The 412,627-nt window shown below is 41.0% G+C and overlaps 9 protein-coding genes, 5 long non-coding RNA genes and 2 pseudogenes across 43 annotated transcripts; 8 read left to right on the top strand and 8 right to left on the bottom strand.

The window, feature by feature from the left end:
- Positions 1-8,493: 8,493 nt before the first annotated feature.
- Positions 8,494-58,405, bottom strand: AASDH (aminoadipate-semialdehyde dehydrogenase). Of its 13 annotated transcripts, none has more exons than XM_054553982.2 (16): positions 57,142-57,293; positions 56,421-56,543; positions 54,169-54,440; positions 52,568-52,688; positions 48,240-48,559; positions 41,898-42,090; positions 25,331-25,572; positions 24,854-24,960; positions 24,188-24,360; positions 23,552-23,744; positions 21,488-21,603; positions 19,409-20,204; positions 15,261-15,424; positions 13,713-13,835; positions 12,989-13,120; positions 8,494-8,998 (listed from the first exon to the last, which is right to left on the bottom strand). In XM_054553982.2, exons 3-16 carry the CDS (start codon positions 54,396-54,398, stop codon positions 8,609-8,611), a joined length of 3,300 nt encoding a protein of 1,099 aa, XP_054409957.1. In that variant the 5' UTR covers positions 54,399-54,440; positions 56,421-56,543; positions 57,142-57,293; the 3' UTR covers positions 8,494-8,608. The 13 variants fall into 13 exon arrangements, with proteins under 13 accessions (XP_054409957.1, XP_054409958.1, XP_054409961.1 ...); XM_054553983.2 differs by having other exon boundaries at positions 56,421-56,589; positions 57,142-57,292; XM_054553986.2 differs by having other exon boundaries at positions 56,421-56,589; positions 57,181-57,285.
- On the top strand, positions 26,284-27,132 carry LOC129058986 (large ribosomal subunit protein eL8-like; annotated as a pseudogene).
- Positions 58,406-63,142: 4,737 nt separating the features above from the next.
- On the bottom strand, positions 63,143-105,305 carry PPAT (phosphoribosyl pyrophosphate amidotransferase). Its single transcript, XM_024246349.3, has 11 exons — positions 105,087-105,305; positions 77,378-77,444; positions 76,220-76,426; positions 73,036-73,148; positions 72,785-72,930; positions 71,882-71,954; positions 71,102-71,253; positions 70,556-70,683; positions 68,965-69,186; positions 66,406-66,526; positions 63,143-65,333 (listed from the first exon to the last, which is right to left on the bottom strand). Exons 1-11 carry the CDS (start codon positions 105,212-105,214, stop codon positions 65,137-65,139), a joined length of 1,554 nt encoding a protein of 517 aa, XP_024102117.1. The 5' UTR covers positions 105,215-105,305; the 3' UTR covers positions 63,143-65,136.
- On the top strand, positions 80,223-131,081 carry PAICS (phosphoribosylaminoimidazole carboxylase and phosphoribosylaminoimidazolesuccinocarboxamide synthase). Of its 5 annotated transcripts, none has more exons than XM_054553429.2 (14): positions 80,223-80,624; positions 86,074-86,160; positions 89,495-89,872; positions 98,710-98,775; positions 101,176-101,303; positions 106,024-106,090; positions 111,400-111,597; positions 116,445-116,623; positions 118,169-118,348; positions 118,445-118,558; positions 120,335-120,418; positions 121,597-121,777; positions 123,337-123,495; positions 129,092-131,081. In XM_054553429.2, the coding sequence occupies exons 1-14, from the start codon at positions 80,243-80,245 to the stop codon at positions 129,256-129,258; spliced, it is 2,370 nt and encodes a 789-aa protein (XP_054409404.1). In that variant the 5' UTR covers positions 80,223-80,242; the 3' UTR covers positions 129,259-131,081.
- LOC129047229 (uncharacterized) lies at positions 87,630-102,276 on the bottom strand. Its single transcript, XR_008524525.2, has 2 exons — positions 96,055-102,276; positions 87,630-94,666 (listed from the first exon to the last, which is right to left on the bottom strand). It is a non-coding gene; the product is annotated as an uncharacterized LOC129047229 (long non-coding RNA).
- On the bottom strand, positions 118,176-137,210 carry LOC129058987 (uncharacterized). The gene is made up of 4 exons (XR_010139852.1): positions 137,075-137,210; positions 136,391-136,509; positions 122,354-122,477; positions 118,176-118,599 (listed from the first exon to the last, which is right to left on the bottom strand). It is a non-coding gene; the product is annotated as an uncharacterized LOC129058987 (long non-coding RNA).
- Positions 136,979-173,708, top strand: SRP72 (signal recognition particle 72). 2 transcript variants are annotated; one of them, XM_002814770.6, is made up of 19 exons: positions 136,979-137,508; positions 139,426-139,546; positions 141,487-141,610; positions 143,820-143,963; positions 144,046-144,157; positions 147,290-147,321; positions 148,996-149,120; positions 149,209-149,266; positions 153,729-153,860; positions 155,299-155,427; positions 156,866-156,938; positions 158,491-158,555; positions 159,934-160,029; positions 160,883-160,986; positions 161,118-161,195; positions 161,978-162,115; positions 165,914-165,951; positions 171,135-171,294; positions 172,315-173,708. In XM_002814770.6, the coding sequence occupies exons 1-19, from the start codon at positions 136,983-136,985 to the stop codon at positions 172,490-172,492; spliced, it is 2,433 nt and encodes an 810-aa protein (XP_002814816.5). In that variant the 5' UTR covers positions 136,979-136,982; the 3' UTR covers positions 172,493-173,708. The 2 variants fall into 2 exon arrangements, with proteins under 2 accessions (XP_002814816.5, XP_054409968.1); XM_054553993.2 differs by lacking the exons at positions 161,118-161,195; positions 161,978-162,115.
- Positions 138,971-202,175, bottom strand: LOC129058988 (uncharacterized). The gene is made up of 8 exons (XR_008524522.1): positions 202,041-202,175; positions 197,524-197,616; positions 195,468-195,730; positions 189,314-189,371; positions 188,224-188,293; positions 178,875-178,953; positions 148,323-148,393; positions 138,971-139,338 (listed from the first exon to the last, which is right to left on the bottom strand). It is a non-coding gene; the product is annotated as an uncharacterized LOC129058988 (long non-coding RNA).
- ARL9 (ADP ribosylation factor like GTPase 9) lies at positions 175,548-195,668 on the top strand. 3 transcript variants are annotated; one of them, XM_054553996.2, is made up of 4 exons: positions 175,548-176,757; positions 181,801-181,963; positions 189,273-189,448; positions 192,617-193,896. In XM_054553996.2, exons 1-4 carry the CDS (start codon positions 176,464-176,466, stop codon positions 192,773-192,775), a joined length of 792 nt encoding a protein of 263 aa, XP_054409971.1. In that variant the 5' UTR covers positions 175,548-176,463; the 3' UTR covers positions 192,776-193,896. The 3 variants fall into 3 exon arrangements, with proteins under 3 accessions (XP_054409971.1, XP_009238260.1, XP_002814815.3); XM_009239985.4 differs by lacking the exon at positions 192,617-193,896 and adding an exon at positions 195,372-195,668 and having other exon boundaries at positions 175,565-176,110; XM_002814769.6 differs by lacking the exon at positions 192,617-193,896 and adding an exon at positions 195,372-195,668 and having other exon boundaries at positions 175,565-176,757.
- Positions 202,176-202,239: 64 nt separating the features above from the next.
- SPMAP2L (sperm microtubule associated protein 2 like) lies at positions 202,240-282,434 on the top strand. Of its 2 annotated transcripts, XM_054553994.2 has the most exons (10): positions 202,265-202,865; positions 217,802-217,927; positions 219,328-219,361; positions 223,092-223,154; positions 234,774-234,902; positions 252,555-252,692; positions 262,262-262,376; positions 274,267-274,398; positions 278,666-278,841; positions 280,947-282,434. In XM_054553994.2, exons 1-10 carry the CDS (start codon positions 202,373-202,375, stop codon positions 281,059-281,061), a joined length of 1,521 nt encoding a protein of 506 aa, XP_054409969.1. In that variant the 5' UTR covers positions 202,265-202,372; the 3' UTR covers positions 281,062-282,434. The 2 variants fall into 2 exon arrangements, with proteins under 2 accessions (XP_024101850.1, XP_054409969.1); XM_024246082.3 differs by lacking the exon at positions 217,802-217,927 and having other exon boundaries at positions 202,240-202,865.
- LOC129058985 (collagen alpha-2(I) chain-like) lies at positions 226,638-240,483 on the bottom strand. Its single transcript, XM_054553995.1, has 2 exons — positions 239,902-240,483; positions 226,638-228,016 (listed from the first exon to the last, which is right to left on the bottom strand). Exons 1-2 carry the CDS (start codon positions 240,198-240,200, stop codon positions 226,939-226,941), a joined length of 1,377 nt encoding a protein of 458 aa, XP_054409970.1. The 5' UTR covers positions 240,201-240,483; the 3' UTR covers positions 226,638-226,938.
- Positions 270,441-273,986, top strand: LOC100452822 (glycine dehydrogenase (decarboxylating), mitochondrial-like). The gene is given in 3 exon segments (XM_063723812.1): positions 270,441-270,537; positions 270,540-272,912; positions 272,915-273,986. Coding segments are annotated over 3 exon segments (3,057 nt in total). The 3' UTR covers positions 273,502-273,986.
- LOC129058989 (uncharacterized) lies at positions 281,332-293,754 on the bottom strand. The gene is made up of 6 exons (XR_008524523.1): positions 293,204-293,754; positions 293,028-293,104; positions 291,771-291,832; positions 282,918-283,096; positions 281,614-282,395; positions 281,332-281,464 (listed from the first exon to the last, which is right to left on the bottom strand). It is a non-coding gene; the product is annotated as an uncharacterized LOC129058989 (long non-coding RNA).
- Positions 293,755-294,017: 263 nt separating this feature from the next.
- LOC103890417 (uncharacterized) lies at positions 294,018-324,237 on the top strand. 7 transcript variants are annotated; one of them, XR_008524519.1, is made up of 7 exons: positions 294,018-294,368; positions 303,523-303,576; positions 308,036-308,086; positions 314,049-314,150; positions 319,196-319,487; positions 320,763-320,953; positions 322,358-324,237. It is a non-coding gene; the product is annotated as an uncharacterized LOC103890417 (long non-coding RNA). The 7 variants fall into 7 exon arrangements; XR_008524514.2 differs by lacking the exon at positions 303,523-303,576 and having other exon boundaries at positions 294,060-294,368; positions 319,196-319,299; XR_010139693.1 differs by lacking the exon at positions 314,049-314,150 and having other exon boundaries at positions 294,060-294,368.
- A 1,163-nt stretch (positions 324,238-325,400) lies between these two features.
- HOPX (HOP homeobox) lies at positions 325,401-358,616 on the bottom strand. Of its 4 annotated transcripts, XM_054553968.1 has the most exons (4): positions 335,125-335,295; positions 333,238-333,393; positions 331,815-331,824; positions 327,945-328,205 (listed from the first exon to the last, which is right to left on the bottom strand). In XM_054553968.1, the coding sequence occupies exons 1-4, from the start codon at positions 335,164-335,166 to the stop codon at positions 328,078-328,080; spliced, it is 336 nt and encodes a 111-aa protein (XP_054409943.1). In that variant the 5' UTR covers positions 335,167-335,295; the 3' UTR covers positions 327,945-328,077. The 4 variants fall into 4 exon arrangements, with proteins under 4 accessions (XP_002814809.1, XP_063579507.1, XP_063579506.1 ...); XM_002814763.6 differs by lacking the exons at positions 327,945-328,205; positions 331,815-331,824; positions 335,125-335,295 and adding exons at positions 325,401-326,200; positions 358,592-358,616; XM_063723437.1 differs by lacking the exons at positions 327,945-328,205; positions 331,815-331,824; positions 335,125-335,295 and adding exons at positions 325,401-326,200; positions 358,330-358,506.
- A 27,111-nt stretch (positions 358,617-385,727) lies between these two features.
- Positions 385,728-386,345, top strand: LOC112133112 (large ribosomal subunit protein uL22-like; annotated as a pseudogene).
- Positions 386,346-412,627: the final 26,282 nt, after the last annotated feature.

The following is a 412,627-nucleotide window of genomic DNA, read 5'->3' as shown; positions in this document are numbered from 1 at the left end:
TGACTTTTTCTTTCATCCTGTCAGCTTTGGACAATATCCCAATTATGGCAGGGAACAGGTGGGGAAATAAGATCAGTTACAAAAAATTGTAGATGTGTCAACTTTGTATTGGCTGGGATATCACTGTGCCCAAACAAAGTAGGCGAAATACCTCAGTTAAAATTTTTCCATCACAGTCTTTAAAAGAAGAGTATACTGAAGAAAGGGCAGTCACAGTACTTACTTCTAACAGCTTCTAAAGGGTACATGTTTAACATATCATTTCAAAATCACCCCAAATTTGCACTAAATACCAATGAAGTGTTATTTTGCTTTAGTTGTGTTGTAGTCTTCTGAGCAACAAACTATGGAGAATTCTGTAAAAATATATAGAAAGTTCAAGACTTTTTTTTTTAATGAATGATTACTATGTTAAATGCAAGCTTTTTTTTTTTTTTTTATTTAAACAAACATACACTTCTCCTGGCAAGGTTATAGATGATTAACCTCTGTTCATAGACTTATATATAAAACTAGAGGGTTTTTTGTTTACTTTTTTAATTTTTCAAGTGCAATTGTTTCTTACACAGACATTATTAATTACTATTAAATTATCATTTAGCCAGTTATCTGCAAATGTATAGTATGTATTGTCTCTTCTTGTGACGTTTAGTTTAATTGCTTATTTTAAAGCAGAAACATTAGTTACAAGTGTCTTACAATATTTTTACCAACAGTAAAGTAGAGACTTAATGAAAATACCTTAGTGTGATTTTAATATAATTTGGATATTTTGGTTGTATAAAGTTTTAATGTAAAATGTCCATTATTGAAGGGAAAAGATCTTTCAATAAAAAATATCCATGAGATCTTCGGCACTGATGGAATTTGATTTTGATGACCAACTACAAAACAGTCTCATTATATTTACATAACTTTTGTTGAACAAGAACAACTTTAAGGTGTTTTATTACATTTTTTTACTAGGTATTTTTAGAGAAAAATAATGAACGGGGGCAAATAAAATGTTTGTCTCAATCCTAAATTGGAATTGAATGGTCTGGGTCTCAGACAAAAGGATTGTACAGCCACCTCACAGCATGGGCTACTCACCAGCAGCAGCAGCAGAAGCAGCAGCTGAGAGCACGTGAGAATTGCAGCTTATTGCCACACATCAGACATACTGACTTAAAGGGCCAGACCCTGGTGAAATGAAAAGTGAGTTAGGCTTGCGAGCACTTGCCTTGGCTGCCAGAAAACTCAGTAATCAAGAGAAATACTATTTTAATGCAGTATTTTTAAAAAATCAAAATTAATGCAAAAAAAAAAACCCATTCCAAGATGAGCAAAAGATCAAATTTTTTTAAGTATGTATAACATGATTTTTTATTTATTTTTAAAATATTTTGCATATTTTTCTTAAGCCTACGGCACTTAGTATTCCAAGGAGGTCTCCCATCTAAATACTAACCAGGCTTGACCCTCCTTAGCGGTTTTTTTAAATTTTATTATTATTATACTTTAAGTTTTAGGGTACATGTGCACAATGCGCAGGTTAGTTACATATGTATACATGTGCTATGCTGGTGTGCTGCACCCATTAACTCGTCATTTAGCATTAGGTATCTCTCCTAATGCTATCCCTCCCCCGTACCCCCACTCCACAACAGTCCCCAGAGTGTGATGTTCCCCTTCCTGTGTCCTTGTGTTCTCATTGTTCAGTTCCCACCTATGAGTGAGAACATGTGGTGTTTGGTTTTTTGTCCTTGCGATAGTTTACTGAGAATGATGGTTTCCAGCTTCATCCATGTCCCTGCAAAGGACATGAACTCATCATTTTTTATGGCTGCATAGTATTCCGTGGTGTATATGTGCCACATTTTCTTAATCCAGTCTATCATTGTTGGACATTTGGGTTGGTTCCAAGTCTTTGCTATTGTGAATAGTGCCGCAATAAACATATATGTGCATGTGTCTTTATAGCAGCATGATTTATAGTCCTTTGGGTATATACCCAGTAATGGGATGGCTGGGTCAAATGGTATTTCTACTTCTAGATCCCTGAGGAATCGCTACACTGACTTCCAAAATGGTTGAACTAGTTTACAGTCCCACCAACAGTGTAAAAGTGTTCCTATTTCTCCACATCCTCTCCATCACCTGTTGTTTCCTGACTTTTTAATGATTGCGATTCTAACTGGTGTGAGATGGTATCTCATTGTGGTTTTGATTTGCATTTCTCTGATGGCCAGTGATGGTGAGCATTTTTTCATGTGTTTTTTGGCTGCATAAATGTCTTCTTTTCAGAAGTGTCTGTTCATGTCCTTCACCCACTTTTTGATGGGGTTGTTTGTTTTTCTCTTGTAAATTTGTTGGAGTTCATTGTAGATTCTGAATATGAGCCCTTTGTCAGATGAGTAGGTTGTGAAAACTTTCTCCCATTTTGTAGGTTGCCTGTTCACTCTGATGGTAGTTTCTTTTGCTGTGCAGAAGCTCTTTAGTTTAATTAGATCCCATTTGTCAATTTTGGCTTTTGTTGCCATTGCTTTTGGTGTTTTAGACATGAAGTCCTTGCACATGCCTGTGTCCTGAATGGTAATGCCTAGGTTTTCTTCTAGGGTTTTTATGGTTTTAGGTCTAACATTTAAGTCTTTAATCCATCTTGAATTAATTTTTGTATAAGGTGTAAGGAAGGGATCCAGTTTCAGCTTTCTACATATGGCTAGCCAGTTTTCCCAGCACCATTTATTAAATAGGGAATCCTTTCCCCATTGCTTGTTTTTGTCAGGTTTGTCAAAGATCAGATAGTTGTAGATATGTGGCGTTATTTCTGAGGGCTCTATTCTGTTCCATTCATCTATATCTCTGTTTTGGTACCAGTACCCTGCTGTTTTGGTTACTATAGCCTTGTAGTATAGTTTGAAGTCAGGTAGCATGATGCCTCCAGCTTTGTTCTTTTGGCTTAGGATTGACTTGGCGATGCGGGCTCTTTTTTGGTTCCATATGAATTTGAAAGTAGTTTTTTCCAGTTCTGTGAAGAAAGTCATTGGTAGCTTGATGGGGATGGCACTGAATCTATAAATTACCTTGGGCAGTATGGCCATTTTCATGATATTGATTCTTCCTACCCATGAGCATGAAATGTTCTTCCATTTGTTTGTATCCTCTTTTATTTCATTGAGCAGTGGTTTGTAGTTCTCCTTGAAGAGGTCCTTCATGTCCCTTGTAAGTTGGATTCCTAGGTATTTTATTCTCTTTGAAGCAATTGTGAATGGGAGTTCACTCATGATTTGGCTCTCTGTTTGTCTGTTATTGGTGTATAAGAATGCTTGTGATTTTTGCACATTGATTTTGTATCCTGAGACTTTGCTGAAGTTGCTTATCAGCTTAAGGAGATTTTGGGCTGAGACGTTGGGGTTTTCTAGATATACAATCATGTCTTCTGCAAACAGGGACAATTTGACTTCCTTTTTTCCTAATTGAATACCCTTTATTTCCTTCTCCTCCCTGATTGCCCTAACCAGAACTTCCAACACTATGTTGAATAGGAGTGGTGAGAGAGGGCATCCCTGTCTTGTGCCAGTTTTCAAAGGGAATGCTTCCAGTTTTTGCCCATTCAGTATGATATTGGCTGTGTGTTTGTCATAGATAGCTCTTATTATTTTGAGATACATCCCATCAAAACCTAATTTATTGAGAGTTTTTAGCATGAAGAGTTGTTGAATTTTGTCAAAGGCCTTTTCTACATCTATTGAGATAATCATGTGGTTTTTGTTTTTGGTTGTGTTTATATGCTGGAATACATTTATTGATTTGTGTATATTGAACCAGCCTTGCATCCCACAGATTAAGCCCACTTGATCATGGTGGATAAGCTTTTTGATGTGCTGCTGGATACGGTTTGCCAGTATTTTATTGAGGATTTTTGCATCAATGTTCATCAAGGATATTGGTCTAAAATTCTCTTTTTTGGTTGTGTCTCTGCCAGGCTTTGGTATCAGGATGATGCTGGCCTCATAAAATGAGTTAGGGAGGATTCCCTCTTTTTCTGTTGATTGGAATAGTTTCAGAAGGAATGGTATCAGTTCCTCCTTGTACTTCTGGTAGAATTCGGCTGTGAATCCATCTGGTCCTGGACTCTTTTTGGTTGGTAAGCTATTGATTATTGCCTCAATTTCAGAGTCTGTTATTGGTCTATTCAGAGATTCAATTTCTTCCTGGTTTAGTCTTGGGAGGGTGTACGTGTTGAGGAATTTGTCCATTTCTTCCAGATTTTCTAGTTTATTTGCGTAGAGGTGTTTATAGTATTCTCTGATGGTAGTTTGTATTTCTGTGGGATCGGTGGTGATATCCCCTTTGTCATTTTTTATTGCGTCTATTTGATTCTTCTCTCTTTTCTTCTTTATTAGTCTTGCTAGCGGTCTGTCAATTTTGTTGATCCTTTCAAAAAACCAGCTCCTGGATTCATTAATTTTTTGAAGGGTTTTTTTTGTCTCTCTTTCCTTCAGTTCTGCTCTGATTTTAGTTATTTCTTGCCTTCTGCTCTAGCTTTTGGATGTGTTTGCTCTTGCTTTTCTAGTTCTTTTAATTGTGATGTTAGGGTGTCAATTTTAGATCTTTCCTGCTTTCTCTTGTGGGCATTTAGTGCTATAAATTTCCCTCTACACACTGCTTTGAATGTGTCCCAGAGATTCTGGTATGTTGTGTCTTTGTTCTCGACGGTTTCAAAGAACATCTTGATTTCTGCCTTCATTTCATTATGTACCCAGTAGTCATTCAGGAGCAGGTTGTTCAGTTTCCATCTAGTTGAGCGGTTTTGAGTGAGTTTCTTAATCCTTAGTTCTAGTTTGATTGCACTGTGGTCTGAGAGACAGTTTGTTATAATTTCTGTTCTTTTACATTTGCTGAGGAGAGCTTTACTTCCAACTATGTGGTCAATTTTGGAATAGGTGTGGTGTGGTGCTGAAAAAACGTGTATTCTGTTGATTTGGGGTGGAGAGTTCTGTAGATGTCTATTAGGTCCGCTTGGTGCAGCGCTGAGTTCAATTCCTGGGTATCCTTGTTAACTTTCTGTCTCGTTGATCTGTCTAATGTTGACAGTGGGGTGTTAAAGTCTCCCATTATTATTGTGTGGGAGTCTAAGTCTCTTTGTAGGTCCCTCAGGACTTGCTTTATGAATCTGGGTGCTCCTGTATTGGGTGCATATATATTTAGCTCTTCTTGTTGAATTGATCCCTTTACCATTATGTAATGGCCTTGTCTCTTTTTATCTTTGTTGGTTTAAAGTCTGTTTTATCCGAGACTAGGATTGCAACCCCTGCCTTTTTTTGTTTTCCATTTGCTTGGTAGATCTTCCTCCATCCTTTTATTTTGAGCCTATGTGTGTCTCTGCACATGAGATGGGTTTCCTGAATACAGCACACTGATGGGTCTTGACTCTTTATCCAATTTTCCAGTCTGTGTCTTTTAATTGGAGCATTTAGTCCATTTACATTTAAAGTTAATATTGTTAGGTGTTAATTTGATCCTGTCATTATGATGTTAGCGTTATTTTGCTAGTTAGTTGATGCAGTTTCTTCCTAGCCTCGATGGTCTTTACAATTTGGCATGATTTTGCAGTGGCCGGTACGAGTTGTTCCTTTCCATGTTTAGTGCTTCCTTCAGGAGCTCTTTTAGGGCAGGCCTGGTGGTGACAAAATCTCTCAGCATTTGCTTGTCTGTAAAGTATTTTATTTCTCCTTCACTTATGAAGCTTAGTTTGGCTGGATATGAAATTCTGGGTTGAAAATTCTTTTCTTTAAGAATGGTGAATATTTGGCCCCCACTCTCTTCTGGCTTGTAGAGTTTCTGCCGAGAGATCCGCTGTTAGTCTGATGGGCTTCCCTTTGTGGGTAACCCGACCATTTTCTCTGGCTGCCCTTAACATTTTTTCCTTCATTTCAACTTTGGTGAATCTGACAATTATGTGTCTTGGAGTTGCTCTTCTCGAGGAGTATCTTTGTGGCGTTCTCTGTATTTCCTGAATTTGAATGCTGGCCTGCCTTGCTAGATTGGGGAAGTTCTCCTGGATAATATCCCACAGAGTGTTTTCCAACTTGGTTCCATTCTCCCCGTCACTTTCTGGTACACCAATCAGACGTAGATTTGGTCTTGTCACATAGTCCCATATTTCTTGGAGGCTTTGTTCATTTCTTTTCATTCTTTTTTTCTCTAAACTTCCCTTCTCACTTCATTTCATTCATTTTTTCTTCTATCACTGATACCCTTTCTTCCAGTTGATCGCATCGGCTCCTGAGGCTTCTGCATTCTTCACGTAGTCTGGAGCCTTGGCTTTCAGCTCCATCAGCTCCTTTAAGCACTTCTCTGTATTGGTTATTCTAGTTATACATTTGTCTAAATTTTTTTCAAAGTTTTTAACTTTTTTGCCTTTGGTTTGAATTTCCTCCTGTAGCTTGGAGTAGTTTGATTGTCTGAAGCCTTCTTCTCTCAACTCGTCAAAGACATTCTCCGTCCAGCTTTGTTCCATTGCTGGTGAGGAACTGCTTTTCTTTGGAGGAGAGGTGCTCTGCTTTTTAGAGTTTCCAGTTTTTCTGCTCTGTTTTTTCCCCATCTTTGTGGTTTTATCTACTTTTGGTCTTTGATGATGGTGATGTACAGATGGGTTTTTGGTGTGGATGTCCTTTCTGTTAGTTTTCCTTCTAACAGACAGTACCCTCAGCTGCAGGTCTATTGGAGTTTGCTGGAGGTCCACTCCAGACCCTGTTTGCCTGGGTATCAGCAGCGGTGGCTGCAGAACAGCAGATTTTCATGAACCACAAATGCTGCTGTCTGATCGTTCCTCTGGAAGTTTTGTCTCAGAGGAGTACCCAGCCATGTGAGGTATCAGTCTGCCCCTACTGAGGGGTGCCTCCCAGTTAGGCTGCTCGGGGGTCAGGGGTCAGGGACCCACTTGAGGAGGCAGTCTGCCTGTTCTCAGATCTCCAGCTGTGTGCTGGGAGAATCACTGCTCTCTTCCAAGCTGTCAGACAGACAGGGACATGTAAGTCTGCCGAGGTTACTGCTGTCTTTTTGTTTGTGCCCTGCCCCCAGAGGTGGAGCCTACAGAGGCAGGCAGGCCTCCTTGAGCTGTGGTGGGCTCCACCCAGTTCGAGCTTCCTGGCTGCTTTGTTTACCTAAGCAAGCCTGGGCAATGGCAGGCACCCCTCCACCAGCCTCGCTGCCGCCTTGCAGTTTGATCTCAGACTGCTGTGCTAGCAATCAGCAAGACTCCGTGGGCGTAGGACCCTCCGAGCCAGGTGCGGGATATAATCTCCTGGTGCGCCATTTCCTAAGCCCGTCAGAAAAGCGCAGTATTAGGGTGGGAGTGACCCGATTTTCCAGGTGCCGTCACCCCTTTGACTAGGAAAGGGAACTCCCTGACCCCATGCACTTCCCGAGTAAGGCAATGCCTTGCCCTCTTCAGCTCGCGCACAGTGCGCTGCACCCACTGTCCTGCGCCCACTGTCTGGCACTCCCTAGTGAGATGAACCCAGCACCTCAGATGGAAAAGCAGAAATCACCTGTCTTCTGCGTCGCTCACACTGGGAGCTGTAGACCAGAGCTCTTCCTATTCGGCGATCTTAGCTGCCCGCAAAAGATCAAAATTTCAAGGAAAGGGCATTTCTAGGAACAATGAATGCCTGAAATCACCATGTATAAACATGAAATTGTACTATGTGGGGGGTGGGTTATATGTGTGTTTATTTTATTCTACATTAGTACTTCATTTAAAAATAACTAAGGAACGTAATTCGATAACTAGATCCTGCCTTGGAAAACCTTTTGCCATGAATGACAAATTCATGTAATAAAGACTGTTTTTAACCCCCCAAGTATATTCTGTTCCTCCCCCTGCCCCCCAGCTGGGATCTTGCTTTCTTAAAGAAAAAAACATAAAATTAGCCTAATGTATTAGGGTTCTCCATAGAAACCTAGCGATTAGGAGAGATGTATTATAAAAATTGGCTTAAGTGATTATGGAGGCTGAGAAGTACCACCATCTGCCATTTGCATGCTGGAGACCCAGGAGAGTGGTGCAAAGGCTTCAGAACCAGGAGCTCTGATGTCCAAGGGCAGGAGCAGATGGATACATCTCAGTAAGAAGAGAGCATTTGCCCCTCCTTTACCTTTTCATTCTATTCAGGCCCGCATCAGATTGAACGATGCCACCCACATTGGCACACTGGTGAGGGAGGACCTTCTTTATTCGGTCTACTGATTCAAATTCAAATGCTAATCATCTTTTCCAGAAACAGCCTCACAGACATACCCAGAAATAATGTTTTACCAGCTGAGTATCCCTTAGCTGGTATCCAGTCAAGCTGACATATAAAGTTAACCATCACACCTAATTAAACAAAAGTGCTACTAAATATATTGATGTGTTTTGTTCTCTAACTCCTTGTAAAAGCTTCTGTTGTTCCTATGGGAAGTAAAATATAGTTAGTTGTTCTCTAATCAAGTGTAGTAGACAAGTTTCCGTTTCTTAGCCAAAATATAATCTTTAATATAAAATAAGTCCACATGCTCTATAATGGTAAAATATTTTCAAATATCTCACATTTGTTATACAAATAAGGACTGTATTTGATTATTTTTGATTGCCACCCAATAAATCCAGACAATAAACATAATTATCTCTACACCCAATAATGAGCATTGATTCCAGGACCACAGGAGAAGAGAAGACTTCTCCAGGAAGTTCATAAACACTTTGCAATTGTCCACTCTGAGATTCCAAGATCCACACTTTCCCATCAGTAGATGCTGCTGCCAGCAACATTTCATTGCTGCCATTGTAGTTATGGAAAGCAAACGGTGTTGCATAGACCCTTGAAGTAGTTTCAAATTTCCACTGCAGGTGACCTTTCATGTTACAACAGTAGATAAAGCAATCATGGGAACCAAAAAATATTTTTTGCTCTGATGGTGAGGTACACGGGGATGAAAAGATTGGTCCACTGGTAGGGAACTGCCAAACCTATAACAAGTAATAAAAATAAATATAATTCATTCATCTAATTGCTCCAATTCTCCCTTAAAGCTCTATGAGGTTCTTAATGCAAATCTAAGAGATATAGGCTATTTGAATGGTAACTATACACAGACAAAATGGCTTTTTCTGAAAAGTAGCACTATCATACTAGACCTCTCTCCCAGTGGTAAAATGTAAAATCTAAGACAAAATATACTGGAGTGTTGTTACTATGTGATTCACTGCCGTGCATAATAAGTAAAATTAATTTTGAACTCCATTCAAGAGTTAGTATTATTCAGAGACACTGAGTTCAAAGGTAAAACTACATTGAGTTTTCAATATATCTTTTTTTAATTTTTATTTATTATCAATATATTTTTGAGATGGAGTCTTGCTCTGTCACCCAGGCTGGAGTGCAGTGTCATGATCTCAGCTCACTGCATCCTCTGCCCGCCAGGTTGAAGTGCTTCTCCCGCCTCAGCCTCTTGAGCAGCTAGGCGCATGCCACCACACCCAGGTAATTTTTTGTATTTTTAGTAGAGATGGGGTTTCACCATGTTAGCCAGGATGGTCTTGATCTCTTGACCTCGTGATCCGCCCACCTCGGCCTCCCAAAGTGCAGAGATTACAGGTGTGAGCCACCACATCCAGTCTTCAATGTATCTTATTAAAAACTGGGCCAGGCATGGTGTTTCATGCCTATAATTCCAGCATTTTGGGAGGCCAAGGCAGGCAGATCACCTGCAGTCAGGAGTTCAAGACCAGCTTGGCCAACATGGTGAAACCCCGTCTCTATTAAAAATACAAAAATTAGCCGGGTGTGGTGGCACACACCTATAGTCCCAGCTACTGGGGAGGCTGAAGTGGGAGAACCACTTGAACCTGGGAGGCAGAGGTTGCAGTGAGCCAAGATCACACTACTGCACTCCACCCTGGGCGATAGTGAGACCTCATCTCAAAAAAAAAAAAAAAAAAAAAAATTGAGACCAATTTTCAATATATCTTATTACAAACTATGTATCTTTTTTTCCAAATGTAGGAAAAAAAGAATTAATTGTGCTGAAAGGAAGAGTTTATGGGCAATGATAAAAAGTTATAAGTTGTGGCCAGGCACGGTGGCTTCCACCTGTAATCCCAACACTTTGGGAGGCCAAGGCAGGTGGATCACCTGAGGTCAGGAGTTCGAGACCAGCCTGGCCAACATGGTGAAACCCCATCTCTACTAAAAATACAAAAATTAGCTGGGTGTGGTGGTACACAACTGTAATCCTAGCTATTCAGGAGGCTGAGGCAGGAGAATGGCTTGAACCCAGGAGGCAGAGGTTTCAGTGAGCCAAAATTGTGCCCATGCACTCCAGCCTGGGCAAAAGAACAAGATTCCATCTCAAAAAATAAAATTAAAGAAAATAAAATTCATATGGAACCAAAAACGACCCAGAATAGCCAAAGCAATATTGGGTAAAAAGAACAAAGCTGGAGGCATCACAGTAACTGACTTCAAAATAAGGCTAATTTAGCCAAAATGGCACTGTATTGGTATAAAAATAGATCAATGTAACAGAATGGAGAACCTAGAAATAAATCCACGTAGTTACAGCCAACGGAGTTTTGAGAAAGGTGTCAAAAATACACAATGGGGAATGGACACCCTCTTCAATAAATGGTGCTGGGAAAATTGAAGCTCTACATGCAGAAGAATAAACCAGACCCCTCTCTCTCACTGCATATAAAAATAAACTTGAGATGGATTAAAGACTTAAATTTAAGACCCAAAACTAGTTAAAACTACTAGAAGAAAACATAAGGGAATCACTTCAGGACACTGGTCTAAGCAAAGCTTTTATAGCTAAGGCCTAAAAAGTATAGGCAACAAAAACAAAAATAGTTAAGTGGGACTATATTAAGCTAAAAAGCTTCTGCACAGCAAAGGAAACAACAGAGTGAAGAGACAGCCTGTTGAATGGGAGAAAATACTTGCAAACTATTTATCCAACAAGGGACTAATACATAGAATACGAGGAACTCAAACAACACAACAGTAAACAAATCCTATTAAAAAGTGGGCAAGGGAGATGAATAGACATATCTCAAAAGACATACAAATGGCTAACAGGTATATGAAAAAAACACTCAACATCACTAATGATCAGGGAAATGCAAATCAAAACCACAATGAGATATCATCTTACCGAGTTAAAATGGTTATTACTAAAAGAACATAACAAATGCTGACAAAGATGTGGAGAAAAAGGAACTTACACTGCTGGTGGGAATGTAAATTAGGGTAGTCATTGTGGAAAACAGTATGGAGATTTCTCAAAAAACTAAGAAGAGAACTATCATATCCAACAGTCCTACTACTATTTACCCAAAGACAAAAAATCAGTATATCACAGAGACAACCTGCACTCCCATCTCCCATGTTTACTGCAGCACTATTCACAAGAGCAAAGATACGAAATGAACTTAAGTGTCCACCGATGGATGAGTGGATAAAGAAAATGTAGTACATATAGATGCAGTGAAATATTATTAGGCCATAAAAACCAAGGAAATCATGTCATTTGCAGCAACATGGATGGAACTGGAGACTTTTTTTTTTTTTTTGGAGACAGTCTCTCGCTCTGTTGCCATCCACCTCCCGGTTCAAGCGATTCCCCTGCCTCAGCCTCCCAAGTAGCTGGGACTACAGGCGTGTGCCACCATGCCCAGCTAATTTTTTTTTTTTTTTTGTATTTTAGTAGAGACGGGGTTTCACCATGTTGGCCAGGATGGTCTCAATCTCCTGACTTTGTGATCCTCCCACCTTGGCCTCCCAAAGTGCTGGGATTACAGGTGTGAGCCACGATGCCCGGCCATTGGAGGTTTTTATCTTTAGTGAAATTAAGCCAGGCCCAGAAAGACAAATATTGTATGTTCTCACTCACATGTGAGAGCTAAAAAAGTTGATCTCATGGAGGAAGAAAATGGAATATTAGAAGTTGGGGGCCGGGCGTGGTGGCTCATGCCTGTAATCTCAGTACTTTGGGAGGCTGAGGCAGTTGGATCACTTGAGGTCAGGAGTTCGAGACCAGCCTGGGCAACATGGTGAAACCCCGTCTCTACTAAAAATACAAAAATTAGCCAGGCATGGCAGCATGCGCCTGTAGTCCCAGCTACTTGGGAGGCTGAGGCAGGAGAATTGCTTGAACCCACAAGGCGGAGGTTGCAGTGAGCCGAGATCATACCAATGTACTCCAGCCTGGTAACAAAGCAAGATTCTGTCTCAAAAAAAAAAAAAAAAAAAAAAAAATGAAGTTGGGGTGTGTTGGCTAATAAAAAAATAAAAACAGGTTAGTTAATAGGTAAAAACATATAGTAAGAAAAAATAAGTTCTAATGTTCAGTAGCAAAGTAGGATGACTACAGCCAACAACAATATGTTGTATATTTCAGAACAGCTAAAAGAGAAGACGTGAAATGATCCCAACACATAGAAATGATAAGTACTCAAGGTGATGGACACCACAAACACCCTGACTTAATCATTATACAGTCTATGCATGTAACAAAATATCACATACGTACCCCATAAATAGGTACAAATGTCTGTATCAATTAAAAGAAACAAGGGGTTTTATTTAAACTTTTATAATCTCAATAGAAGTTATAATAAAACAGGCTAAAAACTGGTAATATTTTAAAAATTGGGGGAGATGACAAAAGAAGTGTAACAATGTTTGGGTAGAAATCTTTTAAATCTACTATGTCTTCTTTAAAAAATTAAGAAATCCATGGCTTCACAATTAAAATAGAACTACTTCTCAACACCGTGAGTTGAATAATGATGTTTAAAATGTTACTTCAGTTGTCACCATCTGCTTTGCCTTTAAGAAAAGTAAATTTAAAAAATATAAATAGAACTATAGAGATATAAAATTTCTAGTTCTATTTTTTATATATACATTTTTATATTTATAAAATTGTATATATAAAAAATTTCTAGTTCTATTACCTGTTCTCCAAAGTGAGTAAAGCAGAGTAAATTCCCATCTACACAGCCAATACAAATATACTGTGAGCAACATCGTGGGGAAGAGAAGAGTGGTTTTCCACAGGAATGTTTCCAAATAACGTTCCCAGTAGCCTGTCACAGTAAAAAGCAATTCACAGCATTTTATGTCATCCTACTAATCAGTTACCCTTTAAAAAACAAACTCATACATCTCCTAGGGGTAGAACTAAAATAGCAGAAAATGCCATAGTGGTATGCAGACATAAATGAAGCTCGTATACATATATAAAATTAATCAGTGCTATGTATGAGAACTAGGAAAAAGGCTTGCAATAAAAGCAGCAAAGAAAAAACTAGCACCTAAGAGCTATCCCTATGATGGACATAAAGTTCTTAATATGATGAAAAAAATTCTGTCAATTTGAACCTGGGAGGCAGAGGTTGCAGTGAGCTGAGATTGCGCCACTGCACTCCAGCCTGGGTGACAGAGGGAGACTCTGTCAAAAAACAAACAAACAAACAAAAAAATATATATATACAGGAATTTAAATTTTCTTATCTTTCTAGATCTCATGTCAATCATTTTTAATGAATTCCAGTTTGGTGTATGTGGACTACTATAATTAACTGAAAACTACTCAAACTTTCAAAGCTCAAACCAAAAATTTTAAAAATTTAAAGAAAAGATAAGTAATAAAATCAATATGTATTATTTTATGCCTACAGGATTTACAGCCAGTAAAAGTCCTCCCAATGTAGCAAAATACAAATGATGTGGAATCAGGTTCAAACACGGAGAGGAAAAGACAGTTCCTCCACATTTTGACTTCCAAGCACACTTCTTTCTCTGCAAATAAGAAAACAAATTAATTTGTTCTTGTTGATGGTTAACAAATCCATATAACCTACCCTTCATGATATTATGTCTGTTTAGTTAATATAAGTTTTCATCTTTAATCAGATTAGTATAAAGACAAAGGACACTACCCAGAGACAACCAGTGTTAACATTTTAGCATTTTCTCATTTGATCTTTTTGGGGTATGAGTGTGTGTGTCTGTGTGCGCACATCTGAGAATATGTGTACATACACACACACGATCTAATATAGCTGAGATCATTCTGAATATATAACTTGGTATATTTTGCTCACTGATTTTGTAAAATGATTTAAATATAATTTTAATCCATAACATCCCATATGAACATAAATAATTTCTCTCTCTACCTTATCACTGAACGTTTTTTGGAATTTCTAGGTATTATAAACAACTTAGAAATAGGCATCTTAATGCATATATTTGACTATGTTTCTGATGATTTTGCCAGGATTTCTAAAAAAAGAATTTTATTGGATCAAGGATATGAAATTGTTACCTATGGTCAAATCGTTTTCATTAGAGGCCTCACTAGTTACAACCTCTTACCACTCTCATCAGCATTTAATGTTATGATGAATATGTTTTCTAATCTAATACCATTTGTTTATCTCAGAGTTTTTAATTTTCATTCCTTTGATTATTAAATTCATGAACTATTTATATACATTTACTAGCCGTCTCTTCTTTGGGGTCCTGTGTATTTATGTCCCTTGTTTATTTTTCTATCTATCTGCTCTATATTTGTCTTATTAATTTGTATTTGATCTTTATTTTCATTAATACTTATAAATATAAATGAATTTCCACTTTTTTTACATTTATTTCAACAATTTTCCCAGCTTAATTTCATAATTTTTACATAACATTTTAATTTTTATGTAATCAGGTCTTAAAATATCTTATTGATATCTTCATCATTTTTTTCTACTATCAAGATGATAATCCTAAGTACTTTAATTCCAAAACTCTGAGTAGCACACTTATTTGTGGTAAATTTGGTAATGAAGTTGAAAAGGTCTTAAGATATTAAGACTTAATTAATACTTTATTCTTCCCAGACCACAGTGATAAGCTTGGGAAATAGTTAATACCTGTTCCAAGGCTCAACTGCACCTGACAGTTACTCACTCTTCTTCTAAGTATTGAAATTTAATGCTTCTATGCTTATGGTATTAGACTAATGAGGTGAATTTTCTTTCTTTTTTTTTTTTTTTTTTTTTTTTTTGAGATAGAGTCTCACTCTGTCACCCAGGCTGGAATATACTGTCACAATCTTGGCTCACTGCAACCTCCACCTCCCAGGTTCACGCAATCCTCCCACCTCAGCATCCGGAGTAACTACCATTACAGGCATGCGCCACCATGCCCAGCTAATTTGAGGTCAATTCTTACATAAATATCTAAAGCATATGCGTGCTGGTCATGAGATCCAATGTAAATGAGTCCTGTGGTTGGATCCATGGTTGCCGAGCTTTTGACAGCATCTTCAGTAGTAAACATCCAGTATTTTTCTCCACTATTACTTTTCAGAACATAAACTAATCCATTATAACAGCCTACCAAGAAACAAAGCACAAAAGATTTGATATAGATACATTACTGGAAAATAATTCTTTAGCCTACAGCATGCAATTTATATTCAGTCCTCCTCTTATATATAGGCTCTATGATCAGCTCATCTGGCTTACATTTTAGCAATGTAAAGCAGAAAGTGAATTAGTAATCACTTGTGTAAAATATCTATTTAGTAGGTGTATCTTTTAAAAGTACTTCACTAATTTTTTTACATACTTATTTTTAAGAAGCGCTTCACTACTGAAAAAATAATAAAGTACACTGTGGCGGAGAGAGATTTTTGACACATCTGGATTCAGATTTCATCACGACTATCACTGGGCATTTAAATCACCCAGTGTTGCTAAGCCCCAAATTATTCATCTGCAGAATGTGGAGTCATCTACTTCCAGGGTTATTGCAACAATTCAGATAATGTGAACAAATGCCCAGTGCATAGAAGGTGTTTAAGAAGTGCTAACGTTAATAGTCAATGTTCATTGAGCATTTACTATGTGTCAGGTGTTATTCTAAGTATGTTACATATATTAATTCATTTAATCCTCACAGTGAAGTAAGTACTATTATAACCACATTTTATAGGTAACAAAATTGAAGCACAGAGAGACTAAATTACTGGGGAAAAATTACACAGCTCATATGTGGCAAACCAAGATTTGAATCTAAGAAGTCAATCTCCAGAGCCTATGCTCTTAACAACTAAACTGCTTTTCCCAAATTGCTGCTATGGATGAGAAGACAGGGCAGGAGTCCTTGACCTTGGTGTAGCCAAAATAACCTAACTGGAAGTAGAGATGGTTCAAATCTACAAAGTGAAGGTCACTCAAATTCCCTGGAGACCATGAAAATCAGGAGAAGTAGAATTTGGGGACAGCTATTTAGGGCAATTTCATTGACGCCCACTCTCTAGATGGCTCTGCGTATGGCCGTTGCCACTCATTTGGGGCCCAATTCCCAATGTACTTTTTATGCTTTTTTTTCCCCCTGGCAGTTATTATCTAGTAGCAAGAGAGCAGTGGCCAGCTCAGAGATGACAAAGAGAAATGTCCTACATAGTAGAGCACCCGAGAACTCACCTGGGTAAAGATTTCTGTCAATTCAGTTTAATTCCAAAAGACAATACAAAAGAAAATCTTTTTGACCTTGGGTTAGGCAAAGATTGCTAAGATGACACCAAAAGCATGACCCATTAAAAAAATTAAATTGGACTTCATCAAAATAAAGGACTCCTCTTCAAAAGACACTATGTCACTATGCTAAGAGAATAAAACACAAGCCCCAGACTGAGAGAAAACATGCAAAACATATATCTGATAAATGATTTATATTCAGAATACATAAAACAATTCTTAAAACTCAATTTAAAAAACTTAAAAATGGGAAAAAGATTTCAATAGACACTTCATGAAAGATACACAGAGAGCAAATGAGGTTATGAGAAGGTGCTCGTCAGACATGGTGGCTCACGTCTGTAATCCCAGCACTTTGGGAGGCTGAGGTGGGCAGATCGCTTGAGCCCAGGAGTTTGAGACCAGCCTGGACAACACGCAGAAGCTCTGTCTCTACAAAAATTATAAACATTAGCCAGGTGTGGTGGTGCATCTGTAGTCCCAGCTACTCCAGAAGCTGAGATGGGAGCATCACCTGAGCCCAGGAGTTTGAGGGTGTAGTAAGCCATGATCACGCCACTGCACTCCAGCCTGGGTGACAGAGCAAGACCCTGTCTCAAAAAAAGGAAAAAAAAAAAAAAAAAGATGCTCAACATCACTGGTCACTAGGGAAAGGCAAATTAAAACCACAATAAAATACCACTCATGATTATTTCAACGGCTATAACCAAAAAAAAAAGTTAAAGCTGACAATACCAAGTACTAGCAAAAATGTGGTGCAACTGGACTTTTCACACATTGATGGTGGAAATGCAAAACACTTTAGTTACTTTGGGAAACAATTCAGCAGTTTCTTATCATTCAGGTATATTACTGAAAGTGTTCTGTAGTACAATTTTCAAAATGCCGTTGTTTAAAGGGGAAGAAGGGAAGAATCACATTCAGATTCAAGTAGATTGCCGCTAGGATAGCACAAGTAGGGAAAGCTATTCCTAAGCCTTTAGTCTGAAAAGCTTTGATGAAGATTCCATAAGCGTATAAAATGAAACCTAACATACTTGGGAGAGTAAAAAGAGAGTTGTAGTCAGGGGGAGATATTATACCCAGGACCCCCATATTCCTAATAGAGTAAAAGTCACCTATACCTTAATGAAACTAAGCAGCAGTTAGTAGCTAACACTTAATGAGCACTTATGAAAAAATGTTCACCAGGCCAGACATGGTGGCTCACGCCTGTAATCTCAGCACTTTGGGAGGCTGAGGTGGGCAGATCGCTTGAGCCCAGGAGTTTGAGACCAGCCTGGACAACACGCAGAAGCTCTGTCTCTACAAAAATTACAAACATTAGCCAGGTGTGGTGGCACGTCCCTAGCAATGCACCAATCGATTCATAGACAGTTATCTCATTTAATCCTCCCAAAAGCTTGATAAAAGATTCTAGTGGTTTTAAAATATGTCCAGGAGGCCGGGCGCAGTGGCTCACACCTGTAATCCCAGCACTTTGGGATGCTGAGGCAGGTGGATCACAAGGTCAGGAGTTCAATACCAGCCTGACCAACATGGTGAAACCCCATCACTACAAAAAATACAAAAATTAGTTGGGTGTGGTAGCATGCGCCTGTAATACCAGCTACTCAGGGGGCTGAGGCAGGAGAATCACTTGAACCCAGGAGGCGGAGGTTGTAGTGAACCAAGATCGCGCCACTGCACTACAGCCTGGGAAACAGAGCCAGACTCCATCTCAAAAAAAAAATAAATAAATAAAAAAGTCCATGAATTCTTTGATGTACTTCCTTTCAAGAGGTGGAGCCTAATTCTCTTCCCCTTGAGTGTGGCTTGAACTGAGTTATGCACTTTTTTTTTTTTTTTTGAGACAGAGTCCTGCTCTGCTTGCTCAGACCAGAGTACAGTGGCACAATCACCACTCACAGCAGCCTCAACCTACTGGGCTCTAGTGATCCTCCCACCTCAGCCATCCAAGTAGCTGGGACTACAGGCATGTACTACCATGCCTAGCTAATGTTTGTATTTTTTGTAGTGACAGAGTTTCTGCATGTTACCCAGGCTGGTCTCGAACTCCTGGGCACAAGCGATCTGTCCACCTCGGCCTCTCAAAGTGCTGATATTACAGCTGTGAGCCACCGCGCCTGGCTGAGTTATGCCCTTCTAATTAACAGAAGAAAACAAAAAATGATGGTATGGAATTTGGAACGCTAGGTCATAAAAGGTACTCTGTTCCTCTACTTGCTGTCTCCTGGATCACTCTGAGGAATGTTAGCTGCCATGTTGTAAGGGCAGTCAAGCAGCCTAGAGAGAGGCATATGTGGCAAGAATTGAAGCTTCCTGCCAGAATCAGCAAAGAACTGAGGCTTTCTTCTAATAGTGATGCAAATGAGCTATCTTGGCAGAGTTTCCAACCCAACTCAAGCTTTCAGATGGCTATAGTCACGTGAAAGCCCTGAACCAGAACTGCCAGCTAAGCTGCTCCTGAATTGTCTCATAGAAACTATGAGATAATAAATTTGTGTTGTTCTAGGTTGTTGAGTTTTGGGGTATTTGTGATGCACCAACACATTTTATTATTATTCCCATTTTACCCACAAGGAAAGTGAAATTCTAAGAGGTTCAGTAACTTGCCAAAGGTCACAGAGTTCATAATAGCTATACAGGTAGGTTCAAATCCAGGGACTCTTGACCCCAAGGCCCACATTATTAATCAGCACAGGGTTAACTATAACTTTTGGACAGCAACCAAACCCATCATATTTAGATTTTTAAAAAATTTAACTTGGGCCTATGAAGATTATTGTATGGTAATTCAATTTAACTCCACAAACCTCAAATTCAAAAACTTACCCACCACAATAAAGTTTCCACACTTAGATACACATGCTGAGGATTCAATTCGATCTCCCAAAATCTGTTCCCATTTTACCTTTCCAGAGTAAAAGTCAACTGCCTTAATTCTATGAGAATGGGAACCAATGTACACAGTTGTAGATGACTTATCAAAAGTGGGTATTACAACCAGCGGTGAAGCATCTACACATTTGCCTGTGTCTGACCTCCACCTCACATGTAACTCCATTTTCTGAGTCCCTATCACAGGTTTCCCGTCTTCAGAAACTTTTGCAACACAGGATGGATCTTCTGACTTCCCAATAATAACTGGAGAATTTAAGCCTTTCAAATTTTGAATGTTGGTCTGTGAAATTGAATCAGAAGGACAGGCTGAAGAGCAATGTCCTAACTTTGTTAAAAACCTAGTGGTATTCAGAGACAAAATTTGACTCCCTCTGCTCAGTACAACAAAAGCATTAATCTCATTGTGGCAACTGAAAGTCATGATGGCTTTCTGATGTAAAGATGTTCCACTGGCTTCCTCTTGATTAATGTGGCTGAGTTTCCTTTTTGTGGCACAACTCTTCCTGAATGTCACATCTTCATCTGGAAACACTGTTTGAAGGATGTGATTATAAATCTCTAAAATGGAACTGCTGAGAATAATTTCCAGAAGCCCAGGTAATGATGTACCAACAAGTTTTTCAATCTCACTGAGGAGCCGGATGGACTTTAAGGAATCTCCACCACTATTTAAGAAGAGTGACTCATCAGGAACCCTCAAAAGATCTTCTGGGAGATTCAGAGTAGACTACAGATAAGAGAATAGAGAAATACGTGACGTAAATGTCTAAAATCAAAAGACTTCAACATTTACAGGTAATATATAGAGATGAGAGTACCTACATTAATAATTAGAAATGAAGGTCGGGTACAGTGGCTCATGCCTGTAATCCCAGTACTTTGGGAGGCCAAGGCGGGCAGATCACATAAGGTCAGGAGTTCGAGACCATCCTGGCCAACACAGTGAAACTCCATCTCCACTAAAAACACGAAAATTAGCTGGGTGCGGTGGTAGCCACCTGTAATCTCAGCTACTTGGAGGCTGAGGCAGGAGAATCGCTTGAACCCAGTGGGTGGAGGTTGCAGTGAGCCGAGATTGTGCCACTGCACTCCCACCTGGGCAACAGAGTGAATCTCCGTCTCAAAAATAATAATAATAATAACAATTAGAAATATAAAATAAATACTTTTAATAATAAAAATAAAGTTTTAAATTATTTTATTTATGTTAAAGGAGATCACTGTGCTACCAATTTTGTCACAAATTCACTCAAAAAGTACAAAATATACTTCCCTTTAGAGCAGTTTTCTTACCCATAAAATTGGGACAAAAACATCTGATTTATTAATTATAAAGCCCACAAGATACCAATAGCCAATATTTCTATAATATGGGAATAATTTGTCTTTGGCTGCTTCATATAAATCAAAATTACTTTCCAAGACTCTAAAAATGAGGTAGATGAGACTTTTATCTTAGATACCCTCTATTTTTAGACAAGGCTACACAATTACATCCTCTTTTCAGAACCCTTTAGAAAAGAAAAATCTACATTTTATTTAAGAAAAATTATTAACTTACTGAGATATATTTTTAAGCAAACTCTCTCAAGTAGAAATACATATTGTTACTGAAAGTTCTTTTAGAATAATGATGTAAGCCCTAAGTATAACAGACAACACACTGTGCTATAGCAAGATTTGGCTATTTTCTCAGCTCTGACAAGAGTGTTACTACATTCCACCGATCCTCTTAGAGAAAAGTTATGTCAAAACAGGCTTTGTCTACTTGTGCCTTTTATGACTACTTCACTTTCAATAAATTTCTCTGTGGTAAACTTAATCTAGTCTTATAGTAGAGAACCTAAACTTCATTTTAATACAAATTGGATAAATGAAGATATACTACCTAACATCTGAGTAGCAATAACATTCTCACAAAATTTTATCCAACTTGTTAGGATGATAGCAGTCTCTAAAGATATAAAACGACCTCTTTATAATAATAATTTTGTAACTTAAAAATTGTACCTTCCACAAATACTGTAATTTTTCCCAAAGGTCCTCTTTCCCACTGAGCTTATTCTCAGACTTCAAGTTTATGTAGTTTAAATAAATCTTGTTTAACTCAGAAACATCAATTTTGCCTTAATATAAAAGAGAAATAACAAATGTTTTAAAACATTTTAGAATTTCACTCAAAGCCTTTATATATTCATTAGCCATATACATTTTTCTTTGTACAACACAGAAATCATATAAAGAGTTTGTTGTCAACAATCAATTCTAAAAAGTTGTCTGATGCTACCAAGAACGTAGAGAGAAATAGATGAGAAACAGGCCAGGCATAGTGGCTCAGTCCTGTAACCCCAACACTTTGGGAGGCTGAGGTGGGAGGATCGCTTGAGGCTAGGTGTTCAAGACCAGCCTGGGAAACACAGCAAGACCCTGTCTCTACAGAAAAATTAAAAAATTGGCCTGTAGTTCTAGCTACTCAGGAGGCTTAGATGGGAGGATCACTTGAACCCAGGAAGTTGAGGCCGCAGTAGTGAGCCCTGACTGCACCACTGCATTCCAGCTTGGGTGAAGAAGTGAGACCCTAACTCCAAAAAAAAAAAAGAAAGAAAGAAAAAGGAAAAAAGGAGCTAATATTTATCCAATTTATCTCAATTTCAAGAGTTAAGGAAATAGTTCCATTAACTGAGCAATTACTGCATGTTGAAGTATATATTAAATAAAAATGAAATTGGGAAGGCAATATAATATGGTGATTAAGATTATATATTTTGAAGTCAAACAGTCCTAGACAGACAAAACAAACAATAATAAAAATAAAATTAAAATAAAAAACAGTCCTAGACAGAATATCAATTCTATCACTGTGATAGGTTAATTGTATGTGTCAATGAGGGGGGGCCACAGGGTGCCCAGATTAAACATTTTTCTGACTGGGTCTGTGAGGGTGCTTCTGGATGAGATTAGTAGATAAAACTAATTAAGGACTCAGTAAAGTAGACTGGGCATCATCTAAACTGTTGAGGGCCAAAATAGAAAAAAGGCAGAGAAAGGAAGAATTTGCACCCTTTTCCTTTCTCTTTTTTGAGATAGAGTCTCACTCTGTTGGCTAGGCTGGAGTGCAGTGGCACAACCTCAGCTTACTGCAACCTCTGCCTCCTTGGTTCAAGCGATCCTCCCACCTCAGCCTCCCAAGTAGCTGGGACTACAGGCGTGCACCACTGCAATCGCAATTTTTTTTGTATTTTTAGTAAAGACAGGGTTTCACCATTTTGGCCAGGCCAGTCTCAAACTCCCAACCTCAAGTGATCCACCTGCCTTGGCATCCCAAAGTGCTGGGATTATAGGTGTGAGTTGCCGCACCTGGCCTGCACCCTTTCTCTTGCATCACTGCTTAAGCTAGGACATCTCATCTCCTCCTGACCTCAAACAGGGATTTATATCATCAGCTCCCCCTGATTCTCAGGCCTTAGGACACAGACTGGATACAGCACCGACTTTCCTGAGTCTCCAGCTTGCCAAAGGGAGATATTAGACTTCTTAGCGTCCATAATTGCATGGGCCAATTCCTGACAATAAATATTTTATATATCTATATATTGGTTCTGTTTCTGGAGAACCATGACTACTATACTAATATAACCACTAACTATCAAAATGATTTTTGGAAAATTACTTAACCTCTTTTTTTTTTTTTTAGATGTTGCCAAGGCTGGAGCACGGTGGTTATTTACAGGCACAAACATAGCACACTGTGCCCTCAAACTCCTGGCCTCAAGCCATCCTCCACTTTAGCTTCCCTGAGTGGCTGAAACTACAGGCGCTCACCACCATGCCTCACCCAACTACTTAACCTCTTTAAGCCTTATTTTCTTCATCTGTAAATAGGAATAATACCACCTATCCACAGGATTTTCTGAAGATAAAATGAATTAATTATACAAAGCATTCAAAAGAGGGTCTATCACAATAAATGCTAGTACCATTTATAAAAATAAAGATTTATGTTATCATTAAGCTAGTTATGAATACAATTAGTATTATTTGGCACTGAAACATATCGGCTTTAAATTACTTTACCGTGGGATGTAAATGGTAGAGAATCGATCAATACAAGCTCATCCGGGACTGCATGACTTGGAAGATACTTCTGCAGTTCTTTAAAAATGTATTCTTTTACTGAAGCATCTTTAGACACCATGAAGAGAATTAATTTTTCCTGATTATACCATGTAACTGCACAAGACTCCACTTGCTGAAGCTCTTCAGCAACCTATAAGAGAGATTATCCCAATTTGCCAATGAGGATGTTTACAAACAAGCTTCCTAAAAGCTTATTTTTGTTTATGTCTGAAATCAAAACAGCTGAATTAAATTTTGGAATATACTGGAGATTTTTTAAAAATTGCTTCGCTACTGTTACTATTACTTGCACATAGGGTTCATAATATTTTTCAAAATAATAGATCCTAAAGCAAAATAAGCCAGTTAAATTTCACAAACATCAAAATCTAATTTGTCACTTATTTAAAGAATAAGCATCTCTTCATGCTGGGGATAAGGGGCACCCTGAATTATTCATACCCTTTATTGTAATTCATCACTAACACAAAAATGGCAGGTGTAAATAATAGAGACCCCAGCACAGAAAACTGGTGGTGGCTGCTTCTACTACTTACATCTATTAATAGATATTCAATATTTAAATAGTTCTACCTGTTGCACAAGTTCAATGTTAAGACGTTTGCCATGACGTTTGATCTGACTGTCTTTTCGTCCCAAAAAAAAAATCTCTCCATCTTTCACAGTCACAAAGTCTCCTGTAGCTCGCATTGTGCCAAGTGGTACTGTCACTTCATCATCAAGAAAACATACTCTGTTTCTGCCACCTTCCCAAGATATAAACACCAACGTCATAAAAATCCAAGGGAAATATATTAAAAACCATAAAATCAACATCTCCAAAAGTTCAGTGACTAAGCTTCAAAATTTAAATATTAAAAGAGGGGCTCATTTTAAAATGTTATCTGATAAAATCAGACACAATAAGTTCAGTAAATAAGCAGAGATAAAATGAAATTTATTTCTTAAAATCTATGGAATTAAAAAAATTCTTAGACTACTGATTAAATATAATTTTGGCTATAAATATAAATATGAAGGTCCAAGTTACAGTTTCTAAATTACTTTTATTAATGTATTAGACATTATTATCTGAAATAATCATTGTAACATTTGGTATTTAATGACTATATGAATGAGATTAAAAATTATCACTGAAAAGCATGAGATAGACAAAAGAAAAAGAGGAAAGGAATAAAATTAACACATCAGATCATTTTTCTTGAAAAAAAAATTCCCAATCAACAAATATAAAACAACCTAAAAATACTTGGCCACTGCCTTCTTGAATTGTGAAGCCATTAGTATCTCTGACTTCAACTACTGTTCCAAGAAGTGGAAATCCCAGTTGTACAGGCAATTCACATCTATGAAAATAAGATCCAGAGCAGATTTAAAATTTTTCATTTGAATAGAATATTTTCCAATATATTTAAATCATATTGTACCAAATAAAGAAAAAAAAGTTTGTTACGCTCTAATTCAAAGACTGACAAGAGGAAAAGGTTAGGTGGAAAGGTAACCATATATGTTATTCATTACTATTTAGTACAAAAAGTTGTAGCAGTATCTTGGCACCAGCTATAGTAAAGAAGGTTCTGGATTCCCAACTTAAAATATCAGATACAATCGTGTTTCTAAAATTATTACCCCAGCACCTATCAAAAACACTGTCAGTGTTAAGATCCTAGAAATATACAGTCTCTCTTCTCTATATAGTATAACAAAAACTCTTACTTGAGAGTAGAGTTAAGAGTCTTCTCTGGAATCCTATAAATGGTCGCCCAACTTGATACCTCTGTGATACCATAAACATTAAATATTTGTGTTTTATTGCCTTCTCCTCTCCAGCTTCTGAGAACTGCCAATGATGGAAACGCTTCACCACCAAGGGCTAATACTCGAAGTGAAGTAGTGGCTGACAAAACAGTTGACTTGATAAGCTGAGATCCAAATCTTCTAAGCAATGTTGGTGTTGCCTGTAGATACATTTAAAATAATTTATTTATTTTCCTTCACTTCTTTAAAAAGGTAAGCACTATAGTTATTATTTCAAAGTTAACATTTGGAGCCCACATGGAAATGAAGGCTGTGTTTATCAAATGGGAAATCTCATTTGGAAAACTACTGATGCAACATTATCTTCTTTTGTTGTTGTTTTTTTTTTTTTTTGGTTTTGTTTGTTTGTTTTTTGAGACAGGGTCTCACTCTGTTGATCAGGCTGGAGTGCAATAGCATGACCATGGCTCACTGCAGCCTCAACCTCCCAGGCCCAAGTCATCATCCCACCTCAGCCTCCTGAACAGCTTGGACTACAGGCACGTACCACCACACTTAGCTAATTTTTTAAATTTTTTGTACAAATGGGGCCTGTGTTGCCTAGGCTGGTCTTGGACTCCTGGGCTCAAGCAATCCTCCCACTTTGGCCTCCCAAAGCACTAGGATTACAGGCATGAGCCACCATGCCTGGCCCAACATTATCTTCCTAATGTGGATATCACTTATGCTTTAGAAAAAAACTCAAGCAAAAATATTACTTATATTTCATCATACTGATTACACAAAAAGGTTTAGGATAAAAAGGACAAAATCTATAAAATCAATTTACCTTTCCTTTCTTACTCTGTATAAAAAGTATACAAAAGGGTTTAAAAATGTGCCTAAGTAGCTCTCTCCTCCTGCCGTCCAAGATGCCAAAAGGAAAGAAGGCCAAGGGAAAGAAGGTGGCTCTGGCCCCTGCTGTTGTGAAGAAGCAGGAGGACAAGAAAGTGGTGAATCCCGTTTGAGAAAAGGCCTAAGAATTTTGGCAATGGGCAGGACATCCAGCCCAAAAGAGACCTCACCCACTTTGTGAAATAGCCCTGCTCTATCAGGTTGCAGCGGCAGAGAGCCATCCCTCTATAAGCAGCTGAAGGTGCCTCCTGTGATTAACCAGTTCACCCAGGCCCTGGACCGCCAAACAGCTACTCAGCTGCTTAAGCTGGCCCACAAGTACAGACCAGAGACAAAGCAAGAGAAGAAGCAGAGGCTGTTGACCTGGGCTGAGAAGAAAGCTGCTGGCAAAGGGGATGTCCCCACTAAGAGAGCACCTGTCCTTCGAGCAGGAGTTAACACCGTCAACACCTTGGTGGAGAACAAAGAAAGCTCAGCTGGTGGTGACTGCACACGCGGATCCCATCGAGTTGGTTGTCTTCTTGCCTGCCCTGTGTCATAAAATGGGGGTCCCTTACTGCATTATCAAGGGGAAGGGAAGACTGGGATGTCTAGTCCACAGGAAGACCTGTACCACTGTCGCCTTCACACAGGTTAACTTGGAAGACAAAGGCGTTTTGGCTAAGCTAGTGGAAGCTATCAGGACCAATTACAATGACAGATACGATGAGATCCGCCGTCACTGGGGCAGCAATGTCCTGGCTCCCAAGTCTGTGGCTTGCATCGCCAAACTGTAAAAGGCAAACGCTAAAGAACTTGCCACTAAACTGGGTTAAATGTACACTGCTGAGTTTTCTGTACATAAAAATAATTAAAATAATAGAAATTTTCCTTTAAAAATGTGCCTAAGTAAAACAACAATGAATAAAGATTTATAACAAAAGCTTTATTGAGGTATAACTGACATATAATAAACTATTTTAGGTATACAATTTAATATGTTTTGATATATGTATATACTAGTAAAACCATCACCACAATCAAAATAATGAACATAACTGTCTTAGTTGATTCGGCTTACTATAACAAAAATACTGTAGACTAGGTAAGAAATGTAGTGCTCACGGTTCTGGAGATGGGGAAGTCCAAGACCAAGGTGTGGGCAGACTTAGTGTCTGGTGAGTACTCTACTTCATAGATGGTACCTTCCTCCTGTGTTCTTGCATGGTAGAAGGAACCAACAAGCAACCTCAGGCTTCTTTTATAAGAGCACTAATCTCATTCATGAGGTTCCCACCCTCGTGACATAGTCATCTCCTGAAGGCCCCACATCTTAATACCAACAGATTGGGGATTAGGTTTCAACATATGAATTCTGGAGAGACACAAACATTCAGATGATGGCAATATTTATCACTCCCAAAACTACCTGTGTACCACTATTAGTCTCCTCTCCAACTGGATCCCTTATCCAAACAACAACTGATCTATTTTCTGTCACTACAGATCAGAATAATCTTGTATAATTCCATTAATATAAATTATATATATAATTATATATAATTATGAATAGAAATTATATATTCCATTTATATAAATGGAATCATAAAATAAGTAGCCTGTTTTGGCCTGCCTTCTTTCACTCAACATAATAGATACAATTCATCTATGCTGCTAAGTGTATCAACAGTTTCATTCCTTTGTATTGCTAAGTGGTATTCTATAGTATGGATCAGGACTGGGTTTCACTGTTCCATATAAAATTTAGGATCAACTTATTCATTTCTAACAAAAAAGCCTACTGGATTTTGCTAGAAGTGTGTTTAATTTACAGATCAATTTGGGGAGAAATGCAATCTCAACAATATTAAAACTTCTAATCTATAAAGACAAAATGTTATGTAGGTCTCTAATTTCTATCAACAATGCTTTATAGTTTTCAGTGTATAAATCTTGCTCTTTAGCTTTATTCCTATTTTATTGTTTTTGATGCTAGTGTAAATATTATCTTAATTTCATTTTTAGATTTTTCTTTAATACATATACATATATATGTACAAATATATATATAGAAATACAATTGATTTTTGTATATTGATCTTCTATCCTCCAACCTGACTAAACTTTATTATTTCTAGTAGTCCCCCTCACCACCTCCACCCCCCTACAATATTTTCTATATACAGGATCACATCAACTGCATACAAAGAGAGCTGTACTTCCTCCTGTCCAATTTAAGTACCTTTAGTTCTTTTCCTTCTTGCCTTATTGTACTGGCAAGAACCACCAGAATGTTGAAGTGGCAAAGGCAAACTTGCTTGCCTTGTTCCCAATCTTAGGGTCAAAGCATTCAGTCTTTTATCAAGTATGGTGTCATATTACCTGTAGTTCTATTTTAGGTGCCCTTCTTCATATTGGGAAAGTTCCCTTTTATTCCTAGTTTGGTAGGAGCTTTTTAAAAAATCATAAATGGGTGTTAGATTTTGCCAAATCCTTTCTCTGCATCCATTAAGATAGGTATGTGCTTTTTGTTCATTATTCTTTATGTAGTGTATATCATCAATAGATTTTTGGATGTTAAACCAAACATGCATTTCTGGGATAAATCCCACATGGTCACCTTTAAATTTACTGAGACTTGTTTTGTGGCTTAGCATATGACTTATCCTATGAAATGTGCCAATGTGCTTAAAAAGAATTCTGCAATCATTGGATGGAGTGTTCCATATATGGCATTTGGTTGATAATGTTGTTCAATTCTTCAATACTAGCTGATTTCTGTCTAGTTTTTCAATCAATTATTGAAAGTGGGGTATTAAAAACTCCAACCATTGAGTTGTCTACTTATGTTTTCAATTTTGTCCATTTTTGTTTCATGTATTTGGAAGCTAGTTTTAGGTGGATATACATGTATAATTGTTACATCTTATTGATATAACAAAGTACTAATTGATATACTGACAATCTTATCCTTATAAAATTGTTATTGTTGCTTGGTTTTTTTTTTTGTTTTTTTTTTTTCGTTTTTTTTGCTAGTGCATTTCTTTGCTAGTAACCTGCCTGGACTAAATCCATGAAGTCTGTCTCCCCTCGTATATGTGGCCACTGATGTTGCTGCTTAGTTGTTCATTAAAAAATACATGTTCTTCTTTTTATTTTTTGTGAGACAGAGTTTCGCTCTTGTTGCCCAGGCGGAAGTGCAGTGGCGCAATCTCGGCTCACCACAACATCCGCCTCCTGCCTCCCGCCTCCCGCCTCCTGCCTCCCGAGTTCAAGTGATTCTCCTGCCTCAGCCTCCTGAGTAGCTGGGATTACAGGCATCTGCCACCATGTGTGGCTAATTTTTTTGCTTTTTTTTTTTAGTAGAGACGAGGTGTGGCCAGGCTTGTCTCGAACTCCTAACCTCAGATGATACTCCCACCTCGGCCCCCCAGAGTGCTGGGATTATAGGCATGAGTCACCTCACCATGCCCGGCCTTATGTTCCTTTTTTTTTGAGACAGAGTCTCACCCTGTCTCCCAGCCTGGAGTGCAGTGGCACGATCTTGGCTCACTGCAATCTCCACCCCCCAGGTTCAAGCGATTCTCCTGCCTCAGCCTCCTGAGTAGCTGGGATTACAGGCATGCACCACCGTGCCCGGCTAATTTTTGTATTTTTAGTAGAGACAGGGTTTCACCATCTTGGCCAGGCTGGTCTTGAACTCCTGACCTCGTGATCCACCTGTCTCGGCCTCCCAAAGTGCTAGGATTACAGGTGTGAGCCACCGTGCCCGGCCGATGTTCTTCTTTTTAAGTCTGAGTTCTTATGAGTCATCCCATGTGTAGAAAGCAAGTGATCAATCAATGATCACTAGACAGACTGTCCAAGTGTGGACTGTCCAAATGTGGACAGTCTGTCAAGTGAATGGTTGGACAGACAACTTGAAGTTTAATTCAGAAAAATGATTTAAGGTCACAGCTTATAAAATATTTATAAAGTAGAATGACTCTACATCCCAGTAGGGTACTTACTGTCCCAAATCTGTATGTGGATAGGGGAGCTCATTCAAAGGTCAGGTAATTTTCAAGCCTGATCCATCTTTTATATTCTATGGTCCCTTTTGTGTCTCTTATGTGCATGAACACAGCCTCAGGTTCAGTCAGGAGTTGCATCAGTCCTTTGGTCTCTGATTCACATGAGTGCAACCTCAGCCAGGAATATGCTTATCCCACCACCACTGCAATCTTGGGCTAGAAGAGCTGTTGACCTCTCAGGCTAGGGAGCTGTAGGCCTCCCTACTGGCCTACTTCAAGATCATCATTTCCACAGATGCTGCAGCTGGTCATGGGCATTACTGACTATTACAAATTAAGTGAGCCCCTTCAAACAGACAGAATCTGTGTGTTGACTGAATTGGGGTGGGGATGATAGGAGCAGACCCATACCAAAATGCCATGAAGTTCCACTATTTTTACACAAAATTCAGTAGTTTTAAAAAACATAAACATTTCTAAGATTGCTATATGTCTTTGGTTGATTTCCAAATGTTGAAATGCTTGTTTTTTTTTCCATTTTGTCCAGCTTTATAGTTGCTTTTTGGGGGAAGATAATCTGCTAATCTCTTCACTTGGCCAGAGCCAAAATCCACACAGAGTTGTAACAGATAACCTGAATTTTAATTCAGAAAAATGATTTAAGGTCATGGCTTGTCAAAACATTTACATAGTAGAATGACTCTACACCCTCATAGGTACTTATGTCCCAGTTAAGATTCTGGTTTTTAGTAATAAATTATGATGGCAACACTATAAGGCATCCTAAACCATGCTCTTAACTGCTATGCCAAGAAGTTTATCATAATGAAAATCTCTTGTCAAAATAGGGGCTAAAATGGTCCTGGCTCTTCATTTTCACTAAGCCAAATTTCAATGTTGTGGCCTAACTTCTGGTGTTAAGTATAATATCAACTTTGAACTCAACAAATAAATGCACATCTATGAATACTCAGCAAAATAAAAAAAATGGAGGCTGAGTGTGGTGACTCACGCCTGTAATCCCAACACTTTGGAAAGCCAAAGTGGGCAGATCACTTGAGGTCAGGAGTTCAAGACCAGCCTAGCCATGGTGAAACCCTGTCTCTACTAAAAATACAAAAATTAGCAGGGTGTGGTGGTGCACACCTGTATTCCCAGCTACTTGGGAGGCTGAGGCATGAGAATCACTTGAACTCAAGAGGTGGAGGTTGCGGTGAGTAGAGATCACACTACTGCACTCCAGCCTGTGTGACAGAGTAAGACTCCATCTCAAAAAAATAAAAAATGAAAAATAAAAAAATTGAAATACTTTTCAGATACTCATAAACTGAAATGCTACATTGAGGGGCAGAATACAAGTCAGCATCCTTTTCTAGTAAATCATTCTAGACCTACAAAAATGAGACTTAGCAGATAATAGAAAAAATAGGGAACGTTAAAATTTCTTCCAAGTTTTTTAAGAAAAAACTCAGGAAAAATGGAAAACATTATTATGCTGACACGTTCCTAGGTATCAACCTAATATTTTACTCTAAAATGTTTTACTTTTAGACCATGCATGGTGGCTCATGCCTGTAATCCTAGCACTTTAGGAGGCTGAGGCGGGAGGAATTGCTTGAGCCCAGGAGTTCAAGACCAGCATGGGCAACACAGGGAGACCCTGTCTCTAGAAAAGATTTAAAAACTTAGCCAGGCATGATGGCATGCACCTGTGGTCCCAGCTACTCAGGAGGCTGAGGTGGGAGGGTCACTTGAGCCCCAGATGTCAAGCCTGCAGTGAGCTGTGAGCGCACCACTGCGCTCCAGCCTGGGTAACAAAGCAAGACCCTGTCTCAAAACAAAAAAGTTTTAAAGGGCATCAAGTTTAAATAATATAACTTTGTTACCCAGAGTATGTAAATAAAAAATGTCCAAATATATTTTAGGTTTGTGATAAACCAAAAATCAATCCTTTATTTCACAAGAAACTCCTTATTCCTGAAACAAATAAAAAAGGTCTTTAATTTCCTCCAAAGCTTAGTCCATTTCACTTTGGAGGCTCTTTTCCCCCCACAGTAACTCAAGATATTCTATTCTTTTCAATTTTCAAAGCTTTAGTAGTATGTGTTTGACAGCTTTGTTTGTTTGTTTGTTTTAGACAAAGTCTTGCTCTGTTGTCCAGGCTGGAGTACAGTGGTGTAATCTTGGCTCACTGCGACCTCCACCTCCCAGATTCAAGAGATTCCCCTGCCTCAGCCTCCTGAGTAGCTGGGATTACAGGTGTGCACCACCATGCCTGGCTAATTTTTGTATTTTTAGTAGAGACGGGGTTTTGCCATGTTGGCCAGGCTGGTCTTGAACTCCTGACCTCAGGTGATCCACCCACTTTTGCCTCTCAAAGTGGTGGGATTACAGGCGTGAGCCACCACGCCTGGCCTTGACAGCATTTAAGAGCCCTGCTTCATGTCCAGTTAGGTCTGGGTAAGGTCTTTATTTGTAAATAATATCTATATAAGCAGCGCTTTAGTAAATAAAAAAGTGTATATTATATTAAAGCAAAAATCCTTGATGACTTGTATATCACTTGAAAGAAACTGGACTTAGGAGAGAAAAGATGAACCCTGGGGATGGAGCCAAGATGGCCGAATAGGAGCAGCTCCAGTCTATGGGGGTGGAGCCAAGATGGCCGAATAGGAGCAGCTCCAGTCTATAGCTCCCAGCGTGACCGACGCAGAAGATGGGTGATTTCTGCATTTCCAACTGAGATACCGGGTTCATCTCACTGGGGAGTACCAGACAGTGGGTGCAGCACACCGTGCGTGAGCTGAAGCAGGGTGAGGCATCACCTCACCTGGGAAGCGCAAGGGGTCAGGGAATTCCCTTTCCTAGTCAAAGAAAGGGGTGACAGACGGCACCTGGAAAATTGGGTCACTCCCACCCTAATACTGTGCTTTTCCAACGGGGTTAACAAATGGCACACCAGGAGATTACATCCCGCACCTGGCTTGGAGGGTCCTACGCCCACGGAGCCTCGCTCATTGCTAGAACAGCAGTCTGAGATCAAACTGCAAGGCGGCAGCGAGGCTGGGGGAGAGGTGCCCGCCATTGCCGAGGCTTGAGTAGGTAAACAAAGCAGCCGGGAAGCTCAAACTGGGTGGAGCCCACCACAGCTCAAGGAGGCCTGCCTGCCTCTGTAGGCTCCGCCTCTGGGGGCAGGGGACAGACAAACAAAAGGCAGCAGCAACCTCTGTAAACTTAAATGTCCCTGTCTGACAGCTTTGAAGAGAGTAGAGGTTCTCCCAGCATGCACCTTGAGATCTGAGAATGGGCAGACTGCCTCCTCAAGTGGGTCCCTGATCCCCGTGTAGCCTAACTGGGAGGCACCCGCCAGTAGGGGCGGACTGACGCTTCACACGGCCGGGTACTCCTCTGAGACAAAACTTCCAGAGGAATGATCAGGCAACAGCATTTGCGGTTCACCAATATCCGTGTTCTGCAGCCACCGCTGCTGATACCCAGGCAAACAGGGTCTGGAGTGGACCTCCGGCAAACTCCAACAGACCTGCAGCTGAGGGTCCTGACTGTTAGAAGGAAAACTAACAAACAGAAAGGACATCCACACCAAAAACCTGTCTGTACGTCACCATCATCAAAGACCAAAGGTAGATAAAACCACAAAGATGGGGAAAAAACAGAGCAGAAAAACTGGAAACTCTAAAAAGCAGAGCTCCTCTCCTCCTCCAAAGGAACGCAGCTCCTCACCAGCAATGGAACAAAGCTGGACGGAGAATGACTTTAACAAGTTGAGAGAAGAAGGCTTCAGAAGATCAAACTACTCTGAGCTAAAGGAGGAAGTTCAAACCAATGGCAAAGAAGTTAAAAACCTTGAAAAAAAATTAGACGAATGGCTAACTAGAATAACCAATGCAGAGAAGTCCTTAAAGGACCTGAGCTGAAAACCATGGCACGAGAACTACGTGATGAATGCAGAAGCCTCAGGAGCTGATGGGATCAACTGGAAGAAAGGGTATCAGTGATAGAAGACAAAATGAATGAAATGAAGCAAGAAGAGAAGTTCAGAGAAAAAAGAATAAAAAGAAATGAACAAAGCCTCCAAGAAATATGGGACTATGTGACAAGACCAAATCTACGTCTGATTGGTGTACCTGAAAGTGACAGGAGAATGGAACCAAGTTGGAAAACACTCTGCGGGATATTATCCAGGAGAACTTCCCCAATCTAGCAAGGCAGGCCAACATTCAAATTCAGGAAATACAGAGAACACCACAAAGATACTCCTCGAGAAGAGCAACTCCAAGACACGTAATTGTCAGATTCACCAAAGTTGAAATGTAGGAAAAAATGTTAAGGGCAGCCAGAGAGAAAGGTCGGGTTACCCACAAAGGGAAGCCCATCAGACTAACAGCGGATCTCTCAGTAGAAACTCTACAAGCCAGAAGAGAGTGGGGGCCAAATATTCACCATTCTTAAAGAAAAGAATTTTCAACCCAGAATTTCATATCCAGCCAAACTAAGCTTCACAAGTGAAGGAGAAATAAAATACCTTACAGACAACCAAATGCTGAGAGATTTTGTCACCACCAGGCCTGCCCTAAAAGAGCTCTTGAAGGAAGCACTAAACATGGAAAGGAAAAACCGGTACCAGCCACTGCAAAAACATGCCAAATTGTAAAGACCATCGAGGCTAGGAAGAAACTGCATCAACTAACGAGCAAAATAACCAGCTAACATCATAATGACAGGACCAAATTCACACATAACAATATTAACTTTAAATGTAAATGGGCTAAATGCTCCAATTAAAAGACACAGACTGGCAAATTCGATAAAGAGTCAAGACCCATCAGTGCGCTGTATTCAGGAAACCCATCTCATGTGCAGAGACACACATAGGCTCAAAAAAGGATGGAGGAAGATCTACCAAGCAAATGGAAAACAAAAAAAGGCAGGGGTTGCAATCCTAGTCTCAGATAAAACAGACTTTCAACCAACAAAGATCAAAAGAGACAAAGAAGGCCATTACATAATGGTAAAGGGATCAATTCTACAAGAAGAGCTAACTATCCTAAATATATATGCACTCAATACAGCAGACCCAGATTCATAAAGCAAGTCCTTAGAGACCTAGAAAGAGACTTAGACTCCCACACAATAATAATGGGAGACTTTAACACCCCAGTGCCAACATTAGACAGATCAACGAGACAGAAAGTTAACAAGGATATCCAGGAATTGAACTCAGCTCTGCACCAAGCGGACCTAATAGACATCTACAGAACTCTCCACCCCAAATCCACGGAATATACATTCTTCTCAGCACCACACCACACCTATTCCAAAATCGACCACATAGTTGGAAGTAAAGCACTCCTCAGCAAATGTAAAAGAACAGAAATTACAACAAACTGTCTCTCAGACCACAGTGCAATCAAACTAGAACTAAGGATTAAGAAACTCACTCAAAACCGCTCAACTAGATGGAAACTGAACAACCTGCTCCTGAAAGACTACTGGGTACATAATGAAATGAAGGCAGAAATCAAGATGTTTTTTGAAACCAAAGAGAACAAAGACACAACATACCAGAATCTCTGGGATGCATTCAAAGCACTGTGTAGAGGGAAATTTATAGCACTAAATGCCCACAAGAGAAAGGAGGAAAGATCTGAAATTGACACCCTAACATCACAATTAAAAGAACTAGAGAAGCAAGAGCAAACACATTCAAAAGCTAGCAGAAGGCAAGAAATAACTAAGATCAGAGCAGAACTGAAGGAAATAGAGACACAAAAATCCCTTCAAAAAATCAATGAATCCAGGGGCTGGTTTTTTGAAAAGATCAACAAAATTGACAGACTGCCAGCAAGAGTAATAAAGAAGAAAAGAGAGAAGAATCCAATAGATGCAATAAAAAATGACAAAGGGGATATCACCACCGATCCCACAGAAATACAAACTACCATCAGAGAATACTATAAACACCTCTATGCAAATAAACTAGAAAATCTCGAAGAAATGGACAAATTCCTCAACACATACACCCTCCCAAGACTAAACCAGGAAGAAATTGAATCTCTGAATAGACCAATAACAGGCTCTGAAATTGAGGCAATAATTAATAGCCTACCAACCAAAAAAAGTCCAGGACCAGGTGGATTCACAGCCGAATTCTACCAGAGGTGCAAGGAGGAGCTGGTACCATTCCTTCTGAAACTATTCCAATCAATAGAAAAAGAGGGAATCCTCCCTAATTCATTTTATGAGGCCAGCATCATCCTGATACCAAAGCCTGGCAGAGACACAACAAAAAAAAGAGAATTTTAGACCAATATCCTTGATGAACGTTGATGCAAAAATCCTCAATAAAATACTGGCAAACAGAATCCAGTGGCACATCAAAAAGCTTATCCACCATGATCAAGTGGGCTTCATCCCTGGGATGCAAGGCTGGTTCAACATATGAAAATCAATAAACGTAATCCAGCATATAAACAGAACCAAAGACAAAAACCACATGATTATCTCAATAGATGCAGAAAAGGCCTTTGACAAAATTCAACAACTCTTCATGCTAAAAACTCTCAATAAATTTGGTATTGATGGGATGCATCTCAAAATAATAAGAACTATTTATGACAAACCCACAGCCAATATCATACTGAATGGACAAAAACCAGAAGCATTCCCTTTGAAAATTGGCACAAGACAGGAATGCCCTCTCTCGCCACTCCTATTCAACATAGTGTTGGAAGTTCTGGCCAGGGCAATCAGGCAGGAGAAGGAAATAAAGGGCATTCAATTAGGAAAAGAGGAAGTCAAATTGTCCCTGTTTGCAGATGACATGATTGTATATCTAGAAAACCCCATTGTCTCAACCCAAAATCTCCTTAAGCTGATAAGCAACTTCAGCAAAGTCTCAGGATACAAAATCAATGTGCAAAAATCACAAGCATTCTTATACACCAATAACAGACAAACAGAGAGCCAAATCATGAGTGAACTCCCATTCACAATTGCTTCAAAGAGAATAAAATACCTAAGAATCCAACTTACAAGGGATGTGAAGGACCTCTTCAAGGAGAACTACAAACCACTGCTCAATGAAATAAAAGAGGATACAAACAAAAGGAAGAACATTCCATGCTCATGGGTAGGAAGAATCAATATCATGAAAATGGCCATATTGGCCGGGCGTGGTGGCTCATGCTTGTAATCCCAGGACTTTGGGAGGCCGAGGCGGGCGGATCACGAGGTCAGGAGATCGAGACCACAGTGAAATCCCATCTCTACTAAAAATAAAAAAAAAAATTAGCCGGGCGTGGTGGTGGGCACCTGTAGTCCCAGCTACTCGGAGAGGCTGAGGCAGGAGAATGGCGTGAACCCGGGAGGCGGAGCTTGCAGTGAGCCGAGATCTCGCCACTGCACTCCAGCCTGGGTGACAGAGCGAGACTCTGTCTCAAAAAAAAAAAAAAAAAAAAAAAAAGAAAATGGCCATACTGCCCAAGGTAATTTATAGATTCAATGCCATCCCCATCAAGCTACCAATGACTTTCTTCACAGAATTGGAAAAAACTACTTTAAAGTTCATATGGAACCAAAAAAGAGCTTGCATCGCCAAGTCAATCCTAAGCCAAAAGAACAAAGCTGGAGGCATCACGCTACCTGACTTCAAACTATACTACAAGGATACAGCAACCAAAACAGCATGGTACTGGTACCAAAACAGAGATATAGATCAATGGAACAGAACAGAGCCCTCAGAAATAATGCCACATATCTACAACTATCTGATCTTTGACAAACCTGACAAAAACAAGCAATGGGGAAAGGATTCCCTATTTAATAAATGGTGCTGGGAAAACTGGCTAGCCATATGTAGAAAGCTGAAACTGGATCCCTTCCTTACACCTTATACAAAAATTAATTCAAGATGGATTAAAGACTTAAATGTTAGACCTAAAACCATAAAAACCCTAGAAGAAAACCTAGGCATTACCATTCAGGACGTAGGCATGGGCAAGGACTTCATGTCTAAAATACCAAAAGCAATGGCAACAAAAGCCAAAATTGACAAATGGGATCTAATTAAACTGAAGAGCTTCTGCACAGCAAAATAAACTACCATCAGAGTGAACAGGCAGCCTACAGAATGGGAGAACATTTTTGCAACCTACTCATCTGACAAAGGGCTCATATTCAGAATCTACAATGAACTCAAATAAATTTACAAGAAAAAAACAAACAACCCCATCAAAAAGTGGGCAAAGGATATGAACAGACACTTCTCAAAAGAAGACATTTATGCAGCCAAAAAACACATGAAAAAATGCACATCATCACTGGCCATCAGAGAAATGCAAATCAAAACCACAATGAGATACCATCTCACACCAGTTAGAATGGCAATCATTAAAAAGCCAGGAAACAACAGGTGCTGGAGAGGATGTGGAGAAATAGGAACACTTTTACACTGTTGGTGGGACTGTAAACTAGTTCAACCATTGTGGAAGTCAGTGTGGTGATTCCTCAGGGATCTAGAACTAGAAATTCCATTTGACCCAGCCATCCCATTACTGGGTATATACCCAAAGGATTATAAATCATGCTGCTATAAAGACGCATGCACACATATGTTTATTGCGGCACTATTCACAATAGCAAAGACTTGGAACCAACCCAAATGTCCAACAATGATAGACTGGATTAAGAAAATGTGGCACATATACACCATGGAATACTATGCAGCCATAAAAAAGGATGAGTTCATGTCCTTTGTAGGGACATGGATGAAGCTGGAAACCATCATTCTCAGCAAACTATCGCAAGGACAAAAAAAACACCGCATGTTCTCACTCATGGGTGGGAATTGAACAGTGAGAACACATGGACACAGGTAGGGGAACATTACACACCGGGGACTTTTATGGGGTGGGGGGAGGGGGGAGGGGGGAGGGATAGCATTAGGAGAGATATCTAATGCTAAATGACGAGTTGATGGGTGCAGCACACCAACATGGATGGCACATGTATACATGTGTAACAAACCTGTACGTTGTACACATGTACCCTAAAACTTCAATAAAAAAAAGTAATAAATGTAAATATAAACCCCCCCCCAAAAAAAAGAAAAAGAAAAGATGAACCCTGACAACACAGCTAAAATTCAGAATAAGAAAAGGCATGTGCCTTACACAAAGGAAAGGACAGCCTGTCAGCTTCTATACCTCTCCTCTTTACTCAAACCAAGTCAAATGTGATCTGATGATGACATTCCCAATAACTATTGTGAGATAAATAAAATCACCATGAAACTATATGCAAAATTTGTCATGTTCTTGGAAAACAGTAAGTTTCTATCAGTTTCTCAGAAAAATTTGATCCCAAAAAGGTTAAAAACAACTGCTAAAGTAAATTTATCTGAGATTGTGCTAAAACATCAAACAAGGGGATGAGATTTAAAGAGGTAGAATTCATTGACCTGACATAGAAGGAAAGTCTCCTTCCCTTTTAGTAACTATCAATCAAATCTATCAAGGAACTTTGCAAACATTCCCTGAGAAATATGCTCTTTGAGTTTTACAGGTAAATAAAACCGTTATAGTAAAATCTTACCCAGATCCACAGAATTCATAGAATGACTCTCTAACAGATGAGAATTTATATCCCCTCACACCCAACAAGCCACACTGCTGTACTCAGTTCATATATATATACATGAATTAGGATGAAAAACACATTGCCTTAAAGAAGTTCAAAGTATCAAATTTTGTTTTTGTAGCAGAAATTTAATATCTTCTCAATTCTCGTTACCCTGGATAAAAACCTGATAATTTTAGTTTATCAAAATAGAAAGTGGAAGGTAGGCGTGGTGGCTCACACCTGTAATCCCAGGACTTTGGAAGTCCAAGGCGGGCAGATTGAGGAGTTCGAGACCAGGAGGCCAGGAGTTCGAGACCAGCCTGGCCATCATCACAAAATGCTGTCTCTATTAAAAATACAAAAATTAGCTGGGCGTGGTGGTACACGCCTTATAATCCCAGCTACTCGGGAGGCCAAGGCACAAGAATCTCTTGAGCCCGGGAGACAGACATTGCAGTGAGCCAAGGTCATACCACTGTACTCCAGGCTGGGTGACAAGAGTGAGACTGTCTCAATTAAAATAAAAACAGACAATGGAAACTAATAATTAACATGCACATATGCACACAGGTATACGAATATAACACACTACGGTCTGAATGTTTGTGTCTCCCCCTCAAATTTGTATGTTGAAATCCTAACTCTCAGGCCAGGTACAGTGGTTCACGCCTGTAATCCCAGAACTTTGGAGGCTGAGGCAGAAGGATCCCTTGAGGCCAGGAGTGAGATCGGCCTGGCCAACATGGTGAAACCCTGTCTCTACCAAAAATACAAAAATTAGCCCGGTGTGGTGGCGGGTGCCTGTAATCCCAGCTACTCAGCAGACTGAGGCACAAGAATCGCCTGAACCCAGGAGGCAGAGTGAGCCAAGATCACACCACTTCACTGCAGCCTGGGCAACACAGCAAGACTCTGTCAAAAGAAAGAGAGAGAGAGGGACAGAAAGAGAGAAAAAAAGAAAGAAAAGAAAAGAAAAAACAAAAGAAAAGAAAAGAAATTCTAATGCTCAAGGCAATGGTATTAGGAGGTAGGGCCTTTGTGAAGTGATTAGGTCATGCAGGCAGAGACCTCATGAATGAGATTAGTGCCCTTATAAAACCCTTTCCATCAAGTGAGGACCTAGTGAAAAGACTGCAGTCTAATGAATCAGCGAGTGGGCCCCTTGTGAGAGATCAAATCTCCTGATGACTTAATCTTGGACTTCCCACCTCCAGAAGTATAAGAAATAAATGTCTGTTGTTTATAAGCTACCCAGTTTATGGTATTTTGTTACAGCAGCCTGAATGGACTCACACACACAATCAGGAACTACGCTACACTGTCTCATTTAATTCTATTTGAGATGGGTATTATTTCCATTTACAGATAAAACCTGAGGCTCACAGCAGTTAAATATTTAATTAAGATATCTACATATTATGCTATGCATATAAAATTGCTAATTCTCTAGTACCATTAGCTACTTACAATGTAGTAACTCAAGGCTTGTGTACCAGTCATATACTTGTGTACCTGCATGACCTAATCACCAGTCAGATACAAATTTAAATAACATTTTAAAAGGCCAAATTTCAAAAATACTTGTTTCTGTAGGTTAATGTAAAGTACACTGATGTAAAAATAAGAAAATCTATATTCCTAACTCGATTATAATTTAATTTACTTATACTAGCTTTTCATGAGAAACACAACATACATAGATTTTAAGACAGAAGAGGCAGCCTATCCTTCTCAAATCCAACAAATCTGAGTCAAAATCAAGGTCCTCTAGTTGTTATAGTATGCACAAAATACATAATAAAGGAATTTTCTAGGCAGAATTCACTTATCTTTTTTCATTTTCAAATAAACAAAAAAAAAGTCACATCCTGAGGAGACAGTCTTGATAATCTAACCAGATTATATTAATCCATTGTAAAGAACTACAGGAATACAAAATATTCTCTAAAACACTTAAAATATTGAAAAATGATAAAACGTTCATTGCTACTAAAATGTACCTGCAAAACAGTCACTCTATGATGGGAAAAGAGAACGCTGGCTAATTTTGATGGGAGCAACTTGATGGAAGTTGGTACAATAAGCAGAGAGGCACCACTTGATAGAGCAAGAAATATTTCCACAACAGAAGGATCAAAGGTCAGAGGTGAAGCCAGAAACAAAACATCTTCTTGTGTGATGTCAAAAAGTACCCTAAGGCAAAACAGAATGCAGTTATGAAAAATGTCAAACATTCAGTAAGCACATATCCTAAAAAAGTATTCATGTGTTTATGATGATCAAGTTTCTGAATGTTGGCCAGATTTTATTCTTCTCTCTTAAATTAGCCAAAATGGTGCTATCAAAATTCAGGAAATCTTCTTTATAAAAGAATTAACAGCTATTTAAAGCAATATCCATGTTTTACCAGACATTTTATCATCTGTGATGACTTTTGATGTGTCAACTTGGTTTGATTGAACTACTGTCCCCGGAATTTCCTCTCTAGTGTGTTTCCTGTTAGGGAAGGAGACAAGGGATATTCTCTTGAGAGCTTAACAACAGAAGGGAGGCTGCTGCTTAGCAGCACACACGCCTTCTTCAAGCAGTTATTCAATCAAACCCTGTAGTCCCTAATCAGCTGATTTACTTAATCAAAAGGGAGATTATCCAGGGTTGGCTGGATTTACTTGGAAGGCCTTTAGAAGAAGTTTTAGGCCTTCTCTGATGAAGAGGCCCAAACAGCAGCTGGGTCTGCAATTAATCGCCCTTCTTCCCAATCTGATTTCACCTGGGACAGTCTCATGGCCACGGGATTCCAGCCTGCTTGTGATCACCCCTTCCTAACTGATCCCCATGGACTTTAGACTTGCTTAGCCAGCCCCCACAACTGTGTAAACCAATTTCTTATAATCAATCCCTGATCTAACTCCTGGTTCTGCTCCTCTGGCAGAATTCTTATTCTGTCATACTTATTCAATGATGCTTAATAGAGACTTCCAACTCCCCTTTCTATTTGGCATTTTCTTTCAGTATCTGAACAAAAAGCAGAATAAGAATATATGTGGTTAGGATCTTATAGAGCATGGATAGTCATTGTTGAGCCTGACACTATTTTAATTTGAACACACAAACACCACTACATCTAAAAGCATCTTAATTTCAAAAAAGCTTCAAATATGGTATAAACATTTTAAAAATTATAACTATGTATATGGTGTCTCAGGTAAAATAAAAACTCATTGTATGTTAAAGGTGTAGGGGCCGAAAGGCTGTGATACCTTTCCTCCCCATCATAAGGCTCACAGCCAACACTCTTATAAACAAAAGACAGTTTAACAACAGAAAAGCATGACAAATTTATTTAATCAAAGTTTTATGAAACATGGGAGGCTTCAGAATGAAGACCCAAAGACCCAAGGGAAAAGTGTCCATTTTAATGCTTAGATTCAATAGAGTGGACAGCTGTGTAGAAATGTGATTCCACAAAAAGGGAATGAGTAATAAACTGAGTGGGAAAATCCAGCAAGGCCTGTCCTTTTAAATTGCTGGCCTCTCTGTGTGGCATTTCTTCCTCCCATGTATAGGGCAGGACCCTTTCTGGAATGAGTCTTATGTTCTACTTTCAGACAAGTAAGAGCAATTTCTTTACAGCCAGCTCTTACATATAAAGGTTAGAGTAATATTTCTATATTTCTAGTTTTTTTTTTTGAGAAAAGTCTCGCTCCATCACACAAGCTGGAGTGCAGTGGCGTGATCTTGGCTCACTGCAACCTCTGCCTCCCGAGTTCGAGCGATTCTCCTGCCTCAGCTTCCCGAGTAGCTGGGACTACAGGCATGCACCACTACACCTGGCTAATTTTTTTGAATTTTTAGTAGAGACTGGGTTTCAACCATGTTGATCAGGCCGGTCTCGAACTCCTGACCTCAAATGATCCACCCGCCTCAGCCTCCCAAAGTACTGGGATTACAGGTGTGAGCCACCGCGCCTGGCCTCTAGGTTTTATGACTGTCTTTGAGAGAGAGGGGTTCAGTTACTATGGCCTGCCTTGGGGAGAAAGGGAAGCAAGAGAAAGAAGGGCAGGAAAAGGTCAGAAAGAGACTTTACTTCTGAAGTCCTTCCAATGTCCTTCAGTTCAAAGTACTCAGCATGCCAAAGTGCCACACGTTAGGGTATCATTTTCTGAGCCCAACAAAGGCTACCCTCAAACTTCAAGTTTTAGAGGAAGTATTCTTCACATAGATTGTCTAGCTTCCTACTTAAGTATTCAGGGGAGAGCAAACTTTCTAACAAGCTTTCAACAAAGCTTAAATTCTGAGAATATTTTTAGTTTTTCAATTCGATGAACAAAAATGGGCAAGGTTACGCATGCATAGAGGATGCATGCTCCATGTAGTTCACTTCAAGAAAGCAGCTTAAGATGCATTCAATATAAGAAAAGTTGAAAAAAAAGAAGAGACAGATTTTAAAGGAAGAAAAAAGGTGGAATGCAACAAACATTTAAACATATTACTTGTGAAGCTTAGGCTGGGTATCTAATATATTGTTCCTCATTTTCCCAACCACCATATGAGGCAGATATGATTATGTGAGAACTTAACTTAGAACCCAAGTTGGTATGAAGATTATTTTAAGGTAAAGACATTTGAGGCTGGGCGCGGTGGCTCACACTTGTAATCCCAGCACTTTGGGAGGCCAAGGCGGGCAGACACTTGAGGTCAGGAGTTCAAGACCAGCCTGGCCAAGATGGTGAAACCCCGTCTCTACTAAAACTACAAAAATTAGCCAGGCATGGTGGCGTGCACCTGTAGTGGGGGGCTGAGGCAGAAGAATAGCTTGAACCTGGGAGGCAGAAGTTGCAGTGAGCAGAGACTACACTGCTGCATTCCAGCCTGGGTGACAGAATGAGACTCTGTCTCAAAAAAGAAAAAAAAAAGGACATTTGAGATTCAACAAATGCAGAAACCTTCTTGGAGCTTCCCTTATCAGCCTATGAAATGAGGCTGTCATAAACTTCTTCTTCAGAGTGGTTTTTACTCCCAGGAAGACCAAGGGTAAACCTACCATAAATCCCCTCTCTGAAGACTGTTATGGCCATGAAGAAGATAGAAAGACCACTGCACCTGCATACCCAAGTATTATCACAAACTTTCTTATCTCCTGTTTATTTTCCTGAAAACCCATTTGTCTTTCCAAAACAATTTATTTGTTCTTCCTATGAACAAATAAATTTACAAATACATTTAAATGAACTTAATAAAATGCAATTCCATTTCTTTTGTAAACTGCTATATGCATAGGAATAAACTTTTTTTCTTAATCTGTCTTTTGTCAGTTTAATTCTCAGTCCCCTAGATACTGCATCACAGATGGCAGAGGAAAAGCTCTCCACCCCCATTTTAAAATGGAGAAAACTGAAGTTCATGGAGGTTAAGTACCTTATGCAAAGTCAAACAAATCAACTAATTTTTAAATGTTTAAAAAATAGTTATCCTTATCCAAGCCTTAAAATTAATCCCCTGATTTGAAATATCTATCTAAATTAGATGTCAAAATTTCAATAAAGGAAACCTAGTCCTTCCCTTTCTGGAGCTATCATTCTCTCTGGAGGTAGTGCTGCCTTTTACCAACATATGCAAGAAAACTCAGCTTTGTCTTTTTTTTTAAGACAGAGTCTTGCTCTGTCACCCAAGCTGGAGTGCAGAGTCTTGCAGCTGCCCAAGTTCAATCACAGTTCACTGCAGCCTTAAACTCCTAGGCTCAGCAATCTTCCTGCTTCGGCCACTGGAGTAGCTAAGACTACAGACTTGTGCCACCATGCCCAGCTAGCACTATCTTATTAATAGGTTATTCTGGTAATATTTGGGGAGCCAGCAACAGAGATAAGATTGTTCTAATATGTGTCTGAAATTTAGTACTCCCTAGCTTAGTGATCTAAGTCTAAAATAGAAAATTTAACATTACTGTTTTAATTTTTAAATTGACTACTTTAACATTTCATCTCTTTAGAATCTAATTATTTACCACCTCACTTAAGAACCTAAAAGCAAACCAAAAAAGGATTTCTAACAGGCAAACCAATTGAATGAAGTTGAAGCACAAAATAGGTATCAAGAAATTTGTATAATTGAGTCATAAATCAACCCTTCAACCCTCATTAAGCAAATGTTTGCTCCCATTTCACAGGCCATTCTTACCACTGCTGGGCCAGTGCCTCTTAGTCGGCTGTCTCTCCACCTCCCCTAGATTCCTTATCTGCTTCATTTTCTTCAAGTTCCCTACATCCACATCCCCACCTCACCTCCCACACTCTTAGGTATGACTTGGCCTTCTGCTTCATACAAAAGTTAAAACCTACTGGCTTCCTCTAACACCAAGAAATGTATGTACTTTACTGTCCTAATCTTTTTGAGGGTACCAAAAAAAGAGGTATTCTACTCAGTATTTTAAATAATGCCATTCCCTCCCATCTAAATGTATCTTACTCCTTTGTTAATACTCCTACTACTACTTCATTATTCAAACCAACCCTTTCTACCAATTCCCTACCCTCAGCCTCTAAACTGCTCATCTTTTTTTTTTTTTTTTTTTTAAGATTGAGTCTCGCTCTGTCACCCAGGCTGGAGTGCAGTGGTGCAATAATGGATCACTGAAGTCTTGACCTCCTGGGCTAAATCAATCCTTCCACTTCAACCTCCCGAGCTGCTAGGATTATACGCACAGACCACCAGGCCCAGCTAATTATTTTTAATGTTTCTTAAAGACAGAGTCCCACTATGTTACCCAGGCTGGTTTTGAACTCCTGGGCTCAAGCGATCCTCCTGCCTTAGCCTCCCAAAGTGTGGGATTACAGGCATGAGCCACTGAACCCAGCCAACCTCTCCCATCTTAAAGACAAAACACCTGTGTCCATCCCAGAATTCCTTCTTTTCCATTAAAACCAGTTTCTAGAAAATAACATTTGACTTTTGTTACTTCTATTTCGTTATCTCCTATTCTCTTATCTCCAGCCTAATGTAATCTATCTCCAATCCTGGGGATTAAGAAATCACTAAAGACTATATTGTCAATTACAACAGACATCTTTCTCTACCAGCATTTAACCATTTTCTTCTTTCCAGGCCTGCATGTGCCATCCAATACCATAGGTCCACTGAGCACTAAGAATGTGGCTAGTCCACGTTAAGATGTGTAAGTATAAAATATATGCCAGATTTTGAAGATGATTAGCATAAAAAATGCAAAATACCTTACTAGTAATTTTTATATTGATTATATATTGAAGTAATGTTTTGGAGTATACTAAATTAAATAAAATACATTGTTAAAATTAACTTCACTTGATTCTTTTTTCTTCTCTTTTCATTCATTCCATTTTACTTTAGAATGTTACTTAAGCATTTGAAATTACGTAAAACTTAAAATGACATAAAATTACGTACATGTTTCATGAGGTTTCTATTTGTTTCCTCCTTTGATTTTCTAGGACCACACCCCTAAGGTTCACTTCCTCCTCTCTTTCTTGGCAAATTAAGAATGTCAACTTTGGAGATTTCTAATCTCTTGACCACATCAGCAAGTCAAACTCCACAATACTACTACAAGAGTGAACTTAATAAAATGAGAATCTTTTAATAGTTCCCCATCATCTACTGGATTAAGTTCAGCCTTCAACAGCGCATACCAGGCTCCTGATTTTTCACTGTTTCCTCAGCCATGCTCTGAGATTCTAGTAGGACAAACTCCTTCATTCTCATATAACTCTGCTAGTATCTCTGCTAGGAAAACCCTTTCTCCCTTTTTATTAATAATTAAGATGCAAAGCTTCTAATCATATCATTTGTTTGTTCCGTGTCTGGCCCTAGGCTTGGATGAAATAGGTGAAGGGCCTAGTCTGCAGAGAACTAAAGTTCAGATACAGCTGAAACAAAAAAGACTCAATTTACTTCTTAGGACTATTAATTTAGGAACAAGAGTTATAAAACCAAACGTTTTAAAATTATTTTTTCCCTTTAAAATACAAGGTTTTTTGTTTTGTTCTGTTTTTGAGACAGTCTCACTCTGTCACTCAGGCTGGAGTGCAGTGGCATAGTCTCAGCTCACTGCAACCTCCACCTCCTGGGTTCAAGCAATTCTCCTGCCTCAGCCTCTCCAGTACCTGGTATTACAGGCACCCACCAACACGCCTGGCTGATTTTTGTATTTTTTTAGTAGAGACAGCTTTCACCATGTTGGCCAGGCTGATCTTGAACTCCTGACCTCAAGTGATCCACCCGCCTCAGCCTCCCAAAGTGCTAGGATTACAGGCATAATCCTGGCCTAAAATATAGGTTCTAAGAAAGAGTCAAAGAATAGAACTTACTGAAAATGCTGGATATTTGGTACTATACACTTATGAGGCACTCTGACAATCTTCGGTATCCCTGTAGTCCCTGATGTATGTAGAACATAGGCTAAGCAATGCTTTAGCCTCAGATCCATGTGTTCTTCTGCTTTTTCTTCATTGACATGCTCAGAACTTACGCTGATTTTTATTTTTTCTTTTTCATATTTCTCTTTTCCATCATTTAGCATCAAGTTCACCTCAGTATTTTTCCAGTGAAGTCTGAAGAGCACTAGGTCATTATGTTCCACTGTAAATGTATCATAGTTCAATAATGTTTCATGAAAAGATTTAAATTTCTGTGTGAAACGGAGGACAAAGTTTACAGTATTAGTATGTTAAAAGATATTCTTCTTTATATAGAAGTAATATGAAATACAGTCATCCCTCAGTATCCTTGGGGGAATGGTTCTAGGATCATCTCAGATACCAAAATCTGAAGATGCTCAAGTCCCTTATATAAAATGGTGCTGTATTTGCATATAACCCATGCACATCCTCCCATGTACTTTAAATCATCTCTAGATTATTTATAACTAATACAAAACTATGCTAATTAATGCTATGTAAATAGTTGCTATATTTTTAAATCTGTATTAGTTTTTACTGTTGCATTGGGTTTTTTTTTTTCCTGAATATTTTCTTTTTTTTTTTTCTTGAGACAGGGTCTCACTCTGTTGCCCAGGCTGGAGTGCAGTGGTATAATCTTTATTTTTTTATTTTTATTTTTTTTTGAGACGGAGTCTCACTCTGTCGTCCAGGCTGGAGTGCAGTGGCGCAATCTCAGCTCACTGCAAATTCTGCCTCCCAGGTTCACACCATTCTCCTGCCTCAGCCTCCCAAGTAGCTGGGACTACAGGCACCCGCCACCACGCCCGGCTAATTTTTTTGTATTTTTTTTAGTAGAGACGGGGTTTCACCGTGTTAGCCAGGATGGTCTTGATCTCTTGACCTCATATCCGCCCGCTTTGGCCTCCCAAAGTGCTGGGATTACAGGCGTGAGCCACCATGCCCGACCGCAGCAGTGTAATCTTAACTGACTGCAACTTCGAACAGCTGGGCTCAGGCGATCTTCCCACCTCAGCCTCTTGAGTAGCTGGAACTACAGGTGTGCACCACCACACCCAGCTAGCTTTTTATTTTTAGCAGAGACGAAGTCTCACTATGTTACCCAATCTGGTCTCAAACTCCTGGCCTCAAATGATCTCCTGCCTCAGTCTCCTAAAGTGCTGGGATTATAGGCGTGGGCCCCAAATATTTTCAGTCTGCAGTTGGATGAATCCTCGGATGGGAAACCTCTGGATACAGAGGGCCAACTGTATTCATTTACTCATTCAACATGACTTTTTTAGGGAGTGGGGGGAATACTTGCTATATACCCAGGGGTAAAAAGATAAATAAATCTCCAAGAGCAAAGTGCTGTCCTTACTAACTTATTTTCAAAAACACCAGACATATAAAAGCAATTATAATGCAATGTGTATGATAATAAAGCAGGCTTGAAATGTTAATGGGAACAGAGAATGCCGAACTCTGCCTAGAAGGTCAGAGATTGCTTCATGGGTAATATTTGTTATAAGTAGCTATTCTCCAAATAATAAAAATGGGCACTCCAGGCAAACAGCTAACATTGAGGATCTAACCTGGGAAAGCTGGTATGTGAACATTAAGCATTCCAATTAAGGTAAAGAACGGGGTGGGGGAGAGGGAAAAGGTGAGGTGCGTTGTTGATAGGAGATGAGATGCAAAACCTTAATAACCGTGTACACTCAGCACTAAGGAGTTTAGATCTTAACCTGTAAGTGACAGGATCCAATTGAAAGTGGCAATAGCATAGATTAGACTCTATCAAGGACAGAATAATGAATGAGATTCTGCTAAGTGAGAACCATTTAATGAGTCTTTTGCAGTAATTCAGATATACTATATGGTCCTGAACTACTATTCTGTTACAAGAGGAGTGGTTAGAAAGGGTCTATGAGCAAAGAATAAATAAGACATGGTGACTTTCTGGATATAGACTGAGTCTAAGAAAATTGTTGGGTTTCTGGCCCAGGTGATTTGGTGGATGGAGATGAATTAATCCAGAAGTGAGTTTGGATGAAGAGATGCTAAACTGAATTTGTACATGTTGAAAGTAACGTTTCTTTGAATATATCTGTTTAGGTTGACAACAGCTTAATGAAATATCATCTAAGTTTTCACATTAAATAAATCAACATAAATAATGAGAAAAAGGTCACAACCCAGAAGCCTACAGTGTTTTCTTTGTGTGTTTAATGTGTGTATGTATTGGGTAGGGGATGTGGTGTGGCCTGTAATATTTAAAAAATTAAAGCCCTACATACTCTTCAGATCTAGCTCAAAACCATCCCTCCCCATTAAAATTCTACTATAACTACTAGGTTACGTTTACTTCACTTAGGACAATTATCACACTATGTAGATGTTATATAGGTTCAGAAGTATTAACTTTTCTCTCCAACTACATTATAAAAAGCTGGAAGGCTTATATCTAATGCCCTCCCAATCATCCTGTCCCTAGTGCAAGGTTTCTCAACTTCAACACTACTGATATTTTGGACCAGATAATTCTTTGTGGAGTGCTGTCTTATATACTGTAGTATTTTTAGCAGTATCGCTGGCCTCTACCCACCAGATGCCAGTAGCACCCCACTTCCATCATTACAATAAAAAATATGTCTAGACATTGCCAATTGTCCCCAATTGAGAACTACTGCTTTAGTGGATGCTGGGCATTCATATAGTAGATGCTTAAAAATACTTACTGATTGTTCCTGTGTTAAATGAAGGAAGAACACTTACACCATCATCAAAATCATGGGATAGGAAGCAAGGTTTTGCTATGCCCAACTCCTTTTTGGGTTTTGCTGTGTCCAGCTCCTACTGGTCATAAAGAATACCTTGATATTGACAATTAATACTGATACTCAGCCACCTTTTATAAAGTTTTCACGAAGATTGCTAAGAAAAATAAACATCACATCCCCATTTCAGTTTTGCTTACTTATGAACAATGCAATAACCAATTTGAGGAGCAGAGGAAACTACGGCTACACACTAATAAATATTTATTTTTAAAATATTTATTAACCAGACCAGGTGTGGTGGCTCATGCCTGTAATCCTAGCATTTTGGGAGGTCGGGGCAGGCAGATCACTTGAGGTCAGGAGTTCAAGACCAGCCTGGCCAACATGGCGAAACCTTGTCTCTACTTAAAAATACATATACAAAAATTAGCCGGGTGTGGTGGCATGCACCTGTAATTCCAGCTACTTGGGCGGCTGAGGCACAAGAACCGCTTGAACCTGGGAGGCAGAGGCTGCAGTGAGCTGAGATCGCACCACTGCCCATTGCACTTCAGCCTGGGTAACAGAGTGAGACTCTGGCTCAAAAAAAAAAAAAACCCTTTGAGTCTCTAGAAAGTCCCCCATATATCTCAAGTTCTTGACACTTCTTATACACACACACACACACACACAGAGTTGGTGGGGGGTGAAAGTGGGGAATGCATTTAAGTTACCCCAATACAAACTGGCTCATAGAGAAAATGGGCAAAAACAGGCTAAATTGAATATATTTTTATAATGTTCTTCCCCTTTAGTAAAATAATATTTTATAAATAATAAATAAACAATGAAGCATGGGCTGCATCTTGCTGAAGATATAACACCAATTCTTGCCCCAAAAACAGAGTTTCTTGGTTATATCTTTGGTTGGCAATCATTTAAAAATAAAAAAACAATAAATTTAGTTTTCTGGAAAGATCTCTTCTAAGTACCAGTCTCTTTTTCAAAATGCAAGCTTAGTTATAATTCTTCAGTGTTGCTGACCAATGTAATTGCCATAAATATGAAAGTTCCAAGTATTATAAAATTTTGCAGTATAGGAAATCCTTTGGAAAGAGAAATTCAAAACAATGCATAATATATTATTAGAAGGCTAACAGATCTGTTCATACCACAGAATAGTGGCTCACAATGGAGTGTGAGGGGTGGAGAGCTCCTCCGGGGGACAATTGGCAATGTCTGGAGATTTTTGGTTGTTATGACTGGGAGGTGCTACTGAGGTCTAGCAAGTGGAGGTCAAAGATATTGCTAAATATCCTATAATATACGGAACACTCCTCACAACAACTACTCAACCCTAAAAATGTCATAGTGAAAAGACTGAGAAACCTTGCCACATTTAGCAGACTTAGGAATCCAGATGGGAGAAGGAAGGAATGTTTCAATTGAAAGATAAATGTAATACAGGCAAAAAACAATTGAAACATCCAGACTTACATTAATTTGTTTTTTTTCAACAAGGATATACTTTAGATTACATTTTTTCATAAAATGAGTTGATAATGACGGTGGTGAATCTGGCTCGATAGGTACATAAGCAGCTGGGACTTGGAGAATTCTAAAGAAAAAAGTACACAGTCAGCATAGAATGTCTGTTGATTTAGTATTTGTTTAAGCATTTCTATTTCTCTATGCACTTTATTTATTTTTTGTAGCAGCATAAAAATGGTTTCCGGAGCACTTTATTGCTGATGAGAAATTTCCAATGTTTTCATTGACACACAGTTGGTAATAAACGCTGTCATTTTAGCCGGGCGCGGTGGCTCACGCCTGTAATCTCAGCACTTTGGGAGGTTGCGGCGGGTGAATCACCTGAGGTCGGGAGTTTGAGAGCAGCCTGACCAACATGGAGAAACCCTGTCTCTACTAAAAATACAAAATCAGCCGGGCGTCTGTAATCCCAGCTACTTGGGAGGCTGAAGCAGGAGAATTGCTTGAACCCGGGAGGCGGAGGTTGCGGTGAGCTGAGATCACGCCGTTGCACTCCAGACTGGGCAGTAAGAGTGAACCTTCATCTCAAAAATAAATAAATAAATAAATACTGTCATTTTATCTTTTCTTAATGAAAATCCTGAGTATTTACTATGTTAAATTCTTATCACTTAATATAGAGAAATACAAGATTTTTTTAAAGTTAAGCATTTTAAGTAGTTTCAGGTATACTTTAAGGACACTAGATCTTTGCACATAGTAAATTCTCAATAAATTTTGTCAATAATTGAGTGAAAGTAAACTTTTGTTTTTGTTGTTTTTGTTTATTTGTTTTATAGAGATGGGGTCTTGTGAAGTCACCAGGGTGGTCTCGAACTCCTGGCCTTAAATAATACTCTAGCCTTAGCCTCTCAAAGTGCTGGGATTTACAGGTGTGAGCCACTGTGCCTGGCCAAAAGTAAATTTTTGAACATCTTTTGCTTTATACTTACATAATTAATTTACTAAGACACATATTATAGAATGAATAAACTATTTCTTTGGCAGTTTATACTTACCGCAGAGTTCTAGAATAGAAATCACTATATGAGGATAATACTCTAGAACAATTTAAATGATTGAACATTTTGCAAATATTTGTTGGAACAGTGTCTTCCAATGGGTTCATATTTCAATCTACATCAACTATTATCCAAAACTCTAATTTACTGATTTATTGAATACCTTAATGCCTAAAATTTCAGTTGCAGACAAAAAACATAGTCATGTTATCTGTGAAATCCTGTTTTCTTTTATCTAACAACAAAGTGTTATAAATTGTTATAATTGTTTTCCTTTAACAGATTAATGAAGCCCTTATATTTTGGAGATACTTAAATGTTCTATTAGTGAAAGCTTCTAGTCTTTCCTAAATAAGCTCAGAATAATTAATTTAAATAATATAAAAATAATACTAGGGGAAATGCAAACTTCTTTAGCCTCTCTACAATTGACCAAACAATACAGAAAAGTCCAATAGTAAACAGAACAGTAACTTGCAATATACTCTATTAAAAATTTACATTAGCTTGGAGTAACATCAAATTTACAGTTCTAAAAAATATTACCCTAAAATCCAAGAGGGTAAGTCTATCCCAGGTTGGCAGTAGAGACCAATTTCCCGAATTCCTTGAAAGTCACAGTGTAACAGCAGAAAATTTGATAATTCAGAAGCAGCATCAACCACAGTCTTGTAGGTGTAGTAAACTGGAAGCTGGTTGTTGCATTCATCAAAACATACAGCTACTCTGTCCATATAACAGGAGGCAGCCTTATGCACCAATTCCTGAAGAGTCATTTCACTGACGTTTATCTAAACATCAATTTGTAGCACAGAACCCTGTGTATATACAGAAGTGTTAGGGGGAGAAGGCGTTTTAGAGAGCTCGGTGGAGGGACAGGGAGAAACTTCTCTATAATAATATCTCACAAAAATAATTATATCAAAGATATATAAATGAAGAATCTCTGAACTTATGAAATGTCTATGGTAACTTTACTGAGGACAATGAAGTTGAAAATTAACTTGATACATCAACCTATGCTGGGTCAGAGCATCAAAAAAATTTGGGAGGGCAGTGGTATACACAGATGAAAATGAAGAAGGTAAAAATGGAGACTTCTCTCTCAACGGACCACAATGTAAATATGAAATATATAAAAAATTAATCAATACAATCAAATTTAAAGGACCCCACACTTAATTTTTTTTACTTTCCTTCAGTAACTGTTACAGATTTGTTAAGATAGTCAAAATCTTGTATGGTGACTTTAAAATTACTAACGTGGCCGGGTGCAGTGGCTCACGCCTGTAATCCCAGCACTTTGGGAGGCCGAGGTGGGTGGACCACTTGAGGTCAGGAGTTCAAGATCAGCCTGGCCAACATGGTGAAACCCTGTCTCTACTAAAAATACAAAAATTAGCCGGGCAAGGTGGCATGCACCTGTAATCCCAGCTACTCTGGAGGGTGAGGCAGGCGAATCACTTGAACCCAGGAGGCAGAGGTTGCAGTGAGCCAAGATGGCGCCACTGCACTCCAGCCTGGGTGACAGGGCAAGACCCCATCTCAAAATAAATAAATAAGTAAATGAAATAAAAATAAAATAAAATGACTAATGTAAATAAACTTTGCTTTTAAATTCCAGTAGGAGCTAAACTCAGATGAAAGCAAAATCAATCTTTGACAGAAGAAAGCAAAAAACCCTACTCCTATTTATTCGGTTCTAGACAACTATATATAATAACAGTGCTTATTACTATACTACTAATATTTTACAGAAGTCATACTTGTATAATTGTCAAGAAGTAAACTCTTCATACTGTATAGTTTATTTTTAAATTGCCAATAAGTTCACTTAGACTGAAAATATAATATTACAACTCAATAAAGCAGTATATCAATGCAATGTTCTCTGGGTTTCTTAATGCAGATTATATTAAAAGATTTGAAACAGTATTTCAAGAAAGAAACACTCGAGATCAATGGTAAAAAAAAATTCAGTGTTTCCTTAAAGGTAAAGGTTATTTTTTTCCCTCTCTGAACTCTATTTTCCATATTTTAAAGCAAATAAGACTTACCGAGTAGCCTACTTCATTAAAGTTTTTGTTTGTTTTTTGAGACAGTCTCGCTCTGTTCCCCAGGCTGGAATGCAGTGGCGCGATCTCGGCTCACTGCAACCTCTGCCTCCCAGATTCAAGAGATTCTCCCACCTCAAGCTCCTGAGTAGCTGGGATTACAAGTGCGCGCTACCACGTCCGACTAATTTTTGTTTTTGTTTTTTTTTTTTAAGTAGAGACAGGGTTTCTCCATGTTGGCCAGGTTGGTTTTGAACTCCTGACCTAAGTGATCCACCTACCTTGGCCTCCCAAAATGTTAGGATTACAGGCGGAGCCACTGCGCCCGGCCGAGTCAAGTTTTCTTTTCTTTTCTTTTTTTTTTAATTTGTTCACACCTATTTGAATTGATTTCCTGATTCAAAATTTTCATTTATATCAACTAATTAACACCAATTAGGAAAAAGAAATCCTAAAGAGAGTAAAATGAACCAATAACTGCCAAGACCCCTAAGTTTGAAAATGCTGTGATTTCTAAATATACAGTTTAAACATATAAGGCAACTTTAGTACTTACATTATTTATTTTTAGTAGGCATTTCTATAAATATTAGCTCTTTTTAATGCACAAGATACAATTTTAAGCTTTCCTCAGACAGACAATGATCATTATGTAAATATAAGGGAGGCTTTCTGCAGCATGCGCTCAAATTATGAGGAATGAGTTCATTTCGCAACATACAGGTAGTGCGGAAGGGTACCTACACATCTATACGATAATTAAGATGTTTCTTTCCATTTTCCCAGTGGTTGCTACAGAGATTTAAGGTAAAATCCATTCTTGTCTCAGGTTTTCATTTTCATTCATTGAATCACAAATAACGTTATCTGCAGTAGAGAATACTAAACTTATTAATGCCCAAATGTTTGAGACCTTAAAAAGGAAAAAAAAAGCAAACTCTGGTAAGCAGATTTTACATGCGAAAGGAATAAATTTACTTGCTACAAGTGTAGAAGCTGCTATTTAGTCAACAAAGATCTTAAGAGTGTCAACAAATTCTATTGCTATGGGGCCTCTCCCTAGGTCACCGGCTGTTTTAAAAATGGATAAATAATCTAGAAACTTTATTTTCCCAATTCCCCTGCTTCTTAATTTATGGTATGCAACGAGTAACTGCAATTTATAGCTTCCTAAACATTTCTTCATTGCTCTTCGAAACCACTCTAGGGGGTAGCTGAGCGCGGAGCACACTTATTTCCATTTGAATGGAGGGGCGGAGGGTCGGAGGCTAGTGACGCAGGAATGTACACACAGGTCAGGGTTAGTCTGCACCACACCAGCACGCCAGACCCCAATGTATCAAATCCGAGGCCAGGCAGTGGTCCTGAAGCTGAGCAAATGTGTGTGGAAGCAGGCTCAGGCCTAGCGGCACTTCGCCTCCCTTACACAGACCCCCGCCGGACACCGCGCCCTGCCGCGACTCACTTAGCAAGTCTCGCGGATTAGGTTTGATCTCATTCGGACCTTTACCGGATAGCTCGTCACGGATACTTCTCACAGCGAAGCAGCAGCTCCCAGAAGCAGTAAAGCTATCCCAGAGCGAGGCCCCATACGTGAATCTTCCGCGTCGCTACGTGACGTCAGTGCGAGCGACCCCGGGCAGGCTGTGTCCCTCTGGCGCTGCCTCTCCTGAAGCCGAGGCGCTAACTTGAGTCAAGAGTTCTGCAGGCTTTTTCACTTTTGGTTATCTGCTCAGGCGCTCCTTGGGGTCGTGCATGGTCTCGGACAGGGTTTGCAAGGACTTTGGAGCTGACCAGTTTGGAGCCATAACCCTTTCGTACTTCCCAAGAAACTCTGGGCAAGACTCTTGAATTTTGAGCAGCAGTATTCTCGTTCATAAGGTGAGAATAAAAACATCACCTAGGGTTGATGTGACGAGAGATGAAATAATTGTGAAATAGGAGAGTTATTGCTTTCAACCAATGACATTTTCTGGAAACGTGCTGGAGATATGGCTGCAGCAGTGACGCCTGCAAACGACGTTCCTGTCATCATGATGCTGACATTTTAATTGGGAAGCAGCTTGAAACGATAACTAAGGAATTTGATAGGAGCATTTACTAGGACCTGTAAAGAAATTAAAGCAGGTCCGAGGTGGAGTCTTGTAAACTATATGCCTGAATAGAATTTTCTGTTTCCAAGGGAATTGTTACAGTTGGAGACATGTCAATTATTACAATAAGCGTCAAGGGCAATAACATTGGTGTTTTAAAGCTACTGTCTGGTGGCAGAGTAATCGTGATTTTTTTGTTTGGTGGGTTTTAGCCGGGGGAGGGACTGCGAAGACAGCTCTGCATCAAAACAGTACGTGGGAAAAAAGCATTGGACGCTCTTGCAGCCGTAGTTGTTGGTGACAAGAAAACTGTGGTACTAATCTAAGCAAAAAATATCTCCACATGCCAACTATACTTTTCCAAAATTTACCATGGACTACTCAAACTAACATAGCCTTATTTATGTATTTAGGTTGGAAGTGGGCAAAGTGTATCTTGTCTATGTTTCTATGTTGGGATGACACCATCCTCCACCCAGCCAGCCAGTTAACAACCTTCCCACTTTCTTACCCTCCTACATCCGATTAGTCCCTATGTCCTCTGGTTCTCAGTCTTGAGACCAGCACCCAGCTGGCTACATCAGAATTGCCAGTGGTGATGTTTTAGAAGATTCCAAATTCCTGGACTCCATCCCCAGAGGTTCATCCCCTAGTTTTCTAGTGAGGGGCCTAGAACCTGCGTTTTTTAAGTGTCATGTTCATCGCCATTACTGCTACTTTAGTTCAGGTCTTCTTGGTCAGCTTTTTCCTAAGACGTTTTCAGTTTTGTTTGCCTCTGATTGACTCTAAATTGCTGCCAAAATGATGTTTTATTATTCCAGTATCATCATCCAACTCTCTGATATTAATGATATCTTTTTTAAAGTTTTTCTTCCCTTGCAGTATCTATTTCCCTCAAGTTTCCTTTTTCTTTCTTCTGTTGATTTTGTGCTCTTTCATATTAGAGGCTTTCCTAGGATGTCTGGTGGTCCTTATCTGCTCATATGTAAGTGCGGGTATATTTAAAAGTTGATTGGAAGCTGTTGAGCCCATGGGACGTTTGTTGAAAATCAAGTGGGAGAGGAGGGGTATGGAGGCCGGGGTGTGTCTCAGAATGTAGTACAATTTTCACTTAATTCTCTTTTGTTTTAGGTGCCTGATGTCCTCCATTACAGAGACCCTGTTTTACTCCTGAACAATAGAAAAAGACTTCAGAATAAGGCGGGGGCTGGGGGTGGCATAAAGGATATAACACTCTCCTAAATGAACTTCCAGTCCTTTTAGGTACCCTCTTCACTTCTACTTCCTGAAGCCAGTTTTGGAGCTTTTTAGGGGCTTCTGTGATACAAATAGAATTGCTTGTTGGTTTTGCTCACTGGGGGTTTAGAATTCAGCTTTTTCAAGTCAACTGAGCCCTTTGCTATTGATTCCAGAATTTCATTTCCATTATTCCTTTTCTTTAACCCTTAAGGGTGTATGACTTTAAAAATCCTGTTACTGTCATTTTCAGGGAGTCTTAGGGAGCAAATGTAGAACACTATGTTTAAGACAGCATTTTTACCTGATAATCCAGGGTGATCATTCTAAAACATATACCAGATCAGTCATAGCATTCTTCTGCTATGAGAATAAGAAGCTTCAATGATCCCTCGTTGCCTGCATAACATTCAGACTCTTCAGCAAGGTAAACAAGAGAGTTTATTTTCTTTCTAACCTGGTCTCTCACAGCAGGCCACTGCTCCCCCACCCATCTTCCACATTCCCTACACCTGATACTGTAAACTCTAGTCATAATGAGAGGCTAGTAAGAGTTCTGAGCATACAAAGTCCTTATCATGTTTCCACACCTGTTTTGGCTGGGCTCAGGCTGAAATACCCTTCTTTCTCCATGCCTGCTTGATGAAAATACAGCTTAAACATCACTTCCTCAGTGATGCCTTTCTTCAAGCCCTAAAGAATAATTTATCCAGACTCCTCCAAACTCCATCCCATGAACCCACCATACTCTTGGGAGGGGTCATTTGTCATGGGACCTGCAAATTCTGGGTTTGCCAAGAACGTAAGGTCCTAACTGCTCTTTACCTAGATCATTTTTCAGGGTTGTTTGGGATGATCAGTTTCATAGCTGAAGTATTCTTCCCAAAGAGTAGGCTTGCTTCCACTTAACTACAAAAGTAGTGAATCCCCCAAACTCAGTATTCCTCTCCTATGATGTAACCCACTGACTACACGTGCAGACATCCATGGAGGCCCATCTTCACCATCCCAGTGGGACTTGGGGGACATGGAAAACGCATAAACATGAAGTTCTGGCTTCTGCTTTTGCCATAAATTACAAAGTTCTTTGTCACCCAGGAATCCAAGTTTACTGCCATAAAACAGTTAACAGGCTATCTTACTAACTTTAAAATAGGTTTCAATACCAGACCCTTCCCAGACAGCGACATATATTTCTTACAACATCAGTTGTTACTGTTGCTGCATTATTTCCAAATCTGACCTCCTATACTAAATAGCACCCTTATAGCAGGGATTCATGTCTTAGGCGCTTGTTTCCCAAACTATCTTTTTTTTTACTCTGCTCCATCCACTTACACTGTTCCAGTTGCAGGGAAATATCAAATGCCCACCCTGTACCCTGCTGATATTTTGTACCTTGACTGGCACACTCTACTTATTTTAGGGCTTATCTCTCAGTTGTCAATGTCATTGTTTTCTTAAAAAGTTCAAAAATAATTTGGAAAATCCTTGACCCTACCTGAAAACAAGGTTTGTCCTCCTGTTACGTGCTGTTGTAGCACATATCACAGTTGGGATAATGAGGCATTGTGTGATTTACTCTAACAGTGTTCAGCTGCTCAGGAGAAGGCAGAGAGCAAATTAGTGGTTAGGTTTTTCAGGCTTGGTGTTTTGACAGGTGTATTAGTCTGTTCTCACATTGTTTTAAGTAAATATCTGAGACTGGGTAAAAAAGAAAAGAGGTTTAATTGACTCAGTTCCACATGGCTGGGGAGCCCTCAGGAAACTTAAAATCATGATGGAAGGCACCTCTTCACAGGGCATGAGGAAAGAACAGGTAACTATGAAAGTACAGTGGAAGGCTGGGAGTGGTGGTGGCTCACGCCTGTAATCCCAGCACTTTGGGAGGCTGAGGCGGGTGGATCACGAGGTCAAGAGATCAAGACCGTCCTGGCCAATACAGTGAAACCGTCTCTTTGAAAAATATAAAAATTAATTGGGCATGGTGGCACACGCCTGTAGTCCCAGCTACTCGGGAGGCTGAGGCAGGAGAATCACTTGAACCCAGGAGGTGGAGGTTGCAGTGAGCCGAGATTGCGTCACTGCACTCCAGCCTGGTGACGAAGTGAGACTCCATCTCAAAAAAAAAATAAATAAATAAATAAATATAAACCTCACTCTTTGTTTTAACAATAACAAGCATGGTAAGGGTGGTGTCAGTCCATAAGTTAGATAGGCAGTTGCTAGGCAGATGTCGTTGCAGAAGTATGTGTGTATGTGTGTGTGTGTTGTGTTTAAGGTTGTGGTGGCCTTTGTGCAGGCTGTAAATTTTTGTAGTCTTTTGATAGTTCTTGTTATCAACCATATGTACATGAGAACCCTTACCCTTCATGGCGTTTCCTGGGTCCGTTTGTCAGGGTTTTAATACAAGTGACTCCATTTTGAATCTGACAACTTTCACATTTCCCCTTTTGATCAAGGTCTTTCTCAAAAGCATCACTGATCAATCATCCTGTATTTAGGTTTTGACATCTCTTGATGCCAGTCTGCCCCCATGTTGAAGGGAGTCACTGGTAACTAGGAATTAGCATCAAAACCCTTTAGCCACATTTGAACAACAAAAGAGGTTTGGAGGGAGTGGATCTCAGGCTAAGTCTACCTGGAGTCCACTGTTAAGTTCAAGTCTGTCTGTTTCATAGGCACTGGCTGTCATCTCAAAGTGCTGGGAGAGCATTATTCTGTTAGGAGTTGCATTTCTATGCAAATTTGACAAGAAACAGGTATAAAGTTCTTAAAAAAAAAAAAAAAAAGAAAATACAAAGTAACAATCTCAGCATAATAGTTTTGAGCCATGAACCTAGGCTTAAAGGCAACCAGTTGAATAAATCAAATGATCATGAGGAATTAGGTGAGACCTATTATACCATGTGGGCTATTTTCTTATTTTGTGTATATAAATTCCCCAAAGGAATGTATCCAGGTACAGCATGTACTATGAGCAAAAGCACAGACATCTCTTTGTTTAGCTGGTACACAGCAATCCTATTACTTAGCATTCCATGACTGGCTTGAATTAAAGCAGAGAGAGCTAACTCTGTTTTAAAAAAGACCATTAGTACAATTTGAACAAAAAGTTTACTGAGGATGTTGCCAGTATTACCCCTGGGTGGACTAAAGGATTTATGAAGTCAGATTCTGTCAAGTCACCCACAATATCTACTGATTGTGAAATTATCCTGCCAAATCAAAGAGGTAGGCATAAACAAGGAAGAATTAAGAGGGGCAAGAGTGTCATTAGGATGGGGAGTTATGTTCCATCATCTTGGGAAAAGCTGCCCACAGTATGGAGATGTTAACTTTTCATTTCAGTTTACAGTTTTAATGTCTCTGGTTGTAGCATTGGGCAGTTTTGTGAACCTTTGGGCATGAGATTTTTCCCTTAAAATTCAGTTAGTTTGAGCTTGGGCTTTAAGAACATAGCAAGTCTCGTTTTTAGTAATTCTATGGAAGAAAGTTGGATTGGAGGAACCTAGAAGAATTAAATATCCAGTCCAGCGACCAAGGTTTACCTAGTTGCACAGAAATTTTCTTAACACTGGCAGGTGCCCTACTAGTAATCTTTCTTGTCTGTGATCAGTTTATCCTTAACATGGGAGACTTTTTCTTTGGATACCTTCAATATTAAGTATGTAGTATTTTCAGAGTGGTGCCTTTCACTTAGTTAATATGCATTTATGTTCCTTCTGTCATTTAATGGCTTGATTGCTCATTTGTTTTAAGCACTGAATAATATTCTGTGGTCCGAATGTACTACAGTTTATCTATTCATTTACCTACCCACCCTGACACTTTGAATCTAATCCTGCTCTTCCATGACACTCCCTCTTTCCCCATAGTGCTTCCAAGGAACTTGCCACGATGTAGTGCTTACTTAGTATTGCATTTCTAATTACTTTATTTGTCCCTCATAGTCAACCAGCAGTTTTGCCTGGTTCATAAGAGATGGCCTATTTATTGAAATGCCTGGATCAGAGAAATAAGATATGACTAGCTGGTGCCAAGAATGGAGCCTGGAAGTTGTCTCCATGCTGTTTACCATAAAGCACTAACTAAAGTCACTATTTAAAAAAAAAAAAAAAAAAAAGGGCACACATATTTAAACATACTTATTACACATATTTATCAACAAGGCATCACAAGTAAGTCAAAAAAGTAGGCTTAGTTTAGTTCACAATATAAATCCCGTGAAAACACATTTTTAATCTCTGCAGTTTATAATACTCTATGTATATGAATTTAAAGCAGTTAAACAACATTTGAGATTAAATTGGTAAAAAAAAAAATTGTAATTGAATTCAGACTTCAGAAAATTGTGAAGTAAAAGGCCATGATGGAGAAATATTAAGAAATCTGTAGAATTACCAAACTGTCACAGTTATTATTTTCCTTTACAAAAGCATCTCAGTAAAACAAAAACTACAGAAAACGCAAAGTAAAATCAGAGATTTTGGTTTAGTACTTTCCCTGAGTCTCTTGTTTTAAAAATCAAAGTAAGGCCAGTTCAAAATTGACCCACAGGTCTTGCCTCCTCCATGCTGCCATGGGGAGTACATTTAAGACAAGAGGCTACACATGTTGAGGTGGTCCCAGGGCTTTATTCAAATGCCAATTTGCCTGTGTCACTGCCACAGCGTTATCTGACCCACTGCTGCATGTGGGCTTAAAGAGCTGTCAAAATTTTATCTTGGCCTGCTATAATATAATATGTGAGACTATATACCAAAGGAAGACAAACAGTTTCAGTTATTAATAAATATTAAATTTCTAAATGGATCTGGACACTATATACATCAAATTATGGTAACATAACAGAAACAAACACTTCTATGTTTAAAAATTCTTACATAAACAAAGGTTTGGGGTCAAGTCATCTTAAACTTCTAAATCTCAGATGTTACATGAAAAAACTTCAAAAAAATCAAATTCATTAGATCTTAATAAAGTAGAAAAAAGTGATTATAAGATGATACTTGGACTTGGATTGTAAGTTGATACTAATTCCCCAAAGTGGTTGTCTCTTTGATCCTTAAACAAAACTGGCCCCTATTGTGTCTGTATTTGATCACTTAATTGCAATAATATTTATGTGTATGTGTACATGTATATGTATATCTACATGTATATATGTTTGCAAGTGATCAAGCACTTCATTTAAAAAAAGCATATGATAATTAATTAAATTAAGGATAAAGGGATTGTTTGAATCTAAAAATTTGGTTTTTATTTCAAATGTACCAGGTTACTTGCTGAGCTTATAGTATCAGGGCACTAAATACTATGGATCACATTTTCTAGTCAAATGTAGGAAAAACTTTTTCACAGATTTTTACAACCCTTTTTAGGACATCTCAAAGAGAGATGGCAAAGATCTGCCAATTATGTCTCCTTCCATCATAATGAAATCTTAATTGTAAACTAATTTCAAAAAGTTAATAATCATTAGCTTTCCAAAAGCTAACAATCATGAGTTGTCTTAAAATCAGAAGTGAAATGATGGCTCAAATCACAAAAGTATGACACTTATTCACATTCTTATTAATTATTTAATAATATAAGTATCCCATTGCACATGTGGGGAAACTGAGGCACCACAGATTATATTTTATGTTTTTTTTTTAAAGATTTGTCTACAGTTAGACAGGGAAGCCAAGGTCATAACTACAGCCAGAACTGTAGAGGCTAGACACCTATGAGGTATAATGTATTCTATTCAAACTTTGTGTGAAATGTTATATTTAACTCACCGTCTTGTTGGCATCACCTCTCCTTAACCCTAACTTCTTGCAAACCCTTTAAAGCATGGACTTGGCAAATGTCAGTGACCACCTGCCTTCTCTGACCAGGTTAAAAAGGCTAGCCAATACTTGTGTAAAAAAAAGAACACCACATATTGTTGTATTATATGCAATTAGAAATGTTCAGTTATCGCACTTTGGTATCCTTTTCAGAAAAAAAAAAAAATCTCAAAACTTATAAAGGTAAACATAAGCATGGCATTTTACATTGTAACAGTAAATAGATGAGACGTGACCACTATAACTTTTTGACCAACTTTCTATCTTGAAACTACACACATCCAACCCTACCAGCTACCATTCTAATTCTACAGGATATTTTCCAGTGAGACAAGCTGTACAATGACCACTCTTTGCAAAACATTCCAGACCATTTCCATTTTCTTGGATCATAATATCGTGCTTTTTCTCTTTCTGTTTTTTAAACTTTATCCCTTCTTGTACAGATGAAACCAGTCCTTCTACTGACAGATACACAACACTGTTTGCTCCTAAAGAAAGAGGGAAAAGTAAAAATGTAATGAGAATTCCTTTAGAAAGGAAGAAACGCATCAACAGAGAATAGTTACAAACAGAATAATTTAAGCTAGGATAAAAATTTCTCCTTTAGCCTTTCTTTAAAAAAAAAGGAAAAAAAATCAATAAAACCCAGTTCCTTTATTTTTAAAAATCTTAATTGGAATCTAGGAGATAACATAATTTAAAACAGCAGAGGAGGCTTCAAGTCTAGAATGGAATTAGAGGGCTTTGGGAGTAATTTTCTTAATTGAGAAAATGGAATTTAAAGTCAGGAAGATCTAGGCTCAAAGTTAAGCTCAAGTTCACTCAGTTTTCCTGTCTATTTTTTCATCTATATAAGATGGTGGAAACATTGCCTAAATGTAGAGTTTTTATGATGTTATGATAATATAGATAATATAGGCAGCACAGTTTCTGGCAGAGTGTGAGTGCTCATAACATGTATGACACCCATCAGGGTGATATTTAAAAATATTTAACCAGTGAGGCACATGCATGACAGGTTAAAAGAAACACCAGCCACAAACAGATGGTGTGGAGGTACCAAGGCACAATGACTAAATATCATGTGTTATTTCCACAGTTTATACATCACCTGGTTTTGAAAGGAAGATGTCTTACCCAGGATAACTTAGATCTCGAAGTCTCCTTATCTCATTATTGAATATGAACCTACACAAACTTTTTACTGTGTGATTTGTATCCACATCCAAATTACTCTGTTAGAATCTGATTAAATTATTTTTGTTTTTCTTGGGATCTGACTTTTGGGAGGCTTTAAGTGATGTGCTTGCACTTCCCTCCACCTGGAAACCACCTCTTCCTTCTCTGATCTCACCTTGGCTTAGCTCTCCAACACAAGACTCTGTGGTGTCTGCCCATGCCCACTACTCTCACTGTTGAGAATAGTATTCAATATCTGCTTAACATATATAACTACTTTTAACAAACACTGAATACTCCTTTTTACTAAAGGTGTAAAGACTGTCAAGCTTTGGATTTTCTCTGTCAATAATCAAAGTTTATAGAAATTTTAATACTTACCTAGATATTCTGCAAGGTGATCAAATTCTGGTTTATTGGCAATGAGCTCTTCTTTTGTAGGAATGTTTATTCCCATGAAGCATGGATATTTAATTGGTGGTGAAGCTACTCGAATGTGTACCTTGGAAAGAAATCATTGCACACAAGGTTTTTAAGAGTATGCAAAATTCTTTCATTGTGCAAATACAATATAAAATTGTTTTGCAGAATATTCAGTAACAACATACGGGTAATAAATTATTCTTTCTACAAAGCTGCTGCTTGTTTTTTTTCTCTTTCACCTAATCATGAGGAAGTTTCTTTGTCTAGATATCCTACTTCTCATTTGATGTCTTTACATTCCTAGAGCCACTTTTCTCTAGTAATACCGGGTACTTCTGCTTATCCCTTATCTTACCATTTTAAAAAGAAAAATACAATTTACCAGGTTATAACAAAAACCTTACTACTACAACAGAGTTGTTTTTGTCTGTTAGTGTTTTTTTTGCCTTTCATCAGGTACATTTACATGGCTATACTCAGTGTCCACATTTCCTTTTTAAACTTTCTTTACTAGAATAGATTTTCCCATTTTTGCTACGTAGTCTTCTTAGTATTTAATGGCTGCATCATATTTCATCACACTGATATATCAATTTACTAAATTATATTCACCAACAGGGAGATATGCCATTTCCAGGTTCTTTGACTTTATTCTTTTTCACTATTGCAATAAATGATGAAATTATGTTAAACTCTTGTATGTATTACATAATTTCCACAGAATTCCAGAGTGAGATGATCATAATCCTAAACACAGGTATAAAAAAGGCTGGAAAATCATAATCCCAATTTTCTTGGAAACTTTCTAAATAAAGTGGCATGCTGCTTTTCATCCCACTTCCTTCTACAGTGAGATTTTATTTTTGATTTTTCAGAGATGGGGTATATGTTGCCCAGGCTGAGACTCTATTTTTAAATTTACACAACTATTAGTTGTAAATGGCATCTCATTTCTGTAGTATGAGCTACTGAAATAGAATAAGCTTTGAAATCTTAAAATAATATATCTATATAAAAACATGTTGTACACAATAAATATATACATTTGTCAATTTAAAAAATAAAAATTAAAAAAAAAATTTTTTTCAAGACATAAAGTGAGGCCGGGTATGGTGGCTCACACCTGTAATCAAGCACTTTGGGAGGCTGAGGCAGGCAGATGGCCTGAGCTCAGGAGTTTGAGATCAGCATGGGCAACATGGTGAAACCCCGCCTCTACTAAAAATACGAAAAATCAGCTGGGCATGGTGGTGTGTGCCTATGGTCCCAGCTATTTGGGAGGCTGAAGTGGGAGGATCTCTTGAGCCCAGGAGGTGGAGGTTGCAGTAAGCTGAGATCAAACCACTGCATTCCAACCAGGTGACACAGTGAGTCCCAGTATCAAGGAAAAAAAAAAGACATAAAGTGATATTAAAATATAACTTAGCCGGGCACGGTGGCTCACGTCTGTAATCCTAACACTTTGAGAGGCCGAGGCAGGTGGATCACCTGAGTCCAGGAGCTCAAGACCAACCTGGGCAACATGGTGAAACCCCATCTCTGCTAAAAATACAAAAATTAGCCTGGCTGCAATGGCGCATGCCTATAGTCGCAGCTACTCAAAAGGCTGAGGTGGGAGGATTGCTTGAGCCCCAGAAGCAGAGGTTGCAGTGAGTTGAGATGGTGCCATAGCACTCCAGCCTGGGCAACAGAGCCAGACACTGTCTTTAACAAATACATTTTAAAAAATAATAAGTCAAAGGTATTACACTGGGATTGACTGCATGTCTTCAAGTAGAGAAAGCAATCAATACTCCACTGATTTTAAAAAGCATTCTATTTTGTGTTTTTAGACTTTTTTTTTTTTGAGATCGCTTCAGCTCACTGCAATCTCTACCTCCTGGGCTCAAGCCATCCTCCCACCTCAGCCTCCTAAGTAGCTGGAATTACAGGTGTGTGCCACCACGCCCCACCCATTTTTTGTAATTTTAGGAGAGGCGAGTTTCACTATGTCGCCCAGGCTGGTCTTGAACTCCTGGACGCAAGCAATCTGCCCATCTCAGCCTCCCAAAGTGCTGGAATTATAGGCATGAGTCACTGTGCCCAGCCTATTTTGTGTAGTTAGTCTTTTAATTAATTTTGTAAACATTTTAGGTTTTTTAAAATTTAATTTTATTATTATCTTTTATTTTTGTAGAGACAGGGTCTCACTATATTGCCTAGGCTGTTCTCGAACTCCTGGGCTCAAGCAACCTCCTGCCTCAGGCTCCCAAAGTACTGGGATTACAGGCATGAGCTAACTCACCCAGCCTTAAGCTTTTATATTGAGCTTTTTAATCTATTAAGGATTACATTTAATGTAAGTGTGGCTGTGACATGTTCTCCAAGTTGCTACACAGTTATTCCTAAACCAAACTGATATAAAAAAGTTAATTTATTATACTGAACATCCATTTTGATTCACTTCCCTGAATTGCAATTTTATGCCAGTATCTTATTGTTAACTGATGCTTTAGGATATGTTTTAATATTACTTACCTCTTTTGCACCAGATTCTTTGAGCAGTTTTATTATAGGTAAGATGGTATTGCCTCTGACAATTGAATCATCTACAAGAACAATTCTTTTGCCTTTAAAGTTGTCTGACAATACTCCAAATTTTTTTGCAACACCAAGTTGTCTTAACCTCACGTTTGGCTGAATGAAGGTTCTCCCTACATACCGGTTTTTACACAGCACCTCCACATATGGAAGTCCACACTGATAGAGAAGAAATGAAAGGACAATGAGGAGTAATATACAGAATAGGCGAATATTTCTCTAGATTGTGTCGCCGCCACAATATTCAAGTAAAATTTCAAAATAATTTTCCTTTGTTATTTGGAAAAAAGGCAAAAAGAAAAACCACTAAACAAAATATACTTGGTAGAAAAACCAATTCATTTTGTGAGGACTCATAATGTTTTTGTCTTAAACATTATTCCTCTGTTTTGAAAGATAACACTAAGCATATGAAGACACGACAAAGATTAAATCACTGTCAGAAAAATTCATCAAAATGATAATTTTTAAATAAATGAATTAAAATAAATAAAACCAGTAGACCAATGAGATACTTTTTTAGGGATAAGAAGTAATTAACCCATTTATCAAGGTAATCTTTTCTAAAATGTATGCATATTAATTCTTTTAGAAGTTAATAAAGTATCCAAGGTAGTGAATATTGGATGTTATACCCCAGGATTACTACAGTTACACAATCTACCTGGTTATGAAAATAAAGCATAACACTGACAACATTACGCTAAATGAACATAAACAGCTTTATTATTACCCATACTTAGTAGCAAGCAAATATTCCAGTGACTTGTGAAGATGATTCAAGACGTTTATTTTAAGTAAATTTTTCCACTGAATATATAGTTGATGAACACCATGGGTTTGAAGTACATGAGTCTACTTATAGGTGGATTTTCTTCCATCTCTGCCACCCCTGAGACAGCAAGTCCAGCCCCTTTTCCTCTTCCCTCCTCAGCCTACTCAACGTGAAGACAACAATGAGGATGAAGACCTTTATGAAGATCCACTTTCACGTAAGGAATAGTAAATATATTTTCTCCTCCTTATGATTTTCTTCAAGGCATTTACTTTTCTCTAGCTTACGTTATTGCAAGAACACAGCATATAATACATATACAAAATATGTTAATCAACTGTTTATGTTATTGGTCAGGCTTCCAGTCAACAGTAGGTTATCAATATTTAAGTTTGGGGGCATTAAAATGCATACACAGATTTGACTGTGCAGAGGGTTGGCACCTTTAACCCCCAAATTGTTCAAGGGTCAACTGTATATTCATGTTGTTATCTTTTTAAAAAGAAGGGGGCCAATTTCTGAACCCTTTAGTGAACGTTTTTTTCTTTTCAGTGAACCTTTTAGTGGTTTTCACTAAAATAGTGTCATTGGATAAAAAGCTTGGAAAATAAAAAACGCTTGTAAACAAACCAACATTAACCACCAAACCTTCCTTTCTCCTTAGAAATGTTGATGAGTTTCTCTTTATAGGCAAGGGTTTCTTATTCCACAGCTGGGAGAGCAATTCACTGCATGTTAATTAAGAGAAAATACCTTTCCTGCATAAGCAAGAGCAGCAGGCGTAGCAGATTCTGGAACAGTGCTAACCAAATCTGCATCCACAGGTGCTTCAATCGCTAGCTGCTGGCCACAACGGTATCTTACTGTATAAACCATTTGGTCTGGTGTGTTTGGAAAAGGAGAGAGAGTATTTTTACTTAGCATGATATAACAGTGTTATTCTAAAAAACTAGTGCTAGAATTCTACAGATTGAGTATAAAAAGAAATGCAATATATACAAAAATATGAATGTGGAAATACACAAACTGGGGAATTCAACTGTGTGGCTTTTAAAAAAAATTTGACCTTCATATAGATCTAAAAAATCATAATCCTTACTCCTAACAAAAAACAAAATCCAAGAGTCAAAAGGAAGTGAAAAATAGTGATCTTATGACTTGTGGGCTCAGTCCTATATCCACAACATATAACTATATGCCTTCAAAGAGCCAGGTAAGCCTTTGAGGCAAGAATTGCCATGTTTCAAGGAGATAGCTAAAACATTTATATGAATGTTCAAAGAAAAGAAATCTACTTACCTTCAAACATACTGTCTGGTCTTGCAAAATAAACATATTCAAAGATACAAAAAGCCATTGGGTTTCCTTCAGACCTTGATATAATATCAAGAGTTCGGACATTGTGTCTGGATATTTCCACAATTTCTCCAGGCAAGACTTCACGGTAATATCTTGGGAAACAATGTTAAAGAAAGAAAACTTTTAATAAACTAGTCCTTAAGGCTGATGAAAACATTAATTATAAAGCACACAGAGTACCTTCCCTTAGAGAAACAATTGATTCATTCAATATAAAATCTAGAAGTGACTTTTTAAAGTGGTATGTCTCCTGCAATGATTTCTTTATAATCTCTCTGTAAACACTAAGTTCTAGTATAGAATTAAAAAATTAAGGGCCCTAAGTTGTATTGGATTTTAAAAGAATAAAGTATAAAGAAAACATTTTCTCCTGGCTTACATTTTTCTATCATAACTATCTCTCATTGAGGAAGTTCTTCCTTTCTAAAATAAGTCTCTATTTTCATATTGTACTGTAAAAAGAGAAAAATATTCAAAATAAAGAAATTAAAATAAGTTTCATAGTATCTTGAAAGAATGCCAGCTTCAGAATTAGAAGCTAGTAGTAGAACATTAAACTCAGTGCAACTGCTGAGCATAACATGCATAAGAAAAACCATTTATAAATATCTTCTTGCACACATCAAAAAAGAAAACTTTCAGACTTTCACATAAATAAGAAACTGTCTAAAAAAAATTCTTTTCAACATGGGAAAATATGTCAAACAAGGTAAAACTTACCTTGCACCAATAGATAAGAAGCTACAAGATTCTGAAGACACCACCCATCCTTCTGTTTCTGATGTTTTTTTCTCTGTAAATCATAAATCAATTAATGGATTCAAGAAATTTTAAGAGGCTATTTCAACAGAACAGCTAACACTAAATAAATAAGTAAATAAAACTCATAGAATAGCCATTTCTATGACTTTAAGAGCACATGGATCCTCATTTGACTTGAGCCAAAGATAAAATAAATGATCTTCTAAGATTGCTTCTAACATTATGATTTCATGGCTAGAAAAAGACATCTTGATAAAAGTCAAAAGAAACCACTAAAATCATACTGCAGAAATGAAAAAGCTAGGCAAAGGACATGAATAGGCAATTAAGACAGGAAAAAATAGGAATCTCCATTAAAAACATTAAAAGGGACTCATCCAGCCAGGCATGGTTGCTCACGCCTGTAATCCCAGCACTTTGGGAGGCTAAGGTGGGCAGATCACCTGAGGTCAGGAGTTTGAGACCAGCCTGACCAACATGGAGAAACCCTGTCTCTACTAAAAATACAAAATTAGCTGGGTATGGTGATGCGTGCCTGTAATCCCAGCTACTCGGGAGGCTGAGGTAGGAGAATCACTTGAACCTGGGAGGCAGAGGTTGCAGTGAGCTGAGATCGCACCATTGCACTCCAGCAGCCTGGGCAACAAGAGCGAAACTTGGTCTCAAAAAAAAAAAAGGACTCATCCTCAGGAGTACTCAAAGAAATGTACTTTAAAAAGGAAGAATACATTTATTTTTCTTTTTTGTACCTAGCTCCCTCCCACCCATCAACTTTCTATACCTAAAGATTTCAGGGCTTGATAGCAGTAGGACAATAATGGAAAAACATTATGAAATGATATTCCTTCTGAAGTTTATTACCTTTGTCATTTATATCAGACACTGGAATAAGACGACCAATGCATAAGGGACGATTTCCATAAGGATCTCGTACTGCATAAATAACATCTCTGTGCATTATAAGCAGGGAGTATGCTGTGGGTGCTTCCTTCATCAAGTTTTTAATCCTGGAATTAATTAAATAATTGAATGAATAACTTCAGTTATGAACTAATATGCAAGGCAAAACTCTCCTTACTAGAGATTTAAGTTTAGTCCAGTTCTCTGCTTACCTGGCTACCCAGTCTGGGGTGTCATCTTGTTCCTGAGGAGGGGTATACGCCAGTAACTGGGTAATCATTTCACTATCAGAACTTGTAGACAGACCAATACCATGACGCAGAAGCTATATAGAAAAAAAGAGAAGTTTAATCATCAGAGGGGAAGCTCCACCCAACCCCAAACCCAGTAGCCAACCATAATGAAAAGAAATAAGGCATTCTGTAGATGTCCAGTTACAAAAATCCTGCATCCCACTAATGCAGCAGTCCCCAACCTTTTTGGCACCAGGGACCAGTTTGATGGAAGACAATTTTTCCATGGACCAGGGACAGGGGATGGTTTGGGGATGACTCAAGCGAATTACATTTACTGTGCACTTTATTTCTATTATTACTATACTGTAATATATAATGAAATAATTATACAACTCACCATAATCTAGAATCAGTGGGAGCCCTGAACTTGTTTTCCTGCAACTAGACAGTCCCATCTGGGGGTGATGGGAGACAGTAACAGATCATCAGGCATTATACATTAGCTTCTCATAAGGAGAGCACAACCTGGATCCCTTGCATGCACAGCTCACAACAGGGTTCATGCTCCTAGGAGAATCTAATGCTGCTGCTGATCTGGACAGGAGACAGAGCTCAGGTGGTAATAGTGAGCGATGGGGAGCACCTATAAATACAGATGAAGTTTCACTTACCACTCACCTCCTGCTGTGTGGCCTGGTTCCTAACAAGCCACAGACTGGTACCAGTCCCTAGCACAGGGGTTGGGGACTCCTGCACTAATAGTATGTATATACTAATAACGGATGACCATGGCTGGAGGCAATAGGAAATCTAGAAGATTTTCAAGCAGGAAAAATGTGCTTTATGAGATGTACAGAAAAGCTTTTGAATACTAAATTTGAAGGCATGCAGACGTGAAAGTGGGTAGGGGGTCCTGAAAATTTGGTTTGTGGGTCTGACCTTTTCTACCCTCAACACTCTTGATGAACTGGGTATATTCCTATAAAAGTAGTACACTACAGTGATAACTTTCAAGCTGGGTTTGTTAGTGATCATAATGGTGGCTACCCATCCTCATTGATTATTACTGATAGAAGAAAGTAATCAACTGTATTGAACAATGAAATGTAGCAGATGTAATAAATATCACTTGAGTGTACTCTATGATAATTACAAAGTTCTGAGCAGGATTGACCAAGACAAGGGCAGCCCCATGGACATGCACAGATTGAGTCTGAATGGGCACTACAGAACATTTTCAGTAGGGAGCTAAAGGTAGAGATAAAGTTTAGCATCTGGGTAAGGCGTTATGTCAGGAAACAGTGAGTTAGTGGTTATCTCTAAGTGGTGAATTTTTAAGAAATTTTTACTCCATATTTATACTTTCATGATTGTCTGAATTTTTAAATGAACTATACATTTTTTCATTTGGGGACAGAAAAGCACAGTAAGGTCATTATAATGCCTATGAACAGGGCTGGACAAAGCTCTAGGAAATGTCTAAAGACAGAACTGAAAAATGGAATGACAGTGAGTGGTACAAAAGCCTGGGTTCTAGATATTTTTGACCCAGCAGTTCATTATTATTAAGTTTCTGTAACTGTTCATCATATGTGAATTGCCCAGCTCTAGAATGCTTATAGGATGGGGCATGTGTGTAACCATCTATTACTAAATATCACCAGGTTCTGAAGTTACCAAGTCAAGATTATTGGGAGCTAATAAACTAAAGAAACTCAACATTAATTAATGAATGCCTGAATGGATAAAAGGAAGCTACTAGGAATGAATATAAAGACAGGCAGTTAAAAAAAAAAAAGAAAGATGAAATGATGAATGAAAGCATAGGCACAAATTTGACATCATTAGCACAGAAAGCTCCAAACAACATGCTGTGAACCAAGAGTTTAAGTAAACACTCTCTGTCCCTTTTCCCATATTCTAGTTTCCTGTCATTGTTTCCAATTCATTTTTTTCATGTCATCTTCAAGTTTATACTCCATTTTATTTTTATGCTTTTGTGATATGTAAGAAGAAATATATATGTTATTTTTATCCTGGTCTTTCCTGGTACACAGCTCCTAAAACCCTTAGAATTGCCAAAATAATAGGTGTCCTTTTGTATGCTGTTGAGATGACTGGTAGCTAGGAGCTCCTGCACAGCATCAGTATGAGGGCTAGTTGCCAGGGGAATCAACCAGAGGGTTGGAGCTTCCAGCTTCATCCCTGGACCCCCAGGGAAGGAGAGAAAGGCTAAAGATTGAGCTGATCACCAGTGGCTGATGATTTAATCATTCGTGCCTACTTCATGAAGCCTCCATAAAAATCCACAATGACTAGGTTCAGAGAGCTTCTGGATATCTGAACACTTGGAGATGCCTGGAGGGTGGTGCCCCTGGAAAGGGCATGGAAGCTCCACGCTCGTTCCCACACACCCTGCCTTTTCCATCTTTTCACCAGACTGTTCTTCTGTAGCCTTTGTAATATCCTTTATAATAAACTGGTAAATGTATACAAAGCACTTTCTTGAGTTTTGTGATGTTTGAAACCAAAGGTAGTGCTAGGGCTGCTGCAGGAACTCCCAATTTATAACTGGTTGTCAGATGTACCAGAGGCTTGGACTTGCAACTGGCATGTGAAGTGCGGGACAATCTTGTGGGACTGAGCCCTTAACTTCTGGAACCTGACTTTACCTCCAGGTACTATCAGAATACAACCGAATTATAGGATACCCATTTGGTGTCCTCTGGAAAACTGGTTGGTATAAGAAACCCCCCTGTTTGGTCACAGAAGTGTGCTGAGTCTGAGAATAGGAAAAACAGCTTGATTTTTCTTATCTCATACAAGCTTTGAACATAGCAACAGAGTTAAAGAGATAGCAAGTCCATAAACTCTAATTTCTCTATGCTTCCATCCATAAATCAACTCTCCCAAATCTCTAAAGCAGTGCATTCAAAAAGTGAGTCTAAAATGCATATTCTCACCCTCGTCTCCAACTCTAGGGGATAGCTTACAATCTGGAATTGTAACAAGTACTCCAGATCATTCTGATGCAATTGTTTGTTGCAGTTAGGTGACAGGTAGCAACAACTAGAAAATGCCCTTTACAAAGATCCTTAACTTTTATTCATTAACCCATCCTAATCATTTAAAAAGGCTTAGGGAAAACAAACAAACCTACCTTTTTCCTTAATCGAGCAGCATTTACCAATTCGCCATTATGTGCCACAGCTATCTTCCCATGAAGTGTTTCAACAACGAAGGGCTGACAATTTTCTAATTCACATTTTCCTGTGGTGGCATACCTTGTGTGTCCAATTCCAAGATTTGAAACATATAATTTTTTCAAATTGTCTTCAGTAAAGACGTGATTTACAAGACCCATTCCCTTGAGAAATCAAAAAGTGCAACTTAGAAAAAAACAGACTAGTACTGTTAGTAATAAACGCCTCTCTTCTCTGCCCAGCCAATCCAAATAAGACAAAGAAGTACATTTAATTTCTCTGTGTTTCAGAATTCTAATCTAAAAAAAAAGTCAAAAACAAATAACCTAATTGTAAGAACTGTGAAGCACTTACTTAAAAAAATTTATTGAGGCAAAAGTCATATACCATAAAATTAACCATTCTAAAGAGAACAATTTAGTGGCATTTAATACCTTCACAATGTTGAAGCACTTGTGTTTCATAAGATACTATTCACTAAAACATTTAAGAACAGATGTACTAGGCAATAAAATTTGTCAAGTATAAAAACTAAAATTTGCATTAAAAAAATCAAAGCATCTTAAAGCATTTAAATAAATGACTCCCTATTTGAGTTGGTCTTAGGCAAAAAATTGTAACTGGGGAAGAAATACATCCTAATTTGACAAATGTTAGGATATAAAGTTGAAAGTGGCTGATCCAAAGAATATTACTTTTGATTGCAAATTATTTATTCAAATCCCCCTCCCCATATTAATGATCATCTGTCTTTGTTATCTTTGTCATCCCATTTCTTTTTTCTTTCTTTCTTTTTTTTTTGAGATGGAGTTTCACTCTTGTTGCCCAGGCTGGAGTACAATGGCGCAATATCGGCTCACCACAACCTCTGCCTCCCAGGTTCAAACGATTCTCCTACCTCAGCCTCCCGAGTAGCTGGGATTACAGGCATGCGCCACCACGCCTGGCTAATTTTGTATTTTTAGTAGAGACAGGGTTTCTCCATGTTGGTCAGGCTGGTCTTGAACTCCCGACCTCAGGTGATCCTCCTGCCTTGGCCTCCCAAAGTCCTGGGATTACAGGCATGAACCACCGCACTTGGCCTGTCATCAACATTTCTTAAAGTTCAAATTTACCTTGTGTGATTTGAATGTTGGCACTGAACTCCCATCACTAGTCACAATACCAGCACTCTCCTGACCCCTGTGAATATAAAAAGATATTAGCTGTTAAATCTGCCAATTGATTAGCTTCTTGAAGAACTTTATCAAGCATACTTTCTCAACAAGCATTCATGAACTGAACTTAGTGTGACAACACATTAAATGCTACTTGTACTAGCACTACTTCTATTGATGATGCTGATGCTGATGATTAGCAATCACAGCAGATGACAATGTAACAATTAGATATCTCATCTAATATTAACTAACATGCCAGGTAGTCTGTCCTAAGCATTTTACGTTGTAAAAATAAATAATTTAAAAGCTATTGGAACCCCAAATATACTTTAGGCCTTGAGAGAGATGTGACTGTGATCCAAGTCACATATGGTTACAACTTGTTTCTCAGATTATAGATTAACTCACTCTCTTATTTTTCTTGTTCTATACAATGACTAGAGAGAATTAAAAGACATCAGAGATGGCCGGGTGTGGTGGCTCACGCCTGTGATCCCAGCACTTTGGGAGGCTGACGTGGGCGGATTACGAGGTCAAGGCTGGAGACCATCCTGGCCAACATGGTGAAACCCTGTCTCTACTAAAAATACAAAAATTAGCTGGCCATAGTGGCACACGCTTGTAGTCCCAGCTACTCAGGAGGCTGAGGCAGGAGAATTGCTTGAACCCGGGAGGCAGAGTTGCAGTGAACCAAGATCGCACCACTGCACTCCAGCCTGGGCGACAGAGCGGAGACTCCGTCTCAAAAAAAAAAAAAAAAAAAAAGACATCAGAAACAATAACCTCCTGCCTTCTCAAGTGATGACCTTTGTTAAAGATTAACTTCTAGGCGGAGGCGGCTGGACCACGAGGTCAGGAGATCGAGACCATCCTGGCTAACACGGTGAAACCCCGTCTCTACTAAAAATACAAAAAATTAGCTGGGCGTGGTGGCGGGCACCTGTAGTCCCAGCTACTCCGGAGGCTGAGGCAGAACGGCGTGAACCCGGGAGGCGGAGCTTGCAGTGAGCCAAAATCGTGCCATTGCACTCCAGCCTGGGCGACAGAGCAAGACTCCGTCCCAAAAAAAAAAAAAAAAAATTAGCTTCTGTTTTGTTGTCCTGCTTTGCTTAGACCAAATGAAAGAAAACCCATTAACATCCTCTGTAAAAAAATGTTAAATGTACCCTTCCCCAAAAGAAGGGTATAACCTATAACCAATCAAACTGCTGTAACTGGGCGCACTAACCTTGTATAAAAAATGTGATTCTGCTAAAAACTCCTCTGTCTGCCTATAGAAATGAAACCTTAACTTTCCTACTTTGCAATGCTGACTCCATTCCTTGGAGTTGGTGTTTCTGGGTGAGACATCCTCAAACTTGGTGCCTGAATAAACTCTCTTTAAATTAGATTCTGATCCTTTTAATTATTTAGGTTGCTAGCATGCGTGATCTAATTTGGTTTTCACAACAATCCTATGAAGTAGGTACTATGATTACCACGCCCATTTTACAGATAAACACACTAAAGCAATAGAAAGGAAGTTACTTTCCCATTGTCACACAGACAGCAGGTGGTAGCCAGGATTCGAATGCAGACAATCCAACTGCAGAATTTATGCTTCTAACCTCTACTCTTTATAACCTCTAAATAGGGTTTCAACAGGATGAGTATGTAGATGTAAATTAAAATCTCCAAATATAATAGAGGCAAAATGCATAGTTGGTAACCATTTTTTGTGCCTTTCTGCATTTTCCAAATGTTCTCCAATAAATAGCACTTTTGCTATTAGAAAAAAAAATGTTGTTTCAGAAAACCCTCTGCTGACCAGGCACCCTTTCCCATGTCTGTGTCTCATTTCCCGCATTAGTGTTGATTAAGTGGTGATACAGAGAAAAAAGCCAAAATCTAGACTGAAGGTAGGGCAAGACATAGTAAAGATTAAGAGCATCCATACCGCTGTGCAGTATAAACTCTCATAAAGGTTCCAACTGCTTTACCATTTTTAATAATTCTGAACAAGTGCTATAAATAGATGTTTATTGACCAATTTTTGTTCCAAAGAATATGTATCAGAATAGAAACAAAAAGTAAACCTCTTCCATATGTGCCTGTAGACTTTAGTAGCTGTTAATACATTGATTTATTTGGTAAAAAGGAATCTTTTTCAAAATTATATATTGCAATTGTTGCAGCGTTTTATTAACGAGAAAAACAACAACATTAAATACGTTGCCAAGTAAAACTCTAAAAAAACATGGCATGATCACAGCTCACAGCAGCCTCAAGAAATGATTTTATTAAATGCATTAAATACTGAAAATAGATATGCATAATACTATATACCATATGGGACTAAATAAATTGACTTATGATTTCTTTTATTTAGTGAAATGCTGTGGGGTCTGTAAGTTAACCAATGTTAGAGGACTGGGTGATTCATGTCAGAGGAAATATATTATTAACATTGGCTATAGACCTCTTGGAAAAAGCCTCTACCAACCATTTTCAAAACAATTTTTAAAAATCAACAATCATTTGGTAAAACAGCAAATTATGTAAGAAAAGAAATACACAAAAAACGGTTTTCTTTCCCTTTGTCTCAAGGGTAGTTTTTCCTTCAGGCTGAAATGAATATAGTTAAGAATCATTTAGATGCAGGCTTCTTTAATTACAAAGCCTGCTTATTTGGCATTTTCTCAAGTTACTCCCTCAGGCAGCTTGAACCAGTTAAACTAGATCCTTTCAGCTCTTTGGAGCTTATTGACAACCAGCCGTCTGGTTTCCTAGGAAACAAAACCTTGGCTAGAAATAGTGAATCATTTCCAGGTCACTTTCAACATGGAGAGTGGAGCAGGAAAGCACTGGACTGAGGAGGAGGTTAAAGCTTTGCTAAGTGTCTGGGCAGAAAAAAATATACGAAAACAACTTTATGGAACACTAAGAAATAAAGGAATATTTATTTACATTGCTAAAAGGCTGCAATCATTAGGAGTATACAGAGATTGGAAACAGTGCCGGGCTAAGTACAAAAATCTCAAATATGAATATAGAACAGTTAAATATGCCCATAACTCTGGAGACAGCTCTAAAACTATGAAGTTCTTCCATGATTTGGATGTAATCCTACAGTATGAACCTGCCACACAATTTACAGAGGAAGATGCAAATGGCAGGTACCTGGAAATGCTCAGCCCAAGTACAGCCCCAGAGACCACTGAAGGTAAAAAAAAAAAAAAAAAAAAAAAAAAAGTACTCTTGTTTTTCTTTTGTTTTACAGTTCTACGAACTGTAAAAATTCAGGACTTCTGTGGCCATATGATAAATATAGACTGAAATGTCAAGACTGAGGAAAAATAACCTATTTATTATGCTATTTTGCACAAGGTTAAGAATTAATTTTTTAAAAAAGAGGTTAAATATTACCACTTTAAAAAAATCTGTAAAATACAGAAAAAGCACATTACAATGGCACTGACTGCTAGTGCCAACTGCATGTGATATGTTTTTGAAATATGGATTGAGTTAATTAAAATAGTTTAAGTTTTAATTTTATAAGAGTGGCAAATAAGGGGAAAAATATCAAAAACATTGCTCAACTGATGTTTTTCCACAGCTCCAAACAAGAACTTTCTCCTTTATTTAATTTCCATTTTCCTAAATTTATAAATAAAAGCACATTTAAAATAACTGTTCAACACTATTTCATTACTTGTTTACAAGAACAGCTCCATTTTAACAATGAAGTATAACGAAGATTTAATACATTAAATGATCTGAGACTAAGTGATTTACAGGCGTTTCTTGATGTGCTGTATTGTTAAACCCAACACTATTTACATAGAATCTACTCATTGTCTGTGGAAGCATTAGTAGGCAAAGGGAGGGAAATCAGTGACAGTAATGAGGTGTCTACCATAGTCTAAATCTTATAGATGCTATTTTCAAGAGCAGAATTATTCAAAAATCTGTAATACCCACTATCTGTGTGTACCATGGGCAAAGCACTAAGTTATACGCGTTTAGTAATGCGAAACCTCAAAAAGGACAGAACTGCAAATAAATTTAACACCTGAGAGAAAACAGTAAATAGTATAATAAAAGTACCAAATGTGAATGGGGTTAAGAGGACAAAGATTACAACTGGTTAACTTAAGTTAGCTAATTTTCATGTTTACAGCTCAGTAACAAATCATTTCATTAAAAGAAGAATCCACCCTGCCTACATTCTTTCCGTTTCTGAGATGACACCAAATTCCGAGAAAGCTTTGCAGTTATTACCATATTAAACAGCAATTACATTATTTTATTCAATTAAACACCTTCGACTCTTCATTATTTAAGTGCTTTAAATATTGATTAATAAATAAGTAAATCACTTAGCTTCTGAAAGTCCCCGATTTTAACCAGGAGTTGGTCTGATGAAGATGTGGGTGCCAATATCTCTACTTCTTAAAGGGATCTTCAGCCCTTTCAGGTACTCCCTTGGCTCCAAACTCCTTCGTTTTCACTCATAAACAGAGGGACTATCCTTACAACATAACTATGCACGTTTAGGTACCTCAAACTCCCAATTCCAAAATCAAACTCTCTATTCTCCCATCACCTTTTTTTGTTTGTTTTTTAAAGAGAGAGGGTTTCACTCCTGTCACCCAAGCTGAAGTGCAGTGGTGTGATCTTGGTTCATTGCTGCCTCAACTTCCAGGACTCAAATGATCCTCCCAACTCAGCCTCCTGAATAGCTGGGACTATGGGGTGTGAGCCACCATGCCCGGCTAATTTTCTGTATTTTTAGTAGAGATGGGTTTCACACTATGTTGCCCTGGCTGGTCTCGAACTCCTGGGCTCAAGAGATTCTCCTGCTTCGGCCTCCCAAAGTGAGGCATGATCCACCACATCTAGCCCGAATTTGATCCTCCTACAAATTGCTTCCACCTTAGCATCACTATATTTCCAATCACTTATACAGAAACATTTGAGATATCCTTGATTTTTGGTCAGTCACTAAGTCTTTAAAAAATCTGCCGACATACTGCATAAAATTTTCTCTCTGCTCTATTCTCATTATGACTAACCAGAACTTCATCATGTCTCATATAGAATATTAATGTAACCTCTTTACTGGGCTCCCTAGTTTTCAGCCTCTTCCCATATACTTTCCACAATACCACTAGTTGTTCTTTACATTTTTAAATTATAAAATTACAAGCACATTAACATTTTGGTTGCATTAAAAATAATCTTTAAATTATACCTAAGATTAATCATGATCTAAAATTAAATATTACAATTAATGGTTCCATAATATTTAACTGAGTGTGGGTCTTCACCCCTCTCATGCAAATGATACTGCAATTAATACCTTTTGTCCATTTTTAGTATTATTACTTTAAGACACAAGTTCTAATACTGATTCAGGAGGATATAATTACTTTGGTTTTTTGTTGTTGTTGTTTTTGTCTTGTTTTTGGTTTTTTGTTTTGTTTTCTTTTGTTTAAGACGGAGTCTCACTCTGTCACCCAGGCTGGAGTGCAGTGGTGCAATCTCAGCTCACAACCTCTGCTTCCCAGGTTCAAGCGATTCTCCTGCCTCAGCCTCCTGAGCTGGGATTAGAGGCGCAACGCCACCATGCCCAGCTAGTTTTTGTATTTTTAGGAGAGACAGGGTTTCACCATGTTGACCAGGCTGGTCTCGAAGTCCTGTCCTCAAGTGATCTGCCCACCTTGGCCTCCCAAAGTGCTGGCATTACAGGCCTGAGGCACCATGTCTGGCCATTACTTTGAAACATTATTTCTAAAATAACTGCTTTCCAAAATAACTGTACTTCACTAGCCATGATAGCGTCCCTTCTGTAGAACCACTGTCATGCAAAATTATGGAGTATTGATGGGAAGAAGGGACTTTCCAAATTTGATAAGTAAATAATGATTTAGGCCAGGCGTGGTGGCTCATGTCTGTAATCCCAGCACTTTGGGAGGTTGAGGCAGGTGGATCACCTGAGGTCAGGAGTTCAAGACCAGCCTGACCAACATGGTGAAACCCCGTCTCTACTAAAAACAAAAAATTTGCTGGGCTTGGTGGTGGGCACCTGTAATCCCAGCTACTTGGGAGGCTGAGACAGGAGAATCGCTTGAACCCAGGAGACAGAGGTTGCAGTGAGCCAAGATCACGCCACTGCACTCCAGCCTGGGCGACAAGAGTAAAACTCTATCTCAAAATAAGTAAATTAAATAAATAATTAACGACTTAGGCTAATTTAAGAAACAATGGCCTATAATGATATACAAATTGGTAACTTTTAATTTGCATTTGTTTAATTACCAGTAAGGTGGAACACTTTTCTATACAATTTTACAAATTGACCATTCGTGTCAATTGGGGTCTTAGAAATTTGCATGATTTTCTTGCCTTATGATTTATTTGATCTGCAGAATCCAAAAATTTTTAAGGTAATCAAAGTTTTCTCCCTAAGGCTTAGGAAGCCCTCCTTGCACCAGGTTTGATTCATTATGTAATGTTTTCTGGTTTTTCCTATGGCGGAACCAGCAGAATTTTTATTGGTGTGTGATACAAGGGAGAAGGGAAGAAAATCAAAGTGTCTTTTCCACTGTTGGGATCAACCTCATGCAAGTGGTAAGGATAGGCCACTTGTTAGGCAGCAAGTAGCCAGGACCAGAGCCATGGCAAAGGACCCAAATACACTTTTGACCAACTCTAAGAGGCTTCATGTTCTGCTAAATCTGATCATCCTCAGCCTCAGAATTCCTTTGGCCGATGGCTGCCAAACCACATTTCTTCAGTGGTCAATTTCCCTCTATTTCACTCCTCTTATTTTATACAAATGCATCGCAAGTAATGATTTAAGACTTTCAGTTTAAAATCCCCAGAGCCTCTGCCTACAGTTTTAGGATTCATGCTGTGGAATGAGCAACTTAAGAAAAAATTATCTGAAGAGGTTGGAGAGAGAGCTTTTCTGTTTCACTATCATCTGTATGTTTGGTCCAGACTCTTTTCTATGGAGGTAAATCTAGACTCTAAACCATGCAATAGAATAGAAACCCTGCCTTTATTTACTGCTCTCATACTCAAGCTCAGATGTTAAATAACCTGGGCCCTGTTTCTCTAAAGGTAATTCTTACATAACTCCAGATTTTTATTTTCCCTGTTTTCAACCAAATCTAAAACATTCCTCAACAACATTTTAGCCTAAAGCAATTATAAAACCTGATTTAAAATTTTTGACAATTTTTACCTTGAGAGTTTATAAAAATACAACTGTGCCATCTGAAAGCAGTGATGTGCTTTTGTACTTACGTTTATTTTTCATTTGTTTTCCTATTTTAACATAGAAACCCTAATAGAGTTTTTAAGATGATAAAGAGCATATCTTTTCTTTTTCTTCAATGGGAATGCCTGTAAACACAATGGTGAATCATGATTTTAAATGAATGTTTATGCCATTAAAATCACACCTAAAAGTTGATATATTAATGTAAAATACAATGCTACTTTTGTTACTCAATAAAATAGAACTGGAAAAACATTTGGCAATGAAATGATTAATGAGATGAGTAAATTTTTAATTGAGACATTACAAAGAGCAATCAAAAGATACTTATCCGCCTCCCAATTAGTCTGCAATTTCATGTAATTATAATTCATCTTCATGTGTCAATTGAGTTAAAAATAATGTAAATTGCATTCCTTTCTAAGATGTACTTCATCCTCCTCATTTGATCACTTTAAAAAGTAGCCTATGCCTCATTTTATGAAAGCCTATATAAAAGCATCCAAACCATAAAACAAGGAAATCAAAGGAGGACTTCAATTTTTATGGTTGGCATGGTTCTTTTAAATGACATATTCCTTAGTCCATTTAAACATAATTTAGATTAACTTCTGGAAACTTTAGTATGTATCAATCAATAAATTATATAAGATACTTAAAAACTCCAAGCTATTTGATCATACATGCCAAAAAAACAGCATTTTCTAATTATCTATCTCATTGCAAGACCTACTCTTTCACATTACTGGTATTATTTAGCAAGTGCCTACTCTGTTAGAGCACCCAAGATACAACTATAAATAAAACACCACATTTTAAGAATGTAAGCCTGGGCACAGTGGCTCACACCTGTAATCCCAGCACTTTGGGAGGCTGAGGATCACCTGAGGTTAGGAGCTCGAGACCAGCCTGGCCAACATGGTGAAACCTCGTGTCTACTAAAAATACAAAAATTAGCCGGGCGTGGTGGCGGATGCCTGTAATCCCAGCTACTCATAAGGCTGAGGCAGGAGAACTGCTTGAACCCGGGAGGCAGAGGTTGCAGTGAGCCGAGATCACACCACTGCACTCCAGCCTGGGAGACAGAGTGAGACTCTGTCTCAAGAAAAAAAAAAAAGTAATTTAACTTGAAAACTAACTACAACCATTTCTAAAAACTTAAAAAATTATCAAACAATTCTAGCAGAAGTTTAAAATGGACCATGTCAATGGGATGGAAAAAATTAGATTTCTCTTTAAATATACAAATATTTAAACTACATTATACAACTTTATTACAAAATGTCTATCACAAATCTATTTTCAAGAATATGATCACATTTAGCTAAAGCTATTAGAATGATCAGTTATGTTGTTTCTAAAAGGAATTCTGTTATATTTACAGGTAAAATGTCAATTGCATCAGTAGATAAGGAAGACGTCTCAGGAAATCCTTTACTTCTGGTTTCTCATGTCAGACCAATGGAACTAGGTATAGTATAATGGATGGGACAGAATGAAACTGATCTAATTTCAAACTGAAAGATAAGACTGGTTCCTAATCTGAGAAAATTGACAATTTTTCCTGGAAGAAACTCAGAATTGATTTATGTTTTCCTCTCTTTTTGCCAACCCGTACTGAAAAAAATTATTTCTAAAGCAAATGATTTCTTTACCAAATTTAAGTTTCCTAGAAATACTGGTTCTTTAATTTCCGAACTTTACTCTTTAAATATTATAAGAAACCTGATGGCTAACCTTACTCATAGTAATGAACATGATCACTTTCGTGTTGAGGCAAGGAATTAAGACAAACAGAATTTTACATTGAAAGTAAACATCAGAGCCACAACCAGGTCAAGGATAATTTTAATCACCCAGTGAATTAAATTCAGTGTAAATCCTTCTTTGCTTCTATTTTTCTTTTCTTTTCTAGTCTCACTCTGTTGCCCAGGCTGGAGTGCAGTGTCACAATCCCAGCTCACTGCAACCTCTGCCTCTGGGGTTCAAGCAGTTCTCCTGCCTCAGCCTCCCGACTAGCTGGGATTACAGGAGCACACCACCACGCCCAGCTAATTTTGTATATTTAGTAGAGACAGGGTTTCACCATGTTAGCCAGGCTGATCCAGAACTCTCGACCTCTGGTGATCCACCCGCCTTGGCCTCCCAAATTGCTGGGATTACAGGCGTGAGCCACCACACCCGGCCGCTTCTAATTTCTTATTGAAGCTAGAAGCAAAAACCTTACTTCTAACTTAAATAATAGAAAAACTTATTTGTAACCCAAATAAGAAAAAAAATTCTGAAAAAGCATTTCAAAGCAAAGACATTAAATATTTGTAACCCAAATAAGAAAAAAAATTCTGAAAAGCATTTCAAAGCAGACATTAAATACACCATAAAATATCTCAAACAAATGCTATAAAGTTTTTTTAATGACTTAAAACTCATAAACCTGATAAAAGTTATTAATTGCAATATCATTTGTATGATAGGGGCCAAAACCTAAACTCAATTAAGTATTACTGAACCATTAATTGTAATATTTAATTTTAAATTATGGCCAGGCACAGTGACTCACACCTGTAACCCCAGTATTTTGGGAGGCCAAGGTGCAGGATCACTTGAGACCAGGAGTTCGAGACTAGCCTGGGCAACATAGTGAGACCCCATGCCTAAAAAAATTATTAAAAATAGTCCAGGTGCAGTCAGTGGCTCATGCCTGTAGTCCCAGCTACTTGTGAGGCTGAGGCAGGAAGGCTCACTTGAGCCCAGGGGTTCAAGGCTGCAGTGAGCCATGACTGTGCTACTACACTCCAGCCTGTGCAACAGAGTCTACGAAAAGAAAAAGAAAGAAACAAAATAAATTATGATTAATCTTCGGTATAATTTGAAGTGTTTTTTTTTTTGGTTTTTTTTTTGAGACAAAGTATCACTCTGTCGCCAGGCTAGAGTGCAGTGGTGCAAAATAAATTATGATTAATCTTCGGTATAATTTGAAGTTTTTTTTTTTTTGAGACAAAGTATCACTCTGTCGCCAGGCTAGAGTGCAGTGGTACGATCTTGGCTCACTGCAATCCTGCCTCCCAGGTTCAAGTCATTCTCCTGCCTCAGCCTCCTGAGTAGCTGGGATTACAAGGTGTGCACCACCACACCCAGCTAATTTTTGTATTTTCAGTAAAGACAGGGTTTCACCATGTTGGCCAGGATGGTCTTGATCTCCTGACCTCGTGATCCGCCTGCCTTGGCCACCCAAAGTGCTGGGATTACAGGCGTGAGCCACCGCGCCTGGCTGAAGATTATTTTTAATGCAAACAAAATGTTAATGTCATGCATGGTAGCGTGTGCCTGTGGTCCCAGCTACTCTGGAGGCTCACTTGAACCTGGGAGGTTCAGGCTGCAATGAGCGGTGATCTCTCCACTACACTCTAGCCTTGGTGAAAGAAAATTACTTTCTTTTTTAAAAAATTTATTTTATTTTACTTTATCTTATTTTGAGACAGGGTCTCACTCTCTCGCCCAGGCTGGAGTGCAGTGGTGTATTCTCAGCCCATTGCAACCTCCACCTGCTGGACTCAAGCAATCCTCCCACCTCAGCCTCCCGAATACCTGAGACCACAGGCACATGCCACCAAGCCTGGCGAATTTTTGCATTTTTTTGTAGATACAGGTTTTGCCCTGTTGTGAGGCTGGTCTCCAACTCCCGAGCTCAGGCAATCCACCTGCCTTGGCACCCCAAAGTGCTGGGATTACAGGCCTGAGCCACCATGCCCAGCCAAAAATTCCTTTCTTTAATAATATTACATCCAATTTGAAACCCTGTCTCAAAAAAAACACAAAAACCAAAGTTAATGTGCTTGTAAGTTTATAATTCAAAAAATGAACCTAATTCTTTTATGAAAATGAAATCTGAGAAAAACACAAGATAATATGGTTGTCAAAATAACCAGTATAAAGTCAAGTACTGTCAGTAATGTAAATGAAGTATAAAACTGTTCTAGAGACCTAATACGTACCATGGCATATTAAAGGATTTATAACTAAGTAGAGACATACTGCCTAGGAACAAGGCATTATGAAATTTCTGACACATTTCCCTACCATTAAAAGAAAATACTTCATTTAAAATGGCTTTCTTTCTGTAATTTTTGCAAGGCGTAAGCACTGATTGTTCTGTGTGACTCTTCCAAGCCCTCAGCTCATGAGTAGCCTCAGTTCTCAACCCTGACTACACATTAGATTCACAATCTGGGGATGAGGGATGAGGCAGGTACCAGAATGGTGGTTTTTAAATGCTTCCCAGTAGACTGATATATAGCCAAAGGAAATCGTAAGATAAAGAAAAAAGGAGTTAAATTGTTTGTACCTATCCTATTTCAAAACAAATTATCTACAATGAGCCATTTTCTTAAGTAATTACTGTTTTCTATAGTAAATGCTACACATTTATATATTGAACTTCCACTATACACTGATATACACCCTACATACTAAAGGAGTGGTATGGAAGAGAAAAAAATGGTATACAGGAAAGATGATCAAAATGTGACTTAAAAAACACAACTTTATTAAAGCCAGTAACCAGCATAATAATGGACAGATTTAGGTTCTGTATTTTGTTTCCCCACTGTTTAAGAGAAAAGCTAAGCTATGATTTGTTACTCCATCTCCTATGGAGGAAACTGCTTTCTTTAATAATGTTGCATCCAATTATTTACCTTGTCTGATGTATATAATGCATATATCTTTTACCTCTCTACCTAATGCAGGTATCTCTACGTCAGTATTGGAACCCTCTAATAATACAACTTTTATCCCATCTGTAGCAAATGAAGGAGGAAAGCACTGGACTGTGCCAGAAGTCAGGGCTCTAATAGACGTCTGGTCTGATAAAAGCATACAACGACAACTAGAGGGAACAGTGAGAAATAAGAGGATATTTCAACAAATTGCGGCCAAGCTTCAGAAATTTGGAATAGACAGAGACTGGAAACAGTGCAGAACAAAATACAAAAACCTAAAACATGAATACAAGATCGTAAGAACAGCTCAAGATCTAGGCATGACTAAGAGTATGAAATTTTTTACTGAGTTGGATGCTATTCTGGGACCCAATAAAACAGAAAAATCACGAGACCAGGAATCCCAAGATGGAGAACATGTCACAGAATGTGCCAACGTAAAAACGGGAGAGGACCAGACAGGTAGGAAGGTGAAGAAAAATAATCTTAACATCATGTTACATCATACAGGTTCAAGGATCCCTCTTCCAAAATGCCTGGGATCAGAAGTGTTTTAGATTTAGGTATTTTTTCAGATTTTAGAGTATTTGCATATACATAGTGAGGTATCTTAGAAAAGGGAGCCAAGTCCAAACATGAAATTCATGTGTGTTTCATACATATAGCTTAAAGCTAATTTTATGCAATATTCTTAATAATTTTGTGCATGAAACAAAGTTTTGACTATACCCATCACATGAGGTCAAGTGTATAATTTTCCACATGTAGCATCATGTTGGTGCTCAAAAAGTTTCATATTTTGTAGCATTTCAGATTTCATATCAGGGATGCTCAACCTGTATTGAGAATGTTCAGTACCATAAGAGGAATATTATATATGTAAGTTAAATAAGTTTCATTACATGCTATTTGACAAGCTAGCTGAATTTATTATGAGACAGATTTAGTATACATTTGATCTTCCCCAGAACAGAAACAGTACAATTATACAAAGAGGAGGAAATAAAACTGGATTCCCAGAATAAAGTTTAAAATAGATCAATTTTAATAAAGCAAATATGCAACCCCAGATGGCAGAAGTTAAAGTAAATTTTCATACTAATTGTGGTAAAATTGAGTAGAATAGAAAAAGGGCATTGAAGAACTTAGAAAAATATAAAATACATGAGACTTTCTTAGAAGTAGTACATTTCTCTGAGACCCATCATAAATGTCTTTAAAGTATATTTAAACCAAAGGATTGAGATACAGTACATACACACAAAGACATGATAGCATGAAATAAACTGAATGAGTTCTAGACCAGGATTCAGGAAATCAAAGTTCTAAGGCTCTGTGGACCTCTAGACCAGGGGTCCCCAACACCTGGACCCTTACTGGTCCGTGGCCTGTTACGAACTGGGTTGCACAGCAGGAGGTGAGTGGTGGGTGAGCCAAGCTTCATCTGTATTTACAGACACTCCCCATCATGCACATTATGACCTGAGCTCCGCGACTCCTGTCAGATCAATGGCAACATTAGATTCTCACATTAGATTAGAACACTGGAGCACGAAGACTGTTGTGAGCTGTGCAGGCAAGGGATCTAGGTTGTGTGCTCCTTATGAGAATCTAATGCCTGATGATCTGTCATTGTCTCCCATCACTCCCAGATGGGACCATCTAGTTGCAGGAAAACAAGCTCAAGGCTCCCACTGATTCTAGATTATGGTGAGTTGTTTAATTATTTCATTATATATTACGACGTAATAATAATAGAAATAAAGTGCACAATAAATGTAATGCACTTGAATCCTCCCAAAACCATGGCCCCCTCACCCCCTGGTCCATGGAAAAATTGTCTTCCATGAAACCAGTCCCTGGTGCCAAAAGGTTGGAGACCACTGCTCTAGACCTAACTCCAAAATTGGGGGGTGTTGACAAGATGGTCTTAAAGACCTCTACTAACCACAGTGTCTCCGGATTTTATTATCTGGCTTAAATGATGAGTCCCAATTCTAAGAGGGTCTGCGTCTAGGGAAGAGAGGGGAACCACAGACAGTTAAGACAGGAAATGCTGGTGAGAAATCTCAAAATATTTCGCTGGTGGACAAGAAAGAAACTGGTATGCTAGAGAACTATACATCTCCCCCAGTTAGATGACTACAGATAAAGCAGCCCAACAGCAGTGGCATGATATCTTCATACAGTCATTGCTGGAGATGCAGCTAAAGATGATTCCATTAGTTATGTCAGAAGACTTAGTTAGAGACTCAGATACATAACCAATATCTATAGTGACAAAAAGATGCTTAAGGGTAGGGAATCTAACTAACCATATTTAATATTAGGGTCCCCTTAAAAAGGAAAATACTACATTAGAGTTTAAAACACAATTCTGGGCCAGGCGTTGTGGCTCATGCCTCTAATCCCAGCACTTTGGGAAGCCAAGGTGGGTGGATCACTTGAGGCAGGAGTTTGAGACCAGCCTGGCCAACATGGTGAAACCTCATCTCTACTAAAAAATACACAAAAAATTAGCTAGGTGTGGTGGCACATGCCTGTAATCCCAGCTACTCGGGAGGCTGAGGAATGAGAATCCTTGGAACCTGGGAGGCAGAGGTTGCAGTAAGCCAAAATCGTACCACTGAACTACAGCCTGGGCAACAGAGTGAGACTCTGCCTCAAAAACAAATAAATAATCTAAATAAATAAAACACGATCCTGAAGTAAATTTAAAAAGCCAATATATATCCCCTTATGTTCATATAGTCATTGCTGGAGATGTAGCTGAAGATGATTCAGTCAGTAATAAGTCAGAAGACATAGGAGATACAGACATAAAACAAGGTCTTGACACAAATAAAAGAATATTCTGGTTTGTGTGTGCGTGTGTGTGTGACAAAGTATATACACAAAATGCTATTGCAAGACACTGCTATGGCCTGAACTGTGTTCCTCCCACCAATATTCATATATTGAAGCCTTAACCCCCAATGTGATGTATTTGGAGACAGGGCCTTTGAATGATAACTAGCTTTAAATGAGGTTATGAGAGTGGTGCCCTCATAATGGGTTTTAGATTTTATGTCTATATATTAATAGATGCTACCATACCTAAGAAATTATGTTATAACATTATATGAAGTACTGTTGTATCATAACTCAAAACACATAAATGGAAGGTGGAAATAATTAATGGAAGCAATGTTCCCTATCGCTGTTTTTCTCCAAGTGTAGCAGCATCAGCATTAACTGACAACTTACTCAAAATGCAAATTGTTGGGCACCATCCAGAATCAGAAACTCTGGTGTTGGGGCCTAGCAATCTGTTTTAACAAGTCTTCCAGGTGATAATGATGCAAGCAAGTTTGAGAATCATTACCCTCTGGTATAGGGCACTAAGGGTTTGGAGGTGAGATTTTGTGCTTGCTACCTGATAGTTTGCCTCTTCTACACAAACCAAAATCGGGGAGGAGGAGATCACCAAGCCCCCAAGCTGAAGCTTATCTGTTAGAAAGACCTTGTACCTAGTCTTTCGGTCCAAAGCTTCATATGACTTTACAAAGTGTAAAGCTCAATGTTAATTTAACAAACTAGTTAATCAAATTTCCTATACTCCTGGCAAACTTATTTCTCTGGTTTATCAGATAGGACAGATTCTTAGGTTTCCATAGACATCACAGCAATGGCCTCTGTCATTAAGAGTTAAAAATCAAATTATGCCAGGTGCAGTGGCACATGCCTATAATCCCAGCTTCTTGGGATGCTAAGATTGAAGCATCACTTAAGCCCAGGAGTTTGAATCCAGCCTGGGCAACACAGCAAGAACCCATCTCTAAAAATAAAAAATAAAATTTTAAAAAATAAGAAAATCAGATTACTGCATTGTTTAATAAGGAAAAAAGATTTCCATCTAAAAAGTTAAGAGCTTTAGTATTCAGAAGATTTTAACTTGTTAGTCCTCTGGAAAACTTACTTAAGTACAACCTCAAGATAATTTTTTACATATAGAAGGAAAAGATTAAGTCAAAAGTACAAGTTTTTTTTTGTTTGTTTGGCATGTTTGCATGCCAAATATGAAATATTTGGAATATATTTAGAAAATGTGAAACAGGACAAATGCATAGTCATCCTAGAAATTATATTATTTTAAACTGTCATATGAAAATACAAAGCAAAGATATAAACCCACAAGGATCTCAGCAGCTAAATACGTAAGAAAAAAACTTAAACACGCAAGGATTTTAGGTACACCTGCAATGTATACCTATTGATTCACAAATTGCCACTCCACTCTTAGGAAGAATGTAATAGAATGTAGTATTGAGGTATAAAAATATGGATTATTTATCTTCAGGGAAAAAAATTCACATGAAATAGTCTTTCTTTAAAACAACAACAAAGTGATGGGTATTTACATGTAAAAACAGAGGTCACTTCATTTTTATTTTTTATATTTCACTGATGAATTTTTGAAATTGGAGTTGCTATTATTAATAATAGCTCCATATTGTTAACTTTGATATCTGGCCAAAAAACCAGTCCCCCAAAAGTATTCTCTTTCCTATCTTAAATGTATGCTATAAGCCATAAGCTTTTCTTTACTTCAAATGAAAATCCAGCTAGAGCTATAGACCCCTTGGATTCTGAGTATCTAGATTGGTTCCCAATTTGGAACTTCTGAAGATTTTGATCTAGTAGGTTGGAGTCAGTTCAGGCACCCGTATTTTTAGACGATTCTCAAGCACAGCCAGCACTGGAAACCATAGCTAGGTTATCATGCTCAGACCAGCAGAGGACTGATTGACACAGAAGTTTCAATTTGATTCCATTCAGGGAAGAAAAATTCACTAATGCCGATAGATTATCACTTAAAAATTAATGACTAATGGAATATGAAGGAAATTAATCGCGGAGAAGAATCATAGACTGCTCAGGCTGTTCCTATTATGTTAAGTAAAAAGAAGTGGCCCATGAAAATTGAATAAACTAGATCTTTGGATCTAAAACATATTTTATTTTTCTCTCTGGTCTGAAGCATAAGCGAGAGAGGATAAAATGAATCAAGAAGTTATCAAAGGAGAAAGGACTCTGCCAAAAGAGAAAATTTGTGTTTGACAATCTTATCACCTACCTGTTTCTTCTGAGAAGGAGAAACAAAATTGACTTAATTCCGCTCCAATATCAGCTGCCATTTATATGAGCTGGAATGCCTTATTATCTACGTATTCCCGCAAGCCACTGCTTTCTCGTATAGGACAGTCACAGTTAAACCTATTTTAGGTCACAGGGGTGGAGTCAAGCATACTTAAATAAGCATAGAAGTTTCATGGTAGTAAAATATATCCTATTAAAGGAGGTCACGCTGATCTTCAGCCTAAAAATCACAAGTGAAATACCTCAATGTTCATCTAAGAGTAACCCTAGAAATGCCCATTTTTCTTTTGGTTGTAGCAAAACGTATTTTCAAAATTCAAAAAATTCACAATGAGATGGCCAGCAGGGGGCATTAAGGAATCTACTGTTACCATCTCAAAGGGTAGGCTAAGAATTATGTTTTCTTCTAATTCATTTATCTCTTCCAAAAGAAAGAACTTGGAAGTAATTTTTCTTAAACCTGGAATATTTAAACATTTTTGTATATTTTGCATGCGTTATAATTTGTATAATCTTAGCAGTAAAATTATTACATAAATTAATGCACTTTAGTCATATGAGACACAATACTGAGAACTTTTCATTTTAATCCAATAGTACATCCAGATAGAGAAGAACTGATTACTAAAACTTCAGAAAACCCAAGACTTATAAATGTGAAAAAAGAAAGCTCAGACATAGGTATGCTGCTAATCTTAAATACAGGCAACTTGTTTATTATGAAGGCATGATTTTTCTAATTTGTACTGTTGGTAATATTTTAATAAACTTTTAAGAAGCTGTGGCATAATAAAGAATATATCTAGTTTTGGTCTCCTGTTCCTGGCACAAAGCATCAACAACCTTTGGAACTTCCAGAGACAGAGGCATCTTTGTTATGTTAATGAGGCTACTCTAGGTGGGTTCCCAGATAGCTTCAGGATAGGGGGTAGTCACGGAAAAAGACCAACCATGTGATGAGGCTTGGAGCTTTGTGCCAGTGTGACCTCCAGGGAGGAGAGTGGGGCTGGAGGTTAAGTTCCATCTTGTAGCCAATGACTTAATCAATCACATCATAAAAACTCTGGCTTAGAGGAAGATTTGGAAGCTCGGTACAATGCAGTTCATGTTTCCTTAGTTCCTTTATAACTTCCCACAGACATCACTGCATTAACCTCTACACTAGACTTGTCTTTTCTATTCTCAAACCTCAGCAACTTTTCTTTTTTGAGATGTAATTTACATACAATCAAATTCACCCAATTAAAGCATATAACTGTGGTTTTTAGTATATCCACAGTTATACAATAATCACCAGTATCCCATTTTAGAACATTTTGATCACCCCACAAAGAAAGCCCACATCCGCCAGGCATGGTGGCTCACGCCTGTAATCCCAACACTTTGGGAGGCCAAGGCAGGCAGAACACGAGGTCAAGAGATGAGATCAAGACCATCCTGGCCAACATGGTGAAACCCCATCTCTACTAAAAATACAAAAATTAGCTGGGCGTGGTGGCACACACCTGTGGTCTCAGCTACTCGGGAGGCTGAGGCAGGAGAATCACTTGAATCCGGGAGGCGGAGGTTGCAGTGAGCCGTGGTCACGCCACTGCACTCCAGCCTGGGCGACTGAGCAAGACTCTGTCTCAAAAAAAAGAGAAAGAAACCCCATATCCATTAGTGGTTTAACTGCTTGACCACACCTCTGTAACCCCTGGCAACCACTAACCAACTTTCTGTTTCTATGGATTTGCCTATTCTGGACATAAGTGGTACCCTCCAATATACATTTTTGTGTCTGGCTTCTTTTGTTTCATGGTCCATCCACGTTGTAGCATATATCAGTATTTCATTCCTTTTTATGGCTGAATAATATTCCAATTTATGGATATACCATATTTTGTTTTCCCATTCATCACTTGACAGATATTTGGGTCATTGCCATTTTCTGGCTCCTATGAATACTGCTGCTATGAACATTCTGGCACAATTTTTTTCCCATTTTGGTAAAATACACATAAAATTTACCATTATACCCATAAGTACATTCACATTGTTGTGCAAACATCACCACTCTCCATCTCCAGAGCTTTTTCATCATTCCAAACTGAAACTTCTGTAGCCATTAAACAATAACTCCTCCATCCCAACTCTCCTTAGCCTGTAGTGACCACTATTCTCCTTTCCATCTTTGTGAATTTGACTATTCTAGGTACCTCATATAAGTGGAATCATACAATATTCGTCCATTTGTGCCTGGCTTATTTCACTTATGATATCTTTAGGGCTCCTCCCTGTTGTAGCATTTATCAGAATTTCCTTCATTTTAATATTCCATTGTATGGATCCACCATTTTTTTTATTCATCCATTGATGGTCATCTGGGTTGTTTCTGCCTTTTGGCTATTATCAATAACTCTGCTATGAATGTGGATGTATAAATATCTGCTCGAGTCCCTGCTTTCAATTCTTTTGGGTATATACCCAGAAGTGAAATTGCTGATCATACGGTAATTTATGTTTAATTTTTTTAGGACCTGCCGTACTCTTTTTCCACAGCAGGTACATGTTTTTATGTGAACATGTTTTCAATTCTTCTGGGTTTATATGTAGGAATGGAATTGCTTGGTCATATGGCATATGCTGAAAGTTTCTGAGGAACTACCTGTTTTCCACCATGACTTCACCATTTTACATTTCTATCACCATCTTTTAAAAATTATATCCAACAAGAGTGATTTAAACACATTTTCAAATTTCCATGAGGCACTAGGCATGGTGGTAGGCACCTGTAGTGCCAGCTACTCGGGGGGCTGAGGCAGGAGGATTGCTTGAGCTCAGGAGTCCACGCCAGCCTCGGCAACACAGCGAGACCCTGTCTCTTAAAAAAAAAAAAAAAAAAAAAAATTTCATAAGGCTGAAAAATTATTCAGAATTAAAACCCAGGAGAATTTAAGATGAGAGGAACTCACTTTTGGAAAGCATTGTGGAGTATGCCTTCCCCCGTCACCCCCTGCTGCACATCATCACCCCAAAATAACACTGGGTCCACTGCAGGGTCTAAATTGGTAAATTTTAAATGTCATTTTGATATATGAAGTCTAATAGAGAAGATCTCTATTGTGTATTACCTAAAATGCTTCCTTATACCTGAGTTGGTAGAGAATACAGTAGAGAAAGAAGGAAAATGTCTATGCCCACTTCTCGCTAAAAGAAATTAAGTAAACATTGGGACTTCCTATATTCATAAATATCCAGTGAAGATCGCCTATGATGAAAAGCAGCTAAATTATTCTCACTAATAATGGAGAACAGTCTGTCTTATAATTTTTAGAATATACTGTTTGAATATGGACAGAAAATTTCTTTTGACTCATATTGAAGTTATTATTGTATTCTTGGTGCTTTATGCCATCACAGTTGCTTTAAGTGAATGATAATCAAATACAAGATTTATCTATGTTTGAATAATTATAAATCATGTTGATTTGTAGGTAATCCTTTAGAAGATGCTAAAAGTCATTTACAGATTATAACAGTGAGTGACACAGAGGCTGGAAAATACTGGTGTGACAGTGAGGTCAGAGCACTGATACAAATATGGTCTGATGAAAAAATTAAGCGAATGCTTGAAGGGGCCACAAGAAACAAGAAAATATTTGAGGAAACTGCCAGAAGATTAATGCAGTTTGGGATAGACAGAGACTGGAAACAATGTCATATGAAATATAAAAATTTAAAATATGAATATAGCATTTTACAAAGAAAAAATGGCAACCCTCCAAGAAAAATGAGATTTTATGAAGAAGTTGACTGCATCCTAAGAAAACCAACTCTCAGAACTGCCGAATGGAAACATGGTAACTTTGGAATCGACATTAACAAAAAAAATTCTAGACATTCCTCTTTGCATTTCCATTTAGCAAGAGAAAAACTCTTTAAAAATGAAATCCTAACACTGTCATATGCTCAAATGACCCTTAAAAATCATTAAAAATAGGTACCTAATTTAAGCCAAGAGTTTCAACTTTTTTCTAAACCTTGTATCAAAATATGTCTTAACTCATTCTTTATTTGTCCACCTGCTTAAGTTTTCTTATTTTAGTATATTTGAATGCTTGAAAACTAATGTGTTTCAAATGATGTCATATGATTCTTTTCCTGTGTTTTTATTTAAGAATTATTTGAAGGTCACAACAAAAGCCAAGGAACTTTGAGCTTCAAGAGAAAAGCACATGAAGATGGTAAGAGCCAGAGAAAAGCCAAGTTTTTCCACACAGTGAAAAAACTTGTTGCTTTTTCCTGATAACAGAGATATTTATTCCTGTCCTTGATAAATTAGACTAAATATATTGTTTATGAACTGTATTAGAGCACAGAATGCTGAGAAATAATTTCTTTCATAGCTCATTGAGTGAAAGTTCCTGCAGGAGCTAGATTTTATATTTTAAAAGAAAAAAGAAAAAAGAGTAAGAATAACACTGAAAGTAAATGAAAACTTGCCCGGAGTTAGGTAACTATTTGGTTATCATGGTCCTTTAAATTGTACTTTACAGTGATTGTTGCAATTATTGTTATCAGATGTAAAAAGAAAAAAATCCACAGTTCTTCAAAGGTAGTCAATAATCAATATAATATTTTAATAAGTCTGAAAGTCAAACTCAGAAGCCAACCTAATAATGGCAGCTGTAATTTCAAAATGACCCATCACAGACATCAGAAAAGATAATATAATGCAATATAGCATGCAGAAGAAAGAAAATGCACACAAGACTAATAAGAAAACCTGAGTTCCAGCCTCTCTTTGACCCTAATTCCTCAACACAGAGCAAATCACTGCTCTCTGGATCTCTAAAATAATCCAGCTTTAATGTCTTATAGATTTATAATTTATGAGATTGTTTTTTAGTTAACACAAAAAACTGAAGAGTAAAACAAAATTTTACAAAGTAGACACACCAAACCCACCATTCAGGACATAAAACTTACTAGCACCCTAAAAGCCTCCCAGTCATTAATCATCCTCCAGCCCCCACAAACATTATCACTATTCTCACTTCTATCACCATAGATTAGTTTGGGATTCATACTATATGTACTTTTCTTTCATTCAACATTGTTTATGACATTCACCCATGACGTTACTCACAACAGTAGTCTGTTATTTTTTATTGCTGTAGAATAGTCCATTGTAAAAATATACATCCCAGCCAGGTGCAGTGGCTCAGGTCTATAATTCCAGCACTCTGGGAGGCCAAGGCAGGAGGATCACTTGAACTCAGGAGTTCAAGACCAGTCTGGGCAACATAGTGAAACCCCCCATCTCAATATTTAATAAATGAATAAACGTATATCCCATTACTTTTTCAAATCTATTTCACTGTTGGACATTTCAGCTGTTTCCACATTGGGGCTTTTATGAAAAATTGCATGTCTCTCAATGGACATATGTATGCATTTCTGTTGAGTATATACCCAGAAGTGGAAGGCAGGGTCATAGGGCATGCACATATCCAAGCACTGTTCTAAGCACTTTACATATATTAACATATTTAGTCCCAATCACAATCCTATAAGGTAGGTGCTATCATTATACCCAATTTACAGATGAGGAAACTGAGGCATAGAGAAGTCTATGCTCCTGAACCAATAAGGTCTCTGCGAGGGCAGGGACATCTGCCCTGTATGGTAAAGTATTCCCACTGTCTACCACAGTGCCTTAGTAATGTACTTAGATGTACATTATTCCTATTTGTTGAGCTCCTGCTCAACAAATACATTTTGAATAAAGTATTAGCAAATAGCAGAATTCCTCTTCCCCTTATAACCTTTTATCTCAAGTGAACTGAAAAGCGTATTTTTCCATGTCTGGATATAAATTCGAGTCAGATAAAACTCTTGTGCAGTTAACCCTTAGCAGTTTCTCCTTTCAGATTAAACTGCTAAGGGTTAACCGCACAAGAGTATCATTCTGAACCCACTGAATTTGAGCATTAGACCTTACAATATATAAGTCTAGGCCAACAGATGAGGAAACAGACTCAGAAGTTAGGAGACTTGCCCAAAATTAAACTGATGTTACCGGAAAACCTGGGGCTAGATTTCAGTTTGTATATTAAGGAGCTCTTCCCAATATTGACCAGAATGACCAAGCAGTGGTACTTGGAGACTTTTGGGGGCAGGTAAATTCTGCTTCAGACTAATGCAAAAAGCTAAGTTCTAAAAAAATAGTTATAAATGGAAGAATTGAAAACACTTATTTTAAAAAAGAATCACTGAATTATAAAATAACTAAAATCAAAGACTGGTACAATTTGCAAGGACACTTAAAATAAGTCACTCCCTCAAACCAAAATTTACTTGACTTAGATAAAGCTTATAGATTAAGGGAGTATAAAAGTTAAACACTATAGGAATGTTACATATTTGGTCATTTTCAGTCAAATATGAAAATCAAAATTAAGTAAGATGCTCCCTGCCTTAATTTGGCAGCCCAAAGTAAGTTCTCTGACAATCAAATCCTGTGTTCTCCACAAAACTAAATGAAGATTAACTGGGAACTAGATCCATATAAGTTTGACTGAGTGCATCTCTCATTCTCACAAGTGCCTTTCTAGTGGTAATGTTCTGTACTCTGTTTGCAGAACCAGTGTCTACATCTCTTAAAAAAAGTGCTCCTGAGATCATTACAAATCAGTTTCCTCAAAGCATAATAACAGAACCAAAAGATTCTACAGAATGTTTCTGCAGACAGGAAACCCAACTTCATCAGGTAAATCTTATAAATTTTTAGAAGAAGTATGAAAATGTTTGTCATTGTAAGGTTCAATTCCTAACCAGGAGAAGTGACAATTCACTGAATGGAAGGGCATGGTTATCTCCTAACTAATCAAGGAAAGGCTAACTAGCTGATTCATGGCATAAATCTACAGACATTTACTAATTCCTTTTATGGAATCTTCAAATATGTCCAGCCATTCTAGTCTCCATAAAACGTGACTGTGTTTTAAAGATGAAAATGTTTATTCTAAGAAGGGGGTGTCTGGTTTGTTCAGAACTCTGCAAACTACTGAAATGATGTTTTCAGGACCAAAACAGCATTTGGTGATTATATAAATCAGGCATGAAGATACCCACACACATGCATGCACAGTTTACAGCTAAGAGGACGTGAAAATTCCCCTACAGAAAGCAGAGCTACGGAATAAATCTGAAGATAGCCAGAACTGCTAAAAACAGGGAGTACATCTGGATGAACCCATCTGGGTTAAATATTCAGTGCATGACTGCTTAACTAATTGATACTCTATTTATTTTTATATGAAATGGCTAATATACCTTCCAGGTATTCTGTTAACCCCAGGACTAAATGTTTCGGATTAGATTATACCCAAGACAAAAAATTGAACCAAATACAAAGCAAAAGTGATAGAAATCTCACCTTCTAGATTCCATCTTCTTAAAGATAAGGTTGGCCAGGCATGTTGGCTCACGCCTGTAATCTCAGCACTTTGGGAGACCGAGGCAGGTGGATCACTTGAGGCCAGGAGTTCGAGACCAGCCTGGTCAACATGGTGAAACACCATCTCTGCTAAAAATACAAAAATTAGCTGAGTATGGTGGCGGGTGCCTGTAATCCCAGCTACTCGGGAGGCTGAGGCACGAGAATCACTTGAACTTGGGAAACGGAGGTTGCAATGAGCCCAGATCATACCACTGCACTCCAGCCTAGGCGACAGAGTGAGACCCTGTCTCAAAAAAAAAAAAAAAAAAAAAAAAAGGGAGGCCAAGGCGGGCAGATCACGAGGTCAGGAGATCGAGACCATCCTGGCTAACATGGTGAAACCCCGTTTCTACTAATAATACAAAAAATTAGCTGGGCGTGGTGGCGGGCACCTGTAGTCCCAGCTACTCGGGAGGCTGAGGCAGGAGAATGGCGTGAACCCGGTAGGCAGAGCTTGCAGTGAGCAGAGATTGTGCCACTGAACTCCAGCCTGGGAGACAGCTGTCTCAAAAAAAAAAAAAAAAAAAAAAAAAACCAAGAAGATAATGTATAAGAAATTCCTTCATCAAAAAGGAAAAAAACACAATCAAACCTTTTTGCAGTTGTTTTAAAACTAACCAGTGAGTGAATGAGGGTGAGAAAGTGAAAACAGAGCTTTCTGCAACAGACCACCACTTCTCAGAGTACGAGATAGATATATATATATAAAACTAAACTAAAAAAAAAGTTCTTAGTTTTATTCTGGCCCTTATCTATCAGTTTAGAGCAGCAGATAATTGTATTTCCAAGACATAAGGGTGTCATTGTTCTTCCAATCAGAATCAGTCCTCCCAAAGGATGAGCACTTTAGCTCATGTAAAATTTTGAATTGATTATGGGTGAGAACCAGCCCTCTTTGCGCACCTTAATGATTCTATGCCTACACAAGAGAAATTTTAAGTTGTTTTTCAGTAATACATTTGTTCCTCAAAACCACATAATCACATCATTATTGCCCTTATCTGGTATTATTTAATCTTATAATTCTTTCACAGAAAAGCAACTATAGAAAACAGATATATGTAACCAGGAATCAAATTGTATTCATTAAAAAAAAAAAGAAAGAAAAAACCTATAACCATGAATACCAAGTATTTTCCTAAACTGGGTACTAAAACTCCAACCAGTGCTAAATATCTAAGTTAAAAAAAAAAAAAAAAAAAAAAAAAAAGCCTCTTTTTCTTCAGGCACACATTTAAAGGGAAGGAGAAAGGGGGATGAAAATTTCTTGAATAACTTTGGCAAAAAAAGTAAATATAGTGAAGTACAGTTCATACATATTTTCTACAGACCACCAGGCAACCCTAAAGACCTCTAGATTCTCCCCCACCCCCATGACAGAGTATCCAAAATAACAATTTTTTTTTTTTGAGACGGAGTCTCGCTCTGTCGCCCAGGCTGGAGTGCAGTGGCGTGATCTCTGCTCTCTGGAACCTAAGCCTCCCGGGTTCAAGCGATTCTCCTGCCTCAGCCTCCGGAGTAGCTAGGACTACAGGAGCGCATCACCACGCCCAGCTAATTTTTGTATTTTTAGTAGAGATGGGGTTTCACCATGTTGGCCAGGATGGTCTCGATCTCTTGACCTCGTGATCCGCCCGCCTCGGCCTCCCAAAGTGCTGGGATCACAGGCGTGAGCCACCGCGCCTGGCCACAACTTACAAGAATGTTACAAACTAATGTTGCTCACAACTACCACATAATCAAGAGTTTACTTTCTCCTTGGATTATATAACTAATTTTCTCAATAAATTTTTTTCTAAAAAACAAGAAATCTGTTATGGTCAACCCACAATTATCCAAGATTGGAGCTACGCAAGTTAAAAATATTCTTTTTGATGCTTCCCACATTCTCAGCTCTTTAGTAAACAAGGAATACACAAAATGTGAAACTGAAATTCAAGTATCTGGGACAATGAAAACAGTAAAAAGTACTTCTAATTTAAGTTTGGTGGAGGGAAAGCTAATCATTTGGAATGCGTTTATACATGTTGCACCCATTTTGCTGTTACGTGTTATTGCCAAGTTCCTTAACTGTAGTGTAAGTTGTTACTACTGTCTTGCCTTATGGAAACTGTAATACTTTCAGTAAGAATATCAAACCCAGGTTTGTTTTTCTTATCCTAGTGTAATAATTTATATCAACTTCCAGTTAAGTCGGGTAGTAAGAAAAGGAAAGATCACCGAAGCAAAGTAATTTTTTTTTTAACTCGAAGGGCTCTCCCAATTTTTCAAAATCAAGTGTATGGATCTTGGCATAGAGACACTACTCCCGTGTCCCCCTTTTGAAGAAGGGAGTTACTTTTTGTCATGTTATTACCAACGTTTTCATTTATTAGGCAAGACGTCTACCGATGAATCTTTTCCAGATGCACTATTCCCTAGGGTTGGCTTATTTTCACTTAATTTATATGAGATCTACTACCAGTAGTCATTCTCAACATCAACTACTCATCTTTCCCTGGGTCTGAAGTCTAGTATCCTCAAGTTCCCATGGCGATAACTACTTTCAAACCCATAATCTGCTCAATAGCTCTGCCCTTGCAAACAAAAGCTTGTGGTGGTTGGAGGCCCCGCGCGAAAACCTTTAGGTGTTGAAGGACCTGGACTGGCCGTGCCACGCCACACTAGCCTATTACAGGAGCAGCCACAGGCTCGGGGAGACTAGAACCCGCATGCAGTCGGGGAGGAGCCCTGACCCAGCTAGACCAAGCAAACCGGCGCTTTACAAGCTGGCCAGCCTCTGGATGGGTGCACAGACCGGGGTGCGGGGAGGCAGAGAGCCCCTAAAAGGCATAAGTGGCTGGGAGGGTGGGCAGGACAGGCTAAAGTTCATGGAAGCGAGGTGCCCCTCGTGCACGCCTAGGCAACCCGGTCGACGCCACAGGCAGGTACCGGTTCAGGTCGGAGAGGTCGGTCCTCTCCGCCCTCGGGCGCTCATGAGAATGCCGACTGCGGGAAGTGGCTCCGAGAGATGGAAACGCACGCCCCCGCCACCCCCACCCTGTTGCTCACCGGTGCTGCAGCCCCACGAGTCCCAGAGTGATCACATGCGGCACATCCAGCTGCGTGGGCCACTCTCCTGACGCGATGCACCCGAACACGCCACATTCCTCTCGGATCCCCAACTCCTCCAGCTCCATGTCGCCGCCGAAAGCACGTGGAAGGACCTGCCGCTGCGGCCAAGGTGTAAGCACCAACCAGCTGCCAGCTCCGCCAGACGAGCTCAGAAGCTCGCGCTCGCTACAGGCGCTTCCTTCCCGAGGGTGGCCCCAGCTACTGCGGCGGCGCGCGCTGTCCCTAGGTGGCGGGGCCAGCTCAGCCCTGCTCCGCCCCCTCCGAGCCCACCAACGAGCGAGGGCGGAGGGGAGGTCCCGCGGCTGAGGGGCGTGGTCACGGATGCTGTACGATGGAGCTAGCCTTCCCTTAAGAGGTGCCTGGAAAGCTGTATTTGCTGCACGTGGAAATCTCCGGTATTTTCCAGCACCCAACACTAGCGTAATGGGAGTAACGGACTTAACGTCATTTCTCTTTCAGAGCAGTTAGCCTTCATATGCCCTTCCCTGCATGCTTCCCCCAGGCCGTCGAGACTTGGTACGCTCCAACCTCTGAGCCGCTCCCGCAGCCGAGAAGGGGCCGGGGTATGCGAGCTTCCGCAGAGTGGGGAGGGGCAGCCAGTGCGCGCCACTTTTCTCCTGTCCCGGCACTGCGCCAGCGCGGGGCGGCCCGGAGGCGGGGTCGCGTCGCTGCGCCTGCGCGGCGGGAAGCCAGCGGGGCGTCGTTTCGTCCGACATCCACGTTTCAGTCTCCGCCTATACCCCTCCGGGTTCGGCCGCTGTAGCGAAGCTCGAAAAGAGTGGCGCAGGGTAGCGCGGCCCCGCCAGGGGGCGTGTCTGTGGGCCGCGCCTCCTTCCCCGCCCAGCGAAGCTCTCTGACCACCCCTCTTTTCTAGAGTTCTGTCTCGCTTCCCGGCGCAGTCGCAGCCCTCAGCCCACTCAGGATAATGGCGACAGCTGAGGGTAAGTAACAGGGATCCGGGCCCTTCGAGGTCTCCCTGACCCCCAGACCGTGAGCTCGCGGCCACGGGCGGGCCGCGAAACTCTGTCCGGCCTCCCTGCAGCCGCGCCTCTAGGCAGCCGCGTGGGCGCACACGTGGCCCAGGCGTTCCCGGGCCTCCCCGAACTTTACTGCCTCCGGGATGGGGAGAAGGAGCAAAGTAGAGGAGAACGAGAAATGGCCAAGGGGTGGAAAGGTGCCTGGAAGTATTATTTATAATCAATAGCTATTGCAAAATACAAGCAAATCAGTCTTGATTCGTCAAAACCTGAGTTTTGCTTTGCCCGTTAGGTTAATGACCTTTCTAAGAAGGTTAATAATTGAAACTTTTGAAAACCTGTCAAGAGGCCGGGCCTGGTGGCTCACGCCTGTAATCCCAGCACTTTGGGAGGCCAAGGCGGGCGGATCAGTCAGTAGTACGAGACCAGCCTGGCCAACATGGCGAAACCCCATCTCTTACTAAAAATACAAAAAATTAGCCGGACGTGGTGGCGCGCGCCTGTAATCCCAGCTACGCAGGAGGCTGAGGTAGGAGAATCGCTTGAACCCGGAGGCGGAGGTTGCAGTGAGCCGAGATCGCGCCACTGCACTCCAGCCTGGGCGACAAAGCGACACTCCGTCTCAAAAAAAAAAAAGAAAAAGTAAAACCTGTCCAGGGTGTGTGTGTGTGTAAGTAGTCTTCGATGCCATGGTTGTGTGTGTGTGCACGCGCGCGTGTTGAAGTAGTCTTTGATGCCGCGATAGCTTGGGGGGGTGTGTGTACGTGCGTGTGCTTGTTTAAGTAGTCTTTGATGTCATGGGTGTGTGTGTGTGTGTGCGCGCGCGTGTTGAAGTCTGATTCCATGATGGCTGGGGAGGGGGTGTGTTTTTAAGTAGTCTGATGCCATGATGGGGTGTGTGTGTGTGTGTTCCAGTAGTCTTTGATGCCATGATGGCTTTGAAGAACTCCAAAACCTTTAGGCAAAAAAGTTGCACTATCAGGAAAGATTGTTCTTGCTGTTTATGCTGGAAAAAAACAAACGTTGGTTTGTTCCACACACCCAGTTGCAATATGTATAGTGAGCCAAATTGCTTTTGTGGCTGCTGGGTACATTCTTTTCCACATAGAAAGTAACTGAATTTAGATTTTAAAAAGCTGTAGACTCAGGCCGGGCGCTGTGGCTCACGCCTGTAATCCCCAGCACTTTGGGAGGCCGAGGCGGGCGGATCACGAGGTCAGGAGATCGAGATCATCCCGGCCAACATGGTGAAACCCCGGCTCTACTAAAAATGCAAAAATTTGCTGGACTTGGTGGTGTATGCCTGTAATCCTAGCTACTTGGGAACCTGAGGCAGGAGAATCACTTGAACCGGAGAGTCAGAGGTTGCAGTGAGCCGGGATCGCGCCACCGCACTCCAGCCTGGCGACAGAGAGAGACTCTGTCTCAAAAAAAAAAAAAGCTGTAGACTCAGCAAAAAAGATTCAGATGATATTGAGTATCAACTCCCTAGAATCAAGGCAAGGACCAGAATTTTTCTCGCAATCATGGTACCTGTACCTCCAAAATGGCAAATCTCTAAAATCTTTGCTCTTCCACTTCTTTCCATTTGTGTACCGTTGGCAGGTTGATTTTTCTTAAATGTCACTTTTATGGTCTCTAAAAGGCAAAAGTGTTTCACTGGCATCTCTAGAGATGTTAAATCCAGTCTGCCAGTCTGAAATCCCTTTTCGTTCAAATCCTGAATACTGCTATCCTTTCTACCTCTTCAGCCCTAACTTTGATTTTTCTCTCCTGTGAATCCTTTAGCTATGTTCCAGTCAGGTTAATTCACCAAAGTTTGTTTTTTATTATATACATTTTATTTATATTATTTTTCCCAGAACATTGCTGGCTAATGGAAATATGATGTAAATTTGTCTTCTATGAGCCACATTTTAAAAACTAAAATAATAAAAAACTGGTGCAATGTGTTTATATATACATATGTGTGTATATATATATATATATATATATATATAAAGGTTTTTTTTTGTTTTTTTTTGTTTGTTTTGCTTTGTTTTTGTTTTTGAAATGGAGTCTCGCTCTGTGTGGCCCAGGCTGGAGTGCAGTGGCAAGATCTCAGCTCACTGCACCCTCCACTTCCCAGGTTCAAGTGATTCTCCTGCCTCAGCCCCCCAAATAGCTGGGATTACAGGCACGCTCCACCATACCCAGCTAATTTTTTTTTGTATTTTTTAGTAGAGTCAGGGTTTTGCCATGTTGGCCAAGCTGGTCTCAAACTCCTGACCTCAAGTGGTCTGCCTGTCTCAGCCTCCCAAAGTGCTGGGATTACAGGCGTGAGCCCGTTTTAATATATTTTATTTAACCCTATATACACAAAATACATTTCAACATGGAGTCAAGATGAAAAATTGTTTAGATATTTTACAATTTTTTATATCGAATGCAGCATATATTTTAACAAATGACATTTCAACTTGTAATAGCCACATTTCTAGTGGCTGCCTTATTGGACAGCAGAGTCCTAGAATTTTCTTATCCTTTGTGTAAATTCTGTGCTTTCCCAGACTCTTAAATTTCAATTCCATGAATCATTTTCAGTCCTCATCAATCTTTCCAGAATTCATCTACAAATTTATAGCAATCATTTTAGCACTTGCAGTGTATGTCACGTATGGTTGTTTCTTACGTTGTTTCTACCCATTAATTGAAATTCCTTCCCTATTTAATGGCTAAGTAATACAGATTCTACTAAACTAAGGGGAGGGGCATTAGATACAAACTTTGCCCAGGCTTACTGCATATTAATATATATAAATGTTGATTTCTTTATCTGATCTGAGCACTGTTTTTTTTGTTTTTGTTTTTGTTTTTTCTTGAGACGGAGTCTCCCTCTCTTGCCCAGGCTGGAGTGCAGTGGCACCATCTCAGCTCACTGCAACCTCTCCCTTTCAGGTTCAAGCGATTTTCCTGCCTCAGCCTCCCGAGTAGCAAGGATTACAGGCGTGCACCAACACATCCGGCTAATTTTTGTAATTTTAGTAGAGACAGGGTTTTACCATGTTGGTCAGCCTGGTCTTGAACTCCTAACCTCAAGTGATCTGCCCGCCTCGGCCTCCCAAAGTGCTGGGATTACAGGCATGAGCCACTGTTCCCGGCCCACTGTTCTTTACTCTTCCCTCTCTTTTATCCTCCATGATGAATTCTCAAAGCTACTATCTTAAATATCTTGCATCTTTGCCCACTACTCTTTCCTTAGACCAAGACATTTCTTTTTCTTTTCCTTTTCTTTATTGAGGCAGGGTCTCACTCTATCACCCAGGCTTGAGTGAAATAGTGCAAATCTTGGCCCACTGCAGCCTCGACCTCCCCGGGTAGCTGAGACTACAGGCATGCATCACCATGCTGGGCTAATTTTTGTTTTTTTGGTAGAGATGGGATTTTGCCATGTTGCCCAGGCTGGTCTTGAACTCCTGAGCTAAAGCAATCTGCCCTCCTTGGCTTCCTAAAGTGCTGAGATTACAGATGTGAGCCACTGCACCTGGCCAGACGTTTCTTGTTGAAGTTACTGCAACAGCATCCTAACTGGTCTTCCAAGCTCTAGCTTTTGTTCACTCACCCCTTCCTCCCTTCATTGTCCATACAGGAGCCATAATGATCTTTCCAAATACCGTTTTGCTTTAGCACTTAAAAGCCTTATAGCTCTTCTTAGGTTAAAGTCTAAACTCAATCAGCATGGCTTGTGAAACAAGAAGGATGTGTAGCAAAATGGAAGGGAAGTTTTCCAGGCCTAGGAAAGAAGAGATTGTCAGAAGCTAGGGGAAGGTTGTATAAGAATTAAAGATGTTGGAGTTCTAGATAGGAAATAGACAAATAAGAGTTTGGAGCAGTAAGCCAGGGCTGTATCTTAAAGAGACTTTTAAATCATGTTAATGAGTCTAGACATTACATTAGGGAGAGTAGAGATTCATCCTCTAGATTAGGTGCCCTACAGTGGCAACTGTTAACTAAATTACAACTACTTTGTTTAATGGTTACCTCCACTAGCTGGTGATGTGGCCCCGTCCAACTCTTAAGTCTTGTCTCCTGCCATTCTTTTCTACAACTTAGCTGCAGCCCCCACCCCTTCCCCTGCCCAACAGCAATGTACATATACCCAGAGCTCCAGCTCCAACCAGACTGAAGTTCTGCAATCCACTTTGACCACCTTGTATTTATTCATCAACACTACCTACCCCTTTCTCTCCTTTGGCTAAATTTTGATCATTCTTCAGATTTCAACCTGTCACTTTCTTGTAGACTTCCTTTTCTAATGTCTAGACTAGTCCCATAGTCTGTATTTATTGCATTCTATTATTATGATGTCTTATTTAATATCAGCTCCCCTCAGACTCAGGTCTCTTGAGAACAGGAATTATTATTTACTGGTACATCCCTTGGCACATGGATACACTGGGAAAATGTTGATACTGAGAGTGTTGTGGAAGTATGAGGGTTGATTTCTCTCTTTCGAAATTTTAAGTTCCTAAACATCTATTATCTTTACTCTTTCTCTAAATCATCCTTTTGTGTACTTCTTAGGTCTTGTGACCAGCATCAAAATTGGATTCCTTTGTGCTCACTTTCTCACAATTTGTTACAACTGTTAGTGAAGAGAAAGGATTAATGGGGGCAGGGACAGGATTAAGAAATAGAGAGGGATGCTTCCAAATGTGCTAACTTCAATGGGATGGCATGCCTTCTCTTGAATATTAACTTGAAATCAAGAAACTCATCTGGCTGAATGTTCCCATTTTGCCTACAAGAAAGCAAATATCAGCAAAAATCGCATATTTTTTCCTGCAAGATAGTTTAGATACTATACTGTGAGTGTGTCTGTGAAAACACTAGTATAGTTACATTACTTTAAGTGGGTCTTAATTAATTTTAATTCTAGTTCAGTTCTGCCATGAGAGGCAGGTTAATAGTGGAAAGAGCACAGGATTTGATGTCAGAGGAGTTAGGATTTTATCTACCTCTTATATTTCCTAACTGCATGACCCTCAACCCTTTTGTTTTCTGCTTTACTAATTTCTACAATTATTTATGTAATTAAAATTCTTCACAAAATCATATGAATCAAATGTGATATGAGAAATACATTGTAGAGTATATGGTTTTATACAGATGATTTAATTTTTATTAATATTACTTAATCACTGTATATTAACAGATTAATTGTTCTAGGTGATTTAGTCTTCAGCATTCAGGAAATTTCTGAATTTTGGTCTATTTCCATTTTATTTCCACAGTACTGAACATTGGTAAAAAATTGTATGAGGGTAAAACAAAAGAAGTCTACGAATTGTTAGATAGTCCAGGAAAAGTCCTCCTGCAGTCCAAGGACCAGATTACAGCAGGAAATGCAGCTAGAAAGAATCACCTGGAAGGAAAAGCTGCAATCTCAAATAAAATCACCAGTTGTATTTTTCAGTTATTACAGGAAGCAGGTAAGCAGCTCCCTCAAAGTCGCTTCTCTCACCTTCTCTGGTAAGCATGTTGATGTCTTTCATGTGAAGTCGGCATTAAGATGAACAACTTGTTTGCAGATGTCTCAAAAGCTAAGTGAATTTAAATCAAACCAAGAACTCTTAAACTTCACTATAACACCTTATTTGGTTTGGGATTATTAGTATCATTGAATTAAAAGGAATCTTAACAAGTTTGCTGTAATCTTTATCTGGCACATGCACTCTCTATGCAGCTTACCTCTCCAAGGCCATCTTCACTTTAAGGAATTTAACTATGAAGGAAACCCATTTTAATGTTAAGCAGTTCTAACAGATGAACTGAAATTTACTCCCTGTAATTCTGTACAAATGGTCTTTGTTCTGCCTCTGGGAGATAATACAGAATTTCAAATTCCTCTTCCACTTGAAAGCCCTGAAAAGTAGTTGAAGACAGCAACCAAACCTTCTCCTCCTGCCATTCCCCAAGTGAGATATTTGAACTAAAACCCCAGAGCGCCCTCCTGTTCAAAAACTGAAGGAAGGCTCTATTTTCAATAGAGAAATAGATTCAAAAGACCAAATGAAGATCAGAACATTGTGTGGTGGGTATTTGAAGCAAAGGGAAGGAAATTAGGATAAAGGGGTTTTCTGCAGGGATTTAGTCAGTTGCTGGTTGGTCTGTAGTATATGAAATTTCAGCTAGGAAAAGATTTGAACTCTTTCCGCACAGTGTAAATAGCCTCATTGCTTTGGATCATTCAACCTACGAAGGCTTACCTACGAAATAAAAGCTTTTTATCATTCTTACCAATTCTAATTTTATAATTTAATAACTTTCCTTACTTTTAATTCCAATATTCCCAGTTGCCCTTTCATTTCTTAGAGTTTCTAGTAGCACTAATCTTTCTTAAATTCAAAAGGGGATTTAATGCTTTTGTTTTCAGTTAAGTTAGATGTACCTGTCTTCCACAAAATAACAAGGTAATGTAATTTAAATACATTGTCAGTGCATTCCTGGAGTAGTTTTGTCTCTTCCAAAGTATCCTATTTCACAATTTTGATTAATGTGAAAAAAATATAATTGCAAACCTGGATTGTCATCTACATCATAAATTCCTCTATGTTGTGAAAGTGAGTGTATTGCTATAAATTTAAAGGATCTTCCAGAATTCCTAAGTTACAGAATCTAAGATTTTTATTTCAAGGTTTCTTGATTGGTAGCTTCCCAATGACTGAGGTAATTTCTAAAGAGAGCATCAAATTAATTTTGGGTTCCTTTTGCAATACCAATAAGTGTTCCATCTATTTATTTAATTAATTTATTTATTTATTTTAAGTCAGAATCTTGCTTTGTTGCCCAGGCTGGAGTGCAGTGGCACAATCTCAGATTACTGCAACCTCCATCTCCTGGGTTCAAGCGATTCTCATGCCTCAGCCTCCCAAGTAGCTGGGATTAGTTATAGGTGCATGCCACCATACCCGGCTAATTTTTGTATTTTTAGTAGAGACGAGGTTTTGCCATATTGGCCAGGCTGGTTTCAAACTGCTGGCCTTAGGTGATCCACCCGCATTGGCCTCCCAAAGTGCTGGGATTACAGGCGTGAGCCACCACAACCAGCCTGTTCCATTGATTTTTTTTTTTTTCTTCCCAAGTTTTAACTCTCCCCATTCACTTAAACATTTTTTAAAGTGCTTAACTCTTTAAAATGTTAGCAGTCAGAAGATTACTTTCTGTGTACCCTTGGTAGTTTCACATAGCTACGGGATTATATTAAGTAATGGAAGATAAAGCCTGACTTTTTATTTGCTTATTTAGTGTATTTTCTGAGTGTATTTACACTCATCCCATTATCCATTTCCAGAACTTTATAACAGGTAAATTAGAGTGACTCAGTTGTGTTATGTTTGTCCAGGACTTTCTGCTTTAACTCTGAAGAGTCCTGTGCTCAGGGGAACAGGGAAGGATGGTTACCTAAATGAAATACTCCAATAATTATCTTTAAACTACTTTATTTGGCACTTAACATAGCTAAAACTTAATTGGTTCACAGGAAATGTTGCAAGATATTTTCCAGATTTTATGTCTAGTACTATGAAACTAAGTAAACCTGAATTTTTTTAAATTTCTAAACAGACTAGTTTTAGGGTACATATTAGGAATTCCATTAAACCTTATGTAATTTTTACTTGCTTAGTCAAATAAATGCCTTATCTAGTTGGCCATCAGTGGTCTATTTAAAACTGTTTTCTTTACAACCAGGGTTGTGTTCCAAATTAAGGTAGAAAGTAGAGAGGAAAGGGCACCGGAATGAGAATCAGAAAATCAGGATTCTACTTTTCTCATTGTCACTCAGGAACAAACTGTAAAGGACTATATAAATAAGAAGTAATCTTTTTCCATGGAAATAGTATAACTGTGTTATAACTGTGTTATACAATTTGTGGATTTGGTTTTATTACTTAAAAATTAAAATCTGGCCTTCTTAGTGATGATGAAATCCCAATTTCCTCACAGAAACTCACTATAATTACATTAAGTGTAATAATAGTATATGAAGAATGGTACTACAGTTGCTAAACCACAGATGGGCATCTGGACCGATCTAAAAGAGGGACGGCCACAGGGACATATGTATTAGCTAGAATTACTATTCTAGCTAATATATGTTCATTGTAATCCAGAGTGTGTCAGTGACATAAACATTTTTTAGTAACCTGGATGAGAGTTTTGAGTTTTGTAGACAACTAAGATAAACAATGGGAATTTTTTTCTTACCATGCGCAGTCATGGAATTTGCTTTCATATTTAGCAGTATTAGAAGCCATCATTATGTCATCTAAACTGAGTCTCTTTTAGAAACTTTTAGGGATTTTTTGTGCAGAGATGATTACCGTAGCTTCATTATGTGCTTTTGGTTCTCCTTGGGGTTGGGGGGTCTCTCTAAGTAGAAGTTATCTTTATATTAAAAACAATAGAATTGGATACTACTATGTCCAGCTTGGTAGACAAATGAGCAAATATATGACTAATGATTAACAGACCTAGAAGAGAAGAGCTCTTGAAACCAAGGATGTAATTACCACCCCAAGTTGAGAATTGATTAAAGTCACCTGTCTATCCATGAGGCTGATCATTCATTAAAAGTTAAACAACAGATTACATCTAATTTTTTTTTAAAAAAAGGTTAAAATGACAGTTTTACTTCCCCTCTTTTCATTTTTTCCTTAGGGTTTCTGTTCATGCAACATACCACAATTCTTTCTCTTTTTCATTTGAGTCTTACGAGTCAGATTCAAAGGGAGGGCAGAGGAAATAGCGTAGGGTTTGGACAGTGCGTTTCAAGTCCAGGCTCCATTACCAAATGGCTACATGACCTAGTTTGTGAAATTACTTCTTTGAGCCTCTGTTTTTTTCACTGTAAAATGTATAAATAATAATACCTACTTCAAGGCCGGGCGCAGTGGCTCACACCTGTAATCCCAGCACCTTGGGAGACTGAGGTAAGCGGATCATGAGATCAGGAGTTCGAGACCAGTCTGACCAACATGATGAAACCCTGTCTCTACTAAAAATACAAAAATTAGCCAGGCGTGGTGGTGCACACCTGTAATCCCAGCTACTCAGGAGGCTGAGGCAGGAGAATCTCTTGAACCCAGGAGGCGGAGGTTGCAGTGAGCCAAGATCATGCCACTGCACTCCAGCCTGGGTGACACTTTGTCTCAAAAAAAAAACAAAAACCAAAAAACAAAAAACCTACCTCAAAATTTTATGCACAGTTATATGAGACAACATATATAAAACACTTAGCACAGTGGAGGGTTTCCATAAATAGAAGCTGCCTTCATAAATGGATGCACACATAACAGCAAAGATCCCCAATTCTTTCCTGATAATAAAAGTTAGACTAGAGGATTAGGTTGGGATTGGAAATAGTAATGCAGGCTGAAAATGAGCGTTATCTCAAACCCATGTAGGTTTCCAGGAGATATTTTAATTCATGTTAATGCTGTAGCATTACTTTGTACTGTGATGTAATAACACTTCCAGGAGAGGCAATACAGCAAAGTGGTTAAGTGGGCGGCCCCTAGAGACAGCGTAGGTTGGAAATCCTGCTTTACCTAATACTAGCTGACATTACTGTTGTATCTCAGTGTCCTTACCTGTTTTGTTGGATTGATCTTAATAGTATCTTATCAGATGTTATGAGGATTAAACAAAAAAGATGTATTTAAAATGGTTGGAACAATATCTGCCATAAAATAGGCTCCTGATATTTTTTAAAAGAAAATTGTGATAAATACATAAAATTTACCGGTTTGACCATTTTTAAGTGTCCAATTCAGTGGCATTATGTGCATTCACAATGTTGTACACTCATCCCATTATCCATTTCCAGAACTTTTTCTCATCCCAAACAAACTGTGTAGCATTAAACAATAACGATTCCTCCCACTCCTCAGCCCTTGGTAACTTCCATTCTCTTTTCTGTCTGAATTTGCCTATTCTAGTTACCTCATATAAGTTGAATCGTAAGTATTTGTTCTTTTGCATTTTGTGTTTTTCATTTAGCCTAGTGTTTTTAAGCTTCATCCATATTATATAGCATGGATGTATCAGGAATTTCGTTCCTTTTTATGGCTGAACAATACATTGTATGTATAGTCATGTGCTGCTTACTGTTTGAGTCAACAACTGACTGCATCTACATTAAATAAAGAGAAAAATTACACTTATTTTTGATAGAGGTTCTTTGTTTCTTGTAAAGGGTAGAGTTTCATTGTGCCTCAGATCTACCTTTTTACATATCATTTCAATACCTTTTTTAACTATGGTTATCAATATGTAGGTATTAAAACTGCCTTCACCAGAAAATGTGGGGAGACAGCTTTCATTGCACCCCAGTGTGAAATGATTCCAATTGAATGGGTTTGCAGAAGAATAGCAACTGGTTCTTTTCTCAAAAGAAATCCTGGTGTCAAGGAAGGATATAAGTTTTACCCACCTAAAGTGGAGTTGTTTTTCAAGGTAATTATCTTATGCCTCTATTTTATGTCTTACTGTAACACGGCAATAAATTTATAATTAGAAACTCTAAAGGTTTAAATATTCAAGCAAAGTTTTTGATATTTTGATATTGCAAATGTCATTCCAAAATTTGTCTTATCTAGTTGCCAATGTCAATAATGTACACTTCCATTAGCAATGATAAATCAAATTTTAAAAAGAAAGCATCTGAAAATCTTACCTTCGAACCAAGATGACTAACAGGAAGAAGAGAAAAGTAACATTTAATTAATTTTTTTAAAATTTAGTTGAAATCTTTTTATATTCTAATACAGGAAAACTATACTAACAATGTCTCTTGTAAGTGAAAATATATAAATAAAGGTTGTAAGAATCAGTGGTTATGAATTTTTGTAGGCTTTACTGCTTTAACCATCTTGATTTATGCTGTTAAGCATAGATCTGCTTGGGAAGCAATATCAGTGTTGCTTTTTAATCAATGAGTTATGTAACTTGTGTGTATTATGATTATATAGATCAAGAATTTATAAAGATATTGTCATATAAAGTTGGGACACTGCTTAGAATAAAATGAAATTATTTCATTTTTTTCACTTACCTCTTTGTCTGAAGTCTCTTGAATTATCAAATAATGTCCCTAAAAAATTATAGTGCTGTATAAATTGTAATAAAAAGTGAGGTCAGGAGGTTATGAGAACTGTGGTTTTGGAAAGATTTGATTGATTAAAATGTGCTTTGGCCTTCCTGTCATGTCTGATGACTGTTATTAAGGAAAAACAAAAATCACAAACTTAAATTCTGTTTAAATTGGTTTATAGAGGTTAAATTCTTTGAAATACTTTGTGACCTAGAATAAGTTACTCACCTAAATACTTTGAATTTTAAAGTGCTATTGAGAGTAAACAAATTAAGAGTAATAGTTTTTTCTGATTGCAGGAGCTAACTAGGAAAAAAAAAAAAAGGAGTAATAATTGCTTTGAATTAAGGAGTATCGTAAACAAAAAATTTCTTTAGATGTCTCATTTTGTTGCCCAGGCTGCTCTTGAACTCTAGGCTCAAGCGATCCTCCTGCCTCAGCCTCCTAAATTACTGGGACTACAGTGTGAGCCATTGCACCTGGATCAAAATTTCTTTCTTTTTTTTTTCTTTTTTTTGAGATGGAGTCTCCCTCTGTTGCCTAGGCTAGAGTGCAGTGGCGCTCTCTCAGCTCACTGCAACCTCCACCTCCCGGGTTTAAATGATTCTCCTGCCTCAGCCTCCCAAGTAGCTGGGATTACAGGTGCACACCACCACACCCAGCTAATTTTTTGTATTTTTAGTAGACGGGGTTTCACTATGTTGGCCAGGCTGGTCTCGAACTCCTGACCTTGTGATCCGCCCACCTCAGCCCCTCAAAGTGCTGGGATTACAGGCGTGAGCCACCATGCCCGGCCGTGGCTGAAAATTTCTAAGGAGTTCATGCTCAAGTGAAAAGGATGTTGGTTTTTCTGAAAAGTTTAAAAATTTTAGATTTAAGTTAATTGTACTACTATACTTTATTCACAGGATGATGCCAATAATGACCCACAGTGGTCTGCAGAACAGCTGATTGCTGCAAAATTTTGCTTTGCTGGACTTGTTATAGGCCAGACTGAAGTGGATATCATGAGTCATGCTACACAGGCTATATTTGAAATACTGGAGAAATCCTGGTTGCCCCAGAATTGTACACTGGTTGATATGAAGGTACAGATAAAACAATAGGATTTGAAAGTAAAGGTTATAGTTGAGAGATGTTTTCATAGAATAGTTTTTGAAACTTTGTTGACATGCTGTTTCCAGATTGAATTTGGTGTTGATGTAACCACCAAAGAAATTGTTCTTGCTGATGTTATTGACAATGATTCCTGGAGACTCTGGCCATCAGGAGATCGAAGCCAACAGAAAGACAAACAGGTAGATAATGGTTCAGGTTTTTTATCCTTTTTGAGATCAAGCTGAGATAGAGGAGAAAGGAGAGATGAGGGGAAAAAGCAAATTATTGTTGCTAATGATATGAACCTGTTTTGTTGATCACTGTTTATTTTTAAAGATAAAAATCTCTGGTATCCTAATATAAGAATAATAGGAATAATACTTTACATTTATAAAGCAAATTTCTCATCTGTTATCTTAATAACATTGTCACAACAGTAACAGCAAGTACTATCTTTGTTTGGCTAAGTGAAAACTGAGGGTCTTAAGAGGATGTATATCTTCACAATTACTAGAGTCAGGGGCAGATCTGGGACTCTATCCCAAGTCTCCTGGATGTTACCAGGCTCCATTTCTGCTCCTATAAAAAACAACAGACACTTCTCAAAAGAAGACATTTATGCAGCCAACAAACATGAAAAAAAGCTCATCATCACTGATCATTAGAGAAATGCAAACCTAAACCACAATGAGATAGCATCTCACACCAGTCAGAATGGCTGTTTTTAAAAAGTCAGGAAACAACAGATGCTGGAGAGGCTGTGAAGAAATAGGAACACTTTTACACTGTTGGTGGGAATGCAAATTAGTTCAGCCATTGTGGAAGACAGTGTGGTGATTCCTCAAGGATCTAGAACCAGAAATACCATTTGACCCAGCAATCCCATTACTGGGTATATACCCAAAGGAATATAAATCATTCTACTGTAAAGACACGTGCACAGGAGCAGCACTATTTACAACAGCAAAGACATGGAACCAACCCAAATGCCCATCAGTGATAGACTGGATAAAGAAAATGTGATACATGCACACCATGGAATACTATGCAGCCATAAAAAAGAATGAGATTGGCCAGGCATGGTGGCTCACACCTATAATCCCAGCACTTTGGGAGGCCAAGGCAGGTGGATAACAAGGTCAGGAGTTCAAGACCAGGCCAAGATAGTGAAACCTTGTCTCAAAAAAAAAAAAAAATTAGCCAGGCATGGTGGTGGGCGCCTGTAATCCCAGCTTCTCGGAAGGCTGAGGCAGAGAATTGTTTGAACCCGGGAGGTGGAGGTTGCAGTGAGCCAAGATTGTGCCACTGTGCTTCAACCTGGTTGACAGAGCGAGATTCTGTCTCCAAAAAAAAAAAAAAGAAAAAGAAAGATCATGTCCTTTGCAGGGAAATGGATTCAGCTAGAAGCCATCATCCTCAGCAAACTAACAGGAACAGAAAACCAAACACCACATGTTCTCACTCATAAGTGGGAGTTGAACACTGAAAACACATCGACACAGGGAGGGGAACAACACACACCAGGGCCTGTTGCAGGGTGGGGAGCAAGGGGAGGGAGAGCATTAGGACAAATACCTAATGCATATAGGGCTTAAAACCTAGATGACAGGTTGATGGGTGCAGCAAACTACCATGGCACATGTATACCTATGTAACAAACCTGCACATTCTGCACATGTATTTAAAATAAAAAATAATAGAAAACAAAATTAGAGCAAGACCCTTTCTATACTTAATATATAAAAATTCTCAAGGCAGTTAATTGTAGTTGCTAGTACAGAAAACACTTAAGTGAAAATAAAAGTATACTTTACTATGGAACTTTGTCTAGTTTAATTCAGGAAGTGAAAAGATGCATTTTCAGAAGTATCCCTTGCTATACAAACTCTTCATAATCCCTCCCCAAAACTCAGAAACCAAATAGTTTCAGGTAGCAAGAGATACTTGTTTTCTAAACTTTCTTTCTTATTTTCTAGTCTTATCGGGACCTCAAAGAAGTAACTCCTGAAGGGCTCCAAATGGTAAAGAAAAACTTTGAGTGGGTTGCAGAGAGAGTAGAGGTAAACCTTCTATAGTAAAACTGTACTGTGTTATGTGTTTTTCTTCTAAGAAAATCTTGTTTCAAAAGAAAAAAAAATGGGAGAGTATAGTGCTTTTCTTTTCAGTGACTTTGTTTTTTGTCGTTGTTGTTGTTGTTGTTTTTGAGACGGAGTCTTGCTCTGTCGCCCAGGCTGGAGTGCAGTGGTGCCATCTCAGCTCACTGCAAGCTCCGCCTCCTGGGTTCACGCCATTCTCCTAGCTCAGCCTCCTGAGTAGCTGGGACTACAGGTGCCTGCCACCACGCCCAGCTAATTTTTTGTATTTTTAGTAGAGACGGGGTTTCACCATGTTAGCCAGGATGGTCTTGATCTCCTGACCTCGTGATCCTCCCGCCTCGGCCTCCCAAAGTGCTGGGATTACAGGCGTGAGCCACCATGGCCAGCTTTTCAGTGACTTTGAAAGTGAGGAACACTTTTAGGGAAAGTATCAGCTGGGCTATCCTTACTAGTATACTGGAACTCCATGCTGTTAAGCTGGCCAATACACACCTCCCAGATCCTGTTGGGGAAACCTGGAATCTGTCTCCTCCCTACCCCGTAGGAGAAACCTTATATTTCCTACTCACCTCCACTGCTAGTCAGAGTTCCATTAGCATGGGATGGATGGAACTCTGTGTGACTTTAAATGTTCCTTTAAGTTTTATGGTATTACTATAATTCTGGGAGTTGAATGGGGTTTGTGATTATGCAAGGGTCATAATCACATTTGAGAACATTATTCTCATAGGAATATATATTTTGAGTTACAAGCAATTAACTTACAAAGACTTAGAACATGACTTCTGATTTGGCTGATCATACCTTAAAGCTTCCATTAAACAAAGTGCACTAAAGGTCTTAGGATGAAATATTTTGTATTATAATTTCCTGAAAATTAAAAGATTTTGAGTATCTTTACTGTTTATTTTAAATAATTTGTCTGATAAAAATTGAATTCTTTAGGTCTTAATGATGAAGAACACTTTATATATTGAGATTATTTTTAAAAATAAATCCTTTTTGTTCTGTTTGTCTCTGTCTTAAATTTGATCTGTTAAGAAAGAAAATATTGTGCCCAGATATAATTTTACTACAAACTCTAGCTCATTTATTCATTTTTGTTTTTATGTTCTTTTCATATCCACTTATTTTTTCTTCAGTTGCTTTTGAAATCAGAAAGTCAGTGCAGGGTTGTAGTGTTGATGGGCTCTACTTCTGATCTTGGTCACTGTGAAAAAATCAAGAAGGCCTGTGGAAATTTTGGCATTCCATGTGAACTTCGAGTAACATCTGCGCATAAAGGACCAGATGAAACTCTGAGGATTAAAGCTGAGTATGAAGGTAAACCACAAGTAATATGGACATTTCAGGTATTTCTGATTTTGCTAAAAGTAATTACAGACTTTAGACTAATAATGCTGAAAAAGAACTTTGTCACTTTTCTAAGGGAAAAACACATGATATACTAGACTTTCTTTTTTTTCTTTTTTTTTGAGATGGAGTCTCACTCTGTCATCCAGGCTGGAGTACAGTGGCGCCATCTCAGCTCACTGCAAGCTCCGCCTCCTGGGTTCACACCATTCTCCTGCCTCAGCCTCCCGAATAGCTGGGACTACAGGCGCCTGCCACCATGCCCGGCTAATTTTTTGTATTTTTAATAAAGACAGGGTTTCATTGTGTTAGCCAGGATGGTCTAGACCTCCTGATCTCGTGATCCACCTGCCTTGGCCTCCCAAAGTGCTGGGATTACAGGCGTGAGCCACCACGCCCAGCCACTAGGCTTTCTTAATACTTACCTCCAAAGAGCTTAAGGTATTCTAGAAGCTTAGAAAAGAAAGGAGCAGGGAGAAAGAATTAAAAATGCAAGTATGAAAAGAAAACAAAGACTAGAATGATGAGAACCTCTGGCATCCTTACCTGGTAAGAAGCTCCTGGAGCATTGCTTCTAATATGCTCCAGTAGGAAATAGGCCCCCACAGTTATAGGAGGCGGGAGGTTGAAATAGCAGGTTCTCCCGGGAATCTTTAATTGCCACTCTTTCCTGGGAGGCAGTCAGATAGGAAATTAAAGAACAGTTTCAGAATACAGTACATAAAAAATAATGGTATAGCAGTGATCTAAAATAATGGAGCCCTGGGTTTACAACCAAATGTTTCTCAACTGGAAAAAAATGTTGATTATTTCGTGTACAGGTTGTTGCTATGGAAATGTAGTTACTAATTTTGGGGGAGTAGGAGGTTGGGGGAACTCAGACTCCTTTGATAGCTAATGAATTCTAGAATTCTTTTCAGAAAATCGCAAATACATACAATTTTGGATTCTAGGTTACAAATCTCTGCTTTAGGAAACAGGATAATTTATAAATTTATCAAAGAATGAATTGCTTAAGAGATTATGTTTAAAAATATATCAAAGGACCTTAAAATTTTGGGGACACTATATTAATTAAACTTTCCTTCAACTGTTGTTTCAAGACGTGTCCCTAAACCCCTAGTCTATATTAACTGGTTCTCCCTGCACCAGTTGAGAGACCACCCAGTCAAGAAAGACACCTGTTCAGATGGTGTCATTCTTCACTTTGGCCAGCCTATGCAGCAATAGAAGAGGCCTATGAGCTATTCCCTCACTAACACCCTGCTATCCCCTTTATAACGTAGATCTCAAAAACAACCAAACTGATTCAGCTACTTTATTACTTGACTTATAGTAAGTGGCAGAGTAACCTTATATTTTGAATATATGTGTAATAATAGTATCTTTTATGTTTTTTCAGAGAAGACTATTCAAGGACCTCAAGTAATTAAAACATATAGGCCTTAAACCAAAAAAAAAAAAAAAAAACCCTGTCTTTAAATCTGTTTTGAATGTTTAGCATAATTATACACTTGTTATTTCCCTAGGGGATGGCATTCCTACTGTATTTGTGGCAGTGGCAGGCAGAAGTAATGGTTTGGGACCAGTGATGTGTGGGAACACTGCATATCCAGTTATCAGCTGTCCTCCCCTCACACCAGACTGGGGAGCTCAGGATGTGTGGTCTTCTCTTCGACTACCCAGTGGTAAGATACAATGAATTTTTTTAAAACTGTTCATTACAAGCATTTAACAGATGCACAACAGTAGACAGAATAGCATAATAAAATCTCATGTACCCATGACCTAGCTTCAGCAATTAACATCTTGTTGTGTCTACAGCCATCTCCTGCTGGATTATTTTAAAGCAGATCTTAGACATTATAGTAATTTATACTTAAGTATATGTTTAAGTAATACGGGCTCTAGTTTTTAAATCATAATCATGATATTGTTATAGAACAAAAGGGGCCCACTATCTGATGCATTAGAAACCGGTACTATCTAAGCCACCAGGTTTTTGAGAAAGAAAGGCTTCCTCTTTCAAGTTGATCAACAAGGAGACATGAGTCCAGCTCAAATCTGTGCTGGCTTTAAGGCAGTAATTTTATTAGAAAAGGTTTAGGGGATAGATTCTGGGATTAGTAGGTGATTGGTGGAAGGAAAGGCGAGGTCTAGAAAGTCCTTGGGCATGTGCAGTTATCTCTTCATGTTATTTCATGGATCACGTGTGTAAATTTGGGGGAGTTAGAATGAATTGTGGTGGAAATTGGGCCTGTGACATCAGTAAGCTGGTTCTGTGCGGACTCTAGTTGGCCATACTGTTTAAATCTACCATTCTGCAAACTCAAGAATTTCTGTTAGTTGTTGGTGTCTTTTAACTCTTGGGGACACTGTTTCAATACCATATTCACACCTAAGAAAGAGTAGTGGTAGTTTCTTAAGGTATAATTTTTAGTTGGTGTCCAAGTTTTCTAATTGTCTCATCTGTTTGTTCAGATCCACCACAGTCCTTATATTGCATTTAGTTGATAATCTCTTAATTTTTTTAATATATAACAATTCATCCTCCCTTTTTCCCTTTCATTTTTTCAATAGAATTTTCTACATTTTGGATTTGGCTTCTTACATTTCCAGGTGGTAGTAAACATGCTCTTCCATTCCCTATATTTTCTATAAACTGATGGTGAGATCTGTAATAAAATCAAGTTTAGATTTTTTTTTCCCAAGAATTCATGGTATTGATTTTTTTTAAAAGTAAATGTGATCATGTTACTTCTGTAGAGAGAATACAATTTTATTCTTAAATATTGGGGATAAGGCTGGGTGCAGTGGCTCATGCCTGTCATCCCAGCACTTTGGGAGGCTGAAGTGGGCAGATCTCTTGAGGTCAGGAGTTCAAGACCTGCCTGGCCAATATGGTGAAACCCCATCTCTACTAAAAATACAAAAATTACCTAGGCATGGTGGTGAGCACCTGTAATCCCAGCTACTCAGAGGCTGAGGTAGGAGAATCGCTTGAACCTGGGAGGCAGAGGTGAGTCAAGATTGCACCACTGGATTCCAAAATGGGCAACAGAGTGAGACTCTGTCTCAAAATAAAAAATTGGGGATAAAAGATAATAACATAAGGAAGTCCCCTTTTGGCTGATGGAACTGGATCACATAACAGTGTTGTGGTTTGTTCATCATAGTCCAAGATATGATCTGATGTTCTGCAGTTTTTGAGGGTCAATATTGTTTCAGTAGGAGATTTGCTTTATTACTAAAATCCCTAACTTTTCTCATATCTGTATATATCCAGTCTTGATATGTGTCAAGTATATTAAGTCCTTGAGCCCTCCAACTTGGTCCAGTGGACTGGCTGCTCGCTAGGCATCCTGTACTGCTGTTGTCTTAGGATCCCCCTTTACCATCATTTTGGAGACTCATTTTGCCTTTCTGTAGGCTTGGATCTCCCATGTTTTCCCCTTACTTGGTTTATTTTTATTTTGTTGGAGTGCATTCTTGAACTTGGGGGCAAAAGAATACAAAAGGTAAATTTTGATACCTTGTATATCTAAAATGTGTATATTGAAGCCCTATGCTTATTTGATAGTTTAGAAATAGAATCCTGTGCTGAAAACCATTTTGCTTTGGAATTTTGGGAGCATTATTACTCCACTGTCTCCTAGCATCCACAGTTGAGGACTCCATTGCTTTTCCACCAGTCTGATTCTAGGTTTCTTATGAATTTGTTTCTCTCTGGAAACTTTCAGGATCTTTTGTCTGTTTTCATTGTTCTTAAATTTTACACAGATGTGATGTGCTGAGTCTGTTTTCATTATGGACTTTCGGCGAGCTCTTTTAATCTGAAATTCTGATTTCTTAGTCCCCATTTTCCTTGAATTATTTAATTTTCATACCCCTCCATATTCTCTCTTCTCTCATTTTTGAATTTATTCAAATTTGGGCTTCCCTTGATTTCTATTCTACTTGTTTGTCTTGTTGATATACTTTCTGGAATATTTCCTCAATTTTATATTCCAACCCTTCTATTGAGTTTTTCTTTTTTTTTTTCCTTGAGAAAGTCAGGCTCTGTTGCCCAGGCTGGAGTGCAATGGCACAATCTCAGCTTACTGCAGCCTCCGCCTCCCAGGTTCAAGCGGTTCTCGTGCCTCAAACTCCCGAGTACCTGGGATTATAGGTGTGCACCATCACGCCCGGCTAATTTTTGTATTTTTAGTGGAGATGTGGTTTCACCATGTTGGCCAGGCTGGTCTCAAACTCTTGACCTCAGGTGATCTGCCTGCCCTGGCCTCCCAAAGTGCTGAGGTTATGGGCGTGAGCCACTGTGCCCGGCCTTCATTTTGGATACAGGTGTTTTTTGTTTGTTTGTTTTGACACAGGGTCTTGCTCTGTTGCCCAGGTGGGAGCACAGTAGCATGATCATATCTCACTGGACCCTTGAACTCCCAGGCTCATGTGATCCGCCCACCTCAGCCTCCCAAGTAGCTACGACTACAGGCCCACACCATCACACCTGGTTAATTTTTTTACTTTTGTAGAGATGGGCACTCCGTATGTTGCCCAGGCTTGTCCTGAACTCCTGGACTCAAGCAATCTTACCACCTCAGCCTCCCAAAGTGTTGGGATTGGGTAGGAACCACTGCCTCTGGTTTTTTTTTTTTTTTTTTTACACAGTGTTTTTATATTTCTTTTGGTTTTTGTTTTCTGGGTTTTTATTGTTGTTGTTGTTGTTTGTGTGTTTTTAAATTTCCAGAAGCTCTTTTTTGTTCTCTGGAGATGATTATAGTCTGTTGCATGTAGTTACTTTCTTCAGCTGTCTGGTAATCCTTGGCTGTTTGCTCTTTTAAGAGTGGAGTACTATAAAAAAACAATTGGAAACTTCAAGTGGGTGTTCTGTGTCAAAATTGGGCTTCACTGTGGAGTGTATCTGGTAGGGATTGTTCTTCAAACAACTCCTCACATTAGTGTCTAGGTATTTTCTTAAGTGTTGACCAGAATTACTCAGAGAACAAAAGTTGTCTGTGCCTGGTGTCCCCTAGTTCAAAGACGCCAAGACTGAAGTCTGTTTTACCTTCAGAAAAATTAAAGGCCTGGCTTGGTGGCTCATGCCTATAATCCCAAAACTTTGGGAGGCAGAGATTGGTGGATTGCCTGAGCTCTGCCTAGGCAACCTGGTGAAACCCCATCTCTACCATAAATACAAAAACTAGCTAGGCATGGAGGCACACGCCTGTGGTCCCAGCTACTTGGGAAGCCAAGGTGGGAGGATCACTGGAGCCTGGGAAGTTGAGGCAGCAGTGAGCCATGATCGCACCACTGCACTCCGGATGACAAGAGCGAGACCCTGTCTCAGAAAATAATGTTTAAAAAGAAAAAAAATTGCTACAGTGCTTTAAAGAGGCAGTTACTCAGGTAGATGGAGTGGGGAAGGAGATTTGAGGACCTAGCTGCCTCTTAGACTTCGAGTCAATCATCTTCTTATTAGTCCCTATTCCCTTCCAAAGGTATCTGGTGCCACTAATTTAGTCAGTCACCCTTTGGGGGAGTTCTGTAATATCAGTCATGTTCCCCTGCTTTCAGTTTAGAATTAAGTTTTCTTTTTTTTTTTTTTTAAATGGAGTTTTGCTCCTGTTGCCCAGGCTAGAGTGCAATGGCACAACCTCCGCCTCCCAGGTTCAAGCGATTCTCCTGCCTCAGCCTCCCAAGTAGCTGAGATCACAGGCATGAACCACCATGCCAGCTAATTTTGATTAAGTTTTCTTGGTCTGCTAACTTAGCTACCACTGTGTTTGCCTTTCGGTTGCCAAAATGTTAGTGCTGTTATCTGGCCTTTTGTGTTCATGCCTATTTCCTTTACTGTTTTTATAGGCTCTGAGAATTAAATTTTGTGCCTAAGCTATCTTTAACAAGATGTGACTATACAAATGTCTCAAGCTAAAAATCAGCGGCTACAAATAAAGCTGTAACCAAATTTATGCCAGAGGAATTGTATAGATATCCATGGAGCTTACAAAAGGGGAGCATGATAAGCAAAAAATTGACAATTTTTATAGTAGTGCTGTTTCAGGAGTGACAAATAATCTGGAAGACTTGTACATAATGATCACTAGAATTGGGGATAATCTTTTGAGGAGTAGTTTTACAGTAACCTGTGTAAAATCCTGAAGACTGACCATATTTCTCATCTCTGATGTCATGCTCACTAGATAACTGTTTTTTGTTTTTTTTTTTTTTTACAATTTAAGCTATTCTTTTACCAGAAAGGGAGTCCTGGGCAGAAGGCACAGGTTATTTCAAATATTAGAGTGGAGCACTCTACCCAGTGTGCTAACAATAGTGGTTGACATTCTTGGAGCACATACTGTGTACCAGGCAATGCTCTAAGCACTTTATCTATATTATTAACTCATTGAAGTGTCACATCAGGTGGCTACTAGTTAAAATTCCCTTCTCACAGAAGAGGAGAATAAATTAACATGAAGTAACTTGACCAATACCACATATTAAGGGGTGGAGCTCCATAAAATAACGTATTAATACAAATTAGTAAATTGGCCTTGTGATTTGTATTTGACTCTGTTCTTGTTGTGGATAATGGGAGTCAAAGAGCCGGATGAATTCCAAGAATACTGGGAAAATGGAGCTTTTGGAACTATAGCCCCTGATTCTAGCAAACACTAGACATAATAGTACCACCTCAAGATGCTCTGCCTGAGCAGACATGTGGCCCCTAGGATGTTACTTTCTTATTCTGCTGTCTTGGATCTTATTAATATTTATTTATAACTTGACATTTCCTAAAATTATTCTGCGGATCTGACTTTTTTTACTGCTCAAAAATGTTAAAATAGTTCAAATGCAGACAGAAAGATTAGCTAGAAAATTGTCAAAACAACATAGCTCAAGTTTGTCTAAGAACAGGTACTTCTGTACTCTTACCTTGACCCTTATTTTGCTTCAGTTGCTCTTCGCCAGGGATTGAAAGGGATAGTGTATGTGAACAGAAGTTTCAAAAAGATAAGTTTCTTTGTAAGTGAGTTCTATAAGAAGGGTGATAGATGATATAAATAAAATATCTCTTCATGGCAGGTAATACTGACTGCTTTTTCTCTTGTAATCACTTTATCACTCCGGTATTAAAGACAGTTCTACAGATTCTACTTTAGATTAGAATAATGCAGGAGCTTTTTATTTTCTGTGACAGGACTGCTCTGAGTATAAAATTTTTTGTGAGGTTGTATTTTCATTACTAATTGAGCTCAATTTTCTGTCTTTTCCTTGCTGAACCAATAGGTCTTGGCTGTTCAACCATACTTTCTCCAGAAGGATCAGCTCAATTTGCTGCTCAGATATTTGGGTTAAACAACCATTTGGTATGGAGCAAACTGCGAGCAAGCATTTTGAACACATGGATTTCCTTGAAGCAGGCTGACAAGAAAATCAGAGAATGTAATTTATAAGAAAGAATGCCATTGAATTTTTTAGGGGAAAAACTACAAATTTCTAATTTAGCTGAAGGAAAATCAAGCAAGATGAAAAGGTAATTTGAAATTAGAGAACACAAATAAAATGTATTAGTGAATAAATGTTTCTCTAGATCCATATTAATAAACATGAACACCTAACCCCTCCTTTCTTAGGCTAGACACCAAGATATTTCAGCCAGCCTTTATCATTCCTCTTACTTTATCCTTTTTCCTTAAGTATTGGTGGTCACTACTATTGAGTTTCTTCCTTAACACTGATTAAATGATCTTAACTCCCTCAGCTAAAACTGGCATTACTGACTCCCAGCTATATTTCTCCAGACTTGCATTTTTTTTTTTTTTTTTTTTTGAGACAGGGTCTCACTGTCGCCCAGGCTGGAGTGCAGTGGCGTGATCTCAGTTCACTGCTGCCTTCCCTCCTGGGCTCAAGCAGTTCTCCCACCTCAGCCTCTCGAGTAACAGGGACTATAATCTTGCAGCACCATGCCGAGCTAATTTTATTTTTTGTAGAGATGAGCTCTCACTATGTCACCCAGGTTGGTCTCAAACTCCTGAACCCAAGTAATTCTATCTCAGCCTCCCAAAGTGCTAGGGTTACAGACATGAGCCACTGTGCCTGTCTAGACTTGTACTTTCAACTATCCATTTCTCCCTGTCTGTCCCATGGGCACTCATAAAAAAACAGAATGCTCCCAACTTTATTCATCTTCCAAGCCTGTAACTCTTGGTATACTCACTGTTGCAAGTCAGAAGCTTGATTTCATCATTGACGTTTTTCTCACGTTTCACATCTCACTCATCACCAAGTCATGTTGGTGTTAATTTCTGATTAACCCGTGAATTTACCGTCTTCTCATCCTCTGTACAAAAGCCTCAAGTGAGGGTCAAATTCAACATTATCCTGATCTAGACAGCCCCCATTCTCAATCCACCCTTTTCCAAGTTGATTGCCCAAGGACTTCTAACATAATAAACTCTCTTTTGCACCACAGATTTTTTTGAAAATATACATGCTATTGACCCTCCCTGTAGAAAACCACACACATAAAATTTACCAACAGATTTCATTGGTTCTTGGGTTCTCCCAAAGCCTATCCATGGTTTATAGATTAAGAATTGATGAGGTAGCCGGGCACAGTGGCTCACACCTATGATCACAGCACTTCGGGAGGCTGAAGCAAGCAGATCACTTGAGGTTAGGAGTTGGAGACCAGCCTGGCCAACATGGTGAAACCCTGTCTCTACTAAAAATACAAAAATTAGCCAGCCATGATGACGGGCACCTGCAATCCCAGCTACTCGGGAGGCTGAGGCGTGAGAATTGCTTGAACCCGGGAGGCGGAGGTTGCAGTGAGCCTAGATCATGCCACTGCACTCCAACCTGGGCAACAGAGCGAGACTCTGTCTCAAAAGGGGAAAAAAAATTGCTGATGTGACCCATGAAGGGAACTCATTTTCCTCGTAATTTTTGGACTGCCACACATTGGTACCTTTAGTTCTTTGAAGGCCCACATTTTTATCATTAAGACCTATTTGTTAGCTAGTAGCTTTATCTTCACTGTCCATGAAACCTTCTGTAACCACAGTGACTACAAGTAGTTCTTTCTCTATTGAATTATTAGGTCCAGAATAGAAGATGTCATTGTTCACTTTATTTCCCTCACACTGTGTTACGCTCTGATGTGCTATGCTTAGCTATCTGCCAGAGATTAGTAAATTATAAAACTCATGTGTACTACTTAAGTTTATATCTTATGCTAGTTTATAAGAACAATTAAAAGGACTTAGAAGATTAACTTTGGTTTCATGGTCTCTGAAGTCACTGGCTGCTATTTCAGCTTGTTTACCCTTACCTAGCATTAAGACTCCATCTACTTCTGTGCAGTATATGAAAATTTTTAAACTTTCATTTAGACTGCTGGATAGGACTGACCATTATAAACTGTCATCATAAATTTTTTTTCCTTTTTTTTTTAAGAGCCAAGTTCTCACTGTCTCCCAGGCTGGAGTGCAGTGGCATGATTATAGCTCCCTGCAGCCTTGAACTCCTGGACTCAAGCTGCAGCCTCTCGAGTAGCTGGGTGCATGTGCCACCACACCCAATTATGAATTTCATCATTAGTTTCTTAGTAGAGTCCACATGTCCTCAGTAGTAAGTTCATCAGTGCTAAATATTTGAAGGTATTTCTACTGTTTTGTAAAAGTAACTTAAGCCTACCTGGTCTGCTATCTTTTGAGTATTTATACTTTCTACGGGCTTGTAGGTAAATATAAATAAAAAGAGAAAAATTATCCCAATAATACAGTTTTTAACCTTTTATGATAAAGACATGCTTAGAATTGCTGTTAAGCTTTCTGAGATTTAACCACTGAAACTAAGTAAAAGACAAAGCACTTAGGTAAAGCTTCATTCAGTATCCATTCACCCAATACTGGTTTGATTCTAGGGCCTAGGAAAATAGGACTGAGTAAAGCCCTCGTCCACAGGGAACTTATGTTTTAGACGGGAAAACAAACCATAAAAAGGTAAACAGTATAAAATCAGGAAAGGATAAATGTATATGAAGAATCAAAATGAGGACAGTGATGGGGATAAGAGGGGAAGGTTTTTGAGGAGAGCAGAGCAATGATGTAAAAGCAAGACACACAGATAGGAAAATAGCTTTCCATACTAAGGGAATGGGTAATAAAACTGAGTTTTGCCTTGAGGACCTCCAAACATGAGAATTGCTAGAGCTCTGTGAACAAGGATGAGAGTGGAAGACAATATAAGCAAAGGCTAGATCACTTAGGGCCTACAGGCCACACTGAAGTGTGACAGGAAAAACTACTCAGTTTGAGCAGAGGCCTGACATACTTAACGTATTTAAAGGTTCTCTGGCTGTTGTGTGGACAAGAGGAGAAGCAGAGATCGGTTAAGAGGCTATTGTAGCCCAGGTGAGGGATGATGTATGATCTTCAACATGTCTAATTTTTTTGTGCCTCAATTTCATGAAGTTTGAAAATGCGACTAATACCACCTCATAAAGTTGTGAGAATTACATGAGTCAATATATGTAAGGCCCATCATGGCACACAAATGTGTTATGTAATATCCATTTGGCAGACTGAAGAACAACAGTATGAATGGAATTCATTCACCATGAAAATTACCTGGAATTCTCCGGGCACGGTAGCTCATGCCTGTAATCCCAGCACTTTGGGAGGCCGAGGCAGGCGGATCACCTTGAGATCAGGAGTTCGAGACCAGCCTGACCAACATGGAGAAACCCCATCTCTAATAAAAATACAAAACTAGCCGGGCATGGTGGCGCATTCCTGTAATCCCAGCTACTCAGGAGGCTGAGGCGGGAGAATCACTTAAACCTGGGAAGCGGAGGTTGTGGTGAGCCGAGATTGCGCCACTGCACTCCAGCCTGGGCAACAAGAGCAAAATTCTGTTTCAAAAAAAAAAGAAAGAAAATTACCTGGAATTCAATATTGCCATCAGCTGATTTAATTTCTAAAAATGTGAAGAAAGGGGCAGTGTGATGTGCCACGGAGCATCCACAAACCGCCATTTCAGCCCAGCCAACCTTAGAAAGCCACTGAAAAGAGTTTTTAATGGTGTTTTTACATCCAGCTTCCCACACCTCAAATACTTGGGGTGGAATTGTTAATCTCACATTGCAGTACAATGAAAATAGTGGAATGGAAATCAAGTTATAAAATGGAGCTAAATATTTCTTCTGCTTGCCTCTGAGTTGACAAGATACCATAAGATACTGTACATGAGGCTGGGCGCGGTGGCTCGTGCCTTATTTCTTCTGCTTGCCAGTTGACAAGATACTGTAAAATACTGTACATGAGGCCGGGTGCAGTGGCTCACGCCTGTAATCCCAACACTTTGGGAGGGTGAGGTGGGCAGATTACCTGAGGTTGGGAGTTCAAGACCAGCCTGACTGACATGGAGAAACCCCCCCTTTACTAAAAATACAAAATTAGCCAGGCATGGTGGTGCATGCCTGTAATTCCAGCTACTCGGGAGGCTGAGGCAGGAGAATCGCTTGAACCCGGAAGGCAGAGGTTGTGGTGAGCTGAGATCGAACCATTGCACTCCAGCCTGGGCAACAAGAGCAAAACTCTGTCGCCAAAAAAAAAAAAAAAAAAAAAAAAAAAAAAAAAAAAAAAAAAAAAAAGATACTGTACATGGAAGCTTCTCAAATCATAAATGGCTAAATCCATTAATATAAAAATACATTGTGGATACTGATGAGATGGCTAATTCTGTCAACCTGACTAGGCTAAGGGATGCCTTGATAGCTGGTCAGACAACATTTCTAGGTACATCTGTGATGGTGTTTCTGGAAGAGACTAGCACTTGAATCAGTAGACTTGAGTAAAGAAGACTGCCTTCACCCATGTGGGTGGGCGTCATCTAATCCACTGAGGGCCTGAATAGAACAAAAAAGGGGAGGAAGGGTGAACTGCTGGGACATCCATTTCGTGCCCCCAGACATTGGTGCTCCTGGTCCTCAGGCCTTCAGACTAGGACTTACGTTATTGCCTCCCCTGATTCTCAAGCCTTCGGGTTTGGAACTACACTGGCTTTCCTGGGCCTTCAAGCCTGCAGAAGGCAGACTGTGGGACTTCACCTCCATTTTACAGAGCCAATTTCTCATAATCTCTACATATCCTATTGGTTCTGTATTTTTTAGAGAACGAATACAGCCTACTATGTATATATAAGACCCTGGGAATGCAAAGATGAACAAAATTAACCTTCTGCTCTCAATGAATCTTGGAAGTCTCCGGAGGCAGACAATTTCAAAACACCGTATTAAGTCTTAATATGGAATTAACAATAGGGTATTGTGAATACACAAAAGTAGGAAGGACTCTCTGATCTCTAGAAAACAATTGTATACTGTGAATGAAAAAGACTAATTCTCCACAGTCTCTACTCAATCTCTCTTACCTTTCCATAATTTTCTTCAGCAAACTTATTACCACCAAACATAGTACATGTTTATTTATTACCCATGTCTCCCAACTAGAAAATAAATTTATTACACTGGGCTGTCTTCTTTGTTGTCAGCTGTATCCCAGCAACTGGTGTAATACACGGCACTGGCATATACAAGACATTCAAACACTTGTCAGATGAATAAAAATGCAAATTCCAGGAGGTAGGGGGACACATAACTACACAGAAGTTAGAGGTGAATAGCATGCAAGGGGGCTAGGAAATGAGTAAAGAGACCGATGTGAGTTGGGGAGGTGGCAAGCAGAGGCCAGATCACAAAAGCTCTTACTGCTATTCTTTGTAGTTCGGACTTTATCATGAGCGTAGGAAAGTGGCATCAGATACATGCTTTAAGAGATCAGTCTGGTTTTTTTCCCACCATGTGAAAACAGAAGATGCCATCTATGAATCAGAGCAGGCCCTCACCAGACAATCTTTCCATCCTTCACAATGTGAGATGTAAATTTGTTGTTTATTTAAAAACAAACAAAAAAACACCACTATGGTTTGGAAGATTCCTGTTTCAAAAATGGCAGGTTAAGCCCCATATTTATAGGCTGTTTGCCACAAAACTCCATTAAAATGACATAAGAAATAGAAACAAGTCCACAGCAGCAGAATTCTGAGCATTTCTAAAAGCTACAAAGTATATGGGATTAGAATGATATAGAAACCAAAATTGCCAATTCTTATATAAAGTCAATGTTCTAAAAAGTACTACTAGGGCAGTGGCTCTTAACTTTTGGGAGGGGATGGATATAAACACCTTTGGAGAATACAGTGGAATCTACATTTTCTCAGAATAACAAAATTTTGGGTATACCCAATTTTCTCACACAACATTTTGGCTATACCATGTCATCTGGAGCTCCCACCTCCTGAAATCTAAATATAACTGGCTTGAAACCTGTGACAATTCTAGTCAGTAAAAGTCTAAAGCTCTTCTCATGATTTTTACTAATTCACAAGAATTACACCCTCCAGCACCTAGAGTTCAAGACACCTTTCATGCTCTTTGCATTGTATATACTGGAAGGACCAGACAAAAATATGGCAGGGCACCATATGCCATATCAGGAGCTGGGCAGTTTCTGCCCTCAAGGAACTCAGATTAGGCAAGGAATGTGAAGCAAAAAATGCCAACTATGTGCCAGGCAGTATGCTAGATCCTAGGGATACTGCAGTGAGCAAGGTAAATATGGTTCCTTGGCCTCAGAACTATAGTCCATACAGAGTGAGATAACCCTTAATTGATTATCAGTGCTCAGAAGTAGACAGTCCTATAGGCAGTCTCCCAACCTTTTTGGCACCAGGGACCGGTTTCAGGGAAGACAATCTTTCCACAGGAGTTGGACAGTTGGTTTCAGGATGATTCAAGCTCATTACATTTATTATTAGATTCTCTTATGGAGTGAGCAACCTAGATCCTTCACATTCCCAGTTCACAACAGGGTTTGAGCTTCTGTGAGAAGCTAATATCACAGCTGATATGACAGGAGCTCAGGCGGTACTGCTCACTGGCCCACCGATCACCTACTGCTGTGCCGCCCGGTTCCTAATAGGCTGCAGACCGGTACCAGGGTTGGGGACCCCTGTTCTAAGAGGATGCAACCAGAATGTTGCCCAGTCTGCAAGATCAAATGTTTCCTCAAAGTAACTTTCAACGTAGAACCAGAAAGACTGAAAGACAAGAAGAAGTTAGCAAGGCCGGGCACGGTGGCTTACGCCTGTAATCCCTGTACTTTGGGAGGCTGAGAGAGGGTGGATCACTTGAGGTCAGGAGTTTGAGACCAGCTTGGCCAACATAGTGAAACCCCATCTCTACTAAAAATTCAAAAATTAACCGGGCGTGGTGGCTCATGCTTGTAGTCCCAGCTACTTGGGAGGCTGAGGCAAAAGAATCGCTTTAACCCAGGAGGTGGAGATTGCAGTGAGGTTCATCCTGGGTCAGAGCTAGACTACGTCTCAAAAAAAAAAAAAAAAGCTAGGTTCCTGAGGGACACAGAAAGTAGCAGAAGTTGTAAAGGTCATGACGAGATATGAGTCTGAAGAGCAGGCCATTCAATAAAATACAACATTCACATCAAGTGAATCACTCACATCGTCTTGGTGTGGTGGCTCATGCCTGTAATCCCAGCACTTGGGGAGGCTGTGGTGGGAGGATTGCTTGAGCCCAGGAGTTCCAGACCAGCTTGGGCAACACGACAAGATCCCCGTCTCTTAAAAAAAAAAAAAATCACTCACATCAAGTGCACCCAACAGATATCCATTCCCTTCGTACATCTGAACACATCTTGATATTAAGGTCGTAAGCAAACCCTAATATTTTATATCTCTAGAACAAATATAGTATCCCAATTTCACAATCGGGAAAACAGACTCCCAGAAGCTAAGTAACTTGTTTACTGTCAGACATCTAGTGAGTCGCAGAGCCAGGGAACTGACCCCGGGCATTTTCACCGCATTACCCTTCCAGCTTATTGCCGACTGCTCCCGAAGGGAGCGAAAAGGACAGGCAAAGGATTTCACCAAACCCTTTGTAATGGGAGATTCTTGCCTGCTTACCTTTCCTCACGTTTGCTTCTCTGCCACAATGTCCTCCCGCACTTTCCCCAGAACCCAAGTTCTCCTAATCATCTTTCAAGATCCCTTTCCCTCAACCACAGATGAGCCGTGCCTATTTCTCCTTCAAATGACTCCCTACGGCTTCTGGTTGGTAGTCTTTTATTTACCACCTCATAATCCTTTTATTTATATCCCACAAATGATCGTCCGGCCCCGCACCGTGGGACCAGGACGCTGCCTCGACCATGGCGGCCTCCTGGAAACAGGCTGCTTTGAGCCGAAACTGGTGACTGTTTCCCAACCCCGTCCAGGAGTCCGACGCCTCTTTTCTCCAGGCCAACTTCAAGTGAGGTGTATCAACTCTATCCGCACAAATTTCTTGCCAGGAGAGCAGAAGATTTTGGTCTCCGATGCGGCCTCAGGGCTGAAGACGCTCCCAACTCGGCGACGCTTAGCAATCATCGACTTCCTCCTCCTCTTGGCTGCCTCGGAGATCCTCTTCCGGGGCAGAGGTCGCCCCTCCCCGCCCCTCGTCTCTTCCAAGATGGCGAGTGGCGGCAGCGTGGGGGTGTCAGTACCTGCGCTGTGGAGTGAAGTGAACCGGTATGGCCAGAACGGCGACTTCACGCGCGCTCTCAAGACCGTCAATAAGAGTAAGTGTTGGGGTGGGCATTGGGGCGGGCCCAGGCCGGCGGGATGATGCGGCCTGTTTCCGGCGCGCGAGACCACCTCGCGCGGGAGGCACGAGAAGGGGAGACCCCCGAAACCCCCCCGCCCATTATCCGCCCGGCTCGGGCCCGAGCGCCCGGCAGACGCAGGTCTCACCCCTCGGCTTCACCAGGCCAGCCTGGGGTCCCTGGTTGCTTAGAGCCACGTGTACTTCTCTCTTTACCCTCCGCGGGAAGCGAGGGAAGGTTTTAAAGAGACCGCAGCTCCCGGAGTCCATTTCAAACTCTTTTCTTATTTGACTCCTTTGCTGCTTTATTTCACAAATATTCCAAAGTGCCTCCTTTTCTTCTTCGTCTTGAGCGCAATGATCAGGACTGTATTGCTGAGAGAGCTTGTTCTCTTTGGCTGCTAAAGGGGGAGGAACCTGCTTGGGACACGTAGTTTAGAGGCTGGTGCTGACCAGGTAGGTGGAAGCTGTACGGATTCTACGGGGCGAGAGGAAAGGGCTGGATCTGGATGTCAGGCCTGTCATTCCCATAGATGGGATCTCTTCAGTGTTATTAAGTTAGGAAATATGTGTGTGGAAGCACCAACACTTGAAATAATGCGGAAGAAAAGTTTGGCCTGTTTTTTTGCCCTGTAAGGGATGATTTCGGGTTTTACCGCCTTTGGTATGAGGTTTAATTCATCATATTCTTTTGTTCCTTACTACACTACATACCTGGAATATGGCCATGCTACTTAATGTTCTCGGTGGTGCGCAGTTCTTCTCTACTGAAGATACAGCCTGTGCATGTTAGATTTGGAAATGTAATTACCAAGGCAGGGCTTAGCTGTTCAGAGTAGTATTAACCTAAAAGGTGTGTCAGTAACATACAAAGCTGTCTAAATAATTTTCAACACTCTAGTACTAGGTTAACGTGAAAAGTAGTGATTGTGCCCACAGTGCACTTTTGGTGATTTCAGACGTTGAGGAAAATAGCTACGAATTAGAATTATTTGATCCCTAAATTTGTTTGAATTAACTCTAGCCTTCCAACCAGTACTGTATACTTAGTGTAGTATTTTGCAGGAATTCTTTAATCAGCAAAGATTGTCAACTTGTTTACCAGTATGTTTTCTTAATTGGTAGAAATTCTTGTGATTCTTTGAGAATTGGACTTATGTAGTTGCACAGGAGCAAGAGTAACTATGATCCTGGTCATTTTAACACCGAACAGTTGTTAGCGTTGAAACTTGCCACCTGAGTGCTTCCTTATACTTTGGTCATCTTAGTTGAAAAGGGAAAATTTTAATGATTTTTGGAAACGTTGCCAGCAAGATAAATTGCCTTTGTATTATACTTTTGAGTTTTCCAAAATATTCTCATTTCATGTTGTCAGTAACCTTATTAAATAGGTAATGCTTTTCTAATCATTTTGTAGCTCAGAAAACTGAGATTTGGCTGTTAAGTGATATATGCCCAAGACCTCAAAGCATTTAGTGGCAAGCTTGCACCAAACCTAGGTCATTTGCTTCCAAATTCTACCTGAACTTTTTCCCTATGAAGTAATGAACTATGTAGAATGTAGCATGCATTTCTAGATGAAATATCTGGAGAAATTGCTTCTTTCTTCTTTATTTCACTGCACTTTTTTGGTACATGTGTATTGGGAATCTTTATCTCATTGAAAATTTAATCTGTAACTCTCCTTATTGTCACTTCTTAAGTTAAAAGCGAAGATTAGTTGTTTTCTGGGTTTCTTTTGTCTTGTTGCTGTTTCTTCCAGTTGTTCTGACCAATTATTTCTGTTACAGTAAAATTAGAAATTTAGCTTTTGGAGAGACAGGGTGGGAAAATTTAGTAAAAATGTGAAAAGGAAATGAATTTAAAAATGACTTTTTCTAAAATTGTTCTCTAGTACTACAGATCAACAAAGATGATGTAACTGCCCTGCATTGTAAAGTGGTATGCCTTATCCAGAATGGAAGTTTCAAAGAAGCTTTGAATGTCATCAATACTCACACCAAAGTGTTAGCCAAGTAAGTGATTCAGTTAGTTGCTTGTACAGTTATTAGAAACACTTACTATAGCTATAATCTCTTCCATGTTTTTTTCCCAACTATTTGCTGATTTTTTTTAACGTTTTTTCCTTCCTTTTTTTTTTCCCTTTTGCTTGTCAATAATGTTTCTGAAACTGGAAGGAATACTAGTAACTTCTGTTTTTTTCAGCCTTAGAGAGTTTTTTTTTTTTTTTTAACTACTGTGTTTCCTTTGAACCACTAAGGTGAACCATAGAGAGTTGTGGGGCATAATTATGAGTCCTTGGAGGATGTAGCGAGAATAACTCAGTCGAAGTTTCTTTACTATTATACCTAGGCTCCAAAAAAATATGTATTGAAATTAAGTTTGAAGCATATTAATGTGATACTGGTTTATAAGGTGCAGAACAATATATATTATACTTCCTTTTACAAGAGGAGGAGGATATAAAAGTTTATATATGCATTTGCCTGTATTTGCAAAACAGTAGAAAGAGAAACAATGAATAAATAGTCATTTGTGGGAGGCCTAAGAGGGCGGATCACGAGGTCAGGGGTTTCAGACCAGACTAGCCAATATGGTGAAACCCCATCTCTACTGAAGATACAAAAAATTAGCTGGGTGTGGTGGTGTGCACCTGTATTCCCAGTTACTTGGGAGGCTGAGGCAGGAGAATCACTTGAATCCAGGAGGTGGAGGCTCCAGTGAGCTGAGATCGCACCATTGCACTCCAGCCTGGGTGACGGGAGACTCCGTCTCAAAAAAAAAAAAAAAAGTCATTTGTAGGAGGTAATAGGAACAGGTTAGATTTGGGTAGCAGTGAGAATAAAGCCTCTTAGTGTATCTCTTTTTATATTTGAGGCATATAAATGTGTTAGAGATTAAAAATTAATTGTAAACTTTATTAAAAATAAAAGGGAAATAGAGGCGATGCTGCTTTTCTCCTATTAAATATGTTTGCTAAAATTCAGTTTCTTGATTTTGGGCTGTTTTGTGAGAAAAGAGACATTTTCAAAAACATTTTGTCAATGAGTCTTGGATAAAAGTATAATTTTTTTTTTTTGGAGGAGTCTTGCTCTGTCGCCCAGGCTGGTGGAACCTCCACCTTCCAGGTTCAAGCGATTCTCCTGCCTCAGCCTCCCAAGTAGCTGTGATTACAGATGTGCACCACCACGCCCAGCTAATTTTTGTAATTTTAGTAGAGACAGGGTTTTGCCGTGTTGGCCAGGCTGGTCTCGAACTCCTCACCTCAAGTGATCTGCCCACCTTGGCTTCCCAAAGTGCTGGGATTACAGGCATGAGCCACCACACCTGGCTCAAAAATAAATTTTTTGTTAGGTAAGTAAATAAAGGACATTAGCCTTTGCTTTGATAAATATTTTTCCTCGTGGATTATGGTTGAAACATCAACAGTGAGGTATCCCATTAATGTAGATGAATTTTTAAGTGTGTCTGTGTTAGTAGTGTTTACCAGTTGTTTGATTACAGGTACTTCTTTTAAGATTTCTAGTTATTGTTTCTTTGCTAATCATTTGTTTCTTAAACAAGTTTAAAGAAGCATTATATGGCTTATTGTTCTGTTAATGAATTTAAGAAACTTCTAAAACAACCCATTTAACATCCTTCAGATTATCTTTGTATCTAAGACAATTAGTTATTTAGCAGATTAATGATTTCCTTCTTAAATGTTTATTTCAAAAGGCCAATAATTTTAATAACAATATCCATGAAAGAGAGGCTAGGGAAATTGATATATGCTTAATTATATGTTTGATTGATACACATTTACAAGCTATCTGATATTTAGACAAGTCTCTAACCTTTGTCAGTTTTCTCATCTGTTATCAGGACTAAATCCAGTGTTTAGAGTGGTGTTGTATATGATGGATGCATTGCATTGTTAGATAATAATCAGATACTGGTTTTTTTCCTCCTTCAGTAACTCTCTCTCCTTTGAAAAGGCATATTGTGAGTACAGGCTGAACAGAATTGAGAATGCCTTGAAGACAATAGAAAGTGCCAACCAGCAGACAGACAAACTGAAGGAGCTTTATGGACAAGTGGTAATTACTGCTTTTAAATACATGTTGACAGTGATACTGAGTGACATGACTACCTCTAGCAAGGAGCAGGGTTGAGGAAACCCAGCCCATCCTGATGCTCCACAAAACTGGCCACCAAACCAGTCCTTGAGGTTTGAACATAATTCCTCTTCTTGATCTTCATACAAACAGTTGCATATATAATGTGCTATGAACAAATGACTTCCTCAGGTAATTAGAAAATCAAAGAAAATGAACTAATCTATTTAATTTTGACTTTTGAGTTAGAAAGATGAAGCACATTAAGCTTGTATGTTTAAACAGATTTGAAATACTATTTCACTAATATTTTACTCTAAGGATGTCATGATAGATAAAAATTTAGATGATTCTAGCCCATGAAATTGTGAAAATATTTTAAAGTATTTTGAGACATAAAATTAAGCCTAATGTAAAATAGGGCTGTTAATGACAAGAGAACAGAAATGTGTATATTATAGCTAGCAAAACCCTCTTAAAGTTTTTCTTTTTTTAAATGGAGTCTCGCTCTGTTGCCCAGGCTGGAGTGCAGTGGCACTATCTCGGCTCACTGCAGCCTCTGACTCCTAGGTTCAAGCGATTCTCCTGCCTCAGCCTCCCAAGTAGCTGTGATTACAGGCATGCGCCAACTCGCCCAGCTAATTTTTATATTTTTTAGTAGAGACGGGGTTATGCCATGTTGCCTAGGCTCGTCTCAAACTCCCGGCATCAAGTGATTTGCCTACCTTGACCTCCCAAAGTACTGGGATTACAGGTGTAAGCCACCATACCTGGCCTCCTCTTAAAGACTTTTAAATGTCAATTTAGGGCAAATAATGTTATATTGAATGTATTGTCCTCAGGAGGTAGTATGGATTTAATAATACAAATGAGTTGAAGAAAGATTTGGACAAATTAATGGATTATAGGTCTATAAAAAAACTTTTAAGGTAAACTGGATAACTTTAGGGTAAATTCTAGCATTTTGAGGTTAAGGACATCAACCTGTGTCATACATAATGGACTAATTGACCTAGAGTGGCAGTTGTTATTCTTTGAGCACAACTTGAATGAAATCGGTAGGAATTCTATTGTGTCTGCTTGAGACTTACCTGTGTGATAGCTGATTTCTGAGAAAGATAAAATGAAGATTATAGCGAACTCCTAGGAAACATTAAGTCTTTTTCTTAACATTTAATTTTGTTCCTATTTTAGTAATCATTTTGTGTTGTGGAAAAATATTTTCATTGTAATTTTAGATCTAGGTAACAGGGTTACCTAGACCTATAGAAAGGTGTTCTTTCACAACCTATTTAGGCACTTTACTAACTTCAAGAAGAAAGGTAAAGAAAATCACTTTTCGCACTTGGGGAGGCCAAGGCGGGTGGATCGTGAGGTCAGGAGATCAAGACCATCCTGACTAACACGGTGAAACCCCGTTTCTACTAAAAAATACAAAAAATTAGCCAGGTGTGGCGGTGGGCACCTGTAGTCCCAGCTACTCGGGAGGCTGAGGCAGGAGAATGGCATGGACCTGGGAGGCGGAGCTTGCAGTGAGCCAAGATCGTGCCACTGCACTCCAGCCTGGGTGACAGAGCAAGACTCCATCTCAAAAAAAAAAAAAAAAGAAAATCACTCTTCTGGGTCGGGTGCAGTGGCTCACGCCTGTAATCCCAGCACTTTGGGAGGCCGAGGTGGGTGGATCACTTGAGGTCAGGAGTTCGAGACCAGCCTGACCATGGAGAAACCCCGTCTCTACTAAAAATACAAAATTAGCCAGGCATGGTGGTGCACGTCTGTAATCCCAGCTACTTGGGAGGCTGAGGCAGGAGAATCTCTTGAACCAGGGAGGTGGAGGTTGCAGTGAGCCAAGATCGCGCCATTGCTCTCCAGTCTAGGCAACAAGAGCGAAACTCCATCTCAAAAAAAAAAAAGAAAAAGAAAAGAAAGAAAATGACTTTTCTCAACTGAGTCCTGCCTACAGAACCACAATATAGTGAAAATTCATTTTAAAAGTATTTTCAAAAAGTAATTTATTTGAAAGTATGACTAGTACATGGAACTATTTAAAAATTGTAAAACATAAACAGTTGATTGTTCACGTTATGCTGAACTAGGATTCCTACTTAGTGGTTCCAAAAAAGGTTTGCGTGATATTAAAGACATAACACCATATTTGTTTCTGATTTTTTACTTGCTATTTATTATTCAGTTATACCGTTTGGAACGCTATGATGAATGCTTAGCAGTATATAGAGATCTCGTCCGAAACTCCCAAGATGATTATGATGAGGAGAGGAAAACAAACCTTTCAGCAGTTGTTGCAGCTCAAAGCAATTGGGAAAAAGTGGTTCCAGTGAGTATCCTTGTGGTGTACCCATACAGTCATGAAGTATTATTCATGTTTAGTATTTAACTGGTATTTTGTCCCCTGACAGGAGAACTTGGGTCTCCAAGAAGGCACACATGAGCTGTGCTACAACACTGCATGTGCACTGATAGGCCAAGGCCAGCTAAACCAGGCCATGAAAATCCTACAAAAAGCTGAAGGTTGGAAGTTTGTTAAACTTATCTGTAAATATAATGTGCATATAACTTTGTAGAGTATCTTCTAAAATTGCATTTGACTTCTGTGAAATTATTAAATGGAAGTTATCGATGCAGTGACAATTTCTCCAAGTTCCTGTAGTCTTTCTCTCTTTTTTTTTTTATGGAGTGGGGCAGAATCTTACCCTGTTGCCCAGGCTGGAGTGCAATGGCACGATCTCGGCTCACTGCAACCTCTGTCTCCCGAGTTCAAGCAATTCTCCTGCCTCAGCCTCCCGAGTAGCTGGGATTATAGGTGTGCGCCACCACACCCGGCTAATTTTTGTATGTTTAGTAGAAATGGGGTTTCACCATGTTGGCCAGGCTGACGTCGAACTCCTGGCCTCAAGTGATCCACCCTCCTTGGCCTTTCAAAGTGCTGGGATTGCCAGCACTTTCTCTTTTTGACCATATCTTGCCTATATTTCTAATCCCTAAGCCAGTCTATTAGTCTGTTTCCAACCATACCAGACCTTAACGTTTGAATTTTGAGGAGCAGGTTTTGAACAAGTTACTGTGAATGTTATGTGTAGATTAAGTGAGTTAATGAATGTCAACCATTCACAATAATACATGGCATCATGGCATATAGTATAAGCATTCAGTAAATATTTGTTACCATTATTGTTGTTAAACAGGTATTCAAGTAATAACATGGTGTGCCTATGTGTATACAACACATACACTACATTTATGTATTGATAGCACCATTCAAGCACTTTTTTTTTTTTTTTTTTTTTTTGAGATGGAGTCTTGCCCTGTTGCCCAGGCTGGAGTGCAATGGCGCGATGTCAGCTCACTGCAACCTCCACCTCCCAGGTTCAAATAATTCTCCTGTCTCAACCTCCTGAGTAGCTGGGATTACAGGCACCCACCACCACACCCAGCTAATTTTTGTATTTTTAGTAGAGACAGGGTTTCACCGTGTTGGCCAGGCTGGTCTCGAACTCCTGATCTCATGATCCACCAGCCTCGGCCTCCCAAAGTGCTAGGATTACAGGCATGAGCCACCACGCCCGGCCTCAAGCACGTTTTAACTCCATTTGGTAATGTTTCTGTATATAATATTTGCATGCTTTGAAGCTTTTTTGTTGGGGGTCGGGCAGGGGAGGAACAGTCTTGCTCTGTCGCCCAGGTTGGAATGCAGTGGCAAGAACTTGGCTCACTTCACCCTCCGCCTCCCAGGTTCAAGCAGTTCTCATCCCTCAGCCTCCCAAGTAGCCGGGATCACAGGCGCATGCCAGAAATGCCCAACTAATTTTTGTATTTTCGGTAGAGACGGTTTTCGCCATGTTGGCCAGGCTAGTCTCAAATTCTTGTCGTCAAGTGATCTGCCTGCCTTGGCCTCCTAAAATGCTGGGATTACAGCCATGAGCCACTGTGCCCAGCTGAAGCTTTTAATTAAGAAAAAAATTAATTTATTAGAGAACTGTGTCTGGTATTAACATGTGAAACATTTTGACTTTGCTTGTGCATACATTTTTCCCTGGAAGCTATAAAAGTGATGTAGGTACTGCAGTGATCACTGGGGTGGAAAAAAAGGTGAAACAAAGTCTGTTTTACTGTTAAATATTAGGGGTTAAAATGAGATCACAGTTTTACTGTTAAATGTTGAAAGTTAAAATAAGAACAAAGGTTAGAGCATCATGAGAAGAAAAATCTGTTTAAGAATTATAATTTTTTTGGCTGAGTGCAGTGGCTAACGCCTGTAATCCCAGCACTTTTGGGAGGCCGAGGCAGGAGGACTGCTTGAGCCTGGCAGTTCAAGACCAGCCTGGGTAATATAGTAAGCCCTCGTTTTTACAAAAAATAAAATATATATATATGTGGCCGAGTGTGGTGGTGCACATCTGTATTCCCAGCTACTCTGGTGGCTGAGGCAGCAGGGCCCAGGAGGGCCTAGGAGGTTGAGGCTCCAGTGAGCTGAAATCATACCACTGTATTCCAGCCTGGGTGACAGAGTGAGACCCTGTCTCAAAAAAAAAAAAAAAAAAAAAAAAAAAGAATTATAATTTCCTGACCTCAAGTGACCCACCCACCTTGACCTCCCGAAGTGCTGGGATTACAAGTGTGAGCCACTGCACCCAGCAGAATTATAATTTCTTGATCATACCCAATGAAGAACATTCTCATACATTGTGGGTTTGAGTGTAAGAGTAATACAGACTTTTCAGTGAGCAGTTTGGTGATGTGTAGCAGATTTTAAGTTTACCTACCCTTTGATCCAATAATTTCACTGCTAGAAACTTCAGGAAATGATTAGATAAATTTACGTACGTGTCTGTATGAATGTTCATTGAAGGAACATTCATAAGAACAGAAATTTAGAAACAGCATGAAGTTCTGTACTATTAAAGGATTGGCTAAGTTTTACCATAATCACAAAGTAATTACAGTCACCACAACCAATAACATTAAAAAAGATACAGTAATGTAGATCTATGTTTATTGTAACAGAAAGATATCCACAGGATATTGAATGGGGAAGGGAGGTTTCAAAATAGTATGCACAGTGTCTCACTTTCATTTTAAAATGCAGCTGTGCGTTTACGTAAAACTAAGCCAGGTATGGTGGCTCGCAGCTATAGTCCCAGCTACTTGGGAGGCGGAGGTGAGAGGGTCGCTTGAGCCCAGAATTTCAAGGCTGCAGTGAGCTATGATTAAGCCACTGCGCTCCAGCCTGGGCAACAGAGTGAGACCCCCAACTTTAAAAACAAACAAAAAAAAAATTAAAAAACTAAATAACTGAAATGCTAGTAGTGTTTATCTCTGGGTGGTAGGATTATTTATTTTTATACTTTTCTATAATTGACTTTTTGCAATTAATATTTACTACATTTGTATTTTTTAATGCACTTTACAAATATTTTTAGCATAGACACAACAAATGAAAGAAAAGTGCCAAAGAGCTAGGAAAGTCAAGAGACTGATAACATATATGTTGTATATTTGATGCTAATGTAAATTTCACAATTGCTTGTTACTACGATTATCTTGGAATCTTCTGCTTAGGAATTTAGATCTTGCTCTTTGGAATAGTGAAAGAAATGGGATTTACCCAGCAATACTACTTTTAAAACAATTTTTCTCCTGTAGATCTTTGCCGCCGTTCATTATCTGAAGACACTGTAAGTATTCCATCATTGTTAAACCTAAATTTTACACTTCTGACTATGATAAATTACTGAGGCTTCATTGTACTGTTTATTGACTTTTTTTAGAAGATGGCGATTGATTAAGTAGGAATCACACTAGAAACCACCCTCTTGTATCAGTTATTTGATGAAGTCTACTAGAGTGAGAAATCACAATACAAAAAATTTTGACATAACCTTAAGCACTTGATTATACATTTATATAATGTAAATTTATTCCCCCATTTTAGGATGTAGGACTAAGGTCTTTGAGGATTGGTCTGCTCCTAGGAGTTCCACATGTATTTCTTATGTAGTGAGATAATTCAACATACCCAATTTACACTTTTGGTTTTTCTTTTTAAGTGTAACAGCATCTTAAATACAGTTGGTAAGCACTTTCATTATAGAGTCCTTATGTTTTTTTTGTTGTTTGTTTTTTACCAATCTCTTACCATTTTTTGGCTCACAACTAATTAGAGAATAATTTTCTTTAGGAATTTACCTTTACCGTATCTTTGTGAGTATTCAACATGATTTACATTGAAATATGTCTCTTTTCACATTCATAGTTCTCTCTCTCCCTTTTTTTTTTTTTTTTTTTTTTTTTGAGACAGGATCTTGCTGTTTCACCCAGGCTGGATTGCTGTGGTATGATCATAGGTCACTGTAACTGTAACCTCAAACTCCTGGGCTCAAGCAATCCTCTCACCACAGCCTCCTGAGTAGCACCACCATGCCCAGCTAATTATTTTCTTCTTTGTAGAGATGGGGGTCTTGCTGTGTTGACAAGTTTGGCTTATCTCAAACTCCAGGCCTCAAGTGACCCTCCCACCTCAGCCTCCTAAAGCACTGAGATTACAGGCGTGAACCACCATGCCCAGCCCATAGTTCTTCTCTTTAATATTTTTAAGTTTTATCATTTCCTCATCAAACACAACTGCATAATGGGTTTAGAAACAAACATATCTGACTCCTGGTCAGCAGATACTCACCAGGTGAGAGCAGGAGTGTTGGGTCATTAAAAGGAGTGTTGTCTCCTAGTCTTGAGTATTCATTGTACAGCCTTTTCAGAAGGAAAGGAGAAATGTGGATTAATCTGGAGCATCAGTTAAGAGAGCTACTACTTTAATTACAGAATTTGTTCAATTATAGGATTAAAGTACAGAATTAGTTCCAGCTTTTGAAGTTTTTTTGTATGGTGTTAATTGGAATTTTCTAGTTTTTGAGGTAGAGTTATGGTAGAATAGAGAGAAAAGCATTTTTAAATGTGATTTTTATGAGAAAATTATGTTTCCAGAATTTAAGGGTATCATTATAAAAAGATATACTTCCATGCTTGTTTTTTACTTACGTTTTTTAATTCTTGGGCTTTAGAGGATGATAATGATCAATAAATGGTAGTCCTAAACTTGTTACCATGTTCTTCTAGGATCTTTTTGCCTTTTCTTTTTTTTTTTCTTTAGATACTTCTTAGAAGTTGAAGTCTTTTTGCTGTTTTCACTTACACTTCTCTCTTGCTGGCTGTTTCTAAAGAACTGACTCTAAGGGAAAATTTCTGAAATTATATGTCTTCAGGATTGTATCTCTTTTTAATGTTTGGGTCATTTGGAAAATATGTAGATCAGTTTGGAAAATTGATATGGGAAAAATATTTCTTTCTCTTAGGATGGGACTGAGGAAGACCCACAGGCAGAACTGGCCATCATTCATGGTCAGATGGCTTATATTCTGCAGCTTCAGGGTCGAACAGAGGAGGCTTTGCAACTTTACAATCAAATAATAAAACTAAAGTGAGTTATTAAAAGGAAGTATCTTTTATACGGGATGGGGTTCTTTTTAAAGGTTTGTTTGGTTTTGACTGTTGCTTCTTGTTCACAGACCAACAGATGTGGGATTGCTAGCTGTAATTGCAAATAACATCATTACCATTAACAAGGTATGGAATATTCGTGGCTTTCCATAGTTATATTTTACCCTGAAAGCTCATCACCCTAGTTGTAGTTTTGTTCTAGGATAAGCTAAGTGTTCTTTTTAACATGATGAAAAAAATCCAGTTGTAGCAAAATCACAATGGAGAGTATTACTTAACTCTTCTAATGATAATGATGCTGCAAGGTATACTCAAGTAATAAAACTTTCTATAGTAGATCCTAGACTTTAAGATCCTCCCCTTTTCCCAGCATCTAATAGTATAGAGACTCTCTCTTTGTAAGAGATATAAATTATTGGGGCTTTTAAACTTTAAGTATATGCATGTTTTATATGATTTCTTCATCTATGGAATCTGAATGTGAAAGTGTTCTTTATATAATTTTTTCTCGGGTTTTCTTTTTTTAGGGGGTATGGACAGGTGCTATTTCTTCTCCCCCATACCCCATTCCATGTAAAATATTGTAAATATATATATAAGCACTCTTAACTTAGAGTACTGTACTAATGTCATTAGCCACCATTGGGAACACTCTTTTTTGTTTTGTTTTTTTTGAGACCGAGTCTCGCTCTGTCACCCGGGCTGTAGTGCACTGCAACCTCCGCCTCCTGTGTTCACGCCATTCTCCTGCCTCAGCCTCCCAAGTAGCTGGGACTACAGGCGCCTGCCGCCATGCCCGTCTAATTTTTTGTATTTTTAGTAGAGACGGGGTTTCACCATGTTAGCCAGGATGTTCTCAATCTCCTGACCTCGTGATCTGCCCACCTCAGCCTCCCAAAGTGCTGGGATTACAGGCGTGAGCCACCGTGCCCAGCCAGGAACACTCTAATGGAAAAAGCTTTATTTTTCTTTCTTTTTTTTTTTTTGAGACTGTCACCCAGGCTGGAGGGCAGTGGTGCAGACATGACTCACTATAGCCTCAGACAGTCCTCCCAAGTAGCTGGGACCACAGGCACACACCACCATGCCCGGCTAATTAAAAAAAAAAAAAAAAAATTTGTAGAGACAGAGTCTTGCCATGTTGCCCAGGCTGGTCTTTAAACTCCTGGGCTCAAGAAATCTTCCTGCCTCAGCCTCCCAAATTGCTGGGATTCCAGGGGTGAGCCACCACACCCAGCCTGGAAAAACATTTCAAGGTCACATTTGAAATCCAAGTCAGTGGAAAGTAAGAAAAGTAACATTTGAACATACAATTTATCTTGATATACCATGTGATTTTTCAAGTACCACCTTATTTCTTCCTCTCAATAATCTTTTTAGGTGATAGTTCTTATCTCTGTAGGAGTATAATCTGAGACTAAAAGTAGTTAAGTAATTTGTGTAAGGTCATAGCCTACTTCATAAGAGGAAAAACTTGGATTCAGATTCTAGTTTCTGACTTCAAAGCTTTCCCCTTCTACTACTTAGTGGTACTTCTCTCCTGTGGCAGAAATGTAGTGTATCCTTGGATGTAGATAATGGCATTAAAAGGGGTAGTAATCATGGGAGGTTGCTGTTGGCCATTGGTATGGTATAGATTGCCAAACATTGATACTAGCCTTTGAATCTTGGCAAAAATATATACCTGCCTATGTTTATGAATTTTGAAATGCTTGTCAGAACAAATTTTTTTTTCCCCCGAGATGGAGTCTCTCTCTGTTGCCCAGGCTGGAGTGCAGTGGCACGATCTCGGCTTACTGCAGCCTCCACCTCCCGGGTTCAAGTGATTCTTGTGCCTCAGCCACCCGAGTAGCTGGGACTACAGTCACGTGCCACCACACCCGACTAATTTTTGTATTTTTAGTAGAGATGGGGTTTCACCATGTTGGGAAGGCTGGTCTCAAACTCCTGATCTCAATGATCCTCCTGCCTCAGCCTCCCAAAGTGTTGGGATTATAGGCATGAGCCACCACACCCAGCCAGGACAAATTCTGTTTATCTGACATACATAATTGTAGGGGAAGAGAGCATGTGAGATACTAAATATCTCAGTCTGAACATAACTTATACACTGAACTTTCTTCAGTCAATGGGTATTTCTGACTTTTTCAAAATAGTACTGGATGCAATAGGTAATAAAAAATACAAAGCATCATCACATAGTTTAAAATCTCACTCTGGTGTTGAAAAAAATTGTTCATGTTTAAATTTTTTGTCCGTATACTTTATAACTGTATATTTAATACTACATTTGGTGAACGGAAGGATCTCTGGTTTGGCAAGTTTGAGCTGACCCTTGAAGGAGGACTATGGTTTGAAGGTTAAGCAACAGCACAAAAAAAGTACATATGAAGAAATATTTATGATTTGTAGGGGAAAAGTGAGAAAACAGAAGAGGGTATGTATTTACTGGATAGTTTAAAAAGTAGATTAGATTGAACTATATCAGGGCCTTGGAAATCAAGTTTAAGAAAAGTCTGGCAGTGACGTGCACAATTAATTGAAGTATTAAAATAGTGACGTGAGAGAACCAGCTAGAAAATACGGTTTCTTTAGGATTGATTTGTATGAAAGGCAGTTTCTTGCTGTACATTAAAATAGTTTCAGATTGGTTTGGAGCTCCACAGTAAGAAAAAGTAGAATTTATTTTAGATTTTTTTGCTTCCTTTTAGTCTTTAAACTGGTAGAAGACCTGGTTTAAAAAAGCACAGTGGTATCATGTATTTGCAAGTAAATACATTGTTTTACAAAGCTAGAATATTGTGCACATAGTAGATACTCAGATGCTCAGTTTGTGCTTCTCAGGATGCAATCAGTGTGACTTAGTTTTCTCCCCTTTTTTTGGAGATGTATGTGACTTTCAATAATTCTTAATAGGACTTTCTTTGGGCAGATAACACTGTGCCCCCACATGGGAATTTTAGAAATTGAGCTTCTTTATGCTTGGTTAAGAAGAAGGGGCTTTAGGAAAGGAAAAGCAGTAGATAATGTTACATGAGTATTTTCTGCTAAAAAAAAAAAATGGGTTCAAAAGTGGTACAGATGTGTTTCTGAGGTTTCATGATTGCCTTAGAGAGTCACTACAGGCATACCTCATTTTATTGTGCTTTACTTTATTACACTTTGTAAGTTTTTCACATATTGAAGGTTTGTGGCAACTCTGTGTTGAGCATGTCTGTTGGCTCTTTTTTTTTTTTTTCAGATGGAGTCTCGCTCTCTTGCCCAGGCTGGAGTGCAGTGGTGGGATCTCGGCTCACTGCAGCCTCCCAGGTTCAAGCAGTGCTCCTGCCTCAGCTTCCCGAGTAGCTGGGACTAGTGTGTGCCACCACACCCAGCTAATTTTTGTATTTTTAGTAGAGACGGGGGTTTCACCATGTTGGCCAGGCGGGTCCTGAACTCCTGGCCTCAGGTGATCCACCCACCTCTGCCTCCCAAAGTGCTGGGATTACAGGCGTGAGCCACTGTGCCTGGCCATGGTGGTATCATTTTTTTAACAGCATGTGTCCATTTCATATCTCTGTATCAGTATTTTTTAACATTGAAGTATTTTTAAATAAAGGTATGTACTGGGCTGGGCACAGTGGCTCACGCCTGTAATCCCAGGACTTTGGGAGGCCTAGGTGGGCGAATCAGGAGTTCAGGAGATTGAGACCATCCTGGCTAACATGGCTAACACGGTGAAACCCCATCTCTACTAAAAATACAAAAAAAAAAAAAAATTAGCCAGGCGTGGTGGGCACCTGTAGTCCCAGCTACTCAGGAGACTGAGGCAGGAGAATGGCGTGAACCCATGAGGCGGAGCTGGTAGTGAGCTGAGACTGCGCCACTGCACTCCAGCCTGGGTGACAGAGCGAGACTCCGTCTCAAAAAAAAAGGGTATGTACTTTTTCAGACATAATGCTGTTGCACACTTAATAGACAACAATATAGTGTAAACATAGCTTTTATATGCACTGGGAAACCAAAAAATTTGTGACTCCTTCTATTGTAATATTTGCTTTATTGCGGTGGTCTGGAACCAAACCCGAAATATCTCCAAGATATTTCTGTATTTTGAAGAGGAGTGAGTTACTTTTTATTTATCATCTAAATTCTAGAGGGCATAGCTTGTAGAAATTGCCAAGTTAGGTATTTTTGTAGTCCTAATACACTGCAATTTGTGCTGTCCCTTTTTTTCCTTCAAAAAGCTCAAAACAAGCAATTAATAGTGGAAAAATAAAACAAAAATCTTGTTCTCCATTTCTTTAAAGCAGTTCACTTGTTAAGCCTTGTTATACCTAGGAAGCCTCCTTCGAGAAGGCTCTAAAAGGAGTGGGGGTAGATTCTGGGGTAACTATATGTACACAAGTAGATTTGAATTGCAGAGATTCAAAAAAAGTAGATTTGAATTACTTCTGTGAATCAAGATAAATTTATATGCATCTTATTAGGCACCCCAATCAGGTAGATAGATTCAAGCTCTCCTGCTGTATTTATATAAAGTTAATAAAAAAAGGAATAAGTTGAAATCTGAGATTCTGTTAATGGCGGATAAACTTTTCTTTGTTAGGACCAAAATGTCTTTGACTCCAAGAAGAAAGTGAAATTAACCAATGCGGAAGGAGTAGAGTTTAAACTTTCCAAGAAACAACTACAAGCTATAGAATTTAACAAAGCTTTACTTGCTATGTACACAAACCAGGTGGGTGTCATGGCTAAACCTTTTGTAATATAGTATATGAAGAGTAATAGGGATATTAGTCTAATCTGTTTATAGTTTTTGTTTGTATTTTGTCTTCAACTCATAAATATATTTTTTTTCCTTCCTCAAAATATATATATTATTGGTTGGGCACAATGGCTCACGCCTGTAATCCTAGCACTTTGGGAGGTTGAAGTGGGCGGAATGCCTGAGTTCAAGAGTTCGAGACCAGCCTGAGCAACATGGTGAAACCCTGTCTCCACATGGTGGTGTATGCCTGTAGTCCCAGCTGCTCTGGAGACTGAGGCACAAGAATTGTTTGCAGTGAGCTGAGATTGTGCCACTTCACTCCAGCCTGGGCAACAGAGAGAGACTGTCTCCAAAAAGAAAAAAAAAAAAGAAAGAATGTTATGTGTCATAGATTTTATTTATTAAACAAGTAATTTGCCCAATTTCTTATAAGGGTGTAGGGTTGACACCTTTTAAGGGGAAGAAAACAGTATTCACACCTTTAAATGAGATAACTTTCTCATTACCTTATTTCTAATCTGAATTAAGATAAAAGATGCTAGCCATGATTATAGATTTAAGACCCATCTTTCATTTTTGCTGTGTATAATCACATCAAGTTATAAATGTTAAGGAGGTCAATTCTAACTCCAGTAAGCATTCTAATTCTAATTTTATACTCTTTTAGAGCAGAAGTTTTAGTGGGAGAGACAGAAGCAGTAATTTTTTTTTTTTTTTTTTTTTTTTGAGACGGAGTCTTGCTCTGTCGCCCAGGCTGGAGTGCAGTGGCACCATCTTGGCTCACTGCAATCTCCGCCTCCCAGGTTCACGCCATTCTCCTGCCTCATCCTCCCTAGTAGCTGGGACTACAGGCGCCCAGCACCACGCCTGGCTAATTTTCTTGTATTTTTAGTAGAGATGGGGTTTCACCATGTTAGCCAGGATGGTCTTGATTTCCTGACCTCGTGATCTGCCCGCCTCAGCCTCCCGAAGTCCTGGGATTACAGGCATGAGCCACCGCGCCCGGCCGAGAGGCAGTAATGTTTTTATTATTTAGAACTGAGTCAAGTTATTCTTAATAATGTAGCAAAAAATACGTATGCATTTTGTTGTTTTTGAAGCAAATGCTTATACTTGGTGTGTTCGATTTTTTTTAACAGTTCTAGAATTTAGGCATCCAAGTGAATGTTTAGAATTTCTCCTTTACTAAAGACTCATAGAGCTCATAGATTAAATTTAATAAATGGAAACCATTTTCTTACAAGAAAAAATTGAGAATAGATACTGTAAACTGATTCTCTTATCCTAGGCAGTTCTTTGGTTAATATTTGTTTCAACTGATTTTCCCATGTTTCTTTTCTTTCTGGTCATTTAGTGTTTAATTTCATTAACCAGTTTATTTTTCTTGTGGGGGTTGGATATCTTCTAGGCCGAACAATGCCGCAAAATATCTGCCAGTTTACAGTCCCAAAGTCCCGAGCATCTCTTACCTGTGTTAATCCAAGCTGCGCAGCTCTGCCGTGAAAAGCAGCACACAAAAGCAATAGAGCTGCTTCAGGTAAAATAATTACTTGAATGAGGTGTCAGGCATTTGCAGCTTTGTTTCATTTTCATTGCGTTGTAATAACCTACTAGCATGTAAATTTAATGGGAAAACTAATCAGAAATGTACCACTACACAAATTTCACTGTCATTTTAGTTAACTCTTGGGTTACAGCTTTGTTTTATATAAATTTCTATAATGTAAATATTTGTTATAAATGCTAAAGAATGCTGTTTTGTTTGGAAATCTGTTTAGCCTGAGTTAGGGGATCGTTTAGGCATGTATAATTCCAGAACATACTTAACCTCTTTTGCAATAATCTGATCTCCAGTGAGTTCTACTCCAGAACCTCAATTACAGAGATACTGACTTTGTTTTTATCAACTCAAACCAGCTATTATATTGCATATTTAAATTTCTTGAATATAAACTACATTGGAAAGTTGGACAGGTACAATTAGGATCATCCTGACAGACAAAATTGCCTAATAGGGACACTCAGTGAAGAGACACCGCCCCTTCTCTCCCCACAGCAAAAAAAAAAATCTATTTAGTAATCTTTATTATAGTTGACCCTTTGTATCCTTGAGTTTTGCATCCAAGAATTCAACCAGCCATGGATTAAAAACATTTTGTGGGGGTCGCCAGGTGTAGTGGCTTACGTCTGTAATCCCAGTAATCCCAGCACTTTGGGAGGCCCAATCAGGCGGATCATCTGAGGTCAGGAGTTCAAGACCAGCCTGGCCAACATGGTGAAACCCCATGTCTACTAAAAATACAAAAAATTAGCCGGGCATGGGGGCGCATTCCTGTAATTCCAGCTATTTGGGAGGCTGAGGCAGGAGAATCACTTGAACCTGGCAGGTGGAGGTTGCAGTGAGCCGAGATCGCACCACTGCACTCCAGCCTGGGTGACAGAGCAAGACTCTGCCTCAGAAAAAAAAAGCACATTTTGAGGTTGGAAATGTATGACTGCCTCTGTACTGAACATGTACAAACTTTAAAAATCATTACTCCCTAGATAATATAACAACTATACACATAGCATTTACATTGTATTAGGTATTATAAATAATCTAGCAATGATTTAAAATGTATAGGAGGATGTGTGTAGGTTATACGCAAATATTATACTTTTATATAAGGGACTTGAGCATCCTTGGGTTTTGGAATGGTGGGTGGTTCTGGAAGCAATACCCTGTGGCTGAGGGATGATGGATTTCTCTGTTAGTGACTTACGGAAAACTTGACATTATTGCACTTACTGTTAGAGCATACCTTTAAGAAAAAATGTGAGTGTTGAATAAAAATTTTCCCAAGTTAAGATTTTGACCTGCAGCCAGAAGTTTAATGTTTTAAAACTGGATTTAAAATCTTATGTAGCTAAGTAATTGTATACAATTAGTTGTGTAAATTAAATGTGATTTTTTTCCCCAAACTAAAAAAATTTAGGAATTTTCAGATCAGCATCCAGAAAATGCAGCTGAAATTAAGCTGACCATGGCACAGTTGAAAATTTCTCAAGGTATTATGGTTTTCATCATGATTAAAATAATTTAATGAAAACATGTTTGGAATGATTGTGCAGTTGTGAACTATGTGATTTTAAGTTTTTTGTGTAATGGTAAAGCATAATAATTACTGTTTCAAACATGCAGCTAGATTGTATGATCTCCAACAGATTTAGTAGTGAGGTAATTGCCCCTTTTCGTGGATTATTCCTAAATTATTAGAATGATTCTCAATCTATGCCTTGAAAGTTCTGAAGCAAAGTATTCCTCTCTTCCAAAAGACCATACATACTACTCAAATTGCCTGAGTATGTCACATGTAGAAATGCTTATGTCTGTCACTTGGTAATATTTGTATGACTACTTTGCATCATAGCTTTCAGAATTTCTTAGCTTGGCCCTTCATCCTTACTTCATTTTACATTTTGCCACCTATGTCTTTGGGCTTGGGGAAGGGTAATAGAATTTAACGAAAACTGATGTGTTTGAATCTTAAAACTGCCAACGTTTTTGTCTGTGGTTTTCATCTAACTTTGAATATCTAGAGCCACGTTGCCCAGTTTGGTAGTCACTAGCCACGTATAGCTATTTTAAGTTTAAATTAGTTAAATGAAATTTTAAATTCAGTTCTTTGATTATGCTAGCCACATCTTAGAAGCTTAGTAGCTATATGCAGCTAGTGGCTACAATATTGGACAGCACAGATACAGGGCATTTACATCATCACAAAAAGTTCTGTGGAACAGCTCTGGTATAGAATGTGGATTTTCAATGGGGGTGACAATTCTTCACAAAAATCTTAAATATTACAGTGGCTGAAATGAAAATTTTATGAGTTGAAGGAGGGGAGTTGGCAGTTAGGGAAAAAATGTTTAAAATATCCTTAGTAGGGCAATAATGAAAATAAGGTTGAGACACACTGCTGATCTCCCTCTTATCCAATTCTCACATTTCTTTACTTTCCTTGTCTCTTTTTCCTTCTCCTCAGCCCTGTCTTCTCTTCCTTTCCCTTTACTTGATCTTTCCTCCTCCTGTGTTTAGTTTATTTTTTCAGGGATTATTTATTATCTTGGAATTACTGACAGTCTGTCATGGTTTTTTGTATGTTTTTAAAGACTGGGAATTTTGAGTTATTGAGGTTTGCAATGAATACAAAATCAGAATTTAACACCATAGGAAATTTTCCATTGCACTCATGTCTACAGTAACATATTTCAAGGCCTTTAGGGAAGGACCCCCACCTTCAAGTTACAGCCCAAAAAAGAAGAAATAGAACTCAACAGACTGGGAGTTGGGAGACTTCTTTTCTGGTAGCAGCTCTGCCATTAACTTTCTTTGTGAGCTTAAGCAAGGTATATTATTTCTTTAGAACTCAATTTCCTTATCTCTAAATGAATAGAGTTCACCATCCCCAAGACCCCAAAGTTTATATGTTTATCGATGTTACAAAATATGAGTTATGGTTGCTTTCCTAAGGAAAAGTAGTGGGAGGAAGTAAAATTTCTTGTATTTTTTTTTTTCATAGTATGTGTTCTTCTATGTAATGCTGATTTTGTTTATTCTAAGGTAATATTTCTAAAGCATGTCTAATATTGAGAAGCATAGAGGAGTTAAAGCATAAACCAGGCATGGTGAGTTTAAAAAATTACAAAATTGAAAAGTAGCTAAATTGATAATTTATATGTCTAATGTGTATTCACTTTATTTATATGTCTAATGTGTATTCACTTTAAGGTAGGAGTAGTAATTATAATAGTAATAGTTGTCTGGTATAAATTTAATTTCATTCTCTGCTCTGGTATTGGTTTCTTATTCAGTCAAATGTGCCAGGCACTATTTAGGCCTTATAGTATCACTGAAAGCCAACCTCAAATAATCTCAGATCTGTACAGGGAATTTCTTAGCCTGTACCATTTTCATCAGTGTGATTTCTTTAAATTAGAACAATTTCATAATAGTGGCCAACAAATTTAGTTTTTAGTTTTCTGATTATTCAAATATTGCAGGTTTCAATCATTAATACAGCTGTGAAAGCATCTTTTCCATAGTAGAAACTAATGCTGTAGTGGTAGTATGTGCATCTTTTGGACAGGGGATGTTTTATTCATGTTTGCATTCTCTAACATGGCCTCTGTGCAGTTGGCACTCAATAAATGTAATATGGTAGTGCTTTCCCTTAAAGATTCATATGTTAAGGATCGTGCTATAATTACTTTACCTTAGAGTCAAATACAGTATATGACTGAAAAGAAAATGTTTCTAATACTTAATATGTGGCCACCTTTTACCTTTCAAGGAATGTATCCATTTCATTTAGGTTGCTGACTTTATTGGCATAAAAGTTCTTCATTTTATTTCTTTATTGTCCTTTTAATATCTATAGAACCTCTCTCATTCCTGATATTGGTTATTCATGTCTTTTTTTCTTTTTCCCTCTGATGAGCCTGGCCAGAGGTTTATCAATTTTACTGATTGTTCTTAAAGATCCAGCTTTTTGTTTGTTTCCTTTCTATCCTCATCTCCTACTGCTCAGCATCCCCCTCCCCCTCCACTCCAGCTATGTAGGCCTCCTTCCTGTCCCTCAGCCACACTAGGCACCCTTTTTACTGGCTTCAAACAGCTCATGCCACATGGGATTCATCATGAGAGTTCAGCCGCTCTATGTATGCCTCACTGATCATACATTTAAATGTCCAGCAGTGTCTTATTGTAGAAACATTTCTAAGGGCTTATTCTCAACTTGTGTACTTACCAAACTATTTGTGAACTGGCACTGCTTTAAAGGAAAGGTTTATTTTACAGATATCTACCTTCATATTTGGAAAACACGGTTTTTCATGGTATTTCTAGAAGTAAAGTTACTATGTTCTCTAAATGGAGTAGCTTTTATGATAAATCAGGTATTAGCAGAGAGCCTTTATTTGCTATTTCTTCAGCGTTTTTTATTTTCAAAAATGGTATTCTGGGAGTGAAGGGGGAGTTCACTAATTTATACCTTTGGCTGTGTAGGTGTCTGCATTAGTTACCATGTATAGCCATGAAGAAGATATTGATAGTGCCATTGAGGTCTTCACACAAGCTATCCAGTGGTATCAAAACCATCAGGTAAATAAATGGAGTAAAATGTTATGAGAGCATGTTTTTACATAAAAATAAAGATGTAGTAGTGAAAAAATTTAGGCAGACTGAAGTATTACAAGTCACTATTTTGAAAGTGGAATACTATTTAGATTATCAAATGCATTTTTTTCAGTATACCAGATCCAAATTAAGTTATTAGAAATAAGCAATGGCTGCAAAATAGAAAAATAGCACATTTATATTTATTCAAGTTCCTTGCTGTATGTGTACATGCATTTGTGTATGTAATCTCAAGAAATAATAATAGTACATGATTGCATATTTAAGAGATCGTCTTAAATAGCTAGAGAGCCCATGGGTGGTAGTAATTAGTACAATAGTAATACATGGAATAGTTGTTTATCATGTCTCTATCTAGTAGGAATATCTTAAACTTCCAGTATGGATCTCTGCATGGGCAGTATCCAACTTAAAATTATACATACGCTGTGCAGGTGGCATTTATACTGTTAGTACTGTTAGCAGTGGAGGGGTATCAGTGCTCTGGGAAAGTATTATATTAAATTAATGTTTGAGAACTATGGTGACATATCTTTAAGATTTGATTATTATAGGGGAATGTTTCCAGTTGTAGACACTAAATAGATATAGGTTGTTTTCCAGATTCACCAGTTGGTGATTACTTGTACAATTAATAATTTGTCCACCTGCTTTCCTCTACATGTGCGGATGATTTTGTTGTTTCAGGCATTCAGTGGAACTTAAGTTGAGGGATCTAGTGCATAGGTGTATTTCTTAAAGGTCTAATGAATATAACTGCATGCACTTGCTAGATATTTAGCTTGAAACGTTTTTTTTCTTTTTATTGAAACTGTAGCCAAAATCTCCTGCTCATTTGTCCTTGATAAGAGAAGCTGCAAACTTCAAACTCAAATATGGGCGGAAGAAGGAGGCAATTAGTGACCTACAACAGCTATGGAAGTAAGCTCTGAAACGTGGAGTTGTAGAAATAACACATTTATTGCTGCTACTTGATATGAGGGAGTTACTTGTTTATATTACTTTCTCCAGTTTCATAAACAGTTCAATAATTTTCCTATTTCTTCTTTTAGACAAAATCCAAAAGATATTCACACCCTGGCACAGCTTATTTCTGCTTACTCACTTGTAGATCCAGAGAAAGCCAAAGCGTATCCTTTTGATTGTTATTCCTTACAGCTCCTCAGTAGCACAATAGATCTCTTCTGATCTGTGTTTTGACCAGAGCTTTTTCAGTTATAAATTGCAACTAACAAATCCTCCTTTTAACTAGTAAAACCAAAAAATGAGAATTTATTGATCAGTGTGATTGAAAAATGCAGCGATAGATCCAACTTAGGGTTCAGTTTCATCCAGAAGCAAAAATGAAGTCAGAAGGGTATAGCCTCTTTTCCTCCAGGTTCAAGATCAGCAGCAAGGAAAAGAAAAAGCATATTTTATGTGGGTAGTTTTGCATGATTCTGAAATGTTATTTTCGGATTCAACTACTTAGGTCACTTGCTTATCTCGAATAGTTACTTGATAAGCGAATTCGGTGCCCTTATTGAGCTTGGATCATATGTGCTACTCTAATCAGAGTGTGTTCCCAAAACTGAGGTGGGTTGGTGGATGCTAAGCAGTCACAAGTCATAAACTTGATAGTTGTTTTGGAATGGAGTTTGTGTTAAGCCACTACCTTGCTCCACATCACTGCATTCAGGAATAGAGAATTAGATTATGACTCCTCATGTTCTCCTTTCAGAATACTGTATGTACTATATAATTGATATGACTTGTTATTGTATAGAAGATTTAGGAACATTTTTTGCTTTTGTTGAAGGTCATCAAGAAAAGACAGTCTTCCAGTGTCAATAGATACATTGGCAAACATATATATCTATATAAATGTGTGTGTTTGTGTATATTATGTTCCTGAACTCCTGTTCTGTCACAGTCTTAGTAAACACTTGCCATCGTCAGATAGTATGTCTCTAAAAGTAGATGTTGAGGCTCTTGAAAATTCTCCTGGTGCTACATACATTCGGAAGAAGGGTGGAAAAGTTACTGGAGATAGTCAACCAAAGGAACAAGGGTAATATTTTTCATTGTAACGTTCTCTAATGCTGATTTTAAATTAGACAAGGAATAAAAAATACATTCTCATAGAAATTTCATGTGAATAAAGTTCTAGTTCTCTTTGTTCCTTTTCCATTTCTTTCACTGTGCCCAGCTCTTTGTCCTTATTTCCTTCCCTTTTCCCTCAGCCCAAAATTAACCTCTGGTATTAATTTAATCTATTATTCCAGAAGTTTTTCTTTGTGTTTACACACACAGGTGGTTTACGAATATTTTCTTTAAATTGGTTTATTTTTTATTATTATTTTTTATTTGTTTATTTGTCGAGACAGAGTCTTGCTCTGTCTCCCAGGCCGGAGTACAGTGGCACAATCTTGGCGCAGTGCAGCCTCTGCCTCCCGGGTTCAAGCAATTCTGCCTCAGCCTCCCGAGTAGCTGGGACTACAGGCTAATTCAGTAGAGACAGGGTTTCACCCTGTTGGCCAGGTTGGTCTTGAACTCCTGACCTCAAGTGATCCGCCCACCTCAGCCTCCCAAAATGCTGGGCACCGCGCCCAGTTATTTTTTACAGAAGGAGGATCATATTGTACTTAGTGTTTCCCAACTTACTTTTATTTAATGAGTTTTAGAGATCTTTCCACGTACTAAAATGTGGACCCATTTCATCCTTTCTATGCATAACACTCCATAGGCTGGATGTGCCTTCCTTTACGTTTTAGTTATTGTTGTACATTTAGTACATCATTTAGTATATGATTTCTTTTGCTGATTTGAAGAAAAGGTTAGTCGGCTTCATCTACTTACAAGAAGTCAGATTTTGACTCGTTTCTTCCATCGTCATCTTAAAAATATAGTTAGCAGAGACCTACAGTAAGATGTTTTAAGATTTTACTTTTGACTCAGAATGAATAGAGCATGGAAAAGATAAAACATTTCCTTAGCTTTGTGACTTTCATAAGTTTTTTCTACTTTCTCCTTTTTTGAATGCCTTTTGAAATCTAAATTTTTCCCTAACTTGAAAAAAACTCAGCAACAATGACTGATTTCTTTCTAACAAACTCTGCATTTCATAAAAAGCATTGTTGTTCTCATAATAACTTCCAAAACTTTTAATAAGGAATTGGAGTCTCAAAGAGGTTACATTGTTCCGAATTCCATTTCATCTTACAATTATAAATTCAGTCTGGGTTCTTAAATGGGTTTTCAATTAAGTATGTTTACTATTTTTTTTTCTTCACCAAACAGGGTTGAGTAACTACTAAGAACACGCAGTTCCTTCTTTAGCCTGGCATAGTGGCACTTGACTCTAGTCCCAGTTACTTGGAGGCTGAGGCAGGATGATTGCCTGAGCCCAGGAGTTTGAGGCTCTAGTGAGCAGTGATTGCATCACTGCACCCCAGCCTGAGTGACAGAGCAAGACCCCCATCTCTAAAAATAAGTTTTTTAAAAGTTTTTTTTAATAATCTTTGTTTCTTTTGTTTGTTTGCTTTCTTTTTTGAGACGGAGTCTTGCTCTGTTGCCCAGGCTGGAGTGCAGTGACGCAATCTCGGCTCACTGCAACCTCCACCTCCTGGGTTCAAGCGATTCTCCTGCTTCAGCCTCCTGAGTAGCTGGGACTACAGGCACCTGCCATCATGCCTGGCTAATTTTTGTGTTTTTAGTAGAGACAGGGTTTCACCATGTTGATCAGGCTGGTCTTGAACTCCTGACCTCAGGTGATCCACCCGCCTCAGCCTCCCAAAGTGCTGGGATTACAGGTGTGAGCCACCCAGCCTGGCTTCTTTCTCTTTTTTGTTAGACAATCATTAAGATATACATTGACTTTTTAAGCTTTTAAGTTTCAGCACAGTATTTTCATTAGGCATTATTAATGCTCTTTATTTTATCTTATTAGAAGTTAGTATTTTGTTATACTAACTTTTGGATGCATAGGTTTAGTTTCTTTTAACAATACACTATGTGATAGGTTTATGCTAGGTGTTGACCAGAAAATAAATCATGGTACTTGCTCTCAGAAGAACTTGAGCCCTGACATGGTGGCTCATGCCTGTAATCCCAGCACTTTGGGAGGCCAAGGCAGGCGGATTACTTGAGGTCAGGAGTTTGAAACCAGCCTGGACAACATGGTGAAACCCGCATCTCTATTAAAAATACAAAAATTAGCCGGGCATAGTGACACATGTTTATAATCCCAGCTATTTGGGAGGCTGAGGCAGGAGAATCACTTGAACCCAGGAGGTGGAGGTTGCAGTGAGCCAAGATCACACCACTGCACTTCAGCCTCGGTGACAGAGTAAGACTCCGTCTAAAAAAAAAGGAACTTGAATCTAGCAGAAGGAAATATATTTAAACAGTAATTGCAATAAAGATTGCACCTGTTGTGATTGTACAGGGCGTAGAGGAGTACACCGGAGGGAATAGTCACTTCTTCCTGAGGACAGTGGGAAGTTAGGAAAGGCTTCATGGAGAAGATGATTGTGTTGACTCTGAGGAAGATGAGGACGAGGTAGGCAAAGGGTGAGCTAAGGCAGAGAAATAAGAAATAGCAGAGAACCCTTGGGAAATTTTAGTATGGCTGTGGAGTATAATTTGTAGGGAGACAATTTAGAATACTATTGCACACTCTGGGTAAGAGATGAAACACTCAAGTAAGATATAGTATGTTGCATTTCTTATTTGGGGTATCCTGAGAGAATTTTCACAATTGAATGACTTGTAGAATGAATTTTTGGTAGGAATTGTTGTCTCATCTTTTTAGTTCACTGTTTCATATTTCTCGAGTTATATCACATAAGAATATATAGAGAGATGTATTTTTATGTTTTTCTCTTTTCACTAGAGCTTTCAGAATGCTTTTTTTTTTTTTTTTTTTTTTTTTTTTTGAGACGGAGTCTTGCTCCATTGCCCAGGCTGGAGTGCAGTGGCGCAATCTCGCTCGCTGCAACCTCTGCCTCCCTGGTTCAAGTGATTCTCCTGCCTCAGCCTCCCGAGTAGCTGAGATTACAGGCACGCACTGCCACACCCAGCTCATTTTTGTATTTTTAGTAGAGACGGGGTTTCACTATGTTGTCCAGGCCGGTCTGGAACTCCTGACCTCAGGTGATCCGCCTGCCTTGGCCTCCCAGAGTGCTGGGATTACAGACGTGAGCCACTGTTCCCAGCCACTTTCAGAATGCTTGACAATTATTTTGAAGTATTAATTTTTATGCCCTTTTTAGTGCCTTTTTTGGTCAATGTACTTAATACAGATTTTACTTACATAAAAAAATTAATAAACTCACAGGTTTAAAATATAAAAGATAAAAAAGTGTAAGAGTAAGTAAAAAGTCTTCCATCCGTGTCTACCCACCTCCCTCCCAGGGCCATAACCAATGTAACTTGTTTTGCATCTCCTTCCAGAGATATTCTTTGCATGTATCTTACCTACACATGTTCTTCTGGCAAAAAATTTATTCTCTAAAGTCTTGCCAAACATAGAGTAACTTACCAAGGGATTGTAGATAGTCATGCTTGTGCAAATTACTTTTTACATAGACTTAATGTGTGCCACTGAAAAACTTTTTTCAATGTAAACAGAATCTGTTTTCAAATTGTCACCTCTGTTTTCTAAACTACCTTCCAAAAATTATAGTATCTGAAGCTTAATTGACTTTAACCTGAATCAAATCTTAACTAGTTCGTTAGCTTTGGTGAGCTGATACCAAGTCTTAAACCATGTTTATAAGTGCCCAGCTAACTCTTAAAGAGCACTTACTTAATGCGCTATAAATATTTTATCACAAAGATGGTAATGATTTTTTTTTTCTCTTTGTAGACAGGGAGATTTGAAAAAGAAGAAAAAGAAAAAGAAGGGTAAGGCATTAAAAAAACTTTATAAATTTTCTCCAAGATAAATGTCATTTTAGCCCTATATAGAAATATTTGGACATAAATATACTGCCCTCTCTTGTATCTTTGAAAACTTTTTATCTTGACTATAGCTAACATTTAATTTTATTCTATTACTTTAAAGATTGCAATTCACTAGTTTGCCTAAATTCAAGTTGTTGCTCCCTCTTTTACTCTGTGACTGTGGACAGGCTATTTAATATACCTGCCAGAGTTTTTCATATGTAAAATGGAATATGATAGTATATATCTTGTAGTATTAAATCAGATACTACATGTAAAGTTCTTTGAGTGGTGCCTGGCACAAAAGTAAGCCCTTACACATTTTGATGTTTCTGCTACACATAACTACAAAATTCTATCAAAGTAGCTTAAGAAAATTCACTGTTTATAAAGTTGGCAGTCTAGAGGAATGTTAGCATCAAGGTTGGTTGACCCAGTATTTTTACCTCTTTGTTCTGCTGTCCACAAAACAGAATCCCATTAGAGTCATACGATGTATATTGTAAACAGTCAGGGCCACATACTTGTCATTTATATCCATCACAACAAAGAAGCCCTCTCCAGACTTGGCAAGTATTTCTCATTAATCTGATTGGGCCAAGTAGGTCAGTGTCCAGCCTTGAATTATTAACCAGGGAAATAATGTGCATTGATTGGCTTGGAGTGTGGCTTTAATCTCTGGAAAAATTGGGTGGCATTACCGTGGTTGATTTTACCTAGTCAGATGTTATCCTTGGAGCCACCCAAGTTCCTGAGGTTTTGAGGAATCTATGATATAAATCAGGTTATTTCTTGATTTTGCTCTCTGCCATCTTAGGATACAGGTTTCCCAAGGCTTAGCTAAGTTTATTATTACTCCTCCATCTGTTTTCCAGCTACCAAAATTTTATTGACAGTATCTTCTGTTCTTCCTTTAATGTGTTTTATTACCATTTTAGTAGAGTTTGAGGAAGGTACACAAGCTAATGTTTGTATCCATTTCACTATCTTTAACTGGAAGTCTTATTGGTTCTTTTGTCACAGTACTTGAAAATTGGCAAACATTTAATATTTGTTTTGTGCATTAGTAATACTGCAAGGAAACAGCTGATGACTGTAGGTGGTAATAACCTAAAATTTTACTTTCTTTTCTATTTTTATAGTTTCCAGATGAATATTTTTTAAAATTTACAAGTGATATATGCTCATTCTAAAAACAAAGGTAGTTGATATCTATCATTATAGAATGGCATAAAGAGTGTAAAATTCCCTGCCCAAAATTCATGCTCCCGGCTGGGCATGGTGGCTCACACCTGTAATCCCAGCAGTTTAGGAGGCCAAGGTGGGTGGATCATTTGAGGTCAGGAGTTCGAGACCAGCCTGGCCAACCTGGTGAAACCCCATCTCTACTAAAAATACAAAAATTAGCTGAGCAGTACTCACGCGTGCCTGCAATCCCAGCTACTCGGGAGGCTGAGGCAGGAGAATGGCCTGAACCCGGGAGGCCAAGGTTGCAGTGAGTTGAGATCGTGTCACTGCACTCTAGCCTGGCGACAGCGTGAGACCCTGCCCCTGCCCCCATAAAAAAGCATGCTCCCAGGGACAATTACTTAACTTTTTTATGTGTGTATATATGTATATATAGAATCAAACATATATCATTAGGTACTCAAAGTTTTTATAAAATTGTTTTGAACATAATATAATTTGTTTTAATCTTCTACTTTAGACTGAATTGTGAAGAACATTTTTCCAAATTAATAGATGCACTTCACTTTATTTTTTATTTAATTTTATTTTATTTTATTTATTCATTTATTTATTCATTTATTTATTTATTTATTTATTTATTTATTTATTTTGAGATGGAATCTTGCTCTGTCGCCCAGGCTGGAGTGCAGTGGCGCTATCTCGGCTCACTGCAAGCTCCACCTCCCAGGTTCATGCCATTCTCCTGCCTCAGCCTCCCGAGTAGCTGGGACTGCAGGCGCCCCCCACCACGCCCAGCTAATTTTTTGTATGTTTAGTAGAGACGGGGTTTCACCGTGTTAGCCAGGATGGTCTCGATCTCCTCACCTCGTGATCCGCCTGCCTCGGCCTCCCAAAGTGCTGGGATTACAGGCGTGAGCCACTGTGCCCGGCCTGCACTTCAGTTTTTAACCAATTGAATAGCTTGCTATAGTGTGGGCATATTATAATGTAATCATCTTCATTGATAGACATTTAAGTTATTTTGCCATCTTAAAGAATATCAGCCCACCCATACCTTGCCCTATCCATCTTTAAAAAAAAAAAAGAAAAGGTGTATCACCGAGAATATTCTGTTCTTAACTTTGTGTCTCTTGGGTTCTGCAGGATAAATTTCTAGAAGTCTATAAATTTCTAATGGTACTGCCAGATTAAATTGCTTTTCACAAAGGCTATACCAGTATACACTTCCCCTAGTATGGTGTTGGTGAGTGCTTCTCACCATTTCACCAACACTGGGTATTAACTGCTTTTAATATTTACAAGTCTGATAGAGTTTTTTACCCTTCTCATTTTTAATTAGTGAGGGTGAACATCTGTTCAGAAGATGAATGACTTTCCTTTCTCCTAGCCTACCTTAATTATAACTGAGTCCATTTTTCTTTGAGTGGTTTACATATCGATCAGCAAGAATTCTTTCTATATTAAGGATTTTTTTCCACTCCTCTATTATATAGTTTGTATTTGAAATTTTTTCTTAGAAGTATATTTTTTACTAAATGAAGATTTTAAAATTTTTGTATAGATGTATCTGTGAAGTCTTTTTCTTTATGGTCTCTGAATTTTTTTGTCATGCTGAGAAATAAGGCCTTTTCCCCCTTCAATAAAATTCCACACTCCTTCATGCTAAAAACTCTCAATAAACTAGGTATTGATGGAACGTATCTCAAAATAATAAGAACTATTTATGTCAAGCCCATGGCCAATATCATACTGAATGAGCAAAAGCTGGAAGCATTCCCTTTGAAAACTGGCACAAGACAAGGATGCCCTCTCTCACCACTCCCATTCAACATAATATTGGAAGTTCTGTCCAGGGCAATCAGGCAAGAGAAAGAAATAAAGGATATTCAAATAAAAAGGAAGTCAGGTTGTCTCTGTTTGCAGATGACATGATTGTATATTTAGAAAACCCCATCGTCTCAGCCCAGAATCTCCTTAAGCTGATAAGCAACTTCAGCAAAGTCTCAGGACACAAAATCAATGTGCAAAAATCACAAGCTTTCCTGTACACCAATAGTAGACAAGCAGAGAGCCAAATCATGAGTGAGCTCCCGTTCACAATTTCTACAAAAGAATAGAATACCTAGGAATACAACTAACAAGGGATGTGAAGGACCTCTTCAAGGAGAACTACAAACCACTGCTCAAGGAAATAAGAGAGGACACAAACAAATGGAAGAACATTCCATGCTCATGGATAGGAAGAATCAATATCGTGAAAATGGCCATACTGCCCAAAGTAATTTATAGATTCAATGCTATCTCCATCAAGCTGCCACTGACTTTCTTCACAGAATTAGAAAAAAACTACTTTTAATTTCATATGGAACCAAAAAAGAACCCGTATGGCCAAGACAGTCCTAAGCAAAGAGAACAAAGCTGGAGGCATCATGCTGCCTGACTTCAAACTATTACTACAAGGCTACAGTAACCAAAACAGATCTGTAGACCAATGGCACAGAATAGAGACCTCAGAAATAACACCACACTTCTACAACCATCTGATCTTTGACAAACCTGACAAAAGCAATGGGGAAAGGAGTCTAGCCATATGCAGAAAACAAACTGGACCCCTTCCTTACACCGTATACAAAAATTAACTCAAGATGGATTAAAGACTTAAACATAAGACCTAAAACCATAAAAACCCTAGAAGAAAACCTAGGCAATACCATTCAGGACATAGGCATGGGCAAGAACTTCATGACTAAAACACCAAAAGCAATGGCAACAAAAGCCAAAATTGACAAATGGGATCTAATTAAACTAAAGAGCTTCTGCACAGCAAAAGAAGCTATCATCAGAGTAAACAGGCAACCTACAGAATGGGAGAAAATTTTTGCAGTCCATCTGACAAAGTGCTAATAGCCAGAATCAACAAAGAACTTCAACAAATTTACAAGAAAAAACCACATCAAAAAGTGGGCGAAGGATATGAACAGACACTTCTCAAAAGTGCCATTTATGTGGCCAAGAAACATGAAAAAAAGCTCATCACTGGTGATTAGAGAAATGCAAATCAAAACAACAATGAAATACCATCTCATACCAGTTAGAATGGCGATCATTAAAAAGTCAGGAAACAACAGATGCTGGAGAGGATGTGGAGAAATAGGAACACTTTAACATTGTTAGTGGGAGTGTAAATTAGTTTAGCCATTGTGGAAGACAGTGTGGCAATTCCTTAAGGACCTAGAACCAGAAATACCATTTAACCCAGCAGTCGCATTACTGGATATATACCCAAAGGATTATAAATCATTCTGCTATAAAGACACATGCACACTTACGTTTATTGCAGCAGTATTCACATTAGCAAAGACTTGGAACCAACCCAAATGCCCATCAATGATAGAGTGGATAAAGAAAATGTGGCACATATACACCATGGAATACTGTGCAGCCATAAAAAACGATGAGTTCATATCCTTTGCAGGGACATGGATGAAGCTGGAAACCATCATTCTCAGCAAACTAACACGGGAACAGAAAACCAAACACCGCATGTTCTCACTCATAAGTGGGAGTTGAACAATGAGAACACATGGACACAGGGAGGGGAATATCACACACCAGGCATGTGGGGGGGGCGGTGGGAGGCTAGGGGAGGGATAGCATTAGGAGAAATACCTAATGTAGATGATGGGTTGATGGGTGCAGCAAACCACCATGGCACATGTATACCTGTGTAACAAACCTGCACGTTCTGCACATGTATCCCAGAACTTAAAGTATAATAATTTAAAATTAAAAAAAAAGACCATTTCACCTTCTAGATTATACAAACTAAACTTTCTCAAATAAATTCATTTCCATTTTAATGTTATTTATTCCCAGGCTTAGAGACATTGTTTAAACAAACTGTCTTGAAAATATTATGACACATCTCTCATTTCTTTATAATCGTTATGCAGGAAAATTGCCTAAGAATTATGACCCAAAAGTTACCCCAGATCCAGAAAGATGGCTGCCAATGCGAGAACGTTCTTACTACCGGGGAAGAAAGAAGGGTAAAAAGAAGGATCAGATTGGAAAAGGGACCCAGGGAGCAACTGCAGGAGCTTCATCTGAACTGTAAGTTATTGCTCCACAATTGAGGGCACTTAGAACGTACATTGTTTCTAGATTGACTCAAGGCTGTTAGTGAGAATTTGTTAATATAAAGTATGAGAAATGTAGTGATGTATCTTTGATAAATGTTTATACTACACTTACGTAAATGAAAGAAAATATATTGCCTTTTTATACTAGTTTTTCGTTTAGTTTTTGCAATTCAGTCAAATAGTTTTAAGTATTTACAATATAATCAAATATATATTGTGAAATAGATATAGTAAAAACTATTTGTATTGTAAAAACTAAAGAAAAGTCTCAAAAGGCAACTAAATACACTGAGTCATTCAACTAAATAAATATCTAGATAAACAGATGTAAATAAATAATATGACTAGAAAGAAGTGTTAGAAATATTAATACATTCTACATGGTGGATGATAGGTTATTTTAAAAAATTTTTTTCTGGCCGGGCGCAGTGGCTCACGCCTGTAATCCCAGCACTTTGGGAGGCCAAGGCAGGCAGATCATTTGAGGTTGCTAGTTGGACAACAGCCTGGCCAATATGGTGAAACCCTGTCTCTACTAAAAATACAGAAATTAGCCGAGTGTGGTAGTGCGCACCTGTAATCCCAGCTACTCGGGTGGCTGGGGCAGGAGAATCACGTGAACCCAGAAGGATCACGTGAACCCAGGAGGTAGAGGTTGCAGTGAGCTGAGATGGCGCCACTGCACTCCAGCCTGGGCGCCACTGCACTCCACCCTGAGGGACAGAGCAAGACTCTGTCTCAAAAAAATAAAATTTTTTATTTTCTACGCTTTCTAAAACTTGGCATGTACCATGTTTTACTTTTCTTCAATAAAAACAGTGAAAATGTTACTCAAAAGAAAAGTCGATAGGGAGCTGGGGAGCTTACCTTAAAAGAAGTAGAAAATGTGTGGGAGATTGTTAAATGTGATAAGTAAAACCCATGTACATACATCTTTATACTCTTCCTTTGTTGAATATATGAGTGACCAAAAATGATCTGATGATTTCAGGGATGCCAGTAAAACTGTGAGCAGCCCACCCACCTCCCCAAGACCTGGCAGTGCTGCAACAGTATCTGCCTCTACAAGTAACATCATACCCCCAAGACACCAGAAACCTGCAGGGGCTCCAGCAACAAAAAAGAAACAGCAACAGAAAAAGAAGAAAGGTGGAAAAGGTGGCTGGTGATGAGAATATTCTTGTTGCAGGCTGTTTTTAAACTAGTGTCAGTGACACTAGGAATATAATAAAGGTAACACAGCAAGAAGCACAGAACTACTCCCTCTTCATCTCCATATTTTCATAATTTCTTGTGTTTCAAATAGGGAAACATCTTCCTCAAAGTCTGCCTAGTGAGATATGGCCTACTGATTGCCTCATAGCTTTGTACAGATTATGAGGACTGAAAATAATTGGGCATTTACCCATCTTGGTATCTGTTGTATCCTTTATCTGTGTGTGCTGATTCGATCTTTTTTCAGTTTCACGTACCTTATCTAAGGTTTCCCAGGATTTAAACAGAAACTACTTCTATGATTTCAGCTGGAGTCTGAAGATACTTGTCTCTGTTCAAGTCCCACTTTAAATTATGTCTTAGGAGGCCTTAGGAGACTGAAAGTGGAATCTTCTGAGCATTCCTAAATATCTGCTAGAAATATCATGTGATAAAGAGGGACCTTCTTAATACACTGATGTTCTTCACTAAATGGATGGCCACAAGAAAAATAAAGTAAATGTCTTAAATAATTTAACCATAAATTTTCTGTCATGTGATACTGGAATATGGGATACTTTTCATGTTTTTATATATATATATATAAACATGAAACATTATATATATATATGGCTCCTTTGTGCCCCATGTCATTTTCAGATTATGGTAACATGCTGATACAGCACCATGAAAGAACTCAAGGAAAATATATCAATGTAAGAAGTTCACTCTTTGACCTAGTGTTCTGAGGTCAGATGGGTTTGGACTGTCTCAATCAGAAAGATCAATGACTGTTATCAAGAACATGAACATTGGCTTCCTGCATAGAGAGGAAATCAGTATCTGAGTTGCATACCAGGCAGTATTAAAATCTAACAGGTCTGTTTGGCCCAGTGATAGATACTCAAATGGTGTCTCCTTCTGGTTATGGATTTTGACCATTGATTACCTTTCTCAATGTAATGAAGTATTTTACAGTCAATTTGTGGTGTAAATGTTGCTCTTGTCTTTCCTTGCTTATAAACTACTTTCACATTGAACAGCTGTGAGACAGACACATTGAGATGCCTGCCCTTGTTAGTATTCATTTTATGCTGCCCAAGATATCATTTAATTTAGACTTACAAGTATTTCCTTGTGATTATATTACTATGTCCTTGTTAATAAAGTGCTGCTGTGTTTGACTCTGAACGTACTACCAAAACTTCTTCAAAGAGTTTTTTATAAAAGACTTTCCTCCTTTACAAGAAAGAAATGGGGTGCTGCCTTTCTGTTTAGTAAAAGCAGAATCTGCAGTGGCATCTAAAGAGATCCTTTTTTAAATACAAATGATGTATTATGGCATAATCCTTTTTTGAGCTCTACAGAGAACAGTCTTTTGGTAATAGTGGCAGATATTTATTCCTTCTGAATATATACCCCATTATAGGAATAACTGTTACTTATTTAGGATTCCATCATTGAAAATTTTGACCCAAGGCACAGCAGTGAAATTTATAGTTCTCAATTTAGTTGCCATTATTGACAGGCATTGGTATTATTAGTCATTGCTAAGCAACTGAAACTTCAGTTCAAATAAGTTTTAATTGTCAAATGAAGTATAAACACATGAACTTTCTAGAAATATTTCCTCTTTTGGATAGGTCTTTAACCAGTTCATATATATACTTTGTCAAATATATGGATGTGTATGTGTAAATTTATAAGAACCAGTATGGATACATCCATTCACTGTGGTACATTTTAAAATAAAATATTTTAGCAGTGAATATGGATTAAGGTGTTTTGGGTGTTGGCATTTTATGGAGGACTTTCTGGTTAGTATAACCAAGAATTTTCTTTTAAGCTGAGTATCAAAATTGTGTGTACCCATAAAACTAATCTAATGGGATTGAGAGAACCCAGTGTAAACTTTACTGAAAATTCATCTTGGTGTGTGTATAAACAGAAGTAAACCTTTGAAAAAGTCATTAAGCATAGCAATTCCAATGCTATTGGGAACAGCCAACCTTAAATATTGCATCACTCAAGCCTTCTGGAACCTGCCATTCATTGTTCCTTACAAGTCTGTTTGAAACAGATACAATGAAGGAAAATAAGTTTATTACATTGAAAAATAATTGTGGCCGGGCATGGTGGCTCGCACCTGTAATCCCAGCACTTTGGGAGGCTGAGGTGGGCAGATCACCTCAGGTCAGAAGTTCGAGACCAGCCTGACCAACGTGAAGAAACCCCGTCTCTACTAAAAATACAAAATTAGCCGGGCATGGTGGCTCATGCCTGTAATCCCAGCTGCGTGCGAGGCTGAGGAAAGAGAATCACTTGAACCTGGGAGGTAGAGGTTGCAGTGAGCTGAGATCAGACCACTGCACTCCAGCCTGGGCAACAAGAGTGAAACTCTGTCTCAAAAAATAATAATAATTGTGCTGGACAGGTGTAGTGGCTCATGCCTGTAATCCCAGCACTTTGGGAGGCCCAATCAGGCAGATTACCTGAAGTCAGGAGTTCGAGACCAGCCTGGCTAACATGGTGAAACCCCGTCTCTACTAAAAATACAAAAATTATCTGGGCATGGTGGCACACGCCTGTAATCCCAGCTACTCGGGAGGCTGAGGCAGGAGAATTGCTTGAGCCCCGGAGGTGGAAGTTGCAGTGAGCCGAGATTGTGCCACTGCACTCCAGCCTGGCCGACAAAGCACGACTGTCTCAAAAAATAAATAATTGTGCTAAACTGAAATATACTAAAGAGTTCAGTTTAGCAAGATAAAAAGAACCCTCCAGATATTTCTTAGCCAGTTTGAGAAACAATACCACCTTTGAAAAGCCCCTTGTGTGCCTTATTTACAATTTATTAGATAATTAGGAGTGACTAGACTATTTGGTTTTGGTTTTAATACTGAGCATTACTAGCAGCTGTGATCCTGGTAGGCCATCTCCGAATAATTTTTTTTTAAAGCGAAATACAGGCCGGGCACGGTGGCTCATGCCTGTAATCCCAGCACTTTGGGAGGCAGAGGCACGGAGGATCACTTGAGGTCAGGAGTTTGAAACCAGTCTGGCCAACATGGTGAAACCGCGTCTCTACTAAAAATACAAAAATTAGCCGGGCGTGGTGGCCCACGCTTGTAATCCCAGCTACTTGGAAGGCTGAGGCAGGAGAATCGCTTGAATCCGGGAGGCGGAGGTTGCTGTGAGCTGAGATCGCACTACTGCACTCCAGCCTGGGTGACAGAGACTCCATCTCAAAAACAAACAAAACAGGAACTTAAAACAATGGAACCCATTCACGTTCTTCTATTTGTCTTTAATAATCCTGGGTAATAGTCAACTAATAATCCTGGGTAAGTAGTCTGGAGACACTCCTAGTGGAGTTTACTCGGGCGAGGCGGAGAAATACATGACATGAGCAGTACAGGCTCATGGTTGGGAGCTCGGGGAAGGCTGAGAATCCTCCCGGAACCTCGATTCTGACGCCCCAGGGGTTCTTCACATAGGCTGGCCGGGCTCGGGATCGAAGACGGAGGCGTCAGACGCTAAGGTTGCTTAGATTGCGGCCCGCGTGGAAGGCTCTTAGCCACACTGCCTGGCCCGAGGTAATCGCGCTAGGGACGCTTTTTCTGCAGCAATGATATACCCCGCCGAGCTGTCCCACGTCCTGGTTGGGACCTCTTGGTTTCGCTTGGCTGGGCTCAATCCATCCGTACGCCTCCGCCCTTCCCTCTTTGCGTACCCCTGCGGGTTCAGCGAATCGGCTGCAAGAAGCCCTGCATCCGCGAGGTGAGCGGCGGTTGGCGGCGGTGCCGGGGTTGGCAGCGCCCGCGGGTTGTCTACGCCGCTGGGCCTACGTCTCCGTCGGGCGTGCACCTCGGGAGCCACACCTGGGGCCCAGAGCCACCGCTCAGCACGCGGGCACGCGGCGGGAGGGAAGGAAACCGCAGCGCTGGGGATGGAGAGGGGGAAAGTGAAGAAGAAAGAGAAGGAAAAGGAGACGCAGAAGGAGAAAATCAGAGAAAAGGGTAGGGAAGAGAAAGTGAAAAGAAAGGAGGTGGAGCAGAAAATTAAACAAAAAGAAAAGGAGAACCAAGAGAAGCAGGAGAGGAGAAAGAGAAAAGAGGAGAAAGAGGAAAAGAGGACAAAGCAAGGGAAGGAGACAAAGAAAGAGAAGGAACAATTTAAGGGACAAGAAGAGAAAGGGGAGAACAAGGACAGCACCTTGACAAGGACCCCGCTCGAGCCGCTGGTAAGAGACCCAGTGCCCAGGACCCCTTGCCCCAAGGTTTTTGTCGGCCGTTCAGACCCCAGCGCTGTCTCTGTTACGTCGGAGGCCCCCGACCCGCGCGGGAGCGAATGGATCTCAACTGAGGGCTATTTACCTATGGATGAAAGGGATGTGCCAAACTTTGAACGACCCATCGCCAGCCCCTTTTCCCGGGCCCCCTGCCCACCCTAGCCCTTATCGGTACCCCTGTGTCTTAACCTTCGTCGGGTCTAGTGTTGAGGGACAAGAGATCTCGGTCTTCATGGGGACATGGGGAAAGGCCCCTCTACTGCCCTTAGATCTGTGCGGCGTGCAACACTAGCGCACAGACCACCTGACCACATTTAGAAACCAGCCCCGAACCCTCCCAGCACGCAGGCCCTCTTTGCATTGAATGCGTTCTTTGTCAGAAGGGGCAGGGTTCCTGAATGCAGGAGGTGTTTGGGGACGCTGCAGTTGATGCCTCCATTGTTTTCAGACCACCAGTACCCTGAATGGATGGCGGAAAAGTTTTAACTGACAGGTCTTAGAAACTTGGCATTGTTTGGGTCAGCTGAATGGTCTCTGTGCTCCTGGAGTTCCTGAGCTGGCTCCTTGGCTTAGAGCTGCGATCTGGTTCTAAACGATTTGAATGATTAACACAGTTTTGTGTGTGTGTGTGTGTGTGTGTGTGTGTGTGTGTGTTTTCTTTTTTGAGACAGGGTCTTACTCTGTCTGAGGTGCCACCTCAGCCTGGCACCGCCCCCATCTCCCAATCTCAGTGACTGGCACTACAGGCGCACGCCACCATGTCCAGCTAATTTTTGTATTTTTGTGCAGAGATGGAGTTTCGCCATGTAGCCCAGGCTGATCTCAAACTCCTGGGCTCCAGCAATCCGCCCACCTCAGCCTCCCAAAGCGCTGGGATTACAGGCGTGAGCCACCACAGATTAACAGATATTTGATCTCTGGTAAAACACAGACTACATAGACCCATATTTGGCTAAAGGAATAACTTTTGACAAAAAACAATGGTGTTCAGAATCACATTTTGTGTCTGAACTGTTTTACAAATTCAGCTTTCCTTGGGAGAAGGTAAATGTGAGGAAGCCTGAATGCAGAATTTCTAGGTAGGATGGGCGTAGGGACAGCAACGTGGTTGGAAAGGGAAATGGTGTTTTTGTTTTTGTGTTTTTGAGACAGAGTCTGGCTCTGTCGCCCAGGCTTGAGTACAGTGGCGTGATCTCGGCTCACTGCAACCTCCACCTCCCAGGCTCAAGTCATCCTCCCACCTCAGCCTCCCAAGTAGCTGAGATTACAGGTGCACCCCACCGTGCCTAGCTAATTTCTGTATTTTTGGTGGAGATGGGGTTTCGCCATGTTGCCCAGGCTGGTCTTCAACTCCTGAGCTCAAGCGATCCACCCACGTTGGCCTCCCAAAGTGCTGGGATTACAGGCATGAGCCACTGTGCCCGGCCTGGGAACTGCTTTTAATTCACACTATTTTATAGGGCCTAAGATGACATTAGTCTAGGTACCACTAAGAAAGAAAAAAAAAGCCATCGTGGTGGCTCACACCTGTAATCCCAGCACTTTGGGAGGCCAAGGTGAGCGGATCACCTGAGGTCAGGAGTTCCAGAACAGCCTGGCCAACATGGCAAAACCCCATCTCTACTAAAAATACAAAAAAAGTAGCTGGGCATGGTGGCATATGCCTGTAATCACAGCTACTCGGGAGGCTGAGGCAGGAAAATCACGTGAACCTGGGAGGCAGAGGTTGTAGTGAGCCAAGATCGTGCCACTGCACTCCACCCTAGGCGACAGAGCGAGATTCTCTCAAAAAAATAAAAAATAAAAAATAAAAAAAATTCTCCCAATCAAAATATGACATACTCTCAATTGTCAAAGACATTCTAATTTCAGAGATGTTAAAATGTGGAATGTGGGGGGAATGTGTATCTTAGAATGAATGAAGTATGTTGGGGTAGGCTGAATGGGGCCTCTGGTGAAGACTGACAGGACACAATCCACTGTTGGCTGCCATTTCTTGGTGCCGGTATTGCTTTAAAACATGCAATTATAAGCCATCCAATGAAGTCTCCCTTGCCCCTCTTCCTTACCTTGACACACTCTCAGAATGACATCATAACATTTAGATGCAAATGAAGGGAATGGAGAAGGGGCAGGGATGGAAGACACCTATGAAAATACAATTTAGTTTAAGAGCCATCAAAGATTTGCTCCAAGAACAAATACGTACATTTTTTCTTTTTCTTTTTTTTTTTTTTTGAGACAGAGTTTCACTCATGCTGCCCAGGCTGGAGTGCAATGAAGCGATCTCGGCTCACTGCAACCTCCACCTCCCAGGTTCAAGTGATTCTCCTGCCTTACTTAGCCTCCCCAGTAGCTGGGATTACTGGCATTCGCCACCACGCCCAGCTAATTTTGTATTTTTACTAGAGATGGGATTTCACCATGTTGGTCAGGCTGGTCTCGAACTCCTGACCTCAGGTGATCCGCCCTCCTTGGCCTCCCAAAGTGCTGGGATTACAGGTGTGAGCCACCACACCAGCCTACTTTTTTTCAAATTTTGTTATTCACTATATGGCCTTCATAAATCATGATCTCTGTACAAGTCTTTATTAGGCCAGACCTTAAAATATCTCATTTTCACATAGATGTTTCTAAAAAGAAAGTGGGACAGACATTCTAATGCTGTTTAAGATCACTTTTTTCTAGAAATCTAGTTTAAGTCTAATGTCAACATTTAGAGTTCAAGCAGAACAAACAGAAATGTATACGATTATTGTTATTTCTAAACCAGCGCCATTGAAGACAATTATTAGAGTTTTTTGTGCATAAGAAACTTCTTTAGTAGGATCTTTGAGAAGTAGAATTGAATTGCTGTGAGCAGTCTGGCTATATTGTTGCTTATTTATTATTGTTTATGTTAAAGTTTACACCCTGGAAACCACATTCCGGAGCACTCTGTATGATCTTCACACCAGCCTGCCCTTCTGTCCCTCAGTCATTTGCCATAAAAATTCTAAGGCTAATACGTTGATAGAATGCTTTTTTCTTTTTCTTTTTCTTTTTTTTGGGGGGATGGAGTCTCTATCACCCAGGCTGGAGTGCAGTGGTGTCATCTCAGCTCCTGCAAACTCCACCTCCCGGGTTCAAGCAATTCTCATGCCTCAGCCTCCCGAGTAGCTGGGATTACAGGCATGTGCCACCATGCCCAGCTGATTTTTATATTTTTGGTAGAGACAGGGTTATGCCGTGATGGCCAGGCTTGTTCCAAACTCTTGGCCTCAAGCGATCCACCAGCGTCAGCCTCCTAAAGTGCTGGGATTACAGATGAGAGCCACGATGCCTGGACTAGAATGCTTCTTTCTAAGTTTACTTCAAGTTCATCAGTTTGGTTTTTTTTGAGACGTTGTCTTGCTCTGTTGCCCAGGCTGGAGTGCAATGGCACGATCTCGGCTCACTGAAACCTCCTCCTCCCAGGTCAAGCAATTCTCCTGCCTCAGCCTCCCAAGTAGCTGGGATTACAGGCACCCACCACTGCACCGGGCCAATTTTTTTTTTTTTTTTTGAGACAGAGTCTTGCTCTGTCAACCCAGGCTGGAGTGCAGTGGCACGATCTCGGCTCACTGCAACCTCCGCCTCCTGGGTTCAAGCAATTCTCCTGCCTCAGCCTCCCGAGTAGCTGGGACTACAGGTGCCCGCCACCATGCCCGGCTAATTTTTTGTATTTTAAGTAGAGATGGGGTTCCACCATATTGGCCAGGCTGGTTTTGAACTCCTGACCTCAGGTGATCTGCCTGCCTTGGCCTCCCAAGTTCATCTATTTTTAAAACAAATACTCATTTGTGATTGAAACTGGCTTAATAATTTCTATAACCTTTTCATTTAATTGTGATACTTATATTAGAAGTATAAGAGGGAGGCCGGGTGCAGTGGCTCATGCCTGTAACCCCAGCATTTTGGGAGGCCAAGGTGGGCAGATCACGAGGTCAGGAGTTTGAGACCAGCCTGACCAACATGGTGAAACCTCGTCTGTAGTAAAAATACAAATTGCGGAGCGTGGTGGCATGTTCCTGTAATCTCAGCTACTCAGGAGGCTGAGGCAGGAGAATCGCTTGAACCCAGTAGGCGGAGGTTGCAGTGAGCCGAGATCATGCCAGTGCACTCCAGCCTGGGCAACAGAGCAAGACTCCAACTCAAAAAAAAAAAAAAGTATAAGAGGGAAACCTTGCCCTGAGATCTTACAATCTAGTTATTCAATTGTGAAGACAGGAGAAATTAATAATTGAGACCTTAGATGCTTATGCACTGAGTGGCACAGTCAATACATGCACCACGGAGGTCCCAAGACCCCAAACAAAATGAATTCAGGTGCAGTCTCCAATTCATAGACACAGATTCAAGAAGCAAAATGAAGTCTGAGAATTGGTCCTGTAATCTATAGCACTGCTCGTAAATGCTGATAGTATAATATTTATTTGATAGACTGATCAGGATGTGGGGGATAGAGGAGGGATGTGAAATTAGTATCACATAATGAACAGCTAATTAGAAAATATTCACTAGTTGGTACAGTTTGTTCTAGACCTATAAAATATTCATGAAGTTTTATCCTTTTTTTTTTGGAGACAGGGTCTTGCTCTGTTCCCCAGGCTGGAGTTCAGTGTGCGATCTCAGCTCACTGCAACCTCTGCCTCCTGGGTTCAAGTGATTCTTGTGCCTCAGCCTCCCAAGTAGCTGGACTTACAGGTGCACGCCACCACACCTGGCTAATTTTTTGTATTTTTAGTAGAGATGGGGTTTCACCATGTTGGCCAGGCTGGTCTGGAACTTCTGACCCCAAGAGATCCTCCTGCCTCGGCCTCCCAAAGTGCTGGGATTACAGGCGTGAGCCACCACACCTGGCCCGTGGAGTTTTATTCTGGTTACAATTCCAAGAATATTATTGGATTCTGCCAAGACCCAGAAAAATGAGCCCCTGATAGCATGGGCTTATTGATTTATCTTTTTGTTTCACAGGAGAAAAACAAGCAAATCCTAGTGCTGGGCCTGGATGGAGCAGGAAAAACCAGTGTCCTGCACTCTCTAGCTTCAAACAGAGTCCAGCACAGTGTGGCACCCACCCAAGGTTTCCATGCAGTTTGCATCAACACTGAAGACGGCCAAATGGAGTTCTTGGAGAGTAAGCTTTCTGTTCCTTAGTTACAAGACAGCCACATTTTATTGTCTCTTAAGCCAGATATGATGTTAGCAACATTGAGTCCTTGTGAAAACTAACACTGAATCAAATTTTCCTAGACTTTTAGAATGGATGTGTAGTTTAATACCCAGGTACACTGTGGGGGGAATCACTTTTTGCTTTTTTGATGTTCTCCTTTTTACAGTAGTGGTGATAAAGGGGAATTTAGAGGAAGGCTTTAGCACTCCCTCCTATAATCTCCTGTAATCAGCCTTCTTCCCACACTACTGCAAATGAGCATGCAATCTAAGTATAAGTACAGTGTGCTTGCTTCTCTGCAAATAAAATTATAGACAAGCTCCAAACCTCTTCTTCTAAATAGATGGCAGTCCACAGGCCCCTACTGGATAGTAATTCTGGAGTCACCACCTCTAAATATTACTGTCTCCTGAAGTTGGGTCAAGTCCCCTTGTCTTCGCTTTACACATTCATCCATCCTCATGGCATTAAATACCATCTATATGCTAACGGCTTCCAAATTTATCTATCCAGCCCAAACATATCCAAGTCCTCTAAAACCTAACAAGGGAAAAACAAAATGCTTGATTTTTCCAATATCTGTTCTTTTCCCTGTAATCTTCTGGTCAGTAAATGGCTCCATACCCATCAAGTTGCTCTAGCCAGAAACCTGGGAGTCACCCTTGACTCCTCCTTTTGCATCCCCACCTCCAGTCCACAAGTAAAACACTATGAATTTTGCTATCTCCAACGCATCTCTCAAATTCATTGGTTACATCCTTTGTACTGCCCCTATGCAAGTCAGAACCTCCATCATCTATTACTTAGATTATTATAGTCACCTTTTTTACTTTGGCTTTTATCTGTTTACGAAGAGCAGTATTTTAACACATACTTTTAAGTACATCATTTGCTAATTTAAAACTCTTCTGTGGAGATCTCATCCTTGTAATAAAATCCAAAGTCTTTGTTATGACTCATGAGGCTCTTCATAAACTGCCTCCTCCCTAACCTTACCTCACCCCAGGCTTATTGTACTCCTTTCTTTCTCTCCTTTGAAAAGAGCTTTCTTGGGTGTGCCTTCTGTCAGAAATACTACAGATGGCTTGCTCCTTAGCCTTCAGGTATTAGCTTACATGGCCCCATAAAATCAATCATTCTTTTTTTTTTTTTTTTTTTTTCAGACAGAGTCCTGCTCTGTCACCCAGGCTGGAGTGCAGTGGTGCGATCTCAGCTCACTCACTGCAACCTCTGCCTCCTGGGTTCAAGCGATTCTCTTGCCTCCGTCTCCTGAGTAGCTGGGATTACAGGCACACACCATCATGCCCGGCTAATTATTTTGTATTTTTAGTAGAGCCGGGGTTTCACCACGTTGGCCAGGCTGGTCTCGAACTCCTGACCTCAGGTGATCCACCCACCTTGGCCTCCCAAAGTACTCAGATTCAGGCGTGAGCCACCGCACCCAGCCCATAAAATCATTCTTTCTAAGTATGTTCCCCAATGCTGTTTGCCTCCTCCATAAGGTTTTTAATAACACTCACTATTTATTTTTGTTTTTGATCTGTCCACCCAACTAGATGGTAATTTTTGCTATACTTGTTTTGTTCAACAATGCATACCCAATGTCTGGCAAATAGTACATATTCAACAAAAATGCATTAAGTGCCAACTGTGTTCCCGATTTTTATCATGATCATCAATATCCTGAAAAAGAACAGCAGTTTACGCTTGCAATCTTTGAGTTTTAAAATGTGTATCTGCACAGTGGCTATATTAAGCCATCAATTTAGGTAAATTTTCATAATGCCACAGGGCAGAGCTTCTAAGGAGGGTTTTTTTTAGGATGCAGCATCTAGTGGTATTCAGTGATATAAATCTGTATGGGCTGTTATGCTATTGTGTAACACTTGGAGTATGTTGGGGATTGGTGGGAGGTGAAGTTTTATTGTATAAGCCTATTTGTAGAAATGATATATTCACATATAATTTTGCCTATATCTCTTCATCAATATTCTATAGATCATCTTAATCTCTAAAAAATTCTTGTAGTTTATGCACTAAAAAGTAGTGGCAAAAATAAATGGAGAGATTTCAGTTGCTATTATAGTTTTTGAAGGGCCTTCCTGTGACAAAACCACAAATCCTGGTTAAAAATTATTTTTTAAAGCATCGAAGAACTTGCAACAAGTTAGACAAATTTTCAAGGCTACCTGCTTTACTCTTCCTGCTCTTTCCCTCCTCCCAAAGAAAGAAAAATAAAACAACTCATGAGTTCAAACTGGAGTGGCAGCCACAGTAGATAAGCAAGAGAAAAGTGGTGTTATCTAGAGGCACATACCAGTATTTAATCTGCAGTGGGCCTGAGACAAAATAGGAAAGAACTAACTAAGATGCTTGCATGACACGAGGGCCCCTGGAAGAGTGCTAACATGCTCCCAGTCAGTAGCTCCCCCAGTTTCTAATTCTGGAGCAAAGCCCCCCAATATTCTCATAAATTAAGATTAATCAAATATGAGCTCAGGCCAGGCACGGTGGCTCACACCTGTAATCCCAGCACTTTCAGAGGCCAGGGCAGGTGGATTACTTGAGTCCAGGAGTTTGAGAACAACCTGGGCAACATGGCAAAACCCCATCTATACAAAAAATATAAAAAATCAGCTGAGCATGGTGGTGCATGCCTGTAGTCCCAGCTACTCTGGAGGCTGAGGCAGGAGGATCGCTTGTGCCCAGAAGGCAGAAGTTGCAGTGAGCCATGATCACGCCACTGCATTCTAGCCAGGGCAACAAAGTGAAACCGTGTTTCAAAAAAGAAGATGACAAAATCTACTGATCAAAACTAGCATTTAAAGCCTTTATAATCTTAAATGCTTATAGCTGAAAGGAAAATAGCTGAAAACTTATAGATTAAATATGCAATGTAAATTAGGTAAAAGAACAACAGAATAAAACCAAAAAGGGTAGAGGGAGAGACAATAAAGACACGAAGTCAATGAAATTGATGAAGACACAGTAGCAAAGATCAGCAAAGTCAAAAGTTAGTTCCTTGAATAGATAAACAAAATAGACAAATTTCTGGTGAAATTCATTAAGGAAAATCTGGAAACCACAAATAAATAATGTCATGAAGGAAAAAGAGCATATCATTGATTAGGATGACAAGAGTATAATACCTGTATTAACAAATTTGTACCAATAGATATAAAGTCCTGGATAAGTGGCAAAAATCCTCCAAACATGTGTCTTAGGAAAATGGACTCAATAAGAAATAGGAATATTGAATAATTTAAAACTCTTAAAGAAATCAGTAGCAAAAAATCATCCTATAATGAAAAACACCAGATCAGTTGGTTTATAGGTGGGCTCTTATCAATCTTAATCTTACATAAATTCTTTCAGCGAATAGGGGAAAAAAAGAAATGCTCTCCAACTCACGGTATGAAGTCACTGTATATCCAAACCAGCAAAGATAGCATAAGAAATGGAAATGTAGAAATCTGAACAAAATTGTAGTAAACTAAATTCAGTTAACATATTAAAGAGATAATGTATCACTAGATGAGTTTCTCCAAGAATGAAAGGTTGGTTTAACATTTGAAAAATAGCCAGGTGTGGTGGCTTATGCCTGTAACTCCAGCACTTTGGGAGGCCAAGGGGGCGGATCACTCACCTAAAGTCAGGAGTTCAAGACCAGCCAGGCCCAACATGGTGAAACCCTGTCTCTACTAAAAATACAAAAATTAGCCGGGCATGGTGGCAGGTGCCTGTAATCCCAGCTACTCAGGAGGCTGAAGCAGAAGAATTGCTTCAACCCAGGAGGTGGAGATTGCAGTGGGCTGAGATCGTGCCACTGCACTCCATCCGGTCTGGATGACAAGAGCGAAACTCCATCTCAAAAAAAAAAAAACAACATTTGAAAAAAATATGTCATTCACCACTTTATCCATCAAAGTAAAAAACATAGTCACCCTAATATAAGCAGAAAAAAATCTGCTAAATTCACTTTCCATTTATGATAAAAATTCTTAATAAGCTAAAAATAAATGGGAATTCCTTAACCTACCAAAACCTCAGAAAACTTTACTCCTAAACAGAAAGTACTAAATGTTAGAAGTACTTTCATTCAACATTATACGGGAGGCTCTAGTCAGTTTGAGAAAAAGAAATAAAAGGCATAAGAATTAGGAAGAAATAAAACAGTACTTATTTACAAATGATATAATTGTCTTCAAAGAAAGCCTAAAACACCCTTCAAATTATTAGAAATGATAACAGCTTGGCAAGACAACTGTATATAAAAATATAAAATTAATTGTATTTCTGTTATCCAGCAGCATGTAGCCATTTTCAATAGCAACAAAAGATAGGAATAAATCAAACAAAAAAAGTGTCTATCTATAAAGAGAAAATGTGTAGATGTCATTCAAAAACATCAAAAGACCTAAATAGAGACATAATACAGTTTTCATGAATAGGTAGACATTATATCAAAAAAATTAATTCTCCCCAAATTGACGTTTAGATACAATTCAATTCCAATCAATAGCTCAACAAGATTTTTTAAAAAGAGTTTGACAAGCTGAGGCTAAAATTTACATGGGTGAGCAAAGGTGTAAAGAAAGCCAAGACACTCTTGCAGAAATTAATAAGAAGGATGGACTTGTCCTGTCAAGTATCAAATCTTATTATAAAGCTATGAAACTAAAATGCGTGGTGTTGGCACAAGAATAAACAAAACGACCAAAGGAACAGACTAGAGAGTCCACTGGGGAAACTATTCAATAAATGGTGCAGGGACAACATGGAATAAAAATGAAATTAGTTTCCTGCCTCCTATGCATACAAATGTATACATCAATTTCCGATGGATAAAAGCCAAATGTAAAAAGCTTTGTGGAGAAAATATAGACTATCCTTATGACTTCAGGATAGAGAAAGGTTTTTTAAACAGGACACAAAAAATAATAACCATAAGAAAGATGGATAAATTTAACTACATTAAAATGGAAAACATCTGTTCATTAAAAAGATGCCACAAAATAGGGGAAGATACATGCAACACATCCAAGCAAATGCCTAGTATCCAGAATATATAAAGAACCCCTACAAATAAAGACAACATAAAAACATCGGCAAAAGACATGAGTAACATTTCACATAAAACGAATTAGAAGTGAACATATGAAAAATACTCCACTTGATCAGTAAGTAGAATTCAAATTAGGCAAAAAAAAAAAAAAAGAAATATGATAATATCAGGTTTTGAAGAGGATGTGGCTGGGGTGCAGTGGCTTACGCCTGTAATCCCAGCACTTTGGGAAGCCAAGGTGGGTGGATCACTGGAGTTCAAGGGTTCAAGACCAGCCTGGGTGACATGGCGAAACCCAGCTCTACAGAAAATACAAAATTAGCCAGGCATGGTGGCTTGTGCTTGTAGTCCCAGCTACTGGTGAGGCTGAGAAAGGAGGATCGCTTGAGCCCAGAAGGCAGAGGTTGCAGTGAGTGGAGATTGCATCACTGCCCTCTAGCCTGGATGACAGAGCACAACCTTGTCTCAAGGAAAAAATAAAAATAAAAAGAGGATGTGGATGTAGAGGAAACTTATCGGCTATTAGCTGTTGGCAGAGTGTGTATTGGTACCAACTTCTTTGGAAAACAATTTGGCGTATTTGGCATTAGTTACATGCTTAGATAACTGGAGAAACTCTTGCTTGTATGGACCTCAGGAGACAAATACAAAAATGTTTAGAGCAGCATTGTTTATTGTAGCAAGAAATGAGGAACAACCCAAATGTCCACAGATGTTTAAACTATGTGTGTTAAAACCATATGAGTTACTTAGACGGTCACACAGCACTATTTTAACAAATTAAAAACACAAAATACTTCAAATAATGACTAGCCTACCTCTATAGAAAGGAAGCCAAAGGAAAGGCAAAGATCCCTTCTTGTTAGCATTTAAAATACTTTTGTTAAGTTCTTGAAACAGAGGTCCAAAAAGCTTTTCTGTCAAGGACTACATAGGAACTAATTTATGCTTTGCAGGCCACATGCTCTCTGTTGCAACCACTCAACTCTGTCTTGAGAAAGCAGTCATAGACAATACGTTGTATATATATGTCAGTGTTACTATAAAAGTTTATTTCTGGGCACCAAAATCTAAATTTGATATAATAGTCCTGTGTTAGAAAATGTTATTCTGTCTTTTTTTTTTCTCCAAAATTTAGACATGTAAAAGCTATTTTTACCTAGCGAGCTGTACAAAAATAGGCAGTTGGTCAGATTTGAACTGTGGGCCATGGTTTGCCAATACTCCTCCTAGGACAAAAATAAAAACAAAATCCATTGTATATATGTTATTATCATTAACCAAAAAGTTTATTCTGTGAAGAATCAGCAGGATGAAGTAATCAAAAGGCATTTTTTTTTTCTGAAGCAAATATTCCTGAATACCCACAGGATCATATTAACTCTCAATGCAATATTAAGAGGAGAAGTTAATTCTGGGATTTTGACAAAGGAAAAAAATTGTGCAAGTGAGACTAGCCAATGAATTCAGTTAATTTAAAAATTATTTTAATGTGTATTTTAGCCTACCATCCTTCCCATTCTTAATTATTTTAGTAGCATACTCCCATTTTCTTTTTCTTTTTTTTCTTTTTTTTAGATAGATGGGCGTCTCACTCTGGAGTGTGGGGGCGCAAACACAGCTCACTGTAGCCCTGTTCACACCACTGCACTTCCTGGGCTCAAGTGATCCTCCCACTTCAACCTCTCTAGTCGCTAGCACCACCGGCATGCACCACCACACCGGCTCATTTTTTAGTTTTTATTTTTGTAGAGATAGGGCCTCACCCTATCACCCAGGCTGGTCTTGAACTATTGGGCTCAAGCAGTCCTCCTGCCTCAGCCTCCCAAAATGTTGGGATTACAGGCGTGAGCAACTGCACCTGGCCTTACGCCCATTTTCTGAGCTATAACTGATAAACATGCAGTGGCTGACATGGCTGCTGTGGACAATGGGATCAGGAGACATCCACTGTAGTATTTAGCATCTCTCTGCTGATCCTTTGTGATACAGTTATGAATGAACCACTTGTGGTGGTTCTTCTCACCAACCAGTTTCCCGCTAACATGCCTGTGGTCACTCTGAGGACTGGGTACACTCTAGCATGGTGATATTTTATCAAAACACCTGTCCTGTGTTCAGAAATCTAGATGTGCCCTCCCTGCTCCCTGGGTGGGTGCTTCTGTGATTTTGTGTGTGTGTGTCTTCTTCCTCTACTATTCTCTATAGTTGGTGGCAGTGAACCTTTTCGGTCCTACTGGGAAACGTACCTATCCAAGGGATTGCTGCTGATCTTTGTGGTGGATTCAGCAGATCACAGCCGATTACCTGAAGCCAAGAAATACCTTCATCAGCTAATTGCAGCAAACCCAGTACTTCCTCTGGTTGTGTTTGCAAACAAACAGGTAAAAATCTGTGCAAATATAAATTGTACTCAAGAGTTTTGTAATACAAGAAATGTATACTTTTAATAGCTAGATAGTCAACAATATGCTATATATTTAACTCAGTTTATGTTTATTAGAGCTCTTGGATTATAAACACCTTGAGGGTAGAGACTATTGTTCATTTTTGTGTCCCTTGTAATACCTCGTATACTGTTGTGCATGCTAGGAATTCAACAGATGTGTGTTGAACTTAGTTCAATAAATACATATTGTTAAATTTGATTCAACAAAATATTTGAGTGGCTACCGTGTATAAAAAAATCATTTTGCTTTAGATCTATCAGACTGACCTGAACTTATTCTACACATGCATTAAAAATATTAAATATACGTGGAGAATTTGGAACCCTTGTGCACTGTTGGTGAGAATGTAAAATGGTAGAGCTGCTATGGAAAACTGTAACATGGTTCCGCAAAAGAATCAAAAATAGAGGCTGGGCACAGTGGCTCACGCCTGTAATCCCAGCACTTTGGGAGGCCAGGGGTGGGGGATCACGAGGTCAGGAGATTTAGACCATCCTGGCTAACATGGTGAAACCCTGTCTCTACTAAAATACAAAAATTAGCCGGGCGTGGTGGTGGGCACCTGTAGTCTCAGCTACTCGGGAGGCTGAGGCAGGAGAATGGCGTGAACTCGGGAGGCAGAGATTGCAGCGAGCCAAGATCGCGCCACTGCACTCCAGCCTGGGCGACAAGCTCAAAAAAAAAAAAAATCAAAATAGAATTCCCTTATGATGCAGCAATTCCACTTTTGGGTATACAGTGAAAAGAATTAAAAGCAGGGACTCAAATTGATATTCATATGTTTGGCTGTTTTGTGTTTCTTTATGTTTTATATTGTTTTGTTTTGTATGTTTTATGTTTTTTATGATATGTTCATAGCAGCATTACTCATAACGGCCAAAAATGGAAGCTACCCAAGATAAATGGATATATAAAATATGGTATGCACATGCAAAAGGATTTTTTTTTTAAGCAGAGTTCTGCTCTAGCACCCAGGCTGGAGTGCAGTGGTGTGATCTCAGCTCATTACCTCCTGGGTTCATGTGAGTCGCATGCCTCAGCCTCCCAAGTGGCTAGGATTACAGGCATGCGCCACCACTCCTGACTTTTTTTTTTTTTTTTTTTTTTTTTTTTTTTTTTTTTTGAGACAGAGTCTTGCTCTGTCTCCCAGGCTGGAGTGCAGTGGCGCAATTTCAGCTACCCACAACCTCCGCCTCCCGGGTTCAAGTGATTCTCATGCCTCAACCTCCTGAGTAGCTGGGACTACAGGCACATGCCACTACACCCAGCTAATTTTTGTATTTTTAGTAGAGACAGAGTTTCTCCATGTTGGCCACGCTGATCTCGAACTTTTGGCCTCAAGTGATCCACCCACCTGGGCCTCCCAAAGTGCTGGGATTACAGGTGTGAACCACCGCACCCGGCTACAATGGGATCTTGTTCAGCCTTAAAAGGGAAGGAAATTCAGACACGTGTTCTGACATGGATGAACCTTGAGAACATTATGCTAAGTGAATAAGCCAGTCACAAAAGGGCAAATACTATATGATTCCATTTATACGAGGTACCTAGAGTTGTCAGATTCATAAAAATAGAAAGTGGAGTGGTGATTTCCATGGGTTGTGGGAGGGAGGAATGTGCAGTTATCGTTTAATGGATACAGAGTTTCAGTTTTGCAGATAAAAGTTTTGGAGATGGATGGTGGTGATAGTTGTATAACAATGCGAATATACTTAATGCCACTGAACTGTACACTTAAAAATGGTTAAGGAGAAAAATTTTGTTATATGTATTTAACACAATAAAAATTGAAAAAAATTTAAACATCTATAATATTGTAATGCTGAAGTCCCTTTCTCAATTGTTAGGTTTGCCAATCATAGAAGAGCTCAATTTCTGACTTTTCTCCTACTACTTCTATGCGTGAATGTATATGGAAGTAAACTAAGTAATTATAAATGATGACCTAAAATAGGAGCCTATGTTAAAGTCCAGTACAGAAGCTAGTCCGGCAGATTTTGACATTTTGCTGGCATTTTAAAAGAGAGGTTGGGCCGGGCGTGGTGGCTCATGCCTGTAATCCCAGCACTTTGGGAGGCCGAGGTGGTTGGATCAGGAGGTCAGCAGTTCGAGACCAGCCTGGCCAATATGGTGAAACCCTGTCTCTACTAAAAAATACAAAAATTAGCCAGGCATGGTGGCGCATGCCTGTAGTCCCAGCTGTTCAGGAGGCTGAGGCAGGAGAATCACTTGAACCCGGGAGGTGGAGGTTGCAGTGAGCCAAGATTGTGCCACTGTACTCCAGCCTGGGTGACAGAGTGAGACTCTGTCTCAAAAAAAAAAAAAAGAGACAAGCTGATGCTTTTATTGTTTTGTTTTTAAGTGGAGCATCTTAAGTACCATAAACTACAAAGATTTAGAAGATCATGGTACATGTAAGTGAGCTGTATAGTATTCCATAGCATTAATATACCAAAATGTTATTTTTCTTACTGCTAGGAATTTTGAGTTATTTCCAATTTTTTTATTGTTCTTAACAGTGCTGCCAGTGAGCCTTCATGTATGTGTCCCTTTGTGGATGTGTATGAACATTTTGCTGGTGGATATGCCTAAAATAATTGTCGGGATTTTGGATTTGTACATATTCTGTTTTATTAGATATCACCAAGTCACTTTCCAAAGATGATGCACAAATTTATTCTTCCACCAGCAGAATATGACAGTTTTTGCAGCTCTACATCCTTGTCAATACTTGGTATTGTCAGACTTTTTCATTTTTGCCAATCTGATGGGTGAACTTGTTTTTTATTATTCTAATGTGCATTTCCTTAACTACTTGTGAGTTTGAACATTTTTTCAGATGTTTATTAGACTCCACATCTGTAAATTGCCTATTAATATGTTTTCCCAAATTCCTACTAGGGTGTTTGTCTTTCTTATTTCAGTTGTAGGAGTCTTTCATATCATTTGGAAAAAATAATTCTTTGTTAGTTATGTGCATTACAATTATCTTTTCCAGCATCTCGTGGCTTATCATTTTACTTTGCTTACTTTTATACAAAATATTTTCTTCCCTCCCCTCCCCTCCACTCCTCTCTTTTCTTTTCTTTTTTTTTTTGACAGAGTCTCACTCCATCACCCAAGCTGGAGTACAGTGGTGTGATCTCGGCTGACTGCAACCTCCACCTCCCAGGCTTAAGCAATTCTCCCACCTCAGCCTCCCAAGTAGCTGGGACTACAGACACGAGCTACCACACCCGGCTAATTTTGCATTTTTTGTAGAGACAGTTTTTCGTCATGTTGCCCAGCCTGGTCTTGAATTATGGGGCTCAAGCAATCTACCTGCCTCGGCCTCCCAAAGTGCTGGGATTACAGGCGTGAGTCACTGCGCTCGGACCTTTTTTTTTTTTTTGAGACAGGGTCTCACTCTGTCGCCCAGGCTGGAGTGCAGTGCAGTGGCATGATCATAGCTCAATGCAGTCTCAACCTCCCCAGGCTCAGGTGATCCTCCTACCTCAGCCTCCCTAGTAGCTGGGATTACAGGTGTGCACCACCATGCCCAGCTAAATTTTTTGGGCATTTTTTGTAGAGATGGGATTTCACCATGTTTCCCAGGCTGGTCTTGAACTCCTGGGCTCAAACAATCTACCCACCTCAGCCTCCCAAAGTGTTGGGATTATAGACGTGAGCCACTGCACCCGAGTTATTTTCATTTTTAATATTCAAATTTATCAATACTGTGCCTTATGGTTTGTATCCGTTATCTTCATCAAACTGAATAAACAGAGCCATTTGTTATCACATTTATAACTTTTATTGGGCCTTGATGATAAAAGATTTGAATAGCCTAGTTTAAGATTAATGCATCTTTGTTTATATTCCTTGGCCAAAATATTTGGTCCAAGCTTTTAGGTGACTCACTGGTTCAAGTTATTATGTAAGGGTTTTCAAAAAGTCATCTTACTATCTTTACTCTTTGGGTTATGACCTCTATTAAGGCACATACAGGAAAGTGTGGAATAAACCAGGTATTTTTGCCTGATGTGCTTTATCATTACAGAGAGCCCCTTCTCCCATCCATCACCCTCCCTCCCTCTCCTATTTCTTCCTCTCCAACTCCACCAGTGAATTTATTAACCTGAGATATCATTCGCATGTTACTGGATCCATTAACACTGTTCAAAAAGTTAGCATAGGCTCTAAACAAATTCAGGTTTCAAACAGGCAACTACCAATGTCCAGAGAGGTAATCAACTCCAGCGAGGTACCATGGACAGCACATCAGGAAAAGCCCCACAGGCTCCAAGTGATAGAATTTGATAGGTTCGGGACATGCACAGTGGCCCATGCCTATAATCCCAGCACTTTGGAAGACCGAGGCGGGCGGAACACCTGAGGTCAGGAGTTTGAGACCAGCCTGGCCAACATGGTGAAAACCCGTCTCTACTAAAAATAGAAAAATTAGCTGGGTGTGGTGGCGCACACCTGTAATCCCAGCTACTTGGGAGGCTGAAGCAGGGGAATTGCTTGAACCTGGGAGGCAGAGGTTGCAGTGAGCCGAGATTGCGCCACTGCACTCCAGTCTGGGTTGACAGGGTGAGACTCAGTCTCAAAAAAAAAAGGTTCATATGATACAGGAAAAAAAAAAGACACAATATTAGGTTATTTCCAGAGATTTAAAAATGATCTTCTAAAACTTAGGGGGAATGCTATGAAATAACAAAAAGCCAATTACAAATGCAATTTTAGAAGTGAAAAAACTTTTACAAAGGACTGGAAAACTATAGCTGAATCTGTGTATTTATGAAAGGGAATGTCACAGGTCATTTGCTTAAATAATTCTTGGTGTATGAGAGTTAAAGATGTATGTTTTGACCTTGCCATTTCCATCGTAAGGAGGTTTTGGCCCTGGCATGCGGCCTAAGCACAGGCTTCCTGTCTTCCCCTCTCTGCCTCTTCCTGTGGGTTTCCCTCTTCCAAGCCTCCCCCATCTCTTTCCCTGTCTCTCCTCTGAGCCTCCTTTTCCCACTGCACCTTGTCTGAATCTGTTCCCTCTCCATTCTCTTCTCTGTCTTCCTCTACTCCCCAAAATTGGTCGAGGATTTTTTTGTTCAGTAGAAATAATGAGCATAAAAGAAAACTCACCGTGGCAAGAACTATAATTGGTAAAGTATGATATGGACATAAAACAATAGATGAATCAAATTTCTGTTATTAAATATAAATAAAAATAATTGCTCCTGTTGAAATAATCTTGGAAGACTGAAAGGAAAATGGAAAAACAAAATTAGGCTGGGTGCAGTGGCTCACGCCTGTAATCCCAGCAGTTAGGGAGGCCTAGGTGGAAGGATTGCTTGAGGCCAGGAGTTTGACACCAGCCTGGGCAACATAGCAAGATGCTCCTCTTTACAAAAGATTTTTAAAAATGAGTGGGGCGTGGTGGCATACACCTGTAGTCCCAGCTACTCGGGAAGGTGAGGCAGGAGAATTGCTTGAACATGGGAAGCGGAGGTTGCGGTGAGTCAAGATTGTCCCACTGCACTCCAGCCTGGGCGACAAAGCAAGACCCTGTCTTTAAACAAACAACAAACAAACAAAATTAGAAACAGACTGCACCATTTAGAAAATTAAGGTATTATATTGGCTTAGCTTCATTCCAGAATATACTTTTTTTTTGATAACTCATAAATGCTGGCATAATTCTGATGAAAACATTTTTATTCTAACAACCTCTGGGCTCATAATAATAGAGTCACAATATCCTCTATATGAAAATGGTGTGGTCACTGAGAGCAATAAATAAGAGTAACAAATGTGTTTATCTGAAAGGATTGCAAAATAACCAATTTGTCCTATTCTTATTCCACTCCGGTTGAAGGATCTTGAAGCAGCCTATCACATTACAGATATCCATGAAGCTTTGGCATTATCTGAAGTGGGAAATGACAGGAAGATGTTCTTGTTTGGAACCCACCTGACTAAGAATGGCTCAGAGATACCCTCCACCATGCAAGATGCCAAAGACTTGATTGCACAGCTGGCTGCAGATGTGCAGTGACCAGGACTCAGCCCACTGTGCGGCTCATGACTGAGATGTCATCAGTGTTGAATGGCAGGCTTGAAGCCAAAGGTTTCCACCTTCAAATAAAAATTAAGCCATTTCCTATTTTCTCAATGCATGGGATATATATAGTCAGCCCTCCATATCCATGGGTTCCACATCTGCGGATTCAAGAACTGTGGATCAAAAACATTCAAAAAGTAACCCCACTAAAGAATAATAACACAACAATAAAAATAATACACATTTTAAAATACAATATAACAACTATTTACATAGCATTTTCATTGTATTAGGTATTACAAGTAATCTAAAGATGATTTAAAATACACGAGTAGATGTGTGTAGGTTATATGTAAATACTATGCCATTTTTCATCAGGAGCTTGAGCATCCACATTTACCTGTGAGGATCTTGGAATCAATCTCCCTGAGAATACCAAAGGACAACTGTACAAAGATAATGCTAACATATTAACAGCATCTCTATTTGGATTTTGAATGTTAAAAATATTTGTAAAACAGTGTATTGGGGGTGTTGGGATTTTTAATCAACAAAGGTAAAATGAACATTAGCAAGCATTTGTCCCATTTATTGTTTTGCAATGGCATGAAATTTATATGAAATATTTTTGTGGGGGTGTATAGGGTCTCACTCTGTTGCCCACGCTGGAGTGCAGTGGCATGATCTCAGCTCAGGTGATCCTCCCTCCTCAGTCTCCCAAGTAGCTGGAACTAGAGGTGCACGCCACCATGCCCGGCTAATTTTTCTATTTTTAGCAGAGACGGGGTTTTGCCATGTGGCCCAGGCTGGTCTTGAATTCCTGAACTCAAGCGATCTGCCTGCCTCGGTCTCATAAAGTGCTGGGATTACAGGAATGAGCCACTGCACCTGGCCTTGAATATATTTTAGTACGTTTTCTCTTTTCAAATAAAAAACCAGGTGTCTTTCCATGAAGTGGATCTGTTTAACACTATAAGAAATATCAGGGTAGGACAATGAGGAAAGTGAACTTTGTCAAACCCCCAGAGAAATAAACATTAACAGTATTCAGAAAAAGTTAGGAAGGGCTTGTTTTCCAGGAGCTTGTTAGACGAGATGAGGAACATTGTGGGGATTTGTTTTTAAAATTCTTAACATTTTGCTTTTATATAGATAAACTTTCTTCACTAGGAAGGGTGATAATTATATTTATTTGCAGACATTCTATAAATCCAACTTGTAACTATAATGCCTTGCTTTGGTCTTAAAAAAAATTGGAAAGAGAGTTTGCTCTATAAATCCTTCCTTTTAAAATCTGGAATCTGTTGTGAAATAATACAAATATGGGATCAGGCATGGTGGCTCACACCTGTAATCCCAGCACTTTGGGAGGCCGAGGTGGGCAGATCACGAGGTCAGGAGTTCAAGAGCAGCCTGGCCAACATGGTGAAACCCTGTCTCTACTAAAAACACAAAAATTAGCCCGCGTGGTGGTGGGCGCCTGTAATCCCAGCTACTCGGGAGGCTGAGGCAGGAGAATCGCTTGAACCCAGGAGATGGAGGTTGCAGTGAGCCAAGACCACACCACTGCACTCCAGCCTGGGCAACAGAGCAAGACTCCATCTCAAGAAAAATAAACAAAATAAAATAAAATAAAATTTGGAATCTGTGGTGAAATAATACAAATACGGGGTCAGGTGTGGTGGCTCACACCTGTAATTCCAACACTTTGGGAGTCTGAGGCAGGAGGATCATTTGAACCTATGAGTTTGAGACCAGCCTGGGAAACATAGTGAGACCCTGTCTCAAAAAAAAAAAAAAAAAAAAAATCCAAATTTGGTGAAGATAACCCCTCTCAATATTAGCACACAACTGTCTCTAGTTTTAGGTTAAAATAGAACACAATTGAATTTATGCATGCATGTACAAAATGATGATTGCCCTCTGAGAGATGAGACATTGGAGAGTGAGCCTTTAAGATCATTACCTTTCTCATATCAGCACCACGCCATCATGTTTAATGGTATCTTATCACAGCAGCCACTCAGATGTCTAATGTTAAACCTTCTTCTTGTCTGGCCTATGGAGGGTGGATCACACAGTGATTCGGAATTGTCAGAAATGTTGAATTTTAACCTCTGCCCCAAGGATTACCGTGAATGGACCCCTGGACAAATTCCTTGACTGTCCTGGTCTTGTCCTTGTAAAAAGATCAAGTGAGATGCAGACCACTTCCAGCCCTAAACTCTGATTCTATGTGCTTGTCCCTTCCCTAGGTTTTCTAAGGTGACCAGGGACATAGAGAAGTTTCTGGATGCTTATTTCAAAGATAAGGCCAAAAGCTTTCAGGATGGGGAACAATATCTCTGTTCTTCCCTGTTTGGTATTTTTAATCTCAGATTCTGATTTTAGATTCTGCATTTTGGCAACGTGTTGTCGCTGGAGTTTTCCCTTCAGTGGACAGTTATGGAGTGCCAACATGGCAGTCATTGCTTGACACCAGGGTGAACAAAGCAGGGATTCTGTACTTGAGATGCTCTCAGGCTAACGATGAGGGTTTGTGTCATGGGGGTTTCTAACAGAAATGGCACTAGACAACCAGACAGATTGGCATATTGTCAGAGAGGCTGCCTGTCTGGTAGCCTGTCCAGTGGGCCTAATGGAGTGGCATACGACCTTGGAGACTTTACCACAATCTCGTGTCTGTTGCCAGCCTTCCGGGCTTACAAGCCTTCCAGGTTTGAGAAGCTGAGTCATGTTAGAAAGTAGGTTTAGTTAGCACACCAAGAGTGGATCTGCCTTTTCATTCAGTAAACATTTTGGGAGCACCATGTGCCAGAAAATGTGCCAGAACTCTTTCAGCTAAAAATAAATTCAGTTAAAAGGAAATTCAGCCTGGGTACAGTGGATCACGCCTGTAATCCCAGCACTTTGGGAGACCAAGATAGGTGGATCACTTGAGCCAAGGAGTTTGAGACCAGCCTGGGCAACTTGGTGATACCCCATCTCTTCAAAAAATACACACCAGAAACAAACAAACAAAAAACGAACCAGATGTAATGGTGCATACCTGTAGTCCCAGCTACTTGGGAGGCTAAGATGGGAGGATCACTTGTGCCTGGGGAAGTCAAGGCTGCAGTAAGCAGTGATTGCACCACTGCACTTCAGCTTGGGCAATGGAATGAGACCTTGTTAAAAGAGGCTGGGCACAGTGGCTCAGGCCTGTAATCCCAGCTCTTTGGGAGGCAGAAGCAGGAGGACTGCTGGAGGCCAGGAGTTAGAGAGCAACCTGGGCAACATAGAAAGACCCTGTCTCTACAAAAAATTTTTTAATGGAAATTCAACTCAAATTTGTGTGTGCCCCCACAAAAAAAGAATTTTTTTTCCTCATCATCCTGAAAAATGTGGGCATGGGTGGATTCAGGAGCTCAGAAGTTCAAAGATAAGACTGTCTCTCCATGTCCCGGCCCTGCCAACCTCTGCTTGGTTTGATTCTCAGATTCCCTCATCAGAGCAGCAAGATGACTGCTGTCAACACAAGCCATTCTTATAGCTCATGATCTCAGAGTAAGATGGACCCTCCCTTTCTGAGCAGACATCCATTAAATCTCACGGACGGATACCAATTGGCTCTTCTGGGGTTGCATATTCATCCCTGAACCAATTACTGTGGCTGGATTGGTCAGACCTGGGTTAGAAGGAAGGATCAGCCCCTTAAACTATATTGAATGAGTTCCCTGCAGAAAGGAGGGGTTCTGCCTTCAGAAGAAGAGGGAAGGGATTCTAGGCAGGAAAACGAAATAATGACAGCTATTCATAGTCATTCACTGTGCTTGGCACAGGGAATATACCAGTGACCAGGACAGAGAATGTCACTGTCTTTAAGGAGCTTACATTCTAGCTGGGGAAACACACAAAAATAAACAAGCAGATGAAATAATTACAAATTATTCCTTGTTGAAGCAAGGAACTGAAATAGAAAATAATGGTGGGAACATTTTTAAAATTAATATGGGCTGGAAAGACCTCTTTGAGTGGGTAATATTTAAGCTGAGCCCCAGAGGCCAGAAAAGAGCCAGTATGTAAAGAGTGGGAAGAAATGGGCTCCAGGCAGTGGGAACAGGTGTGAGAAGAGACTGAAATGGGAAAGAGCTTGACACTTTAGAGAAGAGCAGGGAGGCCAGAATGTAGACAGCAAGGGTGGAGTGGCTCAAAGTAGACTAGAGAGAGAAAAAAGGACCAGAGTATGGAACACCTTATAATGCAAAGCTTGAGGATTTAAAAAAAATGGTTTGGAGTGTTATGATTGGAGGTGATCAAAGGTAAAAGTCAGAAGTTCCACCAGTTCGGAGGCCATTGCAGAATCCAGAGACATGATGATGGGCCTGGGTGGCCTGCCATGACCTTATCGTGATGTCATTATGGTGGGAGTGGGTTGTTATAAAATGAGTCCAGCCCCTGGTGCCTCTCTGTCTTTCATGTTCATTTGCCCTCCCACCATGTTATGCTATGCTGCATCAAGAAAGACTCACCAGATGCCACAGCCATGCACTTGGATGCCCCAGCCTCCAGAGCAATGAGAAATAAGTTCTTTATAAATTACCCAGTCTCAGGTATTCTATTATAGCAACATAAAATGAACTAAGACAGACTTGGGAAAAAATTCATTCTGTGTGATCATTACTAATCTTTCCCAATAAGCAGACTCCTTGAGAAGCAAGTCATGTCAGAAAGCTGCCTGTGCCAGGTGCAGGGGCTGATGCCTGTAATCCCAGCACTTTGGGAGGCCAAGGTGGGTGGATCGCTTGAGCTCAGGAGCTTGAGACCATCCTGGGCAACATGGCAAAACCCTGTCTCTACAAAAAATACAAAAAATTAGCCAGGCGTGGTGGCATGCGCCTGTAGTCCCAGCTACTCAAGAGGCTGAGGTGGGAGAATGGTGTGAGCTCAAGAGGCAGAAGTTGCAGTGAGTCTAGATCGCTCCACTGCACTCCAGCCTGGACAACAGAGCCAGACCCTGTCCCAAGTAAGAAAGAAAGAAAGAAAGCTGAACATGAATATTTTGATATATAGTGGTACCACATTCATAGCAAGTGGGCCTAAAAGATAGGCTGTAACAATTGCAGTCTATTGGCTTAGATCCCCTCCTTTCTGCAGTTTTTGAGAAGGCACAGCCTCTATGATGCTCCTTCTGTACATTCACAGTGGCCTGAATCCCCCTCATTCAACTGACATGTTCTTTGGCCTTTCGAAGACATTTCATGTAGCCGGGGACTACTTTTACTGATTTAAGGGCCATCCTGCCTCTTTAAGGTGGATTTACATAACTCCTCCCTGATTGGTTTAAAGGTTGCGTTAAAACTCTCTGAGAGTAGCTTTATTTCTCCTTCCAAGTTTTGGGGGATATTTCCTGAACTTCCATACAATATTACACACATCTATATCAAAGTAAGGTTGAAGGAGATTCCCTGATTCATATACGCATATGCTAGAATGAATCTCCTAGTACCATTCCAGATAACATTCACAATCCAAAATATTTCTCTTCTAACTTTTCTTAGCATCTATGAGATTAAGTACATACAAGGAATACCCAGTAACGAGCAAAAGGGGTACTTGGGTTTACTATATATTTTAACAGACAACTTATTCCTTAACACCTCTAGTCCCTTCCCTTGAAAATAAACACATCAGTAAAGCTCCACCACTTCTATTCCCCTCTATCACACTGTCACCACCATGAAAATTAGCTGAAAGCACTCCTCAAGGATTGAGAGACGGCTAGGCCACCTACGTTTTTAAAGTCTCTTGGTATAATAAGTGATAAAAAAGAGAGGATGCCAAAAACAGGGTTACAAGAATTGTGGTATATTTAAAAGATACCACAGTTACCAAATTAATGGACGCACCCACAGAACACAGCACACAGTTGTACTGTTCACAAGATAATTACAGCCCTTTATAAAAAGTAGCTTATAGCATACTTCAGTAGTGAGCCCTGTAATGAGACACAAGTTGTAGATGAATATATTTTTCTTTTAATCCAGTCAGTGTTTCTTTGTGACTGTGTATAGAACTTCATGTGGAGATAAAGTAAAACATTCAAGTTTGAGACTCTTCTTGAATGTAAGCTTATGTCAAATGTCGCACTGGTGGATCCACCTCCCCCGCACCCCCCGCACCCCGCCCCCGCTCCATTCTGATGGTCGTGCATTTAACTAGAAATTGATGGAAATCAGTATTAGTAACTGAGGGCCTTAGAACATTGTCAGTCCCGGCATCCTCTCCCAGCATGATTAGGGGACAAAAGCCTGTATAGAGATTGTGTCCAGGAACCTCTGGGCACAAGCTCTATACAGATTGCCTCTGGGGTGTGAGGGGCGCCCCAACTAGATTAGAAACTGACATGCTCTACCCCAGGGCCTCCGCGAACGACAGCAGGCGAGAATCCTTGCTCTGGACACGGGGAACAGGGTCAGCATCTCATCTCCTATCTCCACCGACCTGTCTCTGGCTTTTCTCCGCCCCCGGATGCGCCCAGAAGGTCCTGGAGAGCGGTGCGTCCCCTTGGCAACCGTACAACGCACAGGAAGGCGGAGTGAGATGAGGCTGAGTCCGGCCGGGGCGGGGCTGTGTGGGACTAGGGCGGGGCTCGGGGGCTAGACCGGGGCGGGGCTGTGTGGGGCTGGGGCGGGGCGGGGCTGGGGGCGGGGCTGGAGGCGGGGCGGGGCTCGAGTGGCCCCGGCAGCCCCTGTAGAATCGCGCAGAGAGCAAACTGCGCCTGGGCAACCAGTCGGGAGGGTGAACGCCGCGCGCGACAGAAGCTTCTGGCGCGAATGGAGAACCAAGAGTTTCTAGGTTCATCTGCGCTGTCCGAGGTGACCGATGGGCAGGTCTCAACAGAAATATCCACTTGCTCCGAAGTCTTCCAGAAGCCCATTGTGCTCAGGATTCTCGACACTCACAGAGAGCTTGGGGAGTCCGAGGATCCCGAGAAACACGAGAATCCCGAGGAACCCGAGGAGGTCAGGGAGCAAGACCAGCGAGACGAGTCCGAGGAATGTGATGAGCCTCACGAGTCCTATGAGCCCCACGCTCCCTATGCGCCCCACAAGCCCCGGGACTCCTGTGCACCTTACGAACTCCATGGGCCCCATGCAGCCCCCAAACTCCTCAAGGCCCGTGAGCCCCGCCAGCTCCGCCACACACGTGAGCCCCTCAAGTCCCGCGAGGCCAAGGAAACCGAGTTGCTTCCCAGCGCCGCAGTAATGATCTCCCCATCTCTGATCACCAGAGCCCCGCCACGGCCTCAGCTGTCTTTCCTGGGTGGTAGGTGTTCCCCTTCCCTCATCCCCTCTCCTGCTCCTCCCTTCGCCTCATTCCCCACGCGCTGAGCACTCACGCCCCATCTAGAACCGGGGGTCCTAAGGTGGAGGTTTGCATGCAAGAGCTTGCCATATTGAAAAGAACTCGTGTCATGTACCTGTTGCTTCGCAGTCATCAGCCCTTGCGTTTCAAGAGACTCCGATGGGAAATTGACACCCTGATAATGAGAGAAACTGAATCTCTTCTCTTCCACTGCCACCTAATGAGCTATTGTTACCTCCTTTTGAAGCCCTTCTTCATTCGCCTCTACAGTTAGTCATTGCATCCCTCTGGGTTGCACTTTGAATGTTACCCTTATTAGAGCACTTAAGATCTTGTATTTCACCATTCATCTTTCTCTTTAACTAAAGAGAGTGATCCTTGAAGGGAGGATATTTTCGTCAGTGTTTGGCATATGGTCACATGTGGAAACAAAGCATTCATTGAGCAAGTATTCAAAGAGTATGCATCTACAAAGTGCTCACGATATGCTCAGTCCTCACCACCTTCACAAGGTAACAGAGCAGATGGGACTTGGGTATAAACATCCTTGCTCTGACCCCACCCACTCATTTATGACCCCTCACTAATGACCCAACCCAAAGCAATTATTTGTCCTCATTGGACCGCCAATCATTTGGGAAACCAATTTTTATCTCATGTTCTCACTGACTCCTCCTTACCCAGCCTCGACTCCATGGTCTGCCATTGCAGTTGCTCCCTTATGTCTTCCACCATTCCATTGGCTCTCTGGTTATCCATCATACTTCTGACAAAACCTCAATCCTGATTAAACCCAGCCATCCATCTACTCGCTTCCTACACCCCAGCAGTTGACTCTTGCTGTGCAAAATTGCACAGTCATACTGTCTGGTTTATTTCAATTTCATCTCAATTGGTCACTCGGCACTGCCTGGCAAGCTCACTTTATTCCCTTAGTAAGTTAGTTTTCCCAGTCTCTGAAGATGACTAACTGCCTTACTCTCCTCTAAACTTCACACCTTTGACCCCCCACCCACCCAGCTGAATACTTTGCCTCATTCTTTATTGAGAAAATAGAAGTGATCAATCACGAAATCCCTTATTTTCTTACAATGGATCTATTGCTTTACCCGCATCTGTACCCATGAATTCTGCCTTTTCTCATATTTCAGGGAAGAATTGTGCCTTTTTTTTAAAATGAAAAGCAAAATCCTTCACTTATGCTTTAGATACCACTCTCATTTCCTGAAGAACTTTCTTCCTGCAGTTATCCTCTCTCTTCTACAGCATCAATTTCTCCCTAATTAATCAGTTCCATGAGCATACACATATTCTAGAATCTTCCATCTTGAAATAACTCTTGACCCCATGTCATTTTCAGACTCTCCCCTTCCACCAGCATCACCCCCATTTCTCTGTTGTTCTTCATTGCAGAACTTGTCAAAAGAGTTGTCTATACTCACTGACTCAATTTCTTCACCTCTCATTCTCAACACATTTGGTTAGGCTTCTTTCCTCTACTCTCCCAAAACTGCTCTAGTTTACTGCTTTTCTCTCTGCCGCCACTCCTATCATCATGCATGGAGATTTCATATCCACTTGGATGATCCATTTGGCTTCTCAGTTCTCTGACGTCCTCACTTGGAAAGCTCTTGTCCTTCACCCCAGCGTAGGCACCCACTATCAAAGCCATTGTTAACTGCTGTACCATTTCCAGACTATTTCAAGCACTCTAATCTCTAACCATGTCTTAGCTTTCCAGCTCACTCCTCCATGAACCCCCTATCAAATTTTCAGCTTAAGGGACTTCAAATCCATTGATCCTACTAACTTTTCATTATATATCACTATCTTATGTCCTGCTGTCTCTCCTCACCTTATATTCCATGGACCAACAATGGAATCACTCCCTTGATTCTCTCTTTCTCTGTCATTCTTGCCTTGTTAAATCCAACTCTTGCCTGCACTTGGAATAACAGACAATGGCGAGAGAAAGGCAAACAACTATGCCAACTATGCTAACTGACCTTTAAATCCATGCCTCTGAACTTCAAGTGGGCTCTCAGTGCTGCTTGCCAGTCATACTGTATTTCCCCAGTCAATTTATTTTCCAGCTGTCCCAGAATTTATGGTGAGTGCTCTCATTCCTCAACCTTATGCATCCTTTCCTCCTTGCTCTTAGCTGATGATTTCGCTTTTTACTTCACTGAGAATAGAAGAAATTCTGAAAGATCTTCATATCTTTCCACCATGAAATCTACCAAAATACCAGCATCTATACGTATGTACTCTAGTTTTTTTCCTGTTAATAATGGATGAACTGTCCTTGCTCCTATTAAAGGCCATTCCCTCAATCTATATGTTGGATTTCAATCCCATCTAACTTCTTTAAGCTCTTTGCTCCTAAAATTAGCCTCTCTCTCCTGCATCATTGTATTCTCCTCTACTAGATCATTCCCATCAGCATACAAACATGTGCAATGGACTGGGTGTGGTGGCTCACACCTGTAATCCCAGCACTTTGAGAGGCCGAGGTGGAAGGATCACTTGAGGCTGGAATTCAAAATCAGCCTGAGCAACATAGTGAGACCTCGTTTCTACGAAAAAAAAAAAAAAAAAAAAAAATTATTAACCATGCATGGTGGTACATACCTGTAGTCCCAGTTACTGGTAAACTGAGGCAGGAGCATCACCTCAGGCTCAGCAGTTTGAGGCTACAGTGAGATATGATCATGCCACTGTACTCCAGCCTGGGCAACAGAACAAGACTCTGTCTCAAGAACAAAAACAAAAACTAAAACCAACTAACCAAACAACAACAAGGACAACAGCAAAATGCACAATAACTCTTATCTTTAAAAAACCCCAAACCTTCCCTGAACCCCATGTGCCCATCCAGGTACCATGATTTCTTTGCTCTGCTTTAGAGGTAAAATTTCTTAATTGAATTGCCTGCAAGTCATTATCTCCATGTCCTCTTTCCCTCTTTTTCCCCCTTCTCTAGAGAACCACTTAAATTTTCATCCCCTCCACTTAGCTGCAGTGGCTTTTGTTGAGGTCACAATGACCTCTGCCTTGTGAAATTCAATGGCTAATTATTCATCTTCATCTTACTCATCTAACACATTAACCTCTTATTTTCTTAGAAGTCTTCTTTACTTGACTTCTGGAATGCCTCTACCTCTGTTGTCCTACCTTACTGATTGTTCTTTAGTGGGTTTCCTTTGCTTAATCCTCTTCCCAGCCTTTAGGTTGAAGTGACCAATGGCTTAGTCCTCTCAGATTCATTCTTCTAGAACTTTCCTTATTCCCTGGGTGAGGTCGTCAGTTCCATGGCCTGTTAACTATATTCTGGTAACTTCCCAAATTATCTCTAGCCTCAGTTTTTCCCCTAAACTCAAGTTTTATAATCAGTCCTTGATTTATCATCCCCGCTTGAGTATCAGTTTGGCCTGTAAAACATAATGTGGGCTGGGTGCAGTGGCTTACGCCTGTAATCCCAGCACTTTGGGAGGCTCAGGTGGGTGAATTACCTGAGGTCAGGGGTTCGAGACCAGCCTCGCCAACATGGTGAAACCCCATCTCTACTAAAAATACAAAAAAAATAGCTAGGCATGATGGTGCATGCCTGTAATCCCAGCTACTCGGGAGGCTAAGGCAGGAGAATCCCTTGAACCCGGGAGGTGGAGGTTGCAGTGAGCCGAGATTGCACCATTGCAGTCCAGCCTGGGCAACAAGAGTGAAACTCCATCTCAAAAACAACAACAACAACAACAAAAAAACCATAATGTGCCCACCAATGAAGTCTTCCTGCAACACCCATATGTGCTCTTCCCTCATTGTTTCCCATTTCAGCAAATGGCACCACCATTTATTTATCCAGGTGCCTAAAAACCTTGGCATCATTCTTGACGCCTGTTTTTCTCTTACACTCAGACTTTAAACCATTAGCAAATTGTAACTTTGAGCTATATCCTGACTATGGCCGGTTCTTAACATTTAAAATGTCATCATCTTTGTAAGCCACTATCATCTCTTGCCTGGTCGAAGGGAGGAGACCACCCCGCATATTGTCTTATGCCCAATTTCTGCCTCCAAAGAAAGAAGTAAAAACTAAAAGGCAGAAATGAAATCCACAGGCAGACAGCCCAGCGCCACACCCTGGGCCTGGTAGTTAAAGATCAACCCCTGACCTAATCGGTTATGTTATCTATAGATTACATACATTGTATGGAAAAGCACTGTGAAAATCCCTGTCCTGTTCTGTTCTAGTTACTGGTGCATGCAGCCCCCAGTCACGTGCCCCCTGCTTGCTCAATCAATCATGACCCTCTCATGCAGACCCCCTTAGAGTTGTAAGCCCTTAAGAGGGACAGGAATTGCTCACTCAGGGAGCTCAGTTTTTGAGACATGAGTCTTGCTGATGCTCCCAGCCGAATAAAGCCCTTCCTTCTTTAACTTGGTATCTGAGGGGTTTTGTCTGTGGCTCGTCCTGCTACAGGTCCACTGCAGTAGCCTCCAGCTGGGTTCTTGTCTTGCACCATCCCCAGTTCATTGTACCTACACTGGTCACAGAAGTCCCTTAGAACATAAATTATATGCAATTCTTTTGCTCTCAACCCTCCAGAATGGGTTCTCACCTCAGGTAGGGTTCTCACCTCTAAGGCAGGGATACCCAACCTTTTTGGCACCAGGGACGGGTTTCGTGGAAGACAATTTTTTCAAGGGGTGGGGGGAACTGTTCCACTTCAGATCAATCTATCAAGCATTAGTTAGATTCTCATAAGGACCCCGCAAGCTAGATCCCTCACATGCACATGCGCAGTTCATGATAGGGTTTGTGTTTCTATGAGAATGTAATACCACCACTGATCTGACAGGAGACGGAGTTCAGGCTGTAATGCCTGCTTGCCTGCTTCTCACCTCCTGCTGTGCAGCCTGGCCCCTAACAGGCCACAGATAGAACCAGTCCACAGCCCGGGGATTGGGAACCCCTGCTCTAAAGTCCTTAGCAGGCCTGCAAGGCCCCACTTGATCTGAGCCTGTCACTAACCTCACCTTGAACTTGACCTGATATGTCCATGACATCATGTCCTACTACTCCCCTGTCGGTTTTTGCTCTGCAGGCACATGGGCATCCTTGCTCTGAGCTCAGGATCATTATTTCATTTGCTTTCTCCTCTGCCAGGGCACTCTTCTTTCAAATAACTTGTCATCTCCTTTTCATGGGGTACCAAAAAGAGCATTATTTGGCCTGCTCATTTTCTTTGAGACACTTATCAGACTGTATGATATATCTATTTGTTTACTTGTTTACATTAAGCTCTTATGGAGGCAGGACCTTTGTCTTTCATCCTCAGTGCCTCAAGCTTGCCTGGAACAAGTCAGGAATTAATTGTTGTTGAATGAAAGATCTCTTCATTTGACCTCTGTGTTACCAAATCCAATGGTTTCTTCTCTATCGTTAGCATTGTCAAAAAGATTCAAAGAGTTAATACCCATAAAGGTCTTAGAACAGATGTGGTACATTGTAAGTGCTCAGTAGACGTTAGCTGGTAGTAATAGTAGTGTTGTAGTGTTATTATTATTATTATTTTTATTACTATTTTGAGATGGAGGCTTGCTGTGTTGCCCAGGCTGGAGTGCAGTGACATGATCTTGGCTCAGTGCAGCGTCCGCCTCCTGGGTTCAAGTGATTCTCCTCTCTCAGCCTCCAGAGTAGCTGGGATTACAGGTGTGCACCACCATGCCTGGCTAATTTTTGTATTTTTAGTAGAGACAGGGTTTCACCATGTCGGCCAGGCTGGTCTTGAACTCCTGACCTTAGGTGATCTGCTCACCTCAGCCTCACAAAGTGCTGGGATTACAGGCATGAGCCACCACGCCCAGCCAATGTGTTAGTATTATTATCTCATTAAACCTCTTGGCAGCATCTAACACAACTGGCTACTCCCTTCTCGTGGCCTCTGTGACACCATAGTCTCCTAGTTTAGCATCTACCTGACTGGTTGCTCCTTCTCAGGCTCCTTTGCTGAACCCTCTCTGAATTCTTGAATTCTAGCAGGCTCTGTCCTGACCCCTTTAAAAAATATTTACACTTTTACCCCTAGGTGGTCATAACCACACTCACTCAAGAGTTTAGCATTTCTATGCTGCTGCCTTCTAAATTTTTATATTCTCTCTCTTCTCTGAGTCTGACACTTACATATTCAACTGCCTCCTGGACATCTCCATTTGCATATATCATATGCTTCTCAAATTGACTATACTTTTTCAAACAGAAGTCTTGATTTCCCTTCCAGCCTTGTTCTTCCTTCAGTCTCCCCCATCTGAGAAAATATCTTGAAGTTGCTCAAGCTAAAGAAAATCTATTCTTCTTGCCTCACCTTCAAGTACAATGCACCCAATGAAAGTTCTATCAGTTTTATCTCAAGAATATTTCCTGAATTTATTCATTTCTGCTGCTAACACACTCACTCCAGTTGTGCAGTTGTGGTCACTTATCACCTGGATTTCTTTTCTTTTCTTTTTTTTTTTTTTTGAGACGGAGTCTCGCTCTGTCGCCCAGGCTGGAGTGCAGTGGCGCGATCTCGGCTCACTACAAGCTCCGCCTCCCAGGTTCACGCCATTCTCCTGCCTCAGCCTCCCAAGTAGCTGGGACTACAGGTGCCCGCCACCACACCTGGCTAATTTTTTTGTATTTTTAGTAGAGACGGGGTTTCACCATGTTAGCCAGGATGGTCTTGATCTCCTGACCTTGTGATCTGCCCGCCTTGGCCTCCCAAAGTGCATCATGCCCTGCTTCACCTGGATTTCTACATGAGTTTCCTGACAAGTCTGCCTGTGTCTACTCCTGTCCCCTGCAGCCCCATGGCTACCGCAGCCAGAGTGGGTATTTTAAAAATGAATCAGATCATGTCTTTCCCTTATAGTCCTTCCTGTGGCTTCTGATTGCTCTTACAATAAATCCAAGCTTCCTGCAGCAGTGTGTAGAGCTCCACAGGCTCTCTGACATCCCCTACCACTCGCCCTCCTGATCACTTGGTCTCAGTCATACTGGCTTCCTTTCTGTTCCTCCAAAAGGTGAACCCCTATACTTGCCCTGCTTCAGAGTCTGCATCTGTGGTTCTCTCTACCTGGCATGCCTGTTGTTTTCCCAGGATTCTCTCATGGCTAATTTCTATTACTGGTTCTCAGCCTGTTGTTAAGAGGTGGGAAAGCTAATCTTTTGTAGGGCTTTTCCTGTCCATGCTACCTAAAGCAGCCTTCCTGAAGTCATGTGGTCATGAGACTTTCTCTAAAAAGTTTTCAGACTTTGCTTTAGAAAACATTATTTTAGGCTGGGCATGGTGGCTCATGCCTATAATGGTTTGGGAGGCCTAGGCAGGCGGATCGCCTGAGGTCAAGAGTTCAAGACCAGCCTGGCCAACATGGTGAAATCCCAGCTCTATTAAAAATACAAAAATTAGGTAGGCATGGTGGCGCATGCCTGTAATTCCAGCTACTCTGGAGGCCGAGATAGGAGAATCACTTGAATCCAGGAGGTGGAGGTTGCAGTGAGCCAAGATCATGCCACTGCACTCCAGCCTGGGCAACAGAGTGAGACTCAAAAAAGCAAAAGAAAAGAAAAGACTACTTTAAAGCCTTCTACCTTCTCAATTTGTCTTCTAGATTTTCCTTGTCAATTTCAGTAAGTCTTTACATTAATTCCTTTAGTAAAGCTCAACAAACACTAAGTATATTTATATAATATTTACAAAAAGTGGTGTAAACATTGGGCAATAATTAGCACATCCCCGTGCCTCCACTCACTCAATAAGATATTTTTTCATCCAACATTTATTGAGCGACTACTAAGTCACTCTTCTGTGTCCTATGGAGTGCAAAGATGACTAAGACATGGCATTTTGGTTGTGTGCCAAATTTTAAAAATTTATAGAATCGGTTCTATTATTCTGTCACCTAACAATAGTATCATCACCTAATCATCACTGTTATTGCTGAACTTTATTGAGCACATACTATGTTCATGGTGTAGGTACTGAGCTGTAGATGAATAAGACATGGATTCCTTCCTTGAAGAACTATTTATGTGGTTGGGGAGGCTGAATATATCCACAACAATGACACATCCATAGCATACAAAGTAAAATGTACTGGAGTATCCTACAGGACAAGCACTTCATTTTTCTGAGTTAAGTGGCAACAATAACCTCTTTTTATTTTTTACTTATTAATTTTTTTGAGATGGAGTTTTGCTCTTGTTGCTGAGGCTGGAGTGCAATGGTGCAATCTCAGCTCACTGCAACTTCTGCCTCCTGGGTTCAAGCGATTCTCCTGCCTCAGCCTCCTGAGTAGCTGGGATTACAGGCCTGCACCACCACACCCGGCTAATTTTTGTGTTTTTAGTAGAGACACGGTTTCACCATGTTGGCCAGGCTGGTCTCAAACTCCTGACCTCAAGTGATCTGCCTGCCTCAGCCTCCCAAAGTGCTGACGTTACAGGTGTGAGCCACTGTGGCTGCCTTAATGTAGTGTTTTCTAAAGCAGAGTCTGAAAGCTTTTTAGAGAGTCTCATGACCATGCTACTTCAGGAAGGCCCTGACTTCTCTCCCTAAGGTAGGCACCCCCTCCTTCTGCCTTACCAGCCACGTCACACTGATTTATTTCCTTCCCAGCGCTTACCACTATCTGAAGTTATTTACTTGCTTGTTGTCTGTCTTTCTACCTGAAAGGTAAGCTGCATGACCTTGGACAGGGATTTAAGTTTCTTTATCCTTCTCTATTCCAAAGCTTAAAATGAATGGGTAAAGTCAGCATAAAAGTCATTCATATGGCCATTCCTGAACACTTTCTAGATTCACTCAAGAGTTACTGAGGTCATATTAATAGTAGCTTATGTTCATTGAGTGTTTTAAATATTTAATGTAATCTCATTTTATCCTTAAGACAACCCTTTGAAGTAAGTACTATTTGCATCCTCATTTTACAGATGAAGAATGTGAGACTTGGTATGTTGTCTCCATGCATATAGCGGAGGACCGGCATTCAAAGCCATATCGTGGGCCAGGCATGGTGGCTCGCGCCTGTAATCCCAGCACTTTGGGAGGCTGAGGCAGGTGGGTCACCTGAGGTCAGGAGTTCAAGACCAGCCTGAGCAACATGCCAAAACCCCGCCTCTGCCAAAAATACAAAAATTAGCCGGGCGTGGTGGTGCACGCCTGTAATCCCAGCTACTCGGGAGGCTGAGGCAGGAGAATCGCTTGAACCCGGTAGGCAGAGGTTGCAGTGAGCCGAGATCACACCACTGCGCTGCAGCCTGGGTGACAGAGTGAGACTCTGTCTCAAAATAAAACAAAACAAAACAAAACAAAACAAAAAAAAGCCATATAATACCTTCTGATCAGTGGTGAATGAAAAAGAAAGAGCGAGAAAGAGAAAGAGAGAGAAAGAAAGGAAAGAAAGAGAAAGAAAGAAAAGAGAGAAAGAAAGAAAAGAAAGAAAGACAAAAGCCCATCAGTTCATCCAAAGCCTGTGAACTAGTGACAAGATAGGTCAAGCCCCTTAAATGGGAGAAAAGAAGCACCGCTGCTATTTTCTCTGGAAGAGTGGGCTGGGAAATATTTTGGGGACAGAAAGTGATACCGGAATTCTACTACAGGAAAATCAGCCAATGAGGATGGATTGGATGTGTCAACTCTTCCCTACTGTCCCCAAAGAAATTTCAATGTTTGAACACTGCTGTGCCCAGGAGTCATGGCTCCAGTTGCATCCTGGGGATTTCAATTGGAGCATATGTAGAAGAGGAAATTTGGTTCTGTTGCGAAGAGCACTGGACTAGGAGTTAGGAAACTTGGGATTTACTTTCGGTTACGTCATAGCTGTGTGTCTGTTTCCTTTCTAGTGAAATGAAGTGGCTAGACTGGCCAATCACTATGAACAAATGTTGAGAGTCTATATTTTAATATAACTGCTTAATTTGATATAACAAGATATTGCCAAAGTGCAATTACTGTATATTCTTGAATATAACAACATTTAAATGTTTTTGCCAACTTGAATATATAAACTTTAAAAAATAGAGCTAAAATAGACAAATGTTTATAATTGTATTACAAAAATTTAAATTAAAAAATAAAAGTAACATATTAAAATAAATGGTATAATTTAGAAATATTTATTCCTAATGTCATATTTCATGGAAAACAGTTTTATTAATTTTTTCACTTGCATATTTGACATCATGAGTCATTTTTTGAGTAATTTAACACAGTTTTTAAGGGCACATTATTTTTATTTCTAAGTTATTTGAGATAGAAAACGTAAAAGATTTTCTTATTATGGAAATTTCTTAACATACACAAAATAGAGAATATTATAATAAACCCCTATGTACCCATTACGTAGTTTCAATAATTAACACTGTTTTTGAATCTTGTTTCATCTAGGCACCCCCCAACCCTAATTTTTGGGCATCCTATAGGACAAATTTGTTTTAAAGAAACTGCCAGATACCATGTCATTTTACCCATAAATACCTCAGTATGCATCTCTAATTGCTAAGGATTTTTAAAAAGCCACATAATTATCATGTCATAATTACACCAAACAAAATTTACAATTATTCTTTCTTTCTTTCTTTTTTCTATAGAGATGGAGTCTTCCTAGGTTGCCCAGGCTGGTCTTGAACTCCTGATCTCAAACGATCCTCCCACCTCAGCCTCCCAAAGTGCTAGGATTACAGGCATGAGCCATCATGCCCTGCCACAATTATTCTTTAATGCCCACTAAATACATGTTTCCCTAATTGTCTCAAAAACATACTTTTACAGTTGATTTGTTCAAATTAGGAATTAAACAAGAGCCTCACATTGCATTTGGGAGTTAGGTCTTGAAGGAAACCAAAATACTGATGAATGTTAAGTAAAAGACAATGAAAACGCAGAAGAATGCTCTGCCTCAGGCGCCATTTGCCTGGTGGCGGGGACATCAACTCTTCCTTATTGGAGAAGGCACTAGCAGGCAACAGAGAAATCTGGGAACAGATTTTATTATCTTCCCACATTTTCCTGACTTTAAAAAGACCACAACTGCTTTCTCCTTTCTCTGGTCACTGTATAGCATGTATGGCTCTTTGTTAAAATTCTATTTAAGCAAAGCCCCCAAACCCCTGCCTTGAGAGAGAAATACTTTTGAACTGAGACCTCTCCTGCATGATGGGTACAGCTCATGTTCACAAACTTCTGCTTGTTTTTCTTTTGTTAATTTAACATTTTTTTTTTTTTTTTAGGAAAGTGTCTCAACTAAGATCCTAAAAAGGGGAAGAAAATAACTTATGTTTTCTCCCCTACAGTCTGTTTGTCTCTGTTATTCTTCATCGATAGACCTTGTCCTCTCTCCCTTTTAGAAACACCATTTATTTGTCAGGAAAATTCAGTAAAATATCCCATATTGCAGATTAAGAGGCTTGCTTCAACTCAGAATAAATTATTTTTGGCAACGTTCTTTGATAGGTAGTGCTGAACGTGCTCTTCCTCTAGCATCACACTTTGAGTAAGGTGCATGCCTCTGGCTCTCCCACTTTGGGGAATGTAAGATTGATGAGTGGGTTCAGGTGAGGTCAGCCGTGATCCCTCAACGTTAGTTCCAATCCACCTTTCACCTAATGGTTTTAACAACCAGTCTTGTTCATTGCCTAGATACCATTATTTTATTAGATTCCATTATTTTATTAGGAGTAAGACAGGGTCCCTTTGAACCTGTGTTTGATGCTGTGACTGGAAATTATCACAAGCCATCAGAACCCATTCATGTCATGTAAAAGTAGGAACTTTAAAAAAAAATTCATCCTGTAGGTGTACTTTTACCTTTACAATACAATCACTATGTGGTTATTGCGTTTTGTGTTTATGTTTTGCTTTTTTTTGAGACGGAGTCTCCAGGCTGGAGTGCAGTGGTGCGATTTTGGCTCACTGAAAGCTCCACCTCCTGGGTTCACGCCATTCTCCTGCCTCAGCCTCTTGAGTAGCTGGGACTACAGGCGCCCGCCACCACACCAGGCTAATATTTTGTATTTTTAGTAGAGACAGGGTTTCACCTTGTTAGCCAGGATGGTCTCGACCTCCTGCCCTCGTGATCCGCCCACCTTGGCCTCCCAAAGTGCTGGGATTACAGGCATGAGCCACCGCGCCCAGCCATGTTTTGGTTTTTAAAATAAGGTTTAGGGCTGGGCATGGTGGCTCACACCTGTAATCCCAGCACTTTGAGAGGCAGAGGCTGATGGTCACTTAAGGCCAGGAGTTCGAGACCAGCTGACCAACATGGCAAAACCCCTTCTATACTAAAAATACAAAGATTTGCCAGGTGTGGTGGTGTGCACCTGTAGTCCCAGCTAATTGGGAGGCTGAGGCACGAGAATCACTTGAACCCGGGAGGCAGAGGTTGCAGTGAGCCAACTGCACCACTGCACTCCAGCCTGGGTGACAGAGTGAGATTCTGTCTCAAAAAAATAAATAAATAAATAAAATAATGTTTAAAGCTTTAGAACAACACCTAGCATTTAGGATTATGAGATTATATTCCCAAGAATAATTACTAAATCTGTTTTGAATTTCTTATTCCTTTCCTTCGCTTAACGTATTAATTTTGGTAGGGAGAACTCTGTACTTTTCCCATTCTAGCATATATTGAGAGTGTGTGTGTGTGTGTGTGTGTGTGTGTGTGTGTTTGTGTGTGTATGTGAGAGAGAGAGAGGCAGAGAGAGAGAGAGAGAGATGGAGTCTCGCTGTCTCACCCAGGCTGGAGTGCTATGGCCCTACCTAGGCTCACTGCAACAACCTCTGCTTCCTGGGCTCGAGTGATTCTCGTGCCTCAGCCTCCCGAGTAGCTGGGATTACAGGTGTGAGCCACCACGCCTGGCTAATATTTGTATTTTTTGTAGAGATGGAATTTCACCATGTTGGCCAGGCTGATCTCGAACTCCTGAGCTCAAGTGATCCGCCTGCCTTGGCCTCCCAAAGTGCTGGGATTACAGGTGTGAGCCACCGTGCCCGGCCCCGATACGTTTTCCTTGCCCAGTTCTTTGTTGAGAAAATAAAGCAATTGAGAAAGTACCTCTTAAGATGGGTTCTTTTAAGAGCTTGCATATAAGGTAACCTTTACTGAAGAATAATTTTTTGGGGAAAATCATGCCTCATACTCAGTCATTTATAATACTTCACTGGAAACTTTATTTTTTTAACTTAGTTTCATGCAACACAAATCAGGAGTAAACTTTGAAGAGGGGAAAAAACGTGAAAAAAACAGGGTTCTATTTGGCTTTCCACCAACGTTTTATAATTTATGTTGCTGCTCCTTGTATAACACCAGTTAAGACCTCATCCGAGAGACTTTTTTTTTTAATTTCAACGTGTGTCGCAGTTCGAGTTGCTGGGCGCCGCTAGGCCGAGCCCCGCAGCCCTCCAGCCGCTGCCAACCTGCGCCCCCTAGTGGCCTGGATGCCGGCCGCACGCGCTCTGGCTCCGCCTTCTGGAGCGCCACCTGGCCCGAGGGCGGGAGGGAGACTGTGGAGCAGTTCCAGACCCGCTTGTGGACCTGCACAACTACGTCATCCTCTTCAACACTGACCAGAAAGCTCAGCAACGGCAGCATTCTCAACAGGAAAGCCCATCGCAGGCTGCGCTTCTGTGTCCCCGAGACGACTGTCTGCAAGGTGGTGGCCAGCATGCCCGGGGCCATCGAGCCCGTCCTATGCCACTGAGGACAGCGCTGTCCACACAGACCCGCCCGGCGCAGCTGTGTCAGTGTAAATCCTACAGTCTGCGGCCGGGCTACTGACATTTGCATGTGATTGACTAATCTATGAGAGAGAAAACAAACACAAGAAAGAAATATATGGTGATGAAGCCCCTGCTCCACCCTCCTCCTAAAAGATTCCAATGTTAGGAACAGCTGGTGTCTTTCTTTCCCTGGTAGAATGCTCTGATACGACTATGCTAGGCTTTATTATCTATGCTTCCCTTATTTTTCTTTCCCTTCTCCTGACTATTTTTCTCTTTCCTTGGGTTTTTCATCTAAAAACAGACACATCCTATTGTAGTCTGTTTATGTAAGCAACCTCGAATCCTTTTAGAAATGAAGGGAGGGTAGAAACACAAACCAATGAAAATACATGTGAGTACATGTTTACAAAGTAGGTTTAACATTTTACTAATAATTTTCGTGGCTAGGTGTGGTGACTCATGCCCAGCACTTTGGGAGGCCAAGGTAGGAGGATTGCTGGAGCCCAGGAGTTCAAGAACAGCCTGGGCACCATAGCGAGACCCTGCCTACAAAAAATAAAATTAGCCTGGCTTGGTGGCACACACCTGTAGTCCCAGCTACTCGGGAGACTGAGGCACGAGAATCGCTTGAACTGGGGAGGTGGAGGTTGCAGTGAGTGATGATTGCGCAACTGCACTTTGGCCTGGGCAACAGAGAGACCCTGTCTCCAAAAAAAAAAACAAACAAAAAAAGCAGTTGGAACCCTTAATAGTAAACACTTCCTTAACAATTACTTAAACATTTTTGTTTAACCATGCTAGTTCTGAATTTAAAAGTTCCATTTACTTTTTTTTGTTAAATTCATAGCCTGCCTCCCACTGGAGCGTAACTTTTGAGAAGAGAGACCTTCCTCATTTGTGTTCTCTCGATACTGGCACCATGCTTGCCTATAGGAACCAAATCACAAGTTCGTTGAATAGTTAATTGTGTTTCCTACAGTGCTCTATTTAAGCCATTGATACACTGAAGTTGTAACCAATAATTGTAACTACCATTCATCTACTATATGCAAGATGCTATATATATATGTAAGTGATGTACATGTATACACTAATCTTGTTTTATTACTAATCTTTTTTTTTTTTTTTTTTTTTGAGATGGAGTTGTTTCGCTCTTGTTGCCCAGGCTGGAGTGTGGTGGTGCAATCTTGGCTCACTGCAACCTCCGCCTCCCAGGTTCAAGTGATTCTCCTGTCTCAGCCTCCCGAGTAGCTGGGATTACAGGTGCACACCACTATGAGTGGCTAATTTTTGTATTTTCAGTGGAGACGGTCTCACTATGTTGGCTAGGCTGATCTCGAACTCCTGACCTCAGCTGATCTGCCTGCCTCGGCCTCCCAAAGTGCTGGGATTACAGGCATGAGCCACTGCGCCGGGCTGTTTATCACTAATCTTTACACAGACCTATTAATCCTCGTATCTGAGAAGGGAAAACTAAATCCCTGAGAAATTAATTTACCCAAGATTGTACAGTGGAGTAAGCAACAAAACTGAGGTTTGAGCCATGTCTGTCTGATGCTGTAGCGCACCCACTTTTCTTTACCAAAAACGTTCTAGACAATGTTATTTCAAAACTCTTAGATAGGATTAAAAACTCCCAAGAAAAGTCTCTGGAGCAATCCATCATTATAAGGCCTATGGGATCACCTACATTTTTCCACATTAAAAAAAAAAAAAAAATCCAGCTTCTAAACGAGATTTTTCATTAGCTTAACCATTTCTTCTGTTTTGGACATTTCAGGATTATCTAATTACCCACTGTTAAAGATACCACGATGAAGATTTTTCTGCATAAATCTTTGCCCACACTTAAATTATTTCTTTAGGGTCGATTTCTGTAAATAGAATTGGACTAAGGCATGTAAACATTACTGACTTACACTATCAAATTATTTTTCATAAAATATACTAATTTAGAGTTTTACCAGCAATGCACAGAAGGACTCATTTCATCTTACCCTTCCAACATCTTTATACTTTGCAAAAAAATTTTGCCAATTTGCCAGTTTAAAGAAAAATCTCATTTTTTGCATTGTTTTGATTATAAGCAAGTTTGAGCATTCTTTCTGTTTTTTTTTTTTACCTTTCCTGTAGTGCTGATGAACTTTACTTATGTTTGTTATTAGCCCTTTATATATCTTCATATGTGAATTCTGTTCTCATCCTTTGTCTATTTAATTTTGACACTTACCTTAGTGTTTTTCTTATAATCTGTACATTTATACTCTTCAAATGTTAAGACTATTAACCCTTTATCATATTTATTGCCAAATATTCCTCCAAATTTTTCTGTCATCTTTAAGTTTTAATTTTTGACACAGAAATTTTAAGTATTTTAATCTATTTATATTGTCCTTTATATCTTTTGCCAGCTTTAACTCTGGAAGATTAAAATCCAGGGATCAAGTAGATATTCTCTTATTTCCTCTAATTCAGTTTTTAAAATATTTAACTCCTTGATTTACCTGTGGTTTATTTTGGTACATAGTATGATATATTTCAGTTGGCCATTTCCCTAAATATTTTTTTCTAACTCCTTTCTCTTTTAATTTGTGATGCTATCTTAATCATATCTTTGATTCCTGTTGAATCTAATTTTTGCTTTTACTTTTGTTTTCTTTTAGCAAATCCTGTTTCCTGTGACTTTGTAAGGAAATGGTAAGAGATAGTTATAGTACTGTTTTCACAGACGTAAACTAATAGGCCAGCCAATCTGGATGGGGCAGATTCATTTGACGTGGGTCTATCTTGGGGTTTTCAAAAAGGACATTCCTAGGCTTTCCCTTTGTCATAAGGTCCTTTTCTTTCTTTCTTTTCTTTTTTTTTATTTTGAGACAGAGTCTCGCTCTGTTCCCCAGACTGGAGTGCAGTGGCATGATCTCGGCTCACTGCAACCTCTGCCTCCTGGGTTCAAGTGATTCTCCTTCCTCAGCCTCCTGAGTAGCTGGGATTATGGGCATGCGCCACCACACCCAGCTAATTTTTGTATTTTTAGTAGAGATGGGGTTTCACCATGTTGGCCAGGATGGTCTCGATCTCCTGACCTCGTGATCTGCCCGCCTCGGCCTCCCAAAGTGCTGGGATTACAGGGGTGAGCCATCGCGCCTAGCCGGAGAACACTTCTATTCACTTAGTTTTTCACTTGTTTGCTAGGTACTTGACTTGTTACTTAGTAGATCTGAACCTTTAAGGGATTTGGGATTCTGCATTGACAATCTCGAATCACAGATTTTGTGAAGCTCTAGTTCAATGTATCCCAATCTCCCTTGCCTCTAATTCAAGTAAGGTAGCTAATGACTTTTCAAGAAAGTGCCCTTTATGAAAAAAAAGAAAAGAAAAAAGTATATGTGTACATGTGCATATAATGCACAACAATAAATGCCTCCTGAAAACCGATGTTTACCCTTTGTTTGGCTAAGATACAGTTAGAAGAGGAGACAGAATACAGGTTGAGCATCCCTAATCTGAAAATCTAAAATCCCAAATGCTCCAAAATCTGAAACTTTTTGAGCATGCGCATAACACCACAAGTGGAAAATTTCACACATAAGTACTTACCACAAACTTTGTTTCACACACAAAATTATTTAAAATATTATATAAAATTACCTTCAGGCTATGTGTGTAAGATGTATATAAAACATAAATGAATGTTGTGTTTAGACTTGGGTCTCATCCCCAAGACACCTCATTATGTATGTACAGATATTTCAAAATCTGAAAATATCAAAAATTCCAAATAGTTCTAGTCCCAAGCATTTTGGATAAAAGATACTCATCCTATAAAATCATTAGGGAGAAATACCAAGGGTTCATATCAATGGTTCATGTAGGTGAAAAGTAAATAATACCAGATTTTATTTTCGTCTACTTTTTAAAGAAGTGGGTCAAAACCATCCATATTTATTGTTATTGTTTAGCTCATTTACATGTATGGTTATTATTCAGACTTATTTTGTATTTTATGTTTTAACATTTATTTTTAAAACTTTATTGTAGAGATAGATCTCACTATGTTGCCCAGGCTGGTCCCAAATTCCTGGCCTCAGGTGATCCTTCTAACTCAGTCTTCTGAAGTGCTGGCATTATAGGCATGAACCACCACACCTGGCTGTATTTACCATGCTTCTGGTTTTTTCCCCCCTTCCTTATTCAGGCAGCAAATACTACTAACCTTATTTTTGTGTAATGGTTTTCAGTTAAAAAATAGGTTTTCTCACAAGAATTCTGAAAAGTAGATAGGACAGATGTATCAACTAGATTTTACTGAGAGAAAATGAAATTCAGCAAAATTATGTCACTTTCCCAAGGTTGTCAGGTGGCTGAGGAGTACAGCGGGTAGAATTAATATTTACTGAATATTACCAGGTATCCACTCAAAATACCACAGTACTTAAAATAAATAATGTATGCTGAGTGAGCAAGCTTTCCTGTGACTGGATAGTTTGTGTCTCGTAAATTTTTACACTTAAAAAGGCTGTGACGAGTGTGGTTTCAAAAAAGTTTTTCATTATTGTTATTTCTTACTGCTTCTTGTTTCTCTTTGATCTGTTAATTCGGGGTCATCATGTAAGGAAATCGTGCCATCTCCATTATCTATCCCTGTATCCTTTAAAAAGTTTGTTTTTATGCAAATGTGCTGTGCCTAATTAGCCCGGTATGGTGTCCGTAATCCCAGCTACTCAGGAGGCTGAGTTTGGGTAGTAGTTTGAGGCTGCAGGGAGCTGTGATCATGCCATTGCACTCCAGCGTGGGGAACATAGTGAGACCCTATCTCTAACAGAAAAAAAAAAAAAAGGCTGAGAGGTTATACAAATGTGCAACCTTGGGAGCTGCTGACTGTTGAGCCCCCTCTCCCCTGCTGCCTCCTCCCACGGTGCATCAATCACCACTTAATTAGGAAGGCCGTTTCTTCACATCATGCCTTGTATGTGCTGTGTCAGTGACTGAATCCTACCTGACACCAGGGCTAGGGCTTATTCTAAAAGAGTTTGGAGCCCATTAAAGAGCTCAGGCAAGTGTTAAAGGGATGCTTTTCCTTATCACCTCCCTCATTATACATTGAAGCATTTCCTTTGAGTAATTCTCCTGGCCTCTTGCCTCTTTCTTTAATTAGACTTTCCATGGGGTAGGAGTGACATCTGTTTGATAGGTTTGGGAGAGAGAATTGGTCCCTTCTGGGACCCTTTTTCTTTGGGGCCTGCCTGTCTACAGTGACCTGTAAAATGGTGCATCAATCTGTACAAGGGTCTTTGTGATCTACTTTCTATCATACAGCAGGTTTAGCCCCTACAGGAGGAGGCCTGCAGCTTTGGGATGTCAGTTCAATTCAGGGGTGTCAGGGATTCAAACTACTCATTTCAATATGGTTTTGTCAATAACAGATAGTATTTTTATTCTATTTGTCTTACTCCTGTGCCTATTTTTCAGTTGGTTTCTAAAGATGGTAGACCAAAAGAGTTGTTATGTATTGGGCCCTTCAGACTCCAACCAAGGCCATACACAGTTGTAATATGAGTCACCACAACATAGGTGGTGTATTAGTCTGCATAGGATAGATAATGCTACATTAACAAACAAGATACAGAACTCTCAATGACTTAACACAATAAATGTTTATTTCTCCCTCCTGCCAGAGTCTAGTGTGAATTGATTGGCCCTCCTCTACCTTGTAGCTCTGCTGTCTAGGATATGTGGCTTCTAGGTCCCTGCAACAGGGAAAGAGAAAAGTGGAAGAGACACACTAGCTCTTATGTGATACCCAGTCCTCTTGCTGAAATTGGACGTGACAGTTATGTCACTCCAAACAACTGCAAAGGAGGCTGGGAAACGTAGGGCAACACATGGACACTTGGAGGGCACAAAATCTCTCTGCTACAAGTGGATTAAGAAAAATTAGGGAAGGTTCAAGGGAGCAGAGTGAGGCACAGAGGGGATTGAGTGGTACCAAAAGTGTATTTTGCCTATTTCATAGTTTTTCCAAAGCCAGATATTCTGCCTGAAATTTGTCTGTACAATCTCTTCAGAATCCAGTGCCACCAAGCCATCTACAAATGACCTTAATAGACTGATTGAGGTTTTTGCTGTTAACAAGTGTGCATTTTACCTCGGGTGTTCTGGAGATAATATATTCTTTGTTTGGTTGCATAATTTATTGTCTTAATTTTATTGTGTGCTATATTAGTAATTTTAGAAGTGAGAATGTTGGGTCCAAAGAATGTTTGGATACTTTGAGCCTTTCAGCACTCTTCAAATCACATTAAATATAGCATTGGTTTTAGTTCTTCTTTTTTTTCCCCCTCATATGGGATTTGTTTGAGTAGGAGTCATCTAATGTAACCACATTTTTTAAGCATTCTCTTTGATTTAATCAGCTGCTATTTGTTAGTTTTTCTAGGAAGAGAACCCCAAATCTTTCAAAGCCTAAAAAGCAATGGGGAACTCCAGACAGGTAAGGCAATATTGTATGGTCTTGTTTGTGATTATTGTGTTCATTACATAAAACAGGTAAGTATTATTTATCCGTCCACCTCTACTTAACTAGATCCTCTGAACCAATATTGTCACCTCATTGTAGTCAGCATGAAAAAGGCTAACCCTTGGTCAGTGGTTCTTAAATTTGGCTGTATATTGGAATCACCTGGGGAACTTTAATAGTGACTGAGTGCTTTCCCCAAAAATCCTGATTTAGTTGATATGGGGTGTGCCTTAGACTTTGGGAGTTAAAAGCTCCCCAGATGATTCCATAGGCAGACGGACTTGAGAACCACTGCTCAAGAGTGTGACTCCACACTTCTTGGAAACTTTTTGTGCATTCTCCAAGTCCAGCCTTGCTGCCTGTATCTCTAAGGCTGCTATCACTAATCCTGATACCTCTAAGCCTCTTATTAGAACACATCTGTCCTCTGGGTCTCCAGCAAGCTGGACCCTGAGTCCTTTCATGCCTGGCCAAGGGACTCCCCTTTTTCTTCTTTGGCTCCTGAGTCAAGCTTGAATATTTTTTGGATCTCCTATTGCTTTTTTTTTTTTTTTTTTTTTTTTGAGGTAGGGTTTCACTCTGTTGCTCAGGCTGGAGTGCTGTGGTGCAATCATGGCTTACTGCAGCCTTGACCTCCCAGGCTCAAGTGATTCCCCCACCTCAGCCTCCTGAGTATCTGGGACCACATGTGTGTGCCACTGTGCCCAGCTAATTTTTAAATTTTTTTGTGGAGACGGGGGTCTCCCTATGTTTCCCAGGCTGGCCTCAAACTCCTGTGCTCAAGTGATCCTCCCATCTTGGCCTCCCAAAGTGTTGGGATTACAGACGTGAGCCACCATCCCTGTCCTATTGCTTTTTTTTTTTTTTTAAACAAAATTAATATACTTTAATTTTTAGAGCAGTTTTGGGTTTATGGAAAAATTAAGCAGAAAGTACAGAGTTTCCATATTTACCACCCCTCCCCCTAGTTTTTCCTACTGCTAACATCTTGCATTATTGTGGTACAATTGTTAAAATTGATGAGCCAATATTGATATGTTTTTACTGATTAAATCCTATGGTTTACATTAAGGTTCACTTTTTGTGTTGTGCGGCTTTATGGGTTTGACAAATGCATGATGTATCCACCATTATAGTATCATACAGGACAGTTTCACGGCCCTAAAAATTACCTGTGTTCCAACTATTTATTTCTTTTCCTCTTTCCTCCCTCTCCAAACCCTTGGCCACTACTGATCTATTTGCTGTCTCTGTAGTTTTGTCTTTTCTAGAAAGTCGTATAGTTGGAACTGTACAGTATGTAATCTCTCAGATTGGCTTCTTTTACTTAGTAATATGCATCTAAGGTTCCTTTATGGTTTTTTTTTTTTGTCTAGATAGCTCATTTCTTTTTAAGATTATATTCTATTGATGTGGATACTATTTAGTTGTATAGGTGTATCAAAGATTATCCATTACCTATTTAAGGGCATCATTGTTGCTTCCAATATTTGTCAATTATGAATAAAGCTGCTATAAACATTCACGTGCAGGTTTTTTTGGTATATTTAAGTTTTTAGCTAATTTGGGTAAATTGCTGGATAATATGGTAAGAGTGTATTTAACTTTGTAAGAAACTACTAAGCTCTTCTAAGATGACTGTACCATTTTGCATTTTAACAAGCAATGAAGGAGAGTTCCTGTTGCTCCCCATCTTTGTCAGCATTTGGTGTTGTCAGCGTTTGGATTTTAGCCATTCTAATAGGTGTGTAGTGGTATCTCATTGTTTTAATTTGCAATTCTGTAATGAACTGATGTTGAGCATATTTGCTTTTTGTATATCTTCTTTGGTAAGGTGTTCAGTTTCTGCCCATTTTTTAGTTGGGCTATTTGTTATTGTTGAGTTTTAAGTGTTCTTTGTGTGTTTTGGATGCCACTCCTTTATCAGATATTTGTTTTGCAAATATTGTTTCTCAGTCTATGGTTTAGCTTTTCATTCTCTTAGCGGTGTGTTTCACAAAATAGAAATTTTAATTTTTATGAAGTTCAATTTACTGATTTTTTCTTTTGTGAATCATTCTTTTGGTGTTGTTTCTAAAAACTCATTGCTAAACCCAAAGTCACCTGGATTTTCTCCTGTGTGTTTTTCTGTAAAACTCCTGAAAGTTTTATATTTTTGTATTTTATATTTACATCTAGACACATTTTGAGTTAGTTTATGAAAGGTGCAAGGTCTGTGTCTAGATTATTTATTTTTGCATGTAGATGTCCAGTTGTTCCAGCACCATTTGTTGAAAAGACTGTCTTTTTTTTTTTTTTTTGAGATGGAATTTCACTCTTGTTGCTCAGGCTAGAGTGCAATGGTGCAATCTCAGCTCACTGTGACCTCCACCTCCTGGGTTCAAGTGATTCTCCTGCCTCAGCCTCCCGAGTAGCTGGGATTACAAGCAGGCACCACCACGCCCTGCTAATTTTGTATTTTTAGTAGAGATGGGGTTTCTCCATGTTGGTTAGGCTGGTCTCGAACTCCCGACCTCAGGAGATCTGCCCACCTCGGCCTCCCAAAGGGCTGGGATTACAGGCATGAGCCACCGTGCCTGGCCAGGACTATCCTTTCTTGATTGGATTGCCTGCAATCCTTTGGCTATATTTGTGTGGATCTATTTATAGGATCTGTATTTTATCCCACTCATCTGTCTCTTCTTTCACCAATACCACACTGCCTTGATTACTGTAGCTTTGTAAGTCTTGAAGTAAGATAGTGTTAGTCCTCTGACTTTGTTCTTGAATATTATGTTGACTATTCTGGGTCTTTTGTCTTTCTATATAAACTATAGAATCAGTTTGTTAATATCCATGAAGTAGCTTGCTAGGATTTTTACTGGGATTGCATTGAATATATAAACCAAGCCGAGAATAATTGATATCTTAATATTGAGTCTTCCTATCCACGAATATTGAATACCTCTCCATTTATATAGCTCTTTTTTGATTATTTCATTAGAGTTTTGTAGTTTTCCTCATAGAGATCTTATATGTATTTTTTTGGAATTATGCTTATGTATTTAATTTTTTGCAATGCTACTGTAAACAGCATTGTGTTTTTTATTTCAAATTCCAATTGTTCTTTGTTGGCATATAAAACATCAGTAGACTTTTGTATATTAATGCTGTATCTTGCAACTTTGCTATGCTCTAAAGACTAAGTTTTAAGAGACTTAAAACTAAAAATATAGTATGCATTAAATTCTCTCTTATTCATGGATAGGAACACACACATATATATTGAGTAGAGGTATACACTGATAAGAGAGATGTTAATGAATATTATTAGAACTGTCAAAATCTTGCCCTCTCCCCCTCCCCCTCCCCCTCCCTCTCTTCGGTCTCCCTCTCCTTCTTTCTTCGGTCTCCCTCTGTTGCCGAAGCTGGACTGTACTGCCCTGATCTCAGCTTGCTGCAACCTCCCTGCCTCGGGCTCCTGTGATTCTCCTGCCTCAGCCTGCTGAGTGCCTGGGATTGCAGGCGCGCGCTGCCACGCCTGACTGGTTTTTGTATTTTTGGTGGAGACGGGGTTTTGCCGTGTTGACCGGGCTGGTCTCCAGCTCCTGGCCTCCAGTGATCTGCCCGCCTCGGCTTCCCGAGGTGCTGGGATTGCAGACGGAGTCTCGCTCGCTCAGTGCTCAATGTTGCCCAGGCTGGAGTGCAGTGGCATGATCTCGGCCCCCTACAACCTCCACCTCCCAGCCGCCTGCCTTGGCCTCCCAAAGTGCTAAGATTACAGCCTCTGCCCGGCCGCTACCCCGTCTAGGAAGTGAGGAGCGTCTCTGCCTGGCCGCCCATTGTCTGGATGTGAGGAGCCCCTCTGCCCGGCCGCCCCACCTGGGAAGTGAGGAGAGCCTCTGCCCGGCTGCCATCCCGTATAGGAAGTGAGGAGCGTCCCTGCCCAGCTGCCCATCGTCTGGGATGTGAGGAGCGCCTCTGCCCGGCCGCCCCGTCTAGGAGGTGAGGAGCACCTCTGCCCGGCCGCCCTGTCTGGGAGGTGAGGAGCGCCTCTGCCCGGCCGCCCCGTCTGGGAGGTGAGGAGCGCCTCTGCCCCACCGCCACCCCGTCTGGGAGGAAGTGAGGAGCGCCTCTGCCCGGCCGCCCCTTCTGGGAAGTGAGGAGCGCCTCTGCCCAGCTGCCCCGTCTGGGAGGTGAGGAGAGCCTCTGCCCGGCCGCCCAACGTTTGGGAAGTGAGGAGCGCCTCTGCCCGGCCGCCCCGTCTGGGAAGTGAGGAGCGCCTCTGCCCGGCCGCCCCGTCTGGGAGATGAGGAGCGCCTCTGCCCGGCCACCACCCCGTCTGGGAGGAAGTGAGGAGCGCCTCTGCCCGGCCGCCCCATCTGGGAAGTGAGGAGCGTCTCTGCCCGGCCGCCCCGTCTGGGAAGTGAGGAGCACCTCTGCCCGGCCGCCCCGTCTGGGAAGTGAGGAGTGCCTCTGCCCAGCTGCCCCGTCTGGGAGGTGAGGAGAGCCTCTGCCCGGCCGCCCCGTCTGGGAAGTGAGGAGCGCCTCTGCCCGGCCGCCCCGTCTGGGAGATGAGGAGCGCCTCTGCCCGGCCACCACCCCGTCTGGGAGGAAGTGAGGAGCGCCTCTGCCCGGCCGCCCCATCTGGGAAGTGAGGAGCGCCTCTGCCCGGCCGCCCCGTCTGGGAGGTGAGGAGTGCCTCTGCCTGGCCGACCATCGCTGGGATGTGAGGACCACCTCTGCCCGGCCGCCCCGTCTGGGAGGTGAGGAGTGCCTCTGCCTGGCCGCCCATCGCTGGGATGTGAGGACCACCTCTGCCTGGCCGCCCCGTCTGGGAGGTGTACCCAACAGCTCTGAAGAGAAAGCGACCATTGAGAATGGGCCATGATGACGATGGCGGTTTTGTTGAAAAGAAAAGGGGGAAGTGTGGGGAAAAGAAAGAGAGATCAGATTGTTACTGTGTCTGTGCAGAAAGAAGTAGGCATAGGAGACTCCATTTTGTTCTGACTAGGAGAAATTCTTCTGCCTTGGGATGCTGTTGATCTATGGCCTTTCCCCTAGCCCCCTGCTCTCTGAAACATGTGCTGTGTCAACTCAGGGTTAAATGGATTAAGGGCGGTGCAAGATGTGCTTTGTTAAACAGATGCTTGAAGGCAGCATGCTCTTTAAGAGTCATCACCACTCCCTAATCTCAAGTACCCAGGGACACAAACACCGTGGAAGGCCGCAGGGACCTTTGCCTAGGAAAACCAGAGACCTTTGTTCATGTGTTTATCTCCTGACCTTCTCTCCACTATTATCCTATGACCCTGCCATATCCCTCTCTCCGAGAAACACCCAAGAATGATCAATAAATACTTAATTAAAAAAAAAAAAGGAAAAAAAAAAAAAAGAACCGTCAAAATCTTGGAACACTCAACCCACCCTATTTGAAACCAATAGAAAAATTGGAGACATTATTTGATTAGGGAGTAAAGTTTAGAAAAGTTAAGTAATTTACCCAATTCAACTTGGATTTGAATCTACATCCATTGCCCACAAAGCCCGTTTCTTTCCATTATATCACCCTGTCTATTTTAGAAAGGCACAATTCCTTTGATGGCATGGAAAACCAGAGGCAAGAAGATAATTTGGGGCTATTAAATAATGCAGGAGAGAAATAATGATAGCCTATCCTAAAACATTGGCCTTAAGGGTTGAGACAAAGGTTAGAGTCAAAACACAGATGGACAGGACCTAGTGACAAATGAATTATAGAAGTCTGAGGAAGGAGTAAAATATGATTTCTAGTTTTCTGTCTTTAGAAATAAGGTAGAAAACGCTATTATGACTGTGAAAGAAAATACAAGAGGGGGATAGGTTTGGGAGGGAGATACATTAGGTCATGCAGATGATTTTGAGACATTCAGTAAGTATCTGGAAATATGGATTTAGCACTCAGGAGACTACTTGAGAATAACTGGAGAGACTCATTTGGGATTTGCCAGTATTTAGTAATAATAAAATAACATTAAGGATGGGCGCAGTGGCTCATGCCTGTAATCCCAACACTTTGGGAGGCTGGAATGGGTGGACTTGAGGTCAAGAGTTTGAGACAGCCTGGCCAACATGGCGAAACCCCATCTCTACTAAAAGTACAAAAATTAGCCAGGCGTGGTGGCACACACCTGTAATTCCAGCTACTTGAGATAGGTTGTGGCAGGAGAATTGCTTGAACCTGGGAGGTGGCAGTTGCAGTGAGCCGAGATTGTGCCACTGCAATCCAGCCTGGGCAACTGAGAGACTCCATCTCTAAATAATAAAAATAATAATAATATTAAAGAGATTGGAAGCCTGGAGCACGTGCCATTGTTTGAGTTGTGAAAGAAACGCTAAACAGAGAGAGGCCGGGTGTGGTGGCTCACGCCTGTAATTCCAGCACTTTGAGAGGCCAAGGCGGATCACTTGACGTCAGGAGTTTGAGACCAGCCTGGCCAACATGGTGAAACCCCGTCTCTAATAAAAATACAAAAATTAGCCGGGCATGGTGGCACGTGCCTGTAGTCCCAGCTATTTGAGAGGCTGAGGCAGGAGAATTGCTTAAGCCTGGGAGGCTGAGGTTGCAGTGAGCTGAGATCGTGCCACTGCATGCCCGCCCAGGTAACAGAGGTGACAGAGGGAGACTCTGTCTCAAAAAAAAAAAAAAGAAACAAACAAAAAACAAACAGAGCTGCTAGAAGAGAACCAGGAAAGAGAGAGTCTCAAAGGCCAGCAAAGAAAATTATTAAAAGAAAGATGGATCCTATGAGGAAATATTCAAGGAATTTGTGGTTGGACAGACTAGACTGGCAAAGAAAGTTTGAAGGCTGATTTCTAAATTCAAAAAGTACATAAAGCATTTTAAAGAGATGAAAGCTAAATAGATATTTGTTATGATGGGAGAGATTATAAAAATTTCAGAACAATAAAACTCTGGAAATGGAAATGAGAGCTGTTTTGTGTTTTCTAAATCTGGAAATCTGAAACAGACTAGAGTTTTAGCTGTGCAGAATGGGGTGATTGAACACTGAACCCCCAAGAATCCTTCTAGTTCCATTAGTCTAGAATTCTGTGGGTAATTGTGATGGTGTCAGACTTGGTTCTGTTTCATGGCTCCATCAGACAGGTGTGGTATGGATAAAGATCCTATCCTCTCGGGTCAAGTCCTGGATATGGACCATAGAAGATTACATTTTTATTTTCTTGATATTACTAGCCATGTAACTGCTAAACAGGTAATTTTTAAAATGCTGGCAGTAAAGTGGTACATTATCTGTAAGTAATATGCTACTTTAGCCTGTTGGTTAGCCTCCCCACTTCCTGATGAAGTTTACCTCCAAAGTTTTCTTTTTTTTTTCTTTTTGAGGTGGAGTTTCCTCTTGTGGCCCAGGCTGGAGTGCAGTAGTATGTTCTTGGCTGACTGCAATCTCCGCCTCCCAGTTCCAAGTGATTCTTCTGCCTCAGCCTCCTGAGTAGCTAGGATTACAGGCATCCACCATCATGCCCGGCTAATTTTTGTACTTTTGTAGAGATAGGGTTTCACCATGTTGGCCAGGCTGGTCTCGAACTCTTGACCTCAGATGATCCACCCGCCTCGGCCTCCCAAAGTGTTGGGATTACAGGTGTGAGCCACCACGCCCAGCCACCAAATTTTTCTTGACTGTAGAGTCTCTGTTCTTTCTCACCCCACTGGTCTTTTCCTTCTAACTTACTTTAAGCCAAATATCCTGCTTTGTACATTATCCTCAGTGCCTTTTGTTCATACTCAGTGTTTTCTAGTTCTTGTGGCCAAAATTTGTTTTATTTTATTAAAAAAAATTGTGGGTACATAGTAAGTTTATATATTTACTTGTGGCCAAAATTTTTAAGCAGCTAATAATCTCATGAGGGTTCAGTTCTTGGAGGGCATCATTTGGACCATATTTTATGCACTTGATTTCATTGTTGTGTCTAAGGTAACTTTTGCTTTGAATTTGAAACTGGATGCAAACCCAGTATATATATACACATTACCTCAGCTTCCTAATCCCTGACCCTGCTAGCCTCTCTCCATCTGAGCTGTTATATTTACCCCTATCCAAAGACATGTTTTTCACTCTGTTATTACCACTGATAATGGCCTGGCCAAATCCTATTGTCTTTTGATTTTTTTCAGTGCTCATCCTTTTATGATGTCTAAGTTATATTTGATGCTTTTTGATATATTTTATGGTTTATCAAAATATATTTGGTTTGATATATTTCATGCATCCTTCTCTCAAACTCTTCCCCTCTTTGACTTCTATTACATGGTTCTCTCACCTCTACCCACTACTTCTTTCTTTTTTTTTTGAGATGGGGTCTCGTCTCGCTCTGTCACCCAGGCTGGAGTGGAGTGGTGTGATCTTGGCTCACTGCAGCCTCCACCTCCTGGGTTCAAGGGATTCTCCTGCTTCAGCGTCCCAAGTAGCTGGGATTATAGGCATGTGCCACCACGCCTGGCTAATTTTTGTATTTTTAGTAGAGATGAGGTTTCACCATGTTGGCCAAGCTAGTCTCGAACTCCTGACCTCAGGTGATCTGCCCGCCTCGGCTTCCCAAAGTGCTGGGATTACAGGTGTGAGTCACTGCACCCAGCCTGCCCACTACTTCTTTCTTTGGGAGCCTAGTTACTGTCTTCCCCATGTGGATCTCCTTCCTCTGGCCCTCTTCACTTGAGGCCTAAACATCGGCATTTGCTTTTTATTCTCCTTGTGGTTATTCTCTCCTCTCTAATATGTGCTGCATGTCACCATCAGGTGAGTCCCCAGTTTTCACCGTTCATTAATTCATCAAACCACTGTGTGGTTTTTCTTGTAGTTTTTTTTTTTTTTTTTTTTAAACAGAGTCTCACTCTGCCACCCAGGCTGGAGTGCAGTGGTGCTATCTTGGCTCGCTGTAACCTCTACCTCCTGGATTTAAGCAATTCTTCTGCCTCAGCCTCCCGAGTAGCTGGGATTACAGGTGCATGCCACCATGCCTGGCTAATTTTTGTATTTTTAGTAGAGACAGGGTTTCACCATGTTGGCCAGGTTGGTCTTGAACTCCTAATCTCAAGTAATCCACCTGCCTTAGCCTCCCAAAGTGCTGGGATTATAGGAATGAGCCACCGCACCCGGCCTTTCTTGTGGTTTAAAAAAAAATTTTTTTTTTTAATTTATCTAATTTATCTAGCATGGTTTCTTTCACTGGGTAGATGCCTCACATAATCCATTCAAGGAAGATCACTTAGTCAATTTAAAAAAACCAATATCTTTGCATACTGACGGAAACACTGACAGTATGTATGGAGGCCATATTTCCATATCAGGCCGTGCTGGCTTGAACAGACTCGATGACAGCGAGATCCCTGCCCAAATTTTTGCAGGTGGCTCCAGTAGAGCTGATGGTGACCTATTTTGATTTCAGGAGGGCAATGAGGCAAAAGGCCAACAAACAATATTGAGCACCTCTTCTGTACAACACTAAACTATGCAAGGAAAAATCTCCAAAAGACTAACACATGATCTGAAAGAATAGATAGGCTGAAGAGGTGGACACTCTTGACTTGATCAAGTTTGCATTTAGAAAGATCACTTAGGCAGTGGCGTAGAGAAAGGAGTGGACATAATGGGAGTATGGACAAGAGAAGGAGCAGTGGGAATGAGGAGAGATGGACAGATTTGAGCCATATTTAGAAAATGGATTGGGAGGCCGAGGCGGGAGGATCATGAGGTCAGGAGATTGAGACCATCCTGGCTAACACGGTGAAACCCTGTGTCTACTAAAAATACAAAAAAAAAAATTAGCTGGGCGTGGTGGCGGGCACCTGTAGTGCCAGCTACTCGGGAGGCTGAGGCAGGAGAATGGCGTGAACCTGGGAGGTGGAGCTTGCAGTGAGCCGAGATCACGCCACTGCACTCCAGCCTGAGTGACAGAGGGAGACTCCATCTCAAAAAAAAAAAAAAAAAAAAGAAAAGAAAAGAAAATGCAATCAGCAGAAGGTAGGGAACAGGGATATTAATTCATATTTCTAATAATAATTCTGGCTGATGTTTACAGAGCAAAGAAAGAAAGATTATATCTAAAAATATAAGCAAAGCTGAAAAAAGAAAACCTGGGGTCTTTTTAAAGGATTAACTCAGTTGGGCAAATTTAATTATGTGTGAAGTCATAAAAAGTTTACTGAGGTTTTTATTTATTTATTTATTTATTTATTTATTTATTTATTTTTGAGACAGGGTCTTGCTCTGTCACACTGGCTGGAATGCAGTGGTGTGATTGATCTTGGCTTATTGCAGCCTTGCAGCCTCAACCTCTCAGGCTCAAGCAATCTTCCCACCTCAGCCTCCAAAGTAGTTGGGACTACAGATGCTGCCACCATTGCTGGCTAAGTTTTTGGTATTTTTTTGTAGAGACTGGGTTTCACCATGTAGCCCAGGCTGGTCTCTAACTCCTGGTCTCAAGTGATCCTCCTGCCTCAGCCTCTCAAAGTGCTGGGATTACAGGCATGAGCTACCATGCCTGGCCTGTATCTTTTTCTTACTCCTCCATCTCAAGGCCTTCTCCTGCCCTCCTTACCCATTTCAGCAGTGTTGCTTAATTACCTCCCAATGTGACATTCTGCTTCCCCCGAAATATTCCTGGTTCAAGCCTTGGTCATTTCCATTTCCCATTGTTATCCCAACGTGGAATGTGCCTCATTTCTGGCAGTCTGTGCTTTTTACTTTCTTCCATGAAGACTTTTCAGGTTAATTCCTTACTGATTTCTCCTTTTCTGTTCATCCCATGTTCAGTAATCCTCCCTATGTCACAGGGCTGTTGAGACTAAATGAACTGATATCTGTAAAGTACTTAGCACAATGCCTGGCAAGGGGTAAGTATTCCACAAATTATAGCTATTAATACTATTCTGTTACTATTTTATTTTCTAACCACCCAGTACAGGGCTTCACTCAAAACAGGAGGCTAGTGTAGATCGTTAGAATGCTCATTTTATGCCAAACTGAGTATAAACCACAGGGTTTACTTGATGGCAGAAACAGAACTATCTCTGGTAGGTTCATTTTTGGTCACCACATTTTAAGACAGCAGATTAAACAGTAATAGTTTAACTTCCATAAATATTATATTCATTTCAGATGCTTGGAAATCATAAGATTCTGTGATATAGTTCTTAAAATGAAGTAAAGTCAGTATAAAAGCCATCAAGAGCCATTTCTGGCCAGGCGCAGTGGCTCACGCCTGTAATCCCAGCACTTTGGGAGGCTGAGGCAGGTGGATCACTTGAGGTCAGGAGTTTGAGACCAGCCTGGCTAACATGGTAAAACCCTGTCTCTACTAAAAAATTAGCCAGGTGTGGTGGTGCGTGCCTGTAATCCCAGCTACTCGGGAGGCTGAGGCAGGAGAATCACTTGAATCCAGGAGGCAGAGGTTGCAGTGAGCCGAGATCGAGCCACTGCACTCCACTCCAGCCTGGGCAACAGAGCGAGACTGTCTCAAAAAAAAAAAAAAAAAAAAAAAAGAGTCATTTTTTATACTTTCGTTAGCAATCAATTTTTTTTTTCACCATTTTATCTGTATGCTTCTTAACAGAAAACTGTTTTGGGGAAATCAAGATCCTATTCGCCCTGTTTCCCAGGGTGCTTTGAAGGCTCAGCTGACCAAAAGACTTGAGAACCTTGCCCAGCCCAAGGAAGTTTCCTGCCACTATGTACCTAACAGGTTAGTGTCTGTGTGTTATCATGTTACTTTATCAGGAGGTTTTTTGTTGTTGTTGTTTTTTGCTTTTTGAGACAGAGTCTCGCACTGTCACCCAGGCTGGAGTGCAATGGCGTGATCTTGGCTCACTGCAACCTCCGCCTCCCAGGTTCACGCGATTCTCCTTCCTCAGCCTCCCAAGTAGCTGGGATTACAGTCACACACCACCACACCCAGCTAATTTTTTGTATTTTTAGTAGAGACAGGGTTTCACTATGTTGGCCAGACTGGTCTTGAACTCCTGACATTGTGATCTGCCTGCCTTGGCCTCCCAAAGTGCTGGGATTACAGGCGTGAGCCACCATGCCCGGCCTTTATCAGGAGTTCTTAGGAAAAATGGACATAGAACTTTTATCTAAAAGCCACAAATTGTTCAACGTGCAGTCAAAATTTATTGAGAATTAGGGATTCTATATCTGTTTCCAATCTGATGCTACAGGTAAGCTTTTCCAGAGCAAAATCTGATATTTAACTATTGCAGACTTGTAATATCTTATAATGCTTTGGTTTATGAGGATTAAAAAAAAATGAAGTGAAGGTGTTATACAAGGATACTTCCAGAATTAGGAAGACATCTCTTCAAGATATCATTGAAGAATTCTACAGAAGCCATTATTTTTTCAAGTTAGGGTCTCCAATTTTAGAATTAAAGACACTGTAGAAGTTCAAGAGATATCTGAAATCACCTGTTGCGACTTCTGCCGAGGACTGGCCACTCTTTACTCTAAGTTCTCCTCACCTTGGCTTCAGTGATACTGTCCGTCCTGGCTTCCCTCCCATCTTCTTCACCTTGCCCTCTCAATATCCTTTGTGGGTTTCTCTTTCTTTGCCATTGTTGCCCAATGTCCTGTCCCTGGCTTCTTTCTTTTCCTGCTCTAAACTCTTCCCAAAGATGGAGTTGTCCTCTCATAGGAATTTTGCCTCCATTCTTGTGGTGGTGACCTCCAATTCCTGTTCCCAGCCTAAACCTCTCTCCTTATCTCAGAAGTATTGACTTCCTCTGTGGGAAGGTGCTACAGGAATCTCCAACTCAACAAGTTTGTATCATTTTTTAAAAAATTGAGATGATGTCTTGCTATGTTGCCCAGGCTGGTCTCGAACTCCTGGGCTTAAGCAGTCCTTCTGCCTTAGCCTTCCAAAGTGCTGGGATTACAGATGTGAGCCACTATACTTGGCCAGCATGTTTGAAACTGAATTACTTTTTATATTTTGGAGACAGAGTCTTGCTCTGTTACTCAGGCTGGAGTGCAGTGGCCTGATCTTGGCTTACTGCAACCTCCACCTCCTGGGTTCAAGTAATTCTCTTGCCTCAGCCTCTCCAGTAGCTGGGATTACAGGTGTTAGCCACCATGCCTGGCTACTTTTTGTATTTTTAGTAGAGACAGAGTCTTGCCATGTTGGCCAGGCTGGTCTCAAACTCCTGACCTCAAGTGAGCCACCCACCTGGGCCTCTCAAAGTGCTGGGATTACACGCATGAGCCATTGTGCCTGGCCAGACCTGCTTTTTAATCTAATGTTGAGGTGGATATTTGCTTCAGAATGATATTTACAGGCTACAATCATTGGTGTATTTATTTACTTGCACAAGTTTATTCAAGAAGATGAATTAAATAATATTTTCAAATTTCTTAATGAAGATCACTTCATTTTTTTGAACACAAGAATGCCAGTTGTACATGATTAATTTTATCTTCTTTCTAGAAAATATAGAAATGATCTTTGCATGTTTGGTGACATTTTATCATTGTGTTTGGTGGCATGTTACTATTAAATTTAATTCAGCAAATATTTTGCTACAACAGAATACCTGAAGCTGGGTAATTTACAAAGAGAAGAGGTTTATTTAGCTCATGGTTCTATAAACAGAGAAGTATAAGAAGCATAGCGCTGGCATCTGCTTGGCTTCTGGTGAGGGCTTTTCATGCTACTTCATAACATGAAGAAGAAAGTCAATGGGAAAGCAGGCATGTGCAAAGAGGGAAAACCAATGGGCATCCTGGTTTCATAACAACCCATTCTCATGGGCACATTCCTGTTAAAACTAATCAAGTCTCAAGAGAGTGAGAACTCACTCACTACCAAGAATGGCACCAAGCCATTCATGAAGGATCCGTCCCCATGACCCAACACCTCCCATTAGGCCTCAACTCCCAACACCACCATACTGGGAATCAAATTTCTTTTTCTTTTTTTATTGAGATGGAGTCTTCTTCTGTTGCCCAGGCTGGAGTGCAGTGGCGTGATCTTGGCTCACTGCAACCTCCGCCTCCGGGTTCAAGCGATTCTCCTGCCTCAGCCTCCCGAGTGGCTGGGATTACAGGCGCCCACCACCATGCCCAGCTAATTTTTGTATTTTTAGTAGAGACGGGGTTTCATCATGTTGGCCAGGCTGGTCTTGAACTCTTGACCCAGGTGATCTGCCCACTTCGGCCTCCCAAAGTGCTGGGATTACAAGCATGAGCCACCGTGCCTGGCCTGGGAAACAAATTTCAACATGAGCTTTGGTGGAGGCAAACAAACATATCCAAATTATAGCATGGGGGCAAAGGCAAGTAAGACACAATTATTGTTTTTAAGGAGTTTATCATCTATTATGGGGGATATACAAGGTAGATTAAAGTAATAACTAAGAAGCCTTTGGAGTTGAATAAAGAAGAGATTATATTTATTTTGGAGGGATCAAGGAGGAGAAAAAAGCTGAATTTTCCCTTTCCCTATTCTCTCTTCCTAAAAGTATCCTAAATTTTCTTATGATTTCTTCCAGAAAAAAATAAGTAAAATTATGCACATATGTATCTTTTGCCCTTTTTTAAAAAAAAAAAAAAGCAAAAGGAATCTTTAGTGTGTGTGTGTGTTTATATGTGGTTTCTTTCTGGTAAAATCCTTGATCTTCTCTCCTTTAAAATGTGTTCCCCAGACTTGAGCCATCAATATATTATCTTCACAAGCTGCCATATTTGTGTACCATTAAATTATTTATTCAGTATTTGTATTTAAATGACATGTGTCTAGTAAAACTCAATACCACTCACTCCCTCTAAATTCACTCAAGTGCTACCTAAAACCATTTGGAATACCATTTGCGGTATATGTGCATCACATTTGCTTCATATTATTTTAGACTTTTCCCTTATATCTTTATTTTACTTAATTCTGTACTGTATAATAAGAATATATTTTAAAAGGCAACAAAAATCTACTGTAGGCTTACAATTCAGAGAAACAATTTTGTCATATTTTCTTCTAGTCCTTTTTTTTTACTATGTGTGTATTTACATATATAGCCTACTTAAAGATTTTGAGATAATAAATATATAATTTATATAGTGCTTTTTGTGCTTAAAAATCTTTTTAAACTTTTTTTTTAGGAAGAGTAGATAATTTATTAAGCAGGTAATTCTTCTATTGTTAGAGATATAGTATATTTCCAATTTTGTAGCATATGTAACGTTCTTGTGAATGAACTTACTTGTGCATGAAACTTTCATGAATTTTTAATTATATCCATGAACTTGATTGCATGAGTTAATTACTGCGTCTAAAGGTAAGAAGGTTGTTAAGGCTTTTTTTGTTGTTGTTGTTGTTTTGGTTTTTTTGAGACAGGGCCTCACTGTGTTGTCACCCAGGCTGGAGTTTAGTGGCGTGATCTTGGCTCACTGCAACCTCTGCCTCCTGGGTTCAAGAGATTCTCCTGCCTCAGCCTCCCGAGAAGCTAGGACTACAGGCACATGTCACCATGCCCGGCTAATTTTTTTTTTTTTTTTTTTTTTTTTGTATTTTTAGTAGAGATGGGGTTTCACCATGATGGCCAGGCTGGTCTCAAACTTCTGACCTCATGGGATCTGCCTGCCTTGGCCTCCCAAAGTGCTGGGATTACAGGTGTGAGCCACAGTGCCTGGCCTGCTGTTAAGGCTTTTGATGCTCATTATGAATTTGCTTTCGATGCTTGCTGGTTGAATGATTTAAGCTAAGTTAGCTCTCTGAGGAAAGACTGTTGGGGGAGGGGAAGGAGATGGGTACAGGCAGTGAGGGAGCTTAAAGTAACAAGAAAAGGATGAAGATATTATTATTTACCTGAAGTTTGGTTTCAGATAAAATACTAGTTTAAGGTGGCCATTTCTCTATGCCTTTCAATATATAACTTTAGTAAAAAGTTAACGAACTTTTTCTGGAAAGGGCCAGATAGTAAAGTTAGCCACACAGTCTTTGTTACAACTACCCAACTCTGCCATTATAGCACCAAAGCATCCATAGACATTATGTACACTGAGTATGTATGTGATGCAATATAACTTTAGAATTCTTGCATCTATGTCCATGAGGGATATTGATTTGTAGTTTTCTTGTACTGTCTTTGTCTGGTTTTGGTATTATGGTAATGGTGTCCTCATAGAATCAATTGGAGAGTATACAGACTTGGTATTTATTGGTATTTAAATATTTAGTGGAATTCTCCAATGAAATCATCTGGGCCTGGAGCTTTTTGGTGAGAAGGTTTTTAAACTATAAATTTTATTTTATAGATACAGGGCTATTCAGATGACCTATTTCTTTCTGAGTCAGCATTGGCAGTGTGTGCCTTTCAGATAGTTTATTAATTTCATTGAAGCCACAATGTGGAAATTTTTTTTTTTTGAGACATGGTCTCGCTCTGTCACCCAGACTGGAGCGCAGTGGCATGATGGCTGCTCACTGCAATCTCCACCTCCCAGGCTCAAGCGAACCTCCCACCTCAGCCTCCCAAGTAGCTGGGACTACAGGCACGGCACGCACCACCATGCCCAGCTAATTCTTTGTATTTTTAGTAGAGAGGGAGTTTCACCATGTTGGTCTGGCTGGTCTTGAACTCCTGACCTCAAGTGATCCACCCACTTTGGCCTCCCAAAGTGCTGGGATTACAAGCGTGAGCCACTGCGCCCAGCTCATTTATTAATTTCATCTGTTTTGAAATTTATTGGCATACGGCTGCCCCGTCTGGGAGGTGAGGAGCACCTCTGCCCGGCCGCCCCGTCTGGGAGGTGTACCCAACAGCTCGGAAGAGAAAGCGACCATCGAGAATGGGCCGTGATGACGATGGCGGTTTTGTTGAAAAGAAAAGGGGGAAATTTGGGGAAAAGAAAGAGAGATCAGATTGTTACTGTGTCTGTGTAGAAAGAAGTAGGCATAGGAGACTCCATTTTGTTCTGTACTAGGAGAAATTCTTCTGCCTTGGGATGCTGTTGATCTATGGCCTTGCCCCCAGCCCCCTGCTCTCTGAAACATGTGCTGTGTCAACTCAGGGTTAAATGGATTAAGGGCGGTGCAAGATGTGCTTTGTTAAACAGATGCTTGAAGGCAGCATGCTCTTTAAGAGTCATCACCACTCCCTAATCTCAAGTACCCAGGGACACAAACACCGTGGAAGGCCGCAGGGACCTTTGCCTAGGAAAACCAGAGACCTTTGTTCATGTGTTTATCTGCTGACCTTCTCTCCACTATTATCCTATGACCCTGCCACATCCCCCTCTCCGAGAAACACCCAAGAATGATCAATAAATACTTAATTAAAAAAAAAAAAAAGAAAGAAATTTATTGGCATAAAGTTGTTCATATATTTTCTTACTTTTCTTTTGATATCTATCCAACCTCCTGTGATGATCCCCTCAACCCCTTATTTCTGGTATTGGTAGGTTGTGCCTTCTGTCTTTTTTTGCTGTCATTCTGGCTAGAGATCTATGAGTTTTTGGTTCCATTGATTTTCTCCATTATTTTACTGCTTTTTATTTCATTGATTTCTCCTCTGATCTTTATTATTTACTTTCTTCTGCTTCCTTTGTATTTTATTTGCTTTTCTTTTTCTAGTTTTTTATGGTGGAAACTGAGATCGTTGACTTGAGACCTTTCTTATTTTTTCTGATATAGTCATTAGTGTGATGCATTTTCCTCTAAGTATTGTTTTAGCTGCATTCCACGAATGTTGATATATTGTGCCTTAATTTGCATTTAGTTGAAAATACTTTCTAATACCCCTTTTGATACCATGTTTGAGCCATGGATATTAGATGTATATTATTTAGTTTCCAAAATATATGGGGGATTTTCCAGATGTCTTCCTATTGATTTCTAATTTAATACCACTATGGCTAAAGAACATATTCTGCATTATTTTAGTCCTTTCAAAATTATTGAAACTTTTTTTATGTCCCAGATTATGATCTTTTTTGATAAATGTTTGGTGTGCACTTGCAAAGGATGTGTATTTTGCTGTAATGGGTAAAGTGTTCTATAAATGTCACTTAGGCCAAGTTGGTTGGTAGTCTTGTTCAAGTTATCTATACATCCTTACTGATATTCTGTTTACTTACTTGTTCTATCAGTTATTATGATGGCATATTGAAATTTCTGACCATAATTGTGGATTTGTCTATTTCTCCTTGCAATTCTATTGGTTTTTACTTTATGTACTCTGAAGCTCTGTTACTAAACGCATAAAACTTTACAATTACAGTTGAGCATCCCTAATAAAAAAATCTGAAATCCAAAATGCTCCAAATCCAAAACATTTTCCGTGTTGACTGGAAAGTTACATACCTGACCTTGTGTGATGGGTCATGGTCAAAACCCAAGCACACAGCACACAGTTTATTCATCATCCATAAGGGAAAGTAGATGCTCCCAGTCACCTTTCTGCACTCCCATGCAAGGACATCCATGAAAGTTAATAAAATGGTTCAATATATACAAACCTTGTTTCAGGTAGAAAATTATTTGAACTATTATATAAAATTACCCTCAGGCTATATGTATTTGGTAGATTTGAAACATAAATGAATTTTGTGTTTAGACTTGGGACTATTTCCAAGATATCTCATTATGTATATACATATTTATTCCTCAATCCAAAAAATTCAAAATCTGAAACACTTCTAGTCCCAAGCATTTTGAATAAGGGATACAGTTAACCCCTTTATTATTACAAATTGACCCTTTTTATCATTGGTAACATATGTTTTACTCTGAAATCTACTTTGCCTGTTGTTAATACATCTATTCCAGCTTTCTTTTCATTATTGTTAGCATGACATATATTTTTTATCCATTCACTTTTAACCTATTTGTGTCTTTACATTAAAAGTACATTTGTTATAGGCAAATGTTGGTTTTTATCCAATCTGATAATCTCTGTTTTTAAATCGAGATATTTAGGTCATTTACATTTACTGTGATTACTAATATGTTCAGGTTTAAAGCTACCAACTTGCTGTTGTTTTCTGTTTATTCCATCTTTTTTCGGTTCCCCTTTCCCCTCTTTGTTGCCTTCTTATTTATTTATTTGCTTATTTATTTATTTGAGATGGAGTTTTGCTCTTGTTGCCCAGGCTGGAGTGCAGTGGCACAATCTCAGCTCACTGCGACCTCTGCCTTCCGGGTTCAAGCAATTCTCTCGCCTCAGCCTCCCAAGTAGCTGGGATTACAGTGCCCACCACCACGCCTGGCTAATTTTTGTATTTTTAGTAGAAACGGGGTCTCACCATGTTCGCCAGTCTGATCTTGAACTCCTGACCTCGTGATCCACCTGCCTTGGCCTCCTAAAGTGCTGGGATTACAGGCATGAGCTACTGTGCCCGACCTGTTGCCTTCTTTTAAATTAATAATTTTTTATTATTTCAATTTATCTTCTTTATTGGCTTATTCACTATAACTTTGTTTTTTAGTTTTAGAACTTTAGAACTTATAATGTGCATCTTCAACTTATCACAGTCTATCTTTCTATCTTTAATTTATACTACTTAATGTATCGTGTAAGATTCTTTTTCTTTTTTTTTTGGCGGAGTTTTGCTCTGTCATCCAGGCTGGAGTGCAATGGCTCAATCTCGGCTCACTGCAACCTCTCCCTCCCGGGTTCAAGCGATTCTTCTGCCCCAGCCTTCCAAGTAGCTGGGATTACAGGCATGCGCAACCACATCCAGCTAATTTTTGTATTTTTAGTAGAGATGGGGTTTCAGCATGTTGGTCAGGCTGGTCTCGGACTCCCGACCTTGTGATCTGCCCACCTTGGCCTCCCAAAGTGCTAGGATTACCGGCATGAACTACTGTGCCCGGCCTAGTGTAAGATTGTTATAATGGTATATTACCATTTCCGTACTTCTGGCCTTTGTGCCACTGTAATCATACATTTTACTTCTATAAATCTTACAATATATTATTATTATTTTTGCTTTAAATAGTCAAATCTTTTAAGGAGATTTTTAAAATAAGAAAAAGTGTTTTATATTTACCCGCATTCTTACCATTTCCCATACTCTGCATTCCTTTGTGTAGATCTATTAAATCTATACATTTCATTTTGTATTTTTCTTCTTCCTGGAGGACTTTCTTTAATAATAATTTTTTTAAATTAAGATGGAGTGTTGCTATGTCACCAGGCTGGAGTACAGTGGTACGATGTTGGCTCACTGCAACTTCTGCCTCATGGTTTCAAGTGATTCTCCTGCCTCAGCCTCCCAAGTAGCTGAGATTACAGGTGCGCGCCACCACGCCTGGCTAATTTTGATGGTTTTTTTTTTTTTTTTTTCAGTAGAGACAGGGTTTCAGCATGTTGGCCAGGCTGGTCTCGAACTTCTGACCTCAAGTGATCCACCACCTCTGCCTCCCAAAGTGCTGGGATTACAGATGTGAGCCACCATGCCCAGCTTATACTTCTTTTAGTCCAGGTCTGCTGCTGATTAATTCTTTCAGCTTCTGCATATCTTAAAATTCTTTATTTCACTTTCATTTTGAACTCTATTTTTGGTGGGCATAGAACTCCAGATGGACAAATATTGCCTCACTATCTCCATTATTTCTGATGAGACTTTGACTGTTATTTTGCTTTAATGATTTTTCTCTTTGTCTCTGGTTTTTAAAAATTTGATTGTCATATATCTTAATGTTTTTTTCTTAATGTTTCTTCTGTTCGGGGTTCATTAAAATTGGATCTTTAAATTTACGATTTTCATCTAATTTGGAAAACTTTCAGTTATTATTATTTCAGATATTTTTTCTGCTTCTCCTTCTTTGCGGGTTCTAGTTAGATGTATTAGACTGCTTGAAGTTTTCCCACAGCACATTGACTCTGTTTCCTCACCTCTGTGTTTTATTTCTCTCTATGTCTTCATTAATCTTTTCTTCTACAGTGTAATATTTGTCTCACCCAGAGTATTTTTCATCTCATCCATTGTAGCTTTTAATCTCTAGAGGTTCATTTGGGTATTTTTATGTTTTGTGTCTACTTAGCATGCTCAATCTTTTCTTTGCCTTCTTGAAAATACGCAATACAGTCACAATAGCTGTTTTAATGTTCTTGCCTACTAATTTTATAATATATCATTTCTGCGGCTGTTTCTAATGATTGATTTTTCTCATTATGGGTCATAATTTACTGCTTCTTTGCATACCTGGTAGTTTTTGATTGGGTACCAAATATTGTGAATTTTACCATACTGGCTCCTGGATGTTTTTGTATTCCTATAAATATTCTTGAGCTTTGTTTTGGGATGTAGTTACCTTATTTCTAAACAGTTTGATCTTCTGAGGTTTTCTTTTTTTAAAAAAAAATAGCTTTATTGTGATTAATTCACTTACCAAATAATTTGCTCATTTAAGGTATATAATTTAGTATAAAAGTATAGTGGCTTATGCCTATAATCCCACTCTGGGAGGCTGAAGTGGGAGGATCGCCTGCGCTCAGGAGTTAAGACAAGCCTGGCAACATAGTGAGACCCCATTTCTGTACTGAAAAAAATTAAAAATGAAAAATTAAAGTGTATAAATTAGAGTTGGGTAGTATGTTCACAGGACTGTGTAACTATCATCAAAATCTAATTTTAGAACACTTTGTCTTCCCTAAAAGAAATATTAAACTCATAAGCAGTCAATTCTTATTCCCCTTCAACTTCTCCAAGCCCTAAGCAACCACTAATCTATTTTCTGTTCCTATAAATTTACCTATGCTGGTAATTTCATATAAATGGAATCTTACAATATGTTGTTCTTTGTGACTGTCTTCCTTTGCTTAGCACAATATTTTCAAGATTCGTCTGTGTTGTAGCATGTATAAGTACATTTGTTTTTATGGCTAAGTAATCTTTAATTGTATGGCTTTGCCACATTTTATTTATCGATTCATCAGTTGTTAGACATTGGCCTCTTTTTACGTTTTGGCAAAAGTAATGCTGCTATGATCATTTGTGTACAAGCTTTTGTGTGAATGTATGTTTTCATTTCTCTTGAATATATAGCAGGAGTTGAATTGCTGTTTCACATGATAACCCTATATTTAACTTTTTGATGAACTGCTAGACTGTTTTCCAAAGTGACTGTATCACTTTATAATCCCACCAGTAATGAATGAGAGTTCCAATATCTCCACATCCTTACCAACACTTGTTATTATCATTTTGATAAAGCTGTCCTCCTATGTGTGAAGTAGTACTCATTGTGGTTTTGATTTGCATTTCCTTAATAATTTTTGATGTTGAACATTTTTTCATTTGTTTATTGGCATTTGAATACCTTCTTTGAGGAAATGTTCATCCAAATCCTTTGTCCGTTTTTGAGGCTTGCTTTTAAGTTTTTTTTTAAAAAAACGGGACTGGTGGCTGGGTGTGGTGGCTCATGCCTGTAATCCCAGTACTTTGGGAGGCCCGGGTGGGTGGATCACTCAAAGTCAGGAGTTTGAGACCAGACTGGCCAACATGGTGAAACCCTGTCTCTACTAAAAATACAAACAATTAGCTGGGTATGGTGGTAAGCACTTGTGGTCTCAGCTACTCAGGAGGCTAAGGTGGGAGGATCACTTGAGCCTGGGAGGTCGAGGCCATGATTGCATCACTGCACTCCAGCCTGGGTGATAGAGTAAGACCCTGTCTCAAAAAAAAAAGTTACTGGAGATGTCTTTATTCTAGGGATAAACCCAATCCCTATTATTCTGTCATGCCTGGAAGTGGAAGTCTCTTCTAAGTGCTTTAATTTACCAAAGTATTTACTTTAAAAATATTACCATTTGTATTTCATGACCCAAGGATTTATGCTGTAATACTAAGTGAAAAATTGGAACATAAAACTGTATATATACTGTGATCCTACTTTTATTTTAAAATGTTTATTCCTTAAACATACCAAGATATTTCCCATCCCAAGGCCTTTTTCTCATTTTCTCCTCTGCCTAGAATGCTTTCCCCATTTTTAAGTCACTGAGAGGTTTTGATCCTTTAAGTCTCAGCCTAGGTCTCAGCTTTTCACAGAGACCTTCCCTGACTATTCTCTTCAGCATAACTTTCAACATTCTCACGAACCTACCCAGGAAGCCTCTATCTCTGCTGAATAGTTGATGCCTTCATAGTACTCACCACAACTACTTACAGTTATGTGTTACTTAATGACAGGGCTATGTTCTAAGAAATGCATCCGTAGGTGATTTAGTTGTTGTACAAACATCATAAAGTGCACTCACACAAACCTAGATGGTATAGCCTACTACACACCTGAGCTATATGGTATAGCCTGGTGCTCTTGAGCTACAAAGCTGTGCAGCATGTTACAGAATACTGTAGGCAATTATAACACAATGGTAAGCATTTGTGTATCTGTGGGCGGCAAGCCACCCAGGCGCCGAGGCAAGAGACAGAGGACACGAGCTGTTCAAGTATAATAAAATATAAACAAGAATAGTTATACCAGATATAGGTCTTAGAGATGATTATATATGACTATCATTAATCATTAGTTGGTAGTAATTACTCTTTATCTCAATATTATAATAATCCTCGCTCTACAATCATAACCTAGGAAAAGCCAGGCCATACAGAGATAGGAGCTGAGGGGACACAGTGAGGTGTGACCAGAAGACAAGAGTGTGAGCCTTCTGTTATGCCCGGACACGGCCAGCAGAAGGGCTCCTTGGTCTAGCGGTAACGCCAGCGTCTGGGAAGATGCCCGTTGCCAGGCAGACCATGGTCTAGCGGTAGCGAAAAGTGTCAAGGAACAACACCCGCTACTTAGCAGACCGGGAAAGGGAGTCTCCCTTTCCCCGGGGGAGTTCAGAGAAGACTCTGCTCCTCCACCTCTTGTGGAGGGCCTGACATCAGTCAGGCCTGCCTGCAGTTATCCGGAGGCCTAACCGTCTCCCTGTGATGCTGTGCTTCAGTGGTCACGCTCCTAGTCTGCCTTCATGTTCCATCCTGTACACCTGGCTCTGCCTTCTAGATAGCAGTAGTAAATTAGTGAAAATACTAAAAGTCTCTGATATGCAAAAATAATGGCGTAAGCTGTCTTTCTCTCTGTCTCCTCTCTCTTTCTCTGCCTCGGCTGCCAGGCAGGGAAGGGCCCCCTGTCCAGTGGACACGTGACCCACGTGACCTTACCTATCATTGGAGATGACTCACACTCTTTACCCTGCCCCTTTTGCTTTGTATCCAATAAATAACAGCACAGCCAGACATTTGGGGCCTCTGCCGGTCTCCGCCTCTTGGTGGTAGTGGTCCCCCGGGCCCAGCTGTCTTTTCTTTTATCTCTTTGTCTTGTGTCTTTATTTCTACACTCTCTCGTTGCCACACACGGGGAGAGACTCACTGACCCTGTGGGGCTGGTCCCTACATGTATCTAAACATAGAAAAGGCACAGAAAGCTATGGTATAAAAGATAAGAAATGGTACACCTGAATAGGACATTCTCTAAGAATGGAGCTAGTGGGACTGGAAGTTGTTCTGGGTGGGTCAGTGAGTGAGTGGTGAGTGAACATGAAGGCCCAGGACATGACCGCATGCTACTGTAGACTTTATAAACACTGTACACTGAAGTTATACTGTTTATGAAAAAAATTTTTCTTTAGTAATATATTCACTTTAGCTCACAATAAGCTTCTTTTTTTAAACTTTTATTATGTATTTATTTATTTTTGAGACAGGCTCTTGCTCTGTCACCCAGGCTGGAGTGCAGTGGCACAATCTTGGCTCACTGCAACCTCCCCCTCCCAGGTTCAAGCGATTCTCCTGCCTCAGACCCTCGAGTAGCTGGGACCATAGGCATGCGCTACCACACCCCATTAGCTTTTGTATTTTTAGTAGAGTCAGGGTTTCGCTATGTTGGCCAGGCTGGTCTGGAACTCCTGAGCTCAGGTGATCCACCAGCCTCAGCCTCCCAAAGTGCTGGGATTACAGGTGTGAGCCACCGCGCCTGGCCTTTACTTTATAAGCTTTTTAACTTAAAAAAAATAAAAACCTTTTTGACTCTTTTATAATAACACTTAGCTTAAAACACAAACACATTATACAGCTATCCAAAAATATTTTTTTCTTTATATCCTTATTATTATTATTTTTTAATCCACGGGACTCAGCTTGATATATATCCTTGTAACATAATTTTTTTTTCTATTTTAAAATATTTTAAACTTTTAAAACTTTTTTTTTGCAGAGGTCTTGCTCTGTTGCCCTTACTGGAGTGCAGTCATACTCGGCTCACTGTAACCTCAGTCTCCTGGGCTCACACGATCCTCCCACCTCAGCCTCCCAAGTAGCTGGGACTACAGGTGTGTGCCACCACACCTGGTTAATTGTTTTGGATTTTTTTGGTAGAGACAGGGCTTTGCCACGTTGCCCAGGCTGGTCTCAAACTCCTGGGCTGAAGCAATCCGCCCGCCTGAGCATGGTGGCTAGCACCAGTAATCCCAATGCTTTGAGAGGCCAAAATGGGAGGATAATTTGAGGCCAAGAGTTCAAGACCAACCTGGGCAACATAGTAAGACCCCCATCTCTAAAAAAAATTAAAAAAATTATCTGGGCATAGTGGCACATGCCCGTAGTCCTAGCTACTCAGGAGGCTGAGAGGGGAGGACTGCTTGAGCCCAGGAGTTTGAGGCTGCAGTGAGCTATGATCACACTGCTCTCCAGCCTGGGTGACAGAGCAGGACCTGGCAGAAAAAGAAGGTACAAACAAACATTAGCCTAAGCCTACAGAGGGTCAGGATCATTCATATCACTATCTTCCACCCCTACATCTTGTCTCACTAGAAGGTGTTTAGGAGCAAAACATGCATGGAGCTGTCATCTCCTATGATAAAAGGCCTTTTTCTGAAATACCTCCTGAAGGACCTGTCTGAGGCTGTTTTACAGTTAATTTTGTTTATAAGTAGAAAGAGTACCCTCTAAAATAACAATAAAAATACATAAACCCGTAACATATAGTAGATACATAAACCAGGAACATAGTTGTTTATCATCACCATCAAGTATTATGTACTGTTTAAAACTGGATTTTACAGGGAAGTTAAAAAAAAGTATTATGTACTGTACATAATTGTATGTGTTGGTAGGTTTGTTTACAGCAGCATAACCATAAACATGTGAGTAATGCATTGCGCTATGATGTTATGATGGCTACAACATCACAAAGCAATAGGAATTTTTCAGCTCCAGTACAATCCAGTATAATTGTTGTATAGGTGGTTCATTGTTGACCGAAAGGTCATTACATGGTGCTTGACTGTATTTTACATTTGGTATTCTCCCCCTGACATAGAGAACAAGCTGCAAGAAAGCGGTGATTATCCTATTCTCCACTCTCTCCTAGTGAGTGCTCCTAACACAGCACCTGGTACTCAATAAGTATTTTTTGAGTGTATAAATAGAGGGAAAAAAGACTCAAATTATTCCAAGATATTACCCATTACTATCTCTGAATGGTGGACTACTATATGCTTTTTGTTTCTCTCTCTTAAACTTCTTTATTTTACAAGTTTTGTATACTGAATATTTGTCTCTTTTACAATGAGAAAAATGCAGTGTACTCTATATTAAAATAATATTTGAGGCTGGGAGTGGTGACTCACACCTGTAATCCCAGCACTTTGGGAGGCTGAGGCAGGTGGATCACCTGAGGTCAGGAGTTCGAGACCAGCCTGGCCAACGTGGCAAAACCCTGTCTATACTAAAAATACAAAAATTAGCTGGGGGTGGTGGTGCACACCTATAATTCTAGCTACTTGGGAAGCTGAGGCAGGAGAATTCCTTGAACCCAGGAGGTGGAGGTTGCAGTGAGCCGAGATCGTACCACTGCACTCCAGCCTGGGTGACGGAGCAAGACTCTATCTCCAAAGAAAACAACAACAACAACAAAAAAAACTGAGTACCTGCTACGTTGACAGCGCTGTGAGACTTGGATGCGTGGATGACTCTGGGAGGAGGAGAAGCACATAAGGGCAGCAGCAGTACATTCTGTTAATATGCAGCATCTATAAGGAAAAGATACACAAATATGAAATTTAAAATTAATATACAAGTTGATTAATGGAATCATTTGAATAGTGCTTTGTGAATTATAAAATAACATATACACTTGTCTTGTTTAGTCTTCATAATCACCATACATTGTTTATTTTCTCCATTTTATAGAACACCTATGTACTTCTAGGTGTTGGCAGCATAAGGCATAAGTATTATGGTCAGTACAGATTTTCCTGGCATTTGGTGGTTGCCATTCCCACCTGAGAGAATGTTGAGTAGCAATTGTCTCTGTTGTCTTCTTTTTTTTGTATCTCTCACTCACTGCTTGGGCCTTTACCCTCAGCTCTACTGTCCAAGCACATCTTGCCTTTGTGCCGCTCATTGGCTGCATAATCACCTTCTTCCCAACCACTGTGGCCCCCTTGCCTGAGTCTAAGGTCTCCGCAGTGTGCCCTATTGTTCAAAATCACCACTTCCTTCTGTTTCTCTAATTCCCAAATGGAACCGCCATTTCCTTCAAAAGGCCAATCCCAGGTAGGGGCTGGAGGTTTCCTGCGTGTTTAAGCTGGGCTATGTGTGTGTGTGTGTGTGTGTGGGTGGTGAGTCAGTGCAGTCGGGCAGTGGAGTCAGGGCTGGGCAGCCTCCAGCCCCCTCAAAAGATATGTGTGATGGTGTGGACAGGCCTCAAGACTGGGTGGTCGCAAGCAAGGGGGATACAGTCTTATATGCAGATTGAGGCTTACAAGACACCAGTTCAGCCTAGATGTAAAGGATGTTTACAGCTGCAACCAGCAGACAAGAGGCCTGGGCAGAGGGATGCAGATCTGTATCTGTGAACGTCCTAAAGGAACAGAGGTCCTTGTAATAGAAGCAAAAGTGGGACTGCAATTTGAGTTAACATTGGGTCTGGGGGCGCAGTCAATGTCACTTCCTTTTCCACTGATGATGTATTTTGATAAGGAAAGATTGAAGGGCAGGGTTGATAAGAAGAACAATGGTGGCTGGGTGTGCTGGTTTATGCCTGTAATCCTAGCACTCTGGGAGGCTGAGATGGGAGCATCACTTGAGCACAGGCATTCAAGGCTAGCCTAGATAATATAGCGAGCCCCCCATCAGTACAAATACAAAAGAACTAGCCCAGCATGGTGATGCAAACTTGTAGTCCCCCCTACTCAGGAGGCTGAGGCAGGAGCATTGCTTGAGCCCAGGAGTTTGAGGCTGCCGTGAACCATGATTGTGCCACTGCACTTCAGCCTAGGCAATAGAGCAAGATCCTGCTTCTAAAAATAATAAATAGACAAATAAAAGAAGAACAATATTATTATTTATCCTAAAAAATCATAGTTAACAAGCCCCAATAATGATTACTCTGTGCACATCAAGTAGAATGTATTCCTAAACTCAGTTATCTAGCAAAGTATCAATATAATTCGTCCTATAAAATAGAAATGTAGTAAAAAATTTTATTTATATAGATGCTAAAGGAAGTATTTGGTTTTAAAAGCAGCAAATTTTCTCTTCATCTGTATATCTTTTGGTCTATTTGGAAAATGTAATTGCCAGGCATGGTGGCTCATGCCTTTAATTCTAGCATTTTGGGAGGCTGAGATAGGAGTATTGCTTGAGCCCAGGAGTTCAAGACCAGCCTGGGGAACATAGTGAGACCCCATGTCTACGAAAAAATTTTAAAAAGTTGCTGGGCATAGAGGCACATGCCTGTGATCCCAGCTACTCGGGAGGCTGAGGTAGGAGGATCACTTGAGCCCAGGAGGTTGAGGCTGCAGTGAGCCGTGTATGACCCTGTCTCAATTGAAAAAAAAGATGTCGGCCGGGCGCGGTGGCTCATGCCAGTAATCCCAGCATTTTGGGAGGCCGAGGCAGGTGGATCACGAGGTCAGGAGATCAAGATCATCCTGGTTAACACAGTGAAACCCTGTCTCTACTAAAAATACAAAAAATTGGCTGGGCGTGGTGGTGGGCGCCTGTAGTACCAGCTACTCGGGAGGCTGAGGCAGGAGAATGGCCTGAACCTGGGAGGTGGATCTTGCAGTGAGCCAAGATTGCACCACTGCACTCCAGTCTGGGCGACAGAGCAAGACTCCATCTCAAAAAAAAAAAAGAAAAAGAAAAAAGAAAAAAAAGACGTCATTTATTTGAGAAAACTATCTGTTTTGAGTATAATAGAAGCCAGTTGAAAACTTGATGGGTGTAACCATTTCTAAAGCAATTAATTTCTCCTCACGTGGAAAATAGCTCATCAATAATAAACTGTCATACCTGCTCCCCTAGGCCTGGGGATCAATGTTGGAAAATACTATGATAATTTGAAATCATACTTGTTTCGTTTACTTCTTTTCTCTTCTACAACTTGCAGGGATCAATATTACTACAGCTGTGGAAGAGAGTCTGTAATTTGGGAGATCACTCCTCCTGCGTTGTTTAGACAACCCTCCAAAAGGATTCAGAGGCTGTCACAGCCTAGTGGATTCAAAACACAGTGTCTACTAAATAGGTGGAGTATCTTGAGAATCTCTGTAAATCCTAATCTAAGCTGGCCAGATGTCTCAGTATTTTTGTTCTAATTTTAGTGTGTGCAATTTCATGAGCTAAAAGTCCACTTGTGTTCCAAAGCATCAGGTAAAAAATCAAATATTTGCAGCAATTGTAGGTAATCAGAAGATCATCTTCAGTAATTACATTTGACTCAAATTGTGGTGAAACTAAAATTTATACTAAACCTTACCATTGTTAGCCAGTTAAAAGGAAATATGCAACTAAAACACCACAGGTTTTTGCAATTTGTGGAATTTATTCTCCTGTATCTCTCTGACTTTGATACTTTTTCTTCCTTTTGCTTTGAAGGCTGAATTTCTCCTTGTCTTTATAAGACCACTAGGTGGTACATTTTCCATGGGAGCTAAGATTCTGATGTGGTTGTTGGAAAAGCTAATTCAATGTTAGGTTGCATTAGTGGAATATACACAGTGTACAGTTATGGAGAGGTGATAGGGCTACTGTGTGCTGCTTTAGTTGGAACACACTGGGCATGTATGTGCGGTTATGGATGTTATACCTTAAGAAATGATAATAAACTTCAGACTATTCAGAAGGTGGGAAATGAGATATTGGGCTTCTGGAAACTATGTTATGTGAAAAATAATTAAGAGAAATGACATGTTTAGTTTAAAAAAGAGAATAAGAAAGTGGTGACAGCTGTGTTAAAATATTTAAAGGGTTGACATCTGGAAGAGGAAGAAGAGGTGAAAGTAAAATTACTTCATGTTAATCTTAGAACTAGAAGTAGAACATTGACAGGGCAGCAGACGTCAGCTTAGTGGAGGAAAATCTTTCTGACTAGCTATCGGGTAATGGAAACTGTCCAGTAACGGTAAGTGAACCAGCATTCCACCCCCATCCCTGAAAGTTTTCAAGCCCAGGCTGGAGCTGTGACTTTACATGGATTTTAAAAAGATTCCTACATTCAGAGAAAGGTTGAACTAGACAGCTTGAGTCTTTTGCATCATAGAATACTGTGAAAGAAGGCCCAATTCTTCCCACAAGGTTTCCTCAATTACTTATTTATCAATTCATTTAATAAAATCTGCTGTACCAAATACATACAATTTGGTAGTTATGTATACACATAAATTTGGTAATGTGTCTATAGTTATAAACAAAGGAATACTTTATTGCCACTTCTTGAGACCTCAGTTTGATGTTGCATGTAAATAAATGCTCTTTAGTGTTAAAACATTTTGTATTTTTTTAAGTTTATATTTCCCTGCTTTTCTAAGTAGACTTTTCTGCTGCTTGAACATACATGCAACCATTGTTCATTGGCTTAAGCTCTTTATTATGAACATCAACTATTTTATAATACTTTAATATAGAAAACCTCTCAGGAGCTGTTTAAGTATAAAGTCAAGATTTTCCTTAGGCTAAATGGTCTGACTTCTGTGCTTTCAAATTATGAGATATTTGCTTCTCATAGTTATTTCTGTCATTTCTCTTTTTGTCAAGGGAATAGTCTCTAATCAACCACTTTTTAAATCTTCTGCGAATTGGAAGCAGATCACCAAGTTTGTTATAATTATGTGAAGGAAAAAAGCAAGTGCTTAGTGAAGATATACAGGGCTGTCCAATAGATTACAGATATGAGCCTGGACTTTGTGACATATATTTTAGTTGATTAACTAAAGGAGCTCAACTGCATATTTGAGGAAGTAGAAGAAATAATCAGCAAACTTGAACACATGTCAATTAAGATTATCAAGTCTGAGAAACAGAAAAGAAAAAAATGAAGTAAAAAGAACACGTCTTCAGAGACTTGTGTGGCACTTTGAAGAGCATCGACGCAGCCATAATGGACATCCCATAGCAGAGGAGAGAGATCAAGGGGTGGGAGAAATATTTGAAGAAATAATGGCCCAAAAACATCCTAAATTTGATGAAAAATATTACACATCCATGAAACTCAATACACTCCAAATAGGATAAACTCAAAGAGATTCAGAACTTGACACATTGTGATCAAACTGTTGACAGCCAAAGACAAAAAGAAAATCTTGAAAGCAGCAAGAGAAAAACAACTCTTTGTATACAAATGATTTGCAATAAGAAGTGATTTCTTATCAGAAACCATGAAGGCCAGAAGGCAGTAGTATGCCGTATTTAAAGCACTGAAGGATTGGCCAGGTGTGGTGGCTCACGCCTGTAATCCCAGCACTTTGGGAGGCCAAGGTGGGTGGATCATCTGAGGTCAGGAGTTTGAGACCAGCCTGGCCAACATGGTGAAACCTCATCTCTACTAAAAATATAAAAATTAGCCAGGTGTGGTGGCTCATGCCTGTAATCCCAGCTACTCAGGAGATGGAGGCCCAAGAATAGACTGAAAGTTAAAAAATAGGCACAAATAGACTGAAAGTAAAAAAATGGAAAAAGATACACCATGCACACCAACCAAAAAAGATCTGGATTGGCCATACTGATATCAGACAATATAGACTTTAAGACAAACATTGTTACTAGAGATAGAGAAAGGACATTTTATATTATAAAAGAGGCAGTTCATTAAAAAGGGAGGTGGAGGTTGCAGTGAGCAGAGATTGCGCCACTGTACTCCAGCCTGAGCCACAGAGTGAGACTCTGTCTCAAAATAAATAAATAAATAAAATAAAGCACCGAAGGAAAGAGATTGTAAGCTAAGAATACTCTATTTAGCAAAATTACCCTTCATAACTGAAGGGGAAATTGCAATATTCCTAGATAAGCAAAAATTGAGAGAATTCATTGCCAGCAGACCTGCTTTACGAGAAATAATAAAGTCTTTCAGACTAAGTGAAAGGACAGTTAGCCTGGGCAATATAGTGAGATCTCATCTCTACTAAAAATAAAAAATTTATTGGGGTGTAGTGGTGAATGCCTGTGGTCCCAGCTACTCAGGAGGCTGAGTCAGGAGAATTGCTTGAGCCTGGGAGGTTGAAGCTGCAGTGACTATGTTACTGCATTACAGCCTGGGTGACAGAGTGAGACTGTGTCTCAAAAAAACAAAGACATTTGACAATAACTGAAATCCAAATAAAGGGCACAAAAAGAATTAACTACATAGGTAAATATAGAATGTAGCACATTTTATATAGTACATTATAATTACATTAAAATGTAAATATGTATATATATTTTTGTTTGTAACTCTTTTTCTTCTACCTGACATAAAAGACAATTGCCTAAAGCAATAATTATAAATTTATGTTGATGGGCATACAATGAATAAATAAAAGTACAAAGGAGGGAGGGGATAGAGTTATATAGGAGCAAAGTTATTATATACCATAGGAATTAATTTGGTGTTAGTCTGAACTAGATTGTTGTAAGATGTACAGAGAAACAACTAAGGAAATAATTTTTAAAATGTAATAAAATAAATAACAAGGAAATTTAAATGGCACAGTAGAAAATATCTAACACAAAAGAAGGAAGAAATGAAAGAACAAAGGAACAAAAAATATAACATAAAAAATAGCAACATGGCAGGCATAAATATTACCTTATCAGTAATTACATTAAATGTATGTTACATTAAATGTAAATGAATTGAACACTCCAATAAAAAGACAGGATAAAAAAATGGATAAAAATTCACTCAACTATATGCTGTCTACAAAAGACATACTTTAGATTCAAATAAACAAATAGACTGAAAGTAAAAAAATGGAAAAAGATATACCATGCACACCAACCAAAAAAGACCTGGATTGGCCATACTGATATAAGACAATATAGACTTTAAGACAAACATTGTTACTAAAGACAGAGAAAGGACATTTTATACTATAAAAGAGTCAATCCATTAAAAAGGTATAACAATTATGGCTGGACGCAGTATCTCACACCAGCACTTTGGGAGGCCAAGGTGAGAGGACTGCTTGAGGCCAGAAATTCAAGACCAGCCTGGGTAATATAGTAAGACCTCATCTCTACAAGAAAAAAAAAAAAAGTAAGAAAGAAAGAAAAGATAACAACTATAAACATACATGCACCCAACAACAGAGCAAAAACCTGATAGAATTCAACAATAATAGTTGGACACTTCAATACCCCACTTTTAATAATGGGTAGAATAACAAGCAGAAGATCAGTAGTGAAATAGAAGGCTTGAACAACACTAGAAACCAACTATATCTAACACATGTCTATGAAACCTCTACTCAAAAATAGGACAATACACATTCTTCTCAAGTGTACATGGAACATTCTCTAGGATAGATCACATATTAACTCATAAAACAAGTCTCAATAAATTTAAGAGGATTAAATTCATAGAAAATCAATTCTCTGAACCAGTTCAATGAAATTGGAAACGGATAGCAGAAGGAAATTTAGAAATTTAAAAATACGTTAAATTAATTACACTCCTAAACAACCAATGGGTCAAAGAAGAAATCATTTTGATATGAATAAAACTGAAAACATAACATACCAAAGGTTATGAGATGCAGCTAAAGTAGTGGTTAGTGGGAAATTTATAGCTGTAAATGCCTATATTAAAAAAAAAAAAAGGGGCAGGGCATGGTGGTTCACATCTGTAATCCCAGCACTTTTGGGAAGCTGAAGCGAGAGACTCATTTGAGGCTAGGAGTTTGAGACCAGCCTGGGCAACATAGTGAGAACCTATCTCTTCTAATAATTAAAAAATTAATTGGGTATGGTGGCATGTGTCATGGTCCCAGATACTCAGAGGCTGAGGTGGGAGAATCACATGAGCCCCGGTGGTCAAGGATGCAGTGGGCTGTGATTGTGTCACTGCATTCCAGTCGGGGTGACAAAGCAAGACCCTGATTTTGAGTTTCTCAGAAAATCAAATAAAATGAGAAAACAAACAAATAAAAGCCAGCAAATGAGAGAACCTAGATGAAATGGACAAATTATTATAAAGACAAACTACTGAATCTGACTCAAGAAGAAATAGACAATCTTAACAGATCTGTAACAAGTGAAGGGATTGAATTAATAAAAAGCTTCCTACGAGGAACAGCTCAGAACCAGATGGCTTTATTAGTGAATTCCACGAAATATTTAGAAAATAATTAACACCATTCCTTCAAACTCTCAAAAAATCAGACACTTTCCGACTCATTCTATGAGGACTTGTATTATCCTGATACTAAAACCAGAAAAGATGATTACCAGGTAAGAAAACTGCAGACCAATATAGTTTATGAATATACGTGCTATAATCCACACCAAAATACTCTACTAGCAAACCAAATCCAAATGTACATGCAACAATTCATACCAAAAACTAACAAACTGAATCCAGCAAAATGTAAAAAAAATTATACACCATGACCAAATTGGCTTTACCCCAGGAATGTGAGAATATGTTGAGCTCAAAATACAAAAATCAAAGCAATACACTAAATTAATAGAATGAAATAAACGAAAACTACATGATCATCTCAATAGACTCAGAAAAAGCATTTGACAAAATTCAAGATACTTTTATGATAAAAATGCTAAACAAGCTAGGCGTGGAAGGAAACTTCCTCAACTTGATAAAGGGAATCTACAAGAAACACACAACTAATATAATTAATGGTGAAAGACTGAATGCTTTACCCCTGACATCAGGAACAAGCAAAGTTGTCAGCTCTCACTATTACTATTCAGTCTCATACTAGAGATTCTAGCCAGGGCAATTAGGCATGAAAAAAATAAAAAATAAAAATAAAATAAAGGGCATCCAGATCGGATAGAGAGAAGTAAAACCATCTCAAGTCAGAAATGACATGATCTTGTATACAGAAAATCTTAAGGAATCTACATAAAGACTATTAGAGCTAATAAATTAGTTCAAGAAGGTGCAGAATCCAAAATCAATACAGAAAAATCAATTGCATATCTACTATCAATGAACAATCTGAAAATTAAATTAAGAAAACCAATTTTGCAGTAGTATCAAAAAGAACAAAATTATACATATAAGGAATATTGCTCAGCCTTTAAAAGGAAGAAAATTCTGACACATTCTACAGTATGGATGAACTTTGAGGACATTATGCTAAGTTTAATAAGCCAGTCACAGAAAAGACAAATACTGTATGATTTCACTTATTTGAAGTACCAAGAGTAGTCAAATTCATAGTGACAGAAAGTAAGATGGCTGTTGCAGGGAATAGGGAAGGAGGAAAAGAGGAGCTTAACATAATGAGACCTCATTTTCTACTAAAAATAAAAAAAAATTAGGCCAGGCATGGTGGCTTACACCTATAATCACGGCACTTTGGGAGGCCGAGGCAGGCAGATCACCTGAGCTCAGGAGTTCGAGACTAGCCTGGCCAACATGGTAAAACCTTGTCTCTACTAAAAATACAAAAATTAGCCAGGAGTGGTGGTGTGCGCCTGTAATCCCAATTACTTGGGAGGCTGAGGCAGGAGAATTGCTTGAACCTGGGAGGTGGAGGTTGCAGTGAACCGAGACCACGCCATTGCACTCCAGCCTGGGCAACAATAGTGAAACTCCATCTCAAAAAAGAAAAAAATTAGCTGGGCATGGTGGCACAAGCCTGTAGTCCCAGCTACTTGGGAGGCTGAGGCTGGAGGATTGCTTGAGCCTGGGAGATCAAGGCTGCAGTGAGATGTGATGGTGCCACTGCACTCCAGCCTGGGTGACAGAATGAGACCCTGTCTAAAAAAAAAAAAAAAAAAAAGAAAAGGAATAATTCCAGCTTCCTTTTTTTCATAGAAATTGATAAAGTGATCCTAAAGTTCATATAGAAATGCAAGGGAACTCAAATAGCCAAAAACATTCTTGAATAAGAACAAAGTTGGAAGACGGTTTCTCATTTCAAAACTTACAGAAAAGCTGCAGTAATTAAGACAATTTGTTACAGGCACAAGGATAGACATTTAGAGCAATGAAACAGAATTGATAGTTCAAAAGTAAACCCTTACATTTATGGGCAATTGATTTTTGGCAAGGGTGTCAAGATAGTTTAATGGGGAAAAAATAGTATTTTCAACAAATGGTGCTGTGATAACTGGCTATTTGCATGCAAAAGAATGATGTTTGACCCCTACATCATACACAAAAATTAACTCAAAATTGATCACAGACCTAAATATAAGAGCTAAAACTATAAAACTCATAGAGAAAAACACAGGCATAGTTCTCTGTGATCTTGAGATAGGCAATGGTTTCTTAGATATGACCTTTGGTGTCATATCTTAGCTATGACCTTTTGTTGTCATATCTAAGCTCATGTGACAAAAGAAAAAATAAATTGGACTTCATCAAAAGTAACCTTTATGCATTAAAGGACACTACCAAGAGAGTGAAAAGACAACCCACAAAATAGGAGAAAATTATTGAAAATTATATATCTGATCAGAGACTAATATTCAGAATATATAAAAATAATCCTGAAAACTGTACAATAAAAGACAAATAACCCAATTTTTTAAATGGGCAAAGGATTTAAATAGACGTTTACCCAAAAAAGATATACAAATAGACAAGAAGCATATGAAAAGATGCTCAGCATCATTTGCCTTCCTGGAAATGCAAATTAAAATCACAATGGGATACCACTTCACACTTATAAGAATGGCAAGGATAATGATAAGAAATAATAAATCAACAAAAAAAAACATGTCGTTGAGGATGTGGAAACATTAAAATCCTTATACATCTCTGATGGGAATGTAGAATACTGCAACTAATATAGAAAACAGTTTTTCAGTGCCTCAAAATGTTAAATATAGAGTTATTATATAAGCCAGCAATTAGACTCCTAGACATGTACCCAAGATAATTAAAAACATACATTCACACAAAACTGGTACACAAATATTCCTAGCAGCATTATTCATAATAGCCAAAAACTGGCAACAATTCAAATGTTCATCAATGGATATGGATAAACAAAATGTGGCAATCCATACAATGGAATATTATTCAGCCATAAAAAAGAATGAAGTATTGATACATGAATCTTCTAAACATGCTAAGTGAAGGAAGGCAGACACAAAAGGCTACATATTTATATGAGTCTATTTATTTGAAATTCCTGGCCGAGTGCAGTGGCTCACACCTGTAATCCCAGCACTTTGGGAGGCTGAGGTGGGCAGATCACTTGAGGTCAGGAGTTCGAGAACAGCCTGGCCAACATGATGAAACCCCATCTCTACTAAAAAATACAAAAATTAGCCAGGCATGGTGGTGTGTGCCTGTAATCCCAGCTACTTGGGAGGCTGAGGCAGGAGAATCGCTTGAACCCAGGAGGCAGAGGTTACAGTGAGCCCAGATAGTGCTACTGCACTCCAGCCTGGGTGACAGAGCGAGACTCCATCTGAAAAAAAAAAAAAAAAAAGGAAAAAAAAAAAAAGAAATTCCGGAATAGGCCAATCCATAGATCCAAATCCATAGAGACTGAAAGTAGATTAGTGGTTCCCAGGATTCTGAAATTAGATAGTGGTGGTGGTTGCATACCTTTGTGAATATTTTAGAAACCACTGAATTGTATACTTTAAAAGGGTAAATTTTCTGGTATGTTGATTGTATCTCAGCAAAAAAACAAAACCCAAACTAATAGCCTACCCCTAGAGAGTAATCATGTATTTATTTGAGAAAAAAATATTTTCCATATTAGGCTCATAGGTTTGTCATTTAATTGGTAGGTTTTTGATTAGGGAAAGAAATATGTAGGGAGCAGCCTATGAAAATTGGCCAAGTGGCTGGCAGTTATGACTAGCACTATCTCAAATCATACTACAGAGGAGACTGGCCATTGCAGAGGGGCCCTCAGTGGTGACTGGAATTTTTATTTCAGAGATTTAAGAGGAGGAATTGGTATAAAATGAAGTGTTTTTCATAATGAAGGTCACAATTCATTCGTAACAGATCATAAAATCAATTCCAGTTTTTTAATGATGAAATTAAATTAAAATTTAAAAATTAGAATGCATTGTATAGGGTAAGTATTATTTCATAATAATTTTGGTTTCAGATACACAGACACACATTTACATATACTGTATCACAATATAAAATGTACAGTTTTTTTTTTTTGAGACTGGGGTCTCACTTTGTCACCCAGGCTGGAGTGCAGTGATGCAATCTTGGCTCACTGCAGCCTTGACCTCTTGGGCTCAAGTGATCCTCCCGCCTCAGCCTTGCAAGTAGCTGGGACTACAGGCACATGCCACCACACCTGGCTAATTTTTTTAGTTTTTGTAGAGACAGGATCTCACCGTGTTTGCCTGGCTGGTCTCAAACTCTAGGCCTCAAGCAATCCTCCCACCTCCACCTTTCAAGGCAGAGGGATTACAGACATGTTGGGATGCCTTTTGGGATTACAGACATGAGCCACTGTGCTGAAAAAATATACTTCTTACTGTGGATCATAGTAAAAAAATTTTAAGAAACACCAGTCTGATAGAAAGAGCATGACTGTGGGATAGATGTTCCTAAGATAGAAGCAGTGTATATAATCGATTAGAAGTTGATTGTAGCAATGGAAAATCCAATTGTTGTTTCTCCATCCAACAGTTATAATATTTCATGTTTCCATTTGCATATAGACCCTTTAGTGATAACTCAGCAAGAGATTCTCTTCGAATCTCTGATCCTTCTCCCCGGATATTACAACTCTCAGTAGCCAAAGGCACAGACCCAAACTATCATCCTTCAAGAAAAGTAAGTGTGCCCTTGTGGAAGAAACAGTTCCTAATTGACTTGTAACATGCTACCTACCCTCTTTTTCTAGATGTGTTTTCCTTTCTTCCTGTTTATTTTTCGCTCTTATCAAATGAACTTTTCTGACTCTTTCCTCCATGCCTAACGTATCAGTCAGGATTGGATCAGAGAAGCAGAACCACTATGGATGATGTAGAATACAGGATTTATTATAGAGATTAGCCCTTCAGCAATTGTGGGAACTGGTGAAGAAGCCTGTGGAATGCTGTTATGGCAGCTGGGACTTGAGTCTGGTTATACATCTAGAAGCAATGAGGTATAATAGGGGCAAGTCAGCAGTTCCCTGGAATATGTCTATGATAGGGGAAGCCTCTAGGGGTTCTTTAGGCAAGGAGGGTCTAACCTCTTCAGATAGAGGAAAGGTTGATTCTAATAGCAAGGGAGGGTCAGCAATATTTTGGGGTTTAAAGTCCCCAGCTTCATTGGAATCTGCCCATATATCCCCATTCCAATGTTGAAGGCCCCACTCTTGTCCAATCATTGATCTAACTTTAACATAAAAGACTGTTCAAATTTGGAAATTCAATTTTCACTGTAATTCACCCACTCACAAAATTAGATTCTGGGTCTGGTTTTCAGAATGTTCAGCCCTGTGCTATTAGAAGATAAGGCTTTCAAAATTTTAGGGAAGTCATAGAAGCTTTCTGGTTCTGTATGTGGACATACCATGGGATTTTATTTTTTTATTTTTTAAGACAAGATCCCACTCTGTCCCCCAGGCTGGAATGCAGTCATGTGATCACAGCTCACTGCAGCTTTGACCTCCCAGGCTCAAGTGATCTTCCTACCCCGGCCTGAATAGTTGGGACCACAGGTGCATGCCACCACAATCAGCTGGCTAATTTTTACATTTTTTGTAGAGACAAAGTTTCCTTATGTTGTTCAGGCTGGTCTTGAATTCCTGGGCTCAAGCGATCCTCCCACCTTGACCTCCCAAATGCTGGGATTACAGGTGTGAGCCACTGCACCTGTCCTACAGTTGGATTTTAAAGGCCTGAACTTACCATTTTCTTTTCTCAAGTTCTTCAGTTCACTTAGAAGCAACCAAGCAATCCTACTGCACTTATTTCACTAAAATGTTTGCTTGCAGCAGCTGCTTCATCACCCAAAGCCTTGCTTTCTGTTTTGCCACTGCATGCCATGGACTACAGTGTATTTTTTTTCACCACTAGCAATAGGATCATTAATGCCTTATATAATCAGTTTGGAAAACAAACTCCAGATAATCTAAAACCAATACAGAGAACCCAGACTTAAAGTTCTCATCTAGGTGTCTGTTGCTTTATGCCAAACCATCCCCAAACTTAGTGGCATAAAACAACAATGATTTTATTATGTTCAAGGATTTTATGACTGATAAATTCTGACTGGGAAAGCAGGTATGGCTTTTCTCTGCTCCATGATGTCTGGGGCCTCAGCTGGGAAATCTGTAAGCCGTGGGTGTCTGAAATGGTGGGGGGCTGGAATCATCTGGAGGCTCCTTTACACTTGTCTTAGTCAGCTTGGGCTGCTGTAACCTAAAACCATCATCTGGGTAAATTAAACAAAAGATATTTATTTCTCACAGTTCTGAAGCCTGGGAAGTCCAAGATTAAGATACTGGCATATTCTTTTCTTGGTGAGGGCCCACTCCCTGGCTTGCAGACAACCAGGATTTTGCTGTATACTCACATGACCTCTTCTTTGTAGGTTCTCAGAGAGAAAGATCTCTGGTCTCTCTTCCTTTTCTTATAATGACACTAATTCTATTATGGGGGCTCCAGTCTCATGACTTCATCCAAATCTAATTACTACCCAAAGTGCCCCACCTCCTAATTCAATCACTGGGAGTTTGGGCTTCAACGTGTGAATTTCAGAGGGACACAAACAGTCAGTCCACAATAACACCTGCGTGTGGTGCCCAGGCTGGGATAATCTAAAAGCTAGATAGGCTCAGTTGGGAATATCTGTAGGAGTTCCTTCATATGATCTCTCCATGTGGCTTAGACCTTTCTTGTCAGGAGAGCTGTTCTGAGAAGGAATATACTAATATGAAGTGTCTCAAGGGTGAATATTTTGAGAGAACAGGTGGAAGCTGCATGGTTTTTATGGCTTGGCCTTAGAAGTCACATAACGTTACAGCAGTCATACTCTGTTTATTGTTGTAGTTACAAGTCTGGCCAGATTCAAGGGGGCAGCGACACAAACCCCACCTCTCAAATGACAGAAGTGTCAAAGAATTTATAGGCACTTAAAAAAAACTGCCACACCCGATGATGTAAGCTTTTTAGGTATCCTTGAGCATGGATTTTATATGCAGAAAAGACTGTTTAGAGGTATGCTATAAATAATCAATAGTCTCATTTTTAAATTTCCAAATTTAAAAGTTGATTTTTCTTAGGCTTTTAAGTTTGGCTTGCAAGTTTTGTTATTTTATTTATAATTCCAGGAGTTTTTAACAATTAATTTTAAGAGCCCTAAATAATTTTTTTTACATAGCTACCCCTAAAGTGTTTATTTTATAAATTTACCTTTTACTCTTTATTTTCATTCAACTTACTCATTTTACAGTGCATAAAACAATTGTACTTTATCCATTCTTCCTTGGTCCTTTGATTGATTGATTTCTTCATTCAACTTTTTTCTTTTTTTGTGATTTTTCCATAAGTTATTGGGGTACAGGTAGTGTTTGGTTACATGAGTAAGTTCTTCAGTGGTGATTTGTGAGATTTTGGTGCACCCATCACCCAAGCAGTCTACACAGCACCATATTTGTAGTCTTTTATCCCTCACCCCACTCCCACTCTTCCCCCCAAGTCCCCAAAGTCCATTGTATCATTCTTATGCCTTTGCGTCCTCATAGCTTAGCTCCCACATATCAGTGAGAACATACAATGTTTGGTTTTTCATTCTTGAGTTACTTTACTTAGAATAATCGTCTCCAATTTCATCCAGGTCACTGCAAATGTTGTTAATTCATTCCTTTTTATGGCTGAGTAGTATTCCATCCTATACATATACCACAGTTTCTTTATCCACTTGTTGATTGATGGGCATTTGTGTTGGTTCCATGATTTTGCAATTCTGAATTGTGCTGCTATAAACATGCATGTGCAAGTATCTTTTTCAAATAAGGGCTTATTTTCCTCTGAGTAGATACCCAGCAGTGGGATTGCTGGATCAAATGGTAGTTCTACTTTTAGTTATTTAAGGAATCTCCACACTGTTTTCCACAGTGGCTGTACTAGTTTACATTCCCACCAGCAGTGTAGAAGTGTTCCCTGATCACTGCATCCACACCAACATCTACTGTTTTCAGATTTTTTGATTACAGCTATTCTTGCAGGAGTAAGCTGGTATCGCATTGTAGTTTTGATTTGCGTTTCCTTGATCATTAGTGATGTTGAGCATTTTTTCATATGTTTGTTGGCCATTTGTATATCTTGTTTTGAGAATTGTCTGTTCATGTCCTTAGCCCACCTTTCAATGGGATTGTTTGTTTTTTTCTTACTGATTTGAGTTCATTGTAGATTCTGGATATTAGTCCTTTGTCAGATGTATAGATTGTGAAAATTTTCTCCCACTCTGTGGGTTGTCTGTTTACTCTGCTGACTGTTCTTTGCTGTGCAAAAGCTCTTTAGTTTAATTAAGTCCCAGCTATTTATCTTTGTTTTTATTGCATTTGCTTCTGAGTTCTTGGTCATGAAATCCCTGCCTAAGCCAATGTCTAGAAGGGTTTTTCCAGTGTCATCTTCCAGAATTCTTTTTTTTTTTTTTTTTGAGACGGAGTTTCACTCTTGTTGCCCAGGCTGGAGTGCAATGGTGTGATCTTGGCTCACTGCAACATCTGCCTTCCAGGTTCAAGCAATTTGCCTGCCTCAGCCTCCCAAGTAGCTGGGATTACAGGCATGCACCACCACACCAGGCTAATTTTGTATTTTTAGTAGAGATGGGGTTTCTCTATATGGGTTAGGCTGGTCTCAAACTCCCAACCTCAGGTGATCTGCCCACCTCAGCATCCCAAAGTGCTGGGATTACAGGCGTGAGCCACCATGTCCTGCCGTCTTCTAGAATTTTTATAGTTTCGGGTCTTAGGTTTAAGTCCTTAATCCATCTTGAGTTTATTTTTGTATAAGGTGAGAGATGAGGACCCCGTTTCATTCTCCTACTTGTGGCTAGCCAATTATGCCAGCACCATTTGTTGAACAGGGTGTCCTTTCTCCACTTTATGCTTTTGTTTGCTTTGTCAAAGATCAGTTGGATGCAAGTATTTGGGCTTATTTCTAGGTTCTCTATTTTTTCCATTGGTCTATGTGCCTATTTTTTTTTTCTCTTTTTGAAATGGAGTCTTGCTCTGTCACCCAGGCTGGAGTGCAGTGGCGCAATCTCAGCTCACTGCAATCTCCGCCTCCCAGGTTCAAGTGATTCTCCTGCTTCAGCCTCCTGAGTAGTTGGGATTACAGGTGCCCACCACCACACCTGGCTAATTTTTGTATTTTTAGTCGAGGCAGAGTTTCACCATGTTGGCCAGGCTGGTCTCGAACTCCTGACCTCAAGTGATCTGCCTACCTTGGCCTCCCAAAGTGCTGGGATTACAGGTGTGAGCCACTGCACCTGGCCTGTGTGCCTATTTTTATACCAGCACCATACTGTTTTGGTGGCTATGGCCTTATAGTATAGTTTGAAATCAGGTAGTGTGAGGCCTCCAGATTTGTTCTTTTTGCTTAGTCTTGCTTCAGCTATTCAGGCTCTTTTTTGGTTCCATATGAATTTTAGAATTGTTCTTTCTAATTTTGTGAAGAATGATGGTGGTATTTTGATGGGGATTGCATTGAATTTGTAGATTGCTTTTGGCGGTGTGGTTGTTTTCACAATATTGATTCTACCCATCCATGAGCATGGGATGTGTTTCCATTTGTTTGTGTCATCTGTGATTTCTTTCAACAGTGTTTTGTAGTTTTCTTTGTAGAGGTCTTTTGACTCCTTGGTTAGGTATATTCCTAAGGTTTTTTTTTTGTTGTTGTTGTTTTGGGTTTTGTTGTTGTTGTTGTTGTTTTGTTTTTGTATGTGTGGGGGGGGTTTTTTGTTTTGTTTTTTGTTTTTTGTTTTTTTTGCAGCTATTGTAAAAGTGGTGGAGTTCTTGATTTGTTTCTCTGCTTGGTCACTGTTGGTGCATAGAAGAGCTACTGATTTGTATACATTAATCTTGTATCCAGAAACTTTGCTGAATTCTGTTAGTAGTTCCAGGAGCTTTCTGGAGGAGTCTTTAGGGTTTTCAAGGTAAATGATCATGTCATGCAAACAATAACAGTTTGACTTCCTCTTTACTGATTTGGATACCCTTTATTTCTTTCTCTTGTCTGATTGCTTTGGCTAGGACTTCCAGTACTATGTTGAAGAGGAGTGGTGAGAGTGGGCATCCTTGTCTCATTTCAGTTCTCAGAGAGCTTTCAACTTTTCCCCATTCAGTATTATGTTGGCTGTGGGTTTGTCATAGACAGTTCTTATTACATTGTTATGTCCCTTGTATGCCAATTTTGCTGAGAGTTTGCTGGATTTTGGAGAGTTTTGGAGAGTTTGTCAAATGCTCTTTCTTCGTCTATTGAGATGATCATGTGATTTTTGTTTTTAATTCTGGTTATGTGGTGTATCACATTTATTGACTTGGATGTGTTAAACCACTCCTGCATCCCTGGTGTGATACCTAGGTATTAAGTTCAAAATTATGCATGGCTAAAAGGTTCATTCAATGTGCAAGATAAGCAAATGGATTGTAAGGTAATAAAGTATAAAAAGTTCATTCACATAGTTTCAAATGGTACTTTTTGCAGCTACCATTTAAGAAACTAGCATTTTTCAAGTTGTAGTATCGAGGAAGAATATCCACAGTTATCTGAAAAGGCTCTTGGGCTCAATCCATCCTCCTGCCTCAGCCTCCCAAACTGCTGATGTCACAGGCATGATCCACCACACCCAGCCTTATGGTTCTTTCTAAGTTGAAAATTACATTAAGGAAAGGAACTGTATCTTATTATTCCTTGTTGTGTCTTACATACTATAATTGACTAAGAAATATTTGTTTAATAAATTGAATAAGTACATGATTATTTTAAGTCTTTTTAGATCGTAAGCCTTAATTGAAAGCAATGGTTGTCATATATTTCTTTCATTTTCCCAGAGGCTGAGAGGAGAGAAAGCTTTATTCATGCTTTAAAATGCTTACAGTGTTTACTTAGTACTTCGTTGTGTTGTACAAAGAGGTAGGATCTTCAGTTTGAATGTTACCTCTACCTCTTACCATGTAAACTTAAATAAATTAATGAATCTCACAATACCTTGGTGTCTTAGAGACCAATCTCTTGCTGTCTGAGAGAATTAGAAATAAAAATGATACCCGAGGTGATGAATAAATGATTCAATATGTTATGGTTTGATTTGTGTCCCCATCCAAATCTCATGTAGAATTATAATCCCCAGTGTTGGAGGAGAGGTCTGGTGGGAGGTAACTGGATCATGAGAGTGGATTTCCTCCTTGCTGTTCTTGTGATAGTAAGTGAGTTCTCAGGAGATTTGGTTGTTAAAAGTGTGTAGCACCTTCCCCTTTGCTCTGTCTCCTGTTCCCACCATGTAAGATGTGCTTCCCCTTTGCCCTTCCACTATGATTGTAAATTTCCTGAGGCCTCCCCAGCCATGCCACCTGTACACCCTGCAGAACCATGAGCCAACAAGACCTCACTTTACAAATTACCCCGTCTCAGGTAGGTCTTCATAGCAATGCAAGAATAGACTAATACACAAAACATGTGAAACACTGTCAGTGTTAGTATCATGATCATGATCTTCATCATCAATTAAATAGCACAAAAAGGAATTTGATTAATACACAAAACATGTAAAATTTGACTAATACACAAGACTAATACATAAAACATGTGAAACACTGTCAGTGTTAGTATCATCATCATAATAATCATCATCATCAAACAGCACAGGAAGGAATTTTAACCCACAGTTAAAGCCCCATTTTATTTCCAGTTATTGATTATATTTTCCTTCAAAGTTTTGTGGTAAGCTTTGATTTTGAATACAAGTAATTTAAATAGAAGACCATGTAATTTGGACAAATTTCCACAATTCAGATAGTGAAAAATAACTTGAGAGTCTAGTGGAGAGATGTATGGTTCTGCTTTTCTTCTTATTGGCTTTGGCTTCTTTTTCTTATCTATTCCAATGAGAAGAGAGACACTTAAATTCACTTTAAGCATGGTGATTTGTGATAATATGAGCCCCCATTCCCAAAGGGCAAAAATAATTACGAACAAAGCTAAGTCACCCTTTATAGCAAGGATCCCCAACCCCTAGGCTGTGGACCAATACCGGTCCGTGGCCTGTTAGGAATCAGGCAGCACAGTAGGAGGTGAGCAGGAGGGTGAGTGACCATTACTACCTGAGTTCCATCTCCTGTCAGATCAGCAGTGGCATTAGATTCTCATAGGAGCGTGAACCCTATTGTTAACTGTGCATGCAAAGGATCTAGGTTGTGCTCTCCTTATGAGAATTTAATGCCTGATTATCCAAGTTGGAACAGTTTCATCCCTAAACCATCCTTTTCCCAACACTGCCCATGGAAAAATTGTCTTCCATGAAACTGGTCCCTGGTGTCCAAAAGGTTGGGGACCGCTGCTTTATAGCATTCTTTTTTGGTGGGGCTGAGCCTGGCCTCTTGGCTGAGTTTATCATTACCATTTATCTCTGAATCAGTTATTTGCTATTGCCTCAATGCCTTTCGTTTAACAGTTAAGTTCTTGAAAAGCTACGTTGGGGAGCCACAACTTTGCACGGGTGTCTTGGTTGAGCGCAGCGCCCATTCATTGCCCGCGAGCGTCCATCCATCTGTCCGGCCGGCGGTCCAGCGAAAGGGGCTCCAGGCCGGACGCAGCCGCCACCTGGGGGACCGAGGCCAGGAGAGGGGCCTAGAGCGCGGCTGACCTTTGCAGGCCGGGGCAGGGGACGGTGGCCGCGGCCATGCAGTCCTGTGCCAGGGCGTGGGGGCTGCGCCTGGGCCGCGGGGTCGGGGGCGGCCGCCGCCTGGCTGGGGGATCGGGGCTGTGCTGGGCGCCGCGGGCCGGGACAGCAGCAGTGGCGGCGGGGATAGCGCCGCGGCTGGGGCCTTGCGCCTCCTGGAGCGCCTTCTGCCCAGACAAGACGACTTCGCTCGGAGGCACACCGGCCCTGGGGACAAAGACCAGAGAGAGATGCTGCAGACCTTGGGGCTGGCGAGCATTGATGAATTGATCGAGAAGACGGTCCCTGCCAACATCCGTTTGAAAAGACCCTTGAAAATGGAAGACCCTGTTTGTGAAAATGAAATCCTTGCAACTCTGCATGCCATTTCAAGCAAAAACCAGATCTGGAGATCGTATATTGGCATGGGCCATTGTAACTGCTCAGTGCCACAGACGATTTTCCGGAACTTACTGGAGAACTCAGAATGGATCACCCAGTATACTCCATACCAGCCTGAGGTGTCTCAGGGGAGACTGGAGAGTTTACTCAACTACCAGACCATGGTGTGTGACATCACAGGCCTGGACATGGCCAATGCATCCCTGCTGGATGAGGGGACTGCAGCTGCAGAGGCACTGCAGCTGTGCTACAGACACAACAAGAGGAGGAAATTTTTTGTTGACCCCTGTTGCCACCCACAGACAATAGCTGTTGTCCAGACTGGAGCCAAATATACTGGAGTCCTCATTGAGCTGAAGTTACCCTGTGAAATGGACTTCAGTAGAAAAGATGTCAGCGGAGTGTTGTTCCAGGACCCAGACACGGAGGGGAAGGTGGAAGACTTTATGGAACTCGTGGAGAGAGCTCATCAGAGTGGGGGCCTGGCCTGCTGTGCTACTGACCTTTTAGCTTTGTGCATCTTGAGGCCACCTGGAGAATTTGGGGTAGACATCGCCCTGGGAAGCTCCCAGAGATTTGGAGTGCCACTGGGCTATGGGGGACCCCATGCAGCATTTTTTGCTGTCTGAGAAAGCTTGGTGAGAATGATGCCTGGAAGAATGGTGGGGGTAACAAGAGATGCCACTGGGAAAGAAGTGTATCGTCTTGCTCTCCAAACCAGGGAGCAACACATTCGGAGAGACAAGGCTACCAGCAACATCTGTACAGCTCAGGCCCTCTTGGTGAATATGGCAGCCATGTTTGCAATCTACCATGGTTCCCATGGGCTGGAGCATATTGCTAGGAGGGTACACAATGCCACTTTGATTTTGTCAGAAGGTCTCAAGTGAGCAGGGCATCAACTCCAGCATGACCTGTTCTTTGATATCTTGAAGATTCAGTGTGGCTGCTCAGTGAAGGAGGTCTTGGGCAGGGCTGCTCAGTGGCAGATCAATTTTCGGCTTTTTGAGGATGGCACACTTGGTATTTCTCTTGATGAAACAGTCAATGAAAAAGATCTGGACGATTTGTTGTGGATCTTTGGTTGTGAGTCATCTGCAGAACTGGTTGCTGAAAGCATAGGAGAGGAGTGCAGAGGTATTCCAGGGTCTGTGTTCAAGAGGACCAGCCCGTTCCTCACCCATCAAGTGTTCAACAGCTACCACTCTGAAACAAATATTTTCCGGTATATGAAGAAACTGGAAAATAAAGACATTTCCCTTGTTCACAGCATGATTCCACTGGGATCCTGCACCATGAAACTGAACAGTTCGTCTGAACTCGCACCTATGACATGGAAAGAATTTGCAAACATCCACCCCTTTGTGCCTCTGGACCAAGCTCAAGGATATCAGCAGCTTTTCCGAGAGCTTGAGAAGGATTTGTGTGAACTCACAGGTTATGACCAGGTCTGTTTCCAGCCAAACAGCGGAGCCCAGGGAGAATATGCTGGACTGGCCACTATCCGAGCCTACTTAAACCAGAAAGGAGAGAGGCACAGAACGGTTTGCCTCATTCCAAAATCAGCACATGGGACCAACCCAGCAAGTGCCCACATAGCAGGCATGAAGATTCAGCCTGTGGAGGTGGATAAATGTGGGAATATTGATGCAGTTCACCTCAAGGCCATGGTGGATAAGCACAAGGAGAACCTAGCAGCCATCATGATTACATACCCATCCACCAATGGGGTGTTTGAAGAGAACATCAGTGACATGTGTGACCTCATCCATCAACATGGAGGACAGGTCTACCTAGATGGGGCAAATATGAACGCTCAGGTGGGAGTCTGTCACCCTGGAGACTTTGGGTCTGATGTCTCGCACCTAAATCTTCACAAGACCTTCTGCTTTCCCCACGGAGGAGGTGGTCCTGGCATGGGGCCCATCGGAGTGAAGAAACATCTTGCCCCATTTTTGGCCAATCATCCCATCATTTCACTAAAGCGGAATGAGGATGCCTGTCCTGTGGGAACAGTCAGTGAGGCCCCATGGGGCTCCAGTTCCATCTTGCCCATTTCCTGGGCTTATATCAAGATGATGGGAGGCAAGGGCTTAAACAAGCCACAGAAACTGCGATATTAAATGCCAACTACATGGCCAAGCGATTAGAAAAACACTACAGAATTCTTTTCAGGGGTGCAAGAGGTTATGTGGGTCATGAATTTATTTTGGACACGAGACCCTTCAAAAAGTCTGCAAATATTGAGGCTGTGGATGTGGCCAAGAGACTCCAGGATTATGGATTTCATGCCCCTACCGTGCCCTGGCCTGTGGCAGGGACCCTCATGGTTGAGCCCACTGAGTCGGAGGACAAGGCAGAGCTGGACAGTTTCTGTGATGCCATGATCAGCATTCGGCAGGAAATTGCTGACATTGAGGAGGGCCGCATCGACCCCAGGGTCAATCCGCTGAAGATGTCTCCACACTCCCTGACCTGCATTACATCTTCCCACTGGGACCGACCTTATTCCAGAGAGGTGGCAGCATTCCCACTCCCCTTCGTGAAACCAGAGAACAAATTCTGGCCAATGATTGCCCGGATTGATGACATATATGGAGATCAGCACCTGGTTTGTACCTGCCCACCCATGGAAGTTTATGAGTCTCCATTTTCTGAACAAAAGAGGGCCTCTTCTTAGTCCTCTCTCCCTAAGTTTAAAGGACTGATTTGATGCCTCTCCCCAGAGCATTTGATAAGCAAGAAAGATTTCATCTCCCACCCCAGCCTCAAGTAGGAGTTTTATATACTGTGTATATCTCTGTAATCTCTGTCAAGGTAAATGTAAATACAGTAGCTGGAGGGAGTCGAAGCTGATGGTTGGAAGACAGATTTGCTTTGGTATTCTGCTTCCACGTGTGCCAGTTGCCTGGATTGGGAGCCATTTTGTGTTTTGCATAGAAAGTTTTAGGAACTTTAACTTTTAATGTGGCAAGTTTGCAGACGTTATAGAGGCTATCCTGGAGACCTAATAGACATTTTTTTTGTTCCAAAAGAGTCCATGTGGACTGTGCCATCTGTGGGAAATCCCAGGGCAAATGTTTACATTTTGTATACCCTGAAGAACTCTTTTTCCTTCAATATGCCTAATCTATAATCACATTTCTGAGTGTTTTCCTCTTTTTCTGTGTGAGGTTTTCTTTTATCTGCATTTATTAGTATTCTAATAAAAACATTTTGATTGGAAAAAAAAAAAAGAAAAGCTACGTTGGAATCCATGCAATCTAGTTTGAGAAAGATAGAAATTGATCCTTCCAGCTGTGATTATAGGTTACTGCAAGATTCCCACCCTTTCTGCTGGAGTGTTGAGAGTCTGGCCCAGAGGTCAAATTATACTTTGTAATCTTGAACTAGATGGTGTTTATTATTTGATGCTTACAAGTACTGTTTTATTTTTCTCCCCTAGATGCAAACCAAGATTTCACTTTCTACCCTGAGTGCGATTGCAACTCCAAGAATTGTAGAGCTCGCCCACCCAAGGATCAAGTTAGAGGGTCTGTGCTATGAAAGACAAAGAAGTGAACTGCCCATCCGTCCTGTAAGCCATCACTACCTTGGTATTCTTCAGCTCACTTTTTGGCTGCTCCTAGGGTGCTATTTTGCCTCTACAGGGCATAGCCCAAAGTCACTGGAAAAGAGAATCTGGGAAGAGTGGTCTGTGGCAGGAAGAGAGACTAGCTACATGATAGGGAGAGAGGGAAAAGAGTAGAGCACCAAGAGCATGGGCTTTGGAGTTCAGTTTTGGAGCTGGATTCAAATCGCAGCCTCGTCACTACAAGCTCTATGACGTTGGGACAAACTTCCTGAGCCTTATTCATTCAACAAATATTTGGATGCCCACTGTGAGCCAGGCAGTGATCCCAGTGAACAACTTGGAGCTCTATGCTAATCAGGGGAGACAAACAATAAATTAGTCAACAGATAATGTCAGACCATGCTAAATGCTATGAAGAAAATAACACAGAAAATGAATGACTGTGGGGTGGGGTGGTAAGATACTTTGCCTATGGTAGTCAGTGAAGGCCTCTCTAAGGAAGGAACATTTGAGCTGAAACCTGACTGATAAGGAGTCAACCAAGTGAAGATCTAGAAGAATATTCCAGTAAAGGGAAGAGTACATGCTAAAGTACTAAAGCTGGGATGCACTTGAAGTTGGGTGGAGCAAGGTGAGCTAGAGAATTCTGGAGATAGCCGTCCTCACTGAGTGGTCTGCTGTGTTGAGCAATAACAGGTAAGTCATGGCACTCAGCACAGAGCCTGGAACCTCTGATGGCTTCCCTCCCTCTTCATCCTTGACATTCCCCACCATCAATTGCAGTGCCAACTTGGTGCCCTATTCCAGTTGGGTTTTCAAAAAATATCTAATGATCGTGTTGCCAAAAGAGGTGGGACCAGTTTCACCCTGTTTCAAGGAAACTGAGGATTTCATATGGAATTCTATTAGGAAAGAAAACCATTCTGGGAATCAGAAACCTTTGGACGAGTGTCTTAAGTTTACTGAAGTGACTTGTGACTGTCAGGCAAATGACTTTATTCTCAGTTTTTTGATATGTAAAAATGGAAGTAATGCAGATCTTTCCTTAATTGCTAGGATTGTTTGGGTTTATTTTATTTTTTAAGGTCTTTAGAAAAAAGGAATACCACTGCAGAAAATCATAGTCTTAGAACCCGAAACAAATCTGCACCAGTGCAGTGCAGAACACTTTCAAGACTACTGAGAGTGGTGTTAGCTGTCCACCCTAATTCTTTTGTTTGTTTTTTGTGGTGGTGGTGTTTTGTTTTTTTTTTTTGACACTGTCTTGCTCTGTCACCCAGGCTGGAGTGCAGCAGCACGATCATGGCTCACTGCAGCCTCAACCTTCTGGGCTTAAGTGATCCTCCCACCTCAGCCACCTGAGCAGCTGGAACTACAGGCATGTGCCACCACCCCCAAGTTTTTAAAATTTTTTTGTAGAGACAGGGGTCTCACTATATTGCCCAGGCTGGTCTGGAACCCCTGAGCTCAAGTGATCCTTGTGCCTCAACCTCCCAAAGTGCTAGGATTATAGGTGTGAGCCATCATGGCTAGCCCCACTCTAATTCTTTTGAGTGAACATTTAAAAGAGAGTAGTAGATGTCATCCTAGATATTTTACCAATAAAGCAACATAACAGAAAGGCAATCTGGTAGATATGGTTTTTAAAGTAATACCAAAAGGAGTCAGTCAATATATGTTTATTCAGCACCAACTATGTGCCAGAGCCAATTTTAGCTTTTAGCAAACAAGTAATTCCCCTTGAGCAGCTTATATTCTAATGGGGAGAAATACAGACAATAATAAACAAAGTGATAAATGAGCTAATGTGGGTGTTGACATATGCTATGAAGAAGATTAAGTAAGTCCTGCAGAAGAAGGTAATTAGGCTGACTTGTCTTGGCTGGTCAGGGAAGACCTCCTTGAAGAATGTAATATGTGAGTCTAGAGACTTGAGTGAGGGAGAGGAAGCCAAGCCAAGGCTGAGGGAAGTTTTTTTTCAAGGAGAACTAGCAAGTGCAAAGGTCCTGAGAGGGAAGGAGCTGGTCCAGGAGCTCTGTGTGGCTGGAATCACAGGGATCAAGGGGAGGAGGGGAGGAAGATGAGGTCAGAGGGGTGCGGCAGCAGGCAGATCACATAGGGCCTTGTAGACCACAGAAGGAGCCTAAGTGATAGGGTTTGGCTCTGTGTCCCCACTCAAATCTCACCTTGAATTGTAATAATCCCACATGTCAAGGGAAGGACCAGGTGGAGTTAATTGAATCATGGGGGTGGTTTCCCCCATGCTGTTCTCCTGATAGTGAGTGAGTTCTCATGAGATCTGATGGTTTTATAAGGGGCTTCCCCCTTCGCTGGGCTCTCACACTCTCTTGCCCACCACCATGTAAGATGTGCCTTTGCTCCTCCTTTGCCTTCTGCCATGATGGTGAGGCCTCCCCAGCCACTCCCCAATGGAATTGTGATTCCATTAAACCTCTTTTTCTTAATAAATTACCCCATCTCAGATATTTCTTCATAGCAGTATGAAAATAGAATACACTAAGTGTGTGTATATATATATGTATATAATTATTATTATTATTTTGAAACAGGATCTCACTCTCTCACCCAGGCTGGAGAGCAGTGGTGCTATCACAGCTTATTGTAGCCTCAACCTCCCTGGGCTCAAGTGATCCTCCCACTTCAGCCTTCTGAGTAGCTGTGACCACAGACATGCACCACCATGCCCAGCTAATTTTTTTTGCTCAAAATTATTATTATTATTATTTTTAATTTTTTTCACTTTAAGTTCCGGGATACATGTGCGGAATGTGCAGATTTGTTACATAGGTGTATATGTGCCATGGTGGTTTGCTGCACCTATCAACCTGTCACCTAGATTTTAAACCCCATATGCATTAGCTATTTGTCCTAATGCTCTCCCTCCCCTTACACAGCCCCTGCCCCTGACAGGCCCTGGTGTGTGTTGTTCCCGTCTCTGTGTCCATGCTTTCTCATTGTTCAACTCCTACTTATGAGTGAAAACATGCAGTGTTTGGTTTTCTGTTCCTGTGTTAGTTTGCTGAGGATGATGGCTTCCAGCTCCATCCATATCCTTGCAAAAGATATGATCTCATTCTTTTTTATGGCTGCATAGTATTCCATGGTGTGTATGTACCACATTTTCTTTATCCAGTCTATCATTGATGAGCATTTGGATTGGTTCCAGGTATTTGCTATTGTGAATAGTGCTGCAGACACTTCTCAAAGAAGACATTTATGTGGCCAACAAACATATGAAAATAAAACTCAACATCACTCATCATTAGAGAGATGCAAATCAAAACCACAATGAGATACCGTCTCACACCATTCAGAATGGTGATTATTAAAAAGTCAGGAAACAACAGATGCTGGCAAGGCTGTGGAGAAATAGGAATGCTTTTACACTGTTGGTGGGAATGTAAACCAGCTAATGTTTTTTTCTTTTTTGTAGAGATGCGGTTTTGCTATTTTGTCCAGGCTAGTCTTGAACTCCTGGGCTCAAATGATCTGCTCACCTCAGCCTCCCAAAGTGCTGGGATTGATTATAGGCACAAGCCATTGTGCTTGGCTGAGCCTAAGTATTATTATTAGCAAGATGGGAAACAATAGGATGGATTTATTTATTTATTTATTTATTTATTTATTTGAGACAGAGTCTCACTCTGTTGCCAGGCTGGAGTGCCGTGGTATGATCTTGGCTCACTGCAACCTCCGACTCCCTGGTTCAGGTGATTCTTCTGCCTCAGCCTCCTGAGTAGCTGGGATTACAGGCATGCGCCACCACACCCAGCTAATTTTTGTATTTTTAGTACAGACGGGGTTTCACCATGTTGGTCAGGCTGGTCTCAGACTCCTGACTTCGTGATCCGCCCACCTTGGCCTCCCAAAGTGCTAGGATTACAGGTATCAGCCAATGCACCTGGCCCAGGATGGTTTTAAAGCCTGGTGGCGATATGATCTGATTTGGGCTTTAGAAAGTACTTAGCTCATGAAGTTGTTGTGATGATTAAGTGGGAATGATTTAGGTAAAGCTTAGAACACTGTCTGGCTCACAGAACACACTCATTACATGTTCATTCTCTCCCTCAGTAACTGTCATGGAAGGCCGCATTGTACAGGAGCAAGGATGGAAGCAGAGAGACCGGTTACGTGTCTGTTGCAGTAATCCAGAAGAGAAATGATTGTGACTTAAGTAGGGATACAGCTGTAGACATAGAGAAATGCAAAATTTGGGATATATTTTTGTTTCTCTTTGTTTCCACTATAGGTAACTCCTGCTGCCATGATAGCTAAACCTAGCCCCCGAACAATAGCTCTAGCGAAGTTCAAGTCTGTTCATCAAGATTATCTACCTGACCGTGATGCCCACTGGCCAGTATCTTATGCTGCTACTCATTCCAAAGCATCGCCCAGGATTCAGGAACTAGCTAATCCAAATAAGAGGTATGTCAATTTCAGGCTAAAGTGGCACAGGAAGGGCTGGGGTTCTGGGGAGATGGAGAAAGTTGACCTAATAAGGCAAATGAAAAGAGTTGTAGAAATATGAAAAAAATTTCAAAAACATCTTACTTAACGAATTACATTTATTATGATACATCTATGGTCTTCTTACCGTAAACATAAGGCTACAGTTAAAAGGTTAGTGGACTAGGTATTGCAACTTAGATCTAGGATGGGGCAGGTGGATCACACCTGTAATCCTAGTGCTTTGGGAGACCAAGGTGGGAGGATAGCTTGAGGCTGGGAGTTGGAGACCACCCTGGGGAACGTAGTGAGACCCTGTCTCTACAAAAAATTCTTTAAAAAAATTGGCCAGGCACGGTGGCTCATACCTGTAATCCCAACACTCTGGGAGGCAGAGGTGGGAAGATCGCTTGAGCCCAGGAGTTTGACACCAGCCTAGGCAACAAAGTGAGACCCCATCTCTTCAAAAAAATACAAAACATTAGCCAGGTGTGGTGGCATGTGCTTGTAGTTCTAGCAACTTGGGAGGCTGAGGCAGGAAGTCATTGCTTGATCCCAGGAGTTTGAAGTTACAGTGAGCTATGATCTATAACACTGCACTCCAGCCCAGGCAACAGAGTAAGATCCTGGCTCTAAGAAAGAGAAAGGAAAAAAGAAAAAGAAACTTAAGATCTAGGAGACAGTCTGATAAGTATGTGTATGGAATTATTTATCTAACATATATTATTAAGTGAAACAAGTTCTAGAGCACAGCATGTAATATGTTGCAATTTGTGCAAGAAAAGACATGGGCAATATATTTGTTTGCATATGCCTATAGTATCTCAGAAGGGTATACAAGAAGCTAGTAATAATGGTTGCCTTTGGGGGCCTAGGGCACTGGGATAGGAGGAAGACTTATTTTTCAGTAAATAGGCTTTTGTATGTTTCCAATGTTTTGCATCATGTACGTGTTTGGCCTAATTCAAATAGATAAGAATATATAATTAACAAAGAAAAACATTGCCTCTCATTTCTGTTTATTTTTTGGAGGACCTCTTAACTTGCCCGAGCCTCAATTAATTTTGTTACCTTGACGGATAACATCTGATCCCTCTTTTAAAGCATCAATAGCAAAACCTAGGAGAGGCAGAAAAAGTTGTGGAAGTCTTGAGCCCAGGGAAAAGGAAATATGCTAGTCTTATATAATGACATGTTTAAAATGCTATAATGTGTTTATCCTTTAAAAAAAAAGAATTTGCCATCAGATGAAATGAAGCTCATTCTCTGTTCATTAAAGAGAAGAGGCCAGATGCGTTGGCTCATACCTGTAATCCCAGCAGTTTGGGAGGCCAAAGCAGGCAGATCACTTGAGCCCAGGAGTTTGAGACCAGACTGGGCAACATGGTGAAAACCCATCTCTACTAAAAATACAAAAAAATTATCTGGGCATAGTGGTGCACATCTGTAGTCCCAGCTATTCGAGAGGCCAAGGTAGGAGAATCACTTGAGCCTGGGAGGAGGAGGTTGCAGTGAGCAGAGATCGCACCACTGCACTCCAGCCTGGATGACAGAGTGAAACCCTGTCTCAAAAGAATAATACAATAAAATAAAAAATAAAGAAAAGAGAAGAATATGATCAAGTGCATTATCAAGGTTTTATCCTGGTGACAAAATTATTATTTGGTGGTAAGGTGCTGAGAGTGGCCAACTTCAAAAATTTTATTTTCTTAAGTCTACCAGAGAATACTCTGGCTTGTTTTAACATTGCCAAATTATGTTATGGTAAATGATACATAGGGGATACAAACTCAGGTCTGTCTGATTCCAAAACTCAAGTTCAAGACTAAGCAACTTCCTGAATTTACTTTCTGGGGAAAGAGAAAAGGTTTTGGAATCTGAGAGACATGCAAATCTGGATTTGTCCATAAATTCATTCATTTAACTTCATTTAACTGAGTCTTGATTTCCTCATCTGTGGTGGAGGTCATGAAAATAAAATGGGATAATATCATAGTACATGACATACAGTGGATGCTTGAGAAACATTAGTCACCTTCTCTGTTCATCTTATTTCAGGTTGATTTCTTTTTCCCCTATTTCAGGGCTCCTGTGCGTATTGTGTATTATGATCCAGATGTCTTTAAAACCAAGCCAGCTGCTTTGAAAGCACAGTGTTCTCAAAGGATCCGGGAGTTGTCACAACCTCTTAGACGTTAAATACAGAAAGCCACAACAGTCAGACCCTGGTTATGTATCTAGGACACATATTAGATGACTTAGTTCCCTGTTGTGGTACTGTCAGTTTACATTCACCCCTTGCTTCCCCTCCCACAAAATGAGACCTTTAGGGAAAACCACCACGATCATTAAATAGCAATTGTTGCTGTTACCTGTTGCTGAATCTTTAGCAGATTTGAGGACTCCAGCATGCAATAAATGAGAAAATGAGAGACTGCCTCGTTATCCTTACTGTTTCCTCACAAGCATCTTGGCTGCCTCATTGCTGTAGCTGACCTGAAGAAACACTCTTCCTTATATTTGTGGGTTTTGCTTTTCCTTTCCCAGTGAGTTCCATGTTCCCCAGTAGCTGATCCTGCCTCAGTCCCTTCTCCAGTAAGTCCTGGGAAATGAAATCATTCTTTGTGTTATTTCAGCATCCCCTTATTACTTAGAAAAAACACTGAAAAAGTGAAGCTCTTTTGGAAAAATTGAAATACTTTTTATAGTCTATAAATACAATTTATAATTGAAATTTAGGGAACAGGTTACCTTAATGACGATGTCACCAATCTCTGTTCCTTTACTCATGCCAGAGTCACTTACCATGAATGAGAGAAAAAGCAAGATGTTTGGTAAGCATTAAAATTCTCTGTAAAATTGCATCTGCCCAGAGTTTTATTCTCTCTATAGATCAGTATTTTACAAATTAAACTAACTTTTATGGGGCATATCTAGATTTGCATGAAAATGAACTTACTTGAAAGCCAATTTTACAGATGAATGAGTTCTACCTTTAAGGTCTTTGTGTTACAGAGGGGTAATACCACATAGTAGTTTTGAACTTGAGTTTTGGAATCAGATAGAACCTGAATTTGTCTCTGTCATGGATTATTTACCAGGTATGTGATCTTAAACAAACTTCCTAATTCCCCGTGCTGCAGTTTCTTTATGTAGAAAATGGGTTCCTGCAGCATTCTTGTAAAGATTAGATGATAAAATGTATATAAGAAAGTATGAATTTGAAACAAAAATTTTTATTTAGAAATTTAGCTGTGGCTGGGCACAGTGGCTCATGCCTGTAATCCTAGCACTTTGGGAGGCCGAGGCAGATGGATCACGAGGTCAGGGGTTCAAGACCAGCCTGACCAACATGGTGAAACCCCATCTCTACTAAAAATACAAAAATTAGCCTGGTGTGGTGGTACACGCCTGTAATCCCAGCTACTCAGGAGGCTGAGGCAGGAGAATCACATGAAGCCAGGAGGCAGAGGTTGCCGTGAGCCGAGATTGCGCCACTGCACTCCAGCCCGGGTGATATAGCGAGACTCCATCTCAAAAAAAAAAAAGAAAAGAAAAGAAAAGAAAAGAAATTTAGCTGTGTTTCACATGTTTAAAGCAGCACAATTCACAATTGCAAAAATATGGAACCAACCTAAATGCCCATCAACCAACAAGTGGATAAAGAGAATGTGGTATATGTACACCATGGAATACTACTCAGTCATAAAACAAAACAAAATAATGGCATTTGCAGCAACTTGGATGGAGTTGGAGGCATTATTCTAAGTGAAGTAACTCAGGAATGGGAAAACCAAACATTGTATGTTCTCGCTTATAAGTGGGAGCTAAGTTGTGAGGATGCAAAGGCGTAAGAATGATACAATGGACTTTGGGGACTCAGAGGGAAGGCTGGTAGGGGGGTGAGGAATAAAAGATTACATAATGGGTACAGTGTACACTGCTTGGGTGATGAGTGCACCAAAATCTCATAAATCACCACTAAATAACTTATCTATGTAACCAAAAACTACCTGTATCCCCAAAACTATTGAAATTAAAAATAAGAAATTTACCTGTGCTAGCCTTCTAAGGGTACAGTGGCATCATTCATATCAGTGGAGAAAATATGCCTTGATTCTTACATCAAATGAATGTCTGTTGAGTGTCTTTGCTTTTCCAGGCCCTGTGCTTGGCACCGGAGATAACATAGTGAACCAAACAGATATGGGTTCTGCTCTCACAGACTCTTTAGCTTATTGGGAGAGATGATTTCATTAGAATATTCACCAATAAATGTAAAATTACAACACTAGCAAGTGCTATGAAATAGTGTTACGAAATAACAGAATAGAGAACTTTGATCCCATGGGAAGGTGAGAGAAGGCTTCTCTAATGAAGGAACAACTGGGTTGGATGCTGATGAAATGCCTAACTTTGTTTTTACTTCAACTTGTTACTTTGAATTTTGTCCTGCTTGTCTCTTTAAATCACCTAGCCTTGCTTTTCATGTAAATAAGACTCTCTCTAGCTAGGAAAGCCGGACAAACTCCAACTGACCCCTTAATTTACAAGACACTAGGGCTCCTCACCCAACCCCCTTTCGTGAGGAGTTGGCCTGGGTAAACACATCCTCAGCATTTCAAAGGAGCCCAATTAACTGATAAGGTACCAACACCAACAATGTATGAAGTTCCCAGGAATTTTCTCCAAGAGATAACAACATAAAACCTTGAGTTCGTGTCTGGTATAGACCCTATATCTAATTATAATAAAAGATTTAGAACCTTGCACCTGGTACCATTGCTCTTCTTGTAACCATTTGTCTTTTAAGTTGTTTATCACTCTGTAACCATTTTGATTCTTTTGATTCTTGCATGTTTTTACTTCTGTAGAATTATTACATTTGAGTCCCCCTCCCCTTCCTAAACCTAGGTATAAAAGTTAATCGAGCCCCTTCCTCGGGGCTGAGAGAATTTTGAGCATTAGCTGTCTCTTTGGCCGCCGGCTTAATAAAGGACTCTTAATTCGTCTCAAAGTGTGGCGTTTTCTTAACTCACCTGGGTACAACACTGAAAATTGAGTAGGACTAACTAACCAAAGAGGATACAGCAAGGCATTCCAAGTAGTGGGAACACATGTTAAGTGGACATTTGTTGATTTTTGGATCACTCTGAATTCATTCTTCCTCCTTCTGATAAGAACTGCCCATTTGCTCTTGGAGAATTACTTTCTCCTTGTTGTTCAAAGCTTTATGGGGATTTTTATTCAAGGTTTCCTAGCCGAGGTATGGACACGTAACCCAAGTCAGCCACACCCATTGAACTGTCTTCTGGGACTGTGGATCTTAAGCATAGTGAAGCAAGGGTGATGGAGCTGATATTTCCCATAGAGGTGTCCTGATGAGACTTTATTTTTCTCCTACTACCTGTGTCCCTGGAGCTGTTCTGACTCCTACCCTGGTGCATCGGCTATTCCTTTGATACCAGAACTGCCTTCCAGTAAATCCCCTGAGGCAGATGGAAGGATGCATCAGGGACTGAAAGATTGCTAGTGTGGCTCAAACAGAAAGAAGTAGGAGGTTGTGTGGAGCAAGAGGAGGCTGAAGGATTGGAACCAGACCAGACCACGTACGGCACTGGAGGACAGGTTAAGGATTTTAGTCTTCATCATAAAACCAAAGGGAAGCTATTGAAGTAATTTAAGCACAGGGATGATGTGATCAGGGTTGGCTTTTGAAGAAATGGTTCTGACAAATAAATTGGGAAGGAGGCAGTGGAGGTGGACAGGTCAAGTTAGGAGGTTATTTAGTACATCATTTGAAAGGTGAAAAGAGTTTGTTGGTACCATGGTGGAGACGGTAAGAAGTGACAGGCTCAAGAGAGATTTGAGAAGGTGGATTTATGGGATTTGATGATGGGTTATATATGGGGAATGAGAGAGGAAAGAATTCAAGATAACTTCTGGATTTCTAGGTTATGAAACAGGATAGAGAGTGCTCTGGTTTGAATGTTTGTGTCCTTCCAAAATTCATGTTGAAACTTAATCCTCAATGCAATAGTATTAAGAGGTGGGGCTTTCAGGAGGTGATTGGATCAGAAGGACTCTGCCCTAATAAATTGGATTAGTGCCCTTGTAAAAGGGCTTGAGGGAGTGAGTTCATCCCTTTTCTCTTTTTGCCATGGAAGGATGCAGTAAGAAGGTGCCATCTTGGAAGCAAAGAACAAGCCCTTACCAGATACCAAATCTATTGGCAACTTGATCTTGGACTTCCCAGCCTCAACTGTGAGAAATAAATTTCTGTTCGTTATAAATTAGCCAGTGTTTGGTGTTTTGTTATAGTAGCCCAAAAAATTGAGGCAGAAAATTAGTACCAGGAGTGGAGTACTGTGTAACAAATACCTAAAAATGTAAAAACAGCTTTGGAACTGGTAATGGACAGAGACTGGAACAGTTCAGAGGAGCAGGCTAGAAAAAGCCTGTATTGCCGTGAATGGAGCATTAAGGGCGATTTCTGGTGAGAACTCAGAAGAGTTGTAGAGAAACCTTCAATCTTCTTAGAGATTACTTAAGTGGTCATGAACCAGAAAGTTGGCAGAAATATGGACAGTAACCTGGGCATGGTGGCTCCCGGCTGTAATCTCAGCACTTTGAGGGACTGAGGTGGAAGGATAGCTTGAGCCCAGAAGTCCAAGACCAGCCTGGGCAACATAGGGAGATCCCATTTTTATTAAAAAAAAAAAAAAAAGTTTTTTAAAAAACTAGCCAAGCATGGTGGTGCTTGCCTGTAGTTCCAGCTACTTAGAGGCTAAGGTAGGAGAATTACTTGAGCCTGGGAAGTTGAGGTTGCAGTGAGCCATGATTGTGCCACTGCTTTCTAACCTAAGCAACAGAGTGAGACCCTGTCTTAAGAAAAAAAAAAAAAAGAAAGAAAAGAAATATGGACAGTAAAGGCCATTCTAGTGAAGTGTCAGATGGAAATGAGGAACAAGGCAGTGGAAACTAGAGAAGTAAGTTAATAAGTGACAAAAAGAAAAAAAAAAAACCTTGGTTACATTGTATTCATATGATATTTGCAGGAGAAATCTCTAAGCAAAGTGTTGAAGGAGCTGCTTGGCTTCTCTTGACTGCTTGTAATAAAATGTGAGAAGTGAGAATTGAATTAAAGATGGAATTTATAATTAAAAGAGAGACAGAACTTAAAGATTTGGAAAATTCTCAGCCTTGTCAAGTTGTAAAGAATGAGAAGCATGGTTGAGAGAGAACACCAAGAGTGTGACCAAGAGAATGTTTGATAAGGAGATTAGTATGGCTAGAAGGAAGTCAGATGCTATTAATCAAGACAATGGAAGAATGACCCCAAAGGTATTTTGGAGATCTTCAAGGCTGCCACTCCCATCACAAGCCCAAAGTGCCAGGCCCTTGAGGACAGAATGATTTCAAAGCAGGAGCCCAGGGCATCTGTGGGACCTTGGGGCCCACTTCCTAGTATTGCCTCACATTTCTGCTCCACAAATTCTGGTGCAGTGCCCCTCAGCCACCCCAGGTATGGCTTCAGTGGGCCCAGGTACAATATAGTTGGCAGAGAGTCCCCACTAAGACAGTGTCTAATGGAACCATGAGAATAGGGCCACCCTTCTGACCCCAGGTTGGTAGAGCCACCAACATGCAACATCAACCTGGGAGAGCCACAGTCACATGGCTCCAAACCCTGCTGACCATGGGTTGTGCCCAGCAAAGCCATGGGGGTGAGCCCACCTGGGTGAACCTTAGTGTGTTCAGAAGATGGGACATGGAGTCAAAGAAGATCATTCTCAAGCCTTAATATTTAATGTTTGCCTTGTTGGGTTTTGGACTTACTTGAGACCTGTTACTCCTTTCTTTCCTACCTCTCCCTTTTGGAATGAGAATGTATATCCTATGCTGATATCACTATTGTCTTTTTTTCTTTCTTTCTTTCTTTTTTTTTTTTTGAGACAGAGTCTTGCTCTGTCACCCGGACTGGAGTGCAGTGGCGTGATCTTGGCTCACTGCAACCTCCACCTCCCGGGTTCAAGTGTTTCTCTGCCCCCCGAGTAGCTGGGATTACAGGCACCCACCACCACGCCAGACTAATTTTTGTATTTTTAGTAGAGGCGGGGTTTCACCATGTTGGCCAGGCTGGTCTCGAACTCCTGACCTTGTGATCCGCCTGCCTTGGCCTCCCAAAGTGCTGGGATTACAGGCATGAGTCACCGTGCCTGGCCACTATTGTAATTTGAAAGCACATAACTTGTTCGATTTCACAGGTTCACAGCTGGAGGGGGAGTTTGCCTCAAAGTAATCGTTCATTTATATCTGATTTAGATGATATTTACGTGAGACTTTGGACTTAAACTTTAAAGTTGAAGCTGGATTCAGTTAAGACTTTTGGGGCTATTGGAATGAAAAGAATGTATTTTGTAAGTGAGAAAAACATGAATTTGGGGGAACTGGAGGCAAAATGCTGTAATTTGAATGTCTGCATCCTTCCAAAATTAGTGTTGAAACTTAATTTCCAGTGCAACAGTATTAAGAGGTGGGGCCATTAGGCGATAATTAGGTCATAAGGGCTATGCCCTCGTCAACGGGATTAGTGTCCTTAATAAAGAGCTTGAGGGAGTTCATCCCTTTTTCTATTTTTAGCCATGTGAAGATGCAGCAAAAAGGTACCACCTTGGAAGGAGCAAGCAGCCATCAATTGGCATTGAATCTTCCAGTGTCTTGACTTTGAACTTCCCAGGCTGTAGAACTGTGAGAAATAAATTTCTATCATTTGTGAATTATTCAGTTCATTGTATTTTGTTAGAGCAACCTGAACAGGCTGAGAGAGATAGAGTCGAACAAATGGAAACACATCCCATGCTTAGGGATGGGTAGAGTCAATATTGTGAAAATGACCACACAGCCAAAAGAAATCTACAAATTTAATGCAATTCCCATTAAAATACCACCATCATTCTTCACAGAATTAGAAAAACAATCCTAAAACTCATATGGAACCAAAAAAGAGCCCGCATACCCAAAGCAGGACTAAGCAAAAAGAGCAAATCTGGAGGCATCACATTATCTGATTTCAAACTACTAAAAGGCCATAGTCACCAAACAGCATCGTACTGCTATAAAAATAGGCACATAGTCCAAAGGAACATATAGAGAACCCAGAAATAAACCCAAATACTTACAGCCAAATGAAACTTGGCAAAGCAAACAAAAACACAAAGTGGGGAAAGGACACCCTATTCAACAAGTGGTCCTGGGATAATTGGCAAGCCACATGTAGAAGAATGAAACTGGATCCTCATCTCTCACCTTATACAAAAATCAACTCAAGATGGATCAAGGACTTAAATCTAAGACCTGACACTATAAAAATTATAGAAGGTAACATCAGAAAAACCCTTCTAGTCATTGGCTTAGGCAAAAATTTCGTGACCAAGAACGCAGAAGCAAAGCAAATGCAACAAAAACAAAGATAAATAGCTGGGACTTAATTAAACTAAAGAGCTTTTGTACAGCAAAAGGAACAGTCAGCAGAGTAAACAGACAACCCATAGAGTGGGATAAAATCTTCACAATCTATACATCTGACAAAGGACTAATAGCCAGAATCTACAACGAACTCAAATCAGTAAGAAAAAAAAAAAAACAATCCCATTAAAAGGTGGGCTAAGGATATGAATAGACAATTCTCAAAGGAAGATATACAAATGGCCAACAAACATATGAAAAAATGCTCGACATCACTAATGATCAGGGAAATGCAAATCAAAACCACAATGTGATACCACCTTACTCCTGAAAGAATGGCCATAATCAAAAAATAACAGATGTTTGTATGGATGCAGTGAAAAGGGAAAGGGAACACTTCTACACTGCTCATGGGAATGCAAACTAGCATAACCCCTGTGGAAAACAGTGTGGAGATCCCTTAGAAAACTAAAAGTAGAACTATCATTTGATCCAGCAATCCCACTACTGGTTATCTACCCAGAGGAAAAGAAGTCGTTATGTGAAAAAGATACTTGCACACACATATTTATAGCAGCACAATTCGCAATTTCAAAAATGTGGAACCAACCCAAATGCCCATCAATGAATGAGTGGATAAAGAAACTGGTATATGTATATGATGGATTAATACTCAGCCATAAAAAGGGATGAATTAATGGCATTTGCAGCAACCTGAATGGGATTGGAGACTATTTTTCCAAGAAGTAACTCAGGAATAGAGTGTATGTTCTCATAGGTGGGAGCTAAGCTATGAGGATGCAAAGGCATAAGAATGATACAATGGACTTTGGGAACTTGGGAGGAAAGTGTGGGAAGGGGGTGAGGGATAAAAGACTACAAATCAGGTTCAGTGTATACTGCTCAGGAGATGGGTGCACCAACATCTCACAAATCACCACTAAAGTACTTACTCATGTAACCAAATACCACCTGTTCCCCAATAACCTATGGAATTAAAACATTTTTTTAAAAAAGGAAAAAGAGAGTCAGAATACAGAAATGAACAAGAGCCAGGCCACATATGGCAACAGAACTCTGCCTTACAACCTCTGCAGCAATCATGCCAGGAAGCTAAACCTCAGAATACACAAATGAACAAGAGCCAGGCCACATATGGCAACAGAACTCTGCCTCACAATCTCTGCAGTGACCATGCCAGGAAGCTAAACCACAGCCTCTGCAACAATCATGCCAGAATGGTCAGAATTTGCTCAATGGTCCTTTATTGGTGCCTATGTTTTTGCCCCCACTTCTAACTCAGGACCAACCAGAGAAAGCCAAATACGCTCCCTAAGCCAATCACATAAGACCCCCTAGTTCTAGTTAACCCCCTTCAACTTCCCCACACAAGCAGCCTCCAATCAGAGCATATCCAAAGCCTCCCCACACCCCTGCTGCTGTAAAGCTTCCCCTCTCCCCTAACTGCCTTTAAGTTTCTGTCAAATGCAGGTGACTCCCTTGCTTTAGCCAGCTCTAAATAAATAGCTTGTGCATGCTCCCATTTGGGTGGTCTTTGTTTATTTTCACAACAATGAGCCCTTCACTGATTTAGGGGACACTGGGCGAGGACCAGAAGAGGAGCGTGGAGAAGCATGTGTTCAGTTCTGGACACGTAGATTAGAAGATGCCTTTGAGACGTTGGAAAGGAGATGTCAGGTACAGCCTGCATTGTGACTTTCATGGACCCAAGGCACTTTTGCCTTCCTGGATAATTAATTTCTTCCTTAAAATAATATTAAAACTTACATTTTATGACGTTGTTGGTATAAAGATGGACATGTTAATATATACTAAAACATTTTTTACTCAAACATTTCTTTTTTTCTTTTTTTTTTTTTTTTGAGACTGAGTCTCACTCTGTTACCCAGGCTGGAGTGCAGTGGTGCGATCTTGCCTCACTGCAACCTCTGCTTCCCGGGTTCAAGCTATTCTCATGCCTCAGTGACTACAGGCGTGAGCCACCACGCCTGGCTAATTTTTGTGTATTTAATAGAGACAGGGTTTCACCCTGGTGGCCAGGTTGTTATTATTATCTTCTTGCTTACTGAATTGTTTACTTTTTTTTTTTCAAGACAGAGTCTCACTCTGTCACCCAGGCTGGATTGCAGTGGCGCGATCTCAGCTCACTGCAATCTCCACCGCCCAGGTTCAAGCGACTCTCCTACCTCAGCCTCCCAAGTAGCTGGGCTACAGGTGCGTGCCACCACGCCCGGCTAATTTTTGTATTTTTAGTAGAGATGGGGTTTCAGCATGTTGGCCAGGCTCGTCTCGAACTCCTGACCTCAAGTGATCTGCCCACCTCGGCCTCCCAAAGTGCTGGGATTACAGGAGTGAGCCCCCACGCCTGGCCCGTTAACCTTTTTAATTGCTGGTTGCAGGGCCTAGCTAGGTGCCTGGTATTTCCCAGGCGTTTTGAAGGGACTCAAAATATTTCCTTTATTTCCATGCTTGGGGTGCCCAGCAAGCCCCTAAGTGGAGTCCCTGCTCCATCTCATCACAGCCAGGCCCATAAGGGTCCCAAGCTGTCTTCAGTAGTTAGCCTTTGTTCTCCCTTACATAACTCTTCCCCTTCTTCCCAGAAGGTTTTACTTCCTAAGGGCCTGTCTGAGGAGGTGTTGGCCCATGGCCACCCTTGGTAGCAGAGACATGTTACAGGCAGTAAGGGGAGGGAGCCTGAAGACACATACTCTGTTATAGTTTGCTTTGCTTTTTCTTTTCCATCTGGGAGGGGTTGCCACGTACCTTCCCCACCCACCAGCTGCATGCATTTGCCTGCCTGCCTACTCTCTATTACCAAGGTGTGGTCTGCTAGGACTTCCAGGATGCTGGGCACCCTGGGCAGGATTGCAAGACAGGGCAGGCATCAGGCTGGGTATGGAGAAAGGTGGCTTGGTATGGTGGGGAGCAGGAAGAAGCTGTAGACTTCATTGTTCCCCCCTGCAGATACCAGGGACATAATGGTGGTGGGTGGGCAGCTGCTCTGTGGCAAGGCAAGGGTGAGTGTGACTCAGGCAGGCAGACATCAAAGAAAAGCAATAACAGACCTCAGCTAGCGAACCTCTTTTTGTGTAATGATCTCAGCAGGCAGGAATGTCCCAGAGCTTGGATCATTGGAAAACACCACACTCCTGGCTTCAGGAAACTTAAAACATGGCCTAAGTCAGGAAGCCATTTCAAATTCCAGCTTCTCTGGGATTATTACCACATAGTTGACTATTGGTGGGGAAAGAACAAGTGACTGCATCATATGATTTCAGATGTTCAGGGAAGGCAGTGTAGACATGTGACTATAATTGTACATTCTGAAATGAGAAAGGATTTGAACGCAGGACCTACCACTTACTTGATCTGTGTATTTGGATAAATTAACTAACCTCTCTAGGCTTCAATTTTCTCACCTGTAAAATGGAAAGAAGAATAGCCCTGTCAGTGCTGGCTCCTCAAGGCATCACCACATAGCCTGTGGACAAAGCAAAGCTGAGTTTGCAGCTTACTGAGGTAAGAGGGCTCTTGCTGTCTCAGTGGAGTCCTGGTAGCATTTAGTCAAGGAGAGGGCCATGTAGGATATTTATAAGAATTCGAGGGGTCTGGTCTAGGACTGATCTTTCATTGGGACAGCTTGAATAGGATTGGGCAAGGGATTGATAGACTCTATAAGGAAAGGATTTCCAACAGAGCCTTGGAAAGTTGATGAGACTGGTGGAATACTTTCAGGATAGTAACAATAAAGGTTATTTGCAACTTCATAATCCTGGAGAAGAGTTCCCTAAAGTAGTGAAGGCTGTGGAAAAATATAAGTCATGTTCATGTACATAGTACACTGTGAGGTGGACGGGGTAAATTCAAGTTCTCTGATCTTGGCCGGGAGTGGTGGCTCACATCTGTAATCCCAGCACCTTGAGAGGCCAAGCCGGGTGGATCACTTGAGGTCAGGAGTTCAAGACCAGCCTGGCCAACATGGTGAAACCTCATCTCTACTAAAACACAAAATTTAACCAGGAGTGGTGGCACACAACTGTAATCCCAGCTGCCCCAGAGGCTGAGGCAGGAGAACAGCTTGAACCCAGGAGGCAGAGGTTGCAGTGAGCTGAGATCGTGCCACTGAACTCCAGCCTGAGCAACAGAGCGAGATCCGTCTGAAAAAAAAAAAAGTTTTCTCTGATCTTGCCTCCAGCATGCTTGTGAAGATTAAGTGAGACAATGGATGAAACACTTCTGAGTACAGGCATGGCACAGGTTATATACTCAATGATTGTTATCATTGCTATTTTTTTCTGTCAAAACCCTATCTCTCTTGCCAGTTTGCTAACATAAAAATTCTACCTCCAGAGTTGTTTCCCCACCACCTAAAGGTTTACCTCTTTTTAAAATGCAAACACAGGCAGAAAAGGTACCTTATTAATCCTTATCAGGCATTTACACCTCAGCATGGATGTTTATAAAATCCTAAATGAGGAGCCCCAGAAGCTTAGAATATAAGCTTTACTAACCCCTTAGGAGAAATAGCACAGTACATCCTTATGCTATTTGAGAGGGGCATTGCACATGCCCAGTTCCACATGAGGCAAAAGGACAGCATTGCCAGATCCAGAATTCCTAAATTCCTCTCCCAATCTGGTGGGTCAGGCTGCTCTGATTTGTGACAATGCCTTTACCTCCTCAGCGTTGATGCTTCCCAAGTCACAGAAGGAAGCTGAGGATTTGCAGGTGGAGGAAGAATGCTTCATTACCTCTAGAGAAAAATATCCAGTTTGTTCTTGAAGGCACACATTACTAAAGAAGCTCCTTAGGCTAGAGAGGTAGTAAACTGCCTCACTTTATCCCAAAGTACCTGCGATCAGTCATTTCTTCTGTAGGTTTCTATGCTATGCCCGCAGGCACTAAATCAGGGATTGTCAACCCTGTCTGCACCTTACAGTCAACAGAGGAGCTTTAAAAAATACTTAAGTTGGCTGGGCACAGTGGGACACGCCTGTAATCCCAGGACTTTGGGAGGCCGAGGCGGGTGGATCACCTGAGGTCAGGAGTTCAAGACCGGTCTGGTCAACATGGCGAAACCCCATCTCTACTAAAAAATACAAAAACCAGCTGGGCATGGTGGCGAATGCCCGTAATCCCAGCTACTGGGGAGGCTGAGGCAGGAGAATTGCTTGAACCCAGGAGGCAGAGGTTGCAGTGAGGTGAGATTGCGCCACTGCACTCCAGACTAGGCTAGAAAGTGAGACTGTATCTCAAAACAAACAAACAAACAAACAAAATAAATACTTAAGCCTAGTCCACCCTTACAACCCCTGACCAGGCAACCCTTGACCAAGTGAATCAAAATCTCAAGGTGAGGCTCATTTCAAAAGTTGCCCAGGTGACCCTAATGTGCAGCCAAGAACCACCACTCAGATGAGTGCTGCTCAAAATTTAGCTGCACAAGAATCACTCAAAGGACTTGTTAAAACACAAGTTCTGGGGTTTCATCTCCTGGAGATCTAGTAGATCTGAATTGGGGCTTGAGAGTGAGCATTTCTAAGGAGCTCCCAGGTGATGCTAGCGTCATGGATTAGTTTGCTAGGGCTGCCATCATAAAGTGTCATAGTCCAGGTGGCTTAAACAACAGACCTTTATGACCTCACAGCTCTGGAGGCCGCAAATCTGAGATCAAGGTGTCGGTGGGGTTGTTTTCTTCTGAGATCTCTGTCCTTGGCAATCTCTGTGTCTTTATTTAGTCTTCCCTCTGCTAGTGCATCTGTGTCCAAATTTCCTCTTCTTTAAAGGACATCAATCATATCGAATTAGGGCTCACCTAATGACCTCATTTTAACTCAATTATTTCTTTAAAAGCCCTATCTCCAAATGCAGTCACATTCTGAGGTATACTGGGGGTTAAGACTTCAACACATGAATTTTGTGGAGACACAAGTCAGCTCCTAACAGGCTGCTTGCTGGGCATGTGGACCCCACCACCTTGAGTAGCAAGTATCAAAGAACCAGTGTGGGTTCACCAAGTAAGTAATTTATAAGAGGTATGATCTCGTATGGCTTCTTTTATATGTCCCTTTAATATTGACAAAATCCTTGAGTTCTCTTTCCATTTCCCTCTGGAACAAAGTGAGCTAGTGGACAGTGACAGATGGCAGTCAGAGAAATAGCCAGGAGCCAGGGCTATAGACTGTTGTGAGGACTTTTCACACAAGAGGCGCACGGGGGCTCTCTAACTTCAGACTCTCTGCTGAATAATTCCAAGGTGTGGGAGTCATTCCTTTTTTAAGATCTTCCTTTATTAGCCTTCATCTGCCAACTCAGATGTTCATTGCAAGCTGTCTGTATTTTCCTGTGTTCGTGTTCCTGTGTTAATCTACATAGTTATTTATTGTATTTTATTTATTGTGGTAAGAACACGAAACAAGAGATCTACCCCCTTGACAGATTTTGTAGGTATACAATATATTATTGCTAATTTTAGTAGTCCCTGCTTGTCCACAGAGGATACCTTCCAAGACCCCGAGGGGAGCCTGAAACCTCGAATAGTACGGAACCCTATGTATACATCATGTGTCACTTGATGACAGGGATATGCTCTGAGAAATGTGTCACTAGGTGATTTTGTCATTCTGTGAACATCATAGAGTGTACTTTCACAAACCTAGGTGGTACAGCCTATTGCTCCTCAGCTACAAACCTGTATAGTTACTGTACTGAATTTTGTTACTGTACTGCATACTGTAGGCAATTTTAACACAATGGTAAGTATTTGTGTAGCTAAACATAGAAAAGGCACCATAGAAATACAATATTATAATCTAATGGGACCACTGCCATATATGTGGTCTATTATTGACGAAAATGTCGTTGTGCAGCACATGACTGTATTATGTTTTTTCCTACTACCTACCTACCTATTGTTGTGGGGTGGCAAGGACTACCTGAGCCGGTGGTAGTGAAATGGGAAAGGGCCTCTTTTCCCCCTCATAGGGCATGCATTGGGGCTGTGGCTCCCTTCTTCAGTGCCCCACTGCTCAAACCTCTAGGGAAGCATACTGATGGGCAGGGTGTTGGGCTCTGACCCCACGGCAGTGTCTAGGGGTGCTGTTTACAGCTGAAGCCCCAGTGGGCATGTGTTACAGGCTGCTCTTTTTGTTTAGTTGTCCGGACAACATAGGCGGCTTGTGTTAACCAGCTCATTTAGACCCCCTTCCTTATCACAAGGACAGAGGGATTTTTGTATCCCAGGGTTCTTGCCTTGGTGTACCAGAAGAATCTGATCACATGTGGGCTTGGAGAATGAACTCAAAGTTTTATTGAGTGGAAGTAACTCTCAGCAGATGGGGCAGCCAGAAGGGAGATGGTTTTCCCCTGGAGTCAGGCCGTCTCTGACTGCTCCGGCCAAATTCTGCGTCCTTCTGCTGGTCAATGGCTTGCCAGTGCTTGTTGGCGCGCTCTTCCACCAGTGTGCTCTCCACAACCAGCTGCTTGTGTCTTCTTCTGCCTTGTCCCTCACGACATCCAGCCGCTTGTGTCTCTGCCTTGCTAGGGTCTCGGGCTTTTATAGGGCCAGGGTGATCTTGGAAAATGCAACATTTGGGTAGGAAGGCAGAAGTGCCTGTTCTCACCTAGGTCCATGAGGGTAGAGCCCTGGCCAGTGATCACGCCCTCCTCTACCCAGCATTTCCCTTCTCCACTTTCATATCATTTAAAGGGACCACTCTCTTCCCTTCCCAGCACTCCCATATCATTGGGGATAAAAGAGTTTACCAAGACAGTTGTAAATAAGAAAGGCAGATTTATTACAGAAAGTATGAAAATACATTGCCAGGAGGCAGCAGGCAGAACCAGCAAAAAAGGAGTGGACTGCAAGGAAACAAAGGTGTATTAGTTCATTCTCACGCTGCTAATGAAGACATACCCAAGACTGAATAATTTATGAAGGAAAAAGGTTTGATTGACTCAGTTCTTCAGGGCTGGGGAGACCTCAGGAAACTTACAATCATGGCAGAAGGGGAAGCAAATATCCTTCTTTACGGTGTGGCAGAACCCAGAAGTGCCAAGCAAAAAAAGAAAAGCCCCTTATAAAACCATCAGATCTCGTGAGAACTCACTATCACAAGAACAGCATAAGAGTAACCGCCCCCACGATTCAATTGCCTCCCACTTGGTCCCTCCCACCACACATGGGGATTATGGGAACTACAGTTCAACATGAGATTTGGGTGGGGACACAGCCAAACCATGTCAAAAGGCTTGCTGAGGATTTTATAGAACGGAACTTGGGCTGATTGATAATGCCAAAGCAGCAGGGAGCTTAACTTGCATTCTTCTGCCAGCCGGGGTGTTTGAAAAATTGAAGCATTTGATGCTAAGCAGGAAGTTTGGGAGTTCTGTACGTTATCTGTGCAGGAGGGCCGTATGTCCTGGGCCATAAAGAAAAGGAGCCCTGTAGCTTATCTGCTTCCTGTTTTTGTTTATATGTTCTGGACCATGAAGAAAGGCAGACATATGGCTTATTTGCTTTATCTCTTTGCTTTCCCCTGGTCCTACAAGCCGGACTCCTTTTCCCTAATTAGGACACCATGCCTATGATAAAGTTTAATTTATAAATTAGGCACTGTAAGAGATGAACAATGATAGCTAGTAATAAAATAGAACAATTGTGATAATATATTGTAATTAAAGTTATGTGAATGTGGTTTCTCTCTCTGTGTCAAAATACTGCATTGTACCCTACTCACCTATTTTTAGACTGTGATTGACCTTGGGTAACTGAAACCTCTAAAAGCAAAACTGCAGTTAAGGAGGAACTACTGTATAGGTACAATGTGGCAGATTTCTAGAGCTTATTCATCTGGCTTTACTGAAACTTGATGCCTGTTGTTAGTAACTTTCCATTTCTCCTCCCCCCAGTGGCTGGCAACTACCGTTCCACTCTTTGATTCTATAAATTTGACTGTTTTAGATACCTCATGTAAGTGGAATCATACAGTACTTGTCTTTCTGTGACTGGCTTATTTCACTCAGCACAATGCCCTTAAGTTTAGTCCATATTGTTGCATGAGGCAGGATTTCCCTCTGTGTTAAGGCTGAAGGATATTCTGTTGTATATATATATACCACATTTTATCTATTTGTTCATCTGCAGATGAACATTTAGGCTGTTTCCACATCTTCACAATATAACGTCAAAAGCATAGGCAACAAAACTAAAAAATAAGTAAGTGAAACTACAATGAACTAAAAAGCTTCTGCACAGTAAAGAAAATCAGCAGAGTGAAAAGGCAACCCATGAAGTGGGAGAAAATATTTGCAAACTATTTGATAAGGGTTTAAACTCCAACATGTATAAGGAACTCCTACAACTCAATACTAAAAAACAAAAACAAAAACAAAAACAGAAAAAAACTAGCTTATATAGCTTTGATCTCCATGGAGCGCCTGTTGTAGGATGGTCTGCAGGGCTGACTTGAGGAATGTCATAGGCAGCTCTACCAGGCACTGCAGAGTCACAGCTAAGGCTGGCTGGCTGGGACTCGGCAGCATCTACACTTACCTAAACAAGCTGTTTCAAAGTCTCTCACTGGGCATCCCTTCAGCAGCGAGGCTGTAAATCCTGCATGGGAAATGCTAGACCAGGGCCACAGCCTTGCCTACAATATGCAGTCACTTCACAAGGAGAGGAAAGTCAGGAACCAAGAATCAGACTGGGGCTTGCATAGCCAGAATGAAACCTCTCTAAATGAGTTACTGTTGTCCAGCTCCTTGGGAGTTTTTTATGCTGAAAGAAAAGAAAACCCCAAGCTTATGTTCCAAAAGAGATTTTTGGTTTATTTGGATGATAAGATAAAAAGTGAGTTGCAGCCTAAAGGAAACAAAATAGGCTTCTAGTTTTTTTGTTTTTTTTTTTTTGAGACGGAATTGCGTTCCTGTTGCCCAGGCTGGAAGTGCAACAGTGCGATCTCGGCTCACCGCAACCTCTGCCTCCTGGGTTCAAGCGATTCTCCTGCTTCACTGCCCGAGTAGCTGGGATTACAGGCATGCGCCACCATGCCCAGCTAATTTTGTGTTTTTAGTAGAGACGGGGTTTCTCCATGTTGGTCAGGCTGGCCTCGAACTCCCAACCTCAGGTGATCTGCCCGCCTCAGCCTCCCAAAGTGCTGGGATTACAGGCGTGAGCCACTGCGCCCGACCTCCTTCTAGTTGTTTTTAAGGTGCATGCAATTCAGCAGGGCCAGCAGCAGGCTGCATGCATTCTGCTGTGGAAATAGTTTAAATACTCTATTTAAAGTAATGTAATGCAGCATGATATAAAAATTTTAAGTCTCACTGTAAGGAAGTGACTTGTAAACTGTTCTCAATTGCTGCCTAGCATCTGAGAGTGCCCTTTCAGTTAGCAAACTGTAATCCTCTTCTTTCTCCATGTCAGGAGAACCATGGTTATTCAAAGACATCTGAAATTCTGTGAGGTTAGTATTTATTATATTGTTATTCTAATATTGACTGTTACTATAATTTGAAAGATTTTACAAATTTTATAAAAATGTCATTCAAGTGATGATGTTGCTAAAACTAGACTGAAAAAAAATGCAACCATAAATCAGAAAGTCCAGCATAAAATTTAGATAGGAGAAAATGGTATGAATAAGGCAAATTATTACTGTACTATTAATTTAGGAGACTGCCTATTAATTTAGGAGACTATAGGAAAAATTAAAAATAGTGCTAAAAAATGAAAAGCAATATGAAAGCAAAAATGTCCTCCAATAGTTATAGATTTTTGTACTCCCAGAATGCATCTCTCATACTCTTTATTTATTCCTATGGAAAAATGAATCTTGAATTATGAGAGATCTCCAAAAACTTGTTTTTTGAAGAAAAATGACCCTTTCTGTATGACACCATTTAGTTCACAAGAATCAAATTGTATGGCAATGCCAGTTGTTTATGTTGAAGAGATAGAACTTGAGCAAACATCTCATAACTGCAGGGCAGGTGGTTTATCCTGAAAAATCATAGCAAGTATAAGGTAATTCATCCTTAGACATTATGGCAAGATAAAAGATGATATGTGTGTGGACTCTGCTTGTACATAGGAATAGATCTATGAAGTGATGCTGATTGAACACAATTAGAATTGAAAATAATATGCACAGTTATTATAGCTATGGAAAAATATAAACTTGCCTACTGATAAAGATAGAGACAATGTGAACTGATGTAAAAGGTTAGATATACAATGTAAATGTGTATTCACTGGATTCTCATTTCATTTGCTGTATAGTTGTTTGTGTGATTAATAAAAGCAAATTGGAGTGGCTGCCAGGGCTGGAAAAGGAAAGGGAGAGAGGAATGAATAGGTGGAGCACAGAGGATTTTTAGGGCGGTGAAATTACTCCGTGTGATATTGTAATGGTAGAAATAGGCCATCATACATTTATTCAAACCCATAGAATATACACCACAACGAGTGGACCCTAATGTAAACTATGGACTTTAGTTAATAATAATGATCAATATTGGCGCATCAAGTTTTTAACAATTGTACCACACTAATGCAAGATGTTAATAAGAGAAATTGGGGGGCGGGGTAGGGAGCAGAGGTATATATGGGAATTCTATATTTTTTGCTAAATTTTTCTGTAAACCTAAAATGCTAAAAAAGAAAAGAAAGTCTATTAATTTTTTTACAAAAATAAATTAGTGGAAGAAGGGACTGCTGCAGGATAGATTCTTGGGGAAATCTTGACTCATCCACACAAATCAGGTTAAAACATGCTTGAAGTTTATTTTGCATGAAGCAGCATTATTTATTTTGCAAAGGCAATAAGGAATAAGAACTAAATGAGAGCAATAAAAATACCTCACACTCATTGCCAAAATAAACTTTGTCATTTGGTTAACTATCATGGACATTAAATCTGTCCAGATGAATCTATTTCACCCTTTATAGGTAAAGTTCCAAATCTCCCTCGGCTTATTTATTAAGTAAACACTGTATCTTAGCAATTCTCACTACAGGATTCACCATATTAACAAACATATATGAAGGTGTTTAACAAAGTGCTTTATTGTTAGTATCTTGTTGATCAGCAATAACACATTTCATTTTGTTCTGAGAACATACAGGTTTTTCTCAGGCAGAGAACCAAGTCTTCAACTCCCTCCCTGTGGTGGGAGTTTGGCTAATCCAGGAGAACTCAAACTGGCTCTCCACAATCAGACTCCAACCTCCTCCAGCACAAGAGCCACCTACATCCTTCTCCCCCGTGCCGCACACTGCCTTCTCTGCCTTGAATCATGGCCGTAAACTCAGGTGTATGAAAAGCATGACTTTATTCTCCATAATTCAGCTTGCTTTCTGACTTTGAGCTTTATTCCCCCCCACTTGGCTGGTAGAAAAACAGTCTCACACCTTTCTGAATTTTCAGGTGCTAAGATGTTGAGTGGTGGGGCTGGAGGGCTGGGGTTAGGGGATTATGGGAGGGAAGGCAGATTGGGATGGTCCTCTGGGCCCTGGTCCACACGGGTTACTGCTAGGGTGTGTTCTTCTCCTCCATATGTTCCCTTTGGGTCCTCCAGCTTCCTGCTGCCTTTCTAGCCTGCCCAGGATGCGGGAGCCTTTGACGAGGCTCCTTTAATTCTTTCTACTTAGACACAGCCATTTTCTCTCTAGGGTTTTCTTTCCTAAATAGTGACCGTGCTGCAAAGCCAGGCACTATCCTTTCTGCTCCTAGAACCCACAGCCTCTCCTCTTTTCTTTTTACCCCCACCCATGGAAAACTCTTTCCAGTCTGGGGATGACACAGCTTCTTTTTCTTTAATCTCCTCCACAATGCCGCACCTCTTGGATTCCCTAAGGGTGTGTAAGCTTTTGGAACAAGGAGCAAAAAAACACTTTCAAGCTTTATCTGTGTTCTCCCTTGCTACATTCCTTCCCCAAGGCAATGAGGCCAAAAGCCTTCTCGAAGGAAGGGAGAGGAGCCCTAGAGAGAGAAAAAGAAAGAAATCCACATTTCAAAGTATTATTTGGCCATGATATGGTTTGGCTGTGTCCCCACTCAAATCTCAACTTGAATTCTCCCAGAATTCCCACATGTTGTGGGAGGGACTGAGGAGGAGGTAACGGAATCATGGGGGCTGGTCTTTCCTGTGCTATTATTCTGATAGTCTATAAGTCTCACGAGATCTGATGGGTTTATTAGGGGTCTCCACTTTTGCTTCCTCCTCATTTTTTCTCTTGCCACTGCCATGTAAGAAGTACCTTTCACCTCCCACCATGATTCTGAGGCCTCCCCACTCATGTGGAACTGTAAGTCCAATTAAACCTCTTTTTCTTCCCAGTTTCATGTATGTTTTTATCAGCAGCATGAAAACAGACTAATATAGTAAATTGGTACCAGTAGAGTGGGGCATTGCTGAAACGATACCCAAAAATGTGGAAGAAACTTTGGAACTGGGTAACAGGCAGAAGCTGGAACAGTTTGGAGGGCTCAGAAGAAGCCAGGAAAATGTGGGAAAGTTTGGACTTCCTAGAGACTTGTTGAATGGCTTTGACAAAAAATCGATAATGATATGGACAATGAAATCCAGGCTGAAGTTGTCTCAGATGGAGATGAGGAACTTGTTGGGAACTGGAGCAAAGGTGACACTTGTTATGTTTTAGCAAAGAGACTGGCAGCATTTTGCTCCTGCCTTAGAGATTTGTGGAACTTTGAACTTGAGAGAGATGATTTAGAGTATCTGGCAGAAGAAATTTCTAAGCAGCAAAGCATTCAAAAGTCGACTTGGGTGCTGTTAAAAGCATTCTGTTTTAAAAGGGAAAAAAAGAACATAAAAGTTTCAAAAATTTGCAGCCTATGATGCAGTAGAAAAGAAAAACCCATTTTTTGAGGAGAAATTCAAGCCAGCTGCAGAAATTTGCATAACTAGGAAGGATCCTAATGTTAATCCCCAAGACCATGGGGAAAATGTCTCCAGGCCATTTCAGGGACCTTCATGGCAGCCCCTCCCATCACAGGCCTGGAGGCCTAGGAGGAAAAAGTGGTTTCATGGGCCAGGCCCAAGGTCCCCATGCTAGGGGGACTTGGTGCTCTGGGTCCCATCTGCTCCAGCCTTGGCTGAAAAGGGCCAACAAAGAGCTCGAGCTGTGGCTTCAGAGGGTGGAAGCCTCAAGCCTTGGCAGCTTCCACTTGGTGTTGAGCCTGTGGGTGCACAGAAGTCAAGAATTGAGGTTTGGGAACCTCCACCTAGATTTCAGAAGATGTATGGAAATGCCTGGATATCCAGGCAAAAGTTTGCTGCAGGGCGGGGCCCTCATGGAGAACCTCTTCTAGGGCAGTGTGGCAGGGAAATGTGGGGTCAGAGCCCCCACACAGAGTCCCTACTTGGGCACTGCCTAGTGGAGCTGAGAGAAGAGGGTCACTGTCCTCCAGACCCCAGAATGGTAGATCCACCAACAGCTTGCACTGTGCACCTGGAAAAGCTGCAGACATTCAATGCAAGCCTGTGAAAGCAGCCAGGAGGGAGGCTCTACCCTGCAAAGTCACAGGGGTGCAGCTGCCCAAGACCATGGGAACCCATCTCTTGTGGGTGACCTGGATGTGAGACCTGGAGTCAAAGGAGATCATTTAGGAGCTTTAAAATCTGACTGCCCTGCTGGGTTTCAGACTTATATGGGGCCTGCTACCCCTTTGGTTTGGCCAATTTCTCCCATTTGTTATGACTGTATTTACACAATACCTGTACTCCCATTGTATCTAGGAAGTGACTAGCTTGCTTTTGATTTTACAGGCTCATAGGAGGAAGGGATTTGCCTTGTTTCAAATGAGACTTTGGACTGTGGACTTTGGGTTAATGCTGAAATAAGTTAAGACTTTGGGGGACTGTTGGGAAGGCATGATTGGTTTTGAAATGTGAGCACATGAGATTTGGAGGGGCCAGGGGCAGAATGATATGGTTTGGCTATGTTCCCACCCAAATCTCAACCTGAATTGTATCTCCCAGAATTCCCACAGGTTGTGGGAGGACCTGGGGGAGGTAATTGAATCATGGGGGCCAGTCTTTCCCGTGCTATTCTCATGATAGTGAATAAGTGTCACAAGATCTGATGGGTTTATCAGGGGGTTCCACTTTTGCTTTTTCCTCATCTTCCTCTTGCTGCTGCCATGTAAGAAGTGCCTTTCACCTCCCGCCATGATTCTGAGGCCTCCCCAGCCATGTGGAACTGTAAGTCAAATTAAACCTCCTTTTCTTCCCAATTTCAGGTATGCCTTTATCAGCAGCAGGAAAACGGACTAATACAGGCCATATATTTTATTTGCATGTAGTTCTTATCTCCCCTAGTAAAATTTCAGCTTCCAGATAGCAGGAGTTATTTCTCAACAGAGTGAAGTCAGAAGGTGTGTTTCCCTGACAATCTCTGGGGTTTCTCCAAGAAGCTTTCAAGAAAGCCCTGTGGCTACCCTGTAGGTTGGCCATACTGGTCCCTGCTGCTAAGTCATAAGACTTCCCTTCCCAGCCGATGCCAACCATCACATATGTGGTCACCTTTGGAGACATTGGATACCTCTCAACACAGTTCAGCTGAAAGGAAACTGAAGGAATGAGACATAGGACAGATAAGTTTCAATGGAAGAAGATGAAGATAAGGAAAAGAAAAGGCCATAGTCTCCCATGGGTGACTGGGATGAGAAATAAAATATGAAAGTGAAACTGCCTTTGTAAAAATTATAACAGAAAAATATGACAGTAAAAGAGATCTGACCTAACCAAGTCCATCTTGGCCTTAACCTCCAAACTGTCCTTGGTCATTCCTGGGCATGGGCCAAGCTAATTTTTGGAGAAATTTAGCTTATAGTGTAACCTTAAAGCAAGGATAATAATAGCCCTCCCCAAAACTAAACTAAAGTCTGCAAAGTTAGGATTACAAGAGGGGCTTGAATTCTGCTAAGATGTATGCATAGTTAAATGATAACCTGCCATTGTTCCAGAGGTCACAAGATTTGTAACTTCCCATATTACTCCTGTAAATGACCTCAGTATTGTAGAACATAAGATTCACTTTTTGAAATGTCTTTTCTGAGTTTTGCATTTCTGACAACCTGATGAGTCCACTCATGACTCAGCTAGTCCTGTGGCCCCTCCCCAAAAGTGGACTCAGGGCAGAAGGACCATTTCCACACCCTATGAGTGCATCCCTAACCAATCAGCAGCACCCATTCCCTAGCCCCCACCCACCAAACTATCTTTAAAAAATCCTAGCCTCCAAATTTTCAGGGAGGCTGATCTGAGTAATAATAAAGCTCCAGCCTTCTGGTTAGGTGGCTCTACATGTATTAAACTCTTTCTCTGTTGCAATTTCTGTCCTAATAAATTGGCTGTATCTGGGCAGCCAGCAAGATGAACCCATTGGGTGGTTAGAAAAAGACCTCAGAAACCAGTCCAAAATTAATAATTTTGTCCAAGATAGGCCCTGTTTCTGTGGAAAGGGGATTGTGTGAGCCCATTGACTTTCTTTTTTGTGAGTTGTCTGATGAAACCTTTATCTAAGCAGGGAGGCCGCAATGGCAGTATTTGGCTCCAGGTTTTTTCATGTGGGCTGGAGCCCCAGGGCCCAGGTGGGTGGCCCACTGCTGGGAGGCACCATACCCATAGAGAAGAAGGACAATGACAACAAGCTCTTTGCTCCAGTGGCCATTCTGTTCACCACTCCCCTCTTGCTTCCACTGCTCAGGACTCAAATGTTCTCCACAGTTCCTTGCAGCTTTAAATCTTTTCAAAGTCATTAACAGTCTTATTGTCAGCCTTTCTAGTCCTCTAGCATTTCCTATATACAGAGAGGACAATATGTCATCTTAGCCTCACAGCTGGGCCTAGATAAGCTGTTTGGGTGCCCAGCCTTCTGTTACCCACTGGGAATGAAAAGTGCAGCAATTGGCAGGAGGAGGTAGCCTTTCCCTCTCCGCCTCCTGAGTAAGCAACTCTAAGATGTCCTGATCTCAAAATGTGGTGAAAACCAGCTAAGGAGGCTCTGCAGGGATGTCTCATCACAGGGTGAGCTTATACACATCTGGTTTTACACCTTTAACCATGAAGGCCAACATCCTTATTCAAACCACATCTGAGCTTCTGCTTGATCCTTAACCTGAGTTCAGTTCTGAAGGTGCATGCAGACTTGGAGAGTAATTAATTGTACTATATAAGACGGACATACATGCCCCCTGGGAGATCTGCTTAAATTCCGGAGCTGGATGCTAAGTGAACCCATCTAGTGAGAGCAGGGTCAAGGCCTCATTCGTCTCTGGACCCCAGTGCCCAGCCCTGTGTCTGCCACCTTGTAGCCACTCTGGCAGTGTTTACTGTACTGAAATGAAACTGCATTTAGTCTGTATTTGTGGAATTTGGATCAACTTTATCAGACTTTTTAATATCCCCAAGTAAATCTCAGGCTCTAAAATAAATAAATAAATAAACTAGCTTCATTAAATGACCCAGGGATCATAATTCTTTGGCTTTGTTTTTCTTACTGCTCTCCACATCCCCCAAGCATTAAGGAGTGCAGAGCACAAAAGAGGAGAGATTGAAGGGAAAGTCCCTTCTGATTGTCAGGCTAGAGACTCATGTGCTTTTATGGAATAAGTATTTTGTACCAGGACTGGACAACATAGTAGATTCCTTATGAGAGAAGATGAAAGGAATGATGATGTTGGCCAGAGCAGGAAAAGAATACCGAAGGTTCTCTCTTCCTTCTGGCTAGCTGTTCAGCTCCTTAAAGCAAAACAATCCTTCTCTCTGGCATATGTGTTAAATCTGGCCCTACTGTGGCTTTTTCCCCCAACAGTGTAAAGCAAGTTCCCTGATTATTATCCTTATTTAGGCTCATCTAACCCTATAAACAGGGCCTCTTAGGTTGCTGCTATTGTTTTGAAACTTCCTTGGCTTTGGAGATGGTCTACGACTTATTTACTAATTGCGGAATCTAAAACTATTGGTGGGATTTTCACTCACAATTCTCACTTGTTGGTACAAATGGAGCAACTTATGTCAAAAGATAAAATTATGACACATTTAGTTTAAAAATCTAAGTGAATTTTATTAGCTATTCTATAATTGGGCAACACTTCAATCTATAGAATAGAATGAGTGTTCTCCTGGGCATGGCAGAATAGATTTTGTAAGTGGGAACAAGGAAACAATAATTTTTAAAAACTTTTTTCAGAATGCATCATTGGAACAGAGGAAACAATAATTTTAAAAAGTAGATTGGTTAACACAAGCTTACTACAGGTCACTTCTTATAAGGGTTAAAGCAGAGGGGACTTCCTTATTATGCTGACTCAGGCAAACTTGGCTTTTTCTGGTTGCTGTGAATCTCTTGCTTTCAGGAAAACGCTGGTCCATTTGGGGATTTACCTGCTTCAGTTAACATAAATGGTTCCATTTTGGTTTGGTCTGGTCTGCTGGAGCCTAGTGCAGGAGACTAGTCCAAAACAATGCCTTCCTATAAACTTTGTTTAACACCTAATTGAAAAGGAATTGAATTCTCTAAACCTCCAAAAGATTCCAAATGGTTGCCGTTTGACCTTGTGGTGTACAACATGGATGGGTCTTGAAAACATTATACTATGTGAAAAAATCCTGACATGAGACAATGTATCACATGGTTCTATGTATATAAAATATCCAGAATAGGGAACTTCACAAAGACAGAAAGTAGATAAGTGGTTGGGGGTTCAGGGGAGGAGAGAATGGAAACTGACTGCTAACAGGTATAGGGTTTCTCTTTGGAGTTGTCTTAGTTTGGGCTGTGTATTAGTCCATTCTTACACTGCTATAAAGAACTGCCCAGCAGTAATTATAATTTATTAGGAAAGAAATTCAATTAACTCACAGTTCCACAGGGCTGGAGAGGCCTTAGGAAACTCACAATCACGGCGGAAGGGGAAGCAAACATGTCCTTCTTCACACGGTGGAAGGAAGGAGCAATGCTGAACAAAGCAGGAGAAGCCCCTTATAAAACCATCATATCTCATGAGAACTCATTCATTATCATGAGAACAGCATGGGGGTAACTGCCCCCATGATTCAATTACCTCCCACCCGGTCATTCCCCTGACACATGGGAATTATGGGAACTGCAGTTCAAGATGAGATTTGGGTGGGGACACAACCAAACCATATTGGCTGTGACATGGTTTGGATGTTGTGCCCAAACCTCATGTTGAATTGTAGTCCCCAGTGTTGCAGGTGGGGCCTGGTGGGAGGTGTTTGGATCATAACGGTGGATCCCTCTTGAATGGCTTAGGGCCATCCCCTTGGTGATAAGTGAGCTCTCTCTCTGAGTTCACATGAGATCTAGTCATTTAAAAATGTGTGCCACCTGCCCCCTCAACTCTCTCTTGCTTCCTCCTGCTTTCGCCATGTGATGTGCCTGTTCCCCCGTTGCCTTCTGTCATAATTGTAAGCTTCCTGGGGCCTCTCTGGAAGCCAGGCAGATGCCAGCACCATGCTTCCTGTAGAAGCTTTCTTCCTTGCAGAACTGTGAGCCAATTAAACCTCTTTTCTTTAAAAATTACCCAGTCTCAGGTGCTTCTTTATAGCAATGCAAGAATGGCCTAATATAGGCCTGCTATAACAAATTAACATATACTGGGTGCCTTAAACAACAAACATTTATTTCTCACAGTTCTAGAGGCTGGGAAGTCCAAGATCAAGGAGCCGGTGGATCTTGTGTCTGGTGAGAGCCCACTTGCTGGTTTGTAGATGCTGTCTTCTCATTGTATCCTCATATACTAGAGAGCAGAGGGCTCTTGTGTCTCTTCCTTGTAAGAGCACTAATCTCATTCATGAGGCCTCCACCCTCATGACTTAGTCACCTCCCAAAGGCACCTCCTAATACTATCACATTGGGGGTTAGGATTTCAACATATGAATTTTGGAGGGACACAAATATTTAGTCTATAGCAGGAGTGATGGGAATGTTCTGGAATTATATAGGAGTAATTGTTGTATGACATGAAAAATGGACAAAAAATCAGCAAATCAAATTTTAAAATGGTGGATTTTGTTATGTGGATTATATCTCAACTTAAAACATTTAAAATTACTATTACTATTACTATTACAACACATATTTATTGAATGTTTAGTAGCCTATGAGGTGCCCTGCTGGGTCCAGGTTCTAGAATCTAGAGTAGTGGTTCTCAACTTTGGCTGCACATTAAAATCACGTGGGAGCTTTTAAGAATCCTGATGCCCAGGCCACACCCCAGACCAATTAAATCAGAATCTCTGGGGTGGGATCCAGGCCACAGTGGTTTTTAAAGCTCCCCAGGTAATTCCAGGATGCAGCCAAGGTTAAACACCACCAGCCTAGAGCATCATGCCTTCTTAACAGGTTGGGGTCACTTGAGAAGTGACTGCTCTTTCTCCCTGTCTATTTTTATCCAAGAACAGCAATCTACAAAGACAACTGCATGCCCTCAAGAACAGACTCCCCTTCCAAGACGAAATGGCTCCTTAATTTCTCCTGTTTAACTGATACTTTCATTTTTGTGGGTGACTCAGAAATGTTCAGTAGTTTAGCTTTACAGTTTTTTTTCTCCTTTTGGATTAGGTTGATTCAACTGTGGGCAGAGATTCATTCATTCTACTTGGGAACAAAAGTCAGATTCTGTCCAAATATGTTGGCACCTCTGCTCTGAAAAACCTGAATTTTATCATTTGTAAATTTCTGAGTGAAAAATTAAGATACAACATACATGTGAGGGCTTTTACACACGTCTGTGCTCTCTCTTCTGCACTGATCATCCAACTTTAGCAGTTCATTTAACTGTCTTTAATTTTGGCCTCCCAGCTTTGGTGTTCTAAATCCTCCATTGTTAGCAGCTCACCAAGTTGCTTTGCTGTCACATTCACTCTGTTTGATAAATCTATCTGGGATTGTGTCCAAAACCACAGCAGTCCTAATTAAATCTACCAACCAAAGTAGAACATGTTTTCATTCATCACCAGAAGCTGGAGCCAATTTGTGAAGAAGATGGAAATGGGCAAAGAAATAGAAATGGAAGATTTTAAAGAGCCATAAAGAGTAGTAACAGTGGATGGGCACAGTGGCTCATGCTTGTAATCCCAGCACTTTGGGAGGCCATGGTGGGTGGATCACATGAGGTCAGGATTCCAAGACCAGCCCGACCAATGTAGTTAAACCCCATCTCTACTAAATACAAAAAATTAGCCAGGCATGGTGGCACATGCCTTTAATCCCAGCTACTTGGGAGGCTGAGACAGGAGAATCACTTTAACCCAGGAGGTGGAGGTTGCAGTGAGCCAAGATCACACCACTGCACTCTAGCCTGGGCAACACAGAGAGACTCTGTCTCAAAAAACAAAACAAAACAAAAAGGCAACAGCTACTTCAGGTTATAGAAGGGCCAAGCAAGCAGGGTTTTAGCTAGTTAGTGACCTACCCTTGGCTCCCTTGGTTGGAGGCAAAGGGGGTGGATACAGAGGATCAGTTTTGGTGCTGCTCATGGTGACTGCAAGGAGAGGAAAGTCTAGAAGAAAGACAGAGAAAAGACTGGTGGCCACAAGAAATGTCTGGCAAGTACGTAAGAACACAAAAAACTATAGAGGCCTGTGGAGTGGAAGAAATTCAGATAAGAAAGAGTGGGGAAGTAACAAGCATGTGCTTTTAGATCTGTCCTTTGATAGCAATGGAATCCAGCCATCTATCTGGAATTACAGTACAATGTACAAATCTTAAGAGTACAGCTCAATGAATTTTTACACAAATACACCTCTGAGGCCACCAGCCAAATCAAGATTTATCAATAGAATATTTCCATCTTCCCAGAAAATTCTCTCATACCCTGTGCAGTTCAAAAGCCCCCTCCCCTTACCTATAAGTAGCTTTTATTCTTATTTATCACCACGGGTTAGCTTTGCCTGTTCTTGAAGTTCATATGAATGGAATAATACAGCATATACTCATTTGCAGATGGCTCTTGTTGCATAACATGTTTTTGAGATCCATCTATATTGCTACATGTATCAATTGTTTTCTAAATTATTGCCATATAGTATTGTATAAATATGTCATAACATTTATCCATTCTCCTGTTACTGGACAAACCCAGAAGGGTTGTTTTGAGTTTGCAGCTATTATGAATGAGCTGCTGTGAACATTGGTGTCCATGCCTTCTTGTGGATGTACACATTCAACTTTTCTTGGGTATACAGCTAGGCGTGGAATTGCTGAGTCATGGAGTGGGTACATATTTAACTTTAGTAGATATTGCCAAACAGTTTTCCCAAATAAATTGTATCATTTTACACTTTCACCAACAATGAGAATTCTAGTGGTCATTTGTGCGATGAAAAGAAAGTCAGCAGCTACCTTAACATTGGCCAAGTCCTGGCAGCACGAAATTTGCAGGGACCTGTGAGATATGGAGCCAGTAATGCTTTGCAGCTGACTGATGAAAGACAAACAATAAAAACAGAGGTGAGAGGGAAAGCCTGTAACTGTCTTACCCCCACCAGTGCCAGCAGGAAGGAAACCCTAAGCTATTTTTAGGCAGTTTCCTAGCATGGACATTAGCTAGTTAAAAGGGAAGGGGATGGAATGGGAGATGCTAAAACTGTTTTCAATTAACTTACTGAAAAACACACAAACATAGGCAAGGTAGGCAGCAATGTTTCTCATATTTCATTGGGCATCAGAATGTTTGGGGAGCTGGTTAAAAATATAGATTCCCAAGCCCTACCTGCAGAGGTTCTAATTTAATAATCCTAGTGGTAGCAAAAAAATTTGATTTGTATTTTTAACTTTTTTTGTTTGTTTTGAGACAGGGTCTCACTCTGTCACCTAGGCTGGAGTGCAGTGGCATGATCCATAGCTCACTGTAACCTCGAACTCCTGAGCTCAAGCAATCCTCCCACCTCAGCCTCCTAAGTAGCTGGGACTACAGGTGCATGCCACCATGCTTGGCTAATTAAAATTTTTTTTTTTTTTGTAGAGACAGGGTCTCGCTATGTTGCCCAGGCTGATCTTAAACTCTTGGCCTCAAGAGATCCTCCCACCTGGGTCCCCCAAAGTGCTGGCATGACAGATGTGAGGCACTGCATCTGGACTACCCGACTCATCTTTAGATGGCTCTGGAAGTCCTGGAAGAGGGCGTGGCCGCCAAACTGGTTTTGCATCTTCAAGAGACACTGGGCACCCTAGTGCTTCTCTGCCAATTTGTGAAAGAAGTAGGCCAGGTGCTGTGGCTCATGACTACAACCCCAGCACTTTGGGAGGGTGAGGCAGTAAGATCACTTGAGCCCAGGGGTTCGAGACCAGCCTGGGCAAGACTCACTCTCTACAAAAATAAAACAAAAGGTTATTTGGGTGCGGTGGTGCACACCGGTTGTCTGAGGTACTCGAGAGGCTGAGTCGGGAGGATCACTTAAGCCCAGGAGGTCAAAGCTAAAGTGAACCATGATTGTCCCACTGCCACTGCACTCCAGCCTGGGTGACTGAGGAACACCCTTCCCCTCAACCAAAAAAAAAGTGGCCCACGCCTTCCAGAGCCACATCATCATGGTTGAAATAGAAGCCCAGAGAGAAGTAATTGTAGGAAGCCCACAGATGGAGTTGATGGCTGCCTCCACATACGTTGAATAATTCTGCTAAATCTGGGAGCTCATGGTTGGTGGGTCAGCAATAGGGAGCTAACCACAAAAATGGTGTGGCTGGTCCTAACACAGTCAGGTGGGAAGGGTTACCAGAAAAACTCCAACTAGCCTGTGCGCTAGGGTGGCGCCTTGAGAAGTTCACGCAGTTTGCAGCTTGAAAGAGCCTGGCCCCTCCTCTTCTGTGTGGAACCTGGGATTCAAACTGCGAGGCAGGAAGAGCACCAAGAGGAACTGTGGCCTTTCGGAGAGTCCCTGTTCCCCCTTTTTTCCTTTTCACCCAATAAAGCTCTGCTTTACTCACTCTTCAAACCGTCTTCAAGCCTAAACTCTTGTGGCTGTGGGACAATGACTCCCATCTTTAGCTGAACTAAGGAAAAGTCCTGCAACAGCCCCAGAAGCGGGAGATGGTGGAGAAGGTGATTCTGGAGGTTGCAGGTGGAGAGGAGATGGGAGGGCAGTCAGAAGCTAGAAGAAAGGGAGTCCCGGGTCCGTTTTATCCAAACATCGTTGAAGCAAGAGACAGATCCACAGACCAACAAACGCGCTAACAAGTGTCCTCTTAAACACACCAAAATTGGGGGAAAATTTCCACCATCCACTTTGTCCCCTGGAGTTCTTAGTCCCACTTACAAGTTAAAAAGCGAGATGCAGGCCGGGCACCGTGGCTCATGCTTGTAATCCCAGCACTTTGGGAGGCTGAGGTGGGCGGATCAGCTGAGGTCGGGAGTTCAAGACCAGCCTGCCAACATGGTGAAACCCTGTCTCTAATAAAAATACAAAAATTAGCCCACGTGGTGGTGGGCGCCTGTAATCCCAGCTACTCGGGAAGCTCAGGCAGGAGAATCACTTCAACCCGGGAGGCGAAGCTTGCCGTTAGCCAAGGTCTCACCATTGCACTCCAGCCTGGGTAACAAAAGTGAAACTCCGTCTCTAAATAAATAAATAAATAAATAAATAAATAATGAGATGCAGCGTTTTTCCTACCTTCCTTTTTGCCAAAAAGGACAATCACAATAGATAATTCTCAGCGCTTCTTTTTAAGGGATTTATTGTTAATGAGAAATAAAAATAAAATCCTAAGCCTCCCAAATGACTGAATGGACTATTTCTTGGCCAACGGGACTCCAGTGAAACCTTGGAAGCTGCGTTCTCGGCCAAGACTGTATGGGGAGGTCGGACACGCCTCATTAGAGCACAGATTTGCTCTGTCCAGTCTATGGAGAATGCGCGGTGAGGATTTCCATGACCTTTCCCCCACTTTTTGACTTCAGAGGACTGAAAATTCCATTCTTGGGCCGGATGCGGTGGCTGACGCCTGTAATCCCAGCACTTTGGGAGCCCCAGGCGAGTGGATGACTTGAGGTCAGGAGTTCAAGACCAGCCTGGCCTACATGGCGAAACCCCATCTCTACTAAAAATACAAAAATTGGCCAGGCATGGTGGTGCGTGCCTGTAATCTCAGCTACTGGGGAGGCTGAGGCAGGATAATCGCTTGAACCCGGGAGGCGGAGGTTGCAGTGAACCGAGATCACGCCATTGCAACATAGCCTGGGTGACAAAGCCAGACTCCGTCTCAAACAAACAAACGAACACTCCATTTTTGTATCAATGCTAACACCACCGTTTTGGGAACGTGGTTCCCATGGAGAGGCATGAAGCTCAGTTGCACATGCGCATGTTCCTCCTCTCATAAATATTCATCACTCCTCCTATACCTCATTGAATATGTATATTTGGCCACCCTGCTCAGCATAAATTCCTGTCTTATTCTTTCCACTGTTGAAGTGTCTGTTTCCGGGCCCTGGCTGGATGCTACGCCTCCCGGCTCATAAGAATGGCCACCCTGCAGGATGCAAACTTTTAAGAGAAATAAAACTCCTTTCTGAATTATGAACTTCACCATTCTTCTGTTGACATTTGTTTCTATGTTGAGCTATGAAGTGATATCAAAAATTACTAATATAGTGTAAGGGAGAAAACACAATTTCTTTTTTTTTTTCTTTTTTTCCCACTTTTAGGTTCTTAGTTGAGACACTCTCCTGAAAACAAAGTCAGATTAAAAAGAGGAAAACAAGCAGAAGCTCATTAGTGGATGCTGCAAGAGAGGCCTCAGTTTAAAAGTATTTCTCAAGCTAGCTTGGGGCCTAGATTAAATAGTATATTAACAAAGAGCCATAAATCCTGCACGGTGACAAGACAAAGGAAAGAGTGGTTCCAGTCTTTTAAAGGGCAGGAAAATGTGGGAAGATCATAAAATCTGTTCCCTGAGTCCTCTGGTGCCTGCTGATGCCCTCTCTGGACCCATAAGCAAGTGCTGTCCCCAGTAAGGAAGGAAGAGTTTGCCACCAGGAAAATGGAGGCTGGGGCAGAGTGTTCCTCTGTGTTTTCAGTGTCTTTGACTTAACTCCTCAAAATTTTGGGGAGAAATATTTTAGGTTTTTTAAATGGCATTACAAAGTTCAAGCTATTTTGGCATTTAGTAGATACTTGATACAAGTTGGGAGAATTACGTTTATTTCATTTTTTAAAAGTGTCTTAAGTGCCTATTATGTGACAGACACTGTGCTAGGGCAAGAAAGCATGGTGAACAAGACAGAGGAGGTTTCTACTTTCAGTAAGTTTTTATTCTAATGAGGAAATGTATTCGTTAGAGTTAGATAATGACCATAACAAAAACACATAAATACTCAATTCTCAGTGGCTTAGCACAATAAAAAATGCATTCTTCATGAAGTTCATCTTAGAATAGTGTGTATTGCTGAGAAGACAGATATTCTGTTCCATGCAGTCATTCAGGGTCCCAGCCTCCTTCCATATTTTTGTATGTCCACAAAGTCTTCTCATTAAGCCAGCAGATTAAGAAAGAGAAAGCCAGGAGATTGCACAGGTAGTTTTTATGGCCAAGCTTGGAAGTGGTATACACTACTTTACTCACATTCCATTGACCAGACTCAGTCACATGGCCACACCTAACTGCAAAGAGGATTGAGAAAGGTAGCACACAAGAAAAGGAAACAGGATTTGGTGAACACGTAACAGCCTGTACTGCAGGAAAGAAGAATAAATAAGTGGATATAATCCAGTGTGGTAACTGCTGTAACATGGGGAGGTAGAGTGCCTGATAACATAGAGGAAGGATACCCAACCCAGATGGGGTTTAGACAGGGAGAATATCTGTACGAACTGATGTCTAAGCTGGAGCAGAAAAAAAAAGTTCATTTCTCTTTAGAATAGTGTAACTTGTTCGCTAATGAGATACCCCTTGCATGAACATTTTGTTTAAATCCAAAAATGCTTTTTTACAAGGTAACCATTAGAAAACAATAAGCCCTTTTAATGGGTTGCTCTGGTTCCCTGCTTTAAGAAATAGCATAATGTGGCATACACTATTGACTGCCCATTAGCCGTTCCTTCCTTCTTCCTTGCTAAGAAAATGCCAGTTTTCTTCAGCCATTAAGCAACAATGTGTTCTAGGAAAATGGGCTCTAGGAAATGGGCTATAATTGGTCTAAGCCAACTATGGTAATCCAATCCACCTTTCATTCATTCAACAAATATTTAATAAGCTCCTGCTATGTGCCAGTCTCTTCCAAGTGCTGACTGTCTTTACCAATTATAGGCATGGAGTGGGCATGTGGCCCAACTCCAGACACTGAGAGGTAAGGGAAGACTGCTAAGGAGCTTCTGGGAAAAGGCTTTTCCTCTGTGATAAAATAAAATGAGAGATGACTGAAAATAAAGCCAGGACCTTTCCTGTGTTTGGATGATGTCATGTGGGATGTGATGCTTGGAACTGGAGCAATCATCTTAGGACCATGAGGAGAAAGAGAAGAGAATCCCAGAAAGGATGACTGAGAGCTCTGGCCTAGTCAGGCTGTTGAATTAACTGAACCTGGAATGACCTACACAAAAACAAAAAACCTGATATGCCACTTTCAGTTGAATATTCAGTCACTTGTAGCAAAAAGTATCCTAATAAGTATGCATGATTTTGGATTTTGTTTTCATTGTTTGTTGTGGATTAGAATGGGTGAATTTTTTTCCTTCCTTTCTTTCTTTCTTTCTTTCTTTTTCTTTCTTTCTTTCTTTCTTTCCTTTCTTTCTTTTCTTTTTTTCTCTCTTTCTCTCTTTCTCTCTCTCTCTCTCTTTCTCTGTCTCTCTTTCTTTCCTTTGTTTTCTTTTTTTGAGATGAGGTCTCACTCAGTCACCCAGGTTAGAGTGTAGTGGCACAAGCTCGACTCACTGCAACATCTGCCTCCTGGGCTCAAGCAATCCTCCCACCTCAGCCTCCCAAGTAGCTGAGACCACAGGTGTGCAATGCCACACCCAGCTAAATTTTTTTTTTTTTTTGCATTTTTGGTAGAGATGGGGTTTCTCCATGTTTCCCAGGCTGGTCTCCAACTCCTGAGCTCTGGATATTCACCTGCCTCAGCTTCCCAAAGTGCTGGGATTATAGGCATGAGCCACCATGCCCAGCCTTGGTGAATATTTCAATAAATGAATGGAGAATCTGACTTTTTCATTTTCTTCCTAGCTGTGTTGTTGATCCTACAGGAATTTCTGTCCTAGGCATCTTTGTGGACAACAATCATATTCCATTATCTTGTTGGCTGCCCCTTTGGCCACTGCAGATTCCCTATTGGAAGCTGATGTGTTTGGAGCAAAGTCACATTCTCTATTCTGGATGAGATTGTCTTTCTCTAGGTCCTCTACCTGTGGCCCCTCAGGGAGGACTTCCAAATGAGGCTTTTTGTTTGTTTGCTTTTAATGTAGAAGAGGCGTCTCCTCATTTGAACAGTCATCTTTCTTTCTGTGACCTAATAAGCCTCCCTCTCTCCTCTCTCTCTTTCCTCCTCTTTCATTTTTCTTTTTTTTTTTTTTTTTCCTACCATGCAATGAGTTGGGCTGTGAGCTATACTTTGTGGCCTGTGAGATTTTTGGAGGCCTCCCCGAACCTTGTGTCCCTCTCAAATCTCATCTTGAATTGTAATCCCCAGGTGTTGAGGGAGGAATCAGGTGGGAGGTGATTGGACCATGGAATTGGTTTCCCCCATGCTCTTCTCATGATAGTGAGTGAGTTCTCATGAGATCAGATGGTTTGGTAAGGCAGTTTTCCCTGATCTTGCTAGCTCTCTCTTATCTGCCGCAATGTAAAGAATGTCTTTGCTTCCCCTTTGCCTTCCGCCATGACTGTAAGTTTCCTGAAGCCTCCTTAGCCATGTGGAATTGTGAGTCAATTAAACCTATTTTCCTTATAGATTACCCAGTCTCAGGTAGTACCTTTGTAGCAGTGTAAGAATGGACTAATACACTTGTTCAAAACAGAAACCTGGCAAACTTCATGCCCTAACTTAGAACTTTCTGCCTGAACTCAGTGGAAGCCCAGCTGAGGAATTAATTGGTATGTCAATTATACTTGAACTGAATATTGAAAATATTTTGGAATAAGCTTTAATTTTGGAATAAGTAGGTGAAATAGCTTTTTACTGGAATGATTTGGCCTAGATTCACAAATATTTTGGATGCCACTGCTTCTCACTATCTTGATGATGACAACAAAGGGGGATATCTTTTCTTTTTTTTTTTTTTTTTTTTGGGGGATATCTTTTCTATGCACTGTGAGACTTGGGTGCTGGTGCATGTTCGCTCTGCTTATAATCTAAAAGATCATCCTTTGGGACTTACATGTCTTTCCATTTCTTATGTTATTGGCTGTTTTGACTAGTAGCTATCATTTGATGAAGAAGGATTGGATAGGTCAGGATATTGACAGAAAATAGATGGCAGAGGTAATTGAAGGCAGTTTAATGAAGGAATTCTACAAAGGTATGAAGAATATTAAGGGAAACCTACAAGGGATAGTGAAGCATTGGGGCTAACAACAGTTACCACCTCTAGGCTTGGGTCAAAGGGAGGGTCAAGGGGGGGAAGATGTTACCAAAAGCTGGAGAGACCTGTAGCTGTGTAGAGGGCCCTCCTGATAGAAGCCATTGTCTTGAGAAGAAGAACGTAGTCACTGTTAAACTGCAACTCTAGAAGCCCAGAGCTGCAGCAGATTTGAGGGAGTTGGAAATAAACCACTGCTTTGAAGATGCTGAGACTGGAAGTTGTTTGTTAGTGCAGCTAAACCTAGCATTTCCTGAATAATGCAGAGACTCAGGCTCTTTCTGCATGGCTGTCCTCCAACCCTAAGGTGTTGCTGTCACCCATGTGGCTTTGATGGTAAGATGGCTCATTACTATGCTTACATTCTAGGAAATGGGAAGGAGAAACAAGAAAGCATACTTATTCCTTTTAGAGGCATGATCCTGAAGTGCACATATTACTTTCTTGGCCACACGTAATGTTCTAGTTATCTATTGCTGCATAACGAATTATCCCAAAGTGTAGCAGATTAAAACAACAAACATTTATGATATCAAATAATTTCAGGAGCAGCTTAGCTGAGTGGTAGTGGCTAAGGGGCTGCAGTTATCTGAAGGCTCAACAGGGGCTGGAGGATGTACTTCTACACTTACTTACATGGATGTTGGCAGAGCTCACCTCCTCACTGGCTGTTGTCAGGAGGCCTCTGTTCTTTGCCACATGAGCTTCTCAACATGTAGAGCTGCTCAAAATGGCAGCTGGCTTTTCCCAGAGCAAGTAATCCCAGGGGGAAGAGAGAGAGAGATAGAGAGAAAGCATAGTGTCCTTTAGAACCTAATCTCAGAAATGACCTAGAATTATTTCTGCTTAATTGTGTTAGTCACACAGACCAATTCTGTGGCACAATGTGGGCAGGGACTATGCAAAGGTGTGAATACCAGGAGGCAGAGATTGTTGGAGGCATCTTGGGGGCTGGCTAAAAACCTGACTATAAAATAGGTGAGAAAACGTAGCCTTTAGGCAGGCAGCCATCTCCCAGATAAAACTACTGAAAGAAGGGAAGAAGGGCTAGGGGACAATCAGAATTCTCTCCCTTAACCTGCCCTTCTAGCTACATAAATACACATATGTAGTCTCCTTTTCATACATGAATACATGAAATGAAACTATGCCTCTGGATTACAGTTCCTGTGCCCCTGAGGATTCTTCCTCTTAGGGTCACTATCCCAGGACACTTGCCTTCTTCACTCCCAGAGAATGCCAAGTTTCTATCTAAAGAGCTTTTTTTTTTTTTTAACAGGAGTGGGAAGAGGGAGCTTCTATCTGGAAGAAGAAAGAAAGAAGAAAGAAACGCCTTCTGCATTACTAATCTAGAACGCTAGGGATGATTCATATGAACCATGAGTCAGTTTGCCATTGCATTTGGTAGTTGGATGAGTTATATAAGTTGAGATTCAAATCAACGTTTCTTATGTTTTTCTAAGTTTAGTTGGCAGACTCTTCTAAGAAGCCACATTGAAATTTGTTTACAGGAGCACATTCCTCATGCAGCAGCACTCACTATCTGTAATGATACAATTGTCTTGGTGAAGGTAAAGGAGAGGGTCTCTAGGAACCTTTGCTCCTCTGTTTCTATAATTTTTTCTATAGAGCTCACCAGGCTCATAATGCCGGGCTTCATAAAACCAAAAAATCTTATCTCCTGCCTTGCCAATATAAGCTGTGGCTGATGTCCCAGATCCTTGCCTGACTTGTGTCCACTTCACTACCTCTTAGCACGTCCATCATGGGAAAATAATGTGAAGTTTCAAATTATTTGTATTATTACCACAATTGTTATTAGTCACTCTGACATTGAGTTGAGACAAAGATACATTTGAACAGTTGATATGAGGTTTTTAAAGGACCTTTCAGTGGACAATAGAAGATGTGGAACAAAGTTTACACATGAGGACAAGAGTTGAGAGAGAGTAGCAAAAAGTCTCCAAGAAGGTAACAGGCCAGGTACAGTGGCTCACACCTGTAATCCCAGCACATTGGGAGATGAGGCAGAAGGATTGCTTGAGCCCAGAAGTTCGTGACCAGCTTGGGCTGTCAAGAAAAAAAAAAAATAGCCACGTGTGGTGGCAGGTGCCTGTAGTCCCAGCTACTCCAAAGGCTAAGGCAGGAGGATCCCTTGAGCCAGGGAGATCAAGGCTGCAGTGAGCTATGATTGCACCACCATATTCTATGTAGCCTGGGTGACAAAGCAAGATTCTGTCTCTATTCGTTTTTTCTTAAATTTTGAAATAGAGATGAGGTCTCACTATTGCCCAGGCTGGTCTCAAACTCCTGGGCTCAAGTGATCTGCCCACCTCAGCCTCCCAAAGTTCTGGGATTACAGGTGTGAACCACCACGCCCAGCTGAGACCTTTTCTCTTTAAAAAAAAAAAAAAAAAAGAGGGTAACATATCTGCCATACATTTGTATATAGTTTTAAAAATTATGTAATCCCTTGAGGTCCATAAATTCTCCACTTGTCAGGGGTTATCTTTTCTTTTAGTATGTAAAAATAATTTTTCTCAAGTTCCCATTGGCTGAGAAAAATCTAGTGCTACTTCTGGTTACCTCTTACTATGAATCTCTGGTTCCCCTATATTCTTAATTACACTAGGGGCTGAGATTCCTCCCTCCGTGCACTTCTCTCTTCCTTTATTTGCTCTCCCATTAGTAAGGGCTCTTTTTTATTACAAATGACAGATACATCGAGAAAGAGATTTACTAGTTCACAGAGCCAGGAAGGCTGGGGTAGCCCAGGGAAGAGTGGGAACTAAGGCCTCGGGACTTTCTCATTCCCATCTGCCCGGCTTCATTCCCTCCCTTTACAGAATGGCTTTCTCCACGAGGCCGAGTCAAAGGCTACCTGCAGCCCCAGCCCTCCATCTTCACAACTCACCATGAAAGGTGACAACATAGAACCATCTCTCCAGGTCCAATTGCAACAATTCTGGCAAAGGACTTTGGCCCAGCCTAGGCAACATAGTGAGAATCCCATCTCAAGAAAAAAAAAATTAGCCAGGTATGGTGGTGCATGCCTGTAGCCCAAGCTACTAGAGAAGTTAAGGTAGGAGGATCCCTTGAACCTGGGAGGTCGAGAGCCCATACTTGGTTCAGTTCATGTATGCCAAGGGATATGACGCTGTCATTGGCCAGCCTGGGTCTAACTGTCATAGGGGGAGAAATCTGGAGCACTGTGATTAACGGCTCTACCATGACCACATGAAGTAGAAGTAGTTCCCCAAATGTGAAGGTGCTATTACCAGAAAAGAGGCAGACAGAAGCAAGCACTTTCACTGTCTATGGCCTGCTGCAAGTGCGGCTCAAGCAGATCCTTCCCAACTCCCTAAAGCATCACCAGTACAAGGCCATTTTGTGAGACAGAGCTGTTGGGAAGGTTGAAGACAGCAAAAAACAATTACAGCACAGCGACAGCAAGCCCAGCACTGTATAGATAGTCATTGAAAATAGAACATTTGATATTTTAAAGTTCTTAAGCCCAGTCCACCAGCCTGTCACTGGTGCTCTTCTGGGTCAGCTGACATTGTGCCTGCCCTCCCTTACCAGATCGTTCTCCTCTACCTCTCCATTCTCCAAGTGCCCATGGATCCTAAACATCATCCTACCTGAATCTCCGTGGGACAAATGCTATTTTATTGTGCACAGCCACTGAGTTCTTTTTTCCTCATCTTCTAGACCTATATTTCACAGCCCCCAAAACTATTAAGATGTTTTCCTAGGCCGGGCATGGTGGTTTATGCCTATAATCCCAGCACTTTGGGAGGCTGAGGCGGGCAGGTCACCTGAGGTCAGGAGTTCCAGATCAGCCTGGCCAACACGGTAAACACCCGTCTCTATTAAAATTACAAAAATTGGCTGGGTGTGGTGGCACGTGCCTATAATCCCAGCTACTGGAGAGGCTGAGGCAGGAAAATCGCATGAACTCAGGAGGTGAAGGTTGCAGTGAGCCGAGATTTGAGCCATTGCATTCCAGTCTGGGCAACAAGAGCAAAACTTCATCTCAAAAAAAAAAAAAAAGATGCTTTCCTGAACAAGACAGTCAATTTTTTCCTTAGGAAGCATCCTTCCATCCTCTCAGAACAATGGTTCAATCTGCTGCTAGCTTCTGAATTAAGTTCTTCTCCCTGTTGCATGTGTATTTATGCATAGAAAACATGCCTTCCCCCAATATGATCTAGCATAATATTAAGGTTAATAAGACGTTACCTCTGTGTGGTGGGATCATGGGTAATTTTTTACAGTGTTTTAAACATTTATTAATTTCATTAGGCAGGGGTTTCCCTCTCCCTAATTTTTGGAGCCCGATCATGTGTAATTTTTATGAGTTTTGTTGGTTTTATCATTTCTTTCTTTTCTTTTTTTGCTTATTTCTATTTCTACAATGAACAACTGAAAATGGTACAAGGCAAGAAAGGAGTAAAGAACAGAATCTGCTGCTTAAGTCCCTTTTATCAAGAAATGCAAAAGCGTTCCCCAAAGGCTTTTTGACCTTCAGCCTTCGACCTGATTCTTGTTGGATAGACTGTGTCGCATGACCTCACAGCCTCAAGGGAGAATGGAAAAGAGAGGATTTAGTGTTTCCAGCCCTTACAGCCTCATGAAAGAAATGTGACAACAGAGAAGGGGCTTGGGTATGATGGTGGGTCCAGCTAACCTACAGTGTCTGCAACTGCACACCTAGGATACAAGGTGGAGAGACAGGGCACTGTGCAGTTTTTCTCAGTCTAGGGTGGGCATTATTGTTTTGGTGTATCACCCTGGGTGTCCAAAAGAGATTCCTGACAATAAAACTTAGAGCTCTGGGTTCTTGTGAAGACTTATCTCAGGCATCAAAGTAAACCTTGCCCTGTCTGTTAGTACTTGGTAGCAGTAGCAATTATTGTGACTATTTACAAAGTGCTTTTTAAAAATTTAGTAGAATGTTGCTATGCTTGTTTCACAGTTGAAAAAGCAAACTCAAGGAGATTAGTACTGGTAACATATTTGCATTTAAAAGGACACTGAACCCTCATTCCCTCCCATCACATGCCATTCAAGGACTCTAGACTATTGGGCAGAGGAAGTGATTCTTTTACCATAAATGGGGCTTCTGGGCCCAAGCTAAAGGCACACTCTCTGCCCAGCTGGTTTTGTCCTGGATTGTTCTTTTTTTTTTTTTTTTACGGGGTCTCAATCTGTCATCCAGGCTGGAGTGCAGCAGCATGATCTCAGCTCACTGCAGCCTCTGCCTGCCAGGCTCAAGCAATCCTCCCACCTCAGCCTCACGTGTAGTTGGACTACAGGTGCATGCCACCAGTCTCCACTAATTTTTGTATTTTTAATGGAGGCAGGGTTTCACCATGTTGTCTAGGCTGGCCTTGAACTCCTGGGCTCAAGTGATCTGCCTGCCTCAGCCTCCCAAGGTGCTAGGATTACAAGTGTGAGCCACCGTGCCTGGCTGTTGCTCTGGATTGTTCTTGAATCATGTCTCTAGTGTGTTGGAAAGACTTCTGGCCTGGATCTTAGACCTGGTTTAGTATTCCTCTCATTGCCTGACATGGACTAATCACCATACTCAGTCTGCTTTGTCCACAATTTAGATCACCACTACTTAGGTTGCAGGAGAGGATGCTAGACATGAGGCTGTTTTGCTCAGACCCTGGTGCACTGTGTATTTGTTTTCAGAAGAAATGTTTTAAGATACAGGAAGAGGAAGCTTGCCCAGGGATGTTTAATAGGATCTTGTAAACATCTGTATTCTAAATAAATAATTGTTAGTGTTTCCACTTTTGGTTTCTTAATTTTAGAGAATCAGAAAGACTGTTCCTGAACTGGAGGTAGGAGTTCAGAAGTATATACCTGGTCATCCCAGGCTGGATTAGCAGGTGTAGTTAGCAGCCTTTCCAATATCCATCTTTCCCTTCTTCCTTACGAACAGAACCCTAATTTTGCTCTAGGCAGCACTATGCTCATTTACAAATGCCCCAATTCCCAGACTCCCTTGCAGCTAGGAGTGGCCATGTGACCCACTTTGGCCAATGTGATGTAGGTGGAAGTTGTTAGGTGGGGGCTTCCAGGAAATCTTTTTAGAGAGGAAAGTCTTAGCTGGCATTTGCCCTATGCTTTCCCACCCTCTTTCTCTTCATTTTGTTTGAAAGGAAGATGCAGTGTCCAAGTATCCACGAATACAAAAGCTGTGTACTACAGATAGTAAAATGGGAAGATGGAATGACCCCAGCTCCTTGACAACATTAGGGAGCTACTCTAACAGCCCTGGATTACCTACCTGGTGATGTCTTACTTAAAAACAATCAAGAAAACAAAGAAACGGCCGGGCTTGGTGGCTCACACCTGTAATCCCAGCACTTGGGGAGACTGAGGTAGGTGGATCACTTGAGGCCAGGAGTTTGAGACCAGCCTGGCCAACATGGCGAAACCTCATCTGTACTAAAAATACAAAAATTAGCTGGGTGTGTTGGTGCATACCTGTAAGCCCAGCTACTCAGGAGGCTAAGTCAGGAGAATCGCTTGAATCTGAGAGGCAGAGGTTGCGGTGAGCCAAGATCACACCACTGCACTCCATCCTGGGCAACAGGGTGAGACTCTGTCTCAAAAAAAAAAAAAAGAAAAGAAAAGAAAAGGAAAAGAAAACAAAGAAACAAGCCTATTTGTTTAATCCATTGTAATCAAGTCACTCTTCCATGCAATCAAACACAGTCTTAACTGATAGACTATTAAAATGGTGTCTTAGTCTGTTTGGCTGCTATAACAAAATATCTTAGATTGGGTAATTTGTAAACAACATAAATTTATTGCTCACAGTTCTGGAAGCTGGTAACTCCAAGATCAAGGCACCAGCAGACTATGGTGAGCCCTCAATCTGGTGAGGGTCCATTCCTCCCAGGTGCTTCCTATGTATCCTCACATGACAGAACGGCAAACAAGCTTGCTCAGGCCTCTTTTATAAGGCAGTAATCCCATTCATGAGGGTGGAGCCCTCATGACCTAGTCACCTCCCAAAAGCCCCACCTCCTAATATCACCACCTTAGGGATTAAGTTTCAACATATGAATTTTGTTGGGGGCCGGGATGTGGGCGGCAGGGATGGGACACATTCAGGCCATAGCAGACATCTAGTGTGCTATGATAGTAAATGGATGCAAATTGACCGTAGAGTTTGTTAGAACAGTGCTACTCCAACTTCCACATGCATATAAACCGCTTGAGGGCCTTCTTTAAAATGCAGGTTCTGATTCATTGGGTCTGGAATAGGGTTTGAGATTCTGCATTTCTCACCAGCTTGAAGCTAATGCTGATGAGGCTGGTCGTGGACCACACTTTGAGTAGCAAGGATTTAGCAAATGGCAGCTCTCCTGGTCAGTCAGCTCCTACCACATAGGAGCTATTATTTTGTTTCTCTTTGATATGTTTCTTATTTGGTTAAAAACCTGCAGAGAACTCAGTGCATCTTCAACAAAAAGTTAAGGTTTTATTTAGAATATCATTTTAGAGACAAAAAGCAGTTCACTTTATTTAGCAAAATAAACTTAACCAATGCATTTAAATATAGTAAATTGAAGACCTTTGGTGGTTTTTTTTCTTAGATGCTTGCTTTTTTGCCAGTTGGAGTTTCTGTCTTCTGGCCCAACAGGCTTCTTTCCAAGTTAATGCAGCTATATTCCAAGGAAGTGTTTTATGAAATCTGAATACTCAAACACACCTTCTGTATTTTCACTCAACCATCATTGTATTAGATGAAACATAAGGAAAGTGACTTAGGGAAGTAAGTTCAGAAGGAAATGTGTTCCCTTCTCCCTCATATTATCTTTTCAACAGAGGCCTGGATTGCTAAATGGATTATGAAAGCAAATTGCTACTGGGAGGTGATGGTCAAAAGCAAACTTAGATGGTTTTCACACCATCTGTCATCATGACTCAAAGGGAAATGCAAGCCACACCATATTTCCAGTGAAGCCACTGCTTTACACAGAAGATACACATAGCTTCCTATTGTTATTTTCTTTTCTAATTATGTACATTTAGAAAAAAAATACAACACTGTGTTAAACAGCAGGACAGCTAGCAATGGAACATACAACACTATGCTGAAAAACCACAACAGCTTGGTTAAGCGGAGGAGAGAAACAGAGATCGTCTTCATGGAGTAAAGCTGTCAATGCCTGCCATCTCCTTAGTCTGTGACGGATCTGCACTCTGAGGGCAGGCCTTCTGAGCGCCGCCACTTTGCCAGGCGCTGCTTAAACCATTTCTGGAAGAGATAAATGAGAAAAAATATTTGTCACATACAGAAAAACTGAAATGCCTGTTCCCTTTCTAAAAGGTAGCCTCTGTGGCACAAGTGGAAAGGAGAGAATCAAGGAATGTTTCCATAGGGATGGTTCTCACTGTGACACTAAACTTTCCTGCCTCAGGACCTTTGCACATGCTATTTCCTATGTTTAGAATATTCTCTCTTTATTCTTTATCTGATGATCTCCCTGTCATCCTCACATCTCAGCTTAAACAGGACCTTCTCAATGAAGCCTTCCCTGATCACTCTATCTAAAGTGGGTTTCCCACTCATCTCCTTACTTCCCAACTTAGTATTTTGTTACTTTCACAGAACTTTTAGCATCTGTCATGATTTACTTGCGTATTCACTTATTTTAAATCTATATTCCCTTCTAGAATGTAAGATCCATGAAAGCAGAGACTGTATTCATCTTATCACCATTGCATCCTTAGCCCCTAGTACAAAGGTTTAAGAGTTAGAAATTAATCAATATTTGCTGAATAAATAAAAGAAGTTAAAGCATCTCCTTAATGCCCCAGATAGATCTCTATGGCTGCTGTATTTCATCAATGTATGCTCAGCTCACCGAAGGCCTTCCTCATTGGTAGCAGTTAGTAAGAATTTGTTGAATAAGATTAATAGGTAAATGAGCACTGCACAACCTCAGAGCACTCCTTGGGGATGCATGGAGTAGGCCAGCCCAATCTATCCTGCTCCAGGGCCACTGAGCAGTGAGAGAAGCTAAAGTGGGCCTACCACTTTACTCAGAATCTCTTAGCTCCGTATGTCCCAAATATTCACACCTTACAGAAGTGACCATGGATGTACAGAAGGCCCCAGATGGGATGTTTCTAGACATGGTATCGTATGAGGCCTAGAACATGCTTATGTGTTGTAAGGCAGTGTGGTATACTCTTGAGAAATCAGTGGCTGCCTTTATCTTGCTAACTGGGGTGGTACAAAGCTCCCCAAAGAGGACAACAGGAGAACCATGCTGGGGATAGGGCCAGGGTCTGGGCCAGGTTGATCAAGAGGAAACTGGGAATAAAAAACAAAGCAAAACAACTTTGAAGAGAGACTAGTGAGGAAACAGACAAGCAAGCATTGACCTACATTGGAAAGGATGAGGAGAGAGCTCTATGGGAAGTCAGCACCTCCCCCAAGCTCTGTTCTCCTGTGCTTCCCAACCATTCACATGTCATGGGGTACACTGAGAAGGACGATATTTGTGTGTCACTGGTATATCGGCAGGCTGTGTGGTAGGTGACCCCCCAGGGCTCTGCAGTCCTGGGCTCTGCCAACAGGAAGCTCTAGAGTAACTAATTGGCTATGAGAACTTGAGGAAGTCCCTAAAAATAGAGCACCAATCATCTGTAAATAAAAACGTAAGCTTAGGGGGTTTCTACTGTCCCTTCTGGTATTTCTATAATTCACCTGTTCTAGGGGTAAGGAGACGAGGAACAGGAAGGAAGCAGAAAGAGCACAGCTGTGAGATGCCAGATCTGGGATGTGCTGATGGAGATGGGATGGTGAGAAACCTCTGGAGGGCTCCCCACATAGCATGGCTTGATGCCTATACAGATACTCAGAATGAACAGGATGGGCTCTAGGAAGCTGAAAGGGAATTCAGTATATAAGCCCAAGATCAGAAGAAAGTGTGAGAATCACAGGGGGAGAAGGAGCAAGGCCTAGAGGAGAGGCTGTTGAGCTTGAATGGGGGTAAGGCTCTGCAGGACTGCTTTGGGCTCCACATCAATGCTAAGCTGGCTAAATAGCATGGGAACACACCTACACCTCACCCACCTGTACAGCAGAGTTTACACACCGAAATGCCTTACACAGTTGTCAAGATCTTACATACCTTTACACTGGGGCGGCAGTAGAGAAAAGTAATCTAAAGCCAAGCACAGCAGACTATCATGGGGGTAGACTTCTCTTTGGGGGCTACTTTCTGGGTGCCATATTTTGCTCCTGGAGATCACTACCCTTCATGAGAAGAGAGAACTCATGTAACTTTGGCAGCTTCAATCGAAATTCTACTGCTAAGGGTGGGCCCATTTTCTTCTGTAACCTGTGTGCGTGTGTTTAGTTAACTCTGGATTCTGGTATGAGAGCAGCAAGGTTCCAGTTTCATTAATGAGGTGGCTCTGTGGGGGGTTTCAAGGATACAAGGTCTGATTAAATAGGATTTCCAGTTACTACAGCTGAATAAATGGCAGCATTGTAAAGACTGACTAATTAAAATCTGGAGGAGGAAAATCTCACTTTCTATCAGATTTCATTTAAGACAAAATGGTTGAGCTGGTCTCATTTAAAAGAGCCACCCACATCTTTACACTATGTAATGAAGCAGAATATTGATGGACTGTTACTGAAAATAACTTCAGCAGGGACCACATTTGTGGTTTTGTGAGTTGGTATCCAAATGCTTAACAAACTGAGCCCTAACATTGGGGGATGGGAAGAGCTCAAGAAAAGCTCGACTATTTTTTGAAGATGCATATTTTAAATCAAGTATATATATAATAATTTAGCAAAACCAGTTGCAATCCAACAGAAATCATTAAATACCTTGCTTGCTTTTTTCCCTTTAGAGCTATATCTTATCAATCTCACTCACATCAGTGCTAATTTTCCACCTGGCTTTATCCTTCTCTTCTTTGTTTCAGTCATCCACTGGGAAAGACATTCCTCCTTTGCTTGCTTATAAATGAATGCCCTCATTAGGCTTGCCCATTGATGGAGATTTATTTACTCTGAGTAAACAGATGATAATTAGACACTGTGATGGGAAGGGGCTGGGGCAAAGGAACATTGTTCCTGTCCTTTTCTCTAGTAACTAACATTTCATTCTTTTCAGGAAGAGATCTTTAGAGGTCTTTATTCCACCGATAAAACATCCAGTGACTAAAACCACTGGGTTCTGGGAACAAGCTCAGGACATCAAGAGGAGATAAAAATACTTGGAGACCTCCCTAAGAACCAATTCCAATTACACTGTGCTTGAATTGAAGAGAGAGAGAGACAGAGAGTGTGTGTGTGTGTGTTTGAAATAATAGAAAACACCAGATCATCCCAACCTCCCAGGGGGCTGAGGAAGGAGCTTTCCCAGCCTCTTCTAAAACTGACTTCAAAATAAAAGACATAGGGCTGGGATTCTGTAAGTTTTCATCTAATTTAAATCTAGGAGATATTTACTGTTATGAGAAAAACCCATTCTAACATCCCAGTAAATGCAACTTAGAAAGTTATTTCAATTACAGCACCCTTCACTTTACTTTGAGTTCTTATGGGTGCCACCTCCACCCCCACAGAGAATTTTGTCTTGAAGTGGGACAGTTACAAAGAGGTCAGCAAATCTCCCAAGACAGAGAATGTTTCAACTTCTTAGTCCCGCTTGTCCCTGCCCAAGTATCAGCCCTGTGAATCAGTTCTGGTAACTATCTTGCAAGAGCACTGGGCAGCTCAGGCTTCTTTTTGTTGTACTGAAGTATTACTTGTTCTAGGGAAGTTAAGAATATGATTCCATTTCTGGAGATGGGTGGTGTTGGGGTGGGATGAGGACTCAGGCATATGAAACAAATGTTAGTTTGGCTTTAGTGACCCTTTCCCACGGAAAGGAGCAACACTAGTAAGAACAGAGATAGGGGAGGCTGGGTGCGATGGCTCATGCTTGTAATCCCAGTACTTTGGGAGGCCAAGGCAAGAGGATTGCTTGAGACCAAGAGTTCGAAACAAGCTCAGGCAACATAATGAGACCCCCATCTCTACAAACAATTTAAAAATTAGCTTAAAAATTAGCCAGATGTGGTGGTAGCACATGCCTATAGTCCCAGCTACTTGGGAGGCTGAGGTAGAAGGATTGCCTGAGGCTGGGAGGCCAAGGACGAGGTGAGCCATGGTCGTGCCACTGTACTCCAGCCTGAATGACAGAGTGAGACACTCTCTCCAAAAAAGAAAAAAAAAAGAAAGAAAGAAAGAAAAAGAAACAGGGGAAGTGTCAATACCAGACACTACTTATATGTAGGCCCAGCAGGCCCTAGCCTCATGGAGTTATTTAAAGTGTCCTCAAGACCTGCTATAAACAAAAATAATTGTAATGACTGAAAGCTCATCATTGGGCATGTGTCTCCAGAAGACACTTTCTTTTTGTAATATTTTTAAATATTTAATATTTTTATTTTTATTTACTTATTTATTTTGAGACAGGTTCTCCCTCTGTTACCCAGGCTAGGTGGTGCAGTGGCATGATCATAGCTCACTGCAGCCTTGAACTCCTGGGCTCAAGGGATTCTCTTGCCTTAGCCTTCAGAGTAGCTGGGACTACAGGCACGCACCAGCACACCTGGCTGATTTTTTTATTTTTTTATTTTTTATATTTTGTAGAGATGGGCAAGGTCTTGCCATGTTGCCCAGGCTGGTCTGAAACTCCTAGCCTCAAGCAATTTTCCTGCCTCAGCCTCTCAAAGTGCGGGGATTACGGGTGTGAGCTACTGTGCCCAGCCGGATACTTTCCTTTTCATAGGAGATACTCTTTAAAAATATAAATGTTGTTTGAGAAGATGAAAGAAGAAATCATTCTCATTCACCAGTACCCATGGGGGTAGTGGGGTGAGAGGGGCAAGAATGGGAAATTGAAAGATGAGACCCAATCCAGTAAGGGCAAGCAGACAGCCTGTGGTTCCCAGGAAGTCTCTTTCTCTGAGCTTGCTAAGTGCTGCCTGTCTCCAAGCTCTGGGGTTCCAGATGCTTCCCTGCAGGTCAAGGCAGGAAGACAGAGGGGCGAGCCAAGCTGTGGTAGCCGTAGGGAGGAAGAAGGTGTCGGTCCTGTGGCAGGAAGAGGAAGCCAGGGGCCCTGCTAAGAGGTTGACTCACCCCACATCCACTCATTTTGGGGCTGGGTCTATCACTTGTTTATTTGAGAATGGCAGAAGGGGGGAAATGGGAGGACTGCCTGAGAGGTGCAGAAGAACCTGCTATGCAGAGGTCTGAATTGGCTGAACTCAGTCACAGAAAAAAACCAGGTGCCCTTTTCTTCTTCCTACCCCTAGCCAGATTTTATTTCAATTCTCTAGTATCATGTGAATCTTGAGGAAAGGTTGAATATAGCCTGGGAGGACTGTTGCCTAATGCAGAGGAAAGATAGCACCAAGTGAGTTGTCAGTTCTTTCCTCCTGCTCATCTAGTGATTTCTATGCCTCCTTTGTGGAGAGAGCATAGCATGGTGGTTAAGAGTCTGGGCTTCCAGGGTTCAAATCCTGGTCCTGCTGCCTTCTGGCTGCAGTCTTGGGCAAGTATATTTAATCTTTCTGTGCCTCAGTTGCCTTATCTGGACAAGTGGGCTAATAGTATCTACCCTCACAGCATTGTTGTGACAAATAAATGATTTACTACTTGGACAGTGCCTGGAAAAATGCCTGGCAAGTATTAGCCATTACAAAGGTCAACGTAATTATGCTGCTTTATAGGTAAGGTGACTGATGGCAACTCGCCAGGCACAATCAGAGGCCGAGAAGGGGTTGGACCTCTTGTTGGTGCTGTGCCCACAATATTTCACAGCTTTGTTTTTTAAAAGATAAGTTGTCTCCACGATCACTCCTCTTTTCTAAGCACAGTGTGTGATTTCAAATGATAAAATTTCAGCAGGCTGCCTTCTCAGGGGATGCCAAGAAACATGAGCTGTTAGACTTAGGTTACAGTAAGTCACCTTCCTTTAAGTTCTGGTTCTGGTTGGCCAGACAGCTGTTCCATTTGCTAAAAATAGATATGTTTGCCTTTCTATTTGACCTGTAAATGACAGGATCATCTATGGACAAACTCTCCAAAGAGTGCCCCTGGCTTAATTAGTAAAAATAATTTTGGACTTGGGGTCCAGGGTCTCGGTCCTAGGATCTACTTGGATCCATTACAAGCTTCTAAACCTCAACTGAGCATGGTTCATGGTGACAGGACAAGTGCCTGATGCTCTGGTATATAAAATAGGAAAAATAAGAATGTCTCTGCTTTAGAGTTGAGGTTAGAAGTGTGAAGTGCTTTGGGGACCCACAGGAGAGATGCTAGATCAGTTCCAAGTAGTCTATCTTGCAAAAGGATTGTCTTTCCATGACCAAAGGGAAAAGAGAAGTCGGAGTTTAGACAGGGTTTTAAAAGTCAGCTAAAGGCTCCAACATTGTACCTGTGGTTAACAACCACAGGCAGTGTTGCATTCTTTACCTGGCATTTTTCGGGATAATACAGGAGCATTTAAAAAATAGATAAGTCAATGAATGCACTTAGGGGGACATCGGCTGCCGCTCCCGTCAGCTGAAATGTCAGCTATCTACCGTCTTATAAAACGCCAGGAAAAACCTCTAAATCTTAGAGCTGGGGAATTTTTTAAAAAATCGGAACCAAATCTCCCTGGCTTCGTGCAGTGTGAGTTCTGCAGCTCGGGGGACGCTGCAGTGTGATGTGGTGGAGAGAGCATGCTTCACGGCTCCTGCCATCCTGACAGCGCCCTCCCTCCCGGCCTCAGCCTCCTGGTTCGCCAAACCGGAGGACTGAATTTATGGCTAGCTGGTCTCTGGGGCGCCTTCCAGCTCTGACATTCCCGCCTAGAACAGATCTTCCCGAAGGTTTCGCAGACAGACCAGAGGGGACAGAGCCGGGAAGGCGAGACAGGGACAGGCGAGAGACGCTGCTCCCAACTCACAGAGGGAGAAAGCGTGTATCCCGGGCTGCCGGGGAGAGTGGAAAGGCAAGGACTGGTGACCGAGGGGTTTCTGCGCAGCTCCCGGGGAACCACGGCTGGATGGGGGTGGCGGGGAGACCGGGCGCCCATGGGAGCGGGGAAGCGGGGAGGCGGCGGCGGGAGCCATGCAGGGTCTGGGCCCCTGGGATGCGGGCAGAAGCGATGGGAGATCGGCGGGGGGAGGCCAGCCCGGCTGGAGGCGCGGACGACCAGGACCGCCCAGCCGCGAGAAGGCTCAGCCCAGGCAGGGGTCGGGGCGCGCTTGGCGCGTGTGGGGACGCACCTGGGTCTCCTCCTCGGAAAGGCCGGCCTCGGCCGCGATGAGGCACAGCGTGGTGGAATCCGGGTGCTTGTCGACCTTGTTGAAGTTGTACTCCAGGATTTCCACCTGGTCCTCCGTGGGGCCGCTCGCGGTCTCCGCCGACATGGTCCCTGCGCGCTGCGGGGCAGGGAGAAGCGGCGGCGGTGAGCGAGGCGTGGGGCGGGCGGGACGCAGCGAAGGGAGACGGTCGCGGCGCCGCCTGGCAGCCCCAGCCCCGGGCCGCCCCCTCCCGCGGTGCCACGACCGCTCAAGTCCCCGGCGGCTGCAGGCTGAGCGGGGGCTTACGGCCGCCCCCCACCCGGGCCCCCCTCCCCTGACAGAGCGCTGTTGCGGGCTGACTGCAGAGCCTAGCGCCCTGCGCCTCCCGCGCCCCCGGGACCCCTTGCAGCAACTGGATCCCTGCCTGCGACGGGGGCGAAATGACTTCGCGGGCCCTCACCGCCCGCCGGCTCTAAGGAAGGAATGAAGGAAGCGCGGAGGTGATTTTGAGAAATCCCCTTAAAAACTTCCTCCCGAAAGGGGGACCTCCCCTGGGGACAGACTTGACAGATCGCGAGGGTGGGTTCGCCCGAGTCCGCGGCTAGCCGGCCCTCCCGGTAGGCAGCCTTCTCTCTGCAGTGGGTTGGCGCTTTGGGGCCCTCTCCAGGCAGGGCTGCACACCCCACCCTTCCTCCAAAAAAGTTCCCCGCAAGAAAAGTTACTTCTCAAGACAAAGTTGGGGAGATGGAGGCCGTGCTTTTAATGTCTTTCTATTTTACAGAGATGGAGATAGGTCCGCAGAGAAGTAATTTAAGGCGGGGAATTGAGACACGGGAGAAACTTCCACCTGTGGGCTTGCATGTGCCACTCTGCCGCTCTGCAACCTCCTCCTTCAACCCTCCGCCCCCGCTCTTTCTACGTATGCTTTAGTGAGTCCCCGGCCTGCAGTCACCAGGCCGCTATTCCACGATTTACGGTAAAGAGCCTGCCTCACTGTGTGCTCCCCGAGGGGAGGACTTCCAAGGTGGAGCCAAAATCCAACTGAAGAGGATCCAGTCAGCTGTCTTTTAAAATTTCAGACTTCCCTGTGATTGTACTAAAATTTACTATAAAGTCAGGAAAATGGGCCCATCACAAGCTTCAAGATCTCTTGTATCTCCTTACTTTAGAGCCAACCATTACTCTAGCAAATTTGAAGCAACATGACTTCCTGCTGGGTTCTCTCCATACCTACAAAGTCTCTGAATTGGGACCAAAAACTTAAAAATTTTAAAAATTGGCAGATGTAACCCCATCCACCTCCTTCTGCTAATTTAAGATGCATGAAGGTATAGAAAGTTGGAGTCTTCAAGATATCCTTGGCTGTGGGTTTGGCACACCTGTCAGGACTTGACTGTCGCTGACAGTAAAAGACAAGGGCAAGTGTGGGAATCACGTTGGTTTGTTGTTTTAACAAACAATTGCAAAATCATCCAGCACAATCCCGAGTAGGTTGTGATGTGGTTTGTACCTGGGATGAGCCACACTTCACTGATGTGCCGGCAGAATGTACCCAATGCTGTTATAACCTTCTCCACTGTGACCTGCGTCTTCTACTTCCTAAATAAATGTCTTTACCTCTCCTTTGGGTCACTTTGAAGGGGCTTTCAGGCACAACGGGAATTCATTCTACTGTGAGAGTCTGGCTCAAGTCACTTTCCAAGCCACCATGAAATCCCATGTTTTTAGGAGATTCTGTGCTTTCCCACCTAAAAATCGTAGCACTGATTCCCGTCACGGTGCTAGGAAGGAGAGGGTCATACCAGGTCAGAAACACTTCCTCTTCTGTGTGCACCCATTGCCCGTACCTTTGACACACAACTTCAGAGCTGGGAAGAACCTTCTTCTGTAACAGCCCAGGAAAATGAGCATAGGAAGACTAACTTTCTGAATGTTAGACTAACTTTCTGGTGACCTGTGCTCCGCTAGACCCCTCTCAGTGGGGCAGTCTGTCATTAGTCTGGTAGGAAAAATCAGGAGGGCAGTAGTCATAATGCAGGCAGGAGCTCATTGCCATTTTGAATGGGCATAGACTGTCCTAGTAGGACATCAATTCTAGCCAAAGTTGCCCACGGGAACCACCCACCACTGCTTGCTTTGCTTGAAAGAAAACAAGGGCTGGGAGACAGCTGCCTCTGATTTTACTTCTTGCCTTAGAAAGGTTCCAGCTAATTTTGTGTAACATAGTTGTGCCGGCTCTTCCATGAAAATTTTGGCTTTTTCTTTGAAGAATCCTCAGTCCTTCAGAAATATTAATTTCTAAACTGACTGTTCTGCATATACTTTCCCCTCTTTTTTGGTTATTTAATTCCTGTTATAAAACTCAAGGGCTGCTACTGGTCTTACATTTAATTTAGTGCATTTTATTTTATGAGATTTCTGTGGCTTCTTGTTACAGGACTTTGTATGAGATTTTGTGGAGAGGTCCTGGTTAACTTTAAAGAACTCCTTGGGTTAGTTGGCTGAGAACCATTGGTTTTGGTTGGCTGCTGAGACTTGTGGGAGGACCATTTGAAAGCGCCTAGTGGGAGGACCATTTGAAAGCGCCTACTTCTCCAAGGTACACCAAGCAAACCTGATTTCTAGAAACGAAGGTGGAAGATCTCTATAGTCAAATGTATCTGTTATTTCTCTGCAAAGCTCTCAGCCCTTGGCTTGACAAATGCTTGCTGTTACTTCGTTTCTTCTCTCACTCTGTCTCTCTGAAAGAAGATATAAATCAAACTGCCTGGGTAACCTTGGCCTTATAAAGCTTTTCAACTATTTCCAGTAAAAAAACAGTTGAGAAGTTTCTCTGAAGATAGTCTAAACAATTTCAGATTAAAAGAACTAAAAATACTTTAAAGCTACTCAGACGTTAATCTTAGCACAAGTTTTATTGTTGTGGCTATTCATATCTCATCAAACATTCAAGGAGTAATTTGTCCTGTGGTTATATTTTTCCTTTGTGTTTTTGGGAAGACATTGCATAAGCGTTTTCAAGATGTTAAATGCAAACTGCTGGCTTTTTTCTAAATTAATTCCAATGCTTGGGGTAGACAGTTGTGTCAACCCAATGGTTCTACTTTTGTCCCCTAATTGTGTAATCATTTATTTTAAAAATATCTACCTTTATAAACTAGCTCACAAAAAGCACTATCAACTGGGAATCTTTGGTTACCTCTGTAGTAACCAAAAAATTGCTTTGGGCTCACATTTGTCATCTTATCCTCCCTCTCCCAGCCGTTCTGACCTCTTTGTAATAGCGCTAATATCAAACCAAGAACAAAAGGTTATCAATGGCAGATTCTCCAAATAAACCCAGAGTCCTGTGGTGAGTTGGCCAAAAGGGAAACAAGCCAGTGGATTATTCTTTAGCCTATATTTCTTTTATGTTCACTGTGAACTTCCTGGAAGCAATGGGCTCTTGAAACATTTTGTATTTTCCTAAGTGAGGAAAATGATGTGTGGCCACTTCCGCAAGAGAAGTGGTGGGTCTTTGGAAGGGGATGGGGTCTTCCCCTTCGTCACTTATTCAGTTACTCTGAAGGGGGTAGAAGGGGTCATCGCCCAAGCTGTCAAGGCCCCCCAGAAATTGAAAAACAGAAGTCGAGTATTCATCTGCCTCTCCAGGCTAGCACAAGAGCTGGAAGGAGAGAGAGAGAGAGAGAATTGTTCTTTTAAGTATAAACTTGGAGATTGGTGTCTTTAAGCTAACAGCAGTGCTTCTCAAGCCTGGATGGGCTTCAGAATTACCTGTGGAAATGTCTAAGCCCACCATAGACCTCTTGAACCAGAAATGCATTTTAGAAACCTAGCATGAGAGAGACACAAAAAGTATTTCAGCTCTTAAAAAGATTTGCAATTTAATCATTAAAATCAATTCTAAATATTCTTATGCCTTATACCTGCTCTAATACTGTATATCATCTTAACATTTAAGTAGATGGTAGGTTGAAGTCATTTTAAAGGAATAAGCTTTTAGAAGTAGATATTAGAATGACTAATTTAAACCTAATGCTATTAATCTTTTGTATATGTGGTCAGAAATGGGGAAAATGCCTTTAAAATTATAAATTAGCAAAAGAAAACAGATATTCTCCAATGCTTTCAAAAGTTCAGAAATGAAATAAAACCCTTTTAAAAACCTTTCAGAAAAAATGCATTCTTGTGTTGAGATCAGAGTTTAAGAAAGCAAATCATTGAAAGGAAAACTCCTTCCAGTTCATCACACACATTTTAAGTAAATGACTTAGATGCCAAAAGTCACAAAGATTTGACAGTCTTAAGTATTACTGTTCTCCTCTAATTCCTTAAATTTCACAATGAGAAAAATGCTAAAATTTAAGTTATTATTTATGTACAAAACATATTTAATAGAACTTAGAACCAAACATTACTCTGAATACATACCAAATACATAGCATCATTGCTACCTTTACGGGAACAAGATCCCAAATCTAAATAGGAAAATGCATTTTTAAATGTTATATTGATTACAACTTTACATATTTAAAAAAACTGGAGAGAAATACCACAAAATGTTAACAGTGGTTATATCTAGATCATGCAGCTATGGATTTGCACAATCTAAAACATTTTCTTCTTTATATTTTTCTGCTTTTTCAAATTTTCTATAATAAGCATTTATGACTTTGGGATTTGAAAAAAAAATTTTTTTCCCCTATATAACAATGTCCTCAATCAGACCAGTTGTCCACCTTGCTCAAAGTTTTATTTGATTATTGGTACCAAATAGCATTTTTGGAAAAGTGTGAGAGTTGTTCTCCAAGACTATTTAGAAGATTAGGGAAGTAAATATTTTCATTTTTCATGCAAATATTATTAGGTATCAAATAGATATATGTAATGTACATGCAAGTTATGAAGCGTAAATTAAATAAACACTAGTGAACCCCGCTCAATTTAAGAATTAAAGCATTACCAAGACTATGGAAGCTATCCGTTTTTCTCCCCGAGTCCCATCCCCTTGCTGACCTGCCCCCAGAAAAAAAACACAATTCTGAATTTTGTATTAATCATTCCTTTGCTTTTCATTTTATTTCAATTTTTTAGAGGCAGGATCTCGCTGTCACCCTCAGGTTGGAGTGCAGTGGTGCGATCATAGCTCACTGTAACTCCTGGGCTCAAGTAATCCTCAGGCCTCAGTCTCCTGAGTAGCTAGGATTACAGGTATGAGCCACTGCGTCCAGCCACTGCTTTTTAAATTAGTTCTATCGCATATGTATGGATCCCTGAAAGAACTTTTTTTTTTAGTTTTGCTCTTGAGTTGTTTAAAAATGGTGTCATACCATATATAATTTTTCTGCAAATTGCTTTTTTCACTCGACAGTGTTTCCAAAACAAATCCACATTCTGCATATACAGAAGTTCATTCATATTCAATGCTGTTTTTATTTTGTGAATATACAATTTATGTAGTAGATGTCTTTTCCTACTGGTGGATATCTAGGTTGTTTCCAGATTTTTTTCTATTTGAACACTGCCTCTCTGAACACTCTTGTATATGCCTTCTGCAGCCTCTCTATGAGGATTTCTCTAGGGTATACAGTAGGGGTAGAACTCCTGGTTTATAGAGTGTGTGCTGTTTAGCTTTACAATATAATGTCAACCTGTATTTTAAAGTTGTTGAACAAAACTACCCCCCTTACCATCAGTGTATAGCATTTCCTTTGCTCCAAATTCTTATCAACACTTGTACGGTCAAACTTAGTTTTTGCCAAAGTTGTTGTGTGTTCTTTTTATCCATGAATAGTATCTAGGCCTTCTTGAAGCTATTTATGTTTTCAGCCTGCATGATGACATCTTGGGGCTAAAAGTTTCCACATGTTTACTGTTTACTGTGTAAAAATATTTCCTGTTGCAGCCCAAAACGGGAGTTGAGGTATTTTGTGAGAGTTATGGACTCTGTTTCCAGGCTAGCCCAGTTATTTCCATTGGTCACCAAGAACAATACAAATATAATGTATGGAAAACTAATTACTAAGACCCTTTGTCTGTATCATGCTAAAAATGTTACCATTTTCCCTTCTACAGAACTCCTGGGAGTCAGGATTTGATTTTGCACTTTAAAATATGTTAGCCATATAATTATTGGTCCCTCCCACAAAAGTAAATATCAAAGTCTCCAAATGAAAACCACAGAGATAGATTGAAAATGACCAATTAAAGAAGAAGAAATAAGGGAGAGATGGAAAGTGTAACAGAAAAATGAAAAGAAAGTGTGAAAGAAAGATGGACAGAAAGCTGTTAGGCTGTGGGTTTAAACTAGGATATCCATGTAAACTCAAATAATGCGCTTACATGTTTAAACAGCTAAGTGCCAGTTCAAAACCAGTTTGCTATTAGTTATTTTCATTTCTCTCACAATTCTCTCTTAGAAATCAGAATGGAGTTAGTTCTATTTTGAGGTTTTTTTTAAAGAGTTAAATTGTCTACAGCATCAGAGGAAGACTCAGAATTCTACCTTTTATTCTGGCTATAGCAGTAAAGGCTCTTGATTTCATGAGCATCAAGATTGATTCATTCATCCAAATGTATTATTTTCTTTCTTTCTTTCTTTTTTTAGACAGAGTCTCACTCTGTTGCCCAGGCTGGAGTGCGGTGGTGTGATCTTGGCTCACCTCTGCCCCCTGGGTTCAAGCGATTCTCCTACTTCAGCCTCCTGAGTAGCTGGGATTACAGGTGCACACCACCACACCCTGCTAATTTTTGTATTTTTAGTAGAGACGGGGTTTTGCCATGTTGGCCAGGCTGGTCTGGAACTCCTAACCTCAAGTGACCTGCCCGCCTCCGCCTCCCAAAGTGCTGGGATTACAGGCATGAGCCACTGTGCCTGGCCCCCAGATACATTTTTCTTATGCTCTATTGATGTCAGAGGTTCTAAGATATCACCAAATCACCTATTTGACTCTTTAAGCTCTAACTTAATCATCGTGGATCCCTTCAGTTGGCGCTGGAGGCAGCCCGTCTTTTCTTTCCCACTGTGGGATATAGGCCATTGTTAACCTTTTCCTGCTTCATTACTTGGCTACTGGGGTGACATTCTTTCAGACTTTCATGCATCTCTTCAAAAAGCCCTAACATCTACTTGACATTAGGCAATAAAGATAATGGAATCTCTCGTTTCAAGTTTTGTTCTGATTCCATTTTTCACAAGAGTAAATTGAAATGCAGACGATTTGGGCAGTTTGTTCCTTTGTTCTGTAAAGTCCGAGCTCTTAACTTTTGACCCCATGTAACAATTACAGGTACATGCCGAACCACTTGCTGTCAGGACAAGCAAGCATGCTGTTCTCCTAGAACACGCTGCACTTGACTTGATGAGGCAGGAAGACTGAGATGACAACTATACTTGAATTCATGCCATTCCCACTGGTCACCAGTGACCACACCCTCCTAGGTACCTCTTATTCCTACAAGTTTTGTCAGGTCAAGGTGTCATCAGGTTTGATTCTTGATGTTTCAGCCCTGCTACGGGATGGTATATATCTCAGTAGTTAATCCACCTCTTCAAAATACAAAGTGCTGCCTTTTGAAATTTTTCAGTTCTGCATATGTGATGTGTGCCTTTTTTTTTTTTTTAGATGGAGTCTCGCACTGTCGCACAGGCTGGTGTGCAGTGGCACAATCTCAGTTCGCTGCAACCTCCACCTCCCGGGTTCAAGTGATTCTCCTTCCTCAGACTCCTGATTAGCTAGGATTACAGGCACCTGCCACCACGCCCGGCTAATTTTTTGTATTTTGAGTAGAAACGGGGTTTCACTATGTTGGCCAGGCTGGTGATGAATTCCTGACCTCATGATCTGCCTGCCTCGGCCTCCCAAAGTGCTGGGATTACAGGCGTGAGTCATGGTGCCCTGCCTGATGTGTGCCTTGGTAGGTGCTCTGTGTAGTTGCTAAACCAGCTTGCTATTTCCCAGGTCCTCCTTTCTAGGTTGGCTTTCCTCTTGCCTTAGGAACCACTCTGTTTTAGAAACACGGCAGAATTAAGAACAAAATGAAATTAGAATTAACGTAGAAAAAAGGTCAAATAATGAGAAGTCTTCTGTACTAATTACCTGAAAGGTCACTTTGCTGAGCCTCCATTTCATATATGTAAAGAAGGAATATAATAATGTCTACCTTTACCTAGTTCACAGCTTTATGGTAAAGTTCTTATGATGTTATTATAGGGAACATGTCTTTCAATTGTAAAGTGCTTGCTTGGAAGATATATATATATATATATTTTTGAGATGGAGTCTCACACTATTGCCCAGGTTGGAGGAGTGCAGTGGCGCGATCTCAGCTCACCAAAACTTCTACCTCCCGGGTTCAAGCGATTCTCCTGCCTCAGCCTCCCTAGTAGCTGGGATTACAAACGTGTGCTACCATGCCTAGCTAATTTTTTTTTTTTTAGTAGAGACAGTGTTTTGCCATGTTGGCCAGGCTGTTCTCAAATTCCTAGCCTCAAGTTATCCACCCACCTCAGCCTCCCAAACTGCTGAGGTTACAGGTGTGAGCCACCATGCCCAGCCTGATATTACTATTAAATAGCTATGAGCTAGGCTTTCAGTAAAGTATCCCCTGGATGGCAAACCAGTAAGAAGAGCTTATAAATTTCACTTCTTCTGGGTTACAATCTCTTATCTTTCTGGAATGGTAAAGCACAATGGTTGAAATTAGACCCCTTTAAAAAAAAATCCAATGCTGTACATTGCTTTATCATAACATGTATCCCTGCGTGGCACTTCTCAAGAATGGCATGGCAGGGAGGGATGTGATATCTTAAGCATGTTTTCTTATTATGCACTTGTACACTGCGCATTGGTTTATACTTAGTTGTTAGCATTTTCACTAAAATAATAATTTCTCTGCTCCTTCCTCACCACCACTCCCCAGTTCCTCCTCTCCTCTCATCTCTTAATGAGGAGGCATAAATAGGACAGAAGATGAGTAGTGAGGAAGGTGATAACAAGGAGGAACACATATTTTATGAATTGGTGAGTCAATTTTTTGAGATTGTCATGGCCTATGAGAGTAATGACCAAATGGAAATTCTTTGTTTTGTTTTGTTGGAGACAGGGTCTTGCTCTGTCACCCAGGCTGGAGTGCAATGGCCCAATCATGGCTCACTGCAGCCTCAACTGCAGGGCTCAAGCGATCTTCCCACCTCAGCCTCCTGAGTAGGCGGGACTACACGTAAGCACCCCGACGCCAAGCTGATTTTCTTTATTTTTAGTAGAGATGGGATCTCGCTATGTTACCCAGGCTGGTCTCAAACTCCTGACCTCAGCACAGTCCTCATGCCTTGGCCTCCCAAAGTGCTGGGATTATAGGCATGAGCCACCATGCCTGGCTGAAATTGTTTTGAAATAATTTGTTCATGAGCCTGTCTTCCCCAGTAAATTATATGCACTTCTATGGGGGATGTGTCATTTCTTGTACATTTAAATCTCCCCAGTATTCATTAGGAGAGTCTGGCACTTAATATGTGCTCATTGGATGACTGTTGAACTGAACCTAAATGGCATTTGACATGACTTGATTTAGGACATAACTTCGGAAAATACTGCTCTGTGTTCAACAAGGACTAGCCAAAATGTAAAACTGGAGAAAATAACACTCTAGCCTTTTGATATCGTCCTCAGTGCCCCCAAACAACATAGAGTTGATTCCTATTGCTGAATCACCTACAGAAACCTCACCTCTGTTATTATAACAATAGTGACAACATATTTATTGAATAATTACTATGTGCCAGGTCCTGTCTAAGTGACTTAGATGCATTCATTCACTTTATCATCAGAGGAGCAGCAACACTGTGTGCTCTTATTATTTTCATTTTATATATGTAGAAACTTATATAGATGGAAACTTATATACCCTTCCCAAGGAGATGGATATTACTTCCTCCAAATCACAAATCTAGTATGTGACAGAGCAGAGATCCAACCCAGAAAATCTAACTTCTGCATCCATTTTCTTAATCACTACACCATCTTTCCTCTTTGCACTGAATAGTTCTGCAGACAGCAGATCCTTGATGGGAAGTTGTGGTAAAAGGGGCAGTAGAGCCAGATGGGCTCAAGGAACAGAAGAAAGGCAGTGCCCTGTGTCTGCCCTGGCTCCCTGTGGGGTGGGGCCAGTCTGAGTACTTCCCTCCCTGCGGCATATTTCTCAATGTTGGTGACCAGACATGGCTCTGCTCTAGCTCAGTGGATTAGCACAGTGATTTCAGTTAAAACCACCGGCACTACCAGCCAGGCTGGCTTTCCTTCCCCACACGCTCTTCTTCAATTGATGCAGACATCATTGAAAGATGGCATTATGTGAATAATACAGAATACAAACAAGAAACGTTACAGCATCTGATAAAATAGAAAGGCTGGCTTCAACCAGACCAGCTGGAGCTCAGTGATGATTGCTGCCACTTAATCCCTAGAGGTACAGAGTTTTGTAGAATTAAGGATCCTCCTGAAACTGTTGTTGAAACAAGTCTCTCAGTAGTCCAGACTTTCTGTAGCCACTTACTGAAAACAGGAAGGTATTATGAAAAGCCATTGGAGGAAAGGGTGTCTGTGAATGACTTCCAGCAGTGAATGAATCATTAGTCAACCCTGGACATAAAACTCTGCATATGCCCTGAGTTCTTTTCATTGATAGCCCAATTCGTGTTCTAATCTTGTATGTGGAAACCTGGGGAAATAGTGAAAGATGCTCATTAAAACCTTAGGCTTCTTCTTTGAATGTGCTATGAAATAAGTGGAGTATTTAGTCTACTTTCGTAGAAATAAATGGGCAAACAAAAGAAAGCAATTCCATTTCCATAATTTCCATATAGGAGATCTCCATTTTGTAAACAGGTTGCTTTTCTAAAGGTCTAGTCTAACTCTATGATGATTGTTATGAATTCAGAAAAAGTTTTCCCGAGAAAGAATATTGCAAGTGTGTAGATAAGATCCCAGGCTAACACACTAAAGGTTACATAGATACTAAACTGCTATATATCTGTAATGGAAAAAAGTATAAAATAATCCTATTGAAATATCCTGGTGAAATTTAATAAGAAGTTATTTAAAAGAAAATACTTAAGAAAATTCAGTTTTAATTAAAATCTTTCTTAGGGAAATGAGGTTTCGGTGCAGATATTGAAGAGGGTTTCAAGGAACTGCTGAGGACTGTACAGATTTATAGCACAACTTCAACGTGTCCAGGTATCCAGAATTGTCACTGAAACATTGGTAGGTACTCAGTGAATATCTATTAAATGCATGTTGATTGAATTTCATCTTCCCTTCAAGAAGTATGACTTTCCTTTATCTTGACATAAAAGCATAAGGTTCTCTTTAGAAAACACTGATATTCCCCCCCCCGATATCAGAAATCTATTTGCCTCATTTCTTGGTGTATTAGGACATTAGACATTTTCAAAGAGATTTGATAATTCAATTTGTTTGACAAATCTGGCCTCTTCTCTATTATCCGGTTTGAAAAGCCCTGAGTGCGTGGCTGTGCCCCATAGAAATCTCTAGGACAAACTGTTTTTGTGTCTCTGTTTATATTTGATCACAGGACTGACTGTTGGAGATGTAATGGATATTCGCACTTACTAAGCATTAGCACAACCATAATGACAATAACCAAAGCAGGCAGAGGCCCAAGCATAACTCAGCCTACCAGACAGATGCCTATCCTACGTATTCAAGTTGCAATAAAAATGAAAGATTGGGAAATTTGAAACTAAAATGTTTCCTTTTACCTTTAACCACAGAGCTGCAACACTGCATTTTTAAGAGTGAAAAACAGCCTCCTGTGCATCACTGTGGTTAAGTATATGTTGTTCTTTCCTCCAACATCCTAACAGACCTGCATTTTGCTAATCCCTAATAGCAGTAGTGATACCTAGGTGCAACAGGAGCATTTTTACTACTCTCTACCTAAGCGAGAAATTTAACATTTTATGTATAATAAAGGGACCAGATATCCAGGTTTGCCTGGGACACTTCTGATGTACGCCTGTTGTACTGGTGTAATTATTAATAATTTCGAGATGGAGTCTCACTCTGTCATCCAGGATGGAGTGCAGTGGTGCGATCTCGGCTCACTGCAACCTCTGCCTCCCAGGTTCAAGTGATTCTTGTGCCTCAGCCTCCTAAGTAACTGGGACTGCAGGCGCCCACCACCATACCCGGCTAATTTTTGTATTTTTAGTAGAGTCGGGGTTTTGCCATGTTGGCCAGACTGGTCTCGAACTCCTGACCTCAGGTGATCCACCCGCCTTGGCCTCCTAAAGTGCTGAGATTAACAGGAGTGAGCCACCACACCCGGCCAAACTGATTATATTTATATACTTGTGTCATAGATGAAATAAAGAAAGCGAACAAAAGAGAATGGAAATATCAATGTGAGAAATAGGTTGTTTGAGAAACTATTAATGTTGTTAATTGTGAACAATAAAGAAAAAGCAGGAGTTACTTTGCATTTTCTTCTCATCCTTCTACCCAAGGCACCAGAAAGGAGATAGAAAGATTTTGGCCTCTCATTTCCCTACCCAACCACCAAGTGGTGCTGTCAGGCAGGAACAATTTAGTTGCTGGCCAGAGCTCTTGGCATATGGCAAGATAGAGAAGTAGAAATAAAGTGCCTGTTCTTTTTTTAGTTTTTTTAGAGATGGAGCCTTGCTGTGTTGCCCAGGCTGGTCTTGAACTCCTGGCCTCAAGCGATCCTTCCAAGTCATTGAAATTGCAGGTCTGAGTCATTATGCCTGGCTCTGAAAGAAGATACTCTTGAGTATATGGCATAGTTGCAGAGGGAATGTTTGTGTATCTGTAATGGATAAATTATATGTAGGAAATACACTTTAAATCCTCACTAATGAATGAAAATATTAAACTGGTATGGAGTCACAGGAAGGGCACTGGGTATGGAGTCAGGGCTGGATTTCAGTTCTAACGCCTCCACTTCATACTCACATATCCTTGGCTGCTTTATTTAACTTATTTAAAACCTAGTTCTCTTCTCTGTAAAATGTGGCTAAGAATGTCCTTCCTTGCCTCTTTACTCCAGTTGTGATCCAGTGAGATTATGCTCATGAAACAACCTTGCACTTTTCTAGTGTAAAATGGCATATGCATTTCCCGAAGTGTTATACTTACCTCTTAATCTAGAAAAGTGAAGGTGTGGGCCAGATGACTTCTGAGGGAGTTTCTCTTCTCAAATTCTGACAGTCAGAGTGGCCTAGGTTTTAAGTGATCATGTTCTTCCTCATCAACAGTTTGCTGATGTCGCTGATTCAAGAAAGAACACATAGGCCTATTCTAGGCTCTGCTCCTAATTTGCTGAACACTTTGTGCCTAGTTTCTACTTCAAGGGACAACAGAGGAACCCATGAAACACTAGGAACCAAGGTGCTTGTTAGTATTCAACCTGGCTGTTGAGTTAATGTGATCATATAATTTGTCACCTAACCTAGAACACTGAAGAATAAAAGGAGTGCTATTAATAATTACAACAGGGGAGGCCGAGGCAGGTGGATCACCTAAGGTCAGGCGTTCAAGAGCAGCCTGGCCAACATGGCAAAACCCCATCTCTACTAAAAATACAAAAATTAGCCAGATGAGGTGGTGGGGGCCTGTAGTCCCAGCTACTCAGGAGGCTGAGGCAGGAGAATTACTTGAACCCAGGAGGCAGAGGTTGCAGTGAGCCGAGATCACACCACTGCACTCCAACCCGGGTGATAGAGCAGGACTCTGTCTCAAAATAATAATAATAATAATAACACCAGTACAACAGGCATACATCAGAAGTGTCCCAGGCAAACCTGGATATCTGGTCCCCTTATTATACATAAAATGTTAAATTTCTCGCTCAGGTAGAGAATAGTAAAAATACTCCGGTTGCACCCAGGTATCACTACTGCTGTTAGGGATTAGCAAAATGCAGGTCTGTTAGGATGTTGGAGGAAAGAACAACATATACTTAACCACAGTGATGAACAGGAGGCTGTTTTTCACTCTTAAAAACACATAGTGTTGCAGCTCTGCGGTTAAAGGTAAGAGGAAAATAGCTTCAAATTTCCTGATCTTTCATTTTTATTGCAATTTGAATATGTAGGATAGGCATCTGTCTGGTAGCCTGAGTTATGCTTGGGCCTCTGCCTGCTTTGGTTATCGTCAATATGGTTGTGCTAATGCTCAGTAAGTGCGAATATCCATTACATCTCCAACAGAGTCAGTCCTGTGATCAAATACAAACAGAGAAACAAAAACGGTTTGTCCTAGAGATTTCCATGTGGCACAGCCACGCACTCAGGGCTTTTCAAACCAGATAATAGAGAAGGGGTCAGATTTGTCAAACAAATTGAATTATCAGATCTCTTTGAAAATGTCTAATGTCCTAATACACCAAGAAATGAGGCAAATAGATTTCTGATATGGGGAAAATGTCTCAATATTTTCTAAAGAGAACCTTTAAACCAGAAGAGAAATGTGTACTACTAAGCTTGGAAGCAAATAACAAAAGGATCAACTTTCTAAATAGTTTGTAGAGAGGAAAAATGGCTCAAATAAGTTTAAATGACAGCTAATAAATATTCCTTTTGTGTTTTGGAGTATGTTATTACTTTTTGATTGCCCATTTAACTTCTTTTGTTTAGGAGAATATTAATTAGATTAATTAGGTCAATACGCTGAAGGATAGGGAGATGTATTTGTTGCATGGAAGAGGAAGGGTGCTCGAAAACTTAAATGATGATAGAAATCAGTTTGGTAATTAAAAAAATCTAATACAGGCCGAGCGCAGTGGCTCATGCCTGTAATCCCAGCACTTTGGGAGGCTGAGGTGAGCGGATTACTTGAGGTCAGGAGTTCGAGACCAGCCTGACCAACATGGTGAAACCCTGGCTCTACTAAAAATACAAAAATTAGCCAGGCATGGTGGCGGGCGCCTGCAATCTCAGCTACTCGGGAGGCTGAGGCAGGAGAATCACTTGAAGCCGGGAGGCGGAGGTTGCAGTGAGCCGAGATTGTGCCATTGCACTCCAGCCTGGGTGAAAAAAAAAAGAAATCAAATACAGATAAGCTACACATACAATGGAGAATCAAGTAGATAAAATTGTCATATTGCTCTGTAGACATCCAATCACTTTAGAACATTAAAATATTCTTTCTAAAAATGTTCTCATTCCCAGTGCCTGACTCTGAAAAGAGCTGTTCATTTGTAATTTTGGGGATGTGACATCATGATTGGTTTTTTTGAAAATATATGCTGGGTTCTACAGTATTTTTGCCTGAGCTCAAATTACATAGCAAGATACATTAGAGACGTGTGTGGTGTTGCACATGCACCATGGCTAGATTTTCAGCTGCCCAATCACATGCCTTTCCTTAGGGCATTAGACCGTCTACTGCAAGCAGACAGAACTTTCTCAGGTTAGTTGTGTATTTTGAAAAGTCCAGAAAAGAGTCTTTGACAGAATGGAATTATCTCTTTGCATAAATATATATTAATAGATTATTATTTTTATGGTCCAACTACCATTCTTATTTTATGACTATAATTAGGTCATGGATAAAATGACCCACAGCTGGTACCTTGCAGAGCTCCAAATTATGCCAAAGTCCAACCACCCATGCTGCTTGTTGCCATGCTACTCAGTGATATGGACCTGATTTTTTCCCCCAATTGAGTGGTTTTTATGAGCAGGTGTTCAGCTAATAGGACAAACAGAGGGTGTGCAGCTTTAGCCAGCTCATTAACATCACGAAATAATTGAAAAGGACAGATACACCAGAATGTCCAGCTCAGGGGACAGCTTTGAACCTACAATAGATCACTTTCTGAGCATCAGCTGTGATACTGCAGAAAGAGATTGAGTGAAGCTTCAGAAGACCCGGAGTCTCCTTCCAGCTCTATCACATAGTCTCCAGGTAACTTTGGATAACTCTCTTATTTGCTTTAGACGTCCATTTCATCATCTACTATTGAAGCTATTAACCTGCTCCACCTGTCACACAATGTTGTAGGATTCAATGAGATGGATTATGTTTATGAATGGCACTATAAATTATCAACACTACATAAATACAAAATACCATTATTAAGGTTCTAATCCAGCATTCCCAGTGACTCAGGATATAATTGGGCAACTAAATGACATCAGGTTTTGCAATCATTAAAATGGCAAAACGTTTTAGAAACTTCACTCAACCTCATGACTAATAAGATTTCTTAGAACATTTCATTTGCTTTTTCTGGGTAATCAATAACCAATATCGAGAAATAAAATGCTTCTAGAATTTATAAAGCCAAGTTTAAGAAAATGACATTTGGCTGGTTACAGTGGTTCATGCCTGTAATCCCAGCACTTTGGGAGGCTGAGGTGGGAGGATCACTTGAGGCCAGGAGTTCGAGACCAGCCTAGGCAACATGGAGAAACCCCGTCTCTACTAAAAATACAAAAATTAGCCAGGCATGGTGGCACACACCTGTAATCCCAGCTGCTCTGGACGCTGAGGGACAAGAATCGCTTGAACCCGAGAAGTGGAGGTTGCAGTGAGCCGAGATGATGCCACTGCACTCCAGCCTGGGCGACAGAGCAAAACTTTGTCTTAAAAAAAAAAAAGAAAAGAAAGAAAGAAAAGAAGATGACATGAATGCAACCCCCCACTGCTAAATTTGATTGGCTAAAAAATTATTGTTATTATTATTTGAGATGGAGTCTCACCTGTCTAATTTTTGTATTTTTAGTAGAGACAAGTTTTTGCCATGTTGGCCAGGCTGGTCTCGAACTCCTGAGCTCAGGTTGTCTGCCTGCCTCAGCCTCCCAAAGTGCTGGGATTACAGGTGTGAGCCACCGCACCCAGCCTGACTGGCTAAAAAAAATTTTTTTAATAAAAAAAAGAAAAGAAAATTATATTGAGAAGGGGAGGTCACTGAAGATTGTGCTCTTTTAGCTCTAGTAAATTATTTGTCACTCAATCTCTTATTAAAGTACAAGGGAACCTGGAGAAGCTTGTAAATGTTCGAAATACTAACTGGTTACATTATGTCTCCATTTATCATGGACAGTTCAATATTCCATGCTGCGTAAATAAAACATATGCCCTCTAGCCCACTCCTTTCCCTTCCTGTTTCCCATGAACCAGTTCTAAAGGGCGGTAGAACATACATATGAGAATATTCATTACAGCATCATTTCAGAGAATTGGAGGCAAGAAAGATGTCCATCACTGCAGGAGTCAATAAGTAAAAGATACTTATAATTAACAGACTATTGATAATAATGCATTAGAAATATCATCAACATAGATACATCTTAAAATTATAGTGTTCAGTGAAAAGAAAGAGAGAAAAGAGGGAGAGTGGGAGAGCAGGAGAAATGGAATGAGATATAAAACCTAAGAGGGGGTCTTGTGTATGCCATGAATTAAGGACTATGTTAACTCATCATAGGCCTAAAGACAAACAAAAAAAAGGGCTTTAAAAACTAAAAGATTGGTGGACTGCCCCATCTTTCAGAGCTTGCCTGTGTAATTAATTCTTTCCACTATATTTTTTGTATAATGAGGGAGTACTTTGTGGCTTACTTAATGTCCTTTATAGTGCAGACCCACCAATCCTTGGTCTTGGATTTTTTCCTCAAAAGCCAAGGTGAAGAGCTGGTTATTGACCTCCACGACCTCCTTCCATGCTTTTCAACACCATCATTCAGTGGCTTTATAGCCTTCTCTTGTCCAAGCTAAATAACATCAGGCTTTTCTGTGTTCCTTATAGATCTGATTTGAGTGTGTGTGTGTGTGTGTGTGTGTGTAGTCTCGCTCTGTCACCCAGGCTGGAGTGCGGTGCTGTGATCTTGGCTCCCTGCAGCCTTCGCCTCCCGGGTTCAAGCGATTTTCCTGCCTCAGCCTCCCGAGTAGCTGGGATTACAGGCATGCACCAACATGCCCATCTAATTTTTGGATTTTTAGTAGAGACGGGGTTTCACCATGTTGGCCAGGCTGGTCTTGAACTCCTGACCTCAGGTGATCCGGCCACTTCATCCTCCCAAAGTGCTGGGATTACAGGCATGAGCCACTGCACCCAGCCCTAATTTTACCATTGTTTAGTCAACTGTTGTTTAACTCTTGAGTTAGTTCCAAGGACTCTCCTCCCTTTTCAACTGTGGAACCCTGAGCCAGGTACAGCGTATTAATGAAAGTAGGGGTGGCCTCCTGCTTTCTTCCCTCCTGTTTCATAAATCCCAGTTCCAGCCATCTCCAAAGATGCTAGTCTATGTCCCACGAAGAGGGTAAGGCATATATAATAAAGTGATAGATACTTCCAACATTAGTTATTGAATTAAATATTAGCCACTGAATTAAAGTTTTTTGTATAACAGATTTCACTGCTGGCACCAGCAAACTGAAAATCTGGAAAGGGTTGATGGGGATATCAGGGCTAAGGAAGATTGTTTATGTACATTTCCTTAGGGAGAAGCCACAAGGAAGAAGTGAAAATACATCAACAACGACTAGACTATCTAAGCAGATCTGTCATGACCTTAAGAATCCTAGGAAATTTTCCTCATGATCCTAGATGGAATGACTAGATCTAACAGCCAAAATGACTGCCACTAGTTTCCTGCCCAGTATACACTAAGAGATTAGAACTGATCAATGTCTGCCTCAGGTTTTTGTTTCATTTCGTTCTGAACATACAAGGACAGAGTAGATCATTTGTGAAAGATCTGGCAGTGTTTTCATGTTTGGTCACATTTTATCAAAACTACCAGAAGCAAATTACAAGAAATTATGTGGAGATGGGTAAAATTAACTTCTCTACTTTTTATTTATTTGTTTGTTTTAGAGATGGGGTCTTGCTCTGTTGCCCAGACTAGAGTACAGTGGCGTTGTGATCATAGCTCACTGCAGCCTCGAACTTCTGGGCTCAAGCAACCTTCCCGCCTCAGTCTCCCAAGTAGCTAAAACTACAAGTGTGTGCCACTATGTCTGGCTAACCAAAAAAAAAAAAAAAGAAAATGTAGAGATGAGGCTCAAACAATCCTTCCACCTCTGCCTCGCAAAGTGCTGGGATTATAGGCACAAACCACCATGCCCAGCCAACTTCTCTACATTTAAAAGAGCTTCTATTGCTACCTAAGCATGGCTAAATAAGAGGCTGAAGCAGCTGACCTTGTGATGAACAATTCCTTGAATGCCCAACATTTATCCTGAACTTCTTTTTGGTTTAGCCAACATAAATATACCAGTTCTCAGCCTGGGCGGGAGGGATACAATGCTTCCCACAGGAACCCTGAGTCACGGGGAGAGTAAATGACTTGGCACGGAGGTCAGAATGAGGACTCGGGCTGCCTAAGTTCAAGAGCCAGCTCAGATACCAGCTCATCCTAAGATTCCAAGCAAGTCACTTTATGCTCTTGCATAAAGTAGATTGTACTCACAGATGACCATATAGTTTATTGCTCAGGCCAGGTATTTTTTAGAGTAAAAGGGGGTGCTATTAATAATTCCACTGGGACAATGAATCTTTCAGGCTCACAGCTGCTTTAAAATTCCATTACAGCTGAGAAAATAGGACCCAGGTTCCTGCTCACCAGACCTGTCCTCTACTCCCCTGGCAGGAGATAGCTCATCCTGGAGTTCTGGGGAAGATTGTTCAGCATATTGTAAAAGATAGATGTAGGCACTTTCCCAGCAAATAAAAAGGACAGCCTGACCTGCACCTGCTTTATTGCACTGTGTGTTCAAAATCAACAGCACTGGAAGGCCAAAAACACATCAGGGCCCTTGCCCAGGAAGACAGCAGATACATGCACCTCCTGCACCAGGAGACATGAGCCTTCCATTTGCACCATCAGGCTTGCTGCCCCTCTATCAAACCTGTTCCCCTGTTCCCCAAGTGAGTGGGCAGGATGGGTATGGTCCAGGACAGAGCTGGGGCTGCTTCAGGATCCCCAGGTGTTGGTTTTTAAAAGGGCAGGTTACTGCTTTATAAACCACTCCAAGCCATAGGTTATCCTTCTACCAACAATGTCATCTTTCTATAGCACTGTCCACGGTCCCTATTCACTTGATGTTTTAAAAGTCAAAGGAAGCCGGCCGGGTGTGGTGGCTCATGCCTGTAATGGCAGCATTTTGGGAGGCCAAGGTGGATGGATCATTTGAGCTCAGGAGTTCAAGACCAGCCTTGGCAACATGGTGAAACCCTGTCTCTACCAAAACTACAAAAAATTAGCCAGGCGTGGTGGTGTGTGTCTGTGGTCCCAGCTACTCTAGAGGCTGAGGTGGGAGGATTGCTTGAGCCTGGGAGGTGGAGGTTGCAGTGAGCCGACATCGTGCCACTGTACTCCAGCCTGGGTGACAGTGAGACTCTGTCTCAAAAACAACAAAAAGTCTAAGGAAGCCATCAACAACATCCAGAAATTAAGCTGAGTTAGGTCATAACACAGCCTTAAAAAATGTCCAAGTGACCTCTTGAACTAAGTCATTGTATAATGAGAGAATTTGGAAATGAAGGTGAAGGAGAACTATTCAAAGAAAAGTCATCCAAGGAAGGAAGAAATTCTATCGGTCATACAAACCTGTTTTATCAGTCTTGCAAACTTGTCATTTGTTTTTCTTTTCTTTTTTTTTTTTATTTTGGAGAAACTCTGAATAACAGGAAAAAGCATTTGGCTTCCAAATAGGGGCATTAAACTGGTGTTGACTGCTGCCCTGATGCCAACGGCCTAATCCGTTCCCCAGAGCTAGAGTGCCAGGGCTCCCAGGGACTCAAGATGGAGCTCGTCTTCACCCTCTCCTCCCCACTGCTGCTGTCACAATGTGTCCTCTGGCTTCAGGGCTGCTCTGGGCTCCGACTGCCTGCAGACTGCCTCCCCAGAAGGGATGTTAATTACACACCTGGCCACGCCCCTCTTCAGAGACAGGACTGGCCAAGGGCAGCTGCCACTTGTTTTCAAGAGCTGCCGCAATCTGGTTTTCAAACTGGGCAAAAGTGCCGGAATGGGCCCGTGGCCACATGCACTGAAGGGGAGGGGGGGCTGCCCCAGCTGCAAAACTGGGTCCCCAAAGATTGAGGCTCCTGGCCACTAAGACTAGGCAAGCTACTCTGCTGGTGCCAGACTTCTGCTCCCGAGAAAGAAGCAGGTAATATTTTAAAATCCCTACGAGCAGAATTTCTTGACATTTTGTCTCCATTATAGTAACCTTAAGGTGGCTCTCCATTTTTCAGAAAGACACAGGAAATGCAGCTACTTCTGATGAGTTCGACTGCATTGACAAAAAATGGACTAATTCAGAAAAAACAATCTAACAGGGCCCACAACCTATAGATGGTTGCCTACTGGATATGGTTTGAAAAATTATACTGAAAACCCGCAATCTTGGTATATTTTTGCCCAGCAAGTTGCTTGGAATTCTGACCAATAAGGAGGACATATTTTGCATAAAACTTTGATTCGCCTGATTGCCCCATTTAAAAATTCAAATGGTAACTATATTTATATAACATTTCAAGGAACTCCTAGATATGTTATCTTGCTGGAACCTACTTACTATACCAGGGAGGGACATAATTCATTAAACAATTATTGTCTATTAACATCCTAATTTTAATTAGTTTTCCAGAGATGGGGAAAACAAGCCCTGAGAGAATGAGACCTGGAAAGTGGCACATTTGGATTGAAGGGGAGGTAAAAACCAATTGGAAACATGGCCAGGGTGGAGCCAGTGAGGCTCTGTGGTCCCACAGACACCTCTGAACTGACACCTGCACCCATACAGGTGCTGAGGGAGAGCTAAGGAGCCACACACAGAAAGGACAGGAGTCACAAAGACAAACTTCACCCACTCATGCTTTTGCCTGGGCCTGACCTGGAAGTCCTAATTAAAAGACCCTGGACTGCCAGATAGACTCATCCCAATGCTGGGAATGCACACATGCTATTTCTTGAAAGAACAACTTGGCTGTCCCCCAGAACAGAGTGCCTGGTGTGTACACTGGGATTCCTTTCAATAATTAGAATCCTCTGCTTATCCCAGATATTAATCGGGAACAAAAGGAAGCTTTAGTTTTGAAACATCCCTTCTCACTCATTAGCACAATCCTTTAATAATGCACCTTGGAGGCCCTGAGTAATTCTAGTTTGCTGCTCTGCAGCATGTCTGGGTTCCAAGGATTCGCTTGGAAGGTGCTGGATAACCCGTCCTCGCTGGAGCTGGGAGTATCCAGAAGCAGCCTCTTTCTTTACCTCTGAGCTTCTGTTGCTGTGTTCCCTGAGCCTCCCAAGCCTCATCCTGCCCTCGGACTTGGTGGCCAGGTGGCATGGGGCCATCCACATCCTCTCTTTGGCCCTTACTGTCCTTATCTGTCAAGTGAATGGTTTTGATTTCACTGGTTTTCATCCCTAGCTGCACATTAGACTAACCTGGGGAACTTTAAAAACCAATCCCAGGGCTGCATACCTGGGGATTCTGATTTAATTGGTCCAGGGTGGGGCCCAGTCACTAATTTTTTTTTTTTTTTTTTTTTTTTTGAGATGGAGTCTTGCTTTGTCACCCAGGCAGGAGTGCAGTGGCACGATCTCCGCTCACTGCAACCTCTGCCTCCCAGGTTCAAGCAATTTTCCTGCCTCAGCCTCCCCAGTAGCTGGGATTACAGGCGCTCAACACAATGCCCAGACTGATTTTTGTATTTTAGTAAAGATGGGGATTCACCATGTTGGTCAAGCTGGTCTCGAACTCCTGACCTTAGGTGATCCACCCACCTCAGCCTCTCAAAGTGCTGGGGTTACAGGCATGAACCACCACACCCTGCACCAGTCACTGAATTTTTTTTTTTTTAAGTTCTCCAGGCCCCACAACCACTAGGTTAGATTATCTCCAAGGACCCTCCTAGTTCTATAAAAGTCTATGATCCTTACTGTCTGGTCTCTGTGCTTTACTGAATTTATTTTTTTCTCCATAAATACTCATCTTTTATGTTCAGTGTGTTACATAGGCTGATTTTTAGAAATGCTTTTACTTATTTAAAAATTATATTGTTGGTTAGGCGCAGTGGCTCACACCTGTAATCCCAGCACTTTGGGAGGCCGAGGCAGGAAGATTGCTTGAGCTCAGGAGTTTGGGACCAGCCTGGGCAACATGGCGAAACCCCATCTCTACAGCTGGGTGTGGTAGCACAAGTCTGTGGTCCCAGCTACTCGGGAGGCTGAGGTGGGAGGATTGCTTGAGCCTGGGAGGCAGAGGCTGCAGTGAGCTGAGATCACGCTACTGCACTCCAGCCTGGGTGACAGAGTGAGATCCTATCTCAAAAAAATAAAAATAAAAATAATGTTGTTAAAGTATTGTTTGTTGGGCATAATCAGCTATAATACTGAATGTTTAAAGTACACAATTTGATAAATCTTCCCATATAAGAAATGTTCACAGTCACAATAATGAACATATCCATCACCCTCAAAAGTTTCCTGTGTCCCTTGGGAATCCCCCCAAACATTTTTTCTCCTGCCCCTACCTTCCCAAGTAACCATGGATCTTCTTTCTTTCCTTTTTTTTTTTTTTTTTTTCTTGAGACAGAGTCTTGCTCTGTCGCCCAGGCTGGAGTACAGTGGTACAATCTCAGCTCACTGCAACCTCCGCCTCCCAGGTTCAAGCAATTATCCTGTCTCAGCTTCCCGAGTAGCTGGGATTACAGGTGCCCACCATGCCCGCCTAATTTTTGTATTTTTAGTAGAGACGGGGTTTCACCATGTTGGCCAGGCTGGTCTCAAACTCCTGACCTCAAGTGATCTGCTCGCCTCGACCTCCCAAAGTGCTGGGATTACAGGCGTGGGCCACCACACCCAGCCACTTTCTTTTTGCTATAGATTAGTTTGCATTTTCTATCATTTTATACAAATGTAATCACTCAACACATCCTATTTTGTGCATGGACATAACTTCTAATTATCTCCCTGGACTTCAGATTTCAAGCTCTTTGAGAACAAGATCCACTTTTTCTTTTCTCTTCCTCTTGGCCTTCAACTTATCTGTTCTCAGATATATCCCTTAATCATTATTTGCTTGATTGACATAAGACCTTCATGAACTTAAAACCAAGCTTCAGTTTGGTGGCTAAGAAGTGCCTGCCACGTTGAAGGTTTTTAACTCGCCACCACTTCTGGAGAGGTTCCTCAGTCGGCAGCTTCAGCCCAGTTAAAAAAAAATAATAATAAGCACATGAGCTTCATTTAGGTCCGTGGACTTCTAGGAGTCCAGAAAGTGAGGGTCAAGGTGTGGGTTGGGGTGTGGGGTGGAAGGGGAGGCTCAGGATGCGGGGACCTGAGAAAGGTCCTTGGCTTTCACCAGATTCTTGATACAAAGGGATAGACTATGGAATTAATGCCCTGCTCTATTCCTATCTGCTTTTTATGAATCTGTTGTTTAATTATAAATCCTTTACTATCTGCTCCTCCCTTCTCCTCCCTTCCCACCTCCCCAGCACCTTTGTTTTGTTCTCCGCCTGCCCTGGTTATACTTAACCCTACTTAACTAAACACACTACAGGGCCCTGTCCAGTGGCAGTGCCACTTCATGGGAACTGTTTGCATTCCTCTTCTGTTTAAGAGCTTCTCATCTGAACTATGTGATAGATTGTACCTTTTTATTCAATGATACTTATTCCACTTTACTTAACAGTTTACCCTGAATACTTGGATGCCACTCACATATCACAAACCTGTATTTTCTCTAAACCCCAGAGCCTGGGATTCCTTTTCATCTCAAAAAAAAAAATCACTGTTTTTGTTGTTATAAATAAGTATTATGAGAACCAGAAGTAATAATAAACTGCAAATTCAAAATCAAGCCACTTATCAATCCAGAGACACCTCCCTCATTTCCCCTTGTCAAACATAAAACATATTTTAAAATGATACTATGTCTGATTTTAGATAAAAGTCTGGGATGTAGAATAACAATAATCTGCTTCTAAATGAGAAAATCATAGGCATCTGATAAATGCTGGTTTCAAAGTTATCTTTCCAAAATAGAAGCGAGTAGAAAAACATCTTACCTGCTGGCCAAAAGACCAACACCGACTCCCCTTCCTCCAAATTCCCCTCGACCCCACGCAGTTTTGTTTGTAAGGGACTGATGTCTTACACCCAGCAGCATTTCCTAGCTTCTGCTTGGGGGTAAGCTTTTCATTCCTACTCTGCCTTTCACCTCTACTGTTTTCCAACAGAAGAGCAAATACGGTAACGATAGCATTTTGGTCTAGTTCCTGCACAAACTCATTCCTCTGCATAAAAGGCAGACCTTTGAAAGCTACTTACGTGGAAGAGGCAAAGGCAAGCGCAAGCCCTGGGTTTGGAAGCTGTGTTTGCTGATGCCAGCCTGCTTAAATAGCTGGGCTGGCTGACGCAGGCTGCTGATAGCACGTTTATTTACGCCTGTGAGCGCACACTCGAGCAAGGACCTGAAAAACCTGCAGCGTGGGCAGGAGGTAAACCACTGAAAGTATGCCGAGGTTACGTCTCTCCTGGTTATTCAGGTTTGATGTTCAGGCTGGGACTTCTGAGAGTCTCATGGAACTTTCTCATCACTATCTTCTCGTCCCTGACCTCTCTCCTAGCCAAGCAAGCTTCTTCACCAAGATAGGATAAGAGAGATGTGGCTGAGAGAAGACGGGGAAGAGAAAAGGGACCCTGAGTCTTTTCACCCACTTCCTTACTTTGAGCGGGTTTCCAGTTAGATGTTGCCTCATTTCAAAGCGCAGATCTGGTGCGGTTGATTTCACAGCTCTGAGAGCTGGATGCCAAGCTAAGAGCCTGGACGCCAAGCTAAGAGCCTGGACAATTGCCCAATTAATGAAAGGTTGTTTTCTTTTGGGCACAGAATGTACACATAAAGAACAGTTAAAAGGGAGAGATTCGGGCTAGGATGATACAATTTTAGGTCTCCCTCAAAAACTATTCTCATTTATTTCCCCTGCATCTGTACTTTCCTCTTACCATCCCCTCCCCTTCGCTAATGAACTTCCTGTCTAAGAGGTGAAAGATTCCCCATGGGCTTGCAAATAAAAAGCCAGTGTGTGAGCAAGTCTGTGGGAAGATGCATGCAGAGTGTGACAGAGAGTTTAGGGGCTCGTGTGACAATCCGTGGAAATGTTTCTAAAGGTGAGGGTATGTGTGTGGGTGTGAGGACCCGACCGTTGGATGTTTATGTATTTTATTAGCTAGATACGGGAGCTAATACTCAATTGCAGTACACTAAACATTAGGTGGGTATGATTTTGAGGGAATGAGGGAAGGGAGACAAGATCTGGTGAGATCATCTATGGGAGTATCTGTGTGTATTTGCTGGTTTGTAGCACAAACCTACCAAGTGCCATCCAGAGAGCCACACCCTGTATTTTTCACTTCACCAGAGAAAGAGAAAGCCCACTTGAGTCTCTTGGGAACAGTAGCCATATGTGAAAGAAGAGCAGCGCTCATTCAGAATACCTCTTTCCCTCTTGGAAAAGAGGGTGACGGTTATAAAACATGTGTGGGAAAGAGCAGAGACAGGGGGCCCAGGTTAACCCAACCTTGGTTACCAGAGGAATTCTTTTGTTTCCTGCCTAATTCATTGCCTAACTTCTGACCATTCTATGGCCAAATATGGATGCTTGCTGCCACGATTTTTTGAATGGGCAGGGTCTATGTCTTGTTTATCATTTGATACCCACAGCATTATTATTATTATTATTATTATTATTGTTGTTGCACAAATTATTATTATGACAGCACAAATTATGATGATGATGACAATGGTGATGATCCATAATCTAGTAAGACTGACTGTGTGTCAGGCTCCATGTAAGGCACTGTACAGAGAGTTTGTTTGCTTATTTAATATGTAATACAACAACCCTATGAGGTTTTTTGTTTTTTGTTTTTCACTCAGGCTGGAGTGCAGTGACACGATCTTGGCTCACTGCAGCCTTGACCTCCTGGGCTGAGATGATTCTCCCACCTCAGTCTGAGTAGCTGGGACCACAGGCACGCACCACCACACATGGCTAATTTTTTGTATTTTTTGTAAAGACAGTATTACACCATGTTGCCCAGGCTGGTCTCAAACTCCTGGGCTCAAGAGATCCTCCTGCCTCAGCCTCCCAAAGTGCTGGGATTACAGCTGTGAGTCACCACGCCCGGCTGAGTGAGTTTTTTTATTATCGTTATTTTACAGATGAGGGAACTGATACTCAGAAAGACTAAATAACTTCCCCAAGGTCACAGTGAATGGTGGGGGTGGAATTTGAATCCAGTTCTATCTGATTCTAGAGTCAGGGTTTCACTCAGGACTGGCTTGAACCAATACTTAGAAAGTTGCCTAAGAGGGTTTTCACCTATCTTTAATTGTGTTTTTGTTTATCATCTGTCTTCCAGAATGTGATTTCCATGACAACAATGACCTTTCTGCATTGTTTACTCCTGTGATCCAGCACAGTGCCTGGCACTTGGTAGGTGCTCAATAAATGTGTGCCGTTTGTTCAGTTTCTAAATTCCTGTGGAGGCAGTAGAGCCCAACAGATAGAGGTCCTGGCATCAACAGAGTCTCATCCTGGTTCAGATGACACATTTCTTTTTCTCTTGCATAATGTGTCAGCTTCAAGCTATTTCTCTTTATCCAGTGTATCATGGAGATTAAACAAAAAGTGGTTGAAACTATGAAGCAGTTTTTACATCACTTGACTCTGCAGGTAGCAGGTATATGATTCCGGTTGTTTGGGGGTGCAATGATGAAACCAAGACCTCTAGCTTCTTCTATCTTTCATTTTGTAGCTCTCAGTGTGACAGCATTGTCTCTTCTCATGGTGGTAAGATGGCTACAGTAGCTCCATTCATCATATCTTTAAACAAAATATCCAAAGACAGGTAAAAAGTGGCCCAGGCTTTCTTTCTCCTCAGTGTCTTTCTTTGTTAGAGAGGAAAACCTTTTCAGAAGTCACTAGGAGTCTTTCACTTATGTCTCCTTGCTGAGCACTGGGTTATGTTAGCCAACAAATTGGCTAAATCCATCATTTGCAAAGAGGAAAGGGATCAGGCTGATCATGGTCCCTCTCCTGGGCCTAAGGGAAGAATCCACCTTCTCCAGACAAATTGCTCTGATCATCTGAACAAAATCAAGATTCATTTATTAGTGAAGAAGCAGAAAAGTGCTACCCACAGTTTTGCCAATCTAAGAGATCCTTTAAAATACAATAACCTAAACTGCTTTCATGCTTGGGCACCAGTCGAGCCATGGCAATTGGGTTTTACTATATCAGTTCTCTCTTTCTATGCTTTTTTTTTTTCCCCCAGTGAGATAAGGTTGCTTTGGCTCTCAGTAAAATTTAGAGTATTTCAACAGCTTGCAAATAAGGGAGGTAGCTGGCCACTAATTTTTTTCCTGCAGGTTTAGATCCTAGGTCTTTATATCACCACTGATTTCCAGGGACTGTCACACAACCTGTCAGCCTCTTGTCTTCTCCTGTGCCAGATGGGATTGGATGATGCTGTTGATTTCTTAGAGAAGTTGGATCCAATACCACAACTAATTATAAAAACATGACTCATTTTCCTGCTTCTCCTGTTGTCTATTATATTTCAGTGGAATTCCAGAATCCCACATTTTTGCCTCTGCCTCTGCCTGAGAGCTCCAGCTACTGCCTGGGTTATGTAAACTAGAGACATATGGCTGAGATGGTAATTCTCACATAGTTCTTTTTCTCCTGGTGATTAACAAACTTCAAATTACCACCCACAGTAAGTGTTATTTTTCTTCTATTTGCTGTTCTAAACCTTTTCCTTGACACAGGTTTTGGGAACTCTTTTCTTCATTGGCTCAAATCAAGAGAATTAGGAGGAAGAATGGGGTCATGAGATGTTCCTCCACAAGAGAGGAACAATGCCTGGGGGAGGAAAGGGGCTCAGTAAGTGTTTACTGTGACTGGACAAATGGTGGAAAGGAAAGAGTGTGGGCTTCTCAATCCTGCAGACTTGCATGAAGTCCCACTACTTCTGCTTACCACCAATTTGATCAAGGGTAACTTATATAACTTCTCTCTGTTTCCTCATCTGTAATATGGGACCGATGAGAATTATCTCACAAGTTCGTTGTAAGGACTAAAGATATGTAAAGCACTTAGCATAATACCCAGAACATAGTAGGCGCTCCATAAATGGGTAGCTACTGCTAATAGTTACAAGAAGAAGCTGGATTTTCCCATCCTTGGTCATCTTTGTGGAACCCACGCAAAATAGTTAAACCCAAAACCTCCAGGTGCCACAGCAAACAGGGCATTGGTAGAGCCACATATAACGCAGGGATGTCTGGATAGTGGGGACAGCTATTCTCTTCCTACCAAAAGCTAGAGATTATTGAAGTACAGGAAGTTGATTTATGAATAGGGAGCATGCGGACCTGAGAAATGATGCAAAGAGAGAGAAGCCATTCCTTGGGGAACACAAAACTACAAAGGACATTTCGGTAAATTCACAATGAAGACTCCAACTAAGCCTCCCAAGGGCCCAAATCTGACCTATACAGAAACAAATGAGGAAGAGGTAGCCAGAGGATAGAGGTGAGCTTGCTGAGAATTCTGCCCCCAAGGTGTGAACTTGCAAGCAGAGAGGCCGAGAATTCTGCAGATGCTGTGGCAGTTCGAACTCCCAGAGAGCCCTTCCTGGCCCAACCTGGCTGGGACGTAGAATGGTGTGGGAAGCAGAAGAGGATCAGCCAATGGCAGAGAACCTGGACAAAGAAAAGGATACCAACCGACTGAGGATGGAGACGTTTCCCTTGGCTCCTCCCGGCAAAGGATTTCTCAGGTTTCCTGGTGAGAAGGGAGTGGAAGTTATGACATAATCACACTCTGTATTCTTTGTAGTTTGTTGTAGGCATGGTAATTAATTAGATCATCCTTTCGGTGCACTGTATGTACTAGATTCTTTTTTTGAGACAGTCTCGCTCTGTCACCCAGGCTGGAGTGCAGTGGTGCAATCTGGGCTCACTGCAACCTCCACCAGCATGTCCAGCTAAAATAGTTTTCTATGTATATACATATATGTATATACACACACACACACACACATATATAATATATATAATATATATAACATATATAATATTTTATATATATATATATATAGTATTTTTAATGGGAACAAGGTTTCACTATGTTGGTCATGCTGGCCTTGAACTCCTGGCCTCAAATGATCCGCCCCCCCTTGGCCTCCCAAAGTGCTGGGATTACAGGCATGAGCCACTGCACCTGGCCTACTGTATATAGTAGATTCTAAGTGTGGATCTTACCATCTTTCTAATTCATTTGTGGTCCTATGGAGTGTTAAGTGAGTTGATGACTGGGAGTTAGATGTTGCGTCCCATCAACAGCGTCTGTGCCTGGGTAGGTTTGTCGCATCTGGTGTGGCCCCTGTTGCGTTTGTTCTTCTACTTAAGAAACACAGTTTCTTCTCATTCCATTTAGATTCATCCAGGGTTTAATGAACGAGGAGGCCTCAAGTATGGTTTTCCTTACTGAATCCCTTCCTGTGATTGGCTAGAGAAGGGGATGGCCCTTGGCAATTGTGAGGCGGGGGGTAGGCGGGCGTCACTCATCTGTGGAAGGAGTTGGGGAGGAGGCCTCTTTCTTTACTCATGAATGAATGCTTCACTTCACTGCTGTCAGCTGGGGCTGCCTGAGAAGCAGTGTGGTGACATTCTCAGGAGGGGTGGGGGCGGTGCCTCACCTAAGAGGTGGCCTCTTCCATGACTGATGGAAAGATGTTGCAGACTGGGGCCACCTGGCCTGATTGTAATCCCCTAACACATAGGGTGAGGACAGAGTCCTCACACCCACTACTGAAATTTCAGGGATGGGCCCTGTGCTAGTAGAAAGCAGGGGGTGGGGAGCTGGGGACAAGAAAAACAAAATCATTTGGTTAAAAAGCTTGCTTGACTGGGCACCAAACCCAGGCACTCTGGTTTCACAGTCCATGGTCTAATCACTGCACTGCATGGCCTTTGTAGCTACTTCTGACAGTGTCACAGGAGCCCCAGGTAGGAGGGAAGAGTAGGTACCACCTCCTCTGCATGGTGTGCCCCCAACCCCAAGTACTGTTTATTTAAGACACTGAATTCTGTGAATGATTTTACTTGGATACAGAGAGGGGAAGGAAAGGAGGACTGAGCTAACAAAAATATAGTTTGAAGACAAAACAAAAGAAAAGAAAAACCTGTGTGCCTGATATGACACAGTGGAGAAAGAAAGGGTTGAAAATTATTTGGACTAACATCATGGAGAAGCTGAAGGAAGAAAAAGAGTTTTGATTCGAGTCTAGACTCTTTTCTTCCTCCGTCCTCTACCCCAGAGCACTAAGGTAGACTCACAAGGCTCATGGGTGACCTAGAAAATCTCACATTTCCTCTCCATGTCTCAGCCCCTCATCTGTATAAGGAAAAAGTTGAGCCAGTTGATGAACAAGAGGTGATGTCTCTGAGATCCATTCGGTTTTAATCTCTTGTCCTCCAAGGGGAGAGGGTCAGGGGCAGGTGAATGTGGAGGAGGGCCTCAGAGCGGCCACATGAGCAGGACAGCTGCTCCCATTCAGGGCTGAGAAAGCCTAATGCACGAGTGCAGCTTTCCCAACTGTTTGTTCCAACATTGAAACACTACTTCTGCCCCCATGCCTCCCTCCCAGTTCTCTCCCCAACCACCTGGCCTTCCCCAGACCTTTTAGGGTCCAGGAACTAGAGGACAATACCTGGCACAGTTGTGTGTGCAGGGAAGCGGGCAACCAGGATCTGCTCCAGCCACAACCCTCTTAACAGTGTGTTTGCTCAGTGCCTGCCTTTTCACTGCAGACCAGGGAGACATCCTGAAAGGGAGAACTGGAGTGGGCTAGTAAAGAAGGAAGGAAGGAAGGGAGTGAGTGAGGGAGAGAGAGAGGGAGGGAGGTGGAGAGAAAGGAAGGAAGGAAGGAAAGAAGGAAGGAGGGAGGGAGGGAAGGAGGGAGAGGGAAGAGGAAGGAAGGAAGGAAAAAAGGAGGGAGGGAGGAAGGGAAGGAGGGAGGGGGAGGAAGGAAGGGAGGGAGGGGGAGAGGGAGGGAGGTGGAGAGGAAAGAAGGAAGGAAGGAAGGAGGGAAGGAAGGAGGGAAGGAGGAAGGGAAGGAGGGAGGGGGAAGAGGAAAGAAGGAGGAGGGAGGGAGGAAGGGAGAGAGGGAGGGAGGGAAGGAGGGAGAGAGGGAGGGAGGGAAGGAGGGAGAGAGGGAGGGAGGGAAGGAGGGAGAGAAGGAACTATAAATCATCCTTGAAAAATGTCTAAAGGTTTTGATTTCTGCTTTTGGCAAAAATATGCTGTGGTCAGCTTTTGTTAACTAATTCAGTGAAATTCTTTTCTGTGTATTTCAGGAAAACCCTGACTCCTTTGTGGCCATCTCTGAGGTTTCTGCAACCAGGCAAGCCCTGGCAGTTCTGTGGGTGATAATTTAGGGTCCCTTGTAGAATGTCTTCTGATGTGGCACATTATATAAATGGTGGTGCACATGCTTGCATCTGGCTTTCACCTCTCTAGAGAGTCAGCTCCCAAACTAGTCTTTCTAGTGGGCTCTGAATAACCTGCAAGAGGGTCCTGGGTTGATCCTGTGAGGCTGACACCCCTGACTTTGTTCTCTGACAGAGGGAAATGGACTCTTCATGGTGCAGCCGTTCAATGCCCCATCTGTGCCAGAGCCAAATCTCAGACTGAAGACAACTTAGTATGGTGTCAGGGTTCAGAGGAAAAGGCTTTGGGGACAAGTTGGACCTGGTTCAAACCTAGGGTGATCAACTTTCTTAATTTTCCCATAACTGTCCTCACTTTAGCACTGCAAGTCCTAAATCCCAGAAAATTCCTAAGTCCTGGGCAAACCCAGATGCTTGGTCACCCTATTCTAGCTCTTTCAGGCCTTAGCCAGTCATTTCCCTTCTTTGAGCCTTAGTTTCCTCATATGTGAAATTAGGGGAATGATAACAACATCAAATGGTATTTGAGGACTAGGGTCAATATGCATTCAAAGATTGTTCATCAAGAAAGTTAGAAGTTTAGGTGACAAAATGGTCTTTCTGTTTCTGTTCTGAGGAGTAGATGTCTCCTCTCCCCGGTGTGTTTTGACTGTTTCAAGTGGAGGTGTGAGGACAGCACTTGAGGATTCTGGAACACTCTTCAGGAAGCCTTGCAGGCCCTGGCAATTGCAGAGCATGAATTAAGGGCTCTCCCAGCTCTAGGATTATGTGGTTAAGTGTAAATGGCAGAAGCAACTGCCTGCTTGCAGAAGTCACTTTTAGCAGCTACCACTTGCAAATCACAAATAAGAGATTATGAAATCTTTTCTTTTAGGCTTCTTTATTGCCCCTTGGCTACTGTCTGCAGAGATTCTTAACTAATAGCCATGTTCAGAATGACTGTTTTCCAGAAACCACTGTTTCATGGTTGAAAAATGAAAAGAAGTCAATGTTTTCTAAGAACTCCATTGCAAGGCAGTTGCAGGGCGCAAGTGGATTTCACAGGCATCTTAATTCCTGGCAGTAATGGCTGAGGGCTGTCTTGGAGACCAGAAGTGGCAGGCAAGAACTCCCTTAACAAAAGAGAGGCAGGGGGATTATTTATTCAAATGCCCTGATAGAAGAAGGCCTAATCAAAGACACCATAGAAAACAAGCCACAGGCAGATAGGGAATATTTGGAACATGAGAGTGTCAAAAGGATCCAGGCTTTTGCTAAAGGAAAGGAAATGACTAGGGGAAATGGCCTTTTTATAATTGAGCGGAGCCATGTCAGAGCTATGCGCCAAGGGTTGGGGATTATTCAAAGTGCAAACACCTTTATTATCCTGGTCCTCCCACCCCCATCACAAATGAAGTAAGAATCATTAGAATCAGTGCCAGATTCTGACTGAAAATAGAGGTCTTCAGAAGTTGGCAAATTCAACATGCAAGACTGGCACAAGTGATAATGAACTTGTTCTTGGCCACGGCAGTTGATGACACAATTTTGCATAATTAGAACACCTTTGGAAGTAGGGAGTAAAAAAGGACCCTCCAATCTGGAATTGACTGATTTACATAAACATTAGTGTGATTAGTGGTTTTAACTCTTAAGTTACTTCCTTGTCATTCACATTCTAATTGATAATAAATAGGGCAGAATGCCAAGGGGAGCAACACTGATGGTGCTTAGTGCCATAGAAAATTGCCCACGAGTCCGTGGGGAAGCCTGCAAAGTAGGTGTCTCTAGGTTACCAAAGTCATCTTCTTTTCTTGTGCTTTCCATCCTTTCCTAGAGAAAATTAAATTCTAGAACAGTTAATTTAGAAGTCAAGAAATTTCATTATCAGAATAATGCATTAAGGTGTGTCCGCTATCTATTGCTGCCTAATAAATCACCCAAAAACACAGTGATGTAACAACAGTCATTTTTAACCTCTCCCAGTTTCTGTGGGTCAGGCATTCAGAGAGGGCTCAGTGGGGAGATTCTGGTTTGGAGTCTCCCAAGTGGTTGTCAGAAGAAAGGCTGGAGCCAGAACAGCAGAGGGGCTGAAGAAGCTGCAGTCTTGCTAGGCACCTCTGTCTTCACAGATGGTCTCTCCATGTGGTCTCTCTGTAAGAGCTAGTTTGAGCCTCTTCACTATGTGGCAGCCTCAGAGTAGTGAAATGCTCCAGTGCAAGTATTTCAGCTCCCAACACAGCAGCTGCATCAACTTTCGTGACCCGGCCTCAGAAGTTTCTGTTGGTTACAAGGGAGTTACAAGCCCACTTAGATTCAAGAGAAGGGGAATTTGATGTGACTTCTTAATAGAGAATGGTGATATTCTAGAGGGGCAATGTGGGGTAAGAGATATCACTGTGGCCATTTCTTGAAAATACAATATGCAATCAGGTATAAATAATTGATGATCATAATCTTTTAAGGAAATATTTATATTTTAAGAAAATAATATATTAACCCAAGCAAATCTTTAAACTAGTAGAATAGGTATTGAAGAACCTGTGTCAACTGCCTTCAATCCCTTCTTCTCATTACCTTTTTTTTTTTTTGAGATTGAGTTTTGCTCTTGTTGCCCAGGCTAGAGTGCAATGGCACTATCTTGGCTCACCACAACCTCCGCCTCCTGGGTTCAAGTGATTCTCCTGCCTCAGACTCCCGAGTAGCTGAGATTACAGGCATGTGCCACCACACCAGGATAATTTTGTATTTTTAGTGGAGACGGGGTTTCTCCATGTTGCTCAGGCTCAACCTCAAATGATCTGCCTGCCTCAGCCTCCTAAAGTGCTGGGATTACAGGCGTGAGCCACTGTGCTCGGCCACCTCTGATTCTTTAGACTAGAACAACTGGATGTAATATAAGTCTCCTAGGGCTGCCATAACAAAGTACCACAGACCCAGAGACTTAAGCAGTAGAAATGTATTGTCCCACAGCTCTGGAGGCTTGAAGTCTGAGATCAAGGTGCTGTCAGGGTTGCTTCTTTCTAGGGCTGTGAGAGAAGCCATGTCTATTCCTTATCTTCTGTGGTTTACTTGTAATCTTTGGCATTCCTTGTTCTGTAAAATCATCTCCCTGATCTCTGCCTTCATCTTCACGGGGCGTACTCCCGGAATGTGTACATCTGTGTCCAAATTTTCCCTTTATATAAAAACACCAGTCATATCAGATGAGGGGCCCAGCCTAGTTCAGTATAATCTCAACTCAACTAATTACATCTGCAATGGCCCTATTTACAAGTAACGTCACATTCTGAGGTATTAGTGTTTTAGGACTTCAACATAATGATTTTTAAAGGGACCCAATGTGACCCATAACGTGTCTCTTATTTTCTGAAGGAAGAAGCTTCTTTTGATATGGTTTCTGGGAACATGAATTGGAATAGGTAAAATTTTCCAATTTTATATCTGTCTTTTCCTTTTCATGACACTTGACATTCTCTCCAGCCTCCTAAATACCTTCTTTACATTTTAAGTAAAGGTTTTCATTAAGGTGATTAATGTCATTAGAGTATTTTAGGATTAAATGTTCCTTTAATTAAAATGTAATTATCAAATGTTGGTTATGGGGCCTCATCCCTTCCCAAACTTTCCATAGTCCTAGTGCCCCTAGTTAAATAACTTCAGGTTGCATGGGATTTTTTTTATGACTATCCCCTCGTAACTTGGGATTCACCTATGCAGCAACCTAGTTTAGTAAAGAGGCTTAAAGAGCAATTTATTGGCTTTGGGGATTGGAGATTGTTCTCTCTCAATTTATTTCCTTTGAATGTTTATAGAAAAAAAAGAAAAGCACAACCAACTGCTCACTGGGTAAGCCACAAATACTTGGCTTTCCTGCCCTGGCACTTATCTTGTACTTGATGTTTTCAAAATACCAACTAATCATTAAATAGCCTGTTCCCACTACATCTTTGTGAGATATGAGAATTCTTGCCATTTTCAGTAAAGGAAATTGAAGTAGAAAGCACCAAGGTGACCTGCGCAAGGTGACAGAACAAATCAGAAGCAGACCCAGGTGGCTGCATTTTATGAACTAAAAGTTTGTCCTGTGTAAACCCAGAGACAGGCTGTCACAGCCTTATCCCTTTCTCCTCTTCCCGAAAGCCAAACGCCCACTTTTCCCCTTGCTCTGGAGTCCTTCAAGGAGCAGCACACAGGCAAGCGTGAGCAGACGCCAAGCACACAAGGACCATGGCCAGCAGATGCCCACTGGGAGCAGGCATGTTGTTAGTGCTTGTAAAGCTCCCTGGAGATCTCAGAAATCTTAAGGCGAACTTTTGGGACATTAAACTCTGAGTCAGAGGATGGGACTCCAAAGCAATCTCTTTTGTACTACAGAGTGGTAAGATCTGGGAAATTTGGGTCACATGAACAATAATGAAAAAGATGTGGAAGGTATTCCTTCTGGTCCTAAACTGTAATCCTCTTGATCATAGGATTTATTAGAAACAAGCTCCCTGAAATCCTTCAGTCTCATCTTAAGCCAGGAGGCATTAATAGAAGGACTTTCCTTAACTCTAGGAAGATGCTACAAGAAAGAATCATAGGCATTAATGTGGCTGCCTCCCCAGAAATGCTGGGAGGCACCAGACCACCTTTCAGTGTTTGCAAAGCTCTCATTTTTTTTTTCCTCTGGTGAAAAAAGATTGCATGTAATTGGCTGGTCTTATACTTGAGTGAAGGGGAATTCAATGGGATGGAAATTATCTTATTTAAGGTGCTCACCTAGACCAGCATTTTACACTTAGGCAGGTCACTGAAGCAAAATTCATCCTCAAAATCACATTCTCCTCTCCTGATACCAAACTTCTCTTTCCCTAATTTTTTCTTTACTCATTTACTTTTTTATTTATTCCTTTTTTAATTTTTTTTGAGATGGAGTCGTTCTCTGTCGCCTAGGCTAGAATGCAGCAGTGCAATCTCGGCTCACTGCAACCTCTGCCTCCCAAATTCAAGCGATTCTCCTGCCTCGGCCTCCCGAGTAGCTGGAATTACAGGCGTGTCACCATGCCCGGTTAATTTTTATATGTTTAGTAGAGACGGGGTTTTACCATGTTGGCCAGGCTGGTCTCGAACTCCTGACCTCAAGTGATGTACCCGCCTCAGCCTCCCAAAGTGCTGGGATTACAGGCGTGAGCCACCGTGCCCAGACTACTCATTTACTTTAAAGCTGGGATTGGTCTTTCACTCAGCAAAGGCATAGCTGGTGAGGTGTGTTGTGTTTTGCTTTGGTAATATGATTCTCACGTGGAGTAAAAGACAAAGTGGACCCCTTTTGGGGCAAGAATATAGTAAGTTGAAGCTTGTCTTTTTCACATCAAAATGCCATCTTGGTCCTGCACCCCTAAATCCTAGGCATAAAGATCGAAGCGTTTAGGTTTATTTGCATAGTCAAAACTAAGAAACTCATCCTATTTCTCATTTAATCTTGGCCATTAGGAATCTCAGAGTCAAATTTAGTGCTCAGTTTCACTATGCATTCTTAGTTTGTTTTCAAGCATAAACTGTCTTAGTTCAGGCTGCAGTGACAGAATACCATCAACTGAGTGGCATAAGCAATAAACGTTTATTTCTCTCGGTTCTGGAAGCTAGAAAGTGTAAGATCAAATTATTAGAATATTCAGTGTGTGGTGAGGGCCATTTCCTGGCTCCTAGAGAGCTATCCTCTTACTGTGTCTTCATATGGCAAAATGAGGGCTAGAGAACTCTCCAGGTCTCTTTTATAAGGACACTAATCTTATTCATAGCATTCCAACCTTGCGACTGACTTACCTCCCTAATGCCCCATCTCCCACTTCTATTACTTTGGGGGGTTAGAATCTCAATCTATGAATTTTGCGGGACACAAGCATTTAGCCCATAACAAAAACTTTTACATATACAACTTTTATTATGATCCATATCTTAATGACTTTATTTGTAAGGGGTTTTTTAAACTACAAGCTGCCTTAAGTCTTTTTAAAAAACAATTTAAGCATGGTATTAATAATAAAATATATTTTTAAAATCAATATAACATTCAACAATGAGAATGTCCTTAAAAATCAGTTTGTTTTGTCCACAGGTTGATCAGGAAACACTGAAAAATGACAACCAGTTCTGGTATTCACCCAGGGCACACCCATCCTGCCACACTGGAAGTTAAGATATTGAACTTTCTGTATGAGTTGTTTAAAGCTGCTGCCCTAAAGGACATGAACAGACACTTCTCGAAATAAAACATTAATGCGGCCAACAAACATTAAAAAAAGCTCAGGCCGGGTGCGGTGGCTCACGCCTGTAATCCCAACACTTTGGAAGGCCAAGGCGGGTGGATCACGAGGTCAGGAGTTCAAGACCAGTCTGGCCAAGATGGTGAACCCTGTCTCTACTCAAAATACAAAAATTAGCTGGGCATGGTGGCAGGTGCCTGTAATCCCAGCTACTCAAGAGGCTGAGGCAGGAGAATCGCTTGAACCTGACAGAGGGGGGCTCAGAGGTTGCAGTGAGCCGAGATTGTGTGCCACTGCACTCCAGCCTGAGTGACAGAGCAAGACTCCGTCTCAAAAAAAAAAAAAAAAAAAAAAGCTCAACATCACTGATCATCAGAGAAATGCAAATCAAAACCAAAATGAGATACCATCTCACGCCAGTCAGAATGGCAATTATTAAAAAGTCAAGAAACTGCAGATGTTGGCAAAGTTATGGAGAAAAAGGAACATTTTTACACTGTTGGTGGGAATGTAAATTAGTTCAACCATGGTGAAAGACAGTGTGGCAATTCCTCAAAGATCTAGAAGCGGAAATACCATTTGACCCAGCAATCTTATTACTGGGTATATACCCAAAAGAATATAAATCATTCTATTATAAAGTTACATATATATTCATATATAAAGATGTATGTTCATTGCAACACTATTTACAATAGCAAAGGCATGGAATCAACCCAAATGTGCATCAACAATAGACTGGATAAAGAAAATGTGGTACATATACACCATGGAATACTATGCAGCCATAACAAGGAATCGGATCATGTCCTTTGCAGGGACATGGTTGGAGCTGGAAGCTGTTATCCTCAGCAAACTAACGCAGGAACAGAAAACCAAACACCACATGTTCTCACTTATAAGTGGGAGCTGAACAATGAGAACAGAGGGAGGGGAACAACACACACTGGGGCCTGTTGGGTGGGGTTGGGAGAGGGAAAGCATCAGAAAGAATAGCTAATGGGTGCTGGGCTTAATAATACCTGAGTGATGGTTTGTTCTGTGCAGCAAACCACCATGGCACACGTTTACCTATGTAAACTGCACATCCTGCACATGTACCCTAGAACTTAAAAGTTTAAGGGGAAAAAAAGCTGCTGCCTGAGCCTCCAAAATACCTTCCACAGCCACTTAACTCCACCCCTTGCCTGGGACCACTTCCTCATCCATCCTCCCAGGATCCAGTAACCAAAGAGGACCTAAAAGACCAGCTCCAGGCTATGACCAGTAGCCACTCTCACAGATCAGTGCTTTAGCCATTCTGATTGTTAAGTATACTATAACACTCCCCCTTAGAGGGAACTTTTTGCTATTTTTGCTTCCTGTTATTGCAAACAATAGCTTTGCTTATTGATAAAAGTTCTGGGTAGTGGCAAAGAATACAGACCCTGAAGCTGGGCTGCTTGGATGCAGCCTGGTTCATCCTCACCTAGTTGACTTTGGTGAGTTCTGTGTCTTCTGTATACCTCCTTTCTTTGTGCGCTGAAGGTAAGAGTGGTATCCACCTTGCAGGATTGTTGAGAGGAGTAGCTGAGTGAATCGACGTAAAGCAGTTAGAGCAGTGCCTGTTTCAAGCACAGTGTGTTAGCCATTATGATTGAGCATCTACTACTTGCCAGCCACAATACTAAATGATTTGAGTTTGTTATATAACTCGCAAGTACTCTATCAAGTTAAGTATTGTCATCCCTAGTTTAAAGAGACTAAATCTCAGGGCAGATGAGTTGTGCTCAAGGTTACAGTGCCAGCGACGGACAGAGCAGATGTAAATTCCTACCTCTTTGACCCAAAGGCCATGCTTCCTCACTGCCCTAGGTTCTTCTCTGATGGAAGTGGCACCTTGCAGCAAAGAAGAAAGAGGAGATGGCTGGCTGCTCACAGGTATCTGGTGACAGCTAGTAAGTGAAGATGCTCAGTGGAGACAGAGACCTCATGGAGGTGGGGTGGCAGATGGAGCTCCCCTCTACCTCTTCTGCTTCTGTTTAGAATAAAATTCTCCCATCACCCAGGCTGAAAGCCTGGCAGTCATCCTGTCCCTCCCCCTCCTCACTCCCAGACGAAGTCACCAAGTGCCCCTGTTCTGCTCATGTGATGTCTCCTACCTTCCTGCCATTCCATCCATGCCTGTGCTAACACTCCACTTCAAGTTCTCATTACATCATGTCTAGATCATTTCAAAAGCCTCTCAACTAGTCTCCCAGCCCCCGGGCCTCAGTCATCACTCCCAAAACCACCACGTTGTTCCTAAAGACACTGCTGCCATCACATGATTTCACCATTCAAAACCTTCCAATGACTACTCAGTGTCTACCAAATACAGTGAAGCTTTTTAGACAGACATCCAAGCTCCTTCATTTAATTCTAATCTTCATTTCCAAATTGCTCTCTCGGGACTCCCAGTAAGAATCCTGTGATTTAGCCAGGATTATTTACTTGTTATTCCTTAATTGTGCTATTTCTTTCCCACCTCCAAGCCTTACCCACTCCACTCCCCATGGCTGCACAGTGCCTTCCTGTCTTCTAAATCCTGTAGGTCCATCATGACCCAACATGGCCCTATCCCTGCTCTGATACCTCCCCTGACCGCTGTGGGGGACTGGAACCTCTCTGTATCTGAGTGATACTGCTCACTCAGTGCACTTGGCACTTCACCGCCACTGCCTTATGTTATGAATTTGCTTTTTATTTGAATGTGCTCTGCTTTCTCAGTTACACTATGAATGTCTTACAGCCAGAGGGGGAAGGAGATGATGGCAGGAGTGCTCTGACATGGGAAGGCTGTGGGACAGACTGGCGGGCAGGCCCTTGGGCTCAGAAATCAGGCAAGCAGGGTTTGAATCACAGCTCTGCTCTAACTAGGCACTCTTTGCCAAGATACCTCGTCTCTCAATGTTCTCATTCATACAGTGGGGACAATGATTGTTCCTACCGTGTAGAGCTGTTGTGAGGATTAAATGAGTTAATACATGAAGAACCCTTGCCCAGAGCCCGGCACACAGATAAAGTTTAATTACTATTAGTTATCATTGTTTTCACTATCAGACAAGAAGAAAGGGTTTATGATATGCTAGACACCATATAAACGACCTTATTTAATTTATATAGCAACCTGATGAGGTAATAGGGCCATGCTCATTTTAGAGATGAGAAAACTGAAGTTTTGAGAAGTTTGATCACATGGCTAATAATTCAGCCTAAACTCAGCGCTCTCTGGGTCCAAAGACCATTGCTTTCCACAAAGTTAATCCACTAAGTTCCTGAGATTGGGGGAAATGGCTTGTACTTCTTTATAATTCCTTCAGTGTCTCATAGACTGCACAAAAAATTGCTGCTGAATGGCTGGGAGATTTCTTGGAAGATCTCAGCAGCAAGTCCTTTATGCTGCTGTGGGTCAAGATTGCTATCTGCCTACCACAATTTCCTTTCTCTCTCTCTAAATAATCCCAGTATTTAGCTGGGCACATAAATGCCTAAAACAGGGATCAGCCATTCTGTACAGACAGAGTCAAATGCAGTACATAATTTCGGTTTTGTAGGCCATATGTTCTCATTAGAACACTCAGCTTTGGCATGGTAGTGCAAAAGCAGCCATAGACATTATGTACATGAATGAGTGTGGCTGAGTTCCCAAAATCTTTATTTACAAAAACAGATTTGTCCTGTGGACTGTAGTTTGCCCACCCTTCTCCTAGAGTGCAGACACCACTGGCTGCCTCAAATAAAGATGCCCGTGATGGTTAATTTTATGTGTCATCTTGGATGAACCACAATGTGCCCAGATATTTGGTTAAACATTATTATGGGTGTTTCTGTGAGAGTACTTTTAGATGACATTAACATTTAAATTGATGGACTTTGAGTAAAGCAGACTGTCCTCCATAATGTAGGTGAACCTCATCCAATCAGTTGAAAACCTGAATAGACCAAAAAGAAAAGAATAGATCATAAAGCCTGAATAAAATAGAATATTTTATCTTCCTCCCCTGAGGAGAGAATTCTCCAGCAGCCTGCTTTCAGACTTCATCTGCAGCACTGGCTCTTTCTTATTCTACAGAGGACTAAAACTAGGACACCAGCCTTTCCTGGGTCTCCAGCCTGCCTGTTCACCCTGCAGATTTTGGATTTGCTAACTTCTGTAATAATGTGAGCCAATTCGTTATCATCTATCTATCTATATATATATACGCACACACACATCCATTGGTTCTGTTTCTCTGGGGGAACCCTAACTAATACAATGCTATTTCCCAGCTGCCCTTGCGGCAAGATGTGTCCATGTGACCATGTTCTGGCCAACAGAATGTAAGTGGCAATGCTGTGTGATAACTTCCAAGAAATTTCCTTAAATGATAGGAGGCATATGCTGTTTGGCCTGTCATCCCCCCTTCACCCATCCTGCTGTTTGGAAAGCAGATGTGATGACTGAAGGGCTTCTGTGGACTGTGATACAGCCACAAAGCAGAAGCCCAGAGCAGCCTAAGCTGCTTACACTGTCAGAGGCGTTCGAACCAAAGTGACTCCATCTTGAATAGGGGCTGGGTAAAATGAAGACGAAACCTACTGGGCTGCATTCCCAGGAGGTTAGGCATTCTTAGTCACAGGATGAAATGGGAGGTGAGCAGGGCTCATGTCACAAGATACAGGTCACAAGGACCCTTCTGATAAAACAGAATGGGGTAAAGAAGCCAGCCAAAACCCACTAAAACCAAGATGGCAACAAAAGTGACCTCTGATGGTCCCCACTGCTCATTATATGCTAATTATAATGCATTATTATGCTAAAAGACACTCCCACCAGTGCCATGACAGTTTACAAATGCCAGGGCAACGTCTAGAAGTTTTCCTATATAGTCTAAAAAGGGGAAGAACCCTCAGTTCTGGAAATTGCCTGCCCCTTTTTGGGAAAACTCATGATTAAGTCACCTCTTGTTTAGCATGTGATCTAGAAATAACCATATAAGTAGCCAAATGGCAGCCCTCAGGGCAGCTCTGTCTATGGAGTAGCCATTATTTTGTTTCTTTACTTCTCTAATAAACTTGCTTTCACTTTACTTGGTGGACTCTTCATGAATTGGTTCTTGTGCAAGATCCAAGAACCCACTCTTGGGGTCTGCATCAGGACCCCTTTCTGGTGACAATACCAGGACTTTTATATGAGCAAGAAATACAGCCCAGTCTTGTTTAAGCCATATTTAATGTTCCCATTGCTGCTTAACTTAATCCTAACAGGCACCATTCCTGTCAGTCTGGTGCTAGAAATAGCAGCACTTCTCTTTGGCGGCCATGAAGAAATTCATTTATAGTATTTTACAAAACTTATATTGAGAGAATAACCCAATTTAAATCTTTCCCACAATCAGCTGTCTCTTTAGAGTCAGCAGAAGGACATGAGATTGAAGCATGAGAGAGAGAGAGAGAGAGAGAGAGAGAGAAACAGAAATAGATTCTTTCTAAACGGATAGGGGGAGGGGCAGAGCCAGACCAAACTCAGAGACTCTAGGCTGACACAACTCATAATACCCTGGGAACACTGAGGTGGGGGTTGGGTGTGGGGAGTGGTGAGGGGTTCACTGCTGGCACTGTTCTCATCAGGGAATGATGTAGCTGGCATCAGAAATGGATGTTTCCAGCTGTGTAGACCTTAAGCCCAGCCTCAGGTCAGAAATATGGCTGGAGCTGACTACGGATGGTTTTTTTTGGTCATAATTCAGCCATCTGCATTAAATCATGACCTTGATCTATCCTTTGTGTATTTTCACCTTAAAAGTAAATAAAAGGGAAAAAGAAATATAGTAAGTAAATGGTCAAATCAGTAGCCCAATACCTCTCATCCTACCTTCTTCTTACTTGCTGGAGTAGCTTATTCTTTCTATAGAGTTGAGAATTCTAGCTATTCACATTTTGAGCTCCCTTGAGGCTAGGACACAGATATAAGACCTGATTTTGTCCAATTTACCTGCAAAGTCTGCTGACTGTCTTATGAGAAATTCCGTCTTCACTGGATGTGATCTTGTTACCATGTGATGCCTGGAACCGCCGCAGCCACCTTGTAAGTGTGAGGCAGACATGGCAGACATACTGAGGAATACAGAGTCAAGAGATGGAAAATATCTGGATTCTTGATGACATCCCTGACCTTAAAATGTTGGACTGTATCCAGGCTTATTGCTACGTGAAATCATAAATGTCCTTATTGTTGAACTATTTTTGTTTAGTTATTCTGTTACTTGTGGCCAAAAGCATCCTTACTGATGCAGTGGCCAAAAGCATTTTAGCATTCTAAGCTGTAACATCCTATCTTTACAAGCTGCAACATCCTATCTTTACAAGCTGCCTTAGTCCAAACAAATACTCACCCTTGTTAGCATGTTACTGCTCCATTTTCTGATTGGAAAGTATGCTCTATCCACTTACTGGAAGATGATTCAGCTAGGCCATCTGAGTTTGAAACCTGGCTTTACCTGTATGACCTGGGGAAATTACTTAACTACTCTGTGCCTCAGCTTCCTTATCCATTAAAAGGGAAAAACAATCATCCTACTTCATAGGATTGTACTGAGGATCAAAAGGATTGACACACATAAAATACTTAGAACAGTGCCTAGCCCACATCATAATAATCAATAAGTACACACTAGCTTTATTATCATCCTCCCTAGGAGTACACCCTTCTGCAGGCTTCCAAGGCAATTTGCTGTCAAACTGTTCACCCACATTTTCCTTTGCCAAGCCCTCCCGGGAATGGCTGAAATGTGAGACAGACATGGCCAATTCAAGTATTTTGCTAGCCTGCATACCACCAGATTATCAGAAAAGAAGTTTGGCCAATGGAAAGTCTGGAAATACATCTAGAAACCAAATTCCCTATACTCCCCAAATCCCTTACTTCTGCATGTCTGTCACCCCGTGCGTGCTCTGAGATGCAGGTAACAAGGACCCTTCTGGGTTGGTTTCCCACAGGCCTCTGGGATGTGCCCTCCAATGAGACCTTAACCCTGAATGTGTCTCTCATACATCTACAGTCCTAGTGAATAGAAAGGGGAAACCTTACAGATCTTACATCACTATTACTTTTGACTTTAATACCTGCAATTTCTCCCCCTCTTTAGCTTTTTTGCTGGGCCAAGAATCTCTTCTAGTCTTCTCTTGAGACACCCATTTTCTCATCATCCCAGTATCGTACATGCCTTGTCTGGCTGCCATCCCCCCGCGACTGCAGAGGCTGTTCAGCTCCTTATGTTTGCATTGCGCTTGTCAATCCAGGCCAGTTTTCAGCAAATGCCTCTGTATAGCTCATCTGTAGAGCCCTTGGCAGCTTCCAAAATATTTTAGCCCAAGTTATTTTATCCTCATAAAAATCTTGTATGGTGCATGTTTTTATTCCAAGCCAGGCTCTTCGGGGCTTTTTGCTTTCCTGTAGAGATCAGCAGCAAAAAGAGGTGAGACAAACATTTTTCATTTTCTTTCCTACACCGATCTAAGGTGCTAAGGACCTTGTCTGCAGTTACCTCAGCAGTGAGTATTCTGGCAGAGAGAAAGCAAAGACCTCGCAGAAATCAACTGAAGTCTATCTGAAACTCGAGGGCTTGGCTTCGGAAGGAAAAACAACCAACTGGTACTTCTCTGGATAAAAAGATCTGGTTCTGATGTCTAACTGGTGATCCAATCTAGAATCAAGTGACAGGGAGGAAGAAGGCTCTAGAAATTAGCTGACTTAGGTACTCCCTGATGTTAAACCTTTCGCCATTCCTAAGAGTCCAAAGAAGCACAATATTTGGATGTCTTCAGATTAAATCTGCTCTGTTGATTTGTTCATCAGTGAGCCTTTCAAACATCTGCATTGGCAACAACCTTCTCAGGGCACGGCCCATCTGAGAAGCTCTGGTGGGTGCGGGCTGGAAGGAGGAGCTGCAGGCCTCTGCATGTGGACTGGGACCAGACAGCTCTGCCACCTCAGTGTCTGTCTGCGCTGCCAGACTCATGGAAAAGTTCCTTTCATTTCTCACATTTTATTCAGTGCCAGCTTGGGAGGCCTGGAGAGGGTTCAGGGGCCCAGCTACTGTGCTAACCAGAGCACTATAAGTGACAAATGCTGTTTTTTTCCTTTTTATCTCTTTCTTTCTTCCTTCCCGGAAGATTTAAACAACAATAACAACAACAACAACAAAACCAAAGAACTCACTTTTTACTTTCAAGCACACCCTGTTCCTTCACAAGAAAAAAAGCCCACAGAACAACTCCATAAAGTTTCTATTCAGCACCCCTTGTTGGTTTTTGGCTCAGGGTTCAGCTAACTCATTCCCAGAGCACACAGCAGCAGGGGAGGTGGGGTTCACAGCAAAGAACAGTAAAAAGATCTGCTCCAGATTTCCTGAGGATTCCAGAATGCGTTGGAAAACCCCTAGTATTTCTGGATGAGTGGCATGGAGCATAGCAGTGACCTATTCCACCCCCCTTAAATTGGAGCTTGCCCACATCAGTGCTGGCCAGGCACTCCAACCCATTCCTGCCTATACACATCCCCCCTCTGAAAGTGCTTCCTTGGGGAAAACTGGGCATCTTCCTTTGCCATCCCTTGAACAGGCTTTTGTAGGTGGCTTTTGTGTTCGTGATTCCTACCTTAGAAGGAGATACCTAAGCCATCCTTCTGGCTGCTCGGGGCAAAAACTTTGGCATCATCCTGGACTCCCCTTTCTCACATCCCACTTCCAATACACTAGCTTAGCCGGTCAGCTCCACATTCAAACTTATTCAGGATGTATCAGGCAGGGTTCAACCAGAGAAACTGAACCAGTAGGAGAGTCATATTAAGAGGAATTGCCCTACATATGTTACCAGTTGGGGGTGTCCAGGTTCTTGGCATCTTGAACGAATAATTGGACAAAACACACAAACAATCCAAGGAAAAAATGGAGAAACAAAAGCAGAGATTTATTGAAAACAAAAGTACACTCCACGGGGTGGGAGTGGCTGAGCATAGGGGCTTAAGAGCCCGGTTACAGAATTTTCTGGGGTTTAAATACCGTCTAGAGGTTTCCATTGGTTACTTGGTGTACGCCCTATGTAAATGAAGAGGCTAAAGTGAGGTTACAAAGTTATTTATTTGGTGTACATTCTATGTAAATGACAAGTATAGTTCCTGTCATAGCTGAAGTGTTTCCATTTGATTTAGTTCTAGGAAGCCCTGAGGTTCCCTGCCTCCAGGCCCAATTCTCCTGCCTCACATAATCATGGGGCTGGTTAGGCGAGTGGGAAATCCATAGGGCAGGCTGTCAGAAAGGGCAGGTTGGAACTCTTGGGCATGAGCGGAGTTACCATCCACAGGCAGAATTTCTTCATCAGGGAACCCTCAGCTCCTCTAGGCCTTTCAATGGATTGGATCAGGCCCACCTTCAATCTAGGATTATCTCCTTGGCTGAAAGTCAGTTGATTAGGGACTTTAATCATGTCCATAAAATATCTTCACAGCAACACCCAGATTAACTGGGTGTTGTATAACTGAGGACTGTAGCTTAGCCAACTTGACACCTAAAACCTATTGTCACCTTATCTAGCCTTGACTCTTCCAGAGTCACCCCCCACCTTGGTCGAAACTACCATTATTTCTCCCCTGAATTATCGTGTTAGCCTCTACACCAGCTTCCTGCTTCTTGCCCTATCCTCCCTGGCCTTCCTTCTCCCACCCTCAACTATTTTCAACAGAGCAACTAGAGTGACGCATTCTCGGCTGCAGAGCTAGCAGTTGCTCCATTGCTCAAAGCCCTTGTGGTGGACAGAATGATGGTTCCTCAAAGATGTTCACATCCTAATCCTTGGAATCTGTGAATATGTTACCTTACATAGCAAAGGGGACTTTGTACATGTGCTTAGGGTATGGACTTTGAGATGAGGAGAGTATTCTGGATTATCCAGGGGAGCCCAGTCTAATCACATGAATCATCAGCACTAGAAGAGGAAGACAGAAGAATGGGTCAGAGGAATGTGACATGAAAAGAGCCTGACCCTCCATTGCTGGCTTTGAAAATGGAGGAAGGGAGCCATAAGCCAACTACAAGGGAAAGGGGACCTCAGTTCTGCAACTGCATGGCCCTAACGTCTGTGAACAAACCTAATGAGCAGGAAACAGATTCCCATCTAAAGCTCCCAGTGAGGAAGCAGCCCTGTTAACAGCTTGATTTTAGCCTGGTGAGACCTGTGTTGGACTTCTGGTCTATAGAACTGTAAGATAACATATTTGTGGGTTTGTTTTGTTTTGTTTTGTTTTTTTGAGACAGAGTCTTGCTCTGTCACCCAGGCTGGAGTGCAGTGGCTCAATCTCAGCTCACTGCAACCTCCACCTCCTGGGTTAAAGTGATTCTTCTGCCTCAGCCTCCTGAGTAGCTGAGATTACAGGCACCCACCACCACACCTGGCTAATTTTTGTATTTTTAGTAGAGACGGGGTTTCACCATGTTGGTCAGGCTGGTCTCGAACTCCTGACCTCGTGATCTGCCCCCCTCAGCCTCCCAAAGTGCTGGATTACAAGCGTAAGCCACTGCGCCCAGCCTTGTGTTGCTTAAACCACTAAATTCATAGTAGTTTGTTATGGCAGCAAATGAATACAGCCCTTCAATGACTTTCCATCCTATTCAGAGTAAAAGCCAAGCTTCTCAGCATCTTCCCCTGCTCCTTTCTGACTTCATTTCCTACCACTATCCCTAACTCACACCCTCACCCCTGTTCCACTCCCCTACTTTGGCTCTTGGGCCTGAACTAGAGTGAAGCTAGTGAGTACTTGCTTCAAGATGCCAAAACCTCAGTAGTCAAGATCAGTAATATTTTAATGCAATATCAAAATTAATGTGAAAAAAATCCATGATATACAAATCATAAAAATTTGAAAGAAAGACAAGATCCAACCCTGCACTTGCTCAACTCGCCTTTTCTGCCTCCCTCTAATTCCAGGCCTGATCCTTGCTGCTCTCAAACTTCCAGCCACACTCCAGTAGCAGCACTTTTCTGGTTGGTTTTGCCCCAGATATCTGAAAATCTTCCTCCCTCACCTGCTTGGGTTTTTGCTCAAATGTTGCCTTCTTAATGAATCCTCCCTGGCCATTTATTTAAAATCTCAGAGTGCCCTCATGTATTAGTCCGTTCTCACGCTGCTATAAAGAACTACCTAAGACTGGGTAATTTATGAAGAAATTATCAAGGTTTAGTTGATTCACAGTTCAGCATGGCTAGGGAGGCTTCAGGAAACTTACAAACATGGTGGAAGGGGAAGCAAACGCGTCATTCTTCACATGGCAACAGCAGGAGAAGTGCCAAGCAAAAGAGGAAAAGCCGCTTATAAAACCATCAGATCTCGTGAGAACTCACTCACTATCATGAGAACAGCATGGCGGTAACTGCCCCCATGATTCAATTACCTCCCACTGGGTCCCTCCCGTGACACTTGAGGATTATGGAAAGAAACTACAATTCAAGATGAGATTTGGGTGGGGACGTGGCCAAACCATATCACCCCACCAGCACTCCCTGACCCCTTCTTGCTTCGTATTTCCCTAAAGTACTTAACATATCTAACATGTTTATTTACTACTTTTTGTTCACTGCTGTATACCAGGACATAACAGTATGTGGCACGTAGTAGGTGTTCAGTAAGTATTTGTTGTAGGAGTGAAGGAAAGGAGGAAGGGAAAAAGGAAAGGAGAAGGAAGAGAGGAAGAAGGGAAAGTAAGGGAGGGAGGCCTCTGCCAATGGGGCAACAGAGCATATGTATGCAAGCAAGGGAGAACTTTCCCACTGGTTTATTGAAGCTGAAAATCCCTGAAGAGCTTCAATAAATTTCAGTCTGTCTGTTTAAGAAAACATTAATTTATAAGCAGGGTTATTTTTTCCTCTCCCAAAGGGGAAAATGCCACCAAGAGCCAGTGTGTTCTATTAGATTAATTAGCAGATTTGGATTAGCTATGTGCTTTCTTTTCTAGGAAATTAGCTAAATTATGTTTCCACCGAAACTGGAAATGTTTGACCTCCTGACAGTTTGTCCAAAATCCTTTGAAGTAGAGTATCTGCAACTCTGTGTTTAATAATGCTTGGAGATTTTATTCTCTTCTAGTTCTCCCTCAACAATTGAAAATTCCATTCTGATGATCCCATCCCTTTAATTTTTCTTTTTTCTTTTTTTTTTTTTTTTCAGATGGAGTCTCACTCTGCCACCCAGGCTGAAGTGCAGTGGCATGATCTTGGCTCACTGCAACCTCCACCTCCTGGGTTCAAGCAATTCTCCTGCCTCAGCCTCCTGAGTAGTTGGGATCACAGGCATCCACCACACCCGGCTAATTTTTGTATTTTTAGTAGAGACCGGGTTTTACCATGTTTTACCATGTTGGCCAGGCTGGTCTTGAACTCTTGACCTCAGGTGATCCACCCATCTCGGCCTCCCAAAGTGCTAGGATTACAGGGGTGAGTCCCCATGCCCGGCCACCTCCCTTTAATTTTTTATGAGTGGATTCCAACAAGGCTATTGTTAAAAATCTGTGGAAATTTGTATCATAGATAAATAGAATTTTCTGTGGTAATAACAAGAAACATTGTAATAGATATATTTTAGTATTGATTGGGATGGAAAATAGGCTCAAGTGTTATCAGAATTCATTGACTAACACCCATGTGATGCAGGGGTTGACTTGAATACATGAGTTGGAATGTAAGCGGAGTGAAGTTCGGGTGCATACTAAATTATGTGGATTATGAGCCAGGGTGGCCAATGTAGGCATGTGCAAGGCAATGAAGCAGTGGAGCCAGGTTAGGAGAGAGAAAGGAGAGGTGCAGAGGGAGGAGGAGTAAGGGGAGAGAGAGAAACTCGGAGAAGAATATGAGAGAATAGCCTCCTGTTCTTAGATAGAGGAAGAAGAAATATGATGAAATGAAACAGCAACTGTAGTAGGAGTTAGAAAAACTGGAGCCAAACCTGGAAAATCTTTGGGTTAAATCTATGCTTGGCTCCTTCCTCACTGTGCCCCCTTATCCAAGACACTTTACTTCTCTGATCCTCGATTCCCTCAAAATTTGGAGTACTGTTTGGGGAGGCTAACAATGACACTGACAGTGATGCTGTGGCATGATGAGCCCAGGGTGGTGGTGTAGGAAAGAGGAAAGCTGATCCCGCCTGCCCATCTGAACTGTGTATGAATGAGCTCAACTCTCGGCTCGTGGTTGGTGCCTACTTTTGCAATTTGACAAATAAAAAAAAAAGATTGCCATAATGCAGATGATTATAGTCCTTTTGCAGATGCATATTATGTATGGAACAATCACAAATCACAGTGCACACACATTTTGTGGGTCACTTTTTCAGATAATATTATATCGTTGGCATTTTTATTGTTTGTAATTGCCCTTGTAAAGATTTTAACTGCACTCTCTGTGTGTGAGAATGTGTGTGTGTGTGAACCCCCAGAATATAGTGGCTATTGAGTCAGGATCTGGGTTTGAATTTTAACTCCACCACTTACTGTCTTGCTGTCTGACACTCAACCTCACCTATGCCTCATATTCCTCACAGAAAATAACAGAACTTGCTTCAAAGGACAACTGAGATAACTAAAGGCAGTAATGCATGCCAAGAACAGAGGATAGTGTTTGGTAGCAAGCCCTCAATAAAATATTGGCTCTTATTATTACGGAGTTTTACAGTTTGTAATAGTTTGAACATGCTCTCTTTCCCTAAGTGGCCTGAGGTAATCTGTGAAAATGGTTTGCTATTCACATGACCTGGAGAACCCCACAAAATCATGCAAATCAAGAGGTTCCAATCTTCGTGTTCACTTTAAGAACACTTGTGAAACTACCCAGGCCATCAAGGGTATGCATATATGAAAAGCCATGAAGTATTTGAAAGATATCACTTTACAGAAACAGTGCGCACTGTTCTGACGTTACAATGGTGGAGTTAGCAGGTGTGTCCAGGCCAAGCAGTGGGGCTGGACACAAGGTCGGTGGCCCCAAAAGAGTGCCGAATTTTTGTTGCACATGCTTAAAAATGCAGAGAGTAATGCTGAACTCAAGTGTTTAGATGTAGATTCTTTGGTCATTGAGTATAACCAAGTAAACAAAGCACCTAAGATGCGCCGCTGGACTTACAGAGCTCATGGTTGGATTAACCCATACATGAGCTCCCCCTGCCACACAGAGAAGATCCTTACTGAAAATGAAGATTGTTCCTAGACCAGAAAAGGAGGTTACCCAGAAGAAAAAGATATCCCAGAAGAAACTGAAGAAACAAAAACTTATGGCACAGGAGTAAATTCAGCATTAAAATAAATGCAATTAAAAGGAAAAATAATAATAATATGAACACTACAGAAATGGGAAAATTCTCCATAATTTCATCCACACCACTCAAGATCCTCACTACAACTGTTTGGTGTGTATTTCTCCTCTCCCTTAACCTCCCCACTTTTATTTTTAGACATTTACTAGCCCATTATATTATTATTTTATTTTATTTTTTAACCACAAACCAAACAATAACAAAAGAATATTATATATACCACCTTTAAGTTGTTATTTTCATGGCAATGTTTATAGATTTAAACCTTTCTTTTCAGAGGTTGCATGAAATTTCACTCCACATATTGATGATGGCAGCAGGCCATCTGGAGCCACTGCTGCAAAGACACTGGCTGCAGCTGGGGAGGCGTGGCTGGGGCTGTTCACTCTGCAGAGGTGGTGGGAGCTGGGAACAGGCAGGAGCCCCATCCCCTTCTGAGTTGGTGGGGTGGGAGCCCCACACTCCCAGGCACAAATGCAGCTGCCCAGCTGCGGCTGTGGACCAGGACATCCCTGTGCTCTTGGGGGCCCGGGAAGCCCCCCTGCCCCCCAGACTCAGAAGTGCCTGCTCCCACTGCCTGGCCTCTCCCTGCTCCTGGGACCCACTCCAATTCTGAAGCAAAGTTGTAGCCAAGCCTACGTGTGGTCAAGACCCAGCTGGGTGCGTGTATGCTTGGGGCAGTACTAACATGCCAGCCCTCTGCCACCCCAGTCCCCTCTGGACTTTGGGCACCAAAGAGCATGGGAGGGAGGCCAAGGTGAGGGCTGAAGGTGGCTCAGCTCAGGCCTGCAGGCACCCCTTGGCATGAACAGCCTGAGTGCCATGAGCAGCAGCAGGAAGCAGACAGGCTCCTGGGCAGAAAAGGGTGGGTCCCCAGTGAAACCCCACCTTCAAGGCAGGGATGGCCAGAAACCTAGGGACTGGGCTGCCAGTTCCACAGACTCAAGTGAAAACTTACGGTGTTTTTTTCCAGGCCCACCAAGGGCCACCCATGGACCAATCAGCACATACTTCCTCCCTTCTGAAGACCATAAAAACCCAGAACTCACAGAGACAACTGGACAACCTGCCTGTAAAGAGGAGCTAACCACTCTGGGTCCCCTCTCTACTGAGGGCTGCAGAGACAATGGGGGACCTGCCTGTGGGAAAGAGCTACCCACTTTGGGTCTCCTGAGAGCTGTACTGCCACTCAATAAAGCACCCCTTCACCTTGCTCATCCTCCAGTTGTCCATTTACCTCATTCTTCCTGGATGTGGGACAAGAACTCAGGACCCACCAAATGGCAGAACTGAAAGAGCTGTAACACAAACAGGCCTGAAACACACACCCCACCTTGTCCACGTTGCAGGCAACGAGAAGAAGAGAAGAGGTGTGGTCCTTCAGGGAGCCCAGACTTAGGGGCTCCCTGAGCCAGGGCTGTGGCACCCTCTTTGGGGTTTTGTGGTTCCTGGTGTCTCCAAGCTTCTGAGCACCACCATGTTCTCCGGCGCCTGCAGTGGAAACTACTTTTGGTATGCCTGGTCCAGCCACAGACTGGCACAGAGCCAGTGCCTGTGCCAATGCCTGGAGCTGCTTGTCCTGCCACAGCTGGCATGCCTGGCTGTGCACATGGCCAGACCCTGTGCTTGCTCACACACCCCTTGGTGCTCTGCACCTGGCTCACCCTTGGCAGGCATGGGATCCAGGCTGGTAGCGCAAGCCGAAAGCAGCCTTCTGGGCCGAGTTAGTGGAACAAGCACAGTGGGCCTCAGCAGAACTCAGGCAAAGGTGCCACCAACCACAGAGGTTTCCAGCTGACAAGGTGACACCCCAAGGATCCCGTGAAAATATGGAGGTAGTTTACTTAACCATTCCTATATTGAAAGACATTGGTTTATTTTTAATTTTTTTCACTAGTACAAACAGTACTGTAAAGAACATAAATTGTGCATATTGCTATCAATTTACAAAAGTGTTTCTACAGAAGTGGACATGATGGGAGGGGAGGTTCCAAGATGGCCAAACAGGAACAGCTCCAGTCTACAGCTCTCAGCGTGAATGACACAGAAGACGAGTGATTTCTGCATTTCCAACTGAGGTACCGGCTTCATCTCACTGGGGCTTGTCAGACAGTGGGTGCAGGATAGTGGGTGCAGGACAGTGGGTGCAGCCCACCAAGCATGAGCCTAAGCATGGCGAGGCATTGCCTCACCCGGGAAGCACAAGGGATCAGGGAATTCCCTTTCCTAGCCAAGGGAAGCTGAGACAGATGGCACCTCGAAAATTGGGTAACTCCCACCCTAATACTGCAATTTTCCAAGGGTCTTAGCAAACGGCACACCAGAAGATTATATCCCATGCATGGCTTGGAGGGTCCCATGCCCATGGAGCCTCGCTTATTGCTAGCACAGCAGTCTAAGATTGAACTGCAAGGCGGCAGCGAGGCTGGGGGAGGGGTGCCCGCCAATGCTGAGGCTTGAGTAGGTAAACAAAGCAGCTGGGAAACTCGAACTGGGTGGAGCTCAAGGAGGCCTGCCTGCCTCTGTAGACTCCACCTCTGGGGGCAGGGCATAGCTGAACAAAAGGCAGCAGAAACTTCTGCAGACTTAAATGTCCCTGTCTGACAGCTTTGAAGAGAGTAGTGGTTCTCCCAGCACGGAGTCTGAGATCTGAGAATGGACAGACTGCCTCCTCAAGTGGGTCCCTGATCCCTGAGTAGCCTAACTGGGAGGCACCTCCCAGTAGGGGCAGACTGACACTTCACATGGCTGGGTGCCCCTCTGAGAAAAAGCTTCCAGAGGAACGATCGGGAGCAACATTTGCTGTTCTGCAATATTCGCTGTTCTGCAGCCTCCGCTGGTGATACCCAAGCAAACAGAGTCTGGAGTGGACCTCCAGCAAACTCCAACAGACATGCAGCTGAGGGTCCTGACTGTTAGGAGGAAAACTAACAAACAGAAAGGACTTCCACACCAAAACCCCATCTGCACGTCACCATCACCAAAGACCAAAGATAGATAAAACTGCAAAGATGGGGAGAAACCAATGCAGAAAAGCTGAAAATTCTAAAAATCAGAGTGCCTCTTCTCCTCCAAAGCAATGCAGCTCCTCACCAGCAACAGAACAAAGCTGGACAGAAAATGACTTTGATGAGTTGAGAGAAGAAGGCTTCAGATGATCAAACTTCTCTGAGCTAAAGGAGGATGTTCAAACCCATCACAAAGAAGCTAAAAACCTTGAAAAAAGATTAGACAAATGGCTAACTAGAATAACCAGTGTAGAGAAGTCCTTAAATGACCTGATGGAGCTGAAAACCATGGCACGAGAACTACGTGATGCATGCACAAGCTTCAGTAGCCGATTCAATCAACTGGAAGAAAGGGTATCAATGATTGAAGATCAAATGAATGAAATGAAGTGAGAAGAGAAGTTTAGAGAAAAAAGAGTAAAAAGAAATGAACAAAGCCTGCAAGAAATATGAGACTATGTGAAAAGACCAAATCTACGTCTGATTGTTGTACCTGAAAGTGACAGGGAGAACGGAACCAAGTTGGAAAACACTCTGCAGGATATTATCCAGGAGAACTTCCCCAACCTAGCAAGGCATACCAACATTCAAATTCAGGAAATACAGAGAATGCCACAAAGATACTCCTTGAGAATAGCAAGTCCAAGACACATAATTGTCAGATTCACCAAAGTTGAAATGAAGGAAAAAATGTTAAGGGCAGCCAGAGAGAAGGGTTACCCACAAAGGGAAGCCCACCAGACTAACAGTAGATCTCTTGGCAGAAACTCTACAAGCCAGAAGAGAGTGGGGGCCAATATTCAACATTCTTAAAGAAAAGAATTTTCAACCCAGAATTTCATATCCAGCCAAACTAAGCTTCATAAGTGAAGGAGAAATAAAATCCAATACAGACAAGCAAATGCTGAGAGATTTTGTCACCACCAGGCCTGCCTTAGAAGAGTTCCTGAAGGAAGCACTAAACATGGAAAGGAACAACCAGTACCAGCCACTGCAAAAACATGCCAAATTTTAAAGACCATCAACATTATGAAGAAACTGCATCAACTAATGAGAAAAATAACCAGCTAACATCATAATGACAGGATCAAATTCACACATAACAATATTAACCTTACATATAAATGGGCTAAATGCCCCAATTAAAAGACACAGACTGGCAAATTGGATAAAGAGTCAAGACCCATCAGTGTGCTGTATTCAGGAGACCCAGCTCATGTGCAGAGACACACATAGGCTCAAAATAAAGGGATGGAGGAAGGTCTACCAAGCAAATGGAAAGCAAAAAAAAGCAGGGGTTGCAATCCTAGTCTCTGATAAAACAGACTTTAAACCAACACAGATCAAAAGAGATAAAGAAGGCCATTACATAATGGTAAAGGGATCAATTCAACAAGAAGAGCTAACTATCCTAAATATATATGCACCCAATACAGGAGCACCCAGATTCATAAAGCAAGTACTTAGAGACCTACAAAGAGACTTAGATTCCCACACAATAACAATGGGAGACTTTAACACCCCACTGTCAACATTAGACAGATCAACGAGACAGAAAGTTAACAAGGATATCCAGGAATTGAACTCAGCTCTGCACCAAGCAGACCTAACAGACATCTACAGAACTCTCCACCCCAAATCAACAGAATACACATTCTTCTCAGCACCACATCACACTTATTCCAAAACTGACCACATACTTGGAAGTAAAGCACTCCTCAGCAAATGTAAAAGAACAGAAATTATAACAAACTGTCTCTCAGACCACAGTGCAATCAAACTAGAACTCAGGATTAAGAATCTCACTCAAAACCTCTCAACTACATGGAAACTGAACAACCTGCTCCTGAATGACTACTGAGTAAATAACGAAATGAAGGCAGAAATAAAGATATTCTTTGAAACCAGTGAGAACAAAGACACAACATACCAGAATCTCTGTGACACATTTAAAGCAGTGTATAGAGGGAAATTTATAGCACTAACTGCCCACAAGAGAAAGCAGGAAAGATCTAAAACTGATACCCTAACATCACAATTAAAAGAACTAGAGAAGCAGGAGCAAACACATTCAAAAGCTAGCAGAAGGCAAGAAATAACTAAGATCGGAGCAGAACTGAAGGATACAGAGACACAAAAATCCCTTCAAAAAATCAATGAATCTAGGAGCTGGTTTTTTGAAAAGATCAACACAATTAATAGACCACTAGCAAGACTAATAAAGAAGAAAAGAGAGAAGAATCAAATAGACGCAATAAAAAATGATAAAGGGCATATCACCACTGATCCCACAGAAATACAAACTACCATCAGAGAATACTATAAACACCTCTATGCAAATAAACTAGAAAATCTAGAAGAAATGGATAAATTCCTGGACGCATACACCCTCCCAAGACTAAACCAGGAAGAAGTTGAACTCCTGAATAGACCTATAACAGACTCCGAAATTGAAGCAATAATTAATAGCCTACCAACCAAAAAAAGTCCAGGACCAGACAGATTCACAGCCAAATTCTACCAGAGGTACAAGGAGGAACTGGTACCATTCCTTCTGAAACTATTTCAATCAATAGAAAAAGAGGGAATCCTCCCTAACTCATTTTATGAGGCCAGCATCATCCTGATACCAAAGCCTGGCAGAGACACAACAAAAAAAGAGAATTTTAGACCAATATCCCTGATGAACATCAATGCAAAAATCCTCAATAAAATACTGGCAAACTGAATCCAGCAGCACATCAAAAAGCTTATCCACCATGATCAAGTGGGCTTCATCCCTGGGGTGCAAAGCTGGTTCAACATACACAAATCAATAAATGTAATCCAGCATATAAATAGAACCAAAGACAAAAACCACATGATTATCTCAATAGATGCAGAAAAAGCCTCAACAAAATTCAACAGTCCTTCATGCCAAAAACTCTCAATAAATTAAGTATTGATGTGACATAACTCAAAATAATAAGTTATTTATGACAAACCTGCAGCCAATATCATACTAAATGGGCAAAACCTGGAAGCATTCCCTTTGAAAACTGGCACAAGACAGGGATACCCTCTCTCACCACTCCTATTCAACATAGTGTTGGAAGTTCTGGCCAGGGCAATTAGGCAGGAGAAGGAAATAAAGGGTATTCAATTAGGAAAAGAGGAAGTCAAATTGTCCCTGTTTGTAGATGACATGATTGTATATTTAGAAAGCCCCATCATCTCAGCCCAAAATCTCCTTAAGCTGATAAGCAACTTCAGCAAAGTCTCAGGATACAAGATCAATGTGCAAAAATCACAGGCATTCCTATACACCAATAACAGACAAACAGAGAGCCAAATCATGAGTGAACTCCCATTCACAATTTTTTCAAAGAGAATAAAATACCTAGGAATCCAACTTACAGGGATGTGAAGGACCTCTTCAAGGAGAACTACAAACCACTGCTCAATGAAATAAAAGAGGACACAAACAAACAAATGGAAGAACATTCCATGCTCATGGATAGGAAGAATCAATACCGTGAAAATGGTCATAATGCCCAAGGTAATTTACAGATTCAATGCCATCCCATCAAGCTACCAATGACTTTCATCACAGATTTGGAAAAAACTACTTTAAAGTTCATATGGAACCAAAAAAGAGCCTGCATCACCAAGACAATCCTAAGCCAAAAGAACAAAGCTGGAGGCCTCATGCTACCTGACTTCAAACTATACTACAAGGCTACAGTAACCAAAACAGCATGGTACTGGTACCAAAACAGAGATACAGACCAATGGAACAGAACAGAGGCCTCAGAAATAATACCACACACCTACAACCATCTGATCTTTGACAAACCTGACAAAAACAAGAAATGGGGAAAGGATTCCCTGTTTAATAAATGGTGCTGGGAAAACTGGCTAGCCATATGTAGAAAGCTGAAACTGGATGCCTTCCTTACACCTTATACAAAAATTAATTCAAGATGGATTAAAGACTTAAATGTTAGACCTAAAACCATAAAAACCCTAGAAGAAAACCTAGGCAATACCATTCAGGACATAGGCATGGGCAAGGACTTCATGACTAAAACACCAAAAGCAATGGCAACAAAAGCCAAAATTGACAAATGGGATCTAATTAAACTAAAGAGCTTCTGCACAGCAAAAGAAACTACCATCAGAGTGAACAGGCAACCTACAGGATGGGAAAAAATTTTTGCAATCTACCCATCTGACAAAGGGCTAATATTCAGACTCTACAAAGAACGCAAACAAATTTACAAGAAAAAAACAAACAACCCCATCAAAAAGTGGGTGAAGGATATGAACAGACACTTCTCAAAAGAAGACATTTATGCAGGCAACAGACACATGAAGAAATGCTCATCATCACTGGCCATCAGAGAAATGCAAATCAAAACCACAATGAGATACCATCTCACACCAGTTAGAATGGCGATCATTAAAAAGTCAGGACACAACAGGTGGTGGAGAGGATGTGGAGAAATAAGAACACTTTTACACTGTTGGTGGGACTGTAAACTAGTTCAACCATTGTGGAAGACAATGTGGCCATTCCTCAAGGATCTAGAACTAGAAATACCATTTGACCCAGCCATCCCATTAGTGGGTATATACCCGAAGGACTGTAAATCATGCTGCTATAAAGACACATGCACACGTATGTTTATTGCAGCAGTATTCACAATAGCAAAGACCTGGAACCAACCCAAATGCCCATCAGTGATAGACTGGATTAAGAAAATGTGGCACATATACACCATGGAATACTATGCAGCCATAAAAAATGATGAGTTCATGTCCTTTGTAGGGACATGGATGAAGCTGGAAACCATCATTCTCAGCAAACTATTGCAAGGACAGAAAATCAAACACTGCATGTTCTCACTCATAGGTGGGAATTGAACAATGAGAACACTTGGACAGAGGAAGGGGAACATCGGACACCAGGGCCTGTTTTGGGGTGGGGGGAGGGGGGAGGGATAGCATTAGGAGATACACCTAGTGTAAATGATGAGTTACTGGGTGCAGCACACTCAACATGGCACATGTAAACATATGTAACAAACCTGCATGTTGTGCTCATGTACCCTAGAACCTAAAGTATAATAATAAAACAAAATTTAGAAAAAGAAGTGGACATGATGGAGCAAAGGACATAAATATTTAAAATTTTAATAGATGCTGTTAGATTTCCTTCTAAAAAAGAAACACAAAATTTTCAAACTTTCTTCAACCCTGGATATTATCCAATTAAAAACTTTTACTTTTGCCAGTGTAATGGACAAAATATATTTTGTTTCTTTTCATTTCATTTCTTTAATTACAGGTAAAACTGATCATCTTTTTGCATTTCTTTTCCTAATTATTTATTCCGATGTAACAATTTTTTGTTGGGTTGTTTTTATTTGTGTCATTTTTGTTTTGTTTTGTTTTGTTTTTTTGAGACGGATTATCGCTCTGTCGCTAGGCTGGAATGCAGTGGCGCAATCTCGGCTCGCTACAACCTCCGCCTCCCAAGTTCAAGCGATTCTCCTGCCTCAGTCTTCTGAGTAGCTGGTACTATGGGTACTCACCACCACACCTGGCAAATTTTTGTATTTTTAGTAGAGACAGGGTTTCACCATGTTGGCCAGGGTGGTCTCGATCTCTTGACCTCGTGATCTGCCCGCCTTGGCCTCCCAAAGTGCTGGGATTACAGGCGTGAGCCACCGTGCCCGGCCTTTTGTAACTGATTTTAAGTACTCTCTCTCTCTCTCTCTTTCTCTCTGTGTGTGTATGTGTGTGTACATATATATATATAAAAATACACACCATATACTATATATGTATATACTATATACACACACACACACACACACACACAATATATATATATACACACATACACACTATATATATATATATATATGCACACACACCATGGATATAAACCTTTTGTTATTTATTTTTTTAAGATATTTCATCCCAACTTGTAAGTTTTTTCTTTAACTTATTTATGCCTTTGAAATGAATCATCATTTTTTTTTTAATTTCATTTTTATGTGGTTAAAGTCATATATCCTTTCCTTTATAAGTTCTTTGTTTTGCGGTTTAGTTTAAAAGGTCTTCTCACTTAAATATGATTTAAAAGAATTTTGCTATCTTTTATTTTAGGGTTTTACATTTTTGGAGTTTAAATATTTAGTCTATCTGGAATTACTTTCATACATAATATAAAATTAGAATCTAAGGTTTTTTTCCCCCATGGGCTAAACATCATCTTTAATGACTACATAAAATCCCTTAACTAGCCAGGAACAGTGGCTCTTGCCTTGTAATCTCAGCATTTTGCAGGGCCTAGGCAGGTAGATAGCCTGAGCTCAGGAGTTCAAGACGAGCCTGGGCAACATAGTGAGCCCTTGTCTCTTAAAAAAAAAAAATGAAAAAATTAGCTTGGCATGGTGATGCGCACCTGTAGTCCTAGCTACTTGGGAGGCTGAGGTGGGAAGACTGCTTGAGCCCCAGCAGGTGGAGCTGGGATCATGCCACTACACTCCAGCCTGGGCAACAGAGCAAGACCCTGTCAAAAAAAAAAAAAAAAGAAAGAAAGAAAAGAAAAGAATGAAAGTCTTCAATTCCTTGCAAGCTGCTGGCCACTGGCTGGCCTCAGCTCCTAACCATATGGACCTCTCCAGCATGGCAGTTTGCTGCATCAAAGCTAGCAAGAGACTGGACTTGGTGGCTCATACCTGTAATCCCAGCACTTTGGGAGGCCGAGGCAGGAGGATCACTTGAGCTAAGAAGTTCAAGACCAATCTGGGCAACATAGAGAGACCTTGTCGCTACAAAAAATGAAAAAATTAGCTGGCCATGGAGGCGTGCACCTGTCCAGCTACTCAGGAAGCTGAGGTGGGAGTTTCCCTGGAAGATCAAGACTGCAGTAAGCCATGATCATGCCTGGCCTGGGAGACAGAGCGAGACTTAATCTCAAAAAAAATAAAAAAATTCCCTAGCCTTCAGTTTGTGGCTCATCACAGAGCCCCTTCTCACATTGTTGATGGACTTCTTGTTGTGACAGGTGCTATCTGAACATCCACTAAGTGGGACACCACGTGATGCCTAAATTTATGTTTCTCTAGGATTTAAGTTCCTTTTAGTGTCTCTCTGAGTTTCTGCTTCTTATCTGACAATGGGCTTCTCTGTATGACTGACACTGGGGCCTTCATCTCCTTGAGGTGAGGTCAGTCCAAACAGGAAGGTGATTTTACCCTAATCACCTCTACTTGATCATCAATATCTCTCAATTGGACACAATAAGTGCTAAGTTATACAAGAGACACAGTCATACAAAGGTGGGGGTTGGGGAGACTTTCTGATCAAGATAATATGAATATTTTAATGATCTCTTGAAACATATTGCCAAATTACCTTCCCAAAGAGCAAAGTTACAATTTATAAAGCCACTGACTGAGAATGCTAATTTCTTCAAATCCTTCCAGTGTTGATATCATCTTTTAAAAATGTTTGCCCACTTATTAGGTGTGATATTATGATTTTATATTATATATATATATATATTTTTGTGTGTGCATATGTGTGTGTGTGTATGTATCTATATGTTGGGTTTTGTCCATGGTTGCTAGCTGATAACTCCCATAACCATTGTTATAGCCATTTGTTATAATGTTGGGGCACTTTAGGCCTCAGAAGCAGGCCTCAGGAAACAAAATCTTCCTCTCTGATCTTCCGTTCTCTCTTTTGCTTGGGAAAATAGAGAAGTAAGGACTGAGCAGAGCCCCTGAGGCCTTAACTTGTAATTCTACAACACGTTCTCCCATCTCTAAACTTTTCCTTCCTTTAAGTTGACACTTAAACCCTGCAGTCTGCTGTCTGAGAACAGTTGGTGCTCACTAGACTTTCCACGAGCTCTTACCTTAGTTTGAGTTACCCCAAATGCAGAGTCTGATAGAGGTACTTGTTGCAGGTGGCTCACTGAGAAGGGATCACCTGCAGCAGGAGTGAGGAAGCAGAGAGTGTGACGTTGAGAGGAAGGATGTGTTACAAGGTGAGAAAGGTACAGAATGCCTTCTAGAGCTATTCGCCTAAATGAAAGGATTCACCCACTAGCTTTCATCCCTAGGGGTTACAAATTGCTAAGAGAGATATTAACTTCCCTGCACTTAGTGGGGTTGTGCTATGGTTTGAATATGTCCCCCAGAGTTCATGTGCTGGAAACTATATCCCCAGTGCAACATTGTTCAGAGATGGGACCTTTAAGAGGTGATTAGGTCCATTATCAAGGGAGAGGGTTTATTATCTCAGTAGTGGTGTCCTTATAAAAGGTGAGCTCAAACTCCTTTTCTCTCTCTCTTGCATGCCTTCTGCCACCATGTGATGCCTTCTGCCATGTTACAACGCAGCAAGAAGGCCCTTACTAGATGTGGTATTTTGATCTTGGACTTCCCAGTCTCCAGAACCATGAGCTCCCCAAAACTTCCATTGCTTGCCAGTCTGTAGCATTCTGTCATAGCAGCACAAAATAGACTTAGACAGACTTGTGGGCTCTAGGGTGCTGGAGAAGAGCCTGGAGTGGAAAGCTGAAGAACAGGCTATCTCACACAGAGAGGATACTGTCAGTGAGAGCAGCATCTGAGCTCCAATAGGGCAACTGTCCACTGTAGCCACGGCTGAGATCAGAGGTGGCCAAGGGGATGTGATGTGTTTGTTACAGTGCTCCTACATTGCCCTGCCTCTCTTGAAGCTAGGTTGTGGTCATGTAATTCTTCAGTCTACATGGAGGACTCTGCCGTGGAGAATACACGAATTCATATCAGACCTGTGTGAATAAAGAATAAACCTTGGTTGTGTTAAGCAACTTGTATGTTGGGATTTATTTGTACTGTGGCATATCCTGGTATCAATTTACTTTCACTAAATCAAAAGTCATGCCCCAAAACAACCAGGATTGGGAGAGGAATAGACATTTCCCCTATACCATTGCACTCTATAAATGGACCAAGCACCAGAGTAGGTAAGTGAGAATCTACAAACTGAGGAATGACATCTTAATCTCCCGGGATAAGTTTTCTATTGAAATTGATACGGCAAACCCCAACATATTTTGTTATATACAAATACCCTTTCCTTATGTTCTCTTTTCATTAAGTTTCACTTTACATTTTTATCACAGCTCCTGAAATCAGCATACACCCTGAAGGAGCAGAAGACTTCCCTGCCCCCTTGACGTAACTCTGGTGGACAGAGCTGGTGACGAGGTCTATAAATATCAGATACAACTGGTCAGGGGTACAGTTCAGCTAGTGGTGCATGTGGAACTATAGTTCTTGTTCTCTCCTCTTTATGGGACAATTTATAGACAATTAGAAGATTCCCCCTTGGAGCTATCACAATATAGATTGTCAGAAAAGGCTTTTTTTTTTTTTTTTCCAGCCAGCAATTAGTAGTCTGGAGTTAGAGTTCTCTTGGTAGGTTAAAGGATCCAGTAAACTGCCCCTCTTCCCTGGAATCTGCTGGCTCTCTTCGCTTTGCTAAGGCTGGCCTTAGACCCTACTTATCCAGAAGCTTGATTTGAGCTGAGCACTGTGGGTAGCCCTGAGCCAGGGGCAACTTGGATGAGACCTCCACTCCCAAGCCCCCGGTCTGCAGACTAGTAAATGTGAAACCAGTCCACAAGACTTGCACTTAGCAGGTCTTGCACCTAGCTGAGATCAGCATGCTGGAGGACTGGGGCCTTTATGGGGTGCATTTGTCTGTTCTCATACTGCTATAAAGAACTACCTGAGACTGGGTGATTTATGAAGGAAATAACTCACAGTTCCACAGGCTGTACAGGAAACATGGCTGGGATGTCTCAGAAAACTTACAATCATGGCAGAAGGTGAAGGGGAAGGATGCACGTCTTACCACAGTAGAGCAGGAAAGAGCAAGCGAAGGGGGAAGTGCCACACATTTTCAAACAACAGATCTTATAAGGACTCACTCACTATCACGAGAACAGCAAGGGGAAAACTGTCCCCACAAACCAATCACCTCCCACCAGGTCCCTCCCCAACATTGAGGATTACAATTCAATATGAGATTTGGGTGGGGACACAGAGCCAAACCATATAATAGGGGAATGAGAAGTGGAGAGAAAGAAAAGCAGCCAAGGAAAAGCTTTGGTGGAACTTGGGTGCGTCTCTGGATGTCTGTGGAATGATCGTTCATCCCAGCGTGTCAAGCCCTTTCACGTTATGCATTTTTATGCACATTATTTCTTTTATCCTCTCAACAACACCCAAGAGGCAGTTATTATTACCTCCTTTTAAAGATGACTTAATTATTCTAGGATTGAGCAAATAAATAAATATATTGTGGATAATGAAAGCAAGGTATGACTTAGAGGTAGTGAGGTGTACAGCTCAAATCTTAAGTACACAGCTTGATAACTTTTTACATGTACACTTGGGTAATCACTACCCAATCAATATTTTTAAATGTTCAGGTCGAGTGTGTTGGCTCACGCCTGTAATCCCAGCACTTTGGGAGGCTAAGGGAACAATATATATATATTTTTAGCACACTCAAAACTCCTTTGTGTTCCCTCCCAGTCATAAATTCCCAAACATAACCATTATTCTGATCTTTAACACCATAGATTATTCATTTTGCCTGTTCTTGAACTTCATATAAATTGAACCATACCGTACATGTTCTTTTGTGTTTGGTTTCTTTCACTCATTGTATCTGTGAGATTCATCCATGTTATATGTGTAGTGACAGTTTGTTCTTTTTCATTGATGTGAAATTTTTCATTGTATAGGATATTATCTAACCTACTACTGATGGACATTTGAATTGTTTCCAAGTTTTGACTTTATGAAGGAAGCTATATGGACATGTTTGTGCATGTCTGTTGGTGGATATAAGCACTCACTTCTCTTGGGTGTATATCTATGGATAAAGCTGCTAGATCATAGGATATATGAATATTTACCTATTAATTATCTTTTTTTTTTTTTGAGATGGAGTCTCACTCTGTTACCCAGGCTGGAGTGCAGTGGCGTGATCTTGGCTCACTGCAACCTCTGCCTCCCAGGTTCAAGAGATTCTCCTGCCTCAGCCTCCTGAGTAGGTGGGACTACAGACATGCGCCACCACGCCTGGGTAATTTTTAGTAGAGACAGGGTTTCACCCTGTTGGCCAGGCTGTTCTGGAACTCCCAGCCTCAAGTGATCTGCCTGCCTCAGCCTCCCAAAATGCTGGGATTACAGGTTTGAGCCACCGCACCCAGCCGACATATGAATATTTAGCTTTAGTAGGTATTGCTGATATATGAATATTTAGATTTAGCTTTAGTAGGTACTGCCAAATAGTTTTCACTCTCATCACAAGTGTATGAGAGAGGTGCGATGGCTCATGCCTTTAATCCTAGCACTTTGGGAGGCTGAGTTGGGCAGATCACTTGAGCCCAGGAGTTCAAGACCAGCCAGGGCAACATGGTGAAACCCTGTCTCTACTAAAAATATAAAAAATTAGCTGGGTGTGGTGGCGTGCACCTGTAGTCCCAGCTAGCTGGGAGGCTGAGATAGGAGGATCACATGAGCTCAGGAAGTCAAGGCTGCAATGAGCATAGAGCACCCCACTGCCCTTCAGCCTGAGCAACTGAAGTGACACCATGTCCCCCCTCAAAAAAAAAAAAAAAAAAAAGGTGTATGGGCATTTCAGTTGCTACATAGTTACATAGTCTGCCAACATGGTTTTGTCCTTCTAATTACTGATTTGTCTTGATTTGTCAATTACCTTTCTACAAAGAGATACAGATATTTGTTAGTGAACTACAAAACTCCCTGCGATGGAAAATTCTCCATAGACCAACAGTTAAAGGTTTAACTTAAATGTTCGATTCTGACCCTAAAGGTAAAAATAATTGAAAAATAAGAGAGATCAATGTAGACATGGAGAGAATTGAACCTTTGGAAAGGTTGAAATATGCTGGGCTTTGACCTATCAGTAGTATTTGAATAGAGGGAGAGGAAAAGGGAAGACAGAGCTTAAGCAAAGAGAAGTGGGAAAGAGTTGGGACTAGAGCAGGAAGAAAGCTGACCTAACTTGGCAGTGGGTGACCCTGGGGAGGAGCAGGGCACTTGGTTGGATTGGTAAGGACCAGCCAGCCTTGAGGACTTCGAAGTCAAGGACTGGGCTTGGGATTTGGGTGATTGGGGTAGAGGAGGGGAATGGGGTGTTACCAAGTGCATACAGCCCTGAGTAGGAGTGAGATATATTAGATGAAAGTCAACTGGTCTGTCACCCAGTCTGTTTCCTCCTATTTCTCACAGTGAGGAGTATCTTACTGTGATGAGTGTGATAGGTATTTTTCTTTCATAGGGCCACTGAATGCAAGCCAGCTACTTCATGTGTTTCCCAGCTGAAGAAATAGATATGTTCCTGTGCTGAAGAGAAAACCACATGTGCCAGATTAACTGAGAAACTGAATATCTGCATACGGTCCTGTATAGGCATTTTAAGGACTTTTCAGGGGGCTAATCTTGACTTTATGTGATTTATACCACAGGAGATGACTTCACTAAATTAGAAGTTTTTGTGGCAGGTGTGCATGTACAAAGAGATGAACGTAAGTCTGGGCTGCAGGCTCTGAGAACAGAGAGAAATAGCTTCACTTCTCCTGGTCTCCTTCTAGAGCTCCCCATGTCAGGGCCCATTTGTCTCTCCACCTGCAGACTCAGCCTTGTACTATTCATTTGCCTATTCACTTATTCATTCAGCAAACTTTCTTTTTTAAATTTAATTTTATCTTATTATTTTGAGTTCTGGGGTACATGTGCAGGGTGTGCAGGTTTGCTACATAGGTAAACGTGTGCCATAGTGGTTTCCTGCACCTATCAACCCATCACCTAGGTATTAAGCCCCACATGCATTAGCTATTTAACCTGATGCTAAATAGCTCACTACCCCCCGACAGGCTCCAGTGTGTGTCGTTCCCCTCCCTGTGTCCATGTGTTCTCATTGTTCATCTCCCATTTATAAGTGAGAACATGTGGTATTTGGTTTTCTGCTCCTGTGTTAGTTTGCTGAGGATAATGGCTTCCAGCTCCATCCATGTCCCTGCAAAGGATATTATTTCATTCCTTTTTATGGCTGCATAGTGTTCCATGGTGTATATGTACCACATTTTCTTCATCCACTGTCACTGATGGACATTTGAGTTGATTCCATGTCTTTGCTATTGTGAACAGTGCTCATTTAGCAAACTTTCACTGGATGCCTAGTGAAGGGCCAATCATTGAAATTTAAGATAAAAACACAGGGTTTCTGCCTTTAAGGAGCTGACAGACAAGTAGAGAACGCTAACTTGGAAGAGTTGGATGCAAAGAAGGTGTAAAAAGTGCTATAATAAAGGTAATGCATAGGACAGTAGGGCACATCGATTCTATCTGAGAATGTCCAGGAAATGTGTGAGCTGAGTCTTGAAGGATTACTTTGGAGTCCACCTGGTAGATAAGTTCAAGCAAGGGCCTTACAAGCAAAAGGGAGCAAGCCACAGTATGGCAGGAAGACTCCAAATCCTGTAGGCAGAGCATAGAGTTTGTGTGCAGAAGCAGCTAGAGATAAGGCTGAGAAGTAGCCAGGGTCAGATTATGAAGGGTTGCAAACACCAAGTGAATGAATATGGACTTTACTGGGTGGACAGTGGGAGGCAGCACTATAGGGTTTGAGCCAGAAAGTTACAGTTCAGCAATAAGAAACACTGCACTGGCACCGGTGTGAAGGACAAAGCACAGGGAGTGAGCCTAGAGACAGGAAGATCAGTTTGAAGGTTATTACATTAGACCTGGCAAAAGAAGATGCAAGCTTAAAATGAGACCAGGACAGCGATAATGGAGAAAAGGAAATTAGTATTTAGGAGGTAAATTCTACAGGACTTAATGAGATTGGAGGAGGTCAGGGAAAGCCGGGGGGAAGAATTTGGATGACTCCATATATTGTCTGGGTGGATGATGGTACTGTTATTTAGGAGAGGAAAGACAGGAAAAAAGGAAGGTTTGGGCAGGACAAGAGAAGGAAGAGATGGAGGAAATGAGTTTAATTTTGGTCATTTGAGCTTCTAATTTAGTGAAGTCATCCCATACTGTAAAAATCATATAAAGTTAAAATTAGCCCCTGAAAATTCCTTAAAATGCCTATATAGGACAGTGTGCAGATATTCAATTTCTCAATTAATCTGGAACATTTGGTTTTCAGCACAGGAACAGATCTTACTTACCGTTCAGTACTTACTTACTTATTGTTCAATGCTCTTCCCAGATCTGTGTCTGTGGAATATGTAAGTAGCCCTACAGTGTGACATTCGGAAAGAGTTTTGAGCTAGAGATGTAGATTTCAGATCATTAGAAGTGATTAAGGAATCATGAAGTCTGGAACAACCAGGGAGGACTGTGTGAGGTGAGAAGAAATTAGAGATGAGAACAATGCCACGGAGAACCCCAGCCTTTAAGGGGTGTGTGATGAATGGCACCCCACTGAAGGAGGTAGAGGAGCAATTTCAAAGATGAGAATTCAGCCAGGCACGGTGGCTCACAGATATGATCCCAGCACTTTCAGAGGCCGAGGCGGGCAGATCACTTGAGGTCAGGAGTTCAAGACCAGTCTGTCCAACCTGGCGAAACCCCATCTCTACTAAAACCACAAAATTAGCCAGGCTTGGTGGCGGGTGCCTGTAATCCCAGCTACTCAGGAGACTGAGGCAGGAGAATTACTTGAACCCAGGAGGCAGAGGTTACAGTGAGCTAAGATCAGGCCATTGCACTCCAGCCTGGGCAAAAAGAGTGAAACTCTGTCTCAGGAAAAAAATAAAATAAAGATGGGAACTCTTAAGCCAGAAGAAGCTCTTAACTGTGTGAGGGTGATTTCTTACTCATGGTGGATCCACTCTATATAGAAAAGTGTCCAGCTCATAGTTGTTGCATGAATGAATAAACAAACGAAGAGACTGGTGTCATAAAGATAAGCAGGCATTTCCAGAAGGTACATACTCCAGTGCTGGAGGGAGGCCAATGATGCAAGATGAGAACGAAGTGTTCCCAGACTGATCTGCAGTTGAAACAGGAAGCACTAAAACAGCCTCAGCTGCCAGCCATCTTGAAGGGCACAGCCTGAGTCACTCTCCTCCCCATTAGGACCTGGGGTGGGACAAGGGGATGCTCTTTCTTTTCTTTTTTTTTGAGTCTCACACTGTCACCAGGCTGGAGTGCAATGGCACGATCTCTGCTCACTGCAACCTCCACCTCCTGGGTTCAAGCGATTCTCCTGCCTCAGCCTCCTGAGTAGCTGGGATTACAGGTGCGTGCCACCACGCCCGGCTACTTTTTGTATTTTTAGTAGAGACGGGGTTTCACCATGTTGGTCTGGCTGGTCTCAAACTCCTGACCTCGTGATCCACCTGCCCAGCCTCCCAAAGTGCTGGGATTACAGGCATGAGCCACCGCGCCTGGCTGGGATGCTCTTTCTATAGTGGCTGTCACCCACAAGCCCTTCCCTACTTCCACCTGATGTCCTGGAGCTGAACCTCTGCCCTTAATCCAACTCCCAAGTTCTCACTTTGGTACATGGTTGTATTAGTTATCTATTGCTGTGTAAAAAATTACTTCTAAACATAATGGTTTAAAACAGCACATATTTATTATTGCAGTTTCTGGGATCAGGAATCTGGACAGGATCCCTTAGCTGGGATCTCTGTTTCAGGATGTCTCACAAGGCTGCCATCAAATTTTCAACTGAGTCAGGATCCATTTGCAACTCACTCAGTGATTCCTCAGGGGTTACTGAACTGAGGGCCTCAATTCCTTTTAAGCTGTTGGCCACAGCCTGGCCTCAGTACCTAACCATAGGGGCTTCTCCAGCGTGGCAGCTTGCCTCATCAAAGCTAGCAAGAGGCTAGGCACAGCAGCTCACACCTGTAATGCCAGCACTTTGCGGGGCTGAGATAGGAGGGTCACTTGAGCCAAGGAATTCAAGAACAAGCTGGATAACATAGCAAGCCCTCATCTCTACAAAATTTAAAAATTTTAGCTGGGCATGATGGCACATGCACATGTGGTCCCAGCTACTTGGGAGGCTGAGGTGGGAGGACGACTTGAGCCCGGAAGGACAAGGCTGCAGTGAGCCATGATGGCACCAGTGCACTCCAGCCTGGGCAACAGAGACACTGGGCAACAGAGACACTGTCAAAAAAAAAAATCTAGCAAGAGACTTGAAGAGAGTTTGCTAGCAAGAGTGAAGTCACAACCTTTTGTAACCAAATCAAGAAAGTGAGGCCAGGCGCAGTGGCTCACGCCTATAATCCTAGCACTTTGGGAGGTCCAGGCGGGTGGATTGCCTAAGCTCAGGAGTTCGAGACCAGCATGGGCAACATGGTGAAAACCCGTCTCTACTAAAATACAAAAAATTAGTAGGGCACGGCAGTGTGTGCCTGTAGTCCCAGCTACTCAGAGGCAGGAGAATTGCTTGAACTCGGGAGGCAGAGGTTGCAGTGAGCTGAGATCATGCCACTGCACTCCAACCTGGGTGGTCCCCAATGAGCCCCGCCTCCAGGCACTCACCCCTGTGTGATTTGCTCACTGTGAATGTGGGCTGCACCTGGTGACTTATCTGTAACTCATAGAATATGACAATGATGACCAGATGTCACTTTTATTTTTGAGACAGAGTCTCACTCTGCCACCCAGGCTGGAGTACAGTGGAGCAATCTTGGCTCACTGCAACCTCCTCCTCCTGGGTTCAAGTGATGCTAATGCCTCAGCCTCCTCCCAAGTAGCTGGGGTTACAGGCATGCGCCACCATGCCCAGCTAATTTTTATATTTTTAGTAAAGACAGGGCTTTACCATATTGGCCAGGTTGGTCTCGAACTCCTGGCCTCAAGTGATCTGCCCACCTCAGCCTCCCAAAGTGCTGGGATTACAGGCATGAACCACCGTGCCCAGCCCAAACTTTCCCTAAACTTAAGATCTGCTCTGCTGAAGATAATTCTTCTGATAGTTGTCTTCACCACCTTGGTTGAACCAAGGCAGAAAAATCTCATAACCTTAGATGTCCCTGTACTAACAATAGCTAATGCTTCTATAGCGCCAATTACATGCCAGGCTTTGCATGAGCTTTCTATGAACTTTACAAATAGTAACTCATTTAATCCTCATAACACTTTGCCGAAGTAGAGGCTCTCATTAACTTAGTTTACAGACAAAGCAACTGAGCCACAGAGAAGCAAGTACTATATCTTGCCAAAGGTAACACAGCTATTGAGTGGTGGAAGTGGGATTTGGGAGTGGGAGTTTGGTTCCGGAATTCCTGATGTGAACCATTATGCTATTCAATAACCCATATATAAGGTGGAATACAGTACTGTCCAGTCTGGCACACTGTGACATTAAAATAAAACATTAAAAACATAGGCCAGGCAGGGTGGCTCACGCCTATAATCTCAGCACTTTGGGAGGCCGAGGCGGGCGGATCATGAGGTCAGGAGATCGACACCATCCTGGCTAACACGGTGAAACCCCGTCTCTATTAAAAGTACAAAAAATTAGCCAGGCGTGGTGGCAGGCGCCTGTAGTCCTATCTGGTTGGGAGGCTGAGGCAGGAGAATGGCGTGAACCCGGGAGGCAGAGCTTGCAGTAAGCAGAGATCGCGCCACTGCACTCCAGCCCGGGCGACAGAGTGAGACTCCGTCTCAAAAAAACAAAAACAAACAAACAAAAAAACATAGCTAAGCAACCAAAACAAAATTCCAACATTGAATTGGCATTAAAAAAGATTTAATCTATAACCTACAGCAGCACATTTTGGTTCTCAGAGCCCTTCATTTGCTAGCTTTCCTCTACGAATGTTCCCTGAAACCCAGCCCAGATTATTTTTCATTTTATTTTTTTCCGTACTTCTCTCTTAGCTCCTTATGATATAAATTGACTTTGTCTTCTGGCTTCATTCTTTAGTATCCTGTTCATGTAGCCCCTTTTTTATACACAAAAGGGTGATCCTAGAATTGACCCAAGCCACCAGGAATTTTACCCCTTGTCCTCCTAACTCTCAAGTCTGCCTTCTCTCTGTCTATTTCTGTATCATAAGAAAAACAGAGAACCAGCAAAGACAGAATTCTCTTTGGAGAGTAGGGAAGAGGGAGAAGCTGAGCAAATTAAGAGAACTTCTCTTTAGCTGCTGGGGATGGAGGAGAGAAATGACGGTCGACTGGGAACACATAGCTAATCATCCTTGTCTTTGTCACATTCCCAGAGATGCATGACTGAGGTGCTATGTCCTTATCATAGCAGACAGGGGGCCAGGCAGAGTGGGGCTGACCCAACAGCACAGAGGGCCTTGGGCGTGGCAGGGAAGCTTACTTCTGCAATCCAGCTCAGCCTGGTGTTTCCTCTGAAGCAGCAAATAGGGGGAAAGCTCACGGAGGGTCGGGGAGGGTGGCAGATGCCTCCAGCTCTCCGAGCCCTGCTGCCAGCCTCAGACCCAGGATCCACGCTTTGCTTCCAACCCCGGGGTCTGTTCACAGAAAGGCTGTGAGAGCCACTCCAGGAAAGAGTAGAGCCACACTTCACTTTCTCTCAAGGTAAAACAAGGGAACAGACTTTTAAATCCTGGATGTGATGGCCACCTCAGCAAGGCATCCCCATAGGCCCTCTATCCATTCCTGCTGCCCACAAGTCATTCATAATTTCTGCCCAGACTCACTTCAACTGTCCATGAAGTCACCCCCTACTTTCCACCTCTCTCCAGTCTCAGTCCAGGTCACATGCCACTGCCAGTCTAATCTTCCCAAACACCAGTCTGATCACACCATTTCCTCACTCAAAATTCCTCAGTTACTCCCCTTTCCCTGTAAGTTCCTTGCCTAGACCTCAAAAGCCTCGAAGCTCCCTTTCTACACATATTTTTCTTTTTTTCTTCCTCTTTTTTTTTTTTTTTTTTTTTTTTTGAGACAGTTTCCGTCACCCAGGCTGGAGTGCAATGCCCTGATCTCTGCAACCTCTGCCTCCTAGGTTCAAGCAATTCTCCTGCCTCCGCCTTCTGAGGAGCTGGTACTACAGGCATATGCCACCACATTTTGTGTTTTCAGTAGAGACAGGGTTTCATCATGTTGGCCACGCTGGTCTTGGACTCCTGACCTCAATTGATCTGCCCACTTCAGCCTCCCCAAGTGCTGGGATTACAGGGGTCAGCCATCACGCCCAGCCTAGACACGTTTTTACATGTTTCCTGTGATCCATCTAAAATCGATGATGTTGATTGCCACGCATGCTACACTCTTCTGCTTCCATGCTCCTGTCATTCCTCCTGTGTCTGAAACCTTCCAATTCCCTCAGCTCCCCTCTCCTTCACCTACCAAGGACCATCTAAAAAGCCACCTCCCCTGAGAAAGATCTGCAGATAATTGCAGCTGAGTGTGAATTCTCCCCCTTTCGTTTTCCGTATCATTCATTGATCCTCTTGGTCTGGCATTTTTCTTATACTACCATATATCCATATATCCCCCCCCAATTATTGGAAAATATGTTGAAAGAAAAGGTGTTTTCTTGCTCAACTCTGAATTTCCTGCAGTGCCCAGCAAAGAGCCTTAACTATGTCCATGCTTAACATTTAATAAATAGTAATTGATTTGAAAAAGTCTGTGGGACTGATATATGTCCTGTTCTGATTTATCATTTCACATCTTTTCCTGGAACAGGTGAAGATGGTGCAAGACACACTCCTTTGAAGAGGGAGGGCATGAGGGATAGCATGAGACAGGACCTGACCTGGGCGGTCATGGCCACGTACATTCCATAGCTTGATTTCATCAAAGCCCATGAACATCTAGTCTTGGGTGTTACCTGGTGAGCAATGCCTTTAACCAGCCTGACCTCATGCTTTTCAACCCTGTCACCCACCACCATCAGAGGGGCTGTGGCACAGAGCATGTCCAACAGGAGAGACAGTTACATCAATTCAAGTCCACAAATATCCATTCAGTACCTACTTTGAGCCAGGCACTCTGCTAAGTGCTGGGGACAGAAGGGTGAACAAAACAGATATGGCATGGGGACCTTCAAAATATAATTTCAGTAAGAGTAGCCGCCAATACTGATAGTGACTACAGCAGGCTCTGGACTAAGTGTCTTATATGCATTCTCTCTCTTAATCCTCACAACAATTTCTACCATCACCCTTCTGCAGATGGGAAGACGGAGGCTAAAAGAGGTTAAGTCTTTTGCCCTGGATTAGCAGGTGGTAGAGATAGGATTTCAACCTAAGGTTGTATGACTTGAGTTCATTCTTAGAAGCACCAACTTTCCCTCCTCAACATGCTATTTTTTTTTCCTGCTCCCTTTACTCTTTGAGTCTTGCAGTGCGGCTTTGGGTGAGACAGATATAAAATTGACATAAACAATTTTGTCTTCCTTTGCCTCTGGAGATTCCGCATGTGTATAATCTCTACCCAGATTTCTCCAACATTCCTTTGTCTACAATATGTACAGACAAGATAGCCTGTGGGCAGAGGCAGTGGCTGTTTGCTCATATATCACAAAGGCGTCTCTCCCACCTTCCTCTGTCCTGATACTCTCTACTGTGTGTTTTATCCTGTTCTATTGTGTGAGTTTTTCAGGTCTTCTCAAACCCCTCGTACAGCAAGTAATGCATAGGTAAAGAAAATATGCCTTGTGGCCAGGTGTGGTGGCTCATGCTTGTAATCCCAGCACTTTGGGAGGTTGAGGCGGGTGGATCACCTGAGGTCAGGAGTTTGAGACCAGCCTGGCCAACATGGCAAAACCCCATCTCTACTAAAAACACAAAAATTAGCCAGACGTGGTGGCACACACCTACAGTCCCAGCTACTCGGGAGGCTGAGGCAGGAGAATCACTTGAACCTGGGAGACAGAGGTTGCAGTGAGCCAAGATTGCACCACTGCACTCCAGCCTGGGTGACAGAGCAAGACTCCGTCTCTCAAAGAAAAAAAAAAAAAGCCTTGAACCTATTGGCTGCTCAACATGTCACATGAATGTAGAATAATCAATGCTTAATGTGTGGAGGAGACTTAGAGGATGTTTTATCCAGGTTTCACTTTGCTCCTTAGAGATGTTTGTAGGGGGTGTTGGGGTCCCTGCCTCCACTGCTTCTGGATCCTCTACATTAATGTCCTTTGTGTGTAGAGGTTCCTGGAACATTTCCTCCAAAGATGAATTCTCTGGCTAATAGAAGTTCAACTTCTCATTGGAACATCTGTTCACTGCTATTGGAATGTAAACTGGCACAGCCACTGTGAAAAACAGTATGGCAGTTCCTCAAAAAACACAATCATATGAATCGCCATGACCATAGAAATAAACTATAGAATTGCCATATGATCCAGCACTTCTGCTTCTGGGTATGTATCCAAAAGAATTGAAAGAAGGGACTAAGACGGATTCACACCCCCACATTCACAGCAGCATTATCCACAATAGCCCAAATGTGGAAGCAACCCATGTGTCCAGCAGCAGATGAATGGATTAACAAAAGGTGGTAACTACAAACAATGGAATATTATGTAGCCTTTAAGAAGAAAGAAATCCTGCTGTAAGCTACAACATGAATGAATTTTGCAGACATTGTTCTAAGTGAAATAAGTCATTCACAAAAGGATAATATTGTATGCTTGCACTTATATAAGGTACCTAGAGTAGTCAAATTCATAGAGATAGAAAGTAGAATGCTGGCTTGGGTGCAGTGGCTCATGCCTGTAATCCCAACTCTTGGGGAGGCCGAGGAGAGAGGATTGTCTGAGCCCAGAAGTTTGAGACCAGCCTAAGCAACATAGTGAGACCCCGACTCTACAAAAAAAAAATTTTTTTTTTAATTAGCCAGGCATGATGGTGCATGCCTATAGTCTTAGCTACTTGGGAGGCTGAAGTGGGAGAAGTGCTTGAGCCCAGGAGGTCAAGGCTGCAGAGAGCCCAGATCATACCACTGCACTCCAGCCTAGGTGACAGAGCGAGAGCCTGTCTCAAAAAAAAAGAAAGGAAGAAGAGAAAATAGAATGCTAGTTGCCAGGGCCTGAGGGCAGTGAGAAAGTAGTTATAATTTAATGGGTATGTGTATTAGTCTGTTTTCAGGCTGCTGATAAAGACATACCTGAGACCGGGCAATTTACAAAAGAAAGTGGTTTGATTGTGAGGAAAGCCTCACAATCATGGTGCAAGGGAAAGAGAAGCAAGTCATGTCTTACATGGATGGCAGCAGGCAAAGAGAGAGAGTTTGTGAAGGGGAACACTCGTTTTTAAAACCATCAGATCTCCTGAGACTTATTCACTCGTGAGAACAGCACAGGAAAGACCCGCCTCCATGATTTAATTGTCTCCCACTGGGTCCCTCCCACAACATGTGGGAATTATGGGATCTGCAAGATGAGATTTGGGTGGGGACACAAAGCCAAACCATATCAGTATGGAATTTTAATTTAGGAAGATGGAAAAAGTTGTGGAGATGGATGTTCGTGATCATTGCACAACAATTTGAATATACTTAATGGACACAGAACTGTACACTTAAAAATGGTTAAAATGGCAAATTTTATGCCATGAATATTTTACCATATTTTTTAAAATTTAGACTGGGCAAGCGGCTCACACCTGTAGTCCCAGCACTTTGGGTGGCTGAGGTGGGAGGATCGCTTGAATGCAGGAGTTTGAGATCAGCCTGGGAAACATAGCAAGACCTTGTCTCTACTAAAAATTCCTCGGGCATGGTGGCATGCACCTGTAGTCCCAGCTACCCAGGAGGCTGAGATGGGAGAATGGCTTGAGCCCAGGATTTTGAGACTGCAGTGAGCTCTGATCACACCACTGCTCTCCAGCCTGGGTGACAGAGAGAGAGACCCTTGTTTCAAAATAAATAAATAAATAGATTTAATTTTTTATTTTATGAAAAAGGAACCTGAGTTTCCAGGCAAACTGGCTTGTCCAAAGTTACTCAGCAAAGTGAGTAACACAGTTGGGACTAGACCCCAGGGCTGCTGGCCATCAGGCTGAACATCCTCATTAAAAGATAGTCTCACTGGGTGTGGTGGTTCATGCTTGCAATCCCAGCACTTTGGGAGGCCGAGGCAGGCAGATCATGAGGTCAGGAGTTGAGACTAGCCTGGCCAACATGGTGAAACCCCATCTCTACTAAAAATACAAAAATTACCCGGGTGTGGTGGCATGTGCCTGTAATCCCAGCTACT

This window comes from Pongo abelii, chromosome 3 (assembly GCF_028885655.2).
Source record: "Pongo abelii isolate AG06213 chromosome 3, NHGRI_mPonAbe1-v2.0_pri, whole genome shotgun sequence".
NCBI classification, from domain to species: Eukaryota; Metazoa; Chordata; class Mammalia; order Primates; family Hominidae; genus Pongo; species Pongo abelii.
Note: the sequence above shows the minus strand (reverse complement) of the source record. Positions and strands in the feature narration are given on the sequence as shown.

What these genes read in the sequence shown, in the direction of transcription:
- AASDH (XM_009239988.4), bottom strand. Translation starts at nt 54,398, where the DNA reads ATGACTCTTCAGGAATTGGTGCATAAGGCTGCCTCCTGTTATATGGAC. An exon ending in CCAAATATCCAGCATTTTCA is followed by an intron (nt 42,091 to 48,239) that starts GTAAGTTCTATT and finishes GTTTTGCCTTAG; the next exon opens with GGTACTTTTTGACATCACAC. An exon ending in TCTACCATTTACATCCCACG is followed by an intron (nt 21,604 to 23,551) that starts GTAAAGTAATTT and finishes TTTTATATTAAG; the next exon opens with GCAAAATTGATGTTTCTGAG.
- PAICS (XM_054553427.2), top strand. Translation starts at nt 80,243, where the DNA reads ATGGAGAGTGGAGCAGGAAAGCACTGGACTGAGGAGGAGGTTAAAGCT. An exon ending in AGGAAACCCAACTTCATCAG is followed by an intron (nt 101,304 to 106,023) that starts GTAAATCTTATA and finishes CCTCTTTTCTAG; the next exon opens with AGTTCTGTCTCGCTTCCCGG. An exon ending in GTACACTGGTTGATATGAAG is followed by an intron (nt 118,349 to 118,444) that starts GTACAGATAAAA and finishes TGCTGTTTCCAG; the next exon opens with ATTGAATTTGGTGTTGATGT.
- PPAT (XM_024246349.3), bottom strand. Translation starts at nt 105,214, where the DNA reads ATGGAGCTGGAGGAGTTGGGGATCCGAGAGGAATGTGGCGTGTTCGGG. An exon ending in GTCTGATATAAATGACAAAG is followed by an intron (nt 71,955 to 72,784) that starts GTAATAAACTTC and finishes TATGATTTACAG; the next exon opens with AGAAAAAAACATCAGAAACA. An exon ending in TCACCTTGCAGAATATCTAG is followed by an intron (nt 65,334 to 66,405) that starts GTAAGTATTAAA and finishes CTCTTTCTTTAG; the next exon opens with GAGCAAACAGTGTTGTGTAT.
- SRP72 (XM_002814770.6), top strand. Translation starts at nt 136,983, where the DNA reads ATGACTCCCTACGGCTTCTGGTTGGTAGTCTTTTATTTACCACCTCAT. An exon ending in GTTCATTATCTGAAGACACT is followed by an intron (nt 147,322 to 148,995) that starts GTAAGTATTCCA and finishes TCTTTCTCTTAG; the next exon opens with GATGGGACTGAGGAAGACCC. An exon ending in GAAGAAAAAGAAAAAGAAGG is followed by an intron (nt 165,952 to 171,134) that starts GTAAGGCATTAA and finishes ATCGTTATGCAG; the next exon opens with GAAAATTGCCTAAGAATTAT.
- ARL9 (XM_002814769.6), top strand. Translation starts at nt 176,464, where the DNA reads ATGGAGAGGGGGAAAGTGAAGAAGAAAGAGAAGGAAAAGGAGACGCAG. An exon ending in CCAAATGGAGTTCTTGGAGA is followed by an intron (nt 181,964 to 189,272) that starts GTAAGCTTTCTG and finishes TATTCTCTATAG; the next exon opens with TTGGTGGCAGTGAACCTTTT. An exon ending in TTGTGTTTGCAAACAAACAG is followed by an intron (nt 189,449 to 195,371) that starts GTAAAAATCTGT and finishes CTCCGGTTGAAG; the next exon opens with GATCTTGAAGCAGCCTATCA.
- SPMAP2L (XM_054553994.2), top strand. Translation starts at nt 202,373, where the DNA reads ATGGAGAACCAAGAGTTTCTAGGTTCATCTGCGCTGTCCGAGGTGACC. An exon ending in CCGAGTAGCTGGGATTACAG is followed by an intron (nt 217,928 to 219,327) that starts GTGCACACCACT and finishes GTTTTCTTTTAG; the next exon opens with CAAATCCTGTTTCCTGTGAC. An exon ending in GTGAACTGCCCATCCGTCCT is followed by an intron (nt 274,399 to 278,665) that starts GTAAGCCATCAC and finishes TTTCCACTATAG; the next exon opens with GTAACTCCTGCTGCCATGAT.
- LOC129058985 (XM_054553995.1), bottom strand. Translation starts at nt 240,200, where the DNA reads ATGTTTCAGAGAGCAGGGGGCTGGGGGCAAGGCCATAGATCAACAGCA. An exon ending in ACCTCCCAGACGGGGCAGCC is followed by an intron (nt 228,017 to 239,901) that starts GTATGCCAATAA and finishes CTTTCTCTTCAG; the next exon opens with AGCTGTTGGGTACACCTCCC.
- HOPX (XM_054553968.1), bottom strand. Translation starts at nt 335,166, where the DNA reads ATGCTCATTTTCCTGGGCTGTTACAGAAGAAGGTTCTTCCCA. An exon ending in ACAGAAGAAGGTTCTTCCCA is followed by an intron (nt 333,394 to 335,124) that starts GCTCTGAAGTTG and finishes CCTGCCCCGCAG; the next exon opens with CGCGCAGGGACCATGTCGGC.